The 576,716-nt window shown below is 43.4% G+C and overlaps 1 protein-coding gene across 2 annotated transcripts; it reads right to left on the bottom strand.

Moving 5' to 3' along the window:
* Nucleotides 1-45,572: 45,572 nt before the first annotated feature.
* Nucleotides 45,573-294,104, bottom strand: CDH8 (cadherin 8). Of its 2 annotated transcripts, none has more exons than XM_056862985.1 (11): nt 293,662-294,104; nt 220,393-220,687; nt 187,812-187,931; nt 150,501-150,668; nt 138,413-138,600; nt 132,895-133,148; nt 121,934-122,070; nt 92,001-92,122; nt 81,582-81,699; nt 51,075-51,326; nt 45,573-47,462 (listed from the first exon to the last, which is right to left on the bottom strand). In XM_056862985.1, the coding sequence occupies exons 1-11, from the start codon at nt 293,911-293,913 to the stop codon at nt 46,969-46,971; spliced, it is 2,400 nt and encodes a 799-aa protein (XP_056718963.1). In that variant the 5' UTR covers nt 293,914-294,104; the 3' UTR covers nt 45,573-46,968. The 2 variants fall into 2 exon arrangements, with proteins under 2 accessions (XP_056718963.1, XP_056718964.1); XM_056862986.1 differs by having other exon boundaries at nt 47,324-47,462; nt 51,196-51,326.
* Nucleotides 294,105-576,716: the final 282,612 nt, after the last annotated feature.

Consider the following 576,716-nt stretch of genomic DNA (forward strand, 5'->3'; position numbering starts at 1 on the left):
CCAGATTTGAGAATGTTAACAGTTGCAATGGAATGCAAAGCAATAATTTTATGTTTGTCCAGATTTGCAAAGCTTATGAATGCATCAAGGTAACACACCAGCCCATCATATGCTGAACAAACATCTTTTTTGGGGGGGTGGGGGGGTGCTGCTAAGACAAATAAGCGGACACCTAGTTTGTGGAGTTACAAGTTATGTTGTTCATGGTTATCATTTTTGTGATGAGAAAAGCAATGAAGTTGGCAGGTGCATTAAAAAAATGTAGGAAGAAAGAAAAGTTTAAAACACTCAAAGAGGATTTGGGAAAATGGCATGTGAAAATGAGTCCATTGACAGATCTGTTGGGGAAAACAGAAAAATTTATTTACTTTCTGCATTTCAATGCCACTTTTCTGCTTGAATGCAGAAGAGGCTGCTGGGTCCCCAGATGTGACCCTCCCCCTCGGGGGGCTAAGAGCCAAGGTCCCTTTGGCTACTGCCCAGCAGCTCACCCCCATGGGCTCACCTACCAAGGCTTTAAGTACCTACAAAGAGAAGAAGATAAATTGAGCCGCAACAAAGAAAGAGCCAGCGTGGTGTAATAGTTAAGAGCGGTAGTTTGGGGTTGTGGACTTTGATCTGGAGAATTGGGTTTGATTCCACACTCCTCCACATGAGCAGTGGAGGCTAATCTGGTGAACTGGATTTGTTTCCCCACTCCTACTCACAAAGCCAGCTGGGAGACCTTGGGCTAGTCAAAGTTCTCTTTGAACTCTCCCAACCCCACCTACCTCACAAGGTGTCTGTTGTGGGGAGAGGGAAGGTGATTGTAAGCCAGCTTGATTCTCCTTAAAAGGTAGACAAAATTGGCATATAAAAACCAACTCTTCTTCTCCTCCTCCTCCTCCTCCTCCTCCTCTTTCTTCTTCAAAATGGTTTCATCCCAAAAATATTTTCATTTTTTCCCTCTTAGAAAAGCACCTCATTTTTACTGCCTTGGCAATGCAGGCATGCACATTGCCTTCCCTGCAAGTTAGTAGCCCTTTTTCTCTCTTATGATATCCTCACCCTATCCACCACTTTGAAATCCTCATAGCAATAAGCATTCTCTCCTCATGTTCGATTGAATGCATATTCCAAACTATGTGTACTTCCAAAATTCATAGTCAGAAAGATCACCACTTGCCAACTGAGCATATTTCAGCTACAACCTGGACTATTTAACTTGCATTATATTTTCAAATAGTATGTCTAATGCTCAACCTTCTGTGTTCTTCAGTGAGAGGCATCTTCTCTCATCCATCCTGTTCCAACGCAAGGGGGGGGATCCAACTGGTAAATAATTAATTCTAAGCATGTAATAGAATGAAGTCATTAGAGTGGCCCGTCTATTCAGGCAGACATAAACTATTACAATAGACAATTACTATGTTCCCTTTTGGAAAACTGGCCCTTTACACTGTTAAAATTTTAAACCAAAGTGTTCTGTCAATAGTGAAAGACGAGCATAGATGAGACATCAGGCATAGATCAACCAACGCTAACTGGATCTACCGAATTTCACTGTGTGGTGTAGTTTAGCCACAGACTGGTTGCTGATAACTGAGGAAGTGGGAAAGGTAAAGGTTGACTCTGAGAGAGAGAAGTTCCGCCATCTAATGTTGTATCTCTTCAGGTTTGTATGTAGTTCCTTGTCACAACCCCTGATCCAGGCCCTTTGCATGTTATTTTATGTTTACCACTTTACAATAGCAAGTCCCTCAGCCTGGAGAGTTGTTGAACCACCACGCCCCACACACCCCTTCTTTATTTTACTAAGACGTTCACAGTCAAACCTAGGGCATGTGAGGCAAAGTCAGTTTCTTTTATTAGTGTTTCTTCTTTTACAAGTAGGATCCCTTAATCCTGAACCAGAAAGCACCGCAGATATAAATCAGGAGTCCTTTCCCCTGGATCCAACGGAGTGTGCTGTGGGTTATATGGGTTGTTGAGAACACACAAGTCAGACGTAACAAAAATGCATACGTTATTTTAACTGGTAAGACATTAATTGTCTTACCACATTAGTAGGGTTGCCAAGCTCCATGGACCAGCTGGAAATCTGCTATTGCAACTGCTCTCCAGCCGATAGAGATCAGCTCACCTGGAGAAAATGGCCGCTTTGGCAATTGGACTATATGGTATTGAAGTCCCTCCCCTCCCCAACCTCTGCCCTCCTCAGGCTCCGCCCCCAAAACCTCATGCCGGTGGCAAAGAGGGACCTTGCAACCCTACACATTAGTCTGATAGATGACATAGTTACTGAGCTGGGAGGCGGGTTATTCTTATTAGTTATATACTGTTTTTGCTTTCAGCATCTCAGATTTAAAAACAATAGCAGGGCAAGTCTTAATACATCATGGTTTTTATATAGGTAAAGCGCCAAAACCCTGTCTAAATAATACATTGAGATCAGTATTTGACTCCTTACCCCCTGTTGCTTCTTCCTCCAGGACGTGACTCTCTCTCTCTCTCTCTCTCATTGGTTGATTGTTGACCATTAAACTGCTTCATGTTTTTCCCTTTCCTATCTCTCACTCCGATGTTCCTTTCAGCCTTTCAGATCTGAAAGAGGAAGGAAAGGGGGCATAATCTTTTCCTGTCCATCATATTTCCTAGCAGATAGATGCTTGATGATCCAGAGCTTTACCACACATGAAGAACTTGTAAGGGCCAAAAATTCTACACAGCAGTCTCCTGGATGAGGACAAAAGTTCATTCTCTGCCACTCCAGAGGACATGACTAGTAGTAGTAGTAGTAGTAGTACATTTATAGCTGCATTGCACCAATAAAGATTAAGAACATAACAGCAATATTACCAGGGGTACATTGATATTGTTTAAAAGTTATGTCATATTAAATTGAAAGAGTATATATAATTAAAATAATTTACAGTTAGGTAAAAAATAAACATTTTGACACATATTTTTTAAAAATATTTTTTTTCCTTTCTCTTTTTTGTTTTCCGTATTTTTTTGGGATTTTACCGTAAAAGACTTTGACAAAGTTTATAGATTGCTGCACAGAATTTGGCGACCTCACTAATTTGGTGGGGATTTTCCTCCGAGAGGAGCTTCCTAACCTGAAATTTATCAGAATATCCTGAAATTTTCTCAGACATGGATCGAGTAAGCTTAGAACAGGCAACCTTGTAGAATGGGCATCTAAAAAACATGTGATCCAGTGTTTCAACTTCCCCAGAATTGCATGGACAAAATTTCTCTGAGCTTGGGATCTTATTATACCTTCCCTGTAAGACCGCAGAAGGTAAGGCTGAACACCTGGCTAGAGTGAATGCCCTTCTATGGGTGTGGATTTCCAAAATGGAAAGGTAGGCAGCTGGGGCCGGAATGTATCTTGTCATAGGGGCGGACATAAATACGGGTGCCCTCAGCAAGTCAGACTGCTGTTCAATATCATTAACTCTCTGGGTTAAAGGACATGACTAGATCCCGTGGTCTTAATACACAGGAGATTACATTTTGTTAAAAGTTAAGAGAAATATCCTGATGGTGAACACAATTTGAAAATGGATTCAGCTGCTTAGGGTGGTTATGGCCCCTCTTCGTTGTAGGCCCATCTTTCAAAGACTCTTAAGAAAGGGCAAAAGGAAGGATTAATAGGATTAGATATTATAAGAAAAGACCAATGAGCTAGAGGAGAGGAATAGGGCTAGTCTGTCTGTTAGGTGTACCTAGGTGATTGCTTAGGATGCCAGAGGAAGAGGAGCACTCCAATAAGTCCTGTTCCATCCCTCCCCCAGCCCATGAGGAAAGTGTGAGTGGGTGTGGCTTTCATGTGGTGCAGGGGGTAGGGGGCTTCAGCAGCAGTTTTCCTGTTGTGCCAGAGGTTATGCAAACTTAGGAGTCCTTCCAGGTTTACAGAAACATCTCCCCTGTCTGTACCTGGCCCCATCATGTGGTGTTTTTGATCCACACTCTGGACGCCAAGTTCAGCATGAGATATAAGATACTGAGCCTGCAGGTGACACATCCCATTACTGAGGTATAAGGAGGTTTGTCAGTGAAAACACACTGCGGGTCACTGAATCCACTCGTTCTCCCCAAGGAACCTTGGCACAACCTAACTTAATGCTACCCTTTCTGCAAAAATCCTAACACAAACAGAGAGAGAGAGAGAGAGAGAGAGAGAGAGAGAGAGAGAGAGAGAGAGAGAGAGAGAGAGAGAGAGAGAGAGAGAGCTGGGCCTAGATTCCAGCGCTCATGGGCTTCAAGGAGATTATTTGTTTTGTCTTGCCGGCAGGTCAAAGGAATTTGGCAGCTACAGTGGAATTGCATTTGCAATATTGGCTCATTATATTGGAGCCTTTTATGGTGAGCTTGGCCTCAAGTTGCATATATTTAGGTATGATGTTGATGCTGTGAGATTTGTGTATTCTGGCCTTTTGAACATGGGCTTTTGTCACAATTCATTGGATGCTCTATTGTACTAAGGTGATGCATCAAGTGCAGAAAAATGTTTTTAAAATAATTTAAAAAATCTGCGCTATATGATCCTGCCATGGATTCCTGGAAAAGGACTGACCCCCACACCCCAAGAATTGAGCCCTTGAAGGAGGGGAGACTTCTGCTGGGTGTTTGTGTTCTGAGATGTAATGTCCATAGCCTGGGCCATCCAGCTGAGGAATCAAGACTAAGTACTCAGTGAAAACTAGATCTCTTAAAGACGCCATGTTCTGCTTTGAAGTCTGTGCAATCCTAAGGAGAGTTTCATCCTTCTAAATTCAGTTGGGATTGCACTGTAGCACTCTGACAGAGGACAGAGAGAAAGCAGAAGGGCTCAATGCCTATCTTGCCTCAGTTTTTGTTCCCTGAAGAAGAAAACATGTAGAAATGGTGGAGATGAGAAAACCATGTGGAGATGGTCGTAGGCAAGGCACAGTGTCTGGGCTGCCAGTTGACATGGACAGAGAGGTGGTTGAGAAGCACCTGGCGGCATTGGATGAGTAAAGATCCCCTGGGCCAGATGGTATGCCCCTGAGAGTGCTCAAGGAACTTTCAAGAGATCTCTCAGAGCCTTTGCTCATCATCTTCCAGACCTCTTGGAGGACAGGAGATGTGCCACAAGACTGGAGGGGGACAAATGTTACCCAAATTTTCAAAAGTTGCTATAGAGTCTACCCTCCAAAGCAGCCACTTTCTCCAGGGAACTGATCTTGGTCATCTGGGGATCAGTTGTAATAATGGGAGATGTCCTGCCACCACCTGGAGGGTTTGGCAACCGGCTAAGGAATTATTGGTGGCTGCATACTGAATAATTCCTTAGCCGGTTGCCAAATCTTTCTATTTAGTATGCTCCTATTATTTGTTTACCACCTGGAGGGTGGCAACACTAACCTGCCAAACACTGCTGTGAAACTCATTGGGTGACCTCAGGCTGGACACCTTTTCATGGTCTAATTTACTTCACAGGATCATTGTGAGAATAAAAATGGAAGAGGAAAACTGTGATATCTAGATCAGGCAGAAAACGGAATGTGTATTAGATACTTGGAGAGTCTTTTTATTATGTCACTGGCAGACCGGCCTTCTGTCTATTTTGTGTTTTCGTGGGGATTTGTATTTCTTCTGTCAGTTTTCCACTAAGCTGACATTTTCAGAGAACGACCTAGCAACTAAACAGCTGTGTGCTTGATTGTGTAAGTAATTGCAATGGAAAGAGAGTAATTTATTGTCATCCCTGTCATTTCTTATCTTAATGAGCACTAAATTGATAGATTAAGGCAAGCTAACAAGTACGAATGGGAACTAGTCTAAAAGATATTGCTAGGTGTTGTGATGACAACTCTCAGATACAGCTTTGAAAAGGGGATTACAGGACTAGATGGAAGACGGGTCTCTCAATTGCAGGGGTAGCTTAGAAAGGAGGTGAAAATGAAATGGGCTCCAATTGGGAAAAGGACTGAATTTACGGATACACATTTTTCTGGACTATGCACAGGCATCAAGGGTAATCGATTAAATCTTCCTGGATTTTGTATTAGTGTGCTTGATCCCCCCTCAATTCTGTACCACACTTTATCCAGTTGTGTTTTTTTTTTTACTTTCTATTCTCAGCTTCAAGAGCTCCTCAGGTTTTTACATCCTGTTTGTGTTTAATTTCAGCTTCACGGCTCAGAAGAGTTCAGTCTGTCCTACTGTCTGCACTGAATGCGAGGGATGACTTCCTAATACATATTAGTTTGTTTCTGCTACCAAACAATGCCATTTCTCCATCCTGCCTGAATTCAGCTTCAGCCCCCTTCCGAGTTTTTAAGCTTCCATTGACTATCAGAAGATGGGGAGCTGCTAGATATCCTCTATGGTGCCTGGATCTCACCGAGAAGTTGTTCCCCAATAAACATTTTAAATTTAATTCCAATTATCATGCACATTACATTTTGTGTGAGTCATTTGGCAAGTCCATTTTAGGTGGGAAAGAAGTGTGAAAATATCATAAATGATAAGTAATGGTGTGTACCCAATAATCCACAGACTTTGCGGAGTAGTACTTTCCCACTTCCCTCTCCTGATGAAGCTTACTGAGACCCTGAGGTTTTGTTCCTTGGGTACAGATGGTCCTCAGTGATAACATGTCCCCATGCACTGGGAGGGGGAAATCAGATAAATTATATACGTGAACATACAAGAAACTGTATTGTATTGAGCCAGGCCTTTGGTCCATCAAAGCAGTATTGTCCACTCAGACCAGTAGCAGTTCTCCAGGGACTCAGGTAAAGGAGTGTGCATTCGGCTTTGCCAAATTGGAAAAAAAGCTCTCTTTTTTGGCTGATCCCCCCCCCCCCTTTAACAATAGCTGAAAAATTCCAAATCTGGAAAAAGGGTGAAAACCCATACCGGTATTGGGATTCAGTGCATTTTTTTAATACAGGAAAAAAAAAACACAGCTCTAATATACCCAAATCTCAAAAATTCAGAATTTGTTTTTGTGTACATTCCTACACAGGTAGAAGTGGAGATGCCAGGGAGCGAACCTGGGATCTTCTGCAAGCAAAACAAGCTCTCCCATTGAGCCATACCCTCACTGCCATCCCACAGCCTCTCCCCTAATTGCCATCTTATCTTCTGAAAATGTGTCCCCTTAACTCTTCAGAACAGCATAGTTAAATGCATGGTTATAGGTATTGGAAGCCTGAACAATAAGCAATCATTGATGGGCAAAGACTTTAGGAAGAATGAATTTAATTCAGCATATTTTGTGGAATATATTGTGCCATTTTATAGTATATGATACAGCAATTAAAATGCAGTAGGGAGCATGACCTTGGACATGCAGCTCATCCTTTTGATGGGTTTTTTTTCAGTGGGAATACTTAAAACAGGGGGTTGTGTAAGGGCAACAACAGGAACAGCGAACTCTAAATGCCACATATTTCCTGGAGAAGAAAATAAAGTATTGAGCAATCTGTCAAGGGGAGAAAAAACCATATTAGTGTGAACAAATGGTGTAACCCAGCAAAATCCCTAGAGGAAGACACCCACGCTTGGGAATCCAAAATGTAACTTTCTCACAGCTCAGTGCTTCCAGCGCAATCCTAAGCAAAGTCGCACCCTTCTCAGTCCATTGAAGTCAATGATATTATATTATAAATGTAATAATAAAATGCATGGAAATAAAGCACTGGAATATAACGTTTCTCTCTAACAGATGAGGCATTGACTGCAGAGATAGCCCTATCCTGCCCTGGTAATAGGGCAACCAAGGATAATTGTGTTTAAGGGATGCCGGCATTCTTATTCTTAAGACGAAGACATTTTATCTAGTTGCTCCTTCCCCATGCTCAAGGGCATCCCAATATGCATTTTCAATTCTTGCTAGTGGGCAGATCGCTGAGGATGCTGCTGACAGTGTTTCTAGAGGCCAGCCGGCTTCCTCAGCCAAATGAGGGTGTTTGGTTGAAGACACCCCGAGCAGCCAAATTAGAACAACATGTAAAGCCATACAGTCCAGGGGGAAATTTCCATCCTTGACTGAATGCCAAGACAATTTCCCCACCCTTCACGGCGCGCGAGGCGTTTGTCCCATTATCTGAAGTCATAAAATCAGAGCATAGAGCGCAAATGGGAAACCACTCAGCAAACATGTCATAAAGCTTTTACAAAGCACTTGTTTTATAGCTGGCCTCCTTCTTCCCACCAGCTACACATGTGGAATGTCACTGTGGCTTTTTGTAATAAAAGGAAACTGGCATCTGCTGGTACATGCAAATGGAGACTTTTTCACCCTCTTCACTGTGGGAATTATTATATGTATTTATGAATTAAAATGCTTAGATGCCACCTTTCTGTGTGGGTCAAGGAAGCTATCTGAAGACCCTCAAAAGGCACGAGTAAAATTTACCTTTTAAGGTCAACAGATATTATAATGGCCATTATAAATTTTATGCAGTGTGATTAGGGTTGCAGCTCCAGGTTGGGAGATTTTGCCCATAATATTAGGTGCTGTGAAACACAGGCAGGATGCTGCTGCAGTCATCTTGTTTGTGGGCTTCCTAGAGACACCTAGTTGGCCACTGTGTGAACAGACTGCTGGACTTGATGGGCCTTGGTCTGATCCAACATGACTGTTCTTATGTTCTTGTTTCTCTTCCAACAGCAGTTGTTGCCTAAGACAGCCAGTGCGGTGTAGTGGTTAAGAGCAGTGATTTGGAGCAGTGGACTCTGATCTGGAGAACTGGGTTTGATTCCCCACTCCTCCGCATGAGCGGCGGAGGCTAATCTGGTGAACTGGATTTGTTTCCCTGCTCCTACGCATGAAGCCAGCTGGGTGAACTTGGGCTAGTCACACTCTCTCAGCCCCACCTACCTCACAGGGTGTCTGTTGCGGGGAGGGGAAGGGAAAGTGATTGTAAGCCAGTTTGATTCTCCCTTAAGTGGTAGAGAAAGTCAGCATATAACTCTTCTTCTTCTTCTAATGTTAGCTTAAATAGATTCAGCTCCTGGTTTTTACATAAAGATAATGTCGTCTCCATTTAAATCTCCTTGCTAGATAATACAGGTTGGATCCATCCTCCTTTTTTCACTCAGTCTCACCAAATGATCCTCCTTACTAGAGCTGTCATCCCACATGACTTTTGTCAGTACATATCCCATGATCCCCCACATAGCTTTTTTGGTGGTCACAGAAGACTTCGTTGTATCCCCAGCAGAAAAGCTGGCTGTATCTTTGTCTCTTAAGAAGCCCCCAAAGGGCAGCTGAGACTTCTGATGCTGCAACCCTGGCAGACAGTGTGCTCCAAAAATCCAACCCACCATGCTCGCAATATCAATCTTTCTCACTAGTTGCTCACCTATAGTTGTGATGTGTTCAGAATTTAACACAAGCCGTGTTTGGCACTCATCTTCACACTAGTCTGCAAATGTTGGTGGCACGTGCTCAGAATTATGGGGTACAGAGTGTACCACAGTTTCCTAGGTGAGGTAATGTTCACACACACAGAGTACTTGCGACCCAATTCAAAACATTCAATAATAAGAAATGACTATCCGAGCGGGTGGGGGGAAAGACTGTTGATTGCACGCTGAACTGACTGAAATGTGTACAAAAAGTCAAGCAAAAATGCCTTTATTGGTCCCCCCAGGACAATAAACAATAGCACATTTTGCACACACATTGCTATTGCCGCACTTAATGCGACATGTTCAGAACATTAAAGGCTGAGTCATTAAGTTCACTGATTGCTCTGCTTGGTGCTTTGAGCTAGCTTTAATAGAGTGGCAGTTGAATGATTAAATATGGTGATTGATGTTTTCAGTTGTTTGTCTTTTTGTCGGATTCCAATGTTGTAAATGCATTCCATCTTAATGCCCGATAAACAAGTAGCTGCTTTTAATTGTTTAGGGAAATAATCAACAATGAACTGTTTCCTTTTTGTAAAAAAGAAAAATCTCCAATTATCCCCCACCCCAATGAAAATGCATTTGCAGTGAAGTGAGACTTAAAGAAACAAAATGTTAACTTAATATTTTGCATGTTGCATTTCCAAAAGAAAAGAAAAACATTTTACTGTATATAGTTTCACTGTGAATAAACCCACTTGAAGCAAGTTGATCCAGTTTTCCATGTCTTAACGTTTTAAAATCTCTAATTACATATATGGCTCTATGAAGAGTTACAAAGGATACCTCAGGTGTAGATGGGGGCTTGCAACCCTGTGGCTCTTGACCCAATAATCACAACAACTTCAAGGAAAATGTCAACTAATGATAGATTCAGGGAGCATTGAAAGATTCTGACAATATGCAGCTTTAGTAATGAATTTCTACCCCTTTAGCATCAGGAGATGCCATAGGGAAATTTACACAGCTCTCATCAGGCTTTTTGTTTGTTTGTTTGTTTGGGTCAAAGATACATAATTCATATCATGAAAATGACAAGTTAGCCATAACTTTCAGCCTTGGATTTTAAGTGTAAACTTAGATTTCTTAAACTCCCTTCTTCTGACCTTGAAAAGAAACACACTTTGATCATTTATGCATGGGAGTTTTACCTGAGGTTTGTTGCTCGCTGGACCCAAACTTTCCTGTTGGAAATCTCTGCACCAGCAGTCTCCAAACTCAAATCAAGTCCCGCCCCTTTAAATGCTGCTTTGTAATTGGCTTACTTTGCAGTGCTTACTGTGAGAGAAAATCCCCTCCCCAAACCCAATTGCCGAGTAAAAAAGCATTTTAAGAACAAAAAACAAAAACCGGAGCAATCTGAAAGGAAGGAGGGGGGAAATCCAGGCCTTGGTTTTAAAAAGCCTGTCTTTTGCTCAGAAAGAGCCCTGAAGGAAACAGGAAGCATTTGAATACCCGCCTCTTTACATGCTGCTTTGTGATTGGCTGTGAAAGTAGGCTTCTGTGTCCAATGCTTTGCCTTCTGCATGGAGATTTCAGCCAGGCTGAGGTCAGGGGAGTGGGAAGATTCAGGTTAACAGTGGAATGGGAAGACCCGGACATTACGAGGGCTGGCAGCAAGGACATTTCTAATGGATGGAAAACTCACGCAGAACTCCAAGGAACAACCGAGTCAGACAGGGGGCAAACATGAGCCCAAGTACCCATGCATAAGTTAGCACACATATATGGCCACAATCGAAAGGACTGTGAAACTAATTCCATGGGCTGTGAGGTTTTGGTTGTTTTTTCTTCAACTACTTTTTAAATTGAGCAGTGAGTGGTAGGCCCTGGGATGGCCAGCTGTTCAAAGAAGGCTGAAGTAAACCAATCCAGTGGGGTTATGAGATAGGGATGAGCAGATTTTTATATTCATTTCTATTTTCATCAGTTGTTTGGTTCTGCAGGTTTTCACTGTTGATTGTATAGATTTATTCTTTATTGCATGCTCACGTAGCAGTTTTTATGCGAGATTTATATCTATAATGCACAGGATTGATGTACATAACAAACACAATATAAGTGATATTTTATGGGTAAAATAAAGTGCAAGGAAATGGGAAATGATGCACAAATGAAGAATCACAGGATTGACTAGTCCAAAGGAGAAACAAAAACTGAAAGGGGGATTTGGAATACTCTAAAGCACCCTGATTACAAGGAACCTCTGAAAAATAATTGTACAGCCCTGTCCTTTACATTTAGAGCCAGTGTACTGTAGTGGTTACACTTTCATACTCGGAGCTGAGACAGCTGGAGTAGAACCTCCTCTCTGCCATGGAAACTGGCTGGGTGACTTTGGGCCAGTCACACAGACTCAGCCTAACCAACTCACAGTTAAAGTTGCCAGGTCCCTCTTCGCTACCGGCAGGAGGTTTTTGGGGCAGAGCCTGAGGAGGATGGGGTTTGGGGAGGGGAGGGACTTCAATGCCATAGAGTCCAGTTCCCAAAGTGGCCATTTTTTCCAGGTGAACTGATCCTGTTCCTTCTTCAATGGTGGGAGTAGGTGTCCTCTTGAGTCAAGCCCCATATGCATTAGAAAACATGTAGGAAGTTTCTCCTTTCTGTCATGGTGGAAAGTGCCGTCAACTCACAGGTGACTTATGGCAACCCCATAGGGTTTTCAAGGCAAGAGATGTGTAAGCAAATGGCTTGCCTATTTCCTGGACTGGTCATGGCATCCGCAAACAGTCTATGTGTGCGCCTTGTTTCAGCCGCACGCCTGCCCTAAACGCTACAAGGAAGGCTTGCCTGCGCGCCACCAAAACTGACACGACCGCTCCTGTGTGTTCCGAGCAGCCGGCAGCTGAGAGACCGAGGCCAGAGCAACCTCCAGAAAACCTGAGAGACGCTATGTACCTGGTCACCTCCGTTCCAGCAGAAGCCATGTCAGAGAAAGCACACAAGCACGTAGCCTGCATCTGCATTTCCCCTCCCTTGCAACATCGAACTGCTCAAGCTAAGCCATTCAGGGACATTAAGATAGCGATGACTTGTTCTTCCAGCTATGTGAAATCTCGATCTCTGGACATTATTATGATCACTCCTTTTGTTTCAGGATCGTTAAGCCCATCAATGAGAATCTCCCGGTTCCTCATGGGTTGCACAAGCCACTGGAATTAGAATAGATTTCCAAATTCCAATCTCCACACCCCGGTAGCAGGACATTAAATCTTTTTTCACCTTTTGTCACCTGGGAACCTTGGAGGGGTAATCCTATCACCCCGCCCCCAGAGGAACAGTATATCTGGGGTCGCCCACTGCCATAATGTTACCTTAGGTCTTTCCCTGGCATCTTTGCCGTTACTCTGTTGGTTTGGGTTTTGCGCAGCCTGACCACGCTCCCTCCCACCTCGCTGGTCGAGCCCACGGGAACCCCTTGCCCTCGCCTTCTCTATATTTTCTTCTATCTTAGTCTACTGGAACTTGGGACAACTCCTCTACAAGAAAGGTGAAGTATCACCCCACCAACTATCTCCTGCCATATTGGCATCCGTCCTTACTCTAATATATTTTGAATTCTTAGATTCTCTGTATGTTTGTGTTGCACCATTGAATGCTTGACTACATAAGCACTATTAATTTGGAATCCTTTTGCCTCTGTCGTCATTCAAAGGTCACAGAATATGGACTCTGGTATACAAAGGTTGCACCCCGCTTTATAAATATTATAGTTTCCAATTGCTCAGCTAATTCCCCCATTTAAAGAGCAATTCGGGTAACAGATGTTCAAAGGGGGTTTGCCATTGCCTGCCTCCACATGGGCTGAGAGAGTTCTGTGACTGGCCCAAGGTCACCCAGCAGGCTTCATATGGAGGACTAGGCAATCAAGCCTGGTTCTCTAGAGTAGAGTCTGCCATTTGTAACCACCACACCAAACTGGCTCTCATCCCTTTTCTACACTAGCTTTAATATAGGTCTATTCTAATTAACGTTCTATTGCTTTGCTTTCTCAAAATTTACTCCTCTGAAAATAAAACACTTATGATGTTATTTAATTTTCTTCAACTGCAGCATTCCCAACATTCAATGAAATACAAAGCAAAAAAAAAAAAAAAAAACCTTTGTCTCTTCCTTTCTTTGTTTGCACTCTTTGCTTTCCTCTCTGAATCACAACACATGAAGCTTCCCTGTGGGCAAAGAGAAGGAAAAAAAAGAGCAAGACCCTTTCATTGTCCATCAACTGCTCACAGCCGGAAGACAAAACAATACCTCCCCACCCCAGGAAAGGAGCAAACAGGACCCGGGGAGAAAAATTGCCATGTTCAATCTGCAGCTAAAAACAGGTGACTGTGGAAAACAGAATATATCAGAAGAAAGGCAACTGAATGGTAAATGAGCTGTTGAAAGGACAGGGGGAGAGAAACATTTGAAGAGTGAGAGAAACGTTTTGGAGAGACCTGTGAGGAAAGACAGACCATGAGTCGATTTCAGATATTAGTAAGAAAAACAAAGACATTTCTGTTAGTAGGGGAGAGTTTCACATTACATTTCAAAGGTCTGCTAACACACACACACCCACACACTTATAGTGCATTCCTAAGAAGAGTTGCTCCAGTCTAAACCCATTCATTTCAATGGGCTTAGACTGAGTAACTCTTCTTAGGAATGCACTGTTACTCATATATATTATATTTTGATATATATATTTTTAAAAAATGGGTTGGATCAAACCAGCTTTTTCACTCAAACTCATCTCATTCCCCTAATTCTTAGAGCAACACTTTGCTTTGAGTATCCTGATCCTGTTTTTTCAACCCAAGGACCCAAGATGAGCAAAGCCTGAAATAAAAGCTGGACTTGGATTGTTGTTTGATTGTACGAGTCAATATTTTATCCTTCAGATCACTTTTTGTAAATAAAGGGTTCCATGTTAAGTGTAAAAGTGTCTTCGATTGTAGCTATGGTTTTCCACAGCACAAAAGAATGTTATAGTTTCTGTTGTATGCTTAATTAGCAGATATAGCATTCCTCTGCCCTCCTTAAATAGCCCTCCACGGATGCTCTCCCCCTGCGTTTCCCTGCATTTTCAAATTTGAGATAAAATGGGTCTGTGAAAATGTGGGCAAAACGCGGGGAACGCAGGGGGAGAGCGAGGTGACCTCTGACGGTCGGAAACGGCATGCATAATCAAAACAAAGACCCAAAGTCATCGGAGGGGTGACCGCAAGGGAACAGCCCAGCATAAAAGGCTATAAAATAAATGTTGTGTTAAAAAAGAAGAAGAAGCTCCCTGTCATTCAGTATTTGTTGAAGGGCTGCCCCTTAGCGACTTTGAAGGCTTGGCAGTGTTTTCATGCATGCAAAGTATTTGAGAAAAAACAATGCAAACAATTTCAGTGGGTGTTTTAACCATTCGTTGTGATACAGACAGACCCAGAGCAAGTCCAATAGTGCCTCTGAGACGAACAAGTTGTCCAGGGTGTAAGCTTCTGAGAGTCAAAGCTCCCTTCATCAGATTCACAGAACAGACCCGATGATCCGCTCCTGTCTGACCAACACAGTCAAACAAGGTAACTAAGGTTGCCAGCTCCGGGTTGGGAAATACCTGGAGATTTGTGGGGCGGAGCCTGAGGAGGGCAGGGTTTGGGGAGAGGAGGGACTTCAATGCCATATAGTCCAGTTGCCAAAGCGGCCATTTTCTCCAGGTGAACTGATCTCTATCAGCTGGAGATCAGTTGTAATAGAGGGAGATCTCCAGCTAGTACCTGGAGGCTGGCAACCCTAATGGTAACATGTTCAAGGTGAAATTTATCCTTAGGATTTACATTAAATTTCACCTTGAACATGTTACCATTAGGGTTGCCAACCTCCAGGTACTAGCTGGAGATCTCCCGCTATTACAACTGATAGTATCCTTAGGATTTACATTTGGGGAAGGCACTGGCAAACCACCCCATAAACAAAGTCTGTCTAGGAAACGTCGGGATGTGAGATCACCCCATGGGTCAGGAATGACCCGGTGCTTGCACAGGGGACCTTTACCTTTACCTTTTAGGGTTTACATTAGAGACAAAGGGAGCAATTCTAAGCAGGTCTGCTCAGACATAAGCCCCGTTTTATTCAATGGGGCTTGCTCCTGGAAAAGTGTTCTTCGGATTGCAGCCAAAGTTTTGCACTGCATCCCTAGTACTAATCTCTGCTCTGCCATGTTTCATTCTGAAGCTCCTATGTATTCATCAGTGGAACAGATATCCACCCTGCATAGATCTGGGTTCTGTCACTCATGTCACTATTATAGAAATAAAAAAAAAGTTTCTTTTTAAAATCCCCATGTTCCTTCTCTGTTCCCTTCCTGTATTCTATCACAGATGTCATCGACTTGGCCTCCAGCTTCCTTCTCAAGTCACTCCCAGAAGCAAACTGCACTGTAGTATCAGGGAGAGTCTTCCCCCGCCGTCACGAATACAACCATTTGTTTCTACAGCTTACGGGCCTGCAAATATTGAAACATTCTCTTTAGGCATCTCTTGTCATGGATAGCTGCTGGATTTAGGTTTGTGATGAAAAACAAACCTCGGAGGCCGACCAGAAGAGAACTTGCAGGACTAAGCTGGCGAGCTCCGAAGAGCCTTTTCTTGCCCGAGGTAGCGACTGAAGAGAATAGTTTTGTCATTGCTCCAGATAGTTCAAACTCCGGTGCACCTCAGTGGAAATGATTACCAGAAAATAGTGTAAATGGAAACGAGTATTTGATTCTGTGCCATGTCTCAAAGTCTGCTTCCTTCCCTCTTGATGTCGATTTTAAAAGCTGGTAAAGCACAGTGTTGAAGGGCAGAAAGATGGCTCCCGCTTTTGAGCAGGGAAATGTTGGCTGCTGTCATGACACTGTTTTCAATGAAGACACCAGGCTTGGGGCAGCCGTACCCCTGGTCTTTTGATGGCCAATCAGAGTGAGGCTTGGTGAGGCTGTTTGTAGTGTTTCCAGGTATTTGTTACACCTAAGGTTGCCAACCTCCAGTTGAGGCCTGGAGATCTCCAAGAAGTACTATCGATCTCCAAACTATAGAGATCAGTTCCCCTGGAGAAAATGGCTGCTTTGGAGGGTGGACTCTATGGCATCATACCCTACTGAGGTCTGTCCTGTCCTCAAACTCCAGCCTCTCCAGGTTCCACCCCGAGTCTCCATGAATTTCCCCAGGTTGGCAACTCAGAGAGCCTCTCACAGGTTGAGAATGGCCCAGGCCACTTCCATTTATTGAGGGGTCATAATGGGATACAAGTTTAAAGCGGTATGATGAACATCTTCTCTCACTCCGGTCAGTGTATCTCTGTGACTGTATATATAACCACATTTGGAGATAACATCAAAATAGGGTTTCCAGGTATCTCTAACAACTGGCAGGTGTGGGAGGTAGGGTCTTACCCATCATAAATTGAGGCCTCAGCCTGGTAACCACCAGCTAGGGTTGCCAGGTCCCTCTTTGCCACTGGCAGGAGTTTTTTGGGGTGGAGTCTAAGGAGAGCGGGGTTTGAGGAGGGGACGGACTTCAATGTCATAGAGTCCAATTGCCAAAGTGGCCGTTTTCTCCAGGCAACAGAGATCAGTTCGTCTGGAGAAAATAGCTGCTTTAGAAGGTGGACTCTATGGCATGACACCCTATTGAAGCACCTCCCTTCTTCAAAAAAAACCCTTCTCAGGCTCCCCCCCCCCAAAAAAAAATAATCTTTAGGTTATTTCCCAACTTGGAGCTGGCAACCCTACTCAATGATCCCAGTCTAATCCAGCTTTTCTCATTCTGTCCCCTTGTATAACAGATCTTAATTCCCCCAAAACTCCCTTGGAATAATGAATACTACAACTCCCCAGATCTATAGTGCCCCTGAGGCCAAATAACAGTGGCCTCACTCCTAACCTGAAGGTTTACCTGTATTTGTTCTTATTAAAAGGAAAGGTAATTCTCATTACCAGTCAGGAGAGTGAAAGAAAGCTGAAACTATAGGGACATATTTGACAAGCCGCTCTGGAATTTGCAAGCTATTGATTTTGCTTTTCTCTTTTTGCTATGACCCTTGATCTATGATTTTTACCAGTTTGACCTGCGTTAAATTAATCTGGCAGCACAGCAGAAGGGGAAAAAAGTGATTGAAAGTGGTAAGACTTTGCCCTCATAAATTTGAAATGAAGACCAGAGGGCACTTGCTGAGTTTAGCCAATTGAGGAAATACTGGTGTGTGCATGGAGTGCTTGGTAGAAACAATGTCACAGAACTTTAGATCTTTGGCAGGCATTTTAAACAACTGGAATGAATGCAATCAGGAGGAGGAGAGAGGGTACAGATTATTGCGAAAGAGGCCTTGAGTTGCCAGCTGTTGTTTGGTAAATTCCTGGACATTTGGGTATGGTATGGTGAAGGTGCCCTGACCTGGGTGGCCTAGGCTACCCTGATTTCATCAGATCTCAGAAATTAAGGTGGGTCGGCCCTGACTAGTACTTGGATGGGAGACAACCGAGGAAATCCTGGGTCGCTATGCAGAGGAAGGCAATGGCAAACCACCTCTGTTAGTAGGGTAGCCAGGTCCCTCTTCGCCACCGGCGGAAGATTTTTGGGGTGGAGCCTGAGGAGGGCGGGGTTTGGGAAGGGGAGGAACTTCAATGCCATAGAGTTCAATTGCCAAAGCGGCCATTTTTCTCCAGGTGATCTGATCTCTATCGGCTGGAGATCAGTTGAATTAGCAGGAGATCTCCTGCTACTACCTGGCAGTTGGCAACCCTATCTGTTAGTCTCTGGCCTTGAAAACCCTTCTGGGTTGCCATTAGTCAGCTGCAACTTGATGGCACTTTACATACACACATGGTTGTTGTGGTTTTCAATATATTGATTATATCTATTGACATATTACGGCTTTAAATGCATTTAATCCATTGTTCTCTTCCTTTTCTCTCCCACTCTGGCTTCTAAGTTATATTATTAGCTCTGCCTACCCTAACCTTGATCTCCACTTGCCACTGGAACAATTAAGGGTGCCATTAGAATTCTATGATGTTGAATTATTTTAACTGGACTATGTATATTTTAAATTGTACAATATGTTGTGAGCCACCCCAAGCCCGGCATTACCGGGGAGGAGCAGGAAAATAATCAAACAAACAAACAAATAAATATCCTGCATAATGTTAACTACTTCAGCTATACCTTTGGGCCAAACTACACATTACATTTTTTGGCAAGCTGGGTTCAGGATCTCCTGACCCAACACGCTTTCCCCACACAGTTACACAGGCTTTTAGCTTGTGTCAAAGTTATGCAAATTACTTTCCCAAGTTTTGGCTTGGGAAAGTGATGAGGGAGGAGAAAACAGGAGCCCTTTCTCCTTCCACCCTGCAGTTCTAAGCAGAATCAGGCTTCTGGAGACTTTAAAAATGCCTTTCTTGACAACTGTGTAACTGTGGGGAGAGCAAGTCAGGTCTGGGGATTCCCAATAGGGTTGCCAGGTCCCTCTTTGCCACCGGTGGGAGGATTGGGGGCGGAGTCTGAGTAGGGTGGGGCTTTGGGAGGGGAGGGACTTCAATGCCACAGAGTCCAATTGCCAAAGCAGCCATTTTCTCCAGGTGAACTGATTTTTATCAGCTGGAGATCAGTTGTAATAGCAGGAGATCTCCAGCTAGCACCTGAAGGTTGGCAACCCTAATTCCAAACTTGCCGCCTCCAATAACACATAATCTGGCCATCTGTAACTTCCTTTTGGATCATTCTTCGAGAACCTGAAAGCTGGTCCTCTTGCACTGAGTGACAGTAGTTTTCTTTTGACCTTACATGGAGCGAAAATGCACGGTCACTTTATCCTCCTTAATCCCTGTTTCAGCCAGGATTCAGCCAGGATCAAACGCATGCATTTCGCCTAATGTGCGTTCGATCCTGGCTAAAACAGGGATTAAAAAAGGATAAAGCGACCATGCATTTTTGCCCATGGATTGTGCATCCCCAGCCAAAGCAGTTTGGACAATATGTATTCTTGTCGATCACCAACGACATTGCTCACAAAAACAGCTGGCCCCATTACATCTATGCAATTTGACTGAAAAACAAATAGGTGTTTGAAATGTCACGGGGGACCAATTTGGGCTGCAGCATTTAAAAAAAAAAATTACAAGGGCAATACTCAGGATGGCAAGGTACCGGTCTGTCTCAGATAGTAGTGAACGAGTCATGTCAGCGGTTAGGGACCCGTTTTGCTTTGACGTGTGCTCTTCAGATAAACTCATTTCATGTACAATCATTGATAAACACGGAGCCTCATAACACACTTGTTTTCCGAACATCTTTTCAAAGCGAAAGCAGCAAGCGGTCTCCTCGGGGATTTCAAAGACGGCAAAGATGAGCCTGTCGATGCAATTCAAAGGCGAGAGACGCGGCAATGAACTCCCCGAAGGAAAGGAGAGAGGTTAAAAACTACGGAGCTGAAAAATATAACGACCCCCATTTGAAGGGTTCTTATTCTAGAAATCTTTCTCAAAGGGACTCATAAAATAATTATTCACTCGCCGCCTGGAAAGTGTATATCAGCTGATGTTGTTCTTGAATGGCTGTTAATGCAGACGCAGAGGACTCTGCTGTGATTGGGTCCTCCCCTCTCAAGCTATAATTCTCGCAAGCGTCTGAGAAACTGCTCTGAAGCCAGCAGGTGTTATTGATTTGGCTCAAAATAAACTAAGCTAAACATGGACAATATGCAGCCACATTAAAGGTTGCAGCACATGGTACATAATGGATTTCTTGTGGTTCGTAAGTAAACCTTCAGGTATTGACTGGACATAATCGAAGTTAGTGCACTTTAAGGAAAGAAAAGAAAAGAGATTTTTTTTTTTCAAAAGAGGGAAGATGCTGAATGCTAACAGGGAGGTCCTGAATTCTAGAAAACATCTCTGTTGCTGTTGCTGTCGTTATTTTTTTCTAGAAAACAGTTGATTCAAAACTTGCAAGACTATTTGAGGGATTGGGTGCCTTTTCGTGTTCCTGTTGATTGGCTGTTATGAAATCTGCTCAGTCTGATACAGGATAGGAGCAGCTAAGAGCAATGGATATCTGCCCTGATGAACCCTGGATGTAGAGAAAGGGAGGAAAACTGGCAGGGGTGCATCTGACATTCTCAGTCTTTGCATTTAGGATCTCTGTATGATCTGGTCTGCCCTGACCTGATGGCCCAGGCTAGCCTGATCTTGTCAGATCTCAGAAGCTAAGCAGGGTCAGCCCTGGTTAGTATTTGGATGGGGGACCACCAAGGAATACCAGGGTTGCTGTGCAGAGGAAGGTACCGGCAAACCACCTCTGTTAGTCTCTTGCTATGAAAACCCAAAAAAAGGGGTCTCCATAAGTCAGCTGCGACTTGATGGCACTTTACGCACACACATGATCTGGTCTGGGTTCCACAGTCAATCCAACACATTAGGAATCCTCCCTTGCATAGTTTGTTCTTCTTTCTTGACTCCCCATCCCATGTAACTACGTGCATTAAGAATGCAAAAAAAATCTGGATGGAAGAAGAGTTGGTTTTTATATGCTGACTTTCTCTACCACTTGAAGAATCAAACCGGCTTACAATCACCTTCCCTCCCCCCCACAACAGACACCCTGTGAGGAAGGTGGGGCTGAGAGAGCTCTAAGAGAACTGTGACTAGCCCAAGGTCACCCAGCTGGCTTCATGTGTAAGAGCGGGGAAACCAACCTGGTTCACCAAATTAGAGTATCCACTCATGTGGAGAAGTGGGGAATCAAACCCAGTTCTCCTGATTAGAGTCCGCTGCACTTAACCACTGCACCACAATACATAGCGCTGCATCGAGAGTCTTTTTGTGTGTGGTTTTATCAATGTGCAGGAGCATATTGGCGCATCAGTAACTCACCACACCATCAGTACAGCATCCACATATGCTAAAATCCATACGTGGTGGCAAGTGAGTGCAGAGACAGCCCACACAAAAGCATGAAGGAGCCTCTGGTCCTGAGCAGGTTGCCTCTGAAATCCAAAAGCAGTGCAACATGAGCACCAACACCCTGCGCATAGCCCTTCCAACCACCTTATTGGTTTCCATGGAAGGATGTGAGGGCGATCTAGCTGCGACATCTGTCACCCCATCGATCGCCAGGGTTGATTTGGCTGATCTGGCTGGCTAGGCGGGTGTCCCTTACCTCCCTCACCTCTCCATGTGCGTCCCTCCCGAAGCTGCACGTTGGGTGGAAGAGGACGACCATTCCAGATAGGAGAGTATTGTTCTTTGGTCAAGGGTATAGTGGTTTCTGTGGAACAAGCGAGTCACCACAATTATCGCTGGAATGACTCACAATTCACTGCGCAGTCCAAAATGTATACAAAAATAATAAACTTTTTCCTAGATGCGTCCGATTGCTTTTTTTAAATTTATTTAATAAAAGTGGCTTGTTAATGGAGAAGGCAAGTGCAATACAGGGCCACTTCTCCATTTGTGCCATTTTAAAATCCAATTGAAACAATTAGTGGAGATAAAGGGAATGCTTGTGAGCATTCATTAGAAGTGAGGCTTGCATATTGTGACTGCTGGATTTTCCCCGTCTGCTCCTGCAGCTGCGTAACCTGACGTCAAAGAGTGTTCTGCCATCATAAGAACAGGGAGTGTTGCCTACAAGGGTATGCTGGCAAAACAAGAGAGTGCATTAACTCCACAGGAAGCTTTCCTTCCCCAGCCCCCATAATGAACGGCAGCTTGTCATCCCAGGGAAATTTCTATCTGATGACAATGGGTATGGGGACAATTTAATTTGCTCTTTAGCTTCACAGTTTCCTAGTCCCTTCTCGACGAATTACGCTTGCTTATGAACACTAATGGCTAATGAGACATTTGACCTTAAAGGTCAGGCAGGAAGAAACTCCTGTTTCTTGGTTAAAGTTTCCTTCTTCTTCTTCTTCTTCTTCTTCTTCTTCTTCTTCTTCTTCTTCTTCTTCTTCTTCTTCTTCTTCTTCTACATTACAGTAAATTCAAACCACATAGGAATCAGAGAAAAAAGAACCCAATCCAGATGTGCAGGATCATGATTCTTATTGTAGAGAGAGAATGAACGGTTTACCCCCATGGTTCAGATATAATGGCAAATCATGGTTATGTGAATGATCCTGGGGGATTCTTGGGCTTTTCCACTCTTGCATGGTGCCAAAATTAAGCCCTTCTGCTTTCTCAGCATTTCTCAGAGTTAGTAGTTACACCATACATAAACTATGGTTCATTCTCTATACTTCAGAGCAGGCGGGGAAAGATATGTGGGTGTTCCTATGAGAATTGATAGCTTAGACCACTGAGGCATCCAGCCTCAGAGACTTGATATCCGAACAGGCCCTAAGCTACCCTGGGACACCCCACAAGGTGTTCAGGACTGGAGCTAGTGTGCAAAGGATGGAACAGTGCTGTGTAGTCGGAGAAAAGGGGTCTTCTGGCATCCATCTTGTTTGTGCCATGCTACAGCAAGCTGACTGAGCTGAACCAGCAAGGTTGTACCCTACTCTCCCCCGAAAGGAATGTTGCTGCTTTTGCATGAAGACAAAAGAAGACCAAGACAAGCCTTTTGCATTTCCATAGTCTTCCTGCAATAGATCACAAGCATCCTGCCAGTTCTCATCAGCCTTATTCAGATGGACTTAATCCTATCCTGACACCAGCCAAACTCTCTCTCTGACTCATCTTCTGGACTCCACCTTAATTTCCAAGTCTATTACTCCATGCTTGAACACTTGTATCTCACGTATCCTAGACATCATTTCTGACGACCTTATACACTGCACCCTCTTAATCCTGTCTCGAGCAATCAAGCCTTTGTCACTGGCAATGACCAGCCATTGCCAGTCATAGCCTCCAGCTATATTTCGGGGTATAAGTATAACCCCATTGGCCACAGTCAAATTGCTATCACTTCCTTGATCCAAAGTACTTGTGTGTATCGTTTTCCTTGCCATAGTGCTGGTCGTTACTTGCTATCTGGGACCTTGCTCTTCAGGAAGGTAACTATAATTTCCCCTGAGACCTTTTTATCCTTGTGACCACCCCTCCAACCTTTGCTTTCTTAGCTCTGTATGTGTTGGAAATTTTGTGTGTGTGCAATGAATTGGATTATTTTTAATAAAATCTGTAAAATTCATAAAAGCCTCCTCGTTATTGGGACTCTTTCCATTGGTTTGCTCACCTGGCACATAAATTGGTTCAAAGATCCCCACGCCAGCCTCTTGCAAAGCTCTATCCGTCTCCAGCTAATTTCCCCCAATAAACAGACACCCCTGTGCTTGGCATAACAGTTTTCTGAAGCCCCCAGAAAGCCTCCGCCAGTAAGAATCAACAATAGTGAGCAAGATGGGCCAGTGATCTGACTCAGAGTAAGGCAGCTGCATGTATTCACTGCAAAAATGGCCTGGAGCATGCAAGAAAAGTGACGCTCATTTGGACATCACAGTACCTTGTGTAAAACTTGTTTCAATAAATACTTTTTGCAAAAAAAAAAAAAAACTTGGTGGCAATTAGTTCATACTAAACATAGCTTATACCAGGAAGAAACAGCAAAGTTAGCATTGCCGGAGTTATAAATTTGTCCTCTGAGAAATTAAAGGCTGTGGGTGGAGGGATGATGCCCTATTTTTAATAACTGTTCGCAGTCCTAATCAGAGTGATATTGTTTGAATGGCGAAAATAGTTGCCCCATTTTAGTCTTTAAGCAGAAAACAAGTATGAGGATACTGAAGTCTCCATGGCAATGCAAAATGTCCATTTCCTGTGACTCAAAGTGATATGTTTGCGCCGTTCATTCCATATAGAGTTGGCAATCAGACAATATTTTCCGGTATAAAGCAACAAGCATGAGGTTTCAATCCTAAAAGCACTTTACTGGGAGTAAGCCCCACTAAACAATATGGGATTTTTTTTCTGTGTTGACCTCCTTAGGATTACTCCCTGAGTATCTCCAAAATGGTAATTCCAGATTTGGTTATTCTACACCCACAGCCCAGAATAGGACACATCAGAAAGGGAAAAAAATGTGCCCCAAGTTAGGAAATAAAAGAAAACTGGGGTGTCAGGTAGGGTTGCCAGGTCCCCCTTTGCCACCGGAGGGAGGCTTTTGGGGTGGAGCCTGAGGAGGGTGGGGTTTGGGGAGGGGAGGGACTTCAATGCCATAGAGTCAAATTGCCAAAGTGGCCATTTTCTCCAGGTGAACAGATCTCTATTGTCTGGAGATCAGTTGTAATAGCAGGAGATCTCCAGCTAGTATCTGGAAGTTAGCAACCCTAGTATCAGGAAACAATAAATAACAGTACAATTAAAGTTTGACATACATATTACAAAAACTGGTATTCTTATGAATGTGAAGAGGCCAAAAGAAAAAGAAAAGAAAAAACCCTCAGATGCTCAACTCCACCATAATTTTCAAGCCCTCATGAAACTGTCCTAGACTCTTATTGATGAGGTGGCCTCCGAAATGGTATCAGGCGGTTGTTAATGAGCTCGACTCTGTGCCAGTTTTTTACCCGTTTCAGCACATGCCTTATTCATGAAGCCTGAATGCTGCTCCTGAACAGTACAAGAAAACTTCAGTCTTATTGGACTAATCATTAATGCATTCAATCAGCAGGTGACTGAGCTTCTCAGAGGAAGGAATTGATTGCTCCGAGAGAGCTTTAAAGTGAAGAGAATTCATTAAAGATTGCCTCAAACGGTCTGGGGTGCGTGTCGAGTCCCCTGTTTTGGGAGAGAAGTATACAAATGTTGACCTTTAAAACTTTTTAAAGTTTGAATTTTCTGAGTGACTGGGAATGTGGTAACCATTTTTGGAAAGAGTGTGGGTGGCCCCCTTTTCCCATGAGAGAGAGAGAGAGAGAGAGAGAGAGAGAGAGAGAGAGAGAGAGAGAGAGAGAGAGAGAGAGAGAGAGAGATTCTGGTGTCTGTCTGCCTGCCTGCTTGCCTATGTAGGTATGTAACTAGTTAAGCCTGCTTGCATGTTATATGCATGAAATCAATCAGAGAGGGAGATAGGCTCAGACGCAGCCTCCTGTGCTCATTTTCTCTAAAAAGTTATTGCTGTGGTAACCCAAAAAAATAATAAAAAAAAATAAAGTGAAAACTAAAGGCACAAAAATATGGATGGAAATTGGGGGATAAACTGAAGTGGTATGGAGCCACAAGCAGAAGAAGCAGGAGAAGCAGAAGCAGAAGAAGAAGCAGAAGCAGCAGCAGCAGAAGAAGAGTTGGTTTTAATATGCTGACTTTCTCTACCTTTTATGGAGAATCAAGCCAGTTTACAATCTCTTTCCCTTCCTCTCCGCACAGCAGACACCTTATGAGGTAGGTGAGGCTGAGAGAGTTCTGAGAGAACTGTGACTAGCTCAAGGTCACCCAGCAGGCTTTATGTGGAGGAGTGGGGAAACAAACCCAGTTCACCAGATTAGTGTCCGCCGCTCATGTGGAGGAGTGGGGAATCAAACACGGTTCCCCAGATTAGAGTCCACTGCTCCAAACCACCACTCAACCACTACACCACACTGGCTCCATGTGGAAAAGCCCTAAGTTTTTAATGATGTTTATCAAAATAAGATTGTCCAAGACGGTTACTATTGGCTCTGATCCCAAATTCTGCTGCTTAGAACTACTCAAGTCAGAAACACACACATGCAGGTTTTTTTTTAATAAATATATATATTTGTGGCTGTCTTCAAAGAAAGACATTGTTTTAGTTCTTTTGTATTAAATAAAAGAAGGCTCTCACAATCTTATTTTTTGGGGTGGAGCCCTTAAATGGCCCCACTGTGCTTCAAAGAGAGGGTGTGAAGCATTAAAGTGATGATTTGAAGAAGAATACGTTGGGGATTTGACAGATGGCTGCGTACAAATAGAGATGATCCATCTATCATCCCTTTAGCGATGTCAGGAGTGTAATTTCACTTGCTTCCTCCATTTCGTAAGGGGCTGACCCCTTTCTGCAAGGTTGTTGATTTTCACTAGTGCCTTTCCTCTCTTGGCATCACTGCAAATCTCTACAGAGATGCCTTGGTTGATGGCAAAGTTTTACATTAAAATCAATTTCCAGGTCATCATAGCAATTTCCTCCTTAGCATGATGGTGACATGCATAGGTTAGGTCAGCCAGCATTTCCTTGCTATTATAGAGATTTGTGGTTTCTCAGTACCAACTATTACTGTTTCACAGTTTTCATATGGGTGGTGGTGGGGGTTGTATATGTTTCTCCCTATATGGGGTGGGTTTTGATTCAACATTCTACCCTCATCTAAACACAGGCTTATTGCTTGTGTTCTTGCATTGTTAACAGCTGGCCTATCTTCAGGGTATATGGCAGTGATCCCCAACATGACACTCATAGGTGCTGTGGTGCCCATTAGTGTATTTCCTGGCACTTACTTCCCAAAGCATCTCTTCTGCAAAGCAAAGAAGGGGGGCGGGGGGAGGTAGTTTTGAATTTCCTCCATTGTGCAGGGGGTTGGACTAGATGGCCCTGGTGGTTCCTTCCAACTCTATGATTCTATGATTTGATTAATCCTGTCTTTCCTCCACCACATTCAGAGCAGGAGTTTCAGAAAAGCCCAGGAGATATTGCCATTCTGTCTTCAGGGAGCACCTATTGAGCAACTGTTGCCCCTGTCAGCACTATACTTGGAATTTTCCAGCATGTAGTGATTGGACCCAACTCTATGGCAAGGATTTTGTGGTGCTCCCCATTAAAAATTCCCAAAATTCCCAAAGTGCCCCCGAGATCTGTAAAGCTGGAGGTCCCTGGTATGTGTCATGCTTCCTCCAAATTCACCACAAAAACTAATTGTAGGTCATCATTCTTAGGTTTTGTGTATGTTTCAAAATTTCTCCACAGAATTCTTCACATTTTCCAAATTCTCCACATTTGTCACAGAAGGTAGAGTTATCAAGTCTTGTATCTGAAGTAGAACTGGCCTATTAGGAATCCTCCATGGTCTTGTTTCGTAAAATTTCTGAGCCACATTTTCTGTTCACTCCCAGTGATTTTGCATGCATTTTTTGTGTACACATTTTTCAACATTATTTTGCATTCAACATTATTTTGTGTGTAATATTACACACAATATGTATAAAGGCTGGATATTCTACCTTTAAAATGCCACATAAATTGTGTATGGTACTATAGTTGTACACAACTCAAATGAAATCTGCAAAACCGACAGTGAGACAAAAACTATGAATGAATGGGAAATGGAATTAAATAGCGAACATTCATCACTATTGTAGTCCCTTTACTACTTTGACATCAGCAGTATGCTGCTGTTTCTCTCCAGATGAGAAAATGATGAATATGAAATGTATCTTGAATGGCAGACAGGCTTCATGGGTTGGATGATGCATATATTCTGCAAAATCAGCGTTTAAACTACATGAAATGATGGGACTGAATTATCGCCAAATGACTTGTGTAAGGATCAGTATGCTTATACCAGTGGGCAAATATCTCTGTTGGGTTCAGAAAAATGGCATGAAGGTCACAGTCCCCAAATCAAGTCCTTGCATTCTTCTTCTTTTTTGATTTAAAAAACACTGGAGCACATTTACCAAACTCCATCTGTCTATTTTTTTTTTTTTTGTTTATCCTGCCCTTCCTCTAAGAATAGTTAAATTGTGGAACTCCCTGCTCCAGGATGTGTTGATGGCTGCCAACTTGGAAGGCTTTAAGAAGGGAGTGAACATGTTCATGGAGGATAGGGCTATCCATGACTACTAGTCAAAATGGAAACTAGTCATGATGCAAACCCATTCTCTCCAGGATCAGAGGAGCATGCCTATTAGATTAGGTGCTGTGGTACGCAGACAAGATAATGCTGCTGCAGTCGTCTTGCTTGTGGGCTTCCTGGAAGCTTCTGGACAGTCTTCATGGGCTTCAGGGCCCACATACAGCACATCGCAGTAGTCTAATCTAGATGTTACTAGGGCATGCACCCTGTGGCAAGAACTTTTCCCAACATTCCCAGTTGAAAAGTGTCATGCATATTCCATGGAAGGTAGGATGAGATGGGAAGGACTACTCTTGTAAAGGTGGAAACAATACTAATATAGCATTTATAAAGCAAAATCACTGTGGTGTCATTGCTAGAATGGCAGATCCAGGTTCACATCCTCATTTTCCCATCTAACTTGCTGGGCGATCCTGAGCCAGTCACTATTCCCCAGCCTATTCACTTTCTGCCTGTTAAGATAGAGTTCCATGCATCATTGTACTTTACTTTTTAGGGTGCTCAAGTAACTACCTTCCTTAACATGTTAGAAAGCCTTTGAATAACCTCAAGTCACTGTGAGGGCAAAATAGTTCATATGTTTTTTTCAAGATGAGACAGGCTTCAGACATTAATTGACTTGAATGTTCCATTTTAATTTATTTTCAGAGTCTTTATAATTTAAAATACAATTGTCTTTGGTTGAGTTGATAAAGATACAAATGAATATGGCACCAGTGCCTAACAGGGGATGTGAATCTGGCAGATGAAGCTTCTTATTTCAAGAATTGGTTTTTATTTTTAGTCGTCTCCTTTTCCTTTCAAAGTCATGCTAGTATTGAAAACAAGCCGGAACAAGCTCCAACTCACTGCATAAAATGCATCTAAAGGATCAGAAATTTGTATTTTGAAAATAAATGATTACCCAAGTGACATCTGGTGGTACTAAGACCTACAGAACCCTGATTCCATGCCATCAAAGGATGGCCCTGACTTGAACGTTCCACTGCAATTTACTTCCGGAGATATTGGGTGACCTTGGGCCAGTCACACACACTCAGCCCTGATACTGACTAGTATTTGTATGGGACACTTCCAAAGAAGTCCAAGGTCACTATGCAGATTCAGGCAATGGCAAACCACCTCTGAAAGTCTTTTGTTTTGAAAACCCTATTGGGGGGGGGGCATAAGTCAGCTGTGACTTGATGGCAAAACACACACAGACACATACACACAAACTGACAGATCTAAAAACTCCCAAATAAAAGAGCGAGTGAGAAATCTACCTGTAAAGCAGAACCATTCATCTACACCCACTTATTGAAATAATGCCATGCATTAGGTGATGCATTCATCGATTTTTTGAATATACAAAAAAACACAATGCAATTAATTCAAGGTATTCCCAAGCAGGATTCATTTAGCAAACAGGTTCTTGTCACTTATACGTGAGATGCAAATGCCAGCTTCCACTGTTACCATTTATCAGTAAGCACCAATAAAGCATGCTATGTTAAGCTGTATGTTAAAATCCAGCGGGGTTTGAAGTGGGAAACATCCTGGTATTTGGAACAGTGTGGTGGCTAAAATGTGCATGGGGACATCCCAGGTTCAAATCTGACTGTGGTCAACTCACTCAAAGGTGCTGTAGAACACAGGCAGGATGCTATTTCAGTGGTCTTGTTTGTGGGCTTCCTAGAGGCACCTGGTTGGGGAGGGGCTGTGGCTCAGTGGTAGAGCATCTACTTGGCATGCAGAAGGTCCCAGGTTAAATCCCCAGCATCTCCAGTTAAAGGGACTAGGCAAGTAGGTGATGTGAAAGACCTCTACCTGAGACCCTGGAGAGCCACTGCCGGTCTGAGTAGACAATACTGGCTTTGATAGACTAAGGGTCTGATTCAGCATAAGGCAGCTTCATGTGTTCAGTGTGTGAACAGACTGCTGGACTTGATTTGCCTTGGTCTGATCCAGCATGGCTTTTCTTATGTTCTTGTGTCTTCAGCATGACACACTCTCTCAACCTCAGTCTCCTTCCCTATCTGCAACATAGGAATTAAATTGGCCATTTTCAGACTGTCATAAAGATTACAGAGATCTGAGACCCTTTGAACACATGCAATGTGATGATATAGCATCTTCTTCTTCAAGCATGTGTCTGTAACCCCCAGGAGACTTTTGGGAATGGGCCATGGAGAACAGGAAATCAGTGACATCTCAGCTGCAACCCCAAGTGACATCACCAAAACTCTACAATTTCATCTGATTTCAATGGTGAAAATCATAGAGATTCCAAGAGCATCACTGGTGTCATCTCTGGGTTCCAGCTAGAAGTGATGTTGATGTGTTGCCAATGTCATTCCCCTCACTGCTCAATTGAGCTCTGGTGGAAGCAGGGTAACGTTGGTGGAAATTTGTCCACGAACAGTGGGCAAATGCTAATCCTAACGTCAATATTTTCTATGCAGGCTGCCAATGGCTTGCCAGGGTCTTAGGGTGAGGTCCTTCACATCACCTGATCCTTTTAACTGGAGGAGATGCTAGGGATTGAACATGGGACCTTCTGCGTGCAGAGGTAAACCGCTGAACCAAAGCCCCACTCCATAAGTTTAATTTAGGGCTCCCTTAGTACCTTGTGTCTGCTCAGCCTGCTCATATCTCTTCCTTCTTGCTGGCCCCTCAGATTCCTCCATCTCTTCCAGATTGTCATCTTCAGAATCAAATTTAGCTCAAAGGATTTCTGCAATAACAATAAAAAAGTTGTCAGCTTGTTCTAGAAGGCATGTAAGGATGATGATGAAGAAGAAGAGTTGATTTTTATATGCCAACTTTCTCTACCACTGAAGGAAGAATCAAACCGGCTTACAATCACCTTCTCTTTCCCTCCCTCACAACCTGTGAGGTAGGTGGAGCTGAGAGAAAGTGACTTGCCCAAGGTCACCCTGATGGCTTCATGTGTAGGAGTGGGGAAACAAATCTAGTTCACCAGATTAGTCTCTGCTGCTCATGTGGGGGGCTGGGGAATCAAACCCGGTTCTCCAGATCAGAGTCCACCGCTCCAAACCACCGCTCTCAACCACTACACCACGCTGCCAGTTTCACCTCCTGGGGAGTTCCACAGCTTGTGGACATTAGCTGGGTGGGACACACCTCCTTTGAGCCACAACCAACATTATTTGATATGTCTGCTTCCCGGAAGCAGGGCTATTCACAGATCTCACAATTTTGGCAGATTGCTATGGATGGAGGTAGTAGTATGGGCTTCATATGCTCACAATGTTAGTATATAGAACCAACTGAAGTTTCAGAACTGTCTTTGGGGCAGGCCCACATAGTGTGTATTATAGTCATCTACCTGGATGTTCCTAAAGCACATGTAACTATAAGGTCTGCTGTCATACCAGCCTAAACTGCAATAGATACTCAGGGCTCCTTCAGCCACCTGCTAATCCTGTGAAACTGAGGCATCTAGCCCTTTAAGTGGCGCTTCATTCTTAGTTTTCTTTGTTTAGTGGAACAATCTGATGCAAGGAAACAGAGAGGGTGCTTTCGCACATACTGAATATTGTACTTTCAATGCACTTTCAATGCACTTTAACGATAGTTTGCAAGTGGATTTTGCCGTTTCACACAGTAAAATCCAGCTGGAAAGTGCATTGGAAGTGGATTGGAAGTGCATTGTTTGAAATGTGTGAAAGCACCCAAAGTTGCAAAAATGATCACTGGATAGATTTCACAAGGGAGAAGCAAACTAAAAGTGCGGGGGTGGGGGGGTTGAACCAAAACAGCAGTGATGAGAGATCTGAACCTCTCCTTGTAATATGGATCATAAATGAAATAAATAATGTTTTTTTTTTTTTAAAAGAAAGTAACAGGCCTTTTTCACTCTAAAAATGAACAAATGTGCCTTATTTTATTTTATTTTGCTTCTACTGAAGCTTCCCCCCCCTCTTTAAGACAATGTCAGAGCTGTTCATTTCTTCCTGTAACACCCTTCCCTTCTTTGCTTGGTAATATGAGAAAAGGACCTATAACTATACACAGTGATCATATCAGAGATGAAATTCCAAGGTGTTGTACAGAATTGCTGTCAGGTGTTTGCCTTTCATCCAATGTGAAGGGCAAAAACAAAAAGCAAGGAGCATAATAGGAAGATCTGATTATATTCCTGATGATCCAGGTCATGCAGCTTGTGTGATAGGAACAGAAAGGACAAATAAGTTTCAACAGTCATCAGTTCCTGTAGAAATGCCTTCCTGTAAAAGTCACTGAGGTGACGGAAGATGATTCTCAAAGCTTGAATTCTCAAAGAGAGTCTTGCTGTTTCAACACCTGAGCCTAGAAGCAGATCTTTATATCTCCTCACACAACAAGAGCCAGGCTGGCCACCATTTGGCCCACACTTCACACCTCTCTATCATCTATCAAATTCTGTAAAAAAAAAAATGCCCTTACCTTACATTTCAACTATTGTCAGGGCTGCTGTGCCCACAGGTGGGGTGGGGCATCACCCACCCCTTCCTACTGTTGCCCACTGTTGCTCTGATCTGTGTGTGTGTGTGTGTGTGTGCAGGGGAAACCTGTGATGCTGGCTCTGGTATCATGTCACTTCCAGTTTTTTATTTTTTTAAAGGAAGTGACAAACGTTAGCTCTAGTTTCCAGTGATTCCTAGAGCTACCCTTTGTCACTTACAGAGTAGATCTAAGATGCTCCAGAGACTCTGTGGTAAATGAACCAAATTTCAATCGGTACAACAGTGTTCCATCCCTGCACACTTGCTCTAGTCCTGAACACTTTGCTTGGTATACCAAGGTAGCCTAGGGGTGTTAGCCTGCCACAACACCTATGACTGAAAAGCAATAAGACAATAGCAGGAGGTAAAATCTCCTAGTATTTTTAATAAATGTCATTCCCCCCCCTAATAAGTCTTTTTGTTTGTTTGTTTGTTGAGTGGCTTGAAAAGAAGGCTCTTTGTGCAGCAGCAGAAGCTGTCCCGTTTTTTACAGCACCATCCTAGGCTGCTCTTTAAGATGTTATTAATGTCATGCAATTTCACATTTTATTATAGAGGGGAAGCCCCAGATTCTCTTTGGTGTCATTTGTGAAACATCACCCTATGCTGAGCCATAAATCCAGAGCCATAGTGCTTTTTTGTTTTTTACAACCCAGGAGCATTTCTTCTCATATAGGTGCACCTTTGAGGCACTTATTTCAGCCACTTCAAACTTGCTTTTGTCATACCTGTAATATTTGAATCCCAGTTTTGTGGGAGACGGAATGACACCTGGGATATTTGGTATAAATGAGATATGCATACATATCTCTCATATGAGGTTACGGGATTGGTGCTCTTCAGTTCCCCATAGATTTATAGAAAACGTTGTGCCAAAAAGGCCCCATCAAGAGCCGAACCCTTAACCCTAACAACCCTAATTGACTAAAATAGGGGTCTCCAACGTGGTGCCTAATGGCACCATAGCACCCGCTCTCAGCCACTGCATAAATACCCCCACGTCAGGATTACTCTCTAAGGGGTTCAGAAAAGAAGGAATAGTTAGATTGAAGTTCACTGAAACCTTAGAGACCAACAAGATTTTTGAGATATAAGCTTTCAAGAGTCAAAGCTCCCTTTGCCAGATACGAGTGTGAATGTATTGTCAGATACAAGTTTGTCTGAGTTCTTATATTCCAGTCAGAAAAGAGGGAAGGAATGGTCCAGGGAAAGGATCGTTTATTTAAAATATAGATGTTTAATATAAAGGACCTATTAGATCTTAACGGATGTGCACTTTTGCATTTCCATTTTTACAGTAGAAGGGAAATAATATCCAGGTTCTTCTTATCTAGAGTCAGCCTATCCCACACTAGCAAATAACAGATGTGGTATTTCTGAACGAAAGTGAAAATTATTTAACATTTGAAGATGCATAATGTAGGTCTTTATCGCACTGCATGGGACATTCCAGAGTGTCTCTGGAGAAAGGACACTTCTACATGTCGAAGACGCAGCCAGGATCCAGTTCTCCTGAGATTCTTGCGGAACAATGGAAGTGCAAAGGACCGGTCACGTTCAGCTTCCCCAAAGGCAGGACTTGCCCTTTACTGCTTTCGAAGTCAAACTGCAATATAGAAATGAGAAATAAAAGAGAGAGAAAGGAGAGTTCTGTGGTTGAGCTTTCACTAAGGGCCTAGCTAAACAAAAAACAAAAAAAAAGACTAAAAAATCTGTAATTGGAACTCCCCAATGGGCTGGATTGTGCCAATGGATTCAGTTGGATTTTTCCACTGGCAGAAGAGACAGGGTGGTCACCTTTTGAATGTCCCCCCCAAACACACACACACACACACACACACAATCTTTAACAGCAATTGTGGGACCCATTTAAAAAAAACAACAGAATAAGGGTTATAGTCAGCAGAAATCAAGTGAGATGGAGCAAAAAAGCTGTCAAGATCCAACCCAGCTGCACATTTTTGGACCCTTCCCACTGTATTCTTACCAATTCAGTTCTCCCATATTATTATTATTATTATTATTATTATTATTATTATTATTATTATTATTATTATTATTATTAGAAGCAGAAGCAGCTGCTGCAGTAGCATTGGTTTTTATATGCCTACTTCCTCTACCCTTAAGGAAGAATCAAACCATCTTACAATCACCTTCCCTTCCCCTCCCCACAACAGACACCCTGTGAGGTAGGTGGGACTGAGAGAGCTCTAAGAGAGCTGTGACTAGCCCAAGGTCACCCAGATGGCTTAATGGGTAGGAGTGGGAAAACTAATCCAGTTCACCAGATTAGCGTTTTGGTGAGCACCTTGAGGCATTTCTTGATTAGGGGAAGGTTTCTCAAAGAGGCTCCTCATAGCTTACCAGTCAGGGAGATTGGAACCAGGCAGCAGGGGGAATTTTAAGGAAAATGGGTGTGTGTGTGTGTGTGTGATGAGGAAACTGAATGAGTGGTGTGACTAGGAAGTGATATAATTACATATGGGTGGTGCTGTATTCTTCTTCTTCTTCTTCTTCTTCTTCTTAACTGCTCTCAAATACCTACAGGCAATGAACAGGCTCAGTCCTCATCAGATCCTTTTGGTTTTCCTTTTCCTTTTGTTTTCTTTTTTGAAATGTAGAACTTAGAAGATATTTTTTCTGCATACCTAGGGAATCACCTTGGCATATAGAAATCCCAGCCTCACTTCCACCTGGGTCATTTTCTTGGTCACCATCAGTCATAAAGGAATGATTTTTCTGAAGCTTATCAGTAGGTCGAAGGCTTTCATGGTCAGAGTTCATTGGTTCTTGTAGGTTATCCGGGCTGTGTAACCGTGGTCTTGGTATTTTCTTTCCTGATGTTTCGCCCGCAGCTGTGGCAGGCATCTTCAGAGGAGTAACACTGAAGAGGAGAGACACTGTCCTTCAGTGTTACTCCTCTAAAGATGCCTGCCACAGCTGCGGGCAAAACATTAGGAAAGAAAATACCAAAACCACGGTTACACAGCCCGGATAACCTACAAGGACTTATCAGTAGGGTTGGCCAACCTCCAGGTACTTGGTAAACTTGAGTTAGCCTGCTGTTAGTGAATTAGCAAACATAGACCAGCAATTTCAAGTTGCATGTAAATTAATTATAAGGCATGAGTCACAAGGTAGTCACAAACCATTAAGCATAGATTTACAGCATATATATTCATGAAGTTCTTATGCACTTGCAGTCCGTGTGCACTCCTATACAAGACAATAAGAGTTCCTATGCACTTGCATTCAGTGCTCCGTAGAGATGCAATTCAATTCAGGAAATATTTTCCCGTGTCCAAGAGGTAAGAGAAGTTGTCTTTGCTACAGAAGACCGGTATCCTTTCTGTTTCGGCTTAACATAGCCTTCCTCAGGGACCACTAAACAAATTAAACATAACAACATGCAATATGTCGGCATTATGTATAGGATATATTACAGAGAATGATACAATATAAAGAAATAGAGTTCAGTTCACGTGGAGAAAATGGCCGCTTTAGCAATTGGACTCTATGGCATTGAAGCCCCTCCCCTCCCCAAACCCCACTCTCCCCAGGCTCCACCCCCAAAATATCCAGGTATTTCCCAACCCAGAGCTGGCAACCCAACTTTTCACATGATTCTTCATGAAGAATAATAACAAGGTTTCTTGGAAGAAAGTTTGCTCACCAGTATAGCTCTTCTCATACTCTATGGAGTGTTGAGTGCATTCCAGATAAATGGGTACAATCTTAATTGATTCAGGGTTACCTCAAGGCCTAACACGCATATCCAGACCCTCCATACATCCTGAAAGGACCCCAGAATTCCCTTTACACCCATTGGTTCTACAGAAAATATTCAGGGGCTCTTTAGCTGACAAACCAAGATGAACAAACTTGCTGAGACAAGAGTTTACTTTGTTGCATTGCTCACTGCTAGCCTTTGCCACAATAAATGCTCTAGTGTTAATTTGTCAGGGGACTTTAAACTGTTTTTGCATATCTGTCAGACTGTGTTCATTCACGGGAGCCGGAGCAGCATGCACTTGACTATCACTCAAATTAAATAGCCGCATTTCTAGCATCCAACTATTTTCTTTAAAATGGCTGTTTTCTACATTATGGGACACATTAGCAATATTCCCCGAGTTAACCCCCTCCCCAAAGTGCTGAAGTAAAAAAAGGGGGGATTTTTTAGCCTCACTTGAACAAGCAGCCATGGGAGTGGATGTGCTGCAATGTTAATAAGCACATCCCCCAAGCTTCTGCCAGACGCTGAATGGCTTCGCTCGCTTTTATTAAGCCGTTTGGAAGATGTCTTAGTTGCAGTTCCACAAAAGCAATTGTCGACGCTTTTTTTGTGTGTGAAAATTATTTCTCATTGAGAAAGCCTTCGCTGGTATTTGGAGTAAGCCTAGCTCACCAGCATTCCAGCCTCTATCAGTATCTCATAATAGAGCAGCTCAACTCATTTTGTGGTGTGATTACAAAACCCATCATGGTGGATTATGCGGCCAGCTAAATGGGTTTCCACCTTCCACAAAGCCAGAATATTATCATGCACCAGTAGTGTACAAATGGAGAAATAATACCAGTCTCCTCTTATCTGAACTGGACTATGGGAAGACTCATTCCCTCGTTCCATCTACACCAGGCTAATGACACCTGGCACATTATGAAAGCAGAGCCGGAACTTGGTGAGAGTTCTTCTTCTTTTTCTTCCTACAGAGCTTCAATTTTTCTAGGGCATTTTGCTCATTACTGAAGGCTTTTCTAAATGGAAAATTAATATATTGGGGGAAAGCTCTATCCCACTAATACCTATGAGTGCATAGAGCTCTAGTGACTGACTACCATATCTCACTATCATCCTCTGTTAATAGATTTTAAGCTTGGAGAGACTGCAACCAAGAAATCAGAAGGAGATTGAGACTGGGAAGGGCAGCCATAATGTTCAGAAGAGTTGGTTTTTATATGCTGACTTTCTCTACCACTTAAGGGAGACTCAAACTGACTTACAATCACACCTTCCCCTCCCCTCCCCACAACAGACACCCTGTGAGGTAGGTGTAGGGTTGCCAACCTCCAGGTAGTAGAAGGAGATCTCTTGCTATTACAACTAATCTCCAGCAGATCGAGATCAGTTCACCTGGAGAAAATGGCCGCTTTGGCAATTGGACTTTATGGCATTGAAGTCCCTCCCCTCCCCAAACCCTGCCCTCCTCAGGCTCCACCCAAAAAACCTCCTGCAGGTAGGAAAGAGGGACCTGGCAACCCTAGGTAGGTGGGGCTGAGAGTGTGTGACTAGCCCAAGGTCACCCAGCTGGCTTCAGGTGGAGGAGTGGGGAAACAAATCCAGTTCACCAGATTAGCGTCCACAGCTCATGTGGAGGAGTGGGGAATCAAACCCGGTTCTCCAGATCTCATCTTGATATTTCTTTTTACAGGCCTGTCAATACATGAAATGAACATGTTAAAATGGACCTTCCTGTTCGTTCTGCTCAATATAATTTATTTGTTCCTTTTTCTCGGTGGTGGCTTTACAATTTTACTTATTTATATAATATTCACAGTGGAATATAAGTTGTTCACATAGAAAAAAACAAAGAGAAGGGAATGGGCCCTCTTTCTTCTAGAAAGTGTTTCTATGGAGGAGACTAAGATGCAGCTCAGACATGAACATACATCACTTACAGTGCAATCCTAAGTAAAGTTTTCCGCTTCTAAGCCCAACAGGCTTACTTTCCCCCAGACCCAATTTTCCACCCCCAAGGAACTGAGATGAAAAATGGCTTCTACATAGTGATACTCTAGAACCCTAGAGACTAGGTGAGGCAGCCTAGAAGGTCACTTAAAGGTGTCATCACATTGTCTCCAAACTCTGCCTTTCCCAGCCACCTCTCCCCAGATCTCTTGGCCTTTACTGAGGTAGTGTTTGGGACCCTAAAGCCCAACTACTTCAAACTGGTCAACCCATTGGTTCTTTGCATAACATTTAAAGTTGGAAAATATTAGATGGGCTCCATACATTTGTTCCACTAATGCAGCACTTTTCTCCAATGCAAGAAGCTTTCGTCCGATGGCAGTGGAAGCATAAAAACAATGGTCTGCTGTGCCACCATATAAACTCTACTGTGCTGTGAATAAGGTTGCCAACCTCCAGGAACTAGCTGGAGATCTCCTGCTATTACAACTGATCGCCAGCCAATAGAGATCGGTTCACCTGGAGAAAATGGCTGCTTTGGTGATTGGACTCTATGGTCCCTCTCCTCCCCAAACCCTGCCCTCCTCAGGCTCTACCCCCAAAATCTCCTACCTCTGAGATTTTTGTTGGAGAACTTGTGAAGTCCCGTACTTACCTATTATGGGTCATTGAACTTGTCACATTGCGGCTGATGAAGCCTACAGCGAAACATGTTTAAAAACAATCTAGACGACACGTACCGATCTTTTTCTTGTTACCGAACCTGGGAGACAAATTGTGGAGGAACAGTGCAATGGAATAGCACAATAGCGCATCAACGGCACAGCGATATTATTTGGCTTTTGGATGTTTATTGAGAACATTGCTCTGTATATCACGGACTGATCCCATCAGGTTCAGAACAAAGGGGACCTCTGTTCCCAGTCTTGTGTATATATTTTGTATATATCTTTCTTGTAGGTGTTGGGTTACCCTTGTTGGTTCTATTGTTCTATTATTATGTGATTTGATACAGTAGCATATTTCATAATATTGTGATTTTGGTGCTTTTTTTCGTGTTTTCCCATTACAGCACCAGCCTTATTTTGTTGTGGTTAACCTCCAGGTAATAGCAGAAGATCTCCTGCTATTACAACTGAACTCCAGCCAATAGAGATCAGTTCACCTGGAGAAAATGGCTGCTTTGGTGATTGGCCTCTATTACATTGAAGTCCCTCTCCTCCCCAAACCCTGCCCTTCTCAGGCTCCACCCCCCAAATCTCCCACCAATGGCAAAGAGGGACTTGGCAACCCTAGTTGTGAAGCTCACTGGATGACCTAGGCCCAGTCACTCTTTCAGCCTAACCCTTTTCATATGGTTATTGTGAGGTGGAAAGACTGTGCTTTTATATCCAGAAGGACATTCTGGGTATACATTCATGAAATGCCCCCACCCTTACAACAGGAGGACACCTCTGGATCCATCCTGGTAGGTTTATTTAAATCCTTTGCACTTTTCTAGAAATTCATCAGATGTTTTATGTTATACAAAATCCAGCAGCGATTTAGGATATACGGAAGGCCCTTGAGAAATTTTATGAGTCATGTTGAAACTCTTTTTGGCTACTCCATATGTTTTGCCCAAGCAAGAACCATCACATTAATTTCAGTGACAACGCTGGTTAGAGTATTTTCCCCTACATTTATTGCACGTCTGATCGGAACTTATTAGCGGAATAACTCCTCTTTATTCTGATTTAATTTGGATTTTTTTTAACCCTCCCGCTTTATTCTTTCACGTTCTGGAGGAGACAGTGTATAAATACATTTTTTAAAAGTCCCAACTATATATATAATAGAAGCACTAGTTCCAGTCCTTCTTTTGTGTTTTTGTTTTTTCCCCACAGAATGTTTTCAGATTTCAACCAGTCCATCATTAAACATCATTTGTTAGAAGGAAACAGAAAGAACTTTACTTTCTATGATGAATAGTGGTTAGGAGGGGTGGATCTGGAGAACCTGGTTCAATTCCCCACTCCTCCACATGAGTGGTGGACTCTAATCTGGTGAGCTAGGTTGATTTCCCCCACTCCTACACACGAAGCCAACTGGGTGACATTGGGCTAGTCACATTTCCCCCCGAACTCTCTCAGCCTCACCTCCCTCATAGGGTGTCTGTTGTGGGAAGAAGAAGGGAAGGGGATTGTAAGTTGGTTTGATTCTTCCTTAAGTGGTAGAGAAAGTCGGCATATAAAAACCAACTCTTCTTCTATAGTACTACTTTTCCCCCCTGCCCACAGACGCAACACGCTTTCCCCACCTCTCTATCATTCACATTTGTGTTTAAAAGCTGTATAAACGCACAATTTAAAGCAACGCCTGCTGATACGGGTTATCGGTATCTTTTTGACAGACAGGAGTGAGATTTCTGTCATGCTCTCCTACAGGGCAGGCAATGGAATTTTGTATGTGTGTGGGGGGAAATCTTATTACCGGGTGTACTGCTGTGGTCTCTGATGGCACTTTCAATCAAAAAGGCAATCAGAAGGTCATGTGTTTGTTGGTTCCTTGACAAAGAAACCTGTTAGGCACAACAAGGGTGGAATAGAAGATGCACTGGAGCTATTTGGCTGAAATTCCTGGGTGGCTGTGAATGAAAATCGGATCCACTCACATTTGTGTACTAGAACAGTGTAAAAAGTTAAGGCAGTCCTACATTTGGGAACTATTTTCATCTATAGAGGAAAAAAACACACAGCTCTAACAAGGAAAGAAGCCAATACTATCTTACACTGTTGTTGGTGGAAAGTGCCATCAAATCACAGATGACCCCATAGGGTTTTCAAGGCAAGAGACATTGGAAGTGGCTTGCCCTTGCCTGCTTCTGCATGGGCTGAGCAAGTTCTGAGAGAACTGTGACTGGCCCAAGGTCCCCCGGCAGACTTCATGTGCAGAAGTTGAGGATTGAGTTTGGTTTTCCAGATTAGAGTCTGCTGTTCTTAGCCACTACACCACACTGGGTCTCACACTGTTGTTACACTACTGTAATCATTTGCAACTGGATTATGCTGCATGCTCAAGACAATCCAGTTTTGAATTACTAGGTTGAGTCCCATCAGCTTCTCCGCTGACAAAAAAAAAAGGGGGGGGGAGGAACAAGTTGTCCCCAGTAACCACCAAAAAGGCTATGCTGAGGATCATTGTTCCTCCATGGACAAAAGCCATGAGGAATGGGGGCTATATTAAGGAGGGATATTAGGAGACATGGTAAGTGGGAAGGCAACATTGTATAGCCCAGTTTCATTGGATCTTCGAAGTTAAGCATGATAAGTACTCGGATGGAGAACCACCAAGGAAGACTTCAAAGAGGAAGGCAATGGCAAATCACCTCTGCTTCTCACTTGCCTTGAAAGCCCCTTGCTGGGGGTCACCATACATTGGTTGTGATTTGATGGCTCTTACATACATATTAGGTGACATAAGAGTGAAAAAGCAGGCTGGATCCAACACAATGTTATAGCCCAATGATATTTCAGTAACTAATCGTGTGTGAGTACATCCAAAGGCACAATTTCATCATGACAGTGGTTCCAGTCAAGCTTTGTTGACAAACAGTGCAGCCCTCTGCTTAACTGTTGGGGGTGGAAAATGCTGTCAAATCACAGCCGACTTAGAGTGACCCCAAAGGGGTTTCAAGGCTAGAGACAAACAGAGGTGGTTTGTCATTGCCTGCCTCTGCATAGCAAAGTATGGACTTCCTTGGTGGTCTCCCATCCAAATACTGACCAGGGGTGACCCTGCTTAGCTTCTGAGATCTGATGAGATTGGACTAGCCTGGGACATTCAGGTCAGGGCTCTGCTCAGCCTCGGTTATTCCAGTCTAAACTCATTGAAATTAATAAGAATTAGTGATTCTGCATAGGATATCACTACTGGGTAGGAGAGTAGGCTTGTGTCATCTGTTATTAACCCTTTAAGTATAGCTGCCTTGTACATATCAGTCTACTTTATGCAGGAGCAAATCGTTGCTTCATCTATCTAAGCTGTCTTGACTCTGACTGGCAGTGACTCTCTACAATCTCAGGCGGAGAAGGGCTTTCCCAACACCTGCTAGCTGAGATATTGCAACTGTAGATGGCAGGGACTGAGAACTTCTGCATGTCCTTGAGCCATAACCCTCCTCTGTTTCTGGACTCACAATGTCATGCATTGAACACAATGCTCGCAAAGAATATGAGAAGACTGAGTTCAGTATGCATTTCCCATTTTGCAGGCAATTATCAGAACTGGTCTAAGCAGGTCTACTCAGAATTCTCCTGAGGTCTGTTCAAGTGGACTTCCTGCCAAGAACTTTCTTAGGATTGCACTGAATATGTTGGAAGCCTGAACGTTTCATGTTTTGCATCTACCAAGCTCTCCAAGATCAATTCAGTGAACAAACTTAGTCCCTTTCACGATATGCCAAGACCTATGGTTGAAGAGCTACAAGGTCATTGGATTGCATCCTAGCAGCATTTCTACTTCATCTTGCCACACTTCCAAGTGCAGCCACCATCCAATGTGGTTATTGTTCAGGCATGTTCCACAATTCACAGCATAACCATTCCAGAGGTCAAATAAGTCCCCTTATTTCTGTTTTTGCTAGTAAAATAAGCTGGTAGGAGCCTATCCATTTTATTTTTGTTGGCTTGCTATGCTCTTGGTACATATGAGCACATGAAGCTGCCTTATACTGAATCAGACCCTTGGTCTATCAAAGTCAGTATTGTCTACTCTAACCAGCAGCGGCTCTCCAGGGTCTCAGGCAGGGGTCTTTCATATCACCTACTTGCCTAGTCCCTTTAACTGGAGATGCCGGAGATTGAACCTGGGACCTTTTGCATGCCAAGCAGATGCTCTACCACTGAGCCACAACCCCTACTCAAACTAGTAAAACTAGTATAGGGTGATTAAAAAAAGAGAGATCATGAGTTGGATCCACTGTCTTCCTTCTACTAAGTTCTTCCTCCCTTGGGGAAAGGCTTTCTGAATCGGATGAATACTCTTCACTTTGTGGGAGTCACTGGATCTCACTCTATATTCTGTATTGAAACAGTAATTTTGTTCTGTTTTGTACCTGGCTTTTGATTTAAGGCATATCAAGAGTCCAGAACACTCAGGAGAAGGCAGCTTAAAACTGAAATAAATGAAGGCTTTTCATTTTTAGCTGGTGATTTTGAGCCAGTGAGCCTTTGCGAGAAAGTGGTTGACTGTTCGTGAAATTTGCAATGAAATGATTTTTTCCCCATCTTCATTGTAAACTGCTAGTGAATGCAGCTTTCCTTTCTTTCAATCAAATACCTATTCAGTTTGTTATTAGCAAGAGAGAACTGAATAAAGTTATTCAAAGACAGAGCATGTGAATAGAGGCTCATTTCAATAAACACGAGACTTCATTAATTTCATTAAAACCTCTACAATTGTGCAGATGTGGTGTTACATATTTGAGTTATCTGCAGAATGCACCCATTAAAAAGATGCCTGCAATCAGAATCAACAAAAGCCAATGCCATTTTAAGAATACTTTTGTTCCTGTCAGTTTCTAGATGGGAATTGAGCCAAAGGTGTCCTTCTAATCATACCCTCTATGAACCAAAGACAGAGGTAATGATGAACCCAAGGTCATCAACTACTTCATGAGGATTTGGGCTACTGTCTCCATCACCCAGTTTGCTGCAGTGGTTAGACTAGGATTTGGGAGGCCCAGGTTCAAATCCTCATTCCTCTGTGGAAGCTTCCTGACTGACATTGGGCTAGAGTAGTCACACACTGTCAATCTAATCTGCCTCAAAGGACTGTTGTGAAAATAAAATGGAGGAGAGGAGAACAACATAACCTGCATGGGTCCCCATTGGGGAGATGGCATGGTATAAACAAAGTAAATAAACAAATGGCCAAGACCCAATGGTCAGTCCATTGGGGCGCACTGGCTTTCCAACCTTGATGTTTTAGTTCTCTGTTAGCAAAACAGAAAAAAGAGCTACCTAACAAGGTTGGTGTGTGGATCTTTCCCCAATTTCCTTCCCCTCCCCAGCAACTAGGGTTGCCAGGTCCCTCTTTACCACCAGCAGGAGGTTTTTGGGGCGGGGCCTGAGGAGGGTGGGGTTTGGTGAGGGGAGGGCCTTCGATGCCATAGATTTCAATTGCCAAAGCTGCCATTTTCTCCAGGTGAACTGATCTCTATCAGCTGGGGATCAGTTGTAATTGCAGATCTCCAGCTATTACTTGGAGGTTGGTAACTCTACCAGCAACCTACTGTTTTTCTCAGAAATCCTCAAGATCCCCCTGATCCTCAGGAGGGCAGATTGCAGTGAGGCTGGGAAGATCACCTCCCCTGCCAGTGCAAGTCACTAGTGGAAGAAGGAGTAAGTAATTTCTCTTGATTATTGTTCCTCACTGCACCACCCCTTCCCTGCTTGGGGCATTTTGTTCATGGCTCTCAGAAAGGATTTTCAGGACAAGCAGAAGGCTACTGCCAGGGGGAGGGGAAAAGCAGGGAAAATTTTCTGCACCAATTCCACCTGAGAACTTTTTTCATTGGTTCTCACCTTGTGTGTATAATGGCATCAAGCTTCTTTTTGCATAGTGTTAAAGTCTGCAGATGTGCACATGTGCTCTTTCTTATGAGCAAAACAGCGCATGGAAAGAATCTGCATCCAGTCCACTTTTACATCTATCTGTCTGTCTGTCTGTCTGTCATGGCAAACGGTGCCCAATGAAATTAATTTTAGAAATCCTCCTAGGTGAGCAGAATGCAGAAGGCAATCCCAAGCAATCTTGTGGAATAGAAAGTGCGGGGGGTGGGGATTTGCTCATCTTTGCTTTTGGTTTGATGCCGGCTTCACCTCTTACGATGAAGCAGGGATTTAGTGTGATGGCTAACAGCCAAAGAATCCATTGGTTAATACAAAGGCTTGGGACAAGCAGTTGCTGTCTGTGTATTCAGATATTCAGGAGTGGGGAAGCGTCTTTGTCAGATGCAGCAGAAATGGAAAGAAGTTGTGATCACAAAGAAGGTATTTATAAAAATATATTTCCACAAAGTAGGAAACAATACAGGATTTTTTTTCCTGAATACAATACATGGAGTAAATAAACAAAACAAGAGCATCAAAACAAAAAAAAATGGGGGGAGTAAAAATGATTTGCATGTAATACTTATTTTTTTATTATACAATTGCTACTCCTAAATGGTAAGTTACAAATTGAAGACGCTCAACAGCTTCTAGGTGCTGGTCTTTCCTTGAGCAAGATCCCTGTGCATAACCATGAATATTCTAGAAAAGAAAGGCTAGAAACATAAGCAAAAAAAAAATTATGTACACACTGGTTCTTCTTTTAATACTGTGATCTAGAAGCAGGTTTGATCTGATAATGAAATGGGTGGCATTTTACAAGTTTAGAGTTTTTTCTTTTTTAATATTCACATGAACCAGGTTGTTTCCAGCCAATTGTGCTTGTATCGAAATACCAGATATTAAGTTGATGAAGATAGTATAAAATGGTCCACGGTTGTTGCTGTTTTCCTCTAGGAACACTTTCACCCTGCTAACATTCAGATATAACCTCTATGCTAATGGACAGCTTGTTGTTCAAGTCTCGTTTTCAAACTGTACAGTTTATTAAACATTCATTATATATAGAAAACAAATTAATGGATATCGTTTAGACTTTCTTTCCCCCCCCCCCATTAAGCTCTTCTCGATAACCAATCTTAATAAATAAAAGCAGTTAATGGACATCAATAAAATATTTATTTCAAGGATTAAACAAATAAATTTTGTTCTTTAGCAATAAAATCAGCTTTTGTATCATATATGCAAGTCCGTCCTCTTTCACATATTTTTTTTCTTTATTGAAGACGAAGTCGGTGATAGGAGAGATTCTTCTAGAAAACAATCCATTTTTTGTTAAAAGGAGGGAACTTTCAATGCTCTTTCCCCACTCCTGAACTTCTACACAACTGTGGATTTTGAATCCCGTCACTGGAATGGATTAAGAATATGTGAATATTTTAAGGCTTGACACAATATTTAAAGATGATGTTCAGTCTGTAGTTTTCTGGCCAACAATTACCTTATGTACAAATTAGGGTCACTGCACAGTTGAGGCCAAGAGGGACGTTATCAATGCTCTTTTTTCTATTCAGCATTGCACAGAAGACCAGATATTGCTTTAACATTTTTTTTAAAGTGGGATCTTCGTTGGCAACGTGGAAACAAACCATTAGCTCTTCAATGTCCTTCAGAACATACTCTTCTTCAGCAAAAATCCACACAAGACTGTCCTGTAGAAAAGTATCTTTTCCCCTTACTTCTCTGAAAACTATCAAAGATCCAAACCTCCATCTTCAGAGTGGTCATGTGAATATAGAATATCCAAAGACTTCTAGACACTCTACGTACTTTACTTCACACTCCACAAGACTCGGACCTCCTAACATATACTTTTGATTTATGCACTTTTTTTTTTTGGTTCAACATTACAATGTAGTTGATTTTATAGATGACCGGTGCTAAACTTGCCCCTAAAACAAACCAAAAAAAGCCACATTAGTCAAAACTAATAGCAGTGGCCCTAGAATATTACATGAGTGTTTAAGTCAAGAGTGAAAAAAGAGTTTGTAATCCACTGTCAAGTTTCTTTATCGCTTTCTCCAACTGAGTAAAGTTCTCCAAGTCTTCTAAAACGGGGCCCCCATTCACTGAGGTAGTCAAAATTCTGATCTGAGTCTGAGGTTGAAGACTCTAAGGAGCTTAGGGAACCAGCGACTGAGCCTCTCCCCTCATACCCATAAATCTGGATTGAGTCATATGGAGGCGCCGTAGGGTCATTATCAGCTTCGTGAAGCCTTACGTTGATGAATTCGTCAACATCAACTCCATTAGGAACAGGAGCCAGTCCCTGTCTGGGCATAAACTGAAGATCAGGTTTAATATCCTTGCGGGGCAGAAATCCATTTATTCCATCTGGGTTTTGCAACGTTGCAATGTCAAATGCCTCCGTATCTTCTTCGCCACCTCCTTCGTCGTCATACCGGATTATGTTTTCCCTCACATCCTCGTCATCTTTGATAATCAGAGGTTCGTTCTTGTGTCTCCTCAGTGTTACAAACAACACCACAATGACTGCAAATGAAACACCACAATCTGGTTAGAATTTGAAACCAACTTCTACTGGGAAAAATAACCTAGAAGGGTGAAAAAGTATTTATTTCTACAAAATTAGAGATAATTTAGATTTTTTATCTCTGTTGTTTTGAACCCAAGAACCCTTGATTCGAAGTTGCTTATCCCTTATGTGAATTAAACCAATGGTTCATTATATATGCACTATTTTCTCTTTCCTCACACGACATCTTGTCTGTAAAATTTATGCATTTTTCTTTTTCAATAAATCAGCATGATTTACATATTCATAGTATTTGTACATAGGAATGGCATATATTGCAACTATAAATATTGCCTAAGAAACCTGTACACAGTGCAAACAAATCTACAAAAGCAACTGCAGAAAGCAGAGCTCCAGGACAGTGGGCAAAAATGTCTCATCATAGGGCTTTCAAGGAAAAAGGTTGGTCAGAAGTGGTTTACCAGTGCCTTCTTCTGCGCAGTACTAACCAGGGTTAGCAGTAGTGGCACTGCTGTTGTCTACGAAAGATCCTCCGCCAGTGTCACCTTCCACTACTGCTGCTGCCTAGTAGCTAACCTTCAGGGATTCCTCTGCCCCCATCCCCATTGGAACTGCCTGTTCTCTTCTGCGGATGTGGCCATTGATCCCTTAAGGGGTTGGATGCATCTTCGTCTGGTGTCTCAGCTGTGAGCATTCCTTCTTGAGTGACTCTGCTAGGAGTTTAGTCTCTTAATAGAGTCTAGACCCCTTACGGTATTGCTCTCAGCTTCCCTGACACACACAAACCCCCTCATCATGTTAAGGTGTGCATCCAGAAGGGGCAAAAATACAAAGGGATATATGTAAAATTAGGGAATGGCCACTTATCCTTCAGAAAAAAACCTCAGGGGAAAAAAAGGAAAATGATACCAAAGCATACTTGTACACTTAAGAATTTTAAAAACTGCTGGATCTAACCAAAGTCTAACTAGCAACATTCTGTTTTTAGCACTTGCAAACTAGGCTGTTCTGGGAAGTGTACGTCTTCCTTCCACTAGCAGAGGGCCTATTTACTAGTCAAAGGCACCTTTTACTAGAGCCATGGGCCGACCAGATGTTGGTATCAGGTAAGGTAGAAAAAATTCTCAATGTTTTTTTTTCTCTGAAAGGTGTATGTCTAGGTTTGTATACTCCCATCTTCAAGAGATTGATACCACTCTGTTTTTTGTTACACAGAGTCATTTGCGTGGTGTGCACATATGTACCACCTGTGCCACCTATACAAATACATACATTTTTTCATGCTAATTTGTTGACACAAAATGTTTAAAAATGTGTAACGTTATGGGGGAAAATGACTCAAGGGGGGGCATAAAATAAAGAAACACAGGATCGAGCTGCACAAAAGAGAAGTGAAACTAAATGTGGAATTTTAGGTTGAAATTCCAAGGATCAGACACTCAAAATTATGCTTGGTCATTGTTTTTGGGGCTGTCATTGGTTGTCTGTCTGCTGGAACAAACAATATCATTCTCTTTTTAGCCAGTTGAATCAGTTGTTAATATCTTCATTGAGTATGTCAAACATAAGGCCTGAGGGTTGGATCTGGCCCCTTGAGAGCTCTTATTCAGTCTGTGAGCCATCCAGCCACCCCCTCTCAATGGTGGCAAGGTATGGCCCAGCCCAACCAAGTGACATTTATGTCATATCCGGCCCTCGTAACAATTGAGTTTGACACCCCTGATCTACATGGTGCTTGTTTGTTTTTACGCATGCGACACTAGACTCAATTCTGAAGATTAAAACCTTCTGGGTTCCCCCTCCCTTTTATACCTTGGAATGGAATCAAATTTGGGGAAGGGCCATGGCTCAGTGGTAGAGCATCTGCTTGGCATTCAGAAGGTCCCAGGTACAATCCCCGGCATCTCCAGTTAAAGGGACTAGGCAAGTAGGTGATGTTAAAGACCTGTGCCTGAGACTCTGGAGAGCCGCTGCCAATCTGAGTGGTCAATACTGACTTTGTTGGACCAAGGGTCTGATTCAGTATAAGGCAGCTTCACATGTTCATGTGTTCATGTATACTGTGGGCATTTAGGGTGAAAGCATGTAAATTATACTATCTGTTTCTCAGGATTGAGATACGTTTCTCTAAAATTCACTGAATGCCACATAGCGATTTTCCAATAAGCCTGTGAAATAGCTGCCATTAGTATTGCTTCAATTTGGCAACTACTTCCTCCTTAAAAATCAGTCTCTAACAAACCCACTTTCAAGCACATTTCTTTGGAAGAGGTAACCAATCCATCAGATAAGTTAACAAGCCATTTTCTGAGTAATTGGTCATCATATGCAAGCTCTGCTGTCATTGGCAAAAACTCCCATGTGTTATGCAAAGACCATCACTCAGCCAAGAAGAAGGATGCCCAAACTACAAATGTATTGATAGAAACTGAGTTTATTGCCTGGTGCTTGTTGTGCGGACTGACATGTAGGAACCTTTAAGTAAAACTGCACACAACAGTAAGGGATGGAATTATAGCCATGGACTTCTCCTCCTGGTTAGGCAGCTGCTTAAATTGGAGGAAGGCTTCTTAGGCTGAAGAAAGGTGTCAAATGTGCAAAACTTTGCTCAGTGGAGTGGAGCGGTAGAGTAGGGGTAGGAGGCTGAGAGAGTTCGAAGAGAACTGTGACTTGCCCAAGGTCACCCAGCTGGCTTCATGTGGAGGAGTGAGGAAACAAATCCAGTTCACCAGATTAGCATCTGCTGCTCATGTGGAGGAGCGGGGAATCAAGCCCGGTTCTCCAGATTAGAGTCCACCACTCCTAGCCACCACTCTTAACCACTACACCACGCTGGCTCTCAGGTAAGGGGTAGAGCTGGGCAAGATTGAATGTAAAAGCAGGCTGAATCCAACTCACTTGCAGAAAATCTAGGACTCATAACTCCATATTGAAAAAGCTTAACCAATAAGACTTGTCTCTATTTTTACTCATAACTGGAGGGTGATATTGATGGGCAGCAAAATCTGCAGTTCTGTAGTATGTGCTATAGGGCAAGCCATGACAGCACTTGTGAGGGCAAATCTGAGTTCATCCTAATTCAGAGCCATGGACAGAAAAGTGGTACAGAAACGCCTTAAATAAACACATTAAATGCTTATATACAATCTTGCCCTTTAGAACACACTAGAAAGTACATTACTTTCTATTGAGGATCTCACAGTCACTGACATACACCCCATGTATTGGATCTAACAAGTGTTTCTACTTGTGAAAAAAGCAGAATGGGGTCCCCCTTTGACCACCAAGAAGGCTATTATGGAATAATGGAGCTTGCATGGACAAAAGCCATGTTGGATGGGGGCTGTAGTAAATAGGGGAAATTAGAATGATCCAGTGAAACGTTGGTTGGATCCAATCCCATTTGTCAAATGGGCACCAATATTGTATTTTTTTCATTTGTTAAAAATGTGTGTGTGTGTATTTTTTTTAAAAAAATGTGCTTGTGTTTTTAAATGTGATTTCCACAGAAGCCTTCTTCCAGCAAGATGTATCTGTACTGCTGAGTTACAGTCATTTATGTATCACAAATGTTTGGAATTCTATCTGATTGGTAAATGAATACATACCTAGCAGCAAAATGATGCAGGCTAGTATTGCTATTAAAGCTCCCATGCTGAGACCGATAGGGAGTACATAAGCTTCAGCATTGCAGGACTGGGCAATACCCTCATTGCTGCAACCACAGACCTTAATGGTGAGGGTGCTGGTGCTGCTCATTGGAGGATTTCCACTGTCGCTGATAATGATTGGTAGAAGATACACTTCTTGCGTCTGCCGGCTGAATCCACCACGTTTGGTCAAAATGTCAAGGGTGTTATCTGGAAGAATAACAGACATATTTTGCATAAAAACTATACAAAACAAAACTGTTTTTCCCCCCTAGGTTTGAACCAAAGCTACTTACCTTGGGGATGTTGTCATAAATATGAAATATGTCTCACTGTTGCCAATTACGGGCTCATGAAGCTGCCTTATACTGAATCAGACCCTTGGTCCGTCAAAGTCAGTATTGTCTGCTCAGACCTACTTGCCTAATCCCTTTAACTGGTGATGCTGGGGATTGAGCCTGGGACCTTCTGAATGCCAAGCAAATTCTCTACTACTGAGCCACAGTCAACTTGAACACTTTTGGCTCTGTTTCGATGTTCCCTGTTTTAAGAAAAACAATTCTCTTAAATTTTGTGAGTGCAGTTGGGGAAAAGACAAGTGCAGTTTCTGCCAAAGAGAGAGGGGAGAAACAACTCTGTTTCAGAAATGTGGATTTCAGAACTGAATTACTGTTTTTGTGAAATTTGGTAACATACTTAGCTTGTTGCCAGTGGCCAAGTTCTCCATGCACATTACTCTGCATGGGATCCCTGATTGTTCTAACCAGAATACTGAAGCATACGTTATGTGGAACAGGTAGGACAGCAATGCCAGCTGTGAGATGGGGTTCTGAGACTAGTTGAAAGAGATGAGCTGTTCTCCTCTGTTGATTTTCTGTTCTTTTTAAAGTTCAGAAATAGATATAAAAAGATCAGCTGTGGGGTGCAGGCTTCTGGTACCACAGTGCTTATGGTGCCATGATTTGGAGGGTTGGTAGGGAGAGACCCTGAAAACCAGCGAACCTTATCTATTGAAACTGGGCACAGATATCTGAGTTGCTAATAGTGCCTTCTTCTTCTTCTTCTTTTGGCATAGTAAATCTCTTACATTTTTCTACAGCTCTCGGGCCCAGTTGACACCACCACTTGATCATCATTTAACCTGCGCAGTAGCTGAATTTACAGAGGCCTGTCTTGGGATTGCCATGTAAAATATGGGCAGTGCTGCAAACAGGAAAGCAAGGGAAATGTTGGCTTTATTTAATGGTCCCCACTGTGTGTTAGCAGTAAATCAGATAACTGAGGATCCCACAGATAATTACTGAATTTACTCTGAGAAAACATGAGATCCCCTTCATTACATTAGGTAACCCTACAAGAGGGGCAGCCAGCATCCTCTACTATTACCAATTCTGTGCAAGCCAGAATGAAAGAAAGGCACTTCAAAAATGTAACAGCCTTGAATTTATTTGCATACAACCATCCATCAGCGGTCCTGACTGCTTTATTTGCAAGACAATTCTGAGTCATGCTGTCTTGGATGTCCATGAGTTTATGTCAAGGCAGATTAATTTGATCTATTTCTTCCAATAGAAACAAATTAATGGCAATTATATTCTTCCAGACCCCCATAGGACAACATGATTTTCCCTATGAAAGAGGAAAGAAACCAGCACACTAAGGGAGAGTCCAATGAAGACACAATAGTTACTTATTCTATATATGGATTAGAGCTGAGACGATGTTTCAGATTCTTTTCTCCTGTATTTCGAAGCTCAGTGCTTTGGAACCACTCTAAGGGAAACAAGCTTGGTTTTGGAGTTTTATATTGGTCTTTCACATACACCCACACAAGTTGCCAGTCAACCACCCTTTTTAATAGCCTACACAAAGTAATCTGACTGAAAGAAAGAGCCAGCATTTAAAAACCTTTGGTTTCTAATTTGCCATGGATGACTAAGACAGTGGTTCTTTACAAGCCAGCTGTGAAGCAGTTCATACATAAATGTTCAATTTTACAAAGTATTGCTGTTCCAAAACAAATGCCTTCGGATATCAGAAGTAGGGGCAAGTGAAAGCCAGAGCCAGAGCTTATACCCCCCAAAATGTGTTGGTCTCTAAGGTGCTACTAGAAGAAGAAGAAGAGTTGGCTTTCATACACTGACTTTCTCCACCACTTAAGGGAGACTCAAACTGGCTTACACTCACCTTCCCTTCCTTTCCCCACAACAGACACCTTGTGAGGTAGGTGGGGCTGAGACAGTGTGACTAGCCCAAGGTCACCCAGCTGGCTTCATGTGTAGGAGTGGGGAAACAAATCCAGTTCACCAGGTTAGCCTCCGCTGCTCATGTGGAGGACTGGGGAATCAAACCCTGTTCTCCAGATCAGACTCCACCGCTCCAAACCATCGCTCTTAACCACAACACCACACTGGCGCTCCAATCTGGCTGTTCTACTTCAGACCAACACAGCTTCCCTCTGAAACTATATACATTCCTACAGTTACCAAACACTGGACAAAAAGCAGATTTGCTTGACAACACAGTACAAAAATTCTTTTTTGCACACTGTGTTAGTGAAGTGCAGATGCACTCTTGTGCATCGGTAAAGCAGCACACAAAATGAATCTTTCTACAGCTGCATGTAGAATCATGTAGAGCCTGCCTTTTCGGTGTGCTTTGTTGACAGGCATATCAGATAAATCGAAGGGACTTAAAACTGTGGCGAGGTGTACATGCACAGCATCTACAAAATCTGGAAAGAGAAAAATGGCAGTGAAACAATTATGAATTCTCAGTACATCGCTTCTGCTTCAGACTTAATTTAGAACTCCAAGTCCTCTAGGAAAAACTGGAAGTCAGGAAAAAGGTGGATCTTTTTGACTCTGCCCAGTTGTGGGAACAAGGGACGACTGAAAAGCACTGCACTCCATGAAAGTCTATCAAATTAACGGAGGAGAACAGCTCATCTCTTTCAACTAGTCTCAGAACCCCGCCTCACAGCCAGCATTGCTCTCCTACCCGTGCCACATAATGTATGCTTCAGTATTCTGGTTAGAACAATCAGGGATCACATGCGGAGTAATGTGCTTGGAGAACATTGCCAGTGGCACCAAGCCAAGTATGTCACCAAATTTCAAGAACACAGTAATTCGGTTCCGAAACTGCACTTATCATTTCCCCATCAACACTCACAAAATTTGAGAGAATCCTTCTTCTTTGAGCTGATGCCTGGTTGTGAGCCAGTTTTGTACAAATGGCCTTGAAATAGTGGTATGCAATGCCACGGAAGAGACAAACAAATCAGTCACATCAGTGGCAAAAATGGGTGAAATGAAAATGCTCACGATGACTGTCTAAATTCAAAAACAGCTAGATTTTAGTCTAGTAGCAGCTTAGAGAATAAGATTTTCAGGGTCTGATCTGACAAAGGAAGCTTGTACCCCCAAATCAGGCTGCTCTCTAAGGTGCTACTGGATGACTCTAGCTCTTCTACCGCAACACAGCTACCCTGTGAAACTACATCCAAAAAGAAATGAAAGGGGTGTCTTCAAATATCCCTATTGCAGCACATCAGTAATGGAAAGGGGAGTTGCCAGTCGTCTAGAAATCCCAATGGAGCAAGGCAACTGTGTTGTGGTTTCCCCACACCAATTTTTGCTCTGGTTCTAGTAACAGAAGTCCCTACAGGCGGGCTCCCTCTTGGCCCTTCAGAGATTGGTCGAGACTTGAAAAGAATGGAACATTGAGAGAGGGAATTCATAAGACCCCGCCTGTACTTCATTGTGGCAGTGCAGTAATGCAATTCCGTTACCCTGTACAAGATGGAGTGGTTTAAACTGAGACCATTTAAATCACAAAGGAGAATTAAAAAAAAAAAGACTGATTGAAATCATTCATTTCAATCAAGGTTCCCACTACAGAACTCATGTGTGTGTGTTTTTTTTGGAACGGCTTTGCATACTGTTTGGTTGTTGAAACAATTGGTTTGCTACTAAATGCAACCTTCCTATTACTGCGGTGAATGTCTTTTGTTTTGTAAATTTGTATGCTGCCTTTCCATTTTATCAAGGCCTATTGATGGAAAGTGGGCAAAGAAAGAATAACGATTAAAAAAAAAGATCAGTTAAAACACACGATCCATTCAGTCCTCAGGCATGATAATCAGATTCCCTCAAAAGCCTTCTGGAAAATATGTGCCTTCTAGTTCTACTGTAGTGATGGCAGCAATTAGGCTTACCAGGTCCCTCTTCTTCTTCGGCGGGAGGTTTTTGGAGTGGAGGTGGGGGGGAGGGTCACGCGCTCCCAGTTTGAGTGGTAAAAGCCTGTTGTGATGCGGCACTTCCCGGAGTAAAACACACCTCCAGGGGCCGTTTTCCACTCAAATGGTCTCTTGTGATGCGTTTTACACCCAGAAGTGCCGCATCGCAACAGGCCTTTGCAATGCAGCACTTCTGGATGTGAACCGGAAGGGACCTGTCCCTGCCTGCACAGATTGTACGCCAACCCTCAGCTGGTCAGTGGGAGCCAGGTGGATTGGCGGGGGTTTGCCCGCCACCACCTGGCACTTGGCAACCCTAGCAGCAATGCACCTACTGGAGGACGGGATCCCACGTGTGTGTGTAAAGTGCTGCACACCAGGTTATTCAGTCAACCACTCTGGTTACTTTGCAACAGAAGCAACAACAGCCACCGCAGTAAATGTAACTGTTAGAGAAAGATTCAGCAGGAACGAAAGAGGAAGAAGAGGGAAGAAGGATTATTCTTCTTTTTAAAAAATGTTTAATTAGAAAAAAGGACAAAAAAAAAAAAACAAAAGAAAGTTCCAAAAGGAACACTCATCAAAAAATTTCAAAAAAACACAAGACGAAAAAGAGGAAAATCATTCCATGGCACAATGAAAAAGCCCATCTTTCTATAAAAGTATCTGATCTTGATTTGTACTTCTACTTTGCTAGGTCGTTTTAGGCATGAGAGCAATGTACCGCACTCTCATAATGCACTCGTCAATATTGGGAGCCACTGAGGATTTCCTACAGAATGAGATTCTTCTTCCTTTACTGTTTCAGTTATTTAATCCAAGTCAGAGAAGAATCCATGGATCACCTTTGCACTGAAGGTGAACATTATGAGAAGTCCAAGATGTGCTTCTGAACCAGAAGATACGATATCTTTAAATAGAAGCTCAGACCACTCGCTCTGAGCCCGGCTTGCTGGGTATGAGGGTGGCATATAAATCTAAGGAATCTAAGGAATTAAATCTAAGGAATTAAATAAATAAATAAAATTTAAAAAGTGAGATGGTCCAATTTAATCCTCTTGTAGTGCCATCTTCCCACCAACACCTTCTCCCCTGACACTTACAAATCCATATGCTGGAACTTGACTCACCGACCAGAGGCTTTAAGACATTATCCATAGCTGCAGACACCACTACTGAATTCCTGGAACGTGACTCTTGCAGACAAAGTATTCCTACTGATGAGTAATAATATCCAGTTGATCTGGATTTTATCCTTTCCCAGTGGACACTTTTTAAAGCACACTTAAAAGCTCAGAAAACAGCAGGTATCTCCGGTAGAAGTAGACACAGAGGCTACTGCATGAATTAGCAGGTGCTCAAGAGGGTGCCGGCTAGGATGCTCTCCACTTATCCCCCTAATTAACCCGCTAATCTCTCATTATAGTGTTCTTCATGCTATTTATTTACTCATCCTTTGGTTAACAAAACAAAGCACAGTGCATGTAAGAATGTGCCACCTATTAATATGGTTCCAGGTAAAAGTGACCCGAGCCAAGAACTGAGGATTCAGTGATGGGTAAACCTTCCTCTGTTCAAATTTCAGCTTGACTGAAAACTTTGAGCAGTGTCCTGGAACACACAAAAAATCTTTTAAATGAAATGCTCAAAATTATGCTAAGAACGTAATAAGAGTCCTTTTGGATCAGAGACCAGTGGTCCATCTACTCCAGCATCTTGTTTCACACAGTGGCCAAACTATTGCCCCTGAGGGCCAAACAAACAGGGCATAGAGGCTAAGACCTCCCTATGATGTCACCTCTTAGCGATGATACTCAGATGTTTGCTAGTAGCCATTGATGATCCTCTCCTCCATGAATGATAACCAGCGTGGTGTAGTGGTTAAGAGTGGCGGACTCTAATCTGGAGAACCAGGTTTGATTCCCCACTCCTACACATGAAGCCTGCTGAGTGATCTTGGGCCAGTCACAGTTATCTCAGAACTCTTTCAGCCCCACCTACCTCACAAGGTGCCTGTTGTGGGGAGAGGAAAGGATTGTGATTGTAAACTGCTTTGAAACTCCTTAAGGTAGAAACCAACTCCTCCTCCTCCTCCTCCTCCTCCTCCTCCTCCTCCTCCTCCTCCTTCTTCTTCTTCTGTGTGAGCATGCTTCCAAGAGCAACTTTCAGGTCAGTCTGAATATTTACAGTGCTAGACTTGGACTAGAGAGACCTAGATTAGAATCTCTGGTTGTATGAAACTCACTCTGTGACTTTGGGTCACTCATAATGTAATCTTAGATAGGTACGTAAGTGCCGTCAAGTCACAACTGACTTATGGCAACCCCAGCAAGGGGCTTTCTAGATGAAAATGAGAAGCAGAGGTGGTTTGCTATTGCCTTCCTCTGCAGAGTCTCCCTTGGTGGTCTCCCAACCAGGTACCAACCTGCTTAGCTTCCCAGATCTGATGAGATCAGGCTATATTATATCAGACCACATCCCAATGTAATCTTAGGCAGAGTTATTCCAGTGTACAGTTATTATTTCAGTGTAAGGCCGAGATAGATGTAAATGTTTCCACACGCATGGTATGTTCTGATGCTGTGTTTACGTAGTGTGCCAGTGAGTGATACTCAGCCCTTTGACAAGACCATTCCTGGTTTAGTAAGTCAACAAGGGATAAAAAATGAATGGTGAATGTAAAAGACTTGATGTATATCCAGATCAGCATAAAAGCAACGGTGAAGACAGATACACCATCCCAGGTAAGAGAAAATTGTAGAGATGCTTTTAGGTACTAACCATAAGAGAAGTTCATAATTTTAAAGTTTTTTTTTTAAAGTCCAGGAGTAAGTTTATTTTGAAATGTCCCTTTAATGTGTACCTAACATTTCTTTAATTCATAGCACTATCTTTAATATTCAGAGTTCTATGGGTTTCCCTGCTGTGTTACCTCCCACCTACTTTGCTTTTCATTTTTTCTTTTTTTTTTTTAAGAAAGATCAAATCCTTAATGACATTAAAGACTGTGCTAGAAATTATCTGTGGTGGGGATGTTACTTTGGAACAAAAAGAAAGAATTTTTAATTGGGAACTTTACAGCTGGAAGCCTCGAGTGCTGCGATGAAGTACATTTTGTGAAGTTTGTCACAAAGAAGGTAAAACACCATCGGTATGAAATAAAAAAAAATGGTTACACTGGGGAGATTTCGATACACACAATTGACAACAAAACCATTCCTCCATCTAATGATATCGTGACTGTGATGGGATTTGAACGGGCCACTTCAAGGTCCATTTCTCACTCTCTTATCCCTCCCCTCCCTATGGCCCTGGGTTCTGGTCACTCCCCAGGGCCCAACAAAGATTGGCAAGTCATATGACTGGTTTTCATACAATGTTGGCTTTTGATCATATAAGTAGGATTGCCAGGTTGCTCTTCTCCCCTGGCTCTTCTCCCCTGATCTTTGGGGTGGAGCCTGAGGAGGGCAGAGATTGGGGAGGGGGAGGACTTCAGTGTCATACAGTCCAATTGCCAAAGCAGCCATTTTCTCCAGGTGAACTGATCTCTATTGGCTGGAGATCAGTTCTAAAACAGGAGATCTCCAGCTAGTACCTGGAGGTTGGCAACCCTACATGTAAGGATGGCCCAAAGGGAATTGCTGTCTGGTGCCCGCAGTGGCTCTGGGGCTGGATGAACTCATGCTGAGTAACCAAGATCATTAGAACGGTAGTGTATGAAGGTCTGGCACTCAATTACATTGATAAAAAAAGCAGACTTTCTTATAGTAACGTATACTAGAATTCCCATTTTTTACACACTACCAAAGGTGCACAAGTCACTCCATAATCCACCAGGAAGACCAATAATCTCTGCAATAGGCAGCCTCACTGAACCCATCTCACAATATTTAGACTTTTTTTTTTTGCAACCCTTCGTTCAGAAGACTTCCTCATATATTTTGGATACCAGAGATTTCATTTCCCAAGTGGAAAATATGAACATTCCATCCACAGCAGTTTTTGCCAACATATTTCCCCAAAATGTGTAAAACATAGTCTTTTTTTTAAATGTAGAGGCCCCTCATGAGCTGAGGACCTAAACTGTAGCTTACTTAGCTTGAGCATATATTTGACTCTGGGCAGCTCTCAGGGGTAGGGTGACCAGGAGAGAACTGTGACTGGCCCAAGGTCACCCAACAGGCTTCATGTGGAGAAGTGGGGAATTGAACCGGGTTCTCCAGATTAGAATCAACCACTCCACTACACCAAACAATTGGTCCATCAGGGTAAGCATTGCCTATTTTCACTGGCAGAGGCTCCAGCGTCTTAGGCTAATATCTTTCACAATACCCACTTACTGATGATTTTAAAATGGAGATGCCAGGTATTGAACCTGCAACCTTTAACATGCAAAGCTTATGTTCTACCTTTGAGCCTTTGAGCCATAGTTTCTCCATAACCCTGTGAATACTGGTACTGAAGGACAACAGGACTACCTAGGTGAACTGGATCTACCTGATTGTAGGTTGTAGGTAAACTGGGTCCATCTGATTAGTCACTGTGTGAAACAGGATGTTGGGCTAGATGGACCATTAATCTTGACCTCACATGGTTGCTATTATGTTCTTATGTCTGGAGGACTGAAGCTAAGAGTCACTTGTGAGTTTCTACTTTTCATCATTTCCCAACAATAGAGGCAGATGCAGTGAGATGGGACAACCGGCAGATTTGAAACAATTTCACATTCAATGGGTGTACTTGAAATTCAACAAAGCAAAGTCATGAAGATCTTGCACAATGAGTGTTTTACAAGAAAGTCTCTTTACAGAAGCTTTACAATACAGGCAGAAACACCGTGTTCGGCCAGAAGGCTTATTAAAATAATTGGTAAATACATTATGCAGTTTTATAATATTTTGAGGATGATTTACGATAAGCAAGTTGCACGCATGCAGAAGTGTTCATGGATAATTCAAAATGACCTGCATTTCATGGGGGGGGGGGGAATGCAGAGTGTGTTCTGGAAAATCACAGTGATGGCTGCCATCAAATTTCATGTTAGATACTGGCTAGGATTAAAAAAACCCCACTAATTTATAACTATAGCTCACCTATCAAATGACTGTTGCATCAGACTGCACTATGTGTTGTCAATACGACCGTGTACTGTAGATTAACGGAGCTATGGCTGAAATAACTGATGTGACATCTATGGCTCATTCCAAAAGATTATTATATTGTACAATCAATGGGCAATTGTGACTCTGACAATGTTAATACCCCTCTGCTGACAAGGGTCTCTGTAGTACAGAAATAATACCAGACTATTTAGGTACTGTCCTGACCTGGATGGCCCAGGCTAGCCTGATCTTGTCAGATCTCAGAAGCTAAGCAGGGTCAGCCCTGGTTAGTATTTGGATGGGAGACCACCAAGGAAGACCAGATTGCTGTGCAGAGGAAGGCACTGGCAAACCACCTCTGTTAGTCTCTTGCCATGAAAACTCCAAAAGGGGTTGCCATAAGTCGGCTGCGACTTGACAGCACTTTACACACACACATTTAGGTACTACAAAACTGGGCTCCCACCACATTCAAGCTGTATTGTGATAGCTGTTCTGAGGTATGTCTTTGTAGAAGGCTCAGGGAATTTATTGGACCATGTCTGTAACTGCCCTGGTGATCAGCAACAAAACTCTTCTCCCGTATCCATCACATTTTTAATTATTATAATAGTTTCTGGCCATCTTTCCTTAGGCCCACCATGCTACAGGCCCTTGAAGCATTTTTAAATGACCAAACTCTTCTCTAAAATGGCATCGGCATCCATGGGTTAAACCTATGTACTCTATAATTTCTAGTTTGGCCCTTAGTCTAGCATTCTCGGCAGTATACAACATTGCCTAAAATCTTGACAGCAACCCTCAATTAAGAACTATAGAAGAGCCCCTGCACCATAAAATCCTTTAAAAGTCAAACAGAAAGTTTTAACACCAGCAGCAGACCCCCCCCCCTTCCTCCCCGGAAATCCAGATTGGCACAATCTTGGAAGGTGGTTTTTCAGCTTCTGCTTGAAAATCCCCTGTAAGGGATATCTCTGCACAACAAATACTTTGAAGGGCTAAAATGAAATTAACTAATCGGTCCACTGCAGACAATATGACTGCCAATAGATGAAGACAACAGAAGAAGAAGAAGAAGAAGAAGAAGAAGAAGAAGAAGAAGAAGAAGAAGAGTTGGTTTTTAATATGCTGACTTTCTCTACCACTTAAGGAAGAATCAAACCGGCTTACAATCACCTTCCCTTCCCCTCGCCACAACAGACACGTTGTGAGGTAGGTGGGGGTGAAAGCGCTCTAAGAGAGCTGTGACTAGCCCAAGGTCACCCAGCTGGCTTCATGTGGAGGAGTGGGGCAACCAACCCAGTTCACCCCCCCACTCCAAACCACTATATTAGAGTCCACCGCTCCAAACCACCACTCTTAACCACTACATCACGCTGGCTCTCCAATACCAACAATTTAACAAACGGTGGGTGGAGGTGAACTGGCAGTGCAATCCAAAGGGTAATTGTAGTGCAGCCAGGCCACCCTCTGAGCAGTTTGCTGTGCCGAGCGCAAGCCACGAATGAAAATTCCCCCAAGCTCTGTGGAACTGCTTCATACAGTTCCATGGGGCCCTGCCACCATTTTTGCTGCCATAAGTGCACACCAACAAAAGGGGGCATCCCTGGGGCAAAAGGGTTTAGGGAGCTGAGTGAAAGCCCTGCACCGGGGAACACCCCCTTTGGTGCCAGCACGAGCCCTTCTGCTGGAGGAACGCTGTTCCCACAGCGTGCATGTGTGGTGCTGCCGCACTGCTCCCCCGCACTGGCTACCTCCAAACCCCTTCCCCCCCTTAGGTTTGCACTGAAAATGTCGGTACCTGATTTTAAAAAACGACAGTAGGGAATACTTCTATAGATATTTGCATAGTTCAAACAATGTTAGAGAGGAGCAGAATGCATCACAAAATTTATTCTAGGACAATTATGTGCAGAAGGTCCCAGGTTCAATCCTCAACGTATCCAGTTAAAAGGATGAAGTAATAGGTAATGTGAAAGTCCTTGACCTGAGACCCTGGAGAGCCTCTGCCAGTCTAAGCAGACAATATTGACTTTGATAGGCCAATGGTATAAGGCACCTACATGTGTCCATCTGTATCATTATCCCATGTGATTGGTTCCACCCATAAACTCTCATTATAATGCATCATAAATTCTCATTAAGCACACCTGAGCGCCAAACGTGTACATGCCAAAGGCACAACTCATCTTGAGCTGGTAGCATTCTCATTAGGGTTGACAAATCTGGATTGGGAGATTCCTGGAGATTTGGGGGTGGAGTCTAGGAAAAGTTTGGAGAGAAGAAGGACCTCAGTGGGGCATAGCGTTGCCAGGTGGCTTGGAATGGTGGGCAATTGCCCGCCAATCCATCAGCCGGCTCTCAGCAAGGATCGTACATGTGGCTGCAAGCAACATGATCCCATCACTTCTGGTTTACGTCTGGAAGCGCCGCAGCGTGACGGGACGATTTACCACTCAAATGGGCATTTGGGTGGTCAATTGTCCCATTGCGCTGTGGCACTTCTCGAGGTAAACCGGAAGTGACAGAATTGTGTTGCTTGTGGGCGAGCGTGTGATCCCCACCCCCAAATCCTTCAACCAGAGGAGAGGGGGGACCTGGAAACCCTAGTGGGGTATAATGCCATAGAGTCCATCTTCCAAAGCAGCCATTTTCTCCAGGGGAACTGATATCTGTAGTCTGGCTATCAGTTCTAGGAGATCTCCAGGCTCTAAAAACATGCTTCCCTTTTCATGATTAATATTGAATGTCTCCAAGAATGGGCCTTTGAACTTTTCTGTGACTTTTCCCCTTTCCTGGCCGAATAGTGAAATACAAAGTGGAATCCTGCCAATGTTTAAACTGTTTATTCGAACGCAAGGGAAAGAGTAGAATGCCAAGGTGAAGAACTTATCTTTTTTCTCCTTCTAGCCCCTTTTTAAAAAAATGAACTTTAGATAATTGTCTGCATAATTTTCAGTTCTCTTTCTTCCGAAAAGTCTGAACTTTAGATAATTGTCTCTTAAGCATTCTGGAACTTTTCTCTGACCTTTAGTCCAAGACAGTAGTAATCAAACACATCTTATACGGTCACTTCTTGCCTAGAAGCAATTCTGCTGTTTTGATCATTCAGTTTGCTAACTCCTCAAAAACTGCAGGGAACATTCTTTCTTTAGGAAGGTTGTCAATGTGGATATCTGTATCTTCCACCTTTCCACCTAGTTCCCCCAAATCTGTCACACCCTAGTGAGACTAAGAAACAGAACAGTATGAGTCTGTGCAGATAGGATAGGGTTGCCAGGTCCCTCTTCGCCACCAGCAGAAGGTTTTGGGGGCAGAGCTCAAGGAGGGCAGGGTTTGGGGAGGGAAGGGACTTCAGTGCTATTTCCTCCAGGTGAACTCATTTCTATCAGCTGGAGATCAGTTGTAATAGCAGGAGATCTCCAGCTACTACCTGGATAGGGTTGCCAACTGCCAAGTACTAGCTGGAGATCTTCTGCTATTACAACTGATCTCCAGCCGATAGAGATCAGTTTACTTGGAGAAAATGGCCACTTTGGCAATTGGACTCTATGGCATTGGAGTCCCTCCCCTCCCCAAATTCTAAAATAGGAACAAGCTTAATTCTTAACGGCTGGGGTCATCAGAATGTACTGATTGCTCCAATGATTATATCTCTGAGTGCACCCCTTCCCCTTCCCCTGTATAAGATAGTAGCTGCCATTTTGCTTTTGTGGGGAAAGTAAAGGGTGATATTGGACTCTGTATTTCTGGTTTATCCTGAAGAATTACTAAAATTAATTCTGAGACTGGAATGTGTATACCATGCTGCATCTTTAAGCAGAGGCTGGGCAAACACTTGTCAGGGATGCTCTAGGCTGATCCTGCATTAAGCGGGGGGTTGCACTAGATGGCCTGTATGACCTCTTCCAACTCTATGATTCTGTAACTCATTTCCTATAGCTTGTGCAACATTGTTTTCCCTTCCAGATTGCCTATGTACAGATGCACATAGATAAAACATTGCAAAAAGGCATTCTTGGTGTAGCATTTTACTGTTGTACACATACATCCCTGTCCTTTGGTAAAGCACCATAAGTGCAAAAGAATCTTCAAACTCATGTTTGCATTACATCTAGATTTTTATATTATAGGACACAATAATTAAATTAAATGTTATGTTCACCCAATCAAATAAAGTTTCAGTATATTGTAGTGGTATGATTGTTTTGGTGTTATGTATCATGTACTGTGTTGTATTGCTATGTATTGTATTGTTTGTATTGTTTGTTTGCATTTTATTGAATTGAAAACTAAAATTTAATTAAAAAAAACTAATGTTTGCACAATTCCATCAAAATGCTTTTGGTATGGTATTTCTCAAAATATACAGGTCTACAAACACACAGGGAAAACATCACCTATTAAGGGTTGGTGTTTCTTTATGTGGAGCTCCAAAATCCTGGGAGAAATTAGGAAGAGAATTTTGAAATGATTACTAGCAGGGGTTGGAACTAATAGTCCCAATGCTTTTCTTTTTATATTCGTAAATGTTATGGTGCTACATTTTATACCTTTAATTATATACCTTCCAAAGCAACTGTTTATTCCAGGGGAATGGATCTCAGAAGCCCAGAAACGACTCATATTTCCAGGATATTTCCAGCCACCACCTGAAAGTTGGCAACCCTATATACTTTTTACAATTGGTTATGTAGACTGGTTTGTATTGTATATGCAATGTTTATAGTCTTCATACACAAACATAGAATATTTATATCTAGAGGAAGAAGAGTTGGTTTTTATACCCTGATTTTCTCTACATTTTAAGGAGTCTCAAACTGTCTTACAATTGCCTTTCCTTCATCTCCCCACAACAGACACCTTGTGAGGTAGGTGGGGCCGAGAGAGCTTTAAGAAAACTGTGACAAGCCCAAGGTCACCCAGCAGGCTTCATGTGCAGGAGTGGGGAAACAAACCTGGTTCACCATATTAGAGTCCACCGCTCTTAACCACTACACCATGCTGGCTCTGAAAAAAGAACCTAATTTATATGGATATAAAACTGATCTATTTACAGACAATTATGTTGGAAAAAAAATATGTACATTTTATGGGAAAATATGGTGTGAGGAAATGGAATCACAGGTTTGATTTGCAGAAAGGAGATGCCAAAATAAACATTGACTTTTTTTTTGATTGATACAGCAAGGATGTGAAATTCAAAATCATCCCTTAGAGGGATTACTATCATAATACATGTGTAGAGATATATAAATGTTAAATATTATCATTTGACACTTTAGCAGGTATTGTGTGCACACGCACACACACTGTGTAACTAATATTTACAACCACAGACCTAAAAATGTGTTTCTTTAATGTTAATCAAGGGGCCTAACACACTCAGTGTATACTACGTTTAAAAAAACGTGTTATCCAGGTTAGATCGCACCTCAGACCTCCCATTTCAGCTTGGAAATGCTTTGGAAGCGCCAGACATCTGTTTTTCCCCAAAACGCCTATACCACGATGTATTTCGTTATGTCGTTTCAAAACTGGCAATCCAAGGGGTGCATTCAGTTACATATGCTATTCAGTTCTCCTCCCCTCTTTTTGCAACACCCAATGAAAAGCCTTTCTCCTCCCATCCCACCTTCCCCCTCCCCTCCCGTTTGCATCCACCAATCATTATTGTTACTTAATCCCCCCCCCCCAGTGCTTGTGGTCTTACAAAGGAACACGAGACCGTTGGAACATTAGATCAGCCATTTTTATTTGTGCAGGGTCCCAATCAAACATTTCCCTCATATGGAATGTCCTTGAAGTATATTTTGTAAATAGTTCATGGGCTTGAGGGGGAAGGAATGCAGAGGAGGGCGAGGGCTGAAAAAGTAGTGAAATTGCTGCGAGGAAGGGAGAGAGCACGCACACACACACACACACACACACACACACACACACACACGTCAGGGCTCTCCTGCCAGCACAAAGTTTCTCCTTGCCTGTTCCTCCCTTTCTCCCTCTGCTGGGGTGCCTCCCTGCTCTCAAAAAATTTTTTTTTCATGTGCTTGTCCCAACGAAAAAATGCAAGATCGTTGGACCAACACCCGAAAAGACGGCAGCTCTGTGATTAGCACTGTGCAAGCAATGGCTCATTTTGGGGGGTTTTTTTTGGGGGGGAATGCCTGCATAGGTTGTGATTAGGGTTTCTTAATGGCATACAGCGCTCCTTCAAATCAATGATATTGTGCATGTGTGAAAAAAAAGGGAAGGGGAGGCGGGGAAGCATCAGCGACATAGACATGACGCAGTGCTCCCCCAAGCTCCTCCTTGCGATATAACAATATGCCATCTTGGGAGCAGTCTTAACAGGCACGGTGCGATCGGAAATGAAGAATACGCATCCAAACACACACACCGAGCACGATGATAATATGCTGTAAATTGTTGGTGCGATAAGCCTCCAAAATTCTCAAAAATCAGAGCATATGAATTGCTACATATGAATATTCTGTGCATGTGCATTCTCTTGTGCAGTGAGGAATCTGAGGAACAGCTCAATGGGTGGGAGAGGCTGGAACCATTCGACTTCCCTGGGGAAGAGAGATGACTGTGTGTGCACAACACTGCATAGTATGCTTGAGATGGAAGATGATTATATGAAGCAGTTCAGAAGAGTCTGAATTTAGAAGAAGAAGAGTTGGTTTTTATATGCTGACTTTCTCTGCCACGTAAGGGAGACTCAAACTGGCTTACAACCCCCTCCCTTCCCCTCCCCACAACAGACATCCTGTGAGGTAGGTGAAGCTGAGAGAGCGCGACTTGCCCAAGGTCACCCAGCTGGCTTCATGCCTAGGAGTGGGGAAACAAATCTAGTTCACCAGATTAGCCTCCGCCGCTCATGTGGAGGAGTGGAGAATTAAACCCGGTTCTCCAGATCAGACTCCATCACTCTTAACCACTACACCACGCTGGCTCTTCCATTGAGCTTTCACTTTGATCTGATTTGCCATTTATTTGATTTCCCCATAGAGATGCCATGCTCCAAAGTCCACAGTAAGCTATTTGGCCAATTCTATCATCAGGTCTGCAAGCCCACATCCTTCATATAAAAAAGAAACCCACCTGTTAAGTGATTGTGTTGTTTACCCTGAACCCCTAAACTTTAAAAAGGGGTGGGGTTTACAAAAACTCCCCAAACAGAAGACTGCTGTCTGCACCTGCACACACATTGGTCACCTGATTATCACTGTGGGAAGAAGGGGGAGAAGAGTGAAGAAGAAGCAGAGTTGGTTTTAATACCCCACTTTTATCTACCTTTAAGGAGTCTCAAAGCGGTTTACAGTCACCTTCCCTTTCCCTCTCCACACCAGGCACCGTGTGAGGTAGGTAGGGCTGAGAGAGTTCGGAGAGAACTGTGACTGGCCCAAGGTCACCCAGCAGGCTTCATGTGTAGGAATGGGGAAACAAACTCAGTTCTCCAGATCAGAGTCTGCTGCTCATGTGTAGAAGTGGGCAATCAAACCCGGTTCTCCAGATTAAAGTCTGCTGCTCTTAACCACCACACCACACTGGCTCTCTGCTCCCTCGTCTACCACTGATACTGGAACCAAAGGCTGATGAAGTGTGAGCCACCACTGCCCCCTCCCTCCACCACAGTGGTGGCAACACTAGAGACAGGTGGGTGAAGACGAGTGGGAGCCTTTGCCACTGGCACCCCTAAACATCCCCCATCCACCACCAAACCTTTTCCCTTCACTGCTGATGCGGTGGTCTGGAAGCGGGCAGAAGAGGGATGCAGGCAGGCAAGCGGAGCAGCAGGTACAGGACAGGCGAGCTAGATCCCCCTCATGAGTCTCACAGGTCCCCTCTTGCCTATGGATAATATTGATTTATGGATGCTCAGCTAATGTTGAAAAATGTATGCATTTTATGGGGGGAAATACGTGCGAGGAACCAGAAGATGCGACTAAACTAAAGAATCATGGGATCAGTTCCCATGAAGGTGACCTGAAATTGAAACAAGGATTTTTTCAAGCGAAACGGCAAGAATGAGAAATAATCCTTAGGCACTTAGGCCATTAGGTGTGCAGATCTACAGCCTAGATTTTCTTGACTGCCTTTCACTCCCCCCCCCCTCACATATAATGGAAAGATTTCTATCAGTTGAAATTAGGTTTTGATAAGAGTGGACATATTTGAAGAGAACAGTTGCAAACTATTTCTTATCCACATCAGTCAGAGGACCTAGGACTGATGGTGGCAGTCAAATCTTCTCTCTGCCCCCCCCCGCCCCCGTCAAATCCTTTTATGGTTGGAATCACCACTTCCTACATTTCCTGCATTATCTCCCCCATTTATAGTAAATTAACTCAATGCTGGTTACAGTTCAGAAAATCTATCAGATGCTTGAAATAATGAAATATTATTTATTAAAATATTTATAGCCTGCATTTCCAGGCTATACAATTCCAAGATGAGAAACACACAAAACTCAATAAGATCCCTTCAAAGAAAACACTGGTAGCTTATTCCCCATTAAAATCCGCCACCTTATGTGTGTGTGTAAAATGGCGTCAAGTTGCAGCCGACTTAAGAACATAAGAACATAAGAAAAGCGGTGCTGTATCTGACCAAGGCCCATGAAGTCCAGCAGTCTGTTCACACAATGGCCAACCAGGTACCTCTAGGAAGTCCACAAGGAAGACAACTACAGCAGCATCCTGCCTGTGTTCCACAGCCCCTAATATAATAGGCTTGCTCTTCTGATACTAGAGAAAATAGGTCCCCTTACTTTTCACTATTACGAATGAAACCCCACCAAACACTTCAGCTTCAAACAGCTGGAGTACGCAAACTGCAACATTTCCCTCACTCAACAAACCTGTAACTGTCTTATGACTAGCAACCCTGGTATTCCTTGGTGCTCTCCCAACCAAATACTAACCAGGGCTGACCCTGCTTAGCTTCTGAGATCTGACGAGATTGAGCTATACCATGCTATCTCCCCCCACACACACCTTATACCACCTTCTATAAAGTTCTAAAGATGCCCCCCTCACCTGCTCAGGGAGGCAGGTCTACTAGATGAGAGCCACTATAGAAAATGAATGAGCTGTAGTATATGCCAAGTGGGCCACCTTTAGCACCTAGATGACCACTAGAAGATGGCATTAGGTACACTGGTACAGATAGGGAGAAATAGTTCATCTCTTGTTCTGGCTCACAAAAGCTTGTGCCACAATATACTTTTTTGTCTTTAAGCTGGTATTACCAAGAAAATCCAAATGTGCTACAGAGAGGCAAGCAATGGCAAACCTCCTCTGTTCATCTCTTGCCTTAAAAACCCTATGGGGTCACCATAAATTGGCTGCAAATTGATGGCACTTTCCACCACCAAGATGTCTTTTATACATATATGTTATGGATGACTGGCCAGAAAGCTGTCTGTGTGAAAGACGAGAGGAAATCACTGCAACAAAGAGAAAATGTATACAGCCTTTAAATGATTTAGTATGCAGATAGAAGTGGATGAATGCTGGTTACATGTTAGTTACAGAATAGTGGGCTAGATTAACCTCATTCTGATCCCTTGATTCCAGTGCTATTTGACCTTCCTAAACATCACCTTACAGTGTTAGGAAAAAGAGAAACCATGCCTGGACGTTAATTCCTAGTTTTTTCCTTTTCGTTATCTTAGAGTATGAGCCCTGTGGCGCAGAGTGGGAAGCTGCAGTACTGCAGTCAAAAGCTCTGCTCACAACCTGAGTTTGATCCCGACGGAAGTCAGTTTCAGGTAGCCGGCTCAAGGTTGACTCAGCCTTCTATCCTTCCAAGGTCGGCAAAATGAGTACTCAACTTACTGGGGGTAAAGTGTAGATGACTGGAGAAGGCAATGGAAAATCACCCCATAAACATAGTTTGCTTAGGAAACATTGGGATGTGACGTCACCCTGTGGGTCAGTAATGACCCAGTGCTTGCACAGGGGACTACCTTTATTTATTTTTTTATCTCAGAACCTCCACCTGTACTGAAGCAACAGCTCAGCTGGAATGTCCTTTGTTTGTAGGCAGGATTTGGTAGACTAGTGATGGTAGGTCTTGCTGGAAGCTACACGACTTGTAGTCTCTCCCCATGTCCGTATGTAGGATAATGAGGGAGTTACAATCATGAATGGGAAAAAAAACCCACCACTGAAGATAAACCTATGGATACCTAAAAGAGGACAAAGTGCTTACCAGATGCCCCCTTTCTCGCTGGATTTGTTCAACAGGCTTGCCTGTCCAGTCCAATGAAAATGTGTTGGATTACCTCTGGCTTTTGGCAGAAGAGAGAGGGGAATCTGTCTGTCTGGATCCCTGCATCCTGGATACAGATGGACAGAACTATCAATATGGTGAATATGTGTGTGTCTGTGTGTGAGTGTCTGTTTTAGTGTGGGGGATTAGTAGTTTGGGTTAGAATTGGGGTGGGTTTGGTGGGACTGATTCTCTTAACTGACACTAAGGTTAAAGTAGGTTTTACATAGGCCACCTTTAATTATGGAAGCTCTATGAACAATGTATGTCAATGTATTATCTAAAAATATTGGAAAGGGTGGCCAACCATTTGCTACAAAATAGACATATTCCTAGAAGAGAGCACTTGGAGAATAAGAAAGATAAAGAATGAGAAGACAGACCTGTGATACTAGGAAAAGGTTGGGCAAGTTTATTTATAGCACAGAGACAGGTATTCTGTTGAGATTTTACAACTTTAACAGTGTTATTTTCCTTGCCTCACATCAGTTACCTTCGCTGCTGCAAATTAAGTATAATCTTATTGCCAGAGACAGGTTTAAGCATCCCTCAGTTAATATCGAGCAAACAGGGTACTTATAAAATATAGCCTTCAGTAGAAAAAGAGGAGAAAATTGCTCTAGTACTAGAAGATGCCTGGAAGACATGTAATATGGCAACGTTGCTGAAGCTAAACACATCTGTCAACACCTAGATGGGGTTGTTCGTAGGAACCTTAGGTATGCCTCCTCAAGTTCCATACGGAGCAGAGGCATCAAGAGTCAACAGTGCTTTTTATGCCTTATTTAAAATTTGGACTTTCCCAAATAAGTACCCCAGCCCTATAAGATGGGAACCACATTGGCTTTTTGTATGGATGTTGTATGATTTTGTATGCAGCATTTATATTCTGTTTATATTCAATATATGCCACTTCTATGTATAATACACATAATGCACTGTTCTCCAGGGTGGTTGTTGTGGCCCAGATGCCAGCAAGTGAGGAATCCTCAGGGGAAGAGCCATGCCAGGAGGAGCCAGCCTTCCTTGAACCTCAGCTGGCTGAGAGCCCACTGCAATCTGACCCACAGCAAGGAGAGAACAAGGTACAGCTAAAGGAATTTGAACCACAGACCAGCCCTGTCTCTGTTGATCCAGCTCCAGCTGCAACTCCTCAGATTATCAGCCCACCCAGCTCACCTGAACTAGTTCAGTAACGCAGACAGCGTTGCAGGGGAGAACTACACACTAAAAGGTGCAGCACCAGATTGGAAGCTCAGAGGCGTCACATGGAGAACTGTGAGTCTTTGGGGGATGAAGGCTGAGCAAAAGAAAGCCAGCCTAAAAGGCTGTCTTGAAGAAGAAGGAGATTGGGGGGTGGGGGGACGACTTATATTTTCAGCATAGTGCTGATGTCATAACATCACTTCCAGCATGACCCAAAAGTGATATCATTGTGCAGGGGCAATGCTCTAGCATTTGCCGAAATATCTATGGTTTAAGCCTTCCTCAGTTAATATTGTGCAAACAAGGTACTTATAAAATGTAGCCTTCAGGAGAAAAAGAGGTTTAAACATATAGTTTGGGGGTGATTACTAAAGTGTTGCCCTGAAAAGATTTAACCACTGAGTTGTGGGCAAAAACTAGACTTTCGCCCAATGTGATAGTGTCACTTTGGGACATGCCCGCATTTTCCCTGGTATTTCCCACCACCACCCAGCTGAGCAGTAAGGGGCAGAATGGGTGGATAGTAGGAGGTCCTCCACTAAAATGGGAGACCTAGTCTCCCTAGGCAGGACTCCATCCTTGTGGCAGCCATTTTGTGACTGGTTCTATTCACACAGCCATTTTGTTGCAGGGCCCGTGAGCTGTTCTGAAAAGTACTCACACTCCAACCTCTGATATCACATATAAGCAACCCATCACATTTTATCCTGCCTCCCTTCCAAGGGTGCTAGAGTGGCATACAGAATTGGTGGTGGACTCTGATCTGGAGAACCGGGTTTGACTCCCCACTCCTCCACATGAGCGCTGGAGGCTAATCTGGTGAACTGGATTTGTTTCCCCACTCCTACACACGAAGCCAGCTGGGTGACCTTGGGCAAGTGACAGTGCTGTTGGAGCTCTTTCAGTCCCACCTATCTCACAGGGTGTCTGTTGAGGGGATGGGAAGAGAAGGTGAATCTCCCTTAAGTGGTAGAGAAAATCGGCATATAAAAAACAACTCCTCTTCTTCTTCTGCTTCTTCTTTTTCCTCTTCTTCTTACACGATTCTCCCCTTTTCCAATGTTTCTTCACAACAATCCTGTGAGTTATAGGTTAGGCTAAGAGATAACATGACTGTCCCAAAGTCACCCAGTCACCTTTCTGGCTCTTCCTTGTCCTAGCTCATTAATTAACCACTACCCCACACTGGCTGACTTATATGAATAATGTTGACAAATGTGTACATCATACAGGAATAATTTGATACGAGAAAACAGAATAGGGTGCACTGATAAAGATTTATAAATTTGCTTTGAGCGCGGGACAAAACAAATGAGGGATTTGGGGGACAAAGCAACTAGGTGAGATAAATTTAAAACCCTCCATACGACATAGCAGCAGTCATTCTGGACATACCCTCTACAGGCAATAAAAAAGTATAGATCGGTTTAATGACATCCTTGCTAATGCAATTTATGCTCTGAAGCTGTAGAGAGAGCAAAGGAAGGCCTTTTGCCTGGCAGTAACATCTGTTAGTCTTCAAAGTTATATATCCGAGAAAGGACAACCCGTCAAAGACCCAGAAGGTACCTGTCAAATGATGACGGAAAGACAGACTGATCCAGAACAGCAAATGGAGCATATTATTCAGTAATAGTCAGGTGTTGTTTCAGCAAAAATAAGACTACTAGAGCAGGAGGTATGCTGACTGTGCAAGATGAAAGTATTCACCAAAAAGTTAACGATTGGAATATTTAAGATCCCCCCCTTACAAGTATGTGTTTTCTAGATATTGGTGTTAGATCCAGCCAGTTTTTCCACTCGATCTTGTCCATTTTCTCTCCTTAATACAGCCCCCATCCCATATGGGTTTTGCCCATGCAGGTCTCGTGATCCACAGCATATTCCTTTTTTTGGTGGTCCAAAGGGACCATTCCTTCTTTTTTTTAACAGTAGAAAAACTGGTTGGATCAGACCCATTGAGGTTGACCAGTGGATGGAATGAAAGCTTATATGGACAGTGTAACCTGCTATATACTAAGTTAGACCCTTAGTCCATCTAGATGGGTGATATCTCCTAAGGATGTACAAATATGCCTTTTAATTTTACATGTCATTATGAGTCTCTTCATTCTGCTTGTTTTAGTTGCTGGGGTTCCCGATTCATTTATTTTTCTCTATTTTAAACCCATTTATATATTCAGTATGCCAGAAAGAGCCAGCATGGTGGTTGGAGTGTTGGACTAGGATCTGAGAGGCCCAGTTTAGAATTCTGCCTCTACCATGAAAGCTCACTGTGTAACCTTATGCCAGTCGCTCTTTGTCTAACCTGCCTCACAGGGTGGTTGTTGAGAAAATAAAATGGAAGAAACAGAGAATGATGTTGAAAGCCACTTTGGAGAGAAAAGAAGGAGGATAACTAAGTAAATAACATTTAAATGTGCACTGGTAAAGTAGAAAAGAGGAGGGAAGGGAACTGTACAGCACAATCTCATCAGATCTCAGAAGCTAAGCAGGGTCAGTATTTGGGTGGGAGACCACCAAAGAAGACCCCGCAGAGAAAAACAATGGCAAACCACCCCTGGTTCTCATTTGCCTTGAGATCCTTGCTGGGATTTCTAGTTGGCTGCGACTTGATGGCACTTTACACACAAACACACACACATACCTAAATATCAAAATAAATAAAATTAAAATGTGCACTGATACAACAGAGAAGGGGAGGGAAAGCGGGTGGTACAACCCGATCTCATCAGACCTCAGAAACTAAGCAGGGTCGGTACTTGGGGGGAAGACCACCAAGGAAGACTTTGCAGAGAAAGGCAAGTGCAAAGCACCCCTGGTTCTCACTTGCCTTGAAAGCCCCTTGCTGGGGTCGCCATAAGTCAGTTGTGACTTGACAGCACTTAAGTACATAAAATAGAGAACAGGGAAAGATTGAAATGAAATAAATGAATCCTGTGCACGAGTTCTCTGTACAGCATCCTATTGTTGTTTTTTAAAGGAAACAGTGGATAACTTATAAAGCATCAGTTCAGCTTAGAAGAAGAAGAAGAGCTGGTTTTTATATGCTGACTTTCTCTGCCACTTAAGGGAGAATCAAACCGGCTTACAATCACCTTCCCTTCTCCTCCCCACAACAGACACCCTGGCCATTTACGCATGGGAGGTTTTGCCCCGGATTTGCCGCTTTCTAGATGCACATTTTCCCCATCCAAATTCTCAAAACTCAACAACAAGACCCCATGCAGAGTTTTGAGAATTTGGATGGGGAAAATGTGCATCTAGAGAGTGGCAAATCCAAGGCAAAACCTCCCATGCATAAATGGCCGCTGTGAGGTAGGTGGAGCTGAGAGAGTGTGACTCGCCCAAGGTCACCCAGCTAGCTTCGTGTGTAGGAGTGGGGAAACAAATCTAGTTCACCAGATTAATCTCCACTGCTCATGTGGAGGAGTGGGGAATCAAATCCGGTTCTCCAAATCAGATTCCACTGCTCCAAACCACTGCACCATGCTGGAAACAAGACTGAGTAGTTAGGAACTCCAGAATCTAGGGAGAAATTTGAATGATGAGAATTTCAGAAGGATGTCTTTTGCTGAGCATTCAAGTGATAAGCAATTAAGTTAGGCACAGACATATATGAACCAGCCACTGAGTAATGATGGCTCTTTATTACTGTTGTTTTATTATTTCGAACCACAGGATTGGGAAAAAGGAAAGTAAAAAAACGAAAACAAATAAATGAATCACTTAATATTGCAACTATTTAAAAACATGTGCAAGAAATTTGCAAACAGCTTCCAACTAGTCCATATCATTAGAAAACAACCATTTCAAGATAATATAATTGCTAAAACACTGAATGTCAGAATTAACAAAAACTCATAATAAATTGTGCCTGACTGTAACTTACAAGGGACAATGTAGCAACACATGTGAGACAGTCTCTATTTCTCCAGAAGCATGAGAACACTTTCTTTCCATCAAGGGAATGGCTTTAAGCCTTCCAATATATTTGGCTGATGGTAGCGAATTGGATGGCTTTTTATACTCTCTCTGCATTAAAAAGTAAAGGTAAAGGTCCCCTGTGCAAGCATCGGGTCATTACTGACCCATGGGGTGACGTCACATCTCAACGTTTACTAGGCAGACTTTGTTTACGGGGTGGTTTGCCAGTGCCTTCCCCAGTCATCTTCCCTTTACCCCCAGCAAGCTGGGTACTCATTTTACCGACCTTGGAAGGATGGAAGGCTGAGTCAACCTTGAGCCAGCTACTTGAAACCAACTTCAGTTGGGATCGAACTCAGGTAGTGAGCAGAGCTTGGATTGCAGTACTGCAGCTTACCACTCTGCGCCATGGGGCTCATTCTCTCTCTCTCTCTCTCTCTCTCTCTCTCTCTGTGTGTGTGTGTGTGTGTGTGTGTGTGTGTGTGTGTATATATATATATATTCTCCGAGGAACAAAATAAGATGAGCTTCATTCAGCATTAATTACGGACTACTTGAAACTGTAACTCAGGAAGCAGGATGCTGGTATGATGGGAGGTTTAGCATTGAAGGTGTGTGTGGAGCAAATGTATTAGCTACATTATGGTCATTTTAAAAAACAGACTTTGACATTGCTCTCAGAGGGGGAAAAAAAGGTTACTTCACTAATGCAGTGCAATTAGTCACACAAAAATAGCATACTGGTTTGAGGATGCAAACAATTAGAGAGGTCTGAGTCCGTCTGCCATTCCGTGAGTGACTTCAGAGGGAGGGAGAGGAGGAAGTCTTGAAATGGTAACAGATTGGAGAGGGGAGGTTAATGAGTGACATGGACTGTTCATCTCAACTCTCAGTGAAATGTAAACATGCTAAGAAATTTGGTCACGTTGGCTGGTTGTTTCTAGGTGTATTTACTTGGGTACAGGCACTATGGATAGCCCCAGGCTAGCCTGATCTTGTCAGAACTCAGAAGCTAATCAGGATCAGCCCTGGATAGTATTTGGATGAGCAACCTCTAAGGAACACCAGGGTCATGACGTGGAGGAATCAATGGCAAACTACCTCCAAACGTCTCTTGCCTTGAAAACTCTACGGGGTCACCATAAGTCAGCTGTAACCTGACAGCACATACACAAAAACACACACTATGGGTATTAATTGACTGGAACTAGGGCTGTGCATATCGATAAATCTGAACCAAAAACAAACCCCCTCAAAAAGCCTTTGGGGCTTCTTTTGGGTTTAATTTAACCCGAATATTAAAACTGGGAATAAAGCCGAAGACGGACAGCTGATCACTGAATCAGCTGAATAGGTATTTGGCTTTATTTGGCTTTCCCCAGGTTTTTCCCTATTGGGTAGGAATAGCTTTGTGCAAGCCCTTTGCAAGCTTTCATGGGAAACTGAGTTTTCCCATGAGTCTTTGGTAAGGAAGCGGCCATTGCAGACTATGAAAAGTAAGTACTTTTAAACTTTTCCGGGGGGGGGGGGATTTTTTGAGGTAGACTCACCAAATTCGCAGGATAGCTTCAAGGGACTCTCCTTGCACGAACCCCAAAGTTTGGCAAAGTTTGGGTCAGGGGTCCATTTTTATGGGGTCCCAAAGTGGTCGACCCCCTCCTCCATATAAAAGCATTGTAAACTTTACCATGCTTTTCTATTGAGGGGGGTGACCCCTTTGGGACTACATAAAATTTGACCCCCTGATGCAAATCTTCCCCAAACTTCGGTGTTCATGCAAGGAGACTCCCGTGAAGCTACCCCGAAAATTTGGGAACTCTGCTTTGGCAATTGGATTCTATGGCATTGAAGTCCCTCCCCTCCCCAAACCCCACCCTCCTCAGGCTCCACCCCAAAAACCTCCTGTTGGTCACAAAGAGGGACCTGGCAACCCTCATTAACAACCTCCAGGTAGGGCCTGACATTCTTCTTGAACTGATCTCCAGATTACAGAGGAAATGTCCCCCAGAAGAAATGGCTCCTTCAGAGGATGGATACTATGGCATCACATGCCTGTTGAGCTCCCTTCCTAAACTTCACCCTTTCCAGGCACAACCCAAATCTCCCGAAACATCCCAGCCAGAATTGGAGTCAGGTATGTGTCGGTGGTATAAAAATGGTATGCTAATGGTGTAACAATGATTTTTAAAAAAAACCAGGAATACCAGCAACCAAAATGAGCAAATCCCTTTAAATAGCGCTCCACTATTTCTTTACTCCCTTATCAAATTCTGAAATGGTAGTTCTGAAGTAGGCCTGTTGAAGATCTGCACAGATCCAAAGTTAAAAAAACGAACAAAAAAGATCCACAGAAAGGCCCAGCTTGAGAGTTTTAAATATAGCAAACTATGGTATCAACCCAGTAGAAAGCGGTATTTCTTGGGACACTACACATATTCGGGAAAGTTAGTCTTTAAAGTTATTGTGTCTGTTTACAGCTCCTGTTCATTTACCACCTGACCTTCAAGTATATTTATATGCCAGGAAATGAGGGCAGGAGTAAATTTTATTACTCGGTGACAGTAAAAGAAATTTGTCCTCTTCCTTTTTCCCAGCAGCGTGAATGAAAGGATAATTCTAGAGTACAACGAGACAATGGTATGCTCTTTCCTTTTTTTAATAGCAATGCTAAACTTTGTTATCCTTACAGTTGCCAGCTTCCAGGTGGTGGCTGGAGATCTCCCACTATGACAACTGATCTCCAGGCGACAGAGATCAGTTCACCTGAAGAACATAGCCGCTTTGGAAGATAGACTGTATGACATTGTACCCCACTGAAATCCCTCCTATGGTTGCCAGGTCCCTCTTCGCCACTGGTGGGAGGCTTTTGGGGCACAGCCTGAGGAGGGAAAGGTTTGGGGAGGAGAGGGACTTCAATGCCACAGAGTCCAATTGCCAAAGCAGCCATTTTCTCCATGGGAACTCATCTCCATCAGCTGGAGATCAGTTGTAATAGCAGGAGATCTCCAGCAAGTACCTGGAGGTTGGCAACCCTAGTCCCTCTCCTCCCCAAACCCTACCTTCCTCAGGCTCCACCCACAATATCTCCAGGTATTTCCCAACCTAAAGCTGGCAACCCTGGTTGTCCTTCAAACTTTGCTGAACTTTCTCACTCTTTTTATTACATGCTTGATGCTTCTCTGGCAAAGATAAGCAAAACAGAAACCTAGCTTCTGACACAGTTCTTCTAGCTGGGTATTCTTAGAGCCTTTGGTTAGAAGTTACAAGTTGTTAAAACATGAAGTCAACATTTCTATATTAACGAAAAATTAATATTTTACAGTAGAGATCATGGTACCTCAAAATGAGAAGCATACAAGTTACACCTCTCCTGGAAAGTTAGACAGGTCATGTATCAATGGTACCATAGCTCAGGCCCAAGCATAATTTCTCCAGTGTGGCTCAGAATTGTGCCACAGACTTCCTTCTCCCCGATCATATTCTATACACATAATTTCATGAACCATGAAAGAATCCACCCATTTCTGTCTATAGACAATACAGCTATACGTATGCAGCTTAGGCTAGGCCCAACTGAGCCTCCCAAACAAGGCTGGAGGCACCCTTCCTCACTAGGTGGGGATGAAACTTTTTCTGAGAGGGCTGATGGTGGCATCACTTCTGGGGAATTCCGCCATGCACACCTTAGGTGGGTAGCTTTCAGCCATGGTTTCTTTAAATTATTCTTTATTCCTTTAAGTACCTTACCTGCATATCCCCTACTCTCAATGGCCAAAAACCCATGGTCCCTTAACCCACTTTATTCCCCGTTTCAGCCAGGATCAAATTTACCTGGGCTGGGGGGGAAACTGTACGCATTACCTTGAAAAGCAGGGACGAAACTGTGCCAATCGATCCATGTAAACAGAATGTGCCGGAGACATGAAGTTCCTGTTTAGTTTGGCACATACCCCATGCCCCTGGTGATTGGTCATTTCAAATTGTCCAATGAGGGCCTTCCCTGCCCCAGGAAATGACCAATCACCGGGGGCGGGGGTGTTGCAAGCTAAACAGGAACTGTGCACATCTCCCGCGCTTTCTGTTTACATGGATGGATTTGCACACAGTTTCGTCCCTCCTTTTCAAGGTAATGCGTACAGTTTCCCCACAGCCCAGGTCAATTTGATCCTGGATGAAACGGGGAATAAAGCGGGTTAAGGGACCATGCGTTTTTGGCCAATGTCTGTGTTCCTGCTGACTGAAAGCAGTCAAAACAGTGGAACATGTATTATCACATTGTCTATTTTATAAGGACATCCATTCCACACATCTCACCCCTGCTCTATCCAAGTTCCCGGGAAGATCTGAAAAATTCTACACATATCTCCTCCTTGCAGACTGCTCCAATGCAGACCACCTCTAAAGTTGCCAAATTCTATGCTGAGACTTTGTCCTAGAGAAAGCAGATATTCCAAACTTTTAAATAATTAATTACAACACACTAAGGCTATGAATTTTAATCTCTGTATATTAATTTTACATTTGTATGTAAATTGTGTTGTTAAATTGTTGTTGACTGATCTCTTAATCATAATGAACATTGATTGAAAATGAAGTAAATGAAGAAATACTAATTAAAATGAAGCCCTGACCTGGATAGCTCCAGGCTAGCCTGATCTTGTCAGATCTCAGAAGCTAAGCAAGGTCAGCCCTGATTATTATTTGGATGGGTGAACTCCAAGGAATACAAGAGTCGGGGCGTGGAAGCAAGCAATGGCAAACCACCTCCAAACATCTCTTGCCTTCAAAACCCTACGGGGTTGCCATAAGTCATCTGTGACTTGACAGAACCAAAAACAACAACAACCTTCAATGGATATTCTCCCCCCTAGTAAATCACCTGAAAAAATTATCATGGAACAAATTAGAAAACTTTTTTTTTTTTTTTAAATAAGGCTTATATGTGCTGAAACGGCTCCGGGTGGGAAGAGGAACCCACTGGTCCCACCCTGGTTATAGCTCCAGACCCAGACTTTGTTTATGTAATGCCCCTGTTTCTCTCCTCTCCTCCAAACATTTGAGCCTTGATGGGATTTGGTAAATTATTTCCTGTTATCAATTCATGTTAACCTAAATCCTAACGTATGGTGCCAGTTAGGGTTGCCATTTTCCTGCTAGGGGCAGGGGATCTCCTGCCCCCACCGGGAGCTTCCTGCTACTGCTCAATTGGGCGGAGGGAGAAAAATGGGGCTGAAATAGGGGAGTGATTGTGAGCATCTGAAAAAGCTGCTGTCACAGTGCAACGGGAACTGATCTTAGCACGTCACCAACAATGGGCACTTTCACACATGCCGAACAATGCACTTTCAATCCAATTTCAATGCACTTTAACGGTTGTTTGTAAGTGGATTCTCCCCTTGCACACAGTAAAATCCAGCTGCAAAGTGCACTGAAAGTGTATTATCCGGCATGTGTGAAAGCGCCCAATGTAATGATGACATTGTTGAGTCCCCTCTCCACCAGTTGCCTTTGTTACGGTGCCTTATATCGGCAATTCTAGTGCCAGAACCATTAATTTTGAAGAGATATAGTTCTAAACTTTTTTTTTTAAAAAAAGTATGTCCTCATTTATGAAGAAAACAAAACAAAATGAACATTGGCCCAGCAAACAGAAGACAACAATGATAAACACACATGAAGTAGTCTATACTACATTCCATCGTAGCATACCTTTTTTTTTCTGGATTGTGAAATTGGAGTTCTCGGCCAGTTCAGGTGGGAGGTTATAAACAAAGTGGTGTCCATTCTTGGGATCATCTTTGTCAATGGCTCTCATGGTGTGAATGACCTAAAATAGAAAAGAAAGATTTTTTTTTTACCTAAAACAAAGACACGGCAGATTATGTGTGTGAAGGAGGGGAGGTTATGGTCAGATATATCACAAATCGAATCTCACTGGGTTGAATCCTGCCAGCTTTTTCACTGGATCTCATCTCATTTTCTTCTTTACTGTAGCCCCCATCACATCTGGCTTTTGTCCATGCAGGTCCCATAGCCATTTTAGGTGGTCAAGAAAATCCATGAGGCAAATGATGTTGGCTATCGCCCTATCAACATCATTTGCTTCATGGATTTTCTTGTCTGCACAATGTGAGGATCCAGCCTGTTCTTTCGGTTCTTTAGGTGAGGGACATGCTCATTCACACAACTCTAAGCTTGCAAGGTTGAATCCTATCAAAAAGACAAGGGGGGCAATTAGTCTACACAGGCCTACAGGTGGTCCTCCATCCCCTAGAAGCAGCAGTTCTAGAGATAATTTAGTTTGCTTTAGGATGGGGAAGGCAAGGACACTGTGCTTCCATGCACAGAATTTGGAGAGGATCCAACCAACATTCACGTGAAAAGTTGTCCTACAGTATTGATAAATAATATAGACGCCAAGGCCCTCCCTAACATTGCCTCCTAGCTCCAGTATTCAGAGTTTTAGTCTCTGAATAAGGAGGTTCTCCTTGGTCACCATGGCTACCGGCCATTGATGGAGTTCTCTTCCATGAATAGGTCTAATCCCCTCTTAAAGCCATCTTTATTTCCTTTTTTTTCTGTCCTGAATCTGCTGCCCATGAGCTTCACTGAGTACCCCACATTGTATTATTACTGGAGAGGGGGAAAAAAAGAAAACTAATTTAAACATCTTAAAATAAACTCTGTAAGGCTGCCAGTCAGAGACCATCCCATCAAATCACATGTAAGCTGTTAGCCAGCTGTCTTAAAGTGACTGCTCTCTCAGACTGAAGTAAGATGAGACCAAGACATGGTGTCGATGGAGCGCTATTAAGGGGAATGCTTCAATCTCTTCACTGCTTGGCTTAAAGCTCCTCTGTAATAATCTTCTGCCGAATTTATATCAGAAGATAAAATCCTCACTCATTGCACCATCCAGTTTTTTCCTTTTATTATCTCACTCCCCTTTAAAAAAAAGATACGGGCTGCTATATGAAATATGTTTGGGAAATGTCACTATTGTTGTTTCAGATACTCAAGTCAAGAAATTAAGAGTTCAGGTTACCATGGCAACCTTCACCTCACCCGGGCCTATATTCAAGGCAATGAGGAATTTTATCATATATATGAAGTCATGCAAATGAACGACTGCAAATGTTTCTTTTTTGTCAGCCCTGGCCACGTTCCAAGAGCTTTTCACTGCCATGTTCTTCTTGCTGTGCTAATGGGTACGTCATTTCTTTTTTTCCCTCCCCTCCCTTGGGGCCAAATTATTGTTTAATGAATGACCATTATTGGAGTAACTCGTTGGCACTTTTGAGCTTCAAGATCGCAGCAGGAGAGAAAGAAAGGGACGCTGGCCAATGAGTAGCTTGCTGTTTGACTGTTTCCCCAGAAGGTATGACTTTTGCTGTATGTGAGCTGCAAAGACAATTTGCATAAGAAAAAAAAACAGTCTGGGGAAAATGTTTGAAGAAACAACCATCTTATCAATATTCTTGTGAACTGTTGGACTTTGCCTGGACTGCATGTAAAGGCATCAACAAATACATTGCCTGTTTCCAATCACACAGTTCCAAAGCCTCAAGGGCCCTTGAGTTTTTTAGACAATGCAGTGATTTCTGCTGATTATCCCTTCCCACTAGAGTTGCCAAACTCCAGGTGATGGCTGGAGATCTCCCGCTATTACAATTGATCTCCAGGTGACAGAGATCAGTTCCCCTGGAGAAAATGGCTGCTTTGGCAATTGGACTCTATGGCATTGAAGTCCCTCCCCTGTCCAAACCCACCCTCCTCAGGCTCCGCCCCCCAAATCTCCAGGTATTTCCCAACCTGGAGCTGGCAACCCTATGTCTGAGTCCCTGATTTCAATCCCACAACTTGTGACATGAATGCTTCTTTTGATGGTTATATATTCATGCACAATAAGGAGGGTGTATTTGTATTTATTGATATGGTCTGTTTGACCAGCCAAAATTAATACATACACATTATCTGATTTAATAAAACTGCAAAACTAATATAAATTACAAAAATTAGATAAAAGACTAATGATCTTTAAATGTAAAATATTACAACATATCAACACGGAGGGTGTTATCTCCCTCCTTTATAAGGTCCCTATATATTTAAAGATTTCTGCCCCCATATCAGTTTCATTGATCAAATTGGGCCCCTTCCTCAGTATAATTTCCATGTCTTTTTCCCAACCAGGAATACCCGCAAGTCAGGATAAGACAGTCAGGTCTCCTACTAAAGCAGCAGGCCTCCCACCATGGACCCCCTCTTCCCTGCTGCCACTCAACAGGGTGATGGGAAATTTGGCATCATGGCAACCCTACTCAGACTGGGACCTTCTTGATCTCAAGGCTGGTTGCCAGCTATCTGAGACCATATCTGATTAAACCTCAAAGCAGGGATGCACAGATATGCTTCCTCCTTCCCCATTTCTTTCAATTTTCATGCATCATTGCAAAAAAAATTGCCATCCCACTTATTTTCTTTGGCACAATCTCTTTTTCCATGTTTTCCTGTTTACATTTGTTTCTTTGAGAGCATTTTACACCATATGTCATTTATGTGTAATTGATGTAAAAACAGGTGTCAATCTGAATGGCAATCTCTTTATTGGATTTCATTAATATGGTCAGGGTAAAGGACAGCAGCTTTATGAAGCATGAAGAAACCATAAAAAGAAATGTAAGCTTTACAAGCGAACCTGAGTATTCACAAAAATGCAATAGTTCCTGCTTCAGAACTCTCTTCTGGCTCAGAAGAAAACAGAGGTGTGAAACATCATCTGGGATTGGCAGGCAACACAAAGCCTCTGGATTGGTTAGGCCTAATATAAATACCAGAAGCCTGGCCTTTTCCTCTTGTTGGCAACCCTAGAGACCCCGTGTGGTGTAGTGGTTAAGGTGTCAGGCTAGGACCTGGGAAACACAGGTTCAAATCCCCACTTGCGCCACACAAACTTGCTGGGTGACTTTGTGCCAGTCACATACTCTCAGCCCTGACCCTGGCTAGTATGTAGATGAGAGACCTCCAAGGAATACTAGGGGCGTGACACGGAGGCAGGCAATGGCAATCCGCCTCCGACAGTCTCTTGCCTTGAAAACCCTACCAGTCAGCTGTGACTGGATTGCCAAAAAAAAAGTTGGCAACCCCACCCAACAATCCCCCACCCACATGAGAGGAGAGATGGGATGACCTCCTGAAATGTTAATTCTTGACAAAAACAAAGCAGAGTCTTGACAAAAGCAAAGCGGGTTCCAAAGATGAGTCCTGCTGGGCCAGGTGGGTCATTGCTGGGAAGCCTGCCACAGCAAAGTAAAGACGTAGGATTCATTCATTGAAGTGAGGCCTCGCTTCAAAAAGGATGTGGACAGAATGGAGCGAGTGCAGAGGATGATCAGGGGCCTGGAGACTAAGCCCTATGAGGAAAGGCTTAGGGAGTTGGGAATGTTTAGTCTGGAGAAGAGGAGGTTGAGGAGGGACATTATTGCTCTCTTAAAGTATTTGAAGGGCTGTCAGAGGAGGGCAGGGAGCTGTTCCCATTGGCAGCAGAGGGTAGGACTCGTAGTAATGGGTTTAAATTACAAGAGGAAAGGTACTGGCTGAATATTAGGATTTTCTTTTCCCAATAAGAGTTGTTCACCAGTGGAACTGGCTACCTAGGGAGGTGGAGAGCTCCCCCTCACTGGCAGACTTTAAGCAGTGGCTGGACAAACACTTGTCAGGGATGCTCTAGGCTGATCCTGCATTAAGCAGGGGGTTGGACTAGATGGTCTGTATGGCCCCTTCCCACTCTATGATTCTTTCTTTCTTTCTTTCTTTCTTTCTTTCTTTCTTTCTTTCTTTCTTTCTTTCTTTCTTTCTTTCTTTCTTTCTTTCTTTCTCTCTCTCTCTCTCTCTCTCTCTCTCTCTCTCTCTCTCTCTCTCTCTCTCTCTCTCTCTCTCTCTCTCTCTCTCTGATGGTAATGCTATTAAGAACGATCAAATTCTCTACCTGCACATGTTTTTTTAAAAAACCAAATCAAGGGCATCCATAAGTGGGAACACTGAAATTAACTGAATTAAGAAAATATCTGTTAAAATGCCTGCAAACCAATTCAAATCACGAGAATTTCCTTGATCCCCATCGCAATAAAATAATTTCAGATTGAGCATATAGACTCTCTGGGTTTTGAGTCATCTGCACCATGCAGCAAGATTGAGGTGACTTAAGAGTAGGTGTAATCTTATCGAACTGGTGACTCGTTAATGCAACTAATTAATATCAGATTTGTTTATCTGGCATGAAGTGGCAGGGAATAAAAAAAGGGGGGGAGCACCACTATAAATATGCAAAAGTATGGAAAGAATACCAAACACAAAGTGGCAATGCTTTTTCAGCAGATCTGCTGTTAAAGACTCAGAAGAAAAGCAGGGAGAATTCATCTGGCAATGTTATACATCAACAGTTTTTAATGCATTCTGTCACGTCACCAGCCGCCGTGGTTGCCACTCTCAATTATATCAGGGCCCAAAATAGAAAACGTGGAGAAATGAAGTGCGTTAGATGGTTCACTTGGTATATTTACAGACTGCAAATAAGGTTTTCTAAGAGGTTGAGATGTAATCAGCTCCCTTAAGGTGATTCAAACTCAATTTAACTTAGCTGTAAGTTAACCCCCAAATGTGTAAATATATTCAGATAGTATCAAGAGACAGCTTTCTTTCTTCACGTCAGTTGATAGAGATTTAATTTGAAAGCGGCAGGCAAATGAAGAGCTAGAAGACCAGAGAACCACCTAGATTTGGTTGGTTATTTTCAATGTAGGGTTTATTATTTCAAATTGGCTTATGTAATTCAGTTCTTCTTTATTATCTCTCTCCAGTGTCTGTCTCCTTGGCATCCCTTGATCCTCCGCCATACAGTATATTTTCATCCCCAATTCTTTTGTCCATTCAAATTTCTCTCATATATAGGTCTCACTTTTTTTAGCACACGAATTTTTTGTTCTTATTTCCCTCATACACCATCCTCCTCTGCTTCCTCACCCATCTCTCAATTCCACCTGCTCTTCCATTAAATTTCAGATTCATTTCTCCTCAGTGCTTCATTTGTTCTTCCTTCCTTCCGTCTCTCTTTCTTTTCATCCTTTCATTTCTGCATGGAGTAGTAGTTAGCATCTCCACTCTGCCAGGGAAGTTCTAGATGAGCTTGCGTCAGCCACTATTTCTCAATCTACCCCACAGGAATGAGGATAAAATGGATGAGGGAAGAATTTGTAACCCACTGTGGGTCCTCACTGGAAAATGAGGCACAGAGTGGTAAGCTGCAGTACTGCAGTCACGACCTGAGTTCGATCCCGGCGGAAGTTGGTTTCAGGTAGCAGGTTCAAGGTTGACTCAGCCTTCCATCCTTCCAAGGTCGGTAAAATGAGTACACAACGTGCTGGAGGTAAAGTGTAGATGACTGGGGAAGGCAATGGCAACCCCCCAAAACATAGTCTGCCTAGTAAACGTCATGATGTGACGTCACTCCATGGGTCAGTAATGACCTGGTGCTTGCACAGGGGGACTACCTTTACCTTTTTACCTTGACTTGTCCAATCTGGCCATGTGCCCTTGAAGTCAACTTGGAAACTCCAGCTGGTACAGAATGTTCCACCTCAGTCACTATTGGGAGCTAAGCAGAGTGTGTATATTAAACCCATTCTTCAGTCACTCCACTGGTTACTGATCAGTTACTTGGTTCAACTCAGTGTTCTGGTTATCACCTACAAAGTCCTTCATGGCCTTGGACCGACATAGGACTGCCTCACCTACTGCATTCACTACGATAGCTTCGCTCAGCTGAGCAAAGCCTTCTCAATGTGCCACCCTGTATTATCTGTTGTGACTCTCACCTAGTGAAATGGGCTGCTTGAGAAGATTAGGAAGGCTCCCATACTTCTATCATTCCACAAATTTTGTAAAACAGAATTGTTCAGGAGGGCATTTTTATAAAGGGAATAGGAGTGTAGTATAATGGAATGGTTCAAGAGGGCACTTTTATGATGAGAACAGGGTTGTATTCTCTTCCACTGTCCTATGGTTGAGGCCAGCTGTGGTTCCTGATATATGAATGCTTCCCTCCCTAACCCTCACTGCTGTTATACTTTTCCCTATATCGAACTGAGACTTTAGTCTATCCGCTCGCCTAGTTGTAATTTTATATTTGGCATTCTAGAGGTACCTTTAGGATATTTGTTTTATGTAACTTTTTACAGGGCTATTTTAAATGCTGTTTTAATGTTTTTTTTATTGATTAAATGGGATACTATATTCCTTGTAAGCCACTCTGAGCCTGGTCTTGGCCAGGGAGAGTGGGGGTATTAAATTGAAATAATTAAAAATTAATTAATAAATGATATGCATTATCTTGTTCTTTCTGTATTGTCTACTATTTTGTAATTCTATTTTCTACACTGTTCATGATATATCATGGCTTATACTTCTTTGCATTGTCTCCTAGTTTTCCAAGCCCTAGTTCTATTGCATGGCTTACTGGACGTCTCACACAATAGAAAAGAGCAAGAGTCCAGTAGCACCTTAAAGACTAACAAAATTTCTGGCAGGACACGAGCTTTCATGAGCCACAGCTCACTTCTTCAGATACAGCTAGAATGTGAGTCCATCTGTTCTTAAGTAGAGATGAGTGAATTCAGACACACAATGGTAACAACATGTAAATGTCAATAGCAAGTAAATGACATTAGCAGCTGTGATTGGATTAGGTGTGATATGCGGAGGGGGTAGTAGGCATGGATGTCTCATGGTGTTTGAGGGCACTGTTTTACAATGTGTCATCAACCTCGAGGGAAAGAAAGAAGAAGAAGAAGAAGATGAGGAGGAGGAGGAGGAAGAAAAAGAGGAAGAGGAAGAAAAGAGTTGGTTTTTATATGCAAATTTTCTCAACCTTTTAAGGAGAATCAAGCCGGCTTCCGATTGCCTTCCAATCTTCTCCCCACAACAGACACCTTGGGAGGTAGGTGGGGCTGAGAGAGTTCAGAGGGAACTGTGACTAGGCCAAGGTCACCCAGCTGGCTTCATGTGCAGGAGTGCGGGAAACCAACCCGGTTCACCAGATTAGAGTCTGCCACTCTTAACCACGATGCCCCCCTGGCTGTAGGCTACAGATAAAGTAAATACATGAACAGAGATGTAAATTCCTAACCCTTAGTCTTCAGGCTCTTCTACCGCCTCTATCTTTAAACTTTTCCCTCCAAAATAATGATGCTGATGATGATGATGATAATCCCCATATTCTGAAGTTCTGGGTGAGCCTTTTGCTTCTTGCTGTCAGTTTTCCACTCCTGACCCATCCTGAAAAGCTGTTAAAATGCTGCTGAACACTGGATCATATGACAGCCCACTCATCCGGTGCCTTGAAATCTGACAGAAGGAAGGCAACAGCCAGTTGCTAGTGTATGATGTGTGAGTGTGTATGAGATTAGATTGGTTTGCCATTGTCTGCCTCCGTGTCACGACCCTGGACTTCCTTGGCATCTCCCATTCAAGTCCTAAGTAGGGCTGATCTTTCTTAGCTTCCAAGATCTGATGAGACTGGGCCAGCCTGGCCTAATCTGGCCAAGGCTCCATGTAGTTATATTCCTGTTAGTGTTGTAGATTTCCCTGCTATTTGGTTCAACTATATCATTCCTTCATTTTTTGATTTTGTCTCCCAACAAGGCCACCAATTACTGTTAGGGACACGTGAAGAATTGCAGGTAGGGTACATTAAAAAATTGGTGCAATGAGTTACTTCCTATGGATATAGCCCTGAACTTCAGAAGTCTAGTGGTACAATACAATTATCCTGTAGCTGAAATCTGAGGTGAGCTGAACAAGAAACTGTTTGAAGCAATCATGTGAGCTGAAGCACATTTCACAAACATGCACCCACGCGCATGCTCCCAAATTTATAGGTGGTTTTGTGTGAAGGCAGAGCATGATTTGGGAGCATGATTAAGAAAAATACAAGCTGTTGGGATTGAGAAGGCCCATTCCCCCTCTCCCTGTTTGTTCTCTTTTGTCCCTTCCAAATTAAATCTTGATCAATTGCCCTCAACAGTCCATGGCTTCTGGAAGAAAGCAGGTGAACATGCTCAGTAGTCTCCAGGCCTTTGGATGGACCTTATTTTTTATTTAGATGTTAATATTTTGTGCATACTACCCTACCAATCGGTTTGGGGCCATCAAGTGTGCTACTAGGAGGAGTGATGAGAGGCTGATGATTCATAAAATGGCATGTTGATTTCAATCCAGGCCAAAATTTTACCTCTGCTCAGAATGAATGAATGGATGGATGGTGATCTGGTTTTGAGCATGTACAATGTGTCATCATCACGTTTGTAACGCAGCCTGATCCCAGGCCTATGGCCTGAAAACCTACAATTCTCATATTACCAAGTATTTAAGAAGGGAGATGATTGAGGCATACAGGACTGCTGAATTCCTGATGATTTTCAGAGCCAGGGTAATGCAGTGACTAGCTTTAGCTGGGATCTGGTAGATTAAGAACATAAGAAAAGCTATACTGGATCAGACCAAGGCTCATCAAGTCCAGCAGTTTGTTCACACAGTGGCCAACCAGGTGCTTCTAGGAAGCCCACAAACAAGACAACTGCAGAAGTATTATCCCGCCTGTGTTACAAAGCACCTAATATAACAGGCATGCTCCTCTGATACTAGAGAGAATAGGTATGCATTATGACTAGTATTCATTTTGACTAGTAGCCATAGATAGCCCTATCCTCCATGAACATGTCCACTCCCCTTTTCAAGCCTTCCAAGTTGGCAGCCATCACTACATCCTGGGGCAGGGAGTTCCACAAATTAACTATTCCACCCTGCCATGGATGATCTTGGGTCAGTCACACATTCTCAGCCTAACCTACCACACAGGGCTGTTGTGAAGATAAAATGGAGGAGAGGAGGCATAAGCAGCTCTGCATCCCCACTGGGGAGAAAGGGGGGTATAAATGAAGTAACCAAATAAATACACCATCACCTTGCTCAGATCTTATTCTTCAGTGGTCAGATAGATGGTTTACTTTTTATTTTTTGTTTCAGGGTAACTGTGTAACTAGAACAGGCCAAAGTTGTGGAAGAAACCACACAACGGTTAAACAAATGTGGATTGTTCATAACAATAAAATCTTGGCGTAATCAGAGTTTTGTACAGCCCTACAATAAGAAACAAGTCCTAAAATCTATTGTCAGGTAAGCTGCTTTGGTAAATGGTGAATTTAATGCCAAACACCCATGAGGCACAAGAATAGCTGGATTAACAACTCTAGTGTCATGCTGTCAGATGCTGTTTATTTAAATTAAAATGTCACTACCCAGAAATAAATTAGGTAGCTACAAAGCTGTGGATTTCCATCACTCAGTGTCTTCACAAGCTGGATAATATAAACGATTCTGTTTCATTTGTGTAGTGCTGCCTCCTAGGAGATTAGGTCCTGTTTATTTCATTCAACCTCACCCAAATTTGGCGCTTTTCTTGAATTATGGATAAGGCAAGGCCTCATGGATTCAAAATCACAGGATGCTGCCAAAATCTGTCAGGGAAGGGGCTCAGCGGTAGACCGCATAGTCTTTGTGTGCATAGTCCCAGATGCAATCTGCAGCATCTTCAGTTAAAAAGATCTCAGGTTGCAAGAATGATTTATCTTTCACAGAGACCCTGGAGACCTGCTTCCAGTTAGGGTAGAGGGGAAAAAAACCTGAGCTAAATGATACAATGGTTTGACTCACTGCATGACTGAGCCATATATAGGTGGTCTTTCTACATAAAACCCATACCTTATGCCATTTTGTTCCTTCCTTATCCTCCCCTTGCCCAAACAGCATCTTTTAATTTGCCTTATTAAAAATATGTGGATTATCGAGATCCCACAAATTCTGTTGAGCAGGAGGCTTGTTAAGAAACTCTGCCTGTAAGAGGGCAGAACTAGAAGACTGACAACCAAACCTTTCTGGTAATGATGACCCAAGTCATGTGCAAAGTACGAGACCATTACACTCTGGAAAGACATAGGCAGGGTTCTATGCCTGACGCTAGCTACCCAAGCCCTTATGTTCTTCTGCTCCCATATGTTCGAGCAAGATACTTACTTTTCCCAATTTTCCGTTCTCACACAAATATGCTTGATCTCCTGATGCCAGTTCAGGAGCATTGTCGTTTACATCAAGGACTTTGATAGCAACCGGCACGCGGGATATTTGACTGGGGTTTCCTAAGAGAAGAAAAACACAGTGGGGGGGGGGGGAGAGAAAGAGGTAAGCATACTTCATTTCATACCAGTGACATAAACGACCTGAAGTAGATAGACACTTTTATTCAGAAAGCTTTCTGTGCCTTTTCTCCTCCGGTTAATTGGTCTGCTTTATCCAGTGGTGGAAGGGAGGGAGGGAATAAAGGCCAACAGGCAGCATTTCACAAAAGGGAAGACAGCAAATAAATCTCTATTGCAAACATTGTTTGCTGGAGATTAGCTTGATGAAGACCTTGGACTAAATGGGTAGATTTCCCCCCCCCCCCCCGATGAAGTTTGCATTGTTTTATTGATAAAGGACATTCTGCTTGAGGAATGGAAGCTGTAAACAACCAGGATTTATTTATTTGCTTATCTTTGCCATTTTACTCTATTAGCTGGCCTGACTGCTCATCCATTATTTCAGTGTGGCAAAAACAACAAGAAGAAAAAATCTTCCAACAGAGGTGTTCCAATCAGATTTTATAGGAAAGGTGAAGAGCATGTAAGCAAAAAAGATGCCTTTTATGCAGGTGTAATTCCACATGTGAAACAGCCTATTCGGGGCACCCCCGTCTGAGCACATGAGTTGGGGTCGAGGACTTTTGCCCCAAAGTATGGCCCTGATGGCACCCACCAGTTTGAAGACCTTTGCCTTCTAAGCCATTTGTCCAATTGGTTTCAAACTGTGCACTAATTAACTCATTCCTCAGAAGCTTACCAAAGTTTCCTGAAATCAATAAAACCAGACAAACTTCCTAGCGAGATCATTCCTGACCTTCCTGGATTGGGTGTGTGCTCTATAGTGCTTTGAATTCATGTGAGCAGGTTTGTGAAACCAGGATTCCATTCATAGACAATGTCTCAAATTTTGGTTTCCCTCAACAAATGCCAGTCCTAGGAGGCAGGATCAGGCGAAGGCCTCATCTTTGTCATCTTGTTTGTTGGCCCTTGAGGACAACTGGCTAGACCCTGTGCAAAACAGGATCCTGGACTAGTCTGACCCCATTAGGCTCTACTCTGTGACCTTTTCCTTTCCAGTTTCAAGTAGGCTTGCCAACTGTCTGGTGTGGGCGGGCAAAAGCCCGCCAATCTACCAGATTGCCCGTGCCACCCACAGCTGGTTGGTGGGCAAAAGAGTTTTGATGGAGTTTTGATGGGGATTGCTAGAGCATCCACGTTGCTTCTGAGTAAACCTGGAAATGATGTCGGCATGTCACATGGATTGTGTGCCCCCAGATACACCCCACAAAGCTCTTGTTTGTGGAACACAGGGACCTGGCAACCCTAGTTGCAAGTGGTTCCAAAGAGACACTAAGAGAAATTGAAACTTACTAGATCCTCTTGATTTCTCTCTCATACATGTGAGGAACTCAAGTAGTTCTTTCATTAAAAAGACTGACCCATGATAAAGAATGAGAACCGTGCACATGGTAAATTCAATTCATCATAAATTCTACAATTTATCACTTGAGTCATGCAATGGATTCTTTTCGTTGGTGTGTTTAACATGGGACAATAATGCTCTTCTCCTGTGTGGGGGGGAAATACAGTTGCACACATGCTGTGTATTCCAAACATTTCAAACACATCTTCTTTATCTGAACTTCATAAAGGGGAGGAGGAGGATATAAACAATGAAGGCATTGAATTCTCAGTGCCAAGTGTCACATTTAAACACTAAAGATTTCCTTTTATCTAAATTAATGAAATGATGGCAGTTCCAACTTTTATAGACATTACAGAGGAATGTAATTAATTAGATAAGCTTCTGAAGAAATTATTCATGCCTCTTGTGACTGGCCCCAAAATGTTTGTCTTTCATCTGAAATATAAACATTCACCCTAAAGTTATTAGAATTAGAAATTTCATGAGAATTCGTTTAAAAATTAATTTACTAAACACCAGAGAAGAGCCCACTGAGTTTGAAAATCTCCAATGAGGGGATGATTAACCGTGCACATCATAAAACAATGAAATGGGGTTTTGTTTTATTTAGGCAGTCATCATACTGAGCCATAACAGGGACAAGCAAAGATTCCCCATTTCATTTCTTTTTGGACATGTTTGCACATTTGTCAATGGTTTCACTTCTTTGCGTTTCACTGAGGTTCTATAGATTCGTTTGCATTGTGCATGCAACACTTTTGGTATCTAGACATACAAGGTACATTAGCTATAAGCTAATACTGATACAGTGGCACATAAATAAAATGTGTTCATTATATGGGGGAAATTTGATGCAATAGTGTGAAAGTAAGCAATCAGAGGTTTTGTTTCACATAAGCAAAAATATAATGATTTTGGAGTCGAAGCAGCAAGGTAAGAGAAAGTGAAAATCATTCCTCGTTTATACTGGGGATGGATAACCAATAGCAAATGGGTTACATGCAGACTGATAAAAATGCCTCGAAGCATTCCACAGCTAACTCAAGTAATCCTATCTCGATATCCTTTTTCAGTCAAGCTGTTTTAAGAATTCCCAGGTGATGGAGGAGGTGCTCATGTTATAGCCCTCTCACTCACAGAATCTCAACCAATGAAACTGAGCTGACGCTGGTATGGGATGACTTGTGGCTTCTCATGGTATCCCAGCAGTATCCCAAGCATCTACAATGCAGCTGTTGCCATGTTGTCAGCATAGCATAAGAGATCTAAGAGCCATTCTACACACATTAAGCATAATGAAGCTGTAGCCTGTCCAGTTAAGCCTTTTACAGCCCATTCCTGAAAGGGGGGCGAAACCTCTTAGGGGGCAGGCATTCCAGGGGCGGGGCGGGAGGAGGAGCCGCCTCTTCCCCTCCATTGCCGTATGCTGCCAGCTCAGGAATGGGATGTTAGCGTGTGAGAGGTTAAGTTTTTGAATGTTCCATATAAAATACTTCCTGCATGTAGCAAGCTGGCACATTAGGGAATGAACTAGAATAGAATCTCCTTGCTGTGCTATGTTCTTCTTCTTCACCTTTTACACAGGGACATTTCCCCGTGGTCACCCCTGCTGACTGCTCCAGGGCTTCCTTTTGATTATGCATGCCTTTTCTCTGCCCATCAGAAGTCACCTTGCTCTCCCTGGGTGTTTTGTCTGCATTTTCCAGATTCTGGCTCAAACAGCATCTGGAAAACATGGGCAAAATGTGCGGGGAGAGTGAGGCAACCTCTGATGGGCAGAAAAAGCATGCATAGTCAAAAGGAAGCCCCAAGCCGAGCTGTCCATCAGTTTTCAGGTTCAAAAGTTCAGCATTGCCAAGGACTAATGGAAAGAGCTGATTGCCTGGCTGGCACCTCAAAGTCTGCGGGCTATCTTCGTTTCTGTGTCACTTTGCATGATGTCCATGCAAATTAGCTTCCAAACGGAGGGAGAAAACTTAAATGCAAGAGAAATAAGGCACGGGAAACATTCTTTTTGATGACAAGTGACATCCTGTGAGCAGTCCTTTATTGTGGTCATGAAAAATCTGATTCTAAGAGATTGTCATAGTGCGGAGAAATGAAGCCTCTACTCAGGGCAACCTTCTTATGGAAAGCAGGTTTTCATGGGGTGGTGGTGGTGATATTGGAGCCAGCTGAAGTCATGGCCACAGGGGCTGTCTGAAGGAGATTGCTCATCTTTGTGGATGAAGAAATTTCCTTCAGAAGCCTGGTGAGTGGCAGCTGAAGTCAGCTCTTTTAGTTGGAGTGTATATCCCTCCGGATGGGACTGGGTGAGCCCCGTTTTTAAATAACCTTATCTCAAAAGGGCCCCAACTATGGGGTCTTAAGAAAACCAATCAAAAGAAAGAAAGAAAGAAAGAAAGGAAGGAAGGAAGGAAGGAAGGAAGGAAGGAAGGAAGGAAGGAAGGAAGGAAGGAAGGAAAGAAAGAAAGAAAGAAAGAAAGAAAGAAAGAAAGAAAGAAAGAAAGAAAGAAAGAAAGAAAGAAAGAAGAGGGAGAAAGCACAGAGCCATGCCTCTGAGCAAAGGCGAATAGCCGAACCTGAAAAGCCGAGTATCTATTCAGCTGTTTCGGTAATTGCCTATTCGGCTTTATCCCCAAGTTTTGGTGTTCGGTAAACATGAAATCCGAAATTTACCGAAACGGCTAATTTTGGGTTTATTTTCAGTTCGGGTTTATTGATTTGCACAACTCTAGTCCTGTGCTTTCAAGTAACTGCGTAGAGTTTATCACATAGGGTTGCCAGCCTCCAGGTGGGGCCTCAAGATCTCCTGGAATGACAGTTGATCTCCAGACTACAGAGCTCAGTTCTCCTGGAGAAAATGACTGCTCTGGAGGGAGGATTCTATGGCATTGTACCCTGCTGAGGTTATTCCCCTCCCCAAACTACACCTTCCCTAGGCTCTACCCCCAAATCTCCAGAAATTCTCCAATCTGGAACAGGCAACTCTATTTATCAAACATTTGTACCCTGAGTCAGTAAAGGAGATCTTAATGATTTTCGCTTCTTGGATTAGGAATTGCAGCTGTCAATCAAAAAATATGCACTGCTTTCACATTCCCATCTGCGCTCTGATGCCAGTGGAGTAATGCATGAATACCTTTTTACTAGTGAATATATCCAGATGGAGGCAAATGGAGACCCAAATTTCCCATGATCTGCTAGTCTGGTCCATATGACTATTTGCTTTTTGCTAGTTTATAAAGTTGCAATGTTACTATTTCCATGCAGTACACATTTGCCAAGATTGTATCTGTGGGATCTAACAAGATAACCTCTCTATGTGATAGCTTGATTTTATTCTGTACTGTTTTATGCTGCCCTTTCCCCCTGCAAATCTTTAATCTGAAATAAAAGGTATCAGCAACAATGCTCACTTGTAGAAATGCATTATCCTATGACATGTTTGGTGATAAAAGAAGGTAAAATTGAGGTGGTTTATATGGATGGCGTATTTAAAAGAGAAAAGCTACAGTGCTGAAAATATGATTCCTAGCCCTGCAGCATTATTCTGGTGGCAACCAGAATCAACCAGCTAATCTGCAATGCAAAGCCTTCTGAAGGTGAAACTATTCCAGATGCTAGAAGTCTTGTGATTGGATCTAAAAAATCTGGAGTCCCCAGAAAGCTTCTTAAAAGTGCAATTATTAGGCAGACAGGGTCTACAGTATGTGGGGTGGGGACCTTCCAAATGTGGGGTGGTAGTTGCATTGGTTAAGCCTTTCCCTTGTCCCATTTCCCCAAGCTGGCCTCAAGGAGCCACTATTTCTTGTTCTATTAGATTTGATTGTTTTCACAATTCAATATTTGGTGTTGCAAACTGCCATGGGAAACATTTTGGTGGAATTTAAGTTTTGATGTAAGTGATGCAAACAGCATGCTTCTCTTAGAACTGAGGACACAGGTATGGCTTAGGAGGAACTGACAGGCTTTATCAGGGCTCCAAGAGACTGGGGCTAAAAGATAAAATGGGCTTTTTATGACATTTCATAAACAAAATATTTTTTCCCTTTCATATCATGAAAGTGCAAGTGGAGGACAGGTGTGGGGGTACACATTTGCACCAGGCCTGGAGAAATGATAATAGAATCATAGAGTTGGAAGGTGACATACAGACCATCTAGTCCAACCCCCTGCTTAATGCAGGATCAACCTAGAGCATCCCTGACAAGTGTTTGTCCAGCCTCTGCTTAAAGACTGCCAGTGAGGGGGAGCTCACAACCCCCCTAGGTAGCTGATTGCACTGATGAACAACTCTTACTGTAAAAAAAAAAAATTCCCCCTAATATCCAGCTGGTAACTTTCCGCCCGCAATTTAAATCCATTATTGCAAGTCCTATTGCCAACAGGAACAGCTCCCTGCCTCCTCTAAATGACAGCTTTTCAAATACTTAAAGAGAGAATAATGTCCCCCCTCAACCTCTCCTTCTTCAGACTAAACATTCCCAACTCCCTCAGCCTTTCCTCATAGGGCTTAGTTTGCAGACCCCTGATCATCCTCGTCGCTCTTCTCTGTACCAGCTTGATGATGCTTGGACCTTACTAAAATCACTCATGTGACCAGTCCAGGAAGCTTTGTTCTCAATCGAAATAAGCTTAATTTGCTCTCAGTGATTTCAGCACAGACTTAAATCTGAAGAGCTATGTGTCATTTTGATGTCTTCTTATTCAACTATGCGATCCCTGACTGGTTGGGAGCATTTGAGAAAGGAGTGAAAATGTCAGTGAAACTGTAGCAGATCGGGAATTCAACAGGTTGGATCTGACTAGCTTTCCTGTGAGAGAAAAAGGAAGGGGGGATCCCCTTTGATGAGCCCAGAGACCACATTGGGCATCATGAGACCTGCTTGTACAAAAAACAAGCATGTTAAGCAAGGGTTGTCCTCAGCAGGGGAACTGGGTGAGACTGAGTGAAAAAGCTGGCTGAATCCAACTCATCAGTGGGAAATAAGAATAAAAAGGTCCCCCCGCCCAGAAATATTTGGATGGTCCCAATGCTACTTGTCTTTGCCGAATACCCTTGAAACAGGCAGACACTCCTAAATATAGTTCCTTGCTCTGCCAGTTCATTTCCATTTAAATCTGCTCCAAAGAAGCAGAGAATGCACAAAGACATTGCTTGCTCAGTCTCTCCAAGGAAAGCACTGAGCAAACTTTTTTTATGCAACCTCTCCCTTCCCCTTCATGTAATTAAGTTCAGTATTGCACTGCTTTGCAGCTTGTTCCAGAGTCATAACTAATAGTTACTGCGTAATTACTTTTGAACCTCTGTGAATTGAGCCATCCGTTTGATTGCTGCCCATCAGATTGGCTGAGCAGAAATGAGGGTGTCACACTTCTAGTTTTGCATAATCCTCTGATTGCTGGGACAGTCATGTCTCCTGAGACTGAATATGCAGTTTTGACCACAGTGAGTTTATACTCCATGGGACACCTGACTCAGTGCAATGGCATTTGTGTGAGAAGACAACTCAAAAGTAAACAAAAATGTTTGACTACTTGTGATGTTAGAAGCTATAGGTTCAACTACTTGTGATGCTAGAAGCTAAAATGATTAAACTGACAATCATTGTATCAAAATTTGCTAACACTGTATTAAAATTGTTCATAGCCAACAGTCTGGTATACCTTTCAAAAGCTCATCAGTATTCCGATTTAAAGGCTATCAAACAGAATATTAAGCTCTGTTGTGCTAAAAATATTGGATCTGGGAGAATCATATTAAAATGTGTAGCTAATATACAAAGAATAAACAAGGAGGTTTTTTTCCCCCCCTAAGCGAAGTAAGATGGCAGAGATGGTTTGAAAGAATAAACATACATTTAGGATGTCTTTTTCAATAAGTGACATGAAGAAGACACTACATTTGCCCCCTTGCAATTGTGCTGTCTGCAGTGTGGCCATGTTTGTGTGTGGGAATGAGTGTGTTCCTTCATCCCATTTTCTGTAGTTTGATAACTCCGCAGGCCGTTTGATTGCCCCCCTCTTTTGCAAATTCTCTTTGGGGACCAAATCCAAATGTCACAGTTTAGTCTTTGCTCTACTGTTAATTTGTCTTCTTCCTGCCACTTTAATTTGCTGCTGAGTACCTAATTTGCACCTACTAATGGAGCAGCTCGTCCTGATATGTGTATAATCCATTTGGTAGAATACCAACATAATATTTGGCATTAGATGCCCCCTGCTTTGTTAGCACATACTGAGCTTTGACATTCCAAAAATGGATAAAATTTTGGACTTGGTTTCCTAAAGGAGCACTGAAAATAATGTGTGGCATCCAAGGCCATGATTCACAATGCTGCTCTGTTGAGCTAATGCCCCCCCAAACTCTCATATACCTCATGACATCACGAAAGTTGTCAACCTCCAGGTACTAGCTGGAGACCTCCTGCTATTACAACTGATCTCCAGCCGACAGAGATCAGTTCACCTGGAGAAAATGGCTGCTTTGGCCATTGGACTCTATGGAATTGAAGTCCCTCCCCTCCCCAAACCCCGGCCTCCTCAGGCTCCGCCCCCAAAACCTCCTGCTGGTAGTGAAGAGGGACCTGGCCACCCTAGACATCACTGCCCTACTGTTTCTGATGTCTGGGTGGAATAATTCAAAAGCTTGCAAACAAGAGCTTCTGACTCATGCACTTAGCTGGATGCTGCTGTGACTGGTATAAGCAATGGCAAAAACCTACTAGCTCACTCCCCAGAATTCTAGATTTTACAGAAGCTCAGCCATCCATCTAGCATGGAGGCAGAGAGGTGCTTCAAACGTACAAATATATGCTTTACACACACATGCTATAAAACGAATGCCCTGACCTGGATGGTTCAGGCTAGCCCAATCTTGTCAGATCTCAGAAACTAAATAGGATCAACCCTGGTAGTACTTGGATGGGAGACCACCAAGGAAGGCCAGGGGTAGGCAATGGCAGAGGTAGGCAGTGGCAAACCACCTCTGTTTGTCCTGTGCCTTGAAAACCCAACGGGGTCGCCATAAGTTGGCTGTGACCTGACAACACTTTCCACCAGCAGCATAAAACAAATATTTACAAAGTCCTCATAAGAACAACAATATGTTTTTTACGAATTTGGTGTGGGAGTCAAATGGATCACAAAATGTATTTTTTTTCTCCATTGAGCATGACACCAACTGCAAAGAGGAGAAATAACAGTATACTTTGCTAAGTGTTTCTGTTTGGCAGTAAAGGAAAGGAAAATTGGGGGGAAATTAAGAAACTATAATATGGACAATCCCACCCTATGTGTACATTTCACTTATTCTCTTACCCAACGCTAGTGGGGATACATATGACCCCAACACAATCAGTGTGAAATACTTCAAATTAGAAACAACATTCAAATGGGGTAAGGGGATTATTAAGGCAATTTATCTCATTAATATTGATGAATACAAGGAATATGCCTCAGAGGGTACGTACGTTGGTATCCAATGGAGAAAGCTTTCAGTCCCAAAAGCTTATATTCTGAAAATCTATATGTTCTACATGGAGTATGAAGATGTACAAAACTGAGAACAATTTTTTATGTTATTTTAAACAGGAACACTTTGGGGGTCAACTAGATCACACTTTCTGTGACAGTTTTAATTGACAGTTATCATTTTTCAAGTGATTGATACTCCACCTGCCAGATCTCATCATAGCAATTAATTGTTTGCTTTCTAGCTGCAAGCGTGTTTTTTTTTTGCATACCATAAACAAATGCACCAAATTTCATCTAACAGATGTTATAAAGTATGGGCTCAGTCTCAGAAATCAAGGTTCTAACTTTTCATTTTTATCAGTGCCAGGAATTGCCTGCGCCTCAGTGTTCAAATATCTGAAATATATGCTATCAGGATACAGATGTTGTTCAATGGGGGGGGGGGCAGGGAAAGAAACAACTTGCTCTTCAAACCCATTCTCATTTCGCCAGTCATACAAATCTTACCACTTCACACTTTCCCAACCCCTCATTCCTTTTCTAGAAATTAACAAATGTCCTTCCCTCAACTTTGTCAAAGTAGTGCAATCTTTCTTTTTTAAACAGACGACAATGATGCTACAGCCCATTTTCGTTCTCAGAATCTTTCCCTTTTTTTTCTCATGAATTATTGGTGGTAGAAGGTGCTGTCAAATCACAGCTGACTTATGGCAACCCCATAGGGTTTTCAAGGCAAGAAACAGTTGGAGGCGGTTAAATTGCCTGCCATTGCCTGCCTCCACGAGGGCTGAGTTTTGAAAGAACTGTGATTGGCCTAAGGTCACTCAGCAGGTTTCATGTGGAGCAGTGGGGTATCGAACCTGGTTCTCCAAGTTAGAGTACACTGCTCTTAACCACTACACCACCCTGGCTCTCTATGAACTATTATTACACAGCTTCAAGAGGGCAATAACAGTACGGCAACAGTGATCAGAGATCATCCAGTATCAAAAGCCCTTTTAGATAGGGCCATTTCCCTCAACCTCTAGAAAAGGGCCAATGTGACCTCTTCAGGGAGTCCTTTCTATAGAGCTGGAGCCATAGGAAAGACAGATGGAGTTAGGGCCGTGACAGATATAACAGACATAAGACACAATCTGTGAGGGTCACAGGTGAACACATGAAGCTACCCTCTACTGGGTCAGAACATTGGTCTGGGCCAGCGGTCCAGCGTTTCAGGTAAAGGTCTTTCACATATCACTTTCACATCACCTACTACCTGATACAACTCCTTAATGTTAAGTTAGAGTTTAATAAACAGTCTGACCCTGTTTCAACTGTCTGGGAGAAGGGTCTGCTTAAAATCCTGAATGCTCACCATGACCTGCGTAGACAAATGTCCCAAGGGATGGAAGGGGACAAGTGAGGTGGGGAATGAGACAAGGTCAAATACAAAATCTAGTAAGATTAATCCTGTTTTCTGCCTGAAGCAAAGACAGAATCAGTGAGATGCAATGGGCAAAGGGATACTTTATGTGAAATAATCGATCACAGTTCCCCCACCCCTCCTCCAAGGAGTTCAATGTCCTCCATTTTATCCTCCCAACTGTTAGGTGGTTGAGGCGGAGAGATTATGGGTGGTCCAAGATCACTCAATTTGCTTCATTGCCAAGAAGAGCTTGGAGTCCAGGTCTTCCAAGAACCCCCAAACATCTTCATTGCCCTCCCCTGAACCAGTTCTAACATCTTTCTTAAAGTGTGATGAAAAGAAGAATTGACTGACTTTCATTTCGATTCTGTGGAGCTCTAAGCAAGGTACTGTCTTTTCTCATCCATTCCCTGTTGGTAACATGAGGTTAATAAAGCCTACCTCCTCGTAGGATTATCATGAAAATTAGTAAAATGAGAGATGTAGAGGAATTTGTTCTGTAAGAAAATTGCGACACCGCTGACAAATAGTAACAATTATTTTATGAAATGAAAGTTGTCAGTGACAGATTCAAGATCGACTCCTCGTTCTCATGAACCGACGGAATGACACACTGAATTCCTTAAAACACTTAAACAGATGTCTCAGTGACACTCCTCTCCCCTCTCTCCAAGAGAAGAAATGATTGTACTGAAATCTGCTAATATTTAAATGAAAATCAATTCTACAAGTTTTGTGTGTGTGTGTGTGTGTGTGTAAAGGGAGAAAAGAACAAATCCTCTGTAATAATTATTGCATTAGCAGTTATGGTTTTGTTTTTTTCAGTGAAAGAAAAACAAAGATGGAAAAGGTAAAGGAAAGAACAAACGATCTGTGACATGATAATAAATGTGCAACTGGGAAAAATGGCTAATTCTGCTGTACGACTTCTCCATTTTAAGTGGCTCTTGTGTTATATTCCAACACAATCACATATTTCATAATCAAAAGATAACCTTTTTTCCTGTAGAGAAATGCACAGCGTGTCAGTTCAGTTACTGTATTTATATTCTTGGTAAACCATAAAAAGTATTTTTGGCTGGTTGACAGAAAACATAAAGCCATCCTGTAGGTTTTCAGTCTTCAGTTGAGACAATGAATTACACAAGAATAAATGCACTGTTTTGGTACTGTGTAACTTTGTCCTTGAGCAGGTGTTAACTAAGCATGCCACTACGAAATTCACGTTTTCTGCCACAGGTTCTATCCATTTTTTTTTAAAAAAAGGTATCAATTGCATACAAGTGGCATAAAAATGGTGTACAGAAGGTGGCCCCAAGTTGGCTCCCGTTGACACCTTTCCTGGCACCGGCAAGTGTTTTTAGAAAGTGGGCGGGGCTACCTGGGGGTTTTGCCCAGCAGGGCTTCCAATGGCCACGGGAGATCTGCGCAAATTTTTTTTTTTTTTGAAAGTTGCTTCAGCGACAGCTGCCACCACAGCACAAGGATCTTCCTGGCATTACCATGTGTATATGCAAGAAAATATTTTTGAACAATATATTTATTTTAAAAGGCAACCTGCCAAACCGAGCTTCTGCCTGAAATGTCAAAGAGTTACTATTAGACTTATGCATGACCTCACTTCCTGTCATTTTGTGGTTGGATCTGTCTCCTGTGGCACCCATTCTGTGGTTTGCCCAACCGCCCCATGTCAGAATTCCATTGTAGCTGGTAACCAATTGTTGCAAGCCATTTTGAGCACTGTTAGAAGTACAGTTGCCAGACTGAAGACTGGTGGAAGTGGGGGGGGGGCTTGGGGGAAGACTGGTGATGGTGTGACAACATTTCTGGAAAAAAAATACAGAAGTGACATCTTACCTCTCTAGGAATCACTGGAAACTCTATGGCGAAACCATAGATTTTCTGGCGATTCCTAGTGAGGTGCGACATCACTTCTGTGTTTTCCCCGGAATTGATGTCATGATGCTGGTACAGCAGTGATTTCTTTTTTGTTTCTTTTTCTTCCACTGCTGTTTCAAGTGGGGGCAGGAAAAGCGGGCTGCTAGCGGGAGGTCTCCCACCATAACAGGAGAGCTGGCAACCCTAGTTCGAAGTGGGGCAGACAAATATTTAATGAGGACATAAATGCCCTTGTGACCTCCCGCATTATTTTCTTTAAGCATCCTGCATTATTATTATTATTTTTTGCAGTCATAAAGGCAAAGGAAGCTTTTAAAGCAGAAATGTTCTTTGTGATACAAAACAAGCTCAACGGTCATGCCACAAATTAAAACCTGACCTTGTAAATAATTCTGGAAAAGGTTGAAACAGTACTCCACTGGGTCAGGGACCCAGGGCACCAACTATCCCACCTTGGTTATAGCCTTATGTGAATTCTAGAACTCTGGTGACTCCCAAAATCCCATGTTAGTTGTATGCAGAGGAAAAGGACAAAGAGTGAGTTATCTGGTTATGTGTACACGGAGTTGAAACTGGGGGCACTGTTTCATGGTCCATCGCCTTCTTAAAGTTAAATTCTGTCAGTGTGCAACTACAGCATTTCTATTGAACCTATCAAGTAAGGATATAAAATAACTGCACGTGTTTTCTGGTTCAGCTCAAACTTTGACAGTTTGAGTGTACTTTTAAGTGAAGGGATGAAATTCCAGCTGCTGAACATGTTTAATTTACAGACAACCCTTTACAGGGAGAAAAATATATATATACATCGATGTATTTCAGAATTTGGGGACTAAGAAATTGTTTCCAAAATGATTAACTGATGGCTCCTAGACTGAAAATTTAGGAGATTATCAGTGCATTCCTGGGGGGGGGAGGGGGTGAACTGCGGCGGCCGGTACAGCACATCTGAGAAGCCTCCTCAGAGGCTTGCTGGCCATCATGGATGGAAGGGAAGCCTTTTTTCCAAAACAAAAATAGGGGGTAAAGGCATTTCCCTTATAGGGGAAAGCGAGCTTGCAAAGGTGGTGCGGGACAGCCTCCATCCCGGGAGGTGTTCTTGGGGCAAAAGGGGTTTGGAAGATGCCTAATGGCAGCTCTGCCCCCAGAACACCCCAGGAATGTCTCCTGGCACACTGGTGTGGGGACTTGCACCAGGAGGATGCCGGTGGGAGGATCCACCAGCATCAGAGGGTCGCACTGCCACCGCAATCCAGTAGGGGTGGGGTAAGTGGCTCTAAGCCAGTGTCCATGCCAGTTTGAACGGTGCAAATGGCATGGACACAGGCATAGGGGTCTTGCCCCGCCTATCCATTGCCCCCCCTTCAGGATCACATTGAAAGAAAGCTCACATGAAGGCGAGGGAGTAATTCATTGGTTTGGAAAAGTTGGGTTTCAATGACTTCACCGTCAGTTTGGGTTTTCAATCCATTAATTGGTTGTCATTTCCAAACTTTACTACCTTGCTGTTTCACCCGAATCTTATGCCAGTATTTACTAATTTTTTCAAGGTGCCCTTTCATAAGGGGAAGTTTTACTTCATTATCATTTTAGAAGTCTTTGAAGAATGCAGTTGGGAAATGCTGTGTTTAAAAGCAAGCATTTTAAAGTTGGCTTGAGATTTTCACATGCATATTTTCAAAAGATTTAATCATGAATTATGCAAGTGTTGTGAGAATTTATATATTGGGAGAAATCACAATCACTTGGGAAGGTGCTTCATGTTAAAAAGTGGCAGGTTATATTTTCATTCAGACAAAAACAGGGTCCAGCCAATCTTGGTCCACAGTGATGATAGATTTTGGCTGAACTTGCCTCTGCTGTGGATGAACAATGTGTCTTCCCCCCCAGTACTATAAGTCTTTTTAGCATTGCTGAATTGGCCACCTTCTACCCATTTCTCTAAAACAGCTAGCTTGTGAGCTACAAAGACACCTTTCAGTAGCTGACACAGCCCTGATCCCTAACATTTAAAAACAGCATATGAAATTATCTGCACTAGTGCAGTTCCACAAATTGGTACATTTAGCAATGTTCTAAGCTTATCCAGAAGCTTCACCAGTGCCAGCCATTACTAAAGGTGTGGCAAGCCAGTGATGCATGGTGGTGAAGGTTAGACAAATGCACTGAGTCTACGTTGATACAAAGGACATAATTCATGTAAAAATCTATTACTTTTTCATCCTGCTTCTGTGATGAGCACATCATAGTGGTCCCAAGACTTTCTCCCATCCAGATGTTGACCTGATCTTGATCAACTTAGAGAGAACTGAATTGGATGTCTTAAGAACATCTTCTGCATACTGCAAAACACTGGGCTCTATTGATTTATTCCATATATTGATATCCTACCTTATCTCTTTAGGCTCAAGGTGGCTAACAAAACAACGAGTTGCAAATGTATAATTAAACAATAAAACCATCAGATAACAAGATAAAAACAACACCTGAGGCAGAAACCCCATGGGCAGATCTACAAAAACAACTGGTCCTCCACCAACAGCCCTTTAAAGTAAAACTTTTACGTGTCTTCCTGAATAAAAAGAGTAAAGATGGGATCAGAACCCATTCTGGTAAGCCATTCCAAAGCCCACACACCTAACTGTTGTCAAATGGACAGTCTAAGAGAGGGCAGCACATGAGTGTCTAAAGACTACAGAGTTTTAGAGTTGTAAGTAGGATAATCCAATCCAGAAAAAAAAAGGCTCCATTGTACTGGAGCTGGAAAAAGCTGGAATTTTTCAGCTTTGTTTTCCAGCTTTTCGGGATTTCCCACAGGCTTCTATGGAGGCAAAATGCGAGGACTTGAGTGTTTTTTTTGTTTTTTGTTTTTAAGGTATGGGCACCAAATTTGCAGCATTGTTGCTGGTGAATCTCCTTGAAAGACCCACACGTTTGGTAAAGTTTGGGTCAGGGGCTCCAGTTTTATTGCTCTCCAGTTTTCCCTCCATTTGGTGTTCAATACAATTGGACCCCCAACCCAATCTGTACCAAACTTGGGGGGGGGGTTCTTGCCTGGCTCCATATTAGTCAATGGGGAAACTTTGCGGGGCTGAGTCTCCTTACACAACCCCCCCCCCCAAGGCTGCTGAAGATTGTCCCCCAAAATGTAGGAAATGGGGATCAATAAAATCAATCTGTACCAAACTCAGGGGTTCTTGTAAGGAGACTCACCAACATCTGTGCTGCAAATTGGTGCCTCTACCTTATAAACTGCCCCCCCCCTCAAAAGCTCCGCAAAGATTCCGCATTTACAATAACAGACCCAAAAAGTTCACTATCTGAAAAAAATCCAAAAAAGCCCTATATCAGTATGGGGATTTGGCTTTTTTGGGATTTTCTGAAAATTTTCAGGTCCATTAAACCTGAATCTGAATAACACTGGCAAAAAAATGGTGCAAACTCCTAGTTGCAAGCATCTATTGATATAACTTTTATAACCACAGGCTATTTTTCAATAAAATCAACATAATATATAGTGCAATTTTAAGCACAGTTACACCCTTACATATTTCAGAGGGGGATAAGAGACTTTTATACAGGACTGCTAATGAAAAAGGGTAGCCCTGAGTTTCTGATAATGTATGCTTCCATCTTGAGGGCAAAAAAAAAAAAAAAAAACTTAAAGAATGCTTCAGTAAGCATCTCTGGAACACCTAGCATTTGGACAGAAAACAAGAGTAACAAATTTGCCAGAAACCGTAAAGCACCTATAGATTCCATTTATTAATACCTGTGCCTATACAGCTCATAAGCTTTTAGATAATACAAAGTTATATAAAGTGTATAATAATATAAATACAGGGTTTAAGGTAAAATACAAAACTAGCCCCCTAAGCTAAACATACCTATTGTCTTCACAATTTACAATAACCATTCGACTAACAATAAATCTAAATTTATAAGCCGTTCTCAAACGAAATAGAAGGTTAGGTTTCCAGAGTAACAATCAACCTGGGTTTAAACAACTATCTGGAAGCTTCAGAGCCACAGTTATGTAAATGTCAGCTGTCAGGGTAATACCTTTGTTATTACATAACAGAAGATTAAGCTGACAGTAGTCGAGGTTTGCCAATCTTCCAGGTAGTGGCTGGGATTAAAACTTATTTTCAAGAGTGAGATCAGTTCACCTGGAGAAAATGGTCACTTTGGAAGGTGGACACTATGGCATTATATCCCACTGAACTCTCTCCTCCCCAATCCCCCTCCTCAGGCTCCACCCCTAAAATCTCCATGTATTTCCCATCCTGGAGCTGGCAACCCTACAGTAGATTCTAGAAAGACTGAGAATGGACACTCAAATGGGGGTAAGCAAAGACACTTTCAACTTTGTGTACAGCCTACAAGAAAATAAGAAAAAGTTGGATAGTTTCTGGAGTCTGAGAGTCAGACAGACAGAACCTTTGCTCATTCAGGGTATTGGATGGTTTTGAATGGATCCTTTATCTGGACAAGGAGGTGGGAGGCTCTGATTCCAGTGTGTTGTAGTGGCTAAGAGTGGTGGTTTGGAGTGGTGGACTCTAATCAGGAGAACCGGGCTTGATTCCCCACTCCTCCACATGAGTGGCGGACGTTAATCTGAAGCCAGCTGGGTGACCTTGGACTAGTCACAGTTCTCTTAGAGCTCTCTCAGACCCACCTACCTCACAGGGTGTCTGTTGTGTGGAGGGGAAAGGAAGGTGATTATAAGCAGTTTGATTCTTCCTTAAGTGGTAGAGAAATTCAGCATATTAAAAACTAACTCTTCTTCTTCTTCTTCTTCTTCTTCTTCTTCCATTTCCCCCCTTTACATCAGCTGTATCTGTTCATTATTTGTAAAACACACAATGTGTGGTACACAAGCATTATATAATTTAGGAGGCCATTGTTACAGTTCTGATCTATGAAAAGGAGAGTTCAAACATAAACGAGGGGGAAGTCGATGGTTACCCAGGTCGAATGACGTACTTCCCTTGCCCAACCCAGCCTTCATTATGTCTTTGTCAATGGCATAATCTATTCAGGAGGCTCACAACTACACTCCATTTCCATTTATATTAACTATTGTTACATCAATCCATTAACAATCATAAGGTTTAAGGTTTCACTCTAGAATTAAAGCTAGGATGGAAACCATGGGTGGCTTAGCGTGGAGCGACAGAAATAGCACACAAGTTTATTCTTTCTTCTGTTGAGACTGAAATGGAACAAACACAGTGTGGGTTGTGAAGGGATGTATTCAATTGTTATATGTAGACAATTGTGGAAATTTTGAAATGGAGAACCTTTGAGCTTGAGTAATGAAATTGCTCTTAGGTCGTGTTTGTGAATACATGTTATGAAAATTCACAGTGGGTCGCCGTGTTAGTCTGTCTGCAGTAGTAGAAAAGGGCAAGAGCCCAGTAGCACCTTAAAGACTAACAAAAATATTTTCTGGTAGGGTATGAGCTTTCGTGAGCCACAGCTCACTTCTTCAGATACTTCTTCAGATAGCTGTGGCTCACAAAAGCTCATACCCTACCAGAAAATATTTTTGTTAGTCTTTAAGGTGCTACTGGACTCTTGCCCTTTTCTACATGTTATGAAAGTTAAAGATCTGAAGGGGAAAAAGCTATACATGAATTTCTTACATTAGAACTAAATGAAAAAAAATATATTAATTGCGCACTTAAAGCCAAAAGCATAAAAACTCACTTAGATGTTATCTGTCAGGCTGCAGACCAAATTGTGGAGCTATATTTTACTGTCAGGTAATTCCAGGAACACAGTTGTTGTATGGACATATGCTGGTTGTCTTCAACCCAAGAAGTGTCCGCCTGTCAGCATGGTGTAGTGGTTAAGAGCAGTGGTTTGGAGGGGTGATCTGGATAACTGGGTTTGATTCCCCACTCCTCCACACAAGCAGCGGAGGCTAATCTGGTGAACTGGTGAAAAAGCAATCCTTTTTTTTTTTTTTTTACGGGATGCATACTCTTCCAAGAAGCAAATACGTGTCTCAGTTAAAGCTGAACCAAAAATAAAATGGTGGGACTTCAGTTTTCATGAATAATTTCATCAGTAACAAAAATAATCCTCCTCCTGGAATTTTTTTTTGGGGGGGTAACCTCAAAAGCAAACAAAAGTGTCCACTGCACCCCAAGAGGAAGCATTACCTTTATTCTGCATTGACTTTTCCATGACCTCAGTGATGTCATATAGCCTAGTTGGACTTGCTACATACTGCTGTGACATCATCATCGTCACACACATACACACAACTCTGATTTCAATCATTGCTCTGTTGGTTAGATGTTTTTTGGCTATATTCACTGCTTTCATTGTAAAAAAATAACAATGGCAAACTTTTCAATAAAGCCTCACTCTATTTTCAGAAAGTGCAAACCTAGTTTGGAAAATAAAACAGCATAACATATTTTTAAGATGCAGTCCTCAAAAGCCACTTCATCTGGAAGAGTGCCATTACAATCAATGGAATTATCCTGGAGTGGGTGACTTGAGAAATCAACTAAACATTTTTTTTGAAAATACTTAATGTTTTCTTTCCATCTAATTAGTTTCTTTCATATCTGGTTTTCATAGCATTTTTTTTCAAAATGAGATGTTGATTTTGGCTGTAGAGGTAAGATTCCTATGTATCTCACCTTAAAAATTCAACAGTATTCAGTTTAGAGGACAAGAATCTACTTCATCAGTAGGCAGGGATGGAGATCAAATTCAGGTGATTGGACCACATCATGATTTGTGTAGCTGCCCCGTGGAACAGAGTGGTAAGCTGCAGTACTGCAGTCTAAGCTCTGCTCACGACCTGAGTTCGATCCCCACGGAGGTTGGTTTCAGGTAGCCGGCTCAAGGTTGACTCAGCCTTCCATCCTTCCGAGATCAGTAAAATGAGTACCCAGCTTGATGGGTTAAAGGGAAGATGACTGGGGAAGGCACTGGCAAACCACCCCGTAAACAAAGTCTGGCTAGAAAATGTCGGGTTGTGACGTCACCCCATGAGTCAGGAATGACCCTGTGCTCGCACAGGGGACCTTTACCTTTATTAACAATATCACACCCTGACTTGGTTGAAGAAGAAGAAGAAGGAGGAGGAGGAGGAGGAGGAGGAGGTTAGTTTTTATATGACGACTTTCTCTGCCACTTAAGGGAGAATCAAACCGGCTTACAATCACCTTCCCCTCCCCACAACAGACACCCTGTGAGGTAGGTGAGGCTGAGAGAGTGTGACTGGCCCAAGGTCACCCAGCTGGCTTCCCGTGTAGGAGTGGGGAAACAAATCCAGTTCACCAGATTAGCCTCCGCCGCTCATGTGAAGGAGTGGGGAATCAAACCCGGTTCTCTAGATCAGAGCCCACCACTCCAAACCACTGCTCTTAATCACTACACCACGCTGGCTCACGGATGGCCCAGGCTAGTATGATCTCATCAGATCTCAGAAACTAAGCAGGGTAAGCCCTGGTTATTACCTGGTGATTATACACTGTGGTGTAGTGGTCAGCCTGTCAGACTAGAAGACCCCAGTTTGAATCCCCAATCTGCCAAATAAGTTTCTTGGGTGACCTTGGGCCAGTCACACACTCTTGGCTCATCCTACCTTCACAGGATTGCTGTGGAGAAAATGGAGATGGGGAGAACGTTATAAGCCACTTTGGGTCCCACTGGGGAGAAAAGTGGGGTATAAGTGAAGTAAATGAATAAATTTGTGGTTGCCTAGTTAATTTCTCTATGAGATATTGAGCACCCTAAACCTCCAAGTTCAGTTTGGTGGTGGTAAGTGTCATCATCTGGTAGTAGAATTATGGTAACCCCTCATAGGGTTTTCAAGGCAAGAGACGAACAGAGGTAGTTTGCCATTGCTTGCCTCTGCATAGCAACCCTGGACTTCCTTAAAGGTCTCTCATCCAAGTACTAATCAGGGCTGGCCTGGGCCATCCAGGTCAGGGTAAGGTCAGCTTAACATATGCCATTTTTCATTCTCAATTAGAGATTGACTTTACCATATTTTAAATGATGCACAGTTCCCCTTCCTTGCCATTTACAAAGCATGGTTCCTGACAAAGGACACAGTTGACTTTTTAAATATATTCTAAACACAAAAGGCATGCCCCTAAGATATGAAAAGGTCAATCGGCCAACAAGCCAGCTCCCTTTGGAGCTTGATCCTCTTTATGTACTGGTTTAATATCACTCTGAGCTCACAGAGGGTCTTTTCCCTAGAGTGAAGCTGGATACAATTTCTTTCTTTTTTCTTTTTTTAAGGAAACATGAAGGAATCAATTCACAGGGCCAATAATTTTCACTATTCCCTTTTGCTGTACTTTAATAACAGAATTTCTCTCATACACCCCAAGTTGCTACTTCAGAACAATTTTGAAGTGAGGTCAAAGTCCTTTTGTGCAAACTATTTTGTCTTACAAAATCAATGTGATGCTTCGTATCAGTATAGCTGCCAAAGAGGGGGGGAAATGACTGGGGGTGGGAGTGTATTTTTGCTCAGTTGCTAGACTTACAACATGTTCTGTGATACAACATGAAATAAGACACCAAAGAAATAGATGACCGTTAAACTGATTTGGTTTCAGAACCGGGCCTCCATTACTATAAGTCATGTTGGAATTGTGTGACTGCAACTAAACTCTATCACCTGGAGATCAGTTGTAATCCCAGAAGATCTCCAGCCACCACCTGGAGGTTGGCAGCCCTAGCATCAAGAGACATTTTGTGGACCAGAACTTCTATATTCCTCAAGACTCAGTAGCAATTTAATTGTGACAAGTGTGAGATTACCATCTGATCTCCATCCTGTGTGCTATGTTCCCGACTCTCCAGTAATTTAAAACACTTGATAAATATTCAGTGATAATTTGTTGAGATTGCCATTTATCAGTTCTAATGATTATATTTCTCACACGTTCAGCAAGAACAATTTGTTCCATGGCCGGAATTTACTTCTCACAAGTATAAATCACAATTAAAATATCACAGCACTTTGCTGCAAACGTTGTCCAGCACAATGAACCCATCTCTGAAATCTATGCATGTGCGCGCGCGCACACACACAATAATCATTCCCTTTCAGCTAAGCAAAGATTTTCCGGATGCACCGTGCATTCCAGCCTTTGTTTCACTGCAAATGTAATATAATTATGGTGGAAAGCCTGAAAGTTTAACCAGCAGGAATTCAAACACATGGCTCCATTTGGTATCATTATTTTCACCGTCTCTCCACAGAAAAATAGTCTTTCTATGGTGATAAATGCTGTGGATCACATGATGCCTACTGGTTGGGATCATATTTAAAAATACTTAAGTTCCATTATAGTTAAAAAAAATAGTTGCTTGATTCGGAAGCCTCCATCTTTTCACACAATTCAAATGGAATTGCCAGTGTTACCAAGTTTCCATTCCCCTGGTGTAAGCAAGATCTGAAGCAAGTTAATAATCATAGGTGCAGGTCTGAGAACGAACTTATTCCCCCCTCCCTTCACACTTTGTGGTGAAATTAAAAGATGTCACACAGGTCGTTTTTTTGTAAAAGCCATGACATGATGCTAGCAACAATTCATGAGAATTGTGGCACTTGAAGTCAATCTATTAATTGCCTTATTTTGCTCTAACACAAAAGCTTGTACCATTCCAGCATAGCTCCTATCCATTTCAGTGGGGCTTGTAAGAGGAGAATTTCCTGGAGCATTGTAACCTTCTTCTTAAACAAGGACTTTTAAAAAACAAATAAGAGCTTGTCGTGCTCCTAACTTGAAGCTTGCACTTAAAACAAACAAACAAAAAAACCCACCCAGTCTTAAGTGTACACAATGTGCAGAACAGCATTCAAATGTGAAAGAATTGCCACACTACAGTCTACGGAAAGGCTTGTTCTGTTTCAACACAAGATTTGTGGGGATCTATAAGAAAGTTGAACAACTACTTTTAAACAAAGGTTCCACTTCTGTTAAGAACCGTATTCTTGCCCTGATCTGGATGTCCCAGGCTGGCCTGATCTCATTAGATCTCGGAAGCTAAGCAGGGTTGGTCCTGGTTAGAACTTAGATGGGAGACCGCCAAGAAGGTCCAGGATTGTTAACGCAGACGCAGACAGTGGTAAACTCCTGGCTCCAAACTTGGGCAACGTCACTGCCATCGTTGTTTATCCTAGCCTGCTCATAAAAGAGTGCCAAGAGCCCATTAAGCCTCAATCTCCTTCGGCCTACATGCTGCTCAAGCAACTGCTTGATACTGCTTAGCATCAAACGAGTCCTCTCTCCAATCTACCCAGCTACACAACATAACGATGGAGTGGCTTATATATCACCTCTTGTGATTGACTGGGATGAACATGTAAACTGGTTCAGCATTGGCCAAGGTGCCCATATGCAGAAACAGGGGTAGGCATGATTGTCATCTCATATTAAATGACTATGAAATGTCATCTCATATTAAATGTCATCTCATGTTAAATGAAAGTATTTTTACATTGCATTTTATTGTCTGGTTCCGCCCCCCCCCCCCCACACACACACTGGGAAGCCAGTGTGGTGTAGTGGTTAAGAGTGGTGGACTCTGATCTGGAGAATCGGCTTTGATTCCTCACTCCTCCACATGAGTGGCAGACACTAATCTGGTGAACTGGATTTGTTTCCCCACTCCTATACATGAAGCCAGCTGGGTGACCTTGGGTTAGTCACAGCTTTCTCAGCCCTGTCTGCCTCACAGGGTGTCTGTTGTGGGGAGGGGAAGGGAAGGTGATTGTAAGCCAGTTTGATTCTTCCTTAAGTGGTAGAGAAAGTCAGCATATAAAAACCAACTCTTCTTCTTCTTCCCCGTTATCCTCTTTTTGTTACCTTTTTTCACTTACTTTATTTCACTGTCTTTGTTTCTGAGGAAGGGAGCTTTGACTTTCAATAGTTCATACCCCGAAAATCTTGTTGATCTCTAAGGTGTTACTGGACTCAAATCTAGCTGCCCTTTTTGTTTCTTTTGTCATTGTGGTACCTTACTCAATAGTGCTCACTCAAGGTTCATATCAAGTATCTCATTGTGACTAATAACATTGTCTCATGCTTAATTTAATGGCTCGGGATGTCTGGTTTGATGCTTTCTTGGTGGGCCTGATGGTGGGGCCCACACATGCCAAGAGAAGTCACCAGACAAAGACATGGGCTCAGCTAAGAAGATGACAATATTGACCTTGGTAAACCAACAGTTTGACTTGGAATAAGGCAGCTTTGTATGCTCCAGACATTCATGGGAGGGACTGTGGCTCAGTGTTAGAGCATTCTACTTTGTATAGAATCATAGAGTTTGAAGGGACCACCAAGGTAATCTAGTCCAACCCCCTGTGCAACACAGGAAATTCGCAACTACTTCTCCCTCCATACCCCCAGTCACCCCTACTCCATGCCCAGAAGATGGCAACAACAACAACAACAAAACAGGATTCCTGACCTGGAGGAAAATTGCTTCCTGACCCCAAAGTGGCAATCGGCATTACCCTGGACATGTAAGAAAGGACCATGAGAGCCAAACACTGACACAACCCTTCCTGCCTCCCTCTCATGATCTGCCTAAGTTCACAGAATCAGCACTGCTGACAGAGGGCCATCTAGCCTCTGCTTAAAAACCTCCAAAGAAAGAATGGCCATCATTTCCCAAAGAAGCCTGTTCCACTGAGGAACCACTCTAACTGTCAGAAACTTCTTCCTAATGTTTAGCCGAAAACTCTTTTTATTTAATTTCAGTCCACTGGTTCTTGTCTGACCATCCAGGACAACAGAAAACAACTCCACACTATCCTCTATAGAACAGCCCTTCGAGCACTTGAAGATGGTTATCATATCATGCATGCAGAAGGTCCTAAATTCAATCCCCGGCATCTCCAGTTAAAAGAATTGGGTAGTAGGTAAAGTGGAAGACTCTAATCTGTGAACCTGCAGAGTCATTGCCAGTTGGAGTAGACAACATTCACCTCGACAGACAGCTCAACTCAGTATAAGACAGCTTCATGTCTTAAAAGGAGATGACAGCAGCAAAACTTGGGTGTATGCTTCTCTGAATGTATTCTGAGCCACTGAAGACTGCCTTGTCAGGAGAGTGGAGAAGGTAGATTATGAATGGCACACATACAAGAAAGAATTGTGTGTCTCAGGGCCCATGGTAGCTCTTGGTAGCCCTGGCTGCGGATGAAAATGGCAAGAGAGCATTCCAGGCAGGATCTTTCCCTACATACTGGTTACAGCCTCTATGGATGGCTGAGAAAAAGTGCAGCTGAGAGAGCTGCTCACTGTGTGCAGGGATGAGAAGGACACCCCGGAAAAGGCACAAAAGGATTTCCCCATTGCTAGGATTGTGAACTGGATTTATCTCCACCAGATGCTACAAAGAGTATACTAATAAAATCGACAGCCTTGTTCAGAGCACGTAGCGTGTGCAGACTCCACTTGGCAGTCTGTCTGCAAGTAAAAAAAGGGGGGGAAAGCAAGTGTGTTTCAGGGGGTTACAGGGAGAAAAGGCGGTCTCCCTTTGTAGCAGACAACAAAACACAATCCGTAGGGTAGAGTGCAATTATTAATTGGAAAAAAAAAGCATATACATATAAATGGGAGAGTCTGCTTGTCGGTGTCTGTTCATACGCATCCCCTTTTCATTCAAGAGTTGCAACATGATGAGAAAATGTATTCAGCACCCTGAGTAAGAGAAGCTTTTGGACTGCTCCTTTTTCAGTCAAGGCCACGATCCCATGCACTGTTCCCAGCAGTCTCAAGGAACCCAGCAGGACTTACTTCTAAGTAAACACAGAGCGTTTCAGATAGTAGGATTGATTCTCCGTGGTGAGATTTGAGTTTTTAAATATATTTACAAATGACCCTCAAACACATCTGGATAAGTCCAGGCAGTTACGTGGTGTGGTGGGCTCCCTTCCCCTTTTTGTGTGCTGCTGCCTCTGTCCTCATTTGAATAATAGAACCTCCTGCACAATGCAGGAAATTCAAAACTACCTCCCCCACACCCCCAGTGATCCCCTACTCCATGTCCAGAAGATGGCCAAGATGCCCTCCCTCTCATGATCTGCCTAGGTCATAGAATCAACATTGCTGACAGATGGCCATCTAGCCATCTCCTCCAGGGAAGGATACTTTACCACCTCCAGAGGAAGCCCATTCCACTGAGGAACCGCTCTGATAGAAAATTATCCCTAATGTCTAGATGAAAACTCTTTTGATTTAATTTCAACCCATTGGTTCTGTTCCGACCTTCTGGGGCAACAGAAAACAACTCGGCACCATCCTCTATATGACAGGCCTTCAAGTACTTGAAGATGGTTATCATATCCCCTCATATCATCATGTGTAGTCTTGTAATTTGCGTAGTCTTCTCCCTTTATCAGGGCAGAGAGTGTGCCACGGGTGTGTCCTGGTGCTGCATTAGGGTTGCCAACTCCTGAGTGGGAAATTCCTGAAGATTTGGGAGATGCGCCTGGAGAGGGCGGCATTTGTGGAAAGAAGGCTACTTAGCAGGCTGTGATAGATTGCTAGGACTTCTGTTTCTCCTAGACACTATGGTATACCACAGACTTTGCCCTCTGAAACTGTCGTATCTTCCAGGGAAACTGATCTCTATACTCTGGAGATCAAATGTAATTTTGGGAGATCTCCAGGCCCCACATGGAGGATAGCAACCCTATGCTGCATGGCCCTCTGAAGCTGTCATATCTTCCAAGGAAACTGATCTCTATACTCTGGAGATCAAATGTAATTTTGGGAGATCTCCAGGCCCCACATGGAGGATAGCAACCCTATGCTGCATGGCCCCTCCCCTCCCTGCTCCTTGGCTCTCATGTTCCCTGGTCTGGATCCCTGTGGCTGCCACCCCATGATTGGTAGTTCCCCCTCATTGTCATGCCCCTGTCAGGTGTTCTGGGCATGATGGTGAGGTTACTAGGGGTGCCGATGTGTAGGGTTGCCAGCTTTGGGTTGGGAAATACCTGGAGATTTTGGGGGCAGAGGGCAGGGTTTTGGAGAGGGGAGGAACTTCAATGCCAAAGCAGCCATTTTCTCCAGGTGAACTGATCTCTGTCGGCTGGAGATCAGTTGTAATAGTGGGAGATCTCCACCTACCACCTGGAGGTTAGCAATTCTACCGGTGTGGTCGCAGCCTATGCGGCCCTGCTTTGAAGGTGTTTGCCCAGTCAGTCACCAGCCTGCGCGCGTTCCCTTTAGGGAATCAACTAGAAGCACTGCTGTTGCACCTCCACCTCATCAACCCTCAGACATGTGCTGTAAGGCAGTGAGAGCACCAACACAAATCATCTTTAGAATGCTGTTACGAAGGGGCTGTGGTTCAATGGTAGAGCATCTCTTTGGCATGCAGAAGGTCCCAGGATCAATCCCAGGTTCAATCCCCAGCATCTACAATTAAAGGGACAAAGCAAATAGGTGATGTGAAAGACCTCAGCCTGAGACCCTAGAGAGCCTCTGTTGGTATGAGTAGACAATACTGACGTTGATGGACCAAGGGTCTGATTCAGTATAAGACAGCTTCATGTGTTCATGTGAATTGCAGAAGAACACAACTTTCCACATTCCACAAGACACTCTTAAAGGTAGTGAAAAGCCCCAAATGAATTTAATGCCACCTACCCATCTTGTCCCATACAGGATACCAATTGGGGCAACCAGAAACCCATGGATATCACTACCACAGATAATAAAATCATACATGTGGAAAGCATGTCCATATGCATGCTTATCATATGCAAATGGACAGTTCCACTGGGCATGTAATGTGGCTCTAAATTACACCATTTTCTAAACAAAAACCAGTTCCCTAAACTACTAAAGCAGCTTAACATTTTGTCAGTATCTCAATCTTATTTGAGTAGGTCATGAAGAATAGAGAAAAGGGATTTCTGACTAACACAGTCTTTGAGAAACCATAACAACACAGGTTCATATGTTGAGTTGGTTAGGCCACAGAGTGTTACAAGGCGGTTAGACCCATGAGATACAAGGTTCATTTCCATTTTTTTAAGACTGAAAAGAACCTTCAATTTTGTCAACACATTTCTAAAGGGGAAATACTGGTAAGTATAGACTGTGAGACCTACTATCTGTGAGCAGTGAGATGGAGATGGATGTTTCTTTCAACTCACATGAACACATGAAGCTGCCTTCTACTGAATCAGACCCTTGGTCCATCAAAGTCAGTATTGTCTACTCAGACCAGCAGCGGCTCTCCAGGGTCTCAGGCAGAGGTTTTTCCCACCACCTACTTGCCTAGGCCCTTTAACTGGAGATGGCAGGGATTGAACCTGGGACCTTCTGCATGCCAAGCAGAGGCTCTGCCACTGAGCCACAGCCCCTTCCCAACACTGCCTTATACTGAATCAAACCCCCCTTGGTCCATCAAAGTCAGTATTGTCTACTCAGACTGGCAGTCTCAGGCAGAGAATGTTCTGCATTCACAGCATTGCAGCCAAATTAATATTATAAAGTCTTCTATTCTTGTAAAATTAATTCCTGAACATAAATTTTAAAATATTGTATACTGGAAAACAAGGTCCCAGATATTTGGAAGAAAGTGTGCATTGTGGTAATACTCCCCACCAACCATCCCCCCCCCAAAAAAAAAACACCACCCAAACTCTTCTCTACGGGCTCTTATAGTAGAATACTACTCCTGAATCTTGATTATAAAATTCTGGCCTCTATTTTTAGCTACTAAAACAAATGCCTTATTTTGTATGAGTAGCCATTCAGATCAGATGGAATTCATTCAATGTCATAATTCATCTCATAATATCTGGATGATCATTGACACAATAGATCTTGCAAACAAAAGGCAATCAAGTTCAGTTATTTTTGTTCTCTATGTAGAGAAAGACTTTGGATTGGATGGGGGGAAGCAGAGTTCTGGTTGATAGTTTTAGCAACTTTTAACCAAAGGAGTTATTTTAAGAGCGCCTAAAGATTTTGTCATGTTGTAGAAAGTTTCTCCCCCCTCCCTCCCCCCGCACACAGGTACACTCATTTTGAAAGATGCATTAGTTCCAAATGGAGCTTGCTATGTGATATGTGGGGGGGGGGGGCAATACAGTTCGAAATCACAAACACAGAGACCCCTTGGACACATGAAGCTAGCTGTGTATTTCTTTAGCCTGTAACTTCATCCTGGAGATCAAGTTCAATTCAATGTCTTAATAGTAGTAGTCAAGGCAAGAGGTGGTTTGCCATTGCTTGCCTCCGCATGGGCTGACATAGATGAGTGGGGAATCAAACCCAGTTCTCCAGGTTCTCCACTACACCTCACTTGCTCTTTTTTAAAATTGATATAAAATTATTCTATTACTGATTCAAAGACAAAACAGAAATGCCTTAGGTACAAAAGGGAGGAAGCTATAGCTTTGGGGACAGTGCCAGGGAGAATTCCTTAGGCAGCCAGACCTTGAGGGAGTCCAAGGCCCTCTCTGCCATTTTTCTGCTGTTGGGGAGGGCTGTGCCATCTTTGATGGAAGCAGCAGGGATTGTAACTCGGTGGAAGGCTTGCTGGTCATGTAAGTCTTCGAGATGCCCGGTCTACCCCCATAAGAAATAATGGCTGATTAACGTGATGTCTACAGGCCAGTCCTACCCAGCTGCCAGCTGTTAGCCATAGGGTTGTCAGGTCCCTCTTCACTATTGGCGGGAGGTTTTGGAGACAGAGCCTAAGGAGGGTGGGGCTTGGGGAGGAACTTCAATGCCATAGAGTCCAATTGCCAAAGTGGCCGTTTTCTCCAGGTGAACTGATCTCTATCGGCTGGAGATCAGTTGTAATAGCAGGAGATCTTCTGCTATTACCTGGAGGTTGGCAACCCTAGTTAGCCATCATCTCCAGAGTCCAGGGCAGAGACATAAGTGTGTAAGCTGTTAGACTGTATTTTATCTGTTGACAGTCTTCATTTGTTGGATTTTATCCCTGCTTTGCTGTTTTCATGTTGTGAGCTTTATGTTTTCATATACAGAGTTGTGTATTCAAGCATCTGTGGAGCTTCTGGGGAAGGACTTTGGGGAATCAAACCCGGTTCTCTAGATCAGAGCCCACCGCTCCAAACCACCGCTCTTAACCACTACACCACGCTGTAGGAAAGCAATCTGACATTAATAGGACAGAATCCTATGTGCTTGCAGATGGTTACATTCTGAGTTATGCCAGGACCTTGTGCTTTGGGTGGGAGATGGTTTCTACTAGATCATCCATGTATTAGGCACTCACTATTTTGAGAAAAAAAGAAAAGTCAAAGTCTTCATACATCTGAGAAGAAATCTTTACCTAGCCAAAGGTACAAATCTGTGCCTTAAAATAATTGCTTAGTGAGTTTTCTGTGCCATCCTACTTCTTGCAGATATGCTTCCCATTTGGTGATGTATCTGATTTTTTAATGACTAAATAAATACCATAACAGAAATGTCTGCACACACAAAAGATGCTGCCGCCAAGCCCTTCCCACAGCCAACATTATAAATCATGTTTCTGGCCAGTTTGTTAATTGCACTGCCACCAGGACACAGAAACACACTCCCCGATCATTAAAGGAGAACCTACACGCCAATTTATAGCCACTTACTGTCTTCTGTTGCCACAATGGTGATGTTGTGCCACGTGCTGGTTTCTCTGTCCAGCGGGGTCGCCAACGTTATCCGTCCGTCTTGCGTATTGATGTTGAACTGCCTCTCAAGGTCGGTGTTGCGATCGATGGAGAACCTACAAAACAGAGATCCTTGAAATTTACATGAAGGCATTGGCTCCTGTCAGAAATAGATATATTCAAGCACCAGCAGAATATCTATCATTCATAGAGATGAACAAGCAAAGGAGAGCTTTTACACTAGTGAGATGCTCCGCCTTACCTTCAGCGATTTTACAAGGCAGATTTAAGATGCTACCGATAACAGAATGGGTGTGCCCTTGTAAGTCGGGGGAATTGGAGTCTACAGACCATGTTTTGCTCAGGTGTTCTTTCTACAAGGAAGCTCGTTGTAAGTTAATCATTCCCCTGCTCAGCCACATCACAGTCAGCTCAGATGAAGGGAGAGTTAAGAGTCTCCATCTGGGAAGGGAATGCCCAGATGGCAAAACAGGTAGCCAAATTTTGTGCAATAGCATATAAAGTTCGACCCCTAATGTTGGGCAATTGCAATTAGATAAATCATAATTTGGTCAATTTTAGTCTATTATAAATTATTTGGAAATGTTAACTAGGAATGTTTTTGGGTTGAACTGCTGATTTTTTTAAGCCTTTTGTATAAATGACACATGTGTTTTTACTGGCTAATGCTGTATCAATAAATCTGAAGACATGAAGGCATTTGTATGGCCCGAATGCATCCTTAGTCCATCTCCGCAATCCATTGCAAGCAGCAGTTACCTAATCTCTGCAGATCTGAGAAAACTCAATAGTGCTATAATTTATAAGACAAAAAATGATGGACTGGGAGGCAGGAAACAGAATTATAGTCCGAGGAGTAATTAGCTATCTGCTCTTAGCATGCAGGTTGGGAGCAGTCAACGAGATCAGCAGGTAGCATCGCATTAAAAACTACTGCGAATCAAGAGTTAATTAGACGATCCATCACGTTTATTGGACAGCTTGTGTTGTATTTCATAGCAGCTGCTGATAATTCTGTCAATACATTCAGCGGGCAGGACTAGTTTTTTTTAAAAAAAAATTAACAAGAGACAACGAACATTCTTAGATTAAGAAACACAACTTGCGATTAATTAAGTCAATGTGTCAACTGCTTATGTTTTAATGCAATGGCACGGACAATAGCTGGTTAACAAATTAGCTTTCCCGGTAAAGGACTCAAAAAAAAATAACAAAAACAGAGAGATTGATTGCTTTACGGGACTGACATCATGGGTTTCTAACAAAACAACTTTGATCTGACAGCAAAGTCGAGCTTGCAAATGAGAATGCGCAGGTACATTATGCAGCCTAAACACAGAAGCCAGCTTGACTAACAAGAAAGAGCTGCAGTAAATTGTTCCAGCGGTGCATTAAACAAAATGGTGATTTAGGACTCCGCACCAGATCTCCGGGAAAGCTTTTATGTCGGTCCATTTTCATATAGTTGTTTTATTAATGCATTACTTGTAAAAGAAACCAAACTGGAAAATTAAGCCTTCCAATTTCTGACGGGTCAAGCACAATGAGAGAGGGGAGAGGGAGAGATTGGAAAGTACTGATACAGTACAGCAGTCACAGCTTTGAAAGGCTTCACTAAATCCTAGCCGTGAATTTATATAAGAGACTGTAATGACTATTGTGCCTAGGTATGGCGCCTCGCAACATCCTGCCGCAACTGTTTTGCATCTGTTCAGCATTCTGCCTCAGCATGAAGAGATGAATTAGTGGAAAGCATCAAACTGAGTTAGAGATCTCACACCGTAGATGGAGCCGAGAAGGCACGGATATGAAGACACGAGGATTGCTCGGTTAGATCAGATCATGCCCCAGCTAGTCCTTTATTCTGTTGTCAACAGCAGCTTTCAGGAGTTCACAAGCAAGACAGGAAGATGACGATTCCGCCCTCACCCCCCGCCCGGTGGTTTATTCTTAAGATATGGTATTCAGAGATATACCGTTGCTGAATATGGAGGTTTTGTTTAGCAGTGTCATAGATGGACTTGCCTGCTTGAATGAATCTTTTTAAAGCCAGCGTGGTGTAGTGGTTAAGAGTGGTGGTTTGGAGCAGTGGGGTCTGATCTGGAGAACCGGGTTTGGTTCCTCCCTCCTCCACGTGAGTGGCAGACACTAATCTGGTGAACTGGATTTGTTTCCCCACTCTTACACACAAAGCCAGCTGGGTGACCTTGGACAAGTTACAGCTCTGTTAAAGCTCTATCAGGCCCACCTACCTCACAGGGTGTCTGTTGTGGGGAGGGGAAGGGAAAGTGATTGTAAATTGGTTTGAGTCTCCCTTAAAAGGTAGAGAAAGTCGGCATATAAAAACAAACTCTTCTTCTTCTAAACACCATCTAAACTACTGGTGGTAAAAGTGCTGTCAAGTCACAGGCAGCTTATGGTGACTGTACAGTTTTCAAGGCAAGAGATGTTCAGAGATGGTTTGCCATTGCCTGTGTCTGTGTGGCAACCCTGGACTTCCTTGGTAGTCTCCCATCCAAGTACCAGCCAAGACTGACCCTTCTTAGCTGTTAAGATCTGATGAGAGTGGGCTAGTCTGGCCCATTCAGGTCAGAGAATCTAAACTTCTAGCCACTGAACATTGTAAGACAATTATTTCTTGGGTGTAAAGATTACATCCATACATAAAATATATAATGCCATAGAGTTCACATTCCAAAATGGTCATTTTCTCCAGGGGAACTGATCTCTGTCACCTGGAGATCAGTTGTAACAGCGGGAGATCTCCAGCCACCACCTGGAGGCTGGCAACCCTACTTATGGCATCCCTGGCAAGGGGCTTTCAAGGCAAGTAAGAAGCAGAGGTGGTTTTGCCACTGCCTTTCTCTGCAGAGTCTTCCTTGGTGGTCTCCCTTCCAAGTACCAAGCCTGCTTAGCTTCTGAGATCTGATGAGATTGAGCTATACCGCGTAGGGTTGCCAGCTCTGGGTTGAGAAACACCGGGAGAAATTCAAGGCGGAGCCTTAGGAGGGTGGGGTTTGGGGAGGGGAGGGACTTCAATGGGGTGTGATGCCATAGAGTCCACCTTCCTAAGTGGCCAGCCATTTTCTCCAGGTGAACTGATTTCTATCAGCTGGAGATCAGTTGTAATCCCAGGAGATTTCCACCTACTACCTGGAGGTTGGCAACCATAATACCATGCTGTCTTCCCTCCCTATGTGAAGGCCTTAAAGCAGCTGAAATGCTAAATCTTTGATCTGGAGAGATGGGAGGAGAAGTTCAGTACACTGCAAGCACACAGTGACCTGAAATGAATTCTGACGGTGAACAAGACCTCGAGGCTAAACTAGTTACACAAGCTTTGCTTATTCAAAAATAACAACATTGATTTGGCCAGTTCAGGAACAATCACAGCCTGTTTGTTGTAAGTCCTACATCACCACTCTTAACCACTACACCACACTGGCTCTCATGCTGGTAAAGCTAGATTTATGTGCAGGCTAAGTAAACCCACAGTTTGGGGCCTCAGGTTACAAGGGGTCTTAAATAAATAAACCGACCAACCAACCAACAACCTAAAATTAGTAAATTACCACTTTTAGTAGTGCTAGGGCACCTCTTCACCTTGACACAGAATGTCTTAGTCTGTCTTGTCAGGGTATGTTTTTGGGCTGAACGATGTTTTATTTAATTTAAATTGTTCATTTGAATTGCACTTATTTATGTTTGTAAGCAAACAAAAAGTTAGTTTGGATCTCTTCAGTTTTATTATGTTTGTAATAAAATATATAAGAAACAGAATAGGATTCCGTTTAATTTTAAAAAAGTGCACTTTGATTCGTATGCGTGGCCTGAAGTAATCTTTCGTATTGATTTTCTTTTGCTACGTAAATAAATGTCTCCCTTGATGTAATTCTATTTACAGTCTTCATTGTGATAAAAAAAAAAAACTAGGTTTTTGTGAGGGGTTTTGTATTGACTTTCGGCACCAAAACATATTAAACAAAAAGAACAATTCCTCAACAGAAATGAAACAGATTTACAAGTGTGGAAGAAGGTAAAGGAGGTAAAGCCCTTTTAACTCTCAATTAATATATGCCGCGCACAATGTAAAACACATCTACGTGAATACCTGAGGTCTGCAGTCTTATAAAGTTGGGGAACAAATAGTTTGTTTGCTGCTACCTTGTCTTGGTAATGACATTATAGCTCTTTTTAATGGGGACACGCTGTCAGGCATGCGAGCAATACATAAAACACACATTTCTATAAAAATGGAACCACAAATATCTGGGTAAATGATAACCTTGAAAATTGCCTTAGTAACACCACAGGTTATTGGGACTTTGTTGTTAGCTTTTGAGACAGAGTGCTGGAGGAAATAGGTGGTGTGATCATACATTTCTTTAGCTGAAGACTCCAGGGCGGATTCGGATCTGATTCCCAGCAGCCTTACTTCTCTGCCTCTTCAGTCTCTCCCACCCCTTTCCTCCTGTTTGGGGTTGATGTAAATGAACGTCTACAACAGCATTTGGCATGAAAATCACCTCCCTTTTTTTTTTCCTTTCCCCTGCTGAGATGTGAATCACAATATTGATGCCGTAAATCACCGTATCTCAGTAATGCCAACCAGAGAGGGTATGTTACCAGGTGACTGAGATAAACAACCACACATCAGGAAAGCAGAACAAAAAAATATTATAGCTAGGATTTCAGGGCCTGCTGTGAATTAAGAAAATGATTTGCTTCTACTGAGGATAACAAAAAAATACTCTGGGCGGACGATTGTTTTTATTTTCTTCGGAGGGGAAAGGGGTGTCTGATGCAGAGGCAGATGACCTGATGGTTTCTGCATTTAAGGGTAAAAAAAGCTGCAAGGGAAGTAAGCCAGCATTGTGTAGTGGTTGGTAAAGAGCAGCAGACTCTAATCTGGAGAGCCAGGTTTGATTTCCCACTCCTCCACATGAGCAGCAGACTCTGATCTGGAGAACTGGATTCGATTCCCCTCTCCTCCACATGAAACCTGCTGGGTGACCTTGGGCCAGGCACAGTTCTTGTCGAACTCTCTCAGCCCCACCTATCTCTCACCTGTTGTGGGGTGGGGAAGGGAAGGCAATTGTAAGCTGCTTTAAGGCTTCCACGGTAGAGAAAAGCAGAGTATAAAAACCATCTCTTCTTCTTCTTCTTCTTCTTGTTTCAAACATTTACTTTTCCTCACTTGATCCTGGATGGCCCAGGCTAACCTGATCTCGTCAGATCTCAGAAGCTAAGCAGGGTCAGCCCTGGTTAGTATTTGGATGGGAGACCACCAAGGAATACCAAGATTGCTGTGCGTGCAGAGGAAGGCACTGGCAAACCACCTCTGTTAGTCTCTTGCCACAAACCCCCCCCCCCCAAAAGGGGTCGCCATAAGTCGGCTGCGACTTGACGGCACTTTACACACACACACACACACACTTGATCGTAAGCTTTTGGGCTAAGAAAAATGTATTGTCGGGAATGACATAACTTAGCCCAGCATGGCTAGTCATCCTGCAAGTTCTCCTACTAGTACTTGATTTCCTTGCTTTCTTTGTCTTTGGAAGATGGTGACTGACTAGTCAACACTTCATTTTAAAGTTCCTTGGTTGTACTGTAGACAGGGCTGCCAACCTCCACATGGGCGGCTGGAGATCTCGCATAATTACATCTTATCTGTAATACATTGCTTATCTATTTATTATTTACATACTTTGCTTATCTATTTATTATTTATTGATTTAAAACATTTATTCCACTTCTCCTGAAGAAAATGGCTGCTTTATCACTATACGGGTGGACTGTATGGTGTCATACCCTACTGAGGTCCCTCCCCTCCCTAAACCCCACACCCCCAGGCTCCACCCTTAAATCTCCAGGTATTTCCAAACCTGGAGTTGGCAATCTTATGTAGGTGCTTCCCCTCATCTTCCTGGATTTTGAAGGTCTAGATTATCCTGAAATCGCATGGCGTTTCGTTAGTTGAAAAAGGCCTCTGAAATAGGAAGCGATGGTATCTGATTTCTGAGATCCTGCCTCAGTCCTTTGAAAAACGGTGCTAATACAAAACCTTTAGGTATTTTGCTTGAAATATGAGGCAAAATTTGGTAGCAATGTAGTGATGTACTGTACATCCTCAAGAAACATTATGAATTACTAATTTTTATTTATTGATTTTTTTGGCTTTGCACATAATTACTCTGAGATTTCATCCAAGCAGATATTTCCAAATTTGCCACAAAATTTCACTTCCAGGGAACATCTGTGAACAACTCTGGGGCTAATGGTGGCTTCTTTGCCTGGTTGCCCATGTTTAACCTGAAACAGGGGAAGAATGGGGAAACCCTGAGGATTTGAAAGTGTTTGGGAGGGGTCCGATGTCCAATCCCTGGCATCTCCAGTTAAAGGGGGCAGGTGGAAGGTGATGTGAAAAAACTCCATCTAAGCTTCTGGAGAGCTGCTGAGAGTCTGAGGAGGAAGTACTGACCTTGATGAACAAAGGGTCTGATTCAGTATCAGGTAGCTGCATGGATCATGTGTCTTTGTTAGTAATATGGCATGGAATGAGTGTGCTTGTCAGCTGCAAACTGCATGATGACTGAGCTAACCACCTCGTAAGAAAACACCATTGAAAAGTCGAAGTGGTCTGAAAATTCAAACATATATTTGAGACAGCCCTATAGAATAAATTATGGGATCATTGCTTGAAGTACAGGAATGTTGGCTCAGGATTCCCATTCAGTTCTCCGTCCAATAGATTTCAACAACACCAGACTTCCTCCTCCCTGGCTCAGTTTCCAGGCATCTAGCCAAGGGAATCCCTCATGGACCTTAAATGTATCCACTTAGCCATTTCTTAGTTCTTCTGTCTTCTCAAGCTGATCTGGGTTGGATCCAAAGGTTCCATTCCAGTAATGGTGGAGACTTCCTCTGGAACAAGAAACCTTGGATCATTAATCTTCCAACAGAGGATCCAACCCCGTTTGTCTCATGATTCTTAGTGACTTACTGACTTTCTTGAGATAGCAAAGGTTATAGCTTCATTGCTTGGTAACTGGCCTGGAATTGCTCGTTCTTGGGATGGAGATAGTGTTGTTAACCCCCAGGTGCACCTTCCTGGAGAGGTTGTTCCATAATTGTGGGGCTGCCCCTGAAAAGGCCCTGTCATGTATACCCACCAAACAAGCTTCTTTGATCAGTGGGACAGTCAGGAGGACCTGTGTTGCCACACAAGAACATATGGGAGAAGGCAGTCCCAAGGGTTTTAAAGGTCAAAACTAGCACCTTGAATTAGGCTCAGGAGTGAATTGGTAGCCAGTGCAATTGCTGTAATTTCAGGGTCACATGGTCCTAATAGCTGGCCTAGACCAGCAGTCTAGCAGCAGCATTCTTCCACACACTCTTCAAGGGTAGCCCCAAATAGAGTGCATTACAATAGTCCAGTCTAGATGTAACTAAGGCATGGATCCCTGTGGCTAGATCTGACTGACCCAGGAGTGGGATGCAGTTGACACATTAGTCAAAGCTGGGCAGAAGCACTCTGGACCACTGCAGCCACCCAGTTTTCTAAGGGGTCTGCTATGTTGAGTAGCATTCCCAGGCTGTAAACCTGGCTTTTCAAGGGGAGTGTAACTCCATCAGCCCTGACCTGGATGGTCCAGGCTAGCCAAGTCTCATCAGATCACAGAAGCTAAGCAGGGTCTGCCCTGGTTAATATTTGGATGGGAAATCACTAAGGAACTCCAGGGTCACTATGCAAAGGAAGACAATGGCAAACCACATCTGTTGGTCTTTTGCATTGAAAACCCTATGGGATCACCCAACTCAACATTGTGAACCATAGATGACCAATGTTACACCTCTATTGTCAAGCTGATTCATAAAATGTGCTCCATCCTATCTCCTTGCCCCAGTTCACCACAACTGTCCCCAAACCTCATCTCCAGAGCAACATTCATACTCCTAACTAATAAATAGGATTGCCAGGTCCCTCTTTGCCACCAGCGGGAGGTTTTTGGGGCAGAGCCTGAGGAGGGCAGCATTTGGGGAGGGGAGGGACTTCAATGCCATAGAGTCCAATTGCCAAAGCAACCATTTTCTCCAGGTGAACGGATCTCTATTGCCTGGAGATCAGTTGTAATAGCAGGAGATCTCCAGCTAGTACCTGGAGGTTGGCAACCCTACTAATAAATAAATCTCTGAAAATAAAAAAGCCTGAAACAACAGATAACAATCCTCTAAGAGTTATTTCCTACCTCTAGTATTGTTTTCTTCCCTCTCACAACATTCCCCCCTCACAAGGATTTTTATCTGATCAACCCTGAGGATTGCATAATCCAGTTGCAGAAGCAGCAGCTTCAAAGAATTTGGTAAAGGGACCATTCTCATGAAGCAGAGGGAAGCTTCACATTTTTCAAAGCAATTAAAAACCAGGAAAGTGCCAAAGGCCGGGGAATCGGAGAACTTCCCCTCCCCATTCCCTTGTCATTTTCTAGTCATTTTAATGTTATTATGCAAATGAAAACAGCAAAGAGTCTTGTGACATCTTTGAGAATGACAGATTCATTGTGGCATAAGCTTTCTTGGGCTAGAGACTGTTTGTCACATGCATAAAATGATCACTTAAGAAAACACAGACATTTGAATCCATTGCAGGGGGGGAGGAAATCACCAACAGAGGTGAATAAGTCAAAACACAGCAAGAGATAGGATTCTGTATGTCCCATGACTGTGCACAATACAAGAACCAGTAAGCCTAATCAGGCTGAGCGCCACTATTTTGTTGAGCTCTGCTACACCTCTGCATTTTGAAGGGGGAAAAAAGCTCTCATAAACTCTCAATTTTATTAACATTTCACTGTTAGAGCTGGCGAAAACTGTCACCCTGCCTGTTAGGGTTGCCAGGCTGAGCTAGGGTCGCCCACCTCCAGGTACTAGCTGGAGATCTGCTATTACAACTGATCTCCAACCCGATAAAAATCAGTTCACCTGGAGAAAATGGCTGCTTTGGCAATTGGACTCTGTGGCATTGAAGTCCCTCCCCTCCCCAAACCCTGCCCTCCTCAAGCTCTGCCCCCAAAACCTCCCACCGATGGCTAAAAGGGACCTTCCAACCTTAGGCTGAGTCTAGCAACCAGGTGGAAGATTGGGGTTGTGGTCATAATAGGTGGGGGGAGAGTAGCCGCAAATGTGATGACTAGGGTTGCCAACCTCTAGGTTTTAGCTGGAGATCTCCTGCTATTACAACAGATCTCCAGCCGATAGAGATCAGTTTACCTGGAGAAAATGGCCGTTTTGGCAATTGGACACTATGGCATTGAACTCCCTCCCCTCCTCAAACCCCGCCCTCCTCAGACTCCGCCCCCAAAATATCCCGCCGGTGGTGAAGAGGCACCTGGCAACCCTAGTGATGACATCACTTCTGCTTTGTTTTTACCACAGAGTTTCCAGTGATTCCTAGAGCTACCTTGGTCACTTCCAGGTTTTCCCCAAACGTGATACACCACACTTGCAATGCTGGTAAGCTTTTCTTCCACCTATGGTCCTTACTTCCCCTTGGCAGCCCTACTACCTGTTCATGACACTCATCACAACACAACTAGGTTTGTGCTCATCATGAACAAACTCCTGTTTGGTCATGAAAACTGATAGGCTTTTGGTCTATTGCTTACGTGTCTGTTCAAACCTTTTTGTTTTGTTTGTTTCTGCGTTCTCTAATTTGCCTCTCAATACACAAAAAAACAAAAGACCACAGTGATGATTGTCTAAGCTTATTTTTTTGGATAGCCAAACATATGTGCTGATGAATCTCGGAGGAACAGGAAGAAAAAAGGAGATATGTCCACATTATTGTAATTTCCTTTCTTGTTAATAAATAAAATCAAATAAATAAGGTTGTTTCCAAGGAAGCAATTGACTTTTGTAATCTGGGATGGCATCCTTTAAAATGAAAGGGTCACCGTTTGTCCAATTTATTTATTTTGATTTCTAGCCCGTCCTCAGTCCCTGACCGAGGCCAGGCTCAGGGCGGGTGAATATGACCAGATAGTTAGATGAACAAAGAATTTTAATTTTGAATATTACTTGATTCAATGTATCCTAACACAACAAAATAGGTATTCGGGTAATTGCTGGCTCCACCCTCCTCCCCAAACATTGAACCCAGAAATGATATAAATGTGAGCAAACAGGAAGAACAAAAGCCACTGCACTGACATTTTACATCAAAGGAAGATCTTTAACAGCAACCTGTGCAGGGGTAAAGCACCAAGTGGTTAAATTTTAGAACTCACTGAGGTGGAATTTGGTGCTAACCCTTATTGTAAGGTAGCCTTAAAAGGAGCCAAGACAAATTCATGGAGGATAGACACAATAGTGGCTGTTAGGGGAAGGAGAGAACTAGGTACATTCCTAAAAAATGGCAGATCAATTACCTGTTATGAGTAACTGAAACCTACATGGTCAGAGGTAACATACTTCTGAATACCAAGTACAGGGAATTAACAAGAAGAAGAGTTGGTTTTTATGTAGACTTTCTCTACCACTTAAGGAAGAATCAAACCGGCTTACAATCACCTTCCCTTCCCCTCCCCACAACAGACATCCTGTGAGGTAAGTAGGGCTGAGAGAGCTGTGACTAGCCCAAGGTCACCCAGGTGGCTTCATGTGTAGGCGTGGGGAAACAAATTCAGTTCACCAGAATAGCCTCCGCCACTCATGTGGAGGAGCGGGGAATCAAACCCGGTACTCCAGAGCAGAGTCCACCGCTCCAAACCACCACTCTTTACCACTACACCACAAGAGAACACTTTGGTCTCTATTTGTGGGTCACTGTTGAAAACAGGATGCTGGATTAGATGGACTATTGGTTTGATCCATCAGGGCTCCTCATTTTTTAAAAGGTGATTTTAAATTATCAGTACCTTATGGCGCTTGACGTTACATCAGGGTCATGAGCAGTCACCTGACCAATGACAGAGTCAATGGCGGCATTTTCATGCACTTCTAGTAGATAATCCGGTGACGAAAAGATGGGCGGTTCATCAGCATCCTCTACCAAGATCTTGATTGTTGCCGTATCCTTGAAGGGCCCCACACTGATGAAACGTTGATCAATATGAACGTTGGTTGCCTCGATCTTCATAGTATAGGATTTTTTGGCCTCATAGTCCAGGGGCTGTTAAAATGGACAAAGATAAATGTCTTTTGCTAGCAGCCGCAGCAGCACAACAAACACATACGGATGCCAAGAGACAAAATTGCTCTGCATTCCAACCACAGTCGCTGCGTTTTAAAGCACTCACTTCTCACTCCTTTTGCTCTGGCCTGTAAATTTTCCAGGTTATTGATACCTATTTATTGGACAAGCCTCAATGAAACCCGGAGTCCTTTGTCTTTGGTGTTTTTTTAAACTAGGAACATGCACACAAACTCTCATTGAGGGTACCATCAATATTCAGCCTTCACCATGTAATTTTTTTTAACTGCTAATGGCATGGCTTGCATACTAATCACGCACCTAATCAGTATTCTGTTAGCTGAAGATAAGGAGTAAAGGCAGGGAAAAAAAGCCTTAACTCGCAGTGTAAAAATTTTACTACTTGTGGAAGTGTGCGGACAGTGTACAGAATTGGAAATTATTGTGGAAAGGCATTATTCAGAACAATTTAGATCTAATCGTATATAAAAAAGGAATATTACTATACATCAGATTCACCACGGTTTATGAGAATATATGTGCCTTGCAGTAGCTGTCATGTAGCTTTATCTTTTGCTATATTTACAAAAGACAACAAAAAGGATACGAGCATTTCGACTTGTGGCGCTTAAAACCAGCTTTGGCTTAAATTGGACAGCTATGCAAATTTCGAACGTGCATTTGATTTGGGCTTTCTATGTTAATCCTGCATTAACAGTACTTGTACATAGCAGTATGAGCGCACTGTTGTAACTTTAAAGCTAACTTTTGAGAACACAGTCTTCCAGGATGTTTTCCTGGGCTAGATCCATGAAAATTAAGTGGTTGTACAGAGAACAACGCCGGGGAGGGGGGGGGGATGTAATTATTCTATTTTGTGGGACAAATCTGAAATAGCTGAAAACAGTAGAGGATTAAGGTTGTATGCAACATGCCGAGTTATATGGAAAATTCAACAGACAACTGGAATGAATCTGATCTAAAAAAAAAACCCTTTCTAATATTGTATTATTAGATCTAAGTGAATTTTTACAAAGTTCAGTTCCAAGGGAACCTAACACTTTATAAAATGGGATGTGTTAGATATATTCAGCACTAGATATATGTTGGCATTGTGAAACTTTAAGGTTTGATTGTTTACATATTTTTGAAGTGTCCCATTGTGCAGCAAATCCAGAAAGTGGTTGCAATTAGATAAATGATAGGATATATTTTACCTTGTGACCCTAAAAGATGCTATTTTTTTAAAGAAATATGTCCATTTATGCATTTTCTGTATGGTGCCATCACATGCTTTGAAAATACATCTGCTACAGGAAACACAATTCTTTTGCAATGCAGAACTGTACTGTTGTTATCACATGGTTTAGTTGCGCTTTGTGTTCCCATTCAAAAAATGCAGCTAACTCTGAGAAGGGTATGCAGATTGAATTACATCATTTGCTGTTGCGAATAAGTGACCCCAAAGCAACAGGAAGTTTGAGAATATTGTGAGATTGGGGAGAGGGCAGGGACTGAACATACAAGATGATGCACAATTAAACAAATTCTAGTGTCATGTGTAGTAATCTGGAGCAGGAAAAAAATAGTGAAAAAAATCCCAGATATGCACAAAATTTCGGTACACTATGACAAATTGTGAATATTAATATGTATTCATTTCATGGACACACATGCCAATGAGTTGTAGCTGCAAATATTAAATGTAAAATGGCAGATTGGGCGGGGGGTGGAGGAGGTTGCTTTGCAGTTTTTTTTTTTTTTTTTAAGAATCTTCCGTTGTCATTTTTATGATAATCCAAGATTCCTCTCTGCTGCAACCACAGGAACATCTCTACATGTATATTCACAATCTAACCTTCTCATGCCTCACAATGATTAAAATTTCAGGCATGCAAATTTGTCAGGCTTTGGAAAGATATGCAAATTTGCATTACAATGTCCCGTGGAAAAGACCAAAAAAAAAAAAAAAAATAGAGAGGGAGAGAAAGAAAATGACACAGAAGCTTAAATCTGCAATGCAAATACCAAGAACACAAATAGAAATCACAGAACTCTTTCAGGAAGTCTGAAAGCTTAAATATATATTCTTACTTTCAAAAATTGTGTTGATTTTTTAAAAGATATGAATTCAGCTCTAATGGGACTTTGCGATTTTGAGTAAACATGACAAGCACTTGCCTCTCTGCCGACTCAGAAATTACTAACCATTTGTACTTATGAATCGGTGTCTGTAAATCAGCATATTCACAATTTGCCAATCACATATCCTGTATCATTTTCGCTATTTCAAATTCAAAATGACACCAACCCTAAGCATTCGTCGGCCTGCTTCTCTGAACATTACACTGAAAATCTGTTCTCCATTGTATGACTGCAGGTCTAGGATTATTTCTACATATATTATTTAATTTACATTGGTATTTGGATTTTTTTTTTTAAAGGACAACCATCTAGATTTGCCACTTGCCTGCTTGTAGCAGGTAAACCCTCACCCTCAGCCCCAATATCCTACCCTTGAGAATTTGAGGAGTGGGAGAAAAAAATGGCTGGAAAATGGTCTCCATAATGGCACTCCAAGAATTTCCCCATATCTCTATGGCCTTTGCCAAAGCAATTAGGGACAATTCCTAGAGTGTCACCCAGAAATGATGTCACATCTTCTACAAACTTCATCCACCCCAGACATCTCCCTCAAAATCTCCTAGCATTCGGTGAGGCAGTGCTGGAAACCCTAAACAATACACAATTGTTAAGGTTTGAGGCAGGTTGAGGCTATGCACCCAGTCAAAATTCCCTGCCCCTGGGTGTGGCGATGGCTGCCAACTTGGAAGGCTTGAAGAGGGGAGTAGGCATGTTCATGGAGGAGAGGTGTATTCATGGCTACTAGTAAAAACGGATACTAGTCATGAAGCATACCTATTCTCTCCAGGATCAGAGGAGCATGCCTATTATATTAGGTGCTTTGAACACAGGCAGGATAATGCTGCTGCAGTTGTCTTGTTTATGAGCTTCCTAGAGGCAACTGGTTGGCCACTGTGTGAACAGACTGCTGGACTTGATGGGCCTTGGTCTGATCCAGCATGGCCTTTCTTACATTCTAAAAACAATGTGCACCTTTAGAGCAGCTTCTGCAATGGGATGACCAATAGGTTGCTAGCATTTGGCCAACCCCCTCCCTGGTTCCAAAAGCAGAATGACACAGCCACTGTTCCTCTCTCATCCTTGCCTGCCCGTACCTGTGCTGATTATTAACACAATTCTACAATACCAATTAGCATGAAGGTCAAGTGACGAAGCCCAGCAGTGAGGGAAATTCCCTCCCCAACTGCCTGGCTCTGCTCAAACAAAGGTGTTTTTGCTGGGCAAATTCCTCTGACCCTAGATGGATCAGTTGCTTCCCAGTCTAACTTGCAACACACAATATGTACTAGTCTTGCCAATGATGTTTAGGGCCTAAACAACCTCACTGAGAACAAGATGAAACCCCAACATTCCTTTTTAGCCCTCAAGTGACCAGCTGTTTTTACAATGGCCTATTAAGGGTGAACAGGGAGGAGCAGCTTCATGAGCTAGAGCCTGACTTGGTTGGATGGGACTGTCTAAACTGGTTTTCCCAACCAGCATTTCATAGGCTGCACAACAGCTGTTCAGCACAATATAATAGACTTATGCTCCATTTTGAAATGAGGTTGGTGCCTAAACAGGGTTGCCAGCAGGGGGGACATACCGGTAGCAGGGGAGGCCTACACCAGCATCTCAGCATCATTGCTATCAATGCAGCGATGTCACTTCCGGCGCTTGCTGGAAGTAACGTCATCATATCACTGGCAACACAGGGACACTCTGTTAATTGGGCAAAAAAACTTTATGGTAGAAGCCATTTTTACCATACAGTTTGAGCCCAAATACCAGAGGGTCCTGCTGGTGAAGCCACGTGCTGCTGGTTAGCCCCCCCCCCCCCCGCTGGCCAGCTGATTGGCAGTGGGGGGCGGGGATGGCAACCTTAGGCCCAAAGGCAGTTCCTGCATCCAAACAGGCAGGAGCTAGGCTTATAGCAGAAGTCCGGGCTTCAAGGTGCAAAAGTACTGACTGCACCTTATGGGCTTTTCAGTTTCCATCGCTTTAACAGCATAGATCTTCTCACTGAAATAAGCAGGGCTTTGCAGGGCTTCACTTTGGCTATATTGTGACCCTTTTCTTTAGCCTTGATGTTTGCGGTGCAGCTCAGAACATCTGATACAGATGTAACAGCACCAAGCAATAGAATGGGTTGCGAGGGCTCCTTTGGTGCTCACTACAAAATCCAGCAGTACAGAAAGCCATAGGCATGCTGGGAGAGAAAGGAACAGCTGGCACACAGCAGAGAGCCAGAATCCTCGAGAACTATGAATAGAGAAAAGCTGCAGAAGGAATGGTGTCGACTGGAAAGTGAGGTTTGACACAGATTTGAAGCATAGATTTTTTCTTCTTTTAAGAGAATGAAGAAGAAGAAGGAGGAGGAGGAGGAGGAGGAGAAGAGTTTGTCTTTATGTGCCAACTTTCTCTACCACTTAAGGAAGAATCAAACTAGCTTACAGTCATGTTCCCTTCCCCTCCCCATAACAGACACCCTGTGAGGTAGGTGAGGCTGAGAGAGCTCAAAGAAAGCTGTGATTAGCCCAAGGTCACCCAGCTGGCTTCATGTGTAGGAGTGGGGAAACCAACCCGGTTCATCAAATTAATGTCCACTGCTCATGTGGAGGAGTGGGGAATCAAACCCGGTTCTCCAGATTAGAGTCCCCTGTTCCAAACCATTGCTCTTAATCACTATACCATGCTAGCTCTTAAAAGCGGAATCCATGCTCCTGTCAATAATATCTCATTTTTGGGACTGTTTCAGAATCCTGAAGAACCTGTTTCACCTCAAGCAATGGTAAGGTGAAAGAAAGAGATATGTACACACTGGGAAGCAAAGCCTGCCTCATGTTACATGCCGTGCTCCATCAGTAATTTAGCTTTCCAAGTCATCTGAATGCTGAAGGATTATGACATGATTGAAGAATATCCAAAGCATGTGGCTCCAGCCAGAATGACAGAACACACATAAACACACACACACGACTTTGCAATGTCATCCGAATCAGAGTTACACTCTTAGAAGCCTGTTGACATTCCTTGCATCAAAGCATGGAGACACTTCATGTCTCAGAGAAGCAACACCAAGATCCACAACCACAATATTTCATTTTGTTGTCATTTACCTTTCTCAATCTAAGAATGCCTTCCTGAGTCTGGGAGTCGGAGGTGATTTCAAATATATCCATTCCATCTCCTTCAATAATATCATAGAACGATCTAGCATTCTCGCCAATATCCAGGTCATTTGCTTTAACCCTTCCTATTGGATCGCCAATAGCAATGTCTTCCAATACTGAAAAATGATACAAACCTGAGAGGGGGAAAAAAACACACACACACACACATGGAAATATTAAATCTGATTGCACATTCTTTTTCTTCATTTCCCGAAAGAGGCTATCTGAGACTCACAAGTTATCACAGTCATCTGTTGACTGCTTTATTTACTCAGAAGTTGCTTAATGTGTTCATGGAATAATGCATACATTGGGAATGGTGTGGTGTGGACTTACGTTGTTACTTTTCCTATATGGCAGGGTGGAGAACTTAACATAAAATATTTGGCTATTTTCAGCCCCAAAAGAAGAAGAAAAAGTGAATTTTCAGTAGCCTACCCAGACTTTTTTGACATATCTTCGCAATTATAGGCTGTAAAACCCACATAAAATGATGGATTTTCCCCCTTGGCTGGATCCACCTCGAATTCCCATCCTCTGGCAGTTTTCCCTTTCTTCTTCTGGTTCCTCACCCACCCTTTATGTCGGCTCCACCCTTCCACCCATCCCCCCCCCCATTCTCTTATTCCTCTGGAAGTCATTTTGGGTTTGTTACAGCAATCCAGTATGCCACCTGAACTCCAGTTTATTTTCATTGTTTCATTGTTGGCAAATGTGCCAACATTGTTCTTTATGGGTTTTTTTTTTAGGGGGGGGGTATCCATAAATTATTTTAATATTATTTCCCTCCAGCAAACAAGCTTTACAGAACACTAGATTATAGCTGCAGCTTTCCCCAGTGAGCAAATTTTATATTCATATGGGTAGATCCACCAACCTCCAGGTGGTAGCTGGAGATCTCCCACTATTAAAACTGATTTCCAGGCATCAGAGTTCAGTTCACACTGGAAGGTGGACTCTGTGGCAGTAGACCCCCCTGAAGTCCCTCCCCTCCCCAAACCCCGCCCTCCTCAGGCTCTACCCACCAAATATCCAAGTATTTCCCATCCCAGAGCTGGCAACCCTACATGAGGGGTAGGGGATTGGCTTATTATGAAATAAGAGGATTATGTTTTGACTGCCCTGATCATTTCTTATAACTGCAACCAGGGGCAGTTTCAGGTCTCAGGGGGAGAGGCTGGGCAAAGAGTCCCCAGGGCCTCATCTCCTCCTCTGCCTATCACCAGGCCCCCTCTTCATACCCCTCTCACTCACCTGCACACCTCCCACCTGCCTGTGTGTCCTTCTCTGCTCACTCATGAGCCCTCCCAATGCCCACACTCACAGCTGCCTGCCGCTCTTTCCCTGGTAGAATCATAGAGTTGCAAAGGATCCATCAGAGTCATCTAGTCCAACCCACTGCACAATGCAGGAAATTCACAACTACCTCTTCCCCACACCCTCAGTGACCCCCTACTCCATGCCCAGAAGATGGCCAAGATGCCTTCCCTCTGATGATCTGCCTAAGGTCATAGACTCAGCATTGCCTCTGCTTAAAAACCTCCAAGGAAGGAGAACTCACCACCTCCTAAGGAAGCCTGTTCCACTGTGGAACCGCTCTGTCAGAAAGTTCTTCCTAATGCTCATAATTTCAACCTGTTGGTGCTGGTCTGACCTTCTGGGGCAACAGAAAACAACTTGGCACCATCCTCTATATGTCAGCCCTTCAAGTACTTGAAGATGGTTATCATATCACCTCTCAGTCTTCTCCTCTTCAGGCTAAACATACCCAGTGGTGGCACTGGGCAGTACGTACATCTGGGAACATGGGAGGTAGAGCACTAGCAACTGTGTGGGTAAGGGTGTCAGCATCAGTGGTCCCTGCCAGAAACCCTGGCAGCCGCCCCACCTCATGTTATGTTGATGCCAACTATGACTGCAACTGCTGCTAAACCATGATGTCTGAATCAGTTATTCCAAAGGACACTAGATCACAACAGGTAGCCATGTTAGTCTGTCTGTAGCAGTAGAAAAGAGCAAGAGTCCAGTAGCACCTTAAAGACTATCAAAATTTCTGGCAGGGTAGGAGCTTTTGTGAGCCACAGCTCACATCTTCAGATGCTGACACTGATTTCATTCTTATGCGTCTTACTGAAATGCTGCCACATTCACCCACAGAATTGCAAACTATTGCAGATGCAACAATTTGGGGAGGGGGTGTCTGCCACCCTTAGTTGTCTCTGGATTTCTCCTACAGCAAACTTGGAAATGAAGTTGGGGGTCCTGAGGATCAGGTGAAACGTCAGAGCGATTTCGAGGGAAGCGAAAAGAGTTTTGGTAATGAGATGAGCCCAATCTCTCAAGGCTGTTTGGCGCAGCCCTAATTCAAATCCCAGGAAGCCTTAACTGGTTTCAATTGGGTTTCTGACACAGTCGTTTGCATTACATCTCAGGTTTCTCATTAGTCAGGGAAGGAATCAAAATTGCTCATTCTAATGACATCTCTTTCTGACTTTTAGTAATGATCTGGAAACCAGCAAAGCATGGCTAACCTCTTGCTCCTGCACACATCTACAGATGGGCTAATTATGCATGCTTCTTGGTAATTTCCCTTGTTTCAGAAATGGATAAGATGTGAAATTATCAGTTTCAGGACTACTTATCACTGAAACCAATCAGACAAAAAGCATGCATACCTGATGAGTCAAATACTCTTAAATGCCGGCATGGGAACCTATTCATTCCCCCTTTTTTTTCCCTTTTGGGGGGGGAAACATTTGTTGGTATCCTGATGTACTGTAATTGTGAGGACGATTTGCATAGATTACAGCTGGCTATGAACTTGTGAATGCTTATAAAGTGCTGAAGGTGATCCATTTCAAGAAAGTGTGTTTAGTGGGAGTGCTTACACATATAAAAAAGGATTCCATTATCTGGGAGCTGACAGATGACTTGCTGATCAATTATGCTTCATTCGTGCCCAGACCAGAGCTTGCCCCACGAAAGGGAGTTTGCTGGAAGAAATCAGAGTGTTCTCAATGTCTCTCTCTCTCTCTCTAATGGGTTAGAAAAAACAATTGGGAGAGAGAGTTTCCATTTCTGAATGAGGTATGCAGGAACATACAAGTGAGCTACTTTTGTGAAGACAGGGCCAATTAGTGGCTAAGAGGCGATCGGTTTGCATCTGAAAACTGTAGGAAGGCATCATGTGCCCAGGATGGAATCAATGAACAAAACGTTCTGGTCTTTCTGCATATTAGAAGGTGGGGGGTATTGATTCCCTTCAGAAAAACTGTGAGGGATGAAGTCAAGAACTTGACCTTTAGGGCCAACCGAGCGGAGCTTTCAGAAAAGCCGGAGGTGGTGTACAGAACTATGAATCAGGAAACCCCATCAGGTCCTAACTCCGCCCACTTCCTGCTGATAGGTTGACCACCAGGTGTATAGCGAGGGTTGCTAACCTCCAGGTACTAACTGGAGATCTCATGCTATGACAACTGATCTCTAGATCTGTGGCATTGAAGTCCCTCCCCTCCCCAAACCCTGCCCTCCTCAGGCTCCGCCCCAAAAATATCCAGGTATTTTCCAATCCAGAGATGGCAACCCTATGTATAGCCAACTGCTGATTAATCCAGCATGCTTCATACCTGGAAAGGGGGCGGGGGAAGGAAACCGTAGCTGGATACAACTTTTGGAAGGTCAGACAGCTTATTTGCTGATGCAATAAAGACAGACTAACCGACAGTAGCATGCAGACAGTCAAACAGGGCACATACTCCATTTGTACGTCTCCTTGACCATAATTCACCCACTGGTGATTCTATATACATTTTTTTATTATTTTCATAGAAGATGGATTACATTGATTGAATGTTACAACAAAAAAGAAAAATAGTAATGCTCATTTTATCCATTACCTCCATTTTATAACCCTCCATCCCCCATCACCCCCTTCACCGTGATCGACTCCCATTGATTAATCTCTTATATTTATATTTTAACTTATCTTACCCTAAACTTATTTGTTTTACTTACAGCCCCTTCATCATTTTTGTAAAATCTACCTTTGCTATTTTTGCCCAATATATAAATGTTTTTGCCATTGATTCTTAAATATTTCTTTTCCTTTCAAACTATTTGTAATTTTATCCATTTGTATATAGTAAGTCATTTTGTCTCTCCAATCTTTCATATGAAGTTTTTTTTCCCCTTTCCAGGATTTAGCAATTATCAATAGTGCTGCTGCAAAACTAGACTGACAAACTGCTTTATCTTCCTTTTTAAAATCTTTCGGGAATAAACCTAACAAATAAGTTTCTGTTTTTTTCTTTATATTGCTCTGTATCATATTCCCTGTTTCCATGATTACCCTTTTCCAAAAAATTTTTGATTCTTCTGCACGTCCACCAGACATGGTAGAAAGTCCCTTTCCTCTCTTTACATCTTCAACATTTATCTGAGATTGTTTTATCCATCTTTGCCAATAATACTGGAGTAGTATATCCTCTATAGAACATTTTATACATATTTTCTTTTATGCTACTGGCTATTGTAAATTTATATTATTTCGTCCAGAGTCTCTCCCATTCTTCCATTTCTATATTATGACCCAGATCTCTTGCCCATGATATCATTACTGTTTTAACTCTTTCCTCTTCTAAATTATATTCCAATATTAGTTGGTACAATTTAGAAATTTGTCCTTTATTTCCCGTGTCCCATATCTTTTCTAGCTTAGATTTTTTTTAATCTGTGAATTCTATGGCGCTGAAGTCTCCCCCTCGTCAAAACCTTCCCTCCTCAGGCTTTGCCCCCAAAATCTCCAGGTATTTCCCAATTCGGTGCTGGCAACCCGATGGTGCCCATGAGGAGTTTTTAGAAAGTAGTTAGGGCCAGGTGGGGCTTTTGCCCAGCAAGACTACTGAATGGCCACTGGATATTTGATTGGCTGTGTAGATTAAAAAAAAAAACACATTGCTTTGGCAGCAGCTGCCACAACATAAGCATGTTAACTGAGTGACCGAAGGTAAACCATTTTTTGACTGGTTCCACATTTTGTAGCAGCAATTTTGTGGCAGAATTCCAAAGATTCCCGTAGGCTCAAAAGGTTTGGGGACTCCTGTTGTATATCCATAGGAGAAGGGTGTGTGTGTGTGTGTGGTGTTTGCACACACACACACATCCTAACAGTGTGGACATTATTCCAGAATTAATTGAGTATAGACTTGAGATTTTATGTAGGTGGCACTCTTATACAAGCTTTTCACATGAAACAGCTATTCTTATGACATAATCTTAGTAGTAAAGTGTTAAGACAGCCAGTGTGGTGCAGTGGTTAAGGTGTCGGACTAGGACCTGAGAAATCCAGGTTCAAATCCTCACTCGTGCCATGGAAGCTTGCTGGATGACCTTGGGCCAGTCACACACTCTCGACCCTGACCCTGGCTAGTATTTGGATGGCAGACCTCCAAGGAATACCAAGGGTGTGACATGGAAGCAGGCAATGGCAAGCCACCTCTGAACAGTCCCTTGCCTTGAAAAGCCTATGGGGTCATCATAAATCAGCTGTGATTTGATGGCAAAACAAAAACAACCAAAAAAGGAAAGTGTTGGGATACATATCGTCATATCTTATAAAGTGCCTCTACATTTTTTTCCCAAGTGAACCCAGAAGCAGCAAAAGTTTGTTGTTCTTATTTTTAAGACTCAGGAGGATAATATTTGTTCAAAATCGAGCCATAAATACATATTTCTGTCCTGCTTTGGAAAAAAATACCCTGCATCACTGTTCATTATAATTTACTGAAAATGTTTCATGTATTTAATGTTATGAATTTTTATCCTGTTCTGTAATATTCCATTGAAACAACGCCTTAAAAAAAAAAACAATACTGTGTCAATGCCATCCTTGTATCAGCTATCAAAGAAGAAGAGATAACTTTATAAACTTCATATGGTTTTACTTCAAGTGTTTTATTTGTATTACTGCTGCATGTGTGTGTGTTTTGTTTGGGGTTTGTTTTTGCCAGCTTTATTGCCTGAGTTACCTGGTTTTATCATTCTGTTTCTGCCAACAATTGTTTCAACTCACGGACAATATGCTAATTCAATTAAATAATTAACTGACTGGATGTGACAGCTAACGTGCAAACCAATTTAGACTAGAGTCACTTGGTAGATCTGGAATGCTGACATTATCTAGTTACAGTATGTAGTTACAGTATGTAGAGTGAACAATTAGTTTAAAAAGATATTTTAGCTGGGCAGGACAATAGCTTGGAATCAGACTAAATGTTCCCTGTGGCTCACCCCAGGGGGCTATGAAAACTATATGGGTACAGTACATGGCTCAACCATTGGAGGGGCTGTGATTCTGTGGTAGAGCATCTGCTCGACATGCAGAAAGTTTCAGGTTCAATCCCCGGCATTTCCAGTTAAAGGGGCCAGGCATGTAGGTGATGTGAAAGACCTCTGCCTGGGACCCTGGAGAGCTGCTGCCGGTCTGAGTAGACAATACTGACTTTGATGGATTAAGGGTCTGAGTCAATATAAGGCAGCTTCATGTGTTCTTTTGGAGGTGAGCCTGGCTCAGTGGTTGAGCATCTGCTTGGCATGCAGAGGGTCCCAGGTTCAATCCTCAGCATCTCCAGTTAAAGGGACTAGGCAAGTAGGTGATGTGAAGGACCTCTGCCTGAGACCCTGGAGAGCTGCTGCCAGTCTGATTAGACAATACTGACTTTGATGGACCAAGGGTCTGATCCAGCATAAGGCAGCTTCATGTGTGTTCATGTGTAACATCTGGGAATTCCATGTACAAGGTGAACTCATGCTGGGTTTGCCTTGTACATGAGGTTTCCCGGTGTTGTCCAGGTTGTGGACTGCACCCAAATAGCACTCATATCCCTATAGGACATGGGGTGATGCTTAACTGTGACCCTTCTATTGCTGTAGTGTGAATGATCTGCATGGCTCCAAAGGAACAGCATGATGTCAAAGGAGGGCAGAGGAAAACATCTGGAACTGCTGCTGATGGTCTAGAATCTTTTGCTCATGGGGGAAGGCTTCCACGTAGCTGCAGGTTGAATGACCACTGGCTCATCCCTTGCATATGGCATGGGAAGACACAGTAGCCTAAGTCACCTATGGCAGACAGGAGAACATCCATCTCTCACCTCCCCCACTGCCAGTGCCCACTGCCAGCCACTGCCCTCGAACAGAGGCACACACCTAGCAACCAGACCCCTGGCATCCAGGCTGCCAGTAGCTGGTTGAAGCCAGACACAATGATGATCTGTGCATCATGGACACTGCCTGGGAACTTGGCCACAAGGTCAGCAAAGATGCCTCGTCGATTGCAGCAGGTCTGTACTTGCAGGCTGTAGAAGTGGTACTGGTTGCTGTAGACCAGCACTAATTTCCTTTAATAGCCTCTTTACCAAAATTGTCCACCAAAGCTACCAATTAGAAGCGGTTGACTGGCTGCTTCTTCACACTTCCTCCCTTACTGTACTGCTGTGTGCATGGGGATTAGAGCACAGACTATTAGCTTATCTTGTACTTTTGACCGAAACCTCTTTGACTTGAGTGTAGCAATCTGCAAAGTAATTAGAAAAGCTCGAGAAGTGGACAACAGTGGCCTTCCAGTTACAGATTCAGAACTGTGTGCTGCACATCTTCAAAGAAGTGTCTCTCTGCATTATGGGTATAGGGATCATCCGAGAAGTCTCATCGATAGATTTTTGCATCATTAAGGAGCGTGTCACCTTATGTTGGGTCCTGCTATTTCACAAGCTCAGGGATGTAACACAACCTGATATAGAAACACAAGTCTAGCATTTCATAAAATAATGAGAAGGTGGGTGGGGGAGGACCGGTTTCAAATGCACAGTTCACAAGCATGAAATCCGTTCCTTTATATATGCAAGTATTTAGAGCTTCTCACACATGTAGGAGGGAAATGCTCATCCAGGAAAGATGTTTTTTTGCCATGTACTCTTGACTCCTTGCTCCGTATCACACGTGCATTGTTACCCACAATTAACTTAAACTGTCTGCACATCTGGGCATCACTCTTTTCATGGACCTGGAGATGATGGGTTGATCTAGACCGTTGGATCAGATCAAGACAGACGTTTCCATGATATCCAATAATACTGTTTGGAACCAGCCCTAGATTCTCAAAGCTTGGCAGGCACTAAGTGAAATAGTGGGAGGAGCCATGGTGCCCATGGATACTACATTGGGGAATCCTGCTTTATTGCAACATTGTTTAATGTCTCTGCTTTCCCTTGCACTTCATCTTTTTAGTCTTGTATCTTGTTAGGGGAATAAAGAGTATTTGTTTTTGAGATTATATCTCTCTGCCCCAATATTCCTTCCTAGTTGATGTGCTACACAAAACTGGGACTGAAATATACATGAGGTTGTTGAACCCCAAATAATTATACCAGTGACATGATCCAACTCTGCACGTGTAGGTGATGCTTTTCATGTTACAGGCCTGACACATGCATCAATGTGGGTAACAGTATCTTCCCTGAATTTCTCCCCTCCCCAATTGTGTGTGTGTGTGTGTGCACTCGTCACAGATTACTTATGGTGACCCCATAGGATTTTCAAGCCAAGAGATGTTTGGAGGTGATTTGCCATTGCCTGCCTCTGAGTCATGACCTTGGTAGTCCTTGGAGGTCACCCATCCAGATTCTAACCAGGGCCAACCCTGCATAGCTTCTGAGATCTGACGAGATCAGGCTAGTCTGGGGCTATCCAGGTCAGGGCCAGTACTTCCTACCAGCTGACTTTCACCCCTGATTCCAGTCCTCTGGAAGGGAGGCTGATTTTAATGACAGACAACACTTTTGTGTTGTTGTTGTTGGAAGATTAACAGTTTTGCTTCTGAGTTCTTCAAGGAACCTCTGATATTTGCCATCCAGATCTAGTGACCTTTGAGCTTTTAATTAGCCCAACAGCCCTCAAACATCATCTCTCATTACGATTCTGTTGTTCCGACATCCTTTTTAGAATACTGTGGCTCCAGTGCGGGTAACCACCCCACATCTTCTACACTGAAAACTGACCCAAAGAATGCAACCTATCTCCCGTTAGCAACCTTTTCATCCCTTTGTCATCCACAGGTCCTATGGTTGCACTTACAGTTCCATGACAGTCAGTCAGCTGAATCCATCCTGATTTTGAAACCCCAGATACTCAACTTTTTGAAGGCCACCTTTCTTTGACAGAAAAAAACATGATAATAAAAGATGGGTGGGAGATGCGCCTTGAGCTCATGGGAGGCATAATATCATCTTTGTTATTTTATTAAAATAAACGACATGGATAATTGCGTAGGAATAGGCCTCAGGCACCTAAACCATTCTCCTCCTCCCCTTTTTAAAACAACTGTTAAGATATTTTCCTCGATCTAGAAGTCCCCTCCTCCTCCTTGCAATATTTTAATCTTCTTGGCACAACAAAAGAGAAAGAGGACAGAAAGATCAGTCAGCTTATTGGACGGCTACTCTCGAAAACTCTATTAAAATACACCTATTTCAAACAAAACCAGCCCTCATTATAATTCCCTCCCCCCCTCCCTCTTTGATGCTGACTACAAAGCACTGCAGGAAAAGCTCAGCAGGATGCCAACTCATTTTAACCTAACCCAGCAAGACGTACACTGGAACCATAGAAGTAAATATGGATTTTGAATTAAAGATCAACAATTAACCAGACCCAGTCACATTCACTTTTCTTTCCTCCGCTCATCTCCAATTAGTAACTGCTTTATTTCTTTTATCAACTACACATGTCTTTTTAGAGGTTCTGTCACCCATCTGCTCTCAAGGTGTAACCATAATGAAAAGTGGCATTGAAGAAAAACGCTGGAAAGAACAATGGTACTAACAAAGAAGGGGAGGGGAGAATGCAGGGTGGGATGGGGAGGGGGAGGGGGGAGGATGGGCCATGGCTCAGTGGTAGAGCATCTGCTTGGCATGCAGAAGGTCCCAGGTTCAATCCCCGGCATCTCCAGTTAAAGGGACTAGGCAAGTAGGGGATGTGAAAGACCTCTGCCTGAGACCCTGGAGAGCTGCTGCCGGTCTGAGTAGACAATACTGACTTTGATGGACCAAGGGTCTGATTCAGTATAAGGCAGCTTCATGTGTTCATGTGAAGCAAGGTCACATGATATAAATATATAAAAAATAGACTCTTTTCTACAGCTCCTGTCTGGTGATCAAATCATTTTTATGCATGGGTGATCAGAAGGAGCTATACGTATACACAAATATTTACACTGAGTCAGTGTTGGTTGGCCAGCTCAATATTGTCCACTATGACTGGTATCAGCTCTCCAGGACCTCAGGAAGGGATAGTCTTCCCCTACAGCTGCTGAGATCCTTTACCTAGGATAAAATTTATCAAGGATAAAATTTGGGACCTTCTGCATGCAACGCACATCCTCTACCAATGGACCACAACCCATCCCCAATCAATAATGAAGATAAACCTAAGGAATGAAGTTGTCTTATACCAGTGATCGCCATCATGGCACCCATGAGTGACATAATGCACATCAATGGGTTTCCTAGAGCCCATTTGCTTATTAACAACAACAAAAATAAATATTTTTCCCCAAAAAAAAGAGAAGAAGAGTTAGTTTTTTATATGCCGACTTTCTCTGCCCCTTAAGGGAGAATCAAACCGGCTTACAATCACCTTCCCTTCCCCTCCCCACAACAGACACCCTGTGAGGTAGGTGAGGCTGAGCATGACTAGCCCAAGGTCATCCAGCTGGCTTCAAGTGTAGGAGTGGGGAAACCAACCTGGTTCATCAGATTAGCCTCCGCTGCTCATGTGGAGTAGCGGGGAATCAAACCTGGTTCTCCAGATCAGACTCCACCGCTCCAAACCACTGCTTTTAGCCACTACACTATGCTGGCTTTTCTTTGTCTTATTGGAGAAGGAGGTTCTTCAGACAAATCCAAGAGGTGTCATTTTTTTGTATACAGGGAAGACCCATTCAGAAACAGCTGCCTCCCGGCTTGCGACTATCCAACATTTAGTTTGGCCCTAAAACCCACATCTTGTGGTGTCATATACTCTATTGTTTCAAAATCCCCAAAGTGCCCAAAGACTCAACAAGAGTGGGGGTTCTTTTATATCCTGTTCCTCAGTGCAGCAGGCTTCCTCTGAAAGTGGTGGGCTCTCCTTCCTCGGTTTTTAAGCAGAGGCTAAATGGCCATCTGTCACCAATGCTGATTCTGTAAACTTAGGCAAATCATGAGAGGGAGAACAGGAAAGTTTGCATCAGTGTTTGGCTCTTGTGGCCCCTTTGTGCATGCCCAGGGTAGTGTCTGTCACCATTTTGGGGTTAGAAAGCAATTTTCCTCCAGGCCAGGTTGGCTAAGGATCCTGAAGGGGTTTTTTGCTTGTTTTTTTGCCATCTTCTGGGCATGGAGTAGGGATCTCTGGGGGTGGGTGGGGGGAGGTAGTTGTGAATTTCTTGCATTGTGCAGGGGGTTGGACTAGATGACCCTGGCAGTCCCTTCCAACTCTATGATTCTATGATCAAGTCAGACCATTGGTCTATAAAGTTCCTTATTGTGTTGCCTACTGGGACTAGTGGTTTACCAAGGTCAAAGCCAGGAAAGATCTTTCCAAGCATCTGCTACCTGAGTTGTTTTTCAATTGGAGATACCAAGAATTGAGACTAGGTCTTCCGTTGTGGGGGAGGGGGGATGTTGGCTGGAGATCAGTTGTAATAGCAGTAGATCTCTAGCTAGTACCTGGAGGTTGACAACCCTAACAACGGTGTCACAAGTTCAGAAGGTTGGAAGAGACCACAAGGGCCATCCAATCCAACCCCCTGCCATGCAGGATCCCACAATCAAAGCACTCCCGACCGATGGCCATCAAGCATGATTTAGGTATATTGAAATACGAAACTGTTTTGCTCCTTCTGAAAGTAACACATATTGTCTGTGAAAAGATAGACTCAACAAGAAGCTTCATTGCAGTGTAATGTGCATTCAGCAAGGAATACAGAAGTGGTGCTTACTCTGTGCAAACTTTGGAGGATTGTCATTAACATCAGTGAGGGTAATCGTCACGGTTGTTGTCCCGGAGAGGCCGCCCATATGCCCGCCCATATCTTTTGCTTGGATGACAACAAAGTATTCCTCTTTGGCTTCCCGGTCCATGTTTGAAAGAGCCGTTTTAATAATTGCTGGAAGAAAAGAAAGGGAACACAAACCACAGAGATGAAATTAAATCTATGTAAGCAAGGGATCCATGAGGAATTCTGCATGTGAGGGATAAACAGTTTTGTCTGAACATGTGAAGCTGCCTTCAATTGAGCCTATCAAGGTCTATATTGTCTACTCAGACTGGCAGTGGTTCTCCAGAGTCTCAGATAGAGGTCTTCTGCATCACCAACTACCTGAACCTTCTACTGGACATTGAACCTGGGACTTTCTGCAAGCAATGCAACAGTGCTCCCACTCAACATTAGAATCCCTCTCTATAATTCTATAAAACGTCTGCCTTCAGCAGGTATTGTTCCCCACTTCCCTTCACTTTTAACCATCTCCTAATCACTCTTAACATTCTACGTTGGGCCATTGGTCCAATCCAGCATGGCTATGCTTATGTTCTTATCTGTGTCCTAGAGCATTCTCAGTCCTCGTCTGGCCGTTTTACAGATCTCAGTGAGGCCAGGATCTCATCGGGCTTCTGCTAAACCAGAAATACATTTCCTATCCAGCCTTACTGGACTCCTTGCTGGCCGCCTCCTGTTTGTTTGGCAATTCCGGCACCAGCCATTCTCTGCCCTTCGGTTTTCTGCAGGTTCCAAGCAGCAAAACGGCATGCATCAAGGCTGATTTAGGAAGGGAAAGCAGACTGACAGAAGGAAGGGTCCTGTGGATTCTTTACCAGTGCACCTTCTGTCTCATCCCTCTGGAGGGTAGAACCTTAACTGTATCATCAGCTGCCAAGGAATGGAAGAATGTGAGAATGTGCCGATCGTTGGAAGTAGTGATGTGACCGTTGGCATCTTTACTGCTAACCAGTCCCTGAGTCCACCTGCAGCTCCTTCTGCCTTTTCCATCTGCAGAGAAAATCCTGGAGCTTGGAGCACAGCATCAACTGCCAAGTACCCAAGGAGACTATGCAAACACCCTCACATTCCTAACATCTGACATTCTATTCAGAATATTGAATTTTAATTTTGGGAAGCCACTTTAGACACTAACCTTGGCTAGAAAGTAGGGTATAAAGGAACAAAATAAATACAGTACACAAACAAAAGCCCCTTCCATCTTCTGGAAGAAGTAATAGTGCTCCCCACACAGCCATTTCTTTATTATCAAGCACTACCATCTCGAAGTGAATTCAGACCTGTAAATTAGGGATAACTGTGAAAGAGAACAGGCATCAGTCTGCTCTTCAGAATGAATTCCAGTATATTAGAGATCCAATAACAATCTAAGAGAGGGGAGCACATTTTTTTTGTTTTATTTTTCCCTGCCCCCCCCTTTGTGCCCACATAAATAAAATTTTCTGGGATAGATTATTTTAAAAAAAAATCCCGTAGGTATGTACTACTGTGGCCCTGTGATTCAGGGCTCCCAGGGAGAGCATATCCCCGTTAGGCAGCAATAAAGGGAAGCAGAAAAAGCAGATCCCAAACAACAGTGAATTTTTTGGGCATTATTCGGGGCTGCTTTGGCCCCACCACCATTTTCCCCCTCCCTCGCCCCTTAGTTTCCTACTGGATCTGCCTGCTGCTTGCAGTCTCAGAAGTCCAAGGACTTCCGAGACTGCAGGCAGAAGGCAGATCTTTGCTTTCAGATCACCGCTGCTTGCAGGCTCCGATCTCCATGTGGAGATCGGAGCCTGAAAGCAGTGGCAGTCTGAAAGTGCCAGCAGCGCAGAACTGTACTCAGCTCTGCCCCACATATTTTCCAGGTTCGGGTTTAATAAACCCAATTTTTTTGGAATGTTTTGAAAAGCTGAATCCATTATATTAGGATTTTCAGATATTTCGAAAATTTCCGGGTTTATTAAACCCAAACCTGAAAAATACAGGGAAAAAGATGCACACCCCTAGTCACCACTCTGCATAATAGAAACAATAACAACAAAAGATAACAGACATCCCTTCACAAACAACCTTTGTGTGCCCCTAATCTTATGATTTTAGGGTTTTAAAAATCAGCAAAGAAAAAGAGAGTTTGGAACCGGTGTCTATTATTTTGTTACTTTTATGTTGTAATATATACCTGTATTTCCCCCAAGCTCCTAAATTTGTTGAAATGCAAACTCATGGCAGGGGTAATATTTCCCCTTTATCTGTTGTCTCCATGGACACCAAGGAAATGGGGAAGAACATTATCTTTTTAAAATCAGATTAATGGTTTAATGAGATTCTTCCCCTCTCTCCATGGTTCCCCAACTTGTAATAAGCTAATTCAGTTTATAATGATTCCATCACGATAAAAATAGATAAAAGGACCATTTTTACATGCTCCCTAGTTTTTTGACAGTGAGAAGTCCAGAGTCAACTCTATAGGTTGTGGTTTCTTTGGATAAAAGAGAGCCCTGGAAGTTTATATGATGTTTATAATATCTGTTCATTTACATATGTAGAAGACTGGAAGATAGCAGCTCCCCAAAGAAGTAACACCACTACTAGTCTGGCATTTGAACTCTAAAGAGCACCTGCGCCCTAAAGATGCTGCAGTTTTGGGAAGGATGGAAGTTCCTTATTTATATTTTTGTGAATAGTTTTGGTTATACGGGTTTGTTTGCTCTTGGTTTTGCAGTTGCATTTATATTATGCATGTAGGTTGTATGGATCTAGATCCAGTTCAGGGCTTCCCAGCCCTTTTGGTTCTAATGTGTTGTATGTATAATGTACATTATTTATATGTATGTGATACATTTAACCTCAACTAAAATGAGATGGAAGGAAAATGAACAGGGCACACACTCACACACACACAAGCCTGCATGGTATAGTGGTCAAAGAATTGGACTAGGATCTGGGAGTCCCAGGTTTTAACCCCTTCTCTGCCATGGAAGCTTTATTTATTTATTTTATTCAACTTTTACCCGGCACCTTCCCCACCAAGCCCGGCTCAGGACGACTTCCAACAGTTAAAATATACAATAAAACATACATCAGAATTTAAAACCTAGTTCTGAATCTAACATAGATGATGCCCTATACTTCATTATATCTTGGCATTAAACAGCCCCATCGTAGGTGAGGTAAAATGGGAAGACAATCAGCCACAGAGAGCTTGCAGGCCAAAAAATTAGAAGGGAAAAACAAGGGAAAGGAAAAAAAATGGGCAGGAAAAAGGAAAAGGGGAAGGAAAGAAGAAGAGTAGTAAGGCCAAGGAAGGAAAGGGAAAAGGGAAAGGGAAGAATGAAAAAGGGAGGGATGGAAAGGGGAAGGAAGGCTAGCTGATCTATCTAACCATCACTGTCCTCAACCATAGGCCCGGTGGAACACCTCCGTCTTACAGGTCCTACGGAATTGAACCACATCCCAGAGGAGCCAGGACTCACTAGACAGAGAGTGCCACTAGGCTGGGGCCAGAGCCAAGAAGACGCTGGTCCTGGTCAAGGACAGCCAGACAGTTCTGGGGCCAGGGATTACTAGGGTTGTCAACCTCCATGTGGTGGAAGGAGATCTCCTGCTATTACAACTCATCTCCAGCCGAAAGAGATCAATGCACCTGGATAAAATGGGCACTTTGGCAATTCGACTCTATGGCATTGGACTCTGTCCCTCCCCTCTCCAAGCCCCACCCTCCTCAGGCTCCACCCCAAAAACCTCCCACCAGTGGCAAAGAGGGACCTGACAACCCTAGGGATTACCAATAGAGATGTTATCAGAAGAATGCAGTGCTCTCTGAGGGGTATATAGGGAGAGGCAGTCCCACAAAGACGATGGTCTCAGACAGTTTAGGGCAGTGATGGCGAACCTTTTAGAGACCGAGTGCCCAAACTGCAACCCAAAACCCACTTATTTATCGCCAAGTGCCAATATGGCAATTTAACCTGAATACTGAGGTTTTAGTTTAGAAAAAACAACTCATACATTCACATATTTTGCGTTAAAAGAAAAACACAATAACAGAGCTTTCAATGATACAAACAACTTTTTATTGAAAGGTAAAAGTTTGCATTTGGCATGCATCTCTCCAGGACTCGTCCTCTGCTCAGCCACCGGACATTATTGTACATAAGTAAACAATTATACTGTGCCTGAACCTCCTCAAGAAGTGCTTGAAACTGTCGACAATCCAGAGCACGAGCCATGCTGTAATTCACCATTTTTGTGACATCTTTGAGGACATCGTCAAATTTTTTGAACAATTATTGTGATTTTTGATGCTGTGTGCATGCTGATAATTTGTCTACCCTTGGCTCATACTTTGTAAGTTTGAGAGCAACACATGCAGCACTCAGGTCATCAGTTAGCCTGTTTCTGGTGTCAGATTTGATATAATTCAAAGCTGAAAACAGCTGCTCACAAGCATAAGATGATCCAAACAAAGTAAGGAAAGCAATCCCAAGTGCTTTCATTGACTTAAAATTATTTGGCAGAGAATTCCACAGTTTAAGGATTTCATTTTCAGAACTAACTATGCTGTCCTTTGGCATCCTTTCTATCTTCTCAAGTGTTTCACGCAGGTCATAGAATTTATTTTTCCAGATAGAGCTTTCTTGAAATTCTATTAGCTCCATTTCCAGATTTTCTAAATCTAACCAGTGTACTTTAGACCATTCACTCCCTTTTAGCCTAACATACCTCACAGGGGGGTTGTTGGAAGGATAAGATGAAGAAGGGGAGAATGATGTTTTGGTCCCAACTGGGGAGAAAGCAGGGCATAAACATCAAAATAAATAAATATAAGGCAACAAAGAATAATGGGTTTGATTCACAAAACAGAAAAGTGGAAAATAAATGGGTATATCAAGAAGGGAGGTTTCCCTTATTCTCGTTGAGGATTTTTAAAAAAAATCTAATCATTTGTCTATGAAACGAGAACAGGGAGTTCAAGTTACTGAATCGTCTTAGTAATAAGTGGAGTGTTAACAGTATCAAGGGAAATCCAATCCACCAGTACAGTGGGCTTTTCAAATCACAGTGCCCGGGGGTTTCTTTCTCAGGAAAAGGAGGGGGGGGGAATTGTTTTTATCCATGAGCTTATCCTCTCCAAGCTCTCTGCTGGAGGACTCTGCTTGTGTGGAAGCACTTACAGTGACACACTAATAGCCACATATTCATTTTTTAAGCTGGTAATTATATAAGACGGCATAATAAAAAGGTTCATGGGTGAGATCATGCAACTCTGTGATCATTAGGTTTTAGCAACCATTTATTTTTACATGGGCAAAGCTCTTTGGAGTCCAACAGATGAGAAGAGTTTCTATCAAAATACAAAGCACAGAAATCCCCAAAAAAGAAAGAAAATAAGACTGGAGCCAATGAAAGACAGAGGATTGGTGCAGAGACTTTGACGTCAAATTGCCTCTTATGAAGGACCAAGTGACGGAGAAGGACATATTGTTGGTTTGGGGGACTGTACTGATGCATCTTTGTTTTAAAAGTAAGATATCAGTTTGGGGTCTCTTTAAAATGTTAACAATTTCCTCCAATGTGCACAGAGTTCACAGTTGGGTCTGGGGTCCCCACCCCATGCAACAATCAGACATGAGTTGCAGGTTCTCCTCTGTTCCTGTGTGCATGGTACCTGATTCAGATCAGAACCATAGCACATGTAAAGAAGGGTTTTCAGTCTTTCCTCCTGCACCATTTTCCTTATGTGAAATGGTCCCACAGGGGATATTTGTCCAAGATCAGGGCTGGCATCAGCATATCCTGAGGTGGGGAAGTTGCCAGGGCCGGGGCTTCTGGCAGGGCCCTCTGTTGTCCATCTACTCACTTGATGGCCCTTCACGCCCACCCCCCATGCTCCCAGCTAAACACTGCCAATGACATAGGGTTGCCAGGTCCCTCTTCACCACTGGTGGAGGTTTTTGGGGTGGAGCCTGAGGAGGGCAGGGTTTGGGGAGGGAAGGGACTTCAATGCAATAGAATCCAATGGTCAAAGCGGCCATTTTCTCCAGGTGAACTGATCTGTATTGGCTGGAGATCAGTTGTAATAGCAGGAGATCTCCAGCTACTACCTGGAGGTTGGCAACCCTAGGTGGGGGCCCTGCCCATGCCCCCCCCCAAAAAAAAACATGGAACTGGCCCTAGTCCACATGTTCCCCTACAACCCATAATTCACATCTGAATGTTGCACAGGATAGGGCTCCAGACCTCACATTGGTACTCTGCAGTGTGTGAATTGGCCATGGAGGACCATGGAGCTGGATGCAGCCTATAGCCCAGCTAACATAGCTTTCTTCCTAAAGTCAGCAGCACCATCCCATCACTAGACCACTGACAAATATCTTACTCAACATTTTTACTGGATATACATTGCAGAAAGGGATTTGCAGAAAGTTAGATAGGTACTGTTTTGGGGAGAGGGACTTTCAAGTTGCAGCCAATTTATGGTGACCCCATAGGGTTGTCAAGGCAAGAGATGAACAGAGGTGGTTTGCCATTGCCGTCCTCTGCATAGCAATCTTAGAGTGCCTTGGTGGTCTCACTAACTACTAACCGGGCTGACCATGTTTAGGTCTAATGAGATTGGCCAACCTCGGCTATCCAGGTCAGGGCAAAATAGGGACATAGCTATATATTTAGAAGAAGAAGGATTGTTTTTTTTATATGCCGGCTTTCTCTACCACTTAAGGAAGAATCAAACTGGCTTACAATCACCTTCCCTTCCCCTCCCCACAACAGACACCCTGTGAGGTAGGTGAGGCTGAGTGTGCCTAGCCCAAGATAACCCAGCTGCTTCATATGTAGGAGTGGGGAAACCAACCCGGTTCACCAGATTAGCCTCTGCCGCTCATGTGGAGGAGTGGGGAATCAAACCCGGTTCTCCAGATCAGACTCCACCACTCCAAATCACCACTCTTAACCACTACACCACACTGGCTCTCCAGTGTTTAGTAGGATGTTCACCACTGGCTCAGGGCTGGTCTACACATGCAGCAGATTTAGGTGGTAGAGACAGCTGAATTCTCAGTGATGCTAGGGGAGTTTCAGACTGCAGGGGAGTTTCTTTCCAAATTCTCATGGATTAAAGATGCTTAGTGAGTGGAAAACTAGAACAGTACTCTAAAACAAGGTTAGAACCTTTCTCCCTGCAGCACTGTTTATTTGCAGAGCTTTTTTAAAAACATGAGAACAGTTATAAATGTGAACCCTCAACAGCAGTGTTATTTGCTATAGTCCATTTCGCAACCTCAGAATTCTACCACTCTGCTGCATTTCTATAATAGGAACTGGAGTAAGGACTCCCAGTGACAGAATATGCACAATATTTACTTATTTATTTATTGGTACATTTACATCTTGCCTGATCAGCCACTTAGACCCTCAGGGAAGCTAATGAGAAGCAAATACGATACTAAACACACAGTCACAAGGGAATTAAGACCAAACCCAATCAATATAAGCATCATGGTTCATAAAAATACATTACAGAATCCATCTGTCCCATTTAACTGAAAGAGGTCTTAACTAGGATTGTCACTGATTTTCATGAATCTACCGTTTTGGTTCAAAAATGCCACTTTCTCTTATGGATTCTCCTCATTAGGGGACAAGACTGCCACTACATCTGTACCTTGATTGTACTAATAGCATTTGGTTAAAAAAAATAGTGAAAATTGATGCCTGTTTTTGCATTATTTGTATGCAAGTCACATAGAAATGGGTTAGGTAAAGGTAAAGGTAGTCCCCTGTGCAAGCACCAGGTCATTACTGACCCATGGGGTGATGTCACATCCCGACGTTTACTAGGCAGACTGTGTTTATGGGGTGGTTTGCCATTGCCTTCCCCAGTCATCTTCCCCAGTCATCTTCCCCAGTCAGCAAGCCGGGTACTCATTTTACCGACCTCGGCAGGATGGAAGGCTGAGTCAACCTTGAGCCGGCTACCTGAAACCAACTTCTGTCAAGATCGAACTCAGGTCATGAGCAGAGCTTGGACTGCAGTACTGCAGCTTACTACTCTGCACCATAAAAGAAAGAAATAAGGAACAATGACAGTAAAAAATGAGTGAAAGGGAAACAGAGCAAATGCATATGTGGGGATAAACTGAAAAGGACAAATGCCTATTTTACTGAAGATAGGCAGGGAAGGTGCCATTTGAGCCTCACTAATAATAGTGTTCCATAACCAAGGTGCCATCACTGAAAAGTCCCAGTTCCATAGAATTCAATGGGCTTAGGATAACTCTACTTAGGATGGCACTATCGGAGAAATTTTCCTAACTATTGTTCCTAATGGGATGGGATTTTGTTTTTTGGGGAGATTTGAGGGGAAATGACTTATTTAACATAATAAAATAAGAACATAAAAAGAACCCTGATGGATCAGACCAGTGGTTCATCTAGTACAGCATCCTATCTTACACAGTAGTCAACTAGTTACTGTGGAGGTCTAACAACAGGGCATAGAGGCCTCAAACTTTGCCTGATGTTGCCCCTGGCACTAGAATTCAGAGGTTTACTGCCTCTGAATGTGGAGGTTCTAATCTAATCTACCAGTAAGTACTCATCTGCACGGAGCTTTTTCCGGGGATCAGGAAAGCTGTGTGTTTCATTCAGTGGTGACCCCATTTTACTAACACTTTAGGAAGCAATCTCAAGCACTTCTGTTCAGAAGTAGGTCCCATGTTACAGAATGGGACTTGCTCCCAGGAAAGGGTCCTCTGCATTGCAGCCATAATCTTGTAAAGAAGATTAGGTGAGGAGCATAGCAACATGTCCAAGGCAACTCAGTGGATTTCATGCTTGGGTGGGAATCTGAAGACAGTTCTCCACGCACCGAGCCCACCGGGAATGACATCAGAGTCAGGAATCACGGGGCAGCTGCCAAGATCCCAACATACTGACAGAACCCAGCAACACTGATCTCGGACACCTGTGCCACAGTGCAGCATTAACTCCACCTCTTTACTTTCTGCAGCAGGAGTGGACCTTAACTGGTGTTATTTCACCATTATGTGTCCAACTGATTACCATTAATGGCTGCTGATCAACCCAAATCTGCAGCAATGTTTGCATTTTTGCACAGACCCATGAGAGTACAGGTTGAGTATCCCTTATCCGTAGGGTTGCCAGGTCGCTCTTCACCACCGGTGGAAGGTTTTTGGGGTGGAGCTTAAAGAGGGTGGGATTTGGGGAGGGGTGGGACTTCAATGTCATAGAGTTCAATGGCTGAAGCGGCCATTTTCTCCAGGTGAACTGATCTCTATCGGCTGGAGATCAGTTGAATTAGCAGGAGATCTTCTGCTGTTACCTGGAGTTGGCAACCCTACTTATCTGGACATCCAATATCTGGACTGATCCAAAAACTGGACCTTTTGAGCCAGCATGCAGGCATTACTCCCAGGCCCTCTGCTGTGCCATTGATGGTTCAATGTATACAACGTTATTTAAAATTACATTCGGGCTATGTGTATAAAGTATATGCCATGCTTATTGTGCATGGCAATAGGCCTTTACAATAAATGAATATATAAAACATAAATTAATTTCGTGTTTAGACTTGGGTCCCATCCCCAAGATTATGTATAAGCAAAAATTCCAAAATAGGGAAAGATCTGAAATATGGACCACTTCTGGTCCAAAGCAATCTGGATAAGGGATAGTAGTTTTCCACCTACCCCTCAGTATCATTTAGGGAGCAATCCTAAACAGGCCGACTTGGAATAATTCCTGTTTGATTCAGTGTGGTTTGCTCCCAGGAAAGTGTTCTGAGGATTCCAGCCTTAATTACCCTGACTGTATAATCCATGAGCCTGGGGGAAAAATTGACTTCCCTTCTTGGCTAGACCGATCTTGTCAGACCTTGGAAACTTAAGCAGGGTCGGCTCTGGTTAGTATTTGAATGAGAGACCGCTGAGGAAGTCCAGGGTCCTTACACAGAGGCAGGCAATGACAAATGACCTCTGAAAGTCTCTTGTTTTGAAAACCCTATGGGGTTGCCATAAGTCGGCAGTGCCTTTATTCCACTTTCCACAGGTTGAAAAATGGCGACAAGGCAGAAGGCAGGCAAACCCCACCTCAGCCGCTACTGCGTAGCCACAAAACTGCTCCACACAGGGCTCAAACATAAAAGCAAAGGTAAGCAGCTCACAAGTCATTCCAGCTGTAGAAAATGGTATTTTCACCCACCATACATATTCACTGCAAAGGACTCAGCATTACTCTGTGTGTGTGTTAAGTGCCATCAAATCGCTTCCGACTCATGGCGACCCTATGAATGAAAGTCCTTCAAAATGTCCTATCTTTGACAGCCTTGTTCAGATCTTGCAAATTGAAGGCTGTGGCTTCCTTTATTGAGTCAATCCATCTCTTGTTGGGTCTTCCTCTTTTCCTGCTGCCCTCAACTTTTCCTACATATGCGCAAGGAGTCGGCCCTTTGGAAGAGAGCTTGTGTGGTGTGGTAGTTAGAGCATCAGATCAGAATCAGGAAGGTTCCAATCATGAAGTGGATGGATGACCTGGGGACAGTCACGCTCTCTCACCCTAGGGCTGCCAGCCTCCAGGTACTAGCTGGAGATCTCCTACTATTACAACTGAGCTCTAGCCAATAGAGATCAGTTCACCTGGAGAAAATGGCTGCTTTGGCAATTGGACTCTATGGCATTGAAATCCCTCCCCTCCCCAAACCCTGCCTTCCTCAGGCCCCGCCCCCAAAATCTCCAGGTATTTTCCCACCCAGACCTGGCAACCCTATCTCACCCTAACCTGATTCAGAGGTAAAGTTGCCAGCGCTGGGTGGGGAAATTCCTGGAGAATTTGGGGGTGGAGTCTGGGAATTTTGAGGTTTGGGAAGGGAGGCGACTTCAGCAGGGAGTTAACCTTCCAAAGCAGCCATTTGTACAGGGGAACTAATTCTTATCTCCTGGATAGGATCAGTTGAAATCCCAGGAGATCTCAAGCCACCACCACCAATCTTACTGACAGGTTTGTTGTGAGAATCAAATGGAGCAGGGGGAAACTGTGGGTCTTACTCCCTGAGCACCTCAAAGGGGAGAAAAAAAAACACCAGGGTGAGAATGAGGCAGACAGATTCATCTTTCTCTTTATTTTAGTTATGAAGACAGCAATACATTACGATACCTCTAAAAAAATTTTATCTGCCTCCCCCCCCCCCTTCCAAGTTTGTGCTACTTTTGACTCTTTGTTATTTTTTCCATTCAGGTTATGCCTCCCCATGGGAAAGCACTGTTTGTTTTTCCAAACAGATTTTTAAAAACAAGACCACAAGGGTATATATATTTTTTTGCCAATTCAAGTTGTGAAACAGATTGTGTAAATTGCTTAGTCTTTATATACGTTGTCCCCTGCTCCAGAATATGATTCTACAGCTGTTTTGTTTGCTCTTGGGCATAGTCACACCAATACCATTTAAAGAGAGTAAAAAGAAACCCAGCCTTTAAAATGTGATTCTAATATTAGGAGACAATTTAGAGGCTTGTTTAAGGGTAGCTCAGGCCTGAAATGTTTTCTCGAAGTCACATGAGAATTCTAGTAGGGGAGGACTATATTTCCTGCAGTATCATGGTCCTAGGCTGAAAGTACCTTGGATAGGTAGGGATTAATAGCCATTTGTGGGAGCAGAAACCTTAGAGTTGCCAACCTCCAGGTAGTAGCTGGAGATCTCCAGCTATTACAACTAGGGTTGCCAGGTCCCTCTTTGCTATTGGTGGGAGATTTTTGGGGCGGAGCCTGAGGAGGGGGGGTTTGGAAGTGGAGGAACTTCAATGTCATAGAGTTCAATGGCCGAAGCAGCCATTTTCTCCAGGTGAACTGATCTCTCCAGGTGAACTGATCGGCTGGAGATCAGCTGAATTAGCAGGAGATCTTCTGCTATTACCTGGCAGTTGGCAACCCTAATTACAACTGATCTCCAACTGACAGAGATCAGTTGCCAAAGCGGCCATTTTCTCCAGGTAAACTGATTTCCAGCTGACAGAGATCAGTTCACCTGGAGAAAATGGCCGCTTTGGCAATTGGACTCTATGGCATTGAAGTCCTTCCCCTCTCCAAACCCCACCCTCCTCAGGCTCAGCCCCAAAAACCTCCCGCCAGTGGCAAAGAGGGACCTGACAACCCTAAGAAACGTACATTAGACTACCACAGAGGTGCAGGAGGGGGAAAAAAAGAACATCCATTGCTCACAAGTGGAGAACTCCTCCTTTGCCTTTTAACCCCGAATGAACCATCCACAGATCAGCAGGATGCTCCACCCCATTCCCACCAAGATTTGAGGCAGCAGGAGACACGTCTGGCTAATCTGGAGCATATAACTCTGGAATTAAGTGATTGCCCTTTAATCTCTAATGGTTTCTTCCTGAGAGGTGGGGTGTGAGACAGGCACCTCCCTGCAAGACTATTTAAATCCTCGTTCAGGTTCCGATAATATGAAAATACATGCTTCCCCCTTCCCTTCCTTTCTTGGTATTTAGTGTAATTGTACTTGAGGGGGTTGGCTAAGGTTGCCAACCTCCAGGTACTAAATGGAGATCTCCTGCTATTACAACTGATCTCCAGCCGATAGAGATCAGTTCGCCTGGAGAAAATGGCCACTTTGGCAATTGGTCTCTATGGCATTGAAGTCCCTCTCCTCCCCTCCCCAAACCCATCCCTCCTCAGGCTCCACCTCAAAAACCTCCCACTGGTAGCCAAGAGGGACCTGGCAACCCTAGGGTTGGCCTGCCTGCCTGTTTGACACAGTGGACACTGCATGAATTGTGCGCTATCTATGTTTTAATGATTGATATGTCTGTATATGGGGTCAGGAAGCAATTTTCCTCCAGGCCAGATTGGCCAGGGATCCTGGAGGATTTTTTTTGGGGGGGGGGCATCTTCTGGGCATGGAGTAGGGGTCACTGGGGAGTGGCTGGGAGGTAGCTGTGAATTTCCTGCATTATGCAGGGGGTTGTACTAGATGACCCTGGTGGTCCCTTCTAATTCTATGATTCTAGGGTATTGTCTTCCATACAGGAGACTAATAAGTTATTATTTTTTTAAATGGAACGATTGTCTATATACTTTATTTTAAGTTGTTTTTAACGTTGAACTGTTTTAATGTTTGATTTTCACTTCCTTTGGTGGAAAGGGATAACAGAAGTGTTCTAAAGAAATAAATAATACCAAACAAAGCTAACTGCTTCATCTGGTGGGGGGCTAGGGATGTGCAAATGTTTTATATTAATTGATTTATTTCTATATTAGTTGAAATTTTCTTTTATTTATAAAATGTGTTAATTGCCTCTTTGCAAAAAGAACAAAAAAAGATTCAAGGCAATGCGCAGTCATTTCAAAATGAAGCTGATATAACAATAAAGGATAGCAGGCAAGAGCACACATTAAAAGTGTAGGCTTTTTTATTTTTGTTTCTGCTCTATACCTGAACACTTTTAATTCAGTGGCTTGGTGGGTTTCTGTAGAAAGCAGATTCCAAGGAGAATGCCCTGTTATGAGTGCCACAACATCACCTTAAAAAGGAAAGGAACCAGCAAAAAACCTCTACAGGATTCAAAGCAGGCGAGTTAATTTGCTGAGACTTGACCTGAGGTTTTTGTTTAATAGGCTGCAATTTTAAGAATACTTTCCTGGGAGTAAGCTCCCTCAAATAAAATGGGACTTCTGTCTGTTTCGAATTGTTCCCCATGACTTTAAGAAAACTGCCTAAGCTTACAGCTTGGTTTGTTCATCCTTAATACCGTCAAGTCACTTATTCAGAGAATTAAATGCTGCTCTTAGGTTTAATGAGAAAGGGGGGGGGGGACCAGAAACAAAAAACAAATCTCAAGCACACAGAGAGAGCTGTATGTTATCAGCATATTGATGACATGCAGATTTATTTGGTTGTGTTTTTTTTTTAATTGAAGACACTCCAAGTTGACGATGTCTCCTAGCAGTCATGTGCACACATTAAAAAATGTGTTGGGTTTTCTCCCACTTTTGACTTATTTTCCTATTTTTCTCTCTGCTTTTCTTTTAAACCGTTGGAACAAATCCGGATTCTCCTCAGTGTTATTACATATCCCTATTTATTAATCCATCAGGAAACTTGGGCAATGATTTACAGTATAACTGATATTTCATATTATTCAGACTTATACTTCCATAATGGGAAGCAGGGCGTTTCATTCTTCACAGACTTTTAAAACTATATGTTTGTATTCATGTTTGAGCTGTAAACTCTTCTTAATTATATTTCAACGGCAACTGGATAATAGATTTATTCTGTTATCTGAGTCAGCTCACATGGCCAAGTTTGCTTTTAAAAAAAATCATGGATAAACACCAAACCACTCTTTATAAAGGGGTGCCCTATCAATGTGACACTACAATTGGTAGCATTCTGTTGATGCGTTCACTATTGGAGGGGGGGTGCCATGTGAGAGCCCTTGACAAAGAAAAGTCAATCTCCCCTTTTTTTGAAATCAGCAATCTGGAAACTTGGCTGATTACCGTAGCTCATTTTGTTTAAGATGTTGTTTTCAGCGTCACCTGTCTGATCTCATTGGAGACAAAAAGGCATTCTGTGCAGATTCTTATATGACTTAGCACATCATTGGCTGCTGACTGAATGAAAGAGGAAATGGAGCAGAGAGTGAGAGACAGACTATACAATAGAACATAACTTTTAGAAAATGTTTGATTCGTACTGCACTGCAATTAACAGAGGCAGCATAAACTCGTTCAGATATCATTTCCCAATGGCATGGTAGGGGGAGCAGAGATGTAGATCTGCCTCACCTTGAAGGAAAGGTAACATGTCAGGCAAAGGCTTTTTTACATATCAAGGTACAACTGGAGCCCCTGCACTCATAATTACTGGACACATATGTGATGGAGGGAGTGCACTTGGGGCGAAAATGCATGGTCGCTTTAGCCTCCTTTATTCCCTGTTTCAGCCAGGATTCAGCCAGGATCGAACACATGCATTTCACCGAACGTGCGTTTGATCCTGGCTGAATCCTGGCTGAAACAGGGAATAAAGGAGACTAAAGCGACCGTGCATTTTCGCCCATTGATGATCCATCCTGCAGTATGGTCCAGCGAACTACTAAAGAGCCATAACAGGGGTCAGAGCAGACATAACAGGGGTCAGCACCCTTTTACCATTCAAGAGCCCAACTACGTTGTCCAAAGCAAAGCCGTCTTAGATCCTTTAAGCATCTCTGTCTTTCTAGGAAGCAAATGCCCGATTCTCTCAGAAACAAGTGTTATCAATTGCACTACCTGGGAGACAGTCAGCTTATTGTCCCTGAAGGCCAGTTGTTTGTCAGAGAGAACAAGGACCCCATATTCTGTCACCCATATTCATCTTCCTAGGGCCACCCATTGTTGCTTGCCACAGCAGCAAAGATGTAACCAAATTTCATGACTCCTTGGCCTTGATCAAGTTTCATTGCAGGGTTGTGCAATGTTTTTTAAATGATTGCAATGGAAATCTAGCTATTTTTCCAATCGCAGGATTAAGATTCATTAGAAATTATTTTTGTGTTTGGAAGTTGTGATATAGCCCCTTGGCATTCAAGTGGAACACAGACAAAGGACAACAGGATGATTATGGGATGACTTCCACAATGGTCAGTAACATATTTTGGTTCTGAGGGAAAGATGTCATGTCACTGGTGCATACATTACTTTTTGGAAAGCCTCACAGTAACCAATTTTGAAAATGCAATGAAACAAGACATACAAAACCTATGTCCCCTTCATTTCACAAATGACTCACTTTCCTAGCCTCATAGCTATTGTGGTAAGTTCCAGTCATTTAAATGGAATGGCTTCCAAATCAACATGTATAGGACGGCTGCCTTGAGTGAGCAGCATTTTGCTGGATCAAAGCTGTTCCCAAGTCTTCTGCATGGATGTGGCTCCCCTCTCTCTTTGCCTCAACTGTGGCACCTTTGGATAATTCTGCAGAGCCACGCAGAAGGACAGTTAGCCCTGCAAATGCCCAGACACATCAGCTAATAAGAAAGAGAACACAGTACACAATGACAGGGGAAACTGCACGCCCGCCTTTGAAAATGTGACCTTACAAAAGGTTTCTCAACCGTGGTCTGAACGAGTGTGAGACAAAAGAAAAAGAACTTCAGCACCATCAAGAATAAATCTTGCTGACACAGCCCAAGTAATTCTCCCTGAACAGAATAGACTCCGCTGTCATCCCTCCACTACAGAAACAATGGTCAGTGTCCTATCATTCTGTGTATGGGAGGTATAGTGTCCCTGTGTTTCTCTGCATTGCTGCAGTACTTTTTAACCCCTGGGAAAGATCAATCCTAGGGTCACAGGACCGGCATGAAGGAACAGCCTGGGGAAGGGGAGGGGGGGTGAAGAAAGACAAAGTGTTGAAATCACTCTTAGGTCATTTTTGCATGAGTACTTTCCCTCACATTCACCCCTGGCCTGTCTTGGTTGTTCCTTGGAGTTATGCATGAGTTTTCCGTCCATTGGAGATGACCTCGCTGCCAGCCCTCACAAATTCTGGGACTTCTCATTCCTCTGTTAACCTGATTCTTCCCTCTCCCCTGAGTTCAGCCTGGGTGAAATCTCCATGAATAAGGCAAAGCACGAGACACGCAAGCTTGGTTTCGCTCACAGCCAACAACAAAGCAACATGTCCAGAGGCGGGGATTCAAATGTTTCCTGCTTCCTCAGAGCTCTTTCTGAGCAGAAGAAAGGGTTTTTAAAACTGAGGTTTGGTTTTCTCCCCCCTTTCAGATTGTTCCATTTTTTAAAAATTTTTGTTCTTAAAATGCTTTTTTCCCCTGTGGCAATTGGGTTTGGGGGGGGGAGGGCTTTTCTCTCATAGTAAGCACTACATGTAAGCCAATTACAAAGGAGCATTTAAAGGGGCGGGAACTCAGTTTGAGCTTGGAGACTGCTGGTGCATAGATTCGCAACAGCAAGGTGTGGGTCCAGCGACCAATGAACCTCAGGTAAAACTCCCATGCATAAATGACCTTAGACAGCTTTAAAAGGGGATTAGACAGACTCATGGAGGATAGGTCTATCAGTGGCTACCAGCTATGGTGGCTAAAGGGAACCTCCATGTTCAGAGCAGGAAACCTCTGAATGCCTGAGCCAGGAGGAAACATCAGGGGAAGGCTCCAGCTCTTAGGTCCTGCTGCTGGTCCACCAGAGGAACTGGTTGGCCACTGTGTGAAACACGATGCTGGACTAGATGGACCATTGGTCTGATCTGCCGAGTTCTTCCTATGTTCTTATGTTCTCTTTCTTCTTCAGCAACAACAGGCCACTAAGTGAAGCAAGAAATTTTGTCCCCTTGCCTCTCCTCACAGTTTAGCCCACTGACTCTGATGGCTGTTCTTCTGCAGGGATCCAGCAACTCTGGAAATGACTAGGGGTGGTGGTGCAGAGGAATCTGGAAAAATCCATGTGCCTTCCACAAATGGAAGGTAAAGGGTGCCAGACGGTGCTTGAACTTCCAGGAGCTTGTGGGGGGAGCAGGAGGGGGGCACTGGAATTACGTTTGAAGGAAGATTTTTTTCCCCTGTGCATTTCACCAAGGTACATGGGCACGACTTCATAAATAAAGTTCTATGGAAATAAAATAAAATAAAATAATGTTGCCGTAATCATGTACAGTCACAGACATGTCCATCTAATGACCTACATTCAACACTGCCACAAATCTGTGCTCAAAATGAAATTTTAAACATTTACAAATGCTCCATCGCAGGTAAAACAGCAGAGGGAATTCAAAAGAGGCCAAAAGGAATTCCTGTGGGACTCCACAAATTTCTCAGGAGGCCTTACCCATCCCGGTCCCCAAAGCATAATTTTTATTGTGCATTTTAGCATATCTGTTTTTCAAAACAGATGCATACTAAAACTCAGTTACCCAGAGACATGTCTTTAAAATTAATGGTAGAATTGCCATCTGTCCCTTATTTTTAAAGCACATGTCCCTTAGTGCTGAACACCTGCACTTGATTTAAAACTTGAAGAACAAAACAACACCGTGCCATTATTTTTACATCCGTTACCTTTGCGAAAAGCAGCTCAGAATTGCAGCTTTGCAGAGCAAAATCGTGACCTAGAAACTAAGGATGCACAAATATGGCCCTATTTTTATTTTTGTGTTTGTTTCGTACGTTGCCGTTTGTGAATCTTTTTCATTCCCCTCCACTGTGGTGCTGTTATTCGTGATTTGTTCATGGTTTGTATAGCAGTTTTTGCAGCATTTTTATGCCACTTGTATGTTTTACTTCATTTCCTTGCCAGTTCTGGATTACCTGCTGCTTATATTTCAAAATAATGATTACAATGCATACCTATAAAAGGGGGAAAAACGGAATGTCGTGAGAAAATACAACTCGGGTTCAATCTGAAGAAGAGGCAAATAGGTGATTTTCAAGTCAAAAGGGTGGTGCTGTAAAATAACATAGCTTCCTGATGAAAAACCTGAAAAATAACATTTTAGTCCTTCCAATGCAGATTTATGTCAGTCAAACCCTCCCAGGCTAGCCCAGTCCCATCAAGTTGAAAGGTGGCATACAAATGTTTTAAATAAATAAAGAGGCTTTCAAATCACAATTTAAAACACACAGAGTTAAACACTGAACCTAATCCTTTCTGGGAAAATAGAAGGATGTCCCAGAAACGGCTTCAATATTCCACATAGGTTCCAGTTAGGGTTGGAAAGGTTGAGATTTGATTAATGTGTCGAAGTGCTGGAGTAGAACAGTAATGGGGGTGGGAGGGGGAACAAATTGAAACAGCCAGTTTGTGTGTAAGTACAATTTGCTAGTGTGGTATAGTGTTTAAGAGCAGTGGACTCTAATCTGGACACCCAGGTTTGATTCCCCACTCCTCCATATGAAGCCTGCTGGGTGACCTTGGGCCAGTCACGGTTCTCTGAGAACTCTCTCAGCCTATGCAGAGGCGGGCAATGGCAAACCACCTCTGAACCCCTCTTGCCTTGAAAACCCTACAGGGATGCCATAAATCAGCTGTGACTTGATAGCACTTTCCACCACCGCACAGTGTGTATGTATAAAGCGCCGCCAAGTCACAGCCGACTTATAGCAACCCCTGGTGGGGTTTTCAAAGCAAACTATTAAGCAGAGGGGGGGTTGCCATTGCCTTCCTCTGCAAAGTCTTCCTTGGAGGTCTCCCTTCCAAGTACTGACCCAGCTTAGCTTCCAAGATTTGATGAGACTGGGATATACTATACCATTCCTAATCTCCTATGAGTACAGTGGCCCAAGCTAAATCTGGAAATTAAAAAAATAAAATAAAATTGGTGGATTGTGAAATACAGTGTTACTCCCAGAACAAGATCAGGTTATTCAAGACCCCTAAACTGGTGGCGGCAGGGGTATTCAAAGAAAGGATAATTTTGTATGGATTCCTGCTCACTGTTCTGTCTTCTTCTTTTTCATGCTCTGCTGTTGGAATAGAGCAAAGGCATGCAAGTTCTTTCATTACGAAGGAGAAGTTCAGCGTGAAGGTGAGAGAGATGGTAGAATATGATGTGTGCTGTTAGACTGATAAGATCTAATGTGTGTATACTGGATGAGAAGTGACGAAGGGAAGTCACAAAATCGCTGTTCAAATATTTGAGAGGTGTTAATGAGCAAGGGAATGGGAGGCCTTATGTAACTGTGCATGAGGGAAGTGTCACGGGTATTGTCCTCAGCCCAAATGAAGTGACGAATAACACTTTGGCAGTGTCAAAAAGAAATGGTCCGCATCAGGAAGGGGGTGGGGTGCGTGAGGAGATTGGTAGTGCGATCCTATGCAGAGTTACTCCCATCTCTCTCTGTGTGTGGTAAGTGCGTCAAGTTGCTTCCAACTCACCGCAACCCAATGAAATTATGACCTTGGTAACGGCCTATCATTAACAGCCTTGCTCAGGTCTGGCAAATTGAAAGCTGGGGCTTCCTTGACTGAGTCCATCCATCCATCCCATGTTGGGTCTTCCTCTTTTCCTGCTGCCTTCTACTTTGCCTGGCATTATTGTCTTTTCCAGTCTAAGACATTTGAAAGCAATGAGCTTAGACTGGAATAACTCTGCCTAGCATTGCACCGTTAATGAACAGGGGAGGCAGATGAGTCATTTCTAGCAGCACCTTTCAAAATAGTTAGAAATAAACTGGTGTGATCAATGCAGAGCAAAGAGCAAGTCCAATTGTCTTCAATGAAGGTCTTACAACCAATGAAGGTCTTACAACAATTGTCTTCAATGAAGGTCTTCAATGAAGGTCTTACAACCAGCGGAACATTTGGAGAGACTGTCCTGAGACAGTCTCCTCTGCAAGCCTCATGAACCAGCATGGTGTAGTGGTTAAGAGCGGTGGACTCTGATCTGGAGAACCAGATTTGATTCCCCACCCCTCCGCATGAGCGATAGATGCTAATCCTGTGAACTGGATTTGTTTCCCCATTCCTACACATGAAGCCAGCTGGGTGGCCTTGGGCTAGTCACAGAGCCCTTTCAGCCCCACCTACCTCACAGGGTGTCTGTTGTGGGGAGGGGAAGGGAAGGTGATTGTAAACTGGCTTGCTTCTTCCTTAAGTGGTAGAGAAAGTCGACATATTAAAAAAAAACCTCTTCTTCTCAGAGCTCCCATTCATTTCAATGGGAGTCGTGTAGAACTTCTCAGTGGGTGGTGCCTTTCTCATGGATACAGACTCAGGTTTAATGGACTGTGTGCAGAGAAGGACTGCCAACCTCCAAGAGGGGCTTGGAGTTCTCCCAGAATTACAACTGATCTCCAGACTTCACAAATTAGTTTCCCTGAAAACAATGGCAGCTTTAGAGGGTGGTCTTAAAGCCCACAGCATTAAAGCCCATTGAGGTCCCTCCCCCTTAAAACCCCACCCTCCCCAGGCTCCACCCACAAATCATCAGGGATTTCCTAACTAGGGTTGCCAACCTCCAGGGTTTAATACTCGTGTATTTTTTGTAGATAAACCTCCAGTAGGTGGCTAGTGATCTCCTGGAATTACAACCAATTTCCAGGCAACAGAGATCAGCTCTCCTGGAGAAAATGGCTGCTTTAGTTGGCCTCTATGGCATTATACCCCACTGAAGTCACTCCCCTCCTCAAACCCCACCCTCCTCTACAGCGTACATGGATCTCTCATCCAGCATGGTGTAGAAATGACATCTGCCTTTCCAATTGGTCCATCTGCCTCATCACAGTCTAGTCAAGGGGTCGCCAACCTTTTCTTTAATGAAAGCTATTTCTGAGTGCTGAAAAACATATCCTGAACTACTCCCCCTCCCCATCCCACATGTTACCAAGTTTGGCTCTGTCCTTGAAATAGAATTTGGACTATGAAGCTATCAGAACAGAGGGGGAAAATCCTATGAAATAATAATAATAAAAAAACTTTTTTAAAAAAGGGTAGAGCAGAGTCAAAAAGTCAAAAAGAGAGTGTGCCACCAAACCATGGACAAAGGGATTTAGATCCAGCCCTAAGCAACTTGTGTGTGTGTTAGGGCTGTCAATTCGGTTCGGTCCGAACTGAAAATCAACCGAATTTCCCCTGATTCGGTGATTTTCTGTTCGGACGGATCCGAACTCAAAACTGGCAGGCAACCGGGGGGGCCGAATTCAGCGAGTTCGGGAGTTCGCGAATAAATCCGGCAAATTCGGCCCCCCTTCAGGGGAGCCCGCTGAAAGGCGCAGGCTGCCCTTTAAACTGATCTGAGCCTCCCAGCTGGGAGGCGCAGGTCAGTTTAAAGGGCAGCCCGCCCCCCTTCAGCGGGCTCCGCTGGAGAGGCGCGGGCTGCCCTTTAAACTGACCTGCGCCTCCCAGCTGGGAGGCTCAGATCAGTTTAAAGGGCAGCCCGAGCCTCTCCAGCGGAGCCCGCTGAAGGGGGGCGGGCTGCCCTTTAAACTGATCTGCGCCTCCCAGCTGGGAGGCTCAGATCAGTTTAAAGGGCCCCCGCTCACCTTCAGGGAATCCCTCTGAAGGTGCGCTGGGGCCGAATTTTCCCCCGAACTCCGGATCCCCCCGAATTACCGGGGATCCGAAGCGGGGGAGTTTGGACTTCGGCACGTACAGAACCCACAAGGGTCAAATTCGGCCGAATCCGAACTGTACCGATTTTTTTTTTGACAGCCCTAGTGTGTGTTAAGTGCCGTCAAGTCGCTTCCGACTCATGGTGACCCTATGAATCAGTGTCCTCCAAAATGTCCTATCTTTGACAGCCTTGCTCAGATCTTGCAAATTGAGAGCTGTGGCTTCCTTTATTGAGTCAAATCCATCTCTTGTTGGGTCTTCCTCTTTTCCTGCTGCCCTCAACTTTTCCTAGCATGACTGTCTTCTCCAGTGACTCTTGTCTTCTCATAATGTGACCAAACTACGACAGCCTCAGTTTAGTCATTTTAGCTACTAGGGTCAGTTCAGGCTTGATTTGATCTATAACCAACTGATTTGTTTTTTTGGCAGTCCACAGTATCCGTAACACTCTCCTCCAACACCACATTTCAAAGGAATCTACTTTCTTCCTATCAGCTTTCTATCAGCAACTTAGAGAGTGATATTTTCTTTTATGATTCTTTCTTTCTTTCTTTCTTTCTTTCTTTCTTTCTTTCTTTCTTTCTTTCTTTCTTTCTTTCTTTCTTTCTTTCTTTCTTTCTTTCTTTAGCTTTACAGATGATACTCGGTTCTATCTGATTACAGATTGCAAAGTTCTGGTCTAATATGCTCCATTTAATAAGCAGGCCTCCCCATTATGTGCTAGCTTCATGTTCAGATGAGTCTCGTGGTATGCGGTCTCAATTGCACGACTGTGCAACCACGCAGCGGCTGCGCTCGGATGTAACCGAGGGCATTGCTTGAAGGTAATGAGATTGCCAGAATGACCTTGCTTGTCTACTTGGGTTAATGTAAATAAAATGTAATCCCGAAGAAACCAGTTCACTCTCTCAGGGAAGTACTAATGAAGGAAAATAAAGTTTACTAGGCTTCTTAAGAATCAAGGAATGCATCAACACCATTTTTATTCCACCTTTCCTCCAAGGAGCTCAGAGCAGCATACATGGATCTCTCGGCCAGCATGGTGTAAGGCGGTGGAGTCTAATCTGGAGAACTAGGTTTCATTCCCCACTCCTCCACATGAGAGGCGGATGGTAATCTGGTGAACCGGGTGGGTTTCCCCACTCTAGGGTTGCCAACCTCCAGTTAATAGCTGGAGATCTCCTGCTATTACAACTGATCTCCAGCCGATAGAGATCTGTTCACCTGGAGAAAATGGCCACTTTGGAAGGTGGACTCTATGGCATTGAAGTCCCTCCCCTCCCCAAACCCTGCCCTCCCCAGGCTCCACCCCAAAAACCTCCTGCCAGTGGTAAAGACCTGGCAACCCTACCCCACTCCTACACATTAAGCCAGCTGAGTGACCTTGGGCTAGTCACAGTTCTCAGAGCTCTCTCAGCCTCACCTGCCTCGCAAGGTGTCTGTTGTGGGGAGGGGAAGGGAAGGAGATTGTAAACCGGTTTGATTCTCCTTAAAAGGTAGAGAAAATCAGCATATAAAAACAGCTCCTCTTCTTCCTCTTCCTCCATTTATCCTTGCAACGACCCTATAAAGTAAGTTAATCAGAGTGAGGGAGTGTTGCCCCCAGGTCTCCCAACAAGCTGCCATAGCAGATAGGAATTTGAACCTAGGTCTCCCAGATCTTAAGTCAACACTCATTAAACACTCTCTGTTTAATACCTCACCCACAAACAAGAAGAGAGAGGAGGAGAGTCCAGGAGCCTAAGGAAATGAGGAGATCTTGTAACAAACAGTATATTTCTATTTATTACATCTGTATCAAGAGGGTACCATGTATCATAGAACACACTCCTTACTATGTGTGTGTGTAAAGTGCCATCAAGTCACAGCTGATTTATGGTGACCCCTTATGGGGTTTTCAAGGCAAGATATGAACAGAGGTGGTTTGCCGTTGCCTGCCTCTGCATAGCAACCCTGGCATTCCTCAGTGGTCTCCCATCCAAATGCTAACTATGCCTGACCCTGATTAGATCAGGGTAAACCATGCTGCCTTTCCTCCCTACTCTTCATTATACTAAATTCCAAAAAGCGGCATAGGAGTTAAATTATTGTCGCAAGTGTATATGTAGCATAAATAAGTCAAATGCAACTGAGGGGGGGGGCACATTTTGGGGGTTTTCTGCCCTGCCTACATTACAGAACAAGGTGTCACTTTAGATAATGTGGCATAATGATCACTGTCGTTGCAATAATGACTGGGGTGATGGAATACCTATCCTAGCCAAAGCTGAAAAATGAGACCTGTTTCTCAGCAACTTCCAGCAACTAACCTCAGGGGGAGAAAGTGCAGTGGGGACTGGAAGTCAGTGAGTTATTAGAGAATAAACACAATTTGCATGCCTTTATAAATAATATTAGAAAGCCAACTTATCAACAACCAACGCAGGGAGAAAAAAATTAAGTTATAGCCTCATCCCGATCTGGCAGGCAATACTCATGATTTATGGCAGTTATAATCATTAAGTCCACTGTAAGAGACATCACTAATTTGGTATCACTGAATAGTAAATTTATCCTGTTTGACAAGCTGTTCGTTTCCAGTTTTCATTTTTTTCCCCAAAAAAGTTTTTTTTTTTGGCTTTTCTGATTAATGGAACAACAGTGGAGCAGAGTGTTAAGCTGCAGTACTGCAGTCAAAAGCTCTGCTCACGACCTGAGTTCGATCCCGACGGAAGTCAGTTTTAGGTAGCTGGCTCAAGGTTGACTGAGCCTTCCATCCTTCCGAGGTCGGTCAAATGAGGACCCAGCTTGCTGGGGGTAAAGGGAAGATGAGTGGGGAAGGCCCTGGCAAACCACCCCGCAAACAAAGTCTGCCTTGGAAATGTAGGGATGTGAAGTCACCCCATGGGTCAGGAATGACCCGGTGCTTGCACAGGGGACCTTTACCTTTACCTTTTGGTAGTGCTAACCCTCATCAGTGTTTGAAACCACATAGAGAGAAGAAAAAGGATTATGTCTAGCATGAAAATATCTGACAAGCTCATTTATTTGAAAACAGCACAGGCAGAAGGGTAGGCAAACTCATTGCGATGTTTCAAGGGCACCAGGGACATTTGTTAAAAAATTCTCATCCCTGTGGCTTCCCCTTTTGCTCCTCTTCTTGCAAAACAAATTCAGGATTCTATACTTTTTGCCATTTCTTTCCCCCCCCCCCACAAAATATTGTATTTACCCAAAAGATAACACTGAATGTAAGATGATCACCCCAAGGGTATACATAAAGGTTTTTTGTTACTGTGCATTGCATGTGAATTGAATGAATGAATGAATTTATTTTTACAGCATTAGCCAGAACACCACAGCCATGTTACCAACCTAAAGGAAGTAAAATAATATCTTTGTCTGGGAAATATCAAAAGTTTAAACAATTTAAAATTAAAAGGATTAAAAAAATTAAAACCACATGTTTATTGTATGTGAATTGAATACAACCTCTTCTTTTTCTTGAAGATACTTATGTGTGGAGGGGGGACGATGACAAACAAACAAAAACCCTTGGGTTGTATCCAACCAGCTTTTCTACAGATGAGAAAGGAGGAATCCCCTTTGACCACCCAAAAAAGGCTATGTTGCGGATCATGGGACCTCCGTGTACAAAAATACTCTGTACATTTGAAAGGAAGACTAGAGGTTGGATCCAGAGACGGTAGTAAAGAGGGCAATTGGAATAGACTGAGTGAAAAAGTGATCTGGATCCAACCTCTAGTCTTCCTTTCAAATGAACAGAGTTATCTGTGTCTTTCAAGATAATCTGTGGTAGTTTTATGCATGGTTAGTCTGTCCCTGGTTCATCCCTCTCTTGCCTCACACCTTTATATCCCAATATTGGAAAACCTTATGCATGGGTGTTGCTTGTTGTGAAGAAAGTCCTGGGAGTCTTAGGAGCACATGCAGAAATCAGGAAGAGCCTGAGTCCCGTCCCTTTAAACGCCACATTGTCATTGGCAGTAGTGTTTTCTCGGACCCAAATGTCACCCCGCCTCCTCCCCTCTCCCCTCTGCCTTCCCCCGTGAGTGGCCATTTCACAACCCTTCTCCCAAAACGGAGGACATAACTGCATCCACAAAAGTAAAAGGGGGAGATGCTTCGTTGTACAGGCTAGAATAGATGGTATAGAGGGAAATTCTCCATGTGTCCCTGTGAATTGTACAAAATAAAAAGGGGGGTGTTATTCTCTGTTAGACACACACACTTGCTGAAACTCACTAAAAAAGAAGTCTCCTTTTCTGGGGGCCCTAGCCACATTTAATTTTTTTTAAAAAAAACCATCCTGCTGTAATATTGATATATTATCAAATCACCCAAAATACTAAGCAACATTTCAGAGAGAGCCAATGGAGCCTAGGATTGTGCACTTGCTCCCCCCACCGCCCCGTGGGTAAGTCATTGCCCAAATGTGGTGGGGAGAGAAAATGTGTGATCCTAGCCTCTGCGATTTTGCTTAGTGTTTTGGGTGATTTGATGATATATTGATAGTACATTAAAGCAGCAGAAAAAACAACAACAACAACATGGTGAGGGGGCCCAAAGAAGGAGCTAACTATAGTCACCTCCATCTCTGATGGCTTCCTGGAACATTGCAGGGATGGGGTAGGGTGGCTGAAGGCTGGCTGAAGGAGGAGTTGGAGGAGGTCTTGGGGAATGGGGGCATGTTGGGACATGGGAAGACTGGAGTGTTTTGAGAGTGGAATTGATGGCATTATACCCCACTGAGGTCCTGCACCTTACCAAACCAACCCCCAGGCTCCACCCCCAAATTTCCAGGACTTTCCCAACCTGGACTTGGCAATTCTAGGGAGTCTATTTAGCCACTTTGGGGACAGGGATTGGCAAACACTCCTCTGCTTGAATCATAATTTGATCAAAGATTTTGAGCTGCACCCTCAAACACCTGGAAAATGTTTGTGTGTGTGTGTGTGTGTGTGTGTGTGTGTGTGTGTGTGTGTTTAACTTGGCACTCAGAATTATTCTGAATCGCACTGCACATGTTCTGCAGGTGTGCATTCTTGAGCTATTGCCTGGGAACCAGAATTCAATCCAGAAAGTTCTGAGCATGTGCTGGCATGAAGAATGTGGTAGACTGCAGAGCTGCAGAAGTATGACATGCACTCAAGATGGAGTTTATTTTAAAATATGCATGACCACACACAGTGACTCTGGCTATGGTTGCCAACCTCCAGGTACTAGCTGGAGATCTCCTGCTATTACAGCTGATCTTCAGATGATAGAGATCTGTTCTCTTGGAGAAAATAGCCGCTTTGGCAATTGGACTCTATGGCACTGAAGTCCCTCCCCTCCCCAAACCCCACCCTCCTCAGGCTCTGCCCCCAAAACCTCCCGCCAGTGGTGAAGAGGGACCTGGCAACCCTAACTCTGGTGCATGTCATGCAAGCAATACATGGTGTAGTGGTTGAGTAGGATCACAGAGACCCAGGTTCAAATGTTTATGTTTAGCCTGAAGAGGAGAAGACTCAGAGGGGATGTGATAACCATCTTCAAGTACGTGAAGGGCTGTCATATTGGTGATGGTGCCGAGTTGTTTTCTGTTGCCCCAGAAAGTCATACCAGAACCAACGGGATGAAATTAAATCAAAAGAATTTCTGTCTTGACATTAGGAAGAAATTTCTAACAGTTAGAGTGGTTCCTCAGTGGAACAGACTTCCTCGAGAGGTGGTAAGTGCTCCTTCCCTGGAGGTTTTTAAGCAGAGGCTAGATGGCCATCTTTCAGCAATGCTGATTCTATGATACTGGGCAGTTCATGGGAGGGAGGGCATCTTGGCCATCCTCTAGGCATGGAGTAGAGGTCACTGGGGGTGTGGGGGGAGGTAGTTGTGAGTTTCCTGCATTGTGCAGGGGGTAGGACTAGATGACCCTAGTGGTTCCTTCCAACTCTATGATTCTATAAATCCCTAGTCTGCTATGAGGGTTTGAATGGGTGACCTAGGGCCAGCTACTCTCTCTCAGCCTAACCTTCCATGCAGGGATTTGGTTGTGTGAGGATAAAATGGAGGAGAGCACAATGATGTTGTAAGACACTTTGAGTCCCCATTAGGGGGAAAAAGTTGGGTATAAATGCCTAAAATAAAATACTTTGTGGGCATGCATCAATCGGGGGTAACTGATCAGCCTGAAAGCTATCAACTGCACAGACAAACAAAAACAAATAATAGAAACACTGCTTGGTTTGGATTCTGACCAGACCTTCAGTGGGGTGCATAACACAACATGGAGTAGATATTGTGAGCAGGATAGAAATGGTTTTGGGATATATTCATTGTGGGAAGCATCACTGTTTAAAAACTGCACCTTAATGTCTGCTTAGGAACTGCACCTGAATGTCTGCTGAGCAGATACCATAGAGATCACAGCAGATACCATGGAGTCTTGCAGAAAAAAATGTGGACTCTTTTTAGGCCTAGTAGGACAGGAAGAATGATTGTGGGGATGTTTGGAGGGAATTGTCACATTTGGGGAACTGAGTGGATATTGATTAGAAGTGAGTACTGCTTCTTTGATGTATGAGTCCATGAATTGTCCCCAAGGCAGTTCATGCATCTCTGGTTCATGATTAAGATGCAATTGCAAAACAGCCTCCATTAGAATGAAGAGGTGTGGAATGTGAGAAGGACTATGAGATACACAAAAAAGGGGTTTTATACACACACACACACACACACTTAATCAATCATGTATGTTTAGTTTTATACAAATCTAAATCAGTCCATATTTTAGTTTATTTTATTATTTTATTTAAGTTGGGCTTGGGGCAGCTTCCAACAATCATTAAATATAATACAATACAAAATGGGTTAAAAAAACACAGAATTAAAACAATTTTACAAATTAAGTTAAAATATATCAATATCTTTTATATTGTCATAGTGACTCTCTTACTCTCTTACTTATGTCATGGTGACTTACTATCTCATCATCATCATTTCCCTAATGAATGAACTGACCTTGTCTTTGACCTATATTGTTTTTTCAGTTTCCCAGTATCCTTTCTTCTTCTTTTGGATACTGCTAATTTAGCTTTGCTTGGCTAGAAGCCACCAGCCATCAAGTTCAAGGAAGCAGGAGAGAGTCATTCCATCACTTAACACAACACAACAGAGTGCCATTCTCATAAATTCAGGCTTTATTTAGTTCACAGCTACCTTGCGGCTGACAGCTGCTGGCTGCCTACCTCCTTATAAGTTTCGACTATGGTGAGAGGCACTGGGAGACAAGCCAAGCACTCTTACGGTGCTGTCCTGAGCAAACCAGCACCCTTCTAAGCCCACTGACATTAACAGAAGGGTATCACTGTTCTTAGATGGACACTCTCATTGGTCATTCCATATCCAAGCATGTCCTGCAGTCCACAATAGATTACCCAGCCCCACGGTTAGGCAAGGGCAGCCAGGAGTCCTGCACCTAGAACGTTTTTGACCTTCTCACTGGTTGTAAATGTCACTCAATATTTGTAATGCTTAGTCACACTCAGGAGAATTTTCACCTTTTTATATAAATATCCCCCCCCCTTCTGTGGTAGGCCATTGTGCACACTGAGTAAGCTCTTCGGAAATGCTTCTCACATGCTGGTAGCATCTTTAACCCCCCAATAATAACCATTTGCAATGCAGAAAGTGAACTCTTTGTTTGGTAGGTAAGAAATCTCCACCCCGGTTTTTCTACAACTCTGTTCACTGCTAATTGGCTATTCCCCCTCCTTCTTTCTAAAATGTCAGCTGTTTATCAAGGTGACTTATCAAGGTGAGCTCTGCCAGCTCCTGAAAAATCAATGACAACAGAAACTCCTATGTGCATATTCCCAAAGGGACACCAAGTGATATATGTGCAATGGAAGTGACCGCCTGAGGTTATGGTAAGGGTGCTAGGTCTCCCACTTCAGCAGGAGACACCCTGCCTCCCACTGGCCCATCTTACCATCGATCAGCTGAGATGTGGAAGAGAAATGGGGGGAAATGGGGCAATTGGCAGTGCAGGCAATGCAATGATGTCACTTCCAGTGCAACTGGATGTCATTGCTTTGCTGGCAACTGATGTCATTGCTTTGCTGATGTCATTGCTTTGCTGGCAACTGATGTCATTGCTCTGCTGGCAACGTCACTACATCACCTGCAAGGGCCCCCACCTGGCTGGTGTGTTTCTCGCCAGTTGCTAGCCTCATGCTGGCAACCCGAGGCTATGGGGTTAGAGGCTCTGACCCAATGAATCCCATGAAGTGGAGAGAAAGGTAAATTTTGTGGAGAATCTCTGAAAGCCAAGAGCCCAACATTTCTGAGTTGACATTGTCCAGTGACATTGTTCATATGCTTTTTGTTGAAATTTCCTCCACTGTTAAAGCACTAAAACTCCTTGTTGTTATTCCCTTTTCCTACATGTCATTAAAATGTGTTTTAAATTTGCCAAAGAAGGTTGTTAGTGATTCAAACGACTGCCTTGTGACCTTCTCAAGATAGTAATATCCTTATGGTCCTTATGGCCCGGGGTGGGTCCAAAGATTCGCACAGGAAACTTCTACTAGAAGCTATCCAATTCTATTATTGTCAAGGCTGAGATATCTTTCAGTCTGGCATTCCCTTACCCGTTCCACCTGTTCTCCAAAACAGCAGTGCTACCACTCAGACTGCTGAGTTCCCAAAGGTGCTCCGAGAATCCTGTATCATTTACATGTTTTATGCATGCCAACCTCCAGAAGGTTTAATTTACAATGCCACAAACGGCTGGAAACCCTAGCGACATTTGATCTATTACTCTTGGCTTTCCAACAACTGTGCACAAAAACCCATCAAAAGTGTCCATGATGCATGTGAGATATTATCATATGTACTTCTTGCAAATGTGCAGATGATGAAGCAATCCTATTGCATATTTCTTTCCCCCAGCTGTTTTTTTAAAATGTGTGTTCTCTACAGCAAGGATTTTTTTTTTTTACTCATCTGTTGCATACAGCTTAATATTAGGGGTTTAGATCACCTTCTTTGTGAAGACAGACTGATTTCTATACCATAAAACCTTTCAAAGAAGACTTGTTTGCATCACGTCAAATTATTATTATTATTATGTTTTAAGGTAGAATAATATAGAGATACACAAAGACTAAGATGTGGTGTTGGATGCAACCAGCTTTTTTGCCATTGATAAAGGAAGGAAGGAAGGAAGGAAGGAAGGAAGGAAGGAAGGAAGGAAGGAAGGAAGGAAGGAAGGAAGGAAGGAAGGAAGGAAGGGAGGGAGGGAGGGAGGGAGGAAGGGAGGAAGGAAGGAAGGGAGGGAGGGAGGGAGGGAGGGAGGAAGGAAGGGAGGGAGGGAGGGAGGGAGGGGCGGAGGGAGGGACGGAGGGAGGACCTAGTCTGACCACCAAAGAAGAGGCTATTCTGGGGATCATGAGATCTGCATGGACAAAAGCTATTTGGGTTAGTGGCTGAAGCAAGGAGAAGAATTGGGAGGGGCTGTGACTCAGTGGTAGAGCATCTGCTTGGCACACAGAAGGTCCCAGGTTCAATCCCTGGCATCTCCAGTTAATGATGTGAAAGACCTCTGCCTGCGACCCTGGAGAGTAGACAATACTGACTCTGATGGACCAAGGGTCTGATTCAGTAGAAGGCAGCTTCATGTGTTCATGAGACTGAGTGGAAAATAATTAGAATAGAATCAAAGAATCATAGAGTTGGAAGGGACCACCAGGGTCATCAAGTCCAACCCCCTGCACAATGAAGGAAATTCACAACTACCTCCCGCCCACACCTAGTGACCAGAAGATGACCAAGATGCCCTCCCTCTCATCATCTGCCTAAGGTCACAGAATCAGCATTGCTGACAGATGGCCATCTAACCTCTTCTTAAAAACCTCCAGGGAAGGAGAGCTTGCCATCTCCAGAGGAAGCCTGTTCCACTGAGGAACCGCTCTAACTGTTAGAAAATTCTTTTTAATGTCTAGACGGAAACTCTTTTGATTTAATTTAAACCCGTTGGTTCTGGTCCGACCTTCTGGGGCAGCAGAAAACAACTCGGCACCATCCTCAATATGACAGCCCCTCAAGTACTTGAACATGGTTATCATATCCCCTCTCAGTCTTCTCCCCTCTCAGTCTTCTCCTCTTCAGGCTAAACATACCCAGCTCCTTCAACCTTTCCTCATAGGACTTGGTCTCCAGACTCCTCACCATCTTTGTTGCCCTCCTCTGGACACGTTCCAGCTTGTCTATATCTTTTTTAAATTGTGGTGCCCAAAAATGAACACAGTACTCTAGCTGAGGTATAACCAGAGTGGATTAAAGTGATACCATCACTTCGCATGATCTGGACACTATACTTCTGTTAATGCAGCCCAAGACTGCATTTGCCTTTTTAGCTACCGCATCACGCTGCTGACTCATGTTCAGTGTTTGGTCTACTAAGACCCCAAGATCCTTTTCACACACACTACTGCTCAGACAAGTCTCCCCCATCCTATAATTATGCATTTGACTTTTCCTACCTAAATGCAGAACTTTACATTTGTCTTTTTTGAAGTGCATATTATTAGTTCTAGCCCACTTCTCCAGCCTGTCAAGATGATCCTGCATCTTGGCTCTGTCTTCTACCGTATTTGCTACCCCTCCCAATTTAGTATCATCTGCAAATTTAATAAGCATCCCCTCTATTCCTTCATCCAAATCGTTTATAAAGATGTTGAACAACACAGGGCCCAGCACAGATCCCTGAGGCTGGGTATGATGTGTAAGAATGTACACACAACCCATAGGAGTCATGTGGAATGTCCACTGCCATCCTCACTGTAATGTGGATCTGGGATGCTGAGAAGTTCAATATGATCACCAGTTGAAGTCGCCATCACTGAACTCATGATGGTTCTACCCAGAAATGTTGACAGTCAGAAACACTGGCAGCAATACAAAACCAGTCTGGTGGTGAAGAGTGATATCAAGTCATAGCTGTCTTATGGCGACCCCGTAGGGTTTTCAAAGGCAAGAAATATTCAGAGGTGGTTTGCCATTGGCTGCCTTTGTGTAGCGACTCTGGACCCCTTTGGTGGTCTCCCATCCAAATATTAACCAGGGCTGACCCTGCTTAGCTTTTGAGATCTGACAAGACTGGGGTAGCCTGGGCCATCCAGGTCAGGGCCAGTCTACTCAGAAGGAAATCCCATGTCTTACAATAGGTTTTTCTCTTAGGAAACTGTCCTTAGCATTTCAATCACTTCCTCCTAGTGTATCCTGAATTGAAATTAAATGTTTACTAATATTCTGTTAAGTTAAACATAATTAAACACACATTTGGTGTCTTTTGTCTTCATTGTGGGATGCGGGAACAAGCTGTGGTTTGTGAATTCAGACATTATAACAAATCACAGTCAGTACAAGTTGTGGTTACCAAACCAGCCACAAACCCCAGGTTGAAATTTTGGTTTGATGTCAATCCAACAAACATTAGTTTTTGGACCTCCACATGCAGACTTCACAACTAACGGGATAGATTAAACCACAATTCTAAAAACACAATTTTATTCAAGGAATGCAACCAAAGACATGCGGTAAAGTCTCAATATGAGATTCGCCTATTTTTCACACTGCTAACAATTAAAGCGGAATTACTTGATTGCCCCTCACCACCACCAAGTGAAAGCAATTAATAAATTGTGTTTTTGAAACATGAGATGTTTCCCACAACAATTTCACAACCGTTTGCTTTCATTTGGAAAGGTCAAAGTTTTCCACTTCAATACTTCCCTTTATACTTTTTCAGAGCCTTTAAGAATGCAACGACCAAAATCTAATTTATCAGAGGCGTTTGGAAAACATCTCCAATACTGAAACAGCAGATTCCACCACAGAAAATAAACACACACACAGAGAGAGAAATATTAGGGTTACGTCATGCAGGTATGTCATGAGAGCCTGTTAAATATTTTAAGTTTTCAGTTGACATCAACAAATAGACAGGTTAAGACGCATGCAAAAAAAAAAATAGTGCCCGGGAAAGTTTTCCAGAGGGGAGACACCATCACAGAAAGGCCCAGTCCTTAATAACAACCTATCTTGTTTAAACATAGGGCGAAAACGCATGGTCGCTTTATCCTCCTTTAATCCCTGTTTCAGCCAGGATTCAGCCAGGATCGAACGCCTGCGTTTCGCCTAATGTGCGTTCGATCCTGGCTAAAACAAGGATTAAAGGAGGATAAAACGACCATGCGTTTTCGCCCATAGACTCTTTCCCATCAGGTTGAACTGACCTGAAGTAAATACAGTTAATTTGGATAATTAATTATGAGTAAGAGAGGATTCAGTGACAGAGATTCAAAATAAATTCCAGCTTAGCAGAATGTTAAGTACGCCATCAGACAGAGACAAAGCAAGAGAGACAGAGTTGTTGTAAATATACCTGCACACTCACTCTGTCAACCAAATGTTTCTGAATACCTCTAAAGAAACACAGAAACAGCTCAGACATTCTAATAATTGGTTCTATGTGGAAACGTGCCAATAATCTCCAGTGGTCAAGTGGAACCCAGGAACATGACGCTGTTTTCCACTGAGTCAGACAATTGGTCTATCCAAGTCAGCATTGCCTATTCTGGATGGGAGCAGCTCTCCAGAGTCTCAGACAGAGGTCATTCACACCACCTTTCAACTGGAGATGCCAGGGATTGAACCTGGGAAAGGGTTGCCAGGTCCCTCTTTGCCACCGCTGGGAGGTTTTTGGGGCAGAGCCTGAGGAGGGTGGGGTTTGGGGAGGGGAGGGACTTCAATGCCATAGAGTCCAATTGCCAAAGAGGCCATTTTCTCCAGATGGGCTGATCTCTATCAGCTGGAGATCAGTTGTAATAGCAGGATATCTCCATCTAGTACCTGAAGGTTGGCAACCCTAACCTGGGACTTCCTGCATGCAAATGGATACTTTACCACTGAGCCATGCTCCCTCCCATAAGTTTCAAAACTGAGGGAGAAGAAGCATACACAGAGTCAATACCAACTGGGATCAAGTGCAGAAAGCAACTGAGGATGAGAAGTGGACATGAGCAGGTAGGTCATGAGAGCCTGTTAAATATTTTAAGTTTTCAGTTGACATCAACAAATAGACAGGTTAAGATGCACGCAAAAAAAAATAGTGACCGGGAAAGTTTTCCAGAGGGGAGACACCAGCACAAAAAGGCCCAGTCCTTAATAACAACCCATCTTGTTTAAACATAGAGTCTTTCCCTTTATACTTTACCACTGAGTTAGTAAAAAAGGTAAAGGTAAAGGTCTTCTGTGCAAGCACTAAGTCATTCCTGACCTATGGGGTGACATCACATCTCGACGTTTACTAGGCAGACTTTGTTTACGGGGTGGTTTGCCAGTGCCTTCCCCAGTCATCTTCCCTTTACCCCCAGCAAGCTGGGTACTCGCTTTACTGACCTTGGAAGGATGGAAGGCTGAGTCAACCTTGAGCCGGCTACCTGAAACCAACTTCCGTTGGGATCGAACTCAGGTGGTGAGCAGAGCTTGGACTGCAGTACTGCAGCTTACCACTCTGTGCCATGGGACTCTTGGTACTGAGTTAGTACAGACACCTTATACCTTTTCAGTCGCTATAATCACACATACTGGAAGCCTAACAATTAGGTGTTATGGGGGCATACACAATCCTCCTAAAATGTGCTGTCACCTCGTTGTGTGCTTGAGGTACTGCACATGATTAATATGTCTGTACAGCTGAGTCCAAGTGAATAGACCACTGAATTTCTCAGGGTTTGCATTCATGTGTACTGAGTATTGTATATGCAAGGTAAATGCACATGTTCACACAAAATGGTGCCTGGATATATCGAGAGGACCGCAAGTAGTGTTCAGTCTTGTTATGGACAGTTGTTGGATTCCTGATATTCATGCCTGCAACTCATGAAAGGGTGAGCATGTGAATCATGCAAGGGTTAACATTTAGAAGGAACTGAAGCTGTGTATGTGGGGATGGCCATATAGAGACCCTAGAACATATGTTGTCATACTGTTCTCATTGGGATGATTTGAGGCGGAAATATTTAGGGCAATTTTTACTTTATAAATTTATCTCTCCCTGCAAAGCTCAATTCTGTGGAAGAAGAGTTAGTTTTTATGTGCCAACTTCCTCTATCACTTAAGGAAGAAACAAACCAGCTTACAATCACCTTCCCTTCCCCTCCCCACAACAGACACCCTGTGAGGTAGGTGGGGCTGAGAGAGTGTGACTAGCCCAAGGTCACCCAGCTGGCTTCATGTGTAGGAGTGGGGAAACAAATCCAGTTCACCAGATTAGCCTCCGCCGCTCATGTGGAGGAGCGGGAAATCAAACCCAGTTCTCCAGATCAGACTCCACCGCTCCAAACCACCGCTCTAAACCACTACACCATGCTGGCTCTCTCTCAAAAAAAAAAAAATTGGCCCAGATAAAAGAATTACATTATTAGTGGCTAAATTTTTGAGGGTGGTAATTAAATGTAAAAAGGGTTAATTTGGGGGATTACATTAGTATGATGCTGCTTGTGTAGGGTTGCCAGACTCCTGGTACTAGCTGGAGATCTCCTGCTATTACAACTGATCTCCAGCCGATAGAGATCAGTTCACCTGGATTAAAATGGCTGCTTTGGCAACTGGACTCTATGGCATTGAAGTCCCTCCCCTCCTCAAACCCCGCCCTCCTCAGGCTCCACACCAAAAACCTCCCGCCAGTGGCGAAGAGGGGCCTGGCAACCCTATGTCTGTGGCCTTTTGGCTGTTTAAGCAATATCATTTAAGTAAGTAAGAAGAAACTGAATGAAAACATTAGCAAAAATTAAGTTTGACTTCTGTGTGGAAGGTGTACACACAAGCTATTTAAATGGTCTGAACGTTTCTACTGGCAACTGTGAGCTTTAGACAAGGCCTTTCCTGCTATATTGGTCTCAGTTGCCTCAACAGCATTAGCAAACAGACTCCTTTCCTTTGTACTTTGTCGAGCCGCTTCCTGCAGCAGTGGGAAATGAGTCAGATACTTATGCGCTACAGATTGACTAATGTTGACAGCCCCCGACCTACGCATTATGTTTAAAGGCAGCCAGCGAAGCAGCATTCAAGACAAGGTGTTTTTTTCCCCTCTCACATCACACAACCTGGGGAAAGGAGATGCTTGGGAGCACTCACCTGTATGCGGTTCCACGGAAAAGTAAGGCTGCCCCTCCAAGATGCTATACACCAGCTTGGCACTGTTTCCGTAAACCGGATCATCTGCGTCAGTGGCTGTCACTTTAGTAACATAAGTACCTAATGAAAACAGAAAGAAAAATACTCAGCGAAGTCTATGAGCTGTTTAGGAGGAATTTCCTTGCTACTACACTCTCTCCGCCCTGACCTGGATAGACCAGGCTAGTGTGAATTCATTAGATTTCAGAAGCTGAGCAGGGTCAGCCGTGGTCAGTATTTGGATGGAGACCGCTGAGGAATACCAGGGTCACAATGCAGAGGCAGGCAATGGCCGACCACCTCTGAACATCTCTTGCCTTGAAAACCCTCTTGCCTTGAAAACATTATGCCAACCCCCCCGCCCACCACCACCAACACAACTTTCTTTATTTTGTCTCTGCTCCCTCCATCTTGTTATCTGAGATGTGTGTCCCTAACAAGTCTGGCTGGTACAGAACAAAAAAGGCAAAGATTGGATTGGAGGAAATTGATCCACACCTGAATTAATCTAGCTGTCTAGGAGTGATCAGGCAGCATTTGGAACAAGGATCTGCAGCCCAAACACTGGTTCTGGCTAGTCTTTTATTAGGAAGCAACAGACACAAAGTCTCACGATAAGCAATAAATATGGACCCTGAACAATTAGTGTCCTTCAGTCCAATATATGTCTTTGTCTGTCACTCCTTTCACAAACTGATTATTCCAGCACCAAACCTATCTTTCCAATAGACCTGAACTGAAAGGTTTCGTTTTATTTTTCAAGAGCCACAATTGGTTGCATGCTGAGCCACCCATGGCTTTACAGGCACCAGTTGCAATTCCTTGCTTTGGAAGATCCTGGGAAGGCGAAACCTGACTCAGAAATCACCATTCAGATCATTTACACCATTGAAGGACCCCAATCTTATCACTCGGGTCTCTGCCACAAAAGACCCTTGCCATCAGTAACATGTCCGAATACCACCATGGACGAATGTATTACCTAACCTGGGAGGCCTCCTCCATTCCATTTTCTGCCCTTGTCTTCTTAATGTACCTCAGTGGGTCACCTTAGTTTCCCACACCTGGCTTCTGACTCTGCCCAAAGCCAGACTGCAAGGAGCCTTTTCTTTTATGGCCCCACTTGTTGCCTTATCACAGGGGACAGATTTCTTCCCTCAAATGCTTACCCTAAGTAGGGTCATTGACCTCAAAGTGGGGTTCGCCCAGAATTATAAGTGATACCCAGACTACAGAGATCAGTTCCACTGAAGGAAATGGTGGCATTGTAGGGTGGACATTATAGTATACTGTAGATTGGAGGAGAAACAGAAGTCTCAGAGTAACATCACATCCCTGCTGAACTCGCTCTCATACACTCATGAGATTATGTTAATTTTCCCTCACATCTAGGATTCCCAGTTCTGGGTTGAGAAATGCCTGGAGATTTTGAGAATGGAGCATCAGGAGGGACTTCAATGGGGCATAATGACACAATCCACCATCCAAAGTGGCCATTTTCTCCAGGTGAACTGATCTCTGTAGTCTGGTGATCAGTTACAATTCTGGGAGATGTCCAGCCACCACCTGGAGGTTGGTAACCTTACTCACACCCCACACATTCAGATATTTACTCCTCAATTCCTAGAGAATTGGAGGACTTGTCTCCCAAACACGATGAGAGGCAAGCCTATAATTCCACTCCTATTTGTACATTGAATTGCCCAAAGTTCTCCAAAAGGAAAATCAGGACAATGTATTTTTATCAGGAGTGATATATAGGAGTGGGATGGGTCCTTCCATTGAGGAATACTTCTTCCACCAATTGAAGGTGCCTTCTTCCAGTTAAAAATAAAATAAAAATCACATGGCGAATATCTGGTAGGTTCAACCAGAAAAGGGGAATGAACCTTTGGAGAACAGGGGACAGTGGAGTGACAAAACAAAAGCACAAAAACAACAATCAAAATTTCAGGTGACTCAAAACATCCTTCTAGGGGACTTCCATTCTCAGTTCCTGGGAGTTTGTGGGGTGGGGTACAGAGAAGGGAAGCATAGTTCAGTTTACAACATCACTTCTGAGTGGGATTTTCCCAAAACTCTATTGCAATGCCAACTGACCTTACACTCCCCCCCCAACACACGCATTTTCCTCCCACCATTCATTCAAGCAACAGCGGTGGCCGGGAGATGGCAGCAGGAAGTTTCTCGCTATTCTGAGTAAGCTGACAACTCTACATCCGTTGCTCATACCACCAAGCAGAAATATACCATCAGGGAGAAACTTCTGGGAAAGAAGAAACTTGTGAAATAGCTATATTGTTTGAAGTACCTTTGCAAAAAGTGGGAACAAAGCTACCTATTAGAATTATGTAGACTTCAAGCCTTTGCAAAGGACTCATATCAAAGGGGCAGAAAACTCCAGATGAATAATACAATATAATATATTGCATTTAAGTTTTGCAACAGCACATTTCAAAGAACCAGACGATGCCTAGAAAATCTATGGTTTAAAAGTGATATATTTTCTTCCTTTGATTTCCAGCTACAATCATAGCTGGAAGTGGCTGTTGCCAGAATCTGAGTATCACCTATTGTCTCTGAAATGACTTTGCTGTTCCCAGTTTCTCATTCACTTTGCATTATCCATCCTTCTAAAAATGCCACCAAAAAAAGCCCACACACCATTCTACCTTATCAGACCACTCTTGAGCTTCTGATTGCACAGAAAGCTAAATCAAATCAAACTCAAATGCTCTCTCCTGGCCTCGCTGCAGGCTCATCCTTTTCGATTTGCATGTTAGAAAATGAATGATGACGTTAATTAACAAAATTCCAATGCAATAAAGGCAACGGGCAGAGAGAAGGGCAAAGTGAAGGGTTATGTCCTTAGAGTAATGAAGCGTGCTTAGAGTAGGGAAAACTCCATACAGGTATGTATAGGCCAGTACTGAGACATGCTATCCATACAGCATTTCCAGTAAAAAAAAAAAAAAAAAACTTTATTCCCCCCTTCCAGCTTCGGATAGTGCCAACCACTGTAATAGCAAATTGTTAAGCAAACAAACAAACAAACAAAACGAAGAAGAAGAAGAAGAAGAAGAAGAAGAAGAAGAAGAAGAAGAAGAAGAGTGATACTCTAGATTGCTGTCCGAACCAAATGATGTCCCTTCCGGTTTCATGCCGGAAGTGATGTCATGCATTGGTGTGACAGCAATTCCCTTGATCCAGTCCCCCAATTTCTTCTGCCAGTGGGGGGCAGGCAACTTTTCTAACAAGTTCTCTGGAGAGGTGGCAGAGCGGTGTTCTAAATAAATAAAATAAAATAAACTCATCAGTGTATCTCACACTAATCATAATATTGTTATAGCACTTTCAACCTCTGGATTATATTGTTGCAAACACTCCAACAACTTTGCAGAGGAGGAAAGTTTCATTATTCCCCATATTGCAGAAGGGGAGCTAAAAGAGTATCATAGACCATCTGATCAGTTAATTTGAAATATCTCATAGCCACTAAATTTGATCAGCTCTCACAACAGACATGCAACAATTAAAAATAACATGTGTTCATATTGGACAGTGACCCCAATGAAATTTAGCCAATTTCTCATTGATTTTAGTTGTTCCTCTAGCCAACCAAAAACAGGTATATTTCACTTTTAGATGTCAAATTCAGTCCCAAGATATGGCCATACTTTACCATTGATGCCAGAGCATCAAGGTTGGGAAATGCATCTTATTCTAAAATACTGCAATATTCTGGCTCAGTTTCCATTTCTGATTTTTCTTCAATCTTCCCTTTTAGGGAAAACTAGGAATGAGCAAATATTCCCACTTACATTTCTTTTTTTGTACTTGTTTCTATCCCCCCCCCCCCAATGAGTTCTGTTTACTACTTTTCACTGTTTCTTTTGTGGATTTGTTGGTACTTGTGTATGTGTTACAAGGTTTTTCCATTCAACTTATACAGTGTTTATATGCACAGTGTACTCTGTGTGCATAATATGCATGTTACATTGAAAAAAACATGTTTTATGGGAAATTCATTGCAAGTAAACAGAAAATAGCACATACGTAAAGAATCACAGGTTCAACGCACAGAAGGGGAAAGGGAATTTATACAGATATTTTTAGGCTGAAACAGCAGGGATGAGAGAATTAAAATCATCCCTAAAAGGGGGGGGGGGGATAAGAAAAGGAACTCTTCATATAAGTGCTATCCAGCCAAGTTTTATTGTATTCTCCAATGTTCTTGTATCAGAAGTCCTTATTTCAATTTTACAGATGGGAGACCAAGGCTGGTACAGATTAACTCACCCAAAGCCTCATATGGAGGTCCTTACCTAGATGGGACAGCATCCATGGGTCCAACCCATGGACGCCACCACCATTTTAAAGAGATTTAGAAAGGTTGCAAGGGCATGATCATGATTGGACCTGCAGCGTTGCAGGCTGAGGTGTATCCCCTTTCATGATGACTCCCCAGATGGTTGTTTGTTTTGCTGTGCTGCTGAGTACCTGGGGCCAGGCTCTGGAGCCTGGAGCCTGGAATTAGGTAAACATTTCATAGAAATCACAATAGAAATAAAAGAGACAACTCAATTCAAATGTAAATAATATTGTAATCTTGATGGCTGTCAGATATATCTTCAATAACAGACAGTACTCCCCTCCCCACCATGAGGTTTTTCTTGTTCCCATTTAGCAGAGGGGGGGAATGCTATCCTTATTCCAAGCGACTGCTGATTCTTTGCTTTGACTTTCTAAAGATTCTCATTTCAGTGTATCCATTACGGATTCTTCATGCTCCAGCATGGATACCAAAGATGGAATTTGAACCCTGGGAGCATGAGCTCAAATGAAGCTCCATCCGCTCATCAGAACCTGAAATCTGACCTCTTATGCACTCAGTAGGCATCAAAATGGCTTTCTTGTCAAGCCCAACCTCAGTGTGGTGCAGGAGTTAAGAGTGTTGGATTAGGGCAATGGAGAACTAACCAGGTTCAGGTAGCTTACCAGGTGACATTGGGCCAGGCTCCAGGCATTGTCTCTTGGAGTATCCAATGGAACTAGTAAAGAGGAACCATCATGGATGCTACTCTTGGGCTTCTTAGAGGAAGAATGCATTAAAAATCAACTTTCTTTCATTCGTATCAGCATTGCTCTGTTACACCTACCTTCCCATATTGCCACCTGGCCATTTCTTACCTTTATCCATTAATTTTCCTAGAACCACTAAAATTGTATCAGGAATGGAGTGTCCATTTCTTTGTTGCAACAACTGAAGTACATCTGCATTCTCAAGCAGAGATAACATTATCTGCTTTCCCAGTTTTTAAAACCATAAGGAATACCCTCTCAAATCAGACCAATTATGCAACCAGTCCAACATCTCTTGTTCTCACATAGTAGTTAATCAGAGGTCCCCAGGAAACCCATGAGCATGGTAACAGCCAATAGCCTGTTTTCGCTCATAGAACCATAGAACTGGAAGGGGCCACCAGCGTCATTTAGTCCAACCTCCTACATAATGCAGGAAATTCACAACTACCTTCCCCACATCCCCAGTGACCCCCTACTCCATGCCCAGAAGATGGGGGGGGGGAATCCTCCAGGATCCCTGACCAATTTGGCCTGGAGAAAAATTGTTTCCAGATCCCAAAGTGGTGATTGGCATTACCCTGGGCATGTAAGAAAGGGCCATGAGAGCCAAACACTGACACAACCCTCCTGCCCTCCCTCTCATGATCTACCTAACTTCACAAAATCAGCATTGCTGACAGATGGCAATGTAGCCTCTCCTTAAAAACTTCCAAAGAAGGACAGCATACAACCTCCCGAGGAAGCCTATTCCACTGAGGAACCACTCTAACTGTCAGAAAGTTCTTCTTAATGTTTAGCTGAAAACTCTTTTGATTTAATTTCAACCCTCTGGTTCTGGTCCAACCTTCTGGGGCAACAGAAAACAACTCCGCACCATCCTCTTTATGACAGCTTGCATAGACAAAATCTGTGTGAGACTGGAGCCTTAGTAAAGAGAGGAATTAGGTGAGATTGACTGAGAAAACCAGCTGGATCCAACCCAAATATATTCCATGACAGTCTAGGCTCTTTGTAAAGCCATTTAAGCTAGCATCATCACCATGTCTCAGACAGTGAAAACCAGTTGATATGAGCATATGTCATTAAAAAAAAAAATTGGAACAAATTCATAGCAATGTTGTTTACAAGTGTCATTGCTTTTAAAATTCAGTTGTTCTGAAGAATGAAACTGCCAAGAAGAATGCCTGTTTGTTGTTGATTTTGGACTGAGTTTCCTTCTCCCTCACAGCAGATGTGTTTAGCAAGAGACTATATGGGCTGAAGTATTCTCGGAGCCACGGTGCGTAGGAGGCAAGCTTATCTATCCTGCTTCCAGTTCACCCTTCAGTCCTGCTCTGCAGCCAACACTCAGCAGACACCGGTAATTTTAACACCAAATCTTGTACTGCTCTCAAGTCAGAGAGAATCCTTACTATGGAGAACTCCAGTATAAGCCAAGAGACGACAACCTCAACAACAAAACACAAGACCCAAGGGAGGTCCCTCGTATGAACACCCTGAAGGAGAAACAGAAGCTAGTTTGCACTCAGCGGTGCCTAGGTTGGATGGAGTATGAAGAGGATGTGATGTCATTTCCAGGTGATGCTCTAGGAATCTCCTCTAGGGAGAACTCCTAGAGCATCACTATGAAGGCCATTTTCCAGCCATTTGTTCTTCCACTCGTCATGTTTTTTGAGGGCAGGGGATCAGGGTTGTGGGTGGGGGTTTGCCCACCATGGACTTACAAATACCAAGCCTGGTTGGCATACAGACATGCATATGGCAGAGATGCCCTGGTGCTTTGGGGGAGGCGGGAGTTATGTGGGAAGTTCTGATTACAACCTAAGTTGCTATTGGTACTGATTATCATAATATACGTGATTTTCCAGAAGCTGCTTCCACAACATCCTAATTGTGTCTCTTCCTTTGAGGCACACCAAATGCTACCTTATGTAACATTAACACATTTTGGAAAGATGTGTAGGGGAGGGTGTTGTTTTTGCATGTTCTCCTGTATCTTTCCTCAAGACACATTTCTATAATGCTAATCACACGGTGATTAAATGCAGCCTGCAAAGAGGTTCAACAGATTTTAATTAATTAATGCCTTCAATAGTGATTTAAATACTAACTGAGGTTCATTGTTTCATTCTCTTCATGTGCCGTACCTTTTTTTTTTTAGAATGCTAACAATGGTTAGACACAGATAACAATAAAAGTTGGTGTATGAGTTTATGTGCGCATGAGACATATATAAATAATATGTTTCTGTTTGCTGACAAACAAGATTAAAATCCTTCACACGGCCAAGATATGTGTGCTCGGGTACTGTTGTTCTGTTGCTTAGGCTGTGTTTTTTATGTGTAAGTCAGGGTGCCGAATCTTCACATTACTCAGGAAGAAAAATGCACACAGCACCCTTGAGAGGAAGAAAAGCAAGGATTGCAGTGTGCTGGTGAAATGTGCGTATCGGAAAAAATAAAACTTGTATACCCTCAAGGACTGTGCTCGCAGCATCTGAAATTTGCATGCATCCATATTCAATGAAGAAACCATTTTGTTGAAAGATTGTAATGCCTGCGAAATAATAATAAAAAGTGTGGCCATACAGTAGCCCAAAGGGACTGTGTTTTCTGTTTCCCAGAGGCCTCTTCAGTTCCCCCCCCCTGCCCCCGTTCCATTTTTATTCACTGCCAAATCTTTGGTACACTGAAATGTTCATAAGGAGACCAAGAGCCCTTCTCAGCTGGGCATAAATATTCCATTTGCATAGATAAAATGTGTCTCTCTCTCCCAATCTATTTCCTTCTGGAGATTTCCAGGGATTAGAAATCTACAACTTTAGTCTATTTGTCTATTGATGGATTTACAGTAGGGATGCTTTCAGATTCCTCATTGGTGGCAATTTGATTTCAAAGACTTTACTTTTGTTTCTGCATTGCACCAAAGCAGGGTGAACTTATTGGGGGGAAATTAAAAACAAAACAAAACAGGGGCTTTCCCATTTTGCAGTCACATGATTTTGCTATTTTCCATCAGAAAATACCCGTCTCACAGGGCAAACCAACAACAACAAAAGTTATGTCCTTCTAAACCCACTGATTTCAATGAGTTTAAAATTGTCCTGCTAATGAAGTGGATCCTACTTCTCCACGGAGCAAAGCTGATTTCTTTATTATAATATGTATACCCCCTCTTTCCTTTTGGCTCAAGTTTGAAGCCTCTCTCCAATCTAAGGAGCCTTCTTCCAAATTAGTAGCTTTTTTATTGGATGAAGATACACTTAAGTTTCAGGAAGGCTACTTGGAGGAAGGTTCGCACCACCCCAGTATCTTTAATGCATGCTTATTGTTAGCTATATATTTGATGCATCCATATTCAATGAAGAAACCATTTTGTTGAAAGATTGTAATGCCTGCGAAATAATAATAAAAAGTGTATAATAATAAAAATAATAAAATTGATATTTATTTTATTTTTACTTCACTTATGCCCTGCTTTTTTCCCCAATGGAAGAAATGAAACAAAACATGACCACTTTGTGTACTTCTACCTTAGAGTCTAAATTTGTTGGTTTTGCTTTCATTGGACTATTAGTAGACCACTGGTCAATTTCCAGTAGACCACCTACCACCTGATTGTTGCTGAGATTCTTGCCAATAATGCTTAATTAGCTACACAACTTTAAACATTTATACCTTCTAAGTCCATTGAAGTCAATGGGTTTAGAAGAGAGTAACTCAGTTGTGGACAACACTGTAAGTGAACCTTGGTTTGATCCAGCAATGCACTTCTTAGGTGCTTAAGCAAGAGCGCAGACTGGCATTTCGCATGTACTTAGTTTCTATACAGATTTGTTGCTAGCCTTTCAATTCCACCTACTTCCTGTTCTAGTTTCTCCCTCTGCTTTCGTCATATTTTATGGCATTTTACCCTACACCACTTTATGGTGTTTCAAAGCAATTAATGTCTTATTAATGCAGCGGTTAAGAGCGGTGGTTTGGAGCAGTGGACTCTGATCTGGAGAACCGGGTTTGTTTCCCCACTCCTCCACATGAGCAGTGGACGCTAATCTGGTGAACTGGGTTGATTTCTACACTCCTCCACATGAAGCCAGCTGGGTGACCTTGGGCTAGTCACAGCTCTCTTGGAGCTCTCTCAGCCCCGCCTGCCTCACAGGGTGTCTGTTGTGGGGAGGAGGAGGGAAGGTGATTGTAAGCTGGTTTGATTGTTCCTTAAGTGGTAGGGAAAGTTGGCATATAAAAACCAACTCCTCCTCTTCTTCTTCTTCTTGCTTTTCTCCAGATCAATGGGCCACTAAGCTCCAAACTGACCCAGAGTAGACACAACGTTCAGTAATATCTTTAACTTTATGCTAGTTGCATATGCCTTCAGAGTTAAAAGATCTGGGGTATGTCTTCTGGCTTGGTATATTTAAAACACACTGCCAGGAGGATTTCCAAGAAAGAAAGAAAGAAAGAAAGAAAGAAAGAAAGAAAGAAAGAAAGAAAGAAAGAAAGAAAGAAAGAAAGAAAGAAAGAAAGAAAGAAAGAAAGAAAGAAAGAAAGAAAGAAAGGAAGGAAGGAAGGAAGGAAGGAAGGAAGGAAGGAAGGAAGGAAGGAAGGAAGGAAGGAAGGAAGGAAGGAAGGAAGGAAGGAAGGAAGGAAGGAAGGAAGGAAGGAAGGAAGGAAAGAAGACCTCTCAAGACTGATGTCAACCGACCTCTGCTCTAGGACTGATAAGCTTTATTTCCAAAATGAAACATTTACCTCGCTGCCCTTCTTCTCTCATAATCTCACAGGTAGCATGATAGTTGTTGTCATGGTAACTATGTTTCTTTGAATAACACTACAGTAATCTCATAAGAACCAGAATAACTTGTTGACATGTAAGCTACTACTATGTTGAAGCTCCAGCAATATTCACTTCCATTCCATTGTTGTTGTTTTTTGTATCAACATGACTGGAAAAATGCCTTAATTCATAGATGTTTTAGAGCTCTAGTGAATCCATGGTATATTGGATAAAAGATCTCTCAGTGGCTGATAGCCATGACAGCTAAGGAATGCCTGGTGTTTTCATGCCTGGTGCAAGGCACTACAATTGGAGAAAGGCTGTTTATGCAGACTTCCAAAAGGCTGAAAGAAACGGCTGACTTAGATGGAACTCTGATCGAATCCGGTTTATCAGCTGCCAAAGCAGCTATTTTCTCCGGGGGGGGGGGGGGCTAATTTATATCACCTGGAGATCAGTTGTAATAGCGGGAGATCTCCACTCAACCCCTGGAGGTTGGCAACCCTAGGGAGGTTCCTTTAAAAAAACAAACACACACCTCCACCACAAACTGAACAGCCATCCTTTGGCAAGTCACTCTCTGTCAGCCTCAGCTACCTGCCCTGAAATATCACACTAGCCTTCCTTACAGGGCTTTTGTGTAAGGATTGCCGAAACAAATGGAAGTATAACAGAACGCTGAGAAAAATACGTAATAGTGTTTCAAGGTGGTGTGAGATTATGAATGAAAATGGTTACAGTTACAATATATATATGCATTCATTGGGGGGGAAGGCACTATAAGAAAAAAATTCTCATTTCAAGACAGTTATAAATATTAAAATTTCAGTGGTTGCTGTGCTGCCTAATGATGTTCAGACTTTGGTATCTAGCTGTCCACACAGATGGATAATCTAAAGGGAAATTGTTTATTGTTCTTTACACCAAGGACACATTTGGGAATTGCACTGCCGGAAGCTGTTTGAATCACTTGTTAGAGGAATGGAAATGTGGCCTGATTTTGTTCCAGATAAGGTATAATATTGGGATCTGTACCAAGGATACTTTAGCTTCTGTTCTAGGCAAGATAACTTTTTTCCCCTTCACTATAAGAAAAAAATGGCATGGTCTCCCAAGAGGACTCAAAGAATCTTTCGAGGCTTTCGGCGGTACTCCCTGAAGGGCTCCAAAGTACATTTTAGAATAAACCCTCTATCAACAAGAAGGTAAGCTTGAATTTTTAAAACTTTATTTATTTATCATTTAGAAGAGCCCTCTAAGGGACAGTACGTGTTACACACCACCGCACTATGTTATTTTATGACCACCCCCCTTTTTATCTCCATTTTTTACTAGCAGCCATGAATGCCCCTCTCCTCCATGAACATCTCCACTCCCCTCTTAAAGCCTTCCAAGTTGGCAGCCATTGCCACCTCCCGGGGCAGGAGTTCCACAATTTAAGTATGTGTTCTGTGAAGAAGTATTTCCTTTGCAAGCCACTTTGGGTCCACATCTAAACAAACCAACAAACAAAGGAGGCCAAGAGACAAGCTCAGGAGATCCCCCTGAACAACTGTTAGATTAGACTGTGTTATGACTAACCTGATCTCATTTAGCGAGTTAATCAAATGTGGTTTGGAAAATGTTAATCTGTTGAGGCAGATGAGTTTAAGAGGGGAAAAAAGACAAACCTTTATTTGTACTGGCTCAGTTAATGGAAAGGGGCATTCAGCAAACCGTAGCCATGTTTTCCAGTTGCTTTCTCTGTCATCCCGAGGATTCCTTGTAATGGATAGCTAATAAGCTATATATATACACACACATAGTGCCTGGAAATGCATGATTCTCAAATCTGGAAGGCACTTATTATGCAAAGGAGAAAAGTCTCTCCGCACAGCACACAGACAATAGAACAGACTGGCAGCAGCCTTCAGCACTTTACAAACTGTATAATGAGGACTTCTGGAATTATGTTTGTGAAATCGAGCAAGCTGCATAATGCTAGTTTTAAGGCAAATCATCTAATTGTTTAAAATTTGCAACTTTACTACTCATGCAGCATCTTCTAATAGGAAAAAAACAACAACCCTCCCTGCTCCAAAATCTTTTCCCTTTAGTTCTCTGGCTATTCTGTTCATCGTCCTGTAATCACAGTATCGGTACCTACTAAATGGATTTAGTTCATAAGAGAGAATATCGCAAGAATGGTTTTGTCTTTTTGGTGTCGGGATGACAGTTCTTTCTGCCTACAGCTTAGAAGACAGAACCACTACAGCGCCTGCAGGTGCTGTTTTGTACATTCCCAAAGGAGACAATTTGTTAAGATTAAGAAGGCAATCTGCAGCCTCCCTAAACTACAGTATGTAGCTGCAGATTTAGATGTTCCACACAGAGTTTAGTTTTTAAAGTTTGCATGCTATTTCAGTTCCTTTGGAAGATGTTCTAATTCTGGCCGGGAAGGGTGTGTGTGCCTGGCTGTTGTTTAAAATGAAGACAGGGGAAGCCAAAATATATATGATTGCATTGAAAAAAAATAGTAATCTGCCTCTCCTATAGGCTTGCCAATTGCTTGGTCGGGGAGAGCAAAAGCTCGCAAATCCACTGGGCTGCCCGTGACCTCAGCTGGTTGATGGGCAAAAAAGGGCCAGACAGAAGGGGAGGCATGAGATGTATGCATGACCCACATGCCGCGCCAACGTCACTTCTGGGTTTACCATAAAGTTTCGGCAGAGATTGCTAGAGCATTTGCATCACTTCCGGGTAAACCTGGAAGTGATGTTGGTGTGTCGTGCGCACCGCGCACCCCCAGCCACACCCCTGCAAAGTTCCCGCAGTGCAGTAGAGGGACCTGGCAACCCTACGCTCCTACTCTCCAGAGAGCTCCCGTTAAAAAATTCCAATTCAAGTTAAGGCACAATAACAGCCAAAAACTCCCTACCCGGTCCACCACTTGAAAAGTCCTCCAGAAAAAATAACTGTTTTGCAGATTAGCTTGCCAGACTCCAGACTGGGCTTGGAGATCTCCAGAATTACAACTGTATCTCCAGACTACAGAGATAGTTTTCCTTTAAGAAAACTGACTAGGATTCATCATTAGAGCCACCGTTCCCTCACTTTCCCATTTTTATTATCTTAAGAAACCTCCTGGAGCTGAAAGCCTGGTTGCTCCCTGGTTTGGGAAATTCCTGGAGATCTAGGAATGAAACCTGGGGAAGTCAGGATTTGGGTAGTGGTGGGATCTCAGTGGGGTATAATGCCATAGAATACACCCTCTAAATCAGCCATTTCTTCCAGGGGAAATTATCACTGTCGTCTGGAGATCAGTTGTAATTCTGAGAGATCTGCAAGCCTCACCAGGAGATTGGCAACCCAAGCTGACAGAGAGTGACTGGCCCCAGGTCACGGAGTGAGTCTGATGGCAGAATGGGGGAGTTGAACAAGGTCTCCCAGGTCCTTGTGAGAAACTCTTAATTGATATACCATATCACCATAGAACTGGAACAACATGACAAATGAAAGGCACAAGGCAGTGATGTTTGGAAAAGTTAGCTTGTGGTGGGGAAGAAGAAGAAGAAGAAGAAGAGTTAGTTTTTAATACACGGACTTTCTCTACCACCTAAGGAAGAATCAAACCGGCTTACAATCTCCTTCCCTTCCTCTCCCCACAACAGACACCTTGTGAGGTAGGTGGGGCTGAGAGAGTTGTGAGAGAATTGTGACTGGCCCAAGGTCACCCAGCAGATTTCATGTGGAGGAGTGGGGAAACCAACCCGGTTCTCCAGATTAGAGTCACCGCTCTTAACCACTACACGACACTGGCACCACTACACTCTGAGGCAAGTATTGCATGCATTCATACCCACATACATTAGCAAATGAAGTGTGTGTTCTGTTCCTTCTTGGCTGCTATTGTAAATCTTCCATTCTCCACTTCCAATCTGTGTGAAGAGCCAATGACACTTTCCTAAGGCCAACACTCTGTCGTCTTCCACGTTGGGTGGGGGGGAGGGGACACAAGGCTGAGGGCCCCCAACAAATTGGTCCATAGGGCCTAAACAACAAAATTGTGCCTGTTTGACCTTCGACCCTCAGGACAGTGGGCTAGAGTAACATAGGAATCCTATTTGCCTGTTTAATTAATTGGCAGTGATAGTTCTTAATTTATTATTACTAATTACTACATATAAACTACATACTATTACACCTATTACATTGATATGACCAGCACTTGAAATGCTATGCTACCAAATGATATGGGTGGGTATGGTTTGCTCTGGGTTACCTTTCTGAGCCCTGACCTGGATGGCCCAGGCTAGCCTGATCTCGTCAGATCTCAGAAGCTAAGCAGGGTCAGTCCTGGTTAGTATTTGGATGGGAGACCACCAAGGAAGACCAGGGTTGCTGTGCAGAGGAAGGCACTGGCAAACCACCTCTGTTCGTCTCTTGCCATGAAAACCCCATAAAGGGTTCGCCATAAGTCGGCTGTGACTTGACGACACTTTACACACACACACCTTTCTGAAGCCCTGCTCATCTGTTCTTGCTTACTCTGCATTGGAATGCTGGCTGCTGTTAGGAGGTAAACTTCATGACCTAGTTTGGCTGTGAAATCTAACAATTCCCTTTCTTAGAGTTGCGCCTTAGGCTGTACGTGTACCGAATTTCAGCTTTCTGGGTTGTCTGAAAACATCTGAACTATTTGGGGTACGCTTCAGGTGCTTAGTTTCCAAGGAAAGCTGTCCTTTCCCACATATTTTAGCCATCAAATTGCCTCAGATAATGTCTGTGACAAACACAAGATCTGGAAGTAGGTCACAAATTCCTGTCAAATTCCTGGAGATTTGGGGATGGAGCCTGGGGAGGGTGGGGTTTGGTGAGGAGAGGGACCTCTACAGGCATAATAATGGCATAGAGTTTATCCTCCAAAACTGCCATTTTATAAACGGGAACAAATTGCCTGGAGGATGGCAACCCTAAGCTCCCCTACCATTTGCGGTTGAAATTATGTGGTACGTGCCATTGGAGTATTGTAACCGTTATATCCATTTGTGTCCTGGATTTTTCTGGGTAGACTGGAAAATTAAGGAAGGAAATGATTACAACATCCAGTTCTGAGGTGATCCAATTGTTACAGAAAACACTGAAAGTCACAGATCTGAGTTTCTCTCTCTCCCCCAGTCACGTAGAACACTATGAAATTAATGATGTGATACCATTGTATTATGGAGTTTCCCAGACACACAATTGGACTCTATGGCATTGAAGTCCCTTCCTTCGTAAAACTCCGCCCTCTTCAGGCTCTGCCCCAAAAACCTCTCACAGGTTGTGAAGAGGGACCTGGCAACTAGGGTTGCCAACTGCCAGGTAGTAGCAGGAGATCTCCTGCTAATTCAACTGATCTCCAGCCGATAGAGATCAGATCACCTGGAGAAAGATGGCCGCTTTGGCAATTGAACTCTATGGCATTGAAGTCCCTCCCCTCCCCAAACCCTGCCCTCCTCAGGCTCCGCCCCTAAAATCTCCCGCCGGTGGTGAAGAGGGACCTGGCAACCCTACTGGAAACCTTACCAGTTAGTGAGTCAGTGACCTAGTGAGGGAAAACCAACATTATTTATACAATAACAAAGGTTTCGAAAACAGATGGTATTTGTCTAATTCATCAGGATTCACACAAAGCAAAGTGAGCTTCCCGTTTTGTATGGGCCTGTTAAGGTTATAGAAATTGGAATCTCTCCAGGCAATGAATAGCAGAATCGGGTGACAGTTTTATAAACCAAAAGGATGAAAAAAATGATTTAGTATTTGTTTAGAAAGGATGTGATCATGTATATGTGTGTGTGTGCATGTATGTAAACACTATACGGCAAGCTAGCACCGTGCCTGCACAAATTAAAATGTCATTTCAACAACCACAAAACAACAACAGGAAAACTGAAAGTGTGCGTATGGCTCTCTTTTTATCTTAGGCCTCCACACTGCACTTTCTCTCTGCTTCTCCTTCCAAAAAGGTTGCTTAGGCTAGGAATCTTATAACTAGTTTGCAGGAGCAGACTTGGAAACTGTCCGCCTCTCCCAAAGCCCACCTCCGGCAAACATGGCAAAAGGGACCATTTGCCCTCCAGGGACAGGGTGGCATCAAATCCTGCCGCCAGCTTTCCTCGGAGGCCCGATTTGTGAGAAAGTACTATTGACTTCAGCTCCACAGGAAACTTCTTATCTGTATTCAGGGAGGAACATTAAGCCTTAGAGAGATTCAGCACAAGCCAGACAAAAGGAGTGGAACTGAACGTTAAGCAATGCAAAGAGCTATCATACAGGAGGCAGACCATCAGCTCCCAATTGTGGGACTCCAAATTGATTCTGAATATGCATTTTGCAAGACGGCAAAGGAGATCTTAATTTGGAAATGCCAGCTTTTCTTTCGAATAAAATGCAGTCTGAAACTTGTGCATGTGTGCAATGTGCATATGTGTTTCCTTCCAGAAAGAATGAACAGGGGCTGGGGGCTGGGAAGGGATGTGCAAAAGGTATCAAAGCAGAATAAGATCTGTAAGCAAGAGAGCAATTTTGAATCATTTTTAGTAAAGGTGTAGTTCTGCTGCTTTCTAGAATTTGGGAGTAAAATAGGGTTGCCAAGGGCCAAAATGGTATTGCGGGGTGGAGACTTCTGAGACCCATGAACACATGAAGCTGCCTTATACTGAATCAGACCCTTGGTCCATCAAAGTCAGTATTGTCTACACAGACCGGCAGCAGCTCTCCAGGGCCTCAGGCACAGATCTTTCACATCATCTACTTGCCTGGTCCCTTTAACTGGAGATGACAGGGATTGAACCTGGGACCTTCTGCATGCCAAGCAGATGCTCTACCACTGAGCCATGGCCCCTCACTTTCTGTCTTAAACAAGAAGCAGCAACATGACATTGTAGAACTTTTTTTAAACTAAGTACTTGAAATTCCTAGAGTGTCATGATGTCACTTCCTGATAGAATTTCCCCTCGTTTTCCCCCATCGCTCCAGTGAGTGAAAATGAGGGCAAGGGACAGGGAATATTTTTCAGGAGATCCCCTGCCGAAGCAGGGTAAGTGGCAATGCTAGGGTAAAAAGTCCTTGAAAATTGTCCCCCATTTCACTTTTGTAAGTGTAATTTCTTTCAGCTAACCTGAAGCAAACTGCATCTAGCTTTTCTTGGCATTCCATACATAGAGTGGATCCACACATCATTGGAGACTGGATCAGAGGGGAGCGTGGGGAGTGAGGGGAGTGAGTAGAAAAGCTAGTGGGATCCAACCCAATGTGTGCCCCAGGTACAAGTGGACATCTGTACGCACAACATTATGCCCCACCATTTCCTATAATTGAGAGACAGTATGATGTAGTGGTTGGAGTGTTGGACTAGAATCTAGGAGATCCCGATTGAAACAGAGATCAGTTCACCTGGAGAAAATGGCCACTTTGGAAGGTGGACTCTATGGCATTATACTCCATTGAATTCCCTCCCCTCCTCAAACCCCGCCCTCCTCAGGCTCCACTCCCAAAATCTCCAGGTATTTCTCAACCTAGCAACCATAAATGGAGGCCAAAGTTGTCCCTGTAGTTTTCCCCTAGCACTCATGGTTAGAAGTTTACTGCCTCTGAACAGTGAGGTTTCATTTAGTCATTAAAGCTAAACTAAGAGCCATTGATGATCCTGTCTGCCATTAATTCCATAATTTAAGTTTTCACTATTTGCTGCTGGATTTATAGATTTGACTGCATTGCATATTTTTATACACAATACATATGGTAGTTCTACATAAAATGTATGTCCTTTATACATATCATATTTACATATCACATAAGAATAATAGGGCCGATTTATTGATGTATAAAGAACACTGACAAATGTATACGTTCTGTAGGTGGGAAACCATGGTTCAACCATCAAGAATCATAGTTTTGCTTTACACATGGAAGAAGTGGAAATTGAAATAAGGATTTCTGGGTCAAAACAAAAGAGATGAGACATCTGAAACCATGTTTATGCCTACAATCCCTATCTGTCCTACAGATGCACATTCAACAAATGTGTGCTTTGTAAAATGTGGATCTGTATAGAATAGATGTGCTAAGAGATGCCCATCGAACAGCAGTAGTGGAAAACTGCAGCAACATTTAACAAATCATATAAGGCATGGCAAAATCTCTAAATGCCAGTGTGACCTTTCATAAATACACTTTCTAGATATTCACCTTATCCAAATAATCTGTGTATTGATTGTATATGGCTGAAGACACTATGAACTCCAGAGAACATATTCAGATACATAAGTCCAAAATAACCAACAGCGCCTCTTCAAATGATACTTTTCACATAGTTGGTATTCTGTTCTGTAGAATCCAAGCACCGGGAGGGGGGGGGGATAAACCAGAAAGAAAATGTCCCTAAGTGACAGAAAATTGTTTTATTTTATTTATTTTTAAGTCTATGCTATGCATTTTGGACATACTGCTCTTTTTCAAAGGTGCACCCCCCCCATTCATAAGAAATGGGTTGTCTTTTTTTTTTTCCTTCTGAAAATAAAGCAGTTTTCTACTGCCTGCAGTTGGGTGTTTTCATCCTGTTCTTTCATCACCTGAATTGATACTACTCTTGCGTTTCTGGTGCTCTCCTGTTCTGTGTGGACTGGGGAGACATGGCAGGGTGAGAGGGTTAAAATGATCCACAGAAAGCTAACTGGGGTCTCAGTACAGACCAGGAGTTAAGCAAGGGCCTTGAAGTGTAGCTCCAGAAAAGAAACTGAACTTTAAGTAATTCTACAGAGATGTCTGTGCAGCCAGGACTCCCCCAACTTGCAGAAAATGTCTGAGAATTGACGGGGTCATCCTTGATTCTGGAACTTCCTGATGCTTTGAGGCTTGGTGGGAAAAGAGGAAGAGTGATCTCCTGAACTGCAGGAGCTTCCAAGGGGTCATCCTTCAGAGATGTAGAAGCTCAATAGTTCAGCTTTCTGGTATTTCCAGATAAAGGATGTCAAGTAGCAGAGCTCAGAAAGGTCTTTTTTTAAAACAGCTGTTGTAAGTTCTCCCTGCAAAGAAATCTCCAACTTTGATTCCAATATTGCTTCAACTTTTTTTGGCTTTTAACTGTCAGAGTAGCAACAGTAGAGGAGGGTTCCAGCCTTCATGTCCTACTTGTGGGCTTTCCAGATGCATCTAGTTGGCCACTATGGGAAACAGGCTGCTAAAACTTTTATCTGGCCCATCGGGACTTCTCTAATATTCTGCTGTAGGGCTGCTTCTGCACTAGGCTTGCCAATGTCCAAGTGGGGCGTGGACATCAGTTCCCCTGAAGAAAATGGCTGCTGCAAAGGGTGGACTCTATGGAATTACATCTTGCTGAGCTCCCCCCTCCACAAAACCCACCTTTCCCAGGCTCCACATCCAAATATCCAGGAATTTCCCAAACTGGAGTTGGCAATTCTATCCTGCATGTGAACACATGAAGCTATCTTATATTGACTCAGACCATTGGGCTATCATTATGTGCTCTGAGTGGCAACAGTTCTTAAAGAGCTCATGTAGAAGTCTTCCATACCACCGACTACCCCACCCATTCAGCTGGAAGTGTCAGGGATTGCACCTGGGACCTGCCTACGGATGGTCTACCACTAGGGTTGCCAAGTCCCTCTTCGCCACTGGCAGGAGGTTTTTGGGGCAGAGCCTGAGGAGGGTGGGGTTTAGGGAGGGGACGGACTTCAATGCCATAGAGTCCACTTGCCAAAGCGGCCATTTTCTGCAGGGGAACTGATCTCTATCAGCTGGAGATTAGTTGTAATAGCAGGAGTTCTTCAGCTAGTACCTGGAGGTTGGCAACCCTATCTACCACTGATGCACAGCCCCTCCCCTGAAACCCTGGTACGGTCAGAAGGACTGCCTCTCCTAGCATGAACCATGTGGCAGTGTCATTTGGCACAACGATGTGTATTAGTCAACCTCTGCAAAAGTACATTCCACTGCTGCCTGTTGGCTGGCTTTTTTTAAAAAATGGCTGTCCCGGTGTTATGGAATAGCCTTCCAAAGCAAATTCAAAGACTAACATCTCTCTTGTAGTTTCAGAGGGCTTGTAAAAAGGAACTCTTTCACTGGCTCCTTGAGATGATTGCTTTGTGGGAGCCTTGAACTGTAAAGCCTTTGTTTCTGATGTTTTTTAAGTATGTTGTCCTTAAATGATGATGTTCCCTATACTGCTTTTTAAATTGTTGTTCCTTGCCTTGGATCCCAGTTACATGGCAGAAAAGGGAGCTTATAAAATGTTTTCAATAAATAAATACATTAAATTTCACCTCCCAGCAGCATACCATCATTTCATAGCTGTTGTTGTTTTTTAATTAATCCTTGGAAGTCTCTCCAGTCCTGCAGTGCATATTTCCCAATTAAACAAAACAACAGCATGCAGTCCTGTAGAGAAGTACTTCTATAAAGCCATCTTAGCCCTCCTCTAAAACCATCTGTTACATGGGGATGAGGCCATCAGTTCACATTGTCCTCAATGGACTGAGGATAGAATGAATAAAGAAGAAGAGGCTGTTTTAAAAAATCCAGAAAAAAGGGGCTTTGGTAACTGCAGAGTTTTAGACTCATCCATAAACTCTATTAGTAGCTATTAGCCATGACAGAGAAGAAGAAGAAGAAGAAGAAGAAGAAGAAGAAGAAGAAGAAGAAGGAGGAGGAGGAGGAGGAGGAGGAGGAGGAGGAGGAGGAGGAGGAGGAGAAGGAGGAGGAGGAGGAGGAGGAGAAGGAGGAGGAGAAGGAGAAGATGTTTTTTATAACCCACTTTTCTCTGCCTTTAAGGAGTCTCAAAGTAGCTTACCTAGCCTCCGCCCCCTAACAGGCATCTTGTGAGATAGGTGGGGCTGAGAGAGTTCAGAGAGAACAGTCTCTAGCCCAAGGTCACCCAGCAGGCTTCAAGTGGAGGAGTGGTGAGTCAAATCTGGTTCTCCAGATTAGAGTATGCCACTCTTAACCACTACACCACACTGGCTCATTCTGGCAAACCCCCCCCCCCGAGACTTGGGGAGGCAGAGATTCACCATTAACAGCATCCAAGGAAGTCATGGTGTCACTTCCAGCTGGGTAACCGGAAGTGACATCGCTGCATCATCATACAATCGAGCATTCTAGAATGTCTGTTGATGTGGTGATGTCACTTCAGGTTACGCGGCTGGAAATGATGTCATGATGTCTTTGGACAGTGTTCTAGTCCGTGCACTTTCTCCCCACTGCTCACTGGAATGAAGGTGAGTAACAGGGGGTGGGGACAGGAGTTCTTCCAACCTGCCGGGTAAAGCCTCAGTTTCTGTCCATAAAAGGAAAGGTGAGGGGAAGGTCCAGGGCTGTTTTGGCCAATGAGGGAGGACTCATCAGGACCAGATTCAGCAGCAACCACACAGTGATTTGCTACTGTGCAACTTTCATGACTCACTGAGGTCCAACAGCTTACTACTGTTCAACAGCAGTCACCCCACATCAGCCAGTGTGGTTTTCTGTTGAGAGTTTCAGATTAGGATCTGAGAGACCCAGATTCAAATCCCTTCTCCACCGTGGAAGCTCACCGGGCAACGTTTGGGGCAGTCACACACTCTTAGCCTAACCTACCTCACAGAGTTGTTGTGTGGATAAAACGGAGAAGAAAATGACGTAAACTTCATTGGGTCCTCATTGTGGAGGAAAGGTGGGGTATACATGAAGTAAATACATAATACATGTAGCTGAAGATGTGGGGCTCATAAAGGTTAGGTTGTTTGGTGGGTGGGAGGGAAAGAAAGAAGGAACCATGGAAATTGAGGATATGGGACCTGCCAAGGGGGAAGGAAAGAGGAAATTATAGGGGAGGGGAAAATGAGATGCCCCCTGTAAGTCCTTGCAGGACCCTGCTTGTAAATAAACTATGTTTCTCAAGAGCATGACAATATGTAGTGCAGGAAAACAGAAAACGGAATGACCGTTTATGGATATGATGTGTGGAATCCACAAGTGACATTGAAAGTGAACTGCTGAAACTCAAAACTGAAGTGTGTGTGTGTGTGTGTGTGTGTTATTTGAATGGAAGCAGGGTTGGACTCCACTTCCACACACATCATTGCCACACAAGTGATCTTAATAACAGAAAACAGTAACCTATTTTACCGACATATAGGATCTCACTGTAGCTTCATGAATACAATCTGCCTGCCTGCTTCATTCAAGAGCCCCTGGCTTTGAACTTGTGTTTTCATCAATGGGAAGTCAATATGCTACGGGAAGCCCTCATACCTTGAAGATATGTTACAGTTTTGCATGAGACGGAACCAGAGACAAACTTGGATACGCAGGATGAAGATGTTGTAAACGTTATTTCATTTCAAGATAACTGTGTAAAGTTGTATGTGCGATAGAGGTGAAGGTATTAATCTCCCCCAGCACTCCACAAATAAAATGCTGGAATCTCAGTGAAAAGAGGCATTTTATTTGTGGAGCGGAGGAGAGATTAATATACTCACCTCTATCTCACACATAACTTTATGCAGTTATCTAAAAATGAAATAGCTTGTACAACATCTTCATCGCCTTAAAGACGACACGGCATATACAAGTGCTCCCCTGGTAACTAGGCATACAGAACTGTAATGTTTCTCTGGAGAATGATTCCCCCCCCCCCCTCGGTGGGATCAAGACCTTTTCTATATGAAAACCCCGCTGTATTTGAATTAAGTGGCAAAGCAGACTTCCCCACTCCCCGTAAACAATGCGTGTTTTCTAAAAGATAGATAGATAGATAGATAGATAGATAGATAGATAGATAGATAGATAGATAGATAGATAGATAGATAGATAGATAGATAAAAGAAAAAAGATAATCCTGGCATCTTAGTTAAGAAAGCTTCTGGACATTCAAGGTACATAATCCATTGTACCTTTCACCCCACAGCCATGCCTTTTATAGATTATGCCAGTGGTCCCCAATGTGATAGCCTGGGGCAACGTAGCACCTGCTAACACCTGCCCTGGCACTCACCAAGTGTTTTTAGAAAGTTGTCTCCTACAGAGTGTCACTCTTTGCCTTAGCAGCCGAGAACATTCAGGCTAAAGCTGCATTTAATCGAGGCATTTAATGCATTTAATGGCTAGCATTTTTTGGGTCAGAGTGTTTTAATGTTATCGTTTATGACTTGGTTTTATATAACAGATTGTAACGGCCTTCGGCCGCAAACATTAAACTTTATTGTCCAATGAATGCACATACCAATGAATGCACATGTCCAATGAATGCACATCATGTCCAATGAATGCACATACCAAAGAAGTGGGATAGAGGCAGCAAACATTTTTGGGGACCATGGCTCAATGCTTCGAGTTCAGAAGGTGCCAGGAAATCCCAAACATTGCCAATTAAAAGGATCAGCTAGGACAGGGGTCGGCAAACTCATTAGTCAAAAGAGCCAAATATCAACAGTACAACAATTGAGATTTCTTTTGAGAGCCAAATTTCTTAAACTATATAGGTAGGTACACTGTTTATTAACTTAATAAACTTTAATTGAAGTTTTAAGTCTTAATTAAACTATAGGTACACTGAATAAAACTTGATATCATACTTAATAGTGATCTTATTTATTGATAAAAAATTGTAAGTCCCTGCCATTTCCCCCTCCCCGTCCGGAGTCCTCGTCTGGAGGCCTGGTCTACTGTCATAAAAGCCTATTGGTGGACCTGGCCTCCGGCTGAGTCCCATTGGGAGGCCATGTCTACCCTTTGGCTTTCTTGGCAGTAGACCTGGCCTCCGGAGGCCCATAGAAGCCAATTGGTAGACCTGGCCTCTGAAGGGGGACTTCTTCCCCTCCTCGGAGTCCAGGTCTACCGCCAAGAAAGCCAGTGGGTAGGCATGGCCTCCCAATGGGACTCAGCCGGAGGCCAGGTGTACCAAAGGAAGCCCATCCCGCCCAACAGCTGATAGGCGGGGGGACAGGAACCTCCGAGCCGCCCGCCCAGCAAGCGCGCGGCTAGAGGGGAGGGGAGGCTTTAGCCTCCCAACCATTGAGGGAAAGGGAAAGGGGGACCCGGCCATTCTCCACAATGGGGGGGGGGAGAGACAGCGCGCCCGCCCGCTCTCTCTCTCTCTTAGGCACGCCGGCTCCGTAGCCCGGCTGCCGGCGCGAGCGGGCGCAAGAGCAGGGGCTCTGAACCAAGTTCGGAGAGCCACACTCAACGGGCCAAAGAGCCGCATGTGGCTCTGGAGCCGCAGTTTTGAGACCCCTGAGCTAGGAGATAAGAACCCCTTTACCTGAGACCATGGAGAGATTCTACTAGTCAGAACAGACAATATTGGCTTTGACCGAATGGCCTCACACAGTATAAGGTATCTTTATATGCGTACATGCATGTCAGATGAAGGTTTATTGGCATGTATGCATGCTTCAAATGTGCAGCTCTCTCTGTGTGATCAGGAAGTTCTCTGTTACATGGAGGAAACCCTGTATATGAGGTTGTATACATACATTACAATCAGTAACAGAACTCGTGGCATGACCCACTCTCCTTAATATTCATTGCTGGAATTTAGCATGTCTGAACAGAGCCAATGTTTTCTGAGATGCTTAGGTTTGCAATGATATTTTCATTTTGATGGTAGGCATGTCTGTCTTTGAAGGTAGATTGGTAATGATGACACTTGACTTCAACCTAGTAATTTTTTTAAAAAAAGAAACTATCACTTTACAATGATAAACCTTTGCTTGGACTCTAGCATTTTAAAAAGTTGATGGGAAAATAAAGATACAAATTATCTGCACAAAATATAGTATGCCGCACAGAAGTCTAGGCTGAATCCCTCTTTATGATTTGGTTTTCAAAAAATTTTTTATGGAGGAATAATGACGCTTATGATTCTTTCACCTGCTATTTAGTGGTACCATTCAAGAAAAGTGTGTCACTTGACTCTGACTGTATAAACTTTGTTGTGATGACCAGACAGACAGAGGGACTGTAGATCTATAGGAGAACACCTACCGGTACTTCACATGCAGAAGATTCCAAGCTCAATCATTGACTTCTTAGGGTGATAAACTTTTTTTCTGCTAGAAAGTACTGCCCCATATAGGTAGAAAAGACTGATGGAACCATAGTAAGACTTGGTATAAGGCATCTTGATATATGAGGGTGTATTTTTTTCAGATCTACCAGTAGCCAAACAAAAGTGGTGACAATCTTTCAATAAACAATTCTCAATTTGAAATCTCATACCAAGTCAGACTACTTACCTGTCTCGCTTTGTTAGAAGTGACAGCGATTCTCCAGATTCTTAGTCAGACAAAGATCTTTCCCGTAATCTCTACTGGAGCTCTTTTAACTGGACATACAGGGATTAAACTGGTAACATTCTCCAAGCAAACCATATTTCTATTTTACCTGGTATCCTCTCGACAAAATTCACACTTTGTTCAACCTTAGTCACAAAACATACTAAAGAATGTGCTTATGTGAGTGTGTATCTTGCAGTTGGCTAAAAGTGTGAAGGAGAACAGCGGACATGGCAGCAGTAGGAAAACTGTTAAAGCAGTAAGATTCTCAGCTTGGAGCTCTTAGGCTTGAATTTTTTGCTACATCAAAGGTTAAGAGTTAGAATTGACTGTTTAGACTGAACAGCTTTTACAGTCATTCATCAACCAAGTAATTCAATGAGACATAGACGCACTGCTTAAGAACAGCTGCTCCAAAGTGGGGCTCACAAGGAAAAGAGAGTAAAAATCGATCACTTTGACTTTCTTCCTCGTGTTTGGGTGGAAACAGATCTTAGAAATATTTCGCTATGGAAAAAAAAGATGCAAAGAGCAAGATTTTTTTTTTTAACACGTTGGTCATTTATGCATGGTCGCTTTAACCTCCTTTATTCCCCATTTCAGCCACGATCAAAGTAACCCGGGTTGGGGGAAACTGTATGCATTGGCTGGAATGATCAGGGATGAAACTGTGTGCTAATGGAGGCATGAATACAGAAAAGCAGTTTCCCAAGTTCAAATCAAGTCCCACCCCTTTAAATGCTGCTCTGTAATTGGCTGACTTCGCAGTATTCACCCTGAGAGAAGACTTTCTCCCCCCCAGACCCAACTGCTGCATAAAAAAGGATTTTAAGAACAACAAAAGCAAAACAAAACAAAACAGAGCAATCTGAAAGAAGAAGAAATCCAAGCCTCGTTTTTTTTTTTTAAAGGCTTTCAATTGCTCAGGAAGAGCTCCAAGGTAGCAGGAAGCAGGAACCACTTGAATCACTGCCTCTTTACACACTGCTTCATGATTGGCTGTGAGAGAAGCCAATCTGCTGTGCTTCCCTTGTTTGGCTGCCTTGGAAAAGGGTGGGGCGACGCTCAACCCGAGAAAGGTGTACGCTCATTCTGTGGCTCTGGAATGAGCCAGGAAGTACGGTTTGACTCGGTCCAGAAGAGGAATGGGAAAAGCCGGGTTTGTTTTGCATTGAAGCAGCGTTGAGCTTCCAAGGAATGAGGTAACGTATATTCCCAAAAAATTGATCCTGGCTAAAATAGGGAATAAAGGAGGGTTAAGCGACCATGCATAAAACACCAATCTTTACTTGTCTTTATAAGGAATGAATAAATGGATGGATCCACACTTTGCTGGATAGTGCACTCTTGCTGTTCTATCATAATCATTCACCTCCTGGATTCTCCTGTATGGACAAAATCATCATGAAGTGAATGGTTATCACTGCGGAATAGCAGTGCAATATTCAGTGATGTGTAAACCCAGCAGTGCAATATTCAGTGATGTGCAAACCTAGGTAACTGGTTCACTCCTCTGTTTTTCGCTGCTGGGTTTGTAGATTAATTTGTGTTGTGTATGCAACTTCTACTGTTTCTATGCCTAACCTATGTTTATACCGTATATATGTGTGCCAGATACATACTACTGATTTATTGATGGACCAAAGACACTGGGGGGAGGGGTATACGTTTTACAGGACATATTTGGAACAAGGAAACAGAAAATGATGCTAAAATGTAGAATCACAGAATCAATTTACAAATGTTTCTCTGTGGTCCTATGGATTAACTCCTTATTGAATAAACTGTCTAGCCAAATATTCTTTCTTTCTTTCTTTCTTTCTTTCTTTCTTTCTTTCTTTCTTTCTTTCTTTCTTTCTTTCTTTCTTTCTTTCTTTCTTTCTTTCTTTCTTTCTTTCTACTATCACCAGATTAGCCTCCGCCACTCATGTGGAAGAGTGGGGAATCAAATCTGGTTCTCCAGATCAGACTCCACTGCTCCAAACCACCCCTCTTAACCAGTACACCATGATGGCTCTCATTAGACATGAGTAGGAATGGAGATCTGAGCCTTTTTATCCCAGTCAGAAGGGGGTTGTAAAGAATATGCATTGTACCTTTGCCTTCTTTACAAACATTCTTCACAACACCCCTCTCTCCTTCTGACTGAGATAAAAAGACTCAGATCTCCATTTCTAGAATCATGGAGTTGGAAGGGACCACCAGGGTCATCTAGTCCAACCCCCTGCACAATTCAGGAAATTCACAACTACATCCCTCCCACACACACCCAGTGACCCCTACTCCATGCCCAGAAGATGGCCAAGATGTCCTCCCTCTCATGATCTACTTAAGGTCATAGAATCAGAATTGCTGACAGATGGTCATCTAACCTCTTCTTAAAAACCTCCAGGGAAGGAGAGCTTACCACCTCCCAAAATCTTAGAGCCTGAAAATCTTGATGGTTTCTAAGGTGGTATTGGACTCACATCTAACTAGTTCTGTGCGAGCATTTACAGGCTTCTGCCAAAGAGTTAGCTAAGCAAAGACAGCTACGCCGAGGTCTTCCTCATGTTTGCCTTGCTGCATAATTAAAGAGCTGAATGAATGAAGCTCACGCTTGGGTCACAGGAGGCCGTCCCTGTGGCAGAGAACTCTGATGTCCATTTCAGCAGAAGCAATTTAAAGGAACAAAGATGTCCAGCCTTGGAAAGGGCTATAATTGACAAGCCAGCCCCATCTTCGCTCCATAAATGCTCCCAGGCCCACTCCACTGAGAATTGAAAGGTGGCTTTGTACGACTCAGTCTACAGGCTGTCAGCAAAATGACAGCTCTGGCCTCGTCCATTTGCGTATACAGCTGTGGTTCTGCTTCAAAAAGGAGATAGGGAAGTCTATTGTTTTCAGAACTCTGACAAGACGCAGCAGCACTTTGAAGATGGCTAGGCACTTCTTCGAGTAAACATTTATGAGTGTCTCCCTTTGACAGCTTTGTAGACATTAGTAAAAATGTCTCAGCAACACTTTGTTCTCAGCAACACTTTGGTAAATCACATGGGCTTGTTCGAGAGCCAGCATGGTGCAGTGGTTAAGAGCGGTGGTTTGGAGCGGTGGACTCTGATCTGGAGAACCGGGTTTGTTTCCCCACTCCTCCACATGAGCCAATCTGGGGGACTGGGTTGGTTTCACCACTCCTACACATGAAGCCAAGCTGGGTGACCTTGAGCTAGCCATAGTCACACTCTCAGCCCCACCTACCTCATAAGGGTGTCTGTTGTGAGGAGGGGAAGGGAAGGTGATTGTAAGCCGGTTTGATTCTTCCTTAAGTGGTAGAGAAAGTTGGCATTGTTCATCTACCACACTTTTAGGAGTCCTTCCTAACAGAGCTGGATTTACAAAGAAGCTAAATAAACTATAGTTTAGGAACTTGGATTATGAGAGCCTCTAAATAATAAAGAAGCTAAATAGTACCCAGTTATATTTGGGGGGGGGTTCATGCTCTGGGGCTTCTTAAACTTGACACAGTCCCAGCTAGAGCTGCTAACTTTTCAAATGGTCCCTCCAGCTGTCCCTTTCATCTCAATTTGATCTGTGCCAATTATCTATGGTAATTGAGCTCCATGACATGAAAAGTTTCCAATCTCTTCATATCAAGCCTTTATTCTAGAAATGGGACCTTTTTTCTTCCTTCCACCCCCCCTCCTTTGGCCAGGCCAACTGGCAAATGTCAGTAGGGTTGCCAGGTTCCTCTTTGCTACCAGTGGGATATTTTTGAGACGTAGCTTGAGGAAGGCGGGGTTTGGGGAGGGGCTTCAATGTCATAGAGTCCAAATGCCAAGGCGGCCATTTTCTCCAGGTGAACTGATATCTATTGGCTGGCGATTAGTTGTAATAGTAGGAAACCTCCAGCTAGTACCTGGAGGTTGGCAACCCTACACTTCAGTGCTAACTTGGTCAGGGGTAGGGTTGCCAGCTCTGGGTTGGAAAATACCTGGAGATTTTGGGCATGGAGTCTGAGAAGGGTGGGGTTTGGACAGGGGAGGGACTTCAATGCTACTGAATCCAACTGCCAAAGTGATCATTTTCTCCAGGGAAACTGATTTCTATTGACTGGAGATCAGTTGTAATAGCAGGAGATCTCCAGCCACCACCTGGAGGTTGGAAACCCTAGTGAGGGGAAAGGCACTATGCCAGCATTTTATGTGACTGATGGTGCTGCTCCAGTCTGTGTTGCTCCAGTCGAAGCCTCTTTCAAGACTAACCCTGCATAGTATTGCACTGCAAATAACTAAAAACTCTTGCCTCTTCTTTCTCACGCTGCCACAAGCAGCCAGTTTTTTCTCCTTTGCGTCTGAGGAGACCAACAGAGCGACAGTTCAGGAAACGCAGTGGCTGCATTACCCCTAGCTGAATCAGAGCTTTTTTTTTTTTTTTAAGGGATGGTCATCACCTTTGGGGGAATCCTAATTGGCACTCAGGCTGAAATTGACTTGACCCACATTAACCTACACTGGAAAAAAAAAATCTAGAAATTTATGCTGGCATCAGATACGTTTCTGCAAATAAAAAAGGAAGGAGGCTATAAAATATTTTTATTTTATTTTTTTGCTTTGCAGATGTGAGCAGATCTGGAGTATGCATTTGTACAATTGCATTGCTTTCAAAACCGGAAATGTCTCTATTGGAAATATTGATGCAAACACAACAACAGATGCAAACAGCTTTACCACTGAAGTTAGGAGTGCTTCTGGGGTTGCCAGGCAGTGAGAATTGTGGGCAGGGATATGGGGAGGGCTGCTATGCTGGCTGCAGCATCCCATTACTTCTGGTAAAAAACAGAGCGTTTCTGGCCATTGCTAGAGCTACCTTCTGTCATTAAAAAAAAAAAAAAAACGCTGGGATTGACATAGCACCACTTTTATTTTTCTCCTGCCACAGCTCAGAACGGCGGTGGGCAAAGAGAATGGGTCCACTAATTGGTTTAGATATATAAATATTGTAGTTGCTTCTACTGTAGGAACATGGAAAGCTATTCATGCTTTAAAAAAAAATTCTATGTGGTTCTGGCAATATTAGCTCACTTCCTCTGTCCCTTGATTTACACTCAACACAATGCAAAATAATAGAATCACATAAATGACTTCACATGGTCAGCTAGCCAGACGGAGTTGCTTTTCTACAGTTTCTGGATGCTAGACACTGGTTGTCTTTGGCTCAAGCACTATCTCTTTCAGCCTGAAAACTCTCAAGTGCCAAGTGTCTAAATTGGAGGCTGACTTTGAGCTTGAGGCCCCAGGCAAACCAGCCCTCCCCACCGCCCTGGGCCCAAATGGACTTCTTGACTCTCTTGCTTCATCTGCTTTTTGCCCCATGTCAGCTTCTCCTTCTGAAGAACATTGTGCCTCCTCCTGAAGAACAATCTGCATTTGCAGGTGGGTATCTTCCAGATCCTGCTCACCCTTCCTTGTTTCACCTTGCTCTCCTCTGTGGCCCTGCAAGTCCTTCCTGGTCACACTTTTTTTTTCCTGTTCCCTTTCCCCTGTCATAACATCCTAGCTCATCTTCACTGAATCCTGACCTCAGCTTTCTTCTTGACTTGCTATTGCTGGGAACCGGTCAGCTCAACTCACCTCACCTCACTGCATGCCCATATACAGGGTTGCCAGGATTTTGCCCAAATACCAGCACATCCTGCATTGCTGATGATGTGATCACGTCACTTCCAAGGTGCCCTGTAAGTGATGTTGCTGCATTGCTGGCAACACCAGCCTATGCCTCTCCTTGCTGCTAGTAAATCCCTCCACTGGCCGGCTGATCAGTGGTGGGGAGCGAGGCCCAGGAGTGGGGGGCTGGCAATCCTATACCTATATGCATTTATTTAAGTAATTATATCCTGCTTTTCTTCCCACTGGTGACTTAAAGCAGCTTACAGAAAAACATCTCATAAATATAATTAGACAATCAAATAGGAAACTCAATACAACTCCACAGCTGGTCTGAGATCTCACTAGGCTGGCTCACGCAAGGCCACAGAGCCCTTCAGGTGGGCTTCAGACTTAACTGGCAGTTGCTATTTCCTCCCTTCCCACTGCAGAACCATCTTATGTCATTCCACGGGGTCTTGCATCCTCCAAGAGCATCATTTTGTGGAGATCAGTGGGCTGCACTGGGAAGAGGGAGGCCGGAAAGTTACATTCTGGCATCGGAAAATTGAGTCTGGATCCAACCCTTGGGTTCCTGTTATTTGTGTCACACCAAAAGGTTCATGCCTCTCGCCATGCTCAGACTTTAATACCAGGAAGAAGAAAGTCACCAGAAAATAAGGTTGCCAAGCTCCAGGTGATGGCTGGAGATCTCCTGGGATTACAACTGATCTCTGGTAACAGAGATCAATTCAGCTGGAGATCAATTCAGCTGGCCACTTTGGAAGGTAGACACTATGGCCTTGTACCCTGTTGAAGTCCCTCCCCTCCCCAAACCCCACTCTCTTCAGGCTCCACCCCACAAAACCTCCAGGCAATTTCCAATCTGGAGCTGGCAACCCTACTAGAAAAGCATGTGCTCTACCACTGAAATATAGTCTCCACCCTACTGATGTTTTAATAAGTTAATGTACAACACCTTATGCTTATTCCTTTCTTCCTTTTCAAGTTTCTTTCTTCTACCTTTCTGCTTTGCCTCTTCTCTGGTCAAATGGCTAATTCGTTAAACCTGTTCAAGGTCCTCACCGTCCATTCCCCGATACAACATCACTGCTTTTAGCTTTTCAGGCTAATTACCAGTACAAAGGGAAATAAATATGTAGCCACATATCACAAGTGGCACATCTGTGGAGAAGATTGCACACAAAGAGACAATTAAGCATCAGCAAGATAACAAGATACCAATAGGATTAAAGTGGCGTGAGGGAACAAACCTTGATAAATCTGTCTCAGCGACAACATTCTAACCACAAGGCCACGATTGGAATACAAATGTAGCCCACTAAAATAATTGTTGGGCAAAGAAAAACAACAACATTCCCGTATAATAGTCATTCAGAGTGGCTAAAAACCATGAGAGGTATGTGTGCAAATGAGAGGCATGCATTTAAAGTGCTGTCAAGTTGCAGCTGACTTATGGTGACCCCCTCGAGGTTTTTTCCTGGCAAGAGATGAACAGAGGTTGTTTGCCATTGCCTGCCTCTGTGTAGTAAACCCAGACTTCCTTGGTGGTCTCCCTTCCACGTACTAACCAGGGTTGACACTGCTTAGCTTCCGAGATCTGATGGCCGTCTACGTCAGGGCCAAATGAGTGGTAGGGATGAAATAAAGGAGTGTATTGTTTGGATGACGGGCAGTTCCCTTTGAGGATGCTGACCAATATATTTAAACTGGAGCTTGCAACAGTACTTGGGCTGGTATACATACCCACGACGGACATTTCTGGAACCGTTGCATGGTATGGACCTTCAACAAATTCTGGCGCATTGTCATTGATATCTTGAACCTTAATTATGAATTCTGAAGGAGGCTCCAGGGGTTTGTTTGTATCCCTATCGACTGCTTGGGCTGTTAGCGTATATTCAGCTTTTTCTTCCCGGTCAAGTCTTTTCATTGCATGGATGTCACCGGTCTTGTCGTTGATCACAAAGATAGTCCCAGCTCCATCACCTGATAGGATGTACTTGATTTTGCTGCTTCCAGGATCCAAATCTGTGTGTAGCTGAAATGAGAAATAAACGTTTTAGTGATTTGAAAAATGCAGTGTTTGCCCATTTCCCTTTCATAGGGGCTTTGCCACATGCTCCTATTCTCTGCCTGTGCTTTCATCCAAGCTTTAAGGATCCATATCAGTTTGAACACACCAGGATAGGAAAGGATTTGCATGCATACTAATCAAAAGTAAATGTAATCATAGGTATAATTAGACATTTAAATTTTTATAAAACAGCTGTATATATATAGATATAGATATATATATATAGATATAGATATAGATATATATAAGCCCCGTGCCACAGAGTGGTAAGCTGCAGTGCTGCAGTCAAAAGCTCTGCTCACGACCTGAGTTCGATCCCGACGGAAGTTGGTTTCAGGTAGCCGGCTCAAGGTTGACTCAGCCTTCCATCCTTCCGAGGTCGGTAAAATGAGTATCCATCTTGCTGGGGGTAAAGGGAAGACGACTGGGGAAGGCACTGGCAAACCACCCCGTAAACTTAGTCTAGAAAACGTCAGGATGTGGGTCAGGAATGACCCGGTGCTTGCACAGGGGACCTTTACCTTTTCACACACACACACACACACACATATACATACCCCTTCTTCCGTAGTGTAAATGTCTTCTGATCTATTATCACCCCAAATGAACAAAAGCACTGAACATCCTATAATTTTCATTTTAATCCATTTATTTCCATACTTTAGATTTTCTTTCTGGTCGGTTTCTTGAAAGCAATGGGGGACTTTAAGGAAGATTGGAGTGCCTTCAGCAAACCTGATCACGCTCATTTAGCATAATTGACAGCATTGATAAAAGAGCCTTCAGTTTGACTCAGTTGTTTAATTGAAAATAATAAGGGGGGGGGAGTGTTGTTTCCAAAAGGCTACTCCTGAAACAATCTTTTACAAAAGCAAAGTACCTGATAGGGAAGTTTTCTTACAAAATAAGCCAGCTTCTTGTGCACCATCACAAATATTATGTAAGTCACCCTGGCCAGTATGTAAGACTTGTGGGAATTGTTATTAATCATTATTAATCAGTTTTAGAGTATTTTCCCTCAAAAAAATAACATAAACTAACTGAAAGAGCACATATGCAGCTTCGTATAAAATTGGGAATAAAAGGTGAGCTGATGGTACAAACAGGACAGGACGGTGTAATTTGGAACTCCAAAATCTGGGGAGGACATCAGATTTGGGGAATTTTGAAAGCATCCCTGACTTCAAAGGGGATTAAAATGTGTTTGTTCTTTTAGAAGAGGGAGCCAGTGTGGTATGGTTAAGAGCAGTGGACTCTAATCTGGAGAACCGGGTTGGTTTCCCCACACCTACACAAGAAGCCAGCTGCGTAACCTTGGGCAAGTCACAGTTCTCTTAGAGCTCTCTCAGCCCCACCTACTTCACAAGGAGTCTGTTGTGGGGAGAGGAAGGGAAGGAGACTATAAGCAGGTTTGATTCTCCTTAAAAGTTAGAGAAAAATTGGCATATAAAAAACTACTCTTCTTCTTCTAAAGATATAACTAAATGGCAAGTCCCTATCTCTCTGTACGCGACCAATAAAACATTTGAAAAAGAGATTAAAGTACATTCTTAAATCTCCCATTTTATTAGGACTTAAATGTTCACCATTAGGCTCCATTTTGCCTATTGAATGTAGCAGATGCTCTACTGCTCAGCCACAGCCCCTAACAATTATAACTTGCAAACAACATTTGCTAGGGGAAAAAAAAAAAAAGTTTGGTGCATTGAAAAACTGCACTAAAAGAGCAGCAGCTATACAGATCAGAGTGTCAGTAAAGGGTTTGGCTGACCATAACTAAGTTGATGCTCTCTGAGCAAAACATCTCTGATCAAACAGGCACTGACGTCTTCTTGCAGCATAAAAATGAGATTTAACAACACAGAGAAACAAAGAAAATCCCAATTAAAAGATTCTGGTTTGCAGAAATGAAAGCTGTACCTGCATGGAAGACCCACAGACTGCCCAATATAAAATGGTGAGTGAATGTATGACGCTCCCTGTACACGTGACAGTCAAGCTCCCAGTTTGCATAAACAGATTATTTGAAGAGGACTACTCAAATCTCCGTTATCACACTGGCTCTCCTTCTCCCTTCATACTCATAATAAAGTGATCGTCAGATTTCTCAATTTTAAAGTAAACTAAAAATGTGATATTGACTAAAAAAATCCATGTTCTTCTTCCTAACATCTGGCTCAAAGCACACGAAGCTCATTATCTGAAAACCATTCATATGACATTTAGTCTTCATTCAGCTACATTGCCAGAAGCGACCCCATCAAATAAGCAAATCAGCAGGTTAGCTCTACACAGGTTAGTGCCACCATTTTTTCCAAAACAATTGCCTTTTTTTTTTCCACAGCAAGGGGGGGCGGGTAGTTAAAAAGAAAGCTATATCTGAAGTCATTAAGTGTGGCCATTTTGTCCTCAAGAAGCATTTCTTTAGTTCTATAAAATGTAAATGTAAAGCGATTGCCACGATTCAGAGCCCTTTGCTCTTGTCAAGGTTAAAGATCATTAAGCTCATAATTATGTGGGGCCATGATGAATGATAGAGAGGGGGGGGAGAGAGAGGAGGGGAGGGAGGGAGGGAGGGAGGAGAAATGAATGTGAATTTCCACACTGGCAAAGCCATCACAGATGTCAAAAACATGAATCTATTATAATATGTAATATGATATCTATTATATTATATCTATATAATATTAAAATATCAATTATACTACTGGTATTATCTATGCTAGTAACCTTTCTCTTCACGCTAGTATAGAAATTGGAACTATACTTTGACCGTACCCACTTGCACTTGAGAAGCAGATTAAGAAACAGACCCCCCCCCCACCCCATTCCCATTCCCAGCCACTGCTTCTGCAGCCGGTGAGAGAAAAAATAATTTTTAAAATTGCTATCCAGTAATGGCATGACACCACTTCTGGGGAAATCCCAGAAGTGACATCATTCCACTCTAGGAATTCTGGGGAAATCCCAGAAGTGACATCATTCCACTCTGTGGCCCATATGGTTTTCAGTGACTCCTAAAGAGGTGTGACATCACTTCTGGGTTTTCTGCAGAAGTGATACCATGCTGTCACCCGATGAGGGCTTCCCCATGCCCCCCTGGTCTCCTGTCAGTTTCCAGTTGCTGGTTGACAACCATTGCTGGCAATTGTACATGTCATCAGGGAAACCCAGTACTGAACACGTAGATGACCATCTACCTCAGACCTCCTAACTCTTACAACTTTCATCATCTCCTTCCCTCAAGAGCAAGCTCCAAGGCATTCCACATGGTACAAGAAGGAATTGAGGATAATGCTCTTTCCCCTAATTTTGTACCAGCATCCCTTTAAGTTTAAACATGGTGATGGGAACCGTAAAAGTTTCCAGTAATGCCTATGTTAGGTGGCCAAGTGATGAGCAGAAAGAAAAAGGAAGGGAGAAATGAAAGGAGTCATGCTCAGTTGCTAAGCAACCTTACAGGCCAGTTGATAGTAGGAACAGACAAGCTCCCAGTTCTGTGCCTGAACTTAAAACAGCAGCAGCAGGAGTGACGTGGGACAAAAGATTATTGCCAACTCCATAATGTTGGACATCACCTAGAAGGCCATTGAGTAGGGTTGCTGAGAGGGGGGCTGAGGGAACAAAATTCCCAGGGGCCAAGTCATCTGGGGGGCGCCTGAAGTGAGTATCAGGCGGAATTCACAGAATGCATTTATTTTACTTCTGATGCAGTTCTGCATTGCAGCCATTAGGAGCACAGGGAAGACAGAGCACAGTAAAAAAAAAAAAAAAGCAGTCACTCTGCAAAGTTTACTGCAAGGCTGAGAGAAACCCTTGCCTTGCCTTGCCTATCAGATGTTGCTTAACCCATCAACCAGGCCAGCACATCAAACCAGTCAGCACAGCTCATGGCTGCTACAGTCATTGCCAGGATGCCGTCTCCTAACATGGTCATTATCTCCAGCAGTCTATGCTTTCCCTCTTTCTTTGGCTCCACCAAGCTCCATAGTTTTGTTTGCACAGCCAGATCTTGCAAAGGGGCAGCCCTGTTAATGTGTTGCAGCAAAATAAAACAACCATTTGCTTTCCCCCCCCCTTAATTCCTCTTCCTCTTTTCCACACTTTTCTCCTCCTTAATTTTACTCGTTTCCTTTCATAATCTGCCTTCATTCCTCTCTCTCCCCCCTTCTAAACTTTATCTCCCTCCCCCATTTTTAGTCTTGGTCTCAGCTCCTTTTCATTCATCCTGGTTGATAACTTAATAGTAGTACAGCAGCAAAGTAGTACAGCTTCCACTGCAAGTAGCACCGGTGTGTGTGTGTGTGTGGAGATAACCTAGCCCAAGTCAGCCAAGCGGCTTGCTGATTAGTCATGATGTTTGATTTGGATCAGGGCCATATGGGGGAGGAAGGTGGAATCACCGTCCGCGGGCTTATGGTGTCTCTTGGCACCTCTGACAATGAGCAACCTTCTGCTGGCCAAATCTTGATCACAGGCTGCCAATCCCTCATCTATGGTCACAAGTAGGGTTGCCAGATCCCTCTTTGCCACCAGTGGGAGGTTTTTGGGGTGGAGCCTGAGGAGGGTGAGGTTTGGCAAGGGGAGGGACTTTAGTGCCACAGAGTCCAATTGCCAAAGCAGCCATTTTCTCCAGGTAAACTGATCTCTATCAGCTAGATATCAGTTGTAATAGCAGGAGATCAGTTGTAACAGCAGCAGCTAGTACCTGAAGGCTGGCAACCCTAGTCACAAGCCTTTGAAGATAATATGTAATTGTTATGGAAGAATTTCTCATCTACTCCTTACCACCATAAAATCAAGTTGAGAATAGACTCTGTACCTTCAGTAGAAGTTAATCACTGTTAAACCTTTGGAGATTCAGCTATGATCAATAGATTTGTTTTAAATGTAAATTCTGTATGGGTTATACCGCTACAAATCTTATTTATTAGTCTACAGTAATGAATGCATATCTTGCAAAAAAAAGCCACCATCACACTTAAGCCAATATTTATACTTTCTTGCGTCCATTTATCACCACACATAATTACAGCAAAACAAAATGGACGAGAGTCCATGCATAAAGAAATATGTTCAAAGGGCCATGCTCAAAGAATTATGCTCAAAGGACCATGTGTTCTGAGGAACAAAGAGGGTGTACCTGTAATAAAGAAAGCTTGCAGAGTGTAAAAATAAATAAATCAGCACTGTATCTAGCACATTAAAAAAAAAAATTCTACCCTTCCTCCAGAATGGCATGCATGGTTCTCCCTTTTCCATTTTTTTCCTTCACAACAACACTGTGAGGCAGGCTAGGGTGAAAGAGAGAGACTGACTGAAGGTTACCCAGTGAACTGCATGACAAAGTTTGGGTGGGAGATTGAGTCTTCCATTTATTAACCAAACTCTTATTTATTAACCTGATTATTTCAGGCAAGTCTTGCCATAAGTTGGAAGTAGGGCTGTTGATTTAAAAAAAATGGTAAAATTCAGGTTTATTGGCCTTTCCCCCACCTGGGAAAACCTGAATGCCGAATTTTCTATACTGGTAAAGGTAGAAATTCGGCTTTAAATTTGGGTGTCCCAAAAAATCTGGCCATTTAAACCCTATGGGGGCTTTTTGTGGCTTTCTGCGTCTCCTGGGGGGGGGGGGTTGGGTAAAGATTGGGTCAGGGGGGTCCAGAGTTATGGGGTCTGGAAGGGGTCTTATGCTTATGAATTGGCAGCTTCTGATCTTACCCAGTTATAGGGTGGTACCTTTAGAAGGCTTTGCTAAGATGAGTGAAGCTGTCACAGTGGAGCATCCTGGGACAGGTTGTCCTGCAGGTATGTGGATCCTAAGTCATTCAGAGCTTTGTAGGTGATTATATTTTGGTTTCCCTTAATTTTTTTAATTGGATTTTTAGCAGCCTTGGAGATCTTCTCCCCCCACCTGAAAGGACCTTTGTGCCATTAATTTCTATCCTTCCTACTTTCCCCCCTGACCTTGGGAACAGGGATGAGAGAAGGGAAACAGAGAAAGCTGTGGAGAGCAGCACATCAGCCAAAAAATTACTTGCTGGTGGTTACTGGGTTTTATATTATTGATTTAGTACATTGATTTAGCAGGGCAGAGATGTCTCCCTGTCTCCATTTTACCATCACAAAAAGCGTCTTGCTTGTGAGCTTCCTAGAAGTGGCTGGTTGGCCACTGTGTGAACAAAATGCTGGCCTTCATGGGGCTTTGATCTGATCCAGCATGACTACCCCAAACTAGTTCCCCACACCAAGCTGGCCCCTTATCCAATGTTCTCAGTTTGTCTGATCTGTGTTTGTTCATATTTCACTGTAGAATCTGACTGTTTTTTTAATGTTAACAATTGAAACAGCCCCACATATGAAACATCCCTGAGTTCTCCGTAGGATGAGCAAGATATAAAGATGATTAATAAATAAACCAAGGGGTGATGCTCAAAATTGCTCCTGCTTTAGGATGATAAAAGTAGTAAAAAAAACAAAGATATATCTGCTCTAGTGACACTGTAAAGTAATAGTTAAGCATATCAGATGGGAAGTCCTCATTTCAAATCCTTGCTCAGCCAGAGACTCATTATTTTGCGGTACAGCCTAGGTACACTATCACCGAGTACCCATTTCAGTTGCTATATATTGGCACAACTCCAAGACCAATTACGGAACAGAGGAGCTGCACTGGATCAGCTAGATGACAGCAACAGCTCACTAAACACTTTCAAAAATGTACGGGATGAAGATCTCAGATCTAAATTGCACATCCAGTCCTCAACTGAAAGTTAAATTGCACATTTAGATGCATAAATGCCACCAGCTCATGCAGACACAGAAAATCCAAGAAAATGTAGTTGAGGGGGGGAATGTTGACACACCAGCTCATGTTGAGGAAGACCTTACCTGAAATTCTGAATCTCCTCTCATCTAAAAGCTGCCCTGTGTGGATCCCAATTATTTATGAGTCTGCTGGAGTTTCAACATGGTGTAGTGGTTAAGAGCGGTGGACTCTAACCTGGAGGACTGGGTTTGATTCCCCACTCCTCCACATGAGTGGTGGACTCTAATCTGGTGAACAGGGTTGGTTTCCCCACTCTTACACATGAAGCCAGCTGGGTGACCTTGGGCTAGTCACACTTCTCTTAGAGCTCTCTCGGCCTCACCTACATCACAGGAAGGGAAGGAGATTGTAAGCCGGTTTGATTCTCCTTAAAAGGTAGAGAAAGTTGGCATATAAAAACTATCTCTTCTTCTTCTTCTAAAGTGTAGGTGGATGTGGGTGTATTAAAAACATATGAAGTATTCAGTCAAAAAAAGCAAAGCATACTCCTATGCCTTATCTTGCTGTGCTCCACTGTTTGAAGTGTTTAATTTTCTCCAAGCAAACCTGCCAGCTCCTCGGTGGATATCAGAAACAAGCTGAGTTAGGCATGGTCTGAAAGGGGGAAAAAAAGTTCTGAAATGAATGAATCTACAGAAGGGTTCATATGTGGAATGTATGTACTTGTTCACGCATTCTGAGTTTAGTAATGGTAAAGGTAAAGGTCCCCTGTGCAAGCACTGGGTCATTCCTGACCCATGGGGTGACATCACATCCTGACGTTTCCTAGGCAGACTTTGTTTACAGGGTGGTTTGCCAGTGCCTTCCCCAGTCATCTTCCCTTTACCCCCAGCAAGCTGGATACTCATTTGACCGACCTCGGAAGGATGGAAGGCTGAGTCAACCTTGATCCGGCTACCTGAAACCGACTTCCTTCGGGATCGAACTCAGGTTGTGAGCAGAGCTTTTGACTGCAGTACTGCAGCTTACCACTCTGCGCCACGGGGCTTCTGAGTTTAGTACCTCTCGCCATTTTGTTTAGAAATTAGACTTCACCACGCCTCACTGCCTGCTTCAGAATCCTGGCAGGGGAAAACATAGGAAAGACTCATAACCATGTGCCTTCTCTAAGGAAGAATTATAATGGCCTGTAAAGCATAGCCCTGGTTAGTACTTGGATGGGAGACCACCAAGGATGACCCGGGTTGCTGTGAAGAGGAAGACAATGGCAAACCACCTCTACTCATCTCTTGCCTTGAAAACCCCATGAGAGGTCACCATAAGATGATTGTGACTTGATCGCACTTAATTATGGCTGATATCATTAAAACAAAGAAACGTTCTCATCGCTGTTTGCAATTCTATCTCCGCTGGACTGAGGAAAAGGTCAACCCAAATGTGTTTCCCATTGAAACCAATGAAAATGACTTCCAAATAAGGATCCAATCAAGTACTACACAATAGGAATGATTCTGACCCAATCTTACCAAAATCTGACCATAACCCCCCCCCCCCAGTTCATTTCTCTCGTCCTCTGTAATATAGAGACATGATGCTGCCTTCTGTGGAGTCAGACCTTTGGTCAAGATACTTGACTGTTGGTAGCTCTCCAGGGCCTCAGGTGTTTTTTTTTTTTTTTCACATCACCTGCTAGCTGACCCTTTTAACTGAAGGTGTCAGGGATTGAACATGTATTTCAAATTTGAGCTGTCTCAAATGTGAAAACACCCGAACCGCACTGGGTATGTTTTTAAACTGAAGAGACAAATTTCCACATTCTTCTGATAAACAGAGAATACTAGATTATATATCCAACTTCCAGGCATGTAGACTCTGAAGAGCTTTCTCAATAATTTTGATATTCTTGTCAATCAGTCCTACACTAGCTAGAATATGTGCATGTATAGTTAGGGAAACCCTGAATACATATTTAAAAACATTTAAAGTATAGTGTGCTTGTCCAAACTGGTTTTTTGCTGTAGCTTCACTTCTTAATTGCATCCATTTTTCACAGTATCATTTGTTGCTCTCCTCCCCTGCCCCCCCAAAAATGTTTCCTATATCTTTTGCAGACCACCATAAAAATGATCTGAAAAAACATGGGGGACAGTTGAAGGAAAACCTGGAGAGTAACAATTGACAAATGATACTGTGGTCTTTTATGCCTGGGCACTTTGACTTACTTTTTCCACCGGTCCAACTCGTTTTTTTGTTGGGGTTATGCATGGCTTTTCCGTCCCTTAGAGATGACCTCGCTCCCAGCCTGTGCAATGTCCTGGTCTTCTCGATCCTGTAGTAATATGATTCTTCAATCTCCCCTGAGATCAGCCCAAGTCAAATTGTCCCCATTTCCATGCATAAGCCAAAGTGCTGAAGAGGGGAGCTGGGGGTATGTGTGTGACATTTTTCTCACAGTAAGCACTACAGCCAATTACAAAGCAGCGTTTTCAAGGGGCGGGGACTCATATAATTCTAGATTTCTGCTGGTGATTCTGCAGTACTCCGGAAACTTTCTCCAGGGCAAACAACAACACACATAGCATTTTTAGGATCAAGAGTGCAGGTCAAGAGAGCCTTGAACCTCAGGTAAAACTCCCATGCATAAAAGACCTCTATGTAATGAAGGGGGGGGGGGATGGGGACAGTGCAGTTAAGAAGGCAAGCTGCTGCAAAAACCTGGTACAGAAGAGCACTGTGAATAAATATCCCTAGAAACAAAGAATGCTAATGATTTTCAAAAACATTTAATGACAGATAGGTTTGCCAGTACAAGGATGGCAACCATCAGGAAACTTACCATGGGGGTTACTCTCTGGTGATGTAATGATGTTGCTGGTGACAATCTAGCATTAGCCAAAACTCTGTGCTTTAGTCATAGAGCTGTGGCCAAATGCTAGAGTTAGAATGGATTAGTTAGAATGGGTACTAGTCATGCTGCATACCTATTCTCTCTAGTATCAGAGGAGCATGCCTATTATTTTGGGTGTGGTGGAACACGGGCAGGATGGTGCTGCTGCAGTCGTCTTGTTTGTGGCTTCCTAGAGGCACCTGGTTGGCCACTGTGTGAACAGACTGCTGGACTTGATGGGCCTTGGTCTGATCCAGCAGGGCCTTTCTTATGGTCTTATGTTTATGTTCTAGAGTGTCAGCGGCAACACACTTATGTCACTTCCAGCTGTGCTGAAAGTGATGTCAAAGTGTTAGGACACTGATGACCACCCCTCCCATTCCCCCATTTTTCTCCCACCGCCCACTGAGCGATGATGGGAAGGGCCCACTGGATCCCTTGCCCCCAGCAGGAACTAGGCAAGCCTAGTGGTAAACCAATGACAATCTGAAAGAGGATGTGTGTGTGTATAAAGTGCTGCCAAGTCGCAGCTGACTTACAGCAAACCCTGGTGGGGTTTTCAAGGCAAGTGATTAAGCAGAGTTGGTTTGCCGTTGCCTTTCTTTGCAGAGTGTTCCTTGGAGGTCTCCCTTCCAAGTACTGACCCAGCTTAGCTTGCAAGATCTGATGAGATCAGGCTATACAAAATGTGATGTAAGCATAGTCAAACTGTTTCCTTGAGAATGAGACGTTTCTACATGAAATAAGCATGGGACACATAGTTAACAACAGAAGCCACAGTTGGGATGGAAAGCTGAGAGTGCCTTTGCCTCTTCTTACAGTGCAATCCTAAACAAAAATACACACTTCTAAGCTGACTGAAATCACTCTCTGTGGTCTCCTTTCTTCCCTGACAAGCACCCTCAAAATAGTTCACAGAAAGGAAAAATAAAACTAAAAAACACGACAATAAGTGTCCACTATATCAAATGCATTTCTAACGCATTTTGAGATTTCTTTTAAAAAGTTAATCTTCTTCAAGGAAATAATCGCTTACAATTAAGCAATCAAGAATCTTTTAAAAAGTATTTTCTAACAAACAGATGCATTTTAAATCACCGAGCCAAGTAATGTTCTATAAAAGCAACAGTACACACACTTAAAAAAAAAAAAGCATATCCGGAGGAATTTTAATGACATTATTCTGCTTGAATATGCACTTTAAAACTTCCACACCATTTTAGTCCACTGTATGTCATTTACATTAGACAGATGTGAAAGTGGGTGTCAGCTTTAAACAGGGTTGCCAACTCTAGCTTGGGAAATACGTGGATATTTGGGGGTGAAGCCTGGGAAAGGGTGGGATTTAGGGAGGAGAAGGACCTCAGCAGGGTATAATGCCATAGAATCCACCCAACAAAACAGACATTTTCTCCAGGGGAACTGATCTCTGTTGTCTGGAGATCACTTATGGTTCAGGGAGATCTCCAGACGCCACTTGGAAGTTGGCAACCCTAGCTTTAAACACTGATCTTTTCTATTCATAGAATCATAGAATCATAGTGTTGGAAGGGACCACCAGGGTCATCTAGTTCAACCCCCTGCACAATGCAGGAAACTCACAACTACCTCCCGCCACACACACACATTCCATTTGGTTCATATGGTTGGAGAAAAAGATGACTGTGGTACTGTTCTGCAGTGTGGAGAAATGGAAAATGAAAATAAACTTTAAAATTTCAACAAAATCAGTTATCACAAAAGTTGGTAACATTGCATGCACAATGCAAATGAATGTACAGAACCAATAGTGAAAATCAGAGAACAAAATGTAAATATAAAAGGAACAAGGAAATGTAACAAGGAACATTAATTAATCGTAGCTTTTTAGTTTCTGCTTAAAACACCACTTTTTAAAAATCTAACTTATGTACATTTAAAAACAATACAGAGACAGCTGGGGAAATGCCCCAAAGGGTGGGTTTTAAGGTTGCAGAGAACAGTAAGCAATTAAAAAAGAAATCAGGTTCCAGTTTTTAATATGATCTGCAGGCCCAACTTCCATTTATAATTAACAGAAGCACCACCAATATCAGGAAAAGGGGGGGGGGGAACGTAGCCCATTAGAACTATGCTCTTGGATATTTTTAATTAAGGGAAAGGGGGGAGAATGCAACACAAAATGTTTTTTATTTGAGCTCATTAGAGAATAATTAATTCATCTACGTATAATTACAAAGGAATTACCCAGCTCTTCTTTCAAGGAACATTACACAATCTGCATTTTAAAGTTGTTGTTTTAATAATAAGTTGTTGTTTTTTGTTTGGTTTTGTTAAGAACAAGGAAAGAAAAACCTGGCTCCATATTTCTGAATACATGTCACATTTGGATTCATCCTCTCTTTTTTTTTAAACGATTAAGTGAAGTTGCGTATGGCTACAACGATCATTTGCAAATCGCTGGCTCCAACCACCTCCCCGAATCTTATTATGTAGTACAGATACATGTTTTATCTCAGAATTTCAAGGCTCGGTAGGAAAACCCTCTTGGGGAAGGCTCTCATTCTGGAGACGGAGCGTGTTTAATGAACTCCGAGACACAGATTCTCTCCTTTTAGCTTCCTGGAATCTTTCCCAATTTCCTGTGAATTCAAAGGAGCCTTCGCTCACTTTCTAAATGCTGAAGGATGACAGTGGTTCTTGTGTTCGTTTATATGCACCAGCGCTTCCCATAATTGTAACACCTTCCCTCGTGCTGAGAACCTTTCCCGAACTATCTTTTTTTATGTGTCTTGTCTGACATCTGTTTCAGCTCGATAGATGAAAAACCATCCGGTGGTCAGGAGGATTTATCCTAGAGCCGCTGTTGCTTTCTGACGCCCGAAGGATGATGGATGCGTTCATCAATGACCCACCGTTTAAATGATCATTTACCACTATCAGCATTCAAGAGGAGCAGCAGTTCATTTATTCCCAAGAAAGATCCCCCCCATTTGCCATTGCAGCCTCAATCCAATATGATCTAATGTCTCCTGCAAGGACCCACTGGTCCTTTTAGTAGCACTGAACTATAAACCCTTGGCTCCCTCCGGAGTATAGCTGGTCTGTTTCCACACCAGGGGGCACAGAGCATGCCTCCGCTTTATTTAGGAGTTTCCCTTTAAGGCAGAGCAAAGAAAAACCTCCTTTTCTCGATCTTAAAGGGGAAAATAGCATGGCAGCTGCAAGAAGAGCTTCTTTATGAAAGCCTGAAGACCATCTGGAAGGCGGCAGAGCTCAGCACCATTTTCAAAAAGGCTGTGCTCAGCTCTGGTATCCCCCCTTTAGCTGTTAATTGGGTTTAAAAAAAAAAATCTTAGCATCGCAGCTCAGCCATTACTCTTTGCTGAGCTGCTGAGGGCAGAAAGATATACCAACCTGACAGCAACAAAGCCAATAAGCAAAGTGGTTTTATATATATACAAGACCTTTCCTCATCCATAGATGCTCTGGGAGTTTGCGAAAAGATATGACCTATGCCTACGGTTGCCATGTCCCTCTTCACAACCAGCAGGAGGGGTTTTTTTTGGGGGGGGAGCCTGAGGAGGGTGGGGTTTGGGGGAAGGGAATTCAATGCCATAAAGTCCAATTGCCAGAGTGGCCATTTTCTCCAGGTCAACTGATCTCTATCAGCTGGAGATCAGTTGTAATGAGTTCAATGTATAGTTAAATTGTGGAACTCCCTGCCCCAGGATGTGGTGATGGCTGACAACTTGGAAGGCTTTAAGAGAGGAGTGGACATGTTCATGGAGGAGATGGCTATTCATGTCTACTAGTAAAAATGGATACAAGTCATGATGCATATCTCCATGATCAGAGGAGCATGCCTAATATATAAGGTGCTGTGGAATACAGACAGGATAATGCCGCTGCAGTCATCTTGTTTGTGGGCTTTCTAGAGGCACCTGGTTGGCCACTGTGTGAACAGACTGCTGGACTTGATGGGCCTTGGTCTGATCCAGCATGGCTTTTCTTACGTTCTTAACAGAAGAAGATCTCCAGCTAGTACCTGGAAGATGGCAACCCTACCTATACCACAAAAACCCATACTATGTCTGCCATCCCTAGCAAGGACCTAACCAATCTCTAGGAACCTAGTTACAATAACACCCACCTTGCCAGACAATGGGGAATAGATGAGGGAAACCAAGGAACTCTTTAGGAAGCCCCTGAAACTCTTGACTCCCCCACCTGATGGCTACCAATAAAACCTACATAGTTCTTTCAAGCCCTGACTGGAAGGGCTGCATGAAGCCCTTGACTTCACCCCCACCTAGGGTTGCCAGGTCCCTCTTCGCCACCGGTGGGAGTTTTTTGGGGCGGAGCCTGAGGAGGGTAGGGTTTGAGGAGGGGAGGGACTTCGATGCCATAGAGTCCAATTGCCAAAGCGGTCATTTTCTCCTGGTGAACTGATCTCTATCAGCTGGAGATCTGTTGTAATAGCAGGAGATCTCCAGCTGGTACCTGGAGGTTGGCAACCCTACCCCCACCCCAAGAGCCTCACATTCTGTTCCTCATGAATGTGGGAGCAAAAAAGCCTCCACTCCTGCTATGAGAGGGAACAGAGCTCTTTAATTTTATCGCTACTCTAAGCGCATTCCCACCCGCCCCTTATTTATTTTTTTCAAATTCCCCATTTTCAGATTTTTTTAAAAAAATTATATATTTTTTTTTAGGTTGTCAGTTTGAACAATATTTCCACTAAATTTCCTTACTATGGTTAAGGGGTGGGGGAAAGAGAGATGAACATAGTTTCATCCTGGGTGTAAAGACATCATAAAATAAAACTTGAACTTTCAAACTGAACCAGAGTTGTAAGCAAATTTGATAAGAACCCTGTTTATTTTAAGCCACAAATATGGTACAGGGGGAACTCTGGGTCTGGGCTGACTATGTACTTATGAAAACAATGTCTAATTAGTGTTTTGGGCTTCTGTCGTTTCGCAGTATGTGTTCATGGTTTTGAAACAGTTTTTTTTTTTTAATAATGATTGTAGTTGGAGTATAGAAAACTAGAAATTGCTAGGGTTGCCAGGTCCCTCTTTACTATCGGCGGGAGATTTTTGGGGTGGAGCCTGAGAAGGGCGGGGTTTGGGAGGAACTTAAATGCCATAGAGTTCAATTGCCAAAGCTGCCATTTTCTCCAGGTGAACTGATCTCTATCGGCTGGAGATCAGTTGTAATAGGAGATCTTCTGCTATTACCTGGAGGTTGGCAACCCTAGAAACTGCACAGCAGAGGATGAAGAATACCATTGTAGGCCCACTTGAGAAAGGTGCAAAGATTTATGCTGTCACGTCTTTTGTTTTTTCTGCAGTTATCCATTACAAACATTGCCATAATGTCATTGCCAATAAGTTGGAGCCAAACAGCCAGCGGTGTTCTCCTCATGGAACTGAAGGTTCCACCACCTCCTAGGGCTGGCCCGACCACTAGGGAAATCTAGGAGACTGGCAAGGGTGCCAGATTTTAAGGGGAGATAAACAGGTGAAAAGAGCTTACTCTACTGGCTTGAATGGAAGTTTGGTGTGGACTGGCTCTGAGAATCTCCATATCTGGTCACTCTGGTCTTCTATAGCAGTTATGATGGAACATGGAGGACTCTGAAGAGCTTGTCTGTTCTTTTTAATTATTTTTTAATATGTTCATTTTGAATATCTACTAAAATATTCATTCCAGACTTTCCACTTCTCTCTCTATGCCAAAGTCACAATTTGCCCTAAGGTGCCAGAAATTCATGGACCAGCTCTGCCTCCTCCTCCTTACTGTGTCCTCCTAGGTCATTTATGCATGGGTACTTACACTCAAGTTCATCCCCCATCTGTCTCGGTTGTTCCTTGGAGTTATGCATGACTTTTTTGTCCATTAGAGAGAACCTCGCTGCCAGCCCTCACAAAGCCCGGGATTTCCCGTCCTTCTATTAACCCGATTCTTCCCTCTCCCCTGAACTCAGCCCACTTGAAATCCCCATGCATTTGGCAAAGCACGGGACACAGAAGCTTGGTTTCTCTCACAGCAAGCAGACAGCCAATTACAAAGCAGCATGTCAAAGGGCAGGATTCAAATGCTTCCTGCTTCCTCAGAGTTCTTTCTGAGCAGAAGGCTTTTAAGAACGAGGGTTGAGTTTCTCCACCCCTTCCTTTCAAATAGCTCCATTTTTTTTTATTCTTAAGATGCTCTTAACATGCTTTTTTATGTGACAATTGGGTTTCAGGGGGGGCTTTTCTCTCACTACAGCCAATTATGAAGCAGCATTTCAAGGGGCAGGGGTATTCAAATACTTCTTGGTTTGAGCCTGGAGACTGCTGATGTATAGACTCCCAACAGGAAAGTGTGGGTCCAGCGAGCAACGAACCTCAGGTAAAATGCCCATGCATAAACAACCCTATGTTGCCTACAAAAATACAGTCCAGAGACTGAGAAGATCTACTGGATCTAAACTACAGATGCCAGAGTTTGAACTTGGAACCTTCTCCATACCAAACATGTGCCCAAACATTAGGCCCCAGTGCCTCCCAACTGCTGGTTCCTTCTCTACACCTTACCTTTTCTCTGTTTTCTAAGGATGTTGCGATTTGCTCACAGTAACTGCAAAGATGCTAGAGACAATATATGTTCAAACACCAGCACTGGAATATAGATAAGGCAAATATGCACCCGTGTTTTATAGCATCATCAAATAAACCCTAATAGAATGGATGAAAAGAGCAATTTGGGATAGGTAACAAATGCACAGACATAACGGTGCCACAACACAAAATTGCCGTGTGCAAGCATATGGGAGGTGAGCGCTCTGTTTAAGACCACATAATGTGCAAAGCTGACAGTCCAAATAGAAGCTATCTCCCAGCAATTGGCTGTCAAACACATCTTGAATTTGAAAATATAAACATCCACTATGCAGCCAGCATCTGAGCTGAAAACGTAAGCCATTGGGAAGGTGACTTTTGGCAGCGGGAACGAGAAGAGTGAGCGGTACAATTGCAAGAAGGTTTGAAATGAGACTTGTAACAGAGCCAAGCTAAAAAAAAAATGCAGTGCGTGTTTGGACAAGGGAGGCCCTTTCAGCAAACAGCCACAGAAAACCACACAAAGATCTGGAGCAGTTCTCATTTTGCATTGTTTTGTTTTATTGTTGGATGTTAAGCGCAGATCAGATCACAGATCACGCCGCTCATGAAGCACAGCTCAGGGATGCAATCAAACTGGGAACAAAGCAGTGGTGAAATCCTTGAGCAACCAAATGCTCCCTGGTTACAATCTGTTGTAAGTCAACACAAGTGGGTACCAAACCTACATATGTATACTTGTGCATATGTAGGCTCTTAGTCACAATTATAATGAACACACATAGGAGCGGCCAGCATGGTGTAGTGGTTATGAGTGGCAGACTGTAATCGGGAGAACTGGGTTTAATTCCCTACTCTTCCACATGAAGCCTGTTGGTTGACCTTGGGCTAGTCACAGTTCTCTCACAACTCTATCTGCCCCACCTACCTCACAAGTTGCCTGTTGTGGAGGGGGGAGGGAAGGGAAGGTGATTGTCAGTCGCTTTGAGACTCCTTACAGTAGAGAAAAGCAGGATATAAAAGCCAACTCTTCTTCTATTATAGTTGTGGATAAGAACCTACATATACACAACTATACACATATAGGTTGGGTACACAAGATCAGGAGTATTTCTTCACACAATGCATAGTTAAATTGTAGAACTCCCTGCCCCAGGATGTGGTGATGGCTGTCAACTTGGAAGGTTTGAAGAGGGGAGTGGACATGTTCATGGAGGAGATGGGTATTCATGGCCACTAGATAAAATGGATACTAGTAGCATACCTATTCTCTCCAGGATCAGAGGAGCATGCCTATTGTCTTAGGTGATGTGGAACACAGGCAGGATGGTGCTGCTGCAGTTGTCTTGTTTGTGGGCTTCCTAGAGGCACCTGGTTGGCCACTGTGTGAACAGACTGCTGGACTTGATGGGCCTTGGTCTGATCCAGCATGGCTTTTTTATGTTCTTATGATCCTGCATTTGTAACTTCTGAACAGTTTTCTCGTCTAATTAAATTTGAGGTGGTTTAATTAATGTTGGTGTGGTTGGATAAAATTGTACTGGTGAACTTCTGCAAGGTTAGTAAGAAGAAAAGATTGTCTGAAATGTACAGTCTAGGGAGATAGTTTCAGAGGGCAGGTCTGTTGATCTGGAGTAGAATAGCTAGATTTTAGTCTAGTAGCACCCTTAGGTACAAGCACATACCCCTAACAGCTTGTTTGTCTCTAAGGTGCTAGTGGACTCAAATCTAGCTAGTCTAGGGAGAAATTACAAAAATGTATTGTGGTATCTTCAAGACGGGTAAGGGTTGGATAGACAACTGCCTTCCTCTAAGCTGAATCTGAGGGAGAATTGCATTTTCTGATGGTGAAATAATTTCTCAGTAAGAACAGTCTGTGTGGCATTAGGGTTTGAATGTTGGACTACAATCAGGGAGACCCAGATTTGAATGTCTAATCTGCTTTGAGAGCTTGCTGGGTGACCTTGGCCACGTAGTCTCAGCCTAATGTACCTCCCAGGTGTGTTGTTGTGAGGATAGAATGAAGGAGTGGCAAATGTTGTGGTATGTTGCTTTGGGTCTCCATCGGCAGGAAAATGGGGGATAAATAAATCTAGACATACAACAACGTTCTCCATCAAAAGACCTTCTCTGTTGGAGAAACTATTCTCCAGTAGAGGAAGACAGATGTCGGATCTAGTTTACCGAAAATAAGTCAAATGATCCAACACATTTATTAAGTCATCAGCTTTCATAAACCAGTGGCTACTTTCTCAGGTGCACAATAATTTCATTAAGTTAATGGGTGCATCAAGGGTTGTTCCGTATGCAGAAATATGTAGGTGCATCAATAAAATATTAATAAAACACCTCACAAAGTACTTTCGATACAATTGCCTGTTGCAACACGATTGTTTTTGAGGACAGGTTTCACAATGACCACATGTGCATGGGTAATATGGTGGGGTACAGATTAACAAAAGGAACAGAAGAATGCACCAAATGTACAGGATCCAATTCCAGAATTGTTTTAAGCAGCACCTAGGTTAACTGGAATTCAGGAGATGCAAAACTCAGCACAAAACCAAAGCCCAGGAGGAAAGAGAATGAGGGCAGGGTGCAATTTGCTTATTTCTAGTTATAATAGTCTCTTGACATCATTCCGTCACCTCCCACAGTTAACCTTGATGGCAAAAAGAACATTTACAACCTTTGTTACACAGCTAGATAAGTACAGATTGAGCGGAGTGAAGTGGTAGACTTCAGAGGTGGTAAAGCGGACTGAACCATTTCACAAGGAAGGTGTGGGGACATCCCTATCTCTTCAAATCTCCCTCATGTTGAAAGAAAGGTTCTCCACGGGTATAAAACAGTCATATCGACAAGAAGGAGAGCAATACACTAGAACTTTTCTCACAAACATCCTAGTTTTCTACTTGTAAAGATGGCAGTGTCACTAATTTCACATCACCTTCATTCACCCTCAGGGAGCAAAATGTTATTGGCTACATAGAATGATAGAATCATGCAATCATAGAGTTGGAAGGGACCATCAGGGCCATCTAGTCCAACCCCCTGCACAATGCAGGAAATTCACAACTACCTCCACACACACACACCCCAGTGACCCCCTACTCCATGCCCAGAGATGGGGGAAAACCCTTCAGGATCCCTGGCCAACCTGGCCTGAAGGAAAATTGCTTCCTGACCCCAAAGTGGTGATCAGTATTACCCTGGGCATGTAAGAAAATCTGGCCACAAAAGCCAAACACTGACACAACCCTTCCTGCCCTCCCTTTCCTGAACTGCCTAAGTTCACAGAATCAGCATTGCTGACAGATGGACATCTAGTCTCTGCTTAAAAACCTCCAAATAAGAAGAGCCCACCACCTCCCAAGGAAGCCAGTGTGGTGTAGTGGTTAAGAGTGGTGGTTTGGAGCAGTGGAGTCTGATCAGGAGAACCGGGTTTGATCCACTCCTCCACATGAGCTAGTCTGGTGAACAGGGTTGGTTTCCCCACTCCTACACACGGAGCCAGCTGGGTGACCTTGGGCTAGTCACACTCTCTCAGCCCCACCCACCTCACAGGGTGTCTGTTGTGGGGAGGGGAAGGGAAGGTGATTGTAAGCCGGTTTGAGTCTCCCTTAAGTGGTAGAGAAAGTCAGCATATAAAAACCAACTCTTCTTCTTCTACTACTGTGAGAAAGTTCTTCCTGATGTTCAGTCGAAAGCTCTTTTTATTAAATTTCCACCCGGTGGTTCTGATCTGACCTTCTGGGGCAACAGAAAACAACTACACACCATCCTCTATATAACAGCCCTCTCAGTCATCTCCTCTTCAGGCTAAACATACTATAAATACAACAACTTTCTCCATCAAAAGATCTGTCTACATGAATCATGAATCTCCATGAGAGAATGAGCTCCGTCAACCTTTCCTCATAAGACTTGGTATCCAGACCCCTCACCATCTTCATTGCCCTCTTCTGGACATGTTCCAGCTTGTCTACATCCTTCTTGAATTGTGGTGTCCAAAACTGAACACAGTACTCTAGGTGAGGTCTAACCAGAGCAGAGGAAAGTGATACCATCACTATGCATGATAGGGACACTATGTTTCTGTTGATACAATCCAAAATCACATTTCCGGGTAACACCAGGAAGAGAAAACAGATTTTAAGCAAAACAGTGGCACAATGGGATTGCTAGTTGGGGGTTCAAATTGGTATTGCCACAGCTGGCTGGTTGTTGGGCAAGGCTGCTTATTTCCAGGTGGGACCTGAAGATCTCCCAGAATTGCAACTGATCTCCAGACTAGAGGGATCAGTTCCCCTGAAGAAAATAGCTGCTTTAGAGGGTGGAATCTATGGTATTATGCCCCACTGACATCTCCCCCCTCCCCGTCCCCTTCCTTCCCCAAGCTGCACCCCCAAATCTCCAGGAATTTCCCAGTCTGAAGTTGGCAACCCTATAATATGGAGCCACATGAACACATGAAGTTGCCTTATCCTGAATCAGACCCTTGGTTCATCAAAGTCAGTATTGTCTACACAGACCGGCAGCGGCTCTCCAGGGTCTCAGGCAGAGTTCTTTCACATCACCTACTCGCCTAGTCCCTTTAACTGGAAATGTCAGGAATTTAACATGGGACCTTCTGCATGCCAAGCAGATGTTCTTCCCCTGAGCCATGACCCCTCCACGAGAGAATGAGAACAGGCAACTGCCTGCCTGAATGTGCAAACTCTTTAGGCTTCCAGAATTACAACTGACAGAGGGGGCACGTTGCATGATGTGAACTTTTTCTGCAAACTGAAAATTCTGAGTTCGAACTGGCCCTACTGAAGCATTTAATGATTGAGCAAGCCAGATTTATGAATCAGAGCACACTTATGGGCTGTACCCAAATTATCTCTCTCAGCTGCATCAGCTTAGCTGCTGGTCAAGTTTTCTCCTGAAAAGGCACAACCCCAAAGGAAAAAAAAAGCTGAAATCCATAATCCTCTTCAAGGTAGTGCATAACTGCAGGTGATTACAAAGCAAACAGCCTCAACAGGGACCCCTGCAAATTCTCTTTTCTCTGCTTCCCCTTATTTCTGCCTCTTTAAAAGTATTCCAAAAGGAATGTAGCTGAGTGGAGCAGCGGGCACAGATGATTTTTGAAATGAGGGGAAATAATTAATGGGGACCGAAAAGCCTGCATTTGAAAACTCAATCAATGTGAGCCTAACAACGTGTGTGTGGCGGTGATGGGGGGGTATCAGAGTGATTGCCTGGGATTGCAGCTATGTTTTCATATAATTACAGAGTAATCCATAAGAAAAAAAAATAGACTCCCTGAGAGACGGATGTACTTTTCTTTTGTTTCACATGTTATTGATATTCAGGCTTAACAAACAGGTTCAGGATTGTGATGAAATTTTCATAATAGGAGCTTGGAAAAAGCTAGTAACCCTCACTCGTAAAAAACTTCTGCTATGAATAACTCAGAGGACTGCTGCAGAAATATGAATCTACGGCCTTGCTTCTTTTCAAGTTGCTGGTAAAACTAGCAAGAAAAAGGGCTCGAGAGCCAGCGTGGTGAAGTGGTTAAGAGCAGTGGTTTGGAGCAGTGAACTCTGACCTGAAGAACCGTGTTTGGTTCCCCACTCCTCCACATGAGCAGCGGACACTAATCTGGTGAACCGGGTTAGTTTCCCCACTCCTACACATGAATCCAGCTGGGTGATCTTGGGCTAGTCACAGTTCCCTTAGAGCCCTCTCAGCCCCACCTACCTCACAGGGTGTCTGTTGTGAGGAGGGGAAGGTGATTGTAAGCTGATTTGATTCTTCCTTAAGTGGTAGAGAAAATTGGCATATAAAAACCAACTCTTCTTCTTCCCTGATGAGTAAAGGGTTCAACAGCAGGGTGACGAGATGGGTAACCCAAGAAATCATGAAGCACTAAAAGTTCATGAATCTCAGATGCTCCTGTGCAAAAACTGGCACCATGTTCTTGGTTAATGGTGCTTGCACATAAGAGTAACACTAGTGCTGACTACTACTAACTCTACCATTACCACCACTAGTAGTTGTAGTAGTAGTACTAGTACGATGGAGACACAAAGAAGAGAGAAATCCTATTTTCCCTCGTCCTCATCACTGCTGGCTCCTCCCCTTCTCCCAGCGGCATCTGTGGCTTCAGGAGCCAGCATGGTGTAGTGGTTAAGAGCGGTGGACTCTGATCTGGAGATCAGGGTTTGATTCCCCACACCTCCACATGCGCAGAGGAGGCTAATCTGGTGAACTGGATTTGTTTCCCCACTCCGACACATGAAGCCAGCTGGGTAGCCTTGGGCTAGTCACACACTCTCAGCCTCACCTACCTCATGGGGTGTCCGTTGTGGGGAGGGGGAGGGAAGGAGATTGTAAGCCGGTTTGATTCTTCCTTAAGTGGTAGAGAAAGTTGGCATATAAAAACAAACTCTTCTCCTTCTTCCTCCTGCCCTGGCAAGTTCCCCTGTTTCCCCACCATGGGCTCTCCTTCTCCCAACTCTCCTTTTTCCTGCCCACCACTGCCACTGATGGAGCTCCTTCCCTTCTCCTTCTCCCCCCACCTTTTTTTTGGCTCTTTATACAAGCTACTCACATGCCATTTAGGGTTGCTATAGCAATCCCAAAATGCTGCCAAACTCTGGATTCTTTTTTTTCTTTTTTGGCAATGCCTGCAGAAGTCATTATCAGCTTTCTGGGGGTGGGAATTATCCCCAAATTACTGGGGTTTTAACAGTTAGGGTTTTATTTCAAAATCTGGCTGTCCTCCAGAGTTTGTAGAGCCCAACAGCATGCATGAGACTGGCCCCGTTGCGCAGAACTGTCTATCTGCATGGGTCCAGTTCTTTGCTAATAAATATAGTGAGGAGGGGAATGGCTTCTCCAATTCAATTGACTGAATCTGCAAGATGTTGGGTTGGGGGTATGAGGACATCACATAGCAGCTTTACCTTCCTCATCTTTTGGTTGTCTACACACACAAACACAAATATACACCCTCAGAGACAGATAGCTAGGGCAGGTGGGGGGAGATGTGGTTCAGTGGTAGAGCCTCTGCTTTGCATGCAGAAGGTTCCAAGTTCAATCCCCGACATCTCCAGGGGACTAGGCAAGTAGGTGAACAGAAAGGCCCCTGCCTTGAGACCCTGGAGAGTCATTGCCAGTCTGAGAAGACAATACTGACTTTGATGGACCAAGGGTCTGATTCAGTATAAGGCAGCTTCATGGGTTCATGTGTTCATGCGTATGTAGCCAACTAGACCGACGGATGGACAGATAAAAGTTTGGGAGCACATGCATTTTCATTTCTTTATCCTGCTATGAATCCTACAAGATTGAGTTAGGCTGAATAAGAAGACTTTGCCAACAACTCACTGCTGCTTCATGGCAGGTGGGCAGAGTTTGGGCCAGGCTCTCTCTGGTACAAACCTGGCAGCAACTACTGTGCTGCTTTAAAAGACTCTCTGCACTGATGCTACAAACTATTGAGTACTGTTGTTCTCATAATATGATACAGGAAAGTAATGAGAGATTGGGGATGGGGCCACAGCACAGTGGTAGAGCATGATTTGAAACCAAATGCTTTAGTTACTGGCAGGTTAGCAGTGCAATCCTAAACACAGTCATGCCTTTCTAAGCCATCTGATGTCATCTGATGTCAGTGTACTTTGAAGGGTTTAACTCTACTTAGGGCTGCACTGTTAATTTCGGTAGTGTGCTCAACATGGGGGCTCCCTGTGGCAAAAAAAAAAAAAAAAAGAATTTCTAAGACAGACATCCTGATCCCAAAGGAGCTCCTTAATGCAGAAGGGGAAAAAAATAACTGAACAAGACTGGGGATACACACATAGCACTTTATTTTCTGGAAAAATCCACAAAATGACAAAATAAGCCAATAAAGTATATATCCCACTGCCTTAGCCAGTCGATACATCCTGTAAGCTCCATGACATTAGAGAACAGCGGCTCACACTTCAGAGGTGGTTGAAGCTTTAGGTCCACCCTAAGGAGATTTAGGATCTCACACAATGAGAGGCCAGGGCTCAGCTCGAAACTAGTATCCATCTCTTCTGACAAACTCATGTTACAATGTTCATTCAGAGATGTCCACACCTTATCATGGGCAGTATTATACTCTTTCAGAAGCTTCTAGCAGATTTGGAGCGAAATGGTAGAAGAAAGGCAGGTTTTGGCATTCACAGACACTTCTCTGGATCTTTGCTCCATTTAAAGTGAGGTGAACAGTGACCAAGCGAAAGGTCCTTTCTGTCTATAGTGCCACATCATGTGATATCCTCTCCCTTGAGGTTTAACTGGAGACCATCATTCACCATTGGTATTCGGTACCAGAGAAAACACTTCTGTTATTATTTTGATGGGCCTTTACCTGACTCTTACTTCTCTGTCTTCTATAGTTTGTGGTATTTTGATATTATGATTAACCAATTATTTTGTCAGGCTTAATTTTAAAGTTGATTAACTGGGAAAGAAATTGTTGCTATTGTCTATCATACAATGCATACAGAAGATCCTTTAACTACTTACAAGGTCTTGGGGAGCAGATGCTGGGAAAGACTTCCCTCTGCTTGCAATCCTGGAAAGCTCCCACCAATCAGGATAGACAATACAGATCCAAACCAACCACAAGTCCAGATTCGGTGAGAGGCAACTTCATGTACAACAACACTGTACCAAATTTTAATTCTCTTTCCTAGTCAGTCCAAAAAGTAGGACTTCTTTCCTTCTCCCCTTGCTTTTCAAAAGCCAAAGGACTAACTCTGCTTTTCACCCTAGGTTTCATGATTTTGGTCTCATTTCAGTTGCTGTTTTCAAAATCTCTGCTCACATTTTGCCAATATGGATCCCGTCCTTCTCCATCAAACCCTAACAGGCTTCTAAAATGACTACTCTTAAACCTAGGTCGAGGGTTGGCTTCATAAATTAGAGCAACAAAGCCAAGCCCATTTGGGTTGTGCACAGAAAACGAGAAAGTCTGATTGCAAAAGAGGGAGTGTGTGCATTAATTCTGTTTTCAGTGGATGAGTAGAAAACAAAATGAACAAAAATAGCAATCTTCAAAATTTTAAAGAAATATACCTAAGGTCTGGTTCCCACACAGTTATCTATTTCTTGGTGATGACAGCATCATGTGAACCACTGAGAAAATATCAGAGATTAAATACAATAATTTTCCCCAGACTAAATTCAAACATTCTGCTGTTAACCCTCAAACACTGATGTAACATTGTGATAAGGGACAGACCAAGACATTCTTAGGTGGAATCTCATCTCCTCTATGAACTCATGTGGGGGGGGGGGGGGCTTAGGTAAGCCAATCTTTCCTCCTCACCATATAAGGATGTTATCAGGGGCATCACCACTGTGGGATAGCAGACACACTGCATCTAGCTGGTGCTTTGGTTAACCTCATTTAGGATTTTTTTTATTAATCTGCATTGAGAACAGGAAAATTCTAATCTGGAATGAATTTGCCACTGCAGTGCATGCCCTGGTAATGTCTAGAAGAAGAAGAGTTGGTTTTTATATGCCGACTTTCTCTACCACTTAAGAGAGACTCAAACCAGCTTATAATCACCTTCCCTTCCCCTCCCCACAGCAGAAACCCTGTGAGGAAGGTGGGGCTGAGAGAGCTCCTAATAGAACTGTGACTAGCCCAAGGTCACCCAGCTGGCTTCGTGTGTAGAAGTGGGGAAACAAATCCAGTTCAGCAGATTAGCCTCTACTGCTCATGTGGAGGAGTGGGGAATCAAACCTGGTTCTCCAGATCAGAGTCTGCTGCTCCAAACCACCGCTCTTACCCACTGCACCACACTGGCTCCCTAGATTAGAATACTGCAATGCACTCTATTTCAAGCTGCCCTTAAAGACTGCCCAGAAGCTGCGATTGGTACAGAATGTTGACTGGAGCGGGTTGCCCTCCTCCCTGGCTGTGTTTGTTTGTTTGTCTACATGTTTTTTTACTGTATTGCTAAATATGTAGATAGTGGGAAGGTGGCATGGTATAGCCCAACCCCATCCGATCTTGCAAGCTAAGCAGCTTTGGTACTTGGAAGGGAGACTACTAAGCAAGACTCTGCAGAGGAAGGCAATGACAAACCACCTCTGATTCTCACTTGCCTTGAAAGCTTTTTGCTGGGGTTGCCATAAGTGAGCTGTGACTTGAGACACTTTACACATGCACACACACAAACACACACACACACACACATTTTAAATGTCTGATGATTGCTACCTTGGGGACCCTTTTTGGGTGGAAAGGTGGCATAGAGATGTTTTCTGCAAGAAGTGGTAACACTTCAAACTCTACCCACTTGAACTATCCAGTTCTGATTCCTGGCTGAATGTGGATATTTCAAGATCATGATCGGGGAGGTGAGGTAGAGAGACATACCCGCCATGAAGGTGAGCATGGCAGAGTGGTTAACAGGTATCTTAATGAAGTTTCCAATGGTTTAATAATGCTTGCAAAGTTTGATCCAATGTGCATATTTCTAACAGGGACTTTAATAAAAGATTTGTGGAAATTTGGTCTTGGCAACAGATCTGTAGCCATTTCTATTAAATTGCTGGGGTTTTTTTAATTCCCCGCCTGAAAACTTAGCAGCCCCATCTAGTGAGGAATACTGGCTTCAGCCCAGCATAGAAGGTAGCTGGAAATTCCACACTGGAGGTTGTTACATGACAGGGAGGGCATATTAAGCTTTGCATTGAAAAGGAAAGCTGTGAGCTCTTTAACTTCCAGATGCCCCTTTACTGATTACAACGTATGTTATCTCAGTCATTATAGAAACAAACAATGCCTAGCTCTCCAAAGACCTCCAGCGAGAAATGGGCAAGTTATGTCGGGCTGAGATAATGTTTACCTTCAGGGGTACCCCGAGAGTCTTACAATTTGCTTAAGGCTTTTTGTGCGAGTGTTAAGTGAAAAGACAAGGCAGAACAGAACTGGCTTTGACAATATGCTGTTCTTAAGCCGACTGTCGGGAGAGGGGAAGGGATGCGGACGGATGAGAAAAGTCGCTCAGAGGGAAGCAGGGTTTTTTTTCCAAGTTCTACCCGCATGAGGAAGAATTTAGAAGCGAGCAGCCGGGCAACATCAAGAGAAAAATAAAAATAAAAACCCCTCAAGGTGAACAGAGAGTGGTTTTGCACACAACGGAATTTGCTTCCTTGTTGGCATATTGTGAGCAAAACCAAAACAGAAATAACAGAGACAGAAACCATGCAGATCGAGTGGAAGGGGGAAAGGAAACCTGCAAGTTTATTTTTGCCTAGTTTGCTAATGGACAAAATGCACCTCATCACAGTCATGGCAACCGCTCAACAGAGACTCTCAAGTCATCGATATTCACCCTGTAAGGTGTCTCGCTGGCCCCTGACAGCTACAGCTCCCTTCCAGCTAGACATCCCGCCCCCCCTGTAAACTGGCATTTAGCATTCCTGAGCTGTTAAACAGGCAGCATCAAACAGCCCATGCCATGCAGCCTGGGGAGACAGTGGATAAAGGCGAGAGAGATTCTCCAATCAAGGGCCATCCAACTGAAAGTCAGCAAACAACAGTGAACAAACATTCTTAGCAATGCTATACAGGGTTCACTTGTTTGGTTTCCCCTGCATTCGGATTATACATAGAGTCACCCACCTCCAAGTAGTGGCCAGAGATCTCTTCGGATTACAACTGATCTCCAGGTGACAGAGATCAGTTCTCCTGGAGAAAATGGCTGCTTTGGAAGGCGGGAAGTAACTAGCACAAGGTCACCCAGTGAGTTTCCAGGCACAGTGGGGGATTCAGACGTGGGTGTCCCAGATCCTAGTCCAACATACTAGCTCTCCGAAGGGAGGGGCCTGCATTCTGAAAGCTATTCAGTTTGAATATCCCCACTTTGATTTTTTTTATTCCTTTAAAAATGAGTTTGCGTGTACTTATTACAAACATTCAGAGCCTAAAGTGGATCCAATCTTGCTCTGAAACTAAGCACATTTAGGCCATGACACTGCCTGGAAGAAAGCCCTAGAGGAAACCACTCTAAGCCATCTTGAGTTCCATGAGAGAAGAAAGCAATGTAATAAACAAAATACATAAACAGACAAAAGCCACTTACAATAGTTATAAAGTATCCCAAATCACTCCAAGAATAGAGCGTATAATTCAAACAAAACCCACTTCAGATAAAAAGGAAGGGGGAGATAAAATGACAAACTCAGATAAAAAGGAGCCAGCAAAACTTTAAGAGAAAAAAAATTAAAAGCTTCGTCTGTGACATCAAAGTTTGAAAATTCAGTATTACAGGAGCCTCATTGGGGAACCTGGGAGCAAAATTAGAAAAGGTGCTGTCCCTGGTGCTGATCCATACAGACCATAAGGGCACACAGAAAAGAGCCCCGGATTTTGATCTCAGTTGGCAGACAGACTCATTCTCCTTTCCTGGTACTATTTTTTTTTCCCACCATCAAAATTAACACATGTTCACCATTACTTTGGTGTCAATTGTACGTAAATGTTATTAACAAGGGTATAGAACTGGCATTTTAAAAGACATTTAAAAACCAAAAGAATCACCTATGATAGCAGTAAAAATTAGTCAAACCAAGCCTGATGAGAATGATATTATACATCAACATTAAAAAGAAATTATAAAGGCCATATCAGAGCCTCCATAAGGTATTAAAATAATCTGTTGGCATTAGTACTCTGTAGTTTTGTCTACACATGTAGTATTGTCTAAACATTTGCAGTCAATAGTGAGTTTTTCTCCACATTAGTGATGAAGGATCTCCCCTTGGCTTGATTTGGAATTGCACCAATATTTAGAATCTTTGTCAGAGTGTTCTTGGGAGTAGAGGCTCCATGTTCTATGCCATTTTCTGTTCCATCCTGTTTCATAGGAACAGAAGAACTATCCTAGCCACCACCACCCCATCTTTTCAAGTGATCTAAAAGAAGATCTGGTGATCTATTATGCTAAATTGGGAGCCTGAATGGTGTAGCGGTTAAGAGTGGTGGTTTGGAGCAGTGGACTCTGATCTGTAGAACCGGGTTTGATTCCTCACTCCTCCACATGAGCGGTGGAGGCTAATCTGGTGAGCTGGATTTGTTTCCCCACTCCTACGCATGAAGCCAGCTGGGTGACCTTGGGCTAGTCACACTCTCTCAGCCCCACCTATGTCACAGGGTGTCTGTTGTGAGGAGGGGAAGGGAAGGTGATTGTAAGCCGGTTTGATTCTTCCTTAAGTGGTAGAAAAAATCAGCATATCAAAATCAACTCTTCTTTTTCTAAATGACAAAGATACAGAGGTAGCAGAAGGCCACATTCACTCTGCTCAACTAACACACATCAACCAACACAGGTACAGAATTTGCAGTCCAGAATTTGCCCTGAACCAAGAATTCTAAATTCCATACCATCCAAGAGTTCTTGGAATTAGCTAGTCTACTTACTAGCCTTATTCCCTCCTCCACGCAACTTTGATACCAGCCTACAATAGTGCAAGTTAGCTGATCTAATGAGGCATTTAAAAGGTATTTAAAATAATAAAAAGGATGGATTCCAGTCTCCTCTGATTGTCCCGTACCATCTCTCCCTCCCAGTTTGGTGTTGACTACCATTGACTTAAAACACAGTAGACCTATTTGACATACCAGGACTGAGCAAATACTATAATCCAACTTTTCCTTCATTAGAGCTATTTCTTATTAATGACAAACATTCTGACCTACTTCCCCCTGTGATTTTGCATATTCAAACAACAGATCTTGCAACCCCTGCCAAAGCGAGCTGAGATCCTTCCTCATGTCCACTGGAGGAAATACTTCCTGTTCCCATCCTCCTTCAGTCTCTTCTTGGCCATTCTCAATGCAGAAAAGAAAAGAGATAACAACAACATTTGTTCTGATTCCCTTCACACAGATGGACACATCAGGCCAGTAGACTGAGCTTTCTCATTTCTTCCAGTGTCACAAAGCATTCTCTCTCACAATCTTTTCCTGGGTCTTCTAGGAGATGCACAAGCTACTTTTCAGAAGTCTGTGAGCTACCCTGGAGACCCCAAGTATAGTTTGTCACAAGTCTGCAAGGATTACATCTATACCCTCAAGCAACATCAGCACAACTTTATTCATCATGACTATTCACAAAGGCATTTTAGATCCCCCCCCAGTTAATGCAATTTTTTTTTTTATCGGCAAAACATTAAGACAGTCTAAATAGGATACTGAGGGTAATTTGCCTTACAGGTACTTGAATCTCAATGTCCACTTTGGTGGTGAGAAGTATCGTCAAGTCACAGTTGATTTGTGGCCACCCAGTAGGGTTTTCAAGGCAACAGTCAAACAGAGGTGATTTGTTGTTGCCCACCTCTGCATAGCAACCCTGGATTTCCTTGGTGGTCTCCCACCCCAAGGGATGACCCTACTTAGATTCTGGGATTTGGTGAGATAGGGCTAGACTGGGCCATCTAGGTAAGGGCAAAGTTCCCTTTACCACTTCAAAATGCTGCACAGCATGGTCCTCAACAGACAAAATTGAGACTAACAAAACTTTCTTTTTGGCCATCATCAATAGCATAGGTTCTGCAATGGATCTGAAATGATGTCCAGTCAAACTCTGTCTGAGATTTTTCCTGTCTACCCTCAAGCCTAAGTATCTTTATATTTCAGAGTTCTTGGGGGAAAGACACATCTAGCTACACTGCCTAGTGATAAGGTACAATTATATCTTGAGCAGTGATTTTTTTTTCATAGGTGTAGTCCCAGCTTTGGGGAACCTATTTGGGCAGAAAGGCAATATATACATGTTTTATACAGCAAAAATAATCATTCAAATATTGGGGACATTCAGAACATAGGGGAACAAATGGGATTTTAAGCAGGCCTTTCCATTGGCAATGGCTTTTGTCAACTAGTGAAAGAGAGTTATTTTATACTCACCCCACTCCAAATATAACATCCCAGATCTTAGCTCCCCGCCCCAAGTTCATGAAAAAGTGGCACACAGTAAATAAGGAATTGACTGATGACCATAAGTCACAAAGGCCTCATTGAACATCTATTTTAGAAATGGTGCTACCAGAAATCTGTGGCATTCTCCAATTCTGAAATTTATTTTAGGATTTATCTTGAATTCAACCGGATCTAAAATGCTTCAGGGAATGAAATTCTGAAACAAGAGAGAGATGGCACGCAGAAATCTAGTCACCCTGACCAGTAAACAGAAAGGACAAGGTGTGTGCCCCAGATTCTGGGCCAAAACTAATGGTTGGTGGAATTGGAGTTGGTTCTGGACCCCCACAATAACATTTAAACAAATCCTTTATCAGAGCCACTATTTCCTGCATAGCCGAAGCAATTTACTTTCCTTTGTTTACTGCAGAGTGAAGAAAACGAAGCTTCAATTTTTCACTTATTAGAATCAGAGTCATTTTTGATGCTATATGACTCACTCTATGAGATTACAGAGGGATTTTTTCTTCCTGGTTGTGCTTTGAAAATAAACTGTAATCACCAACAACAACTTCAAAACATTTTAGCATACACATATCAAGATACGTTTTGCTTTGCTTCGAGGATCCACGGCATTCATGTAATTACTAGCAAGAAATAACGCAAATGAGCTTTTTTCATGTGTTTGTTTTGTCTGCAGGAGACAATTTGGGGGCTTTCTCTTTTTTATGTTGATCATGGCATATAAAGAAGAAAATTGACCTTCCGTTCATGGCTTTCGAACAAACACCCATTTTATTGAATGCTCTAAAAAGACTTTAAATGAATGAGATAAGCAGCCCTTGTTGGCATTCATCTAGTGTTTATTTTACATCTTTAAAATCCAATCTCAGATGGTAGTTCAACATCATATAGATTAAGTTATCGCCTGCTAATATATCTCACCCATGGAAAAAACAGGCATTGTGCTTCAATGATAAGAGGAAGTACATCTATAACTCAGAGGCCGAATGTACAGTGAGAATAAATAATCACATCAAGATGAGTTAAGGCTGGGAGGGAAAATCCACATTTATAAGGCCCCTGGAGAGTTCTTCCAAAATTATGTAAGATTTAGCAGGACTTTTATGTTTATTTAAGCATTCCTTTCCAGTAGAAAGGAATAGAAGTTATTGACCTACAGCGGAGGATGATCAATCCTCATATGTAGAAGCCTTTTAACTAAATAACCTCTGTCATTTCCCAAAGACATCCAAGTGGTATTTTGTAATGTAACAAAATTCATCCACATATTATATCAATATGTAATATTTCAAGGTAAGGTGTGACATGTTGACCTCCTCCCAAAACTAGTTTCTGTTTCCAATAAAACCAGCATTCGCTTCACAGAATAAATGTATTTATTTAGATGTCTACACCCCACGGTGCTTCACAGAGACCCAAAGCAGCTTGTTTTGCCTTCCTCCATTGTTTTGCCTTCCTCCATTTTATCTTTGTATCAACTCTGTGAGGTAGGTTTGGCTGAGAGAGTGTGACTGGCCCAACGTCGCCCAGTGGCAGTGGGGATTCAAACCCATTCTCCCAGATCCTATTCCAACATTCTAATCAACTATACCATGCTGGTGTCATTGATTTAAAAACCACTTCATTTTTCTCCTTCAAAAGGGGTCCAAGGCTGCTTACAAACCGAGGGTACACAACCATTCCAGATCAACTTAAAAATAACAATAAAACGACACACACAAATGCTAACAAGAAACCAGGGAAAGGTTAAATAACAGATCCAACACCTGCCTCAAACTGTGAATGGAGTTTAGCCTCCTTCCAGTTGTTGTTAGGGGCTGGTCAGTGGAGCCAGTGGTGGATCGATCCAAAATGGGCCAGGCTGGGAGTCATCAAGACAATCACTAGATGTTAGACATCACTGCCTTGCAAGGAGTATCAAGCTGTTCTAGACATGCTGGCTGCCACCCCTTTTAGGTCATGAACATTCAGATTGGAAGGCAGAGCATGTGGAAAGATCCTGGCTCTTACTGGAAAAGTTATCAGCTGGCAGATAAGGAAAAAAACAGCCAAAAACATCTTTCAGTTATGGCCACCTTCATTTTTTACATGATCATCCTAGGTATAGGATTTATTTATCTATCTATCTATCTATCTATCTATCTATCTATCTATCTATCTATCTATCTATCTATCTATCTATCTATCTATCTATCTAATCCAGTAAGGTTGTCATTAGGGTTGCCAACCTCCAGGTACTAGCAGAAGATCTCCTGCTATTACAACTGATCTCCAGCCATAGAGATAATTTCCCCTGGAGAAAATGGCCGCTTTGGCAATTGGACTCTATGGCATCAAAGTCTCTCCCTTCCCCAAACCCCACTCTCCTCAGGTTCTGCCCAGAAAACCTCCCACCGGTGGTGAGGAGGAACCTGGCAACCCTAGTTGTCATACACTTGAGTTGTCCAGAATTTGCCCATATTCTGGGCATGTTGTTTAGTGGTTGTTTGAGTCGCTGATTACCTAGATTTCCAGATTTCACTTTAACGAACATGGAAGTATGCAGAGACACAAGGAAATGTGTGTCATCTCTATCCTGACCTATCATTTATCAACAAACAAGCTCGCTTCCACTTTCGGTTGATCTAGCCATTGATGGAAGTCACACATAAATACTGATATGCTGGCTGTGCCTCTCAATGACAAGTTGAGCTGTTGTCTGAGAAGAATACACAAGCCAATTCTGGAACGAGTGAGGTAAAAAAGACGATTCCGGTCACTAAGGTGATGTCTGATCTGGTTTCTCAGCTGAACACTATTTGCCACCTCAGGTTACAAGCAACAACCTCATTTTAATTATTTACACTAATGTTGAGTATGAAATGAACATTTGGCTGGACATTTCTCCTAAACTGGAGAAATGGAGTTATGAAATTTCTTTGAAACAAGAAATTCGCGCAAGTGCTTTGCTGCACAGAACAGCTACATGGGACATTTATAAGCACTGGCAGAAAAAACTCACACCCGACAACTGAAAACAGCATGTGGTGAGGAGGGTGAATAAATATATGGATCTATAGTACATGTTAAGGTTCCCAGGGGAGAAAGCCTGAGAAAATCAGAAACTTTGGACAAAATGGATGTTTTGCTCCACAGACAGTCCAGCATTAATAATCAATACAATGACTGGCTCGAAAAGCTTTCTGTATGCCTGAAACTGAGGCAGAGTGAGAGGGAATGAAAGGCAAGGTGAGATACAATGAGAGGAGGTTAAGTTCTCCCCTGACAACTCTCCATATGCAGAACCAATGCATTTAACCTCACAAAATGATAATACCCGAGTGTGTGAGGGATATTATCATTGTTTGCCTGAATCACCAGGATTCAGGCGGAGGGTGCAAGGAGAAAGAGATGAGAGCAAACGATGAAGAGATGCACCACAGCCATTGCTTCATAGGGTTGGCAGTCTCCAGGTGGTAGTTGAAGATCGCTCAGACTTACAACAGGTCTCCAGATTACAGAGATCAGTTCCCCTGGAGAAAAAGGCTGCTTTGGAAAGTGGACTGTATTTTGTTATACTCTACCAATGTCCCTCCCCTTCCTAAGTCCCCAGGTTCCACCCCCAAAATCTCCAGGTATTTCCCAACCCAGAGCTGGCAACCCTACCACTACCAGAAGCAAAACCTTCTCAACTGTGGTCCCTAGCCCTGGAAATCCCCTGCTATTGACCTAACACACCCAATCTCTTGTGTTTCCAAGACAGGAGAAGGTGTTTTTGTTGAGCTGCGCTTTCTCTTAAATACCCCCCCCCCCAATTCCCTGCATTTTATTGGCACTCTGACTTGGCAGTTATTTATATTTACTTCAGTGGTATCGTTGCTCCACTATTTATGTTGCTTCATTTGCCCCGATCGCATTTTAATTTAGCTACTCTCTGTAAATGCTTTTATTTTGGTTGCAGGGTGTTATTTTTAAGTTACTTTTAATGAGTTATATTATTCTATTTTGTCTTTGATGTGGGCTTGGAGGGAATTTTTAATACAGTGGTTATCTGTTTCAGTGTATATATTTATTATGTTGTGAGCCACCCAGAGAGCCTTTGCGCAGACATATAAATCCTTCAAATAAATGCATAAATAAATACATGCATAATTTTTAAAAAAAAAAACACAGGCAGTGGCCAGTTGTCTGGGCAGTCCAATGGGGTTTTGAGAAGTACTGCTAACTCTCAGAAGACACAAAACTGGAAAGGAACAGTAAAGAGCAACCAAAATGATCAGAGCAACTGCCCTATGAGGAGCGGTTAAAACGCTTAGGGCTGTTTAGCTTGGAAAGAAGGTGGTTAAGGGGAGACATGATAGAGGTCTATGCAATTATGCATGGTATGGGGAGAATGGACAGGGAGAAGCTTTTCTCCCTCTCTCATAATACTAGAACAAGGGATTATCTGCTGAAGCTGGAGGGTGAGAGATTCAAAATAGATACAAGGAAGTATTTCTTAACACAACACATAGTTGAATTGTGGAAGTCCCTGCCCCAGGATGTGGTGATGGCTGCCAACTTGGAAGACATTAAGAGGGGGATGGACATGTTCATGGAGGAGAGGGCTATCCATGGCTACTAGTCAAAATGAGCACTAGTCATGATGCATACTTATTCTCTACAGTATCAGAGGAGCATGCCTATTATATTAGGTGCTGTGGTACACAGGCAGGAAGCTGCTGCAGTTGTCTTGCTTGTTGACTTCCTAGAGGCACCTGTTTGGCCACTATGTGAACAGTCTGCTAGACTTGATGGGCCTTGGTCTGATCCAGCATAGATTTTCTTATGTAAGGGACAAACCCCACCCAAGAGACAGAACCTGGCTCAGAGCCCACCACCCATGGTCAAGAGGTGGAGGACACACATTGAAGGACAAAGTTAAGGGTCAAAGGGCAGAGTGAAAAGGCTAAGGAAAAGAGCTGACATAAAATACTAATTTATTGAAGGTACACAGCCCTTTTTTCTTTCTGGATGAGGTAATATCCAGAGAGAAAGAGCAGTAACCCACCTGGAGTCTCTGCAATGAAGACAGACTATGAAATAAGGGAATGAATGAATGAATGAATGAATGAATGAATGAATGAATGAATGAATGAATGAATGAATGAAGTGACAAAATTTGTAGAAGTTGCTTTCAGGGGGCTGAAAGGCCTGGGGTGAAAATGAAAGTTAAAATGGGCCAAAAGTGTGATGTGCAAAGGTCGTAACATTGCAGAATAGCAAATTCCATTCCATGAAAAAAACATTAAAGACTTGAAAGCCAATTTCTTGCCTATTCCTTACATTAGATGCAACAAAAAAACTAGGGTTGCCAGCTCCAGGTTAGTAAATACCTGGAGATTTTGGGGGTGGAGCCTGAGGAGGGCAGGGTTTGGGGAGGGGAGGGGAGGGACTTCAATGCCATAGAATCCAATTGCCAAAGTGGCCATTTTCTCCAGGGGAACTGATCTATATCGGCTGGAGATCAGTTGTAATAGCAGGAGATATCCAGCTACTACCTGGAGGTTGGCAACTCTACAAAAAACCCTAATCTGGCAACCAGTCAGAATAGGGTTGTCAGGCCTGCTGGCACCAGCAGGAGACCTTCTGTATACCACTGAACCACAGCCCCTCCCCTGTGCAATTCCCATGTGACGTATGTAAATATATACATGCATATATAAATACTATATAAATTGAATATAGAAATCATACAACATGCAAACACAATCCAAACAAATCTACCAAATCTAGGAATCTAGAGGGGGGCTAGTGGAAGGCCCTCTGCTTTGCATGAAGGAGGTTCCAGGTTCAATCTACAGCTAAAAAATCCAGGTTCCAGGTTCAATCTACAGTTCACATCAACAGTTAAAAAGGACCAGGGAGGAGACAATAGGAAACATCTTTGTGTAAGACCCTAGACAGCTGCTGCCAGTCTGAGTAGACAGTACCAACTCTGATGGACCAAAGATCTGAGTCAGTATATGGCAGCTTCCTGTGTGTACCAAGCCATCAGCTAAAAGCCAAGAGCTAACACACCAGACAAAAATGTGAGCAAATATATTTATATATAAAAGCAATGAAAGAAAGAACATTTGCTCATCCCTAGCTTTGATGGAAGAGCTCCTGCGAATCCTATGTAAGTTCCAGCAAAATGCAATCAATAATTTCTTTCAAATATGTCCTTTTAAGTGGGAGCTCTGCAGGTTGCTTCAAGGGAAAAAAAAAACCTGCCTTCAGAACACAGTTCTTGCTCTTCCCCTTTTTGCGACATTGTTTTACTTAAAAAAAGGAGAGAGAGAACTGGAAGACAGTTCCGCTTGATGTCTACGCAGTCGCCCCCCCCTTCCGTCCACGCACACACCATGTTTTTAATAACTGAACCTGAATTGAACTAGCATTATATCTTGAAAGGATGGGAAAGTACAACCCAGCTTTGACTGTTCGACGAAGCCAAAGCTACACTTTCAACTATTAGAGTTTTTCCAGGGCAAAAGCTTATAGAGGCTTAGATAGATGAAACTCGCAGTCTCTATAGCGTCTCTCATTTAATTTTGCCGAGCTCTGCAACCGAATTCTCAAAGATGCTCTCACTTTGTAAGCCAGGATGTGTTCTCCAAGCTAATAGCATCATCATCATCATCATAAGGATATAAGCACAAATATTTCCTGTTGAGGATTAATTAGAACATACATTTAAAAAAATACACAGACACACACAAATGTGTTCCAAATTACTTCTTCCAAGGAAACAACTAACACATGGAGATATAAACACAGATTCTCTCTAAATTCAGCTACTGAACATACTTTAAAAAAAATGAAGCGGGGGAGAAAAATAAAGACTCCTAATGACATTTTGCATAAATGGGAAACAAGGGGAAACATTGGTTCTTGTAGGTTATCCGGGCTGTGTAACCGTGGTCTTGGAATTTTCTTTCCTGACGTTTCGCCAGCAACTGTGGCAGGCATCTTCAGAGTAGTAACACTGAAGGACAGCACTGTCCTTCAGTGTTACTACTCTGAAGATGCCTGCCACAGTTGCTGGCGAAACGTCAGGAAAGAAAATTCCAAGACCACGGTTACACAGCCCGGATAACCTACAAGAACCAATGAACTCTGACCGTGAAAGCCTTCGACAAGGGGAAACATTCTTCATTATCTCAATATCTCTTTACAGCAGAAATTTTTGTGGACCCAATGGGACTTAATGCTGAGCTAACATGCTTTACTATGTAGTATGTGTGTGTGTGTGTGTAAAGTGCCGTCAAGTTGCAGCCGACTTATGGAGATCCCTTTTTTGGGGGGTTTATGGCAAGAGACTAACAGAGGTGGTTTGCCAGTGTCTTCCTCTGCACAGCAACCCTGGACTTCCTTGGTGGTCTCCCATCCAAATACTAACCAGGGCTGACCCTGCTTAGCTTCTGAGATCTGACGAGATCAGGCTACCCTGGGCAATCCAGGTCAGGGCACTATGTAGTATAGTGCCAGAATGTCAGACTAGGATCTGTGAGACCCAGGTTTACTTCTGCTATTTTGTATGGGAGATATAAGAAAATTCCATAGTCCACTAGGGTGTGTAGCTGTGTTATGGGGGAGATAGAAAGTACTGATCATATTCTTTTGTATTGTCCATTTTATTGTGAAATTCGTGCTGCCCTTTTAGATCCCTTTCTTTCAAATTGTGCTGATCAAGCTGACGATAGTAAGATTAACCTGATATCCTCCGGAAGTTCTGAGATTATTGAATCTGTGGCTAAATTTCTTGGTGATGTAATTAAGAGGCGAGGTAAAATGATGTATAGTGGCAAGGTTATACTGTTTGATTGTTCGATGGTATGCCAATAAAGGTATTGAAAATTGAAAATTGAGACCCAGGTTTGAATCCTCACTCTTCCACACAAGTTCACAGGGTGACCTTGGGTGTTGGTCTCAGCTTCCCCTCTCAGCTCACAGGATTGTTATTGTGAGGATAAAATGGAGGCGAGAATTATCTTATAAACCACTTTGGATCCCCATTGGGGAGAAAAGCAGGATCTAAATACGGTATCTAAATAAATATTACCACACAAAATGCCAGTTCAGCTTCCTGGATACTGGATTTGGAAAAATCTTCTTTGAAGTAAACATCAACCGCAAATCTGATTTCAGTTTTTAAAACAATGATCTATTCTTAGATACAACAAAATCAAGGGCAAAATGGGGTGCTTTTATCATGGAGTGGCACTGAGCTGTATTGAGCTTTCGTTCTGCCTCTTGACTGAGCCAATATCAGATGGGAAAGGAAAGCAGCAAAGGCAGCCCAAGACAGCTGCAGTGTTTAGAGAAGTGGTTTTTGAGACGTAAAAAGTTTGGACGGAAAATGAAAGTAAAATCAGCTGCTGCAAAGATCTGCCATTCTTCTGGAATCACAACTGATCTCCAGACTAGATCAGTTCCCCTGGCGACTTTGGAGGGTGGACTCTATGGTGTTGGTCTCTGCTGAGTAGGGTTGCCGACCTCTAGGTGGTGGCTGGAGATTTTCCGCTATTACATCTGATCTTCCAGGCGATAGAAATCAGTTCCCCTGGAGAAAATGGCTGCTTTGGCAACTGCACTCTATGGCATTGAAGTCCCTCCCTTCTCCAAACCCCACCTTCTTCTGACTCCACCCCCACAATCTCCAGGTAATTCCCAACCCGGGGATGTCAACCCTACCGCTGAGGTCACTCCAGGTAACGCATCCCCATTGAGTTCCTTCCTCTCCCAAACTTCACCCTCACCCAATTCAGCCCCCAAATTTCAAGGAATTTCTCCAAGCCAGAGTTGGCAACTCTAGTCGCAACATTTGAAGACTTTGTGTGTGTGTGTGTGTTTGCGGTTTAATTTAATAAACAAGGCATCATTTTAAGCACTAAGAATAATAAACTCTCATTTGCAACAAGCGGATTCATAAATTCATGCTGTTAAAGGAAACGTTTTCCGTCAACAATGGCCCAGCCTCCCATGGTTTTCATTCAGACACGAGTTCCAAACCGCAGGAGGGAGCTGGCCCATCACAAGCAAGCCCTTATCATTAGAGAGCTCCCCTTCATACTTGAGAAGTGATAGAGATACTCACTGAAAGCGACTTTTTTCATCTCGAGCAAAGCACGCACGACTGTAAATTTCTGACTCCAATCTTTTCCAATTTTTGCAGTGAAGTGTATCGCATTTTTTATGCTGCACAAGTTCCACATAATGAACCAAGATGAATAATAAGAAGGGAAACATCCGATTCTCTGCTACAGATGTTCATTATTTGAAATAACACAGGTATGTTATTAACAATTCACAGCCCAAGCCAAGGCACATTATCCCATAGGGTTGCCAACCTCCAGGCGGGGCCTGGAGATCTCTTGGAGTTACAGTTGATCTCCAAACTACAGAGATCAGCTCCCCTGAAGACTGGGCTCTATGGCATTATACCCTGCTGAGGTTCCTCTCCTCCCCAAACTCCAATTCTCCAGGCTCCACCCCCAAATCTCCAGGAATTTCCCAACCTTGAACTAGTAACCCTAACATCCCACTCAGTTCAATGTAGGTCTAGAGGCATGGGATCATAGGGTTTTCCCCATACTGTTCATTTATAGTCATGGATCAATAAAAGGAGTCCAGTAAGGCCCATGAATGCTTGAAGCTGTCATATACTGAATCAGACCACTGGAGCATCAAGGTCAGTATTGTCTACTCAGACTGGCAGAGGCTCCTCAGGGTCTCAAATAAAAGTCTTTCACAGCAGCTCCTACTTGATCCTTTCAACTGGAGATGTCAGGGATTGAACCTAGGGACCTTCTGCATGCAAAGCAGGTGCTCGACCACTGAGCCACAGCCCCTCGTCAGACAATTTAATAATGTATTTGGCTAAACATTGGATAGCAAACACCTTTGTTGATAAAGTTTCAAGACTCTGCACATCATTGAAAGATGCTGACAGAGTTCCTGAGAGACAAGTGTCTGAAGATCCTCAACAAGACTTGTTACAGTGGATTGATTTATCCACTCGCCCTATCCTGGATTTAGAAGATTTCTCACCTGAAAACTCAATAGAGTAAGACTTACTAAATTCCTTCTCAGGACTTCCACCCACAGAACAAATAAAGATTACCACCAGACTGGATCAATTAAGACTTAAGCTTCTGAGTGCTAATAAAACAGATTTACCATCACAGGTTCCATCAGATCCTCCATGGAACAACACTTCTATGGCTAGCACATCTAAGTCTACCTCCTCATTGACCCTTGCTTCAGCCATAGTAAACCACAGGGATGGAGATGATAGACTTTTGAAATCTTACCAGAAGGATCCCAAACTACATCACAGTACATTCCTGACCTTCGAGGGAGAAAACCGTTAGGAGGCCAGGAAGGGGCCGTGCCAGTGTTGCCCCCCCACGCCGGCGTTTGGGATACTTATGCCAATGTTAGTGGCCCCAACGCTGACGGGGAGGCTTGGATGCTGGTCTCTGGGTGCAGCGCCACCCTGGGACACCAGCAGGGCCTTCCACCAGCGTAAAAGTCCACGCCAATTTTCGGGGGGGGGGGGCATCCCGACATCCTGGGATGCGTTCCCGGGGTGGGCCAGGGGGAGGAGCTGCTGTTAGGCAGCCTCGCTTGTCTCAATGGGCTGAAAAGCCCCACAGTGGTGTCTCCTCCCCACCCTACCCGGCCGCCAGCAGCTCAGGAATGTGCTCTGTTTGGTAACATCGTAGAGAAAGTGAGGGATAAATGAACTGTGTCTGCTGAACCTCCCCAAAATGGCTGTACAGTGCAATTCTAAACAGAACTACACCCATCTAAGTCCATTGACCTCCTTGATCTCTGTAATCAATGTCCAGTCAACAAATGAGCAATGCACTGTTCATCATGAAGCACCACATTGAACACAGGGAGTTCCAGTCACAGATCTCCAGTGGAGTCTGTCCTTAATACACTGATATACTAATGACACTCAGATTTCTTGGCAATTGTACCCAAATGCCTACCCACCAGCCAATCGACTACACAGTTCCCTTTCCCTCCTTCCTTCTTTATGGTTAAATGATAGCTCTGCTGGAGCACTAATAAAGGTTCGTGCTAAACTAACAAGCCTGGCACTTTTGGGGGAAAAATTTAAAAAGCCATTTCGCTGACTGGCTATGTTCTGCCAGTGCATTCAAAGCAAATCATACAAATGAGGTTTCAATGAGCAGATGGATCGACAAGAAGATTTAGAGGTAGCTGAACCAAGATATGCTGAAACGTGGCCCTTGGTAATAAACTGCAAAGTCTGCAGCCATCAAGACCCTGTTTTGGGCACAGCCAAGCACAATGTGTGATCCAACCCCCCTCCAACAATAGTTTAATTGCTACCTAAGTATTGTCAGATCAATTTATCAGGAATCACTCTGATGCAGATGGACCTCAATCAGAGAAAAGTCCAATCAGAAAAAAGGAACCTTGGTACATAATTGGTCCGGTTACACTGTGTGTGTGCTTGAGTGTGTTTGCAGTCATGAATTAATGTGCCCTTGCACACTGGCAGCACAGGAGAAAATGTCAATGAATGGAAGGAATGCAAATTGGCAGCACACTGTGCATACTCCAAATCCAGCATTAATTTTATAAATTATCCTTATTAAACTTCAATTAAGCAGGTTTAAAACCAAGTGCAGAGTGAACTTCTGGAATAAAAAAGGCATAAGTGGAACAGGGGGAAATCTGCTCAGTCCCAGCTAGGGTGACCAGGATGGAAATGAGGACATCTGTGCCTTGGTTGTTGGACCGAAAAAGGAATTTCAGCTTCTGGGGCATTTTTTTCCACACTTGTAGGTACCTGCTTCAATACAGCTATTTAAGTTTCAGTCCTAGGTTTACTTACAATGAAGTTTATTTCTGTATAACAGTGGCATCTTAAGAAGAGTTCTGTGTGTGTAAAGTGCCGTCAAGTCGCAGCTGACTTATGGTGACCCCTTTTGGGGGTTTTTATGGCAAGAGACTAACAGAGGAGGTTTGCCAGTGCCTTCCTCTGCACAGCAACCCTGGTGTTCCTTGGTGGTCTCCCATCCAAATACTAACCAGGGCTGACCCTGCTTAGCTTCTGAGATCTGACGAGATCAGGCTAACCTGGGCCATCCAGGTCAGGGCTAAGAAGAGTTAGACCCTTCTAATTCTGCTGCAGTCAATGGACCTAGAAGGGTGCAACTGCTTAGGATGGTGCTATAAACATGGATTACTAGACTATGAAGATACAAGAACTCTCTTCTTTATATTTGATTCCCCTACATACAACCTTGTAGGACAGAGTGAGCTGACTCTAGGCTTGCTTTAAAAAAAAAACCCTACTGGGCCTACTAATATATTTTAGAATGGTAAAACCAAAGCTCCTTTGGGATCGCCTTAAACCAGGGGTGTCAAACATAAGGCCCACGGGCCGGATCCAACCCCATGAGAGCTCTTACCTGGCCTGTGAGCCAGCTCAGGCAGCGACCATCCCACTCTCGATCTGGGCTGGCGAGGCATGGCCTGGCCAAGTAACATTTATGTCATATCCGGCCCTCATAACAATTGAGTTCGACACCCCTGCTTTAAACCACCACTCATCTGTGCAAAGTAAGCTTTAGCACAAATCCTAAGCAGGCCGACATGGAAGTAAATCCCATTTTATACAATAGGATTTACTCCCAAGAAAGCATCCTTAGAATTGCAGCATACAGTGATTAGAATGTCAGACAAATGCCTAGGGAGTCTAGACTCAATCCTCAATCTGACATGATACATACTGGGTGACCTTGGGACAGTCACCCTATCTCCAGCTAAACCGAGCCACAGGATTAAAAATAAGAATAATTTTGGCCAAGGCAATTAAATTAAATTAAAATCAAAATGTATGCCTGAAATATTTCTGATTCAACTCAGAACTCTTGATAAACAAGCAAGCCTCTTTTCGAGCATTTGAACATGGTCCTCATAATCGGTGATCCAACAGTGATTTGATGGGGGAGAGTTCAGTCATCACTACTACAGAGGGAGGGACATGGGGGAGGCTGTTGGTTATGGTGTGACAACCATCATTTCTGGAGGAAACCTGGAAGTGATGTCACACTGCTTTAGGGATTGCCAGAAACTCTATAGTGAACCATAGAGTTCCTAGGGGTTCCTAGAGAGGACCAACAGCATTTCCACGCTTTCGCCAGAAACAACATCATATCATCAGCCTAATGACCATTAAAAAAAAATCACTACTCTGAGTTGTGGTGGAAAATGAGCACCAAGGGCAGGGTGCTGGGGGCTGACTAGTAGTAGTGAGGGAAAAACCTGTGTTCTGCATATGCTTAAAGAAATGTTATAGATTATACCACAGTAAATGTGAATTTAAATTTTAATGGAAGATCAAAGCTAAATTCCCAGTTGTTACATTCAGAGGCATGTTCCAAAAGGCAGAGTGACTTGAGAAGGGTGGCATGATCGAAAAATAAAACTGAAAACTGCTACAATTCTTTCTTTTCGCCCTCCTGCGTTCTACTTTGTTCTTTTCAAAAGTACGCCCCTCGGGGACAGCAACTGGTGTTACCTGCCAGGAAATGCTGGGTTATAAATCAAAACAATTATACCTTTAGTTTCAGTAGGGATAAAACAAATTAACATGTCAGAGTTGCAGAGCAAATCAGGAATGGGTGAGAGTGTGTCCTTTCCATTTTTCTAAAAGTTCAACCAAATTCCCATGCCATGTCCTGTGGACCATGTCAATTTTAGATGAAACCAATAGATAAATATTTCTGTAACTGTTCCGTATTTACGCAATAACCTCTAGGCGTGATACTTCTTTAAAACGCTCTCAAATGGCAACACATCTTTAAATATTTCCTTCTGCTCATTTACTGAAGTTTGCCATCCTTTATTTTAATGTGCAGAGGTGTCTGGAGGTTTCCTTCGGTTCCTACAGGGACTACAAGAAATGAACAATGTGTTTTAGAGAGTTGATTGCCTGTCTGAAATAACGCTCACTCGGTTCTTTGGATGCTGGAGACTTTGGCCATTTATGCAGGGCTGTTTCCTTGCGGTCACCCTTACTGAGTGCTTCAGGTCTTCCTTTTGATTATGTATGCCTTTCCCAGCCATCACAGGTTGCCACGCACTCCCTGCACGTTTCGCATGTTTTGCCTGTGTTTTCTGAATTATGGCTAAAACTGCATCTGGAAAGCACGGGCAAAATGCGTAGAAATGTGCAGGGAGAGGCATGCAGGGAAAGGCATGCATAATCAAAAGGAAGCCCCAAAGCAGTTAGCGGGGTGACTGCGTGGGAAACAGCCCGGCATAAATGGCCTTTATAGTAAAGAGGAAACAGGACCTGTTTACATACAAAAATTATTTTTCCCAATTATGTTTCACAAGATGTAAGGAACATTACTTGCGAAGGAAGCTTATGAATAGTAGTTTATTGTGCACAAGACACATTAGGTTCTCGTAAAGGGTTGAGGTAGCAGGAAATTGTGATTAAGTGGGTATTGACACCGGCTCTTGCTGTTTACAATAAAAGGCCAGAAAGTGTCAAGGACAAAGCTCGGTACAATTTTGGCATAATACATTATAAACAAGGATCCATTACCATTCAGATTGGCCATCATCACTGCAGATATAAAAGGCACTATATATCCATTTTTATTTGACAGCCCGGGCGCTTGCTTTTTTTTCTCGTTAAACCGAACAGGAAAGCTTCTCTATTAACAGTCGAAGGAAGGAAAGAAATCAAAGGGGTCCAAAATGTCATACATCTAAATAGCATCATGGTGGCTGAAATGGCTAAAAATAGGGACTTCTATTGATCCATAGTGTGTATATGTGTTCACAAACAAACATATATAAAATTAATGAATGTTATAGTGTGTTTTGTTGAGAGGAATATTTGTGAATGCTAAGGCTTCAATTCTTTAAAAAAATCTGCTCTATTGAAGTTGTACCATTGAGTTCTTTCTGAAGTGATGGTTTTGAATGAGAGTTGCTCGGGCACCCACTGGTTCAGTGTGCATCTTGCTTAACATCATGCACAGGGGACTAATTATTCATCTTGGATCTTGCTCACCGTCATGAGTGGGGGAGTGATTATTTGGCTTAAACCTTGCTCACCATCAAGAGGGGGGAACCAGTTATTTAGCTTGCCTCTTGCTTGCCATCGCGAGCAAAGAACCAATTGTTTGGCTTACATCTTGCTTGCCATCTCAAGCAGGGAACTAATTATTTGGCTTGCATCTTGCTCACCATTACAACACGAAATCCATTACTTGAAAGTCCAGGGTGCTCATGAGCAGCTTGTGCCTGTTCTCTAAGTTGTCTTCTGCACATGCAGGCATTTTTACGTAGTACACATGTCCCTTCATTTATGTGCATAGGAAGGAACAATGCACAAATGGGAGTGAGGCTATTATTATCATTTATTAGTATTTAATTGTACCCCACCCTTTCCCAGCCTGAACCGGGAACTCATAGGTTGACTTTGTCTGCAAGTCCGTGGTGGAATCATGAATGTTATAATGTGTAGTTTGGCACTGATGTGTTACGCTGCTACCCCACCTTGGAGACAGCTCATCCCACTCGTCCCTTCTCCTTCCTACTGGAGCGTCGCAAGCTTAGTTTTCTTGCGCAATATCTTCCAGTACCCACTCCTCCTTGGCTTGTCATTCACCCTTGCTTTTTATTATGGCCTTCAACATCGGCCGCCCATCACCTGACATCCACCAACTTCCGGCCCATGCCCAATTCCCCTTTTCCTTCCACCCCGGCCTCCTACCTTTCCTAATAACAGCTGTGAGTGCTGCCCCGTCATCTGCCCTGGTTTCCAGCCATCTCCCCGTTTGTGTCATACTTCCCGTGGGATTCCCCTTCACCTGTTCCTCCCTTGCCTTCAGCTCGCTCTCCGTCTTCTCTCGGCATGCTATCCCTCTGCACCTCCCACCTTTCTGTACTTCATCTCTGTGCCCAGTGTTGGAGCCCTGGGGTGTTCCCTCGGTGTCGTCTGTTTCTCCCCCGTCTTTCCCCTGTTTCCCCTTTGACTCCCTGCATTCCGGTGCTACCTGACCCTCTCCCCCCTGAAGGTAAGTGCCTGGGGCAACACACTTCCTCTCCCCACAACAGAAACCATGTGAGGTAGGTGAGGCAGAGAGAGTTCTGAGAGAACGGTGACTGACCCAAGTTCACCCAGCAGGCTTCATGTGGAAAAGTGGGAAATCGAACCTGGGTTCTCGCTGCTGTAAACCACTACACCACACTGGCTTGCTTTGGAAGTGTTGGCATAGGATTAATGGATGTGCAAGGAATATCCCAAAACTGGGGTTATTATCAGGATTACAGCAAGCTATGGGAAGCACTACCAGCACACAGAAGAGATGCATAAATGCTGAATAGTGTTGTTGTTGAATGAATCAACCCCTAGATTCAAAGGAAAGAACAACTCCTAGATTCAGAGGAAAGAAGAACCCCTAGATTCAAAGGAAAGAAGTGTTGCAGATCTATGAGGGCCATTTTCACCCATCCATAGCAAATGCATGAAAAAGTCCCACACCATATTTTTAAAAGTCCTGTGAATCAGTCCTCATTTGCTGGGATTTCCACGTGCATGAAGGAGAGAACATGTGCACAGACCTCTTGTTCCACAGAGGGAATAAAACAGGCAATTCCCTGACTAAAAAGAGAGATGACAACCAAGCACAGTCTCCTGCTATGAAATGTCTGTATAAATAAAGTACTTTTTAATGTATAAACCTGGATCTGGGCTCTTTGTTTCATCAACTGGAAAGAGGAAGCTTTAGAAAAAAAATTGGCTGGAAGATGATTGCTGGAGGCAATCCGGCAAGCATACAGAATGAGCCCAATTGGCAAAGCTATCAGAAGGCTCCGCTACCGATTCCCAAGGGGATGAGCATGTTAACAAGCGGGGGCAATTCTGCTGATGTCCTGCGGGGGAAGGAAAGCGCTTTGGGGGCTCCGCAGCGGCTCCCCTGGTTAGTTCGGAGATGGCACCGACCGTTCTCCAAAGAAGTCATGTCGAATTCTGCCTTAGCTGCTTGCCCTTTTGCTGAGGAAGGACTCGGGAACGAAGGAAAGCGAGGAAGAATCCGGAGGAACTTCTCGCAGAGAAGGATGTTCTGAAACTCAACAGTTACCTTGGTGACAAGGCAAGCCTCAACCACACACCCCCCTTGTTCTCAGGCCTGGCGTTCTGTAAGCAGGAAGAGTTTCTGTGTACTTGAAAGGAGGGGAGGGGAAACAGGCTGCTGCTGCATCTTTCTCCTGGCCAAAGTTTTTCCTGCTTCATGAGCAGGCTAAGACACAAATAGCACACAACATGGAAGACACAGGACTGGATCCCCTGATGTGCAATTGCTAGAAGAAGAAGAGTTGATTTTTACAGGCCCATTTTCTCTACCTTTTAAAGAGAATCAAACCGGCTTACAATCTCCTTCCTTTCCTCTCCCCACAACAGACACCTTGTGATGTAGGTGAGGCTGAGAGAGTTCTGAGAGAACTGTGACTAGCCCTAGGTCACCCAGCTGTAGGGTTGCCAACTTCCAGGTACTAGCTGGAGATCTCCTGCTATTACAGCTGATCTCCAGCCGATAGAGATCAGTTCAACTGGGAAAAAATGGCCACTTTGGCAATTGGACTCTATGACATGGAAGTCCCTCTCCTCCCCAAACCTCACCCTAATCAGGCTCCGCCCCAAAAACCTCCCGCCAGTGGCAAAGGGGGACCTGGCAACCCTACCCAGCTGGCTTTATGTGGAACGGTAGGGAAACCAACCCGGCTCACCAGATTGGAGTCTGCTGCTCATGTGGAGGAGTGGGGAATCAAACCCGGTTCTCCAGATTAGAGTCTGCTTCTGTTAACCACTTCATCACGCTGGTTCCCAGTGGTTGCCAGAGGGAATCCGGCAAGTATACATCAGATTTATGGGGGCATGGGTATATTAGTGGGAGAGAGGACTGCTGCTGACACACCATCAGGAAGGTACCACACAAGACCCTAGAACTTTGGGTCAACCAAGGAAACAAAACAAATCAAAATAGTGCTATTTTATGCATTTCATGCCTGTTCATCTCAGTCCCATTTTACACTTCTAGATGATAACTTTTAAAGCTGTACACACACACACCTAAAAGCCCCCATATTATGAAGTGGTTCCAAAACTGCTACTGTTATGCTTTGACCTTGGGAATTACAGACATAGCTGGCTATTTGGCCTTAAGGGCTCTTGGGCACTGGCCATCCATCAGACATGATGTCAAATTGGGGTAGGCTGATGAACAAGCAAAGGTTTTTTTGTCTTTTGGTTTCATGTCACATAGAGCTGCTGTGCATTCACCCTTGCACACACACACACACACACACACACACACACACAGAGAGAGAGAGAGAGAGAGAGAGAGAGAGAGAGAGAGAGAATATGTTAGTTGTTGTTGCATTGGGTGCCCATGCAACTCACTAATGTAGAAAGAGTCAACAAAGCAAAATTATTTTGTTTGTGTGTCTGAAAACAACACAATGCCAGGTTAACTGACGAAGCTAAGCTTGGTTTCAGGGCCAAAAAACACAGTACTTTTTCACATAATATATCATTAGCTAATGGAATATATTCCATTGCCACAGAACGTTGTGATTCTCCACTAGCACAGATGGTTTCGCAAATGGAACTGCAGAGGAAGATAGGTCTATCAATGGCTATTATCCATGATAGTTAAAAATAGAACTTCCTGTGCTTACAGTCAGTATGCATCCAATTTCCAGAGAGGTAGGAGGTAGCTATCTTCACTGTGAACTTCCCTGTATGGCTAGCCCAGACTAGATGGGATTTCTTGTCTTACCTAGATGGGGCTCATGCTTCCTTCTCTGTGTCACATTGAAATGATTATCTATTGCACAAAGCAAGGAATTGTATTCCATCCAAGATTTCCAATATGCGGCTTAAAATTCCTTATCTGTATTGCAATCTGCTGAGGGGTTTGTAAGGGCATTTGGCTCAGCTGCTTGCTTGCCACAGAGGGATGGCTCTCAGAAGGACCTCTGATCCCTTCTGATGGGAAAAAAGCATTATTTTGGTCATAAAGGTCCAGCTCATTTCACTGATGATAAACCTGTTATTGGCTGAGCTAACCTGACCTCATAGAGATGCAAGACAGAAGGCCCAAGGCAAAGAGAAGGAGCCGAGGCCTCTGACAGAAAGGTTGAAAGGAGTAATTTAGAGGAATGAAACGGAGAGCGAGCCAGAGGAGGAGTCTGAGTAGGTAAAGGGAAATTGTTGGATTGGGATAAAGGCCTATTCATAGGGTCTAGGACAGTTGGCATGCTCATAAGAGGCAGGTGCCTGCTGTCGCAGCTGGGCCACACCCTCTGGCCTTAACTGAACCTCTGCTGATCAACTGTGAATCGGGTAGATACCTTTCTCCACCCCAAGGTGGTCTGTGATCAGATTTGGGGCCCACCACAACAACAATGAAACATAACAAAAGCACAAAAGACAACCAAACTAGATTTGTGGATAAATAAGAAATGGTTCAATTTCCCCAGTTCTCTTTTTTCCATTTTTTCCTCTGGGATTTTGCTATTACTGCATTCTGTTCCTCCAGTTCAGTGTAAGGACGAAAATTCTAAAATTGAATTTTATAACTGAATAATTATCACTGCGGGTCGCTTATATCACCAAAACTGCTATTATCATTGCACATATGTATATCAGTAATACAGAAAGTGGGATATAAATTGATTGAAAGGATTGGACTGGATCTAACCAGCTTCTCTGTGGTTGAAAAAGGAAGAAAGGGTCCCCTTTGACTACCCAAAAAGGTTCTTCTTGGAATTATGGAAATGACATGGACAAAAGATGTGTAGTTTGGAGACTGTAGTAAGGAGGAGAGTTGGGCAACATTGAGTGGAAATGCAGGCTGGATCCAATCCAGTGAATGCTGCTGGAAACTGCACGTGCAGAAATAGAAAAGAGATTTACTAATGCATCAGATTTACTAATGCAATAGCTACACTTTTAAAAAAAGGCGTGGTACATCAGAATGCAACAATCAAAAGAGGAATTTAGAGGATAAGAATCTTGGCACCATTTCTAATATAAGTTGAACAACCAGTAATGGCATTTGAGAAGCCATGTGGTCTGAGGCAGAGATGCCCTTCCACTCATAGAAGCAACCTTTTACTTGTGGGGAGCCACCTTCTATACATGGAAAGGCTCCTTTCAGTGGGAAGAAGAAAGGAAGAAGAAGCATTGGTTTTTATACCCCGCTTTTCTCTACTGAAAGGAGTCTCAAAGTGTCTTACAATCACCTTCCCTTTCCCTCCCCACAACAAACACCTTGTGAGGTAGGTGGGGCTGAGAGAGTTCAGAGAGAACAGTGACTGGCCCAAGGTCACCCAGCGGGCTTCATGTGCAGGAGTGGGAAAACAAATCCGGTTCACCAGTTTGGAGTCCACCGCTCCTAACCACTACACCATGCTGGTCCCATTGGATCCAACCCTAGGTATTTCCAATTTTTATTCCAGAATTTGAACATGACAGGATTATTCCCTTTTTTTGAAAAATACAAGTTACAATATTTTTGTGGAATTGCTAGCACTACAACAACAACGAACAGTTGAATTTTGTGTTTATCCATTTTGATTAAATAGACGTTGCATTTTTGTAACCAGCAATGGCTTGACTTTCACAGCTCAGCTTCACTGACCATTTCACATCTAAAGATTAAACAGAGTCGCCTCTCTTGGACCATTAAGTAGAGAGCAAGAGTCTGTTTTCAGATTGTGTCTACCAGGCGTATCGCATAATGCAATGTGGTATAGGAAATGTCATTTTCAGTACAAGGGGGAAAAGAAATATAAGATTTTAAGCTAAAAGTTTAAAGCAGCAGTCAAAGGATTCTCTCCCCCCCCCTTTCCTTGTTTCCACAGAAACAATGAATTGGTGCACTTCTCAGTGCTCGCCGGCTGCTAGGCCCAAGGGGTGTTGTGACCCATAACAAACGCACATACTGAGTATAACGTGTGTGTGTAATTGCCAAGTTATTGGAGGCAATTTTTCTCCCCTGCACTGACATGTGGACACATACCTTGTGATGTTTTTTTGTTTTTTTTTCCATCTGCCCACGCTGGATATACAATCCAGTTCACAAAACCATCTGCATCGCTAGAGCATGGGCATATGAACACATGAAGCTGCCTTATACTGAATCAGACCCTTGGTCCATCAAAGTCAGTATTGTCTACTCAGACCAGCAGCGGCTCTCCAGGGTCACAGGCAGAGGTCTTTCACATCACCTACTTGCCTAGTCCCTTTAACTGGAGATGCCGGGGATTAAACCTGAGACCTTCTGCATGTCAAGCAGATGCTCCACCACTGAGCCACAGCCCCTCCCCAGCTATCATGTCACATCTCAGCTTATCCAAAACAGCTATCTCGGATCAGTGCTCAGGGAGGGAGCATGCCTATGAATCTTGAATTTGTACGGGGGGGGGGGGAAATCCACTGGCATGCGACCCAGGAAGCTGAACACAACACTGCAGAAGCAGAGTGGTGAGAATTTCGGCCGCTCCAATTCGATGACTCTCTGTCCCTACAATCTTGACTGAAGCACTGAACCTCCCTTTCCTCTCTTTCTGCCCAGCTCAAGAGTGAACTATTATCGGTGTAACATTCCGAGTGATGCACCCTAGTGAAAGGAATCCATCCCACCTTTCTTTGTTTCCCAAAGGAAAATGCAAGCCAGTTACTAAACAGTGATATAAGCAATATAAAGGGTCTAAGACTGTGACCGCTATATTGCTGGGCATAGCGGGTTTTTTTTTTTTTTTTACTGCCAGTGAATAATTTGTTGTACACAAAGAGAGAGCCTATGCCACCAGAAGATCAGACAGGAGAATTCTGAGAAAACAAGAATTACATAGGTTTTATGGTGAGATACAAACAAGTATACTATTAACCAAAAATGTCACAAACTGGGAGGGGCCATGGCTCAGTGGTAGAGCATCAAGCAGAAGGTCCCAGGTTTGATCCCCGACATCTCCAGTTAAAGGGTCTAGGCAAGTAGGTGATTAAAAGACCTCTGCCTGAGACCCTGGAGAGCTGCAGCTGGTCTGAGCAGACAATACTGACTTCGATGGACCAAGGGTCTGATTCAGTATAAGGCAGCTTCATATGTTCATGTGTTTGAACAGCATAGACCTTGGAACTTGTTTTGCTTATTTACTCATGAATTTGGAAATTGGAGTGACCCGTCAGCATTAACTATGTTCTAACAGAGATGGCAAACAAGGCTCAGCAGCATAAGCAGACTGATGGTTGCATACGTGACTCTGTATAAAGGTCACTATGGTCAGCCAATTTTTAATGGCTACGATATGGTGCACCCAGGCTTGCATCTTAGGCCTATTTTCCTATTCTCCCCCACACCATCACAGCCAGTGGGATACTGTTATTGTTGCACTACTGAAATAACTCAGAACTGCATGTTCCAATGGCTGCTAGAGAACAACAGGCTCACTTTCCAACCATGTATGGATGTAGCATTACTGTCTCTCCTTCCCTCTAATATATATAATGGCTGGCCCTCAACACAGTCTGAGACGGGAATGGCAGAAGACAATGCGTTGGACGACAGTCATTCATTACGGCCATAGAGCAGCGTTATAAAGAATCTATTAACAAAAATATTTTCAGAAAATCAATGCATAAAAAGCACACAAATAGCAGCTGTATTTCGCTAGTTAGGCAGGGTGAGGGCAGGAGTCTTGTCCACTCTACCTCTCCTTCTTGGGCAGGTGCACCAGTAGGGTTGCCAGTTCCGGATTGGGAAATACCAGGAGATTTTGGGGGTGCAGTCTGAGGAGGGTAGGCTTTGGGGAGGGGAAGGGCTTCACTGTGGTATAATGCCATGCAGTCCCCCCCTCTATAATTAATGGTTCTTTCGTTCACTAATTCATCTAAGAGCTTGATCCTGTCCACATTTCTTTGTAAATCCCCTACATTTAATAGGATTTACTCTCAGATGAGCATGCTGGATTGTAGCCCGAGGCTGGAATTATTAACACTGCTTCCATCCAAATGAGCTCCATGAAAATCAACGGAGCTGGTGTCCAAATAATTGAATTTTGGTCAGTTCGCAGGGCTGGCGAGAAGTGAACTGGCCCCTAGTTTTATGCAACAGATAAGGATCAGAGGGGGGCAGAGAAAATAAAAGTGGTCTTTAAGCCATTCGATCTCAAGCAGTTTGGCTTTGAGTCAACACTCAAAGCAATAAATAATGAGAATAAAGGTCTGCAATTCTATACCCAGCTATTTCCTCCTCCAGCTAATGCCTTGAGGGATGAACTTTACATTGTCTGCATTTTAAAGAGATACTATCTTGGCATTTCTCTCCACCCCCCTTTCTTCTTCGACTGTGCCCTTATTGAAAATGGTTATGGTTTAATGAGTTTCTTCTAGGATGCATCTCCTTAAATATCAAATTAAAAATGAAAGGCAATTCTTACTCTGAAGGAGGGGAGTCCTTAAAAGCACTTTTAGAAATGTAAATTCATCTAAAATAGGTTGTGTTCCTCCCTTGCTGCAACCACTGAAGTTTCTTGCTTATGAGACCTGTTCTTAGAATCAAATAAGACGAAGGGAAGTGACTTATGGTGACCACGTAGGGTTTTCAAGGTAAGAGATGTTCAGAAGGGTTTTGCCATTGCCTGCCTCCACGTGGGCTGAGAGAGTTCTGAGAGAACTGCGAGTGGCCCAAGGTCACCAGCACAATTCATGTGGAGGAGTGGGGAATCGAATCCGGTTGTCTAGATTTGACTCTGGCACTCTTAACCACTACTCGACACCGGCTCTCTCGATGAAGTTACATTTCTACTGGATGGAATTTTAGATGAATTTACATTTCTACTGAACTTGGGGCAAAAAAGATATTGTGCCAATTCAAACATTATGCAGCAGGTGTGTCCTCTATGTTCACTGCTGTGAAATGTGAAAGTAATGTCACATGTCTCCCAACACTTGGGACATGCAGTGGACATGTACGGGGGACACATTAGTTCGTGTTTACTTATGTGTCATTGTTATCTCTCCTGCAAAGAAAATACAGCTCCCAATCACTGATTCGTTTGCACAGAATGCTATTTATGCATACTTTGCCATAGCATTCCATATCTTTTGCTCTTTAAAGTCCCCCCACACACACACACACACATTACTGATTCACACACATGCATGGTGAACTATTAGTATCTTTTATTTCCAGGAAGAACTCATCAGGTCTCTTGGATGGTACTGTAACCACAAGCTTCACTAACAACCAAGCTCCTGTGAAAAGTCTTGCTTGGCTGGAACTAGATTCCCCATAAAAGAAACTCAGAGGTGAACAGGAAGAGTCATATATATTCTAGGAGCTGATAAAATATCAGTGTGAACAGAAATAAAAAACAGACTAGGCATATGCAGATGATGGGTGGGAATTTTCAGATGGTCATGATTCTGAACTCTTCCCATTCACTTCTAAGGGACAAAGTAAAAAAAAAAGGCTGTAATATGCAAGACTGTTGGGAAGCTGCAGCCACTAAGAAACTGGTATCATCAGTAACAGGGAGTTATTTTATCCCTTACTTTCCCCAGTGGTATCCCCAAATATCTCCCATTACTTTTCTCCACATAATTGAAAAGCTTCCATTTATTCCTATTGGAATTCTTAAATTGTTCTGACATGTTAAATTCTGCTTTTCTTCTAAGGAGTTCATACATCATTTTTATCTCCTCCATTTTATACTCTCAACTATCCCTGCGAACTGGATTAGGCTGATATAGTGATTGGCCCAAAAGACACCCAGTGAGCTTCATGGCCGAGTGTGGATTTGAACTCGGCTCTTCCCCAAGCCTAGACAAATACTCAAACTGCTGCACCACACTGGCTTTACTTGAACATATACTGATGAGGTGAAAGCTGGCCATCTCTCCTTGACGCATAGGACTACTTCTCACTGGAGTGGCAAGCTTGTACCTGAACTATGCCACTTCTGACCGCAGGTAAGCACTTACATGATCGAACTTTTTACCTTACACACACACACACACACACACACACACAAAGAACCATAGATGTAATTAGGGAGAAGCCTTCCAGCAAGGCCTCTCCTGTCCAAAACTGTAAAATACAGATTCTCCTTTTTACCCACTTCTCCTAACAGCCACCACAATGATGGACATTTTGCTAGTTAATAATATATAACAGAGAAAGCAGAAACGTGTGTTCCAATAGCAATGTTAAATTTGGTAGCAGTTCAGCTCTGAACTGCTTTATGGTACACATTTTAGGCTATAAATAGTAAAGAATGGCGTTAGAGCATATAGGGAGGAGAATACTGTGTGTGTTATATAGCATACATAATGTGGGCCTCTCTCGCTCTCTCTGTATATGTGTGTATATCCATACATCTATATACATATCTGTGTATATCAATACATCTATATATTCATTCCCGCAATGTTGGTAATCAACATCAAGATTTATAAAGGATCACACAAATAAATGCACATTCCCAATAAGGGCAGTTTTTTTAAAAAAAATATATAGTGCACTTCTCTTTCTATGATTTTGAAACTAGATAGGCATAACATGAATGAAACTACGTATGTTCCTTTTTAGCCCATTTCCTTGGGCGAGGGAGGTGTATGCACTGGACCTAAATTTCAGCGTGTACTATAAGATTACGACATATAACAGGCACTTACAAAATATTGATGACATAGTGGACAGAATCCATCCTTCAGTGACCATTTTCAGGTTTTTGTCCAGTACTAAACTTGACAGACAGACTTCACCACAGCATTTGAAAGGACCAGGCCACCCAGTCTAGCCAACCAATGTAGAAAATCCAAACTTAGAACATTCCTGTGAGGTGGCTATCTACGGCAGGGGTCCCCAGTGTGGCACCCATGGGTACCATGACGCTCACTGACACCTTACCTGGTGCCCACCAAGTATTTTTAGAAAGTGGAAAGGGTCAGGTGGGGCTTTACGCAGGAGGGATCTTCACAAAGATCAATACTGTAGGACTGTAGGTTAGTTGTGTACATGCAAGAAAACGTTTTAAATAATATATTCATTTAAAAGGCATCCTGTTAATCAGAGCTTCTGCTGGAAATGTTGAAGGGTCAACATTATGCATGACCTCACTTGCTAACGTTTTGTGGTTGGCTCCGCCTTCTGTGGCAGCTATTTTGCAGTTGGTCCTGTCTCTTTGCGCCCATCACCTTGTGCCAAAAGTTTCCACAAGCTCAAAAAGCTTGAGGACCCCTAGTCTAGTAGTTAGTCCTCAGTTCTTAAAACCATACTGGTGCCGCTGCCCTAGTTGCTGCAGTCATTAGCCACGGGAAAGAATCACAGTTCTAGAAGTTACAGTTTTAGAAATTCCTCTTGCTTTGCCAGTATGACGGGTGAGAGTCAAGCAACACACTGATTTCCATGCTCGGAGTGGCATTGGGAGTAACAATAGATACCGGAGAAACACACAACAGAAAAAGCATCAATCTGTTTGTCAGCACAGCTCCTTTGAGTCTGGGGCTTCCTGTTGAATTATTCAGTATTGATTCAAGGTATGAAAAACAAAAAAAAGGCTTTTGTCATTTTCAAACCCCCTTGTATTTACTTTTGCTGTTTTCGTCTGGCATCCCAAACCATAAACTGTAACTGTACGGCATAAACTAAATATGCTCGATTGTTTGTTTTTTACTCAGAAAATGACTGCCTATTAAATTGGGTCCAACACCATTTAACACATTGCCAATTATGCACATTCTACATTTACCTTGGGCTCCATAATGCCAGCAAATGAGAACCGCAATAACACGCCTCCACATTTTATTGCCGTGTGTGCCCTCGCCGCACGCCTTTGCTTTATTTCATCGGAGTCTTTGTGCATTCGGCTGTTGTCTCCAATGGAAAGCACAGTGACATTTGATACGGTGCAGACGGCTTTGCACATCTGCCACTGAGCTGCAAATGCATACGGAGGACACTCCAAACATATAGCAGCTGTACATCAAGGAAATGTTCTATCTAAGTCCACAAGGGAAAAACAACCGAGAGGCACATTGTTCCACGGCCAAAAGAGGTTCCCAGTATTTGCCAAGTTCACTGTCATCATAGACTTTCTTGGTGGGGAAAAAGATAATACCTGTTTATTTGCTCATATATGTGGCTGAAATCCATAACTCTGTTTATGGATTGCACTGTTAAACCCATTGCACTGTTAAAATATATATAATTCTAAACACAGTTACACTCTTCTAAATCCATTGAAGGCAATGGGCTTACAAGGGTGTTAAGTCCTTCAATTTCACTGCTAGTTGATTTTGGTGATTTATATAAAATAATCAGGGGTATCTTTGCTATGTATGTATAATATATGTATGTACATATTGTGTGTGTAAAGTGCTATCACGTCACACTCAACTTACTGAGACCCCCATACAGTTTTCAAGGCAAATGATCAAGCAGAGGTGAACACACATACACATGAACACATTAAGCTGCCTTATACTTATACTTGGTCCATCGAAGTCAGTATTATCTACTCAGACTGGCAGCGGCTCTCCAAGGTCTCAGGCAGAGGTCTTTCACATCACCTACTTGCCTAGTCCCTTTAACTGGAGATGCCGGGGATTGAACCTGGGACCTTCTGCATGCCAAGCAGAGGCTCTACTACTGAGCCATGGCCCTTCCCCATGGTGGTTTGCCACTCCCTTCCTCTGCAAAGTCTTCCTTGGTGGTCTCCCACCTAAGTTCAGATCCAGCTTAGCTTCCAAGATCTGACTGTACTATACCATTCCATTTTCTATGCATGTATAATGTATAATGTTTATGTTGAAAGTCCAAAATTTAATGAATGTCAACATTCACATTAATGCCAATCCCACAGGACTTTTTTAAAATTTCAAGTATATATCTAATTTCCAGTTTTTTAATATATCCAAATTCAGATGAATACATTAAAGGGACTGTCAGTGTTCATCAGGCAATTTCTGAGGTTCATAATATGCAAGAGCATTATATTATCAACATTCACATGAGAAAATCAGTCTCTGTAGTGTACGGTATATGCTTTATGGTGAAACCAGTTCATTGGAAAAAAGAAGACAGAAAGAAGGAAAAAAACCCTCCCTCTAGGATTAAATTGAGTCATACAGATTAATAGTTTCGTACACAGTTTTGGGGCTGAAAGAGACAGTAGCTCATGAATAAAATCAGGAAGGTCATTATTCAGCTATTAATTTCATACTGTTTGGCACATTCTTGACTTGGAGTCCAGTGACAGTTTTCAAGGACCAAGTCAGCATGAGTTTGTTATTTCAGGAGCGCTTGGTCATGTGAATACCTCTGACTTACACACTGACTGAGATTTCACTGAAATTTGGAAAAGCTTCCAAATGTAGTCTGATTCATACGGAGGTGGCTGCTGGAAACGCAACTCTATGGAGGCAGTTCCATGTGGCTAACCATTTGGGCAATTAGCTCTCCTCCCACAGCATTTGCCATTTCGAGCATGTTGTGATTGTGACCATGCAACTCAGAGAGTTGAAACCATCTGATCCACACATGCGAAGCCACACGTTTGCACATGCAAATCAATGTACCATGTGCAGGGGAAGAAATGTTGCATTCAGTAGCCAACGTCGGTCAGCCACCCAAAACAAATCCTCTCCTAAGTACTTGATAAACCTCCTAAGATTTCTGCAAAGCTTCTGAGATGTCCACCATCCATACATATTATTTACAAGTGCCCGCTTTCTAATTGTTAATGGTGGTGTTGATTTCAGTCACTTCCAGTCTGCCTTGTTTGCAGACTCAAGGTGGACTCATAGGGTTGCCAACCTCCAGGTAGTAGCTGGAGATCTGCTATTACAACTGATCTCCAGCTGATAGAGATCAGTTCACCTGGAGAAAATAGCCACTTTGGCAATTGGACTCTATGGCATCAAAGTCCCTCCCCTCCCCAAGCCCCGCCCTTCCCAGGCTCCACCCCAAAAACTGGTGACAAAGAGGGACCTGGCAACCCTATGGACTCATGTTTCATCATGGGAACAAGTGATTATTTTTAAACACCTTTTCCCAGGTAGACTATTCTGCAGTGCAGCTTTCTGGGTCCCTTTATAGCTCAAGGCTATCCCGTATTATAGCTCCACTGTTATACAAAAGAGAAAAGTGGCTGGACTGAATGAGTTAAGGCACTGAACATTTTCAAAAGGCCTGCTTTGAGGCATCCGTTGCTCAAATTTCAGTCTGCTCTTCTCGTTTCGCGTGTCATTGTGTTTCAGGGAATGGTGATTGAAAGCTGCTCATGTGCAGGTTTTCAACAGGTTCAGTATTTGAAATGCAATGTGTTTATAGGGGGGGGGAGGATTATGAGATGCTAACTGCCTTTTGTGAGGTGCTGCTGAATGCCCTTGGCATCCAATTTAAGTGCATGTTCTGTAGTAAGTGTAGCTTTCCAGATAGCTAACAGGGGCCTTAAAACAGACATCAAAAATGGAATCCTGTGTTATTTGTGCTGATTTGAATGTTTATTGGCATGTGTATACACGGTGCCCTGTATGTCCCTACACAATAAACCCTGAATTCCCTGAATTTACAAACAAGACGACAGATTTCTTGGTCTGTCAATGATACAACTGGACAGAGACACATTTTCAACATCTGAACTGCTAATTATTTTAGCAGTATAAGGCACTCATTATAGATTTTAATCTTTACATGTTGTTCACTTCTAATTTTATATTGGTCATCAATTAGCCAAGTTGTATGGATGCCCATACGCTTGAAAGCCTCTCAGGTTCTACATTCCAAGACAAGAAACAAAACCACAAAGTTACTGGGCAAGAACCAGGTTGGTTTTTTTTCCTGCTGGAAGAAGTTTCCCCTTTGACCTCCCCAAAAGGTTATGCTGAGGATCATGGTACCTGTGTGGACAAAAGCCACGTGGGATGAAGGCTGTAATAAGGAAGGGAATCCGGTAAGATTCAAAGAAAAAGCTGGCTGGACCCAATCCATTGAATACCAGGTAGGTCACCATAAATGGCTTGCAGGCTGCATTTATGTACTAATGGGTCAAAAACTGTACAGGGCTGATCTTGTTTGTGTGTAAAGTGCCTTCAAGTTGCAGCCGACTTATGGTGACCCCTTTTGGGGTTTTCATGGCAAGAGACTAACAGAGGTGGTTTGCCAGTGCCTTCCTCTGCACAGCAACCCTGGACTTCCTTGGTGGTCTCCCATCCAAATACTAACCAGGGGTGACCCTGCTTAGCTTCTGAGATCTGACGACAGGCCTGATCTTACAAAAGCATTATTTCCAATGTAACGGATATAGAATATTCAAGTGAAACTCATTCATATGGAGAGCCAGCATGGTATTGTGGTTAAGAGCAGTGGTTTGGAGCAGTGGCCTCTGATCTGGAGAACCAGGTTTGATTGCTCACTCCTTCACATGAGCGGCAGATGCCAATCTGGTGAACCAGGTTGGTTTCCCCACTCCTACAAATGAAGCCAGCTGGGTGACCTTGGGCTAGTCACAGCTCTCTTAGAGCTCTCTTGGTCCCACCTTCCTCACAAGGTGTCTGTTGTGGGGAGGGGAAGGGAAAGTGATTGTAAGCCAGTTTGATTCTCCCTTAAGTGGTAGAGAAAGTCGGCATATAAAAACCAACTCTTCTTCATCATCATCTGCAGCGACATTCTCAGCATTCCTATGGCTTCCCATGTTTCTTTTGGAATGTGTCCTTGAAATGTACCATCTGGGTGGAGCTTAAATGGCACAGAGAAGAAGCATCTACTTCTACTGACCAGAGAAAAAGCTTCTACTGATATGTAAGGAGTCAGTGACATGGTAGATATGGTATGACTTGTAACACGGCAGAACCATATCACTGGCTCCACCATGTGGTTTCTGCATGCACGTGTTCTCAAATCTATGAGAAACATCTCCCATACCATTGTGGGCACATGTGAATCAACCCTAATATACTTAGAGGTACTGATCACCTGAAATTAGAATACGTAAGTGATTAAAAAAAACAACTATGCACACAGCTACTGACTTGCATGTAGTAGCATCCATCGAACCTAACCTCCTCTTAAGTTCTCTATCGCTAACTGCCTCAAAAGGGCTTTTCCACATGTTGCAGGGCAACAAACCTAGATTTGCATTTAAGCATATGTTTGACAGGAGGCGGCAGCTGATTCTTGATCTGTGTACCTGCCTGATGCAAGACATTAAGGCCTAGTCCACACGTGCAAATGCATTTGCTTGATGCCCTAGGTCTTGGTTTGGATCCAGTAGAAAAGCCGCCAGAACAAGTTGGGGCTAGGGGATCGTTTCCCGTTTGTCTCTCAGACTACTGGGGTGGGGTATGGCTCAGCAGTAAATCATCTGCTTAGCAAACTGAAGGTCCCATGTTCAGTCCACAGCATCTCCACTTGGAAGGATGAGGTGGTAGATGTGAAAGACCTCCACCTCAGACCCTGGAGAGCCCCTGCAAGTCACAGTTGACAATACTGACCTTGATGGATCAAAGATCTGATTCAGTATAAGGCAACTTCATGAGAAATTCATGTGTACTCTTCTTTTAAAAAAATATTCAGCCCCTCCTGATCCTCACAAACTAAAGTCACCACAAAAAAGGGGATTACAGCGAGTAGTGGGGGAATATAGCATCCCTCACTCTTCCATCACTGCAAGTTGCCAGTGGAAGAGTAAGCAATTTCTCCCACCTCCTTTTCTTCGCTGTACCCCCACCTGCCCACCCACACATGTGTGGTGCATTTCGTTCATGACCATCAGACAGGATTTTCAGGACTGGAATCAGGCTGCCAAGAGGAGAAGGAAAACAGCGAAAAATCTACTCTGCTAATTACTTCTACAGACTTTTCTGCTGGATCCAACCCCTTGATTCCTACATGTCAGACCACTGACCAGTGAATCTGTAAACTGACTCCTCTGAGTAGCACTGTACATGAGGTTATATGTAAATCCTGCCCTGTGATATTGGAGATGTGATGGCCCGTTCCCACACACAAGTCTCCGTTTGCTGCTGCAGCCACGCACATTTTCGTGTACTGGCTCCAAGCGATTAGAAAGCACGAACTGAGAATTCAAGCGCTGTCCCCGCCTGCATTAACCTGGCTTCAGGCATACCTCGCCGCTTTCTTTTCCACAAGAGGGGTTTCTCTGCGTGTACGTTAGCTGAACTCCACTTCTAAAGAAATAGCTGGGCAGTTTTGTAAGACTGATAAAGGGAAGGCATGCAGACAATAAGTCCAAGAGCATTATCAATGCAGGAACATTTCCAACACTCCATTCCTTGGAAGCAAGTTTTATTTTCTTCCATCTGTTCCGGAGAGTGCTGAAACTGTAAAGAGGTCCTAGCAAATAAAAAAAGAAAAGAGAAGAACTGCAGCAACATAGGGGAGCGAGTGCTGCGCAAAAAATACTTCTTGAAAATGGATATGTCTGTCAGGCTTATCTTGTCATTTTCTTCCCCTTTGTGTTTACTAATACATCTGAATAATTATGGTAATTAAAGGAAGACAGAATGCTTTAACGATGCCATAATGCACAGTGGCTGGCGATTTAACGTGTTGGGGAAGAAGCGTTTGCAGCATTCTCGCACACTATCCCTTCTCGTCGGGCTAAGGGAATGGGCACACGCGTATGGTGTGTAAGATCGCACATCTATCTGAGAGGGCTGCGGGAAAAGGAGGAAGCCAGGAGATAGGTTGCTGGGCAGCCTGAACTCAAAACTGGCTTTCCCATTCGGCTCAAGGGCTTGATGCCCGATCGCCTCCATGGTTGCCTATCAGGGGCAATAGAGACGATAGATCACCTGTTTCTATTCTGTGATGAATGGATCGCATCATTGCCAGCCATTACCTGGTATCTGCAACAACAACTAGAATAGTGCTGTACAAATGACTTGTCAATACAAAGAAACAGCACAAGCTCTTAACTTATAAAAGTATAAAACTATATTCTGGAATGTTAATACACAATCAACACACTTCGCAAGAGAAACAAGCCTGTACCATGGACATACGAAATAAGGGCAAACAAATACTTATTGAACAGCTAAATACACAAATTCCAACACCGAGAGTAATGGGTGATGAAAAAGTTCATTCCCAAAGTTGGTAAGCAATCGGCAGTGGAGCTGAGTTAGTCATGCGCAGTAGGAAGACTAAGGGAGTGGAATCGCTGGAAGTTGGTCATGCGCAGTGGAAGAACTGAAAGTTGAGTAACTGGAAACAATGATCATGCGCAATAGAAGTCATATGGAGCAGGAACCACCCATCATTCAAAGTAAATAACAAAATAATAGCTGTAGAATATTCAGCTTGTTCTGTTTCTTTGTATTACCTGGTATTCGGCAACCCTAATCTAGATCAAGATTAAGATAAGAACTGATAATGCCCTAAACAGGCTGCTACTGGAGCTGATGCAGCAGACTGGCTAAAGGAGTCATCCTGAACAGATTTACACCCTCTTGGAGTCAATGGGCTTTGAAGGGCTTAACTCTGCTTAGGACTGCTGTGAAAGAGGCTGAACTATGATCCAGGAGTTTGCTGCTTCGTATCTTGTCCCAGCAGCAAATCACCAGGAAGCCATATGGAAGGCACTCTTTCTCAATATCTGCAATAAAAGGATATGAATACTGGCCTACTTCAAAGGGTTGTTGTAAGGATTGCAAGAATCCATGGAAGCACTTTCGGCACTGAAAATTCTGCACAAATATCGAAGAATTGTTATTAGGTCCTGTCTCTGAACTCCAATAATCTTCTCAAACTAGGATTAGAAATCTGAAGAGGGGGGTTTCCTTTTCTTTCTGCTCCCCTTTTATTCCCTCTCTCTCTTTAATTATGTTACTCTGTGCATCCTAGAGGGATGAGAGTCCTCATTGGATCACTGGGGAGGAAGCCTATTCTTCCGGTTTAACTTTACAAAGGAATGTTGTTCTGCATATTGGGGCAGACCCTCAGATATGCAGAAACCCAAACACGGTCCATGAGTGACCCAATTCCACCATCTTGCTTGGAAGCATTTGAGTTTGCCACTAGACGGAGTAGCAACATTTGCGTCAGAAATGCATTAGCAATCCATAAGCTATTTTGAGATGGCCCTGCTGACTAACGGTATTTGACTATTCAAATATGGCAAAGCATCCTGGCATGCTCATTTCCCAATCAGCTTCCAGAAGAATGCGACATGTCATGGAGGAAAAACAAAACGCAAAAATAAGCGGAACCGCTTCGGAGACTGAAAGGTCTAAAAATAGCGAGCAAGGTTACAGCAAACAGGCACTGTGTAATGCTGACCTCACTTTGATAATATTAGACTACAAAGCAAAACTGTGTGCCAATAACATTATATCGCATGGCAGTTACAGCAGGTCGACCTAAAAATATCAGTAGAAATCACAGCAGCTATGCCCATAGAAAATACACAGGTAATCTATATATGCAAACAGTGTGATATATTCTAATGTGCTTCACAATATAAATAGCAAAATATACATACAAATACAATATTATTCTGGTACAATATATGATTTCCCTTTAGTACATCAATCTTGCCAAATGATACATAAGTATCGACATAATGAAGGGAAGGGACATTTCAAAAATTCAGATGCTGATGAAATCCAGCTCTGATGAGTCCAACTCTCATTGGTAAAGGTGCTCAAAAAGAGCCTCACTGGAATGTGGTTTTCATCATACCAGGATAGTCTAGATAGCCACCAAGTCCACGAGTCCCGGTAATCACCTGTTTCGTAATTTCTTCTTCAAGACCAACAAATATATTGTATGTGGCTAATCATATATTGGACAGTGCATTAGCTGGTTTCCAAATAAATTCTCAACTCGTATGTTTGACCTAAAAATATAGCTTTCTTTCTTTGCATTTTGCTGTACATGACGCACTTGCCATTACTTCTTCAGTCAGCTGTGTCTTTGCAAAGTCAGAGAGAAGTGGGAATCGGGGTTGCCAGCTCCATGTTGGAGTCCAATTTTCAAAGTGGCCATTTTCTCCAGGGGAACTGATCTCTATTGGCTGGAGATCAGTTGTAATAGTGGGAGATCTCCAGCTACCACCTGGAAGTTGGTAACCCTAATCTAAGAGCACCCCTAAACTATGTACTTGCTCCTTCAAGGGAATTGCCACTCCATCCAGGATGGGTTATGCCTTAAATCCCAGGGTCAAATTTTGGGTGGAGCCTGAGGAGTGCCGTGACTTCAATGCCATAGAGTCCAATTGCCAAAGCAGCTATTTTCTCCAGGTGAACTGATCTCTATTGGCTGGAGATCAGTTGTAATAGCAGGAGATCTCCAGCTAGTACCTGGAGGTTGGCAACCCTACCAGCAAGCAGCAGTGCTTGGTTTAGCAGATCCTAATTTTGCAATGGTAGCAGCCTGAATAGCCCAGACATGAACGAGCTCATGAGAGCTTGGAAGCTAAGCATGGTTGGCCATGTTTAGTACTTAGATGGGGGTCCACCCAGGAAGATCTGAGTTGCTAGGCAGAAGAAGGCAATGGCAAAAAACTGAGGATACTTCCAATGCTAATACTGAAGATACTGAGGATGCCTTCCAAATTGTGTGCCAAAGATTGTCAGGTGGCTGCATGGCTCATCCAGTTTTGAATGCCAAAACCTCTCCTTGACATCAAAAACTATGGACACTTCAGCTGTGGCAGGTCTGATAAGTACTCATTCACAGGCCACTGTCTTTTTGAAGAAGAAGAAGAAGAAGAAGAAGAAGAAGAACAGCAACAGCAGCAACAACAACAACAAAAGTTGGTTTTTATATGCCAACTTTCTCTACCGCTTAAGGAAGAATGAAACCGGTTTACAATCACCTTCCCTTCTCTTCCCCTCCCCATAACAGTCACCCTGTGAGGTAGGTGGCTCTAGTGTCTTCTTTGAATGCTCTGTTGAGTGGTTTTTAGTCAATCAGTATTTTCAGCTTTCTTGAAGCCTTCTTTCTTGAAGGATCAGACTGCTGATTTGGACAGTGCTTGCTTCAGCTGATAATCTTTTTGTTTCCCTTCCAGGTTTACCAATTCTTCATTGGATCCAACACACTTAAAATGTGATATTGTGTTTGGAGCCAGCGTGGTGTAGTGGTTAAGGGCGGTGGTTTGGAATGGTGGACTCTGATCTGGAGAACCGGGTTTGATTCCCCACTCCTCTATATGAGTGGTGGATGCTAATCTGGTGAACTGGATTTGTTTCCCTGCTCCTCCACAGGAAGCCATTTGGGTGACCTTGGACTAGTCACACTCTCTGAGTCCCACCTACCTCACAGGGTGTCTACTGTGGGCAGGGGAAAGGAAGGTGATTGTAAGCAGATTTGACTCTTCCTTAAGTGGTAGAGAAGGTCAGCATATAAAAACCAACTCTTCTTCTTCTTCCCAATTGTACCAAGTTTTAACTTCAGTTTTCCATTGAAAAGTTGAAAAAATGCCCTGAAAAAAATGTTTCAAGTTCACAGTTGTCTTGTTATACATTGCTAACACTTGGTCATATTTTCTGTTCTAAGTATATTCAAGGCCATGGCAAGCAGCTTCACAATTCACCTGGTCCCACTCCATTTCTAAAAAAAAAACACTTGGGGAGTGTCCAGAAAGGTGCTGGCGGGCACCATGACATCCATGGTCATCATGATGGAGACCCCTTATTTCAATCAATCCACCCTGTATTAGACATATGAGTGACAAGCACTGTATACATACCACACAATTGCATATAAATATGCATGTACAATGCAAACCAATCTATGAAACCGATGAAAAGTGTAGAAATGAAACCACAGGTGCAACTATAAAGCGATCTAAAAAGAAACAATGTAGCAAATATTTCCTCGTCTCTAATCCTCCCATAGAACAAGAAGAGAGTGACATCAAGGCCCCCTTTGCAACTAACTATAATCATGGGTATCCAGTAACATGGTTTCGCTTAATTATTAACTCTGGAGCTGGCAAACAGATCACTAACGTCTAACAGCCATTACGGATCCTTCTTCTCTTTATAAACTGCAATTTCAGTTTTCAGAAGGACGTTGACAACCAAAGTCATCTACCATTTTCAATCTTTCTTTTGTTAAATATATGCACTGTCGCTCTTGGCTGTTCTTTTATAGAAGCCCTATTTTCTACAAAAGTGTTAGCTATGTAGTAGCAGTAATTTATTGCCAATGGCCAAAGGCAATTACAATCCGAGATAAAACTGAACATACATAAAAGGCAGACGTTGATAGGAAATAACAATAAAAACAAGTGAGATAAAAATTGATTAAGAAAAAGAGAGGTGAAATTTCCTAGCACCCCCTTCCCCAAGCAACAGAAACAACAACAAGAAACACACAAAGCAAGGTAGGCCTGGAAAACAGCTCTAGCTTGAGGTTGTTTTTTTTGGGGGGGGGTGTTGTTTTTGTTTTTTGGGATAGTGCCCAGTCCATGCAATAGGGTTGCCAAGACCTTCTTTGCCACTGGCAGGTTTTGGGGGTGGAGCCTGAGTAGGGTTGCCAGGTCCCTCTTCACCACCGGCAGGAGGATTTTGGAGTGGAGCCCGAGGAGGACGGGGTTTGAGGAGGGGAGGGACTTCAATGCCATAGAGTCCAATTGCCAAAGAGGCCATTTTCTCCAGGGGAACTGATCTCTATCGGCTGGAGATCTGTTGTAATAGCAAAAGATCTCCAGCCGCTACCTGGAGGTTGGTAACCCTACCATGCAATGATACCATTAGTTATGATATAATGCTAAGTTAAGCATTCTTAGATAGGGTTGCCAGCTCCGGGTTGGGAAATACCTGGAGATTTTTGGGGCAGAGCCTGAGAAGGGAGGGGTTTGGGGAGGGGAGGGACTTCAATGCCATAGAGTCCAATTGCCAACGTGGCCATTTTCTCCAGGTGACTTGATCTCTATTGGCTATCAGTTGGATATTGGATATCAGTTCTAATAGCAGGAGATCTCCAGCTAGTACCTGGCGATTGGCAACCCTACTCTTAGACTGCAATCCTGTGGTGTACTTCCTTAGGAGAAAAGTCCACTGAACTCTGTATAATTTACATCTGAGTAAGCAAGCTTAGGCCCTGACCTAGATGGCCCAGGCTAGCCTGACGTCATCAGATTTCAGACGCTAAGGTAGGGTTGGCCCTGGTTAGTACTTGGATGGGAGAACAGTGAGGTGTACCAGGGTCTCTCTTAAGAGGAAGGCAATGGCAAACCACCTCTGTTAGGCTCTTGCCTTGAAAGTGATGTTTTCCCAACTAAAGCCTTGTTCACAAAACATTTCTTGTGCCCAAAATAACAATTTCGGTGACAAACACAACAAAACTATAGTATATTCACCACAGCCTCACTATGGATTATATAGTCCAAGATATGCCATCTGTGCAGTTGCTTTGTTTGTGTCTGATCAACGACCCTGTTTGCCCTGGTTGTGATGGAGAGGAAAGGGTGATTCTCAGTGGATGAAGATGCTGAAAGTCTGATACAGTGTTTGTGCTACTCAGACTGTTTCCTATTGTGGCTGGAAAGACTTTTGATGGCATAAGTGGTTTGTGGTTATTCTGGAATATGATTGACAATAGAGTGAAGTGTTCCACCTAACTCTTTAGCAATTTTACTCTATCTTTTTCTCTGTCCTTGGATTCTATGGGAACAGAACAATCTGTCTCTGTATCACTATCAATTAAAAATAGAAGTGGTTTTCCCCCCTCCAGGAAGATCTTTTTGAATCAGATCTCAGTTTATCTAGTCATTGTAAAAGGTGCTGCCTTTTAAATGTACCCAAAGATCATTCCATCTCAACAACAAGTTCAATAGCATTTCTTACCTAGTCTTCTTGCCCATTTCCCTCCATCTTTGTTCCAGCTACAGTTGCTTCTGAAATACTCCTCTCTGAATCTCTCCCCAGCTTGCAGAGACCAGAATCATTCAGTTGTTTCCCAAGTAAAATAAACCCATGAGGAACCCCCTCTCCCTTAGGGTTGTCAACCTCCAGGTACTAGCTGGAGATCTCCTGCTGCTACAACTGATCTGCAGCTGATAGAGATCAGTTCACCTGGAGAAAATGGCAGCTTTGGCAATTGGACTCTCTGGCAGGGATGGGGTACCTTTTTTCTGACAAGGGCTATTTGGATATTTGTAACATCATCCGCGGGCCATACAAAAATTATCAACTTAAAAATTAGCCTGCTACATTTGGTCAAACATTTAGCCAAGAGGCATGACCGGAGACGGCTCTGACTGTCTGCCACATAGAATGACTCGCTTTGAGCTCTGCCATCCCCAGCTGGGCCCAAGAGATTCAGGCAGGGCAGCAAACATAAGACGGAGTGAGCAACAAGCCGCTCGGTGCTTGTAGGTGAAGGAGCCCAGTCCAGCAATGCCCCGATCCGGCACTTTCCGGCCCTACGCATCTTTTGCAGGACTTAGAGGGGAAAGAACCAGAAGGGAGAGGGGGTACCAACCAAGCCCCAAGCAGAGATCTGCCAGGACCCACGAAGGGCCAGACCAAATGATTTCGCAAGCCTTATGCAGCCCCTGAGCCTGATGTTCCCCACCCCTGCTCTATGGCATTGAAGTCTCTCCCCTTCCCCAAACCCCTCCCTCCTCAGGCTCCGCCCCCAAAATCTCCTGTTGGTGGCGAAGAGGTACATGGCAACCCTACTCTCTCTTGGTTTTGTATATCTACCTGGTAATTTTGGCATTTAATACATAACTTCTGCTACAGTTATCCATTCGTTCAGCCATATGCATTTTTCTACCTCTTTATATACACACATACTTCAATAAAAACTCTTGTGGAGGGAATCCTATCTTGATGGGATTAAGTTCAATCAAGTTTATTTTTGTGCAGTGTTTTATCAATGAGTAGTAATGTACATGCACAATAAAACTTTAACTTATTTATTTTTTATCGCTTCACTTATACTTCACGTTTCTCTGGGGACCCAAAGTGGTTTATATCATTCCCTTCTCCCCGTTTTATTCTCACAATGACCCTATGAGGCAGGTTCGGCTGAGAGTGTGTCACAAGTCCAACGTCACTCAGCAACCTTCCATGGCAGACAAGGGATTCAAACTGTTTCTCTCCCAGATCCTACTCCAACACTTAATTCACATGATAAATATCTTGAGACAACCATATGTACAATCTCAGCAAAGTTACTTAAAAACAAACAAACAGGTTTTATCAATGTGCTCATGGTGTTTGGTAACACAGAGAGGGGGAAAGATGCAAAGGAACTGAAAGCTAGGGCAAGCTGCTCATGATTTAATTCTAGGTGTTCTCCTAGTTAAACAAGAATTAAGGAGGAGTGAAATGCATCAGAGAAAGATATTCTGAACAAAGAAAGGAATGGAACATACAAAATCTGCTGATCAGTAGCTTCATGTCAGGATTTATTACTTATTTAATTCATTTATACCCTGCTTTTCCCTCCAATGGGGACCCGAAGAGGCTTACATCGTTCTCCTCTCCCCTACTTTATCCTCACAACAACCCTGTGAGGGAAGTTAGGCTGCAAGAGTGTGACTGGTCACTCAGAAAGCTTCCGTGGCATGAATGGGGACTCAGCCCTGGGTCTCCCAGCTCCTAGTCTGACACCCGTAACTATTACATATTGGCTCATATTGGCTCACATAAAACACAGAAAATATTGTTTCAGTATTTCTGGGATTTGGATATTGGGATCACCAACAAAAATATATATACGTATTTTCAGATTTAGATTTCGGGAAGGGCCCAAATATCAGTATTCAGGGGTAGCTGGATCTCCTGATACCGTTTCAGGATTCGGTTTTGGATTTTTTCAGGATTCTGGGATTAGTTGGGTTTCATTATTCCCTATGGAGGATTTTTTCAGGAGGGCTGGAGTGGTGTTTTTCAACCAAGTGCCACCAAAATTGCCGAAGACCTAGTACTGCTTGTCCATTAAAGACTCCCTCTGTTTCACACAAATTGGACATTCTAAGGGCCCCTGAGGAAGGTTGCCCCCTTAGCCATTGTACTTGACTCCACTGTTTCCTAAGGGGGGAGATTCGAAGAAGCCAGTAGCCAAAGTGCAACAACCGGCCAAAAGCCTCCAAATACAAACAGAACTAACAAGCCCGACAGAACCATTGTCAAACCAGAGAATCCCAACAAAGCCACAGTCCAATGTGGCAAGCCCAAGACTGCCTATCTTTGATTACAGTTTCTACTAATTGGCAGGGAAGGAGAGCTTACCACCTCCCGAGGAACCGCCTGTTCCACTGAGGAACCGCTCTGTTAGAAAATTCTTCCTAATGTCTAGACGGAAACTTGTTTGATTTTATTTCAACCTGTTGGTTCTGGTCCGACCTTCTGGGGCAACAGAAAATGACTCGGCCCCACCCTCTATATGACAGCCCTTCAAGTACTTGAAGATGGTTATCATATCACCTCTCAGTCTTCTGTTCAGGCTATACATACCTAGCTCCTTCCTGCAAACAGTTACTCTGACCTGGGTACATGCCTTAAACCTTCCACAGTGAATGCAATGCGGCCGCAATTTGTCAGTGCATTCATAGAAGTAGGCTATCCATGATGCAAATAAATTAACATGTATTATCCATTTCAAACAAGAAATAAGACTTTTGACTCACCCGACCAACTAATATAGGTTCTGGTCCAGAAAATTCTTCCAAGACGAACATTTGATTCCATACCCAGCCCCTCTTTGAACGGTTCAACACTTTTTGCTCTTCATTTATTTCATTTAGTCCTCCACTGGATCCACTTGGTAATACTTGTGAATCATTCGTTGGAGCCATGTACATGGATGGGAATACAGTAATCCATAATATTACTAATGGAGCCCATGTATCCATAAGCATTTCTGTTAGTCTTTCTGGCATCGTTCCACACACTAAGCAAATCACTGCCGACAATGAAACAATTATTTTGCTTTATTCCAGATCGTAGTCATCCGATTCATCATGCAGCAAAGAAGATTTTCTTATAGCTCCTCCATGAGTCTAGAGCACAGTAAACATAAATAGAGCTAGTTTAGCTGGTAGAAACAAACTCCCGTTGGGCTTTGTTGTTCTCAAAGATTCCTTAAAAAAAAAGAAAAAAGAAAAATAGTTAGTGATAAAATAATTGGACCAGTGTGTTTTCTACTCAACAGATTCTTATTTGATTTTAACATTAGGGAGGGAGGGGGGGGAACCCCAAGAGCTAAAGTTTAATATGTAGTTATTTATTAATAATCGTGACTGCTCATTCACTAGATCGGGGTTCCCAATGTGTAGGGTTGCCAGGTCCCTCTTTGCCACCAGCAGGAGATTTCGGGGGCAGAGCCTGAGGAGAGTGGGGTTTGGAGAGGGACTTCAATGCCATAGAGTCCAATTGCCCAAGTGGTCATTTTCTTCAGATGAACTGATCTCTATGGGCTGGAGATCTCCAGCTAGTACCTGGAGGTTGGCAACCCTACCAATGTGGTGCCTTTTCCTGGTGCCTGCCAAGTGTTTTTAGAAAGTGGGGAGGGTCAGGTAGGGCTTTTGCCCAGCAGGGCTTCTGTTCTGATTGGCCACTGAAAATTTGATTGGTTGTGCAGATTTTTTAAAATGTTACTTTGGCAGCAGCTGTAACAACAGCGCAAAGATATTCATTGTAAAACTGCGGAGAAACTACAGCAGCCATTTGGTGGCTGGCTCTGCCTCCTGCGACAGCCATTTCAGGGCAGCCATTTGGTGGCTGCACCCATCACCCTGGGTCAGAATTCCAAAGGTGCTGATGGGCTCTAAAAGGTTGGAGACCCCTGCATTAGATAGTCAAAAAAGGCTTCCTATTTAATTCTGTAATCCACTGTCCTACAGGTTCAAGGTAAAAAGATCAGATCAGCTGCACAACCTAGTTTAACTTCTAACCTGATGCATTATGGTGGGACAGAGGGTTCTGGGACACCTGGCCCCCTTTGCTCCCCCTACCTACCCACACCAATGAATACTAGAATCTTAACAAGAACAAAGCCTGCTATAAACTAGAGTTTGTATACAGTAGTATGAGGTGGTAGAGTAGATGGTAATACTTAAGAGGACAGTTGGGAGATACCCAGTTCTGAATCCTCCCTCAAATAAAACATTTCCTCCCAAAAAAGGAACAGCATGGAGAAAAGTTCTATCTTAATGCTTTCTCTGATGCAATGGTTTTCTACTTGCAGGGAGTTTTTAATGTCAGATACTATTCAGCCATGGTACTCCCCCTTACATAATCTAAAATGGTGAAGTCTGTTCAACCACTTCAGTTCTCTTCCAATTCAGTTGGCTGCATGTATAAATGAAGGCCGAGTGAATGTTCCTTATGTCAACTGCTATACTTTGAGTAGTCTCAGTTTCCACTGTTGGTTTTTTTTTAGGTTTGCTTATATTGTGAACACAAGTAAAGTTTTGATTTCATTTGTATAATATTTGGATTCCATGGAGGATTTCCACAGACAGAATGACTATCCATCCAAAGAGCATGACATCCTCACAGAGTTGCCAGACTCCAGGCTGGACCTGGAAATTTCCCAGCATTACAATTGATCTCCATGCTACAGAAATCAGTTTCCCTGGAGAAAATGGTCACTTTGGAGGCAGAAGAAGAGGAGGAGGAAGAGGAGGAGGAAGAGGGGGAAGGAAGGAAGGAGAGTTGGTTATTCTATGCCAACTTTCTCTACCTTGTAACTGGTTTACAATCACTTTCTCTTCCTCTCCCTACAACAGACACTTTGTGAGGTAGGTGAGGCTAAGTGAGTTCTGAGAGAACTATGTCTGGCCCATGGTCACCCAGCAGGCTTCATGTGGAGGAGTGAGGAAACAAAGTTGGTTCACTAGATTAGAGTCTGCACGCTCATGTAAGAGAGTGGGGAATTAAAAGTCCTCCTCTCATAACCATTACTGCTTTCCAAGTTAGCACAGAGAAAGTAGTGGAAAGGAATTTGCTTACCAGTTGCTTTTTTTTGGGGGGGGGGGGCAAGCACAGCATTCATCTAGGTTGTGCTCCCCCCTTTTTTTAAACAAACAAAATCCACATTTGACAAGAAATTTAGACTCATTTCTCTCTACTCAGAAGTCTCCAATTAAGTTCCCATTGAGCCATTGCTAATGCATCGAGATTCATTAGCCACAATTGAATCCAATCTCAGAATAGCTCTGTAGGAGAAGCTGGCACTGCCGGGCACGCCAAAATGGCATCAGCCACAAGAGGAAGAAGGAACAATGTCTCTGCATTAAAATGGAGTTCATATTTAAAAGCTAACTCTGTGTGTTATTTTCAGCAAAGACAGGCCAGAAGACATGTATCAATAGATGCTTGTAAATTCAAGTTGACAGTAGGTAGATGCTTGCCTGTTTTCAATGCCAAGAAACACATTTGGCAGAAATTGCCCTTATTTTTGTAAGCTGTGTTTTTTTTTATATGCTCTAAGAGCAGCTTTTGATGGTCAACAAACAACATCAACAGACAGTATGAGTTTGCTATAATAAACTGCTTTTTGCTTTCAGTTCTACAGATTAGTTTGTATTTTGTACACATTTATATTGTTTTACATGCTATGTTAATTGTATGTATTTGTACAATGTACATCTAATTTTGACCATGGCCCCAGAGTGCAGTTCAAAAAATCTACAACATGGGGCCAGGTACAGAATTGAGTAGTATTTCTACAAATCAGGAGAAACCCCAGATTTGCAGAAAATCTTCTTCTTCTTCTTTTAAGTACCGGTATGAATAAAATACACATTTTAAAATGCTGAGATGTCACAAAATTACCTTGAAGGATTAGCAAACATTTTGGATTGGTACCTAGGTAATCCAAATGGCTACTGCAGTTTCCTTTTGAAATTTGAGATGAACTGAAAGGGGAAAGGAGCAGGCTGGCAGGAAATACAAGAAGGGAATTGGGAAGAAAGGAAACAAAGCTAGAGTGCAGAGAGAAAGAAGGGAGTAAAGAGAAAAAGAGAGGAAGAACTGGAAGGAGGGAAGTAAAAAAGGGAAAGAGGAGAATCTGTAAGATTAGAGGGAAGGGGGAAGGGGAAAGGGAAAGTGACAGATGATAGGGAAATAGAGAAATGTAGGTAGGGAGGTAGGGAGGGAGGGAGGAAGGAAGGAAGGAAGGAAGGAAGGAAGGAAGGAAGGAGAGAATCTGCAGGGGTTATCAGGAGGAGGGGAGTAGAGAAAATGTGAGGAAGACAAGCATATGAGATGAGCTAGAAGCTAGTTCATGAGAGTACCAAGACCCTAGCAATCATTTTTTCCATTGTGAGAAAGTACCACGTGGAGAGTGAACCATGGGAAAGATCTGCAATCCTTGTGTCTACAGACTGTTGGATCCAATCCAGATTGCTGAGTACTTGCTTTCCTTCCAAACTAGTATTCCAAACCGTGGTCAAATCCTGGTTTGGAATACTGGAGAGAAGTACAATCCAGTTTCCTTATTTGGACATAATGACTGGTTTTCTACAAAATAGGATGTTAATAGATCACTGCTTATGAGGAAAGGAGGGAGCATGTGAGCCCCATTGGTTCCCATGATCAGCTACATAGTGGCAAACCATAGTTTGCGGTTGCATCTGGATCATGCCACTATACTTACAACGTACTTACTACAGTGAAGTATTTACATATGTCAGGTAATTGATGTTCTTGAGTTAAGACCACACAGTTGTATACATTGCAATTGCCCACTGATATTTTCATAGTCAAATATTGCACCATCGTACCAGGGGACCAGAGTTATTTGCCTGACAACGAAGAAGAAAAAGAAGAGTTGGTTTTTATATGCCGACTTCCTTTACCTTTTTAAGGAGAATCAATCCAGTTTACAATCTCCTTTTCTTCCTCTCCCCACAATAGACCCCTTGTGAGGTAGTTGGGGCTGAGAGAGTTTAGAGAGAACTGTAACTACCCCAAGGTCACCCAGCAGGCTTCATGTGTAGGAGTGGGGAAACCAACCCGGTTCAACTGATTAGAGTCCACCGCTCTTAATCACTACACCACGCTGGGTCTTGAAGATATCATGTTTAACTCTATTTGAAGTATTTAGCAAATAATATTCCCCCCCCCCAAAAAAAAACAGCAACAGACCTACTGCTCTGATGATTAATAAAGTGAGTAAAATGTGGTTTAATATACAAGTGGTATATTGACAGAAGGCCACAAAGCTCACAGATGGCCAGTTTGGCCAATCCACTTCACGATTAGTCCAGGGCAATGATTTACATCTCAGTCTTTAGAGATGAAAATATCTGTCAGCCCCTTGAGAATGTCATCCTACTGGGATGTCGAGGCCCCTTTGAGAAAAGCCACTTGATGAGGGGCAATCCACTTTTAATTTCATTCTGCATTCACTGCTGCCTTGTTGATCATTGTGATTACAAGCCATAGATAAGCCTCTGACCCCACCAATTCATTACGGTAGGTTGGGTCGATCTGCAGGCATTTGTTGTTACATTTCAAATGCTGCCACATTGATTTTATTGAAATAAATTACATCACTGCTGCTAAACAATTAAAAATTTGTTTGATAGCTCTGTCTGAAAGAAAGCAGGGGCACAGCAGCTATGGCTTTCGAGCAGACAGTCAAAAAGGGCAGTCAATTATTCTGTTGTTAGTTACTGGGAAGATCTGATGTGATCTTAACAGTGGCAATGAAGTTTTTTTTTAAAAAAGGAACAAGAGAATCTCAAGCGTTCCAGTCAGGATCTTTTTATAACTTTCTCAGTTTGTATTTGGCTCCTTCTTTTTTTTGGGGGGGGGGATTTTGGCTGGAAAACTGTTAGCTCTATAAAACTGAAAACAGAAAATAGCGTTCACAGTCAAGACCGCAGCATATTTGAAAAACCAGAGCAGTGTTCACAAGTTACAAGGAATGAAAACACAATCCTTGTAGAATGTAGACTTGATTATTCTTTAAACACGCACTGAATAATTCTCATGTAACATTCGAAACATTTACTACTTTAAATCCCACATTTATCCAGGTACTGGTGCTGTTTCATTTGTATGCTGGTTCTTTTTTACAAACAGTGGTATCAACAGTATATGTGTTCACGATAACATGTGAACAGGGCTAAGATACATTTGAGTTGATTGTCCTCTTAACAAAGACAGAAAGATATTCAATTGCTACATTTTTATCCCATCTTTTCTTCAAGGAGCTCAGGGTGGCATGTATGATCCCTTCCCCCACCTTTTGAGACTCTTCCAGATGTTACAATTGTACGTACTGAGAACCAACCAACCACACTTAGATCCTCCCAATCTGCATGGTCACCATGTTGTGTGAACAGGTGCAATGCACATCTTTTCATAGAATCATCAAGTTGGAAGAGGCTATACAGGCCATCGAGTCCAACCCCCTGCTTAATGCAGGATCAGCCTAGAGCATCCCTGAGAAGTGTTTGTCCAGCCTCTGCTTAAAGAGCTCCAGTGAGGGGGAGCTCACTACCTCCCTAGGTAAATAATGGGCCCTGGCCTGGATGGCCCAGCCTAACCTGATCTCATCAGATCTCAGAAGCTAAGCAGGGTCAGCCCTGGTTAGTAACTGGATGGGAGACCACCAAGAAATGCCAGGGTTGTTGTGCAGAGGAAGGCAATGGCAAACCACCTCTGTTAGTCTCTTGCCTTGAAAACCCTATGGGGTTGCCATAAGTCAGCTGCGACTTGATGGCCCTTTACACACACACACACACACACACACACACAAACACACACACACACACAGTAATGGCATTTCCCTTCCATACCTTGAAATGGCACAGTCCATTCTTCTACCTTAGAATACCACCCCAGCCTGTTGCAAATACAGATTGGTCCTAACTCTGCCACAAAGGTAATTCCCCCCCCCCTCCGGTTTTGTTTGTCGATGCCTGCAGGCTCCATCTTCTTGGTGACATCTATCTAGCGCTCCACCCTGGCCCTTAGTCATCCTCACGTTTTCTTCCCTCAGCAGCTCTAACAACACTCCTGTTTGCCGTTTGGCTTCCCGCGGCTCGGTCTGTTCTTTAACCTCAATCCTTTTACGAGGGTACATTTGTCTGCTGCAGGTACCGGTTGCACTGGCAACAGTATCGCTTGTGCTCTGCTGTTCCTTGTGAATTTTGATGGCACTCTCTTCCCCCACCCCCATACAAATAATATTCTATGGCGGAAACACACACCCCAGTACAGGACTGCTGCTATCATTTTCATTCGAGTGACTAGTCCTTGCTCACTGTACCGTTCTGCATTACGCCTGTTAACTTGATGTGGACAAACCCGTAAGTTTAATGTATTAGGCGGTTTCCTTAATGGAGATACCTGACTCTTATGTCTCAGTAATTATGCGAGTTTGTTCAGTAGCTCCTGTTACTCTTTATTCAACACCTTCCCTCACATTACTTTGTTACTGGAACTCACTACAAGTTGCTAAAAAGTAGGCTAAGCTTTCCGGGGAAGAACTGTATCTTTAGGTTTAAAACATGTGCGCGCACACACACACATACACAATGCAGTTCTCTACGCTATTCCCTCGTGTGTGAGAAATAAATAAATATACAGCAGAATCTTGGCATTGCCTCCAGTGAAATTACTTACATGGGTAAGCTCTACTCATGTAATTAGAGATTAGCTGGTGAGCAATAGCTAGGGGTAATGGTACATTCATATTTCATTCCTTTATGGTTCTGGAATATCTGGGCTCTGCACCCCCACACCATCTTTAATTCCTGTTTAACTGAAAAAAATTTCTAAAATGAATTCCGGAATTGGAACATGAGAAGAGTTCAGGCAGTTTTCAGTTTCTTGAGTTACTCTGTATGTTTTTCCCTCCTCTCTCTGTTAGCAAGGTTCACATGCATAGTGATAGAACACTGCCAGAAACAGCGATCCTGAATTTGATAGTATATCAGATTCTTTTGTGTGCTGTTTTGCTGATGCTCACACATATGCTGCTTTGTTGACTGGCTAAGTGACGCTAATAAATTATCTATCTATCTATCTATCTGCTTTGTATTTATTGTGTTTATTTTTGTTATTTTATTTTTGGGTTTTGTTTTGTAAGCCGCCTCAGGCAGGGCTCCCCGAAGAGGCGGCACAGAAATGCTTTAAAAGAATACATCAATGCAGAGTGGTTTAAAATCGCACAAAATGATTTTGATGCAACCATGCAAATGCATTCGTGTCAAGATGACCCTCCTGCGGTGTTGCATTCACCTATCAGTAACGAAGAGGCGAAATGTAGTCATGGGTGCTTCATTCAAAACTGCTCACATTTCTGCAAGAATCTGTTGAGCTACGTTTTTTAATGCCAACGGCCATTTTAGTCGGGCGGTACAAACAAATCCTCAAGGATCAACGGTTGTGTATCTGCAATACCCGGGTGCGGGAGAATCTATCCCATTATTTATTTTATAGTCCACTTTATGCGCAGCCCTGGGTTAAGCTTCTTGATGGGCTACTAGCGGGTACAAACTTCCACTCTGTAAAGGAGAAAATCGTATTTTTGCTGTCTGACTTCAATTAGTACGTATCTCATACGACATCATTGTTTGCTCTGGCAGCAAGAAAAATAAGGGCTAGGGTAGTTAGCTCTAGAGCAGAATTCCATAAATGATGTTGCTTTTGGTGGTTCATATCAATGTTAACCCTTTCAGATTTTACTTCCCTGTACATGTTTCTCTGTTTTTTACAATGTGCTACTCTGTGGATGATGTTTTGCGAAAGCCTATGGCCACGTACAAATAAATTTTACTTCCTTCCTTACTAAAAATGTTCAATGTGCACTGCGAGATGTTTGCAAAATGCACACATGAGTACATTAAATACCCAAAGGTTCCTAACCTGTTATCTCCCAGAGCTCTCCTCCCCAGTCGCCTTTACTTTTTCAAACATAAAACCACAGAGTGGCTTTAAACTGAGAAGAGGTCCCAACCCCGGGCCAATTTTTTTTCTCATAAATTGCTCTTCCACATCATCCTTTGCATAAAATCCTGCTAGGATTGATGGGAACTGTAGCTCTTGTAGCCTCTCAGATGAAATGAGAAAGCTAAAACAATTGAACCCATGAACAAATGAAGTTGACTTATACTGAATCAGACCCCTGGTCCATCAAGATCAGTATTGTCTACTCAGACTGGCAGCAGCTTTCCAAGAAGTGAGCTGTGGCTCATGAAAGTTCATACCCTGCCAGAAATGTTCTTAGTCTTTCAGGTGCTACTGAACTCTTGTTCTTTTCTACCAGCAGTGACAAGTGAGTTTATGTAGAAAACAGGCATTGCAAGTAGGGTGAATTCAAATGCATCATTTGCAATAAAGCTCTGCTAGGGGAAAAACAACAACAACAATGCAAAGCTCCAGCAAACTCTGCAAGCAGGATGATCTGTATAAAATTCAGAAAAGGGGGGGGGGAATGGAGCAACTGAGAAGGAGAAGAAGAAGAAGAAGGAGAAGAGTTGGTTTTTATATGCCGACTTTCTCTACCACTTAAGGGAGACTCAAACCGGCTTACAATCACCTTCCCTTCCCCTCCCCTCCCCACAACAGACACCCTGTAAGGTAGGTGAGGCTGAGAGAATGGGACTTGCCCAAGGTCACGCAGCTGGCTTCATGTGTAGGAGTAGGGAAACAAATCCAGTTCACCAGATTAGCCTCTGCCGCTCATGTGGAGGAGTGGGGAATCAAAACTGGTTCTCCAGATCAGAGTCCACCACTCCAAACCACCGCTCTGAACCACTACACCACACTGGTTTCCTAGTGTACTGGTTCCAGTGTAGAAACAAGAGAAGGAGCTTAGAACACCAAAACCATAAAGAAATATGAAGGTGTTTGGAAGCACTCTTGGCAGCATCGCTGCCTTACCACAGATGCAGCGGCAGCAATTCTGTGCACATGTAAAGAGGTTAATTGGGGCTGGGGGGAATTAACCCCCATCCATTTTGGGTAAGTTTTGTAAGAGTTTTCTACTGGTCTGGGGGCACCCCGAGTCTTCAGAAAAATCTTCCTTCTCTCTCCCTGGCCCCCAAACTGTGGGTTTAAGTATTTGCAGACAGAACCAGGTTCACTATTAGACATATAGATGATACAAGTACATAGCAGTCATTCTGTTAGAAAATAATTACACTCCTAACTATGACAGCCAGTGTGGTGTAGTGGTTAAGAGTGGTGGCTTGGAGCTGTGGAGTCTGATCTGGAGAGCTGGGTTTGATTCCCCACTCCTCCACATGAGCAGCGGAAGCTAATCTGGTGAACTGAATTTGTTTCCCCACTCCTACACATGAAGTCAGCTGGGTGACCTTGGGCTAGTCACAGCTCTCTCAGCCTCACCTACCTCACAAGGTGTCTGTTGTGGGGAGGGGGAGGGAAGGGGATTGTAAGCCGGTTTGATTTTCCCTTAAGTGTCAGAGAAAGTCAGCATATAAAAACTAACTCTTCTTCTTCTTCTAATCATGCATCACTTTCCCAAAAAAGAAAAGTGCACTCCAAGGACATTTCAACTTTCGCCTCCCTCTGAGTGCTGTGCGGTCTGCTCTTTGAATTCAAAACTGTCAACATGGACCCACGTTATTTCCTTTCCCTCTTACACCACCTGCAACGTGTTCCTTCCCCAAACTCTGATGGGTATTGCATCCCACAATCTTAAACGAGAACAGTCTTCACTATCAAGAGGCGCTAAGAACTAACTTTCTTTTGTTAAACCCCAGCAATTCGTTCACAGTGTCCAAGATGGCCAAGTTCACAGTGGATATCTTCCCTCCGCATAGAGCAGTTCTACACAGCTTGTGATCTATCAAACAGGATGCAGCTGCCCCACCATGTCGGACAGCTCCGAGGGACTCAATAAATCTGTTTCTGCTTCTCACCTGGGACATTATTTCAGGAGGTTTATCCCACCTTTCCACTGCTGTAACCTACAAGGCAGTGTGATAAAAATAAAATAAAGCAGTCAAAGATTTACTGGGAGCTGGTATAGCACAGTGGCTGAGAGAATGAGTGGTGGCCCTGAATTCTGGCAGTTCAAATCCCATCTCACAGCACAAACGTGCTAGGTGGCCCTGAGCAGCCCATTTTTTATCAGCCTTTCTTCCTCACTGGCAACAGGGGTGGGGGTGTGTGGTAATACTGGCCAGCATGGTGTAGTGGTTAAAAGCGGTGGTTTGGAGCAGTAGACTCTGATCTGGAGAATCGGGTGTCTGTTGTGGGGAGGGGAAAGTGATCGTAAGCCAGTTTGAGTCTCGAGTGGTAGAGAAAGTTGGCAAATAAAAACCAACTCTTCTTCTTCTACCTCACAGGTATGTTATAAATATTATTGTGAAAATATCCTTTTGGACAAAGCTACGAACAGCCAAGCTCTGCAACTTATGTGACATCCAGTCGCTTCCAACTTATGGCAACCCTACGAATTAAGGACCTCCAAAATGTCCTGTCATTAACAGCCTTGCTCAGGTCTCCTTAAAAGGCCATTTTTAAATGCAGACACTCTTCAGATGGTGGTTTTTTTTTTTTCATTTCGAACGAAAAAAACAGAATGGAAAACACACGTACAGAGATTGGTTACAAAATTCTGGGAAGGCGCGCGCGAGAGTCCTTTAACAGAATGTGTAAAAGAACGGCATCTCCCTTTCCGCTTTGCTAAGAAAAGCCACAGGTCAGCACATCAGTGAAGGGGAAGAAAACACCGAAAGAAATAGGTCATCTTCCATCTCGGAGGTAGCGGAAGATCAAAGGAGAGTCACTGAAGGACGCGTTTGCCTCTGAACGACACCGCCATTACACGTTGTTCTGTGCTGTTTATCAGGTCACACAAAGCCCTGTCCCGAACTGGATAGTTTTAACATGTATTATACAGATCATCCCAAATGTATTCAATGGATTATAGAGAAAGCTTAAAAAAATGATTAAAAGCTGATGCATAAACTCACTTTTCCATAATGACGCCAGACTCATGGCCGTTCCCAGCCGGTGAGGCTGCTTCTGCAGCCGATGCCAGCTAGGCCCTACCTCAGGACAGTCCTGGCACAGTGTTGGCACCAGCAGCCCCAGAGGAAGCTGGGTGGAGCTGGGAAGAGTCACCCAGGCCCAGCCAAGCCCAGATGACCTACAGCCAGTGGGATGGGTGGCTGGAGGAGGGAGGAAAGCTGGCCCCCGTGCAGGAGGAAAGGGGAAGGAGAGAGCTATCACCACTCCCAGGAACAGGCCAGGTTGGCTGTGGAGGTGGGGATCGGCTTAGGGTTTCCAACCTCCAGGTACTAGCTGGAGATCTCCTGCTATTACAACTGATCTCCAGCCGATAGAGACCAGTTCACCTGGAGAAAATGGCCGCTTTGGCAATTGGACTCTATGGCACTGAAGTCCCACCCACAAACCCCGCCCTCCCCAGGCTCCACCCCAAAAACCTATGGAGTCATGTGCTGTATAACTTGCATTTTCTTATAATTTTTTAGCCTCACTGTGTCAAACAGTTTCTCCACAGCTTTCCATGTAGCTGCCCATTACTGCAATGTCTTGTGCATCTAATGGAATAAGCTCTCAACTACCAATGTTTGCACTGCCAGAAATTCATTTCTCTTTAAAGTGCTATATAACTCTTCTGTGATCATCTGCGATGTAATCTTGGCAGGAACTGTCGTTGGGCTGAAACTATCTGTATTTGCTGAATTTCGATAACCTACACACCATTTGCCCTCCTTCCCCCCTTCCTGGAAATGCTTTCCATGTCGATGTTTGCTAAACACTTCTTAGAATCAAGGAGCAATAGAAATATCTGTTGCCTGCAGCATAATTTTTAGTGCATTTTGATAACATCAGGGGTGGCCTGAGCAACTCTGGGACCCTGGATGGCCCCAGAATCACTGAAACCACAACTTTGCCAGGGCCACCCATTTCATCCCAAACAAGGAGTGACTCTCACCCTGTGCAAGGTGAGCAGGAGCTGCCACCACCTCCAGAAGCTGGATGTCTGAGCCCCAGATGGGACAGGTACAAGCAGCTGTTGCCATAGAGCTGTTTGCCTGATCACCGAACAGGACAGGTGAGAGTTGGAGCCATGGCAGACCCATCTGCCCTAGCCCCAGATCGGGCAGCCATAAATGTGGAACCAGCTTCCTGAGCCCCAAATTCAGCAGGTGCAAATGCTCACAAGAGCCTGTTCTTCTTCTTTTGCCCCCTCTGTGGAGGGGGACGGAGCCATGGGCAGTCAGCCCCTCCCAAGCATGGGGTCCGGGGCAGCTGCCCTGATAGCCTGTTTGCTAAAACTGTCCCTGTGTAACACAGCATGCATTTTTTATCACTGTTTGGTGGGAGGGAGGGACTCGAACTCCGTTTGTTTGTTTGAGGAAATATGAATCCCGAGAATAACATCGTTTCCTGTTTCACCACAGATTATAACATCCAGTTTCCAAGGCATTCTACCTGACCTTGACCACAACTGAAACCACAAACTAATTTTCTTTTAAAGAGCTGAATTGTCTATTGATATTTGTGAATTCTAGATGTCATAAAGTATTTAAACAATTTTTTTAAAAAAAGCCTTGTGCTAAAAAGAGACTAGTGCTATTTACAGTGTCAGCTGTAGACTTTTTCATACCTGAGGCAAAACTCTAAATGTAATCCCTGCCTATCCCTGTTTTGGCCTGGAGCTCATTTAAAAAAAAAAAAATCAAAAAACTCCCAGGGATGCAACCCAGAGCAAGCAAAACACGGTCCCCTCTGGAAACAGCCACTCAAAAGCATATATAATTTGCAACTGTACAGCTATGTGTTTTTTAAAAAAAGATATCTAGCACAACTAAGGTTTTAATTCTGCTGTTTTTGCCGTAGATAGTTTCTGAGCACCATTAGACTCATCAGCCAATGACTCCAGTCCAAACTGGGATGAAAGGAAAATATCAGAGCAACCAAACTGTTTTAACAGACGCAAGGGCACTTTGTATGCCAAACAGAGACAAACCCAGTTTTTCTTAAGTCCAATGATGAGCTGACTCTAGCAGTGTTCTGGGGAGGGGAATTTCCCCCCAAAATTCTTTTTTAAAAAGATATAGCCATTGATTCCTCTTATTGCCTTCCCCTCCCCTCTTTTAAAAGTGGGATTTCTCCTTGTAGAGAAATGAAAGCACCCTTTTGTAACTTGGAAGCTGTTGTATGTTACACACCACAGGGTGGTGCTTTAGGAGGAGGACAGAAACATTTGGGAAGGCATTGCCTGCCTCTGAGCATCTGCAGAGAGAGATTCTGAAATACTGCAGAACCTCCCTTCCTGCCCCTCCTGTCTTCGAATGCCCCTTTGATCAAAATTGGAACTGATTGGAAACAGACTACAAATTCCTCGAAATAGGAAAGGAAATGGGTTGTTGGGTTTCAGAAAGAAATTGGGTAATGAGGAATTAAGAGAATTTCTTTTAACGGTGCTAGCTAGCTCAGACATGTGTTTGTCATGACGATAACCACAATGGCCTGTGAGTTTTCATGTGTGAACACTGTATTGCACACCTAATTCTACAGGTGCATGCTTCATTTTGACTGATATCCTATCAATCACAATGGTTTGCATCCAACCAGCTTTTCCACAGATGAAAAAGGGTGTGTGTGGGGGGGAGGTACTCTTTATCCACACAAAAAAGGCATGGTGGTGGTCTGTATGAACAAAAGAGAGGGAATGAGGGGCTGTCACAAGGAGGAGAATGAGTTCAGCTTGAGCAAAAAAGCTGGCTAGATCAAACCCCCTGTGTTTAAAGAGACCTGGTTTATACCTTCAGTCAGGCTTCCAGACACTGACCCTAAAGGAATCAAGCGACACATGCATGTGTGAACCAGGTTACATGTATGGCTACAAACCTGCATTTAGTGCATTTACAATTAAACATTTTTAAAGAGACAGGAAAGCACCTCACAAAGACACCTTAGGTGTCAGACTTTTTGAAATTTAGTATCAAATGGTAAGTTAAATAGTAAAACCAGCATGGTGTAGGGGTTAAGAACTGAGGACTCTAATCTGGAGAACTGGGTTTGATTCTCCACTCCTACACAGGAATCCTACTGGGTGACCTTGGTCTAGCTCTCTCTGAAATCTCTCAGCCCCACCTACCTCACAAGGTGCCTGTTGTGGTGAGGGGGAAGGAGATTCCTTAAAGACAGAGAAAATTGGGGTATAAAAACGAACTCTTCTTCTAAAACACAAATGGACAGAAACAGCTCTCAAAACACTGAGCTTCAAAAGGATACGTGTGTGTTGCACATACTTTTTGTTTTTGCCGTCAAGTGGCAGCAAACGTATGGCAACCCTGTAAGGTTTTCAAGACACCAGATGGACAGCGGTGGTTTGCCATTGCCTGCCTCTGCATAGCAACCCTGGACTTCCTTGCAGACTCCCATCCAAGTACTAACCAAGACTGACTCTGCTTAGCTTCTGAGATCTTATGAAAAGAGAGCCAGGTGGTGCAGTGGTTAAGAGCAATGGTTTGGAGCTGTGGAGTCTGAGCTGGAGAACCGGGTTTGATTCCCCACTCCTCCACGTGAGCGGCAGAGGCTAATCTGGTGGACTGGATTTGTTTCCCTACTCCTACACACAAAGCCAGCTGGGTGACCTTGGGCCAGTCACGCTCTCAGCCTTACACCTACCTCACAGGGTGTCTGTTGTAGGGAGGGGAAGGGAAGGTGATTGTAAGCCAGTTTGATTCTTCCTTAAGTGGTAGAGTAAGTCAGCACATAAAAACCAACTCTTCTTCTTAAATCAGTCTAGCCTGGGCCATCCAGGCTGAGGTGCTCATCCTTTTCAGGTGAGCAATGCTGTCCCACCCATTCCCTTTTAGTTGGTCGATACATGCGGCTTTTCTGAGGCCAAACTTCCACAAAGGATTAACAGCTCCAAAACAGAAGTTCAGTGTCACTTTAAAGACTCATAAATGCAACTCAGGTGAGTCTCCCCATCTCGGGCTCAGTTTTACGATGGCACATCAGACAAGCCAAACAGCCCCATATCATTTTAAAGGCTACGAAATGGGAAACAGGCTGTGCCAAGCATTGAAAGGGAGGTGATCTCTCTGCTACTGTGAAGAAGGTGTTAACCGGTTAACACCTGAGGCTCCACTTATCACAGACCCCTTATCAGCTTGAGATGTGCCTGTCTGTTTCTCCCGTGAAAATGGCTTAAATATTAATGGAGGCCACAGAGATCATGTTTTCTTATCATCTCCTCCCCGTCTTCGGTTGACACATGACACAAAGCATTGTTGTCTCAGCCTTGATTTTTATCTTCAGACAGCATCACCTGTCATGTGCATAATTAAGCCAAGCAGGATAAACAGCCTCCTCTTTGTCGCAAGGCAGAAATCGGACGGAAATCGAGATGATAAGAGGCGATTACTCTTCAGGAGGGAGTGAATGATGTTTCCCTGGAAGAGCTGTCTCCTGGGAAGGCGGATCTGATACGGAAGCTCCTGGGACTATCCCATAGAGTCTGCTGAAAGCACTCAAATTAGATCAAAGAAGGTAGTGAATATCTCCAACCGGTGAAGCAAATTAGGAATGAGATCTGGCATCCTTACTACTTTGCAGGCAAATTCATCAAACTGAACAGGATTTACACTCCGATTATGAATTTCTACAGCGGTTTGTTCTTGTAATATTATTGCTCAGTCCCATACAGTATAAAGCATCACTTAGTTGATGGGTTCCATGCACCTTCAAAGCACTGAAATCTGCAGTCCAATGCTCATTGCATATTTACTAGAGAGTGTGGTGTAGTGGTTAAGCTGTTGGACAAGAATCTGGGAAAGCCAGGCTTGAATCCCTACTCTGCCATGAAAACTTGCTGGGTGACCTTGGGCCAGTCACCCACTCTCAGCTTGGTAAATATTTGGATGGGGGACCTCCAAGGAATACCAGGGTTGCTTCATGGAGGCAGGCAATGGCAAACCACCTCTGAATATCTCTTGCCTTGAAAACCCTACAGGGTCGCCATAAGTTGCCTGTGATTTGATGGGGGGGGGGGGAAGTCCCACCAAACTTGTTGGAACCTATTTCTGAGCAAATATGTGAAGGATCACCCTGTGAGGTAGGTGGGGCTGAGAGACTGTGACTCAGCCAAGGTCACCCAGCTGGCTTCATGTGTAGGAGTGGGGAAACAAATCCAGTTCTCCAGATCAGAGTCCACTCTCCAAACCACCGCTCTTAACCATTACTCCACACTGGCTCTCCATTGCAATGGTTACAATGTGCATTGTACCTCTGCATCCTGAGTTCCTTCTTTGCAAGACCCCTGACTGAGATATAAGGACTCAGACATCTTCATTCCGACTCGTATCTAACAAAGGGAGCCTTGACTCTTGACTCCCAAAAATCTTTTTGGTCTTGAAGGTACTACTAGACTTGAATCTAGCAGAACACGATGCCAGGTTTGGGCCAGTGGGCTCCCTTTCTTACTTGAAGCATCCACTGAAATAAGATTTCCATTTGTGATATGCCAGGTTCCATAGAAAGAATCTGTTAATTTCAGGCACACCTGCTTAAAAAAATAATAATCTCCCCTTAGGTACTGTGATCACACAAAAGGATGGGGGGGGGGGAGGAGAAACTTAAAGCAGAGATGTCAGCTTCTTCTTCCAGGGAGCTGAATCCCCAATCCCACGGTGTTTGTGGATTAGATCCCCCTCCCCATCTCATTATTGCTCTACCCTTTGCAACTTGGCTGGGGAGGGTCTGGTCCTACCTGGAAATGTTACAGCCCCACCTAGTGAGAAAGGCTGGCTACAGCCCTGACTTTCTCTCATCCCTCCAGTCCTGTCCAAAGAAAAAGGATGCATCTTCAATGCTTCCATCAGGAAAACACAAATTTCCCCTTTGTAGAATCTGCACACCTTTCCCACTCAAGACCCGGGAACATAAGAAGAAGAGTAAGCATCATTCTTTTGTGCTGTTTGTGTCACAAGTCCTTTTGTGACTCTGAAGTTTGTAGAGGGTTCGGTGAATTTTGGCGGGGTGGGGGGGAGAGATCTAACCCGAATCTTCCTAGCTCAAATGTATATACACATTTCAACATTCCTAGTTATAGATTGAGGTATTTAAGAAACAAAACAAGACGTTGCAAATGTGTTTCACAAAGCATAGTGGTGCCCGATGCTTTCTCCTTGAAGCTGATCAAGTACGGTTAAGACTCATTGGGGGAGGGGGGGCAAGTAATTGATATTCAAAAGGAAAGTCTGCCAATTCAGTCAAATTCAGATTTTTGAATTTGTGGAAAATTTGGACTCTGCATGAAAAGCTATCAAACTAGTCAGCTTCTTTCCATATATGGCTTAGCACTAAATTGATTTTTTTTGGATCAGGCTGTAAATTGTAAGAATGTTTTAAGTCCTAGATGGCATGCCTTGAACTCATTTTGGTTGGTGACCTTCTCTAGATGCCAGGTTGCTCTCATTTTCCCTCCCTTGTTATACCCAAATCTCATTCCAGAGGTCACATTTTACAGTTCTGGAGATCGTCCAGTTCTTTCCGTCCCAGTCCCTCAAGGTAAAGATTTAAGTGCCAATGGATTACTGCATTATTTTTGATTCAATAAACTTTAAGCAATAAAACTTTGCATAAGAACTTACAGTGACTAAAACTCTTATGTATTGCCATACATGTTTATAAGCGTGTTCTCACACTGTTAATGTTCTAACACAATCACCCCCAAACTCTCTCAATTTCCCATGCTTGGATGAAATACATCTCAAAATATTAGATGCTAAAGAAAAACAGCAAGAGGGGTGTGAGTCCCCTTTGTGAGGTTCCCTGAGGCATTTCAGCAGCCACTTGTGAGAACAGGGTGCTGGAATATCTGCACCTTTAGACCAACAAGGCACATCTAATGTTCTTATTGCTAGCATGTTCATATAAAAAGAAATTTCTATCCACCATAGTCATCAATGGCAAAGACAAAGAAACCGAACTATATCAGCTGGTAAAAAAACAGGTTATGTCTTATCAGGCTGGTTACAAAGATGAAGATACACTACACCAGAAGTTTGAACTTATATGATGCCTACACAAAAACCTGACACTAACTCAAAAAACAGTCCTTATTGTTGTACAACTTCTCCCCATAAAACCCCAAACAGTGCTGTAACTGCTCATCCATCTATATCACAAAGTGTTTTTGAAGTTGTGCGATTCTATATACTGGCATTCAGAGTCCTGTTGCATTCATTTCAAAAGGGAAAGAATTCTGGAACATCTCATAGCAATGTTGTTATTACAGTATAATGGCTACCAACTGAGGTGTCTACTAATGCAAACGGAGAAGTGAGCCCTTTAAAAAAAAGTGAGCCCCCAAGTTCTTTAGCCAGCAACAGTTTACGGTTTTGGAGATGACAATGGGCACAAGACAGACCCCTGGCTTTCAACTCCTCTACCATATTCCTCTGGTAGAAGATTGGAAAGTTAAATTGTACAAGTGTTCAGTTGGCCTCGACAATTGAGCCACCTCCTTGATGTACCAACAGTGTTCAAAAATCATAGGAACTGACTGGCAAGCTTTCCCAGTTTTGTTAAGTCATCATCATGACTTAAAGGTCAACTGGGGTACATGTTCTGTCTTCTGTTAGAAAGCTAACCCAGAACAATGCAGTACATTCACATGGATACGCTAAGACCAGATACTGGGGCACACAGGGCGCCAGCAACAGCGTCCAACCACGTCACTGTGGTAGATTTCATATACTTCCATAAGGTAAGATCCAAGCTTTTCTGCTGATGGGAAAGGGGAAAAGGTCACCCTTTGACAAAAGTTGAACATTATCCACAATGAAAATGTGCATCTAGGTTATAGAGATAATCACCACTCCGACTGCAATTATGGGCAAGTATTAAGGCGAGAGACAAACTCCTACTTTCCTGAACAGTTACAAAAGCACCCAGGGCAAAAAAAATACATAAGGAGTTACAATTTAATTTCTCATCAATCAGGTGAGGTCTGGCCACCGAGCGATAAAAACACACAGATTTCTCTGTCCTTATCGGTATCGCTCTCGAAGCCAATGTTGACATGTGCATGTCGGCGGAATGCACGTATCCTTCCATCAGCAGCCTCCCGCCCCATAAAACTTACAGACAACATTTGCAACAGTGGTAGCAAATAAATCCGACGTTATTCCCATCCATTTGCAAATTTTGCCAGGATGAAATACGGTCAGGCTGTTTTACAGGGATGTTAAAAGAAAGGACAAGAGAAGATTTAGATGTGGACTGGGGCTACCTTGACAACCTTTTTATAGCTTCTGAGAGAAAGCTGCAGATATGGGCTGGCATGGCTGAAATGTTCCGGAAAACATGAGGGCACATCGTCAAGGCAGGATTCCATGCTAAGTGCTTTATTTTTAAAGCGGGGGAAAGGTGGTTTAACGTTCCACAACGTGAAAAGGTGTTTTAATGTCCAGAGAAACACTTATTTTTAACCGACATTTGACTGGGGAAGGAGGGGACGGCGCTCACATGTGCCTTTCAGGGCTCACAAATGCGCCAGGCCGTTTTTGATCCGTTAACAAATTCCAGGTAACTTTAAAGGGCAGGGGAAGAGGGCAAACGAGCTCCTGCAAGCCTGCTGCCGGTTACAAAATACTGCTGTCAGTGATCTCCCAGTAAAGAAGGGCCTCCAATTGAAACCAAGGTTCTGGCAGTGCCGTACATAAGTGCAGCATTTCCGAAGAAGGGGGTTTATATGAAAACCCAGAGCAGGCTCTGTTGACAGCAGTATCACAGGGAGAGGGGGAAATCAACTGCCTACAGTTCACACCGCAAAGCGTGAAGCAGAACCGTCATATTGGACGGAATGGAATGCGTAGGCTAGGATGCTGCTTCCATATCTCCTTTCCTCCTTATAGGATTTTAGCCTGGAAAATTAATACAACTGAGCCTCAGAGGTAACACCTTATGAGATCCTTGCACCCCCCCCCCCCTGGTATTTTCATTTATGGAACTACTGAATAATGTCGGGCCAGGGAAACCGCAGTAGTCCTTTGCCTCCCTGTACAGACTAATTTTCAAATGATGCCTCCAAAGTGAATTGAGAGTTCCTAGTTCACAGCGTTCGCTGTACATTATTTCCAGCAGATTGGAATTTGCAGAAAGGGTTGAATCTGATTCTTCTGAACAGGGGAAGGATACCCTCAGCACAACGCTACTTGGAAGTAAGCCCTGCTGATGCCAATGGGACTTACTCTCCGCAAGCGCAAGACTGCTGGCCGCTTCCTTCCCTCCTCGACAAGACAGACTTTGGGGGATTGACAAAAGAGGATGGGGAAAGTTAAGAGGCTTCTTCCCAGCCTTGCTGGCTATGAGCTCCGTTCTTTAATGGGAAGAGAAGAGGCCAGTCCTTGGATTCCTCGGATTCCTTTTCCATCCAACCCTGTGTTATGCTTCGCATCCATTGGGTGCTTTTCAGTACAAAGTAACCTCTCGAACTCTAAGCCCTGTGTCAAGAGACAGTGGATTCTCCCTTAACACTGGTCACAGCTTTTCAGAGAGCTGTGCTCGCATCGCTCTTTCAGCATGGTGGAGCTCAGGGAAGGGAAGTTACCAGAATCCGCAGATGGATTTCAGCTGCCCGGAGTTTGGTACCTGTTGGCAATCATGTGCCTCTAGCCTGACCGTGAGGGAGGATTCTTCCCTAAGCACTAGGCAAGCGGCAACCGGGAGCCTTAAATAACAGAGGAATCCCTGAGGATGTCCTTTGGCAATTTCTTTAAGGCATATTCCCACCCCCTCCAAAAATTAGCAATAAGGACCTGGAATAAACCCCTTTCTACGTCGCTCTGCTCCGTTCCCTGTGCAGATTGAAGGCGGAACAAAATGTTCTGCTACTGCCTGGCTACAGCCTAGCGAGGGAGAGTAGTTGACAGCCGGATTGGGATGTCACTACCCAGCAGCTGTTAGGTCCAAGTAGGAAGGGAAGAGAACATGGCTATTTCTCCCCAGCCTTTCGCCCGACTCCAGAGGAAACGCTTAGCGGAGAGAGTGATGGAGAAGGGGGGGGGGGGTTCCGGAGGGCTCTTCCAGCTCTTCTTGCCAGAAGCCTTAGTAAGGATGCCACAAACCAGGAACCCGGAGGGGGGGGGAGCAGATCTCCTAAGTTGCACTTGGCTACGGGTGTTGCCTGGCCAAGGCAGTCAACCAAGGAAGTGAGGAAAGGGGAATGCACACAACAACAACTTGTAGGAGAGGAGCTCCAGAATAACTCAAGGTGCCGGTTTAGAGAAATAGGGAGGAGAGAGGGAGAGATGTTTAGAAGAGCTCCCTTTCTTTTCCTAAAGTGGGGAACAAGAGATCACACCAGATGCACAAAAATGCCCCCCCCCCAATCATATCCTTCATCATTTACATCTCTGGCTACTACCTAGATTTTTTAAAAAAATACTCAATATCAACAGGGCAGTGTGTCTTGTTTGAAGATGTGTAGCCTACACTCGCATCTATTTTTGCTGGGCAAAGTGTGAGACGGGCGATTTAGTGTACAAAATTGGGGGGGGGAGAGAGAAGCTCATCTCCACTAGCGTCTCCAAACCCAAGCGATGGTCAACTCCTCCAGAGAGGGATGTCCAAAATCGGCACCCCGATCGGTTCCCCACCCCATCTTTCAGGGGGATCCCCCCCCCAAGAAATGGCTCACCGTTCAAGCAGGCAAAGGCACCAGCTATAAAACCGACTCTCGGTTGGCAGGAGGGATGATTGATTAGCTGGAGAGATGATTGATCGATTGACAGGTATCTCTCTCCCTCTCCCCCCCTCCCCCGTTCTGATGTTAAGCTTTACCCTTTCTGCAGGGGGGGGGATTTTAAAAATCATCATCATCACCTCCCCCCAAGGGAAGAAGGTACTCACTGTTTTCCAAGCTCCGAGGGGGGGTGTCTTGCTCACCCCCCCCCCACTTCAAGGAGGGTCGCGGGGAAGGCAGAAGTGCCAGAAAGGCTGCTCCCCAAAAGACGAGGCGGGACTCAAAGGCGGGGCAGGGGGGAGGCGGCCCTTGGGCAGCCCGGGCGAGCGGGGCCAGGCGGCGGGCTGTGCCCCCGGCCGGCGGTGCTCATGCTCCCCGACGCCCGTCGCCTCCTCCTCCTCCGCCGCCGCCGCCGCCTCCACCTGCCCGTGCAGCAGCGCGGCCGGGGGCCGGGGGTCGGGCGCGCGCGGGGCCGGGGCAAGGGCGGCGGAGGGCGGCGGGCTTCAGCGGCGCGCCTCGTGCGGCTGCCCCCTCCTCTCCGCGCGCCGGGCTCTCCGGCTGCAGCCCATCGCGGCGGCGGCGGCGGCGGCGGGCGGGCCGGGCGGTCAAGCCACGCATCCAGGCGCCGCGGGGCCGGCCAGCCAGCGCTGTACGCCTCGCCTCGCCTGGCCCAGCGAGCGAGCGAGCGAGCGGGACTGGGGGGCGGGCGAGAAAAGTGAGCGGCGGAGCCTCCCCTGACAGTTCTTATTGGGCTGATCTTGGAGGCAGGTCTAAAAGCTGGAGGGGAGGGAGAGAAGCTGGAGGGGGGGAACTGGGGAGGGGAGAGAAGCTGGGGAGGGGGGACTGGAGGTGAGAAGCTGGGGAGGAGGGGGGAGAAGCTGGGGAGGAGGGGGGAGAGAAACTGGAGGGGGGGAGGGGAGAAGCTGGGGAGGGGAGGGGAGGGGAGGGGAGGGGAGGGGGGAGAAGCTGGGGAGGGGAGGGGAGGGGAGGGGGGAGAAGCTGGGGAGGGGAGGGGAGGGGGAGAAGCTGGGGAGGGGAGGGGAGGGGGAGAAGCTGGGGAGGGGAGGGGAGGGGAGGGGGGAGAAGCTGGGGAGGGGAGGGGAGGGGAGGGGGGAGAAGCTGGGGAGGGGAGGGGAGGGGAGAAGCTGGGGAGGGGAGAAGCTGGGGAGGGGAGGGGAGAAGCTGGGGAGGGGAGGGGGAGAGAAACTGGAGGGGAGAAGCTGGGGAGGGGGGAGAAGCTGGGGAGGGGAGAAACTGGAGAGGGGAAAAGCTGAGGAGGAGGGGGGAGACAAGCTGGGGAGGGGGAGAAGCTGGAGTGGGGGGAGGTGAGACCAGGGAGAGCTCCGCTGTCGCCGTCGGGGCCCGCTGGCGCGCAACTTTCCGCGCCTTTTCTGGAGAGCTGCCTCCCCCCTCCCTTCCCCAACCCCGCAAGCCCTTCCCCCCCAGTGGGCGAACTAGGCGGTCGTCTAGGGGGCACACCTCAGAGGGGCGCAGAACGGGCCTGAGGGGCACCGTTTGAAACAGGCTCGTTTCTTGAAAAAAATGCAACTGACAATTTATGTATATATATATATATATATATATATAAATTTTAAGATCAGTACCACACCAGTGCTATGGAATATAATTAATCGTAATGTTTTATAAAAAGTGCTGTTTTTGAAAATTGGTTAGCAAAGGGTGGGGGCACAAGTCGTTTGCCTTTGCCTAGGGCGCAAAAATGACTGGCACCGTTAGGGTTGCCAATTTCCAGGCACTAGCTGGAGATCTCCTGCTATTCCAACTGATCTCCAGTCGATAGAGATCGGGTCACCTGGAGAAAATGGCCAGGTGAAAATTTGGCAATTGAACTCTGTGGCATTGAAATCCCTCCCCAAATCCTGCCCTCCTCAGGCTCCTCCCCAAAAACCTCTTGCTGGTGGCAAAGAGGGACCTGGCAACTCTAGGCACCGGCCCTGCCCCCCCCCCCAAAAAAAACCCTACAACTCCCAGTTGTAACTATGGCTTCCAGTCCCAGAAAAGTAGAGAAGAGAGGAAAAAGAGGAGGCCAAAGGGAAGGGATTGGGGATTGGGAACAAACCTGGATTGGAGAGGGAGGGACGTGAGACTTGGGGGGGGGGCGAGGAGGTCAGGGGAAGCGGGCTGGGGGTCCCCAAAGAACGTCAGAAAGGCTGGCTGGGACCCCAGTTTTCCGACTGAAGCGGGAGGAGGCCTGCCGAACTCTGGTGTTCGGAGGCGTGCTGCCTCTGTGCATGGAGGTTCCATCTTTGGAGGGGGGGGGCTTTGTTTCTAGAAGAGGAGGTTGAGGGGGGGTCATGATTGCTCTCTTGAAGTATTTGGAGGGCTGTCCTTTAGAGGAGGGCAGGGAGCTGTCCCTGCTGGCAGCAGAGGATAGGACTCGCAATGATGGGTTTAAATTGAGGGCGGAAAGGTACTGGCTGGATGTTGGGGAAAAAATTCTTACAGTTAAGGGTTGTTCGCCAGTGGAATCAGCTTCCTAGGGCGGTGGTGAGCTCCCCCTCACTGGCAGTCTTTAAGCAGAGGCTGGGCAAGCACTTGTCAGGGATGCTCTAGGCTGATCCTGCATTGAGCAGGGGGTTGGACTAGATGACCTGTATGGCCCCTTCCAGCTCTATGATTCTATGAACATCACTGTATATGTCACTTTTTTGCCCAGTTCTTATTTTTTATAAAAATAACTGACGGAATGGGTAACCATGGCCATTCCATTGGAAATTGCTGGTTTTTACTATGCATTGTGAGAAGAACTGGGGTCTTGGCTATTGCCAATCCATTTCCAAGGGTGGGGCTACGGTTATGAAAATATTTCACAGCTCTCTCTAAATTCTTGGTAATTTCACAAAGTTCTATTATTTTCTTCATTTGTAAGCCCCCCCCCCAAAAAAAGAAACCTTTTCAAAAGCTGCCAATGATTTAGCCTTTCCTCCACAAGGAAGGTGTTTCCGCCCCTTGACCTTTCCACATGGTGTGATTTTTTTAATGTCGCTTAATAATTTTCCATGGCTTTAAATGCAGCCGTATCTCAAATTGCACCTATTCTTTACTGCATATTTTTAAAAAGGTGCATTCTGGTGGTTATGATGTTCTGCTGCCATTATGCATTTCTTCCTCTGGAATAGCTACTACCCCCTGGTCCTCAGGCTTCATAATCAGACCGATTCCATCAGACCATTTAATCCAGAACATACACACACCCCAAACAATGGCCAGACAGCCAAGAGGTGTAAACAGAAGAACACGATTTGGTTTTTATAACCCTGCTTTTAAGGACTCTCTAAGCGGCTTACAATTGCCTCCCCCTCCCCACAACAGATACCTTGTGAGGTAGAAGAAGAAAAGTTGGTTTTTATATGCTGATTTGCTCTATCTTTTAAGGAGAATCAAACTTATTTACAATCTCCTTCCCTTCCTCTCCCCACATCTTGTGAGGTAGGTGAAGCTGGGAGAGTTCAAAGAGAACTGTGACTAATCCAAGGTCACCCAGCTGGCTTCATGTGGAAGAGTGGGGAAATCAACCTGGTTCACCAGATTAGGATCTGCTGCTCATGTGGAGGAGTGGGGAAACAAACCCAGTTCTCTGGATTAGAATCTGCCACTCTTAACCACTGCACTAATCTGGTTGAGGTGAGTATACAGTCTCCTAGCATAGTGTAGCTAACTGTTTTAGTCCTCCTCTGCAAATCATCCTTCCCAGAATCATCAACTTGTATTCTCTTATTTTATTATTTTAAACCTAACTTTGATTTTTATTCAGAGCTGATTTTGTATTGAAATAAAACTTGATTGATTGATAGTACAAGAGCAGTGGTTTGGAGCGGTGGAGTCTGATCTGGAGAAATGGGTTCAATCTCCCACTCCTTCACATGAGTGGTGGAGGCTAATTTGGTGAACTGGGTTTGTTTCCCCACTCCTGCACACGAAGCCCGCTGGGTGACCTTGGGGTAGTCACAGTTCTATGAAGAGCTCTCTCAGCCCCACCGACCTCACAGGGTGTCTGTTGTGGGAGGAGAAGGGAAGGTGATTTAAGCCAGTTTGATTCTTCCTGAAGTGGTAGAGAAAGTCGGCATATAAAAACCAAACCCTCCTCCTCCTCCTTCTCTTCCTTCTTATTCTTATTCCAATTCTAACACTTCTTCTAATTCTCCTCCTCCTTTACAACATTGGACTTCTTTGGTGGTCTCCCGCCCAAGTACTACCCAGGGCCAACCCTGCTTAACTTCCAGTTAACCTGGACCATCCAAGTAAGGGAGGCTTTAGCTGTATCTTATGTAAGCCCCCCCCCCCCCCAACACAGTTCTGGATAGAAGGGAGCTATGTTTTCAGCCTCAGAATTAGAGGCCGAAGGAGATAGGAGGGGGAGAAGAAGAGAGAGAAGTTGTAAAAAGAGAGAGAGAGTAAAAGGGCACTGAAGCCAGCCAGGAGCAGAGGAGCCTGGGAGGAAATGGTGCCAAATGAGGACAGTAGTCCTGGGATGTGAATGATAACAGAGATGGGAAGCTGTGAGGCAGAGAAGGTGGGAGAGCTGCCAAGAGGATGCAGAGGGGAGAGGAGGCAGAAGAAAAGCCAGCAGGGGGAAAATATAACAAAGGAAGGGCAGAAGAATGGATTGCCTGATACAGAAAGATCTGGTGTGTATGTGGGGGGGAGAGAGAGAGTAGTGTCTGACAGACACAAGGGAACACAATTTAGCTATAAGCTTTGTTTCTTAGGAACAACATTAGGAACAATGTTAATGGCTTAGGAGCCAGTGTGGTGTAGTGGTTAAGAGTGGTGGACTCTGATCTGGAGAAGTGGGTTTGATTCTCCACTTCTCCACATGAGTGGCGGACACTCATCTGGTGAACTGGGTTTGTTTCCCTGCTCCTACACATGAAGCCAGCTGGGTGACCTTGGGCTAGTTACAGCTCTCTTAGAGCTCTCTCAGCCCCACCTACCTCACAGGGTGATATGGGAAGGGAAAGTGATTTAAGCCGGTTTGATTCTTCCTGAAGTGGTAGAAAAAGTCTGCATATAAAAAAACAACTCTTCTTCTTCTTCTCCTTCTCCTTCTCCTCCTCCTCATTCAGATTTATTAATATGGCAAAGCCATTAAAATATTCGTATCAATTACAAGATAGAATTGAAAGATACAGTATCTAAAACTATGGGGTATATAATTCTTAAATAAATTGAACAGATTACTATTAACTAAAAACCTCAGGTTAATATAACATTTTCTGTTTTAGGTTAGATTGCTAAACCCCGCTTTGTCTGATGGATCTTATATATATTGCAGCACAAAATTTAGCTACTTGTTTCATCGTCTGGGCTGACCCTTCCCATAGGAGATTCCTCAACCTCCCATCTTCAGAGCTGCCCTTTGTTAGATTAAGGAGAGGGGAAATTAGCTTAAATCTTGCTTCCTCATAGAAAGAGCTTCTGAAAATTCTTCTTCTTCTTCTTGTTATTATGTCACCTGCTGACTCCATATGAAACCCCCTGCTGTTGTCAGTGCCATATAGACCAGATCACACCCTCTATACCGATTCACACTACCAGTTTCGCACCAGTGAACCAGCATTGTGTAGTGATTAAGAGCAGTGATTGAAGCGGTGGACTCTAATCTGATGAACTGGGTTGGTTTCCCCAACTCCTACATGTGAAGCCAGCTGGGTGACCTTGGGCTGGTCACAGTTCTCTTAGAGTTGTCTCAGCCCCACCTACCTCACAGGGTATCTGCCATGGGGAGGGGAAGGGAAGGTGACTGTAAACTGGTTTGATTCTTCCTTAAGTGGGAGAGAAAGTTGTCATATAAAAACCAACTCTTCTTCTTCTTCTTCTTTTTCCACCTGATCCATCACTCCTTCCATGTTGCTGCATGAACTGTGGAAGGAACAGGTAGGACACAGAGGGAAGGAATCACTGTCTATCTTCCTGATTGTTCCCTTGATGCTTCCATGTACATAGAGTGAGACAGAGATAGCGAGTTCAACAAAATAAATGCACTACTTAGTGATGCCTTATGATTTAGCATATGCATTTATTCACCCTATTAATATCACATAAGAAATATAAAAAGAGCCCGGCTGGATCAGACTAATGGTCACTCTAGTCCAACATCCTGTTTCCCACAGTGATGTTTTAGATGCCCCATAGGACCCATAAGTATGGACACAGAGGTCAAAGCCTCCCCTGATGTGCCCCCCTCCCCAGCAATTGGTATTCAGAAATGCACTACCTCTAACAAGGACTCTTCCTGTATGCTGTATATTGACACACCAACTACAAAGGGATTTTCTTGGATACAAAAGGTTTTCTAGGCCTGTTTCAATCTGAACAAGTCTGGCTTTATTACAAAAATTGTTCAGGTTGTCCTGATGGATACCATTTACAAGGAAAGAGGAAGTACTGTACCTTCTGGTGGTGGAAAGTGCTAATAAGTTGCAACAGACTTATTTTATTTATTTATTCAATTTTTTAGCCCGCCTTCCATTCCCAACCAAGTCCGGGTTCAGGGCGGGTGACAACAAATACATTACCATAACAATAAAACAGTCAATCTCGTCGTTGAAACATTAAAAGCATTAAAACAATGATAATAAAATTCCATCTCAATGGTGTATATCAACAACCAGTTGTTGAAAAAAATGCAAAATAGATCTATAAAATAAAATGGGGGGAGGTATAGATGATAACCTGTGGCTGCCCTCACCCATAGGCCTGGTGGAATATCGCCATCTTTCAGGCCCAACGGAACTCTTTGAGGTCCCGTAGGGCCCTGATTAGGGTTGCCAGGTCCCTCTTCACCACCAGCAGGAGGATTTTGGTGGCAGAACTTGAGGAGGGCGGAGTTTTGAGAGGGGAGGGATTTCAATGCCATAGAGTCCAATTGCCATAGCGTCCATTTCCTCCAGGTGAACTGATCTCTATCGCCTGGAGATCTGTTGTAATAGCAGGAGATCTCCAGCTAGTATCTGGAGGTTGGAAACCCTAGCCCTGATGTTAATAGGAAGAGCATTGTGCCAGTGCCAAAGGGGCTGACATTAGTCAGCTCCCTGAGCCCTTTGGCCTGGAAACACCCACATTTGCCGGCGCTAACTTAGCTGCCAAAATACTTGGTGCAACCCCACGGAGCTGCATACAGCAGTTCTACGGGGGGTCGGGGGAGCGTCTGCTTTAAAACACTGCAGCCTACATCTCTGCTCTAAACTGTATCAAGTTTTAAACATGATAGATATCTCTATATCTATCATGTATTCATACATCCATCATGGCAATATGTAGGGTTGCCAAGAGCCAGGTGGTGGCGAGCAAACCCCCTGGCTGCCCGCCAACCAGCTGAGGGTCGGGGGGCAACGCATGCACACGCATCTGCCCATGGCGCCACGTCACGTCTGGTCTACACCCGGAAGTGCCGCATCGCAAGGGGCCGTTTACCACTCAGTTTACTCCCAGTTTGAGTGGTAAAAGGCCCCTTGTGATGCGGCACCTCCGGGTGTAAATGCATCACAAGGGGCCTTTTACCACTCAAAGTGGGAGTTTGAGTGGTAAACGGCCCCTTGCAATGCATTTTACACCTGCGTGCACAATCACACCTCACCTCCACCCCAAAAACCTCCCGCCGGAGGAGAGGGGGGACCTGGTAAGCCTAATAATATGTGTCCAAATTTATAATCAATATATTTCCCTAAATCCACACCAGTAGATAATGGGTAATGTTTGTTTGTGTGTGTGTGTCTGTTGGAAGAAAGAATATTCTGTTCTCTCCCAAACACAAGCGCGTTTCATTCTCTAGCTGACAGGGACAGCATGGAATGGAACTGCATATTGTGAGGAGAATTCCTGTTGTGGAGGAATTCAGAAGCGTCCCTATTTCAAACTGAGATTTTGAGACAATGTTTTTAAGGACGAGTTAGTTTTATACTTAAAAAAAAAAAAAACATCCTGCTGAATCTTAATGCTCTGTCAGATGGATGGCTATATGTTTCATGGAATATGTCCACCTACATTCGATGCTCGGTTTCTCAAATGTTCAGTGGCCTTTGCTAACATTATAAAAAAGTCAGTTTTGCTGTGAAATATTCCAGGTACCATTCTCCATTTCACACCTTTATATATATATATATATATATATATATATATATATATATATATATATATATATATATATATATATATATATATATATATATAAAAAATGTTTATTCCCCATATCCTGAAAAACATAATTGAAAATATACAGAAGCACACTTTGGAATAACACCCCCTCCCCTGTGAGCAGGGAAGACATCCAAAGCCTCATTTTGTCATGCGTTTTTTAATTGCCTCCCTCTGGATTCTAAAACTTCACTTATGGGGTCTGGTTGATTCCTGCTGTCTTGAAAAATTAAATGTATATTAAAACCCGTGCACGCACACCTGCTCGACAGAGTTATATACACTAAAGAAAGTTGTATTACTGTGTAGAGTTGGCTTGGCTCCCTGAGGGCATTACCGAAACACCAGAGAGTGCTGGAGATAACATCAGAAAATATGGCTTTCCTTTATTTTAGGGTAAAAAGATAGAACTGGATTTGCATTGGCAGAAAAGAATGGTTTGCTCCCCCCCCCCACAATTCCTTGCTTTCTCTAGCTGAATAGGAATGAGACTGCGGATACAATAATGAAAGTTTGCATTTTGCAGGCTTCTTTCTTCAAAAGTCCCCCAGTGGCTTGACTTTAACTATGATGCAGTAAATAGTTTTGAGGGATCTGCCTCAAGTATATAGCGAGGGTAGCCAACTCCTGTATCCTCAGCAGCTGCACTGTTCCGGTGTTCAGAGGCCAGAAGGTCACTTTCTAAAATACAGCAGTAAAAACTTCACAGTTATTTCTTTTCTTTTTTTATCCCTATACTGATACCCCTACTTCTCAAGGCTTGGGAAAGCATAAAAATGACGATAAAACAGTATTATCTTAAACAAAATCCATTCACAAAGGAAGTGTGGAAAACAACCCAAGCAGAAATGGTAAATTAGGGGGAAAACCCTGCTTTCTAAACACAATACCTTTATGATAGATGAAGTTGCCTTAAACCATCAAGGTCAGTGTTGTTTACTCAGATGGGCAGCGGCTCTCCAAGGTCTCAGCTAGAGGTCTTTCATATCACCTCCTACCTAATACTTTTAATTGGAGAAGCTGGGGATTGTACCCAGCTTCTTCTGTATGCCAAGCAGATGTTTTACCGCTGAGCCACAGCTCCTCCCTCTGTGACCCTTATGTTTATATAAAGATAAAAGAGAGGAATGTTTCCAAATCTCATCAAGGATAGTTTATTCCAAGGCCTCGGGGCCAGTTCAGAAAGGGCCCCGTGTCTTTTAAACATAGTTGAAGAAGGAGACAGCACCTTGGAAGAACCTCTCTAGATGGTCAGGGAGCCAACAGCCATCATGGGTCCCCAAAATAGGATTCTTTTGGAACCCCCACCTCACATGACCTGGATCCAACCCAAATATCAAATGGAAGAAAACATATGACTTAGCTTCCAGGACACTCTGGTTTTGCCAATTCTGGCTTAGGAAATTCCTGGCAATTTGAGGGCACTGACTAGGGAGGTTGGAATCAGGGGGGGGGGGGCTCATCAGAGTATAATGCATTAGAGCCCACTTTCCAAAGCTGACCTTGCTTTGCAGTACATCACTAAAGTGAGTTACACCCTTATAAACCCATTGCCATCACTAGGGTTGCCAACTGCCAGGTAGCAGCAGGAGATCTCCTGCTAATTCAATTGATCTCCAGCCGATAAGAGATCAGATCACCTGGAGAAAAATGGCCGCTTTGGCAATTGAACTCTATGGCATTGAAGTCCCTCCCCTCCCCAAACCCTGCCCTCTTCAGGCTCCGCCCCCAAAATCTCCCGCCGGTTGAGAAGAGGGACCTGGCAACCCTATTAAAGTACCATATACATATTAGTGATTTTGGTTTATACCACCTTTTGTTTATACCATTTCCACAATTCATTTACAAAACAGGATAAACAGAACCACACAGATGGGATTCAAGATGATGTGGAGTTTTATTTCTTTATCCATTTGTTACTTTGTCAGTACTTCTGTTCCTTTCCTAGTTTGCTTCTAACCTACCTATATATCAAGTGGAGGGGTCCCCAACCTTTTTGAGCCTGCAGTCACCTTTGGAATTCTGACACAGGGCGGTGTGCACAATCTCAAATCCTCAGGAAGAGGAGCCAGCCATAAAATGACAGGGAGTGATGTGATGCGCAACTCAAACAGTAACCCTTCCGCATTTCAGACAGAAAGATGCCTTTAAAAAAAAAATTAATATACTGTTTAAAAATATTTTTTCCTGCTGACACACAGCTTACTTGGGGTTGTCAGGTCCCTCTTTGCCACTGGCAGGAGGTTTTGGGGGGCGGAGCTAGAGAAGGGTGGGGTTTGGGGAGGGGAGGGACTTCAATGCCATAGAGTCCAACTGCCAAAGCAGCCATTTTCTCCAGATGAACTGATCTCTATCGGCTTGAGATCTGTTGTAATAGCAGGAGATCTCCAGCTAGTACCTGGAGGTTGGCAACCTAAGCTTGCTTTCATTCATGCAAGGAGGATCCTTGTGATGTGGTGGCAGCTACTGCCAAAATAATATTTCCATGAATCTGCATATCCAATCAGATCTTCAGTGGCCAATCAAATGCTCTGTTGAGCAAAAGCCCCACCTGCCCCCACCCACTTTCTAAAAACACTTGGTGGGCACCATGCCCGGTTGCACTGTGCACTGTGCCATGTTGGGGACCCCAATTGGGTTGACAACCTCCAAGTAGTGGCTGGACATTTCTTAGGGTTACAACTGATCCCCAGGCAGCAGAGATCACATCACCTGGAGAAAACGGCCACTTTGGGAAGGTGGACTCTATGGCATTAGACCCCGTTGAAGTCCCTCCCCTTCACAAACCCCACCCTCCTCAAACTACACTCCCAAAACATCCAGGTATTTCCCAGCCCAGAGCTGGCAACCTTGGACCTCAATCTCATGCATTCTTACCTTACTTTTGCTCCATGAGGGTCAGAGAAGCTCACATGGTTCTCCCTTCCCTCTTTTATCATCATCCACAATTTAGTTATGCAATTTAACTATCTGATCATCACCTTTCAATGGGCTAAGTTCAACAGTCAAACACGGTTGTGTCAAAATTCACAATCAAAAGCCAGGGACTATTTTTGATGCTATAATCAAAATCAATGAAGCCTAGATAAGCCCACCTTTCACCCAGGAAACCAGAACCCAAGGCAGGTAGCAGAATAAAACCCATATAAATCACAAAGTGTTTAAAACACCAGATTATTGAAACAGACAGCAGAAGAAACCTTAGAAATAATGTCCATAAGATATGGCTGCCCTGAAGAACCAAAAGACTACAGGAGTAGGGTTGCCAACCTCCAGGTATTAGCTGGAGATCTCCGGCTATCACAACTCCAACCAATAGAGATTGGTTCACCTGGAGAAAATGGCAATTGGACTCTATAGCATTGAAGTTTGTCTCTTCCCCAAACCCCGCTCTCCTCAGGCTCCGCCCCAAAAACCTCCCGCCAGTGGTGAAGGGGGACCTGGCAACCCTATACAGGAGCCATAAAGAGAATCCGAGGCTCTCCTAAGAAGTTTAACTGTTATGAAACTGCAGAAGAGATGAGGCCTTCAGACTTACTTCTGAGTGAACATGGGTAGGAGGATTGGCCAGCAAGACTCCTTTTAACCTGCAGAGAATACAAGAAGGGATTTCTTCTCCTCCGCTGAAGCATGTGTATCACTTTTAGGCTGTGCTTGGTTGCTCCCCCCGCCCCCGCCCAGTGTGATGTAGAGCAACTCAGAATGTGTTTTCTCTGCCTTCTCTCCATCCTTAAAAAGTAATGAAAGCAAAAGGAGAGAGAAAAAGAACAACTTGAAATAAGCTCTTTTGAGAACCCGTGAAATGACGGTGACGGATAATGGCTTACTGGCATTGGCCAAGACTGACAGACTCCTCAGTTAAACAAGAACGCCCAAGAACTTGAAACACTAGGGGCCGGGAGTGCAGCACAGTGGTTAATGTCTGATACTCAATTAGATTGATCCCAGAGATCACCGTATTAATTACTGAACAATTACTGTTTGCAGAGCGAAGGGAACATTTCTTCTTTCAGTCTCACCTTGTACGCTTTTCAAAAGCATGCAAATTGTTGGCTTGCTCATATTTGTATCTTGGTTCTTATTGTTCACACACATATCCTGCTTTCCCCTCTGAAGAGAGTCCAAGTGGCTCACCACAGCAAAACAAAGACAAATTTGGTCTAAATCAGGGGTGTCAAACATAAGGCCCCGAGGGCCAGATCCAGCCCCTTCAGAGCTCTTATCCCGCCAGCGAGCCAGCCGAGGCAGCCACCCCCTCCACTCTCGATCTGGGTGGGCGAGGCATGGCCTGGCCTGACCAAGTGACATTTATGTCGTATCCAGCAGGTCCCTTTTTCAGGGCTGTAGTGGTGCAATGGTTAGGGGCAGTGGACTCTGATCCGGAGAACTGGGTTCGATCCCCCACTCCTCCACATGAGCAGCAGACGCTAATCTGGTGAAATGGATTGGTTTCCCCGCTCCTACTCAAGAAGCCAGCAGGGTGACCTTGGGCTAGTCACTGCTCTCTCAGACCCACCTACCTCACAGGGTGTTTGTTGTGGGGAGGGGTGATTGCAAGCCAGTGATTGTAAACCACTTGATTCTTGCTTAAGTTTTAGAGAAAGTAGGGATATAAAAAAAAAAACCTCTTCATCTCATTAGATTTTGGGAACTAAGCAGGGTTGACCATAGTCACTACTTGGATGGGAGACTACCAAGGATGTCCAGGGTTATTTCTATGCAGAGGAAGGCAAAGCCAAACCACCTTTGCTGATCTCATGCCTGGAACACCCCACAGACGAGGTGCCAGGAGTCCGTTGCGACTTAATGGCACTTTATTCTCTTCTTCCCAAATCCCTGTTCTACATTGGTCCTTATTGCTAGTTGATCTAGAATATATCCAAGGAGAAGCCTTCAAACTTTGCCACACACTCTCCTGCCTTCTGTGCTGAAACGTGAAATGGCTACCCTGCCTTAATCTATAACATGGACATCACACCAACCAAAAATCTCCTGCCGGTGGCGAAGAGGGACCTGGCAACCCCAGCTGTTTAGGTCCAATGGCTTGTTTTAAAAGGCTTAGGTTTTTTATATATATTGTACATTATTTCAATTGTAAGCTACCTCAAGCAGATATCTGAAGAGGCAGCATAGAAATATGCTAAATAAATAAGCATGCTGCTGGAAGATCATCTGCTGTTTATAAAATGCTAAGGGTGCATTCCTAAAGAGAGTTACTCCAGTCTAAGCTTAGACTGGAGTAACTCTCCTTAGGAATGCCCTGTAATAGATGCTGCTAAGGGCCCTGATCCAGACTGGGGCCGTATCATGGAGAAGGAATTGAACTTTCCTCTCCCACCCTCATAGTTTTGCCAATTGGAATTAATCCTCCTATATTTTTATTAGCACTCAAAAGAAGAAAAAAGTTAGATATGGTGGGGGGGGGGGGAAAGAGACTTCAGTCCCATCTTTCCCTTCCATATTGCCCCTAGTTAATCTACTCCGCCCCCCCGCATTTTCTTCTGTTTGCATTTTGAAAGGGAGGATTCCATCACAGATTTTTTCTCTGCATCCTGTATAGTTCAGCACAAGATCTAGCAAAATCCAAACTTTACTGGATTTTCCAGTCTCAGTCCTGGCTAGCTAGAAGAATCGAGTTCTACTGACTGGAAACTCGAAGCAAGCCCTTCCAGGTTCGCAGAAGATACCATTCATTTCCACACTGGCAAGCTTCCTGTTTTTTTGCTAATATTACGCAGGATAGTGAGAGAAGTGTACCGCATAATGAAGCTCCTTAGTATTCCTAAGGCACTATTTGCAATTTTGATTTCTCGCTGTCAGGTTGACTGTTAAGGAAAAGAAATACACATTATGGGAAACAAAGTATCAAACAAAATATCCGTATATCTAGCAAAGTGTTTAGCAATCATATTCCTGTCCATTAATTTTCTGGATTCAATATGGGGGGGGGGGCAGAATCTAATTATTTGCTTTTAGCTTTCATGTATCTTACCTTATACAGGTAGCTATTTTAGTTTCATGGGCTGTGGAAAATTTTGCTCTGCCTAAAGTGCCCTCTAGTGTGCAGTAATGAAACAGGTAACAATCGTGAGAGAGAGAGGTGGGGGGATCCATCCCCTCCCAAACAATGTAAAACCCTACAGCAATTTGTAACATGACTTCTCCTTGCAGAAGACATATTAGCGAGGTGTTTGCCGAATTAATTGTTTGTGTATATGTAAATATGACATCTATTCTATACGGGAGGAAAGCTTTCATGGGGAACATTTCACAGTTTGCTATAATTTTTTACTCGCTATGACAGTTGGAGATTGTCACCCTCAAAATGGTGATTCCAATATATATATATATATATATATATATATATATATATATATATATATATATATATATATATATATATATATTAGCTCAGTTGCTTTGAGGATCAGGAACAGGACACCATTGGTGGAACTGGGGAAGGTGCTGCTTTGAGAACTTGCAGGCAGAAGTGTATTGCCGAGAGCCAGTGTGGCGTGGTGGTTAAAACTGGCAGACTCTAATCTGGAGAATCAGGTTCGATTCCCCACTCTTCCTTTCCTTTCCTTTCCTTTCCTTTATCCCTTAGAAGCTCCTTGATCAATTGATCTTGAGCAGCATATAACTAGTGTTGGAGGGATATAAGGACTGCAACAAATCTTGCCACTGACAATGTAGCCTTGGGGTCCCTATCGCTTAGTAAAAAAGGCATTATGTCAGTCACAGAGGCATTGGATTTGTATGTTAAAAAGGGGAAAATTTAGTGTCCCCACTCTTCCACATGAAGCCTGCTGGGTGACCTTGGGCCAGTCACAATTCTCCCAGAACTCTCTCGGCCCACGCGGAAGTAGGCCATGGCCTCCGAAGGTCTCTTGCCTTGAAAACCCTACAGGGTTGCCATACGTCAGCTGTGACTTGACAGCGCTTCCCACCACCAGTGTTTATTTAGAGCCAAGATGCTGTGGTAAGCCACTGCACCCAGGAATGCACATGAAGCTGTCTTCTACTGAATCATTATTCTGACCTCTCGTCATTATTGAAACATTTAAAAAAGAGCCCTGGAATCTAGCTTCTCCTCCCACCAGCATACAGTATTAATGCTTTGAATGACTGCAATTGCACAAATTCAACACTATTGTACCAGAAATCACTAGGATTCAGCACTGGTATCTGTTTTCAGTAGAATCCTAAACAGAGTTATGCTCATCTGAGTTCATTGAGGTTAATGGGCGTGGAAGGGAGCAACTTTGCTGTGGATTGCACTGTCAGTTCAAGATCTTATAGAGACATTTATATATGGAAAGAGGAGAGCCAGCGTGGTGCGGTGGTTAAGAGCAGTGGTTAGGAGAGGTGGACTCTAATCTGGAGAACCAGGTTTGATTCCCTACTTCTTCACATGAGCGGCGGACTCTAATCTGGTGAACAGGGTTCAATTCCCCACTCCTACACATGAAGCCAGCTGGGTGACCCTGGGCTAGTCAAAGCTCTCTTAGAGCTCTCTCAGCCCCACCTACCTCACAGGGTGTCTATTGTAGGGAGGGAAAGGTGATTGTAAGCCGGTTTGAGTCTCCCTTAAGTGGTGGAGGAAGTCGGCATATAAAAACCAACTCTTCTTCTTCTTCTTCTTCTTCTTCTTCTTCTTCTTCTTCTTCTTCTTCTTCTTCTCAAATAGACAATGTGTGTGTGTGTTTTACCACTAGCCATTGTCACTACTCCACCTCTGTGATCAAAGGGCTCGCAGATCAGAAGTCAGTGTTTCCCAAAAAACTGATTTAAAAAAAGAAAGAAAAAAAAAGAAAAAAAAGAAATGAAGCAGTTCAGACATCCCACCTAACTGTAGTTAGGGATGGTTAACTGGGCTGGTATTATGTCTGAACTGATAAACCACAGTTATGGCCGTTGCTTGCACTGAACCTATTGTGTCCAAAGAAACGGGAGCCCTGAGCAGATGGAAAATGAAAGCAGACAAGCGCTTCTAAACAAGCATGCTGAGGACTTTGATGCAAACACGATTGCCCAGTGAACGAGGCTCGCTGAACTCCTTCAATTACATGCTGGGCGAGCTCCTGATCAGACTACCTCCCCGTTCCCTGGAAAAGTTCACCAGTACTGTGCAGGGCAGCTTTGTACCTGCTCAATAGGCAACTTTATTACAGAACTGGGTCATTGTAGCTTGTGGTTGTTTTTTTCCCAGTCAGGAAACTAAATAATTTTATTTACTAGAAAAGAGGCACATATTCCCCCCCCCCCATGTTCATAGGTGGGTCATCATCACACTGTGATTTCTGTTGTAAAGTATGGAAGTGCTTGATGTTTCATCCCCCTATACAGTCAGATCAGATGTGTCCTTTAAATGGCTGGTTTTTGTATCTTATACAGTCAGAAGTGTCTATTCTAAAGTGATTGCAAGAACTGATCATAAAGTTTGCTGGGTTCATGGGCAGACACTGAAGGCACACAAAGACATCTGAGTAATAAGTTTCAACAAAAAAAACTCAGAGTCCCCCCCCCATGTGCCCTTTAAAACTGAAGGTGATTGCAGACAGGTGGTGCAGGGGAGGGTACAAGGAATCATTCTGATCATGCAAGAAAGCAGTCTGATTGTACAAATTAGTCAGCTGTACTTATAACTGATTGCATTATTTCTAAAAGAATGCATAACTAGTTTGGTGCCATGGCTTTGCTGTAGGTTCCTGTAGGTTTAGAAGCTCATCCCCCAGCACTAAATCCACATGTAAAAGAAGGAGATAATAGCTCCTGGGGGCACAACCCCATCAGGTAACCAAGATCTCCTCATTACCTGAGATAACCTGGGGTTCGAGGGGTGCCTCAGCATTGTGCAAACTTCCAGTCAATCTGTCTGAGCCATAGTATTTGAGCGATGTGGCTGCTGAGGTAGAATTGGTGCCAACCATGGCTTGCTGTGATGTCCAAATTGGGTCGACGTAGATGACGGTTAATGCCAGGACAATTAGGAGAAATACTGAATGGATATGAAAGGTATATCAGATGAATTTTTAGTTGTGAAGAACAGGGTTTCCATGAGGCACGTTTCCCTGTATTTCCCTCGTGGCACGTTTCCCAGTAGTTCCCCTGCCCCTGTCCCTCAGCAGCATTCTCCCCACTCCCTAGTCTATCAGGGCTTTTGTGATTAAAAAAACCCACAGTAGAATGCCATTACATTGATATAGCAACATGTAGCAATGCACCAACATGAGTGCCAGGTTCTCTGAACTCCCAGCTTTCAATTGTTTTAAATGTAAGTCTCTTCCCCCTCCATTACAGCTTTTCCCAAAAGCATTGAACCCAGGGCAAATAAAGGCAGTGCTTACACTAGGAAATAATTTATTACAGGAATCTTTTCCTCCCAAGAAAAGGCAACATAATAAAGCCATTTAAATTGTTTGTTTTTTTGTTTTTCTGTCAAGTCACAGTTGACTTATGGCAACCCTATAGGGTTTTCAAGGCAAGAGGCATTTGGTGGTGGTTTGCCCCATCTACATACTAGCCAGGGCTGAGGCTGAGAGTGTGTGAATGGCCCAAGGTCACCCAGCAAGCTTCCACGACACAAGTGGGGATTCAAACCTGGTTTTCTCAGGTCCCAGTCTGACACCTTATCCACTACACCACACTGGCTCTGAAATAGGTATACAACACTGTATAAGCATTTTGCTTTATGAACAACCAACAAAACAACTTTCAGACAGATTCTACAAGGATTAAGGAAATGATTGAGTTGGTAAAATAAAGCATTCGCTTGGACTAAGTACGAGATTTCAGTAGCCATATAACAAATAGCCCAGACAAAAGTGAATTGGGAATCATTTAAATCCCACCATAGGGATTTAAAGCTGAAGGTCCATTAATATATGGTGTGTGATGGGGGTCCTTCTTTAATTTATTATTTTGGAATAAATGGCTAATCCTGCAAAGAAACAGTAGCACGACTTTAAAGGATATATTTAAACTATTCCAGAGGAGTAGCTGGGTTATAGCTCTGGGGGGGAAAGAACAAAGTTTTTCTATACCAGGTTTTCTTAACAACATTGGTTTTTCCTCCTCCCTTTCACCTGCTATTGTTTGCTTGTAGTTGCTTTTCCTCCCCCCACCTGAGGTTTCCCCCCTTTTTTTTCAAACCAAGCACCAACCATTTTCCCCCGAGTTTTCCCATGTTTGCTTCTTTCTTTGTTTTTTCAGACCAAACTGGTCTGAAAAAGAATGGGAAAAGCTCAAAATAAAACCGGGATAACAACGATATTGTGTGTAAGGATGGGGAAAACACAAAGCCATTCAGAAGCCAAGATGCTGCATCAACAGAGGAATAGTGTCCAGATCACGTGAAGTGATGGTATCGCTTTATTCAGCTCTGGTTAGACCTCACCTAGAGTATTGTGTTCAGTTTTGGGCACCACAATTTCAGAAAGATGTAGACAAGCTGAAACGGGTCCAGAGGAGAGCAACAAAGATGGTGAGGGGTCTGGAGACTAAGTCCTATGAGGAAAGGTTGAAAGAGCTGGGTATATTTAGCCTGAAGAGGAGAAGACTGAGAGGGGATATGATAACCATCTTCAAGTACTTGAAGGGCTGCCATATAGAAGAGGGTGCCGAGTTGTTTTCTGTTGCCCCAGAAGGTCGGACCAGAACCAACAGGTTGAAATTAAAAGAGTTTCCATCTAGACATTAGGAAGAATTTTCTAACAGTTAGAGGGGTTCCTCAGTGGAACAGGCTTCCTCAGGAGGTGGTAAGTGCTCCTTCCCTTGAGGTTTTTAAGCAGAGGCTAGATGGCCATCTGTCAGCAATGCTGATTCTATGACCTTAAGCAGATGATGAGAGGGAGGGCATCTTGGCCATCTTCTGGGCATGGAGTAGGGGTCACTGGGTATGTGGAGGGGAGGTAGTTGTGAAATTCCTGCATTGTGCAGGGGGTTGGACTAGATGACCCTGGTGGTACCTTCCAACTCTATGATTCTATGATTCTATTCTATGATTCTATGCAGCAGAAACCTGGTGTGGACAAGCCCAAAGACTTTTCTAAAGACTGACACATATGGTGGCATGAAGAGAAAATGGGGCAGGCATGGTTGGAATAAACCAAGAGACATTACTGCATTTTCATGTCTACTCTGATCAAGTTGAAGATTGGCGGTTCTTTTTTCTTCTTCTTCTAATTATGTGATGCTTGGGGTGAGATTGCAACCATCTTTCCCCCCAAATTGCCAAATTTGATAGTAACTCTGATGCAAAAATCCATGTCCATTCGTGCTTAAACATGGCATTTAAAAGGGCACCCAAAAAGGTCAACGTTATCGGAACGTAGCCAAGCAGAGTGAGATGATAACACTCACGAAGTACAGAAATAAAAAAGGCCATCTTAGTATATCCGTAAATAAACTTTTCCCACCCACACTACAACAAATAAAATTGATTTGGAAGAAAGACAAAATAAAACCTTCGTGAGTGCTATGAACATTTTAAATGCACCTTCCTTAAATGGAGAGAAATATTCACACTAACTTAAAATAACACCTTAGTGATGAAACAGTTATTTGGATGCTGTAACCCTTCCCGTAGGAGCCCCGTGGCTCAGAGTGGTAAGCTGCAGTAATGCAGTCCAAGCTCTGCTGAGTTCGATCCTGACGGAAGTCGGTCTCAGGTAGCCGACTCAAGGTTGACTCAGCCTTTCATCCTAGGTTGGTAAAATGAGTGCCCAGCATGCTGGGGGTAAAGGGAAGATGAGTGAGGAAGGCACTGGCAAACCACCCCCTAAACAAAAAGTCTGCCTAGTGAGCGTCGGGATGTAATGTCCCCCCATGGGTCAGGAATGACCCGGTGCTTGCCTAGGAGACCTTTACCTTATTTAACCCTTCCCAAGTGTAATTTTGGGTTCCTTTCATCACAACCTGTGAACCAACCTTTACAACCGAGGGATAGTTTAGTGTAGCAGGCAGAATATCAGGAGTGGCACCAGAGGCTATGGTGGATAGTAAGGTATAGCAGATGAAAAGTCTGAAGGATGGCTTGTAGTGAAAGCAGATGAGTTTAAAGTCATTTAGCCACATGTAAGGAGAAAGGGAAGGAAATGTGGAAGCCTGAGAACCCCCAAGGTTCAAGTATATAGCAACAAACCATGCTTGATGCCTGAATCAATTCACTATAGTCTACTGTAATGATGAATGTGTGGCCTGTCCTTAATGGTAAAAGCTGGTGTGATGTGATGGGCTAATGGTTAATGTCTGTCAGTGACTGTATGTGAGAAGGATGTAAAGGGAGTGGGCAGAGTTTAAAAGAGAAGCCCCTGAGCTGCTGGAAAAGAGGTTTTTTTCTTACTCTGGGTTTTCGATGTGATGGGTTGTGCCTGGTGTGCCTGGGGGGAAAAAACAGAAGGGTGACAAAAGAGAGAGTTTGGGAGGAAAAAAAGGTCCCTACTCTAGTCACAGGGGGTGGGGGAATTGTCTCTGGGGAAAGAGGTATTCCTGGCCCAAGTGTTGAGAGAGAATTACTTGAAGCACTGTGTCATTCCACAGAGAGTAATTCCACAGAGAGAAAAAGGAAGGGAGAAGGGAGAATCTCCATACTTCCCAGAGTATACACATGAACCTCTGTGTGCAGGTTCTGGGACCTTAAGTTACCTTAAAGAGTTGGAAATCTGGGTTAAGTAAAATAGCATCTGTGCTGTACTTGATGAATAACTCATTGTTTCTATAGAAAATTTGTACCTTTCCCTATTACTAGTTTTTCCTCCTATACCTTTCCCTCTGAAGTTCAATAAAAAATTCTGTTATTTTATTGTTGAACTGAGTAAAGCCTCTGGGGTCTCAATTATCTGAGGTAAAACAAAGATGAAGATGAGGGAGCAATTTCCCCTCTCGTCACAGCTGGAAATGGTAACCTGACAGCCCTAGTTATATCAGGAGTAAGATGTTACACATGGCTAAAAGTTGTGTTCTGCTCAGGACAAGATGGGGAGAGACTAAGTTGTGCCTGTCTAGGGTTGAATCCAGACTAAGAAGTCCTCTTATGAAGCACATTTTTGTCAGTGGAAGAGAACCTTCCTGCTTCTGCCTCACACAAGGGTCCACTGATCTCCCTGAAATGTTCCTGGAGAAAAGGAGACCCTCAGGAATAGTGTAAGAGGCAATCAGACATCTACAGCAAGAATGGGCAATTGGTGGAAATTACCCCACCCCTTCCACTAGCGGAAAAAATTTAGTCTGGAGCCAACCTCTATTCTTGTGATATGTCTATACCAAGTCTCTGAATGGAGATGATGGAAACCAGGACAGGTCTGAGGTTATTGTATATATAAACTGACCCATCAACTGCATGACTGCCATTTATATCCTGAGTGTAGCTCAGTGTGAAGCTGTAGTAACACAAGCTCATGTTTAGGATTTTTTTAAAAAAAATCTTTAATATGCGTAAATTATTTATAAGAACATATGACAAATAATTGGGGGAAACACTGCATAATAAAGATGAAAGGGAAAATTATCCTCGTGAATTTTAAAACTGAAGAATAAAGACTATTACATCAATAAGACTTAATTGTGTCATTAAATATTTAAAATTGCTTTTTCTAATAAATGTTATTTTTACTTAACATATTTCTTTGTGTGTGTGTGAGTGTGTTACTTTGTAAACCTTCTGTGACTCTTGGCCATAAAAAGTAACAAGGCTGTATGAATCTACCCCCCCCCCTTCAACCTAAAAAGCTGGCCTTCATTTGACTTCTGCAGTTTAGCCTATTCATTCTCAATGTAACTTTAAAGCCCTAAACAGTCAGGTTCCAAAGAACTTAAGCTTCTGGTTCTGCCCACACCATCTTGATTGGTACAAACTGCCAGTGAGGACTTAGCTAGATGCCATTGCAGGTAGGCACCAGAGAGCTTGACTTCCAAACCAAGACTTGTCCCCCAAATATACAAGGGTTTGCACAGGGGCACTATGGGTTGGATCCAGCAATGCATAACTACCAGAAAGGGAAATGTACATAGTTCAGTTCCAGCGTGGTATAGTGATTAAGAGCAGTGGTTTGGAACAGTGGACTCTAATCTGGAGAACAGGGTTTGATGCCCCACTCCTACACATGAAGCCAGCTGGGTGACCTTGGGCTAGTCACAGCTCTCTTAGAGCTCTCTCAGCCCCACCTACCTCACAGGGTGTCTGTTGTGGGGAGGGGAAGGGAAGGTGATTGTAAGCCGGTTTGATTCTTCCTTAAGTGGTAGAGAAAGTCGGCATATAAAAACCAACTCTTCTTCTTCTTGTTGTGCAAGCAGTAACAAATGAGCTATAGCAACACCCGACACTTGAGTATACTTTCTCACAAAATAATAATATGTATATGGAATGATGGGACGTATCACGGAAGGTTCACATGGCTTTATTTAAATTACTTTTTAAAAGTTTTGTCAGAAGAGAGACTATGTACTGTTTGGGTTACCAGCTCCAGGTTGGGGATTTTGTGGGGTAGAGCTTGAGGAGGGCGAGGTTTGAGGGGGGAGGGACTTCTGCAGGTTTATAGCATTATAACCAGCAGAGTCCACCTTCCAAAATGATCATTTTCTCTAGCGGAACTGATCTCTGTCACATGGAGATCAGTTGTAACAGCAGGAGATCTCCAGCTACCACCTAGAGCAGTGGTTCCCAAACTTTTCGGGCCACCGCCCCCTTGGCTCCACAGACTCAACCCCAGCCCCCCCCTACCCTATCCTATAAAAAGTATTATTCAAAACAGGGGCTTGCATGACTCACTAAAGAAGATAATAACAATAAAATTTCAAAACAGTAACAATTAATTGCACATCTATTCAAAATCAAATTAAAACTTTTTAGCTGAAATGTATTCAACAAAACTGATGAGCTTGATCCAGTGGTATCAGCTCTTCAAAGTCTGGGGGGAAATGCTGATAGTTTCCACCAAATTTGCCAGCATGGTGCCATCGCTTGATCTATTGTAAATTAGTGAACAACGCAGTTGAAGGGGCCCACCTCTAGCACCCCCTGCTGCCCTCTTGCCTCTTAGTGCCCCCCTAGGTAATCCCACCGCCCCCCAGGGGGTAGTACTGCCCACTTTGGGAACCACTGACCTAGAGAGTAGCAACCCTATGTACTATGGCTTCCACACACAGAAAACCTATGGGGATACAATCTCTTTCATTTAGTGTAGCCAGTCAGGCATAATTTTAGTGGTACTGCTTGCATAAGAACAGCAGTGCATGTGAAAATCTTCCATGGGATCCAGCCAGGGCAGATTGGCCATTATATGCACTGGGGCAGAACCCGATGGGCTAATGGCCTCTGTCCCCAGGCCAGGCCAGCCAGTGGCGGAAAGCCTCCACCTGGCCAGCCCAAGCCATCTGATTGGTGTGTGGGAGGCAGTACCCCACATGCCCAAACTCTGCACTGTGCTGTGGAGGTGACGCCTGGCCTGCCCAAGCGCCACACAATGTAAAGGAGGTGGCATCAGTCTGCCTGAGCTCTGTGCTGTGCTGGGGAGGCAGTGCCTGGCCCAATTGAGTCTCACGCAGAGCAAGGAAAGCAGTGCCCAGCCAGAGCTCCACATGGTCTGGGGAGAGGCAGTCTCCAGCATGCCCAAGCTCCATGCGGCACAAGGGAGGAGGCACCTGGCCCACATCCAGGGATGGAGGCACTGACCAGTTGGGTAAGCTGTCTATTCCTTCCTTCCTTCCCCTTTGGGGGTTGGAGCCAGGGCAGATAGACTGCATCATTCTCCCTCTCTCTTTCTAGGGGGACAGGCCAGGTGGCAGGTCCCTTTTTCAGGGCTGTAGTGGTGCAATGGTTAGGGGCAGTGGACTCTAATCTGGAGAACCGGGTTTGATTCCCCACTCCTCCAAATGAGCAGCAGACTCTAATCCGGTGAACCAGGTTAGTTTCCTCACTCCTACACATGAAGCCAGCTGGGTGACCTTGGGCTAGTCACAGTTCTTTTTGAGCTCTCTCAGCCTCACCTGCCTCACAAGGTGTGCTTTTTGGGAAGAGGAAGGGAAGAAGATGGTAAGCCGGTTTGATTCTCCTTAAAAGGTACAGAAAATTGGCATGTAAAAACTAACTCTTCTTCTTCTTCCCTCCCAGTTCTCCTTGGACCCAACCCTATGGTTTGCCCACCTTGACTCATCACTTGTCTCCAACCAGAATCCACAGGTGCTATCATTAAAAGGGTGATTGTGCCCTTCCAAAACCATGGTGAGATGATTTGGATGTCACTGCCAATTATGCTTTGTTCGGATTGTGATTTGCAAATGTGGTTTGCTGTTCCTTCTGAGCCATATTATCACCAACAGACCTTCTCATTTGTGTGTGTGTGTAAAGTGCCATCAAGTCGCAGCCGACTTATGGCAACCCCTTTTGGGGTTTTCATGGCAAGTGACTAACAGAGGTGGTTTGCCAGTGCCTTCCTCTGCACAGCAACCCTGGACTTCCTTGGTAGTCTCCCATCCAAATACTAACCAGGGCTGTCCCTGCTTAGCTTCTGAGATCTGACGAGATCAGGCTAGCCTGGACCATCCAGGTCAGGGCTCTCATTTTTAGACCCATCAGAATTATCTACCAAAACATATGGTTTTCCAGAATGCCATAATTTGGGCCATAACTTAGTGGATGTGCTTTCCTTTTAATCATTTTTTATCATTTTATCATTCCTTCTAGTGTTACAGTGTTCATAGTGTGCAGTTTTATTGATTTAGGCAGATCATGAGAGGGAGGGCATCTTGGGCATCTTCTGAGCATGGAGTAGGGGTCACTGGAGGTATGGGGTGGGGGAGGTAGTTGTGAATTTCCTGCATTGTGCAGGGGGTTGGACTAGATGATCCTGGTGGTACCTTCCAACTCTATGATTCTATTTTTTTTCCTCAGCCTTTTTGATCCCTCTCACTCTCCTCATAACTTTCTCCCCTTGACCTTGCTTTTGGTTTCCTGCTTGGTCTTTGGCTATTGAGCCCTTTTCTTCCTGCCTAGATCCATCTTATTTATTGTGATTACAGAAAACACCCCCCCCCCCCCAAGCTCACAAATGCGTAGGGCTGCTTGCACAGGAGCATTCTTCTTATACACTATTAAGATGTGCCTGGAATACTAAGGTATCATGCAAATTGACACCCTTTGACCAATTTCTGTTTGCTTTTGATAATTTGGGAGAGCAGTCTCCTTGGGGAGGAGATGGGCTTTACTTCTGTGCACCTTGGATGACTGTCATCTGAAATGAAACAAAACAAAAAAGTAAGTTACTTCCGCTCGGCAGCTTGGTGAGTGTACTGGAGATGTAAAATTGCCCAATTAACATATGCAGTGCCACAAATCTGAAAGGGACGCTGAACTATAAGCACACATTCCATTGCCTATAATTGACAGTGCCGTTCCAAAACACTGCTTCCCTTTCGCTGCACAAATGTAAAGTAAGCGAAAAAATGTTGTGCTAGGGGAGAGACCAGATTCCTGGTATCTGCCCTTCTCACATCCAATTAGCATTGTACTGAGCTGGCTTTGGAGTCGGCCCAGGGCCCAAATGTACCTGGATTTCTTTTGCTATGCCTACCACAGCATACAATTTCTCCTATTGCCAGACATTTCTGCTGCAATACCATCCAGGACTAAATAAAGCCCTATTGCAATGCATGGCCTGAACCCCACGCCACTGTGCCATGGTAAATTGGGGAAAGAACTATGGCAGGGAAAACTGATCCATTCCCGTCCCAATTTGGAAGCTAGTTTACTTACTGAACATTGGCATTGCTCAACACAAACATGTGCTTCCCAAAACATTTCCAGTGCGGAGAAGAATTGGCCATTCTTCACTAACAAACAAACAAAAAATTCTCTCTAGTATCAGAGGGGCATGCCTATTATATTAGGAACATATATTATATGTGGATAAAGCTTCCAGACAATCCATGCCAGGCTTTCTGCAGGCAAAGCTGATCCTGCCCTTAAGGATGCCAGCTCCAAGTTGGGAAATACCTGGAGATTTTGGGGGTGGAGCCTGAGAAGAGCAGGATTTGGGGAGGGGAAGGACTTACTTCAGCAGGGTACAATGTCATAGAGTCCACCTTCCAAAGTAGCCATTTTCTCCAGGTGAACCAATCTCTGTTGACTGAAGATCAGTTGCAATAGTGGGAGATCTCCAACCACCACCTGGAGGTTGGTAACCCTCCCTGCCCATAGAACAATGTGGAAAGTATTCCTTTCCCCCTACTTGCTTCACACTAATTGTGGAAGAGGGTTTTGTTAAATGGGCCTAGACTCAGAAACATTAGCCCCAACTAAAGGTGCATCAGGATTAGTATGTAATGTGTTTAAATTAGGAAGCACTCTAAAAAAATATTAGGATGGAAGGAGGTACCCAAACCAGGCACACAGGACTGCTTGTGGAGGTAGTTTTGTTAAAGAAAGATAAGCTGGGTGTGTGTGTGGCAGGATTGGTGCATACTATGTTCTTGACATTCATTGAGAGAAGAGGAAGAAGAAGTAGCTTTTATACTCTGATTTTCTCTACCTTTAAGGAGTCTCAAACCGGCTTAACCTTCCTCTTCCCACAACAAGAGGTACGTGGGGCTGAGAGAATTCAGAGAGAACTGTGACTAGCCCAAGGTCACACAGTGGCTTCATGCACAGGAATGAGGAAACCAACCCAGTTCACCAGAAAACACTCTGAGGAATATAGGAATGGGAGGAGGTACCTATAGGTATGGGAGGTGGCTGACCAAACTTGGGGAGGTGTGGGGAACCATCGATGTTGGACATCATTATCTTAACCTTCACACTGACCAGTTCCCCTGACTTCCATCTCCTGTTACTAGTTTTAGCAAGCCATCCAGGAGAGCTGCTGATCTCACCCTTCCTGGTAAAATAAGCACATGGTAAAGTTGTGTATGGGGAATTACAATGCTTACTTGCAAAGGGGAAGTGCTGTACCACCATTCATGGATGGTTGGCTACTGGAGAGGAAACTGACTGAATGAGGTCATGCACTCAGTGCTCATGAAGACCTTCACTGACAGCTCTGGAATTCTGCAAAGGCAAGGAACTATAGCATCAAACAGACCAAGAGTGATTAACTTGACTTACTGCTTCAGAGGTGGTGGTATCTCCAAAAATAAAGCCGAGAGAATCAGGTGCTGGAGAAAACAAGGTTTCTAAATGGCAAACTCTTTAAAAAGGTGTATATCTAATTGTCGGCATGGCCAAATCTGTGGATACTTAAATCCAGAGATTGGAACCATGAACAGATCTTTCGACACCTGGAAAACATCCCAGGCTTGCAGAAAAATCTAAAATTTGAAACAAAAACATTGGGGGTTAGCCCTCCCCCTCAATAGTAGGAGCACCAGTAGCTTTGATAAACGAATGCCCTCAGTGGCATCCATTTGTGTTACATTTCTGTCACATACTTGTTGAAGTCCCAGAAGCTTAGCATGACAAGGGTAACAAATGCATACAGGACACAGGATTGCCAACCTCCAGGTGGGGCCTGGAGTTGTCCTAGAATTACAACTGATCTCCAGACTGAAGTCCGATCTCCAGGCTGTGGCATCAAATCTCTGCTGAGCCTCCACCTCTCCCCATACCCCCCCTCTCCATACTTACCTGCAGTGCTCCCTTGGAGGAGTGTGTCTGTCCTTCTGTCCATCTGTCTGCCTGGCATGAAGCCAGACTGACACATCTTGGTATGATAGTGCATAAGGTGTAGCAGTTGTCATCTGATCTGATGTGACACAGGCTCAAATCCCCACTAAGCACTGAATTTTACTCAAGTGCCTTGGGTTGGACTTTCTCTCACTCAACCTAACCCACCTTTAGGGTTGCCAACCTCCAGGTACTAGCTGGAGATCTCCTGCTATTACAACTGATCTCCAGCTGATAGAGATCAGTTCCCCTGGAGAAAATGGCCACTTTGGCAATTGGACTCTATGGCATTGAAGTCCCTCTCCTCCACAAACCCCTCCCTCCTCAGGCTCCACCCCAAAAACCTCTCACTGGTGGTGAAGAGGAACCTAGCAACCCTACCCACCACTCATATGAGCATAAAACTGGTGAGAGGGGGCAAAACGTGTGAAAGATATGGGGCAAAAATGAGAAGAATCATGGGTATAAGTGAAAAGAAGAAAATCAAAAGTGGGATTTGGGAGGTTAAATAACAGGGATGAGAAGTTCCGATTCATCCCCAGCCTGCCACAATGCCAAGCAATGCGGGTGGTTGTACCTGCAATTGTCTGGTTCATATGTCACCCCTTGTTTGTGCCAGAGTGGACCTGGGAACATGGGGGAGTGCATCTGCACAAAAGAAAACATCTTGTTTGACGTGGCCCTTATGACGCGCTGAGATGAGCAACACCATTCATCATGCTTCCCTCACATTGTCAAGACTGCCCCTCAAACAATGAACAATTGTGCTTTTACTGCTTCCCCTTTGTCGATGCAAACTTAACCATGGTGATTAATGCAGGTGTTAAAGAAGCATCACGAGGCTTGGATTTTTCTTTTTCTCTCTCTCCATGTTTAGACTTGTTGATCAATGGTGGGATTATAACGGGGAAAGGGCACAATGCAAGAACCGGGGGAAAAAGGAGCTTTAAAAGAATTTGTTTACCTTCGCTGGACAAAAGGTCCATCGGCAAGGAGACAAAGAAACAATGGCACCTGTCCCACCTGCCAGTGGGAATTGGCAGTGCCAACCCAAGCATAGCTGTACATTGACTTCAACAGATTTTAAAGGGTGTCACTCTGATCAGGATAACATTATTGTGCTCCCTAGATATGCACAAATCCCTGTTCGTTCCAATGATGCAGCTGCTGGGAACTGTCTTGCACTATTAATGCATTCACTATTTTTATTTGATTATTTATAACCTACTTTTCTCCCCAATGGAGACCCAAAGCGGCTTACCTAATTCTCCTTTCTTCCATTTTATCTTTGCAACAACTAGGGTTGCCAGCTCTGGATTGGGAAATACCTGGATATTGGGGTGAGGGGGTGGACCCTGAGGAGAGCGGGGTTTGGGGAGGGGAAGGACTTCAATGGGTTATAGTGCCATAGAGTCTACCTTCCAAAACGACCCTTTTCTCCAAGGGACATGATCTCTGTTTCCTGGATATCAGTTGTAATAGCAGGAGTCCTCCAGCCACCGTCTGGAGGTTGGCAACCCTAACAACAACCCTGTGAGGTAGGTTATGCTAAGAGACAGAGACTGGTCCAAGGCCACTCGGTGAGCTTCATGGAAGGGTGGGAATTTGAACCTGGGTCACCCACACCAGTTAGTTTCTCTAACCACAACACCATACTGACTTCCACAATGGTTTTATTTAGCATATTTCAAGTTTGGATCCCCACACTGCCATGAAAGTTCTCTCGGTGCCCTTTGGGCCAGTCACAGACTTTCAGCCTAACCTACCTCGCGGGTTATTGTGAGGACAAAATAGATGAGAGGAGAATGATGCAAGCTGCTTTGGGTCCCTCTTTGAGAGAAAGTCAAGGTATAAATGCAGTAAATAAATACAAAGGCACAAATAAATATGTGGGGTTGGAAGAGAGTGTTACGGATACCATGAACTGCCAAAAAAAAAAAAAAAAAAAATCAGTGGGTTATAGATCAAATCAAGCCTGAACTGACCCTAGAAGTTAAAATGACTAAGCTGAGGTTATCATATTTTGGTCATTTTATGAGAAGGCAAGAGTCACTAGAAAAGACAGTCATGCTAGGAAAAGTTGAGGGCAGCAGGAAAAGAGGAAGACCCAACAAGAGATGGATTGACTCTATAAAGGAAGCCACAGCCCTCAATTTGCAAGACCTGAGCGAGGCTGTCAAAGACAGGACATTTTGGAGGACTTTCATTCATAGGGTCACCATGAGTCGGAAGCAACTTGACAGCACCTAACACACACACACACATACACATAGGGGGGGAAAGCATGGTCGCTTTAGCCTCCTTTATTCCCTGTTTCAGCCAAGATTCAGCCAGGATAGAATGCATGTTCGGCGAAATGCATGTGTTCCATCCTGGCTGAATCCTGGCTGAAACATGCGTTTTCACCCATATACATGGTATGGTCGGACATAAGGTTTCAGTACCCAACAGAATTCTGCTGGATTTCCCAAAAGATATATAATAGTGGCACTGATAGCAGGAAAATGCATGTTTTTTTCCCATCCTTCTCTTCCTCATTGTGTGCAATAGTGTATTTGGCTGAGTGTGTGAGTTTCACACCAATCGCTCTGGGAAAGAACCCTTTCAAAGCCTTCTGCAGTGCCCTCAGACAGACGTTGAGTTTCCAAACCACAAATTGCTACACACCCTCACCTTCTGAGTTGTCTCATGCATAATGGATACGATTAATGCAAAAGTAAAGCTAACATTAACAATACATAATCTCGAAGGCTGGCAGTACAATAATCTATTTCGTAATGGAATCACGGGAATGATCCATAAGTGGACTTAAATAGGAACTCATAAAAAGATTATCTGAACGCAGATATGCTTTGTACTCCTCACCCAATAGTCTCAGTAGGGCAAAAAAAACCCTTCAAACCTCACACGTTAATAGTATTTTACGGTAAGCTGTATTTTTGGTTGGATGATAAATCACGTGACCTCCCCTCCTTGCGCGTGAGATGGTAAGGGACACAAGAAGAGGTTGATTTATACAGCATGACCTGGCCACAGTAATCCATGCTCTGATTACTTCCAGGTTCGATTACTGTGGGGCGTAGGGTTGCCAGCTCTGGGTTGGGAAATACCTGGAGATTTTCTGGGCAGAGCCTGAGGAGGGCGCGTTTTAGGGAGGGACTTCAATGTCATAGAGTCCAACTGCCAAAGCAGCCATTTTCTCCTGGTGAACTGATCTCTATCAGCTGGAGATCAGTTGTAGTAGTGGGAGACCTCCAGTCACCACCTGGAGGTTGGCATCCTTAGTGGGGCGGCATTTGGAACTGGTCCAGAAACGTCAGCTCATCCAAAAGGCAGCAGCCAAGCTGTTGTCAGGGGCAGGGTACAGGGATCGTAGCCCCCCAGCGCTGAAAGATCTGCACTAGCTGCCCATTTGTTTCCGGTAGGGTTGCCAGCTCCAGTTTGAGAAATACTCAGAGATTTTGGGGATGGGGCCTGAGGAGAGCAGGGTTTAGGGCGGAGAGGGACTTCAATGGGGTATAATGCCATACAATTCACCTTCCAAATTGGCCATTTTCTCCAGGTGAACTGATCTCTGTCGTCTGGAGATCAGTTGTAATCCCAGGAGATCTCCAGCTACCACCTGGAGGTTGGCAATCCAATTTCAGGTCATAATAATTAATTACCTTTAAAGCACTAAATGGCTTGTAGCCAGGGCACTTGAAGGACCACCACTCCCATATTGTCCAGCCCACCAGTAAAGATCTGCCTAGGGTTACCAGGTCCCACTTCGCCATTGGCGGGAGGTTTTTGGGGTGCAGCCTGAGTTGGGTGTTGTTTGGAGAAGGGAGGGTCTTCAATGCCATAGAGTCCAATTGCCAAAGCAGCCATTTCCTCCAGGTGAACCGATCTCTATCGGATCAGTTGCATTAGCAGGAGATCTCCAGCTAGTACCTGGAGGTTGGCAATCCTAGATCTCCCTCTCTGTATCCCACCTTCAGAGGTAAAGCAGGTGGCAACCAGAGACAGGACTTTTTCAGTAGTGGCACCTCACTTGTGGCATGCCCTTCACTTTGAGGGTCACTGGGCATTTACACAGCTTTCTTTTAGGCGCCAGTTCAAAACCTTTTGATTCACCCAGGTTTTTGCTTAAGAGGGTGACTTTTCGCACTATTTTAGCGTGGAAACATTTGTTTTAAGCTGTCTGGGGTATATTTTTATGATCTATGTTTTTATACTGGGCTGGGGTTTTTTACTGTTGGATTTTAATTAACATCTTTTAATATTTTGCTTACTTATTTTGTGATTTTTTTTTTTTTGTAAGCCACCTTGGGCAGATTCCTGGAGAGGAAGCATAAAAATGGTCTAAATAAATAAACAGCAAATAAATACAGACTCTAAACTCATGGCTTGTTCACACATGCATGCCCATTACTTGAGCTCTCATATATTTATTGCTGAGCCCTTGATGAAATGCAACTGAATGTGTGGATGGTTTCCACGGAGAAGCACTTGAATTGATTTCCCCATCAAGCTTATTCTGTGAAAAAGCCATTGGTCATCACAAAAATCACTGGCAATTACAAATTTTATGAGCATAAAATTGCAGGATTAAACAGATCAAGGAGTAACTTATAACCTGGATTTGCATATAACTCAGGATACAGGTGAAGAAATACCTATCACAGCTGAAGTGGTGAGGCTGTTTATGATAAATGATTGCTGTTATAAGAAACTGCAATCTCCTGCATAAATTTTTATCAAGTTTTCTTTGGCTGCAACAGCAAAGGGGAAAACTTTCTAAGCTCGGCACGATATTATCACGTTATTAACAATAAAGTTAAAACATTTCCCCCTGTTCATGGTTGCACAAATGTTTCTTGTGAAAGACGGGAATGAAATTTTCTCTTAATTATGTCATTCACAATGAATGTCCCATTTGACATTAGTAGATAGTAAATTCTATTGGTGGTGATTAATCCATGACCGGTCACTCATAAACCCTTTACATGCGACATATCTGCAAACAGCGTGAACACATGCAGAGGATGAGTCTGGGTAAGCATGCTGGCCCCTCCTCCTGTAAAGAAATGGGGTGGCATCTCCTATGCATAGTTATTCAATTTTAAGGCTATATAAATCAAGGGTGTCAAACTCAATTGTTGCGAGGGCCGGGTATGACATAAATGTCACTTGGTTGGGCCGGGCCATGCCTCTCCAGCTAGGGTTGCCAGCTCTGGGTTGGGAAATACCTGGAGATTTTGGGGGTGTAGCCTGAGGAGGGTGGGGTTTGGGGAGGGGAGGGACTTCAATGCCATAGAGTCCAACTTCCAAAGTGGCCACTTTCTCCAGGTGAACTGATCTCTATTGGCTGGAGATCAGTTGTAATAGCAGGAGATCTCCAGCTAGTACCTGGAGGTTGGCAACCGTATCGCCGGCCCACGTTGAGAGTTGGGGGGGCGTTCCTCAGCTGGCTCATGTGCCAGATAAGAGCTCTCAAGGGGCTGGATCCATCTCGCGGGACTCATATTTGACACCCCTGATATAAATCAAAGTAATAGCTAGTGGGATTTGAGGGGTGTAACTCTGTTTGGAATGGTATCAATACATTAGAGTTAAAAGAAATTCTCTTAATCCCTCTTTACCCAATTTCTCCCTGAAATCAACAGTCCATTTCTTTCCCTCTTTTTAGGAATTTGGATTCTGGCAGGAAAGCAGATTCTGAAAAATTTCAGAATTTCACTCTGTAGATACCTACAGCCCCTTTGTAGTTTTACAATAGAATGGCTATTGTAATGAGTGGCAGCGAGGTGTAGTGGTTAAGAGTGGTGGACTCTTATCTGCAGAGCCAGGTTTGATTCCCCACTCTTCCGCATGTGTGGTGGACTCATCTGGTGAAACCATCCCCCCCCAACACACACACTCCTACACATGAAGCCTGCTGGGTGATCTTGGCCTAGTCACTGTTCTCTCAAAACTCTCTCAGCCTCACCTACCTCACAAGGTGTCTGTTGTGGGGAGAAGAAGGGAAGGCGATTGTAGGCGGTTTGAGACTCCTTAAAGGTAGAGAAAATCGGGGTATAAAGACCAACCCTCCTCCTCCTGCTGCTGCTGCTGCTGCTGCTGCTGTTGTATCTAGAAGTACTGAAATGCAGTGCTTTTCAGGATGCCCTTACCAAATTCAGAACCACAACCTGCACACCCTATGTCCATCATGATTATGGGCATAGAGAAGACCAGAGAATCTTACAGAGCTAAATAATGAATGGCATAGGTACTAGGGGAGAAAATGTGTGTCGTGAAGGTTAGCACTTAGCTAATCACAAAAATGTTAGACCAGGTGAAGCAACAGACTGAAACTTTTACCTCTCCTTCCACCTTTTTTTACACAGGTATGCACATCTAGCATTTGTCACCTCTGAGAACTGCAAGTGCTTGAATGGATTTTAGCAGATGCCTCCAGCTGTGTGGCATCTGGAAGCTGTCACCAGTCTAACAAGAGGTAGCCTTTTGCCACAAGGTCAATATTTGGCAGATGCTTCATGTAGCGCCCCCCCTCCCCTTTCCTTCTCTTACTTCCACCATGCCTTCCATTTTCTGAGCAAAATGCTGCTTTCCACTTAACAATTTAAGGAGCACTGAGCTTTTCTGCAGAGAGCAATTGAGCAAACAGAACCACACTAGAACTGCTTTCCTGGTTCAAACGAAAGGCTAATCCTCTCTGATGCACGGCCTCCAACAGCAACCATCCAGGAACCAACAAGAGCTTGGAGGTGCGAACCAGAAGTGGACTGGAAAGTTCAATAGCCCTGGAGCAAGGCAACCTGAGTGGTCCCTGCGGAAGGGATGGGGGGCTGTAGCTGAGTGGCAAAACCTCCATGGAAGGACCGAAATTCAGTCTGTGGCATCTCCACTTAAAAGGATCAGGTAGCAGGCTAGGCAAAATACCTCTACACGAAACCCTAGAGAGCCACTGCTCTCTTGGTAGACACAGGGCCGGTGCCAGGCTTTTTTGCACCCTAGGCAAGGCTAACTACTTGCGCCCCCCATTGCAAACCAATTTTCAAAAACAAATGTCTTGTAGAAAAAATAAAAACACCAAACTTGAAACTGCTAATTTTTTTTAAATTGCCCCTCAGGTCATTTCTGCACCCCTTTGAGGTCTACGCCCTAGGCGATTGCCTAGTTCACCTAATGGTAGCACCGGCCCTGGGTAGACAATACCGATGGACTGGTGGTCTGACTCAGTTAAGGCTGCTTGGTCCCTCTTCGCCACCAGAGGGAAGTTTTTGGGGTGGAGCCTGAAGAGGGTGGGGTTTGGGGAGGGGAGGGACTTCAATGCCATGGTAAACCACATCTGTTCCTCTCTTGCCTTGAAAACCCTACAGAGGTGCCATATGTCAGCTTTTTCTTGACAGCACTTTTCACCACCACCACACAGTGCATCTACATTTTCCAGTTATCACAACATATTTTTTCCCTATTTCTCAGATATCAAACAAACTTTTGAGAAACAGTTTAAGTCTTTGGACAGAACATCTGCATCATCCACCACTTTCGATCAAGCATTTACATTATGTGCATGTCATCAGTATTCTTTTGTTCATCCTGTACCTATCAATTTTGTTCATCAAAACTGTCTACATTTTAAAAATGGTGGCAGAAGGTTGCCATCTCACACGGGTTGCTTATGGAAATCAAGAACATGATTTAGGTTTAGCATAAATATACATAAAATGGTCTTGAAATTATACGCTGCAGATTCTGATTTTTTTCAACACAATGCAGAGTGTTCTTTTTCAGAAAAAAACAGGAACATTCAGGTGAGGAAATATAATCACAAAATGGAAATGCATTTTTCATCTGAGCATATTAGTATTATTTTCACCACAGCAGGCCATCGGTAAATAAGGCATACCGCTTAGAATACTCATTTTTTTTCTCCAAAACAAAAATGTCATATTTGATCTTCACCAGTAAAATCCTAATGTGTATTGGCTTTAATTCTGGACACATGCATAGAGGTAATGGGGTGAGTTTGCATGGCCGTTTCTCAGGTTTGAAATCCACATGGTCTTTCACACTCATGTGACATTTTCACATGACTTCCCATGTCTGTTTTTTTTTAACGGTTGGCTTTCAGCCTCAATTCACGATGCTGGCTGTCATCTCTGAAGTGTTTCGTGGCCTGGGACCTACAAACGCCCCCCCCCCCCTTACTCAACAATACTTGGTAAGCAGGTTGCTTGAGTCCACATAGAAAACCAGAGCACTCCGAAATGAGTTCGTTTTCTGTATCCATCCTGCCAAGACATTTGGAATTCGTTACAGCTCTGCACCTGATCAGAAATTTGGGGAAAGATGAGCGTCATAAAATTGATAGACAACATAGGTTATGAAGAGGTTATACACACTTTGTGTGAAATTAACAGGTGGCTTTCCCTCCCTCTCCTTTTGGCACAGAACATTTTCTGAGCCAGAAAACCATTCAACCTCCATGTTGTCATTTATTGGTACGGCACATAGCCAGACATATACAAAAGAAAAATAATCAGCATTCGTCTAAAATCCCATCAACATTAAAACCAGAAATTCCAAGTATAAAATACACTGGAGACTAGGTAAAATCCTAAGAGGACACTATGCACATAGATAATAAGAAGTCATCCTAACCATTTTTGCCTAATTTTGAACGCGCGGCACAACATTTAGCAGTGCCAACAGAAACCCTTGGATTTTCATCTGAGAGCAGCTTCCTTGCCCTCTCCAACTCCGAATTATCTGAGAGCCTATAAGTCCAAGGCCGAATAAATTTGCCACAACCTTTGTGTTGAAGGCAAGCATTCCAAGCTCATGTCCAGTGCCAGCTTCGCCAGGCCTCCCATTATGGCAGGAGGCCCCACGCCGGCAAGTAGGGATGCCAACCTGCAAGCGGGACCTCCAGAGATAATTTCTCCTGGAGAAAATGGACACTTTGGATGGGTGGCTCTATATGGCATTGTATCCCACTGTCTTCCCCAAGCGCCACCCCCATGTTCTACATTGGGCTGCCCTTGAGACTGACCTGGAAACTCCAGCTCTTTCAAAATGCTGCAGCACAGGTCCTTACTGGGACTGTGCTAAGAGCTCATATTCAGCCAGTGCTCCCTCAACTGCACATTCCACCACCTCACTGCTATACAATGGGGCATTACAATATACTGGAATTCAGGCTGCTGGGGATGCTGCCACCCCCCACCCCTGCCAACTGATGCATGGGTCTGACCAGACTCCTGCTTCCACCCGCTTATCCCTGCTTTGGGCACACCTTTGACTTTAAAGGGAAAAAAGCACTCAACATGTAGACAAGTTGGAACGTGTATGGAATGTGTCCAGAGGAGGGCAACAAAGATGGTGAGGGGTCTGGGGACCAAGTTCTATGAGGAAAGATTGAAGGAGCTGGGTATGTTTAGCCTGAAGAGGAGATTTGATAACCATCTTCAAGAACTTCAAAGACTGTCATATAAAGGAGGGTGCCAAGTTGTTTTCTGCTGCCCCAGAAGGTTGGACCAGAACCAATGGGTTGAAATTAGATCAAAAAAGTTTCTGTCTAAGCATTAGGAAGAATTTTCTAACAGTTAGAGCAGTTCCTCAGTGGAACAGGCTTTCTCGGGAAGTGGTAAGCTCTTGTTCCCTGGAGGTTTTTAAGCAGAGGCTAGATGCCCATCTGTCAGCAATGCTGATTCTATGACCTTAGGCAGATGATGAGAGGGAGGGCATCTTTACCATCTTCTGGGCATGGAGTAGGGGTCACTGGGGGTGTATGGGGGGAGGTAGTTGTGAATTTCCTGCACTGTGCAGGGGGTTGGACTAGATGACCCTGGTGGTCCCTTCCAACTGTATGATTCTATGTGGTGAGCCACCTTGAGATGCAGCACATAAACGCTTTAGATAAATGTTGATGTGTTTCTTTGGCACCTTTATAAAACAGTCAATTCATTTTATTTGGATATACGTTTTAAAAAATCCCTCTGGTGGGAGGGTAGTGTCAATTCATGGCTAACACAAGGGATAGGCAACCAGTCTTTTTGGTCCCGAGGTCAAATCACACCAATAATGAATGTATCTTCCTTAAAAGTCATGACTCCAGCACAGCAGGTTCACTCCTCAGGATATATACATAGCCTTTGAGTTCTTAAAATGTTTCACATGTATTTCCTCAGTGTTCTTACCTTAGAACAAAGCTGTAAGTAGGTTAGTCCCATTAGTTTAAAGTTCCAATCACCAGGTGGCACCTGCTATTACAACAGATCTCCAGGCAACCAAGATCAGTTCCCCTGGAGAAAATGGCTGTTTGGCAGGGCGGACTCTATTGCATTATACCCTGCTGAAGTCCCTCCACTCCCCAAATCCCACCCTTCCCAAGCGCCACCCCCCAAATCTCCAGGTATTTCCCAACCCAGGGCTGGCAACCCTACAGTAGTGCCATATTGTAGTTAGAGGGCTGAAAGGTGGTGTCTTGCTTACCTTAGTAAGTTCATTGCTACCATTGCTACCTTAGTAAGTTCATGGCAGAGGCAAGTTTTGGATGGAGGACTGCTTAGCTCACACAGTTCAACCAATCAGGGCTGTGCTAAATGAGCATCGCTGCAGATTTCTTAGACAGAGAGCTTTTATTGCTAAATGGCAAATAGGGATACCAGGTTCTCCCCGGGGATGGGGGGCAGGGTATCTCCCGTCCCGAGCTCCTGTTTCCCACCACCACACACACACAAATGTTGTTGGCCTGATGGCATTATATAACTTTTGGGAAAAACCTGGGAGTGATGTCAAGCTCACTCCATGAATCACTGGAAATGCTATTGTAAAACCATGGCAATTCCTAGAGAGACTGCTGTCAGTTTTGGGTTTAAGTGACATAACTCTGCTGCACTAATGGTGCCTCCATTTACCGCTGGTTGCCTGTTGAGGGCTGGCAATAGGGTTGCCAGCTCCAGGTTGGGAAATACCTGGATATTTGGGGGGTGGAGCCTGAGGAGGGCTGGGTTTGCGGAGGGGAGGGACTTCAGTGGGGTATAATGCCATCGAGTCCACCCTCCAAAGCAGCTGTTTTTTTTCCAGGTGAACTGGACTCTGTCGCCCAGAGATCAGTTGTAATAGCGGGAGATTTCCAGCCACCACCTGGAGGTTGGCAACCCTAGTGGCAAATCACTGACTGGGCAATATATATGTATTTAAGTCTGGAGAAGGGAAAACATTTGGGGTGCCAAACTCCTTTTCCTGGGCATCTTGGCCTTTCTTGTTAAGCAAGGTTCATGGAATGACATACTGCACCAGTGCTACCAGTCTAGGGTTGCCAGGTCCCTCTTCACCACTGGTGGGAGGTTTTTGGGGTGGAGCCTGAGGAGGGCGGGGTTTGGGGAGGGGAAGGACTTCAATGCCATAGAGTCCGATTGCCAAAGCGGCCATTTTCTCCAGGGGAACTGATCTCTTATCGGCTGGAGATCAGTTGTAATAGCAGGAGATCTCCAGCTAGTACCTGGAGGTTGGCAACCCTATACCAGTCCTAGGGGCTGTCAGTGTTCCTGTTACTTAATCCAGGCTCTTTCAGAAGTGGGACTTGTTACTAACTTGGAAATTGTACCGATCGTAGTTTATATTCTACTAAAGTGAGATAGTCTTGCCCTCTAGTGGATGGAAGTCTTGAACACCAATTGACAGGCTCAAAATTCTTTCCCAGAAATGTTTCCAAGTGGAACACTTACGTTCAACTTAACCTACTATATTAGAAGCAGACAGCCGAGGGCTAATTGCCGATTCTAGGATGAAGCCAAGGACTCATCTTCCACATACCTGTCAGTAAAACACACATAATCAGTAACACAGAATCCTGAGGAATCTTGAGAGGAGACTGGGATTTTTGTGGGATTTTGTTAGTAACAGAAGAGAGAAAATAAACTACTAATTCCTATCCCAATCATCCTTAATTGCATGAGTGATGAAACACACCTATGTAACACACCTTAATAAAGGTGAATAAATCTTCCCTATTTTGTTTCTTTTTAAACATTCTAAGTCTTCGGTTGCAGACTATGGTTCTCGCCGTTGCTTTGGGTTGTGTCACACATGCAAGTTTTACAGTTCTTATATGCAGTTAATTTAACTCACTTATATGTATACTATAAATATAATGTGTAATGCTCACTGGTTGATGCAGAAATAATTCTGAGTTACACGTACGTTTTACGGAAATAATTGCTGCAAGACAACTAAGTGCCATGAACCTTAAGGATCAATGGTTGGAGTAGCACAAGGAAAAAGTCAAACTGAAACCAGGATTTTCAGGGTGAAACTTCACAGATAAGAAATTTAAACACATCCCGAATGTATAAATTATGGCTTTTCCACTTTCCATATAATAATGTAAAGCTGCATGGGCAAAACTGTATAGAAGAAGAAGAAGAAGAAGAAGAAGAAGAAGAAGAAGAAGAAGAAGAAGAAGAAGAAGAAGAGGAGGAGGAGGAAGAAGAAGAGGAGGAGTAGTTGGTTTTTATACCCCGCTTTTCTCTACCAAAAGAAGTCTCAAAGCGGCTTACAATCACCTTCCCTTCCCCTCCCCACAACAGACACCTTGTGAGGTAGGTGGGGCTGAGAGAGTTCTGGGAGAACTGTGACTAGCCCAAGGTCACCCAGCAGGCTGCTTGTGGAGGAATGGGGAATCTAATCTGTTCTCCAGATTAGAGCCCTCAGCTCATGTGGAGGAGCGGGGAATCAAACCTAGTTCTCCAGATCAGAGTCCACCACTTTTATGCACCATGCTTGCCAGCTATGATTCGGTGTCTATTGACTTATTTATTGACTTATCTGTTCTACTGTGAGAAGCTTGTTCTCTGCCCTATAGGATTGGGGAATGCAAAATGTATTATTTATTTTTGGGCGAAGAAGAAGGAGGAGGAGGAGGAGGAGGAGGAGGAGGAGGAGGAGAAGAAGAAGAAGAAGGGTAAGAGTTGTTCTCCTCCTCCTCCTCCTCCTTCTTCTTCGTAAAGCGGCCAGTTGTGATGCGGTGCTTCCGGGTGTAAACTGGAAGTGACTTAATTGCATTGCACGTGATCCTCGCTCCTGAGGCAGCTGACCTGGCAACTCCAGTTATGACAATTAAAGCCTTCACATGCTGGGGACAACATATCTGAAGGACTGTCTCCTTCCATACGTTCCTGTGTACCAACTACGATATTTAGACTGTCACCTGCTGGCTGTTCCCCCACTTTTGGTGGTCTGTCTGGCATTGACTGGAGCCCAGCCTTTTCCATTTTGGCTCATGTTATGATCGGGGACCCTGAAACCATGATAGAATCTCAGCCAACAACTTTGTTATTCCAAAGCATTACATACAAATATAATGTGTGCATTATATTAATCATGTCTTTTTTTTTTTTGCCTTATACCGATCACTGTGATGTATTGCGTGAGGATGTTTCTTACTTTTCCTTAACATTTGAACAGTTGGAGCACCATAGAAAGAATTCAAGTTCATTTTTTAAAAAAACAAAAATGATGGAGATCATTATGGAGATGCCCAACAGGAAACCTTTACAAGTGAGAGAATACTCCATCTGTCTGGCATTAGCTGGGTTTTTTAAAAAATGCACACATTATACTGGGATTTCTGTCTTATACTTTTAATGAGTTGAGTCCTACAACTTTTGCTGCTGGAAACTTATAGGTCCTGTTTTTCAACAATGTTAATTTCTCCCCTTCCCCCTCCAAAATAATATACTTTGGGTTTGAATTACTATAATTATGTACAAGCCAGTCTTTATATTGCTAGCTATCATCCAGACATACATCCAAAGAAACAGGGAGAATGATCATTTAATGCACAAAGAAAGACATTACTGGCAAATCCAATATGGTTTAAATGACTGCAGTACTCAGAAGAATATTTAAAGTGAGTGCTAAGTCATATTCTCTAAACTGGTGGCCACCTATGCATGTAGCCAAAATAGAAAGAGATCAGTATTTGTTTTTAATAAAAAGGAATATTTGATGTTCAGAGAGTTTTATGGGTTGTTTGATCAGATATTAACTGCTAACCTGCTCAAAAATATCTGGGTTTTTCAGGCATGATGTTCAAGAGCAAAACCAAGATATAACCCCCACCCCACCCACACAGACAGCCACGTGAAACAGGCCTATTTGTTACTGGAATTGAGACTGAGTGGCTTATTTTAAGATGAAACAAAATGTGAATGAATGAATTATTATTCATTCATTAATAGTGCCACTGGAAACCAGTTGATTATGGTACTAATAGGGCTGACCTTGAGCTGGGAACCATAGGGGCTAGAATTTAGCCTGCATACCCTCTACATTTCATGGAAACAGGCATGTTCATGTAACTATCTAGTCTCATACCAAACTTTCCCTTCAACATCTCTGTGTGTGTGTGCCATCAAATCACGGATGACTTATGACAACTCTGTAGGGTTTTCAAGGCAAGAGACGTTTGGAGGTGGTTTGCCATTGCTTGCCTCTGTGTGGGCTGAGGGAGTTTGGAGAGAGCTGTGACTGATCCAAGGTCACCCAGCAGGCTTCATGTGGAGGAGTGGGGAAACCAACCCTGTTCACCAGATCAGAGTCCACCGCTCTTAACCACTACACTACACTGGCTCTCACCAGCTCTCCAGTTTACTAAAGCTCTGCTCCCTGTGGTGTATTAATTGCCTCCACAATAGACTCTCCTCCACTGGTTTAAATGTTGAAAGGGGTTTTATCTGTTAACAACCGTGTGTTATCAACAGTTCAAAATACCTCTGTGAATGGAATATATGAAATGGCTTTCTGTACCTTGAACTTATGAAACTGTCTAAACCCCATCATACCTCTTGTCCATGTAATTCAGTGTTGTCTACTTTCATTGGTGTGACTTTCTAAAAATATTAATTTAATTAGCAGTGTCAAGGATTGAATCTGAAATTTTCTGCATGCAAAGAGAGTCTCCTGCCACTGAGCTACAGTCCTCCTCTTACCTTTACTGTTCAGGCACATGCATTTATGTGCCTAGGAGCTGGACATGAGCTGTAATTTCCCTAAACACTGCTAGGCTGCTAGAAACCAAAGGAATGGAATGAACTAACAGTGGTGCTCACAATGTACACTCACTCCATTGTAATGAAACATCCTCCAAAGACAGAAAATGAGGAGCAAATAGGATAGAGATTTATCAGGGACAGTAATAAGGAATGGGAACTTCCATCACTAAATAGAGATACCAATATCATATGACCATATTGACCTACTATGGAGTATCTTAGAGACTTGGTCAATTTAATCGGCTTAGTAGAGCAATACTATAGTCCCAGTTTGGCCCTTACAAACTAGACCACCTACTCCCACATGATTCTACCCAACCTCTTATCATCTTCTTCAGAAGCCATGCTTTGAATGCCCCCTCCATCTGAGGCTAGACGGGCTTTACCACTGGTCCCTAGCTATGACCAACCTAGGGTTGTCAAACTCCAGATGGGGCCTGGAGTACTCCCAGCATTATAACTGATCTCCAGACTAGGGTTGTCTATCTCCAGGTGGTAGCTGGGGATCTCTCACTATTACAACTGATCTCTAGGCAACAGAGATCAGTTCACCTGCAGAAAATAGCTGCTTTGGAATGTGGACTTTATGGCATTATACCATATTGAAGTCCCTCCCCTCCCCAAACCCTGCCCTCCTCAGGCTCCACCCCCCCCCCAAATTTCCAGGTATTTCCCAACCCCCAGCTGGCAACCCTACTCCAGGTTGCTGTGATCAGGTCCCCTAAAGGAAATGGCAGCATTGGGAAGTGATCTCTATGGCAGCACATCCCTGCTGAGCCACCTTCCCTCCCCAAACCCCACCCTCCCACGGCACTGCCCCCAAATGTCCAGGGATTTCCCAAGCCAGAGCCTAGCCCTGTCTTTTGGATAGTCTACATTTCTCCCCAGAAAACTTAACCAATTATAAGGAGAGTGGGTCAACTCAGAGTCACTGGGACATACACAGCACTTAAATCATTTGCCGAGATCATCTGATCCCAAATCAGTTGACAAGAACTGCCTGAAACCCTCCTCCTTCCAATCCAATATTGCCTAGCATGAGGAGGAAACATTTTTTTTTAATGAACAAGGCTCATGCTTGCGATCTCCTTTCCTATGAAATTAGTTTCTTCCCAAATGCCTGTTATCCCAGTTGTTAAATTACTTTAAGTCATGCTCGAAGGCATGCATAGTATACTACAATCAAGCAGGAACAACACTTTGCATATCATTAAATGCCAAATTCTTCTTGATACTTTAGAAGGAGCGCCGCAGCCAGAAATGTGTTGCATTCCTCATGTCTTTCGCTATCCTGGTTGCCAAGCTAAGGAAAGCAAGCCTGCCAAGTGTCAAGTGTGGCATTAATATCCTCATTATACTCAGCGAGGAAAGTATATAATGCTATTTTCTCCAATGGCACTATCAGTACAAGGGATTAGCATTACAATGTGTATAATTATTGCTCGGTCCAGTTGGGACTCCACAGAATCAAAGACTAATACAAACCAGGATGCTCAAGGAACCCAAGACCTGAAGTTTCTTTTGCATAACAAGGAAAGGATGTTACACGGAAGTCATTAAACCAAGTGATTAATGTCAAGGAAAGAACACAGGACCATTATGCCATCACCAAGAGATGTTTGATCAATTCCATTATGAAATCTCTTTAGCAAAGCTTCCTACTTTGCTCTCTTCCTCAATTGTTCCTCAGTCGCTTTCAGATCCGTCTTTCAAATCTATTATGGAAGACTTTTTAGTCACATTTCCTACTCCCTCTCCTCCTTGATTTGTCATTAGTTGCTTTCAGATTTGTATTTCGAATCCATACCCACCCCCCCAAGAGGAAAGGTTGAGGGAGCTTGGTATGTTTTAGCCTGGAGAGGAGATGACTGAGAGGTGATATGATAAGCATCTTCAGGAACTTGAAGGGTTGTCATATAGAGGATGGTGCTAAGGTTGTCAACCTCCAGGTGGTAGCTGGAGATCTCCTGCTATTACAACTAATCTCCAGGCAATAGAAATCAGTTCCCTTGGAGAAAATGGCCGCTTTGGCAATTGGACTATGGCATTGAAGCCCCCCCTATCCAACCCCCACTTCTCAGACTCCACTTCCAAAATCTCCAGGTATTTCCCAGTGTGGAGCTGGCGACCCTAGATGATGCAGAGTTGTTTTCTGTTGCCCCAGAAGGTCGGACCAGAACCAATGGGTTGTAATTAAATCCAAAGATTTTTCAGCTAACCATTAGGAAGAACTTTCTGACAGTTAGGGCAGTTCCTCAGTGGAACAGGTTTCCTCAGGAGATAGTGGGTTCTCCTTCTTTGGAGGTTTTTAAGCAGAGATTAGATGTTCATCTGTCAGCAATGCTGATTCTGTGAACTTAGGTAGATCATGAGAGGGAGGGCGGAAAGGGTTGGGTCAGTGGCTCTTTGTTACATGCCCAGGGTAATGCCAATTGCCACTTTGGGGTCAGGAAGCAATTATCCTCCAGGCTACATTGGCCATGGATCCTGAAGGTTTTTTCTGGACATCTTCTGGATATGGAGTAGGGGTCACTGGGGTGTGGGGAAAGGGAGCTGTGAATTTCCTGTATTGTGCAAGGGGTTGGACTAGATGACCCAGGTGGTTCCTTCCAACTTTATTATTCTATGATTCTGTTTTTGCATCAGCCTTTGCAACCTGCTTTTTTTCCAGACTGAAGTCTATGCCCACAAGACCTCTATGCTTCATTAGATCTTTTCATTGAATCTTGTTACTTATAACACTAACAAGTTAGATACTTGTTTTAAGCAATGGTGTTGATATTACCTTAGTTGTAAGACTCCCTCATCTGACATGCTATGCTTTCAGGGTCTTTAATGTGTCAAATAAATAATCTGCAAGGTTTTTGATTCATCTGAATAATATCCTTTTATTCCATTTATTTATTCATCCGAGCAATATTATTTTATTCCATTTCCTTTTATACAATAATCTCTCTCTTCAAAGCCATCCAGAACAGGCCAGTTTATCACAGCCTCAAATTAAATATCGGGCCCACAGTATAAAATGGTAAACATTTTATCCCATCTGCTGATGGGGTCTCAGTCAGTGTAACATTCTTTGCAGATGTGAGATCAGCAGCCACATGATGAAATGCATTCCTGCAGGAGGCATGTTGTCATAGATAAATGCTCTATACATGTGACATACTAAGCACATACAGGTCAATGCTCATAAGGAGTAACTCTAGAGAAGCAGCTCAACCAGTTTGTACATGTGTAGGGTCTCCAATACTTCCCATCTCTGGCAACTGTCTCTTCCTGATGCTGAGGAGGAGGAAGAGGAGGAGGAGGAGAAGAGTTGGTTTTTATATGCAGAGTTTCTCCACCACTTAAGGAACAATCAAACTAGCTTACAATCACCTTCCCTTCCCCACAACAGACACCCTGAGAGAGCTGTGACTAGCCTAAGGTCACCCATCTGGCTTCATATGTAGGAGTGGGGAAACAAATCCAGTTCACCGGATTAGCCTCCTCTGCTCATGTGGAGGAGTGGGGAATCAAACCCGGATCAGAGTCCACCACTCCAAACCACTGCTCTTAACCACTACGCCATGCTGGCTCCATCTCTTTGATGCTTGAAATCTTATACCCTAGAAATCTTGTTGGTCTTTAAGATGCTACTGGACTTGAATCTTGCTCTTCTAGTGCAGACCAATATGGCTACCCATCTACAGCCACTTCCAGAGTGTCCAACATTGACTCCTGTGATTGGTAGACACGAAGCTCTTGATTGACCAGAGCAGAGATAAATATTAGGTCCCTGGTTTGTGCCCGGTCAACAGAGCAGTTCCTTTTGCCTGCTCCACACTATTTGTAATTCAAGCTGCTGACCTCAGCGACCCTCAGCTGGAAGCCTGCCCAATCTACACCTGACTATATCCCTAGCCTCAACTCATCCATGCCGTCACTAGCCACACATTTTTTACTGAGCACACCTAAAAATAAATAAATAAATAAAGGAGAGTGGCCTCTACTGAAGACCCAGGCAATAGCAATTTCATTACTTGCTAATCTCTTTTAACACCTGAGTGCCCTTCAACTAAATTACCTCAATAAAAGCTGTAAGTAGGAAGAGGAGGAGGAGATCTAGTGTGAAACTCAATTCCTTCCCTAACCCTCCCTTCCAAATATTGCAATCCCGGTAATTGTAAATGGCTCAGCTACCATTAACATTACTAAAGTTTATTTGGAGAGCAGGGGCGGAAGAATAAAAATCAACTTTGCAGAATTAAAAGAACTCAACTGCTCTTGTCTTTGAGGCAGCCCCGCTACTAATTACCTCAAATTGCTTTCTGGTTGAGGGTGTTTGGCTGTAAATCAGGGAGGGAAAGGCTGTGACTTAAAGCAGGAGGGAACCCAGCACCATCTGGATGAAACCAAAGGTTGGTAAACAGGAAGGTCTGAGTGGAGGAAGGGAACCCAGTGCTGCCAATGGCTTCTCCATATGCAAGCAAGCAAGCAAGCAAGCAGCAGACAATGCTGTGATAAAGTGTTTAGCCAAAGGTATTTATTACAGTCCACAACCAGCAAATACAGTAAAAATATATAAAAATGGGAACAATTGAAAATAATCATGGTACACATCAACCATGAATACAGATAAACGTAGTATATTTATCATATAAACATATTAATACTAAATATAAAAACACCCCAAGGATTTCAAATCTGTACCACTCTTTAGATTAAGAACACTTCTTAATTTTTTTTTGAGGTTATACACCTGGGCACAAAACCTGGCAACCCTTTGTGTCGTCTGATGGTTTTTATCCAATAGGAGATATTCTATTTTGATTTTATTAGATTGATAAAGTGTTTATACAAGACGCTGAAGCAATTAGGGAAGGCTGCCCAATTTCATTATAACTTTCAGTGTCACCCCCACAAACTGCAGTTTCTAGTTCCCCCATCCCCGTTTTCCCTTTGCTTAATGGGATGGCTGGCTTCCCCCCCCCCCACCCCACATTGTATCATTGCCAGTGTGTCAAGGAGTTTGCCCTTTATATGAGCTATAATGACGCTGCGCTAAATGAATTTGCAGACTTTTGATGACCGTCAGCAGCCACCGGAAAAAAATCCATTCGGCAAACTTGCCGTTGAAGGGGGCACGGGCCTAGTTAATGCTCATGAGAGTCATTAGAAATGAGGAGATTAGCAATCATTTTGCTTGTGTGGTTTCCTGGGCTTGATGGAGGAAAAACAACATTTTGAAGAAGGGGCTTTTTCACTGAATCATTCAAAGTTGTTGTTTAATCAGATAAACTGAAGATAAACCAATATTCAGAATGAACTTCAAAGCTAGAACTGTGCCCAATGTTAACTGGATGTTTTAATTTTGGTCTTAAAACTAGGGTTGCCAACTTCCAGGTGGTGGCTGGAGATCTCCTGGGATTACAACTGATCTCCAGGCGACAGAGATCAGCTCCCTTGGAGAAAATGGTTGCCTTGGCAATTGGACTCTATGGCATTGAAGTCCCTCCCCTCTCCAAACCCCACCCTTCTCAGGCTCCATCCCCAAAATCTCCAGGTATTTCTTAGCCCAGAGCTGACAACCCTACTTAAAACACACCTTTCTGGGGGGTGGGGGGGATACTTGCTGAAAAAACCCTTCATGGTAATCTATTTGGAGAGACTTTGCTGTTTGCCTTCCCTCGCATCCCCGACCTACAGTGCCAAAATACACATGATACTGGCAGTTTTGTATCTCACGTTTCTGCTCCAAAGGGTCCTGATTCAGCTCAGAATCACAGCATGGAGCCCAGGGATGGTTTATAACCTTTCTTAGAGTTGCCTGGTGGCTCCTGACAACTAGCAGGAGGGTTGTGAGTAAGGATTTGGGGGGGGGGGGTGCAATGCCAGCTGAAGCAGCACATCTCTTCTTGTAAAAAGCCAGAAGAGACACAGGTCGCTGTACAAATTGCTGGAAACTTGATGGTTTTATCATCGAGTTTATAGTGATTCCTAGAGCTTCTCTATGTCACTTCCAGGTGTGTGGGTTTTTTTTACAAGAAGTGATGTGATTCTGCAGCCAGCATCACAGATTTTTCTTTTTCCTCCCACCGCTGCTCAGAGCAGTGGCTGGCAATGGGAGCAGGTGGCAGAGGATTCCCCACCCCATAGGGAAATGTGACCTCTACTTTTTCTCCTGTGCCATTTTCCCAACTTGGACCTGGTCCTGGATCTGCTGTTTCCCTTTGGGGCAAACATTCATGCACTCTTTATTTAGTCTGTACATTTGCCCCACAGAACAGGTAGCATCTCCAGGGTACCATTTCTAGGGTTGCCAACCTCCAGGTGCTAGCTTGCGATCGCCTGCTATTACAACTGATCTCCAGCCAATATAGATCAGTTCACCTGGAGAAAATTACCGCTTTGGTAATTGGACTCTATGGCACTGAAGTCCCTCCCCAAACCTTGCCTTCCTCAGGCTCTGCTCCAAACCCCCCCCCCCCCCGGTGGCAAAGAGGGATCTGGCAACCCTAATTGTAAATTTTATTGAAAAGTACTTCTCTTTCTGGTCAGTTTCCTCTGTCCTATCAGCCTTCAACTCCAGCCTGCAGTTGAGGTTCTTTCTGCTCTTGGGCTGAGGGAGCGCCAACAAAATATTACCAAAATTCAAGCCTGAATTGTTCTACTTCTTAATTCTAAACATATGTGGAGAAGCTGGAGGAGGGAAAACACTCTCTGCACATGCTCAGAATAATGTTTCTGATATAATTTCCTTCAGAGCTATTCTGCATTTTCTTTTGAGGGGCATTTCCCTTTCACCAGTCTTTTCATAAGGGAAAAAAAAGTAAGGTCATAGAGTTTCACTTCTTCCAAGAAGAGTCATGAAAGGAAGATACCCTTGAAAAAAGAACAGCATGAGTGAAATTGGTAGGTAAACTTAATAAATAGGTCTTCAGTTGTATTTCTCCCTCCCAGAACCCGGAGCTGCCATTTCAGTTTTCTGAAGGAGCCAGCGTGGTGTAGTGGTTAAGAGCAATGGTTTGGAGTGGTGGACTCTAATCTGGAGAACCGGATTTGATTCCCCACTCCTCCACGTGAACGGCGAAGGCCAATCTGGTGAACTGGATTTGTTTCCCCGCTCCTACACACGAAGCCAGCTGGGTGACCTTGGGCGAGTCACATTCTCTCAGCCCAGTCTACCTCACAGGGTGTCTGTTGTGAGGAGGGGAAGGGAAGGTGCTCGTAAACTGGTTTGAGTCTCCCTTAACTGGTAGAGAAAGTCGGCATATAAAAAAACCAACTCTTCTTCTTCTTTTAACCAAGTCTCTTCTGAATATATGTGAGAAATCATGCATGGCAAATTAATTAAAAAATAAAATACCCCATTGCAGAAGTATTAGAACGTTCATGTGAAACTAGCTAGCTATTTGCAATCTGGCAACAATTATTGGGCCATCCTGTTACTTAGGGTAAACTTCTCCAGTCCCCCCCCCCCTTTTTGGGTTAGGAGAGATGTACTTAGCTAATGAAGATAATGGACTTTAATGTTTCCTTAATGTACAGGGTTCCCCCTTGCAGCACTATTCTGTTTCATTATCACAGCCCTCTAAGCCATGTAAAGCAATGCTGGTCATCACGGCTATCCAGAACACATTGAAACATAATACGAGTATAATTGTATATCCACCTAGTCTTTAAAGCAAATCGGCGCTTGTGAAAGCTCTCATTATAACAGATGCCCCCCTGTAATTGGAGGGATATTGTCCAAAAATTAGCTGGAAATCAGTTTAATTAAAGCTGGTAAATGACTGTTGAAGTCACAATTCTGCTACAGTGTAATTGACACTGAATGATTAAATTTGCCACAATGAATGGTCCATAGCACTAAAAAAAAACAAACCCAAAAAAACCCTACTTAAAATGCAGAAGATGCCCTCCAAGCTATTTAAAATGGAACATTTTTTTCCACCTGAGTAGACCTTTGTAGATGTTAGGGCTTGTAAGTAGGAAGCCAGGCAAAGATAGGTAATTCCCCAAGACAGCTCAGTCTATGCTTGAGTAACAAGTAATTCAGATTGAAGAAGCCTGGCCTATTCGCGAGCTTTATAGGGCAATATAAAATTCCCTTGTGTCCCCCGCTGATCCCTGCTGAGTACTGCAGTACCATCTTCTGACCATCTCCCTTTCCAGCAAACAGCCAGGATAGCATAGAGAATAATGTTCCAATGTCGTATGCCTACAGCCCCTTTGGAATTTTACAATAGAATGGCTATTGCATTGACAGCCAGCGAGGTGTAGTGGTTAAGAGTGGTGGATTCTAATCTGGTGAACCCACCCACCCCTACTCCTACACATGAAGCCTGCTGGATGACCTTGGCCTAGTCACAGTTCTCTCCAAACTCTCTCAGCCCCACCTACCTCACAAGGTGTCTGTTGTGGCGAGGAGAAGGGAAGGCAATTGTGAGCCGGTTTGAGACTCCTTAAAAGTAGAGAAAATAGGAGTATAAAGACCAACTCTTCTTCTTCTTCTTCTTCTTCTTCTTCTTCTTCTTCTTCTTCTTCTTCTTCTTCTTCTTCTTCTTCTTCTGTCTGTTTCAATTGCTACAGATCAATATCGCTGGGAAAGGATACATATGATTGCAGAGAAGACAGTGAGCAGATTAAATCATAATATTGAAGTGAGAAAGTTAGCAAATGGAAGCTATTCCTATGAGACCATGGTTCGCTAATTCCTTACGTTTCTTTGCCATGGGAGTAAGCTGTCAGGAGGATCTCACTGCTTGGCTATGTGACATGAGATAGCATTCACACATATGGCCACTGTTGGAGGTCTTCACCACCTACATCTCTGCAGCTGTCTGTCTGATAGTCAGTGTAGATAGACTCAGAGTGTAGACAGAGGCATTGTCTTGGCTTCGTAAAGCTTTGCCAGAAAATCTGGGCTGGACTGTGGAGCATTTTGCAACAGTCCAAAATCTTTGATGCGAAAAGGGAGCTATGGAACCACCATGACTGTACTGAGCCAGAGGCTTCCATTTATGTCTGAGGAAGAAGAAGAAGAGTTAGTTTTTATATGCTGACTTTCTCTACCAGGCTTCTGGACTGGAATTTTGGGTGTAGATTGATGTGTGTTTGTGTGTGGGGGGGGTCTCTATCCTATGATTATGCTTCATGCATTGTCTGAAAAGAAATGAAAAACATAACAAAGATGACCCAATTATATGAAAGCTCCTGTAACAATTTATTATTCACAGTATTTACATCCTGCCTTTCTGCCGAATCAAAGCCACCAGGGCCACTGTGACTGGATTTAAAGGGAGCCGGATATGACATTCAATTGAGAGTATACAGTGTTCATAGAGCTCTGACTTTTGCCGTCTCGCCTGATTCCAGGCATGTTTTTTTGGAAGGGAGTCCCAGTGAGATTGAGGCATTTACTTCCTAGGAAGTGTGCTAAGGACTGCTGTTATAGGACACAACCCAGCAAACAATAGTCCCAGATAAGTTCCATTGAAAACAATGGGCTGGAATTGAAGGTGTGATCTTATGCCTGTTGATTCTGAAGTAAGTCCCGCTGAGTTCTATGAGTTACTTCTAGTCATGTGTGCATCGCATTGAGATGTTTTAACACTGTGCTATGTGCGATGCAGGAGATCAGAAGCTGGACATTGTTCTTGAAAGCAGCCACAGGAGGGGACTCTGAATTTGGTCATAGCAGGTGCACTCGGGGATGGAGGAGATTTATAATAGGCCTGTGGGGCACCCTCCCCCACCCCTGAAATGATGCAAATTGCCTTCCCAAAGCTACAATTAGCACCACAATCAGGGAAAATGGCACCATAGGAAGGAAAAGGATGGATTAAGACCCCCTCATTCTGAACCATTATTTCGATCCCATTTGGAGCCTCCGTGGCTACCTTAAATAAATATGAAATCGCGGAGGGGTACAGCTCATGCCCTTTGACCCTTAGATATGACGATCCCCCCCCACAGTGTGCTAGAAGTCTAGCTAGAAGTCTAGCTAGAAGGAAATTCCAACCCGTTTCCCCGCGCTGTTATTGTTCCAAAGGCCTCCCTTTGAAAACTGAGATAATGTTCACTTTTCTTTTCCCACTTCCCCTAACGCTTTTCTGTGCTTCTTTCTCTGTGAAATATAAACAAAGAACGGGTGACCTATTAGTTCTCCGTAATGTTCGTTTCCTCTCCTCCACCTCCACCCCTTTCCATTATGAACATTCTTCAGGCTAATTTGTCCAATCTCATTAGACGGTAATAAAATCTTGGCACGAGCGAGTGGCAAATGTTGGCATTGCAACGCTTCCCCGATGACATCAGGGCGAACATCTGTTGCAGCTCTTGAACCTCATTTAGCATCCTTGCAAGCTCTCCTTGTGCGCTTGATGGCAGGGTATGAAAGCTTGCAAATGCTGTGCCAGTTCTGCTCTGGGTTTGAAATAGCCCTGTAGAGTCCTTCTGGTTACTTTCTTTTCTATATGATCGTTTTGGGGGCATTTCCAAAAAGGATCTGAGCGCTTCCTCTATGTGCTCAACTGGGGAGAAGCGATGGCTCAGTGGTAGAGCAACTGCTTTGCATGCTGAAGGTCCCAGTTTCGATCCCTGATTGATTTCATTAGAATGATCATGTAGCGGATGATCGGAAAGACCAGGGCCTGAGACCCTAGAGAGCGGCTTCCGGTCAGAACAGACAATATGGCCCGGAGAGCCAGCGTGGTGTTGTGGTTAAGAGCGGTGGTTTAGAGAGGTGGACTCTGATCTGGAGAACTAGGTTTGATTCCCCACTCCTCCACATGAGCAGCGGAGGCTAATCTGGTGAACTGGATTTGTTTCCCCACTCCTACACATGAAGCTAGCTGGGTGACCTTAGGGCAAGTTACAGCTCTTAGAGCTCTCTCAGCCCCACCTACCTCACAGGGTGTCTGTTGTGGTTGGGGGAAGGGAAGGTGATTGTAAGCCATTTTGAGTCTCCCTTAAGTGGTAGAGAAAGTCAGCATGTAAAAACCAACTCTTCTTCTTCATGGTCTGACTCAGTAGAAAGAAGGAGTTTCATGTATTTACTAAGTCCAGTTTCAGCCTATATGCTCAAAGAGGAAAAAATACATAAATAAAGTAATTGGGTGGGGTTGTCAGGGTATTTGCTGACCAGGAAATGGAGAGAAAAGCTGCCAGTTCCTGGAGGGGCAATGAAGCATGGATGGGCATGCAATTAGATTCAGAAGAGGAAGCCAGAGAATGGAGATGAGAGGACAAGACCTACTGTGAGAAGTTGTCCATTGAACTCTGCCTGGATAGGATTCTTCTACTGCCCTGCAAAGCTGAGGTGGCATCATGGTTCCTTGATAGGGTTGCCAACGTCCAGGTAACAGGTGGAGATCTCCTGCTATTACAACTTATCTCCAGCCGACAGATCACTTCACCTGGAGAAAATGGCTGTTTTGGCAATTGGACTCTATAGCATTGAAGTCACCCCCTCCCCAAACCACGCCCTCCTCAGGCTCCTCCCAAAAAAACTCCCGCCGGTGGTGAAGAGGGACCTGGCAACCCTAGTCAATGTTGCAGGGCAAAATGGTTGCCTACCCCTGGCCTAGACAAAGCACCCTCACAAGTACAGATTGTGGAGAATCCATAGTAAACCTGAAAGTGCCATTCAAAAGAGCCCCAGGAAAAGATCCTTAGACCAGAATTAAATCACTATAGGTGGCCATGTTAGTCTGGCTGTATCAGTAGAAAAAAGCAAGAGTCCAATAGCACCTTAAAGACTAACAAAAAAAAATTCAGAAAGCTCATACCCTGCCAGAAATTTGTTAGTCTTTAAGGTGCTACTCAGGGTCACCAATCTCCAGGTATCAGAAGGACATTTCCTGCTATTACAACTGATCTTCAGCTGATAGAGATCAGTTCACCTGGAGAAAATGGCTGCTTTGGCAATTGGACTCTATGGCATTAAAGTCCCTCCCCTCCCCAAACTCCGCCCTCCTCAGGCTCTGGCCCCAAACCTCCCACCATTGGTGAAGAGGGACCTAGCAACCTTAGTGCTACTGGACTCTTGCTTTTTTCTGCTGTTAGACCAGAACTGTGTTTGCAAGGACAAAGTCCATGCACAGCTCACTTAATTTCACTGCTGCTTTGATTACTGCCTACCTGGCCTACTGTTGTTCTTCCTGCCTGTCTTTACCTTTCTGTGAGATCTGCAGAATACAAAATGAACAGTAAAGCAGGCAAAAAGTTTAAGAATAACCGAGAACTAGCAGCAGCAGTGGTAAAAGTGCTGAGTGATCAATGACAGTTTATGTACTCATTGTTCCCGAAAAGTCTAAAATTAAATGAGTAGGTGGTCCCACCTTAGGAGGTACTAAATGCCTGTGTTTGTGGGCTATTAGTCAGGATAAGTAACAGGGAAGGGGGGAAGCTAAAGAGAATAATCATGTTTGGCCATTTCTAACAGGGTCTCTGATGTTTTCGGGGGCTGTTTCTCTCTGCTTTTCAGACCAGACCTCTCCGGGGAAGGAAAGTAGCATTTTCTTTTCCTCAGAGGTGGAAGGTGATTGGAATTGTGGGGAGTTAAACCTGGCACCAACCCTACAGGAAATAAAGATAGCTCTGGCAGAAACCCAATTGCAATGGGAAAATATATGCTTTGTATCATTACAATCAAAGAAAAAGAATGTAAAAAGGAAAGGAAGAGAGGCTGGGCCAGTTTTTCTGTATATTAAGCCCACTTGAATTTATAGAAAGGAGATTTTAAAAAGGAGAGCAAATGCAACCAGAATGGGCTATTCTGTGCAATAATCAATAAGACTTTCTGTCCCCTCTTGGGAAAATTGTGCAGAAAAATAGGAATCGGAGCAACTGTGCTGCTCTTGAGTGTCTATCAGGTGTGCACAGCCGAACACCCTAATGCATGGACAAATTTTAGTGACAATCACACAAGCAATGCTTTTTGTGGTGCTACCTGAAGATACAGAAAGCTTGGCTTGGCTCGGCTCATGAGACCATCCACAAAAACATGGCAGAAGCAGCTGTTAGTTCTGCTTCCAGGAAACCTTTAACCTTTCCCGGTGGGTTGTATACTACAAACTTTTCCACTCATAAAAAGAAGCAAGAGGGGCTTATAGTCTGAAAAGGCTATGCTTGAGATCATGGGACCCACATGGACAATAACCACATAAAATGGGGGCAGCAGAGAGGAGGAGAATTGGACAAGATCAGGTAGAAAAAAATGAAATAATCCATTTGCTCCATGTCCTACAGATGCCATCGAATAACCAGTCCTGGCCTAATCAGGTTTCCAGCAAATGCCCATTCAGCTTATGCTTGAATTGTAGGGTTGCCAGGTCCCTCTTTGTCACCAGCAGCAGGTTTTTGGGGCAAAGCCTGAGGAGGGTGGGGTTTGGGGAGGGGAGGGACTTCCATGCCATAGAGTCCAATTGCTAACACAACCATTTTCTCCAGGTGAACTGATCTCTATCAGCTGGAGATCAGTTATAATAGCAGGAGATCTCCAGCTACTACCTGGAGGGTGGTAACCCTATTGAATTGGCACCTTGCAACATTCTTCAATTCTCCCTGCCCCCCTTGTAGCAGTCTTTTTGTAATTGGTCCTGCCTTCCATAACAGTCATTTCGTTATGGTGCCCACACCATAACCCTTGCTCAAAAGTCTAGAAATGCCCATGGGTTCAACAAGGTTGGGGATCCCTCCAGTAGGATGGGTACTGGAAAGTTACACTTGAACTGAAAGCAGTTTATGTGCCTATTAGTATGACTTCACATGTGTTGATTCACAGCTGAAGGTGTCCACCGACGTCATTGAAACAGCATTGCTTCTGAGGGGAAGTGAAAGTTGCAGCTGTAGCATTCGATTTGTCATAGTTCATTAAATACAAATTTGTTATCACATCTCCTTGTAGCTTAATATATATGGGTATGAGTATCCACTGTATCAGTCTTGCATTCAAACTATGGCTAAATTCTCCATAGTTGCACATCATTGTACATTTTGTAGAAACGGGGCATGCATGTTCTGATTTGCGGGGCGGGGGGGGGGTTGTCTTTGAAAAAATTATTTCACAACCTTTTAACAGAATGGATCTCCGTAAATTGTTCTATGGAAGCTGGCAGAATTGTTTTATGGGCTTAAATCTGACAGTCCATATGGCCTTAATTCCAATTTGGATTTCACCTCTTCTTTAGGAATCATATAAAAAGGTAAAGTTAGTCCCCTGTGCAAGCACCGGGTCATTCCTGACCCATGGGGTGATGTCACATCCTAACGTTTACTAGGAAGACTATGTTTATGGGGTGATTTGCCATTGTCTTCCCCAGTCGTCTACACTTTACCCCCAGCAAGCTGGGTGCTCATTTTTACTGACCTCGGAAGAAAGGAAGGCTGAGTCAACCTTGAGCCAGCTACCTGAAACCGACTTCCATCAGGATCGAACTCAGGCTGTGAGCAGAGCTTGGACTGCAGTACTGCAGCTTACCACTCTGTGCCACAGGGAACCATATATCTTAGCTATATATTCTTAGATGAGGAATATAGCACAATGGTAACTTTACAGTTGTCTTTTCCCATGTAGCCATGCTTTTTTGTGTGATCCTAATTTAAGGCTTTTCTTCATGCTTGACTTGCCCCTGATTCTCTTGGGAGTCAGTTGGAATCACTTGAAGCATTGGAATCGGTTTGGGCCCAGTTCTTCCCTGCGTCTGCCCTCCCTCTGCATTTTCACAGTTGTGGGATCACTTTATTTTCTTCCACACGGGTCTTCACCATTGGGGATTTTCATGCAAGGGTGTTGTCATCCTTGGTGGTGTCATAGTTGGCATCACAGAATCCCTCCTTTTTAAAAATGGCACTAAAATAATGATACATCATTGGAGCATTGTAACAATAGGTGTAGCAGGTTCTCTGAATTCCCAGCATTCGCTTTGTGAAAAAGTAAGTCTCTATCCTCTTCCTTCATGGAGATATGCCTCTTTCATTACATCACTATGAGGGAAGTGGCTAAAGACTTTTTTTTTTTAAATGAAAGCTGGGAATTCAGAGAACCTGCTATTGTTACAGTGCTCCAGCAATATATTGATATTTTAGTGCAGTTAAAAAAAAATGAAAGACATCACTCATCTTCAAGGTGGTGGAGAGGACAGCGAGTGGTTTGACCACGCCAATCAAATCATTGAACAATGGGCTGGAGGTGGGTGGGACAAAGAAAACCAACAGAAACATTTTACACACAGAAAAAGCCTGCTCAAAATTGGCTTCCAGAAAAAAAAAAATCTGGGCAAAAGTGATCTCAAAAGAACCAGGGGGAAAACACAAATAGGGGAAACAGTGAAAGTTAAAGGCACAAAAATATGTATGGAAAATCAGGGGATAAAGCAAAGCTGTATTGGGACAGAACCAAGGTGGGGGAAGAAAAAGAAGAGTTGGTTTTTATATGCCGATTTTCTCTACCACTTAAGGGAGACTCAAACTGGCTTACAATCACCTCCCTTCCTCTCCCGACAACAGACACCCTGTGAGGTGGGTGGGGCTGAGACAGCTGTGACTAGCCCAAGGTCACCTAGCTGGCTTCGTTTGTAGGAGTGGGGAAACAAATCCAGTTCACCAGATTAGCCTCCGCTGCTCATGGGGAGGAGTGGGGAATCAAACCCAGTTCTCCAGATCAGAGTCCACCGCTCCAAACCACTGCTCTTAACCACTACACCACGCTGGAACCATGCAGAAAAGCTCTTTCTCTGTATTTAAGGATGATACATTTATTGGTGGTGTTTCCTCCCCCCACCCTTGAACTTAGTATGTGGATCCCCTTTCAGTATGTGGGTCCCTTTAAATTAGTACTTCTACCATTTCAATGGCATTTAGTAAGCCCCTGTGGACAGCTGCAGTGAGTTATGCTGATTATTATATCAATCGGTTTATCATGTCTCATTCTCCCTTTAAATTCAGTTTATACTTTCCAGTCTGTAATGAGAGCTTTATTTCACCCGCTGCTATTAGTCATCTCCAAGCAAAGGATAGTGTAGGTATATGGGATCCCTGAGTATGTATGAACTCTAATGTTTTAGATTTAATTATATTTATAGAACATATTATGTAGTTCATTGTGCTTTATCGGGATTCCTGACTCAGTGTGCTTGAATTAAATTTCTCTGCTGTTGCTTTTTCTCTATACAAGACAAGTGAGACTCCTTTAAACTTCATTTTAGTGAATCTGTGTAGCTCCCTTCGGGCTGGGTGTAAATAAGCAACATTGAATTGTATATTAGCATTAATTTGCATCATTCAATGATAAGGACATGTTTCAAACTGCAGCCGTGTTTAATAAGCTCTGGAGAGTTCTTTATTATATTTCAAAAAAATCAAAAATAAGATCTAGCTTTAATGTCCTTTGATATTTATTGTAGTGCATGTATTCATCTTCATAAGAGGTCAGAACAATGTTTTAGTCTACTTGATATCAGTATACTGAAGAAGAATCAGTCGAAACAGTCCAAATCCTCTTTGTTCCTTAATTCTTGTAATCTTTGAAATGCATTTGAATGTGAATTGCCATTCCTCGGTCACTGCAATTTTTGAACAGTATTTATTTCTTGTTATTACATATTCTTCTGCAAGTATTGCAACAATCATTCTTATTATATTCACAGTGTTTGCTGTGGCACCGTATTTTTTACCTCATTAAGCATGCTATTGATGTGGAATGGTATCAGTATAGCCCATTCTTATCAGACTTTGAAGCTAAGTAGGATTGGTACTTAGATAGGAGGCCACCAAAGAAGACTCTGAAGAGGAGGGCAATGGCATCTTCTTACTTGCCTTAAAAGCCCCTTGCTGGCATTGCCATAAGTCGGTTGTGACCTGATTTATGGTGACCCTGTAAGGTTTTCAAGGCAAGAGATGTTCAGAGGTGGTTTGCCATTGCTTGCCTCCACGTCACAACCCTGGTATTCCTTGGAGATCCCCCATCTGAATACTAACCAGGACAGATGCTTAGCTTCTGAGATTTGACAAGATCAGCCGAGCCATGGGCTATCCACATCAGGTGATGGCAATTAAAAAATTGTGCAATTAAAAGATAAATAAATTAGTGGGCAAAATAATATTGGATTAGAACCCTACATCTATCTTTACTGCTAATGGGAGAGAGGATGTTGTACTGGAGGAAGGAGTCCTTCAGAGACAGATATCTTCTTCCAGAGCAAGACTCCTCATTTAATGAAAGAAAACAAATAACATCCATTGTGTTAGGTGTATTTTCAAAATATCAACTGTTTATATGAAAACTAGGGTGGCCAGGTTCCGCCAGTGGCGGGAGGTTTTTAGGGTGGAACCTAAGGAGGGTGGGGTTTGGGGAGGGACTTCAATGCCATAGAGTCCAATTGCCAAAGTGGCCATTTTCTCCAGGCGAACTGATCTCTAGAGTGGAGAGCAGTTGTAATAGTGGGAGATCTCCAGCTGGTACCTGGGTGTTGGCAACCTTAATGAAAACGATGTTTATATTTCTCATAATAGAATTCAATATTTCATAATATTTCACACATTTAGTTTGAATAGATGCCCTCTTATATATTCTTTGATCAAGTAGAATGGCTGGGGCTGCAATGCTATGATGCTTACCTGTAAGTAAGTCCTACTTTATAAAGTGGGGTTCACTCCTGAGGATATAGGCCAGACAAGAGTTTCTACCCAGAGCTGGCAACCCTAAAAAGACTATTTTGAACCATAACTGGGGTTTTTTTAGAGGGGCGGGGGGATAAGATTTCTATTGAGCTGTTTAACTTGTATATTTGTAAGTAAACTGTTGAATGCAAAAGGCAGCGTAAGACTCTTGTACAGTCACAGTCACAACTGCCCTGAGCACCCCCCACACCACAGGGAGCACAGACCAATATGACAGAAATCTAAAATATTTTTTTTAAATAGCTTATTAAAAACACGAATGTGCTACTTGAGTTTGCTTCTGCTCATGCTCGCTTTTCTTCACACTGTGATAATGAGCCAGCTAAATTGCTGTCTGCAACAAATTTCTCGTGAAATTGTCCGGCTTTCTGTATCCCTCTCATTTCTCCCCACCCCTTGATCAAAAGGGAGGGAGTCGAAAAGAAAACCACATGGCAGGGGTTAAAAAAAAAAAAACCACCACAAAATTCAGATAATGCTCAACAGCGAGAGGAATGTACAGAAGGGAACAAAAATGAGAGGTTTGGGGATTGTATATGTCCCAGTTGCCCATCTCAGCTGTGTACACAACGAGTCTCCTTTTTTGTGATAAATATGGCAACTTTCTCCATAATGTCATTAATGTTTGGAGATTTGTTTTGCTGAGCGCAGATTTTAAAGCAGGCGGCCGTGTATTGCCAGCAATCTTTGCCTGTCGATTAAACCAGCTACTTTTATTTTTTCCTCTTCTGTTCCCCTAGTTTCTAGCAGTCCGCTGGATCCTTTTGATGCTTATAACTCTTTAATATAGTTTCCTTTCAGTTATCTCCTTACTCTACTAATATTTTCTCTTCAGTCAAAGACCACTGTGGAATGTGGGACTGTGAGAGTGTTTCAAATCCTTCCATATTTTTTTTCAAGGTTACCTCTGAAAAAGTAAGGATTTCCAAGTAAAATAGATACAAGCAAAAATGTTCTTTCCCCTCCCCCCAATAGGGCATGCACCTGTTAGGGTTGCCCACTCTAGGCTGGGAAATTCCTGGGGATTGGTGGTCGTGTCTGGGAAGAACAGAGTTTGAGGAAGGGAGGGGACTCAGCAGGGATGTGGTGCCATAAAGTCTACCCTCTAAGGCTGCCATTTTTTCCCGGGGGAACTGATGTATGTAGTTTGGAGATCACTTGTAATTCTGGAAGAACTCTGGATACCACCTGGAAGTTGTTGACCCTAGTTAGAGTAGACAATGTTGACTTTGATCAATCAATAATAATACTTAGGGTTGCCAACCTCCAGGTGAGGCCTGGAGAGCTCCCACAATCACAGCTGATCTCCAGACGACAGAAATCATGTATATACTTATGTATTTAATTATTTATTTAAAATATTTATTCCACTTCTGCAGAAATTGGCTACTTTGGAAGGGGGCCTCTACGTCATTATACCTTACCAAGGTCCCACCACTCCCTAAACCCCACTCTCCCAGGCTCCTCCCTCAAACCTCCAGGTACTACTGAACCCAAAGTTGGCAACCCTAGTTCTCACTGAGGGCCTAACGTTCTCTAGGGGTGTCCCCAGGTCTATGAGATAGGCTATGGAATTCTGAGGACCACCACATGCAGCAAGAGAGCTTATACACTTCCTCTGTGCTATTTTCATGCACTGAGATGAGCCTGGAGAGCATTTGTTTGCCCTATCAAGCAGACACGTCTGTACAGTATATTTTCCCAGGAAGGAAAATTGCCGCTCCCCAGCACCATTTCAGAAACACAGAATGGAACCTCCATGTCCAGAGGTGGTAAACATCTGAATACTATCATTAGGAAGTAACAACAGAGGGAGGCCTTGGCTTCTTGCCCTGCTTTTTGGCCTTCCAGGGCAACTCGTTGGCCACTGTATGAAGTAGGATGCTCAACTAGTCAGGGGAGGGGCTGTGGATCAGTGGTAGAGCCTCTGCTTTGCATACAGGAGGTCCCAGGTTCAATCCCTGGCATCTCCAATTAAAAAGGACCAGGCAGTAAGTGATGTGAATGACCTGTGTCTGAGACCCTGGAGAGCTGCTGCTGGTCTGAGTAGACAATACTGACCTGGTTGGACTGATGGTTTGATTCATCATAAGTCAGAAAATGAGAGATTGCATGATTGGGAGGTATTTATCAAGTAAGCACAAAGCTTCTTGCACCTTTTAAAGTATTTGCCTACATTCAGTAGCCTTGTTCATGCATTATAGTGAATGCATTTGCATTCCACATGTACGTGCATACATCTGTTTGTAAGAAAGAGCCAACACACCGTCATTTTACAAATGAAACTGGAGACCAGTACCCATAACCCCTTCCCCATACATGTGGGGTTTGAATGACAGGTTCAGCTGTACTTGCATTGATTGCAATGTGCAAATTACTCAACATGTGTATAAAGAAAAAAAAGTGTGCACAGTACATGGATTGTATGTAGAACTGTTCACAAGTTACAGTGAATGTACATACAATCTGTGTATAGTGAACAACTGATCACTCTTTGTATGTGGGCTGAGTAATTCTCATGTCACAGTCAGCACCTGTACAGCTAATGATGTGATACAAACTCCATATTTATCCAGGTGCTGGCCCTTGGTTTCATTCATGAAGAGAAAATATGCTGGTTCTTTCTTACAAATAGATGCTTGCACAGTACAGGCAGAATGTACTTGCAATCCCTATAACTTGTGAACAGAGCTATTTTCTCTTATTATTAGAAGGGAAGGGAAGGGAAGGGAAGGGAAGGGAAGGGAAGGGAAGGGAAGGGAAAGAAAGAGAAAGAAAGAAAGAAAGAAAGAAAGAAAGAAAGAAAGAAAGAAAGAAAGAAAGAAAGAAAGAAAGAAAGAAAGAAAGAAAGAAAGAAAGAAAGATGCGAAGAGTCCATTTTAAGATCTGTTACATCCGAAAATTCCTGTCTTTAAACCTTTTTTGTAATTTGTTTTTTTCTTCAAATGCTATCAATAAAGCTCTTTAATGATGATCTCTTCATTGTTGTTGCTCATATCTCAAATTCTGTTAATGCTGCTCAACAGATGTTTTATCGTCCCAGCTTTTTCCCTCCCAAGATATTCTCGGCAGAACGTGCACTGTAAATTGATGTAAGACATTAAGTGAAGCACGCTGATTGTTTTAACGACGGTTCCTGAAAGTATGAACCAATGTGCCGTTGCCGCAACGTGCCTTAAGTGAAAATCAAAACAAAATTTGGAGACAGTGTTTGTGTGTTGTGAAAGATCAACGGAAGAAGTTTTCAAATGTTAGCAATCTAGTCTTGCATTTTTCATTTAAGCTTTTTTTTGTGGATCCTAAAGCCCTCCTTTCCTTCAACAGCGTGGTATAGTGGTTTGGAGCACTCCTCCACATGAGCGGCAGACTCTAATCTGGAGGACTAGATTAGATTTCCCACTCCTCCACATGAAGCTTGTTGGGTGACCTTTTCTCTGAACTCTCTCGGCCTGTTGTGGGAAGAGGAAGGGAAGGTGATTGTAAGCCCCTTTGAGACTCCTTAAAAGGTAGAGAAAAGAAGGGTCTTACTTTGATTATTGTTACGGTCATTGACCAGTAAAAGAAAAGTGGGGTATAAAATCAACTCTTCCTCTTCTTCATCCTGGTGTAAACTGGTGTAAACTGTTGACAAAAGGTATACTTGCAAAGTATTTTCACATTTGTTATTTCCCCCCTCACTTGATGACTGAGCTGTCCAAAGCCACGCTTTAATATTATTATATTCATAAAAAGTTTGTTCTAGAATTCAACCTTCAAGACAGCTTAGCAGAGCAGCTCAGATGATTGATCTCAGCTTAACTCTTTACAGGATCCCCATCTGATTGCCTTGTTCAATCAGGCTTCTTATCTCTTATCCCTAGCAAGATGTAAAGGAGGATTAATAGCCTTGAAAACGTTGCCTTTGAATGAAAGCACTGTGACAAATTCAGGTCGTTACTACAGGTCACACAAATTTGGTAGATGTTGCTGCTTAATTGGCTTGGGTGGAGGGAGGGTGTATGTGGATGTCAGGCTGAAGAAGTTCTGATAGCTTATTGGTCCAGGGTCTACATTGTTTGACTCTTTTTGCTAAAACTGCAGTGTCATTTCAAACAAGTTGCAAAATAAATTTGAAATAACAGTTTCTTCTGCCTATATGGAGTGTACTCTCGGTCCAAGATTATTATTTTTTTTGGGTGGTGCTGTTGTCAAGTTACAACTGACTTATGGCAACCCAGTACGGTTTTGAGTTGGTTTGCCATTGCTTGCTTCTGTGTCACAACCCTGGTATTCCTTGGAAGTCTCCCATCCAAATAGTAGCCAAGGTCAGGGCTGAAAGTATGTGGCTGCCCCAAGGTCACTCAGCAAGCTTCCATGGTGCGAATGGGGATTTGAACCAGGGTTTCCCAGGTCCTAGTCCGACACCTTAACAACTACACCACACTGGCTCTCTGGAAACAAGACAGGAAGGAGAAACTGCAGGGAGACTTCCTTCCCCTATGAAGAAGAGTTGGTTTTTATACCCCACTTTTCTCTACTTTTAAGGATTCTCAAAGCACCTTACAACCGCCTTCCCTTCCTCTCCCCACAGCAGATACCTTGTGAGGTAGGTGAGGCTGAGAGAGTTCTGGGACTAGCCCAAGGTCACCCAGCAGGCTGCATATGGAGGAGTGGGGAATCAAACCTGGCTCTCCAGATAAGAGTCTCCTGGAGTCATGTGAAAGAGCAGGAAATCAAATCTGGTTCTCCATATTAGAGTCCGCCACTCTTAACCACTACACCATGCTGACTCTCCAGCAAAGAGGCACTTGTTTGACCTAGGAAGGCCCCATTGGAGAGAATCTGGTCTTCTTGTTTTCTTTCTTTTCCCCTTAACAGAACTCGTAGCATGCAGTGGAATGAACTGGGGACATGCAGTTTTCTTTCCAGTTAGGCATTACATGCCTTGGGTTAGAGAGACCCACCAGCGATCAGGGCCACCAAGAACCATGATGGTACCCCAGATAAAAATTCTGTGGTCCCTCCTCACACCACCCAAACCTAACCCAAAATGACCACAGCACTCCGGATTTTGACCCTCGCAATAGTCTTATCAATGAACATGAGCAGGCAGAATTTCACAGGCAGACCCCTGGAGCAAGAAAAACCTTTTATAGGTGCATTTAGGCCCAACCGGAACTGAGCCTTTGGTGCTCACATCCACAGCCACATCCATGACACCTCTGGTAAAATAAGGTAAAACCAAACAAAACATTGTGGTATGTTTAACTTTATTAAGGTTTAATAGTCCATAGGCCATACACCAAGGAATTTAAGAAACAGAAAAAAACTAAATTGGATTGAAACTAACTTGCAAAACTAAATTGAGCCACGTCAACTGTGCAATTTTTGCTATAGCCATTTTAAAATAACCTCAATTTGTGACTGTCTGAGGTGGCTGAGTTTTTAGTAGCCGCTTCGCAAGAAATTTCTTCCTGGCTGTGGCAGATTTGGCCAATTAAAAAAGACATGTAACAGTGAATCAACCATCAGTAAGGGACAGTCGTAAAGAAGCTGTTCTGGGTGCATCTTAAAGAAACAACCTTTCATCTGGGCTGCAGGCAATGCATTGCAGCATGCTATCATGCACCACAGGGTTGCCATAGGGTCTTCGCCACTGGTGGAAGGTTTTTGGGCCGGAGCCTGAGGAGGGCAGGGTTTGGGGAGGGGACGGACTTCAATGCCATAGAGTCCAATTGCCAAAGCAGCCATTTTCTCCAGGTGCACTGATCTCTATCGGCAGGATATCAGTTGTAATAGCAGGAGATCTCCAGCTACTACCTGGAGGCTGGCAACCCTAATGTACCACTGCCTCCGTTTGGGAACTGTCAGCATACAAAAGTAGTGCAGGAATTCAAATTTGGCTGGGTATTTGATTCCCACATAAAGTGGGGAACATTTCCTTCCAGCAACTTTAAGGTATGTCATTTTTTAAAACCATACATGTTAATATAATTTCATATTTTATATTGCATTAATCACAATCACATATATTTCAGAGTAGTTTTTTAATGGTGTTCAGTGCAATCCTAAGCATGTATATTCAAAAGTAAGTCCCATTGAGGCTAATGGGAATTACACTCTAGTATGTGTGTTTAGGATTGCAGTGGTCCCTTTCAGTGCAGCCCTAAGCAGAGTTATAACATTGTAAGCCCATTGATTTAGGGAGGGTGCTTTCACACATGCTGAATAATGCACTTTCAATCTACTTTCAATGCGCTTTAACAATAGTTTGCAAGTGGATTTTGCCATTTCACACAGTAAAATCCAGCTGCAAAGTGGATTGAAAGTGGATTGAACGTGCATTATTTGGCATGTGTAAAAGTGCCCATTTGTTTAGGATTGCAATGTCTGATCCCAGCATCTGATGAATGAGGTCTTTTTTTACAAATGTAGGGTGTCAAAAAATACATATCATCTTTGTTTGGAAGATCGATACACAGATATCAATTATGGCTATCAGGATTAAATATAGTTTGTCGGCTCATAGTTAAGAAGTGGGGCAGTTATCACAAGATGGATGGATGGATCGATGACCATTAAAAATATTTTTATGGTTCCCCCTCCAGCGGTAATCCAGTGTTGATTTGATGTGAAGCCATGTGACAAAGAGCCTGTCAGTTTAAATATACTTCCCCATGAGTGTATTTTCATGCGAGCTAATTCAAAGGGCCATGAGAACAGATTTAAAAAGAAGAAAGGTAAATGAATACCTCTTTACCAGAAAAGCTAACTTTTCACTCAAGCTTTTCCCTGGATGTTTGCATCTCCAGATCCGTGGAGGATCCCGGCAGCCGAAAGTCTATTAATTTGCCATGTACTTGTTGATGAAAAAAGCTATCAGGATTACGTGGCTGAATATTTCTAGTCTAGGGAAAGGAAGGAATGCAATTAATCTCTGTGAACTAAAATATACCTTTTTTCATTAATCTTTTATTGTAAATGAGCAAAGTAATTGAACCAATACCACACTGTCAGAATGAATGCAATGCCAGTGGGATATGCATGAGAGAGCACATACTGATTGAGTATTAAATATCTAACGGCACTAATTTATGGTTCATTACCTCTTTTTGGAGTTTCTTAGTTGCAGAGTGCTTGAATTTTAAGCAGTCCGAATGTTCCTGAGAAGCTGCTTTCAAATGCTGAAGACAGCAAATGCATAAAACCCTCAGACAATCTACTTAATTTGGATGGTTTCATACTTAGTTGAACCAAATTTTTTTAGCCTTCTGGAAACGTGTTAGATATTTGAAGCTTGGCTTAATACAATTAAAGGACGAGCAATGAATGTTTCAGGGATCATCATTTTTAATTTTCGTTTCTCTGTGAAGAAAAATAAACTGTTGAGTTTGCCTTGCAGGTAGAAAAAGATGGGGTAACATCTCTGGCTTCTTTAAAGGTAACCTGTGTGTGTGCTGTCAAGTCACAACTGATTTATGGCGACCCTGTAGGGTTTTCAGGGCAAGAGACATTCAGAGGTGGTGTGCCATGCCTGCCTCTGTGTGGGCTGAGAGAGTTCTGAGAGAACTGTGACCAGTAGGCTTGCCAAGTGCCAGGTAGTGGCAGGCAAACCCCCGCCAATCTACCTGGCTGCCCACCAACCAGCTGAGGGTCAGCAGGCAATGTGTGCATATGCACCTGCCCGCCGCCTCATGTAACTTCCGGTTTACACCCCGAAGCGCCGCATTGTAAGGAGCCTTTTACCACTCAAATTCCCAGTTTGAGTGGTAAAAGGCCCCTTGTGATGAGGCACTTCCGGGGGTAAACCAGAAGTTACGCGATCACGTTGGCATGGCTGCGCATGCAATCTTTGTCTCACCTCCACCCCAAAAAACTCCCGCTGGAGGAGAGGGGGGACCTGGCAACCCTAGTGACTGGCCCCAGGTCACCCAGCAGGCTGCATGTGGAGGAGTGGGGAATCAAACCCAGTTCTCCAGATTAGAGTCCACTGCTCTTAACCACTACACCATGCTGGTTCTCAAAGGTAACCTGTAGCTTTTGGTTATTGAAATGGGCATTGAGACAAGAGACAAGATGGCTGAATTTAGGTAATCATTCTCACTTTCTGTTTCTTTCTTTGTTCTAACATGAAATACAATAGTAGACCTTTTCTCACCTACGCAGTCCATGAAGAGTCAATGTGTGGAGTGGGATTTCACACTCTCCTAAATCATGACCTTCACACATGACCTTCACATATGGATCAGAAGGTCAGAATAAAGCCTACATTAGGAATAAATGAAGATGCTGCTTTTTGTTTTGTCTTCATATAGCCATAATGTTTCACCCATTTTCATTATTGGTATTCCCAGCGCTGTTCTGCAATGTATATCTTAAACATGCTATTAGATACTATTTATAAGAGCTCTTTTCAGTAGTTCTGTATGATATTTTATGCTTTTAAACTTATGCATATCTTGTGTATTTATTAAAACATAATTGTTTTACTAGAATTATATATGTTCTCACAATATTTTTTTTAATTTTTTTAATTGTTTTTATTACAAGGCATGGGAAAAGGAAAACAGGGAAGGGGATAATTTGATTATATTTACTTACATTTCTGTTACACCGGCGTACAGACAATCGGTGTCATTTATCTTTATCATAATCTTACTTTTTGTTCTGTTAATATTACATCATTCCTGTAACAATTTTCTGATGTTATTTTTAATATCTCTAATGTTACCCTTTGGTCTATTACTAAAAATAATCATTAATATCTTAACAATGTCATCTAAAATATGTACTTATGCACTATCATATTTATCATAAAAAGATTGCCATTTTTGTTTATGTTCGTTGAATGGTTTATGATGTAGCAAGGTAGATAGTTTTGACATCAGTGCATATTCATACATTTTTGTAATCCACATGTTTGAGTCTGGTATCTGCTTATTTTTCCATTTTTGGGCCAATAACAGTCTCGCTGCTGTTGTTGCATATTGATACAGTTCTCTTTGATTAGGTGAGATTTGAGATGGAATTATACCCAATAAGAAGTTCTCACAATAAATTTGATCTGTTTGTTATCCTTTTTTGGGGGGTTATTTCTTGGTACATTAGAGCTCATTCCTGAGCCTGGGGGCCGATTGGGCACAGGAGGTGGCGTGACCCCGCCGCCAGTGTGCCTCTTATTCCATGATAAGAGGCACTTACACTGGTGGTGAGAGCAGTTCCATCAGTGGCAGGATGCCGCATAGCTGCACACCGCTCCCCCAAAGGATCCGTCTCTCCGGGACCTAAATCCTGGGAAAGACATGTGGCACCGGCATGGGGAGGCGTTCCTGGAGCATTCCCTTGTGTGGAGCTGATGTTTGTCAGTTTCCACAGCCCCTCCATGCCGGGAACACTCCCTCCATTAACAGCTTTGCTCCGCTAGGTTTTTCCTGGTGCAGCCTCACTGTTCTCAATGAGGCAAAATTCCCCATTTTTTATTTTTAAACTTTTAAAAGGCTTTTTTTAGCCTTTTGGTGGCTGGGGAACCTCTTTGGAGGCGCCGCGGCAGCGCTGCAGCTATGCCATCCCCAGCCGCTGAAAGGCTCAGGAAAGAGCTGCCCATTGTAGGTTTATTTCCCCCCACACACACACCTTTGGCTCTATCTTCCTTTTTAAAGTAGTCTTGTGCTTATGGCCATAACTACATCCACTGGCAGTGCATTCCACAATTTGCAGTTCAGATTTCAGCCACTGGCTTCAGTAGGCCCTAGAACGATGTAATTTTTTCTTAGGATGGCCTTGGTAATTACTTGTGTAATTTTTTTTTTAATTTTATTTATGTTTTGAGGGATACAAAAAGGAAAAAAGGGAAAAGGTAAATCATTCAATATATAAAAACAACATTACAATTTCCATTAGAAAATAAGCTCAGTCGTATACAACCAAAATATCAGTCAAACTTGTGTAATTTCTAACTTCATCAGAAGCCTACTATGAAATAAGGATCCTGTACTTTTTTCTCCTAGTGACTGGAGAAAGGAAAAGGGTCTTTCACATTACGCCAGGATTCTGGAACTTGGGCAAAGTAAATGCTTGACTGTGGAGAGTGAAATGATTGGATGAATACTGAAACAGATGTAGGGTCAGCTCATTTCATTTTGTACATATGGGGTTAGATCTGACCAGATTTTCTACTGGTAAAAAAAGAAGGAATTTGACCACCATGAAAGGTTATATTGGGGATCATGGGTAGGATTGCCAGTTCCGGGTTTGGAAATACCTGGAGCTTTTGGGGGTTGAGTCTGAGGAGGGTGGGGTTTGGAGAGGGGAGGGACTTCAATGTTATCGAGTCCAATTGCCACAGCAGCTATTTTATACAGGGGAACTGATTTCTATCACCTTGAGATCATTTGTAAAAGCAAGAGATCTCGAGCCACCACCTGGAGGTTGGTAACCCTAATCATGAGACCTGCATGGACAAACACTCTGTTGGTCAGATAATGTATTAAGGAGAGGAATTAGTGACACTAGGTGACAAATCTTGCTGGATGCAGCAGGTCTGAGTCCCTGTATCCCAGTCCTAGTTTCCCAGGGCCTGAACCTTTGACTGGCACTGCTTCTGTTACCTTTGCTGAGAACATCTGAATGCAAAACATGAAATGTGAAGCATTCCAAATCTACCCCCTCGCATTTATTTGAAAGACACAGAGTTGCACTTCAAAAGTTAGACGATAAAAATATGTCTTCTACTGAGGTCAAATCAATTTGGAGCAATTTGCTCTTTCAAATAAGGCAAGTCATTACTAAAAAACAAAAACAAGGAGAGAATGAAATCTTCATTGTAGCAGGCTTACTCATGTAGAACACATTAAAATATGCGTACATAATATCTAAATATGGAGTCAATTAACACAATGATTTTATCTCATGAATAATGCTAACCTGCCAGTGTCCTCTGGGACGACTTTAAAATGATCCCCCCCCCCCCCACGGGACCTCAGCTCAGTGAAGTAAGAATCAATAAACAGTAAATACAAAGTTATATATGTTACCAAATGAACCATGCCCAAACAAAGCAGCAGATTAATACATTTTAATACTGAGCAGCTTTTACAAGGAGTTCAAGGGACCATAGCTTGGTGATGGAAGTGAATCAGCTATGAAACTATGCACGAAACAAAATAAAGGAAAAATATTACAGATGTAGAATACATTTGCTCATGCAAACAGTGAATTATGTTTTAAGGTTTCCACTCTAATCTCTGTGGTCCTTCTCTCTTTTTAGGGTCTTTTTGGAACTTCAGGACTCAAACGAGGTGCCATTACAATGTGGACTCAAAATCTATGGTGATTTTTTTTAATTTATTTTTTTAGTTAAAATAATCTAAAATCTAAATTAGTCTTCAAATTAACAACTGGTCGTTAGTGGTGCTTTATTCTTTTTGATGTTCTTCAGAATTACACCAATCACTTTATGAGGTTGTGATCTCATAGGTACAAGATTTCCAGTAGTAAATTAGCCCTTTCTGGCTTATTAGTTTAAAAAAAATCTGAAAATTCTCTCATCACCTGCAATATTTATTACCTCATCTATGTTCATATGCTCTGATATGCCGTTCCAAACCACCTGCTTTTTCACTAATTATAATCATATCAAGGAGTTCAGGCTCTGAATTGTACTTCATAAAGATGCATCTCTCTCTCTCTCTCTCTCTCTCTCTCTCTCTCTCTCTCTCTCTCTCTCTCTCTCTCTCTCTCTCTCTCTCTCTCTCATCTATCTATCTATCTATCTATCTATCTATCTATCTATCTATCTATCTATCTATCTATCTATCTATCTATCTATCTATCTATCTATCTATCTATCTTCTAATAGACAAGTTGGCCAAATCTGAGGAAACGTAATGGGCAAGATATGTGAGTGGCCTCTTACTCTGGAATCATTTTGAGATGAGTTGAAATAATTTTCAATTGCAAATGGTGATTCCCCCACTCCAAGGAGGGTTTGGCACATGCATTTATTTTTGACTCAAGAAATCCTAGAATTTAAAAATAACAGGATGTTAAAGAAAACACTTTCCCAAATTTTGAGGACTTTAGGGGATGGGTGGAGTGGGTGGGTGAGGGAAACTGTTCTTCAAGCTGAGTTTCATGTTTTGCTCATGAACAAAGTAGCAGGGAAAATCTTTTCAATCTGATTTTGGCCTGCCATGGCAGAGCTGTCCAGGGAGTGCATCGTGGCTCAGTGGCTCAGTGGTAGAACATCTGCTTGGCATGCAGAAGGTCCCTGGTTCAATCCCTGGCATCTCCAGTTAAAGGGACTAGGCAAGTAGGTGATGTGAAAGACCTCTGCCTGAATCTGAGTAGACAATACTGACTTTGATGGACCAAGGGTCTGATTCAGTATAAGGCAGCTTCATGTGTTCCATCCAGTGATTAGCCACGTTTATGCCAACAGAGACCTGTGCTGAATTCATTTAGAGAAAATAAATGTTGTGCTACCATTTTTGGGAAAGTCTATGTTTAACTTTTGGAGATTGAAAAAGAAAAGAAAAGCCTCACGACAACTCAAAATTATATCCAAAGAGCTACAAAAGGAAGGGCCATAATGTAGAATTTCCCCTGCTAAAAGCTCTACACAACATCCGAAAAGGGATGTCGGAGCCCGTCGTTGATGGAATTTAATTCTGAATGATATTGAAAGGTCAGTGCCGATGCGTAGCTCATTTTTGGGAAAGATAACATATGTGAACTCGTTATTTCCTCCTTTTAACATATAATGACCTTGCCTATTGACTTAATGAGGAAATTATACATGCTGTATTCAGATTTAACAAACCTCTCAGAATTAAAGAGAGAGAAACCAAAAGGAAAGGAAGATACTGAAATGCTATCCTTGCAAGCCGACCATCTGGCAAAGAACAGGATAGAGATAGCCATAATGACCTTTAAAATCCTAATTGTAGAATATGGGAGAAAAGGGCTCCACATCTTACAAGCCACCAGGGAAAAAACACCCCAACAGTCATGGGAACCACCTGCATTGTCCTAAACCTTCTGTGTTTTGTTGGGATTGAAAAAAAAATGTTAAGTTTCACAGTTGGTTGGTGTGCTGAGTTCAATTTAAGTAAGCACACATATGTCTTTTTTCATCTTTTTTTTTTTTTGTTTCCATACGTTGTTATGGGTAAATTGTTTCACCCATTTTCACTATTTGTGTTCCTGGTTATTTCCTTTTATGGCATTTTAATGCTGTTGCCGCACTGTATATACATTACAAAGCTAACGATTTCATACTAGGGATGCCAGCCTCCAGGTGGGACCTGGAGATGCCCTGGAATTACAGCTCATCTCCAGACTACAAAGATCAGTTCCCCTGGAGAAAATGGATGCTTTGGAGGGTGAACTCTGTGGCATTGAACCCCATTGGTGTCCCTGTCATGCCCAGGTGCCATCTGCAAATCTCCAGATGTTTTTAGACCTGGTGGCAAATGACATCCTGTGAACAGTCCTTTATTATAGTCATCAAAAATCTACTCGAGGCGACCTTCAGTTTGAGAGCAGGTTTTCATTAAAGGTAAAGGTCCCCTGTGCAAGCACCGGGTCATTCCTGACCCATGGGGTGACGTCACATCCCAGCGTTTACTAGGCAGACTATGTATACGGGGTGGTTTGCCAGTGCCTTCCCCAGTCATCTTCCCTTTACCCCCAGCAAGCAAGCTGGGTACTCATTTGACCAACCTCAGAAGGACGGAAGGCTGAGTCAACCTTGAGCGGACTACCTGAAACCGACTTCCGCCGGGATCGAACTCAGGTCGTGAGCAGAGCTTTTGACTGCAGTACTGCAGCTTTTCACTCTGCACCACGAGGCTCTAGGTTTTCATGGGGGGGGGTTGATATTGGAGCCAGCAGAAGTCACCACCAAGGTGGATCTTCTGAAGGAGATTGCTCATCTACATGGGTGAGGAGTCTTCTTCAGAAGCTGGATCAGCACTGCTGAAGCTGGTGGTTTTAGTTGGAGGGTATATCCCTCTGGATGGGACTGGGTGAGCCTTATATTTTAAATGACCCTTCTGCTATCCAGATTACTCCACTGAAGGGTGATGGATAGTTTGGTCTAACCAAGTTGGCTCCGATTACACAACCCCTACCTCAAAAGGGCCCCAACTATGGGGTCCTAACAAAACCAGTCAAAGATAAAGAAGCTACAGAGCTGTGCATCTGAGCAAAGGCAAGTAGCGGAAACCTGAAAAGGCTTTTCGAGAATTGACTATTCGGCTTTGGGCAGATTCCCAGGTTTTGGTATTCAGCTGGAAATAAACCCAAATATTACCCAAAAGGGCTAATTTCAGGTTTATTTTCAGTTCAGGTTTACCGATATGCACAGCCCTACCTGCAGCAGATCCAGACATTGATGTGGCAGACACAGACGAACACCAAACATTAAGACGCTTTAAAAGAAATATCAGAAAGATTAAAGTAGTTAGCCAAGAGATTCCTTTTTGTATACCCTTTCTAGATCTTATTATCTGGATATACTTCCCCATATGCTGAAGTGGGATTTACTGATGCCGTATACTTTTATCATTTTTCAAAAGCACCCATAAGTGTAACTTGATAGTGCCTTTTACAAAAGACATTGCATACTGGGGGAAAAAAAGTGAATTTAGGAAATTGCTGTTTTATCAGTCATTGCCTTGCGGGAAACAAAGTAGATGAAAGAACCACACCATGGCGTCTCATAATAAACATATTTTGGAAAGAGAAGATCAAACATTACAGCACGGTGTTTTTTTCCTCTTTCTTTCTGCAAACAAACACTGATGGAAGCAGACATTTCTTGGATGTTTCATTTCATTTTACTTGGCAGCCAAATCAGTGATATTTTCCTAAATGTTTTATGCTCTGATCTTCAACACAAGGGTACAATCCACAACAAAATGCAGCCCCTTGACTGTTCACTTAATTTCACCAAAGTGTTTGCCTGGATCACAGAGCCATACTTTGGGAGTGAGCTGGACCTACATGAACACAGGAACACATGAACCTGACTGATATTGTGCCAGTCCATTCATCCATCAAGCGCCACAATGGCATGGATCCAACAGCACAATCCGAAGACCTAAATTTTCTGGAGGTGATTTCCTCTTACTCTTCATCCCACTGCAGATCTCCACTTTGCCCCCTGTGCTGCTCCTGAGAATAGGCTGAAGCTAGTGTTCCCAACACTTCCTTGGCAAATGCTGGGAGATTTGGGGGTAATAGGCACAAAAGTGCAAAAAACCCAACCCCCAACAGAGGTAAAAGCGAACCCAAGAGTTCAATAGATAAGTCCGTGTTTATGTTGTAAAGAGATAGATAGTCTTCTGTCAAGGGACACAAAGCCAAGAAGGTAAGGTACATATAGTCTCCAGAAGACCCCCGGCAAGAGGAAGATTAAGAAGATGAGCTCTCCGGATGAAAGCTGTGCTCTGTTTACACTGTTAGCTTCATCAGTTGCTTGATTTCCAAATAACAATGTTTTCCATATATTCTTTCTTGGAAACTCCTTAAGAGTCCTTAAGAGCCTGGGGTCTTCTGGAGACTATATGTACCTGACCTTCTTGGCTTTTTTGTCCCTTGACAGAAAACTATCGATCCCTTTACAAAATAAACATGGACCTACCTGTTGTATTCTTGGTATCACTTTCACCTCCGTTGGGTGTTGGGGTTTTGCGCTTTTGTGCTTATTATCTGTGTATTATATGCAATTTGCTTCCTTGTCACATTGATTGTCATCCATAAGACTTTATAGCCTAGTGTTGTTTTGTTTTGATAACTTGATAGCTTGACCAACACTGATTTGTTTGATTTTGGGAGATTTGGGGGGGCAGTGCCTGGGGAGGGCAGAATTTGGTGAGGATGTGATGTCACTTACAGATGATGCTTTAGGCTACCTCCCCCAGTCTCAATGGTCTTTACCATAGAAACTAGAGAAAACCTTTAGCAGATCACTATTTGGGGGACCTTTTTTTAAACTGCTCCTCAGGTCCTCAGGGATGGGAAACTGGGGCTGAAGATGGAGAATCCCCCATATGGGGCAGGTAAATAGGAGGTCTAGCTGAATCCATGAATAAGATTGGGAGAGGCTCGGTGGGCTGCAGCAGAAGGGGAGAACCGGTAGAAATCACCGGCCATTTTTTTTACTCACTCAACCTTGAGAGGCATGACATCCTTCTGCTTGCTAATTCATTCCCTCCTTGATGCATTGCTTGGTTTTCCTTTAATAAAACTTATTTCTTATTTTGATTTCATTTGGCCTCATTGTATATTCTTTTACTCACTTCAAGCCTTGCGATTGTGTTTCATTAACCAGTCAAATGATCATATCTATTGCTACAGTGTGGGGCATTTCTTTGAAAGTTTGATTTTTAAGGTCACTCGATCCTTCGGAGTGTTTCAGGCTGTCACTGGTGGAGACATATGTTGAGTGGTGTGACGTAACCTGGTCACCGCTGGTCACCACTGTGCTAAATAGTACTTTTAACATCACTTCTCAATCCAAAACAGACCCCCTTCTAAGAAAGAACGACAAGAGATTTGGACCATGATTAAAATACAAGGAAGGTACCAATAGAGGTGCCAAGATGGGGTTAAAATGTATTTACTTCTTTTTCTCAATAGCAAAAGCCCATTACGTAGATTGGGGCATGCTGCCTCATTAAGTTTTGCAGCACTGGGATTCAGCTGCTACGCACCCTGCCTCAGCAGCAGCCAACTTGTTGCTACAAACATCTCAAGAGTTCAGAAGTGAGTTAGGCTCAAAAACAAAAGGGAAATAAGAGACCATCAGCGATATCTAAGTATTTCTTCACAGAAAAGATAACTCTTTGATGGGGGTGCAATTAATTAACAAAGTTTTGCCCTGCATCTTCCAGGAGGTTATCTTTTCTTTGAAGAAATACTTAGATATCACTGATTGTTTCTTTAATTTTTTTTTAAATTTCAAACAAAACAAACATAGCAAACATAACAACAGCCTACACACAACACTGCAATATCAAATTCGTATGTGTGGCTCCTTATCTAAAACATAACTATATCAACTTCTTTATTATGCTTCCAATAAACAAAAATACTGTATTTTATCAAGTTATATCCCCCCTTATACAAAATTAACCATATGACACTTCATTTTTATACTTTGATTTACGCCAGCTACTGGTTCAACTACTTTAAAGTCTGACAATTAATTAGTTGTATATGTATAATTTTCTTCACAACAGAACAAATAATTACTTTCCACTCTTCATAAACAACAGTTATGAAGCTACTTAATATATTGGTATAATAAACAAAAGCTTCTATAGGCTTGTTTCATGCTGGTTGGTTAGACACATACCGTATATACCCATGTATAAGCTGACCCGCGTATAAGCCGAGGTGCCTAATTTCTCCCCAAAACTGGGGAAAAATTAGGCACCCGCGTATAAGCCGAGGGTTGGCTTATAACCCCTCCCCGCCAGCAGGCTTACCTTCACTCCAGGCCCGGCGAAGGCGGTGGTGGCAGCGGGCCCCCTGCAGGAGGCTCCCCCAGGCCGGTCCTGGGCGGAGGGAGCCGGGCGCGCCCGGTGGCAGCAGCGGCGTGGCCTTCCAGCGGCCGCAGGAGGCTCCCCCAGGCCAGTCCTGGGCGGAGGGAGTCGGGCGCGCCTGGCGGCGGTGGCCACGCGGACTTCCCGCGGCCGCAGTAGGTTCCCCTAGGCCAGTCCTGGGCGGAGGGAAACCGGGTGTGCCCGGCAGCTGCGGCGGCGCGGCCTTCTGGCGACCGCAGGAGTCTCCCCCAGGCCCGTCCTGGGCGGAGGGAGCCAGGCGCGCCCGGCAGCAGCGGTGGCGCGGCCTTTTGGTGGCCGCAGGAGGCTCCCCCAGGCCCTTCCTGTTCTAGTATTATGGGAGAAAGAGAAAAACTTCTCCCTGCCACTCTCTCCAAACCATGCATAATTTTATAGACCTCTATCATGTCTCCCCTCAGCAGCCTTCTTTCCAAGCTAAACAGCCCTAAGTGTCTTAACCGCTCCCCATAGGACAGTTGCTCTAGTCCCCTAATCATTTTGGTTGCTCTTTTCTGCACCTTCTCAAGCTCTGTAATAACCTTTTTTAGGTGTGGTGACCAGAACTGTACACAGTATTCCAAGTGTGGTCTCACCATAGATTTGTACAAGGACAGTATGATATCAGCAGTTTTATTCTCTATTCCTCGTCTAATTATGGCCAGCATGGAAGGCTGAGTCAACCTTGAGCCGGCTACCTGAAACTAACTTCCATTGGGATCAAATTCAGGTCATGAGCAGAGCTTGGAGTGCAGTACTGGAGCTTACCACTCTGCACCACGGGGCTCTTCATTTTTGACTGGTAGCCATGGATAACCCTATCCTCCATGAACATATAGTTGGCACATATAGGACCAGTGTTCTCCATTACTGAACAATATCAACAATGAAAGTTCTCATAGGCTCATACTATGTGACAGCTTACCTTAACTGTAGTAGGACTTCTGGCCACTGCCTACCAAACGATTCAGTAATATTTTTCTCCGGTTTCAAATCTAATAGGCACATGGCAGAGACATGATAGGAAACAGGATCAAATATAACAGACACCATATAAAGAGAGTGGTGTAAGGATCAGTAGGTCACATTGGACACAATCATTTCTAGGCTGAGACACAGGGGAAATTACCCAACATCCCTTCTCTGAAGCTTGCAGGAAGTTGTTCGATACCATTCCAGAGATGGCTGAAGTATGTCCCTTAGGCTAGTTTGCACAAGCTTGTAAAATCACAAAAACCTGTTGAGCAGACAATGGAGAGAAAGCAGATAACCTGCCAATATTTATTGAGGGAAAGAGATCATAATGCTTTTATGGTGTTGTTTTCATTTTGGTGCCAACAGCCATGATGGAATATCTAATAAACTCTGTGGGAAAGAATACCACTTAAGCCAACATATTAGAAACATCTGCTTTAAAGTATTTTTTTTTGGGGGGGAGAGAGAATCCCACATTGTATAATATCCCTTTTCTTCGTTTAATTGCTATCATCAACAATAACAATCTTCTCAGTGGGTTGTTTATACTGTACAACCACCTTTTGTCTCCATCCTCTTCAGAGGATGCATCAATTTGCTTTTTATGCAGAAGGTCCCAAGTTTGTCCCATGGCATCTCCAGTTAAAAGGATCAGATAGTAGGTGATGTGAAACACCTCTGCCTGAGACACCCTGGACAGTTAGTGCGAGAGTAGACAATACAAATGGGCTCAATCAGTATGAGCTGTGTGAGTTCATATGACATGGACTACGTTTACTTATTTGTCTCTCCATATCTCAGTTTCTCATTGGAGGACTACCTGTCTAAACTTTTGATTGGTTGGGAACTCCAACTATTTTCAGGCCACTGTTGCTTTAGACCTAAAAATTTGGTTTGTCTTCTCTAGCTTACTAGTTAACATTCTACAAAATTGTATCCTTGTGGTTTTATCCTTGGCTTACCTCCTCATAGGATTCACCTTACTCAACTAGTGCTGAAGGAGCCTCATATTCGAAAGTCAAAAATAACCGAATACATGCCATGAGCATATCAGAAATATGGCAGCACTAGAAGCATGTTCTGGAACTCCCTAAGAAGCTCTGCTTGTCCTATTATAACCTCTTTGACTTCTCTCAAAATCCCTCCAATTTTTCTTCAAATGTTGCTTCAAGAGAGTCAGTGATTATCTAGGGATATGTGCACACACATGCACACACACACACACACACACCGTGAAATGTTTCTAGTTTTATTAACTCTTTGGTAGAAATTCCTCAAATATCATCTGAAAAGGAATCCCACCTTCAAATTGTCTTGTTTGTGGGCTTCCTAGAGGCACCTGGTTGGCCACTGTGTGAACAGACTGCTGGACTTGATGTACCTTGGTCTGATCCAGCATGGCCTTTCTTATGTTCTTAATTTATTTTCAGATAATGACCTCGTGGCAATCTTATATCAGTCCAGATCATTGCTCCATCTAGCTCAGTAATATCTACTATGATTGGTGATAGCTTTCCAGTCTCTAAGGTGGAGAAAAGTCTTACCCATCACCTAGTGGTTGAGTGTTTGTAAATTGGTGATGCAGGGAATTGAACTTGAGACCTTCTGTGCCCACAGCATGTGCCACTGAGCTATGATCTCTCTGCTTTAACAGTAAACGAATAATCTTTAAAAAAAATCCAGTAAAGTTTGGACTCCTTTTTTCAGCCTCCTGTGTCTGGCCAAGAAGAAAAGTCTGTGAAAGGATGGCGTGGTTGAGAATTCTAGATAGTCTGGTAGCACTGCCCCCCAGAAAGAGGGTGCACATTTCCTTTTGTTATTACCACACAGTTCAAGATGGCCCCTACATCAGTGAGTCATCAAATGGAATATTTTAAACTTTCTATAAACAAACTGTTGATACTGTCCCATTGCACTTTGGGTGGTTTCAAGAAAATAATGCACATGGAACTTAATGGAAAGAAACCAAGAAGGGGGCACGTTTTGTTGGAGCAGATGGATTGCCTAAAATAAATGTAATGTTTTAAAATACAAAAAAAATAGTTCTATGCTCTTCAGGTATCACCTGTCAAAAGTTCTGTTTTCGTTCTCATGTTAAATATACCTCTCTGTCAAACATATAGCATTCCAGATGCCCCTTTTATTTCGACCCCAAAAACCTCCCTCAGATGGCGAAGATGGACCTGGCAACCTTAATCGGGGACCTTTCGCTTGTCAGGTGAAAGGTCCAAACAGTTAAAATTCTCCCCAAGCTGAACTGAACGCTGGTATCGGTTGAATCAGAAGCAACAGTTGCCCCACCTTGTAAGAACTGGTTGGACATTGATATGTTGAGCTGTTGTTGAACATACAAAACTGTCTAATAAAGAACGATGCTAGTGGTCCATCTATTCAGTGTTGTCTGTTCTGATTGCTAGGAGCTCCCTGGGATCTTGACGTGTACTCGCTGCTCCACTTTTGCCCAGGACAGGGGAGGTCAGTGATTGTGAGCCCTGGGCAAAAGTGGAGGATCACATCTGCCCCCATTGAAAAACCAAGGAAGGCGTGTAAAGTGGTGAGGTCACTGCTGCTGCTGGAAGCACATTGTATGAGCCTCAAATGGGGCAGATGCAAGACACACCAGGAACCTGCTCTTCTTCATTTCCCCCTTCTTTGGTGGGGGAGGTCTGTGGGCAGTTGGTAGGGTTGCTAACCTCCAGGTGGTGGCTGGAGGTCTGCTATTACAACTGATCTCCAGGTGATAGAAATCAGTTCCCCTGGAGAAAATGGCTGCTTTGGCAATTGGGCTCTATGGCATTGAAGTCCCTACCTCTCCAAACCCCTCCCTCCTCAGGCTCTGCCCCCAACATTTCTAGGTATTTCCCAACCTGGAGCTGGCATCCCTAGCAGTTGGGCTCCCCCAAGTGCAGTTCCCTGGGGCAGTTGCCCCTGCTACCCATTGGCTAAGATTGCCCCTGGAATAGGAATGTTGTTGAATTTTGCAGCCCCCCCCTTGAAACCCTCATTTCGTTCCCACTGCTCCCTTGGGTGAACTGAACCTGGATATTCATGCCATCCTCTGTTTTCTCACTCCAGATATCACCTGTTAAGCTGAAGCAATTGTTCGCATCTTTTGCCTCTCTTGCATAATCAATGGCATTAAAAGGTGTCTCGGTGTTGTATAATATGTAAATGACATTAAATGGTGTAAAGGAAACAAAAGAGGTCTCTGGAGAGGTGGCCTATGAATGTTCTAAATAAGTGAAAACAGAAGGCTTGAAATAACAACATGTGGTTCCTCCCCCGAATCCTCGTAATGAAAACAGATGCCACTATTATCTGAATTATGGTGGTTCCACACTGGGTCTATTCTCGGCGATCAAATCATTGCTGTTCCATCATTTTCTGTATCTAAAATTGCAATGGAGGATCCACACATCATTAAATATTGTGCTATAGAAATCATTTAGAGAAGAAGAGGAATTTAAATATATGCCAACTTTCGCTACCACTTCAGGAAGAATCAAACCAGTTTACAATCACCTTCCTGTTGCGGGAAAACGGAGGTTCGCGGAGGAGAGAGAACCAAGACTGTTAGTCGAGAAAACAGTTTTATTACAGCTCTGGCCCAGCCGCCTTAACAAGCATAATAGACTGAGCCCCGATTGTACTGGGGAATGAACTTTTATCCTAATTCCAGGCTAAGACATGACACGTCACCATTTGGTGCTTATCTAGTAGTTTCCAGAGTCAGGAGCACAAGAGCATAGCAGTTCCATCCAGTCCCCGTTATCATTTACCATGACTTTCCCCCCACTGACTCAACACACAGAGCTGTCTTGTACTGCAGCAGACTTCTTCCCTTGCTGTCTCAATACATTCACAGAAAAGGAGAAAAGGTTATCAAGAACTTATTAAATCAGAACACTTAAGTGGATCCACATTCAGAGGAAGTCTACATTGCTGTCTCATTCCCTTCCCCTCCCCACAACTGACACCCTGTGAGGTAGGTGGGGCTGAGAGAGTGTGACTAGCCCAAGGTCACCCAGCTGGCTTCATGTGTAAGAGTGGGGAGCCAAATCCAGTTCACCACATTAGCCTCCACTGCTCATGGGGAATCAAACCCGGTTCTCCAGATCAGAGTTCACCGCTCCAAACCACTGCTCTTAAGCACTACACCATGCTGGCTCACCCATATTTTTCCATCTACATGGGGGATACATAAGGTCATGTATCTGGTTCCTTCCCCCTCCCCTCTGGCATCGATTAAGGTATAATTTCACCCCCAACTCCAATTTAAGCTGATTAGCAGCATTAGACCATGGTAGCATACCATTACTTCACTGCTGAATCTTCTGATCTCAGTAAATGTCAGAGAGCTTCAAAACTTCACTAGGACACATCTCGCCTGATGGTCTCCTCACCACGCAGGAATAATAGTAGTAAAGGAAGCAGTTCAGAATGGTGTTACAGTGGCAGTACTAAATACACACACACATATATACATATTATGAAAAAGGGTGAATGCAGCAAACTGTTTAGAGGTTAACGCTTTTTTCTGGTGCACCAGAAAAATGGTACAGCATAACAATACCTTCCTGAAAGCGCAATGACTTCACAGCACAGAGATTGTGCTTCTGTTCCATACAAAAATAAAACTAGGAAAAAATTAGGTCCTAGGGAAAGAAGAGTTGGCTTTTATACTCTGATTTTCTCTGCCTTTAAGGAGACTCAGACCCGCTTACAATCGCCTTCCCAACCTCTCCCCACAACAGATACCTTGTGAGGTAGGTGGGGTCGAGAGAGTTTGGAGAGAACTGTGACTAGCCCAAGGTCACCCAGCAGGCTTCATGTGGAGGAGTGGGGAAACCAACCAAGTTCACCAGATTAGAGTCTGCCGCTCGTGTGGAGGAGTGGGGAATCAAACTCGGTTCTCTAGATTAGAGTCCGCTGCTCTTAACCACTACAGCACGCTGGCTGTCCGTGGGACCGTGATGAAGAAAGAATGGGAGAACAACAGATTGATGATGTTGATGTCTGGAAGCCCTTATATAAATGTGTGAGTGAGTGTCACAGTGCTACATTTGAATGGTGTGGAACCATTCTCCGACTAGGCTTTTATTTGTGCATATTATGTAAGTTCATCACAGCCATTCTCGTGCAGGCTATCATCTAATGACCAGGCCTTTGCATGCTACCTACAGAGGACCACAAACATCCTCTGTACCTAGGCAGGATTGGGATTGCGCTAAACTGGAAAAAAATGGCATATTCATACAACACTTCCAGAGATTCTTTTGAATGGGAGAAGCCAAGGATTGGACCTGGGGCCTTTTGCGTGCAAAGCAAGTACTCTGAAGTCACTGTCCATCTCCCTACACTTCTGATGTCATTCTAGCATAGGGTTGCCAACCTCCAGGTAGTGGCTGGTGATCTCCTGCTATTACAACTGATCTCCAGGCAACAGAGATCAGTTTCCCTCAGGAAAAAAAAAGTCTGTTTGGCAATTGGACTCTATGGCATTGAAGTCCCTCTCTTCTCCAAACCCCACCCTCCTCAGGCTCCACACCGAAAATCTCCAGGTATTTCTCATTCTGGGCCTGGCAACCCTATTCTAGCACTCTTTAACACATGACAATATTATGATGTATTCTCAATCAGAAACTGTCCAGTGGAACAATTTGAAGTGTTTGTGCGTCTTTGGTATCGAAATTCTTTCTGCCATTATTGTCAGGAGTTCTTTGGCAGGGGGAGAAGGAGCTCAAACTTAGACAAAGCACGGCAGGAAACTAATCCACACCAGCAGGCAGCGGGACTGTCTGATCAAATATATCTTTTTTCTCTTCCCAATGTCTATGATGTTTAAATAATTCCTGTTCTTAGCTAACTCTGGATAACATACTCTTCATTTGTCACCCACTGTTAGTTTGGATTCATAAGCATAATACTGTGAAATAATACTCTCAAACAGGTTCTTGCTAAGAAGAACAAAATCTTCCTTTAATGCTGACCTCATAGACCCTCTTTCAAATACAGCACTCTAAGTCTGGAATAATTTCTCGGAAATGACTTCAAATGTTCACATTAGTCTTTTCCCCAGAGCAAGAATGAGGGGGAAATTCTATATGTATGTACCGTCAGGTCAAACTGACCCCAGCAAGGGGCTTCCAAGGCAGGTGTGAAGCAGAGTATGAAGTCTGCCATTGCCTTCCTCTGCAGAGTCTTCATAAGAACATAAGAAAAGCACTGCTGGATCAGACCAAGGTCCATCAAGGCCAGCAGTCTGTTCACCCAGTGGCCAACCAGTTGCCTCTAGGAAACCCTCAAACAAGATGAATGCAGCAGCACCATCCTGCCTGTGTTTCACAGCACCTAATATATTCGACATGTTCCCCTGATCATGGAGAGAATAGGTAGTCTTCCTTGGTAGTCCTCCATCCAAGTGCCGACCCTGTTTAGCTTGTAAGATCTGAAGAGGACGGTCTATACCATACCATTCCACATCCCTGAAAATTCTATAGTCAGGGATTAAAGGAGATTAGGGGAGGCTGTTAATTCATAAAAAAAGGCAAGCACCAGGTCATTACTGACCCATGGAGTGACATCACATCCCGACGTTTACTAGGCAGACTATGTTTAAGGGGTAGTTTGCCACTGCCTTCCCCAGTCATCTACACTTTACCACCAGCAAACTGGGTCCTCATTTTACTGACCTCGGAAGGGTGGAAGGCTGAGTCAACCTTGAGCCAGCTACCTGAAACCAACTTCCGTTGGGATCGAACTCAGGTCGTGATTAGAGATTTTGACTGCAGTACTGCAGTTTACCACTCTAGCAGAACATGACTAGATCTTCCTAGCATTTTTCAAATGCTAATACCCAACACTGAGCTTATCAGAGTCACAGAGAGGAAGAAGAAGGGATTTAATTCCTCCCCCCCCATGCAGTTTTGCTAATTGCTAATTTTGCTAATTGAATCTCACCTATCTCATAACCCCTTAATGGAAAAAAGACAGGCAGCCACTAACATGTTCTATTAAGCATATCATTATACCATTCCTCCCTCTGTGTTGTCTCAGTTGTTTGGAGTTTGGGCTATAATGATATTTTCAAAGAGGAAATATGGTCAGTCATATGATCAATCGTCGCCACTTGCAAACTCTAACAAACTACCTCAGTTATTCATGAAGTTCTTTCCAGATGTTTCTCATTTTTGTCTCTCTTTTAAAAAGTCCTATATTTCCTATTCCCGCAAAGAAGTGAAGCAGGCTTCTGAGAATCTTTAGAAACTTTCAGAGTCACAAAAAATTATTGAATTGATACAGAATCAATGTTCAAACCTCTGCACTTTTCCCTATTACTTCTGAGAACTTTATCAATAGGTTGTTTTGTTCTCGGCCTATACCAATTTCATCTCTCTCTTTTTTTTCTCACTTCAGTAACTGACCATGTGTGAGAAGAAATAGTATGTTTTTGATTTGATCATTTCTGGACCACTGGAGATTTCAGAGATGGAAAAATGACTCCACTGTTGTTACAAACAATGTTAAAGTCAATGAGTAATGCTATGTGCAATGGCTGGTGAGGTGTAATCTCCATCTTTGAGGGACGTGTAACCAGAAGGAAACCCGGTATCTGGTGCCTGCCACATTCAACAACATTCCACTGTTCTCCATAATGTTACCAAGGTACATTGATTTACTTTGCCTCACTTTTTGCTCGGTGTTTTTGCAAATGCATAGGAACAAGGTCAGAACCTCAAGAAACCACAGGGCTGCAGCTGTACTGCTGAGTATGGAATCTGCCTTTAGTTTGGCATAAAATAACCGAACTGGTGTTGAGAAGAAAACAAAAATCCATTTGTCTGCCCTCGCTAGTCCAGCCTTTCCCTGAGCAGAACTGACACCTGGCTTTTCATTGACTATCTTGGAAACACACTCGATTATTTCATATTGAAAAAACCCACACATTAGAAGAAGAAGAAGAGTTGGTTTTTATACCCCGCTTTTCTCTATCGTAAGGAGTCTCAAAGTGGCTTACAATCACCTCCCCCCTCCCACAACAGGCACCTTATGAGGTAGGTGAAGCTGAGAGAGTTCTGAGAGAACTGTGACTAGCCCAAAGTCACCTAGCAGGCTTCATGTGGAGAAGTAGGGAATCAGTCCTGGTTCTCCAAATTAGAGTCTGCTGCTCTTAACCACTACACCACGTTGACTTAATAATGGTTACTCCATTATGTTTTATTTGTAGGATTGCTTGGTCCCTGTTCGCCACCGGTAGGAGGGTTTTGGGGCACAGTCTGAAAAGGGTGGGGTTTGGGGAGGGGAGGGACTTCAGTGCCATAGAGTTCAATGGCCAAAGTGGCCATTTTCTCCAAGTGAATTGATCTCTATCGGCTGGAGATCAGTTGTAATAGCAGGAGATCTCCAGCTACTACCTGAAGGTTGGCAACCCTACTTATTTGATATTTGCACTCATGTCTGGGTTGTGTCCAGAACTAACCAGTCTTTATCCTGTCATTCTGGTTATAGTTACTTACTCTGTGCTTTTGCATATACTATAGGATCTTAGATGACCTCCAGGTTGAACTCTTCTATCTAACACAGGAAAATAACCAAGCAGGAGGTAGCCTAGAGGATCTAAAAAGATCAGAAATGGAACATTCTAGATGTGGCTTGTAGCTTGTGGCCTCCAGATGGTACATGCGGATGAACCAGCAATTTATTCCCATGCCACTGAAGACATATTGCTGTTTGTTCTTTATTTACATTTGGTTTATCTATATTGTATTTGTTTGTTACTGTTGGAAGCAGCTTCTGTGCAGTTTGTATATACCAAATGCATGTGCAATGTGCATCATTTATATGTAGAATATATACATAAAGTATAGTGCTGATTTATTGATGCACAAATCCTCTCCAAAATATGTAAATTTTGCATGGAAAAAATGTTGCAAGGAAACACCACACACACACACACACACACACACACATATCTATATCTATCTATCTCTATATATATCTATATATAGATATAGATATATAGATTCAATTTGCAAGAGAAATAAATAAAATGAAATAGCAATATATGTGAGTCAAAAATAGCTGCAACGAGAAATTCACAATGTTCCTAATTATTAGGCATGAAAGAGGTTAAAACAAGCACAGACGATGCTTAGTAAATCACTGCTATATAAGAGACAGCAGCATGGAATGAAAAATTGCTTCCATGAACTCTCTTCTCTTTGGTCAACTTTCCTCTTTTTTTAACTGCTGAAGTGTCGCCTTGCTAATAGATATCAGCAATGGATTGTAAATTAGACGATGAAATTCTAATGAAGATGAATCTCCTCTTCTCTTAAAGAGGCTTTTTGGATGCGTTTCCTGCTTCCACTGTGGAAGCTGGGTGCCAAGATTGTGTCACAAATTAGACATCGAAGCAGCAGACAGCAAGTTGGTTAATTATTGGGATTAATTTAATGAACTTATTCTCATTAGGTTTTATGAGCCATGCTGTATACAGGAATCTGTGAAAGCCCACAAACACCAACAACAGATCCGTGCGGATGTCACTTGGCACTTAAGGATATTGATGAGAAATTTTGCACTGGGGGTGGGGGAGAGGAGAATGGCAAGTGTTTTGTATGAAGCAGCCATGGCAGACCAAATTAAAAAGAGTTAATTGAACAGAATCAAGTGTAGATTATTTCCATCTAGACCAAATGGCCAGGCAAAGCAAGGTGATTCTTAGCACTTCTTTTTAAAAATCATACTGAGGAAGGCTGCCAAAGTTCAGAACTGGATACAAATGTTCCCAGTTCAGAACTTCTCAGCTAGTTAGGAGCCAAGTTTAGTTTATAATTAGCTCAGTCCCAATCCCAGCTTCCCCACTACTGCAGTTGCCTGCCTCTTTCCTTTTCCTGCTGAAACCTACCAGAAGCACACGAAGATGCCTTATACTGAATCAGACCCTTGGTCCATCAAAGTCAGTATTGTCTACTCAGACTGGCAGTGGCTCTCCAGGTTCTCAGGTAGAGGCCTTTCACATCACCTACTTGCCTAGTCCCTTTAATTGGAGATGTCGGGGATTGAACCTGGGACCTTCTGCATGCCAAGCAGATGCTCTACCTCTGAGCCACGGCCCCTCCCCTAAGCAGTTTCATTAAGCCCTGCAGATGCATGGTGGGCACCAAGAGTCCAAGTGAAGAGTTGCTCCATCATTAACAAGAACCAAAAAGCCCTGGCAAATTATATTTTGGAAGGATATGGGGATATTGGGAGGGTTTTAGCATCCCAGAAAGAGACAGTGTGGTGTAGTGGTTAAGAACAGTGAGCTCTAATCTGGAGAACCGGGTTTGATTCCACGCTCTTCCACATGAAGCCTGTTGGGTGACCTAGGGCGTGTTACAGGTCTCTCAAAACTCTCTTGACCCATGCAGAGGCAGGCAATGGTAAACCACCTCCAAACATCTCTTGCCTTGAAAACTCTATGGGGTTGCCATAAATCAGCTGTGACTTGACGGCACTTTCCACCACCACAGCATTCCAGGGCCAGATTAATCCAGCCACCCAATACATTTCAGCAGGAAAAGGAAGGGGTTGGGCTGGTGCTCACAAGGTGGATGGGATACTTCCAGGAATGAGGTAACATTACTAGATTAGAATGGCTAGATTCAAGTCCAGAAGCACCATAGAGACCAACAAGATTTTCAGGATATAAGCTTTTGAGAGTTAAAGTTCCTTTCATCAGATACCTTTGAACTTCATCAAACCTCCTTCATCAAACCTCTCAAAATCTCATAACCCGAAAATCTTGTTGGTCTCTAAGGTGCTTCTGGACTCAAATCTAACTGTTCTATTGCAGACAAGCTCCAATTCCAGTGCAAAAAGACCGCCTGTATGCAAATGAACATTTAGGCGTAAACTTGATTATAACTTTTGGCGTATCTACAAAGTGGCCATTAAATAATAAACTACAGATAGAGTAACAGCCTTATCTTTACCAGACAGCAGACAGATTAAAGCAGGGGCGTCAAACTCAATTGTTATGAGGGCCGCATATGAAATAAATGTCACTTGGTTGGGCTGGGCCATGCCTCACCAGTCCAAATTGAGAGTGGGGTGGGTGGCCGGCTGCCTCGGCTGGCTTGCGGGCTGGATAAGAGCCATCAAGGCCCCCTGGCCTTATGTTTGACATCCCTGGATTAAAGTCTTGCTGACTTTACTTCTGCAGACAAGCAAGGCTACCCTCTGAAATTAGATTATAGCCCGTTATTTTGAGAATTGGGCTCACTCCGACAGCTGTCATTGGAATAGGTATAACATTACACCAAAGAAACTGAACCCACACTTTGTTGTCTTGTGTCATCATTGGGGTGTGTGTGTGTGCCAAAAAAAAAAAAAAAAACCCCTGGTTAAATATACAACTTTTCATTCTCAAAGAAGTTTGCAGTAAGGTCACACCAAAAATCTATCTGATATAAAAAAAAAAATCTTTCCATGCCTTCCTATAAATAGGTAGTGATGGCACAGTTTCTCTAGCAAACTGTTCCTCGTGGTAGGTCCAGAACTGGACCAAACAAAGGAGAAACTCACAGATTTATGGGAGGGCACTGTAATTAACAACTAGCTGTCAATGACAGCAGCCAATACAACAGTTGCAACCAATGAATTTCATAATAAATCATGGACAAGCATTTCATTATGCTTGTAGTCTTCTATTGTTCTATTGCCTAACAATTTCTACAACAATAATGCCTTCAGTTTTTATCACCAGGAAAAATAACAGGCCAGTAGCGTACTTAAAAAAGGAAGAAACCATGCTCTAGTAATTATATAACACGCCATCTTTCATCTGCATACTTTCTGCTAATCCTCCCTCCTAATCACACTCCAAGTAGGATTGTTTTGGTGATGTCTAGACATCAAGGACAACAGTTATGTATGCCTGTTAGAACTATGTCTGTGATATTATATTTACCTCTTGTATATTAAAAAAACCCCTGCCTCTCATAAAAAAATAATCATACTTCTGCATTGTTTCAGGCTTCATGCCATGCCTGCTAATCATCTCAGCAAAAGGTTATCTTGATGATTTAGTTCCATTCTTTGTTTCTTTAAGAAAGCCCTAAAATTTACTGATGGATTGCAAATATCTGATTGTGTGTTGTTAAGATGATTAAAAAAAAACCCCACTCCTCTCTGTGTGACCGTATATTTCCCATGGTTAGCATAAGTGATCATGAAGCTCTTTGTTTCTAAAAGGTATAATCACTTGCCATAGTTTGTATCATATCGTGTCACAGGACTTTCAATTATGCACGCGATTCAAAAAATACTTTAGGTATCCCCCCATGGAATTTTTGAATAGACTTCTACCAGTTCATACAATAAACCACTTCAGAAATTACAATCAATCACATAAGAAGCTTGTCATTCATGTGATTTGATTATAGTTACCTGGGAACCTTCTGGGTCCTTTAAAAAAAACAGTGTTACACTGGCTGCCTTCTGATCACCTGGCAAGATGACAGATTTTAGTCATAACTTTCTTTTTCTTTTTGTTGGTATATCTGTTCTTTCAGATTTCTCAGTTATGTGACTTTTTAATTTGTCAGTTAGACCTAGAACTTCATCCTTTGTAACCTCTGTTCCTCGAGTTCTTCTGACACCCTAGTTGAAAAATATCTATGTCCAACATCTTCTGCAGCAAAGGTTGATGGAAATCTTTCATTCCACTTATCTGAGATCTCCCTATCCTCCTCCAGCAATCTTTTCTCTCCTTAGTTAGCTAATGGTTCAATCACTTCTTAGCTAATTCAGATAAAAAAAATACAGTTCTTAAAATTTTACAGTGTTATTTAAATTCTTTTTTTGTCTTTCCTCTTTTATTGTCTATTTTCATTTGTTTTGCCACACTTTGTCATTTTGCTCCTTATTTGGACAAGATTTCTAATTTTCAAATGAAGCTTTCTTACCATTTGCAGTTTTTTGTCATTGCTTATTAACTTTATTAATATCCTCTTAGACGTATTCATTACATTCCAAATATGTAGTATATATTACAGCTGATCTTTTATTATTATGGTTTTTCATATCCTCGAAGTGTCCTTGAGATATCTGACATTGTTGACTGTCCCTTCCAACTCCTTTAATTAATCTCATTTTTTTGAGCAATTTACTCTTTTTCAAATTGGACTGTGTTAGAATTTTTGTTTATGTTCCACTTACACATTTATTGAATTTGATAGCAATGAGGTCTCTTTTGCCTGTTTGTATATCACTTCATGGTAGACATGCATCACAGGAATAGTTTTTTTAAAATTATTTATTTTGATGTACACCTAGGCCTTAAGGGTTCTGATCACAATCCTTCCAACTATCAGCCCATTCCTGAAAATTTGGGCTGAAAGTCTTTAGGAGGCGGCGTGACCCTGCCTCCAGTGTAAGTGCATGTAAAACAGTGACTCACGCACGCTGGCGGCGAGGCCAGTCCCACTGGTGGCCGAGCGCTGCAGGCCTGCGCCTCACCCCTCCGCTGGTGCAGCCTCTCCGTGGCGCAGGCCACGGCGTAGAGAGGCCGTGCTGGCGCAGGGGGGTGTTCTGGGGGCGGAGCAGGGCGAGGAGCTGCCAGTTAGGCGGCTTCCTATCCCAGTTCAGCCGGTTACGCTGGCGTTGCTGCACCTGCTTTTAAGCAGGTGCAGCCTCGCTGTTTTCAATGGGGCTTTTAGCCCTGGTAAAACAAAACAAAAAACCACTGTGGAACAGCTTTTTTGTTTTGTTTTACGGTGTGCGTGAATCAGCTTAGGAAGATGTGCCACTGCGCCTCTTCCCCACTGACTCTGCACGCCATTATTTCAGGAATGGGCTGTAATTCTACTTCCCAGATGCTACCAGAACGGAGTTTCTACAATTAGGAAAACAGCTTTGCATAAACGTTACTGTACGGTTTCAAGTATGGTAAAGCTGCTGCCCATGGAATCCAAGTCTAAACCCTCTGGATACAGTTCTTTGCATCTTGATCAATAACTGTGCTTAGAGGATTGAGTCCTGATACATAAAAGATGCTCAAAAAGAAAGAGACAGAGAAACAATTTTGCATAATAACAAAATGCCATGAATTGAAATTTTTTTGAAATGTTTGGGACCGGATCTTGGTTTTTTTGTTCTCTTGGTTTTGCTTGGTTTAGTGTTAGCATCCTAAAATGTGTTATTAAGGTTAGGTTTTTCCAAAAGTTACATTCAAACGTTCTAAAAAGTTGGGCTTCAAAAATTTTAGTTCCAGGGTGTCTGTTGATCAACTGATACCTCAATTTCTATTGTCTACTGATTGACTGAGAGGTTGTTACAATGAATGGTTTTCAGCAATTGGATGACTGCATGTTTCACTGAATCCTGTATAAAGGTTATTTTCTCTCGAACTCTGTTGTCAGCCCTGATCTTTCCGGGCTCATATTTGGGTGCAACATACTAGGTTTCAGAACTCATGCAGTCTCTTTGCTTTCCAGCAGTATTGAAGAAGAGTAAAATCTGCACGTTCAAATGGTTTAAGTTAACTAGGATTGCAGTAAGCTCTGTAAGCAACAAGTCCTCTCATTACAGAATGTTTCAACACGTTTTCGTTTGTTTAATAAATATTTGTCTGCAACCCTTTGGGAGGAATTTAATAGGCCAAAGAGGGCATAGTATTTAGTGCAGATGTTTGGGATGGATGAATATTTGGGTTACGAATTCAAGACCGTACTCCCCACCACCACCAATCACACTTTGGCTATGGCAGGTGTGTCAAACATAAGGCCCGAAGGCCGGATCCTGCCCCTTGATAGCTTTTATGCAGCCCGCGAATCAGATGAGGCAGCTACCCCCACCCATTCTCAATCTAGGCCAGCAAGGCCTGGCCTGGCCCGACCAAGTGACATTTATGTCATATCCGGCCCTTGTAACAGTTGAGTTCGACACCCCTGGGCTATGGTATATTGTTAAGAGCAGTTGTTAGGAGCAGTGGACTGTACTCTGGAGAGTTTGGTTTGATTCCCCACTCCTCCACATGAGTGGTGGACTCTAATCTGGTGAACCGGGTTAGTTTCCCCACTCCTACAATTGAAGCCAGCTCTTAGAGCTCTCTCAGCCCCACCAACCTAACACGGTGTCTGTTGTGGGAATGATAGGGGATATGCCATATTAGATCTTGAATCAATCCTTTTCTGTATTAGATTTTGTATTAATCCATGCTTTGATTACACTCTGCCCTACTGGGCTGGAATGTTATGGGAAAGAATGCTGACAGGTAAGGTAGCTGGTGTAAAGATGCATAGATAGAAGGCCTGTAGCGCCAACTGAGATCTAAGGCATATTGTTTATGGAACATGACAATAGTGGGTATCCGGAGGCTATGCTAGAAGAATGTATGTCTTATAACAATGATGACAATCTGATGACGACAATCTGACATCTATGCATATCAGTAGAACACACATTTCAAAGGTTGTCTACGCATTTCAAAGAACAACCAATGTATTGCCAATCCACTTTCCAACATTGATTATACTAACTCATGTGTCACTAGTACGTTTTATTATTATATCAGACAACTACTATATGTCACGTACTGCTGTATGGCATGTGCAAGTCATAATGTTGTATTACTACACACCAGCAAAACAGTATATACGGTGACATTATGCTAGTGTCAAATGCACACTGTCTTAGCAACCCATTGAGTTGCTGGCAGTGGCCTATTGTGCACAATAAATATCTTTTTTTCTTAACCAGTTTGTGTGTCTGGCTATTTGACTTGGGACAAAAGCACCAAGGTCGAACCTTAGCATAACCTACGGGTGGCACTAACAGGAAGAGGAAGGGAAGGTGATTGTAAGCTAGATTGATTCTTCCTTAAATCAGCATATAAAAACCAACTCTTCTTCTTCTTCTTCTTCCTAAACTGTAGTTCCCTCATTGCATTTCAGTTGCTAGTTTAATAACAAGCACACATCTGGATCCCTGTAAGAATGAAACAGCTGGGCATGGGGAAAGTAATGTCAGAGAAAGGGCAAAACATTCCTCTTCCATATTCAGTACCCTCTCAAGCTATTTCTCTTTATTTTAGGGGGAAAAACTGAGTGTTGTGGTTTCATTAGATGTGTTAACATATAGCAAATAGTTTACCCCTTGTAAGAGAAGGTCTTGCAGTGCAATTCTATGTGGAGTTATTTCCATCTAAGACCGCTGAAATTGGTGCACTTCAGACTGGCAAAATTCTGCATAGGATTGCACTGCTGATACACGACTGACCTTCTTTCTCAGCCATTTGAAGTCCAACTAGTTGTAGAGTGGGAATCTTTTGGACCATATATAACTAAATAATATAACCAAACAAAATGGCATTTGTTGCTGACCTCTAATTATATTGAGGTCATGCCATTTTCTATATAAACATGAACACAGCCAAACTAATTAAACACTGACAATAAGGGGAAAGACATGCTCTAACAAGGTCCCTTTGAAGCTCTGCCTCATCCTTTCCATATGGTTCATAAAATATCCAAAATAAATGGGTCTGAAGGAGCAGAAAATACAGTATCAAGGGCAGAAATTATAAATCCCATCACTAAAATCTTTGCTATAACCTTGATTTTTTTTTAAAAAATAGCTTTTTGTTTACATACTGATGAAGAAGTAGGGTTGCCAACCTTCAGATGGAGGGTAGAGTTCTCCTGGAATTACCAGTAGTGTTGCCAGGTCCCTCGTGGCCACTGGTGGGAGATGGGGTGGGGAGGGTTGCTTGTTCCAGGTTGGGAAACCTCTGGCGATTTGGGAGTGGAGCCTGTGGAGGAGAGGGACATAAGTGGGTTACAATGCCATAGAGTCCACCCTCCAAAGCTGTCAATTTATCCAGGGGAACTGACCTCTGGAGTCTGGAGATAAGCTGTAATTCCAGGAGATCCCCAGGCCCCACCTGGAGGATGGCATCCATAATTGCTATTGATCTCCAGAATACAGAGAGCAGTTCCCTTGGAGGAAATGGCTGTTGTAGAGGGACTCTGCGGCATCACATCCCTGCTGAGCTCCCTCCGGTCCCCAGGTTTGGCTCCCAAATGTCCAGGAATTTCCTAAGCCAGAATTGGCAACCCGAAGAAATGGGCAACATTCAAAAGACAAAGGCCTCTGAGTTGTCTTCTGAATAACCACACTTCCTGATCAGAATTGTCCATGCCACCGAATGGAAGAGGCGTAGGATTTCTAGGGCATCTGTGAAGGATTCTAACTAAACTACTGGTCTGATCCAGAAGGAGCAATCTATGTGATGCTCTTCAAATAATTAAGCTGAAAGGGCTTTAAAGCAACGTTTAGAGAGAAGAGTGGGGGAGAGGCTTCTGAAAATTGAAAGCAGAGCCACCAGGCATTGAGTGAGATGATTACTAAGGAAGCCATCCTCAAGTCCAGCCTGTCTCCCCTGTAATAGTAGGTCAATATCTCATACTATGGTTGGCCAACATAATAATTGCTGATGCTGGTCAGCAGACACTCCAGGATGAAACAGATTATCTGGACCTATTTGTCTGGATTGAGTCTTTCTTTTGGAAACAAACTGCCTCTATTGTGTGGCTGGGTGACCTTCATCAAACACAGACAGTTGAGACTCCTAGGCTATACTACTTGGTGCCATTGATCATGGCCTCTTCTTGTACTATCTGAAGAGGGCAGATACTAGAGGTATGGAAAACTACCCCTGCAGTGTGAAATTGCAAGTTGTGCAACCCAGGCATCAGAAATAAGTGGTGCATGTTTCCTTTAAGGCTTTGAGGTGGGAACGGGCTGCAGAATGGAGCTATAACTTCAGAGAAGAGCAGATTTTGAAGTGAGCGGGCAAGAGATTTCACAAGATATTTGATAGGTTATGTACAACTTTGTACAGGGCTTTATGTTGAGCCTGTAAGGTAGTAGACTCCCAAGCTAGAGTTTTACCCTAGTTCAAAAGATCACACCAGTAAGTAGAATGAAGTGTGAAGTATATAAAAAAGGAAGTCAAGTATAACCATGATTGCTTCCATCATTCCAGATATTTTGTAATTTCCTCTATTTTGATAGCTTTTTTATTTGTTTAGAAACTATACATGCTGCTGCTCCAGAGCTGCTCGGGGTGACTCACAACAACAAACAAAACTAAGCAGACAATAAGCAGACAACAAATCATAAAAACATATCAATAAAATAGTCGAAGCCAATAAAAACGTCAATTCAAACTCTTGTAACTCTTGAGATAATATGTATGAGATAATAAGAGGAGAAGGGGATGCATTACGTGTTTACACTAGTGTTTACACTACACCAGATTAGGGGTGCCAGCTCCGGGTTGATAAATACCTAGAGTTTTTTGGGGGTGGAGCCTGAGAAAAGCAGAGTTTGGGGAGGGGAGGGACTTCAATGCAATAGAGTCCAATTGCCAAAGCGGCCCTTTTCTCCAGGTGAACCGATCTCTTATCGGCTGGAGATCAGTTGTAATAGTGAGAGATCTCCAGCTATTACCTGGAGGTTACTGGAAAATAGACACCACTGTGCATATATCACTGAGATTAGAAAATCAGCACAGGAGCGAGTAATTATTACAAAGTGCAAAAATTCTATTAAGGTGCTACAACAATCATACAGTACACAATCCTAATGCTATACAATACAACCTATCCCAGTCTAATATTACATATAACTACCTGGAGGTTGGCAACCCTAGCCCAGATAAATGATGCTTCTACCCATTTGGAACATATACTGTCCTCCTTCCCATTGACATCGTCCCCTGCTGTAGATTTTGCACGGCTGACCTGGGAGGGGATGAGGGTTGTGCGGACCTGTGGAGGAATACCACATTGCTATTCTAGGCTTGGGGTGAGAATTCAAATATCCTTACTCCTTTTCTCCCTCGAGACCTTTCTGGCTCTCAAAACAGGCCAGGGCTGAAGTCATCGAAGGCTGTAATTAAACAACAAATGATACTTGGGAGAGCAAGATAAGGTCAGCACACTCAACATTTGAAAGGGATAGTAATTAGCCATGTGTCACTATTAGAGTTTGGGCACCAGCGTAGTATTACCAATTAGAAGGCCATGGGCCTCCTAATCAGCCGCGGGGAAACCCGACAGGGACATTTGTTCTCAGTTTGTGCCTCTGAAACAAAAATTCACAGGCACTCTTCCAAGACAGGGTTTGAGTGCACACTGGACACAACCCATTAAATGGCCAGTTCCATGCAGCTGCTTCATACATTAGGCAGAAGCAAATCTGGATTTGATGTAGGGTTGCCAACTCCGGGTTGGTAAATACCTGGATATTTGGGGGGTGGCCAACCTCCAGGTACTAGCTGGAGATCTCCTTCTATTACAACTGATCTTCGGCTGATATAGATCAGTTCACCTGGAGAAAATGACCGCTTTGGCAATTGGACTCTATGGCTTTGCAGTCCCTCCCCTCCCCTCCCCAAACCCTGCCCTCCTCAGGCTCTGCCCCCAAAATCTCCCACAGGTAGTGGAGAGGGGCCTGGCAACCCTATATCCCTACCTGACAGACACTAATCATTTTTGTAACTCAGGTCATTCAGCCATCCCACCTAAATCATTGTCTGTCTCATTGCCAACCTCCAGGTGGGGCTGGAGATCCCTGGAATTACAACAGATCACCGGGCAACAAAGAGCCCATTCCACCGAGTATGAGAAACAACGCAGAAGGCAGACACTCTGGTTGATGCCATGCAGCCTACCTTAAGTGGGGCAACAGCCAGTAGGTACCAGCCTGAAGACTGCAGTTGGTGCATGTGGGCATATGGGAAGAGTATGGTTGCCAGCTCTGGTATGGGAATTACCTGGGGATTTTGGGGGTGGAGCCTGAGGAGGGTGGGGTTTGGGGAGGGAGACCAATTGCCATAGAGAGCAATTGCCAAAGTAGCCATTTTCTCCAGGGGAACTGATTTCTGTCAACCGGAGATCAATTGTAATAGTTGGAGATCCCCAGTCACCACCTGGAGGTTGGCAACCCTTCTTGGCCTGGCAACCCTAGCTAGGCCATAAAAGCCTCTGCATTGAATCACAGCTCACTTTTACACACATATGTTTGCTTTTTAAAAGATCAACAGAGGTTCACCTACCAATAACAAATACCAGAAAACATTGAATTTCTATAAGATTTTTCACTTACCTCTGAAGCAACTCAACTATCTTCTTTCAGTATGAAGGAGCTGTTTCTTCCTGCTACTTGAGATTTTTTAAAGAATTCTTTTCGGTGGAAAAACTTTCACCTCCCACAGTTATAAAACTCGCTAGTCCATTTTGTTTTTCATTTTCTTTTTTTTGTAAACCATTCTCTCCCTTTATCATAAAGAGTTATAAGTGGTCGATCAGTTATTTTCAGATTTTTGGGGGGTCCAGTTGTATAGAGAAAGTTTTCATTCTGTCCCTTCCCTTTGCACTCACTGGCCTTTTCTTTTGCCAGAAGAAAAGGTTCACAAATGACATACAAAAGCAAAGTAAATAAGAAAAGATGCCTCTGGAGAAAGATGCTTTGTGGATAAGTGGTTCCCTGTTTCTGTATTCTTTCAAGGTGGCAAAGTGCTTATTATGATAGGAACTTGAAGCCTTGTCCCTATCTTTTGAATTGAAAGAAAGACTACTGGTGGGCGGGAATTGGAAATAAGATACAGAACATTTAACCTCTCGCTCTCTGGTTGAAATTCATCTGTGGCAGAAATTCAGGCCCATTTTTGTAGGTTGTTTTGAGGATTTGTCTGGAGGTGAAATGAAAAGCTGTAATGGTTTGGCTTCTTACGATCATACCTCTGGCCATCTCCAGGCATCAGAGAAGTGACGTTGGAGGGAAAACTTGAAATGCCTGCGTTATTGTATTAATTTCCAATGACAATAACACAGTAGGAGGTTGAGAGTTCAAAGCAGTCTTGTAGGTTATCCGGGCTGTGTAACCGTGGTCTTGGTATTTTCTTTCCTGACGTTTCGCCAGCAGCTGGAAAGAAAATACCAAGACCACGGTTACACAGCCCGGATAACCTACAAGAACCAATGAACTCTGACCGTGAAAGCCTTCGACAATATTTCAAAGCAGTCTGTTTATTAGGCCCAATATACATACCGGGTGAAAACTGCCCCAAATGCGCAGGACCATTTACACACCAGAACAAAGGATTGCAACAACATTTATAACCTCTGGTCAGGGGTGTTACAATATACGTAATATAGTGCATAGATACACAAAGATCCAATGATGGACAACTTTGGATGAGCATAGGCCTATCAGTGTGGTTTGAGGCAGGGATTGAGGTGGCTACATGAAGAACCAAAACTTAACATTCCTTTCTGACACTTCTGGTGTCTTAAATCACTTGGTTTTAGGCCTTGTTAAGGAGCCTGGTTGTACCAAGCCTGCAGGATGAGATCACTGACACCTGATAGCAATGGCTGCCAGCTTATGCTAACTCATATCCACACACTAGTGAATATGAACCAAAGATTAGTTCTCTTGCCCCTTATACATGGGACATTGCCTTTACATTTGTGTGCAGAATATATGTGTGCCTGATGCTATGCCCTTATACTTGAGCATAGCACCTCATAAAGCTATGAGGGTACATACATGTGAAAGAATATATGTTTTCCCATAAATGAAGTTTATAGGCACTTCAAACTTAAATGGCAAACACATCGCAAGGGGATAAACAGGAAGGAAAGAAGACCCATTTGTATGCTGGTACAGAGCGGCTAAAAGGATGGATGAGCTGTGATCTGAGAAGTCCCTGGATCAGTGTTCACCATGAACTCAGCCTCCCATATGCAAAATGAGTAAAATGCTATTGGCCAGACTTTACAGGACATTTGTAGGGCTCACAATGAGATATAATGGGTGATGTGCTTTCACTGTTGAACACCCTCTGTTAAGCCTTTATGTAAAGATGCCAGGTTTTTGTATGCAAAGCATGAGCTTTGACTTTGAGTTATGAGTGCCTAAATGGGATCTTCATGGAGATTGGAAGGCTGTGTGTGGGTGTAAAGTTCCGTCAAGTTGCAGCCAACTTATCACAACTCCTTATGGGGTTTTCAAGTCAGCAACTAACAGAGGTAATCCTTGGTGGACTCCCATTCCCAATACTAACCAGGGCTGACCCTGCTTAGCTTCCGAGATCTGAGGAGATTGGGCTAGCCTGGGTCATCCAGGTCAGGGCAATTCAATGGCTACTGCACTGTAAAATATAGTGTCTTTCAAATTGCTCAAGAATTATTCCTTCCATATTTATCTTCCTTTTTTCCCTCCACCAAACATGTCAATTTTCCCCCTTATTTTGGTCTCCATTTACATTATCGCTTTAAGGCTTTTCATATCGGTCATTTTCATTGCAAAGGAGAAGAAGCAATGGTGCAAAGGGAAATTATTCTTTAATAAGTTTTATAACCCCAACATGTTTCGCATATAGCTTCGTCAGGGGGAATCTTTCAGATTCTGCTTAACAACATCCTTTTCATTGCAGACATTCCTGATTTGTTTCTTTGCATGCCATTTGTAGACCATTTGTATGCTATACCCCATTTGTATACAACAGATGCAAAACATAGCAACAGCAAACTTCATGGGAGTGGTATACACTTACTGAGTGCACGAAGGCACTTGAATCAAAGGCCATTTATACATGGCTGATTCCTTGCAGTAGCCCCGTCGACTACTTCAGGGCTTTGCCTTGATTATACATGCATTTTCTGACCGTTAGAGGTCACCTCGCTCTCCCTTAGCATTTCTGCACATTTTGCCCGCATTTTCTGGATTCCTGTTTAGCCAGTCCAGAAAACCTGGGCAAAACATGCAGAAACAGGCAGGGAGAGTGAGGTGACCTCTGATGGTTGGAAAATGCATGCATAATCAAGGCAAAGCCCCGAAGTCATTGGCGGGTTGACTGCAAGGAAATGGCCTTGTATAAACGGCCAAAGTTGGTTGAGAAAAGCAAGGTTCTGAAGAGCAAGCTTTATTTCGTTGGAAGGTACAGACCCAGGTATGACTGGAAAGTTCATGATGCAACAACCTTGCTGACGCTTGCCTGGTTTGGGTCTCATCTTGTTAGCCAAACTTACTCTGAGCTCTAAAATGAAAGAAAATTGGAATAGAATTTTAATAAAATATTAATAAACATACCCAAGGAGAAAACAACCCTGTAAATTTCACGTGAATATGCCAATCACAAGCCCTAATTGTTTGGAAATATGCCACACTGGTTTCACTCAGATTTGCATCCAAGTTTCAGATTGCTGCCCTAATTAAAAGTCTAATTCGACTGTAGTTATTTTTATTTAATTATAGTCTTTAGGTAGTGTTGCTAAAAATGAAAACTTGTTTCCCCCCCCCCCTAAATAAAGAACAACAATGGGAAGCCTTCCTGCTCTGTCTTATACAAGCAGACCTCCTGTAGGTATAAAGTTAACCACTGCATGGGAGGAATTCAGCAGGGACCCTTCCACACATGGAAATGCTTCCTGACCTGGGTAGGGAAGTACAAATATACTGTGTTGTTTCTGTTTAGCTTAGTTCACATTCATTGTGAGAGTATTTATCACTAATTTATTTCCTACATTCCTCATCTTGTTTCTCTCTTTGTTTTATGGTATTCTTCAAGCATTTATGGCACATCAATGGCATGTATGAGGGAAGGTGGCGTGATTTGGCCTGGCCTCGACCGATCTTGGAAGCTCAGCAGGGTCAGTACTTGGATGGGAGACCACCAGGGAAGACTCTACAGAGGAAAGCAAAGGCAAACCACCTCTAGCCCTACATTTTTTGCACTTTGATGGCACATACGTATATACATAATAGCATGTATATGTTGTTCACCATATTTATATCATCTATATGCAAGATGCTGCTTGGAAAGGTGGCGGTCTTGAAGGATATTATCCAAAAATGCCTCCCCCAGAGCTAATTAAAAAATCCCATGGGGAAAAGCCCGGGGAAAGCTGGAAAAAGCTGATTTGGCTGATTTGGTGAGCAGCAACCTGGATTCGGCTTTATTCCCAGTTTTAATATTCGGCTTTAATTAAACCTGAAAGAAGCCAAAAAGGCCTTTTTCAGTTTGGGTTTATCAATATATACAATCCTATTGTTTATTGAATGCTCCATGCAGGATCCGACCCCTTGAGAGCTCTTATCTGACTAGGGTTGCCAACCTCCAGGTACTAGCTGGAGATCTCCTGCTATTACAACTGATCTCCAGCCAATACAGATCAGTTCACCTGGAGAAAATGGCTGCTTTGGCAATTGGACTCTATGGCATTGAAGTCCCTCCCCTCCCCAAACCCCACCCTCCTCAGGCTCCACCCCTCAAAACCTCCCACCAGTAGCGAACAGGCACCTGGCAACCCTATATCCGGCCCACAAGCCAGCCAAGGCAGCCACCCCTTTCAGTTCCCATCTGGGCCGGCGAGGCATGGTCCTGCTTGACAAAGTTACATTTATGTCATATGTGGTCATGTTACATTTTTGTCAAATGAGTTTGACATCCCTGCTCTAATCCTATTGATCTATCTTCTGGAAATGGAGTGAAGCTCTTCCGTGATTCAGTTGGCTGCTAGTATGCAGTCAGACCACAAGGTTGGGGCTATACTGTACAGGAACTTGCTGTGTCACCCCTAACTAGGGCAAATGTCAGGAACAGTATGAGTTATAGGCTATAAATGAAAGGAAAATAGGTGAGAACAGGGAGACATCTATTGATGGGAGAGTTTTCTCAGGCCAGCCTTTAAGGGCTGACCAGGCCCATGAGGGGTTGGGAGGGGATCCCCTCAGTCTAGGCTCCATCAATTGACCCCTAATGTTGACTGTCATGGGAGAATGGTAATGGGGGTCAGCTCCCCTTGGCACTAAAGAAAAGCACGGACACCATGTTAGATGAAATTTGTCAAATGTTGGCAGCCAGGTTGGCATCCAATTATGTCTTCCTAGGTTGCATACACTGTGACTTGGATAGCCAAGGCTAGCTTGCTCTCATCAGATCTCAGAAGCTAAGCAGGGTTGACCCTGGTTAGTATTTGGATTGGAGACCTCCAAGGAATGCCAGGGTTGTAATGTGGAGGCAGGCAATGTTAAACCACCTCTGAACATCTCTTGCCTTGAAAGCCCTATGGGATCACCATAAGTCAGCTTTGACTTGACAGCAAAAAAAAAAAAAAAAGTTGCATATGATTGGGTACCTCTATGTCATCCATTCCCTCATCCTTACAACTATTTCATGCACTTCTTTAGATGTTGGTCCACATGCCTCCCCCCGCCCCCAACTGCAAGGACTTTTTTGCTTCTTTGAAATACTGTTGATGGTGTGTGGGAAAAAAAAACTTAGTTGGGAAATAAGCTACTAGTAGGAACCCTCCAGAGTTGGGTTTTTTATTTCCCCAACTTTCACTAGTTAAAATATGTCTCCCTTGCTGCGCCTTTCCTGGCCACACTTCATTCCTGAGTAGGCCTATCCAACGGTTAGAAACTCCTGAAAAATTGGCTTTGTAATGGAAATGCTGACAGCTGACTCTTAACTGTAGCAGTGTTGCCTGGTGCTGCTATAATATAGTTGTCTCTAAACGCTCTAATTCTGATGACAAGTTGCTGCATTGTGGCTCTCCATCTATATAGCAGCCCACATCATTGATCTTGTTTATGGCCTTCATTATGGTAAAGAAAAATGCCTGCTTCCCTGGAGAGCTATGGTACAGGGGCTTCTTCACTCCACACTGTTGCTGTATAGCCTTACATGTAAGAGTTTTATTAAACCTAAACTGACAACAGTAGAGAAACAGCGTCGTCATGAAAGTTTAGAGAAAAAAAGATAGAGTGTGAAGCGGACTCCAATCAATACTGCAACACAGGGAGCTACCCTCAGTCAATGGCTCTGAGGAGAGTATAGAGGTTCTCATGTACATACGGGGCGAACAATGCTCTGCACATCAGTTTAGGATACCCTGCTGAGCGCACAGAAGGTACAAGACTATGGAAGTCTCTGAACATGAAAATGATTAGGAGATGGTTTGGTTCTCTTGGGGTTTGGATCATGCATCCCACTTGGCTGAGTCTGTTGTGGGCACTTTGGGGGATTTTCAGGTTAGGTAGTGGGTACTGCTATGGAATGGCTGCTGGGGGTGGGATGGGGGCCAATCACAAAACACTGGAATATTGGGAGGTTCTGTTGGCCAAAAACAGTTTTAAAAATCAACAGGATCGTTCCTTGGTGTCCCAGCCCAGTAAGCACACCAAATGGGAGAAGGTTTAAAAATTTATTATTCAACTGAATAACAGGTTCTGGCCCAAAAGCAGAAGGACCTATTTTTAGGGCAGCATATGGTTATATACTGGCATTGCTGTCAATCTCTGCATACATCATCTTTTCCCCACCTTAAACATTAATTGTCCCATTACACTCACAACGTACCTCCTCAGACGTTGCATGATCAGAAAATGGAGACAATTTTGCCTTTAGGGTGGGCAATTTACTATGCTAATGAAGCAACGCCTCTACACCTTGACCTTGACAAAAGTGAGTATCTCTTTGGAAAGCACTGAAACAATTGATGCTTAGAGCAGAACATGGGGGAGACTGTGGATACACTGCATTGGCCAGGCCACACCTGGAGTATTGTGTGCAGTTCTGGAGGCCTCACTTCCAAAAGGATGTGGACAGAATCTAGCGGGTGCAGAGGAAAGCGATGAGGATGATTAGGGGCCTGCAGACTAAGCTCTATGAGGAAAGGCTGAGGGTAGGGCTGTCAAAAAAAAAATTTGGTACAGTTCGGATTCGGCTGAATTTGGCCCTTGTGGGTTCAGTACGTGCCGAAGTCCGAACTCCCCCACTTCGGATCCGTTCAATTCGGCGGGAATTCAAAGTTCGGAAAAAAAATTCGGCCGAATAAAGCCATTAAAAACACAATCGTGCCTTTCCGCGGCGCTGGGGGGGGCATTTTTGGGCTTAGAGGTCCCAAACTTTCAGCAGAGCTTCAAAGGACGTATATTGAAAGACTCGCCAAGTTTTGTAAAGATTGGGTCAGGGGGGGCTGAGATATGGGCCCTGAAAGGGGTCCCCCCCACCCTTAATGTGTATCTCTCAGCAGAGCTTGCTGCCCACCACAAAGCTCCCAGCCCCGACAAACAGTTGATGAGAGCAAGGGCGGGGCAGGTGCTAAGAACTTTGCAAAGCAACACAACTGAAAAGCAACACCTTTGCAAACATGCAAAGGGCGGGGCAGGTGTGAAGAATTTTGCAAAACAATACAACTGCAAAGCAACACAAGCACGCAATGCAACACCTTTGCAACAGTGCAAAGCAACACCTGACACCTGGGAGTTTGCATACCATGGAAAGGGACAGAGGCAGCTAGCTATGCATAATGAGCAGGAGGGGATGGAATTTCTCCTTTTGCATTGGACTTGGGACCAGGCAGATGCATTCTTTAAGTCACCATTTGAAAACCAGTTTTGAGCAAGCATCAAAATAACCTAACTGATCTTATGAATGAGGAAAAACCTGAAGAATAAAAATGAAGCCCCCCCCCCTCAAACCAGGGAGAGAGAGACTGGAGGGGGAACACACACCCCAGGCAGAACCGGCAAAAGCCCCCTTTGGCTTCCCCCCCCCACCCACAGAAACTGCTCCCTCCCCACACACACACACAGACTCTGCTTTCCCCCCCACACACACACAGAAAAGAAAAATTATAGATTAAAGCCCCCAAAGGGGTCTTACTGTGGCTGTCTTCTGTTCCAGCAGGAGGGGCTGGGAGGCTGGGTAATCCAATATGATTCCATTTGTATCCAATATAAGATCCATATGTATGCATCTCTCGAGGGTGATCCATTCATCCCAATAGGGAAAAGGGGAAAGCCCATATCTCGGGGGGCCCTGACCCAATGTTTACAAAACTTGGGTGGTCTCTTAAAAAGCCTTGACTGAAGCTCCGCTGAAAGTTTGGGGTCGGCACACCCAAAAATGCGCCCCCTGCAGCCACGGAAAGAGAAAAGGGGGAGCCGATATTTCAGCCCCCCCACTGAACCCATCTTTACAAAACTTGGGTGGTCTCTTAAGAGGGATTATTTGAAGCTATGATAAAAGTTTGGGGGCTGCACCCCCAAAAAAGCGCCCCCTGCAGCCACGAAAATGGAAAAGGGGGGAGAGGAAAAAGGGGTGGAGCCCATATCTCGGGACCCCCTGACCCAATGTTTACAAAACTTGGGGGGTATCTTAAGAAGCCTTGTCTGATGCTCCGCTGAAAGTTTGGGGTTGGCACACCCAAAAATGCGCCCTCGGCAGCCATGGAAAGAAAAAGGGGGAGAGCCCATATCTCGGGAACCCCTGACCCAATGTTTACAAAACTTGGGTGATCTCTTAAGAAAACTTGTCTGAATATCCCCTGAAAGTTTGGGGTCTGTACCCCAAAAAATGCGCCCCCTGCAGCCACGGAAAGGAGTGAATGTGCACAAGCACCCCCTCACACACACATGAGGATTTCCCTCTCTCTCTCTCTTTCCCCGGCCGGCCGCACATCAGCTGATTCCTCCAGTACTCAATCCTGACTGATTGGCCACAAGAAGACCCAGCTTGGCCACCGATTGGCCGGGGGAGGAGAATGCTGCTTACTGAAGGTTATGCTGCTTACTGACGGCCCCGAATTGGCCGAATTTATTCGCGAACTCCTGAACTCGCTGAATTCGGGGGGCCCCCCGGTTGCCCGCCAGTTTTGAGTTCGGTTCCTCCCGAACTAAAAACTGCCGAATCAAGGGAAATTCGGCTGATTTTCAGTTCGGGCCGAACCGAATTGGCAGCCCTAGCTGAGGGAGTTTCTCTACCACTTAAGGAGGAATCAAAGTTTCTCTACCACTGAAGGAGGAATTAAACCGGGTTACAATCACCTTCCCTTCCCCTTCCCACAACAGGCACCCTGTGAGGTAGGTGGGGCTGAGAGAGCTCTAAGAGAACTGTGACTAGCCCAAGGTCACCCAGCTGGCTTCATGTGTAAGAGTGGGGAAACCAACCCGGTTCACCAGATTAGTGTCCCCTGCTCATGTGGAGGAATGGGGAATCAAGCCAGGTTTTCCAGAGTACAGTCCACTGTTCCAAACCACCGCTGTTAACCACTACACCATGTTGTGGGGTCAACCTCTGATTGCCCTATTTTGTACATACATGAGCAATGCTCATGTATGTACAAATCAGTACTATAGTTAAATGGGGAGAATTTAGGTGGGTATGTATGAAATATGCCCAGATCCAGGTGGGTGTGGAAATACATTGACCTGCTGCAGAAGGTGAGTGAATTCCTGCTATTATTAAACCATCTCTGAGCAATGGATTTCCTAGTCTAATATGGGATGGCCTTTGTTATCACAACAGTAGACACTGTTTTGGCAGAAAGCAACACTTACTATATCTTTCTGTTTGAAAGAAAATGGGGGAAATAAACAAAAAGATTCCATATTATTTCAGGAAAGTTTTAGATGCATAATACTGCTAGTTAGAAGCATTTCTAAGATTCATAACTACTTCCTTCACACTATCTTGCATTATTAAATTATAGTCTTGGAAGGCTGTTTTTTCCCTCCTATGCTGTTGGTGTGTTTGCATGTTTCTGTGTATGCGTGAGAGAGTATTTATGTCATTTCAAGGACACACAGCAAAGTGCAATTGCTATTAATGACAGTAAACAACAAAGGTGGATAAATATGCTTTTAGCGGATGAACAGCTTAAGATTAAATAAGCGAAACTTTCAAAGTGAATAGAAAACTGCAGAGGAAGAGCAAAGTCAAAGCCATAATCATGCTGTTTGCGATTAAAACATAAATGGATTTCCCCCCCTTGTCATTCTGGAATGTTCTTTTTAGCATCATGGGGTTCATTGTTTGGGGGCATCAAGCCTCTGTTGAGGTTTATAATAATAAATTTTCCACAGACTATTGAATCAAATTCCATTGCTTTCCCAAATTTCTGACAAGACCAAGAACTGGGCTGACACCAAGTGAGACTCACATTGGGTTGGATCCAACCATATTTTCCACTCAGTCACACCCAACTGTAGTCCCCACTTCTCATGTGGCTTTTGTTGACATGGGTGCCATGCTCATCAGCAAAAGCCCCCCATACTTTTTTTTTAACTGGTAGGATCCAACCCATTGCCTTGAAGAGAAGCCCTTTTATCACCAGAGAAAGGAAGATGAGGTGGGGGGGGGGAAGAATCTTGGTTACCACACATAATAATTTCTATTTTGAAAAGAACCCACTAAGTCAAATCACAAGGCTCCGTTAGCTTCATTTTGATTATACCATCAGTATCACCAAATGTGATAAACCAGGTTAGAATATACTCAGCCATATGAGCAGTGGATAGCAGGGAGAAATCATAAACATACCTTACCCCATCAATCATGTCTGCCCCATCTCCAGTACCACAGTAGTTGAAATTAAATGCGATCTCCAGCTGATAGAGATCAGTTCCCCTGGAGAAAAGGTCTGCTTTGGCGATTGGACTCTATGGCACTGAAGTCGCTATGCTCTCTAAACCCCACCCTCCACAGGCTTCACCCCCAAAATATCTGGGGATTTCCCAACTCGGAGCTGGCAACCCTAGCTCAGAGGCAAGCTATGCCTTCCCAAACCTTCCTGTCCTCCTGCTAGAGCACCATCCTGTGTTAACTAATATGAAACAAAAGCAAGGGCCGAAGTTATTTAAGGGTTCTCTACAAAAATAAATTCCTGTTTTAATAGAGTGGGGAGGGGGAGAAAAAGATGAATCAATGGCTAAATCTAAAAAAAGTGAATTTTGGGGAAACAGTAAATTCCCTTTCCCATAACCATGCTAGTTGTTTCAACTGAGGGATTTTATTGTTCTTTCAAAAGTGTTTTGGATGTGGGCTTTTGATTTTTACTCCTTATATGCTTCTTTGAGCATCTTGGGGCTGGAAAAGCAACCAACAAACATCATAACAAAAAGAGACAGCTACACTCAGCGAGAATTAGGTTTGTGGACACTTCACCATAACTGTGAAAGCTGAGGGCAGTTGCTTAGCTTCTCTTTCCCTCCACATCCATAAATTGAGACTAATGATAATTACTTTTGTTTGTGAAGTGTTTTGAAATCAATGGGTTCACTTCTCCTACTCACTAAGTAATAGTGGGCATCCCCCCCCCCCCGCTTAACTTTGAAAGCTCAGCTCAGTAGACCATATAATAAATAATAGCAGCATTCCACCCTGCATAAATATGGATGATGATGACTGTGCTGCATTGCACAGATTAATGTCATGAATGTTGATCCGGAGGTCGGTGTCACCTAGCACCGAGTGATTTCATCTCGCTTGCCAAACAGCAGGAGAATAGGGAGAGAAACTTGGCTCCTTCAATGACTTCAGAGGAAAAGAAATCTCGTGAAGACGAAGGATGAAGGCTGCCACACAAGTGGACAGTTCAGTTTATAGGGTTGCCAGGTCCTGGGGATTTTGGGAGCCTGAGGAGGGCAGAGTTTAGAGAGGGGAGGGATTTCAATGCCATTGAGTCCAATTGCCAAAGCGGCCATTTTCTCCCAGTGAACTGATCTCTGTCGGCTGGAGATCAGTTGTAATAGCAGGAGATCTCCAGCTACCACCTGGAGGTTTGGAAATCAGTACAGGAGCGAAAGATGTATATACAAAGTGCAAAAACTCTTTATAAGCTACCACATAAATGTACAAACAAACCAGAGTGTACACATAAACCTACAACAAACAACAAACACATATTCATATATACAATGAAGTATTCCAAAGAAAGTCTCTTGTAAGAGTACTTGTGCAATAAAGTCAATTTTTTTCAAAAAAGTCTCTTGTCAGAGTACAATTTCTTTCTTGAAGGCAAATATCATGTAGTCATGCAGAATATCAAAATGTTATGGAGGATACGGCCGTTTCAAATTCTTAGCTGTTTATTGATTCTTCCTCAGTCCTTCCTATACTTTAAAAAGTGCAAAACATGCAAGCATAATCATATGCCAGAAGTAACCATTTCACAAATTTTCACAAATAGCACCTATCAAAAAATAAAACGTTTGCCCAATTCAAAAATACTTACGTCTACTAATCTTCATATATTTCTACATTTTTTATCTCCAATTGTAGGTAACATTGCACATCCCACAAAGGGTAAGAATACAAAGTGTAGCAGTTCCAACTGAAGGACTTACTTACTGCTAAATAGCTAAATCTTTTTGATACTAGTACAGTGGTGTCTATTTTCGTTCCACCACCTGGAGGTTGGCAACCCCAGCAGTTTAGGAATGCTTCCAAATTCCTTAAAAACATAAGAGCCATGCTGGATCAGATCAACGGCTAGGGTTGCCAACCTCCATGTGCGAGCTGGAGATTTCCTGCTGTTACAACTGTTTTCCAGCCGATTGAGATGTGTTCCCCTGGAGAAAATGGCCACTTCGGCAATTGGACTCTATGGCATTGAAGTCCTTCCCCTCCATAGGCTCCACCCCAAAAACTTCCCACCGATGGTGAAGAGGGACCTGGCAACCCTACCAACAGCCCGTGTAGTCCAGCATTCTGTTCACCCAGTAGCCAACCAGCTACCTCTAGGAAGACCACAAACAGGAAGACTGCAGCCCCCCAGCTATTCTTCCTGAACTTTAAACCTCTGTAGAGCTAGGGTTGCCAGCCTCCAGGTACTAGCTGATCTCCAGCTGATAGAGATCTATCTACCTGTGAGGCAGATTAGGCTGAGCATGTGTGACTGGCCCAAGGTCACCCAGCAAGCTTCCTTAACAGGACAGGGATCTTAAGCTGGGTCTTCCAGATCCTAGTTCGACTCTCTAACCACTACACCATGCATGCTGTTCTACTCAGAATCCTACTGAAGCCTACTATTAGGAAAATGCTTTTAGGCTCACACTGTCCCATTGATGCAAACTTAAGCAAAGGTGGGGGGAGAGCATTACGGAACTCAAGGCCATGAAAGTCTCCATAAAAAAAATTATTGCTACTCTTCCATAAATTCATGTGAAGATTATTTTTAGGCCTCAAATACTTTACATTTATTAATAAATATTTTATGAGGCTCCGCCACAGCTGCTGTTTAAATGAGCAATAAACCTGAATAATAATTAATCTAAGGCACATATAAAAGAAAGAAAAGAAAAGAACTACAAATTCAAGAGTGTGTGTGAGAGAGGGAGGGAGGGAGAGAGAGAGAGGGAGAGAGAGAAGGGAAAACGCAAGCATAGCATGAGGTATTTGAGGAAAACCTTTGCTGAGGCACCAAAAAATGACAAGAACCTCCATTAAGGTTACTTGGGAAGACTGACAGGAAACACGAGATCCTTCGGCACCCTATTTTTTCACTGCCTCTATCCTTATTTTCGATCAAAATTTGAATGAAACGTTAACATCGTGTCTCGCACAACTGAATAATTTTAGGGGGAAATAAAAGATAGAAGGAGGTGTCAGCATGGTATTATGAGCCCTTCCATGGACCCTCTTCAGAACTGTCAAGAGAATGTTCATCAGTAACACCAGATGGGTGGTGGGGTTTTTTTGGTTTTTTTTTTTAATATAGAGTTGACTTCTACCATCCCAGATTACATTCTTGGAGTGGAAGTTGGGCTCTTGACAAGGCAGAGTGATTGCAGCAGTATTTCCCTGACTGTCTTCTTCTGAGTTTATCAGAAAAATACACTGACTCTGAACTCGGTAGAACTAACCACAAACTGACAAAAACCATCCTGTGAGTGAATGAATGTGCCTTTTTTCTTTTCCTTGATGTAGAAAGTGATCAGTGAGTAGATGGACGTGTCAGACAGTTCTTCAAAGGTCTCATCCTGAAGCAGATATAACTAGAAAGAAAATCATTCCCGGATTGTATTTCTTAATCTGTTTCTTTTTTGAGGGGAGGGGAAAGTCATTGTCAGTATCCAATAGTTAGTTCTTTGAACTGGTTCATGGAATATTTACGGTGGATAGAGATAACAATTTAACCACAGGCACATTAATAGTAATGCTGTCTTCCTCCTGAGTTGCATGCTTGAAAATTAAACTTACCCTATTTGCAATTTCTATTTCCCCCCCTTTTGGCTAAAACTCATATTCAACCCTATTGGTCTAACCCCTCTGATTCTAGCTGATAATCACTGCTCAACTTGGCAAAGTGCAATAGAGAAGATGCTCCAGAAACATGGCCTCTCTTCTCAAGCCATATTGCCATTAGGACACCAAAAAGCCAAGGAAACAATCAAACAGAGACTCTTGGATCATGCCCTTCAATCAGATAGGGCTCAGATTCATAAATATTCAACCATCTTGCAATACATCACACCTTTCCACCCTACAGACTACCTTGGATTCTTGGAAGTATCCAAATATTGAAGGGCCTTTACTTTTGCGCGTTTCAATGCCTTACCTTCAGCTCTCCTAGAAGGCAGGTATCTCCGTACTCCCTTTCACCAACGACTATGCCTGTGCAAAACAGAGAAAGTGGAAACAATAGAACATGTTCTTCTGCACTGTCCCTTCTACAACGGCATAAGATCGCAGTACATTCTCCCCATATTGTCATCCTTTCCTGGGAGATAGGAAGAAGTTAAAGTTTCCCTTCTCTTAGCAGACTCCTCTTGGGAGATAACCATTCAAGTAGCCAAATTCTGCCTCCGGTCTAGTGGGATTCGTAAACGGCTAATTGAAAACCTATCCCCGTAGAAGATCTTTCCTCCTCTTCTTCAAATCATCCTTCCCAGAATCAACAACTTTTTATTATTTTATTTTATTATTATAACCTAACTTTTATTTTTATTCAGAGCTGATATTGTATCGAAATAAAACTTGATTGATTGATTGAGTATCCAGTATCTTATCTGTGGAATGACAGGCAGGCCATTCTAGAATCACAAAAGAGACTGCTTAGGTATGGGCAACTAATCAACCTACAATCCGAGAATTTCATCCTGTGTGGAAAACAAAAAAAAGTTAGAGGCATATCACTTTTGGCAATAAAACCAAAGGCTATGAATGAAGAAATGAAAGAAGATGCTCAACAGTTGTAATAACTATAGTAAAGAAAATTAATACTCACATTAAAGAACAAAATGCCCAAATAAAGTTTCTGTGCACATCCTCCATGAGAAGTACTGTTGGTCTTCTGTTGTGTCAGAGGGAACCTAATCTAGCTTCCAGAGATGTCGAAATTATGTTCCTTTGTGGCACATATATTAATAAAAAAGATTAATAAACAGAATAATAAACTGTGCCATACCTTTCCCAGGTAGAGACTGCTATGGGGAGGGAAGGAGGGAAAGCTGAAGATGGGGTACAGATAAAGGTTGGTTGGCTGGAAAAGAGAGAAGGAAGCAGAAAAAGGGGAGAGGATGTGGGGGCTTTCAGGGAAGGAAAAGAAGAAATAGTGGGGGAGTGGGGAGTGAGATGCCCCCACAAGTCCTTGCTGTTGTCCTGCTTGTCATTTCATAATGTGTTACGGCTCTGTTTTTATGTTCCTTTTAATGGTGATTTTAGAATATTTATGATCTCATCTTGTTACTCTGATGTGTTTTATTCCAGTTTTTTTAATGGCTTTTTTAACTGATTGTATTGGCTTATTAATATTTATTACATATTTTGTAAGCTATTGTGGATATAGTTTTCTTGAGAGCATGGGGGAAAGTTATAAAGATCTTAAATACCCCCCCACACTCACACACACACACTCACACATACAAATCATGAGCCACAGTGAATCCACTCTGTTTTGTGTTGGCCCCGCAGAAAAGGTTGCCAGCCTCCATGTACTAGCTGGAGATCTCCTGCTATTACAACTGATCTCCAGCTGATACAGATCAGTTCACCAGGAGAAAACGGCCGCTTTGGCAATTGGACTCGATGGCATTGAAGTCCCTCCCCTCCCCAAACCCCGCCCTCCTCAGGCTCCGGCTCAAAAACCTCCCGCCGGTTGCGAAGAGGGACCCGGCAACCCAACCTGCAGAACATGGTGGAATAAGAATTCCTGTTTCTTTCAGAAATACAGTTTTCATTGGTTGAGAAAAGACACTATCAATGCTAGCCTTATACAGGTTTGTAAAACAAATGAAAGTCTGCCTTTTTTAACATGAGGTCTTCATTCCCTTGGGCTATAAGTCACCTACCACTAACACTGAATTAACTTTTTTTTTTCCTTACAAAAAAAAGTAAAAGTAACTGAGAAAGAATGTGACTGAGGAACATGATAATTACCTTCCTCCCCGTTTTTCTGCTTCCGTCTTTGAGGTAACGAAGCAAATCTTGGCAGGTCATTAAATTATGGGGAGGGGAGGGATAGGCTGAAGCTCACTGCCATGAATTCAGATTGGAATTCTGAAAGAAACACTAATGAGGAATTCTTTTATTTCGTTAAAAAATGAATAAATTAAAGAAGCAACAAGCTCCAAGGCAGTGCTTTCAGCGAGCATAAATTTTAGAGGCTAAGGGTCATGTGTAGCTGGCTTCACTCCCCCCCCCCACCCGCAAAATCCCATCGGGGGAAAAAAATCAACAAGGATAAAAAAACCCAAACAACTGTAGACAATGCAAGAAACTGTCATCTCGTCTGAGCAAACTGAGCAGACTGTGCCGTTGGAATTCTAGACTGAACCCCTTTGGAAATCATGTCAGAGATGCCATATCTGAATTTCCTCTGATGCAAAAAAAAATCTCACCGAGGTTCCAAGCAAGCACCTCCATCATTGGGTCACACAGGCCGCAGCCATGCCAGCGTCCCCAGCGGCTAGGGTTGCCAACCTCCAGGTATTAGAAGGAGACCTCCTGCTATTATAACTGATTTCTAGCCGCTAGTGATCAGTTCACCTGGAGAAATTGGCCGCTTTGGCAATTGGACTCGATGGCATTGATGTCCCTCCCCTCCCCAAACCCCGTCCTCCTCAGGCTCCGCCCCCAAAACCTCCCACCGGTGGCAAAGAGGGGCCTGGCAACCCTACCAGCGACCATGGTGTCACTTCCAGAACACATCACAGGGGCACATCAGCGAGGCTGTGACAGACAGGGGAACCAATTTACCACAGAGGGGTAGACACAGGGCTCCAGAGACACATCCGTTGTGTGCTGGGCTGTTATGGCGGAGTATCTCCAGGTTGTGCGGGTGTATCACAGGGATATGTTGGAGTGCGCCCAGTTGGCTTCCTATAGTATGCACTTTCAACCCCCTCCCTCAGGATTGTGCTGAAAGAGTGCCGTGGCTCCTTAAAGATTAACACACTTATTGGGGCATAAACTTTTGTGAGATGGAGCCTGCTTCAGCTGATGTGTGAAGTGTTGCACTCAGTTGGCAACAAATAGCAGAAGGCAGGGAGAGTTAAGAAACAATAAACTTAATTCAAAAAGTTGTGGTTTTCTGCTTAAAGCTTTATGTACACTGTTCAGATTTACCCAGCAATGATGTGCTTAGTTCCAGTCTAATTTAGTTTGAAGCATCAGGTGAAGGTTTTCTCATCACTTAATATTGTGGATTGCTTAGATTAATTGCTTTTTGTTTTATTTTGCTTTACACTTGCAGTTTTCATTTTGGCTTGTTTTATGAGTGACAGACTCTAATCTGATAACTGGGTTGGTTTCCCCACTCCTCCACATGAAGCCTGCTGGGTGACCTTGGGCTAGTCACAGTTCTCTTTGAGCTCTCTCACCCTCACCACCCTCACAAGGTGTCGGTTGTGGGGAGAGGAAGGGAAGGAGATTGTAAGCCGGTTTGATTCTCCTTAAAAGGTAAAGAAAATCGGCATATAAAAAACTCCTCCTCCTCCTCCTCCTCCTCCTCCTCCTCCTCCTCCTCCTCCTCCTCCTCTTCTTCTTCTTCTTCTTCTTCTTCTTCTTCTTCTTCTACTACTACTACTACTACTACTACTACTACTACTACTACTACTACTACTACTACTAAACAATTGTTTTCTTCTGGTGTTATGCATTACGATGATTATTTTATTTGATATTTTCAGCTTGTATGCCTGTTTAATTAGATATCATCTTATTGATGACTATTGGAAGCCATCTTGGAAATCATTTGGCTAAGATCTTGCAATATAAATAAACCTGCAGGTGCAGACAAAATGAGTCTACCAGAAAAAAACAGCAGAAAACTGGCTGTTTAAAGAGGAGCTGAAGTGGTGCTATTCCTCAGGACAAAATGTTTGAAGCCAACCAACAGCACTGGTTGGTATACAGTATTGAGTACATTGCTAGATTGTCATGGGGTTTTGCTAAAAGCAACACATAAAACAACTGTGAAGGGATAAAAACTGGGAAAACATCAGAAGACTTTTGTGGAAAGTTGGTATGTGTTCTCCATGGAGATTACCAATACTTCTCTGGGAGATCCCCCCCTCCCTTCTGTCTCTTGTTAGATCCCCTTTCCCTTATGAACTAAATTCGGAGATTCTCTGAAGATAGTTTCACGTGGATAGCCTTTTTAGTCTGCAGTAGAAGAGCACGATTCCAGTCCAATTGTACCTTAAAGACCAATGATTTTTTGGGGAAATTAGCTGTTGACATTGTATCTGATGAAGGTAGCTCTGACTCTCAAAAAACGTATACTCTTGTTGGTCTTGTTGGTCTTTAAGGTACTACTGGAATTAGATTTTGGGATTCTTTTAATTCTGTTATTTGCAGAATTGGCAACAGTATTGGGGGAAGCTGGTTGCCTCGAAAGGGCTGCTGCCCATTAAGACTGTGTGGGATGGAAGAGCGTGAATGTTGGCTAAAGTAAGGTTGCAAGGTCCCCCCTCTCCTCTGGCGGGAGGTCTTGGGGGCAGAGCTAGGGCAAGGATCGGGCACACATGGCTGTGCCAATGCGATTACATCACTTCCTGTTTATAACTGGAAGCGCAACATCACGATGGGCCACTTTACCATTCAGCTCCCCCCCCCAATGCTACCATTCTGAAATTACCTACCAGGTTCTTGAGGACCAGCATGGTGTAGTGGTTAAGAAGGTGGACTCTAACCTGGAGAACTGGGTTTGATTTCCCACTCTTACACATGAAGCCAGCTGGGTGACCTTGGTCTAGTCACATGCTCTCATCCCCACCAACCTCACAGGGTGTCTGTTGCGGGGAGGGAAAGGGAAGGTGATTGTAAGCCGGTTTGATTTTCCTTAAAAGGTAGAGAAAATTGGGATATATAAACTAACATTTTCATGGAGGAAAGGGGTATTCATGGCTATTAGTTAGAATGGATACTAGTCATGCTGCATACCTATTCTCTCTAGTATCAGAGGAGCATGCCTATTATATTGGGTGCAGTGGAACGCAGGCAGGATGGTGCTGCTGCAGTTGTCTTGTTTGTGGCTTCCTAGAGGCACCTGGTTGGCCACTGTGTGAATAGACTGCTGGACTTGATGGGCCTTGGTCTGATCCAGCAGGGCCTTTCTTATGTTCTTATGTAACTATCCTTCTCCTTCTCCTCCTCCTCCTCCTCCTTCATGGGATTTAGTACCTTTTCCTCTGCCTTCTTCCATTTGCAAAAAAGAATAAGGTGAAATTTGGTGAACCCATGAATCTGCCTTATATTAGTCCATTAAAGTCAGTATAGACTAGTTGGGCTGGCAGCGGCTCTCCAGATCTCAAGTAGAGGTTTCACATCACCTGTATTACGATCCTTATCTGGAGGTACTGATGATTGACCCCAAGACCTTCTGCATGTCAAGCAGATACTCTACTGCAGACCCAGAGCCCTTCCTTAGTGGTAGTGAAGCATAATTCTTTGAAATTCAGCTGCAAAACTATTACAGGTCTATCACATTTCTTAATTCATGCGGTTGGCTCATTGTGTGCCAGGAGCAGGGCAAGGAATTGGGAGCATACACTGATGTTATAAAAATATTGCTTTTGATAACTTCTCACTGGGATTAGAGGCTTACAAATGTATCATGTTTCATATCTCTATCGAGTTATTATCTTGTCAGTATTTCAATTTCTCTTCCTGATCACTTTGTCTGCATCTTTCAAGTTAAAATTCTGTAAGCATTCTCTATATTAGCTATGCACATCTGGGGCTAATGTATTTACCTAGTAGTAAAATATTGTCACAAGGTATATACATAAAAAGGAATGACTATTTCCTAATACAAAATAGTGGAATGTACTAAACAAAAAAAATGGTAACACACTGGTTTTTATTATGCTTTATCTGCCCTTGTGCAGTGGAGGAATTAAAACAAGTATTTAGTACTAATCCAAACCAATAAGAAATTTGAAAACATGTCTAATAGAACAGCTTTAAATTGAATGGTCCTTGCTTTGGTAAAGGGGATGTAAATACACTGTATTTCTGTCACTCTCAAACGCTATAGTTATGCTTTCTAGGTCTGGGGTTCCCAAACCTTTTGTGCCTATGGGCAGTTTTTGATTTTGAGAACAGGTAGTGGGCACTACTATAAAATGGTCACTAAGGCGCGTGGATGCTGCGGCCAACTTCAAAATGGCTGCTAAGGGGCTGGATCTAGTCACAAAATGGCGGGATGTTCCAAGCCAAGTGTCCTTCTGTAATGGAGTCAGCTGTTGCCAAATGGGTGCTCCATCAGCCACAAAGCTGATGCTTCTTGGACTCTTCTGATGTATTTCCTGGTCCAATGAGATTGAAGAAAGCAAGAATTAGCTCATTGTTTTGGGGGAGAAGGTGGTGGGCTCCCTGGACCCCACAATGGAGGACATCAGACCACACAATGTTCTTCAGAAGTCACTTTCTTCGGAACAATATATTTCTATGAACAAAACAAAACAAATAATATTCATGGTGCAACCGCCAGATAAAACAGCACTTTTTTACAACACAGACATGTAAAATTATTAGTCTTAATCTGAAAATATTAAGTAATTCAACTGATAAAAATTGTTGTAGTCGTGTATGCAGTGTAAACATCTCAGATCACTTCACAAACAACAGTAAGAAGGCACTGATCATTGTGATAAATTAATGAAATGTGTTCAGAATTTAAGACTTTCAGTCTTTCCCATTTAATGGGCTGCTGGGCAGTTATTTACAAGACCACTGAGGTAACAAATTCAATATCTTGTAATACTAAATGGAAGTGAAATGATTTCTGCTATTAAAGCCATTCATGACAAATTGCTACACGTAGGCACTTTTGCTCAATGGTGGATAAATGATAAACTCGGTAATATTACCTCAAGTGTGCAACAGTAAATGGTCAAACAGTTTCCCAAACAAGATGATTCAGATACAAATGCTTGTTGGAAGGATTTCTTTCTTTCTTTCTTTCTTTCTTTCTTTCTTTCTTTCTTTCTTTCTTTCTTTCTTTCTTTCTTTCTTTCTTTCTTTCTTTCTTTCTTTCTTTCTTTCTTTCATCAAGCTACATGCACAGATGTGCTACAATAAAAATGAGTTATTCTGAGATAAATTCTGGGATTGTTACCTAGGTCAGTTTTAGATGTTCTTAGACACTGAAAGCCGAGAAAGCCAGAGATTGCCAAGTGTCAATGAAACTGATGTACACAATGCAAGCAAGAGAGAGGTGTGGAACATGTTTGTGTGTGTGTGTGTAAAGTGATATCATGTTGTAGCCGACTATGGTGACCTCAGTAAGGGACCTTCAAGGCAAATAAGAAGTAGAGGTGGTTTGTCATTGCCTTCCTCTGCAGAGTCATCCTTGGTGGTCTCCCTTCCAAGTACCAACCCTGCTTAGCTTCAGAGTCTGATGAGATAAGGATGTACCATACCACCTTCCTTCCTGGGGCATATGAATTGCCCTTTAAAGTAGGAAACCATGCAATGAAGGGACTGGGTTTTATTTTTGTGGTAGGAAAGATGTAAAATAAAACTGTAAATCTGTCAGAAGAAGGTGCAGTAAATTGGGCTTATTATTATGAAACATAATGCTGTTTTGGGAAGAACAATCCTGATGCAATGCAATGTTCTTTTATGAGCAGAGAACCAAATTTTTGCAAAGATAGAAATATCAGGAAGGGAAATACCTCATTTCCAGGGTGTGTGGTTCAGTTGAGCATCCTCTTTACATGCAGAAGGTCCCAGGTTCAATCCCTAATATCTCCAGTTAAAAGAATCAGGTAGTAGAGAAGGTAAAAGTCACGAGACCCCAGAGAGTTACCACCAATCAACGTAGACAATACTGATCTTGACAGACCTTGACTGACCTCACTTCAGCCCATGGTGCTTTGATAATGTTTGATGGCCTATGGCAGTGTGGGACCTGATCTCTACTAGGGTTGCCAGCCTGCAGGTGGTGACTGGAGATCTACTGCTATTACAACTGATCTCCAGGCAACAGAGATCAGTTCACCTGGAGAAAATGGCCTCTTTGACAATTGGACTCTATGGCATTGAAGTCCCTCCCCTCCCAAACCCCGCCTTCCTCAGGCTCCACCCCCAAATATCCAGGTATTTCCCAACCTGGAGCTGGCAACCGAATGCCAGGCAGTAGCAAGAATCTATGTCATTTGCCCTGCCTACCGAGTGCTTAACTTATGGATGTTAGCCAACAGATGGAGAGCGTTGAACTAGGATCTGGAAGACCCAGGTTCAAATCCCCACTCTACCATGGAAGCTCTCTGAGAGACGTTGGGCCCGTCACTCTCCCAGTAGGGCTGTTGGAAAAAAATTTTTTGGTATAGTTCGGCTTCGGCAAAATTCGGCCCGTTTTTATTCGGGCCGTGCTGAAGTCCGAACCCCCCGCGCGCCTTCAGGGGGATTCCCTGAAGGCGCGCAGGGGCCCTTTAAACAGATCTGCGCCTCCCAGCAGATCTGTTTAAAGGGCACCCCGCCCCCCTTCAGAGGGCTTCCCTGGAGAGGCGCGGGGTGCCCTTTAAATAGATCTGCGCCTCCCAGCCGGGAGGCGCAGATCTCTTTAAAGGGCACCCCGCGCCTCTCCAGGGAAGCTCCCTGAAGGCACGTGGGGTGGGGGAAAGGGCCTGAATCGGCCAAATTTATTCGCGAACACCCCGAATTCAGCCAGTTCGGCTCCCCGGTTCCCCCCCCTTTTTGAGTTTGGTTCGTCTGAACTGAAAAACCACCGAATTGAGAGAAATTCGGCTGTTTTTTGGTTCGGGCCGAACCGAATCAACAGCTCTATCTCCCAGTCTAACCTACCTCACAGGGTTGTTATGTAAGCTACTTTGTAATTCTGTAAGCTACTTTGGATCCCAGCTGGGCACAAAAGCAGTGTACAAGTATTCACATAAAGAAGTTTGGCTTGCCAACCTCTAGGTTGGGCCTGGAGATCTCCTGGAATTACCACTAATCTCTAGACTTCAGAGATCATTTCCCTTGGATAAAATGGCTGCTTTGGACATTGGACTGTATGGCATTATACCTTGCTGAGCCCCCCTCCCTAGGCTCCATCCCCAAATCTCTAGGAATTTCCCAACTCAGAGCTGGGAACCCTCACAAATACCCACTGGGTAGGGTTGCCAACCTCCAGGTACTAGCAGGAGATCTCCTGCCATTACAACTGATCTCCAGCTGTTAGAGATCAGTTCACCTGAAGAAAATGGCTGCTTTGGCAATTGGACTCTATGGCATGGAAGTCCCTCCCCTCCCCAAATCCCGCTCCGCCCCAAAAACCTCCTTGTGGTGGCGAAGAGAGACCCGGCAACCCTACCACTGGGCCATGAAGATCACAGGGATCTAGAGCCAATCTCCCTCTCTCAGCCAGGTTATGAGGATAAAATGGAGAAGAGAAGAACCATGTTGTATACCATCTGGAGCTCCTGAGGGAGGGGGGGAAATACTACATTACCCAGGAGTAGAACGGAGCCACAGAAGAGCAGCTCCCACAGGAACGTGATTGCATAAACAGCCTACAGGCACAAAGGGGGGGATCTTGAATTTTTTTGAGGTGTGATTTACCTTTAGCAAACATCCCAACGAATACAAAGGCTGTCTCTACTTAGCACTTCCCATGATTACCAATTTTACGCTGTGCTTGTTAGTTTATACCTTGCTGTTGTATTCATGCTCAGCCTCCTCCTGGTAATTAGCGCCGATACAACACCTTCACTACTGCTGCAGTCACACCAAGTCTTTCACATATGCAATTTCTTCTTACTTAAACTTACAAATGACATTCATTTGTAGCTTTTTACGGGATGCTTGGGAATGGAAGGGGAGCGGGAGGGTGTCAGGAAAAAGCACTCTTGCCCTCCCCTCCTCTCTGCCCATTCAACGGCAAAGGAATGGCAAAACGGAGTAAATGCATTCATCGTTTTACAAAAGAGGGAGGAGGGGGGAAGAGGTGTCAGAGAGCTCCTGAGGAATCCTCTATTGAGATGAAAATGAGTCTGCAATGGAAACGGAATGAGAAATAGGATTTGCCCCCAGTGGTACACAAGAAACCTATCAACTCGGCACCTGAACGGCAGTGGCCCCATCATACCAATTCCCTGCGACGAAATAAAATAAAGAAAGGAGGGGCAGGGGAGTCGAGCAAAGAGAAAGATGGGAAATGAGACTGCGAGATGAGAAAGGCCTGTTTCTGCAGAGGTCAAAGAAGACGATGAGTCTGGACTAAGCCAATGCAGCAGTATAATCTGCCACATTTTCAGGCCGGCCTGAGCTGGTTCATTTTGAACGCTGGCCCCACACCGCAGCTATCTAAATAGACAGAGGGGGCTTTAAAAGTTCATCGGATTTGCAGTTGCCTGTTGGCAAAGAGGTGCCCTGGCAGAAACATGCTTGAGTATCTGTCTTCATTATCCCTGGGGCCATTGTGCCACACTAGGGTTGCCAACCTCCAGGTGGTGGCTGGAGATCTCCCGCTATTACAACTGATCCTCAGGTGATAGAAACCAGTTCCCCTGGAGAAAACAGCCACTTTGTAGGGTTGCCAGGTCCCTCTTCTCCTCTGGTGGGAGGCTTTTGCGAGAAAGTGTGTGTGTGTATGCACGCGCGTGCCAACGCACGCGCGCCACTTCCAGTTTAGAACCAGAAATGCTGCCTCGCAAGGGGCCTTATACCTCTTAGTTTGAGTGTTAAAGTGGCCCTTTACCACTCAAACTAAGAGATATAAGGCCCCTTGCAAGTGGTATGCACACACTTGTGCATATTTGCCCGCCGACCCTCAGGTGGTCAGCATGCAGAGGGGTAAATTGCTGGGGGTTTGCCCACCACCAGCGGGCACCTGGCAACCTTACCGCTTTGGCAATTGGACTCTATGGCATTGAAGTCCCTCCCCTCTCCAAACTCCGCCCTCCTCAGGCTCCAGGTATTTCCCAGCCTGGAGCCGGCAACCTTATGCCACATGCATCAACATGCAGGGCTGCACAAGGAGTCTTAACAACCCCAAGCCTAAATGTTGCAGTAACTTACAGGCAGTCCTACGTAGCGTTAGTGAGGGTGTCCATCGACTTCAGTGGGCTTAGAATGGAGGATCTTTGTGCAGAATTGCACAGTTTGCGGCTCTAAATGCAAAATCCTAAGTCATTCTCCTATGTCTGGGTACATAAGGAGACAGCAGAAAAAGTAGCAACTGGCTAGCTTTTTATTATAATAATAATAATTATATTTATGTTTCATATTCCTATGTCAACCTGCAAAACTAAGTTGGGGAAAAACAACCCTGAATGTATTAAAAAGAACAAGACAACTCAAGCTAGATGCAGAGATCCTTGATCCAAACTAGCTATTTGTTGTTCAACTACGTATTCTTTTTTTTTTTTTAAAGCAATTGTCCAGAGTGGAATGATCTAGGAGCATGGTTAAATGTGTAGCTGCCAAACAGAATGTCACTCATGTGTCTAGCTTCTCACCCTCTCTCTGTAACAGCCTTGGTCCTTATTTAATGATGCTTCTTATTCCTTCAATCCACATCTTGGACTGTCACTTCTTGGGAGGAGGGAGACTGTAGAACATTGTTATGTTACATGAACAAGTTCTAGTACACTTGATGAGGAACGGAGAATGCAAAATAAGATATGCACTCATTTGTTGGATCTCACTGTTGTGGACTTCTGTGGATACAAAAAACATCATCGGGAAAGAAATTATGGGTTAGATTGAGAGCCCGGATAGAAATAATAGAAATAAATAAATAGGCAACTTGTTAAATGCAGATTAAGCAAAGCAATTAGGTGTGACCTGCGGAGTTGGGAATTGGGCTTTCCGAATACCTTTGAAAGAAGTTGTGCTTGTATGTCTCATTTACAGTGCAGTGCTAGAAAGAATTGCATCCTTCTAAACCCACTGAAGTGGATGGACTTAGAAGGATGTAATTCTGCTTTGGATTGCACCATTACCCAGTAGTTCCCGAACTGCTTCAGTTACATAGTTAAAACTGAGAATGAAAAATAACAAACAGCAACATATAAGCCTCTCAACGACCAGAACTTCTTTGAAGCGGCCCCCTTAGGCTGAAGTGTGTGGAATTAAATGATTCATTGGGTTTTGAATATGAAAACAAATGTCTTTGCCTGCAGAGAGGCTGAAAGACACAAACAAAACAACCTGCACTTCTGGCGCATTTATCTGAAATTGTTCGTTGTGAATTCTTCCCCCTTATTCAAGGATGATATAATCCTCAACTATTAATTTTTTTTCTCAGTTCATTATTCTGAACATTTCTTGATACGTAAACACAGAGAGACAAAGGCAAGAGCTTAATCTGCATCCAGCTGATGGTAAATGAGCATTAATCACGGCACATCTGAGGGAGCATCTGATGTAAGGGCTGTGCATTTTGGGCTTTGATGTGCCTGGCCCAGGATGTGGTGATGCCTACCAGCTTGGAAGGCTTTAAGAGGGGAGTGGACATGTTCCTGGAGGAAAGGTAGGGTTGCCATGTTGCTTGGATTGACGGGCAATTGCTGCCAATCCATCATCTGGCTCAGGAGAAGGGATTGCACATGTGCACGGCCACACCAACATGATCATGTCACATCACGATGGGCCTTTTACCAAACTGGTAAAAGGCCCGTTGCAATGTGGTGCTTCTGGGTGTAAACCGGAAGTGACATGATGATGTCAGCGCAGCTGCATGCGCGCAATCCCTGCCCCAGCTTTGCCCACAAAACCTCCCATACATTCTCTCTACAGTATCAGAGAAGCATGCCCATTAAATTAGGTGCTGTGAAACACAGGTAGGATAATGCTGCTGCAGTCATCTTGTTTGTGGGCTTCCCAGGGCTGGATTTAGGTTTGATGAGGCCCTAAGCTATTGAAGGTAATGGGGCCCTTTATATGTCCAGCTGTCCTTTGTCAACAACAAATTGTCGCTGTTTTTTGTGTTGAATATATGCTTTATGGTAATTTATGGACCTAATAGGTATCTAATGCCATTTGCACATAACAAAATATGTATTTTATCCAAGTAATTGTTGAACTGAAATACAATTAAGTCTTCTATCTTATATTTTGGAAATGTACGTCCAGTTTTTTTCCTTTAAATTTTTTTAAGGGGCCCTAAGCCACAGCTTCTTTAGCTTATACGTAAATCGGGCACATAAAGCCGCTTCCTAGAGTCACCTGGTTGGCCACTGTGTAAACAGTCTGCTGGACTTGATGGACCTTGGTCTGACCCAGCATGGTTTTTCTTATGTTCTTATGTAATGCTTCTCACTTTAATCAGGATGTTGAATGAGATAAACCACTGGTCTGATCCAGGGGACATCTCGTATGTAACCCCCCCCCACCCTCAAAAAAAGGAAGAGGGCAAGATCATGCAAAAGCAGCCTTCGCTCATCAGAGCAGGGTCTTCTGCGGGTGCCAACCTGCAAATAGGTAAAATCAACAACTGCCCATTCATGTGTCTTCCCCATTGTGGCCCCCACCTTATGAAATGGCCTGCCTGAGAAGGTCTGGAAGGCCCCCACTCTCTTTGCTTTCTACAAGCTATGCAAACTGAATTATTCAAGAGGGCTTTTCTACACAGGCAATAGATGTGCACTGTACTAAATGATTCACATACCGTAGTTACTTGGAAAAATTGTTAGGGACTATGGTTTATACTATTGTGTATAGCTTCCTGAAACCCGTATCCTACTGTGTAATTCTTGCATCATGTAATGTGTCACATTTATACTTATGCTTTGCTTCAGTTCTTTTTTGGGACTTCTGATCAGTTCTACAACCCTAATCCTATAGCATTGTTTATTGAATGTCCCATCCATCGATTGTACTGCCTCACTCTGTGTAATCTACCTTGAGTCCAAGTAAGAAAGGTGAACTATTAAAAGGTAAAGGTAGTCCCCTATGCCAGCACAGAGTCATTACTGACCCATGGGCAGACTATGTTTATGGGGTGGTTTGCCATTGCCTTTCCCAGCCATCTACACTTTACCCCCAGCAAGCTGGGGACTCATTTTACCGACCTCGGAAGGATGGAAGGCTGAGTCAACCTTGAGCCGGCTACCTGAAACTGACTTCCGTCGGGATTGAACTCAGCTCATGAGCAGAGCTTTGTCTGCAGTACTGCAGCTTACCACTCTGCGCCACGTAAATTAAATAATAATAATACAAAACACTGTTTCACATATAGTCCATTTTTCATTCTGTGTAGGAATATAGTTGAGATGTGTAGGAATGTAGGAAACCCAAGTTCTGATCCCGGCTCAGGCTTGCAACTCATTTACTGTCCAATCGTAAATAGAATTACTATCTTCACTGAAAGTCCACTGAAGTCCACTGAAAGCAATTGTATCATGGTTAGAGTGCCAGATTAAAACTGAGGACACTAAAGATCAAATCCCAACTCAGCCATGAAGATCGCTGGATGACCTTGGGCCAGTCACTAATCTATCCATTTAATCTACCTCTCAGGGTTGTTGTAAAGATAAAATAGAGGACGGGAGAATTGTATTCATCACCTTGAGCTTCTTGTAGGAAGGGCAGGATCAAAAATAGAATACAAATAACAGATACAGTGTTTTGTATACATAATGGCAACCTACTGCATAGTTTTGAATATCAGATAATGTGATGGGAAATTCCATTCTCTTTTCTGATCGGTGAGTGCTTGCAATAGTGACTTCTCATAAAAGAACAGATTCTCCCTTTTATTTTGTATACTTTCTGCCAGCTTTTTATTTGTCAATTGCAGCTTGTGGTTTCACCCATCACTTATCACTTCTCCTCCTCCATCTCTTTCTGTTTTTACTTCTTCGGGGGTTGATTTCGCACGGCCCCTGCCACCTGCTCCAACCTGATAAACTGACAGCTCAAATTGTAAATCCTGACCCAAGACTGGCCTTTCCTCAGGATATAAATGCTCCTGTTCAGATGTGTAATGATGCTTTAAGAAACATTCTGGATTCAGGTTGCCCCGCTTCAGCACTGTATTGTTCAAAAATCAAACCAATGACCGTGTACTGTTGAATGAAAGACCATGGAAATGGATGGACACAAAGCTGGGAATGTTCAGGAAAATGAATCCTTTTTCAGGTGTAAGGATGAAGAATATCCTAATGATGCTAAGACGACCCCACCTATTCAACTTAAAAATACCAATTTTGATCTTGCTTCTGCCTTTTGCAAATCAGATGCATGGATCTTTATTTTTGTCACATTTTGTATTTTCCTAAAGTTGTGCCATTTAATTTCCTCAATTTTTGACACTATTTTTGTATTAATTGCATTTAAATAGTATAAAACATTACAAATGGCATAAGAAACAAATGAATACCAGCAACAGAAATGGGTGCAACAAAAAGAAATTTGGAAACAGGCTGTCATTCTGGAAGTTCAGAATGCAGTGTGTGTATATATTCACAGTGAGTATATCCACAACAAGCTTACAAAGATTCTTTTCAATCATCAGAAGGATATTGAATGGAATACTTCATAAAAGCAAAGCTACAGAATTAATATGGAAGGGAATGAGTGACATTTGTCTGACCTTAATTCTTACCTCAGTGGCTCAGAGCCTGGTTTACTTAGGTGTTCCACAAAAGATGATTATCATATCTTTTCCTTCATACAGAAACCCTGTCACTGCAAATCACAGCAGCTTATGTGTTCATTTGGATATTTACACCCTGGTTTTCTCTCCAATGTGGAGATAGGTTGCCAGATACCAGGTAACAGTGGTCAATTGGTCACCAATTAAGGGGGCTGCCCACCGCCCCTCAGCTGGCTGACAGGTGGAAGCAGGCCAGCTGAAGGGGGGCAATTGATGTCACTTCCGGGGTAAACCCGGATGTGATGGGGACGCTCTGGCACATTCCTCCAAAAACTTTATAGAAACATTATTGTGTGGATCACCCCCCAGCCCCACCACAACAAAGCTCTCGCCAGTGGTGGTGGTGGGACCTTGCAACCCTATGATGAGACAAAGCAGGTTCCAATATTGTTCTCCAGTCCTCCCTTTTCTCCTCACCACAACAACCTTGAGCTACAGTGAGGGAAAAAAGTATTTGATCCCCTGCTGAATTTGCCTGTTTGCCCTCTGACGAAGAAATGACCAGTCCATAATTTTAATGGTAGGTCTATTGTAGCTGTGAGAGACAGAATAACAACAGGAAAAACCCCAGAAACCCAGAAGACAAAAGTCAGAGATTGATGTGCATTATAATGAGTGAAATAAGTATTTGATCCCTTTGCAAAAAATGACTTAGTACTTGGTGGCAAAACCCTTGTTGGCAATTACAGAGGTCAGATGTTTCTTGTAGGTGGCCACCAGGTTTGCACACATCTCAGGAGGTATTTTGTCCCACTCCTCTTTGCAGATCCTCTCCAAGTCAGTAAGATTTCGAGGCTGATGTGTAGCTACTGGAAACTTCAGCTCCGTCCACAGATTTTCGGTGGGATTAAGGTCTGGAGACTGCTAGGCCACTCCAGGACCTTAATGTGCTTCTTCTTGAGCCACTCCTTTGTTGCCTTTGTCGTGTGTTTTGGGTCATTGTCATGCTGGAATACCCATCCTCGACCCATTTTCAATGCCCTGGCTGAGGGAAGGAGGGGCTCACCCAAGATTTGACGATACTTGGTCCCGTCCATCATCCCTTCGATGTGGTGAAGGTGTCCTGTCTCCTTAGCAGAAAAACACCCCCAAAGCATAATATGTCCCCCTCCATGTTTGACGGTGGGGATGGTGTTCTTGGGGTCATAGGCAGCATTCCTCCTCCTCCAAACACGGCAAGTTGAGTTGATGCCAAAGAGCTCGATTTTGGTCTCATCTGACCACAGCACTTTCACCCAGTTCTCCTCTGGGTCATTCAGATGTGCATTGGCAAACTGCAGACTGGCCTGTACATGTGCTGTCTTGAACAAGGGCTCTTGAGGGCTCTGCACACTACCTTCACGGTGTAGTGTGTTACCAACTGTTTTCATGGTGACTATGGTCCCAGCAGCCCTGAGATCATTGACAGGTTCCCCCTGTGTAGTTCTGGGCTGCTTCATCACCGTTCTCATGATCATTGCAACTCCACGAGATGAGATCTTGCATGGAGCCCCAGACTGAGGGAGGTTGATAATTAGGGTTAGGGTTGTCACCTTCTCACCAAGCTGCTTGGCAATAGTCTTGTAGCCCAGTCCAGCCTTGTGCAGGTCTACAATCTTGTCCCTGACATCCTTGGACAGCTCCTTGGTCTTGGTCATGGTGGCTAGTTTGGAATCTGATGGATTGATTGCTTCTGTCGACAGCAGAACCCTAACCCTAACCCTAACCGTAACCCTAATCTCCCGGGTCGCCACCACAGCCTTTGCCGGTGGCCGGACGCCAGCGGCAGACTCCATCAGTGGCCAGCCCTGTGCTGCCGCACCAACGGACAGACACTGGCATGCCGGTGCTGGGGCTACAAATGCCAACGCTGTGGGCCCTTGCGGCAGCGGAGGCCTTCACCGGCCTCCAAAGCCCTTTGGGTCGGGTCTCCAGTGCATGTCAGGAATTCACTGTGAGGCATTGTCAGGGTAGGGTTTAGCGTTCTCTTCATCATACTGAAACTCTTTTAGAAACTAGGAAGTTTAATCATAATTCTGCCTTATCATTTTTAGTTTTTTAGTTTTATTTTATTCGATTTGTACCTGGCTCCCCCCCGGCAGAAGCTGGGTTCAGGGCGGCTTCCAACAACAATTGTCATAAATTACAAAAGGTACAAATGTAAACAACATTCTACACTTATAATAATAAAAATCACTTTTAATTAAATAATATCACTTCAAATTAAAACTCATTTGTTTCACCATGATAAAAAATATGATCCAATTTTTTCCTAATTAATGACCATTCATTTCTTTATTCTGGATCTATTCACTGTCATATCATGTTCAAGCACTGAGTTTTGCTCATGTTGAGTAGCAAAAATAAATAAATAAAGCAAGCAAGCTTTGGGCATCTCCAGACAATAACTAGAAAATTATGTTTTTTTTAAAAAAATACGAGTTATTAAGTGCCCACTTGGATTCATGGCAGTGATTATGGATGGAATTGGGGAGCTTGTAAAATTTTTATTGGAGTCAGTGGGGGTTTCCAAGCTTAGGAATGTTGGGAGAAACTACTGTTTGATGGCTGACTTTCCCATACTTTAGTGCCCCCCCCCAAAATATTCAAATTTGTCTGAGAGTTTTGCTATAATGCAAAATTCAGTAGTGAGTCACTCTTAATACTCAACCAGCATGGCAATATAATAACTCGAAGAATTATAAACCTCATGCTTCCAGTTTCTATATTTCTGGAATCCGATGCTTGTTTCCAAGCCATTCCTAAGTATTGAATCAATAAGTGCTTTGATTTAACTGTAAATTTTATTTTTGCTCTGCACTGAATATAATAACACTTAGATAATAAAATTCAGAGCTATAACATTGTGAAACAATCACATTATTATATGCATTATGATAAACCGTATGTATAACATCATATGAGCTATGAAATAACATTTAGAAAGGAACATCTCCCCATCCTGTTTATCTCCCCCACTTAGGCTACTGCATTAGAAAATTAACACAACACCTGATCTTCCAGTTTTGGATTAAATGACTGCTACCATAGCCAATTATTCAGCACTAATTCAGCTATATCCATGGATATTTGAGTATTTTGATTCCAGCCAATTGCTGCCTTCCATTTATTATGACTTGGCTTAAAGGGATTTACAATTAGAAGAACTAGTGAGGGGATAGGCACCTATCCATTCGACCACTGTTTATGAACTCTGTCAGAGACAAGAGGGATGAGTTGCCGAGAGGGATGAATTGGCCACTTTCAGATATGGACACCTGGAACAAAAATGTGTGCCAAGATTTATGTTAGCCTACCTTGATATTCCCTCCCTCAACATTCGGTCTAGCTCACATGGTTCATTGAAATGAATTGTTTACCTGGAACAAGCCTAAACAGGTCTTTTCAGAAGTAAGTCATCTGTTATTTAATAGGGCTAACTCCCAGGAAAGTATCCTTAGTATTACACAACATACAACTGGTATGCCAACACCTGGTTCGTAGTCTGTTTGCCAGTTACCAACAGGGAGCTGATTTTTTCTTCAAATAGATTTTGTCAAATGGATTGCCAGTTCATTGAATGACTTTTTGCATATTCAGATAGCCCAGTACAATTGGCAGTGTTTCACACATGCCCATTCTTGCACCATCTGATGGAGTCCTACTTCCTTCCCTTTCCCACAAGCTTGTTGTTACCGCATATAGTTTAACAGTCGATTATACAGTAAACAGGTCAGGCAGCCAGTGACTGAAAGAAAAATGGTACTTTAAAAAAGTCTTAGCATTGGGTACTTGTTTATGTTTGTGCTATCAACATCATTTGGTGCATACACATTTTTTGCACACCCTCATGGGAGGCAGACACCCCTCCCCAAACCAAATGAACCCTAACCCCATGCTGAACTATTGTTTCACTAAAAATGTGAGGAAATGTATACATTCCATGGGGGAAATTCACTATGAGGAAATGCAATTAAGGAATCACAGGTTTCATTTGCATAAGAGAGAAGCAAAACTGAGAGGAAAGTTTGAAGGTTGAAACAACGAGGATCTGAAATTTGGAATAATCACTAGATAAAGCATCACTAAATTCCATATATATTTGACATACTGTGAGGATGTAGGGAATAGATTCCTAGTTCACACTTTATAACATATGTTCCCATTCCATAGTTAACTGAATATAGGGCAGTAGAAAAGAGCAAGAGTCTAGCACCGTGTTGGCGAACCTATGGCACGCGTAGCCCTCTCTGCCGGCACACGCGGTTCCTCCAAGCCACTGGCCTTTCCGGCTCTGCCCTGCCCCGGGTGATCTCCAACCAATAGAGATCAGTTCCCCTGGAAAAAATTGCCACTTTGGCAATTGGATTCTATGGCACTGAAGTCCTTCCCCAAACCCTGCCCTCCTCAGGCGCCACCCCAAAAACCTCCCACTCATGGCGAAGAGGAACTTGGCAACCCTAGCCTCTCCCTCTGGGCCCTTTCTGGGGGTGGTATTCAGGTTAAATTGCCGCATTGGCACTCTGCGATAAATAAGTGGGTTTTCGGCTGCAGTTTGGGCACTCGGTCTCTAAAAGGTTCGCCATCACTGGTCTAGCAGCACCTTAAAGACTAACAAAATTTCTGGCAAGGTATGAGATTTTGTGAGTCACAGCTCACTTCTTCAGATACAGCCAGAATGCTAGTTCATCTGTCCTTAAGTAGAGAAGAGTGAATTCAGACACCCAGTGGCAATAGCACGTAAATGTCAATAGCAAGTAAATGACATTAGCAGGCATGATTGGATTAGGTGTGATATGCAGAGGGGTAGTAGGCATGGAGAAATCAGCATTGGGAATGAGACAGGAATCCCAGGTTCTTATTCAATCCAAGAGAATGCTATATATATATATATATATATATAGGAACATCAGTACAAGACTTTCATATTACGTTTAGTAAAATAAAAACCCATCCAAACGTGTCATGTATATGAACCTCTCATGTTCAGCTTGACATTCTGAAGATGATGTTATATTTATATCAGGTTTTCCACTTTGGCACTCTTGGTAGCTTTCGCAAAATTGAAGCTACAAACAATATCCTCATCTTTCTGTGCTTCAGAGAACTCGAAAGCATTGAGTTGTGTTATTTGGTATAAGGTACATCTCATACTGACCTAACAGCTGTACTTTACATCTGACACTGAATTAACATCTAGCAGACAGCTCCAAATATCTGCCAGCTGAGCATCTGAAGCTCTGTCTATACTGAGACAGATCACTGGTCCACCCAGGCTAGGGATGCCAGCCTCCAGGTGGGACCTGGGGATGCCCCAGAATAATAGCTTATATCCAGATGACAAAGATCAGTTCCCCTGGAGAAAAAAAGGTGTTTTGCAGGGTGGACTCTATGGCATTGTACCCCACTGAGATCTCTGTTATCCCCAGGCTCCACCCCCAAATCTCTAGGTGTTTCCCAACATGGATCTGGCAACCCTTCCCTCCATCCCCCCAAGGGGTCCTGGCAACCCTAATCCAGGCAGTATTATCTACACTAACGGGCAACAGTTTTCCAGGGTGTCATGGAGGGTGGATATAGGTTTGCTTCTTGAGACACTTTCAGAGGGTCCAGGAATGAACCTTCTGCTTGCAAAACATGTCCTTTACAACTGAGATGTGGCCTCAAATGGCTGATGGATAGTCTAGAACAGGGGTGTTAACCTCATTTGTTACGAGGGCCGGATATGACATGCCTCGCCAGCCCAGAATTGGGGGTGGGGGTGGCTGCCTCGGCTAGCTCGAGGGCCGGATAAGAGCTCTCAAGGGGGCGGATCCACCCCCAGGCCATATGTTTGACGCCCCTGGCCTAGAATCTATTTAAAGTTGAATGTTTGGATTTAAACCAGAAGGGGGCATGGCTATTATTTATTTGAGTAATGAGTCTGCTCCTACTCCATAAAATATGCACAATGCTGCTTATGATCAAATCCATAAGAATGGCTCAATCATAGAGTGTATGCTTTGCATGCAAAGTTTTAAGATTCGGTCACTGGTATCGGTAGTTGAAGGATGGCAGGTAGCAGTGGCCGGGAAATGTCATTTTCTTGTTGCCTTTGGAGAGCCGTGGCCAATCAGAAGATCTACATGGGTCATTCAGCTGACTCAGCATAAGGCAATTTAATAAAGCTGTGCATTGAACATGTTCAAATAATATATTTATTTCTCACAAATGGGCAAGTCATACATGGAGAAATGGGACTCATAAACCAGAGCTTGGATCTTCCTTTAAATGATGATTTTTTTTTTCCCCAGAAGGAGCCTTTTTCTTCTTGAGCAAGACTTTTTTCTAGGCAAATGTTACTTTCACTATTTGGTAAGAAGACAGAGAGTGCTCTTGAAGTCTATTATGCTACATGGTCTAGCACACATTTGCACTTGAGGTGTAGTAAAATCCTTCTTGGCAGGATGATGCAGATAAACAAGGTATTGCAGGATAAGAGAACTGAAGCCAGGGAAGCTTGGTTATCTATAAGGTTTCCAGCGTAGATACAATTTCCTAAATGATTTATTCTGTTAGAGAATAAAGGTGAGAAGAATGGCAATTAATTTATGAAGACACAATACGTCTAAGAGCTAGGCTTACTGAGAACAGGTTGCAAAACTTTTAGCAATTAAAGCAGCTAATGTTACCTTCCAGGGATTCTCTCCATTTCATCAGTGGAGAAATCTAGCCTGGAGACCTTCATGACTCCCAATGCAACAGAGAGACAAGCACACCAGATGGACAAGCACAAAAGCTTGCTTGTATATTTATGAACTATGTAGAAGAGGGTTGCTCATACTCTGGACTCTCCCCCAGCAACAGCTTCAAACCAATCAAGTCAAAAAGCAAGATTCCATAACCTATCTTTTGATTTGTACAGGTTTGAGTTCAGATGGTATGAAGTGGGTATAAATCTAGATACCTCCTCTACATCTAATAGTTTTCTATGTGTTGCTAGAGACGTTTCCCTTTCATGCCATGGAGACATTGGCTAACATGGTGTAGTGATTAAGAGCAGTGGACTCTAATCTGGAGAACCGGGTTGGATTCCCTGCTCCTCCACATGAGCGGTGGGCTCTAATTTGGAGAACTGGGTTTGATTCCCCACTCCTCCACATGAAGCCTTCAGGGTGACCTTGGGCTATTCAAAGTTCTCTCAGAACTATCTCAGCCCCACCTACCTCACAAGGTGCCTGTTGTGGGGGGGGGAGGGGAGGGGAGATGATTGCCAGCTGCTTTGAGACTCCTTACTGTAGAGAAAAGCGGGGTATAAAAACCAGCTACTCCTCCAACCCTAAGAGCGCTTTCTTGGGAGTAAGCCCCATTGAATAAAATGTGACTTACATACTTAGGATTGCTTTACTTGTCCATTATCTCACTGGTTTCAGGCACCTAGATGACAGCATCTGCTGCACTTTTCCATCTCTCTGAAAAGAAATTGGATTTTTGCTTTATAAAACATTAGGGGGAAAGGGTACCTTTCATGACAACTGGCATTTGTAATTCCTGTGTTCTCTAGGGTAGTTATACCACTGAAAACATGAGACTCAATCAACATCAATAAAATCTGCATTTCTGGAATTGTTTCCAGAGTATTGCTTGGAGAAGTTGGTGGATTCATCTGCTGGATAAAGAGACTGATTGATAAAACAATATTTTCCTGCTTCTATAGCAGTCAGGTTTCAACAATAAACTGTGTCCCGGTTCACTTCCAGAGCAGCACAATTACTCTTCTTATTCAAAGAAACAATTATTTACCAAGCAGATGGGCAAATTATATGACAAAGTCATTGCCATCTGAAACAACAGCACCATAATACAAGTTAAACCCATTATAAATCTGTGTGGTTTACTATTTGTAACATTTGTGGACAGCTTGTCTTCCAGGGAACATATTCAGGGGTGTTCTGGATGGTCTCCCATTCCTGGAACTAGCCAGGCTCAACCCACTTAGATTCACAGATGGAATTGGATGAGATGCTTTCGCTTTTTTCCCTCTCGTCCCATTGCTCAAACTATAGGAAGGCAAGAGAAATGTGATTTACATTTATTCTTCTCTGTGTTGAAATCTGTGTGGCTGCTTCTATAAAGACATCATCATCATGTTACCTATTGACTCTTTGTAGGAATGAGATTTAGCCCTGAATTCATTCACACCTCAGATGAAAATCTTGTTCCTGTTGAAGAGAATAGGGGATTTCGCAGTTGACTTCAATAGATCCTGGATTATACGATGTTGGATTTAAGATGTCATTCCAAATTTTATAGCTCTGAAGGCAAATAGGATTAGGCTAGATCCCTGGTGGGATTGAATAATGCACTCTTCAGTTCAGTCCTGTCTATTGAGTTGCGAGCCAAAGCAATATTGTTGTGCAGAGCAAAGAGATGTCTCCCTTTTTAAAAGACTTTAGTAGAGGTTGATGGGATTCAAGATTATTTGAATAAGGTGGCATTTGTCTCAAGATATTTTGGAAATATTCAAGATGCTACCACAGGGCCCCTTTTCTGATGTCAGCCCAGACTCCATCTTGGATAATTTTGCACACTGGCAACCTTTTTAGAAGCTAGCAATGGTTTGACTTTCTCTCTCCTCCCATTTCATTATTCATACTCACATCCTTCTGTACACAACCATTTTACTATTTTTATACTCAAGTGCCTTTTAATTCCTGTACCCCTATATTTCCCTAAATAAATCTAAACTTGGGGGGTTGTTGTTGTTTGTTTTCCAAAGAGCTGGTTCTTTCATGGTTACGGTTAGCCTAATAGAGGCACTTTGAGCTTACCTGCTTACTATTCAAATAAAGATTCCTAAACCATATGTTTTGTTCCTCCCAGCAATCTTCCCAGCTAGCCGGTCTGTGGAAGTGGGAAGAGTTGCCCCCCCCCCCAACACTGATCTTAATTTCCCCCAAGCTGGTTATGGTTCCAGTTGTATGATCCAAACCCAAGTTAGAGAGTTCACATGTGTTTAAGGAAACACTTGAAGGTGAGCACATGTGGCAACAAAGGGGACATTCAAACACACACAGGCATATTTATAGGACTTCCAATGCCACCTCAACGTGTGCTGGGAGATTTGGGGAGCAGTGCCTAGGAAATGCACAATTTGGGGACCATGTGATGTTTCTTATGGAAGACACTGTAGGCTGCCTTCCCTAATCTCTATGGTATTTACCATAGATTCTAGGGGAAATTTCTAGAGATTCACTATGTAGAAGCCTGCCACCCCCTGCTCAGGGGCAGGAAATTGAAGATGGAGGCTGACACATCTCCACCTCAGGTGGTTAAATGGGGGCTACATATGAATCCAATTTGTTTAACAACATTGTTACACTTTGATTTCCAGCAATGACCATAATAACTCTCTTGATGTGATAAAGCTGCCTTTTTAAAATAAACACTTTTGAATCTAAAAGCTATCTTGGCTATTGGGATTCCATACTGATGCCGCTGGCATGCAAGGCTTATGAGCTTGCTTCTATAGCTATATCCCATCTTCTCAGCCTGTGTGCTTAGAAATACCCAGAGCACCAGCAATCTCTCCTCTGAAGGTTTAAGCTCAGAGAAAAAGGGAAACATGATGTATAATTATTCATTTATTCTCTCGAGGGATTATTTTGTGCCATCAGGATTCCCAAGATCTACCACAGGCCTCAGACAAAGATTCCCCCTGAGCCCCCTTGACACTCCCTCAACAAAAACATCATATTAATGCAAATCATATGAATTGCCCAGAACTGTATCCCTCTGTTTCCCAGCAGCTCAGTTTGCGAGAAATGCAGAAAATGAACACATTTTATAACCCGCATTGATAATAAAAAACCCATAAAATGAGTGAAATGGTTTTTGATATTGTCATCACAAATAATGGGTTGGGTCCCATCAGTTTTTCTGCCTGAGGATGGGTTCCCTTTCAGGACCAAAAATGGCTATGCTGGGGATCATGGTGTCAGGATCAGGCATCTGTCCCTAGCACACCATACGTAAACTCATCCAGACAGGTAGATCTGAAGCAGTAATACTTTATTAGGAGCAAAAAGACACATTAAAGAACTGACTGCCTACAGGCAGGTAAAACTGGTAATGGCGAACACAGGCAAGTTACATGCTTAAAGGCACAACGGGCTGAAAAGGTAAACATCGCTAGGCAACCCTGAGATAAGTGGTTCCCAGGAAGACAGACTGAACAATACCACAGCTACAGAAAACAGGACAAGTGAAACTGTACACAGACGTTCACAGGCATGTGAACCAAGGACTCGACGTGTAGCCAGAACCTGGTCTAACTCATGTCAAGAACCTTTACTCCAGCTAAAAGGCAAAAGGCCTGACACATGGGAGCTGTATGGATAAAAACCACATGAGTGGGGGACTGTAGTAAGGAGAGGAATTGGGGAAAGATTGAGGAGAAAAGGTAGTTGTCTCCAGTTCAGAGCATTTGAAAATCCAATGTATGCTACCCCCATGCCATGCCTATTTTCTTTGAAAGTGAGTGAGCCCTAAGCTCACACTGAGAAATGGTTTACAATGTCAAATGAGCAGTATTTTGACTGATGTTGCATCCACAGAGCACGTGGCATTACGCATGGCAGCTGGTTGGTTGGCCACTGTTGGTGCATGCTCACATTTTGCTGAATTGATGTGTTGTTTGGGTTTTGTTTTGTTTTAAACCTGTCCTGGCTTGATCATGCAATTGAAAAGCAACTATAGTTCATGGTAGACACGGCTTTTGTGTTTGCTGAGATTGTGGCATTTATCATGTGGGTGCATACCGTGAGCCCATCGTGGGGAACAGGAATACATGGAACATTTTCAACACCGTTTGGAACGCTTTGAAGTGCACACTAAAAGAGCAATCTTTTTGGGGTTAATCCTACTGAAATAGGAGCAGAGGAGGGATCACACATCATTCCAGTCTTGGCTTAGTTGTATGCTATATTTAGAATTGTTTATTGGTGAGGAAAATGTTAAAGGCTAATTGTCATGTATATTGGGAGGAGGTTTTGTACCCGTGGCCTAAATTGGGCTACAGCTAATTGGAAAGTGGAGTCGCTTGTGAAAACGTTGGCGGTAGGTGTTACATTCCCCCCCTCTAACTTTTGTTTGTACACATCTAGATTGTGTCATTATGCCAAATCAATTTGTTGCCATGAAATGTCACATTTGGAGACGACTACAGTAGCTATAAATATGCATTGCCACATGTGCCTTTAAAAAAAGAAGAAGCTATATCTGAACTCCTGGGGTGTTTCAAACTTATCTGAAACAATCACTTATCCCATAAGATGACAATAAAGATTATGCAAAGAAGGCACTTTCCCCTTTTCCTCCTTCCTTTGAAAATGAGATCGCGAAGCCTTATGAAAATAACTACATCTGTATTTTATCAATAAAAGTTGATGAGCCATAAATTGTATTTTATACTGGAGGTGTTGTGCATATTGTACTCAGAAGGCTGGGTATTGCTTTACCCTGCACCTTGGAATGAAGACATAATATACCAAATATGTGTTAAGCTAGGCTTTTAATCATGACTGATTTTCATACTCTACTTAAAAGGATATCACCTATTCAAACAAGCATCCCCACCCTGGCTCAAATACAACCAGCCACTGATATTGTATCTTATTTCTCCTTGTCAGTCTTTTCTGATAGAAGCCAAGCTCCATTCTCCTCACCCCATTATTACAACTCAGCACCAAGGCTCTCCCCACCAAATCTGCAGGAATTTCCCTATCCAAAGTTAGCAACCCTGGGGCTGTCATATAGAGGATGGTGCCAAGTTGTTTTCTGTAGCCCCAGAAGGTTGGACCAGAACCAACGGGTTGCAATTAAATCAGAAGAGTTTCCGTCTAGGAAGAATTTTCTAACAGTTTGAGCGGTTCCTCAGCAGAACAGGCTTCCTTGGGAGGTGGTAAGCTATCCTTCCCTGGAGGTTTTTGAGAAGAGGCTAGATTGCCATCTGTCAGCAATGCTGATTCTATGACCTTAAGCAGAGGATGAGAGGGAGGGCATCTTGGCCATCTTCTGGGCGTGGAGTAGGGGTCACTGGTGTGTGTGTGTGGGGGGGGAGGTAGTTGTGAATTTCCTGCATTGTGCAGGGGGTTGGACTAGATGACCCTGGTGGTCCCTTCCAACTCTATGATTCTATACCAAACCCTTGGCCAGAAAGCTGATGAGCACCTGGATTGGATAAATCTTTTCATCTACAGCTGCCTCACAGTGCTCACCAAGTTTCCCTATCTATTCTATAGCAACCTGTATCATTCCAATCACAATGGTTGAGGCCTGGTCAATTTTAACTAACCCTCTAGCAACTGGGGGGAGCTTTCTGGGGCTGGGGCGATGTGACCTGGAAGCAATGTGGACGTTCTAGCAATCTCCTCTGAAACCATGGAGTTTTGGGGAGAGAGTACTAGAGTGTCCGCATCACTTCCAGGGAAACCATAGAATTTTATGGAGGGGGGCTAGAGCATCCCCATCACTTCCCCCCTTCAGCTGGCCCTCTTCCGCCCACTGACCATCTGAGGGTCGGTGGGCAGCCCAGCCAATTGGTGGGCAATTGCCTGCCAATACCAGACAGTTTGCAAGCCTACTGATTATGCATATTAAAAAAAAACCATCACAGCCAATTTGAGGCAGATTGGTATAGTGGTTATTCTGTTGCACTAAGATCTGGGATCAAGAAGTATTTTCAAGGAGCCCAGGAGGCATCACCTTTGTGCCTGCTAGGACCACCCATTTCATAAACAGTTTCCCCGTCATTAGCTTCAGGCCTGATGACAGTCATTTTATGGTTAGCAGTTCCTCCCAGCCACGACAGCCATTTCTTGGTGGTGTCCACTATGTGCGTGTAAAGTGCCGTCAAGCAGCAGCCAACTTAAGATGACTCCATAGGGTTTTCAAGGAAAGAGACTAACAGAGATGGTTTGCCATTGCCTTCCCCTGTATTGTGACCCTGGAATTCCTTGGTGGTCTCCCATCCAAATACTAACCAGGGCTGACCCTGATTAGCTTCCAAGATTTGACAAGATCAGACTTGCCTGGGCCGTCCAGGTTAGGGAGGTGCCCAATAACTGCCCTCAAATTTCCCAAAGGCTCCAGAAGCTCAACAAGATTGGGGATTCCAGATATACATATATATATTCACAGTCAGACTTCATCTCATTCAATCCATATTAGGCCACTGTTAAAACTGCAGGAGCGGAGTCATAAAATATTTGGCATCCCTGTTCTAGACTCTCTATGGCTACCAATGACGTCATCATTTTACCCACCCTGAGTCCTTCAAATAGGGTTACAAATTATACACATGCTCAAATTGGGAGCTCACCAGCACAATTGTAAACAACCATCTGGAATAGTCATTTCTTCACATGGGCCGTTGCACAGTTACACCGCCATCAAGTGTTGTTTTCTTCTATTTCTGTAAAAACATTAGCCTTTTTTAGCCAGCAACACCTGCTTTAGCATTCCTCAGGGAGGGCATCTGCCTTGTGAATGATGAATGCCCACCTGCGGCATTTACAGTGGAGTCTGAACACCCTGTTTATACAAAAAAGGAAACATCTTTCTTAGGAGGGCTCTGCTGAAGAGTTTGGGCTGTGAGTTAGATATTTCAGTACATGGAGGGGGTGACATTCAAGGTCGGCTCTTAGATACTTTCATGATAATTTGTGAGAAAGTTTGTTGTCTGGTTTTTTTTAATCACTCAAAAAGCAAAGCAATGTTATAAAGAGAAGCTTTAAGGACTCTTTTTAAAAGAGCCATGGGATTTGCATCTTTGGCATGCACACCTCAAACAAAGACCCACTTTGTTGTTTTTAAGACCAGTCAGTGGCCTGTTTCCTACTATTCTGGTCATAAAATTAAGGAGACTTCCTCCAACTTAAGTGGCTGTTCTTCCAAGGGTTGCCATCCTCCAGGGGGTGGTTAGAGATCTCCCACTATTATGACTGATCTCCAGGTGTTAGAAATCAGTTCCCCTGGAGAAAATGGCTGCTTTGGCAATTGAACTCTATGGCATTGAAGTCCCTCCCCTCTCTAAACCCCACCCTCCTCAGACTCCCAAATCTCCAGGTATTTCCCATCCCGGAGCTGGCAACCCTAGTTCTGCCACAGGTAGATCACTTAAGTTGGAGGAAGTCTCCTTAAGTTGGTGGAAAATTTGTGGTGGGATCTATGCCAGCCAACTTAATAAAACTGGTGAGTAGATACAGGATTAATCAGATACAGTCTGTAACACAAAGGGAGATATTTTTTTAAATAAGCGCATGACCTTGCTGTATACAAAGTCAGGCCATTGGTTGATCTAGGCCTGCACTGTCTTCTCAGATTGGCTCTTCTTAGGCACAGAAAGGTCTTTCCCATCCCTGATACCCTTAACTGGAAATTCCCAGAACTGAATCTGCAACCATCTTCAAGAAAAGTATGTGCTCTGCCTCCAATCAATGGCCTCTTTATGTAATGCTCTATTGCACATGATGTGGGGTGGGAACAGCTTCTTTGATAAAATGAGATAAGAAAAACCATTATCATTTGGACACTCAGAAATCCGTTAGTTAGAAGCCACCAACGGCTGGGCAGTGAGAGTGAGAATAAAGGGATAACATCTGGATTGATCCTCCCTCCCCAATCATTTCCTGCAATTGACAGTCTCAATTTTTCTTTTCTGCCAGAACCGAACAGATGTTGGAGTATTTGGTGAAGCGTCTTTCTTTGTGTATAGAGAAAAATGGAATTGTGCATCTTTCTGCAGCCATCGGAAAACTGGCTGTGATTCTCAGAAGGCGCAATCATGGTTTCTAATTTGAAATGCGCAGAAGGAATACACTGCCCTGGAAGGATTTGGCAAGAGCACCTGGAAACACACACATGGAACACAGAAAGAAACTAGAAGAGAAAACAACAAATATCCCTTCCTTCCCCCTTCTCCCCACCATTTACACTTATACCAACATTGGTATGGATTTTGATTTTTAGGTCTCCTTGGGAGCCATACTTGGATGAATTAAAAAGTGGTTGGTAATTATATTAATCATTAGAGGCCTTGCTCTGATTGACTCCACCTTCTGAAGAAGGCTGGTGACCAGAGATTGAGTCTTTCTTGTGATGCTGCCAATTATGAAAGCCGTGCTTCAGCAAATGCCATGAGATTTTGAGGGCAGTACCTGGGAAGGGTGGAGTTTGTGACATCAAACTTCCAGGTGATCATCCAGGAATTTCCCCTAATACATGCGGTAAAGACCATTGAAACATGGGGAGTTCCTAGAGTGTCATTATGGAAGCCATTTTCTGGCCATATTTTTTTATCCTGCTTGTCAATTTCTCAAGGGTGTTGGGGCCAAGGGTGGGGGTTTACATCCTGCAAATGGGCAAATGGCAGTATCCAACAGTGTCTATTACTGGTGCCTTCACGCTTTTATACTGGTTTGGTTTAGCACAATGGCATCATTGCTCTCAGCCCTTGAGTTATGCTAGTAAAGTGTGCTTGCTCTAGTGTTTTATCTAGTGCTTTTATCTGCTTCCTTTACAGTTGTGCACCATCTATTTTAATAATTGGTTAATAATCTGTGAGTTGTATTTATTATTGGATGTTTTAATTGGTATTTTAACTCATATTTATATGTATGCTTGTGATTTTATTGTTATTCCTCACCCTGAGCATGGTTTTGGCAGAGGAGGTTGGGCTAGAAATCTTCTCTTCTTCTTCTTCTTCTTCTTCTTCTTCTTCTTCTTCTTCTTCTTCTTCTTCTTCTTCTTCTTCTTCTTCTTCTTCTTCTTCTTCTCCTTCTTCTCCTTCTTCTCCTTCTTCTCCTTCTATAAAATGCTGCTTATCCTGAGCCTGACCATTGAGCTCAGCATTGCCGATTCTGACTGGCTCTGTGGCAGACAGCTTTAACCCCTGCCACTTAAAATATTTAAACTCAAAATAACTGAGATTTCACTAGGGACCAGTGGATTTATAGTGTATGCCTAAGACCCTAGCTGAGACCTATTGTGTTTCATCTGATGTGTCTGTGTGGTCTACCATTCAGCCAAGGAGCCAAGGCCTCCATTGTTTAATTGTCCAGCAAGGGGTGTGTGCATCGAATTCATTTGCTACGAGGGTCAGATATGGCATAAATGTCACTTCGTTGGGCCGGGCTGTATGTACCATAACATTTAATACCAGGTACAGGAGATACAAACTTTAGAGAAGACGCAGGCAAAGCCAATTAATGATTGCATTTTTTAAACTTTATTTTTTTACTTAAAATACAAACATGCTTAACACAACAACACCCTTAACACCCACAGAGAGCTCACCAGCATGGTTCAGGACTAGGGGGGTGGCTGCTTGGGCTGCTCCTGGGCTGGATAAGAGCTCTCAAGGGGCTGGATCCAGCCCCTGGGCCTTATGTTTGGCACCCCCAATCTAGGCTGTTTTATGTATTTATGTATTGCATACATATATTTAATCTTTATGTAAGTGAGAGAAGACAGTATGGTATAGCCTGATCTTTATCAGATCTCCAAAGCTAAGCAGGGTTGGTTCTTGGAGAGGAGACCACCAAGGAGATTCTGCAGAGGAAGGCAAGAACAAACTATCTGTGCTTCTCACTTGCCTTGAAAGCCCCTCCCTGGAGTCACCAGAAATCGGTTGCGACTTGACAGCACGTACCTATGTAATCCTTGTGTTCTGTTTTATCAATGTAAATTGCCCTGAGTTTTTAATGGAAATGGTGGCTTATAGCTATTTTAAATAAAAATGATACCTTTCAACAGATGCAATACACTTTTTCCCATTACAGGAGTAAAGTAGGATGATCCGCCTTGTAGGAAAGGAAAAGACCAACTTCTAAAGTCCTTTGTGTCAACAATTAACTTTGTCCTGGGAAAATCCCACTCCTAGATACAAATGGATTATCATGAATAATAACTTAAGTCTTTAATATGGAAAGAGCTACATTAAGCTGTGGGCTATTTTAAAATGAAAGCTTGATATATTAATACCGAGAAGTGCCTGGGTCAAAAAGGCAGGTTCCCCCCCCCCCTTCTATCTTTCCCTTCCAAATGGTCAGTTTTAATGTGGAGGTTTGTAATGCCAAAACAGCTGGGAGGATTTGAAACAAAAACAATTACAAAATGTAGTGGAAGATAATTATCCTGCTCAGACAATTGCGGTGCATTTTGCAGAGCACCATGGGAGGAACTTGCTTTGAAGGGTTGCAGTAATAAGAAAAAAAATTGTGCAGGAAACGGCTCCCCCCCCCCCTTGCCGTTCTCTGCTTTTGGAATCCCGTTCCAACCCTATTCTGAAAAGTCAGCCCCCAAGGTCACAAGAGAAGTGATATATGACCACTGAGCACAAGAATTAATTTTTATCTACAAGATGGATGGGCAAAAGAGGATATATTTCTTTGGGCAGGAGAGCTGTCTCCCTACCTGCTTTCTTACTGTGGATTGGATGCTTTTTAATTACATCTACGGGGCCGTGCTTCATGGCAACAAATTTACATCCCGCCAACAGCGGCACCAGTACATCTTTTTCCCCCCCTAACAAGAGAAATGTCAGAACTCAATCACTCTGCCCCATCATCTGAGAAGGGCTGAGATTAGGGTTGCCAATTGCCAGGTAGTAGCAGGAGATGTCCTGCTAATTCAACTGATCTCCAGCCAATAGAGATCAGATCACCTGGAGAAAAATGGCCGCTTTGGCAATTCTATAGCATTGAAGTTCCTCCCCTCCCCAAACCCTGCCCTCTTCAGACTCCGTCTCCAAAATCTCCCGCCAGTTTAGAAGAGGGACCTGGCAACCCTAGTTGAGATAGTTGTGGTTGGTCAGTAATGAGGGGAGAAACTCTCAGTACATGCAGGGAGATGCTTGCTTCCTTACTGTGCCCAATGTGGTAATGGTTAGTCTCTGCATTTTGTGGAAGTTCTACAGTTCCATATCTGTTTGCAGATTTACTTAAGGCCAATCTAGATGTGTCACAAGAAATCCATGAGTGGATTAAAAAAATGAAATATACTGTGAACAGCTTCTTCCAAGGGCAGAGGGTGATTTAGATGTGGGCTGTGGTGTGGGAGAAGTAGGGTTGCCAGCTCTGGGTTGGGAAATACCTGGATATTTTGGGAGTGGAGCCTGAGGAAGGCAGGGTTTGGGGAGGGGAGGGACTTCAATGACATAAAGTCCAGTCGCCTAAGCGGCCATTTTCTCCAGGTGAACTGATCTCGGTTGGCTGGAGATCAGTTGTACTAGTGGGAGGTTTGCAACCCGAGGAAGAAGAGTAGTTGTGGAAGCAATGTAATGGACTAGAAAGCCCTGAGCTCAAAAGGCTTTTCAGTCATGAAATGCTGTGATTGACCTTAGGCCAGTCACAGTGCATTCCTGACCTTCGAGGGCAAAAGCCCTTAGAAGGCCAGGAAGGGGCTGCGGCGGTGTTGAGGCCCCCCGCACTGGCATCCAGGTTACTTACGCCGGCGTTAGCAGCCCCAATGCCAGCAGGGAGGCCAGGACGCCAGTCTCTGGGTACTACCATGGCAGCATCACCCCGGGATGCCGGCGGGGCCTTCTGCCAGCATCCCACCAGTGTAAAGGCCAGCGCTGGCATTCCAGGGGGTGTTCCAGCATCCCAGGAGGCATTCCCGGGGTATTCCGGGGGGAGGAGCTGCCAGTAGGAAGCCTCCTGTCCCCTTTTGCCCAGGTATGCCCGTGGCGAGAAGAGCGAGGCTACGCCTGCTAATGGCTATAAAACCAAGGAACGAAGGAGCAGGCGAGTGTGTGTGTGGGGGGGTGGAATTTGCTTGACTTTCTCCTCTTGCATCAGGAGTCGGGACTGTGAATAGGCATTTTACAGGATTTAGAAAAGGAGCTTTGAGCAAGCATCAACATCGACCCTGCATAAATTGCTAATGTTTTGGTAGTGGAGGAATATGGTAAACATAAAATGGGGAAGCAAGTGAGCAGATGGGGGAGATACAGGAAAGCAGTGTAAGTTGTGCATGCACAATCAGCTTTTCTCTTTGCACAATTAAACATACGTTTGTGCACAAGGAGCATTCAATAGTGCTGATAACAACTTGCTGTGAATCAAACCTGCATGCAATACCCTGATAGATAGTAGATTCACTTTAGCCATCTCATCTTGTTGAAACCGTCTTTTAAATGCATATCGAATGCATTGAGCTAGAAACTGAAACAAGAACTGCAGTGATAACCCATTTGAAGTCTGAGCTTTTAAAAGTGCATGCCAAAAGAAGAGACCCTGAAATAAGCTTAGGACCTGATGCTAATATTGATCAAGAATTTGGGGATAATGCGCTACTCAATCAATAGCAACAAAAGGCAGGTGAAGATTGATCAAAAGCTAGATGACAAGCAAATATCTTGGGAAAGGCATACATCCAGATCCATTTTTAATTTCAGAGATACTAGTAATCCATTTTCATGTCAGTGCAGCACAATATGTTGATGGTGGGGGTGATTTGCAAGAGGAAATGCTGTTAGGATTAGTCGTTTTATGCAAGCATCCTTAGTTAAATGAATTGATTTCTCCCACTTATTTGATTTGAGACCATCCAAATAATTCATGTTTTGCTTTTTTAAAAACAGAGTTTTAAAACCATCTTTTGAATAATGATCAGCTTCTGAAACGACAAGAAAACATCAGGGCTGTTCTTCTTCCAAACTCGTGGTCTGATGCACTGTATTATGACTTCACTCCACAGCCAAGGCCCAGTGTATAATAATGAAGCAAGTAAATGTACACTGTCTTTGGTGAATAAATAATAAAGATAAATCAATTATAAACTATTCAGAAATGTAATATCAATTAATAAAAATAGTGCATTCAGCTGCTGCTTTTTTTTACTGTACACCAACAGCTTAGAGGCAAAGGGTTAGATCCATCCAGCTTTTTCTGTCCAGAGTATCCAATTCCACTCCTCACTGCAGCCCTCAAACGCAGAGTTAAATTGTGGAACTCCCTGCCCCAGGATGTAGTGATGGCTGCCAACTTGGAAGGCTTTAAGAGGAGAGCAGACATGTTCATGGAGGATAAGGCTATCCATGGCTACTAGTCAAAATTAATACTAGTTATGATACATACCTATTCTCTCCAGGTTCCCCCTTGCCACCACTCGATGTAGTGGGGGTGGCCAATGCAATAAGGTAAACCAAGAAGTGACGTTAATCACCCCCCTTCAGCTGGCCTGCTTCTGCCCGCTGGCCAGCTGAGGAGCAGTGGGCAACCCCCTTAATTGTTGGGCAATTGCCCGCCATTACCTGGTATCTGGCAACTAGGGCTGTCAATTCGGTTCGGTCCGAACTGAAAATCAACCGAATTTCCCCTGATTCGGTGATTTTCAGTTCGGACGGATCCGAACTCAAATCTGGCGGGCAACCGGGGGGGCCGAATTCAGCAAGTTCGGGAGTTCGCGAATAAATTCGGCCAATTCGGCCCCCCCTTCAGGGCAGCCCGCTGAAAGGCGCGGGCTGCCCTTTAAACTGATCTGCTCCTCCCAGCTGGGAGGCTCAGATCAGTTTAAAGGGCAGCCCGCCTCCCTTCAGCGGGCTCCGCTGAAGGGGGGCGGGCTGCCCTTTAAACTCATCTGCGCCTCCCGGCCGGGAGGCACAGATGAGGTTAAATGACAGCCCGCCCCCCTGCAGGGAAGCCCGCTGAAGGGGGGCGGGCTGTCATTTAAACTCATCTGTGCCTCCCGCCCGGGAGGCACAGATGAGTTTAAATGACAGCCCGCCCCCCTGCAGGGAAGCCCGCTGAAGGGGGGCGGGCTGTCATTTAAACTCATCTGTGCCTCCCGCCCGGGAGGCACAGATGAGTTTAAATGACAGCCCGCCCCCCTGCAGGGAAGCCCGCTGAAGGGGGGCGGGCTGTCATTTAAACTCATCTGTGCCTCCCGCCCGGGAGGCACAGATGAGTTTAAATGACAGCCCGCCCCCCTGCAGGGAAGCCCGCTGAAGGGGGGCGGGCTGTCATTTAAACTCATATGTGCCTCCCGGCCGGGAGGCACAGATGAGTTTAAATGACAGCCCGCCCCCCTGCAGGGAAGCCCGCTGAAGGGGGGGCGGGCTGTCCTTTAAACTCATCTGCGCCTGGCGCAGATGAGTTTAAAGGGCAGCCGCGCCTCTCCAGCGGGCTCCGCTGGAGAGGCGCGGCTGTCGTTTAAACTCATCTGAGCCTCCCGCCCGGGAGGCGCAGATGAGTTTAAAGGGCAGCCGCGCCTCTCCAGCGGGCTCCGCTGGAGAGGCACGGCTGTCATTTAAACTCATCTGAGCCTCCCGCCCGGGAGGCTCAGATGAGTTTAAATGACAGCCCGCGCCTCTCCAGCGGAGCCCGCTGAAGGGGGGCGGGCTGCCCTTTAAACTGATCTGCGCCTCCCAGCTGGGAGGCTCAGATCAGTTTAAAGGGCCCCCGCGCGCCTTCAGGGAATCCCTGAAGGTGCGCTTCGGCCGAATTTTCCCCCGAACTCCGGATCCCCCCGAATTACCGGGGATCCGAAGCGGGGGAGTTCGGACTTCGGACCGTACCGACCCCACAAGGGTCAAATTCGGCCGAATCCGAACTGTACCGAATTTTTTTTTTTGACAGCCCTACTGGCAACCCTATCCCCTGATGAAGCTTATAGAGAAACATTATGGGAACAAAAAGGTCTAATAAACCACTCCACCTTAAACCTTGCTCTTTTCCCCTCCTATCTCCCTGTGTGGCCTTATTTTCTTCCTGATTGCAATATTCAACTAACACAACTAGGTTTGCAAACTGTAGCTTAGGAAATTCCTGGAGATTTGGGGGCCCTGACTGACAACAGCAGAGTTTGGGGAGGGGTCTCACTGGGTGATGCCATAGAATCTGTGATGTGATGCCATAGAATCTGCCTTTCAAAGCTGCCATTTCCTCCAGGGAAACTGATCTCTTTAATCTGCAGATCAGCTGTAATCCCCCCACCTGGAAGTTGATCACCATAAGAGTACAAACACTCTGGCAGTGGCCAGTAGTAGAAGAAGAAGAGTTTGTTTTTATATGCCAACTTTCTGTACCACTTAAGGCAGAATCAAACCACCTTACAATCACCTTCCCTTCCCCTCCCCACAACAGATGCCCTGTGAGGTAGGTGGAGCTGAGAGAGCGTGACTTGCCCAAGGTCACCTAGCTGGCTTCGTGTATAGGAGTGGGGAAACAAATACAGTTCACCAGATTAGCCTCTGCTGCTCATGTGGAGGAGTGGGAAATCAAACCTGGTTCCTCCAGATCAGACTCCACCGCTCCAAACCACTGCTCTTAACAACTACACCACGCTGGTACAGAAAGAGTACAACCACTTCTCTTTCTGCAGAAATGAACATTTGGACTCAGCTGCGAAATTTGAATGGATGCACTGCGATTCATTCATCTTTTGCAGGCATGCTCACAAGATATAATATTTATGCCAGTTCTTCCCTCTGGGTCCATTGCTGAGCTATGCTTTCAAATGACATGAAATTCTTTGTTTTTCAGTAGTTCATGTAGCAAAAATAAAGAATAAAAATTACAGTTGGTTCTGACTTGGCCATATTCTAGCTAATCAAAGCTTAAACTGGATGCAACACCTCAGGATACTACAAATGTCTTCCTCAGAAAAGACAATTAATCTCTGTCAATAAGCAATGAATGGCTTTTGGAGGTGCATCCAAATGTTAATGGACAACTTATTCCACGTGGAACCCTTTGGACATAAAGGGAAACAGATTATTGTTTGATTTGTAAGGGAATGAGGCATTCATTGAAAAACAGAACACTACTAAGAATTCTTTTCATAAATTTGTAAGGCTATGTACAGAAGGTGCAATATTTCAAAGAGTTTTGGAAAGCTGCTAATGTAGAGCCTACACAGGTGCAATGTCAGTTTTTAACTATTAAAGGAAGAAAGAAGGTATTTTTTGGAGTGGGTGGGTAGGTTTGTAGGCATCCTTTAAAGCCTGGTGATCTAGGTGACTGCTTAGTTTGCCTATATAGTCAGGTTGGCCGTGCTGCCAGCATTTCATGATTGGGAGGGGTTGTGGCTCAGAGGTAGAACATCTGCTCAGTATGCAGAAGGTCCCAGGTTCAATCCCAGGCATCTCCAGTTAAAGGGACTAGGCAAGTAGGTGATGCAAAAGGCCCCTGCCTGAGACCCTGGAGAGCCACTGCCAGTAGACAATACTGACTTTGATGGACCAAGGGTCTGATTCAGTATAAGGCAGCTTCATGTGTGTTCATGTGACTGAGCCCCCATGAAGCAATTCTGTGGTGCTCACCACATTTTCTCAAAATTCCAAAAGCCCCCACAGGTTCAACACAGGTTCCTCAAAGGTAAGAGAGAAGCTCAACTTCCAATATGGCTACATTACAACATGGGAATGGATCCAGTCTCAAATTTCAGTTCCCACTCCTTCCGACTACACCTCAACATGCCCCCTGATATTGCTCCTGTGTGAGAGGGAATTCAGGAGGGGGGGGGTCAGCAAAAATTGCCCCTGCCCACATTACCCCAGAAGCCCTCACCCTTCAATGCTATTTGTAAGGGAAGCCAACATTGTCTATGGCAGGCATAGCTCATCCCAAAATAACAGTAGGGTCCTCAAAGTTAACCACCGGCTTCAGGATGATTGTGTTGCGATACCAAACATGAAGGGAATCAGAATATTTTTGCCAAGTTTATAGTGACAACCCCCCCCCCCCACCCAGCGCCTGCTATGTCTAATGGAATCTAAGGTACTCATCTATGGCAGGCCTAACTTCTCAAAAAGGGGGGAAACGAGGAGTCTCAAAATTGGCCATCAAATTAGCTTTGAAAGGAGGTGATTAAGGGGAGACATGATAGAGGCCTAAGAAATTATGCATGGTATGGAGGGAGTGGACAGGGAGAAGCTTTTCTCCCTCTCTCATAATACTAGAATGCAGGGTCATCTGCTGAAGCTGAAGGGTGAGAGATTCAAAACAGATAAAAGGGAGTATTTCTTCACATAACACATAGGTAAATTATGGAACTCCCTGTCCAAGGATGTGGTGATTACTGCCAACTTGGAAGGCTTTAAAAGGGGAATGGACTTGTTCATGGAGGAGAGCACTATCCATGGACACTAGTCATGATGCATATCTCTTCTTTCCAGGATCAGAGGAGCATGCCTATTCTATTAGGTGCTTTGGAACACAGGCAGGATAATGCTGCTGTAGTCATTTTGTTTGTGGGCTTCTGGTTGGCCATTGTGTGAACAGACTGCTGGACTTGATGGGTCCAGCATGGCTTTTCTTATGTTCTAATGCTCATCTGCTTCAGGATGAAGGTCAGAACTGAACAGACAAAAATGTAGGGAATTGGACCACCCTGGCACAGATCAGCTCCACAAAAATCACTTTGATTGTTGCAAAGAAATAAAAGGTTTACTAATGAGAAGACAGGAAAGCAGAAACAGCACAAATGGAGAGGGTGGACACTATCCCCTCCTTGACAAAAACAAAGGGGGTATAACAACTTTCCTTACCTGTGTGGTAAAGTGAGTAGAATGTCAGAGTAGGATCAAGGAGATCCAAGTTCTAATACCACCTTGGCCAGGGTTGTTGCTATGAGAACTGTGGCTCAGTGGTAGAGCCACTGCTTGGCATGCAGAAGGTCCCAGGTTCAATCCTCAGCATCTCCAGTTAAAGGGACTAGGAAAGTAGGCAATGTGAAAGACCTCTGCCTGAGACCCTGGAGAGCTTCTGCCGGAATGAGTAGACAATACTGACTTCAATGGACCTTGATGGTCTGATTCAGTATAAGGCAGCTTCATGTGTTCATATGAGGATACACAGGAAGAAATGAGAACAATATAAGCCATTTTGGGTCCCCGATGGAGAGAAAGGTGGGGTATGATTATTGAAGAAGAAGAGTTGGTTTTTTATATGCCAACCTTTTTTCTGTACCTTTTTAAAAGGAGAATCAAACCGGTTCATGATCCCTTCCTCTCCCCACAACAGACACCTTGTGAGGTAGGTGGGGATGAGAGAGTTCAGAGAGAACTGTGACTAGCCCAAGGTCACCCAGCTGTCTTCACGTGGAGGAATGGGGAAACCAACCCAGTTCACCAGATTAGAGTCCACCGCTCTTAACCACTACCCCACGCTGGATTGATTGCTATAAATCTCAGTTTGGCTATTGTTCGCCAACAAAAGATGATGGTTGGTTCTTGCTGTTGCTTCATCCAGTATTATCGCAGCTCTTTTGGCAGGAGGCAGGACTACTTCTTCATTATTCAAATTTCCATTCCATCTGCTGAGGCCAGGGAGCTATGGGGTTGGTGAGTGAAGTCAGCAGGGGCAGAGCTCCTAGTAAAAATAAACTAAATAATGCAAACAGAACATTCCTCATAAACCCAATGAAATGGCTTGACTGAAGCATAACAAGGCAGAGTTTTGCCTATCCTTTTTTTTTTTAATGTATTTTTCAAGAGTATCCCAAGGATAGAATGTTCTAAGGATGATGGTAGGGAGTTCATTGCGAATAGCTCCAAACAGATCTATTATTAAAAACAAATTAGCCAATAAAAGTCAGATTCCAACATGTAGATCTGACTTCAGGGTACCTGGAAAAGAGAAGCAGGAAAGGAGCACAGCAAGAAACTAATTGTAGCTTCTGAGGGATGGTGGTGGAATTATCTTGGACAAGAACTGCGGACACTGTGAAAGCACTGAACCCAGTTGGGAAATACACGTAAACAGCCTGTAGCCGTTCTGCAGTTTAGCACAGGGATGCTCTGGGGGTCCTGTTTACAAAGTCAAACTGTTACCAGAATGGCAATGAATCAGTCCGCCTAGGAAATAGACAGGAGGAGATTGACTGGCCAACATTTTGGGTTGCAGAATGTCTTGGGTAAAGAAGTTAGCTTCATTTTTTCTCTCCCAGAAATGCAGCAATGAGATCTGCTTCCAAAAGAGAGCATCCAAATGAGAACCAAAGTAAACATTTTTTGGGGGGAAGGGATTCTAAATCCACATGAGGCAAGTGCCCCCAACCTTTCTGAGCCTGCAGGCACTGTTGGAGTTATGGCACACCATGGTGAGTACAGCTACAAAATGGTGTAGCCAGCGTGGTGTGGTGGTTAAGAGCAGTGGTTTGGAGCGCCAGACTCTAATCTGGAGAACTGGGTTTGATTCCCCATTCCGCCACATGAGCGGTGGACGCTAATCCGGTAAACTGAGTTGGTTTCCCCACTCCTACACATGAAGCCAGCTGGGTGATCTTGGGCTAGTCACATTTCTCTTAGAGCTCTCTCAGCCTCACCTACCTCACTGGGTGTCTGTTGTGGGGAGGGGAAGGGAAGGTGATTGTAAAACGGTTTGATTCTCTAAGTGGTAGAGAAAGTCGGCATATAAAAACCAACTCTTCCTCTTAATAAAATGCCAGCTGCAGGAGGAAGAGCCAGCCACAACATAGCTGTTGCAGCTTATCTTTAGTCCCACAATGATGATCCTTGTGCTGTGGTGGCAGGTACAGCCAAAGCAACATTTTTAAAAACAACAACTGCACAGCCGAGAAAGTCTCCAATAGCCAATCTGGAGCTTTGCTGGGCAAAATCCCCACCTGGCCCTGCCCACTTTCTAAAAACAGTGGGCAGGTGCCAGAAAAGGTGACAGCTGGCTCCATAATGCCCATGGGCACTACACTGGGGACCCTTGCTATAAGGGAAGACAGGGCTGAGTAGCTCACAGGATCAGTCTATCAATGGCCACTAGCCATGTTAGCTTAATTATGCTCGTGTCTCCTCAACACACCTCTGAACACCAGGCACTGGGTGTGAACAAGCAGGAACAATGCTTCTTGCTCTCCTTGTCAGGCTTCTCAGAGGCATATAACTGTCCAGTGTCCAGAAAAAGGATAATGGACTACACAGACCTTTTGTCTGATCCAAAATTGTTCTTGCTGTGCTGTTTGGTTTATTATGATTTATTTTAAAAAGGAGAAAGTCTTCCACCCACAACATGTGTTATAACAAACAATAAACAATGCAAAACAGTAAACCCCATTATTAAAAATCCAAACCAACAGCATAGGGTTGCCAGGCCCCTCTTCGCCACTGGCGGGAGGTTTTTGGGGTGGAGCCTGAGAAGAGCGAGGTTTGGGGAGGGGAGGGACCTCAATGTCATAGAGTCCAATTGCCAAAGTGGCCATTTTCTCCAGGGGAACTGATCTCTATCGGCTGGTGATCAGTTGTAATCTCCAGGTAGTACCTGGAGGTTGGCAACCCTAAACCCTAGAAATACATATGAACTTCATCAGATGAACTGTAAATTAGCATTTGTGGAACTGATTCTTTGCATGCATTTATTTATTTTAGAAGAAGAATAGTGGGTGTCTATACCCCCCATTTTCTCTACCTTTAAGGAGTCTCATACCGGTTTGCAATTGCCTTCCCTTCCTCTCCCCACAAACACCGTGTGAGGTAGGTGGTGCTGAGAGAGTTTGGAGAAAGCTGTGACTAGCCCAAGGTCACCCAGCAGGCTTCATGTGTAGGAGTGGGGAAACCAACCTGGTCCACCAGATTAGAGTCCGCCGCTCATGTGGAAGAGTGGGGAATCAAACCCGGTTCTCCAGATCAGAGTCCCCTACCCCACACTGCCTCACTTTTATTTATGTTGTTTACTGTCTACCTTTCTCATAGGGACTCAAGGCAGATGACACATCATGATTCAGTATAATCAACAAAATGGGACATTCAATAACCAATGCATTTGGATTTTAGCAGTATGAAACCACCAGAAAGAACTGAAGCACAGCATTCCCATGCCTAGGGTTGCCAGGTCCTTCTTCATCACCGGTGGGAGGTTTTGGGGGTGGAGCCTGAGGATGGAGGGGTTTGGGGAGGGACTTCAGTGCCATAGAGTCCAATTGCTACAGTGGCCATTTTCTCCAGGTGAACTGATCTCTATCAGCTGGAGATCAGTTGTAATAGCAGGAGATCTCCAGCTAGTACCTGGAGGTTTAAGCTATAATAACCATGTGCTGAACCAGCTTTCAGAGAGACATAAGAACCCTTGGGGGGTCTGCTGATCAATGCTGCTTGTCAATGGACGATTATAAATGCTGTATGCAATACGCATGAAATAATAGAAGAACAACAACTGATGAAGCAAGTTTATTGTGAAATGTACACTGATCCGGAAGTGTCGTTTTGTTTTCATTGAAACTGGACTATTGCATTTGGACACAGAATTCTTCATGGAACTGTGCCTTGAGGGTGAAGCAACCCGGCGTCAGTCTCATAAAAAGAAAAAGGAGTGATTATTTTCTACTTACCTTGGTTGTCTGAATATTGAAGACGTAGTTGATTTGTATTATTTTGTACTGATGTTTATTTTTCTTGATGTTTGAATGCAATTATCAGTAAATGAATGTTAGATATTGAGCTTGGGTGCTGCTGTTATCTTTAACTAGTACCTGGAGGTTGGCAACCCTACCCATGACACATTAATCGGTACAGAGATTACATAATAGGATCCTGCTACAATAAGTTATACATAGCAGTATAGACTACAGTCCCAATCATTTATCCAGGTAAACGTTTGAACCATTTTGTACAGTGCGACTCTACTAGCTGTGTAGCAAAGCCCTCTTGAATAGTTCAGTTTTGCATAGTTTGTGTAAGGCCAGGAAAAATTTAATTTCCATAGGGTTAAGTTAACATAACTTTCAAAGTGGATTCTTACACATACACATGTTGGAAAAGGTTGCAGCTATATTTGAGGGGTGTGTGTGTGTGACAAAGGGTTCCTCAACCACTTAATACTGACCTTCAGAAATGATGTTCCTGATAAGGAGAAGGTTGCCAGTCTTTATTCTGAAAACACCTTTAAGAACACTAAAAGAGAATTGTGTCAAGATGCCTGACATAAATCCCAAAAAGTGTTTTGGATTACAAAGGCAACAATTAACAAATATACACTTGGCAGTCTAATTCATCCCACAGGGCATACATTCAGGGTGAAAAAGAGCTGCAGATCTCTCAAACAGCTTTTTATTTCATTGCTAATGGCCTAATTGCAGCAACTGTGGGGAAAATACCCAACTAAAACCAAATTGAGCTTTCACCAAATGAAGTTTCAAGGACATGTTGAAGGAACAAGTTGTACAAACTCTCCAATCCTTAAACTCTGCCATCCCCAGGTACCACCCTGAATTTTTTAGGAATTTTCCAAGCCAGGTGGCTTTCATGTGAATGGGCCATATCATACATTTGTTTTGCAAAAATACACTTTGTGTTTGAGAGTGGCGATTGGTCAATGGTGGAGACCATGTTTTGCATACAGAAGATCCAGCATTCTGTTCCTGCCATATCCAGTTAAAGGATGTCAGGTAAGAAAGCTACTGGAAACTTGTTACTCATCCCTACTGAACAACACAGACTTATGATCTGATCTGGTATAAAGTAGTTTCATAATAAGCCCTATAGTGATTGACAGTACAATTCTAAGAAGAGTTAGACCCTTCTACTTCCCTTGAAATTAATGGCCTGGTGTGTAAAGTGACATCAAATCACTTACAACTTATGGTATCCCTTTGAATTAATGACCTCTAGTATGTCCTGCCATTAACAGTCATACTCAGGTTTTGCAAACTGGGGGCCATGGCTTTTTTTATTGATTCAATCCATCTCATGGTCCTCTTTTCCTGTTGCCTTCAACTTTTCCAAGCATTATTGGGTTTTTTTTTTTCAGTGGGTCTTGTCTTCACATATCGTAATATGAACAAAGTATGATAGCCTTAGTTTGGTCATTTTAGCTTCTAGAGAGAGTTCAGGCTTGATTTGATCTAGAACCCACTTATTTGTCTTTTTGGTGGTCCATGGTATCTGTAAAACTCTCCTCCAACACCATTTTCCAATGAACCAACTTTCTTCTTTTTAGCTTTCTTTGTTGTCTAACTTTCACACCCATACATAGTAATAAAGAATACCACAGTATGAATTATCTTGACCTTGGTTGCCAGTGACACATCCTTACACTTAAGGAGATTTCTAGCTCCTTTACAACTGCCCTTCCCAATCTCCATCTTGTTCTAATGAGTTTAGAAAGGTATAATTCCACACTCACAATCTTCTATTCAGATATATCATTTAAAGCCAAGTAGAAAACATCCCCGTTTTTAATTATTGTAAGCTCCCTTGAACCACAAGAAAAGGTAGAGTATCATGTTTTAATAAAAAAAACCATCAAAATCATTACCAGTGATCTGACTGAAAGACAGGAGGACTTACAGTTCTACAACTGGAAGGACATAACATCACAATCAATAAAATGTTCATCCAAGGAAGTATGAGGTCTCATGCTGAATATTCTTCTCCTTCAGGGAAGAATTAAGGAGAACAATGGAGCTTCATAGTGTCTGGGTTCCTCCCCTCTAACACAAATGGAATATGCATATTAAGGTGACTACAGCTCAAAAAATGTATCAAAACACTCCTATGCACAATCTGGTCATGTAAACAAGGGAGAAACTGGTAGATGGAAAATCAGAGAAAGTGTAGAGGCTATGAATATTGTGACAACTAACCCCCTCCCCCCTGCCCATGATAATTCTGGACCGGCCAGTAGGACCATTAATTGAAGCCAGAATTGGATACACAATAGCCACATTGCCCTGGCACAGTAACATCCTGACTTCAGCTTCCTGCTGGCTATTTAAGTCCTGGACAGCTTTTCAGGCCTGCCTGCCAGTTGGGTGGAATTACGCCAAACAATGTGGTGATTTCGGTAATGGGAAGTGGGAGAAGGGGGGAAATCATCAGAGAGGGAGAGCCAACATTATTTTTAAAATCAACATTAGCCGAAACGTGTTGGGAGTCTTGCGATCAGGGAGGGTTACAAGGGACAGCCTCTGCTGAGGGGGGAAAATGGGAACAGATGGCAAAAACAAAGCACTTTGAAACCCCTAAAGGTGACTTAGGCAGTCCAGATATTTGTTGGAAGCATTAACTGGAGCATTTCAGAGCTGCTGACAATATAATTTCATAGGCAATAGATCACGACACAAAGCAGAAACAACACAAATGGGACAGCCCATCTCAGGGTCATGTCAGAGCTCTATTCTCCCCCCTCCCCGAAATTCAGCATGAAGATGTCCATCTGCAATTCAGTGTATGTGGTGTATTTTCTTTTCTGCACAATGCCTGGATATCTTAGAAGCATCCGTTTTTCCTGTTTGTTTTAAAGCAAGCTCATAGCCTTCTTCCATGCCAAGATTGCTTTGAAAATATACACATTAGAGCAAATATAAGGGCAGTTTCACAAGTGCTAGGCCAATGTCTCCAATGTTCTGTACAGGTGTATAAAACCTACCTTGAAAAATATTGTGCATCTTATCAAAGCTCTCAAATCTCTCCTCCAGCTCAAAATTCCTCAGGTGTTTTACCCAAATTAAAACCTGGATAGAGGCTTTAGGTTCACACCAAGAGTTAGCATGGTGTAGTGGTTAGACTGTCAGACTGGGATCTGGGAGACCCAGATTCAAATCCATTCCCTGCCGCAGAATCTCACAGGAGTCAGCTTGGACCCAGCACTCTCACTCTTAGCTTAAACTACCTCTGAGGGTTGCTGTGAGGATGAAATGGAGCAGAGGAAATGGAAGCTGCTTTGGGTTGCCATTGGGGAGAAGGTTGTAGGATAAATAAAGGTTAAAAAACGATTATGCTTTACCTCAAGTCAGTCAGTAGATGTGATCCAAAAGGCTTTGAACATCACTGGGTTTGCAGTCTCAGGATATGCGGAACTGCTGCTGCAGACGTTCTATGCCTAGGGTTGCCAGGTCCCCCTTCGCCACTGGCAGGAGGTTTTTGGGGCGGGGCCTGAGGAGGGCGGGGTTAGGGAGGGGAGGGACTTAAATGCCATAGAGTCCAATTGCTGAAGTGGCCATTTTCTCCAGGTGAACTGATCAGCAACAAACAGATTAGCAGCCAGCCGGGTGCACTGAGAACCTGAACCACTGAATAATTCTACACCTTAATTGATTACAAATAAGGAACAACAATATATGTGAAGCTACTGGCTGAAAAAGCTGCCTTTGGTAGTGAAAGCATGATTGTTCATCCAGACAGCGTTTCCTTTTTCCCCAATATGCTTCCTTTCATGTTCCCTTGATGAAGTTGATGATTGAAACAAAATTTATAAAAGAAAAGAAAAAGTTATTAACTGAACTGAAATATAATTCATTTTGGTACTATTGTAGCAAAGAGTTATAGCTACTTCGTTTCTCTGTCTTTATGTTTTGTATTGACTTAGTTGTTACACTGTATAGAATTGTATAATTTTGGACACACTGTACGTATTCACCACATGTTTGTAACAAGTATAATATAGCCTTTTGATAAGCATTGAGAGCCTCATACTATTACTTTATACAGCCTAGCCCTATAGTATTGGTGTTTACCTTCTCTAGCAACCTGGAAGTTGGCACCCCTATCTATGCCAGAACCCTGCAAAAAAGTCTCCCATTTTCTCAACATTCCAGTGGCAACTCTTGAAAATATATGGCACTTTCTTCACTTTCAAGGACATTGGCAAAGCACTGACAAAGTCATAAAATGTATCACTTATTTGTGGAAACACAGCCCTCCTTGCCATGTCCGCACATGAACCAATGATTGAGATCAATTTCAGCAGCTGTGTATGGTCCAAACGTTGCATCAAGGAATCCTTTGTAATTCTGCAACAAAGGGTTGATACCGATGTTGATAGTGAAACTAACAAATTTCCAGTGGTGTGGCTTGTAATATTGACTTCCCAGTTCTAAAAGGTTGCCCCATTTTTAAGCTGGCCATGCACACCTTTAAATCTGACATCAAAACTGGGGTCTCCTTTGCCCCTACCTACACAACCCTTCCTGCCAATTTCCATCCTTCCCAAAGGCAGTTTCTGTATTTGTGAAAACGGGGAGTGATTGGTTACAGCAGACTGCTTGTTGAAACAGCGCTGATGTTGAAAGTTAGGCCCTAGGCGGACCTATCCCCTTTCAGTAACAATTACCAATCTTCTCCAGTCATCGCTTCCTGTCAGGGTCAATGGGAATTTTCAACATCTTGGCCTTCCAGCAACTAATTCAAATCAGGAATATTTCAAAATCATACCTGCATAGCACAATGCCATTTTCCTGACGTACAGATATTGTATCTATGTCAAATGGAACATATCTATTATTTCAATTGACTTTACTTATGAGTAATGTTGCCTAAGACTATATTTTATGGGTTTAATCCAACCAAGATGACTGTTGGTGAAAAAGGAAGGAGCCCTGTTACCATCCAAAAAGTATATACTGGGATTCATGGAACCTACGTGGACAAGAGCCATGTGGGGCAAGAGCTGTAATAAGGAGAACTGGGCAAGATTGAGAGGAATAGTTGGCTGGATTCAACCCTATATTTTTCAGCTTCTTTTTACATGGGATTCCCCACTTTCCTTTGACATAAAGTGTCTTTTTGAATCAGGGCAGGATCTACATTTTCTTTGAAGGGGGCAAAAGAACAAAATGATGCCCTCCATATATTATATACATATTCTTCTTTACATATACATGTATAATCAATATATATAAGAAGCCGGGATGCGTATTGGTTATAGCAAGGATCTGGGATACCCAGATTAAAATCCCCACTCAGCTGTGGTAAAACATCATGTTACTGTTGACTGATCTTTTATGAGGAATGCTGGTTGTATTGAGTTCTTAATCATTTGGTGATTCTCTTGCTAGGGTCATTCTTGTTAATCAGTTAGATATTGTGATCATGTTTTGGGATTGGTATTATGATATTAACAGACATGGGGCTGGATCCAGATAGCTTTTTCACTCAGTCTCACCTAACTCCCCTCCTTAGTACAACTTATGTTCCCCATGGATTTATCCATGAAGAATCTATGCTCCTCAGCATAGCATTTTTGGTGGTCAAAGCAGGGACTCATCGCTGGTGGAAAAGCAGGTTGGATCCAACCCATTGATAAGTCTCCACAGAAACTTATAGTTGAGTTTCAGGATGCTAATCTTTTAAATATATATAAAGAGTGAAATAAAAAGTTGCAAATATCCTCCATCCATTCTCAAACAATTTATAGCGAGAGATCTGAGTTTTCAGTTAAGTTATTTCAGTCCTTTGCCTTCTCCGCATAAACTTTACTTTTGTATCCTCTGGCAGTTTTCAAACACTTTGAAGGCCTTTAGCGTAACTGAATCTTTCCCCTAATTTCTGCGCAAGATTTTTTTTTATGAAATTGTTTTATTTTTTCCTCCTTTTTTCAATCCACAAATATAATAGGAAAGAAAATGAAGAACAAAAGCACCGTGTAAATAGCTGTTTTCAATCACTTCATCCATTTTATACATTCCCCCATTAGATTTTTCCCCTGAATTCCAATAAACTCTTTTCCTTTGCATTGCCTTAGAAATTCTCTATTACTGTGAGCATTGCCAATCTAGTGGCTAATGACTTAGCAAATGGTGTATCACATGTTTATAGACTATACAGTGAAGAAAACAGTCTCTGCTTTGAGGAGAAGGATATTAGGGGGGAAGAACAGAGGATATGTGGTTACTTTCCCCCCCCCCACACACACACACACACAAACACCTCAAGAGTATTGGCCCAAATTCATTGAGTCCATTAAAAAAACACACGTTAGATCTGTTTTAGATATGCATGGACTCTATTCCATATTAGGGATGGGCTTGCTCCTTGGTTTCAGATCAGAATGGGTTCAAGAAAGCAATTTCCCCAATATTGCCAGACACTTCAGATGTTTCAAAGTCCATTTCAGATACATTCTGCTACCTCCCTCCCAAGGTTGCCAGCTCAGCACTGGCACCCAGAGAGAGATTACAGGGGATGGGGCCTACCTGATTGGCATCGTGCAAATGTCAAAACATAATTTCTGATGTGAATCAGAAGTGACATATTCCTGTCAGCAAAACCCTCTAGGATTCACCCCCTACTCTATGGTTTACCCATACAGTTTTCGGTGAATTCTAGAGCACCATGCCAACACAATGATGTCACTTCCAGTTGACCCCCACAAGTGACACTGCTGTTTTGGTGTGATGCTGAAGTGCTCTCTCTCTTTTCCCTCTGCTGCCCTGTTGAATGGTGGCAGGGAACAGGGTGTTCAGGGTAAGAAATCATCTACTATAATGGGAGACCTGGCTGCCGTAAGCCCTCCATCCTTTCTTCTCCTCCCCCCTCCTTCTAATCATCGTCACCGTCACAAGGTAAATGAGAGCGGAGGAGGAACAAGAAGAAGAAGAAGAAGAAGAAGAAGAAGAAGAAGAAGAAGAAGAAGAAGAAGAAGAGTTGGTCTTTATACCATGCTTTTCTCTACCTTTAAGGAGTCTCAAACCGGCTTACAATCACCTTCCCTTCCTCTCCCCACAACAGACACCTTGTGAGGAAGGTGGGTCCGAGAGAGTTCGGAGAGAACTGTGACTAGTCCAAGGTCATCCAGCAGTCTTCATGTGTAGGAGTGGGGAAACCAACCCAGTTCTCCAAATCAGAGTCCACCGCTCATGTGGAAGAGGGGGGAATCAAACCTGGTTCTCCAGATTAGAGTCCACCATTCTTAACCACTACACCATGCTGGCTCCCAAAGGAGATAGGAAAGAGAAGGTAGGGGGATTTTTTTTTTGGGGGGGGGGAATGTATGATGTAAGAAAGCTTTTAGATTTGTAAAGTGAGCATTAGAAATGGCCAGAGCTTGCATGCCAAGCACTGGGAGTACAAGTTTGATGTCTACTCAGTTTTCATCCTGAATGTATAAGCTCTTTCTATTGAAAATAATTTGGAGTGAGCTGACACTCATATGAGAGTTTCCTCTGTGATGGTTGATCACTGGTGCTCATTCACACATGTCAGTGTCATATTTTTTTTAAGTTACCTTATGTTACCAGTGGGCATTTGTGCATTGATAAAACACAGCAAAACTGCAATTATGTTTAAATGCATATTCTTTGTTTCAGGTTTGTCTCCACTCTGTTTTTGATTTCTGCTTGTTTTCAGATTTCGGTAGTCCAGATCCTACCGCACTGTTCATTGGATGTCCCATCCTGTTGATTGTAATCCACCATGACTCTCAGTGGGAAAGGAAGACTATAAATAACCTAAATAAATAAATACAATATTCATGAAGGTTCTTTTTGTACTGTTTACTAAGGCCGAGGAGCATGTATGCACATCAGTAAAACAACACGGGAAAAGAACGCCCATGGAACCTTATGTACCAGATGCCAGAATGTTGTTCTGTTCTTTTGTAACTTTGTGCATCTACACAAAAGAAACCCAAAGAGGATTTGCCACAGCAATTCATCTGTACAGTCTTTAAGAAATAAACAAATGAGCAAAAAGTTCATAGTTTCCATTTTTGCAACTTGACCAAATAGATTGGTCCTTCAACATTTTGAGGAGGGTATCGGATGAGGACAATTTGCATGTATCCCTAGAAGTACCTGTTCCTTCTCAGATTCTCAAGACAGGTAGCTCGAGATCACAAACCAGATTACATTGAATTTGTCTCTTATTGAAGAGGGACGCAAATCTTAATGCTGCACTTGCGTACCTAAAAGAGCAGTTCTAGGCAGGGATTAATTTCTCTCTTCCTTCACTCCTCCTCCCCTTCTCGGTCCTGCTGCAGTGGTTTTTTAAGACAGCTTCTCCCTCTGGTACACTTTGTCTAGATAAAATTTTTAATTGGGTCACTTTCCTCTGAGAGGTTTTTTTTTTCCAACCACAGGGATTAACTCATCACAACAGGGAGGGGGGAGAAGAAAAAGGCTTTTCTCTTCACCGGCTACGGTCACCGAGTGTTACCGACTTGCACTGCAAAGAAAAGCCACAAGGAAAATTAATGGAGCAAGAAAGTTAGCAGAAATTCAGGGAAGGTGTTCATGCTCTTCGGCAGCATTGCACATTGCCTGAAGTCATCTGAACTCTTGTAAGGAGGGACAGACGTCAGTATTAATCTCTCTGTAAATATGTCTAAGCACTTTAATAGTATAAGGGGCATCATTGGTTGTATACCTGATTTTGTGAGTCCACCCAGGGAAAGTTTTGTCCTTGAAAGGTTGTGTGTGTGTGTGTGTGTGTGTGTGTGTGTGCGTGTGTGTGTCAGGATGCTTTCTTGTTCAATTAACCTAACAGGGCTAGATTTAAATAATAATCAAGTGCTATTAAATTGCAACCGACCCTTTAGGCCCCATTGTGGGGTTTTCTTAAGGCAAGAGATGAGCAAAGGTGGATTGCCATTGCCTTCCTCCACATAGCAACTCAGGTCTTTCTTGGTGGTCTCCCATCCAGGTACTAGCCATAGCCAACCCTGCTTAGCTTCTGAGCTTTGATGAACTCAGGCTAGTCTGGGCTATTATCCAGCCCCTCCCCAGTGTGTTGTGACATATTCAAGGTGCTGGTCTTGACCTTCAAATCCTTATATGGTTTGGGACCAACATACGTGAAGGACCACCTACTCGTTTATGAACCTGCCCAACCTCGAAGGTCATCTTCAGAAGCCTTGTTTTGGGTGCCCCCACCATCTGAGGTTGGGTGGGTGGCAACCCAGGAGAGGGCCTTCTTTCTCCCCAGGGAGTTTTATGCATCCCCTTCTGTTGCTATCTTTTGCTAGTAGGTGAAGACTACTTTTGTTTCGTTTGACATTCCCTCAGTAATTCCCCCCTTCCTGCCCAATGTTTTAATTGTTGCTTGTACATCTTTGTATGTATTCTAGCTGTTTTAAATTTGTTTTAATGATGTGTGTTAGGGGGTTGATTTTGATGGTTTTTAAATGTGATTTTATTGTGTATGTTTTAAATTGTTAGCCACCTTGGTGGCCCTTGTAAGGGCAGAAAGTTGGGATATCAATGATGTAAATAAATTAATAAAATTGCCTATCTGCCCAGTTAGAATAGCTATCATTAAGTACACATGCACACAAAAAAAACACCAGAAACCGCAGGGAAGTTATTGGAATTAATGATTAAACTTTAAAGAAACAGTGTGTATTATTAATAAGAATGTTCATGCTGTAGACTAGAATATACCATTTTGATAGGCAAGGATCAGTCTAGCCCATTTTTTTCCTGCCCTTCCTCCAAGGAGCTCAGAGTAGTGCACATTTTTTCCTCATTTTATCATTGTAACAACCCTGATCAATAGATTTAAGCAGATCAGTGGTAACTGGCCCAGAGTCATCCAATAAGCCTCATGGCTGTGTGCATATCTGAACCAGAGTTTTCCACCTCCTAAAACAACACTCTAACCATTACGCCACACAGTAGGGTTGCTAGTCTGGAGCTTTACGGGAGTTACGCAGCATTGCACAATTCTGTACATCACTTTCTGTTGCATAACCGGAAGTGACATCACATGTCACTACAGTGTTCTAACAATCCCTAATCCTCTACAGTTTGGGGGATTGCTACAGCATCATAGCAACACATGACATCACTTCTGGTTACACGGCCATAACTGATGCTGCGGCTTTGCCATGGCAGCATTTCCCACCGATTTTCTCCCGTCGCTGCATCAGGCAGGAGCCAGCAGTTGTAGGCAGGAGGTCTCTTGATATAGTATGAGACTTGGTCCCTCTACCACACAAAATACAAGTAATATAAGCTAGTTGTAGCAGGCAAACTCACTCTGTCACATACACACAAACAAACTCCCCATGCTACTCAAATCTTTTGTTCACCCCTTACTGAAGTCTAAAATGGTATCCCTGAGTATAACTCAATTGGTATAACTGAATATAAATTAAATGGGTTAAAATTATGGGTGGAAAGGTACCAGCTGGAAATTAGGAGGGAAAATTGCAGTAAGGGTAGTTCAGCAGTGGAATCAGCTGTCTAGGAAGGTGGTAAGCTCCCCTCACTGGCAGTCTTCAGGTAGTGAATACTTGTCAGGGACAAACACTTGTCATGGATGCTTTAGGCTGATCCTGCATTGAGTAGGGGGTTGGACTAGATGGCCTATAGGGCCCCTTCCAACTCAATGATTCTAGGAATCTATGGCTCAGTTGGTTTTACTTCTGGATTCAGCCCACATTGGCCCTAAACAACTTATCTTTAAAGAAAATATGGTCGTAACCATGTCAATTGACTGAAGGTGTTCATGTCAATTTGCAACAAAGAGTTTATGCAAATCAATAAGTACAGAACAGCAACAAAAAGAGAATTTGCTGTGTAGAAATGGAAAAAGGGGGATATTGAGTAGGGAATATGGAGGGGGATCATCACTGCCCCCCAGCAAGATATAGTACATCAAAAATGTGCTAGGTGGGTTTTTTTCTTTGTTTTCATTCAATAAAATCTATGAAATAGTTCCTGGGGACTGTCATGTGATGTTGCTAGAAGCTCTTCACATTATGCAGTTAAGTCTTTGATGGGAGGCATGTTCTTCATTGAGCTTCCTGAGATTTCCTCCCTTCTCCCTTCAAGTAAAGTTGGTTAATTTGACAAAGCTCAGTGAAATGCCAGCAAAACCAAAATAAGTCAGTGATAGGCAAGGGAAGTGACTAGGGCCGTGCAAATTTGTTTTTTTTTTTTTGGGGGGGGGGGCAAATGTCAGGTTTAGGTTTATTGAGCCCAATTTTTTTTTTTTTTTTTGGTAAACCCAAAATAAGCTGAATACCCATACCAGTAAATATGGGTATTTGGCTTATTTCTGGGTTTACCGAAACAATTCAGGCCCATTAGAGTTTATGGGGATTTTTTTTTCAAATCTCCTGTGGGTGCAGTTTTGGAGGCAGAGTCACCAAATTTGCAGCGTGGCTGCAAGGGACTCTCTTTAGACAGTCACCAAAGGTTGGTGAACTTTGGGACAGGGGGTTCAATACCCATCAAATGGGTAGCCCCCATCCTCCAGGCATTTGCGAGCTGGTTTAAGGTTCAGAAGCTCAGCGTTGCCAAGGACTGGTGCAAAGAGCTGATTGGCAGGCTGGCACCTCAAAGTCTGGGGGCTTCCTTTGTATCTGGGTAGATAGTGCTGGGGAGGAGCCAGTGGTTGTGGTGCATGTTGGCACCAACGACATGGGGAAATGTAGTCCGGAGGTCTTGGAATCCAAATTTAGGTTGCTAGGCAGGAGACTAAAAGCCAGGACCTCCAAGGTAGCTTTCTCAGAAATGCTACCTGTTCCACGTGCAGGACCAGCTAGGCAGGCACAGTTGGTGAGTCTATCTACCAGACTACCTATATGACAGGTAATGTCCGCCACCTTCACACCAGGCAGGCAAGTCACCATGTGGTCCATGCATCCGCCAGAAACCCAGCTAGCTATATTCCTAAGGATTGAATCCCCCACTACAAGAAGCCCCTCTCCCCTCTGAGGCATATCCTCGGTACGAGAGGATATCTGTTCATCCACCAAAGAAGAGGTCCCTTCTAAGGTACCACATTCCCCTACCTCAGTGAGATGGCCTCCTTCCCCAAGGGCTCCATCATCCATGATTGGCAGGTTGCGGTCACCTTGGGACTGGGATGTGACTATTTCATCCTCGGAGACCTTAGTCACCTCTCTCTCTGCCTGCCTCAGCTCATCCAGTTGAGCTACCTTGGCCTCAAGGAAGTGAACTCGCTTCCTGATTAATTTACAAGAAAGATCAGGTCAGATATAGCCCATTTTTTACTAGATATAGTCCATTTTTAACACATGCTTGCCTCATTTCCCTCCTCACTATAGCCATGTTCCACCTGTTTTTGTTTTATCCATGTAGGTCCTGTGATCTCCAGCAGAACCATCTGGGGGAAGTCAGAGGGAACCTCTCACTCCTTTTCCAACAGCAGAAAAACTGGTTGAATCCAATCTATAGCAACACAGTGGCGGAAAGATCCAATTTCACACATGCCCCCATGCTTCTAAAATACCCTCAAAGCATTTTTTCCCCCTGAAAGAAAAATAGTTCCGCTATAGTAACAAATGTAAAACTTATGCAGCCTCTTGAGATGGTTCAATTAATTCAAAAGAAGACTGTGCATTACAAGCAAATTAAAAAGAAAACCAAAGCAGTTTCGCTGTAAACTGTTTCATAATCTGCCATTCTTGCACTCCAATATAACTGCAGTATTAGTAATTAGAGCGTTTCTTCAATTTTCAATCACCTTTGGATGATCTGTCTGTTTCATCTTATTGCCTTTTCAGAATTTGCTCAACATTGAGCTTATCACTAATTCCTCGCATTGTTTGGTGTGCTCTATTCCATCGGCTTCACAATAAGAACACAGTCAGATTGAGAGTTTCATCGTTTAAAAAATGATTATTGATCCCATCAAAGCAAATACGATAGAACAAAATTGTTAGAAGTCAGTTTCCCAGTTAGAAGTTACTTGATGAATGTACCATATTTGAGGGTCCAAAAAAAAGAAGAATGTCATTTTGAGGGTCTGAATAGAACTTCTAACAAGAGAGGGGGTTGATTTATATTCAGTAACTACAAAAGGCTGCCCTTGTGAAGCACCCCAGTGGTCACACGGCTCTCTCAGGACACAAGGAATGCATCGGCACCACCAGGGACAGCTTGTCATTTAATTTATGGAGAAATGTCTGGATAATACACTCAGCTAGGGGCTCGGGGCCACTTGGATGCAGGGAATTCTTTGCTGTCTTTTGGTAGAAAATAAGCAAATCATTGTGAAATTCTCCTGTCACAGAAATGGAATGTTTGAAAAAGTTTCCCTGACTTGTTGACCATGTGGCAAATGGTTACAAGCACGGTATGAAGGAGAATAAAAAGATTGGCCATGTTATTCTCATCAACCTTTATGTACATACCTGAATTTCTTATAACCCCCTAAAAGGGGTCTTTTCTTTGGCTGGTGAACAGCGTCTTCTGGGCTTGTATCATTGTTGCTATTAGGTCAGAAGGAGTTAAAGATAGCTCTGGAAGTTCTCCAGGGATCTTGAAGCAAAGGACATCATTCTTCTTAATTAGAGCTTTTCATATGGACTGTGACTGAAATCACCTCGGTTGCCTTTTCCAGCTCTCACCTGATTCTAATTAGGCCCTTTGGAACATTAACCCGGCTTTCTTCCCCCTCATGATTCATCTCATTACAAATGTGGTCGGGTGGGGTGTGGGGAGAAAGAGCGAGTGCTTGTGCTATATCTAGGAGACACGGATTCCTGGTTCTCAGGCAGTTCTTGACATACTTTCTGTCAACTGTGATAACTGCAGGATTAGTCACTGTTTCTATTAAGACGTCGGTTCAGACTAAACAGCACAGGAGCATGACTTTCAAAAATAAGCTGGTAACATTGAGGGGGAAGGAATATCTCATTAGCTAGCTGCAGCTGAGGAAGATCTGGCTGAGTTTGTCTGTCCTCCTGCCCACAGGTACTTAAGGTTTAGGTATAGGGTTGGCTTATATAGGTGGGGCCTGGAGAGCTTCAGGAATTACAACTGATCTCCAGACTATGGAGATCAGTTCTTCTTCTAGAGAAAATGGCTGCTTTGGGTGGTGGACTCTATGGCTAGGGTTTCCAACCTCCAGGTACTCTGCTATTACAATTGATCTCCAGCGATAGAGATCATTTCACTTGGAGAAAATTGCCGCGTTGGCAATTGGACTCTATGGCATTGAAGTCCCTCCCCAAACCCTGTCCTCATCAGGCTCCACCCCAAAAACCTCCTGCCAGTGGTGAAGAGGGACCTGGCAACCCTATCTATGGCATTATATCCTGCCGAGGTCCCTTCTTTCCCCAAACCACATCCTCCCCAGGCGCCACCCCCAAATCTCCAGGAATTTCCCAACCTGGAGCTGGCAACCCTAAGGTATGCCAGGGCTACAAGCCAGAGGGCTTTGAGCTTTAGGGTCATAATTGAGGGCTGCTTTGTGTTTTGAAGTCTTTTGGTCCCCTTTCTCCCTTTCCTCTCTTTGTTTTCTATTTGTAAACTTTTACAATGTATTGTAAGCTGCTATGTGTCCTCCATCATGGAGGAAAGTGGAGCGTAAGTCATAAATATAGGGAGGCAGGGAAATAATAGAGAAGTGGAATAAAATGCTACTCACCTACCCTATAAGGTTTCAGCTGCATGGGTTACCAAGTCTTGCAATGAGCTATCGTGTGCATTGAGCAGAGCAGCCTTCAGCAGCTTATCTCTGTGACATGAACACATTCCCCTTTTACCTTCTAGAGTCAAAGCTATGGATACAGGGGGAAATTAAGCTGTGGGCACCTAGCCCCTACAGAAATGGTGCAAGTAAAATCAGCACTTTAACCCTCCCTTTAACCCTCATTTATATCTGACTTCTATTAAGGGTTTTTGTACTGATTGGTGATAGACCTCTCTGTGTACTCCCCCCCCCTCAATACACTCCAGGCACTGAAAATTACAGGAGCAAGCCAGCCTGTTTTAGTATGAGAAGCTGGCAGCTTTGTGGGGTACCATTTACAAAGAGCATTGGTAGTGGGTGTGATGATTTCAGGTGGTATTTATCTATAAATGGTCATGCAGTGTCATGGCTTCTGCTGATCTAGGACAAAATGTCTGGTTGTGGGGGGCTTATATAGCAATGAGCACCAATATAAGCATATTTATTCTATAGTTGCAGTCTTTTGCATGCAGACTTTGACAGGAAGTCACATTGAACTCACTGGAACTTATTTCCAAGATAGCATTTAAGTTGTCTGTATGGTTCTGAGACTACATTTTTAAAAAATGCTTAAGTAGAAGTAACCCCTACCAAATCCAGCTCTCTAGAATACTATTTATGATTTGGTGAAGTCATACAGCATCAAGATTCATTCTTCATGGGTGAGGGGACCAAACTTCTAAGACTAATGAAACCATGGAGAAGTATTCAGAGTGGCTTTATTTCTCCCGGGCTTAAAACTGATGTCATTTTTTTATAAGTCTGACATCAGAAACCACAATATTCAAAAACCAGTGGGAGAACATTTCAACCTTCCAGGACATTCTGTTGCAGATTTAAGAGTAGCAGTTCTCTTACAAAGGAATTTCAAAGGGAGATTGGAAAGAGAAACTGCTGAATTACAGTTGATATTCAAACTAAAGTCAATGCATTTACCTGGGCTGAATAAAGACCTTGCATTCATGACTTATTACCAATGCTGATTTCTCCACACCCATCTCTCCCCTGGACATCACAGACTCTTCTGCATACCACACCTAATCCCATCACGCCTGCTATTCACATTTACATACTGTTAACATTTACATACTAATACTTGTCTGAATTCACTCTCCTCTACTTAAAGACAGATGGATTCACATTCTAGCTGTATCTGAAGAAGTGAGCTGTGGCTCACGAAAGCTCATACCCTACTAGAAAATATATTTTTTTAGTCTTTAAAGTGCTACTGGACTCTTGCCCTTTTCTACTACTGCAGACAGACTAACACGGCTACCCACTGTGAGTTATTTTTTATAGTTTGAAAAACTAATTTATGGCTTTAAAATGAAATAATCCATAGCTTTGTTGGTAGATATATATAGGGTTGTGAACCTCCAGGCACTAGGTGGAGATCTCCTGCTATTACAACTGATCTCCAACTGATAGAGATCAGTTTCCCTGGAGAAAATGACCGCTTTGGCAACTGGACTCTATGGAAAAGTTCCTCCCCTCCCCAAACCCCAACCTTCTCAAGCTCCACCCCCAAAACCTCCTGCCAGTGGTGAAGAGGGACCAGGCAACCCTATAGATATAGTCAAGTCTCCTAATCAAAGTTTACAAAACAGAGAAAATGCAACGCAATGCAGGTGACTAAATTTGATTTCCAAATGAAAAAGATGGAAATATATTTATGGAACTTGCTGAAATGGTCATATTCATTATTATTTTTTTAAAGAAACCTGATCTATTAATTATGGAACATACAGTTCCTTGAAGACAGCTTACTATAGCCTAATTACTTCTAGTTATGAACTCAGGGAATCTCAGATTGGCAAGTATGCATATTCTTAGTAGTAGAGTCATCATTAGCTAACCTGGACTATAAAACTCAATTAAAATTAAAAAATCACACTGGGCCGAAAATCTCCCCTGTAAAACATCGCTACAGTCAATTAGGAGAGTTGAGGTCAGTGATAATATATTGGATGAAATTGCAGAAAAACTTAACCACTTGCGCTTTGGGGTGGTTCTTGATTTCTCATGCTGCTGTTTCAAATAGCCCCTCTTAAATTTCTTTATCTTCATTGTATGTAGTGTACGCTTGGTTCTTTTTAATTTTGTTTTCTTGCATCAAACGCAGACTCTGCACTTGCATGGTTGTTTCTGCCAGCCCACCTTCTGACCAAAACCTAACAATACAGTATCCCTTAAATGGAAATCCCAAAGCCAACATGTTCCAAAAAATGAAAGTTTTTGTAAACATTACTCACTGGCATTACTTCACTCTCTGCTTCAGATAGCCCCTTAAGTTGGTTGGTTGCCACGTTTGTTGATTGCCACGCCCAAAAAGGCACGGGCAAGAAGCGTCATGCATTGCTGCAATCCCTTTTAGGCACTTCCCTTTTCGGTACTGATGTACTTCCATCATCCTTGCAGCGAGGTCATGTGGCTTTTCAAAATGGCAATGGCAGGAGTTTACTGGGTGCAGCGGCTTCTGAAGGCCGCTCTCATTTGGCTGATGCTCTCATCCCAGCCGTAATATCAGCTGGAGGGGGGGACATTCACCTGGAGGCAGCCCACGGACTCAAGCCCCCTTCCAGCTCTCCTGTCGTTGAGTATCCCTTATCCAAAAAAAAAATCTGAAATCTGGAACACTTCTGGTCCCAAGCATTTCAGATAAGTGATACTCAACCAGTATAAATGCAACCCAAGGACCATTTCCTGGGAGTAAGCCCTTTTTAATAGCATGGGGCTTCTAAGCAGATCTGCTTAGGATTGTACCCTGTGTGTCTCAGTTGGAGATTCTGGGAAAAGTAAGTTTTGCCCATGCATTAACATAAGCACTGTTTCAGAAACAATAGTCATAATGTGTTTAACTAGATATGCCAGAGGAAGCCCATATACGATCCATGCATCTTGTGTGTAATAATTATTTGCTGACGTTAACAGAGAAAACTGAAGACTGAAAGCAATGTTAATTTATACCAAATATTCAAATGAGAATGAACCAGTATAATGCCATATAGTGCCCATGCCCCTATTGAAACGAGAGAGAGAAATCTTTAGATTTAGTTTCTAATACTTGTGGGTCTTTCTCAGACATAATTGCATTCTATCATAGCATCCAGTTTCACAGCTTCATAATAACAAATAAACATGAGGATTGTCTCTTGTATTCAGTTTTCTACATACTGGCTTGCTCTTACTTTTGAACATTTACCCTGCCAAAATAACAACAACAACAACCAACTTATTTAGCATGTGACCACTGACTAATTCTAGAAAAGGAACAGTATCTGGGAAGAACATGCATGTTAACTGTATATTTTAAATGTCATTAGCTGCCCTGAGCCGAACTCCGGTTGGGAAAGGGTGAGATAAAAATAAAATAAAACAAAACAAAATAAATTTTTAAAAAACTGAGGAAACTCAGCCTAGCATAGATACAGAGATCACCAAAGTACCACATTGCCTTCAGTTTTTCCAAAGAACTTTTTCTAATTAAATTCTGCAACTCAGTTGAGGTTGTCTTTGGTACAAATTCCTAACTGGGTTTCATTTCCAATAAATCTGGATATTTGTGTTGTTCGTTTTTTAGAGCAGCAGGCAAATTAACTATACAGCAAGGGAGTGGGGGGATTCCTTTGACACTGAGCACGACCACCCAAAGCGTGAGTTGCTGTACAGAGTATGGAGAAGATAAGTCTTGTCGTCTCTCCATAATTGTCCTATAATTGTCTGTGTCGGCTGGGAGAAATAAAGCCAGAAGCAAGAGTGACTGTGTTGAAAGACAGGGTGGTGGTGACCCCCCAAAATGCTAGCAGCCAGATGGGTTGTGCATTAATGGGCACCCACACTAAAAGATGCACTTCATAATGTACAGATGAGCATTTAATCCATATTCGGTGACTCATGTTTTTATTTTCAGGTGTGGAAACATCATCTACTGTTATTCCTCTTGTAATTCTGTAATGCAAAGGGTGGAATTGAACACATATGAACACATGAAGCTACCTTATACTAAACCAGACCATTGGTCCATCAAGGTCTGTATTGTCTACTCAGATTGGCAGCAGCTCTCCAGGGTCTCAGGCTGAAGTCTTTCACATCACCTACTGCTTGGTCCTTTTAACTGGAAATGCCGGGGATTGAACGGGAGCCCTTCTGCATGCCAAGCAGATGCTCTGCCACTGAGCATCAGCTCCTCCCCTAATTGTTTGAGAAATTATTTATAATACTAATTCATTTAGGCAATCTGTAGGAGGAAGCAAAATTACATGTCAGAAAAATGACAAATGTGAGCTCATTACAACAATGAGGTCTCATAATGCTGAAGTGAAGAACTGTAGACCCCCAAACACCTGTCCCGTACTTCGTGGAGATGGTTCTGTGATCTGGAAAACAATATATGCAGTTCTTACAATATCCCCAAATGTCCAGTGTTCCAATCAGGGGGGAGGAGTTGCCCAACTTTTTCATTTGTACATTTGTTTACACAGTTGTCCCTCTGTAAACTCTTTGTTCCCTTTATGGGTTTTTGTTTGTTTGTTTGTTTTTGAGAGGGAATGTGTGTTTCGCTTGTCTTGGAAGCTTTAAGTTCTACCTATGGAAGGATACAAACTAAAAAAGAGAGACTACTTCTTCTAATGGCTAGAGCATAAAGGTGGATAGAAAAATGTTAGGCCCCAGGGCTGCAGTAACCAATCTGACAACAACTGAAAAACAAGAACAATAACAAAAAAGAAACCTGCACCAACGGAAGGCCTGCTTGCTGGAAGCATCTGTTTACTCTAGTGCTGAGAGAGAAATGTGTATATAACATGTGGCATTTCCTGCAAGCCACAGTAGTTATAGTACTTTGGGGATAGAGAAGAATATTTTTAGAAGAATAAATATGCAGCAATATGTTTTGCAAAAACAGATACATATTCAAAGGGCAGATATAGAGAAAGGGGGAAAGATACCAGTGAGGCGAGTTGGAGTCTTGTAAGTCACACAAGGCTGTTCTTTGATAAATTCAAGATTAAATTGCAAAACAGGTAAGGCATTTAAAGAGCATATGGGTTTTTTTTATACAAACCTCTTAATAATAGTAACATTCATACTTCTTAAAACGTAACTTTTTCTTTAAGCCAACCGATTTTGAGCCATGGACAAACACAGGACTCTTTTTCTTATTATAATCACTCAGTGTGCATGTAAAAAAGATTAACATTTCTTTCAGGGCTCAATAAACTCTGAGAGTGGGACAGCAATTCAGAACACAAGAGGTAAGCATACAATTTTCGAAACATAAGAGCATTGCTGGATCACATGAGAGTGTAAGAAAATAAGAAGAGTCCTGCTGGATCAGACCAGTGGTCCATCTAACCCAGCATCCTGTCTCACATGGTGGCCAACCAGTTCCTCTAGGAGTACAGCAACAGGGGCTAGAGGCCAAGGCCTTCTCCTGATGTTGCCTGATGGTGTTCAGAAGTTTACTGCCTCTGAACATGGAGGTTCCCTTTAGTTACTATGTCTAGCCACTGATAGACCTAACCTCTATTAATATATGGGTTAGTAGATCAGCAATCTCAAATCTGAGTTCCCAAATAACTTTCGAGTATGCCAATGGGAGACTTACCGGTTTTTAATTTCCCCAGTAGGTCTAGAACGTCATCTCTTATCACCTCAATTTGACTCAGTTCTTCAGACTCTAAACTGGATAACCTGGTTGGTTTCCACACTCCTCCACATGAAGCCTGCTGGGTGACATTGGACTAGTCACAGTTCTCTCTGAACTCTCTTAGCTCCACCTACTTCACAAGGTGACTGTTGTGGGGAGGGGAAGGTGAATGTAAGCCAGTTTGAGATTCCTTAAAGGTGGAGAAAATCAGGGTATAAAAACCAACTCTTCTTCTTCTTGTTCTTCTTCTTGTTCTTCTTCTTCATCTTCATCATCAGCTTACCTGTGCTGGTGGCCATCAGTACATACACTGGAAGTTATTTCTCATTGAGTAATCTAATTACCAATCTAAATTACTAATTACTCATTGAATAGTTATTTAATTAAACACAAGACGTCGAACTGTACTTATAACCCCTGTGTGGAGCATTGGTCTTGTGGAGGCTGTTTTGTGTGTGGTGGCCTTAAGAGATGGGCTTTGAGAAGACAATTGAGGCCATTTGGAGGTCTGGGAGCCCTAACTAAAAATCTATGCACAATGGAATACAAGATTGCTGTAAGCTTTAGAAGAAATTATTTCCAGAATTGTGATTTGCCATTCTTTTATCGTTCAGCATATTTCATTAACATTTGTATTGAACCGGGCGGGGGGGGGGGGATTGTCAGCCATATAATTAAATAAAGTGGGTAGGGAAAAGGGAGAAATCTGATTAACTCCCTAAGGTTCCAACCTGCAGTAGTAGGATGTGACAATGTTAAATCACCCTACAGTTGTAGGGATTTTGTTCTCCTTCCAATCTGATGACGTGACTCCCTGCAGCCTTGGCTGAAAGTTTAGAGCGGTGCTTTTTTGATTTAAACTGTCAGCAAGGCGCAAAAGACTCACACGAACACCGAAAATAGTCATTACTTCAGCTTAAAGTTGCTTTCAAGTCATAGCAATCATGGCCATGAATGTAAATAGAACAGAAGAACAGTTTTTTTTATCATGGAACTATGTGTGGTTGGATTATCTTCAGAACTGACAGACTTCTATGAATTAGCAACCCCCCCACCACTAGTTCTCTATCAGAACTAGTGGAAATGCCTAACATAAGTCCCTCTGAAATGAAATTCTTATCTAAATATGTCAGAAATAGGTAATTGTGAAATGTCTGCCTTCCACAATGCTTAAACAAGGGGAGGTCCGTTCAACTAAAAAGATGGTTAAGTATTTTGCACATGCACCAATTTGTAACCTCATGAAAAAGGAGAACACAGCTACATTCTACCCTGCACAGAAAGGTCATTTTTCTCTCTCCATGCAATTGCATGTTGTACATCGTTCATACCAATTCCTCTTTGTTCCAGCAAGCATAAACAAAGCACATCTATAAAGAAAGGTTTGGATTCTCTGGAGATGTTTACAGCCCTGCACTGAAATTTCTATGCAATATTTTCCAAGAACAAGATGCCCGTCAAGTATCAAAGCCTTCTAGCCAACACAATAGAATGAGGACTTATTGTGTCACTCAGCACGGACACCAAACATTTGTCATAAAAGTTTGAAAATAATGGGATTAATCTACAAATTTACCCTGGTTGCAATAATGAAAGTGATTTCACTTGCTCCTTGGATTATTATTCAAATAAATAATATTCCTTTATTACTTTTACACTGCACAGGAGCACGAGTATGCTCCTATAAATTGGTTTTTTTTTTTACCAAAAATATGCGAATGAAATTATAAAAAGCAAAAGCTTTCATTTTTATCTTTTAATTCTTGTTGCTACACTGAAGAATTTAATTTCCTTTTGTTGTGGATGACAAAAGAGGACACAGTTTTAAAAGCCATTCTCGATTGTAAACAAAACAAGTAAGCCAATTTAGAACTGTTAGTTAAAAAAATGTATTAATTTTCGAGCACTCACAGATACTACTCACCATTGGCAGGGCCTCTGCTTTATCAACGAGGCAAATATGGCTGTTTTGGTGATTACTAGTATGACCACACCTATATTGGTAGGGTTGCCAGGTCCCTTTTCACTACCGGTGGGAGGTTTTTGGGGCGGAGCCTGACGAAGGTGGGGTTTGGGGAGGGGAGGGACTTTAATGCCATAGAGTTCAATTGCCAAAGTGGCCATTTTCTCCAGGTGAACTAATCTCTATTGGCTGGAGCTCAGTTGTAATAGCAGGAGATTACCAGCTATTACCTAGAGGCTTGCAACCCTATATTGGTGTTATCTGTCTACCTATTCTGTAGGAGAAGCAGTATGCAAGTCTATCAAATAAATGAACAGTTGCCAGCTCTGGGTTGAGAAATTCCTGGAGATTTGGGGGCAAAGTCTGGGGGCAGTGAAGTTCTGGGAAGGGAGGGAGTTCAGCAGAGATGTGATGCCATAGAGTACACCTTCCGATGCTGCCATTTTCTCCAAGAGAACTGATTTCTGTAGTCTGGAGATCAGATGACATTCTGGCAGAACTCCAACGTTCACCTGGAGGCTGGCAACTGTCGCTATCTTCCCAACAGTGTTGCAGAGCTGGGAAAGGGAAGATTGTTCTAATTTGTAGCTAGACACTTATTTGATTTGACTTGCATTGGTGACCAGGTTACTCTGCTAGAAATCCCAAAAGACCTTATACACTGACTGATGGCAAGAGATACTGAAAATGGTTTTAAAACAGTCTGGGTGCTCATGCATGTTGGATATTTAAAGCTATCATCATGACAGAGCACTGGGTATATGTCTCAAAAATTAAAATCTCATTTGACAGCTTGCCGATAGTACCATCTACTCCTTTTACTGTTCTTCATATTCAAGTGATGTGGAAGGATAATTAGATCGCAGTTCCTCCAGTCGTGTTAGAGCTTATGTTTTGAAGATCATGAGAAGGAAGGCAGGAAGGTAGGGTTGCCAGCTCTGGGTTGGGAAATACCTGGAGATTTTTGGGACGGAGCCTGAGGAGGGTGGGGTTTGGGGAAAGGAGGGACTTCAATGCCATAGAGTCCAATTGCCATTTTCTCCAGGTGAACTGATATCTAATAGAAGGAGACCTCCAGATAGTAGCTGGAGGTTGGCAACCCTACAGGAAGGGTTGTGTCAGTGCTTGGCTCTCGTGGCCCTTCCTTACATGCCCACAGAAATGCCAATTGCCACTTTAGGGTCAGGAAGCAATTTTCCTTCAGGCTAAATTGGCCAAGGACCTTGGAGGGGTTTGGGGTTTTTTGGGGGGCCATCTTCAGGTCATGGAGTAAGGGTAACTGGGGATGTGGGGGAGGTATTTGTGAATTTCCTGCATTGTGCAGGGGGTTGGACTAGATGACCCTGGTGGTCCCTTTCAACTCTATGATTCTAGGTACATGCAGTTTAAAGTTATTTAGCTGTTCCTTATCTATATAAAATCTGTACCTATATTAAACAGGAAGTTTAAAAAATCAGGAAAGTTGTGCTTGAAATTGCTGTACTTGGGTCTGCTTAATGCATGAATGTATGTAATATCCTCTGTCCTTGATTTCATGATGTCTGGCAGCTAGTGTGAACTGACTCCATTGTAAAGTGCTTTATTTAGGGTGATATGAAGGTTTTACTTATGTTGCCAGCTCCAGGTTGAGAAATATCTGGAGATTTGGGGGTGGAGCCTGAGGAGATTGGGGTTTGGAGAGGGGAGTGACTTCAAAACCATAGAGTCCAATTACCAAAGCAGCCATTTTCTCTAGGGGAACTGATCTGTGTCACCTGGAGATCAGTTGTAACAGCAGGAGATCTCCAGCAACCACCTGGAGATGGAGGTTGTCATCCCTATTTTCACTGTGAAGTTAAACTTCTGATGCAATCATCACAAGGGTTGGCAGCTCTGGACTGGGAAATTCCTGGAGGTTTCAAGGTGCAGACTGGGGAGGTTAGTAGGCTTACTAGGTCCTGTTGGTCCATGAACGGGAGGTTGCTTGGAGCTTGCGGTGCGATCTAATTAAACTAGAAGGTCTTGCCATAGAGTTTCTGACAATTGCTAGAGCTACCATTTCCACTATTGGGTAAATCTAGGAATCACCAGGAACAGTATGGTAAGAGCTTCCTGTAAGCTGGTGAGGTATGGGGGTGGGGAATCCTCCACCACCAGGAGCTCCAGAGCCCTATAAAAAAGGTAAAGGTCCCCTGTGCAAGCACCGGGTCATTCCTGACCCATGGGGTGATGTCACATCCCAACGTTTACTAGGCAGACTTTGTTTTTGGGGTGGTTTGCCAGTGCCTTCCCCAGCCATCTTCCCTTTACTCCCAGCAAGCTGGGTACTCATTTTACCAACCTCTGAAGGATGGAAGGCTGAGTCAACCTTGAGCCGGCTACCTGAAACCAACTTCCGTTAGATCGAACTCAGGTCATGAGCAGAGCTAGGACTGCAGCACTGCAGCTTACCACTCTGCACCACGGGGCTCTTGTAAGAGCCCTATAGCCACATTAATTTGTTTTATTCAATGCATATACCACACTCTAAATTTAAAAAAAAAATCACTTGGAAACAGTACATTCAGAATAGGCTTGAAATCCTAATCTTTGCAGCCCTGCTTCTTTGCAAAATACCTTCCCATCCCTCATTTCATTACACTTCGAGCTCTCCATCTCTGCTTTCCCTTTGTCCCGTATGTTCCATTTGGTCTCCTGCCTGAATCATTTCTTGCCCGAAGTCTCTATCTCATTCTACAACACGCCTTCAAAAGCTGCTGTGAGACACTTGAAAACCCAACGATAACATATGTCACTGGTTTTTTTTTGCTTTGAGAAGCAATCCAAGCCTGCTGGGCCATTATATCTATGACATGCTGTCTCTCCATTATGTAAGCATGGCTCCTTGACATCCCTTTATAACTTCAGTTTGGAGCCGGTGGGGACGGGATTTGAATCGACCTGTGTTACCTATCAGCATTTCCTTTTTGCTCTGGAAAAAAACAACAACCCACCACCACCAACAACTAAGTTTTATTTTGATAATGAACAAAGCCCTGTCATGATTCGTGAATAGGAAGCTCTGGAAATTGGAAGACTGCAGAAAATGAGGTGTTCCCTAGGCAAGACAAGTCAGCTATACATTTAGACCACAGTTGAGTTCATTTTCTCCTGCTGCTGTTTCTTCGGTTGACACAGCGTTCACCTCAACACCTCCCCAGTCTAGAATCTGTGTCAGGCTCAGCAGTTGCCGTTTGAAGAAGTCGAGTACCAAGACTTGGATGTACATATTGAACAGTTTCCAAGTGCCCCCTTTTTTACTTCTTCTGAAGGTTATCCTCCAAAGATCTAAAAAAGAAGCAGTGGAGAGTTTGCAGACAAGAAGATACAGACTTCCTTGCTACTGTTGCCGATTGCTGACACATAGGTCTTGCTACCCTCTCTGTCTATTCTCTGCCTTTTCCTTAAAAAGAAAAAAAAAGACTTCATGCTCATTTCTCAACCTTTGTCCAGGGAAGATCATCAATCTGTCAGTCAGATTTTCTTCTTTTCCACTGTCCCCTTAGAATATAGAATTATCACAGCAGGCACTTTAAAGTAAATGCAGTACGATATCCACCAAATTAAGAACATCTTTGCTAAATTTCCATTCCTATGCCCAGTTACATAGGATCTAGGTGTATACTGAAGTAAGTCCCATTTTATTAAATGGGTCTACTTCCAGGAAAGTTTTTTTTTTTTGTATCGCAGTCTAGCCACTTGTCTTTGATTTTAATTTAATAAGGACTAGGTATACCTTTAGAGGCAAAATTGTTTGTGATTCCATATGAAATTCTCTTCAAACTTTCACTGGACCAAAGCAGAGAATTTTTTGTTGGAAAAAAGTCTTCCCCTCCTCTTGCATTATATTAATTGTTTCAAATGACCCAACACAGTGTAGTGAGGAGGGTATCAAACTAGGATCTGGGAGGCCTGGCTGAAATTCTCACTCTGCCATGGAAGCATCCTGGTTTAAGAAAGAAGTAACTCTGCTTAGAATTGCTCTGTAGATTTCTGTAAGAGATAACTTTGGCTGGAAAATTGTCATGGCTGCGTATGTGTGTACAGAGAGCCAGCATGGTGTAGTGGTTAAGGTATCAGACTAGAACTTGGGAAAAACAGGTTGAAATCCCCACTTATGCCATGGAGCTTGCTGGGTGACCTTGGGCCAGTCACACACTCTTAGCTCGGACTCTGGCTAGTATTTGGGTGGGAGACCTCCAAGGAATTCCAGGGTTGTGACGCGGAGGCAGGCAATGGCAAACCACCTCCAAGCCTCTCTTGCCATGAAAACCCTATGGGGTTGCCACAAGTCAGCTGTGGCTTAACGGCAAAAAAAATGTATATAAGATATGACTCTATCTGCATATCTTTAATTCTGATCGGTAAAGAAATCACTTCCTACTGCTGCTCCAGTTACTGATTTTCCAAAACATAAAATGACATAGAGGCAATAGATTTTTATTTTTTTTTAAATTAAAACCCAAGTGGTATTCATACCATTTGGGAATACATGCAGAACTTCCACAAAGCATTAAGAAGGAAGGGGGAAAATCAATGGTGAGGAAAAAACAACAACCAAGAAAGGATCAGGACAATGTGCTGGAAAGAATGAATCAGTGATATTAAAAACACACACAGTGGAAGCAAAGTTATCAGTGAATGAACTTTCACCTACACTATGAGACAAGAATGAAGTAAGGTTGGCTTTTTCATGGAGCACAGGGCCAATGGATTTATCGGAGGAGTGGTTTGATTTTGCAAAACATCAAGGGGGTACAAAAATGTTTAACTTTGGATGGATGTGCTAATATTTCCTGTTAAATAAGGCAGCCAAATTAAAAAAAAAATCAATAATTAGGTGTCGTGGCACTTATTTCTTTTTAGCAGTAGGGTCTTTGCTGTTTCCACAGTGCAAGTATGTTCTTCCATGGGTAAAATATGCATGTGAATATGGGAATCACAGAGGTGTAGCCAATCATGTGGTACTTTTTCTACCGAGCTGTGTTTATCTTGATGGCATCATCTAGATGGCATTAATGTCGGCCTTTCTGTCTCCCTTGATTTCTATTGCTTTGTCAACATCTCTGTAGAAGAGTTGGTTTTTATAACCTTCTTTCCCTCTCCCATAAGGAGCCTCAAAGCTTCCCTCCCCACTCCCCATATCAGGTACCTTGTGAGGTAGGTGGGGCTGAGAGAATTCTGAGAGAACTGTGAGCCCAAGGTCACCTAGCAGGATTCATGTGGAGGAGTGGGGAATCAAACCCAATTCTCCAGGTTAGAGTCTGCCGCTCTTAACCACTACACCACACTGGTGTAGAAGCAGCAGGGAATCAGGACCCACATCCATGCAACTCTTTCATCCAGCCAAGATGAACCAGTCTGGCCCAATGGGCCCTACCTGGTCCCACCATCCCAGGTGACCCAGACAGACAGACAGGCAGGACCATGAATGGCAGCATGGGAGCTGCAGATGAGAATTCAGTGACCCAGACTGTGACCTCCCCTGCCCTCTCACCCTACTTTCCCATATGGGGAAAGGTTAGGGTTACCATGGCTGAGTTGGGAAATATCTGGAGATTTGGGGGATGGATTCTGGGTAAGGCAGATTTGAGGAGGGGAGAGACCTCCGTGGGGTATAATGCCACAGAGTCCACCTTCCAAAGCGGCCATTTCCTCCAGGTGAACTGATCCCCGTCACCTGAAGATCAGCTGTAATAGTGGGAGATCTCTAACCACCACCTGGAGGATGGAAACCCTAGGAAAGGTGGGCATCCCTGTTTATGTTGGTCTCACACACTTTCAGTGCTATCTGTGGCTTTTCCTTGCTGCAATTAACAATATAGTTTAAAAAAATCTGTGACTTGCGTTTATTGTGGAGACCGATCAGCCATCGCTTGTCCTTATGCTTTCCCAGAGTGGAGCCAGCACACCTGAATTAGAAAACATCAGAAGATATCATATAGTTCCACTAATCTCAAGTAACATTACACAAATCACATACATGCAGGGATACCATAAGTAGAGACTCAGAGAAAGTCTTGGGGATATTTATGTATTATTATTAATTCTGTAGCGTTGGTTGAATACAATTGCAGTCGAGGAAAGGTCCACAGCCATTTCCTTTTGAGTGCCTTGCGTGCATTCCCTTTCAAAGCGAGCAGCAATTATTTATCCCCCTCCCTTATATTCGTCTGGTCAGGTCCCTGTGAGAAAGGACCCTGTTGATTGTGGTAGTTGTTAGCACTCTCAGTGCGCACCTAGCTCAGGTGTGGAGGGGAATACCAATGCAAGAGCTCTGCCTTTCCCATTTGTCTTCTTCGCACCCATCTGAAGTTATATGCCAAGCACACCCTTCCTCGGCTTCACTCTTCAGCCTCTTGCTGATTGACTAACTGATGCATTTTGTTTTCTTCGAGGAAATGCCGGCACCAAATCAGCTTTTCAGAAGAGGGAAAAAACCTACAGGCATGTATTGATTTCTTCTCTACCATGGGAAAGTGCCTTCTTTTCCACTGCACGCTTTCAATGACACTTCAGAGTTCTTAGAGTTTACCAAACCAGGCTAATGTCAAGAAGAAGAAGAAGAAGAAGAAGAAGAAGAAGAAGAAGAAGAAGAAGAAGAAGAAGAAGAAGAAGAGATGGTTTTTATATGCCAACTTTCTCTACTATTTAAGGGACAATCAAACCTGTTTACAATCACCCTCCCTTCCCCTCCCCACAACAGGCACCTTGTGAGGTAGGTGGGGCTGGGAGAGTTTTGAGAGAACTGTGACTAGCCCAAGGTCACCCAGCTGGCTTCATGTGTAGGAGTGGGGGAACCAACCGGTTCACCAGATTAGAGTCCTCCTCTCTCTTTTTTTGACCACTACACCACACTGTCTGAATGAACTCCAGCTGCCCTTTCTCCTGAAGCATATACAGATTTTAAAAGTTCTACTGCTGAAGTTCTCCATTGTATTTTATCTTCCCATTCACCATGTTCCATACTGAAATGAATTCATCTGTGCTATATTTTAATGCCCCATCATTGCTCCACCTACAAAATGATAATGTGTCTTCACTTATGTAATGGGCTTTGATTTTTGAGAAAGCATAGATGTCCACACATTGTGTAGTTGGTTTCAGTGGCCTGTGTCCCATTGCTTTCCCCACCTTCCACCAAAGCAAGCCCCCTCCTTGGGAAACAACATAATTATTTTGTTTGTTTGTTTGTTTATTATTGAACTTATATCCCGCCTCTCTCCGACAAGTCGAGCTCGAGGCAGTTTACATCAGTATAAGCAACAAATAAAATCAGTTAAAACATGATGATACACATAAAACACATGATACACTTTTGAAACTAATAAAACAGCAATTCATATAATATCAATTAATTCAAGATTCAGTAACCACATGTAAACCCTTAGTCAGGAGAGAGAGGTAAATTGGCAAGCTAGAATCAGGCTAGTTATATCGGTGCCGGAACAGGATGGCCAGTTTTGATGGAGAACTGTGACCTGTGAGAGAACTGAGAGAATTCTGAGAGCCAAAGGTCACCTAGCAGGATTCATGGGGAGGTGTGGGGAATCAAACCCAATTCTCCAGGTTAGAGTCTGCCACTCTTAACCACTACACCTCACTGGTGCAGAAGCACCAGGGAATCAGGACCCACATCCATGCAACTCTTTCATCCAGCTAAGATGAACCAGTCTGCCCCAATGGGCCCTACCTGGTCCCACCATCCCAGGTGACCCAGCCAGCCAGACAGGCAGGACCATGAATGGCAGCATGGGAGCTGCAGATGAGAATTCAGTGGCCCAGACTGTGACCTCCCCTGCCCTCTCACCCTACTTTCCCTTATGGGGAAAGGTTAGGGTTACCATGGCTGAGTTCAACAGTTCAGCAGTTCAATAGTACAGCATAGTCCTTGCACCAACTAAATACATTCCAAAGGCTATGTGGATGGGATATACATCTCAGAGACTGTGATTTCAATGATACCCCGCTTCTCTCCCCAGTGGGGACTCAAAGTAGCTTACATTTTCATCTTCTCCATTTTGTCCTCACGACAATCCTGTGAGGTATGTTAGACAGAGTGAGTGATTAGCCCAAGGCCACCCAGCTGCAAGCTTCTATGCTAGACTGGGGTTTGAACCTGGGACTCCCAGATCCTAGTGTGATTTTGTAACAACTACACTCCATTGGTTGATGAACCAGAATAATGATATGCTAATGATAGTATACCACAATAAGGTTGTATTGCCTACCATAATAGCAGTGTGATCATTTAACTACGGCTAAACTAATCCAAGGGACTGACAAAGATGGTGACTCACTTTGCCCGCCCTGACATTTTGCCTTTAATGCAAATCTGATGTGTGCCAATTGAGCAAATGAAACATTTCTCATCTGGGGATGACTGATGATTTCCTATCCTGGGTTTCAGCCCCTAAATCCCTTTTTCCAATTTTGCTTCTCTCTTGTGTGAATCGAACCAGCGATTCTTTATTTTTCTGTTTCTTCGCATTGAATTTCGTCCATTAAAGGAACCCTTTTTCTATGCTGTGTCAATAAATCCCCGTTACAAGTGAGTTACATGTACAGAGAATATACATTGTCTGTATAAATTGCATAGGGATATTGTACTGCATGTGTCTGCAGCCCACAAAACCAATGGCACAAAGAGATGATCCAAAACCATTGGCGAAAACAGAAATGAATGAATGTAAAACGAAAAAGCCGCTGAAAGAAGAAGCTTAAGCCACTTACAATTTTGCCCATGCTCCAAAAATCAACGAAATGGTAAGTTAAGCCATGGCTTAACTCTGCACTCTGTAAGCACATCTCTCATATTACGTTGTACACTTTCACATGTAATGCTTGCTTAGAAATTAGTCTCCCTGAACCCAGACTTTTCTTTGGTCTTTCAGTTAGACACCAAGCTCGGGGGATGTATGCTGGCAGATATTAAAAAAAGATGCAGCTTTCCCTAACACTCACTGCATACATAAATTAAAGGAAGGTGTGATGTTCGCTATGCAGAATCTTCTTTCTGAAAACCTTGCCTAAGGCTTCAGAAGGTGGACCCAGCTATGTAAGACCTGGCTAAGTCCCCTACTACAGGTCCTTAAAACCAGGACATGTACAGATGTGTGGAAAGCAGTGGGGAAGACTATGCTTGCTAGCTAGAAGCCACAGCTCTGTAAGATGTGGTTGCGTTTGCTTCTCCTATTAGCATGCTCAGGGACCCTTGTCAAAGGGCTTTTAGCCCAAAGGTCATAGCCAAGAGATTAGAGGAAAATCTAATGGGATGTGGGGGAAGAGAGAGAGCGCTCTGCGTTCAGAAGACTTCCCCGGTTTGTTTCTATGTTGTTTTTTCTACTTTAATCCCTTTTGTCAGAGGCAAGCAATAGAAAACCACCTCTGTTCACCTCTTGCCTTGAAAACCTCATGAGGGGTCTCCATAAGTCAGCTATGACTTGATGGCACTTAACACATCCAATCCATTTTGTTCACCCATTGAGGAGAAAAGCAGGATATAACTAATTAAATAAAATCAAAGCAGAGCATGTGATAATATGAAGCCCCCCTGAAAATAGCCGTATTTGTTCATATGGATCCAATCAGATCCATTGTGATAGAAAATATTCTTAGGATTTTCCCTCCCTTGGAAGTAATTGTTATGGTCAGTTTACTAACACCCCCTATTGCAGAAGCCACTGCAAGATACTCTAGTGTACAATATAGCAATCCTGGATGCTTCCCTGACCTGAATAGCCCAGGTTAGCCCAATCTCATCATTTCGTGGAGGTTAAGCAGGGTCGGCCCTAGTTAGTTCTTGTATGGGAGACCACCAAGGAAGTCTGGGGTTGCTACACAGGCAGGCAGTGGCAAATCACCTCTGAATTTGTCTTGCCTTGAAAACCCTACAGGGTCACTATAATTTGTCTTTGATTTGACAGCAATTTCCACCACCACATTGAACACCCAATATGAAGACATGTCTTTCACAACAATTGTATGATGAAGAGCCAGCGTGGTGTAGTGGTTAGGAGTGGTAGACTCTAATCTGGAGAGCCGGGTTTGATTTCTCATTCCTTCACGTGAGCGGTGGACTCTAATCTGGTGAACTAGGTTGGTTTCCCCACTCCAACACAGAAAGCCAGCTAAGTGACCTTGGGATAGTCATAGTTCTCTTTGAGCTCTCTCAGCCTCACCTGCCTCGTTAGATGTCTGTTGTGGGGAGAGGAAGGAAAGGCGATTGTAAGCCGGTTTGATTCTCCTTAAAAGATAGAGAAAATCGGCATATAAAAATCAACTCTTCTTCCACCCCCAAACACAAGGATTTTGCATCATGTCAGTAGTGGTTAGAGTGTCAGAATAGGATCCGGGGGGAGACAGCGCTGAATCTCCACCCTACCATGCAAACTGACTGAGTGACCTTGGGCCAGTGTCTCACTCGCAGCCTAACCCTCCTCATAGGGTTGTTATGAGGATAAATGGAGGAGCGGAGACTAATGCAAGTTGCATTGGTTCCTCATTGGAGGAGAAAAACAAGATACATTTGACTAAATAAACAAGGACATAATGTAGCAAGGCCCGAAAATGTGGGCCATAAAGCTGTTTGAGCAATTTTGTATTAATAGAATCGGTGATGTGGCCCAATCAAGTTTGGGGGGGGGGGAAGAGCGAGAGAATGCTGTTATCCTGTTATGGAAACATCACACAGATATTCGTCTTTTCTTCAATTCCTAACAATGCCAGCAAGATACTTAACATTCTGTTTCGACAGGCAACAGAGATACTGATGGCACACACTGTATTTTTGTTTTAGCTCGGGGAGCTGAGCTTTAAATAGATATATCATTGTGCGACAAGCGATCTCACTAGCATAAATAAAGGCAGGTTCTTGCAATGTGGTATCATGTCGTGCAGTGGAGTACCCCTCAAGCAGTGTTCTCTTATTCAAATCAAAACAAAGATGAGGGTGGAAAAGACATCTATCTATCAAGATGTTTGTAGTACACGATTGTCAGTGAGTTAACAGCACAGCTTGCAACCATAAGGGGAGGGGGGGAAAGACCACAGTCCTTTAATTGAAATATGACATTGTGCAAATCTCTCAAAGATACCATTAGTTGTATGGAGCGACTGCATATTTTCCGAGACATAACTGTGCTTTGTCTCTTATTTTATTGCCCCACTCTTCTTTCTGCTGCATGCTGACACTAATAGGTGATCTTTTCAAGAGCTCTTATAAACTTTATGTGCTTTTGAGAACACAACGAAAATCCGCCCTACTCAACAGAAAAAATGTCACTCCAGCTGTCTGCGTGGGGCAATAGTGACAGAAGAAAGTTCTTTATGCCACTGCTGGAGCTGCTGGTGTTTGACTCTAAACGTGCTTACGGTGCTATACAAAATGAACATGCCATAGGATCCAAGAGGGTACTGAAATATTTGACAGATAAAGAGAAGGAGCCTACCCAACGAATAATGAAGTAACAAATACAGAAGCGCATATTTGAAATATACTCTTTTTAGAGACAATGGGCGAAAACGTATGGTCGCTTTAGCCTCCTTTATTCCCTGTTTCAGCCAGGATTCAGCCAGGATCGAACGCACGTTCGGTGAAAACGCATGTTTTCGATCCTGGCTGAATCCTGGCTGAAACAGGGAATAAAGGAGGCTAAAGTGACCATGTGTTTTCACCCAATGTTTCTTCTTCCTGGTCTCATTTGTCCCACTTCACAATCTAAGAAATGGCAGGCAGTACAAGAAACCAACTTGTGGCATATTTTATGAAAATCTCTTTGGCGCTATTACTTGGGCTTTGAGGAGTTTTAGGCTCTAAATCCAAGCCGTACATTCCACCAAAGCAAAGCCAGAGGTTCTACCAGCAGAAAGTTGCTTAAAGCAATGTTGTTTTCTTAGCTGTTTGGCAAGCAAAAAAGTGGGGTTAACTTCCTGAAGCCATGAGGCCAAATTATATCAATGTGCAGCTGTTAGCCCCCACATCAGCTGCCTGCAATTCTTGGAACTTCATGTCAAAGCTAGATCAAGTCTCTTTCCACCTGCAGATGTTCCATACTCATCCAACATTGATTGAATCCACTTCTTCTGGCAGACAACCAATAAGCATCTTCTTGCCACAAAGAGGATTTTATGGAATAAGATTTTTTAAAAAGAGTGCTATCACCCTTTTTCAGGCTTTAGTCATCCTAGGGAAATTGTTGTAAGCCCCCTTTGCATCCTATTAAGAAGAAAAATATGGCAAAAAAATCTAAATAAATAATTGATGTACATTTTGGATATACATAACAGATACTGCATATAAATACCATGCAGCAACAGTACATAATCCCAAACAAATCCATAAAGCCAGCAGTGAAAAAGAGGAGGACTTGAAGCTCTTGACAAATAAATACTCAGAAAAAGAATTGAAGCAGAAAACATCTGTATTTTTTTAGCATCCTGAGACCACACAGTGACCAACATTAAGGTAAAGAAAATGGACAGAGAAGGCCTTCTGCGCATCCTTTGCGCTTCCCATTCCCTTGCTAGGTTACCAAACCTTCTACCATGTCTCTGTTTTGAAAACTCGGTCCTATTGTTCTCCATGGAAACATTCGTTCTCCAATATCCCAAAGTTATTATTCCCTTCTGCCTTAGAACGAAGACTGTTTTGCCGTAAGCTAGCTTCTAGTCTAGCTCGGGGTGCCTTTTTAAAAGACATAATAATTCATTTGATATTTTTAACAGTGAAGGCAGGTATCATTTTGGAGCACATTACATTCTCCAGCTATTATGTAGCCCATAAAAGTGAACATCAGAATACTTTGATTGCAGGTTAAAACCAAGGTGTTTTTTGTTTGTTTTTAAGGCAGCTCACAGAAGCACAAATCCTCTACAAAAATCAGTTTTGTCATTCTATTTATTCTTATCACCGACCATACAGCCTAATGTGTTTTCCATAATTTTAGAAGTAAGCATTACGCTTATTTTTATCACTGCGAATTACCAGCAGTTAGATAAATTCTGCTGTTGTGCGGCATAAATTCTGGATAACTCCATTGACCTCCACTTTTTGATGCAAGTGAGCATTAAACTAGCTGAAAATACACACTAAGGAAGCTTTTGCTTGATGCTCATTTGGTTTTTGCAAACTTCCCAAACAGAGCCAAAGACTATATCATACAGGTGCAAAAGGGTTGGGGGTTTGAACTTCAGGATGGACCAATATGATCTAGCCATCCTCAGCTTTTCTGTTCCTCTTGTCTTCATGGTTGGTGTTCCAGATTTTTTTATGCCATTGCAGACCCCTTTTTTACCACATTTATACACTACATGCCACTTATATGCAATGAAAGGAAAAGGAAGAATAAAAATTCATGGCTGTAATGAGAAGAAATGGTGCAAGAAAACAGAAATATAGCATCAGCATAATGTAGTGGTTAAAAGCAGTGGTTTGGAGTGGTGAACTCTAATCTGGAGAGCCAGGTTTGATTCCCCACTCCTCCATATGAACAACGGACGCTAATCTGGTGAATAGGGTTGGTTTCCCCACTCCTAAACATGAAGCCATATGGGTGACCTTGGGCTAGTCCCAGCTCTCTTTGGGCTCTCTCAGCCTCACCTACCTCACAGGGTGTCTGATGTGGAGAGGGAAAGGGAAGACACTTTATGAAGTAGGTGAGGCTGAAAGAGCTCAAAGAGAACTGTGACGAGCTCAAGGTCACCCAGCTGGCTTCATGTGTAGGAGTGAGGAAACCAACCCAGTTCACCAGATTAGAGTCTGCCGCTCATGTGGAGGAGTGGGGAATCACACCCGGTTCTCCAGATCAGAGTCCACTGCTCCTAACCACCACTTTTAACCACTATACCACGCTTAAGGAAGACCATCCATATTTGCACCTAATTAATAGCCTAAAGGGCTCCCAAGAGGAAAGTGTTCAAAATTTCTGTCACCAAGCAGGCAGTTTTGGTGAAGAGTGGTGTACTAAAAGGGCAGGATACAGAAGGATATTGAGTAATAGAAACTGATCTCTTATAGTTTACTAGCACAGCACACCCACAAAAATCCAGTCCATATAATATGACCCAATATTCTGGTAAATTTAGTGTTTGGCATTTTGAAATAGGTTTCAGGGAAATGGTGTACGCTCTGAAATTATTTCATTTTGCATATTAATCATTTTCCAAGCTCCTAATTGGATGCAGATAACTGTGCAAGCACCTAAATGTATTTAATAAATCTGAGATTGTATTTTACCTAATATCATTGCAATGTATTAAAATAATGAACATAAGCAATAAAAACTCCCCTTGTCTGCAGATGTTTGCTTGCCGAAATATATATATTTCCCTTCGGCGATAATCTAAGCTTTATGTAAATGACTAGGGGAGCACAAAATATAATGCAGTGGGTGGGGGTGTAATGCAGCTGTATTAATAAAATAAAGTGTTCATCTAGCTTTTCCGCAAATATTAATCACGAAGGATTTATAAGCAAGACAGGCTGCTCTTGAAAATGCTTGCGCTCTGTCTGAAGTAGTTTGTGGCTGTGGGCTTGTATTTTATTTTGGCTCATTTATATGTTTGATTAAAACTTGTGTCTCCTTTCTTTTCAGACATCAGAAAGGGGGACATTGTTTGCTCTTTGTTTGTGAGCAAGAGGATGGGAGAATGAGGTCTTTTGCTAAAGATGATGAACTCCTGTCTGCCCAGGTAAGGTTGGCAAATCAGGGCGCCCATCCAATCTCAAACAATCATCTGCTGGGCTTGGAATAGGTTGCTAACTCACTCCGATACATCTCACTTTCAGACACATAACAGAAGTAATTTTCCCAGGGCACAAGCATGCAGTTCTGCTAAGTGTCTTCATCTTCCAAGGTGAGCTGAATGGCCAGGGGGAACAGGACCTTCTCCAGATGGGGAGCTCTTTCCATAATTTTATTTGAAAGGCACCAATCCTGACAATCTCTCAATCCTGACAATCTCTCAATCCCAGGGTGTTTTTTGTTGTTGTTTCTTAAAGATCACATTGGTTTGTGGTCAACATTAATATTTTTTCTTTCTGTTTGTTTCAGTGACTGTTGTCCCTTTTTTATGGTTTTGAATTCCGTTTTTTGCAATAAAACATTTTATTTTTTTACCAATGGAAGATGCCTTAGCCATGTCATGTAGATTTGACACAGACTTGGATGAAAAGTCATCTAGTACAGCCCTTGATACAGACCTATATATTAAAAGGGAAGAGGCAGGCCTACATACAGAGTTGGCAGGTCCCTCTTCGCCATCAATGGGAAATTTGGGGGGCAGAGCCTGAGGAAGGTGGGGTTTGGGGAGGGACTTCAATGCCATAGAATCCAGTTGCCAAAGCGACCATTTTCTCCAGGTGAACTGATCTCTATCGGCTGGAGATCAGTTGTAATAGCAGGAGATCTCCAGCCAGTATCTGTGATTCCCCACTCCTCCACATGAAGCCAGCTGGGTGACTTTGTACACCTTGTATGGCTGACATTAAGAAGACCTTGTATATATGTATTATAGTAGGAGGATAGTATATGTTGTTGTGTTGCACTTTTTGTAATTTGTCCTAATCACCAATAATAATTTTGTAATTTTGTACTTTGGCTGTGCTGATTTCCAAACCTACAAGGTATAGGCACAGTGATGCCCTTGTTTTGCTTGATCTACTAGTATCTGGAGGTTGACAACCCTACCTACATCTGGAGGGGTCACTTACCATCTCTGAGCTAGAAACCCCATCCAGGGAAGAAAAAGTTTGGAAGGGAGCAGTTATTAGACCAGCCCTTCAGGTACACAACCAGAGCCTCTAAGAGACTCTATAAGACTTGTCCTCCAAACAGCCTTCGAGGTCACCATCACCAACCACACTCACTGGAGACATCAGGGGACCTGCCCAGGAGTTCACAGACAAATGTGCGCACAGACCTTTTAAGAAATACTTCTTGTCCTTTTCTGAGCCTTCCCTAGTCTTTCAAAGCTCAGTCTAGCTGCAGCACCTGTCAGAACACGCTGCCAGCTTTCTTGAAATACGAGCTTTTGCAGCTTGCCTCTAACCAAACCTGACCCTTCAGACAGATCTAGAGGTTACTCTGCTCTGTAGGGCCTGTTTCTGTGCGAACTTGCTGTACAGGTCTCCAGCCAAAACTGTACAAGCAAAAATGTATTAATTAAACACACACTTCATTTCAAGGAATTTTGGGATCCAGTTAAAATGGGGTATAACAATTAGAGTGGGGTAGGTTAGATCCCGCAAGAGCCCCGTGGCACAGAGTGTTAAGCTGCAGTACTGCAGTCAAAAGCTCTTCTCACGACCTGAGTTCGATCCCGACGGAAGTTGGTTTCAGGTAGCTGGCTCAAGGCTGACTCAGCCTTCCATCCTTCCGAGGTCGGCAAAATGAGTACCCAGCTTGCTGGGGGTAAAGGGAAGATGACTGGGGAAGGCACTGGCAAACCACCCCACAAACAAAGTCTGCCTAGTAAATGTCGGGATGTGACGTCGTCCCATGGGTAAGGAATGACCCGGTGCTTGCACAGGGGACTTTTACCTTTTTTTAGGTTAGATCCCACAGGTCCCTTCTACCAAATGAGAAGTCTGGCTCTGAAGAGAAGAGACCTTTACTGTGGAGTAAAACCCTTGCTTAGCAGAAGGAAGTCAAAGGGCCCAACTCAATGAAACTCTGTAAACCACATGGTGGCAGCCACCCTAGGGTTGCCTTGTGTCCACTGCTACTCCTGCAGCCAGCAGGAATTTTTTAAAAAATGCTGTTGGTGATGGTGTGACATAACTTCCAGGAAAACCCAGAAGTGATGTCAGTCTTCTCTAGGAATTGCCAGAAATTCTATGGTCTTACCATGGAATTTCTGGTGACCCCTAGAGAAGCTTGACATCATTTACAGGTTTTCCTAGAAGTGATAGCACAACATTGTTGATGCTTCCCATGTCCCCCTTCTCCCAGTTTCCCATGGGATATTAAAGTGCCTGGCTGTCTCATAGAGTCCAATGAACAGATAACAAGGAGGAGGTTAAGATTAAAAGCAACAGTTCTTTATTTAGCTAAACACAGAGCTGGGTGGGCCACCACAGATTAGGCACAGGGTTACCCATCAAGGAACAAAGGAAGGTAAGCATCATTTATGCATTAGAATGGGGCAGGCCTGTAGCTGCTTACAAGCAGATTGATACACAAAAGCACCAATACACATTAGGTGTCTACTCTACGTTAATTAGCCTATAGATATTGCCCAAAGGCGTAAGTGAGCAAATGCTTGATCTTGTGAGCTAGGAAACAGAAACTACATTCCCAAGGTTAGAAGTAATTCAAAGACAGCTTTCTCTCTATTGGTGAGAGGCAGTACCAGGCAGAGTATGATTTGATGGCTCAAAGCCTTTGGATGCTAACTTCCCTAAAGCTTCTATGTGTGCGCATATGAGTACACAGTGTTTTATACCAGCCCTTATATCTGGGCACTACAATATCGCACCAGACCTGGTAAGGGTTGCCAACCTCCAGGTAGCAGCTTTAGATCTCCCACTATTACAACTGATCTCCAGCTGATAGAGACCAGTTCACCTGGAGGAAATGGCCGCTTTGGCAATTGGACTCTATGGCATTGAAGTCCCTCCTCTCTCCAAACTCTGCCTTCCTCAAGCTCCACCCCAAAAATCTCCAGGTATTTCCCAACCCGGAGCTGGCAGCCCTACCCATTAGTGGTCATATAGGATAGCTTCTCAGAGAACTGGCTTTTGTATGGATGTGTAGGAGGTGAAGAGGGTCATACATAAGCAACAATCTAAATTTTGACTTCAGGGAACAACAGAGAGCACACAAAACCGAACAACCCATGCTATTTTTAAATTGCCCTAGATAGTGCAATGCTTTGATTTTTGTTTTTTGTTTTTTTAAATTAAGTTCCTTATAAATATTGCAGCTGATTAATGAACCAAAACTTTTCAATTCCATGTTGAATTTTAGCCTACTTCATTTTTGGCAGGAAGACCATGGTATCACTAGCGATCCTCTCTGCATTCATAATACCCGTCTGCTGTGTTTTGAGTCATTCAGCAGGTAAGTGGATTAATAGACTTCCATTCCAAAACCACTTAAGATGAATCATATACATGTTTATTCATTGTCTTGGGCACTTTATGTTAGGCATTTTCTTTCTCCTTACAGCATGTTTCTTTAATGCCTTCTATGATTGCAATTAGACCAGTACCTTGAGGAAATGTATGCACTTAGAAGTTGATTGAACCCTCTATTAATAGTGCTTTTTGGGGATTCAATATTAGATAGCAATGAGTCAGAAGTAAAACTAAATGGTATTATAATTGAGCATTAATGCAAAAGGGGGGGAAATCAAACACGATTAACAGACCGTGGACACATTATCTCATGGGGAATATAATGCAAAAAATAACAATGGAAAAACAAGGAATGGTGTCCATAAATCATCTTTATTTAAGTAACAGCATAGATAGTGGTTGTTAGACTATAAACAAAACCTCATTTTATATACTCCATCCACTTAAAATTGTTGCTAGATTTTTTTAAAACAGTTCACCAGTGAAATTGCATTTTTCATCTCCGAGGTACTCATAGGAATATGGCTATGCCTTTTTTTTATATATATATATATCCTGGGGTTTTGCAGGCACAGTTTTGCATTTTCAAGAGGCCTTTAGATGCATGACTGAGGAATCTTTTTGACTTGAAATCCCTCTCTAGTATATTTAAGAATGCATTAGAAACATAACCAATCATTGCATACATTCTGCTACACCACATGCACTAAATTTCCAAAGACATTGTTTATATAAATAGAATATTACGGAATTGCCATGAAAATTAATTTTTAATGTTGTTTTCACCATTGCAAATAGCTCTTGTGCAGAGAAATTTTTAAGACATTTGTTTGAAGTAATTAGCTAACAGCTGTATAATTTGCTAATCAATATATCTAATTCTTAATGTGGCCTCATCTGTGCATACTTAAATTTGGAGACAGGAGCTATGAAGAGACAATATATATATTTCTACAAACCTGAGAAAAGTCCCAGGTTTGCAAAAAAAAAAAAAAAAATCTGAAATCTAGAACAACAAACAACCCTGCCCTCCAAAATAATAGAATCAGCACCTGTGCCTTTAAGAAACATATGTCACTGTAGGAAGGGAGGAATGGTGTCTTTCCTTGATGGGAAACTCCATCAGTCCAACGGTTCCCTGGAAAACATCTCGGTAATCCACTGCCATCAAGCAGGATCTCCTAAGAACATAGGGTTGCCAGGTCCTTCTTTGCCACTGGAAGGAGATTTTTGGGGCGAAGCCTGAGGAGGGTGGGGTTTGGGAAGGAACTTCAGTGCCATAGTCCAATTGCCAAAGAGTCCAATTGCCAAAGAGGCTATTTTCTCCAGGTGAACTGATCTCTATCAGCTGGAGATCAGTTGTAATAGCAGGAGATCTCCAGCTGGTACCTGAAGGTTGGCAACCCATCTTCATACAGATGGTTGCGGAATGGGAAGGAGAAAAGGCAGAAGGTAGGGCTGTTGGAAAAAAATTCGGTAAAATTCAGATTCGGCAAAATTCAGCCCGTTTTTATTCAGGAAATGCCAAAGTCCAAACTCCCCCACTTCGGGTCCGTGCAATTCGGCATGAGGTCCGGAGTTCGGGGAAAAATTCAGCCGAATAAAGCCATTAAAATCACAACTGCACCTTTCCGTGGCTCCGGGGAGGACATTTTGGGGGGTAGAGGGCCCAAACTTTCAGCATAGCTTCAAAGGACCCTTCTTGCAATAACCCCCAAGTTTAGTAAAGATTGGATCAGCGGGGGCTGAGATATGGGCCCCGAAAGGGGTCCCCCCTTCTTAATGTGCATTTGCAATTAGCAGAGCTTGCCGCCCACTCGAAGCTCCCAGCCCCGACAAACAGCTGAGCTGCAGGGAGCAAGGGCGGGGCAGGTGCGAAAAAGTTTGCAAACCATGCAAAGCAACACAACCATTCAAACCATCACGTTTGCAACCATGCAAAGCAACACCTGACCCCTGGGAGTTTGCAAACCATGGAAAGGGACAGAAGAAGTTTGCAAACCATGCAAAGCAACACAACCATGCAAAGCAACACGTTTGCAACCATACAAAGCAACACCTGATGCCTGGGAGTTTGCAAACCATGGAAAGGGACAGAGGCATGCTAGCTAAGCATCAGGAGCGGGAGTGGGTGGAATTTCCCTTTTTGCATCGGACTCGGGACCAGGCAAATGCATTCTTTAAGTCACAATTTGAAAACAATTTTTGAGCAAGCATCAAAATAGACCTAACCGATCTTATGAATGAGGGAAAACCTGAGGACACACAACTGAAGCCCCCCCTCAAACCAGGGAGAGAGAGACTCGAGGGAGCACATCCCCCCAGACAGAATGGGCGAAAGCCCCCTTTGGCTTCCCCCCCACCCACAGAAACTGCTCCCTCCCCCCACACACACACAGGAGAAAAATTATAAATTAAAGCCACAAAAGGGGTCTTACTGTGGATGTCTTCTGTTCCATCAGGAGGGACTTGGAGGACTGGGTAATCCAATATGGTTCCATTTAAGCATGGGAGGTTTTGTCTTGGATTTGCCGCTGTCGAGATGCACATAGGATCGGCTGATCCCATTCACCCCAATAGGGAAAAGGGGGGCATATCTCAGTCCCTGCTGATCCAATTTTTACAAAATTTGGGGATTCTTTCAAGAAGGCTCCACTGAACCTACGCGTAATGTTTGGGGGCTGTACCCCCCAAAATGTGCCCCCTGAAGCCATGGAAAGGAGCGAATGTGTGCTGTAAATGGAATAAAAATGCACATTAAGGGGGGGACCCCTTTCGGGGCCCATATCTCAGCCCCCCCGATCCAATCTTTACAAAATGTGGGGATGCTTTCAAGAAGGCTCCTCTGAAGCTACGCTGAAGGTTTGGGGGCTGTACCCCCAAAAATGCACCCCCTGCAGCCACGGAAAGGAGTGAATGTGTGCTGTAAACGGAATAAAAATGCACATTAAGGGGGGACCCCTTTCGGGGCCCATATCTCAGCCCCCCCTGATACAATCTTTACAAAACTTGTGGATTCTTGCAAGAAGGCTCCTCTGAAGCTACGCTGAAAATTTGGGGGCTGTATCCCCCAAAATGCACCCCCTGCAGCCACGGAAAGGAGTGAATGTGCACAAACACAGCCCCACAGGGATTTCTCTCTCACACAAACAGATACTCTCTCTTTCTCTCCCTGGCTGGTCCGTGCAGCAGCTGGGCTCATGCACTCAATCGCGACTGATTGGCCAGAAGAAGACCCAGCTTGGCCACTGATTGGCCGGGAGAGAATGCTGCTTACTAACTGATGGTTATGCTGCTGCGCCGAACCCCGAATTTGCTGAATTTATTCACCAAACATCCCGAACTCGCTGCATTCGGCTCCTTGTTTTCCCGCCTTTTTGAGTTCGGTTCCATCCGAACTAAAAACCGCCGAATCGGGAAATTCTGCTGTTTTTCAGTTCAGGACGAACCGAATCGACAGCCCTAGCAGAATGAAAAGATGGGGAAATGGAGACTACAAGGATGAGGGAAAAAGGAGAGCCAGAGTAGTGTAGTGGTTAAGGTGTCAGTTAGGACCTTGGAAACCCAGGTTCAAATCCCCACTTGTATCATGGAAGCATGCTGGGTGATCTTGGGCCAATCACGCACTCTCAGCCCTGACCCTGGCTAGTATTTGGATGGGAGCCCTCCAAGGAATACCAAGGTTGTGAGTCAAGGCAGAGGCAGGCAATGACAAATCACCTCTGAATGACTCTATTGAAAACTCTGCGGGGTCACCATAAGTCAGCTGTGACTCGATGGCAAAAAAGGAGGAAGGAAAGAGGAAATAGTGTGCAGAAGGGGATACAGAAGAAAATGAGATATCCCTATAAGCCCTTGAAGCTTTCCCACTGCGCAGCTGGGGCTGGCTCAGCCAATACCACACAACTTAGTAGGGTTGCCAAGTCACTCTTCACCACTGGCGGGAGGTCTTGGGCCGGAGCCTAAGGAGGACAGGGTTTGGGGATGGGAGGGATTTTAGTGTCATAGACTCCAACTGCATAAGTGGCTATTTTCTCCAGGTGCACTAATCTCTATCAGCTGGAGATCAGTTCGAATAGCCGGAGATCTCCAGCCACCACCTGGAGGCTGGCAACCCTACAACTCAACCAGAATTATTCCAGAAAGAGGCTGCCTGGGGGAGTGAAGGAAGGGAAAGCTGAAGGCAAGGGAGCAGATAAGGAGTCTGAAAGTGTAAGACTGGCCCAGGGTCACCCAGAAAACTTCCACGGCAGAATGGGGATTTGAATCTGGGTCTCCCAGATCCTAGTCCAGCATTCTAACCACTAAACCAGACTGGCATTAATATCTTCCCCCCGCACACACACACACACACTCCCTTTCAGTTGTGCATATAAAAACCATGATCTGATAGATTTACACACTCCAGTGCAACTGATGAAATGAGCTCTGACACATGAAAACTTAAGTTGATTTAATTGTGTTAGTCTTTAAGGTCCCATTGGATTCCTATTTTACAATGGGAAAGTAATAATGATGCAACCATATGAACCATCACATCAAACATATGAACCATCACATCACCTCACCATGCTTTATTGATGCCCAAGACCTAAGGTTGCCAACCTCCAGGTACTAGCTGGAGATCTCCTGCTGTTACAACTGATCACCAGCCGATAGAAATCAATTCACCTGTCGAAAATTGCCGCTTTGGCAATTGGACTCTATGGCATTGAAGTCCCTAACCCAAACTCCGCCCCAAAAACTTCCCGCTGGTGGCGAAGAGAGTCCTGGCAACCCTACCAAGAGCTTATCAGTAATGGGGGTGGGGGGGTGGAACAGCACAAATGGAGTAAAATACCTCAGTGTTGTGTCAAAATACATGTACACTGTGCTTTGTTCAACGTTTGGAAATGAAAGAAAGAATAATGGGTTTCTAATGCATCGTTTCCACTTTGGAAATAGGGCAGTTAAATAAGAACTCCAAAATCTAGGGACAAATATGGAAGCATATCTACTTTACAGTAATGGGGAGCGTAACTCCGATGGATTCAATACTAATAAATTCCTCCTTCCAGCGTTTTGGGTTATCAGTACCACTTATTACATGTGATATTTATCAAAACCATCTTTCATCGCTTTTTTAAATTCAGTTGCCTTGTTTCTGGAGAATAAAAAAATGATATTCCGTGCATATGTGTTCATCCTTTTTATATATACAATTTGTTTAAATTACACATAATGTCTCTTTAGCAAGTCAGTCTAACCAGCAAAGTAATTTTTTTTTTGGCTCTGAAGACTTAGAAAGGGAAAAAGCCCCTTACATATCATTCAAAACCCATTCCCTACTTTAGAAACATCAGATTGTTCAGAACTGCTACTTAAGTATGTGGCAGGCATCATAAAACATCCTTGAGTATTAAAATGTTTTTGTATTGCAAGTATGGGCAACTGAACAGTCCCTTCTTTCCATACTGCATTGTTCGACAGTCGGGAAGTAACCCGCTGACCAGAAACAAGAGGGTCTAAAAAGATGGGAAGTAGGCCTAACTTTAATTGAACCTTCAATCTCTAGGGTTGCCAGGTCTCTCTTCGCCACTGGCGGGAAGTTTTGGGGGTGGAGCCTGAGGAGGGTGGGGTTTGGGGAGGGACTTCAATGCCATAGAGTCCAATTGCCAAATCTGCCATTTTCTCCAGGTGAAATGATCTCTATCAGCTGGAGATCAGTTGTAATAGCAGGAGATCTCCAGCTAGTACCTGGAGGTTGGCAACCCTATCAATCTCAGAGATAGAAGCCAAGTACTCCTGGTGGGAGCCACAAATGTGGGGCAGGGGCTAGTTTTGGCCTCTGTTGAAACAGGATGCCAGAGTAGATGAATAATTGGTCTAATCCAGCATAGCTACTCTGTGTTCCTAAGGAGCACCTCTGGTACTTGGATTGCCATCTACTATGTGGTTTTATTGGTTTATGTATGTCTTTAATCTACTATAAAGAGAGATACTATCTCATTTAGCTAGCTTGGCTGGTTTGACCTGAAAATCCCCATTTCAATATCATTGTGATTTTTCTTCGCTCGAATCAAACCTTGAATCTTTGTGCCAGTCCCCCCCCCCTTGCGCCAAACGTTTCCTGTAAAACGTGAATAGCTTTCAACATAATTTGTGCATTGATAAAGCAGCATTGCACATGACAGGTACATTATATGTATAAGTGGCATACATTGCACATATAAATACTGAATCAATTGGAAAGTGCATAACAGAAATGAACAATCATCAAGGTGAGCAACAGAACTCAGCAGCCAGATTCCAGTCCCAAAGCAAAATAACAATAATAATAATAAACTAAAGGGAGCATATTGATCTACGCCTTATTTGTAAGCCATCTTACTCCTATGCTGTGGGCTGGCTGAACTACAGAAAAGAATGCTTTCCTTTGAATCTTTTCTTTGTTGACCAGTCAACTTTAGATATGCATCAGGTGGTATATATCCTTACATCTTTGGAGACAGTATGGAGGATACATTTGTGGACAATCATTCATTCATTCAAGATAATTGTTTGCTGCAGCCTCCGTAAAATGTTTGAAGTAGCTTCTGCAAACCAAGTTTAAAACACAGATCTTTATAAAATCAAAACAAAGTAGTCTCTGAGCTAGCCATGGTTTGGTTGGTGGCCGTGATTGGGTACTAAGGAGGGGGCTTGTCTACCACAGGGGAGGAGATGATTGGTCCCACCCGTAGTCAACATCCTGAGCTGCTTTGGGCCTCATGGGCATGACTGAGGCAGTGGAAGGCCATTTGATTTTTGAGTACAGTTGGTGCCTATGGGCTACACCAGGGGTCGGCAAACTCATTAGTCAAAAGAGCCAAATATCAACAGTACGATTGAGATTTCTTTTTTTAAAAAAAATATTTTTATTGATTTCTAAAATTATCAGGAGATACAGGAAAGGAAGAAGGGTAAGGGAAGTTTTTAACATAGAAAAAAATACATTTTTTTTTGAGAGCCAAATTTCTTAAACTTAAACTATATAGGTAGGTACACTGTTTATTAACTTAATAAACTTTAATTAAAGTTTTAAGTCTTAATTAAACTATAGGTACACTGAATAAAACTTGATATTATACTTAATTGTGATCTTATTTATTGATAAAAATTAAATTGTAAGTCCCTGCCATTTCCCCCTCCCCGCCCAGAGTCCTCGTCTGGAGGCCTTGTCTACAGCTATAAAAGCCTATTGGTAGACCTGGCCTCCAGCTGAGTCCCATTGGGAGGCCAGGTCTACCCACTGGCTTTCTTGGCAGTAGACCTGGCCTCCGGAGGCCCATAGAAGCCAATTGGTAGACCTGGCCTCTGAAGGGGGATTTTCCCCCCTCCTTGGAGTCCAGGTCTACCGCCAAGAAAGCCAGTGGGTAGACATGGCCTCCCAATGGGACTCAGCTGGAGGCCAGGTCTACCAAAGAAAGCCTGCCCCGCCACACAGCTGATGGGCGGGCGGGGGGGGCAGGAACTGCGAGCCGCCCGCCCAGCAATCGTGCGGCTAGAGGGGAGGGGAGGCTTTAGCCTCCCAACCATTGAGGGCAAGGTAAAGGGAGACCTGGCCATTCTCCACTGTGGGGGGGGGAGAGACAGCACGCCCGCTCGTCTGCTCTCTCGCACTTGCTCTCTCTCTCTCTCTCTCTCTCTCTCTCTCTCTCTCTCTCTCTCTCTCTCTCTCTCTCTCTCTCTCTCTCTCAGGCACGCCGGCTCCGCAGCCCAGCTGCCCGCGCGAGTGGGCACGAGAGCAGGGGCTCCGAACCAAGTTCGAGAGCTGCACTCAATGGGCCAAAGAGCCGCATGCGGCTCAGGAGCCGCAGTTTGCAGACCCCTGGGCTACACCATATTTTTTGTTGGTGTATCTTTCCACCTCTGACAGGGGACATTCCCAGGCTGAAAGGGATTAGGGAGCCAACTAACTCTGGCTACAACTAACCCCCAGAACCACTAGGGTTGTCAGGTCCCTCTTCACCACTGGCAGGAGGCTTTTGGGGCAGAGCCTGAGGAGGGGTGGGGTTTGGAGAAGGGAGGGACTTCAATGCCACACAGTCCAATTGCCAAAGTGGCCATTTTCTTCAGGTGAACTGATCTCTATCGGCTGGAGATCAGTTGTAATAGCAGGAGATCTCCAGCTAGTACCTGAAGGTTGGCAACCCATCTTCATACAGATGGTTGCTGAATGGGAAGGAGAAAAGGCAGAAGGAAAAGATGAGGAAATGGAGACTACAAGGATGAGGGGGAAAGGAGAGCCACAGTGGTGTAGTGGTTAAGGTGTCAGATAGGACCTTGGAAACCCAGGTTCAAATCCCCACTTTCATCATGGAAGCTTGCTGGGTGATCTTGGGCAACCCTAAGAACCACCCAAACCATGCCGGTGCAGGGGCCTATAGCACAGCTGCATTTACAGGCAACTACTGCTGGGCTGCACTGGTGCCCAAGAGTGGTGGAGTGGTGCTGGGGGCCTGCACTGGCGTAACTGGCCCTTATGCTGATGTATCTTGGAGATACGTTGGCATAAAGGTCAGTCTGCTCCCTGAGAGCATTCATTCCCCCCCCCAAGGATTGCCATGTAAATAGACCAGTTTAGGATTGCTCCCCTTGACATATAGTACCGTTTTCAATGACTCCTTTTTTTTCTTGTAGTCCTTGCTAGATTAAGACTTTGCTTTATTCTCTGCCATTTATTTCCTGAAATCTGCAGTGCCTTGAAACATATGTTGAGTATGTAGTAACAAAACATCGTATTCATTCTGACAACGAAATGGCCTTGTAAATAATGCAGTCACATCTGCAATCACATACCAAACACTAACAAAAAATTACTGTAATTGCTTACATTATGGCAAACAATCCATTCAGGAGTTAGAAACCAGATCACCAGTGCAATCCTCAACAGAGTTGCACGTTTGTAAATCCATTGAAGTCAATGCCTTAGAAGAGTGTGACTCTTTTTAGGATTGTGCTCCTGCATTTTGAGCAATGTGCTCAAACATTTAAGTACTTATAATGCATTCACCAAGAATACAAAAAGCTTTTGGAATAGACTAGTATTCTATATGGACAATTCACATTGCACAATGCCTACGCTTATTTTTCTTTCTTTCTTTCTTATCGGGAACTACTTTTGTGTGAACATATGAACATTCTAGCCAATTACTAATGTTAAACCACTGATTTCCATCAGACTAAAGAGACTTAGGTTAGATCCCTAAATCATCCTACTAATAATTTATTTCCCATATTCAAGAGGCATACTTTTCTAACAAAACAAAGATTTCAAAGTATTTCTTTTAAACTGGACACATTTCCTTTTGCTGAATAATAGCTCCTCTCTGAATGTTAAAGAATAAAATGTGATCTGTAACCACTTCTAAATTGGCACTTTCTGAAGCCACTTTGCCTGATGGGGAGAAGTTCAGGAGACAGAGATGCAAGGCTTAATTTCCTTTTGAAGAGGAAGACTTTTAGATTCTTATGAAAACTTTGTAGTGGGAGCAGATCGACATTAGTGGTGAGCCTTTGATTCTCAGAGGAATACTTGAGGAGCCTTGACTTCCATGCAGCCAAACTTTTAGTAAAAGAAAGATTGTTACACCAAAGTGTTTAAACCGATGTTGGATTAGTAGGCACCTTGAGAACAACCCTCTTTTCAGGCAGTTACTCCCTTCTCTCCTGGCTCTTCCAGTGTACTTTACTGATATAATGAATTATGAGTAAAGACAGGCTTTTGCTAAGGCATGCCTAGATATTCTGCTGCCTGCAATTTTAGAAGACCACTTCAACGGGACCCCATATAGCAAAAGAGTCTGCTCATGGCGGATACGTCCCATCTCAGGTGCCTGAGATTTGAGACTGAGCACAAACGTCTTCTGAGGACCATCGTATCTCATTTCCCAGGAGGGTCAGATCAGGATGAATTAGCATTACTACTGTAGTAATTACTACTGCTAAATATACACTTTGTCAGAAGCTGGAGCTGCCAGGTTGGACCCCCGAACTTAGGCACCCTCCAGTATTCTCTGTAGAACATCTGTGTAGCCTCAGTGCCTTATCCTTTCTCTCCCACACTGAGCCACTCCACAGTAGGGTTGCCAAGTGCCAGGTGGTGGCGGGCAAACCCCCGACAATCCACCTGGCCACCCGCTGACCAGTTGAGGGTTGGTGGGCAATCTGTGCAGGCAGGGACAGGTCTCTTCCGTTTCACATCCGGAAGTGCTGCATTGCAAAGGGCCGGTTTCCACTCGAAGTCCCAGTTTGAGTGGTAAAGGCCTGTTGCGATCCGGGTATAAAATGCATCACAAGGGGCCATTTGAGTGAAGCACTTCCGGGAGCGTGCGACCCCCCCACCTCCACTCCAAAAACCTCCCGTTGAAGAAGAAGAGGGACCTGGTAAGCCTACTCCACAGCTACGCAAAGAGAGCCTTGGAATATCTTCCTTGGCCTTTAGCTGGCTCTTCTTTTAAAGGAGTTACTAGAGCCCCACCCATCCAGGAAGTCCCAGGGAAATCCCACGGGAGTGAATATTGTCGTGAAATTCGAGATGGGGGTGTGACATCATTCCTCACAAGGGAATCCCCCTGGTTATTTTCTGGGCCCAGCTACTAATCACTGAAAGATCCACATGGTTCTAGTGGCACTGCTGGCCTTTTGAGCACGGTCACTGTTCCAGCACCCTCCACCTTCTCCTTGGGACACAGCAGGGGCAGAACCATGTTGCTGGACCCACTAGGTGGCAGGTAGTTGCTGCCCCATCTGCTGGTAAGTGTGTGTGTGTGGGGGGGGGTGTCCCCACCCTAGACAAATTGATTTCTTTCAAAATGGCAAGGTTTGTTTCCACCATCATAAAGATGAAGCACGCTGATATGCGCATGGTTGACCTCCACATTAATTGCTCCATTCCAGGTCATTAGCTATTGAAATGTAAGGTGTAGTTTCATGGTTTTATTTTGAGATCTTTTAAATGATTATTTTGAGATCTTTTACATTTTACCCCCAATAGATGACTGGGAAAGGCAGTAGCAAACCACTGCGTAAACATAGTCTGCCTAGTAAATGTCGGGATGTGATGTCGCCCCATGGGTCAGGAATGACCCGGTGCTAGCACAGGGGACTACCTTGACTTTTTTACCTCACCTTTGTCACCTCACATTCACCATCACCTCACCTTTGGCAGCTCACCATCTAGGTTTTCCTGGTGCCTTCTTTACTGTGTCAGGCCAAAATGTTTCTTTTCTTTTTTTCAGGCTTTTAACTGAGCTGTTCCATCTTTTAAAGCTTTTTATATGGCTTGCTTCCAGCCTGAAGACTTTTTTTATGGATATCGTTTTAGGATACTGAATGTTGTTTTATTCTATTTAATGCTCCCAGCTTGCTTAAAATGTTTCTTTTAATACTGACATTCTTATGTTGTTGTTTTTATGTTTTTTTCCCCCCAAGCAGGTCTCTGAAGAGACATCCTATACATGACCTAAATCAATCAATAATTTTAGATGTATGAATGTGCAAAGTAGGCATGTTTCTTAGAAATGTGACATGAAAATGCAGATTTACCTTTTTGGTAGTGATGAATGGCAGAGGAAAGTTAGCATGATATAGCCCAATCTCCTCAGATCTCAGAAGCTAAGCAGGATCAGTCCTGGTTAGAGAGCCAGCGTGGTGTAGTGGCTAAGAGTGGTGGTTAGGAGTGGTGGACTCAAATCTGGAGAACCAGGTTTGATTTCCCACTCCTCCGCATCAAGCCAGCTAGGTGACCTTGGGCTAGTCACAGTTCTCTTCAAACTCTCTCAGCCCCACCTAACTCACAGGGTGTCTGCTGTGGGGAGGGGAGGGGAAGGGAAGGTGATTGTAAGCCAGTTTGATCCTTCCTGAAGTGGTAGAGAATGTCAGCATATAAAAACCAACTCTTCATCTTACTATTTAGATGGGAGACCACCAAGAACGATCAAGGTTGTGACGCAGAGTAAAAAAATTACCAAAGGATTTCCATATCAAAACAACATGGATGAGAAACTTGAAATCTTCTCTTCTTCCTGTGAGCTGTATTTACTCATAATCTACTTTGTTATCACATTATGAATATTGTATCTCAAATGTGAATACTCAGGTAAAGCACTGGATTATTTCTGCTGAAGCGGGAGGGAAAATAACAGAAGGCAAGCCAATTAATCTGCCCTAAATCTGTCCTTTTCTTCCAAACGGAAAAGGAGCATAAAATGCTTATTTGTTATTAACGGATACACTTCACATTCCGGTCAGGTTCTTGTAGTACATGCCAGTTTATTGAGACTAATCCTGGGAGTGTGGATTGGCAAATTATTTTGATCCATTTGCACTCATTCAAAGGTGATTCTGTCATGGCTGTCTGAATGACGTTTTTGCCTCTTGGTAACAAATGATCACAGCTAAATGAATCCCGGAGGATTGCCACTAATACAGAACAAAGGCAAAAGAATTAAAGATATGAGTTGGGATCCTTTTATGCACACACAGAGAGAGAAAGAGACATGCACACACACACACACACAGGCACACATAGACACACAAGCTTCCCTCCCTTTTTGTTTCGTTTTTGCTTCACTGATCTATCACCAGATGCCAGACTAGCAAACTGAACTGTGCTTCAGGAATGGTACCAAATTCTTCAGTGGCGGGCCACAAGAGCTGGCTTCTATCTTTCATTTAAAAAGGCACAGACGAGGGAGGGAAAGACCAAGAGGTTAGCATCATCTCAGCCCTCCGCTTGACGATTTGAACATGCCAGACACATCCAAGTGACAGCCGGCAGTGAGACTGAATTCCATACGGAGCCACACTGTTAGCTTGGCAGATGTAGCTAACCTTTTTTTGAAAAGGAAAACAGGGGGGACGGAAAGCTTTTTTTTTTTTTAAGACAAACTTTTCTTCTCTTATTTAAACTTCAACAAATACTTTATTTTTTTCTAGGTTTTCAAGGCCCTCTCCAGCAATTCCTTTATCTCCCTTTTTTTTGCACCTGCTTGCTTTTTAGCTTATCTGTAAGGTTTTTTCTTAATTGCTAGAGATCTTTGTTTCCATTTCCAGATGTTTGGAATGACCTTTCAATCATTTTATTCTGCTGAACTAATTGCAAACAGCAGTCGCATTGAAAATGGAACATAAAAGTAAATTAGTTAAAAGTCAGAAAGGGAGGGGCAAGAAAAGACCACATTTCTATAGGTTTTTTCTTTAATGAATGAAATGATGAAAATGAGCAGACCTTTGGTGCATTGCTTGACTGTATTGTTTGAAATGAGGGTTCCAATTATAACGGCAGTATTAACTGCACATTAAAGGCTATTTACTAATTCTGCTGCCATGCATACGATACCATTTATAATAGGGCTTGGGAACCATATTATGAAGCTGCATCAGTAAAGGAAGTTGCTGTTCATGTCGAAAAGAACTTTTAATAGCCTATAACAAGAGTAAATCAACAGGTGATAGTTTGTTTTCAGAAAGCTGTCAGCGGGGAGCCACCCGTAAACAGAGAGCGTGCCTATGGAAGTCTTTTCTCGATATCGGTAAGATAAGCCGAACCTTTCCAGCATTCATTTCAAAGTCATATTTCCCCCCGGTATTTTGACACAAGCAGTCCTTTTATTACACATTCTGTTGGGTCCTATGGATAAGTTAAATAAGATACATACTGTTCACTTAGCTGGGACTGGAGACAGATGGTCTCTCTTTCAATAGAGATGAAAGTGGTATAGCGGAGGCATCGCTATTCTTGATGCAGCCATACTTTCTTTTGCCTTGTCAAGCAGGGTTCAGGATCACAGCATGTCGTGAACATTGCTGGTGCTTTAAGTCTGGTCCCCAAAGGTCCTGGTGGAATTTCAAGAAGCAGGCAAGGATGCTGAGAACGTCTCTGTCAGCACGATCTCCAGCTAAGTCTACCTTGATCAGACTCCTCATTCATATTTGAGCTGTTCGAAATTTTCGCTCAAACAATCTGTCGTGCAGCTTTGTACCTGAACAGCAGATGCTCATGCTCCAGAGTACAAAGGAGAACATGGCCTGCTGTGCCTTGGCAAATAAGCTAGTGTGTGGCATAGTGGTTAGAGTATTAAGCTAGTACCTGTGTTGGGACTGGTGCATTTTCAACCTGTTCATCAATGACCTGGAGTTAGGGTTAAACAGTGAATTAGCCAAGTTTGCAGATGACACCAAATTATTTAGGGTGGTTAAAACAAAATCAGACTGTGAAGAGCTCCAGAAGGATCTTGACATACTGGAAGAATGGGCATTAAAATGGCAAATGAGATTCAATGTGAGCAAGTGTAAAGTGATGCATATTGGGGCAAAAAATCCCAACTTCATATATACACTGATGGGATCTGTGCTGGCAGTGACAGATCAAGAAAGGGATCTTGGGATGGTAGTGAATAGCTCAATGAAGATGTCAACCCAGTGTGCGTCTGCTGTAAAAAAGGCAAATTCCATGCTGGCTATAATTAGACGAGGAATAGAGAATAAAACTGCTGATATCATACTGCCCTTGTACAAATCTATGGTGAGATCACACTTGGAATACTGTGTACTGTTCTGGTCACCACACCTAAAAAAGGATATTACAGAGCTTGAGAAGGTGCAGAAAAGAGCAACCAAAATGATAAGGGGACTAGAGCAACTATCCTATGGGGAGCGGTTAAGACAGTTAGGGCTGTTTAGCTTGGAAAGAAGGTGGCTAAGGGGTGACATGATAGAGGTCTATAAAATTAAGCATGGTTTGGAGAGAGTGGACAGGGAGAGGTTTTTCTCCCTCTCGCATAATACTAGAACGCAAGGTCATCTGTTGAAGCTGGAGGGTGACAGATTCAAAACAGATAAAAGGAAGTATTTTTTCACACAACACATAGTTAAATTGTGGAACTCCCTGCCCCAGGATGTGGTGATGGCTGCCAACTTGGAAGGCTTTAAGAGGGGAGTGGACATATTCATGGAGGAAAGGGGTATTCATGACTATTAGTTAGAATTGATACTAGTCATGCTGCATACCTATTTTCTCTAGTATCAGAGGAGCATGCCTATTATTTTGGGTGCGGTGGAACACAGGCAGGATGGTGCTGCTGCACTCGTCTTGTTTGTGGCTTCCTAGAGGCACCTGGTTGGCCACTGTGTGAATAGATTGCTGGACTTGATGGGCCTTGGTCTGATCCAGTAGGGCCTTTCTTATGTTCTTACCTGGTTGACCCAGCTTTGCATCCCCAGTCTGCTATGGAAGCTTGCTTGAGGACCTTGGGTCAGTCACTTAATCTCATCTTAACCTAACTCGGGGTGGTTGTGAGAATAAAATGGAGGAGGAGAGAATGATGGAAGCTGTTTTGGGTCCCCAGTGGGAAGAACGGAGGGATATAAATAACTGAATGTGTGTGTTATGGAAGCTTGCTTGGGGACCTTGGGTCCGTCACTCACTTTCCACCAAGCCTACCTCATGGGGTGTTGTGGCTGTATCTAACCCATCGTTATTAATTTAACTTGCCACCCACCAAGAAGGAGGAGGAGGAGGAGGAGAGTTGGTTTTTATGCTGTTTTTTTCTACATTTTAAAGAAGAATCAAACTGCCTTACAATCTCCTTCCCTTCCCCTCCCCACAACAGACACCCTGTGAGGTAAGTGAGGCTGAGAGAGCTTGAAGAGAACTGTGACTAGCCCAAGGTCATCCAGCAGGCTTCATGTGTAGGAGTGGGGAAACCAACCTGGTTCATCAGATGGGAGTCTGCCACTCATGTGGAGGAGTGGGGAATCAAACCCGGGTTTTCAGATTAGAGTCTACCGCTCTTAAGCACTACACCACATTGGCTGAATGAACTCCAGCTGCCACGTGCTTGACAACCTCCTTGTTTGTTTGTTTGTTCATTTTCATTTCTAGGAAGGCAGGTAAGCTGGCAAACTCATTGAGTGGTCAATGAATCACCAGCTTTGTATGTCTCACGTTTGGCAGGTCTGCTTCGTGTGTCCACTGTCACCATTCTTGTGATAGAATCGTGAACCTTCTTTAGGGAAAAATATATAGAGGGAAAACAACACATGTACTGTGGGAGTGGGAACCAGCCCACTGACCCCACCCCCCACTCTTGAATGTGGCCCCGCACACCACTAACAAGTAATGTTGGGACCATGGCTCAGTGGTAGAGCATCTGCTTGGTATGCAGAAGGTCCTGGGTTCAGTCCCCGGCATCTCCACTTAAAGGGACTAGGCAAGTTGGAGATGTGAAAGACCTCTGCCTGAGACCCTAGAGAGCCGCTGCCAGTCAGAGTAGACAATACTGACTTTGATGGACCAAGGGTGTGATTCAGTATAAGGGAGCTTCCTGTGTTCAATCTGTGGTATGTAGACACATACAAAATGCCTGAATTATTGAGAACCTTTGCAAATGCAGTGTACCTATCATGGGGACAGAATCTATGCTTGCACAGTTTGTACAACTATTCTATCATATTTAAATAAACAGCGGCTATAAACCATTTATATGCCATTTATATGCACACCGTATGCCATTTTTAACTATAATAAGCATGTAATGTGTAATATTTATTTACTGACCCACAAATAATGACTAAAACTGCATGGGTAAAATTCAGCAGAAATAGAAATCATTATGGGATTCATGTGCACAGGAGGCAAAACGAAACTGAAATTGGGATTTTGGGGTCAAATCATCAGGAAGGAACCCTTTGAGATCATCCCTAAATTGGGCACTCTGTGAAGTAATAAAAAAGGGAACGGGACTGGGAAAACTGTACATTTTTTATTAATCATGAACCCATGACAAATGCTAGCCCCATATTAATGCAACTCCAGTGGCTTGATGAAAATTGCCCTCCCCTGACCATGTAGGTGATGGTAGGTGTACACATATTATCTTAAAGCACATTGAAAACACAATCACCATTCACCTCAGCAGTTTCCTCCCTAACCCAGTACATCATTTGTTAGATCAAAATGCCTCCTTCGATATTTTATCTTTGCAGCTACGGAAGTAGCAAATAATCACACTGCCAAGATGATTTGCAATTGTGCGCTCTCCCCCCCCCCCTAAAAAAAGGTACACATGATGGATATTTGCTGAGTATATTGAGTCCTTCAGCTGGTACCTGCTTATAATTCAGAAGTCACCAAACACTCTCCTGAGCTCATACTCTGTGAAAATTGCTGTAATTTTACATCAAGAATCTGCAGGTCCTTTCAAGGTAACCGAGAGAATCCACATGGGCAGGACCTAGCTGAAGAGACCCATTAAAATCAACAGGACTGTGCTATGAAAATAGTTGGTAGTAGTTCTTTTCAAGATTTAGCACTGTAGTTGAGAAATAAAAGTCTTGCAAAGCGTTACAGGAATCTCATATCTCCTAACTGCATTAAAATTGATGGTTGTCTGCAATGCAAAATAAACTGAACAGTGGCATGCAAGTACGTGGTTTTGTTGAATCTCCAGTGTTTAGAATTATCGTTTGGGGTTGGATCCCACCAGCTTTTCTGCCTGATTTTGCCTGAATCCTGTCATCACTGCAGGCCCTGTCCCATGTGGCTTGTGTCCACAGGAGTCTGCAGTCCTACAATAGCCTTTCTGGTAGTCTAAAGCGGCTCCTCTTCCCTCTTTCATGAGTGAAAAGGCTGGTAGGATCCAACCCTGTGTTTGCACATCAATTAATTCTTTGCTATCCGCACACCTATATATTCTTTAGTTGCCATGTTAACTCAAAGCTTTATCCTACAGGAATGGGAGAAGTGGTCCAATTTATCAGAAAAGAACCCTTAAAAACATAATCCATGCTGTTCTGATAAAATCCTACTATTCCCCCCCAAAATTGCTGACATGGTTTATATTATATTAAAATTCAGGATTGCTGCAGTTTTCATCAGTTTCTCATTCCACAGCTACCATTTCCTGTTGTCAGCATTCTGATTTACAAGACTGGAGATGGTTTAAAAATGTTGTTCTAAATGGGCAATTTCACAAGCGTGTTTACTAATTGATAGGCTGCCGTAACTTGAAAGTGTAAACATAACACATGTTCCCAAAGTCGACATGGTTACAGAAGGGAAAGTGCTGAATAGAATAGCTGGAGTTTCATTAAAATTTTATCAAAGTCACTTGAAAACAAACATTTCTATGCAAATTTTTAAGAGGGAGGGGAAGTGCAATTTTCAAATTCACGTCATTATATTCCCAATGTCAGACATGCAATAAGGACAAAAATTAAATTATTACTGAAAAGGGAAGCCAAAAATAAACAAGAGAGTGCTTAAAATATCATTTCCCTACAAAAAAGATAACAGGAATACGGTTGTGATTTTAATTTGTGTGAAAATGTTGGTCAGCTTCGTTGCATTGTCTATTTATATATCATGTTGTTTCATGGCATTGTTTCTTTTAAAATTTTGAAATCCTTCTTGAATCTCAGTAAGAAGGGTGGACTATAAATGAAGTGAATGAATGAATGAAAGATTCATGCTGACTTTTCAGTTGTGTCTTCGAATCTTCTCTTTCTGGGTCATCATGATGGCTGATCCTGGTATTAGCCATACATGCTACTGATGAGCTGTACTTTTGAACAAGAGTTGTCCTTGCAACCCTATGAGGGTTTGGACCAATTCAAATGAGTGAACATCTCTTGGTCTGTCATAATTTGGAGACAACCCCAATTTAGATGGTCACTATGCAAGAGTTCAGATGCACCAACCGACTCCACTCTTGCAAAGTGTCTATTTGTGAATCCTACTGGGGACATGCATATTGTAATGCTAATATATCAAAAGATGACTGGTCAGTAGTTTCCTTTTTCTGAAGACTGGGATAACATTCACCCTCATGCAGTCTTGGGGCACCCCTCCAGGGCCCAGGGTCACTACACAGAGGCAGGCAATGGAAAACCACCTCTGCCCATCTCTTGCCTTGAAAACCCTGCGAGGTCACCATATGTCGGCCGCAACTTGATGGCACTTTCCGCCACCACTGATACCTGCTGTTCTAGCAACATTTCCTAGCTTGTGGGAAACAGAACAGGGCTCTGATCATTGCTACTGTTGCTGCTGCTCTGGCACAGGAACTGGGAGGGAATCGGCTGCCTGTTTAAGCCTGTGGCGAGACCTGAAACTCGTATCCTACAGACAGCGCACAAGAAAGCTTAACAATGGACCAGAAACAGGAGGTTCACCTAGGTGGTCTTTCATGAACAAATTCAGCTCAATGGTTGATGCCCAACCACCACCTAGCCCCCGAATACCTTTTCAGAAATATGAATTCATTAAGAAATTGGCATAGTCTTACACTGTAATTACGAATTCAGGAGTTTTGCTATTAAACGTCCCCTGCTGCTGAGAAAAGTTTTTCACCTGCCTCCGAAAGCAGATGTACAATTACTGTGGTTAAAAACCCACCCTTTTGTTATCAAGCTGAATTAACAAAATAAGTGCTGCTCTTAGGCAATGTTCCCCGGAATTTCTTCAAACTTCATTATAGATTACATTGTTTTAATGAAGTGCTGGGAAGGTGGCATCTCACTAGGCTTGTGTTTTTGTTCATTTGCAATTATTATTTTTGCTTAGCTTCAGGAGGGGTGGAAAAATATAAGCTTCTGAATGTTTGCATTAAAAGAGTCCCCCACCCTTTCCCAAGCAGTAAATTATAGTACTTGGCAATCAGTAGCACCGGGGGCAGAAAAAACTGCTGTAAGTTTTTCATTAGCTTGAAGAAGAGTGCAGTTAAAGGCATGCTAACAGGTATTGATGTCTAGATTTGATTTAACAATGTTATTTAAACATATCTATGCATTGCACTGTTTAGCGTTCTGCATTAACGAAGATTCAGGGGTATCTCCTGAGCTTAAATAAGATAAAGAGCAACAGAAACTAATTTCTCTGGGGAAGAAAGGCCAAGAAAAAATATCATTTGTGTCTGCTTTTCATTAAATTATCCTCAAGTCTATTGATTTAACCCGGGTTGAAAACTTACTTATTAAAGGAACAAAGCACAGAAGAAGCTCATTCTTTATGGGATGATCTCTGATGGTCCTTAGTGAAGAAGCAGCAGCAGCAGAAGCAGAAGATTTGGTTTTTGTACACCAACTTTCTCTACCACTTAAGGAGGAATCAAACCAGCTAACAATCACCTTCCCTTCCCTCCCCACAGCAGACCCCCTGTGAGGTAGGTGGGGCTGAGAGAGCTCCAAGAGAACTGTGGCTAGCCCAAGGTCACCCAGCTGGCTTCATGTGGAGGAGTGGGGAATCAAACCCCATTCTCCAGATTATAGACCACTGCTCCAAACCACCACTCTTACCCAGCATATTAAACTGGCTCGTCATGTACACACAAAGCTATCTTATACGGAATCAGACCAGCAGTATATCATAGTCAGTGTGGTCTACTCAGACTGGCAGTGGTTCTCCAGAATCTGAGGCCCAAATTGTTGGGATGACCTTCCTTATTATTTATGTACATAGCAGTGTCCTCTTAGGATTTTATGTAGTCTCCAGGGTTTTTTTTTTTTTTTAATACTTGGAATTCTTCGTTATAATGTTTAATGTTTTAATGTGTTTTTTTTTTTTGGTATATGTCTGGCTATGAGCCATATCAATAAATGACTGACTGACCCTCGAACCAGAACGTACCTGATTTAGCACCAGAAGGTATTAAAAAGCAAAGAAACACATCCCGTACACATTTTAAGGTACAATAAGATGCAATGACCTTTCTGGGCAGGGGGGCAAGGCCGACCACCTCAGCCCGAAAGACCGATAACTGCACTTCAAACACTAACTAGAAATGTGAGGGGTTAAACCTGGGATCTTCATCATTCAAGGCATGTGCTCTTGCCACACACGCTCTTCCTGGAGGCTCTGCTCCCACACTTGCTACCTGAATCTTAGGCAGGCAAGCCGGAAATTCAAGCAAGCCAAGAACAAGAGGGGAAATGGGGAGGGGTTTTCATGGAGTAGCCTATACTTGCAAGTATTTCCAAAACATGTTCACCCATAATAAAAACTGAAATCACGGACTTGAAAAATAATATAGGGGGAACTAAAAGAACTGTACCCTTCCATATTTGTCACAAGTAGCTTGATAGTCCAGCATAGCATGATCTTGTCAGAGCTTGGAAGCAACACAGGGTCAGATACTGGCAGTACTTGGATGAGAGACCACCAAGGAAGATTGAGACGGCTACTCAGAGGTAGGCAATGGCAAACCACCTCTGCTCATCTCTCACCTTAAAAACGTAGGGTCGCCATACGTCATTTTTGACTAGGCAACACATACTACTACTACTACCAGTAGTAGTAGTAGTAGTAGTAAACAACAATTACTACTAGTAGTATTAGTAGTGTTGTTTACCATAAGTAAAGAGTGATTCCATTAAGGTCTACTCAGCAGAAAGGTCTACTCAATAAGAGTTACTCTCAGTAAACTGTCTCAAGGATAGCAGATGCAGTCCAACCACTTCCAAGCTTAGCTAAACCAGGGGAGAAAGAAAGGGAGGAAGAGAGGTTGTTATTGCCTCCAAAAGCTGCCACAGCTAAAAGCCTCACAAGGTAAATGGTTAGGGGAGGGAAGAAAATACCACCTATAATCCATTGAGAGAGCCAGCATGGTGTAGTGGTTAAGAGCAGTAGTTTGGAGTGGTGGACTCTGGAGAACCAGGTTTGATTCCCCTAGGGTTGCCAGGTCCCTCTTCACTACCGGCGGAAGGTTTTTGGGGTGGACCCTGAGGAGGGCGGGGTTTGGGAACAGATCTCTATGTAGGGTTGCCAACTGTCAGGTAGTAGCAGGAGATCTGCTAATTCAACTGATCTCCAGCCGATAGAGATAAGATCATCTGGAGAAAAATGGCCACTTTGGCAATTGAACTCTATGGCATTGAAGTTCCTCCCCTTCCCAAACCCCGCCCTCTTCAGGCTCCACCCCCAAAATGTCCTGCCTGTTGAGAAGAGGGACCTGGCAACCCTATCTATCAGCTGGAGATCAGTTGTAATAGCAGATCTCCAGCTACTACCTGGAGGTTTGCAACCCTAGATTCCCCACTCCTCCACATGATTGGTGGAGGCTAATCTGGTGAACTGGATTTGTTTCTCCACTTCTACACATGAAGCTAGCTTGAGCTAGTCACACTCTCAGTCCCACCTATTTCACAGTGTGTCTGTTGTAGGGAGGGAAAGGGAAGGTGATTGTAAGCCGGTTTGATTCTCCCTTAAATGGTAGAGAAAGTCACCATATAAAAACCAACTCCTCCACCATAGCCTTGGCCCTCAAAAGCTTACATTTTCTTCAGGGAAACTGATCTTGGTCATCTGGAGATCAGTTGTAACTCTGAGAGAACTCCAGGTCGCACCTGAAGGTTGACAACCCTACTCCCCTCTGTCGCCAATGCTTGTTATATTGCTGCTGCTGCTGTTACATATTTAATGCAGCCAAAAGCAGGATCTTGCACACAGGCAAGCTATTTCCCCCTCTGCCGCTGAACAATGGTGCATTAAGAGGAAAGAAATGAAAAAGAAGAAAAGGAAAGAAAAAAGGAAAGAAAAAACCCAACAAGGAAATAACAGCTTTGAGTAGTGTTGTGTTCTTCTCTCAATGGCTGCATTGCTCAAGGCAGGCTTTCCTCTTTCCCCTCCCCTAGTGTCTGGTGCCTCCGATTCTCTGAGTGGGGATAGGTGCGAAACCACTCCTGCCACTATTTGAGCAAAAATGTGCTTCTCTTTGATGTTTTATTAATACTGGCACCTCCAAATTTTCTTCAGAATTTCTCTTTGGGCAAAATGGAATGTTAACGCTCATTATGAGTATTGCAACTGGTGTTATTTACAGCTACATTTTCTAAAGTACTTCTTTAGCAAATGACTGAATTTTTTGCTTCTTTAACAAGTCCAGATAATATTGCTCTTACCGAAAAATTGTAACGAGGTACTAGCTTCAGGTATTACTGCTTTTTTTGTGTAGTTCAGTGATGTTTTGATCTTTTCCATTCTTCTGTAGATTTTCTGCTAATGAGCAAAGTACAAATTCCTGTGGCAGAAAGCACTGCCGAGACATTTCCTGTTGTTTTGTTCCTCCATCTTCTTTGAATTTCCACTGCTAAATCAAGATACTTTTGTTCCCTTTCCTTTAATAAGCCTTCTCCCCAGTGTTCCTTGTGAGAGGAATAGCAATGTGAGCTATCATAATGTGTGATTCTATTTTGTTAACAAGTATAATTTATAGTGTATTACAGTCAATGGTTTTGTATGCAATTTTTAAAGGTTATTTTCATGGATACACCGAGTAAAGCAACACAAAGTTACAAGGGATCCTTATGCCAATCCTGCTTAGCCAAGCTTTTTTAAAAATACGTATATAGTTTGGCTTCTCAAAAACTGTTTATCAGGAAAGGATGACATGCTTCAAGGTCTTATTTAATGTGGAAAAGAAGACTTTGATTGATATCTGTCAAATTGGAATGGAACCTTGAACGAATTAGTTGTTCCGTGACAGTGCTTGTAGTCCAACAAGAAATTGTTTCATTATAATGGAATGAATTTTCAGCCAAAGGATAACATTAGGATAATTATACTATTAAGCATTAGAAATTAGTCTTTTTATCCTCAAGATGACATGCATGGCATTTGTTATTCCTGCATTGTCTTCATCAATGTGAGCTTGTCATATAAATTTTGCTATATGATTTATGGTTACAAATGTGTGTTTTTTCCCCTATTCTCATTTATTATGTGGTATCACATTTTATCACAACTGCATTTAATCATATCCTGTCTGCATACTAATAGTTACAAATATGATACCTGTGTAGGACCAGCAAACCAATGTCTGTAACTGTCTAAGAGTGCAACGCTTGAATGCTTAGGAATAGTCGCTTGATGAGGAAAGTTCAGAACATCTTTGTACATGCATAAGCATTTTTAAAATATTTCAAGTGGCTAAGAGACCAGACAATCAGGATGAAGGCCTACTTCCGCTCAGGTCACACATCTTTCAAGGCCTGCCATGTATCCCTTAAAGTTGCATGGGTGTCATTCATGAGTATGTTCATTGTGACTAAAAAAACCTAAGGCTTCAAACTTAGAATGAAATCCTAAGAATAATTTCCTGGGAGTATGCCCCACTGAATAGATCTGAGTAGGATTCTGAGTAGATCTGCTTAGGACATAGGGTCGCCAGGTCCCTCTTTGCCACCAGCAGGAGGTTTTTGTACAGAGCCTGAGGTAGGGTTGCCAACCCCCAGTTACTAGCTGGAGATCTCCTGCTATTACAACTGATCTCCAGCCAATAGAGATCAGTTCACCTGGAGAAAATGGCTGTTTTGACAATTGGACTCTCTGGCATTGAAGTCCCTCCCTTCTCAAACCCCACCCTCCACAGGCTCCGCCCCAAAAATCTCCAGGTATTTTCCAACCCGGAGCTGGCAGTCCTAACCTGAGGAGGGTGGAGTTTAGGGAGGGACTTCAATAACATACAGTACAATTGCCAAAGCAGTCATTTTTTCCAGGTGAACTGAACGGGTGGAGATCAGTTGTAATAGCAGGAGATCTCCAGCTAGTACCTGGAAGTTGGCAGCCCTATTAGGACATCATTGTGAAGATATTGCCTAACATCAAACTTAATGAAAATTAACTTCATTCTTCTACAGGCAGAATGTTTTGGAAAGTTGGTGGACTAGAGAGATAGTGGTATGATCCAGAAGGGCTCCTCTTATATTTGAGTCCATCCCATGCTTGGGTTTTGATATTTACATATAGAAACTGAAAGCAAGTGTTGTCCACTGCCTGTGCTTCGTTGTTTACAACAGACCTAATCGCTCATTACATTCCCCATTCAAAAAGCACAGGTTGCACTGAAATGCAGACCTAAATCATTGTTAACTTAATTGTGCATTGCTTACTTGACATACCCTTTGATGCTTTCTTGTTTGTGGGTCTAAAATGTGAAGATCCCCAACTCTGCTGAAGCCTTTGGGGACACTTTTACAGAAAAGTGAATGTCCAGAAGAGAAAAACCGTTTGTTGCATTCACGTTCAAAAAGTCTGATAATCCAGTGAAGCCTGTTGCTTCTGGTCCAACCTTCTGGGGCAACAGAAAATAACTAGGCACCCCCCTCTATATTATAGCCCTTCAAGTACTTGAAGATGGTTATCATATCACCTCTTGACCAATGCTTCATCATTGCCAAAGGGAGGTTTTTTTTTTAATGTATCCTTTACTGTAAAAATTTCATAGCACTTACTCTGTGGTAGTTCTAATGAAAAGTGTCACATCTGGACTAATTTTAGATTTTCATAAAATGAACAGAACTCACCTCCAATTAAGTGATATTACTCTTGAGACATTCACTTTAAAAAAAAAAAAAACCTCTTCCATAGCATATGAAATGTAATGAATGTGTTCAAGGGAACAGAAATGGAGGCCCTGGGCTCAGTCTGACAAAATATGGGGTTGGGTCCCAACTAAACTAGCTACTTCCAGGGATTCCCACTTTAGGGTTGCCAGGTTCCTCTTTGGCACCGGTGGGAGGTTTTTGGGATGGAGCCTGAAGAAGGCGGGGTTTGGGAGGGGAGGGACTTCAATGCCATAGAGTCCAATTGCCAAAGCGGGCATTTTCTCCAGGTGAACTGATCTCTATTGGCTGGAGATCAGTTAAAATAGCAGGAGATCTGGAGGTTGGCAACCCTATCCCCCTTCCCACTCCCCGCATGTATTCTTCATAATCTGTTATCCCCCAGGAGAAGCATTTCGTGGAGTTCAGTGGGCTGCAGTGGGAGGGGGAAGCAGAAAATATCCTTTCTGTCAGTGGAAAATGTCACCTGGACCCAACCCATGGTGTTGTGGTATCCATGAAGACTGGCTTATGTATCTCCTCCACTGTCTTTTCCCTCCCTGACCTCAATAGCATATGTGAAACCAAAAATGCAATCCTAAATAGAGGTTTTCCTTTAGAAAGCAATGGACTTAGAAGGAAATATCTGTATTTAGGATGGCAGTGGAAGACCCCATCTCTCCCAATAACCACAACGTGAAGCTCTAAGCCAATGACTCATCATGAATGAAGAACAGTTGGTTTTTATACCCTGCTTTTTTTTCTTCCTTTAAGGAGTCTCAAAGTGGCTTACAATTGCCTTCCCTTCTCCTTCTCCACAACAGCACCTTGTGAGGTAGGTGGAGCTGAGAGTGTTCTGAGAGAACTGTGACTGGCCCAAGGTCACCCAGAAGGCTTTGTGTGGAGGAGTGGGGAATCAAACCCAGTTGTCCAGATTACAGTCTGCCGCTCTTAACCACTATACCACATAGGTTTGGTCCCTGACTGTTGTCTGCCTGGGCAGGGCAGTGCCATGGAGGCACCTGAGACAGTGTTACTGGCATGTGGACAAATGGCTTGAAACTCACATCTGACTTACACATACCCCAAGGTAACTCTCATTTTGAGCCCATTTGGTCACCCTCCCATCATGTTTATTGGCTGCTTAATGGTACCTGCCAATAATTTCCACAGCATGGATTCCACCAAGTACAACATTTCTTAGCAACACCACTGCCTAGGAAGCATTAACCATAAATGGGAGGCAAGAACAGTGATCTGCTGGGCCCTACACATTCTTCCATGGGCAATGGTCTACTTTTGGTCTATAACAGACATACTGTCATTAGTGGGATGTTGTAATTCTGGTTACAAAATGTAAATTTTTGGGTTGTTGGGAAACATGATAGTGGCACTGTCACCCAGTGATAAAAACTTAGCCTTGAATCATGGATATTTCCTATCATGAAGCTTGTAACTCTGTTGTTCCTAGTTGTTCTTTTTGACAAAAGCTTTTTTGAAGAAAGGCTGCATTATTTAGAATGTGCAGCAAAGGATTAATGGCACCAAAGAATTAATGGCACCAAGATAATATGCTCCTCATTATACCAGATTTAACTTCTAAGTAACACTTCAAATTTTGCATGTGCTTTCCAGTCTTCCTATGGCTAGATCCTACAAAGCACAAAGTGATCATGAAAACAGGTCTTCTCTAACTTCCACCACTCATGTGGAGGAGTGGGGAATCAACCCTGGTTCTCCAGATTAGTCCACCGCTCTTAACCACTACACCACGCTGGCTTTACCATGACAGATGTGGGATTTCGCTTCATTGGCAGATTAAAGGCTAGATATGATTTTTAAACACTTGATCTGCATCCTTCTGTCAACCAAGAAGGGCGGTTTTAGCTTAAACTCTGAATGTTCACTTTGGTCTAAAACGCATGGTCACTTATAACAGTTCCAGCCCAGTTTCATCCCCGTTCCACCCAGGATCAAATGAACCTACAAGACCTGGAATGAGCAGGGACTAAACTATGTGCAAATGGATCCATGTAAACAGAAAATGCAGGTTCCTGCTGAGTAAGCCCTCCCCCCCCCCACCGCAGCTCCTGGTGATTGGTCCTTTCGAATTGACTAATGGAGGCTTCCCCCCCTCGCTTGTAATTTTAAAAGCATTTTAAGAACTAAAAAAAAAAAAAAAATGGAGCTACCTGAAAGAAGGGGGGGGGGGGAATCCAAGCCTCATTTTAAAAAAGACTTTCTTTTTCTCAGAAAAATCTCCCAAGTAGCAGCAGGCAGGAAGCATTTGAATTCCTGCCTCTTCACAAACTGCCTCGTGATTGGTTGTGAGTGATGCCAATCATCTGTATTCCCCCTATTTCTGTTTCTGTTTCTCCTAGAAGAGGAATGGGAAAAGGCGGGTTCATTTCGCTTCGATACAGGGCTGAAAGAAGAGTAAATAAGGTACCGTCCGTTTGCGAAGATTTGATCCTGGGTTAAACTGGGAGGGAACTGGGCTGTAACGGGGCTGTAACTGGGCTGACCATGCTTTTTAGACCAAAGTGCAAATTAAACATTTACCTTGCAAAGTTGTTTTTTTCCTACCGATACTATACTTGTGAGTGAAGCTCCTTTTCACTAGTCCTTAAATGGATGCCTCTGTGTTTCCTTGTTGTGCCTTGCCTTGACTTGTCCTGTTTTCTCAGCAAGACCTGACTCATTCTGTTTGACTTTCGCCTTGTCTTGCAGACACTTCTGTGCCTGACGTCACCTGGCCGGATCCAGCATTTTCCAGGGGACATTGTCAACTAGGAACGATTATGAAGATATCATTGTTCCTTAGGGCTTCTCCTCGTTCACCTTGGTGGTTTTGAGTGGAGCTCCTGTTTCCTGAGAAAGTCCAAGCATCTAACCCATCCCCTTCTCTAAGACTTCATATTCTTCCTTTCATTAAAAAAAAAAAAAAAAAAAAAATTGGGACTCCTATTTCATCTTGACCTCCACCAAGATACAACTGACCCAGACTATTAAATAGAGTAAGACATGATCCCACCAGGCTGAGAAGTCAGGGAAGACGGTAGCTTCTTCTGCTTAAATCTTCTATTTTTTCCCCTGAAATACTTTGCAGGTATCTTCTTCTCTCTCTCTTTTTTAAGAAGATGAAGGGCAAAGTTCTCATAGAGCAGAATGCAAGTGCAGCTTTTGGAGCAATGGCTCATTTCACTTAAATACAAAGTGGTCCAGGAAGATCTCAAACGCAACACCCAAAAGGATATAGGAATATTAATTATAGCATTGGTATGAAGGTAGGATATCAAGTCATACATTTTTAAAAAGCTGGTCTTCAATTATTACTGTAGGTTCAAAGCAATTGGTTTCAAGGACAAAGCAATGACTCTTCTAGCTTTGAGAGTTTGGCAAACGGATGACAGCATATATTGTGTTTCTTAACACTTTTGACTGGTCAATGTAATACGATTCAGATTTCAAAGACTATGCTGTGGTTAACTCTTGTATACAAGTGCCACACGTTTCAAAGGGTTCAGAACAAATACAGTTTCTCTGATGGACCAATTTGTGAACAAAGAGATGACATCCAGATGAACTCCATATAGAACCCTCAAAGATTTGAAAGCCCAGTAATAATATCAGATAACCAAACTGCTCTGTAATGATATTGTTTTGATCAGTGTGCTTCGTAGCAGGTTTACAGTCACTTTACAACCTTGTGAGCCAGGAAAAAAAAATACATACACTGCTTTCAGGAGTAAGCAGTTCCTGTCCATTAAGGGGCCCAACATGAGCAAGAGCCTAAGGCAAAACTGGAATAAGAGAAGTGTTTGTTGTTTGATTGCACTGGTGTACATTTTGACAAGGACCTTCCAGATAGAAACAGAGATGTGTGCAAGCATACGTAACTGGTTCCTTGTTAATTACAGTAGAATCTCAGTTTTGTGTTGTATATACAACCCAGAAGCAGAAGAAGAGTTGGTTTTTATTTGCCGACTTTCTCTACAACTTAAAGGAAGACTCAAACAGGCTTACAATCACCTTCCCTTCCCCTCCCCACAACGGACACCCTATGAGGTAGGTGTGGCTGAGAGAGCTCTAAGAGCTGTGACTGGCCCATGGTCACCCAGCTGGCTTCATGTGTAGGAGTGGGGGAACTAAGCCAGTTCACCAGATTAGTGTCTGCCACTCATGTGGAGGAGTGGGGAATCGAATCCGGTTCTCCAGATCGGAGTACACCGCTCCAAACCACCGCTCTTAACCACTACACCCCGCTGGCTCCCAGTACTTGTAAGAGAGGTGATGTGTGCTAGATACATGTGTACTGACCAAGGGTGGACTTACTTCATCCATAGGTGTAGCTATATGTTGCCATGCTAAGTAGGTAAGAGTTTGCTACTTAGCTAGTGGTTTTTAAGGAACATTCTACTTCTTATTCCTGAAGAAAAAAAGACGGAGGAGGTGGTTTGTTTGCAAAATTTCATCTGACCCTGTGCTCCTGTTTTTGAAGGAAAGGGTCTTGTTGAAATGCAGCTCTGTCTCTGTGGACCTTATGAACTCTAGCTTCTCAAGCAACACTCCAGTAGTAGTACTACATGATAGTACATACATATATGTCATCAAGTTGCAACTGACTTATGACAACCCCAGCAAGGGGCTTTCAAGGCAAGTAAAAAGAGGTGGTTTCGGGCAACATTTTAGGGAATTTTACATAGTTTCTCCTCAAATGTAGCATTGACCGATATATGACTCTAAGAAAGCTTTTTGGTTTCCTCACAACAGACAGCCTAGTCAAGAACAGTAACGTTAATCTCTCTTAGTAAATAGTATCCATAGTTGATGTAAACCTTGGTGGGGCTGACAGTAGGATATTATATATTTGACAAGAATCGTGACTTCATCGATATCCTGTAAGCCTATCTGACAAGCTGAACTAGACTTTTGGCTTTAGGTCAGATTCAGGCCAAAGAGGAAACCTCACAGATGTTGAATGTCAAATCTAACATAAACATATAGCAGTGATAGAAATCCAGATCCACACTCCAGTAGAGATGACCAAATGTTCCATTATATTTGTATATAAATATATACAAATACATTTATTGTGTGTGTGTGTATATATAATATACATATAATGTGTTTGTATTGTATATAAATATACACAAATATATGCTATTATTGTTTATATTTGTATATACACGATGACATTATTTTTTCTGCTTTTCAGTGTTGGTTTTGTAGAATCACTTGCATTGCAGATGCATGTTTTTCTGAGCATTTTTTACATTTAGGCATATGGGATTGGATCCCACCACTTTTTCTGCTCAATTTTGCCTGATTTCCTTCCTCACTGTAGACCCTGTCTCACCTGAGTTTTGTCCAAATGTGTTCCATGATCCAATGTGTTCCCTAGCATAGCTTTTTGGGGGTCAAAGTGGTCTCCTTTGTTAATGCAAAAGCTGGTGGGATCTGACCCTGTATATACAAAAACTGAACACACATATGCAAAGATAATGTTGAAAACTGGAGAATTCACGACAGGAGTTCAGAGCAAGGAAAGAGAAAATGGCATTTTTAAAAAGGTAGGTTCCGTTCACACATGGGTGAAGTGAAATCAAAGCAGATGTTTTTGGACTGAAAGACGATGAGCCACTTGAAATCCTTTTACTCTTTCACCAAGGGACAAAGGCTGTGGTTTATAGCACTGTTTATTGTATGTATTTCTTGTTTTTACTGCTTTATTTTCTAATTTCGCTAATCCTGTTTTTGCATTTCTCCTGTCATGTCTTATACTGCTTTTCTTGCATCACTTTCTAACTCAGTATTCAAATCTTATTATGATATATATTATATATCTTATAATATTCCTATTGCATTGTTAAATTTTGTAATCTGCCTTAAGTTTCTGTGAGAAAGGCAGACTATAAATTAAGTAAATAAACAAACCCTCATTCACCTTATTTATCATTGGATATTTAAAATTGGCAGGCTAGCCAAGATTCCCAAGTCTTGTTTTGAGCTGTTACATGGCTCCATAGCAATCAGATATCCAGGAGAGAACCATCACAGTTTCATGATCATTATTGCCCAAGGTGGTTTCTGGGTGTTTATAAGAAGCATGCAACAAACAGTCTGTTTCCTTGCTTTCATTTCTAGAAGTCTGTTCATTAAGGGTTTATTCTGTGAAGGAGAATAAACTAAAGCAGCCAGATATTGCAGAGAACACACACATACCATTTTTTCATCTTTTTTTGCCCCATCTGTAAATAGGGTTGCCAGGTTCAGATTGGGAAAAATCTGGAGATTTTGGGTGTGGAGACTGAGGAGAGCGGGGTTTGGGGAGGGGAAGGACTTCAATGCCATAGAGTGCAATGGCCAAAGTGGCCATTTTCTCCAGGTGAACTGATCTCTATTGGCTGGAGATAAGACGTATCAGCAGGGGATCTCCAGCTATTACCTGGAAGATCAGCAAACTAGAAACAGCACTTCACAAGCTAGACACAATGATTATAAAGTAGTGGTATTTAATAACATATCCACCACTGATAGTATATAGGCAAAAACATGTATTGTTGATTATTGCCTTGAAAGTAACACCAAAGAGAGGACTATGCCTTGTTACAAACAAATAGCAGTATTATAGGTAAGTCCATGAAAGGGGGTGCCAACCTGGAAGATGGCAACCCTATCAGTAAAGGTGGTACAAAACTCGATATCGTGGATTACCTGTGTAGATAACTGAGCCTTTGTTGATCCTTTTATACCAGTGCAAAGATTAAAGTGGACAGGACAAGGAAACAACAGATCTTCTTGGAACAGAATAGGAAAGCGATATAACACATAAATTGCAAATGTAGAACTAGGTTCCCTTAATATTAGAGAATAGTCCTCTTCTGACCTGCTGGACACCTACCCACTGCATTCAATCACTGTACCAAGACAATGCTTGGAGAAGCACTACTCATCCATGTGTTTATGCACAGTCAGAAGAACATATGGTAGCTGAGCATTCATCCTTTGTATGTGCTGAAGCTGAAAAGATTCTAGAAAACAGATTCCTGCTCTCAAGCACAAACTGGAATGCCACAGTGAGAAGTTACAGATGGATGAGCTTAGTATATGGTGTACTACTTGGAACTTTAATAAATTAACCCATAAATTAACACTGGTCATAGCTGAATGGTAGAACATCAGAGACCCCAGGTTCAATCCTTGATGAATCCACTTAAAATTATTAGGTGGTATGGGATAAGTAATGAGCCCCGTGGCGCAGAGTAGTAAGCTGCAGTACTGCAGTCCAAGCTCTGCTCACGACATGAGTTCAATCCCGATGGAAGTTGGTTTCAGGTAGCCGGCTCAAGGTTGACTCAGCCTTCCATCCTTCCGAGGTCGGTAAAACGAGTACCCAGCTTGCTGGGAGTAAAGGGAAGATGACTGGGGAAGGCACTGGTAGGGCTGTCAAAAAAAAAAAAATTCGGTACAGTTCGGATTCGGCCGAATTTGGCCCTTGTGGGTTCGGTACGTGCCGAAGTCCGAACTCCCCCACTTCGGATCCGTTCAATTCAGCGGGAATTCAAAGTTCGGGAAAAAAATTCGGCCGAATAAAGCCATTAAAAACACAACCGCGCCTTTCCGCGGCTCTGGGGGGGGCATTTTTGGGCTTAGAGGTCCCAAACTTTCAGCAGAGCTTCAAAGGACGTATATTGAAAGACTCCCCAAGTTTTGTAAAGATTGGGTCAGGGGGGGCTGAGATATGGGCCCTGAAAGGGGTCCCCCCCACCCTTAATGTGGATCTCTCCGCAGAGCTTGCCGCCCACGCACAAAGCTCCCGGCCCGACAAACAGCTGATGAGAGCAAGGGCGGGGCAGGTGCTAAGAACTTTGCAAAGCAACACAACTGCAGAGCAACCCCTTTGCAAATATGCAAAGGGCGGGGCAGGTGTGAAGAATTTTGCAAAACAATACAACTGCAAAGCAACACAAGCATGCAATGCAAAACCTTTGCAACAGTGCATAGCAACACCTGACACCTGGGAGTTTGCATACCATGGAAAGGGACAGAGGCAGCTAGCTATGCATAATGAGCAGGAGGGGTGGAATGTCTCCTTTTGCATTGGACTTGGGACCAGGCAGATGCATTCTTTAAGTCACCATTTGAAAACCAGTTTTGAGCAAGCATCAATAACCTAACTGATCTTATGAATGAGGAAAAACCTGAAGAATAGAAATGAAGCCCCCCCTCAAACCAGGGAGAGAGAGACTGGAGGGGGAACACCCCCCCCAGGCAGAACCGGCAAAAGCCCCCTTTGGCTTCCCCCCCCACCCACAGAAACTGCTCCCTCCCCTCACACACACACACAGACTCTGCTTCCCCCCCCCACACACACACAGAAAAGAAAAAATATAGATTAAAGCCCCCAAAGGGGTCTTACTGTGGCTGTCTTCTGTTCCAGCAGGAGGGGCTGGGAGGCTGGGTAATCCAATATGATTCCATTTGTATCCAATATAAGATCCATATGTATGCATCTCTCGAGGGTGATCCATTCATCCCAATAGGGGAAAGGGGAAAGCCCATATCTCGGGGGGCCCTGACCCAATGTTTACAAAACTTGGGTGGTCTCTTAAAAAGCCTTGACTGAAGCTCCGCCGAAAGTCTGGGATCGGCACACCCAAAAATGCGCCCCCTGCAGCCATGGAAAGAGAAAAGGGGGGGGAGCCAATATTTCAGCCCCCACTGAACCCATCTTTACAAAACTTGGGTGGTCTCTTAAGAGGGATGCTCTGAAGCTATGACAAAAGTTTGGGGGCTGAACCCCCAAAAAAGCGCCCCCTGCAGCCACGAAAATGGAAAAGGGGGGAGAGGAAAAAGGGGTGGAGCCCATATCTCGGGGGGCCCTGACCCAATGTTTACAAAACTTGGGGGGTATCTTAAGAAGCCTAGTCTGATGCTCCGCTGAAAGTTTGGGGTCGGCACACCCAAAAATGCGCCCTCTGCAGCCATGGAAAGAAAAAAAGGGGGGGAGCCCATATCTCGGGACCCCCTGACCCAATGTTTACAAAACTTGGGTGGTCTCTTAAAAAAACCTATCTGAATATCCCCTGAAAGTTTGGGGTCGGTACCCCAAAAAATGCGCCCCCTGCAGCCACGGAAAGGAGCGAATGTGCACAAGCACCCCCTCACACACACATGAGGATTTCCCTCTCTCTCTCTCTTTCCCCGGCCGGCCGCACATCAGCTGATTCCTCCAGCACTCAATCCTGACTGATTGGCCAGAAGAAGACCCAGCTTGGCCACCGATTGGCCGGGGGAGGAGAATGCTGCTTACTGACGGTTATGCTGCTTACTGACGGCCGAATTGGCCGAATTTATTCGCCGAACTCCCGAACTCGCTGAATTCGGCCCCCCCGGTTGCCCGCCAGTTTTGAGTTCGGATCCGTCCGAACTAAAAACCGCCGAATCAAGGGAAATTCGGCTGATTTTCAGTTCGGGCCGAACCGAATTGACAGCCCTAGGCACTGGCAAACCACCCCGTAAAACAAAAGTCTGCCAAGTAAATGTTGGGATGTGACATCACCCCATGGGTCAGGAATGACCTGGTGCTTGCAAAGGGGGACCTTTACCTTTTTATGGGATAAGTGGTCTTGACCTGGATGGCCCAGACTAGCCTGATCTTGTCAGCTCTCAGAAACTAAGCAGGGTCAGCTCTGGTTAGTACTTGAATGGGAGACCCCCAAGGAATACCAGGGTTGTTATGCAGAGGAAGACAATGGCAAAGCACCTCTGCAAGGCTCTTTCCTTGAAAACCCTACCACCTCTGTAAGGCTCTTGCCTTGAAAACCCAACCATGTTGCTATAATTTGGCTGTGACTTGACAGCACTTTACATGCATGGGATAAGTGAGGGGACGTGGACTGGTATAGTGTAGCCTAATCTTGTCAGATTTTGGAAGCTATATAGGGTTGGTATACTTTGTAGAGGAAGGCAATGGCCAACCACCTCTGCTTAATCACTTGCCGTGAAAAACCTATTGGGTCACCATAAATTGGCTGCAACTTGACGGCACTTTACGCAAATGGGTTATATGAAATACTTCCACCTGAGACTCTGAAATCCACAGGCAGTCCAAGCCAACAATACGGACCTTGGCTCCATCCACACATCCTTGGATATTGCATTATTGTTGCACTTTTGCAACACAATAGTCTTGTCCACACTGGAAAACCCAGTTGTGAATTATTTCTGTAGCACTATTATAATGCTATTTTCAACCATGCAGTACGGTCTGATTCAATACAAAGCAGCTTCATATGTGTTTGTGTATTTAGGTGGAGAACTAGTAGCCATTTTTTTTTACTTAAAATGGCTGCCACTTTACCCCTTGCAGGTTAAACTACCCCTGTCACATTCTGCATGCTGGGAAAAACTGTACCCTCTGAACTTCTGCCTATCATACATTTTAACGTCAGGAGCCCAACCAGGAAGGGGAAAAATCCTAATGCCATTTAACTTTAAAAAAATTAAAATACAAGTTTAAGCCTCAGCTATAGAACAGGGTTTCCTTCTGTGTTAATGAACACCGACATTAGAACTCCCTTCATAATGACATTAATATAATATTATTTGCTTTTATCGGTGTGCGAGCATTCAGCCTGCCAAACAGTATCGTGTCACAAAGAAATACTCTGAATGTTTATCAAATTCAAGGGACTAAACTCCTTATCAGAGCAGGAAATAAAAAATGGTATAATTTTCACCACTGTGCTGCCTTCATTGTGCTTCGGAAGATAAAGCAGCAATAGCAAAATGATCTTTACGGGAGAAAAGTGTGGGATTAACAAGGGCGGGGTTATTACCTAAGCCCTCATGCCAGAAAATTCTTTGTAATTTTACATTTTGTCACCCCCCACCCCCACCCCAATAATATTAAAAAGCACTTTTAGTAAAAAGTACAAAAGGCATGACTTGGGCGTGCCATCGCATATATTAACTTTAGTTATGGAAATAGATTGTTCTTGTTTCTAATTTTAGGCTATTTCACATTTTTACCACCATATGCCAACGCTCACATGTAACAATTTTTACCTAGTCTCCTAGTTCACCCCAAAATACATTTTCTTCTGTTTGATTTCATGGAGATGATGTGCTTTAAGAAGCATAACCTTCAAACTACAGATTTTGAAGGAGATAAGCAATTTACTTTGAGATTGGAGCCAAAATGCTAAGGACCTCAGGCAGGATTGCCACCTCCGGTTTGGGGAAAATTTGGTGGGTGAAGCCTGAGGAGGGTGGGGTTTGGGTAAAGGAGGGATTTCAATGGGGTATAATGCCAGAGTGTCCCTTCCAAAGTGGCCATTTGCTCCATGTGAACTGATCTCTGATGCCTGGATATCAGATGTAATAGTGGGATATCTCCAGCTAGGGTTGCCAGGTCCCTCTTCACCTCCAGTGGGAGATTTTGAGGGCGGAACCTGAGAAGGATGGGGTTTGGGGTGCTGAGGGACTTCAATGCCATAGAGTCCAATTGCCAAACGGCCATTTTCTCCAGGGGAACTGATCTCTATCGGCAGGAGACCAGTTGTATTAGCAGGAGATCTCCAGCTAGTACCTGGAGGTTGGCAAACCTATCTCCAGCCACAACCTGGAGGTTGGAAACCCTAACAACAGGAGAGGGAGCAGCTTGTTCCTTTAAAAAGAAAGAAAGAAAGAAATTGCTTGCTGTTTAAGCAGAATATATATATATCAGAGTAAAACACAGCTGCAAATAGATCTTTCTTAATTGCAACTTCTGTGGGTTGATTGAAACTGTGGAGCTGGGTTCAAAGATGCCCTTCCCCTTCCATTCATAGAAGGATTCCTTGGGCTGAAGACTCTTTCCATGAGTAAAAGTACTCCTCTTGTGAGTGGAATGGCATGTTGAGAAGGGCCATGGCTCAGAGGTAGAGCATCTGCTTGGCATGCAGAAGGTCCCTGGTTCAATCCCCAGCATCTCCAATTAAAAGGACCAGGCAGCAGGTGATAGCCTGGAGAGCCCCTCCAGTCAGAGTAGACATGATGGACCAAGCGTCGGATTCAATAGACAGCAGCTTCATGTGTTCATGTGAGATCCAATTTCAATCCCATGTTTGTAGCTGGAGAACGTGGCAACTGAAATATGTGTCTCTCTTTCATAACTGATTAGAGATATATGTTCCTTTTGTAGTCGGGTAAAAATGGGAAATAGGAAATTATGATGTGTATGAAAGGTAACAAGTCTGGCTTCCCTTAAAATTCATTAGAGGAAGAGGAACCTCCATATTTACTTTGAGTTTTGCCGTGATGGAAATATGGTAGGATGGGAAATAGCCATCTTTGCCACTGAGAACGTTTGTTATTCATCTCAAAACTCTGTTGGCCTACCTCAGAATGGTTGCCTGTGAAAATGTTGATTCAAATATTGCTTGTAGTGAATTTATGGTGGCAACTCTTCTGAGGACTAGGTGTTAAAGATCTAAGAGGTTGCTTCTTGGATGTAAACAAACATCAGTTTCTAAATAACATCACCTGAAACAATCACAATAATCCTCGATATGCAAAGAAGTAATCTCCCCCACCCCCATACTTACACTTGGGGCTGTGCCTCACAAAACCTGCAATAACAAGCATTCAGAAAGATAAATGAAAATGATGGTCTTTGTGTTGGTTCAGATTTCACCGTTTCGTTGGTATGCAGAATAGGTACTTCACTATGAATGAAAAGTGAGGCCAGATACAATAAGGGGCATGAGGGAAAAGCAAAGGAAGACTCTGCAACTTTGCTAGGGCTTTGTATGAAATCTTCTGCCAGCCCCACCTGGCTTTTTGCCCAACCTTCTGTAGTAATTGGCGTAATATTGAAAGGATGGGTATATGGTTTGGCACTTTGTCCAGAATTCTCTGTGACTAACAAGACTCCACATTTCTTGGGATACGTTTCAAATACGTCATTACTCGCAAAGGTTCATTTAGTTATGGGATCAATACTATTTTCCTCAATGTAGTAAATGTTGTAATCTCAACATAAATGGAAGGGACCTTCTTTTCACAGTAGTGAAGTTGCCAACTTTCATAATTATCTGATTCAGATACAAATGCAAAAGCTTCCAGAGAATACAATTTTGTTTACAAAGCCTGTGCAAAGCTATGTGCTGTCTTGGTTGGGGAACTTCGTGAAGCTTGGTCGCAAGGCCTCAAGAACTGTGCAGTTGTCTAAGGCTTCAAAACATCCCTAGGGGTTGCCACATACTTTCTCTCTGTGTGTGTGTGTGTGTAAAGTGCCGTCAAGTCGCAGCCGACTTATGGTGACCCCTTTTGGGGTTTTCATGGCAAGAGACTAACAGAGGTGGTTTGCCGGTGACTTCCTCTGCACAGCAACCCTGGTATTCCTTGGTGGTCTCCCATCCAAATACTAACCAGGGCTGACCCTGCTTAGCTTCTGAGATCTGACGAGATCAGGCTAGCCTGGGCCATCCACATACTTTAGGAGCATCAAAAAATCACCCTTTGTTGCCTTGGCTGCGTTTGAGCTGTCGGTTGTGCTTTATTACAGAGAAGAAAATAGATTTAAAATAAAAGCTGTTTTGCACATGTGCCAAAACTTATTTGGTATCATAAATCAATTTACAATTCTTTACCAAAAGAAGAAGAACAACAAAAAGAAGAAGCCCTCCAATGAAACTTGTAATTGCTGACAAATATCTGAACTGAGTTTATCTGAGTTGGACCATCAGTACTTCAGGGCAAATTCAATTCACTCTTCTCTGGATGTAGATCCATCAGCAGTAAGAATCCATATGAATACTTGGTGAATAGTTTCAGAGGGCAGTCATATTGATCTACAGTAGAACAGCTGGGTTTGAGTCCAGTAGCACCTTAAAGACCAACAAGATTTTTGAGAGCAGCACTATTTTGGGGGTATGAGCTTTCAAGTGTCAAAGTCCTCTCCTTCAGATTCTTATCAGATGATGGGAGCTTTAAATCTCGAAAGCTCATACCTCAAAAATATGGCTGGTCTCTAAGGTGCGACTGGACTCAAATCTAGCTGTTCATATGGGAATGTTTATGGAATATATAGGGAATACTAGCAGTGCATTCCTGAAGTGGGGACCAAACGCTCTTAGGAGCCAGTGTGACCCCTATGCTGCTGTCTGTGCCATTTGCACCATACAAATGGCACGAATGCCAGCATAGTGGCACTTATGCTGGCCCCCCTGGACCACAGCTGTAGTGCAGGGTTTGGGCACCGGCGGGTCCTTCCACCTGCGTTTCCCTGGTGCAAGTCCCCATGCCAGAATCTCGGGAGGCATTCCCGGGGCATTTCAGGGGGCGGAGCTGCCTTTAGGAATGCTTCCTGGGATGGTGGTGGTTCTGCACCACGTTTTGAGGTGGCACAGGCCTGCTTTCCCCTATGGGTTCCCCCCCCCCAAGGAATGCACTGTCAGGGCCCAAATTTATGTGTTTTGATCCTTTAGCATCCATTTACCAAGAGTGACCTACAAGACAAATTCCCTTGATTTATGAAATACAGCACAAAGACTCAGGGTTTCTAACACCACCTCCATTCTTTCCTACTGGATAACGTTCCTGAGTACCTTTGTCAGGAACTATCTTTTGGAAGGAGTTGGCAATTTGTTCTGCTCACCCATTACATGGTGCAAAGAACATGAGAAGACAAAACTTGATCAGACAATGGTTCTTAAAGCAATGCACATTATACCAGAACAGAAAGATCATTCTTACTGCTATAAAAGGATTTTTTTCTAATCTACGTCTGGTGAAAAGAAATCTAAGTGGTTCTTCTGTGATACAGAGTAATTCTTTGAGGTAATTAAAGCACCAACAATAAATGCCTGTGATTTTGAGTTAGCAAAGGCAAATTTCCAGGAACATATAATAATAGTACATTTCTTTTAAAGATTATAATTGTAACATATTCAACTGTGGGTGCATAATGGGTATGTGAAATGCAGGGACTGCACCTCTCCAAACTAAGAGCTTTTTCATCAGCACAATACAAGAAACACAGAAGGTCAGAGAGAGGTTTGCAAGAAATTCGTTAAGCATTCAACAGATTTTGTCTTTGAAAAAAATGGAAGAAACTTGTCATTTGACAGAGGTGCAGACTCAAGTACTCTGTATCCTCAACAGCTGACTTAGATGGAAAATTTTAGCCAGTGAAACCTGAACTATCGCCTCATCTTCATTGGAAGAGAAGGTTTCTTGTGCTAAATTTCTGTTCAGAAGATAGTTGTAAAGGCATTGCCCGAAAAAGAGGTTAACCGCTCTAGTCTAGATAGATGAAACAGAGGGGAAATTATTCTGCGGTGAAAAACAAAAACAAAAAAAAATGATGAGGACATTAAGAAAAAGTGTTGTGCTTTTCACAAATATCTTAAGTAATGTCGAAAGCACACCTCCCTCTAACAGTTCTTCAGTCATTGCTTTGAAAGGGAACAAAAGTGTCATTGGATCTAACTTCATATGTTTTCTGTGACTTGCCACTAAGTCTGCTTATGCTGAAATGTTGAAGTGAGTTTGGAGGCTCATTTTTTTTAAATGGATCCAAGCAGCTTGGACCACCCAAAAATCTATGCTGGCGATCATGAGACCTGTATCCACAAAAGGCTTTTTAACAGAGTGGCTTTTTAACAGAGTGGGATTGGGTGAGATTGATGAAAAAAACTGGTTAGATCCAACCCACCTTTGTTGTTAGTGGTCACTGAGTCAGACACATTCCTTCTTCCTTCCTTCCTTGTTTTTCTTCCAGCCTGGTGTAGTGGTTAAGAAGAGCAATGTTTTGGAGCAGTGGACTCTAATCTGGAGAACCGGGTTTGATTCCCCACTCCTCCACAAGAGTGGTGGTGGCTAATCCGGTGAACTAGATTTGTTTCCCCACTCCTATACATGAAGCCAACTGGGTGATTTTGGGTTAGTCACAGCTCTCTTAGAGCTCTCTCAGCCCCACCTACCTCACAGGGTTGTGGGGAGGGGAAGGGAAGGTGATTGTAAGCCGGTTTGATTTTTCCTTAAGTGGTAGAGAAAGTCGGCATATAAAAACCAACTCTTCTTTCTTTCTTTCTTTCTTTCTTTCTTTCTTTCTTTCTTTCTTTCTTTCTTTCTTTCTTTCTTTCTTTCTTTCTTTCTTTCTTTCTTTCTTTCTTTCTTTCTTTCTTTCTTCCTTCCTTCCTTCCTTCCTTCCTTCCTTCCTTCCTTCCTTCCTTCCTTCCTTCCTTCCAGAATGTTTCTAAAACAATGCCAAGAGGGACTCAAGGCGACTTAAAGCCTATCACAGCTAACCAACAACAATACAAGAGTTATATTTGATTCCAGTAACACCTTCAAGACCAACCAAATGAAGGTTCTTCTGAGGATCATCCAAGCCAGCCCCATGTAGGGCACATTGAAGATTTCCAGGGTATAAGCTTTTAAGAACATAAGAAAGGTCATGCTGGATCAGAATGAGGTCCATCAAGTTCACACAGTGACAAACCAGGTTTTGGGAGTCAAACCACCCTTTGTCAGAGATCTCTGACTCTTGAAAGCTTCTACCCTGGAATTTTCATTGACCTTTAAGGTGCTACTGATCTCAGATCTCCCTCTTCTGCTGCAGACCACCTGAAACATTTCTTTTTGAATGGTGAAATTATGTTCTTGGCATTGTTGCAGTCAGATATGGATATAGTTCTTCAAACAAACCTTTCAAAACGCTTTTGGCTTAAAATAAATAGTTGGCTCCTCTTGTATTTTTTTTCTTTGCCTAAGCTGCATATGTTCTCCACATGTTTTTGAGGCAAGGGGACACAAAAGAAATGAAAGGTTTTCTGCTAACCCTAATATTAAGCTGTCAACTTTCAGGAAGTATTTGAAAGTGAAATGGGGGCAAGTATTAGCAGAGCCGTTATGATGAAATAATGTGATTCTGCTAATGCATTTATCATGTTTAACTATAAGTAAGAGGCATTATTTCTAATGAAATAATAATTTTTAATACCACAGCCCATCATGAAAACTGTCAGTGAATCTGAAATTGGCACATAACTGTTGAGTTGGGAATTCTGTCCATTAGTCTAAAAATGTAGTCTGCTGGGCTCCATTTTAAGAGTGCTTGTTGTGCCTGTCCCATATTACCTTAAGTGTATTCAATTAGAATACTGTGGAGCAATTATTCTAACACCAACCGTTGACTTGCTTCCTGTTCAAAACTTTACTAATATTCTTTGCACTCATGCCATGCTGTTAGAATGCAGGGCATTTTTTTTAATGGATCTTTTCAAAGTATATTAAATTATCCACTGGCTGCTGCGGTATGCAAATGCCTCTGTGGTTTTACATTAAAAAAAACATTTTGTCTGAAGAGATTGCATTGCTGGACATCCATTGCCTGAGTATCTGAGTGCTTTTTGCTTTCCGATTATTTTCACAAACAACTAGACAGGCATTCAATTGTATCTAAAATTGTACTGTCAGCTGTAAAACTGTTTAAGAGGTCTGTATTTATTTAACAAGTTCTTCTATACAGAGATGTGATTGGTAATTACAGTTAGAGTGATTGGGTGGTCATAGAATCCTAATGCCCAATCTTATGATTAGGGATCAATCTTTTTTTCCACATTTCTACTATTTTGCTCTAAAATCCCCATCTGAATTTTCTTCACCCTGGTACAAATCAAACACATGATTATTTTTGCATCTATTTATGTTCTTCATATCAGTTCCTCCCTTTCCCCACACACCCAATGTGCATATTTTCACTGTGATTTGTGGCTTAGTTAAGAGCGGTTAAGAGCGGTGGTTTGTAGCAGTAGACTCTGATCTGGAGAACAGGATTTGATTCCCCACTTCTCCACATGAGTGACAGAGGCTAATCTGGTGAACTGGATTTGTTTCCCCACTCCTACACATGAAGCCAGCTGGGTGATCTTGGGCTAGGCACACTGTCTCAGCCCCACCTACCTCACAGGGTGCTTATTGTGGAGAGGGGAAGGGAAGGTGATTGTAAGCAAGCGTGATTCTTCTTTAAGTGGTAGAGAAAGTTGGCATATAAAAACCAACCCTCCTTCTTCTCCTTCTTCAATAAATCAGCATTGTGCATGTATCATATGTATAAATATACATATTGTATATATGAATGTCATACAAATAAATATTTTATAAATGTCACAAAACATAAAAACAACCCAGAACATCAGCAATAAAAACGACCCAAGACCAATACAAAAAACAGATGAGAACTAACAACTCAACAGCAGAAAGTCAAGAAAACAAGTATGTAACCAAGTAATACTCTATCTGAAATCAGCATGGGAGTCTAGACTATTTCAATAGAACCTAATGATCTCTTAATTATCAAAATATCTGTAATCCATTTTCCATTAAAAACATTTTCCTGTGTATCAACCAACTGAATAGGTCTGAGTAGGACATTGAGTAGACCTACTTAGGATTGCTCTCCTAAGAGCATAAGTAGTTAATCTGGAAGATGTGTCACAAGAGACTTGTCGGGCAATCCTGAAGGAGGGGGCGAAGCTGCTGAGGAGTTGGCGTGACCCCTTCACCAGCATAAGTGCCACCTTCACCTGCTTAGGGCACTTACATTGGCATAGGGGATCAGTGCTGCAGCGCAAGGCTCAGGCGCTGGCATTGCCTCGCCAGCAGTGTTTTTCCGGCATAAAGCGTTGTGCCAGCATCGATGGGGACATTCCTGGGATGGAGCTGACATGGGGAGGGGCCGTGGCTCAGTGGTACAACATCTGCTTGGCATGCAGAAGGTCCCAGGTTCAATCCCCGGCATCTGCAGTTAAAGGGACAAGGCAAGTCGGTGATGTGAATGACCTCTGCCTGAGACCCTGGAGAGCCGCTGCCGGTCTGAGTAGACAATACTGACTTGGATGGACCAAGGGTCTGATTCTGGCCGCTTCATGTGTTCAAATCACCTCCCAAAATCCTTTTGGCCTGGGAACGCCCCTTTTTGCTAGTGTTGAGTTCCACCTGTAAAAAGGCTGGTGTAGCCCTGTAGAACTCTATAGAGGTTTCCATGGGGTTTCTTTGGAAAATGTACTTTTGGCTTGCTGCACTAAGCAGCAAGCCCCTCTGGAGGTGGTACGACTGCGCCATTCCCAGGTGCCATTTAACACACACACACACCCCAGAGGACTAGGCTGTTGGTAAACTTGTAAGAGAAAGGATAGCTTGACCTTTGCATAAAAACTCTCCCCTAAAACAATTACATTGCAAATCATGTCAGGCACAGTTTGCAATCAAACCAAGGAACAGGATTTCCATCTGATCTCCCTTCTAAACAACAATTTGCATGGAGAACAGTTCTGTCATCCCGGTGGACAGTGCATTTATTTCCAATTATAGAGGCTACACTGGGAAACTGTTCATGTGACCCGCCTATTATCTGCCTAATCAGCATTTCAATGATGGCTTTTTATTGGCCTTGTAATTCACATTTTAAAACTCACATTATCATACATAATACTAGAATACTAGTTCTGGCCTGATTCCACCCACCCACCCACACACACACACACACACATTACATATGTTAGGTGTAATAATCAGGCTGCACAAAGCGTGCCACATTTAATAAACCTTTGGAGATAATCACCGTCCTGCTGGAAAAACTGTTTAGGAAGATTATTCATTATTTCCACCTGGAAGTAATTGGGGGATAATTTGATGGAGGGAGGCACGTATGAAGCATGTAAATATGGGTCGGCCAGCAGGAATGAGAATTATTGCTGATCATTAGGGATGTTCAAATATTCCTTATTTCATTTATTTTTGCATTTCTTTCTCTTTTTTGCCCACCGTAGGTTTTTTGTTGTTGCCGGCTTTGTAGCTTTGTGGTGTGTGTGTGTAAAGTGCCGTCAAGTCGCAGCCGACTTATGGCGACCCCTTTTGGGGTTTTCATGGCAAGAGACTAACAGAGGTGGTTTGCCAGTGCCTTCCTCTGCACAGCAACCCTGGACTTCCTTGGTGGTCTCCCATCCAAATACTAACCAGGGCTGACCCTGCTTAGCTTCTGAGATCTGATGAGATCAGGCTAGCCTGTGCCATCCAGGTCAGGGCAGCTTTGTGGTACACATCCTAAACAGAGCCAAATCCTTCTAAGCCTATTGACTTCAATAGACTTAGAAGGGTATAACTCTGCTTAGGATGGCACTGTTGAATGTGTTGTGTGTGAACATTTCATGATATTTATATACCCAATATACACATATCATTATTTATAATAGTGATTTATTTTCATACACATAACATTAAATGTACATTATATAAGTAATGATTCAATGTAACCAAACAGAAAATGGCACATCAATGAAAAATCATGTTTTGAAAAAAAGAAGAAGAAGCATCACTGAATAATGTACTTTTCCAGGCTGAAACAACAGGAATGAGGAAATCCAAATTGTCTTAATTGGTAATATTGTTCTGTTATTTAAAGATTGCCTATTACTTGGATGTGGTTTACTCACTATACATGAATGCTAATTAATGGCTGATAAAAGCCACACATACGTTGATAAAATACTGTCAAAATATTTTTGACCTGATTATATTGGTGATTGCATTTTTTGTATAATATTTTACTGATTTCATAGGTGCTTCTTCTGTGAATTGGTGAAATACTACATTAAAAGAATCTTGATACAACTACTGATGAGCGTAATGATCACATTAAGATTGTGCAACCACACTGATAAAAGTATAGGGGAAAATATGCCAGTGGACTGAAGGAACTAAAACCTGGCCATACACAGGATTCTACAAAACATTCAGAAAGGAAACCCAGAAAGAAAAGGGGGAAACTTCAGAAATGAGCCCAGGTTATTCAGAAATTCAAAGTCTGTAGCTAAATTTGAAAGAGAAGCATTTCAGAAGATTCCTTACTGAAATGTACTTGAATTTTTTTAAAAAAATAGCCTTCTGATTTATGGAACTAAATCCCCAATGTATCTGCACAATCTAGTAATTGTCATGGAAGCATTGTGCAATTGGGCATGCAGCAGCACTCCAGCCCTCCCTCACACCACAGTTCTGGGCAGCCCATTCCTGAAGGGGAAGGCAAAGCTCCTTAGGAGCTGGCGTGACCCCACACCGGCGTAGGTACCACCTTATCACTACGGGTTCCCAGCCTCCAGGTAGTAGCTGGAGATCTCCTGCGATTACAACTGATCTCCAGCTGATAGAGATCAGTTCACCTAAAGAAAATGGCCACTTTGGCCATTGGACTAAGGCATTAAAGTCCCTCCCCTCCCAAACACCGACCTCCTCAGGCTCTGCCCCAAAAACATCCTGCCAGTGGCAAAGAGGGACCTGGAAACCCTACTTATCATGGAATAAAGTGGCACCCATGCCAGTGCAGGGGCAAACACACCGGCATCCGGGAGCCAACGGCCCCAGCTGCCAGCGCAGCTATGCCGGCAGGGATTTCCCGGAAGGGAAAGCCTGCGCTGATGGGGGGGGCATGTTCCTGGGGCATTCCCAGGAGTGGAGCTGCCTTTGGGCAGCTTCTTAACCCTGTTTGCCCCAGGAACACTCCCTTGAGATTCAGCATGGCTGTGCCAACTTTTTTTGGTGGTGCAGCCTCTGTTAGCCAAAATGCTTGGTTAAGAATTATGATATGGGGGAAATAGCATTCAATAACCGGACACTGGACATAACCTGCAGGATCTAACCTGTGTCTACGGGAGTCCAAACCATGATTCAAAGAATAAAGCGGAGTCAATGGTTTTAGTTTCAAGGATTTACTTATTACTCGTATGTACACAGACACTCAAATAACATGTACAGAACAACACAGAGAGCCTAGGAATTAAACAGAGTAGTATAGAGATGTTTGCCAATGTGGCAGGCCCTCTGAAGACGGGTAATACTGCACCTGATCCAGAAGCGGAGACGTCCGGGGTTCCATGGGCTAAGATACTGGGAAAGCGGGGAGAGGAAGAGGGGTTCCTGGGACTCGACCAGCGAGGCAGGAGGGGAGCGTGGTCAGGCTGTGCAAGACCAAAACCAACAGAGTGACAGCAAATATGCAAGGGGAAGACCTAAGGTAACGTATGGACTAAGGAGACCCCAGATATACCTTTTCCTGGGGGCGGGGTAATGAGACTACCCTTTCGTGGTTCCCATTGTGAAACAAAAGGTGACAATAACACTAATGGTTGGCTGCCGGGGTGGGGCAAAAGGGCAATTGAGACTAACTATTCTACTCCTACTAATTTGCGCAATACCGGGAGAACCGGGAGTTGTTCATAGATGGGATTAACGAGCTGGAACAACAATGCGTGCAGCTGGGTCTGGGGTGGGTCGCTTTGCATAGCTGGGGGAGCGATCCTCTGTTACTGCTATCTCGATGCTTTCCGATGGGTCATCAGTCATGCAGATGATGCGGGGAGAGGGGGGGGATTGATGACGACTACGTGCTCCTTGCGAAATGGCTCCTGCTGGAACGGGCGCACAGGAAAATGGGTTCCCTCTGGTTCACATGAGGGGTTGACCTGACCATGGTTCCTTGGCTGCCTGTTTCGCGGGATGGGATAGGAGCCCTTTCAGTGGCAATTCGGGCTGGCTGTCATGTCTGGAAAGGTGGTGTCACGCATCTGTTGGAGTTGCCATGACCAGTCCGGGAGACTGGTTTGCTTACACCTTGCTTTGTACAATGGGACATTTTTTTTATTTTTGTTGTTGTTTTTATTATTCTTTTTTTGCCTCCATGGCAGCTGGAAAGCCTCTGAGGAGGCAGCGCGGCTGTGCCATTCCTGGCCACTGCAGATCCACCCCCCCTTTCAGGAATGGGCTCAAAGTGAGATTGCAAGAACATGACTCTGCACAAACATTACAAACTGTTTCCCACCTAATTTTCTAGACAGAGTAGCAAAGAGGCTGTTCTAAAAGGAAGGGGTCCCATAGCAGGTGCTCCCTCTTAATTTCAAAACTGCTCTAGCCATTTGGGCAAAAAAAAAGTTTCCTTGGAAGTGGGACGGAGCCATCTCATGTAGAATCACTTTTGATCTCCAACAGCAATATCTTAATGTGAACAATTGAATCATTATGTTAAAAAAGAGGGGGGGGGGAAATCTGGAAAGTTGTAGTTGGATGGTTGAGAATGAACTGGGCTCCCTTTTAGGTACAAGCTTGTCTGCATCACTGCTGAAATTCTATATGATAAAAAGGAGTCTGGAGTTACTATGTGTGTGTGTTAAGTGCTGTCAAGTCGCTTCCAACTCATGGCAACCCTATGAATCAACGTCCTCCAAAATGTCCTATCTTTGACAGCTAGGGCTGTTGAAAAAAAAATCGGTATAGTTCGGCTTCAGCAAAATTCGGCCCGTTTTTATTTGGGCCATGCCGAAGTCCGAACTCCCCTGCTTCGGATCCCTGGAAATTCGGGGGGATCTGGAGTTCGGGGAAAAATTCGGCCCCCTGCGCACCTTCAGAGGGATTCCCTGAAGGCATGCGGGGGGGGGCCTTAAACAAGCCCCTCTGCGCTGTCTGCGCAGGCAGCGCAGAGGGGTTTAAAGAAATCCCTCCCCCCTCCCGGGACTCCCGGGAAAGCAGGCGGGGGGCTGTCAAGCCCCTCTGCGCTGTCTGCGCAGGCAGCGCAGAGGGGTTTAAAGACCCCCCTCCCGGGACTCCCGGGAAGGCAGGCGGGGGGCTGTCAAGCCCCTCTGTGCTGTCTGCGCAGGCGGGTTTGAAGACCCCCCGCCCCCCCTCTCGGGACTCCCGGGAAGGCAGGCGGGGGGCTGTCAAGCCCTTTTGCGCTCTCTGCGCAGAGAACGCAGAGGGGTTTGAAGACGCCCCGTGCGCCTCCAGGGAGCTTCCCTGGAGGTGCATGGGGTGCCTTCAAAGAGATCTGTTCCTCCCCGCCGGGAGGCACAGATCTATTTAAAGGGCACCCCGGCCCCTCCAGGGAGCTTCCCTGGAGGCGCGCTGGGTGCCCTTTAAATAGATGTGTGCCTCCCGGCCAGGAAAAACCACCGAATCGGGAGGAATTCGGCTGTTTTTTGGTTCTGGCCGAACCGAATCAACAGCCCTATTGACAGCCTTCGTCAGATCTTGCAAACTGAGGACTGTGGCTTCTTTTATTGAGTCAATCCATCTCTTGTTGGGTCTTCCTCTTTTTCTGCTGCCCTCAACGTTTCCCAGCATGACTGTCTTTTCCAGTGACTATTGTCTTATCATGATGTGACCAAAATACAATAGCCTCAGTTTAGTCATTTTTGCTTCTAGAGTCAGTTCAGGCTTGATTTGATCTATAACCCACTGATTTGTTTTGTTTTTGGCAGTCCACGGTATCCGTAACACTCTCCTCCAACACCACATTTCAAAGGAGTCTACTTTCTTCCTGTCAGTTACTATACCCAATCTTTTTTTGAAATTCATTAAATTGTATTTTAAGGGCTAAACAAAGGGGAAGAACCAAAGTAAGGGCATTGTATTCACCCTGCTAGAAGTGATCTTTTCTTCCTGGGATCTTCGGTGTTTTGTTATTGTTGTTGTTTTTAGCTAAATTGCATATGGGAATGAATTTGTTTGGTCCTTAACATAATTTTAATTTGTGCTAGCCAGAGCCACATGCAATGCAGCAGTAGATATAACTGAATTGCACCGCGGTTATAGGTAACTTCTCTTTTTGCATTAAAGAGAGGGCTGGGAATTACTTTGCTATAAAACACCAAATACAATATAATAATCTAATTAAACCATACGAGCGTTTGACAAAACGATATATAACAGATATTGCAAAGCCACACAGCTTACTGTGTAATGTCAATATAATGTGTAACACTTTTAAGACGGCATTCTCTCTTTTTTTCACAAGAAAGCATTTAACTGCATATATGATGACTCTATTACTGCTAAGTCTGCTTCTTCACATCATTTTAAAAATAAACCATAAAAGAATAATTATGAACAAATATAGGCTGTGATAGCTGCTTATATTTCTTCAGATGTACAGGCCTGAATCCCAAGAACTACTTCCACGTGCCCAAGGAAACTTTTTTGGGCTTGTGTTTCTCAAAAATAATTTCACTTTATTAATTTGCTTCATATATAGTCTACCTTTCTGCCCAATGGGACTCAAAAACATCCAACATCATTCTTCTCTCCTCTATTTTTATCCTCACTGCAACACTGAGAGGTAGGTTAGGCTAACAGTGCATTCCTAAGGAGAGTTACTCCAGTCTAAACCCATTGAAGAGAATGGGCTTAGACTGGAGTAATTCTCCTTAGGAATGCACTATAAGAGTGTGTGACTGGACCAAGGTCACCCAGCAACAGGGTTGCCAGGCCCCTCTTTGCCACCGGCAGGAGATGTTTGGGGTGGAGCCTCAGGAGGGCGGGGTTTGGGGAGGGGAGGGACTTCATTGCCATAGAGTCCAATTGCCAAAGCGGCCATTTTCTGCATGTGAACTGACCTGTCGTCTGGAGATCCGTTGTAATAGCAGGAGATCTCCAGTTTGTACATGGAGGTTACCCAGCAAGTTTCCATGGAAGAGTGGGGATTTGAATCTGAGTCTCCTAGATCCTAATCAGACAGTTTAACCTCAATAGTTGTGACTTTGGAGATAAACCTGCATGGGCTGTAACAATTATGACTGCAGTTGGGAACTGCAAGATTGAATGATCCTTCATATTTTTTTTTAAAAACAGCCTCCCTGTTGAAAATTAGTATATCAGGGAGAAATAAAGAGCCCAGACAAAACACAGGTATCCAGTAGTTCAAGTGTCAAAACCAGTAGGGCAGATCCAAAAGGCACAAGTCAGGAGGTCTAATACATCAAGGCTCAGAACTGAGCAAGAAGCAAAGGCTGTGGTCACATTGCTTCCACACTTGTTTGTCCTTTCCTGGCTGCTTTTATCAGGAAAACCCTGCTGAATCATGCAGGGACAGGTGCAACCTGCTGGGTCATCCAGGGAGAGGTGTGTCTCATCGACCTACTGAGTCATTCAGGGACAGGTGCAACTCATGAATAGCTGAGCAGCCTTCATGGCTGTCAGCCCTGACTCAAGCTCACAGGCAGAGGTTGACCGATGTTGAGCTGCCAGCCATGTGCTATGGTGCTGTCCTGCACCTCTCTCCAGGCCCACCTTCTCTGGCATTCCAAGGGCTCTGGCGACCCCAAAGGGGAGGTTGGTGGCTGTGGGGCTTCTGCTTCAAGTCCTGGGCTGTGGGACTGAGGCTGTGGCATGCTGTCCTTGGCCCGAGACTTTCCTTCTGCACCTGACGAAGTCTCCTCCTTGTCAGGTGGGTCTTCCTGCAGCATCCAAGGGCTGGGGTCAGTTTCTTCCATCTCTTCTTCCTCTGAGGAGGCATTGGCAGGCAGACCCATGACAGAGAAGGATAAAGTAAAATCCATTTCCTAAAATCCTAGTTTTCTTTGTATAATAAGGCTGCCAGCTTTGGGTTGGGAAATACCTGGAGATTTTGGGGGTGGAGCCTGAAGAGGGTGGGGTTTGGAGAAAGAAGAGACTTCAATGCCATAGAGTCCAATTGCCAAAGCAGCCACATTCTCCAGGGGAATTGATCTCTGTCGCCTGGAGATCAGTTGTAATAGCGGGAGATCTCCAGCCACCACCTGGAAGTTGTGCAAATCCCTAAGGAAAAACATCTCAGTACACAGCCGCTGTGCCCTTAAACGTATTCAATAATATCAAACTCTAAGGCATCAACATCAACGTATACAAGTCTTTTCAACTGTTACCAATTATAAAGAACAATTCTTTACACTTTCTTATTAAGTATAAATGATACAAGGTGGCCCTGTTATACAGAAATGTTTAAACATCCGGCAGCAAAATCCTGCGTGCTCTGCTAAAGGATACACTCGATGTTACGGTCAGCTGACCAGTGCTGGCCAATCATGCCTCTTGAATCCCACGGCTGCTGGATTAGCAATCTGGCAAGCCCAAATCTTCCGGCTGCTGGATAAGCTAGCATTGTTTGTACTAGCAATTAGTATGATGTTATGCACAAAAATTACAAGATCCCGGTTGTTTTCTTGTTTCGCGTTGAAGTTCAACTGAACTTCAACTTGCTTCCTCAGACTGTGCAATTTATTCTGACTGCAGATTTGCAGTTCATAAGAATGGCACAGGGATTTGCACCACCTGGAAGTTGGCAACCTTAATGTGTACTGACAACTAGACCTAAGAAACCTACTTTTACCAGCAATGTTCTGGAATGAGCCAACTAAGTTATATCATATGTGAAAGCCATGTTTGTCTATCTTAAGCTTTATTTGGCAAATCAAATGAAAGGGGTTATATTGGAGATCATAAAACCCAAATCGGAGCTTGCGGCATATTTTTATGGGGCAACTGCCTCTAAGAGGATCCTAAAATAATCATGACAGCACTTAACTTGTTTGTGACACAATATCGAAAAAGGAAGTGACTACTTTGAACAACTGTGGCAATAATGTTTTGTAACATGTAGAACGAGAGAGAGAGAGAGAGAGAGAGAGAGAGAGAGAGAGAGAGAGAGAGAGAGAGAGAGTTCTCAGTATTTATTTCCTGAGACATTTTAATTTGCAGCAACAATTGTTGAATGCAGTGGGTTGGATCTAGCCAGGTTTCTCGCTCGATTATGCCCGATTCGCCTCCTCATTGCAATCCCTGTTCGACATGGCTTTTGGGCCCATGGATCTCATATTCTCTAGCATAGGTGATCAAAAGTGGCCCCTCCTCACAGTGGAAAAACTAGAACCATTCAACTCAGTGGGTAAGTTTCTGATTCAACCGGTAATTTCCACCAATTCACCCTTCCCAATGCAGGCTTCCCTCACATCATTCCTCAGTGTTCCCTATCCCACAAGAACAGCATTTTGTGGAGTTCAGTAGGCTGTAGTGGAAGGATAGAGGTAGGAAAGTTCCATTCTGCTACTGGGAAATTCAGTGCTTTTCAAGCCAGGGATTCCCTAATATAATTATCCGGCATTTTTGCATTCTGGGTAGAATCTCTCCCCGTTCATTCCAGCAACCATTTTGCCATATTGTCAAAAGATGGATGGTCTCTAGGGATGCTTTGTTATCAAAGGTAAGCAAGGCAAATACGATGAGCCGGGCTTTGGGTCAGCGTGGCAGAGCAGCGATTAAAAAACAGAGACCAACCTCCCCGAAGATATGTGACAGATTTCATTTGTCTCCGCCTTGACGTTGCCATGATGTCATATGCTATGGCTGCCGATTAGCCCTTTGCAATATTCTTCCACAGGCTGCCAAGGGATTTTTTTCCCCCCGAATGAAATTGACTTTTAGGGGAAACCTCCAAAGTCAAACACCCAAGCAGGCATCAATTCCTCGCTCAGTGCCAAGGAGCTGTCACTTCTGTGCAAAGTTAAATTTGTCACACGGGAAGAAAGTTTCACCATAGTCTATTTAAATAATTGGGGAGTAGAATCTTTTTCTGAGGTGCTTCCCCCCCCCACACCCGCACCAAGCAAGTGTATCAATCATTTTATTCTCTGGAATAACAATTTATTATCCATGCAGGAGGCCTTAGATTCAATCTGTATGGTGCTTTGTGTGTCGTGTCAGATACTAGAATGTGTCATCAGTCTTTATCAAGGAAATCTTTCTGTTCTTGTCATCTGCTCCTATTAATAAGGCTATTTATTACTGGAGTAATTAATTATGGCAAGGAGGCCACCATTGACAGAATAAATAAATATTGATGAATTGCTCGGTGAATTGTCGTGTGCTCTCTAACTCATTTAGAAAATGGAGGACTATAATAGAAAGCAATTATAAACTCATGGACCACAATCCAAAGAACTCAGAAGTAGGCTGGTGCTCATACAAAGGTCAAATTTAGAGATAAGCAAATGTTTCTCATTTCTTTTCTTTTGATACGCACTTATAAGGTACCTTGGGTCCTGGCGAGGATGGTGGGATAAAAATGGAAAGAAGGAAGGAAGAAAGGAAGAATTTATCTAGCTTTTCAACTGTTGAAAGTGAAGGGTGTAGTCTCTTTTGACCACCAAAAAGGCTACCCTGGAGATCATGCGACCTGCTGGGATAAATACTTCTGGAATGAAGGCTGAAGTAAGGAGGGAAATTAGGTGAAACTGAGAGAAAAGCTGGCTCAAACCAAACCAATATTTTGGTTGTGCATAGTAGATGAATGTGTGTAGTATGTACATTTGATACACACAATTGATACAGTATTGATTACTTCTTTAGGTAAAGAAGTAATCTCTCTTTACCCTGCATCTCTCTTTGATTTTAGAAAGGGAATGTGTCCCTCATTATTATATGCATGCTGTTTATGGCACCTACCCTGCTACTTGGCTCCACAAAGTGACCAGCTTTTAGCCCACTCTATGAGAGGACAAATGATGCATGTGGGGGAAAAGGCTGGAAGCAGGGCCAACAGCCCCTCAGATAGCAGCTTTAAGTTTCTTCCCCCCGTTGGTCAAATTGAACAAATGCCAGATACCAGGACTCTCTCTTGTGCAGGCTGTCTGCAAAGCCCATCCCAAAGCTTACCCACTACACAAAGGAGAAGAAGTTTTGTCTCATGACCAATATGTTGTGTAAATGGGTACCTATGGTGAAAGCACCCATTTTACTTATTTATTTAGCAATTTATTTAGCTATTTAATGGATTTCTTGAAACCAAGGCAGTTCAAAGGTAAAGTTAGTCCCCTGTGCAAGTACCAGGTCATTACTGACCCGTGGGGTGATGTCACATCACAACGTTTCCAAGGCAGATCTTGTTTGCGGGGTGGTTTGCCAGTGCCTTCCCCAGTCATCTTCCCTTTACCCCCAGCAAGCTGGGTACTCATTTTACCAACCTCAGAAGGATGGAAGGCTGAGTCAACCCTGAGCCGGCTACCTGAAACCGACTTCCGTCAAGATCCACCCCAGGTCATGAGCAGAACCTTTGATGGTGGTACTACAGCTTACTACTCTGCGCCACAGGGCTCCTCAAGGCAGTTTACAAAATTTAAAACATTCCATGGTACTGTCGAAGGCTTTCACGGTCAGAGTTCATTGGTTCTTGTAGGTTATCTGGGCTGTGTAACCATGGTCTTGGTATTTTCTTTCCTGACGTTTCGCCAGCAGCTGTGGCAGGCATCTTCAGAGGAGTAACACTGAAGGACAGTGTCTCCTTCACTGTCCTTCAGTGTTACTGAGACACTGTCCTTCAGTGTTACTCCTCTGAAGATGCCTGCCACAGCTGCTGGCAAAACGTCAGGAAAGAAAATACCAAGACCATGGTTACACAGCCCGGATAACCTACAAGAACCAAATTCCATGGTACACCCAAAAAAATCCCAATGTAAACAGACATGCATGCACAGACACTATATAATATCAACAAAGTACAGCCCAAGGCAAAAAGCACTTCCTGTCAGTAGGTGAAAATGTTGCCTTTGCATTCATATAACTCATTACTGAGAAGTAGCAGTGCTGGCCAGAAACATGGGAAGGCACATTCACAGAGTGTTGGCATCCATGGTTTGCCTGCTAAAGGTCTCAGGTTAAATCCTGGACATTTCAAGGAAATAGATGTTCACTTTGTCCTGCCTGAGACCCTAGAAGAGCCATTATGTCACGAGTCAGATGAGACAATGCTGAACTAGATGGACTGGAGACAATGCTGAACTAGATGGACCGGTGGTCGATCTGGTATAATATGACCCCACAAAGTTTCACAGAGGAGCATATGTAAGAGAATTTTCATACATCTGAACATTCCAGTCATAGCAGATGTGGGTTATTGGTCTCAGGTAAATGGCACACACAAATTCAAAGAAAGCCATTGATCATAATTTAGGAAAATATTTGAGATAGGGTTGCCAACCTCCAGATACTAGCTGGCGATCTCCTGCAATTACAATTGATCTCCAGCCAATAGAGATCAGTTCATCTGGAGAAAATGGCCTCTTTGGCAATTGGACTCTATGGCATTGAAGTCCCTCCTCTCCCAAACTCCGCCTTTCTCAGGCTCCACCCCAAAAACCTCCCACCGATGGTGAAGAGGGACCTGCCAACCCTAATTTGAGATCATTGATTTATCTGGAATGTAGACCTGCACTCCCAAGAATCGCTGGTCCCTTGCAGAAAATCTGGACTGACCCATTGAAAGGCCATTTCATCTTGAATCTCAAAACTTCTGATTTCAATGCTGTTAGCATTGCCTTTTTGCATTGCTCCTTGGATGTAGGTGCCTTCTATCCTCTGCACATGTGCCTTCTACCATGATCCCAAGACTCTGGAAAACCCGCATCTTGATAGTTCAATTTTCGGGTTGGCACCAAATCCATCTACTGCACCACTGTTATTTATTGAACATCTATGGTGAATCTAGCATAAGGGAATGCATCATTTACTTTTCTGGACTAATAATAGTAACTTCTTTTCATTAAAGACAGTGATGAATCTTTTACATTATTTGCATTGGATTGGCCATATTTTCCTCATAATTTTGTTTACTAGCAGACATTAAGATAGAAAGCTTTCAGAATCATTGGGCAACATATAATTAAGAACCAGTCAGACATGTAATTTAATCAGTAGAGTAGGAAACCCACAATGGCTACAAGCAAGTTTACAAATGACTTTTGCATTCTTTTTTTTTAGTGCTAATTTCTTTTGCAATGAATATTAGTGGAAGCGGAAGTTGATAGCAGAAAATAGGCTAATGCAACCCACCCACTGAAGACAATGAGACAATTCACTGTACATTTACTGCAGTGGGATTGTACCCATTTGCCACAAGCAGACAGGTGAGGCAATGCTCATTTAAGCTTAAACTTTAAATGAAATAAAGATAATTAAAATGAGATTTCTCCCACCCATGTATGACCCATCTACTTGCAAAGAAAATTCATGCACCAATGTGAAGCCTGTCTGGGACACTCTCTGAGCAGGATATTTCTTACTTTTGCAGAAAGACTTCTCAGTCCATCAGTCTGGAACATCTTCAGGGTTCCTAAATGCTCCCCACCTTTCTTCTAAGATGAAGTTGGTAAGACCAAGATTGGTCTAGCACCAAGGAATTTTGCATAGACACAGAAGCATATTTTAAAGGAAAGAGGCCTTCATGTTCCCTATAGGGGGTGGCCGTATGAAGCCTGTTTGTTCTCTTTGCAGAAGACAACCAGTCCCCTTCCTGGCTTGAACAATTATCCAGTGGGCTACTGTCTTGAGGAGCAATCTTAAACATGTCTATCAGTAGGGTTGCCAACTGCCAGGTAGTAGCAGGAGATCTCCTGCTAATTCAACTGATCTCCAGCCGATAGAGATCAGATCACCTGGAGAAAAATGGCCACTTTGGCCATTGGACTCTATGGCATTGAAGTCCCTCCCCAAACCCCGCCCTCCTCAGGCTCCACCCCAAAAATCTCGTGCCGGTGGCAAAGAGGGACCTGGCAGCCCTACTACTCAGAATCCTACTCTGGTCCATTCAGTGAATTGGATCCAGTCTACATTTTCAAGGGGTAGAATGGAGCTTCCTTTCCTGCTCCCACCCACGGCAGCCCCCTGATCGTCGTGAAATGTTGCCCATGGTGGTGGATCCAAGATAAGGCACAGAAGGTCTACAGTGGAAAGAGGGAAATAGGTGGGTATTGGATCCAACCCAATGGGGCTTGCTTACAGTGCATTCCTGGGGGGGGGGGCAGCCACAGTGGCTGGGACAAAGCAGCTGAGAGGCCTCTTTAGAGGCTTCCCTGCCACTGCAGAGGTGAAAAAAGGCTTTTATCCCCGACAGGGGAAAGTGGGCCTGCACCACCTAAAATGGTGGTGCAGGACCTCCGCCATCCTGGGAGGCATTCCCAGTATTAAAGGGGTTTGGGAGCTGCCTAAAGGCAGCTCCGCCCCCCTGGAATGCCCTGGGAATGCCTCCCAGGATGCTGGCTTGGGGGCTTGCACCAGGAGAATGCTGGTGGGAGGCTGTGCCAGCGTCCAAGGGCCACGCTTCCACCGCAGTCCAGGGGGGGTGTAAGTGCCCCAGTGCCGGCATCTACGCCAGTTTGCATAGCGCAAGTGGCACAGACACCAGCGTAGGGGGTCATGCCGGCTTCTAAAAGCATTTCTCCCCCCTTCAGGAATGCACTGTTCGTATCCTTCTGTTGCACTGTTGGTTACTATACTAGAACTTTGCCTACTTTAGCAAGCTATCTATTGCCAATTCTAGGTTCCATAAACTCACACAATCAGCTTTGGAAAGCAGAGAACACAAACCACCAACAAAATATAAGCCAATATATAAAAAAAGACTCACTCCACTCAGACCTTTCTGCGCTTCATCTGTGAAATAGTTTGCAATCACAATCTGAATGGGTGAGTCAAAATTCCCCCAAACATGCATTGAATGATGGTAGTCTTCCTATACAATGTGTGTGTGTTAAGTGCTGTCAAGTCGCTTCCGACTCATGGCGACCCTATGAATGAAAGTCCTCCAAAATGACCTATCTTTGACAGCCTTGCTCAGATCTTGCAAATCGAAGGCTGTGGCTTTCCTATACAATAGAATCATTCAAATATGCAGATAGTAGCACTTGATTTTTTTTTTTTTAAAAAGTTTGCCATATTAAGCATTATTTAATTCCTTCATAAAAGTTCTTGAAGAAAATTATTTGACACTTAAATGGTGATACTGAATTAATTAGGCTTCCGTCACCTGTGTTTTATGAGAAAAAGAAACTTAGATTTCAGCCCCCATTATTTTTTTTACAAATATAGCCCTGTAGCCACATCAATATGTCATCCAGACTCTCTTATTTCTTTCATATTGCTCTTTAATTAATAAGATACAACATGGCTCAAATTATGGTGTCAATAATTTATATTGGGCTCATTGCTTTATTAGCTACCAGGGTGAAACCTGAGCCCTTTGGAAACATTAGATATGACTTACTACATTGTAATTCATACCCTGAAGCACTTTCATATAGTTATTTATACATCTGGACAAAATTGAAAACTTCAAAAATAAAATATGTGATTATTTTTTTCCCTCACTAAAAAAAATAAAAATAAAAAATTATGTCAAAATAATTAAAGCAAATGGGAAGGGGAAAAAACTTCAAACTTTTACTCTCCTCTGTTGGTTGAATTTCCAATGTGGGAATCACATTGATATTATTTTACAGAGTTGATAAAAGGGCAAACATATATTTGGAAAGACCTCAGTATTGAGAATTTCAAGTGAGTCTGTTGCTTTGTTATTCTTTTTAATTTATTTTTCTCTGTAGCCCATCAACTCATGATTATTATTTTTTTTTGGGGGGGGGGGGACTGTATCAGAAGTGGAAGGAAACTTTTCTTATTAAAAAAATCCTTGTTTTAAAATACACCAAATTCACTAAAAGCAAAATAGAATAAATTAGAACTCTCCAAGCACAACATCAGACCCCTTATTAGCTTTTACTTGGTCTGACCTGGATCCTAATCCTTGCTTCCTGGAGGTAGTCTTCTTGTGCAGTCCTTTCAGCTGGTCCCACGTATTTTTCAGAGTACTGGTCTTGAGTAGAAATTCCAAGTTCTGGAAGACAATGCTTCTCATGAACACATGATCACATGGATCTGCCTTATACTGAATCAGACCCTTGGTCCATCAAATCCAGTATTGTCTACTCAGACCGCCAGCGGCTCTCCAGGGTCTCAGGCAGAGGTCTTTAACATCACCTACTTGCCTGGTCCCTTTAACTGGAGATGCTGGGGATTGAACCTGGGACCTCCTGCATTCCTGGGAGATTGAGTGGTAAAAGGCTCATTACGATGAGGCACTTCTGGGTGTAAACGCATAGCAAGGGGCCGTTTACCACTCAAATTCCTAGTTTGGGAGATTGAGTGGTAAACGGCCCCCTGCGATGCGGCATTTCTGGGTGTAAACAAGAAGTGACATGGCACGGTGAGCAGGTGTGTATTCACACGTTGCCCACTGACCCTCAGCTGGTTGACGGGCAGCCAGGTGGATTGACAGGGGTTTGTCCACCACCACCTGGCACTTGGCAACACTACCTGCTAGCCAGCCAAGGCAGCCAGCACCACCCCACTCTTGATCTAGGCTGGTGAGGCATGGCTCGGCCCAACCAAGTGTCATTTATGTCATATCCGGCTCTTGTAACAACTGAGTTCGACACCCCTGGAATAAAATTTCTAGTGACCACATTGTATAAAAGGCTAACAAGGAAGCAGTCAGAGAATTCACTGCCTTGAAATATTGCCGCCCAAGACTGCTGCGAGAAGACAGTTCCCTTATATATATGTTGGAAAGAAAAATAGCAGCCATAGAGATCCACCAGTGTGGGTTTTTTTTCCTCCTGCAAAGGGAAACATCCCAGTCTTGGTAAATATGAACACAGTCACAATACAAATTTATTGGCCAGCTTTGAGACACATCTATATATTTTAAAGGCACAATTGGTTTAATGGTTTCCTTTCTTTCCCTCCTTAAAAACATAAAGCGCAGGGTGGCCTGAGCATGATAGGTTCAGGTGATTGACTTCATGCATTCACTGAAACTCCTTATGGTATGAAATCGCTGGTGCACATTAAGTCCAGATGCACAGCACTGCCACAATTACAATATTTACAGCTCTTCCCTGCTGATTTCACAAATAGAGCCTGTCAATCAGCAGGGCACTGTTTTAAAGGCAAGTTGGCTGCAGAATAAATAGAAAAAATGAGACCCTTCAATCAGATATGGCAGGTTCATTTCTTCCTTCCCTCTGCTATAGAATGGGGCAAAAAGGTTCTTTGTCTTAAACCTTTCTTCTCTATCCCATCCATTTGTTGGACATCAGTGCTGCGTCACAGGCTGTGAACTTCTCTCAGATACAGTATCCCCTTCTTCTTTTTCTGAATGGTAGAAAGTTCAGGATATTATGGATTTTTTGGGGGGGGGGGACAGAGTGAGCAGAAGATTCAGAAGATTCAGAAGAAGAAGATCCAGAAGAAGAAGATTCAAAAGAAGATTCGGAAGAAGATTCAAAAGAAGAAGATGGTTTTTATATGCTGACTTTCTCTACAACTTAAAGAAGAATCAAACCAGCTTACAATCACCTTCCCTTCCCCTCCCCATAACAGACACCCTGTGAGGTAGGTGGGGCTGAGAGAGTGTGACTAGCCCAAGGTCACCCTGCTGGCTTCATGTGTATGAGTGGGGAAACAAAATCCAGTTTACTAGATTAACCTCCGCCGCTCAGGTGGAGGAGTGGGGAATCAAACCCTGTTCTCCAGATCAGAGTCCACTGCTCCAAACCACCGTTCTTAACCATGCTGGCTCTTTAAACATTTAAAAAGTTGGAGCATTAAAATGATGCATTTGTCAGGATCTACCAATGTTCACCAGTGTTCATCGTGGCATGCAAACTTTTGAAATATACAGAAGTCTTCCTCAGATTGGATGTTTCAATGGAAAAAAGAAAAGGGAAGTTGTTTCTGTGTAAGGCAGTATATCACAAAGCTCTTTTTCTACTACTGTTTGTTTGAGATTCAGGATGGAAAGGTGAGAAACAGTGTCATTGTTTCTTTGTAAGAGTTACATCCAAGCCCAATGGCTTCAATTATTAGAAGAGTTATTCTTAACTAAGACCACAGGGACCATATTGGGAAGCACTCACAACTTCTGGGGACAATTTTGGAGGGACAATCACATTTTTAATCATCCCTTCTTTCCACTTGAAATTACTTCTGGCAGCCAGTGGAGGGGAGATGTTTTATACTTCAAACCCAACCTTAAGGATAAAATCCCTTCAAAAAATAGCAGACAGCCAACAGGAATCAAACAGGAACATCTCCTCTCTGCTCAAGCCAAAGTATAGCAGAAAATGAATGTTCTTCCATTCATGAGACCAAGTTCTGTGATGAGCTTGCTGAAAGAATTGTTATAGAAAAATGATAAGAGACTGGTTTTCCAGAAAGTGCCAAGGCTTGCTCTGGGTATCATATGTCTAGATCATAAACACTTCCATATAAACAAAATTCCTTTGTCTGGAATGCATTTTTGGCTGGGAGAGGAAGTGGTATTTGATGGTAATATAGTATGTGTGGTCGGTTAAGACCCACTGGGTTAGAACTGTTAGTTGGATCCTACTTCTTTCACACAGGGCACAGTGGGAGGAGGGATCTTTTTCCACCACCAAAAAGGCTATGCTGGGAAAAATCAAGATAGGTCACAACGAGGAAAAACAATCAAGTACAATCAGGCTGAAGAGCTGGTAAGATCCACCCCTATGTGTTCCACATATCTCAGGATTCACAGAGACATGCTGAGTAATAAAAGGGAGAAGATGGAGGATATTCATTTAGAAATAAGAGAACAGATGTTAAGCTAAGTCTTAGGGCTGTGCATATTGATAAATTTGAACCGAAAATAAACCCAAAATTAGCTGTTTCGGCAATATTTAGGTTTATTTTCGGCCAAATAAAATCTGGGAATTGCCCAAAGCCAAATAGGTGATTCCTGAAAAGCCGAATAAATATTCACCTTTTTCGGATTTTGGCTATTTGCCTTTGCTCAGATGTACAGCTCTGTGCCTTCTCCCATTTTTCTGTCTTTGGCTGGTTTTGTTAGGACACCATAGTTGGCGCTCTTTTGAAGTAGGGGTTGTATTATCTGAACCAACTTGGTCTGGCCAACCTTCCAGGACATCACCCAACAGAATACTAGACTGCATAGTAGAAAAGTCATTGGTTCTGGTAGGTTATCCGGGCTGTGTGACCGTGGTCTTGGTATTTTCTTTCCTGATAACCGGATAACCTCCAAGACCACGGTCACATAGCCCGGATAACCTACAAGAACCAATGAACTCTGAATGTGAAAGCCTTCGACAGTAGAAAAGTCATTTAAGAGATGTGGCTCACCCAGATTTTGTTTTGTTTTTTACCCAAGATGATGCAGCACAGATGAGAAATT

Source organism: Euleptes europaea, chromosome 17 (genome assembly GCF_029931775.1).
Source record: "Euleptes europaea isolate rEulEur1 chromosome 17, rEulEur1.hap1, whole genome shotgun sequence".
NCBI classification, from domain to species: Eukaryota; Metazoa; Chordata; class Lepidosauria; order Squamata; family Sphaerodactylidae; genus Euleptes; species Euleptes europaea.

Bases quoted from the DNA above. Each gene is read 5' to 3' on its own strand.
- CDH8 (XM_056862985.1), bottom strand. From the start codon at position 293,913: ATGCCAGAAAGACTAACAGAAATGCTTATGGATACATGGGCTCCATTA. The intron at 220,688-293,661 runs GTGAGTCAAAAG...TTCTCATTTCAG, and splicing joins AACCTATATTAGTTGGTCGG to CTACACACAGATTTGGATCC. The intron at 133,149-138,412 runs GTAAATGACAAC...CCATTTTAACAG, and splicing joins GCATTCTTAGATTGAGAAAG to CCCCTGGACTATGAGGCCAA.